At 46.1% G+C, this 494,413-nt stretch overlaps 2 protein-coding genes, 1 non-coding gene and 1 pseudogene across 7 annotated transcripts; all 4 read left to right on the top strand.

Annotated features, from left to right (window-relative positions):
- The first annotated feature begins 29,597 nt into the window (after positions 1-29,597).
- On the top strand, positions 29,598-320,625 carry MYLK (myosin light chain kinase). Of its 5 annotated transcripts, none has more exons than XM_066347833.1 (32): positions 29,684-29,795; positions 122,767-122,934; positions 165,023-165,230; positions 191,788-191,833; positions 192,697-192,862; positions 193,944-194,109; positions 195,786-195,804; positions 197,513-198,042; positions 198,598-198,804; positions 201,751-201,885; positions 205,879-206,031; positions 218,712-218,849; positions 221,453-221,650; positions 222,339-222,588; positions 228,843-228,914; positions 229,345-230,474; positions 238,356-238,472; positions 248,344-248,430; positions 263,015-263,065; positions 263,786-263,913; positions 265,587-265,740; positions 271,229-271,531; positions 278,579-278,611; positions 278,708-278,801; positions 280,538-280,741; positions 290,133-290,350; positions 292,142-292,265; positions 303,240-303,392; positions 307,231-307,354; positions 314,716-314,845; positions 316,203-316,334; positions 318,582-320,625. In XM_066347833.1, exons 2-32 carry the CDS (start codon positions 122,770-122,772, stop codon positions 318,830-318,832), a joined length of 5,886 nt encoding a protein of 1,961 aa, XP_066203930.1. In that variant the 5' UTR covers positions 29,684-29,795; positions 122,767-122,769; the 3' UTR covers positions 318,833-320,625. The 5 variants fall into 5 exon arrangements, with proteins under 5 accessions (XP_066203931.1, XP_066203930.1, XP_066203929.1 ...); XM_066347832.1 differs by lacking the exon at positions 29,684-29,795 and adding an exon at positions 116,062-116,209; XM_066347834.1 differs by lacking the exon at positions 122,767-122,934 and having other exon boundaries at positions 29,598-29,795.
- On the top strand, positions 257,572-258,693 carry LOC136380039 (actin-related protein 2/3 complex subunit 2 pseudogene; annotated as a pseudogene).
- A 17,340-nt stretch (positions 320,626-337,965) lies between the features above and the next one.
- HACD2 (3-hydroxyacyl-CoA dehydratase 2) lies at positions 337,966-449,100 on the top strand. The gene is made up of 7 exons (XM_066347944.1): positions 337,966-338,192; positions 340,724-340,841; positions 360,073-360,091; positions 410,352-410,440; positions 438,013-438,134; positions 440,266-440,444; positions 446,254-449,100. The coding sequence occupies exons 1-7, from the start codon at positions 338,038-338,040 to the stop codon at positions 446,334-446,336; spliced, it is 765 nt and encodes a 254-aa protein (XP_066204041.1). The 5' UTR covers positions 337,966-338,037; the 3' UTR covers positions 446,337-449,100.
- A 24,527-nt stretch (positions 449,101-473,627) lies between these two features.
- Positions 473,628-473,739, top strand: LOC136380207 (U6 spliceosomal RNA). Its single transcript, XR_010746883.1, has one exon. It is a non-coding gene; the product is annotated as a U6 spliceosomal RNA (small nuclear RNA).
- Positions 473,740-494,413: the final 20,674 nt, after the last annotated feature.

Here is a 494,413-nt window from a genome sequence, read left to right as displayed (position 1 = left end):
CAGTTCAGTTTCAAGGTGGAACATGACCCTCACAAAGTGGAAGAGACAGTGGGTTTCACAGAAGTTTCGAGAGGAAGGAAGCCAAAAAGGGGTAGGGGAAGACATAGACGAGAAGAAACTTCATTTGGATCTTAAAGAATGTATAGGATTCAAATAATCCTGTGTGTATCCTCAAACAGTTTACCCCATAGGAAGTCAGTATCACAAAATGTGGGGGTTGGTTGAGGGATATATTAAGAGGATGGTAGGTACACCAATATGACTGAAATAGAGGGGTCAGAGTTTTATGATAGTGGTAATAACAGATGAGGATAACACCTATTTTGGCCCTGGCCAGTTAGCTCAGTTGGTTAAGAGTCGGGGTCAAGCCTGACCAGGCGGTGGCACAGTGAATAGAGCATCGGACTGGGATGCCGAGGACCCAGGTTCGAAACCCCAAGGTCGCCAGCTTGAGTGCAGGTTCCTCTCATTTGAGCAGAGCTCACCAGCTTGGACCCAAGATCATTGGCTCGAGCAAGGGGTTACTCGGTCTACTGAAGGCTCACGGTCAAGGCACATATGAGAAGACAATCAAAGAACAACTTAGGTGTCGCAGTGTGCAACGAAAAACTAATCATTGATGCTTCTCATCTCTCTGTTCCTGTCTGTCTATCCCTCTCTCTGATTCTCTCTCTCTGTCTCTGTAAAAACAAACAAACAAACAAAAAAAGAGTCGGGGTCAAACTGTAGAATGTCTTAAACTTCAGGCTGAGGAATAGCCATGAAACATGAAGCCACTGGGTATTTGGGTTGTTTGGTGGTCATGTTTTTTTTTAACTGAGGACCACCAGATAAAATTGGGTGATTTTTTTTTTTAGAAAGAGAGAGGAAGAGAGAGAGAGGGGAGGGGGAAGGGAAGCATTCGTTTGTTGTTCCACTCTGTTATGCATTCTTTGGTTGCTTCCCATGCATGCCCTGACCCGGGAATCGAACCTGCAACCTTGTTGTTTTAAGACCACACTCTTAACCGACTGAGCTAACTTGCCAGGGCCAAATTGGGTTTTCTGAAAACTACATTGAGTGATGGTAAATAAGGATTAGAGGAGAAAGAGACTGCAGACCACTTAGAAAGCGTTTGCAGTAATCCAGACATACATTGATAAGCCTTTGGCAATAAAAAGGAAAAGGGGAAGCCCTGATCAGTTAGCTCAGTTGGTTAGTGTCATCTGGAAACAGCAAGGTTGTGGGTTCGATCTCTAGTCAGGGCATGGGGATCAACCAATGGGTGTATGACTCAGTGGAACAACAAATGAATGCTTTCCTTCCCTCTCTGTCTCTCCCTTCCTCTCTCTGTCTCTAAAAAATCAATCAATCAATGATAATAATAATAATAAAAGCCCTGGCCGGATAGCTCGGTTGGTTGGAGCATTGTCCCAAATGTGGAGGTTGCTGGTTCAGTTCCCGGGTCAGCACATACATAAGCAGCTCGATGTTTCTGTCTCTCTTCCTGCCTCTCTCAAAAAAAAGTGAAAGGGGACAAATTGAAATTTTTTCAGTAGTCATGGTGATTTACTAGAAAATGAAAGAGAAGGGGAAATCAAAGATGACTACAGTGTTTCCAATTTGATCACTTTTTGAGTCACACTGAGCAAGGTCTAAAATGAAAAAGCAAGTTCTTGCTTAAGTTCCAAGTTAACAAATTCCAAGTTTAGTCTCTAACAGTGCTATAAATGGAGAGTGGGATAAAAAGGAGAGAAAAAGTGCCCATTTTCAGCAGTCCTTTTTAGATCTTCACACCAGGAGTCAATAGAACTGCCTCATCACAGTCTCAGAAGGGTCAGTCTGGTCCCGATGCACCTCCTCTCACAGTCCTTTTCAGATGTCCTAGACTCTAGAGTGAGGGAAGCATATCGCGGAGTGCCCTCTAACCTCTGCCAGGGTGAATTCAGTATCTCCTGGTGGACACTGGGTGCAGAATGGAAAAGAACCAGCCTCCAGTATTTTGTCACTTTTATTGTCCTTTCTTGGATCTGTGGTGGTAACAATGGAAATTTCACAGTGGATTTCATACGTGTGACTACCATTGAAGATGAAAGAATCCGATTCTACCTGAACAGGTGGAGATCCTAGGGGAGGGGCTAAATAAACTAAGGAAGTTACTTGGTACAAATTCTTCCCTAATTCCCACCAACCCTGGAGCTTAGCAAATCTTTCAGAAATCTTTCCATTTCATTAATGGTGGCATATATGTCAAATTCTTTAAAAGTTATAAAGGCTGCTAAAACTACATGGAAATTAGAGTAGACTTGCAAGGCTTAGTTAGATAGAAAGGGCCTGCAGCCAAATCATATCTTAGGAAGTATGTATCTAGTGCTCACCTGTGGGGCCATCCCTTCAACTAAAAAAAAGATTCATTCATTCAATGAGTGAATGACTTGAAAGCTAATATGTGCCAAATCCTAGTCTGGGTTCAGAGAATACAACAATGAAAAAGACATATTCTTTGTCCTCAGGAGCTGACATTACAGTGGGACACAAGAAAAGGAATAAGTACTGTGGGGGAAAAAAACTGTAAAGGGACAAAGAATAACAGAATTGGCTTACATTTTACTTATTAGAGTAAGAGGCTTTTCCTCAAAATTTATGGTTCAAAGTCTAGAATTTAACCATACCACTAGAGAGAGTTGGATTTGATTTACCAGCTAATAATCATCTTTCAAATCTGTTAATTCTAAATTTCCTTCTGTTCATAATTGCTTAAACAAATGAATTCTATAATTGTATTACACCTCAATGTTTTAGTTACTATACCACTCGTAGAGAACTGGGCACAATTTTATTTAAAGCAATTGGCCTAAGTAGGACTGCCCAGAAAATTATTAGAAATGGTTAGATACTTCTGAAAGGCTTGGCCTACAAGTTGGGTTTTGAAAGGCCTTTGAAGTCATCTGTCTCACTCATACCCAAAGAAGGAAGCTGTTTGACAGCAATATCTACTTCTGGTTAAGATCCCAAGCACACCGTGTATATTCTTTTTGCCTGGACCACTCTTTTGCCCTGGCTCCTCCTAACAAATTCTTACTCATTCTTATTACCTGTGTACCTTGTATATATCTCTATTAATGCATGTATTAGTTTACTGTACATGTATCAACCTTAGTTCCTTGTACATTTCTTACTTTTTTGGTGGGGGAGAGAGAGATGGACAGACAGGGAGAGAGATGAGAAGCATCAATTCATTGTGGCACCTTAGTTCATTGATTGCTTCTCATATGTGCCTTGATGGGGGGGGGGGGCTTCAGCAGAGACCCCTTTCTCAAGCCAGTAACCTTAGGGCTCAAGCCAGCGACCATGGGATCATGTCTATGATTCTATGCTCAAGCCAGTGACCCCACACTGAAGCTTGTGAACCCACGCTCAAGCTGGATGAGCCTGTGCTTAAGCCTGATGAGCCCACACTCAAGCCAGCAACCTCGGGGTTTCAAACCTGGGTCCTCAGGACCCCAGGCTGGCACTCTATCCAGTGCGCCACTGCTGGCCAGGCTCCTTGTATGTTTCTTAAGGGCAGGGACCAGGATTTATTCATCTTTGACACCGCCTGTGACACTTGGTGTCTGTCTATCATACAGTTGGCAGTAAGTAACTCTTGTTGGGCTTAACTAAATCCCTGACAAATGGCCATTTGGCTTCATTTGATTTTCTCAGTGTTGGTGAATTCATGCAACAACTTTTTCATAGCTTTATTATACACATCTAAACTCCCTGTACTAGCTAGCCTCCCTGTAACTTTCATTCATTCCTGTCATTTACTTGCAAACAAAAATCACTTTTGTTTAGCAAACACACTACTGCTTGTTCTGAGGAGAAGCCACAGACTATTAAATATTTAGGACAGCAGATAGGGCAAAATATTTTTTTTTTTCATTTTTCTGAAGCTGGAAACAGGGAGAGACAATCAGACAGACTCCCGCATGTGCCCGACCGGGATCCACCCGGCTCGCCCACCAGGGGGCGATGCTCTGCCCATCCTGGGCGTCACCATGTTGCGACCAGAGCCACTCTAGCGCCTGAGGCAGAGGCCACAGAGCCATTCCCAGCGCCCGGGCCATCTTTGCTCCAATGGAGCCTTGGCTGCGGGAGGGGAAGAGAGAGACAGAGAGGAAAGCGCGGCGGAGGGGTGGAGAAGCAAATGGGCGCTTCTCCTGTGTGCCCTGGCCGGGAATCGAACCCGGGTCCTCCGCACGCTAGGCCAACGCTATACCGCTGAGCCAACCGGCCAGGGCAGCAAAATATTTTTTAACTATGTCACCAGTGCAGGGATAATCTATCCCACCAGCCTACCTTGCTGATTTGTGGGAGTGATAAATGTAGGCAAAGCACTTAGGAAACTGGAGGGAACTGAACAATCTGTGACTTATGACAACATTTAAAGAGCCCTTCGCATCCTGCTTTGCCTCGCTTGCTGTCCTCCAGTTTGTCAATGTCTTAAGATTCAAATCTAGCATGAGCAATGAACTCCAGATGTGGTGTAATCAAGCAGGATACAGTTAGATGATCACTTCCTGTACTTTTAAATTGTTTTAAAATGGACAAAGATTGAGTTGGCCATCTTTAGTCATCATATATTACTGCAGATCATATTCATGCTGAGGTGAGTTCTCAGTATTCACGTTGTCATTCTCAGTGTTGAGTGGCATCATGTTAGGACAGCTTGAGGGCCCGCTAGAAATGAGCAGCTCCTCAAAGACAGGTTCTGATGAAACAAGTGGCCTCATGTACCCCTAAAGGAAGAGCCCACATGTAATACAAACTGCAGTGTTGTTCTTGAAGGCAGGTCTTAAAAGGTCATAAAGAATAGTGAGCCCTGGCCGGTTGGCTCAGCGGTAGAGCGTCGGCCCTGGCGTGCGGGGGACCTGGGTTCGATTCCCGGCCAGGGCACATAGGAGAAGCGCCCATTTGCTTCTCCACCCCCCCTCCCTTCCTCTCTGTCTCTCTCTTCCCCTCCCGCAGCCAAGGCTCCATTGGAGCAAAGATGGCCCGGGCGCTGGGGATGGCTCCTTGGCCTCTGCCCCAGGCGCTAGAGTGGCTCTGGTCCCGGCAGAGCAACGCCCCAGAGGGGCAGAGCATCGCCCCCTGGTGGGCAGAGTGTCGCCCCTGGTGGGCGTGCCGGGTGGATCCTGGTCCGGCGCATGCGGGAGTCTGTCTGACTGTCTCTCCCCGTTTCCAGCTTCAGAAAAATACAAAAAAAAAAAAAAAAAAGAATAGTGAAAAGAACTAGACCAGGAGGCCTGGGTTCTTACACAGGTTCTGCTCTGTTTTTCTGTATGAACCTTGTTTTTCAGTTATAAAATGTGAGAATTTGACTAACGTTCTCTATAGTCACTTTATGATTCACCAATATTTAATCATGTATTCTAGCATTTTGACAGTACATCTCTTCAGTCAACCATGAGAATTCTGCACAGGGTATTTAGAACTCTATCTGAAGCCATTCTTCCAGTCAATGGATGGCCCTGCCAACTCTGGAGAAGATTTATAGATAGAAGGGAGGACCTTCTTTGTCACAAGTGGTTTTTTTTAAAAGGCTGAGACATTCCTGGTGTCTCTGTTAACAATTCCATCTATCTCAGCACTAAGTTTTGAACATTGCCATTTCTATTTCCTACTTAGAAGACTAAAAAATACTCATGGTAGAAAAATTTTGCTTCGTATTTTATAAACATTGACTTTATAAACATGCCACATAGCTAACACCTTGAACCAGATATTGTGAGTCTCAGTCTTTTTTATAGTCTTCCCACTATCAGCTAAATCCCATAACTATTTCAACCCTGGGGACCCAAATCTGTCACCAGAATCTAGTTGTATGCCATTCTCTCTCTACTAGCATGGTCTAATAATAAGGAATCTCCTCTGGGATCTGTGAGGATTAAATAAGTGAAAATGCTTTGAGAACTACAAATACTAAATAGATGCTAATGATCGCTAAAGATACATCAGTGGTCTACATCATGGTCTGTGTACTGTGCTAGACACTTAAAGTTTTGCTTTATGAAAGGCACACAATGTTCTTAAAAACCTGTTTAACATGTAATGCTAGTAAAACAACTTTTCCACCTGTCACTTGGCCAATTCTATTTAAATCACTATTTATAGTTATTTTTAAAGTAGACAGGGAAAGTTACACGAGTTTTTCTTCCATTAACACTGACATTCACAGTGAGTTCTGACATTTCCAGGAACTCAGCACCATCTTCTGGTCAGCCTGGCGGGGAAGATGGCTCATTTCTCCATAGAGACCTCCAGGCGATATGCAGAGGAATCGCACACTGTCCAGGAGGAAAAAGTGGTCCCCTTTGGAGCTGGAGACTTATACATTTGTTGGAACCTATACCAAGGAACATTGCCTGTGCTCAGTAGGGAGCACACAGCCAAAGTGCATACTCTCACCCCGTCATCCATTCCAGATTATTCTGTACTTGGCTGTGAGCTCTAGGCCCAGAGTGAGGTTGGAGACCAGAATCAAATATTTTAAAAGTCAGCAGCTCCAAAACAAGCAGAACAGACCCTCTTGGAGTGTAGTAGTTTGTGGTTTGGCAAGAAGAAATGAGTGAAGGAAAATAAAATTTGAAATCCAGAGCCTCCATGGATGGAGAGAAAAACTAATCTTTTTTTTTTTTTTTTTTAAGATCCTTCAGTGCTGTCAGAAATTTGCTGTCTTAGGATAGGGAAATAGTTAATAGAGTGAAAGCTGAGGCAGAAATGAGAAGAAATCAACATGTAAATATTTGAGTAAATAGGTCTCCCCTATTTGAACCATGATCCAAATCTCACTACTCCACTAATGATTTTTTTTTCCCCACTAGAGACTCAGACCACTGTCATCACCTCTTCCCTCCCGGATCTCAACCAGTCTGATCATCTGGTCATATTGCTGTAATAATGGATGATTAACAGATAAAGTAACTTCTCTCAACCCCTAACATACCCAGAAAGAGTATAAGAACTTAAATTGTAGTTTTGTATCTTTGGCCAAAGTTTGAGAGAAGGTCATACTAGATCATTGATGAATGTGAGACACTTAAATAAGCCATGATAATTTCATCTATGGGAAAGTTTATTTTAATAATGATGCATTAGAAGACCAAGAACCCTAGATCAGGAGTCGTGACCTGGTGACTCTGTCTTCATGTTTTATGTCTTCATGTGACCTTCACTCATTTATAATTTATTAGCTCTCTACTGTGTGCTACACACTGAACACTAAAAGCAAATAAGACGAAGTGTGCTTCTGAGGACCTGGAGCCCAAGGATCTGCCAAATAAGGAAACACGACCTCAAAAAGCCTATCCAGCTCAAAAAGCTGTATTTTCCAAGGAGAAGGCTCCCAACACCAAAGGAACTGGCACAAAGCTCTGAGAAACACACCATGGTGGGTGTCATACAGACACCCTCCATATTTGATGTCACTTTCAGAAACTATCTTTGCATGGTGACTCTGAGTACGAATATTTTTACATTGTAATGATAGTTTCTATTGGATTTCAACTTAAAGATGGTCGTATAAAGTTGCTTCTTTCACCTTCCTTTGTAGAAATCAAGCAAGAGGAGTACAAACTCCATTAACAAGGGAAACTAGGAGAGAATGCTAAAACCGAGCCACAAACTAGCTAGAAGGACTCCCAAAAGCACTAGTGACCATGCAGGGGCCTGTGAGCAGAGACGGGAGGGATGCGGGGCTCCAGATGGCCGCGGAAAGGGGTAGCGGAGCAGTGTTCTCAGTGAGGAACAGCTCACCCGGAGGGAGAAGTATCAAACCCTTAGTTATGACACTGAGGAGATTCACAGGCTTTACATTTGGGAAAAACATGCCTATTGCCACGTGGAGATGTAAACACTAAACAGATTCATTCACAAAACTGAATTCAAAAAAATATTCCAGCTCTTATATGCAAGAATTCTGCAAATACCTGATCCGGAAAAACCTTCCTTATTTGCTTCAAAAAGGTGAGTCATCAAGAAGTATCATAAGGCCCTGGCTGGGTAGCCCAGTTGGTTAGAGCAGCATCCTGATACACCGAGGTTGTGGGTTTGATCCCCAGTCAGGACACATACGAGAATCAACCAATAAGTGCATAAATAAGTGGAACAACAAATCAGTTTTTCTCTCCCTCTCCCTTTCTCTTTAAAAATCACTAAATAAGTTTAAAAAAAAATTAAAATTAAGAAAAGTAGCATCAAAGGAGCTATATTAAAATATTTTGAGGGAAAAGAAAAGAGGAAAGAAATGGAAAAATAAATCTGTAAATTAAAAACACCAGGAAAATGTTGCCATAAGTAGATAAAAGTTGTGACTACATATTTGGCCATGAATTTTTACAACTGAATTAAACAGCTTTTCACTCAAATCAAGCACATTGAGCAGATAAGCAAGAGCTTAGGTGATGAGACAACAGATGATGAACCAGGGCCTGGCAGAACTTAGGCGAGAAATAGAAGGAATAAATTAAGCCATGTCAGAAATGAAGACAAGGCCTGACCTGTGGTGGCGCAGTGGGTAAAGCGTCGACCTGGAAATGCTGAGGTCGCTGGTTTGAAACCCTGGGCTTGCCTGGTCAAGGCACATATGGGAGTTAATGCTTCCAGCTCCTCCCCCCCTTCTCTCTCTGTGTCTCTCCTCTCTCTCTCTCTCTCTCTGTCTTTCCTTCTCCTCTCTAAAATGAATAAATAAATAAATAAATAATAAATAAATAAAAAGAAATGAAGACAAAATTGAAAAGCATGGGAAAATCAATAAATTTAAAACATGAAGTTTTAGTATAAAATCCTAGGTTCACACTTGTTTTCCTTCAGCACTATACCTCTTAGAGCAGGGGTCCCCAAACTTTTTACAGAGGGGTCCAGTTCACTGTCCCTCAGACCATTGGAGGGCCGGACTATAAAAAAAACTATGAACAAATCCCTATGCACACTGCACATATCTTATTTTAAAGTAAAAAAACAAAACGGGAACAAATACAATATTTAAAATAAAGAACAAGTAAATTTAAATCAACAAACTGACCAGTATTTCAATGGGAACTATGCTCCTCTCACTGACCACCAATGAAAGAGGTGCCCCTTCCAGAAGTGCGGTGGGGGCGGATAAATGGCCTCAGGGGGTCGCATGCGGCCCGCGGGTCGTAGTTTGGGGACCCCTGTCTTAGACCTTACTCTTCTCATTCCAGGGTAGCTATTCAGACGCCTGTCATGGGGCAGATCCTGGTAGCTTTGAAAGTGATATAATTTTACCTGTATGAAAACCTTTAGAATTTTCTCTGGCTTTGCTGATCTTAAATTTCCCTCTAATGAGTATGACAATATTGTTGTTTTTTAAATGTCTCCTGTTCTTGCTCTTTAAATTAGCTCTTTAAATCAAATATCTTATATCTTTTTCTCATTCTAGAGAATTTTCAGTCAATAATTCTTCAAATATTTCCTTGTAATTTTTTTTCTCTCTCTTTCTGTGATTCCTATTAAGCTTCCACCTCAAACTTTCATGTCTCTTATTTTTACCACTTCTGTGTCTATTCTTAACTTCTCTGGGGAAAGTTTTCTGATCTGATTTTTCATCTCACTAATTTGTTCTTCAGCTATATCTATTTTGCTAATAAATTTATTTACTGATTCTTAATTTCAACTGTTATATTGTTCACAGTTTGTTCTTTATAATTGCCTCTTCCTGCTTCATCTATCCAATATGCTCTCTTGTCTTGTTAAACACATTTACTGTGTGTATTTTAAATTCTTCAGTTTTACCCGTTGATTTTCTTTCCTTTAGCATGTGGACTGTTAAGCATGTGCCCTTGTTTATATTATTCCTTCTCCCTATACATTCATGTTTTTTTGGGGGGAATATTAGTTACCTAGGCAGGGAATGTATATGTACACTTGGGAAAGGTAACTGAAATCCAGACTATAACTTGAACCTTTCATGATGAGTTTATAGAATGTGCATGATGCTGTGGGGTGGGGTCATATGGTAGAAAATGTTTCCTAGACTGATGACTTCTGTTATTTCAGTGTAGACTTTATTATTCCCTATATATCAACCCATATGAGTTGACTTGTCCTGTATCTTCTCCCTTGGCTCTGCCCTTTTTCAAGAATTTCTTGTCAGGATTGGGATAGGTGTTAGGAGTGCTCAGAGGTCAAGACCTTGATCTTCACCTGTTATTAGCTACTCCCCACCAGCCAGACATTGCTCAGTCCTCCAGTGGCACTGTGCTGGCATTCCTCTTCAGCTCACAGAGGCGATGAGGTCAGCACTGACTTATCCAGAACCACGTGAAGAGGGAAGAAAATACAATGGGATTGTTCTTTTACAACCCTTCATCTGCCTGGCCATTGCCCATAGTCATATAGGAATACAACCCTTTCTGTCCTCCTAAAAGTTTCTCAATGTTTTTATATTATATTCTGTTATCTATTAACCTGTCTGTCATTTCTGCATACAGGCATTTATAGGGTTGGTTCTGAAAGCAGGACAGCAACCCATGTTTGTTTGCCATCCTGTCCCCCCACTAATGTATAATATCACCTTTGTCACTCGCTAATTTCTGCAATATCTGGGTCTGTGACTGCTCTCTCTAGTGTGTTTCCCTCATCTATTTTCTTTTTATTTATTTATTTATTATTCATGTTAGAGAAGGGGGGGCAGGAAGCATCAACTCCCATATGTGCCTTGACTGGGCGAGCCCAGGGTATTGAACCGGCGACATCAGCATTCCAGGTCGACGCTTGATCCACTGTGCCACCGCAGGTCAGGCAACCTCATCTATTTTCTACCTCTATGCAATACCACACTTTTAATTATTGAAAATGTATAATATCTTGATATTTTAGGATGATTCTTTCTTCTTATTTATCTTCTAAATTGTCTTGGCTATTCTGGGCCCTTTATGTTTCTGTGTGAATTGAGAGATTAGTTTTCAAGTTCTGTGAAAAATTCTCTTGAGCTTTTATTGGAATTGGTTTAAATTTATAGGTTAATTTGGAGAATTGCCACCTCATTATATTAAGACCTAATCCATTAGTATTGTGTAACGCTCCATAAAGATCTTGTTAAACTTTAGTGAGATTTATGCCTAGGTACTTTGTTGCTGTTGCTAGTATTGCAAATTACATTTTTTTTTTTTAGTAAAATACATTTTTTCCTGCTTATCTAAAAAAAAAAAAAAGCTCATTGTAAATATTTGATCATTATATAAATTTATAAAGTAAATCCCATCTAAAATCCACCATCCTAAGATTAACATGTTGATTATCCTTTCAAGCATTCTTTATATTTACAATATACACAAATGGATTTACAAATGTTTTTCTCATCAACCCTTCCTTCCCTCTTTACCTCCTTTTCCCATATTATCCCCTTTCTTCTTCCGTAGCCATACACTGTAACCTATAGTCACAACCCAGTGTGTGACTTGCAGTATTTTCTCCATGTTTATAAAGTCCTATAGAGATTCTTGTATTTGTACAAATTCCAGGGAGTTGATCATTGTTTTACATATATGGGTCATATTATAAAAATCCATTTATGATGAAAATCCTTCTAGATGACATCTAGAAAATCATTTAGTGTGGATGTAAGTCATTTTTTTTTCAATGGCTGCTTAATGTTCCATGATAGGGAAATATAATGCTCTAATTTATTCAGCAATTTGTTTCAGTTGTATATATTGGAAACTAGTTATTTTAAGTGGAAAGGGATTTAATATAGGGAATTTTGAACTTAAAAAATTCTTAGAGGGATCCAAGTAGCAGGGTTTAGGCTGGACCTCCAGGAATAACTCCCACAAGAGTACCACAGAACCTCCCCACCACAGCTAGAAGGTTGGTGTCCCAGCTGCTGGTTCCAGAATCACACCACCATAACTGCACCTTGGGGATCAGGAAGCTCCCGCCAGAACGTCTGATTCCAGACCTGTATTGTGTCTATCAGGTCTGCACTACTAGCTCAGACGGTGAACTTCCCTCACAATCTAGACCCCTAGCTTCAAGAGAGTCTGGGAAATATATCCTTAGCTTTCCAGCGCCTGCCAGATAGAAAGAAACAAGAAAAAAATAAAGAAGAGTGGGCCATTCTACTAAATCTGCTGTGAGACCTCTATGAACAGTCTCACAATAAACATACTTTTCATGTGGTCTCATGTTTCTACTTCTATTTTGAAGTAACAGTGGCCCATGAGTAGAATTTTGGGGACAAAGGATATATATGTATTTTTAAAAATAGATCTTACAAATTGCTTCTAAAATGGTTAACAGTTCACATTTCTGCCAGCAATGTGTGAGAACTGTCACCAGCAATCAGCAATAGAAATTATAGCTTGGTCATTTGCACAAGGGCCACTTAACTATGTCTTGCCTGAATAGCCAGGTTTTTTTATTCTTCCCTCGAAGATCTCTGTTGTGGGTGTTGATAGTCCTATTTTCTGCTGCTTTGTTTAATATATAGTGTTTCCTTTATCCCTCCTACCTCAATGTCCCACTCATATTTCAGGCTGGGACCTACTCCTAATTTAGAGCTCTCTTTCCCCCTTTTGCCAACTTCTATTATGAATCTACCTTTGCCACCCAGCTTAGTGTATCCCAAGGTTCTCTTTACCACACCACAGTCGCAGAGCTCCAGGGAAAAGCAACCTGGTCTCACCTCTCCAGGTAGAGGAGAACAGAAGCTCCATCTCCACACATGCTGCAGATGGCTTTTCCAGTCTACCTGAATCATTACCGGCTAGAAGCAGCGGTCATTGGGACTTGGACGTGAGCTGCAAAGTATAGAATTGTGACAACAATTCCAGTGCCATGCGGACTTTTCCTGGATGTGGACTTTTCCTGGACTCCTGCTCCTTGGGACAGCTCCTAACAGACTGAACTGGGGTTGGGTTGCATTTATCAGGGATTTGTCATGGTGTTGGGGCCAACTTGGACTTGGTGAACTTGTTAAGAACACTACTCTTTTATGGATTCTTGTTGTATTGGCCAAGAGTTTGCTTAAAGGCTTTAATCACTGTAAAAAAAAAATAGAAGACTGGATAAAGAAGATGTGGCACATATACACAATGGTATACTATTCAGCCATAAGAAATGATGACATCGGATCACTTACAACAAAATGGTGGGATCTTGATAACATTATACGGAGTGAAATAAGTAAATCAGAAAAAAACAAGAACTGCAGGATTCCACACATTGGTGGGACATAAAAAACAAGACTAAGAGACATGGACAAGAGTGTGGTGGTTATGGGGGGTGAGGGGAGGGAACGAGGGAGAGGGGGGAGGGGGAGGGGCACAAAGAAAACTAGAAGGTGACAGAGGACAATCTGACTTTGGGTGATGGGTATGCAACATAATTGACAAGATAACCTGGACATGTTTTCTTTGAATATATGTACCCTGATTTATTGATGTCACCCCATTAAAATTAATAAAAATTAATAAAAAGAAATTATAGCTTGGAGTGTGTGTGTGTGTGTGTGTGTGTGTGTATTATGGAGAATTTCAAACACACACAACGTGTGTGAACAGCATAATGAATTCTCATGTTCCCATCAGCCAGCCTCCAACACCATTACCCTATGGCCAAATCTGGCCCATCTGCTTCCCCCTGTTTCATATTATTTTAAAGCAAATTCTAAACACCATATAATCTCTTCCATAAATATAAATGTATGTCTAAAAGATAAAATAAGCACAATGTTATCATGTCTAAAAAATTAGCAATAGTTATTCATTAAATATTGCGTTTGTATTTTGTTTGCATAAGAATTCAAATAAGGCCCACAAATTGCAATAGATTGGTCTTTTCTATATCTCTTTCTTTTAAATTTTTTCATTGATTGATTGAGGGGAGGTGGGAAAAGAGAGAAAGAGAGAAGCATCAACTCGTTGTTCCACTGAGTTGTTCCATTTAGTTGTGCACTCACTGATTGCTTCCCTTATGTGCTCTGATGGGAGATCAAACCTACAACCTATGTGGACCAGAATGACACTTTATCCATTGAGCCATATGACCAATGCCTTCTATGTCTCTTAATTTACATTTTCCCCTCTTCATCTTTTAGTCCCTTACAATATAATTGTTGGAGAAACTGCAGTTTGCATTCCTATGTTGTAGTGGAATATTTTCGTCTTAGTTATTTTCTGTGAATTGGTAGTACTCTACAGGCTTGGTCAGATTTGGGTTTAACCTTATGGCAAGAATAATTCATAGATTAGTGTCTGTTCCTCCATCAGGAGTCACACAATGTCTGGTTGCCTCTCAGTTTGTGATGTTAGCAAACATTAATGCTCAGTGTCCAGATTCATTAGAGTTGTAAAATGGTGATAGTCTAACTATATCCTTTTTCATTTATGATGTGGAATACATCTATGGAGGAAACCTTGCTTACCTCTGATTTTTAGTTACCTGATAATACAGTTCATATACATAGATAAGAAAAGTTCTTGATTATTTCCAGTTGTTTTCCGGTTTTCAAAATAATGAATTGATTCCTTAGCATCTATCAATGGTGACTTGTTTTTTTAGTATCAGTGTAAACTCATGAATTAAATGTATTTGATGTATTTGAATCTATTGCAGTTATGGTTTTTATCGATATTTAAATTGCCCACATTTGATCAATGGAAGCTGTGCTACAGCTCTTTTTATGTTTGCCAGTGTGATGGGTGTCAAGTAATTTTATGTTCCTTTCAATTTTATTTGCCTAATTTCCAGTGAGTTTGAGCATATTTATTTTTGTTGGCCCTCTTGGGTTTACTCACTAGTGAATTTTTCATTTGTATCCTTTGCACAATTTTCTATTCAGTTGTTGGTTTTGTTTTACCAATTTTTAAAAATTTACTTATCCATTTTATAGAGAGAGGGAGGAAAAGAGACAGAAACATCGATCTGTTCCTGTGTGGGTCCTGACTGGGGATTGAACCCATAACCTTTGTGTTTCAGGACAGTGTTCTAACCAACCAAACTATCCAGCCAGGACCTCATTAATTTTTAGGGGCGCTTTGTAGAGAAAGCAATTATTTTTGAGAATATAGTAGCAGAAACATTTTTCTGGACATATGTATTGCTATTAACTTTGGTTCAGTACCTTTTGCAATACCAAAAAAGTTATTTGTGTATGGTCAAACCTACCTGTCTTTTCTTGTAAGAAAAGCCTCCCCAAACTATAGATTGTACATGTGATCTCCTAGATATTTTTCTTCAAGTTTTAAAATTACTTCCTTTTACATTTAAAACTTAAATCTTTTTGCAATTTACTTTAAAATTATTTCTCCATTGATTTGAGAGAGAGAAAGAGGAAGGGAGTGAGATGGAGAGAGAGAGAAGCATCAACTCGCTGTTACACTTAGTTGTTCCATTTTTAGTGACCTTGTTGCACCAGGGTGAGGCTTTATGCACTGAGTCACCTGGCCATGACCTGCAATTTACTTTTTTTTTTTTTTTCTGCAGCTGGAAACGGGGAGAGACAGTCAGACAGACTCCCGCATGCGCCCGACTGGGATCCACCCAACACACCCACCAGGGGCGAAGCTCTGCCCACCAGGGGGCAATGCTCTGCCCCTCCGGGGGGGGGCGTCGCTCTGCTGTGACCAGAGCCACTCTAGCGCCTGGGGCAGAGGCCAAGGAGCCATCCCCAGCGCCCGGGCCATCTTTGCTCCAATGGAGCCTCGGCTGCTGGAGGGGAAGAGAGAGACAGAGAGGAAGGAGGGGTGGAGGGGTGGAGAAGCAGATGGGCGCTTCTCCTATGTGCCCTGGCCGGGAATCGAACCCGGGTCCCCCGCATGCCAGGCCAACGCTCTACCGCTGAGCCAACCGGCCAGGGCCTGCAATTTACTTTTTTAAAATTTATTTTTATTTTCAATTTATTTTGTTGAAATGGTTTCAAGTGTTCCACTCAATATAACACCTTCAACACCATGCATTGTGCCCCCATGCCCCTAAGTCTCTTTCCTTCCCCATTTCTCTCCCTCTTTGCCCCCCCCCTTTCCTCTAGATATTGCTACCCTGTTGTCTGTATCTCTGTGTTATGTATATATGATTTTGGCTAATCCCTTCACCTTCTTTGATCCTGTCCTTCTTCCCCCCTCCCCTCTGACAGCTGTCCATCTCTTCCCTGTGACCCTGCCTCTGTTTCTATTTTGTCCTCAGTTTAATGTGTTCATTAGATTCCACTTATCAGTGAGGTCATACGGTATTTGTCTTTCTCTGACTGGCTTATTTCACTTAGCATAATAATCTCCAGGTCCATCCATCCATACTGTCACAAAAGGTAAGATTTCTTTCTTTGTTAAGGCCATGTAGTATTCCATCATGCATATGTGCCACAGGTTTTTTTATCTTCTCTTCCATTAATGGGCACTTGGGCTGCTTCCAGATCTTGGCTATTATAAACAATGCTGTAATGAACACAGGGGTACATATCTTCTTTTGAATTCGTGTTTGGAATTCTTAGGATATATTCCTAGAAGTGGGATAGTTGGGTCATAAAGCAGTTTCATTTTTATTTATTTATTTTTTTTTCATTTTTCTGAAGCTGGAAACGGGGAGAGACAGTCAGACAGACTCCCGCATGTGCCCGACCGGGATCCACCCGGCACGCCCACCATGGGGCAATGCTCTGCCCACCAGGGGGCGATGCTCTGCCCCTCCTGGGCGTCGCCATATTGCGACCAGAGCCACTCTAGCGCCTGGGGCAGAGGCCAAGGAGCCATCCCCAGCGCCCGGGCCATCCTTGCTCCAATGGAGCCTTGGCTGCGGGAGGGGAAGAGAGAGACAGAGAGGAAAGTGCGGCGGAGGGGTGGAGAAGCAAATGGGCGCTTCTCCTGTGTGCCCTGGCCGGGAATCGAACCCGGGTCCTCCGCAAAGCAGTTTCATTTTTAATTTTTTGAGGAAACGCCATACTGTTTCCCACAGTGGCTGCACAAGTCTGCATTCCCACCAGCAGTGCCATCTCTATGTCCTCTTTGGAGAAGTGACTATTCAGGCCCTTTGCCCATTTTTTAATTGGATTGTTTATCTTTCTGGTGTTGAGTTTTATGCAATTTACTTTTGAAATTAGTATAGTATTGCTGTCTGGTTTTATTCTCCACTTGCACTTGGAAAAAAAAACTTCATCTTTTTCTGTTTTAGGATACAAATATTTCTAATAACAATTGTGATGTAATTGCAATTATTTACTCTGTTCCACAAGTATATTTTGTTTCACAAATGCCATACTAGTTTGAATACATAAACTTTATGGGACTGATATCTCAGTAAGTCCCTTACATATACACTATTACATTTTAATTGTTGTATTAGCTATTCACTGGCATTTCTTTCCTATGTGAACTTTAAAATCATTCTAGCTAATTCTATCAAAAACCCTGTTGGAATTCTAATGGGAACTACATTAAATTTGTATATTAAAATTTCTAAAAATAACATTTTTATATGGTCTTTCAGTCTAGGAATATGATGTGAATTTCAATTTATTCAACCTGTTTCATGTCTTTTAATAGGTTTTTTCCTCAGTTTTTAGTAGGTAGAATTTTTGTCACTACCATAATTTGAATAGATTTTGATTAGCAGCATAAGAAAGAATTTTCCAGGTAGAATGTTTAGTCACTGGAACTCATAACTGAATTGAAGGCTCCTTCTCATATTACCAGGAAGGAGAGGTGAATACCCATCTTTCTCTCAGACCATTTAGCTACAGTCTTACTGATGTGAAGAGGGAGGGACAAGATGAGGCCCTAGAAGAAGTATAAAGAAGAAGAATCTGAAATGTTGCTATTTTAGCCTACCTCCTAATTTCAGGCTTCTGCTCATGTGAGGGTTCTTGACTTAACTAGTTTTTCCAACAGGTACATGGGCATGTAGGAGACCACTATAAAACATGCTGGGATAATCCAGAGCAAAAATTTCTATAGAATTTCTTCTGGGTTTTTTTCTCTCTCTATTTTAGACTTTCCATTTTGTTATTATGATATAGTTTGATTGTTTTATTTTTTTCAATGAATATCTTTCTGTTGTTCTTGCTTATTCCCCACAGGTAAGTAATACAATAAATGTACTTCCATTCACTTTCTGTTTTCACAAATAATGAAAAGAATTTTAGCTCACCAGAGGCCGGAGTATTGAATTTGGCATGGCATGATTGAATAACTAATTGATATTCCACAGAATAATAGTTACTGTTTGTGGAGCAATTATTAGGTGTCAAGCACTCTGCTCATATGCTTTCAGTTCATCTTCTCATTCAACCCTCAAAACAACCCTATGAAATGAAAAGGGTTTATTTCATTTGTATCTTGTTTCTAACAATTAGGAAATGACAGCCCAGAAGAATCCAAGGTCACAGACACATTAATGACAAAGCTTCAATGCCAACCAAGTGGCTGACTCGGAAGATCTTACTCTACTCCTACACAGAAAAAATATTGAGGTAGAAATGGATGACTTAACCTCTAACCTCCATTTCCCCTTCCACAAAACAGTGGATTTTTTAATAGAACCTATCATCCAGCTGTAGATTCTCCTTAAGCAGAAAATTGAGATTACAGAATTTATCAGCATCTTACATATAAAATATGCATAACTTTGCTTTACATGATAAATATTTCTTACCCATGATTTGTATGAGTTCCTTTTGCCCTTACATGAAGTCTTTGCTATGCTGGGTTTTATAATACCTCCTTCTAAAATAAACCTTTACAACATGTTTGGGAGGCGGGGGAGCAAATAGAGAACCTATAGGTTTTATTAGCAGTAGAATATGAAGAAGAATGTTAAATACAATGTGAAATAATAGAATGTCATCACTTGAATTTATATTTATTCATTTAAGCCGTTGTTGCTATTCTTTCAGACTCTATAAAAGAGTGGATTTAAGTGTTCTGCAGGACTTTTCTGCAAAGTCTTGCATGACACAAAGAATAAGGAGTGGGTAGAAACCTGGGGCTCTGGCCCAGACCCCATCCCATCCACCCTATTCACCTTGGAGCTGGAGTTTTGCAGCTTGGAATCATTGGTTTAGATTTTTAAAAAAATCTATTAACTGATTTTTCTCTATTTCTTTCCTTTTTATTGATTTTAGTGAGAAGGGAAGAGAGACAGAGACAGAGAGAGAGAGAGAGAGAGAGAGAGAGGAACATCGATCTGTTCCTGTATGTGCCCTGACCAGAGGTCAAACCACCAACCTCTCTGCTTTGGGAGGATGCTCCAACCAACCGAGCTATCTGGCCAGGGCCATTGGTTTAGACTTTAAATTTGTTTATAACATAATAATAACCACAGGAAATTAAAAATAACAGTTTAGACTACATTTTAGAATTATTATTATAATAAATGATCTAATAAAACAGTCCTTTCCTGCCCAAGAAATTCTCAAGAGATTACTTGGGGGCTTCTAGTGGGTGGGTGGGGAGAGATGACAGTCATCTTTTTTACTTCCTACCTTCTGTTCTTTCTTTTCTTTTTAGCAATTAAAATGTGTGACTCTTATGATTAAAAAATTAATTTAAAATTTTTCTGGAATTTGGAATTATATTTTCATTAGTGGCTTTGTAGTCAGATGTTTTCTCCCAAAGATTAACTTTTTGATTTATATAATTATAATGCATGAGATAATAAGATTTTTAAAGTACAGAAAAGTAATTTACAGTAAATATTTACAGGAACAAACCACAAGCACATTCTAGAGTTCAGCGTGTCTGCATTTTCATAGGTTAATGCATCTGATCAGGACACTGGTATTTAAACAAAGCCTTTAGGACTGAAGTGCAAACGGAAGCACATGAATTTCCAAATGTCTCTTTCTGCTTTGAATTTTGCCTAAGCTTTAAGTAGTTGTGTACTCTGGTCCTATGTCAAATTACTGGGGATTTAAAAAAAAAAAATCATTCCCACCTGACCTGTGGTGGCGCAGTGGATAAAGCGTTGACCTGGAAATGCTGAGGTTGCCGGTTCGAAACGCTGGGCTTGCCTGGTCAAGGCACATATGGGAGTTGATGCTTCCAGCTCCTCCCCCCTTCTCTCTCTCTGCCTCTCTCTCTCCTCTCTCTCCCTTTCTGTCTCTCTCTCTCTCCTCTCTAAAAATGAATAAATAAAAAAAAAATAAAATAAATCATTCCCCAGACCAAGGGTCGGGAACCTTTTTGGCTGAGAGAGCCATGAACACCACATATTTTTTTTTTTTTTTTTTCATTTTTTCTGAAGCTGGAAACAGGGAGAGACAGTCAGACAGACTCCCGCATGCGCCCGACCGGGATCCACCCGGCACGCCCACCATGGGGCGACGCTCTGCCCACCAGGGGGCGATGCTCTGCCCATCCTGGGCGTCACCATGTTGCGACCAGAGCCACTCTAGCGCCTGGGGCAGCAGCCACAGAGCCATCCCCAGCGCCCGGGCCATGTTTGCTCCAATGGAGCCTTGGCTGCGGGAGGGGAAGAGAGAGACAGAGAGGAAAGCGCGGCGGAGGGGTGGAGAAGCAAATGGGCGCTTCTCCTGTGTGCCCTGGCCGGGAATCGAACCCAGGTCCTCCGCACGCTAGGCCGACACTCTACCGCTGAGCCAACCGGCCAGGGCAACACCACATATTTTAAAATGTAATTCCATGAGAGCCATACAATGACCTGTGTACGTCAAGCATTATCCAATAAAAATTTGGTGTTGTCCAGAGGACAGCTGTGATTGGCTCCAGCCACCCGCAACCATGAACATGAGCGGTAGGAAATGAATGGATTGTAATACATGAGAATGTTTTATATTTTTAACATTATTATTTTTTTTTTCTTTTTTTTTTTTTTTTTTTTTTTTTTTTTTTCCTGAAGCTGGAAACAGGGAGAGACAGTCAGACAGACTCCCGCATGCGCCCGACCGGGATCCACCCGGCACGCCCACCATGGGGTGACGCTCTGCCCACCAGGGGGCGATGCTCTGCCCCTCCGGGGCGTCGCCATGTTGCGACCAGAGCCACTCTAGCGCCTGAGGCAGAGGCCACAGAGCCATCCCCAGCGCCCGGGCCATCTTTGCTCCAATGGAGCCTTAGCTGCGGGAGGGGAAGAGAGAGACAGAGAGGAAAGCGCGTCGGAGGGGTGGAGAAGCAAATGGGCGCTTCTCCTGTGTGCCCTGGCCGGGAATCGAACCCGGGTCCTCCGCACGCTAGGCCGACGCTCTACCACTGAGCCAACCGGCCAGGGCCAACATTATTATTTTTTTATTAAAGATTTGTCTGCGAGCCAGATGCAGCCATCAAAAAGCCACATCTGGCTCATAAGCCATAGGTTCCCGACCCCTGCCCCAGACCAACTAACTGGTCAGGTATAAGTATTTTGTAATATTATAATATTTTTTATTGATGTGAGAGAAGAAAAAGAGACTGAGAAGGGGGACGGGAGGAAGAGCAACTCATAGTAGTTGCTTCCTGTATGTGCCCTGACTGGGCAAACCAGGATTTTAGACTGGCAACTTCAGTATTCCAGGGCGTTTTATCCGTTTTATCTACTGTGTTATCACTGGTCAGGCAGTATAAGTATTTTTTAAAGCTCCACAGGTGAGACCAACATGCAGCCAAATTTGAGAATCAGCCTTAATCCATCAATGCTGATCTACGTGGATTTAATAGATTCATAAACTAAGGGGAGGTATTTATTTAACACTTGTGACAGATTAATAAATTGGAACATTTTACTCTCCTGTTTCTTCTCCTTTGGGTTTCCTAACAAGGACCCAGCCGTGGAGGGGGTCGGGCCAGAGAAGAGATCAGCAAGTGCAGAGGCTGTGCACAGACAGATGGAGCCAGGGTTTGAAATTAAACTAGCTAGGAAAGCAGTAAAAATAACACACACCCTCCTCACCAAGCAAAGGAATATTTTCTACAACTAGTGTCTTGCTTTGGGGCAATGGGGCTAAATTGCATTATTTCAGAATGTATGAGGGAACAAACTAGTTTCTCTCTGAAGCAGATTTACTTATCTTGACTAACCAGACATCATGTGCTTGGTTTGTGTGTTTGGACCATGGTATTTTTCTGGTTAATTGATATATTTCCTTGAACTCTGTGCAAGCCCTCTTGATTGCTAGTTGCTAGCCCAAGTGTAGAAGGACTACTGTAGTCTAGCCCTCATTAACTCTTGAAACTGACCAGCCAGGGCTCCCTTCCAGGACAGGACTCTACGCTAAAGAGAAATGTTGGAAGGGAAATAAAATTGACATGATAGAGCTGCATACAAAATCAATAAAAAAAAAATCAGTTGTGTTTTTTTATACTAGCAATGAATAATCTGAAAAGGAAATTAAAAAAATAATTTCACTTTTGACAGCATCAAAATGAATCAAGTACTTAGAAATAAATTTACCAAGGAGGTGAAATACTTGTATGCTGAGAACTACAAAACATTGCTTAAAGAAACCGAAGATCTAAATAAATGAGAAGACACGCTGTGCTTGTAGACTGGAAGACAATATTAAGACGACAATACTACCAAAATCAATCTACAGGTTCACTGCAATCCCTATTTTTGTCCAATCCCAAAATTCCAATGCCAGTTTTTGCAAAAATAGGGGAAAAAATCCTAAGGTTTATATAAAATTTTAAGGGACACCCTCAAAATAGCCAAAACAATCTTAGAAAATGAACAAAGTTGTGAGCATTTCATGATTTTAAAACTTAATACAAAGCTACAGCATGGTACTGGCATAAAGGCAGACATTTAGACCAAACAAATAGCCCTGGCTGGGTAGCTCAGTTGGTTAGAGACCTGGTCGGCAAACTCCAGCTAACGAGCCACATGCGGCTCTTTGGCCTCTTGAGTGTGGCTCTTCCACAAAATACCACGTGCGGGCGCTACCTCAATAAGGAATGTACCTACCTATATAGTTTAAGTTTAAAACATTTGGCTCTCAAAAGAAATTTCAGTCGTTGTACTGTTGATATTTGGCTCTGTTGACTAATGAGTTTGCCAACCACTGGTACTAGAGCATCTTCCCAATATGCCAAGATTGTGGTTTGATCTTTGGTTAAGGCACATACAAGAATCAACCAATGAATGCATAAATAAGTAGAACAACAAATCTCTCTATATATAGCTCTCTCTCCCCTCTCTCTCTCCTCTCTCTCTAAAATCAATGAAAAAATTAAAAAAACAACAACAAGCAGAATAGACAGTCCACACATTCCTTTGAACACAGAGTTAATTGATTTTTTCTTTTTCCATGTGAGAGGAGGGGAGATACAGAGACAGACTCCTGCATACAACTCCACCAGGATCCACCCAGCAACCCCTGTCCTATCTGGGGCCAATGCTCTGCCTATCTGGGGCTGCTCGCAACCAAGCTATTTTCAGCACCTGAGGCAGAGGCTCCATGGAGCCATCCTCAGTGCCTGGGGCCACGTGCTCAAATCAGTTGAGCCATGGTTGCAGGGGGAGAAGAGAAAGAGAGAAGGGAGAGTGGGAGGGATGGAGAAGCAGATGGCCGCTTCTTCTGTGTGTCCTGACCAAGAATCGAACTCAGACATCCACATGCCAGTCAATGCTCTCCTGATGAGCCAACCAGCCAGGGTCTGATCTTTTTTTCAAAAGATGTTATTTATTCATTTTTGTGAGAGGAGAGACAGAGAGAAAGGTGTGGGGCAGAGGAACAGGAAACATCAACTCATAGTTTTTTCCTGTATGTGCCTTGACCAGGCAAGCCCGGGATTTCGAACCAGCCACCTCAACATTTCAGGTCAATGCTTTATCCATTTCACCACCACAGGTCAGGTAATGGTCAATTGATTTTTGACAAGGGTACTTAGACCATTCAATGGGGAAAAAACAATCTTTTAAACAAATGGTGCTGGGAAAATGGACATCCACATGCAAAAGAATAAAGTGAGACTCTTATTTTACACCATATGAAAAATTAACTCAAAAGGGACTAACGACATAAAAGTAAGAGTTAAATTCTTAAAATCCTTAGAAGAATACAGAGAAGAAGATCTTCATGACCTTGGATTTCGCACTAGTTTCAGTATGACACTAATAGCACAGGCAACAACAATAACAAAAACAAAACAAAAAAAACCCAGATAAATTGAATCTCATCAAAAATTTTAAATTTTGTTCAGAAAAAGAGAATGAACAGAGTAAAAAAGCAATCTATAGAATGGGTGAAAATATTTGCAAATCATATATTTGACAAAGGATTGATATTCAGAATGTATAAAGAACCCCTACAACTCAATGACAATAATCCTCAATAATCCAACTTAAAAGTGGGCAAAAAAAATTCAAAAACATGTCTTAAAAGAAGATGTAGAAATGGTCAGGAAGTACATGAAAAGATGCTCAACATCTTTAGTCATAAGGGAAATACAAATCACAACCATCATGAGATTTGCTTCATACTTGCTAAGATGGCTATTAACCCCCCCCCCCCAAAAAAAAACAAACATAAAGTTTAAGATGTTGCTGAGAGACTTCCAGTTGTTGGTCTGGCATGTCAGAAGTTTGGAAATCTCCATCCTAACAAGTAAAAAGCTGAACAAACAAATATCAACAACCTTTGTTAGATCTGTAAGAGAAGGGTACTGAGAGGGCAAATTGCTGCCGCAAATTGCTGCTTTCAATATTGGAAAGACAGACAGGTGGATACAGAGACTCACAATTTACTAGAGCAGAAAACCATAAGCAGAAACCTGCACAAAAACCAGTGGCCAGGTAGAAAAAAATAGAACTGTAATTGACAAATTGATGGAAGCTCATTGGACAAATGTGACAGTTAAAAACTTCAGAGGGACCCAGACATGGAGAGGGAGGAGCCCACACTTATTAGTTTTACCTCCAGTCACCCAACATGGTTCTCACAGTGAATAACAGAGAAAAGAACCAGGGCAACAAATAGAAAACAGTAAGAAATATGGTAGCTATTAATCCAACAATATCAACAACTCTGAACATCAGTGGTCTAATTGCACCAAGGTAAAAGACAGAAATTGTCAGAGTAGATTTTTAAAAGGATCCAAATATATGTTGTCTACAAGAAACCCACTTTAAATATAAAGACACATATTCAAAGTAAATGGTTGGAGAAAGATATACCATGCTAACACTAATAAAAATAGTAGTTAATTTCAGACAGAGCAGACTTCAGAGCAAGGAAAGTTATCAGGTATAACGAGGGGCATTACATAATGATATAGGGGTCAATTCTCTAAGAAGATACAACAATCTTTAACATGTATGCACCTAACAACAAAGCAACAAAATACATGAGGCAAAAATTGATAGAACTGCAAGGGGAAATAGATGTATCCACTACTAAAGTAGGAGAATTTGTTACCCCTCTATCAGAAATGGACATATCAGCAGACAGAAAATCAGTAAGGATTAAGTTAAACTCAGAAAACCAAAATGACTAGATTAAAGAGACATAAGCATTAAATATATATTTACCTATAGACCTAAAATTAAATGAGGGTTATATGAGGAAGATTATAGTATGCAATGGCTATAGAAATTGACAACCAGTACAGTACAACTATAAAATTAAAAATGTATGCAAAACTGTTTTCAAGATTCATAGTTGTTAGTGGTAGCATTAATGCTGTTATTTTGAGACTGTTGTATGTGAAATAAAGCAAATTAGCAAATTGGGATATTCTAATTTCATCATCCCCTATATCCTTGAGAATCAGAATTTCCCATTTGGAATTTCTTCAGAGATCCTGATGTAATATACAAGAAGTTAGTTAAAAGCCTTGTAGTCCTGAAATTGAATTAGAAATATTAACATGAACTCATTATGTATTTGATCTCAATCTATCTATTGAAAAGAGCTAGATAGTACCAACCTAGTAGCAATGAAACCCCCTAATGCCAATAGTGTCATCTTGAAATCTCAGTAAAAGAGGCCTTGACGGGTTGGCTCAGTGGTAGTGTGTCCACCCAGCGTGTGGAAGTCCCAGATTCAATTCCTGGGCAGGGCACATAGAAGAGGCAACCATCTGCTTCTCCTCTCCTCCACCTGCTCCTTCTCTCTCTTCCCCTTCCATAGCCATGGCTCTGTTGATTTGAGTATGTAGCCCTGGGTGCTAATGTTGAGCCTGCCTCAGGCACTGAAAATAGTTCGGTTGCTAGCAGCCCCAGAGGCGCAGAGCATTGGCCGCAGATGGGAGTTGCATGTGGGAGTCTATCTCACCTCCTCTCACTAAAGAAATTTCAGTTAAAGAAACTAGAACCTCTAGGAGACATTTCTGACTCCAGGTCTGAAACAGCATATGTGTAAGATGGGGCTGAAAGATTTTGTTATATAAGGTAGCAAAGGAAACTATATTTTGGCCAAAGATGGGACAATTTGGGCTTTAATGAAGTTTGGAATTGCAGTAGATTAAACCCATCAAATATATGTAAAACCATGAATTTATAATGACACTGAGAAACTGAGTAAGTCACTTCTGAGGATGCCAGAAGACCAATTCATTATCTTGAAAACTGAGTAAATTAAAAGAAGCGCCTGACCAGGCGGTGGTGCAGTGGATAGAGCATTGGACTGGGATACAGAGGACCCAGGTTCGAGACCCCGAGGTCGCCAGCTTGAGTGCGGGCTCATCTGGTTTGAGGAAAAGCCCACCAGCTTGAACCCAAGGTCGCTGGCTCCAGCAAGGGGTTACTCTGTCTGCTGAAGGCCCGTGGTCAAGGCACATATGAGAAAGCAATCAATGAACAACTAAGGTATTGCAACGCGCAATGAAAAACGAATGATTGATGCTTCTCATCTCTCTCCGTTCCTGTCTGTCTGTCCCTGTCTATCCCTCTCTCTGACTCACTCTCTGTCTCTGTAAAAAAAAATAAATAAAAAATAAATAAATAAAATTTAAAAGAAGCAAGTAAGCCCTGGCAGGGTAGCTCAGTTGGTTAAAGCATCATCCAGATACACCAAGGTTGTGGATTAGATCCCTGATCAAGGCACATACAAGAACCAACCAATGAATGCATAAATAAGTGGAACAACAAATCAATGTTTCTCTCTCTCAAATCAATAAACAAAAGGAAAAAAAAAGACAAGAAGCAAGTATTTATCCAGACTTTCCTGGATGGACTTATTCATAGTAACTAAATACTAGATGAGAGAATTTCCTTATAAACTTATGGAGTCAGTAAATTAAAACCAAATGATAGAATTAAAATATAATCATTCTGCAACCCTCAGTGAAGTCATGGATCTAGGACTAGCATGGATCTAGCATCAATAGCTGCTAACCTCAAAAAAAGAGTAATAGCAGACATCATATACCTTTTGATGACAGAGCATACCACCACTTTTTGCAAAAGGGATCAAACCTTAGTGTGATGAAGCCTCTGGATTAGCTGACAACTTGCAGGAAATGCAGAGGACAGAGTAAAATGCAGAACTGCCCCAAGAAAATGCAATGCCCAGAGTATAGGAAACTCCACAGGTCAAAAGGCCCAAGTTCTTCAAGAGATAATTGCAACAGAAGACATAAAAGGCACAAGTTTTTAGAAAATGGGCAAGATGCACAAAGGAGATACACTGCAAAGAAACTAGCAAAAGTGATTATATAAAACACAGGCTAGCCCTGGCCGGTAGAGCATCGGCCTGGCGTGCAGGAGCCCCGGGTTCGATTCCTGGCCAGGGCACACAGGAGAAGCACCCATCTGCTTCTCCACCCCTCCCCCTCTCCTTCCTCTCTGTCTCTCTCTTCCCCTCCTGCAACCAACCGAGGCTCCATTGGAGCAAAGATGGCCCGGGGGCTGGGGATGGCTCTGTGGCCTCTGCCTCAGGCGTTGGAATGGCTCTGGATGCAACAGAGCGACGCCCCAGATGGGCAGAACATCGCCCCCTGGTGGGCGTGCCGGGTGGATCCCGGTCGGGCGCATGCGGGAGTCAGTCTGACTGCCTCCCTGTTTCCAGCTTCGGAAAAATGAAAAGAAAAAAAAACAAACAAACCAGGCTAATTGTTACTTTGGGGAAGAGGGTGAAATGGGACTGTGATTGGGAGGGGGCACAGGGAAAGACTTCTGGGCTGGCTGGTAGAGTTCTAGTTGTTGACCCAGGTAGTGACTGCAAAGATGCTTGCCTCCTAATCACCAGTCTGTATATTTGTTTTGTGTGGTTTTCTATACCTGTGTTTTATTTTACAATAAAAATCATGACAAGTACTACTTTACCTGAAATAAACAGTTAAAGAGAGAGAGAGTTCAAATGAAGACGAGATCAGGAAACCTACAAAATATGTCATAGCAGGTGCAAACTAAATACTAGGTAAGCCCCCCCAAAATGTTTAAAAGGGCTTTGTTGGTACCCTCCAAACCAATGAGACGTTCTTAACACAACACAGGGGAGATATCAGAGGAATCCTGGAGCTATAGTTTCAGAGCTGGGAGATGCCTGAAAAGAAAAATCATAGAGTTTTCTCATTTTACAGATTAGTGACTCATGAAAGCTCCAGGAGGCTAGTATAAGAAGAACAAGGTCTGACACCCAGGTCTCCCAATCTGGGACTTTTTCCACCACAGACTTCCTTTCTTTTATAATTCCTTCCTCCTTTTCCTTTTCCTTTTCCTTCCTCCCTTCTTTTCCTTCATAGTGGCTGAGTTGAATATTTTATATTTCTCCAGAACATTCTCAAGATAACATTTCAAAATGCATCCAAAGTTGATCTGAGAAAATACAGAAATGCGTTCTCAGAGCTGGATCTGGTTAGCTTGACAGCAGAGTTGACTGGAAATCCTTGGTCTGATTCTTCGAGAGACTGCCTCTAACCTTTGGATGTTCCCTCTTCGCTTTCTGTAGCCTCTTCGGCCCTTCTCCCTCCCTGCCTCTTGCCTCACCTTGATCTGATTGCGTCTCTGCTAAGTGGGCTTGTATCATACTTGACGTTTAAGCGTTAATAGTAACTATGCTACGCACTGCAATATCTCACCGAAGCCTCACATTCCTATAAAGCATTTAGATTTCCCCATTTTAGAGATAAGAAAAGTAACAGAGATAACAAGTAACTAGCCCAAAGTTTTGCAGCTAGAAAATAAGGGGTAGTGTACTCAACTCTAAAACCCTCATTCTAAGGAGCTATGTTATCCTGCCTATACAATTTCGTATTTCTTCATTTAACGAACAAAAATGCACGTTAACGTGTTTCTAAATATAAAAGAGAACGAGTTAAAATTTTCATGTTACTTTGTCCAAAAAACAAAATTGTATTCATTTGGGGGAATTACTCGATTATTTGTTACTGTTTTTGATAGCCATATTGAAGAAAAGGGAAATTAATTTAAAAAAGTCTACAGTTTTTCCAGTGTGTGGTCTTTTGTCCTGTATCGAGTGGCCAATCGGGGAAAATACAAAAAAAATTTTTTTTGAGGAAACACCCTGACCGGCCCTAACCCATGCGTGAGGAGGTGGGGCGGGGTGGGCGAAGGGCGAGGTGGGCCGCGTCGGGCGCCGAGTTCTCGGAGTTCTCCGATCGGGACTCCGGGGAGGGGCGCGGCTGGGCGTGGCGGGAAGGATCGCAGGTCCATTCCCTGAGCACTATGCAAATGACATGCAAATCAGCGCGTGTGATCGGCGTCCTCAGTTTGAGTCCGGCCGCGAAGCGCTGTGCTCCCAGTCGCTCTCTGTCACGCGCGTTCGCTCGGGACTTTCCCACTTGCTCCCTGTCTCCGGGCCGCTCACCCTCGTCCTGCTCCGTCCCTCCCGGGTCGCGTCTCACCGGTTCCCAGCACCGCGGGGTCCAGCCGGCAGCGGAGCGAGCGCTGAGCCGCGGCTCCCGGGCCGCCTTCGCCGCGCGGTGAGTGAGCGCGCCCCACGCTTTGTCCCGGCGCGGCAGATGGGAGTCGCCCTCCGAGGGTGGGGGTCGGGGTCGGGGTCGGGACCCCCGGACGCCTGCCTCTGACTCCCCTTCTGCCGAGAGGTTCCCGGTGCGGCGAGGAGGTGGGGCGGAGCGCGCGTGGGGAGGCGGCCCGGGACGCCAGCGGCCCGGGGGTCCCCTTTGGGGGCGAGGTGCTGGGCGCAGCGACGCAGTTGTCTCTTTCAGCGGCATCCGAAGGACGTGAGGGGCTCGAGTCGCCGCTGGCCCCCCGGGAGGAGAGGTGGGCTCGTCTAGCTCTCCAGCCCCAGGCAGGAGGACTCCGTGGCGGCAGCCCCCGGGCCGGGGTGCCTCCTTAAGGTCCTCCCAGCCCAAGTGTGAAACCGCCAAGGACAGCAGTGAAGGCGGCCGCGGGGTCGCAGGCAAACTGGGCACCGGGCGTTGCCGTCTTGCTCTCTACTCGCCGCTCCTCACTTAAGCCCCTCGCGTGCTCCGCCTCCTTCGCTTCAACTGGGATTCGATGGTTGAAGGACCCTTGTTTGCAGATCATTGCGGTTGGAAAGTTTTGGATAAACTAAACCCCAGGTGTTAGCCGGCAGTGTTGAGGTCGAATTCCCTGGAACTTGTGTTACTGTCATTCTTCAAGAGCCAAAGGACTGAATTTAGGAGTGGTATTGTGGGTGCGAAGATGGGCTGGTGGGGAGAGGTTTTCTAGGATTTTTCGTTTGATTGGTTGATGGGGACGTACCCTGTATATCATAACCGGAAGGAGAAAGACCCCACTCCTTTGGGGTCTAGACAGGGTAAAAGTAGCTCTTTCAATTGGGAAGCTGGATGAGCTAGCGATACAGCTGGGCAGAGGGCACAGTGCCAGGCCACTGGTTTTCTTCATCCCTCCTCACCCCAGGTTCAAAGAGCAGAGTATGTGCAGTGTCCCCATCTCCCCAGCCTTAGTGAACCTGCCCTTCCAAGTGGGGCTGGAGATTCTTCCCGCTTTAATGCAGTCCTTTTGGTCAAAATGTGTGACTCTCAATAAATTATTGCCAAGTAGGGGACTTGAGAGGATCATTTGGGGAGTCCTTCACACCTCAAAGCATCAGCTATCCACAATGCAAGTCTTTGGGGAAAATGTGGGTGCTTCTGGTAACCTTATTGTGTTCCTAACAGGTACTAGAAAAAGTTTTTCTTTCTCTCTTACCCTCTTTTCTCTCTCTCTTAAATTCTTTACCTCCTTCCCTTCTGTTTTCTCTGATACTGTCATAGTCTCTTTCCCTGCCTTGCACACTGCTGGGACTGTGAAGGTGATGCCGCTGGCCCCACAGTGTCATAGGCCACTGTGGAATGTTCTTTCCTGGTGCCCAGTGGGAGGTTGGCCCTTTGTCTCCCACCCTCAGTGGGCCAAGAGCCTTGAGCCAGAGCAGGTAGGGTAGGCGTCTGGGCAGTTGGCCCTGCGTGGGAGTGACTGAATGCTGGGTGCAGGAGTTGGGTAGTGGGTAGTCTGAGGGCCTGCATAAGAGCCTTTTTACCAGCATGTGCATGTCTGTTCCCTCATTCACTGAGGATACAAAAGGATGCTGGTCCTCACACACCGTTAGGCATGAGCTTGGAGAATCACCCTGCAGTGGTGAAGTATTAATGTGTTTGCTTTCTTATGCTCAGTAATTGGCTGGATGTGGACTTGCAGTCGTTTTTCTTTGTATGAGATTTACTGACCCCATATCAGGAGACTGTTTTCCCAAGGGCCAGATCTTAGGGGATAGGTACAGAGACTAGGCCCCTGGGAAGTTCCTGGTCTAGCTGGGAGGTGAGGTGAAGGGATCTGAGACAGATACAGTTGCTACGGGACAGGGGCCTCCAGCTGGCACTTGCAGGAGAGCCTGCTGGGAAGGCTTGTGAGAGGAGACTGGCCCATGCAGTGCCAGAGTGAGGGGAAGGACCTTGCTCCTGCCAGGGTGGTCTTCTCCAGCCTCAGAGGACCACATTGCGAATGCTCTGGAGTCACTGTGTACTCAGTGGCTATAAGAATGACCCCTTGCTTTCCCCCCCCCCAGAATATGGGTCTGGAGTCTGTGAAACAGAACTAGTTGACTTACTGGTTCTTTCCCTATTAAGAGGGTCAGGAGGTGGCAGTTTGAGAATGCAGCCCAGCCTGGGGTTAGGGGTTCAGAGAACCCATGAACATGTGGAGTCTTATTTACTATCTTTCTGAGAACATTTCTCAGTATTCTGGAAATATACACCTAGGCCACTTGAAAGCCTAACTTCCCTTTTCCCAATTCACACCAACAACACATTGGTTGGAAACTGTTCATTTTAAAAGTTTCTTGTCTTATCCTTTCTGTAAATGGAGTGACATTTAGGAAACAACCCTTAGTTCACAATAGAAGACATTGTTCCTCACCCAACTTGCCTATTGAGTCGTTTTCCTCTGACCAACAGAAGGTTCACCCAGAGGACCTGAGATAGGACCATTTACATGGAAAACACACAAGTGAACACTTGGTTGGCAGGTGGGCTCAGAATCAAGGAACCATCCTGCCAGTAATCCAGAGAAGAGACATTGCAGATGTCACTGGAATAGTCTCCATGCCATGTGACTCCCTCCCATCCTTTCCCTCCTCTACCCTCCTACCCCAGAAGCGCAGGAAGGTAGGTGCGTGTTCTGGGCTGGCGTCTGCTGTGTGAGCCTCTCACCTCTCCTACCTGTGCCATTCCACAGGTGAATCTCTGTCTCTGTATTGAGTTTTGGCTTCTTGCTTTTGTTTTTTTTTTTTAAGCCAACATGTTGAGCAAATAAATGTAGTTTTCCTTACAAAATGGACCTTGATTTTTGCCACTACAGGCAGGATGCACCCTTTCTGCCTTGCTGTATGCGCCCAGTATTCCAGGGCTGCAGCCCTTGGTAAATGTGCAGTGGCAGCCAGGGTGGGAGGAGGGCCAGTAAGAATTGCTCCCTGCTAATTGCTGGGGGTGGGGGGTGGATAATGCTGGGTTTCCAGATGCTCACACCACCTTTTCATTGTCCTCCTGCTCCCTGTCCCTGGGTGTCTGAGGGTGAATGCTCACAGTGGGCACCCCACTAGGGAGCTGTGGGAATTTTGGTGTAGATCCGGCTTCTTGAATTTCCCATTGTCCCCATCTCACCACTGTTGGTACTTCTGTCCCCTTTCTTTTGGGTCCCGAGTGCGGAGCCCTCTAGAGACAAAAGACACGGGATAAGGAGAGGATTTTCTTTCAAGTCTACTTGATTTCCTTCTTCCTCCACACGCCAGGCCCCCAGATCTGATGCTAGTTTGTTAATGTAGAACCTGAGTTATTTCTCAATCTTTTGGGAAGCAAACACCTACTGTTTTGACCTTTCATAGTTCAGAATGCTGTTTATCGTTTTTGTTTTCAGAGACTGAGATTTCTAGTTAGAGTAGCTCTCCTTCAGATTTATGGCAGGAGGAAATAGCTCAAGGGGAAAATGTGATCTTTGGTATTAAACTTGGGCTCAGAGCCATCCCATTCACTGACTGGTTGGATGTTCATGGGCATTGTATTTAACCTCTGTGAATTTCTTCAGTTTCCTCATCTGACAGTGACAGTGGTTATAAAAATTAAATGAATATGTGAATATAAAGAGGCACAAAAGAAGGAATAGTGATTACCCTACATACTGAGTAGTATTCTCTGTGCCTAAGGAATGACTTATATATACATCAGCCAACAAACATCAATTACTGACCTCTTCATCTAGCCCTGTGGAGGGTTATGAAACAAAAGCAGTGTGCTCAAGAGACTTTGGTTCTATATGAGGAAGCAGTTAACACGTATGAAGTAATTAGAAACCAGGGACAAGTTCTGTGGTACAGACTCAATTAGGGAGCTGATGGCTGGCAAGAAACTCACGGGCTGGAGTGGTCAGGAAAGGCCTCAAAGATGAGGAGCGAGGAGGATAGTCATGAGCAGGATCCTGAAGGGAGGGTGGACACTGGCCAGGAGAGAGGAAGGCTGGAACACTTGGCTCCAGTGTTCAGAACTAGCAGCTCCTCCTTTATTGGAACCTGGTGCAACACCTTTGACCCTGTGGTGAGCTCTCAACCATGCAGATCTGCCTGTCCTGAGATTTATTTTGGGGGTGGTTTTCATTCCAGGCTTGTTTTGCCTTGGCTGCCCAGGATATTCCTGGAACAATTTCGTTTTAATTTTTTACTAGATCAAAAAGAGTAAGAAGCAGATCTACAGCAGAGTGAAAGCCCAGTTCCATGGAGGACTTTTGGGTTTCCAGAGCTCCGTGTCCTTTTATGCTCCACTTATTGTAGCTCATGTCCCAGTTCTGGAACGGCAGGCATTAGGGCTGCAGGAGACCAGTCTACCTGATAGCTGCATTATACGGAGGTGGAAGCCCTGGTCTACGAGGCCAAATGGATTTGGGGGTGGAGGGGTGGTGGTGATGCTCAGGACTGGAAACAGCCAGTCTTATCACACCACCCTGATGGGGGGTGGGGATGGGGATGGAAAGGCCTGACTTAGGCAGAGGAAGGATACACATTGGTTCCATCACATGCTCCCCCTGGTTCTGCAGGGTCCTTGAAGTTTCTTTTTAGTCTGAGGGTCTCTGGGGAACAGGGGTGAATGTTTCTCAATTTGGCCTGATTCTCTGTGATCATTGCCATCTGTTTGCCTCCAGGTACCTTGTATCTTCCATACAAATCCCACCTCCTCTAAAGTCCTAGCCCCCTTCCCACCTAATAATGTTCACACTCAGTACCTATGGCTGCCGCTGTATTCTGGGTCTGCCTTGACTGGAATACACCATCCTTCACAGGAATTTTCACCCTTTGGGACAGTTCGAGGCTCTGGCCATTCCACTGACCCTGGCAGGAGCGCTCTTCTCCTTTTCTAGGGCTGGGCTAGATGGAGTGTTCTCTGAGGCTGTGTGAAAAACCAGGAAGAGGCCATGGTTTGGGGTCAGCTCCAGCACTGACCTGGTCTCTGTGTGTGCATCTGCAAATGGAGAGAGGAACCCCTCTTTATTTACCTGAGGAGGCTGTGGGCAGATGATCAAGTTACCTCTGCTTATGATGTGGTTGAGAGGCTTTGGGTCCCACTGGGCTATGAGCTCCTGAGAGCAAAGGCCATGGTTCATCCTTGTGTCCTTACACTTAGCTCATTGCCTTACACACCACAGGTGCTTGGACATCTGGGCTGAAGGGCTGGCAAATGGGGTGAGTGGGAATGCTCAACAAAAGATTCTAAAGGCTTTCCCCTTGTCTCACTTCTCCAGTTGTGCTCTTTATGCTTAGGTAGAACCATTCTAGTTTTTCTCCTGAACTTGATGCATTTTTCCAGCTAAGTACTACACCTGCCTAAAATGAACCTATTCCTTTCCTTCCCCATTCTACAACTTAAGTTCCCATTTGAAATTGTTGTCTTAGTGATCATTTCCATAGTCACTTGCTTGCCAACCTTGTAGAATATATATTAATGAGGAGACCACAAATCATTTCAGGGTGTTCCTGGAGGAACACAACCCTTATCCTGTAACTTACCTCTTATTCCTATCAAAAGCTTCTGTCTTCACAGTGGGGCCTCCTGGTGGGCATGGTACAATGCAGTGGCTGCTGATTCTACCCCTTCATGTTTTAACCAGTGGTATTTTAGAGGGTTCTCAAGGTTTTTGTAGTGATTGGGCAGCTACGTAGGACACCAGCCAGTGGTAGCCACTCCCCCTGTGAATGAATGGTCTGTGTGAGGCAGCTGTGTTAGGCTTGTTCACTGGTGTACCAGCTGCAAGCCCTTTGCTTAATTAGTGCATGAGCACCTGGCAGAGGCACATGTGCATGGTCTATATAAGGCTAAGGGTGCTTGAGCTCAAAAGAGAGATTAAGGATTGCAGATGGCGGGTTGTCTGCCTGCCACTGTGAGGGGCCATTCTTGCTGTTTGTTTGCCTGACAAGTGCTTTTCCCCTGCCTGTATGCTTGCCCGCTGTTGTGAGACTTTATTAAATTAAATGGCCCCAACAATTTTCCGGCTCTGCAGTTTCTCTACTGTCTGCCTGAATCCAATGTGGACCTGCCTGGCCTCAGCCACCAGGGTTACATCTGGCATAGTCGGCAGGATTTGGAGCAGATGGGTATGGAGCTGCAGCCACCCTTGAGGGGTGCGGTAGTAGAGGACTAGTCGTTGGTATGGCTCCCTATGGGGACTGTGGGCTGTTTTTTATAATCCTGTGAGAAGAAACCGAGAGCTCTGTGTGAGAAGCAGAGCGAGGTCGAAAGCTCCAGGATGAGCTGCATACTGAGCACCAATGTTGGTGTGAACTGGAGCGAGCGCTGGAGAAGGAGGCCGACCAGGTCAGAGAGTTGCAGTGTGAGGTGCAGGCAGAGCACCAACGGTGCCTGGAACTGGAGAGAAGGAATTGCAGTTTCGTGAGTTGCAGTTTGCCCTGGAAATTGAACTTTGGCAGTGGCAGTTGTTGAAGGTACAACTGTGGGTTCAGCTTCAGGCCAAGAGCTGGCAGCTGCAGGAGCTGAAGATGGAGCTGTGCCAGTGGAGTGGCTCTGAGTAGGTGGGAGCAGGTGTTTCCAGCTCCTTTTCTGAGGATGAGGAATCTCGAGCTGAAGCGGCTGTCCACACACTCAGGGCTTGGTCAGAGGTCGTTCAGAAGGTAAAAAACCCAGCAGCAAAGAGTACCTACCGAGGCCCTGGTAGGTTTGCTGCAATTGTAGGACATAGGGGTGGGTGGCATCATGCTCTCTGGAGCAGAGATGGAGAGGTTGGTCACTGTTGCCATGTGCTCCTCCTTGGGGCAGCATCTTCAGAGCTGCCATGATGGCAGGGATGAAGGTGTGGAGGCCTGAGGCTCTATGTGAGCCTAGTTACCTGTAATGGACCTTTACCGAGGTGATTTGCACAGACAGCTGAGCTGTCCATCATGGACTGATCTTGGACTGCAACTATGAGAGACCCTGATGGGGCGGCATGGCACCTTGGAGGCCCTCCTGAACCAGGAAGCTGCTCTCACCCAGTTGCAGAGATGCACTAAGGACACTTTTTGGTTTCAATGGACATGGCCCTGGACTTTCCAGGCCCCCCACTTACAACAGGTGGCCTTGTTGGCACCATGGGGTGGGGAGTTTGAGGTGGGCCTCCAGTTAACTACCTGGGCAGAGTGCTCAGGGAGACATTGTGAAGATTACCTTTGTAATTGTCATTTTTGGTATGTATGTACCTCTTGTGAGGTGAGCAACCCTAAAGTGGTGGATTGTAGGGCAGCTGTGTTAGGCTTGCTCACTGGCGTACCAGCTGCAAGCCCGTTGCCTGATTAGTGTGTAAGCACCTGGCAGAGACACATGTGCATGGTCTATATAAGGCTATGGGTGCTTGCACTCAACATAGAGATTGCGGCCTGACAGGCGGTGGCGCGGTGGATAGAGCGTTGGACTGGGATGTGGAGGACCTAGGTTCAAGACCGCGAGGTCACCAGCTTGAGCGCGGGCTCATCTGGTTTGAGCAAGGCTCACCAGCTTGGGGCCAGGGTTGCTGGCTCGAGCAAGGGGTCACTCAGTCTGCTGTAGCCCTCCGGTCAAGGCACATATGAGAAATCAATCAATGAACAACTAAGGAACCGCAACAAAGAATTGATATCTCTCATCTCTCTCCCTTCCTGTGTGTCTGTCCCTCTCTCTGACTCTGTCTCTGCCACAAAAAAAAAAAAAAAAAAAAAGATTGCGGATTGCAGATGGCGGATTGCCTGCCTGCCTGCCACTGTGAGGGGCCATTCTTGCTGTTTGTCTGCCTGAGAAGCGATTTCCCCCTGCCTGTGTGCTTGTCTGCTGTTGTGAGACTTTATTAAACGGAATGGCCCCAAAGCTTTCTGGTTCCACCGTTTCTCTACTGTCTGCTCGAATCCAATGTGAACCTGCCTGGCCTTGGCCACCAGCATTCCAGTCTGGTTATTCCAGTCAGAGAGAGCCTTGATTTCACTTTCATATTGTTTTGTTCCTGACCAGACATTCCCTGGCTCTCACTTGGACTATTAACTATGGCCTCTCTGTGGCACAAACACATTTTACATTTGCTTGCTTTGTTAATATTAAAGCACAGTCTAACGGTGTCATTCCATCTTCAGAAACCTTCAGTGGCTCCCAGCTTCCCACAAGACAACCTTAACATGAAGTTCAAGGGCCTCCATAATTTAACCTCCAAACCAACAAGACTTGTTAATTTACTGTCCCTGTACCCATCTTACACTTTCCTGCCTCTCTGCCTTTGACTGTGAGTTTACCCTTTCCTGGAATATTTTTTGCTTGCCTCTTTGACTAACTAGTCCTCCGTCCTAAAATATTTGTTCATGGGATGAATTAAGTTCCTAGTACCTGTCAGGTGCTGCCCCCTAAATGGGGCAGTCTCCAAACTCTTCAGCTTCAAGTTTTCTTCCTTATATGAACATCTATAGCAATTAGTCCCTGTAAAATTATTTTGAAGGTGACAAGTCATATATTATTTTAGAATGCTTATATCTTTTGTTCAGTTCTTTTCATGATAAAAAAAATTTTTTTAAGTCTAAAGTTTTGTTTTTTTTCTCCTTATGCTGTTATTTTGGGATTTTATTACCTTGTATAATGCCGGTGGCCAAGGCCAGGCAGGTCCACATTGTATTCAGGCAGATAGTAGCAGAACTGTGTAGCCAGAAAGCATTGGACCATTCTTGTTTAATCGAGTCTCGCAACGGCGGATGAACAGACAGGCAGGGAAACCGCTTCTTAGGCAAATGAACAGCAAAAATGGCCCCTCGCAGCGGTAGGCAGGCAGACAGGCAGTCGGCAATCCACCATCCGCAATCTCCTCTAAGCCAAGCCTAACGGCCATTTCCCCAACACCTTGCATGTGTAATTTTCATTCGCTTTATTTTATTTTTTAAAATTTTATTGATTTTAGAGAGAAAGGAAGGGAGAGAAAGATGCAGAAACATTGATCTGTTCCTGTATGTTCCCTGAGTGGGGACCAAACATACAACCTCTGCCTACTGGGAAGACACTCGAACCATTTGAATTATCTGACCAGGGCCATGCTAAAATTTCTATACCTACCTACATTGAAAAAAACTTCAAGAGAAGGACCATGCTTAGTGCCTCTATTTCCTCATAGCAGTAGTCCCAGAGCTGGCTGATAACGTCTTTTTGAGAGCCTTGTTTACAAAATAATCCATGCCTCCCTAACCCCTAGCCCACCACCTGAGTGGGTTCAGGAAGTTTCGGCTTTTACAAAGCTCCCCAGGTGTTTTCAGTATCAGCCAGATTTGGGAATCTTGGTTGTTTTTTCATTATGTAATTATTTCTTTGACTTGTATATTAGGAAGGATTATTCAAAATTAACTAAAACCATCTCAGGCTAGCTGAAGAGAAAAAAAATGGTAGGAGAATAGCATTCCATGTTTTCTTGATTCCAAGTTACCGTAGTAGGCTGTAAGGTTCGTATCACTTGTTTCTCAGGAAAAAGCACTTTTTAAAAATATACACAATTTGGCCCTGGCCGGTTGGCTCAGCGGTAGAGCGTCGGCCTAGCGTGCGGAGGACCCGGGTTCGATTCCCGGCCAGGGCACACAGGAGAAGCGCCCATTTGCTTCTCCACACCTCCGCCGTGCTTTCCTCTCTGTCTCTCTCTTCCCCTCCCGCAGCCAAGGCTCCACTGGAGCAAAGATGGCCCGGGCGCTGGGGATGGCTCTGTGGCCTCTGCCTCAGGCGCTAGAGTGGCTCTGGTCGCAACATGGCGACGCCCAGGATGGGCAGAGCATCCGCCCCCTGGTGGGCAGAGCGTCGCCCCATGGTGGGCGTGCCGGGTGGATCCCGGTCGGGCGCATGCGGGAGTCTGTCTGACTGTCTCTCCCTGTTTCCAGCTTCAGAAAAATGAAAAAAAAAAAAAAAAAAGAAATAAAAAAATATATACACAATTTAAAAAAAATTTCTGTTATAATTTTATTCACAAAATTGTTTACCAGTTTCTTCATTATTATTAGCAATACCACACTATTCTTGATTATTATAGCTTTACTGTAAGTTTCAGAATCAGGTGGTGTGAATCCTTCAACTTAGTTCTTCCTTTTCAAAATTGTTTTGGCTATTCTAGATCTTTTCTTTTTCTGTATACTTAAAAATCATCTTATTGGTTTTTATATAAAATCCTGCTGGAAGTTTTATTGGTATGGTATTGAATCTATAGATCAGTTTGGGGGGAACTGACATTTTTTTTTTAAGTGAGAGGAGGTGAGAGAGATAGAGACTCCTGCAATTGCCTCGCCCAGGATCCAATCAGCAGCCCCATCTGGAGCCTACAGCTCCGTCCAACTGAGCTATCCTCAGTACCTGGGACCATGCTTGAACCAACAGAGCCACTGGCTATGGGAGGGGAAGAAAGAGAGAAGGGGAAAGGGAGGGAGGAGAAGCAGATGGTCGCTTCATACACTGGGCCAAAGCTCTATCCACTGAGCCATGGGCCAGGGCCGAAAATTGACATCTTAACAATACTGGATCCTCTAATATATTAAGCTGTATCTGTCTTTACTTAAGCCTTCTTTGATTTCTTCATAAATGTTCTATGGCTTTTAGCATCTAAGTATTGAAAATATTTTGCTAGACTTAGACTATGTACTTCATATTTTTGGTGCAATTGTAAATGGTACCATTATTAAAATTCTGTTTTCTGATTAATTAGTTTATTGCTAGTATATGTGAATACAATTTATTTATTTTATGGGCTTTTAAAAAATTTAAATCTGAGAATAAAGTAAAGCAAAATATTTACTACAGAATTTGGAAATTAATATAATTAGTATATAATTATTGGTAGTTAACCAACTAATAAAAATATGTGTTTTAAAAAATGTAGGAGGCCAGAGCCCAGAATCCATTTTCAGTCCTCATCTTCCTTATCAAATGCCTTTTCTGTATCTAGTGATAAGATTATATGATTTTTTGTTCTTGGTTTTGTTGATGTGGTGTATTACATTAATCAATTTATGTGTGTTGAACCATCCTTGTGCTCCTGGAATGAATCCCACTGGATCATGATATATTATCTTTTAATGTGTTGTATTTGATTTGCTAATATTTTGTTTAGGACTTTTGCATCTGTATTCATTAGAGATATTAGTCTGTAGTTTTCTTTTTTGTGTTGTCCTTGCCAGGTTTTGGTATGAGGGTTATGTTGGCTTCATAAAATGTGTTAGGGAGTATTGTTTCTTCTTCTGTTTTTTGGAGGAGTTTGAGAAAGATAGGTACCAAATCTTTGAATGTTTGGTGGAATTCACTAGTGTAGCCATCTGGTCCTGGACTTTTAATTTTGGGGAGGTTTTTGATAGTCGTTTCTATTTTCTCCTTGCTTATAGGTCTATTTAGGTTTTCTACTTCTTTGTGACTCAGTCTGGGAAGACTGTATAGTTCTAGGAATTTATTCATTTCCTCTAGGTTGTTGAATTTGGTGGCATATAATCTTTCATAATATTCTACTATGATTCTTTGTATATCTGTGATGTCTGTGATAATTTGTCCTCTTTCATTTTGGATTTTGTTTTTATGAGTTCTTTCTCTTTCTTCCTTAGTGAGTCTAGCCAGGGATTTGTCAATTTTATTTCTCTTTTCAAAGAACCAGGTCTTTGTTGTATTAATTTTTTCTATAGATTTCTTGTTCTCTATTTCATTTAGTTCTTTAATTTTTACTACTTCCTTTCTTCTGCTGACTTTGGGCTGTCTTTGTTCTTTTTCTAGTTCCCCAAGATGTGATGTTAGGTTGTTTACTTTTTACTTGAAATCTCTCTCTCTCTCTCTCTTTTTTTTTTACAGAGACAGAGAGAAAGTCAGAGAGAGGGATAAATAGGGACAGTCAGGAACGGAGAGAGAAGAGAAGCATCAATCATCAGTTTTTCGTTGCAACACCTTAGTTGTTCATTGATTGCTTTCTCACATGTGCCTTGACCGCAGGCCTTCGGCACACCGAGTAATCCCTTGCTCGAGCAAGTGACCTTGGGTCCAAGCTGGTGAGCTTTGCTCAAACCAGATGAGCCCGCGCTCAAGCTAGCAACCTCGGGGTCTCGAACCTGGGTCCTCCACATCCCAGTCTGACGCTATATCCACTGCTCCACTGCCTGGTCAGATGAAATCTCTCTTGTTTCTTGATATAAGCCTGTAATGATATAAACATCCCTCTTATTACTGCTTTTGCTGCATCCCAGAAATTGTGATATGTAGTGTTGTCATTTTCATTTGTCTATATATATCTTTTGATCTCTGCTTTTATTTCTTCTTTAACCCAGTCATTTTTTAGAAGGATGTTGTTTAATTTCCACATTTTTGTGGGTTTATTTACTTCCATTTTGCAGTTGAATTCTAATTTCAGAGCCCTCTGGTCAGAAAATATGCTTGATATAATTTCAATCATCCTGAATTTGTTCGTGTCAGTTTTGCATCCTAACATATGGTCTGTCCTTGAGAATGTTCCATTCACACTGGAGAAGAATGTGTAATCTGATGTTTTGGGTTGAACTGTTCTGTAAATATCTATTATGTTCATTTGGTCTAGTGTGTCATTTAAGACTGATACTTACTTACTGATTTTCTGTTTGAATGATCTATGTAAAACCATCAATGGTGTGTTGAAATCTCCAAGTATGATGTGTTTTTGTTCGCTTCTATTTTTAGAGCAGTTAGCAGATATCTTAGATTTTGGTGCCCCCTGGTTCCGTGCATATATATTAAGAAGTGTTATGTCTTCTTGATACAATGTCCCCTTTATCATTATGAAATGTTCATCTTTGTCTCTGATTATCGTTGTTGTCTTGAAGTCAGCATTGTCAGATATGAGTATGGCTACATGTGCTTTTCTTTGGATATTAATTTTCTTGGAGAATCGTTTTCCAACCTTTCACTTTGAGTCTACTTTTGTCCTTGCAGCTTAGATGTGTCTCTTGAAGGCAGTATATGGTTGGGTTTTGCTTTTTGATTCAATCTGCTCTTCTGTGCCTCTTTATTGGTGAATTCAGCCCATTTACATTTAAGGCAATTATTGGTGCTTAAGGATTTCCTATAGCCATTTTATGTTTTATTTTCTGGTAGCTTTATGTCTTGTTTGGCTCTTCTCCTTTGTGTTTCTGTCAATTGTATTTGTTTGGTGGTATTCCATAGGTCTTTCCTGTTTCTTCTTTTTTTTTAAGTTGTGTATTTCAGTAGTGGCTTTTTCCTGAGTGGTTTGCCATTAGGTTATTCAGAAAAAAATGTTCATATGTACAAAAGTTTTTTGTCTTATGAGTGCTCCTGCATTGTATTCCCCTTTCCTACTGCAGATCTTTATCTTCACACCTTTTATGTTATTGTCACAGATTATCCTTGTGTTTAGCATGACCTTTTAGGAGCTGCTAACTTGTCATTTTGATTTGTTTTGATCTTTGTGTTTGGTTGAACAGCCCCCTTGAGTATTTCCTGCAGTGGCTGTTTTCTGGTGATAAATTTCCTCAGCTTCTCTGTATCTGCAAAAGTTTTTATTTCTTCTTCATATTTGAAGGATAATTTTGATGACTATAGTATTCTTGGCTGGCAGTTTCTCTCTTTCAGTACTTTGAATGTTTGGGTCCACTCTCCTCTGGCTTTTAGAGTTTCTGCTGAGAAGTCTTATGATAACCTAATGGACTTTCCCTTATATTTTACGTTCTTCTTTTCTCTAGCTGCTTTAAGGATTCTTTCTTTGACATTGAATCATTGATTTTTGACAATTTTATTATGATGTGCCTCGGAGTAGGTCTGTTTGGGTTAAGATAACTCAGCATTCTGTTTGCTTCTTGGATTCAAGGCTCTCTTTCCATGGGCTTTGGTTGGTTTTCAAATGTTGAAGCAGCCTTGCAATCTTTATATAAACTTCACTTATTTTTAATTTACCTTTATTTATTTTAGAGAGAGTGGAAGGGAGGAGAGAGAGAAACAGCAATTTGTTGGTCCACTTATATATGCATTAATTAGTTGATTTTTGTTTGTGCCCTGACCAAGAATCAAACCCATTACCCTGGCATATTGGGACAATGCTCTAACCAACTGAACTGCTCAGCTAGGGCCTAAACTTCACTTTGTTTTAGAGCATCTGGTCTGTACCTGGCCCTGTCTTTGCTTCTTAGCTTGCATTGTTACCGAGCTGTAAGCTTCTCAGGAAAAGGACCACTTTTATCTCCCAGCAGGCATACTAGGATGGCTAGGAAGCATTTGTACTGGATTGAAACATCTGTGTGTGTCCATGAAGCCTCTCTTTAAATCCCTTTATGGTTCCCTCAGGGGCCCAGAGGAAGTGGAGGTTGTGTGGAGGAGATGGGCCCAAGTGCTGTCACTGTAGACACAAGCTGATCTTTCATTTTGGAGACTGTTTTGGAAACATGACTTAAGTTTGGTCTGTGGGGCACTGCTTTCTAATTACTCTCTTCTTTTCTTGAGGGTTGTGGTTGGCACAATGGCTGCCAGGCCTAGGAACTCAGACATCATGATGCCAGCCAAGTGCTGGTGTTCTGGAAGGGCTTGACTTACCCCTTTTCAGGGCCATAGTCTCCTTTTGTGCCTGGGGGTGGGGGGCGAGCAGGAGGGGCCGGACCAGCTGGCTCCTGAATGTGAGCACTCTTACCTTCATGTCTGCAGTCAGCTGTGTGTTGTCCACATAGTGCCATAGTGACATGGTCCATCAGACAGACTTTATATAGATAGTCTGCGGAGTCCATTTCACTATGTTTCCCCATTGATTGGAAGAGCTGGGTATGTAGTTGGTGGGAAGGGTCTGGGCTTTGCAGCTAACAGACCTGGATTTGAATCCTGGCTCAACGACTTACTAAATTGGTCACCCTGGGAAATTATTTCACTACTCTGAACTCATTTCTAAAATGGAGATGTGTACAGTGTTGCATCATGTGAGGGCTACATTAACCCCACACTCTCTCTCCTGTGGCGGTGTGAAGAAGCAGAGGAGGGACTTTGAAGGACTAAGCAGGGAGTAGTGGGCAAGTCTACAGAGAAATAAAAAGAATGGCAAATGTGATGGGGCAATCTGTTAGAAGACTAGGGCATGGAGAGGTAGTATTGGTCACTTTCTCTCTCCTCAGATACCTCTGCACTGAAGGATGGGCAGGTTGACTTGGGCTGAGTCTCTGATTTTGCTCTGGAGCAAGGACGGACTGACTGCCAGGTCTGGGTGATGCCTTGGATTGTTTGGCCCTTTTGTCTTCTGTTATTCAGCCTGGTTCCCTGGGATAGAAATGGAATCCCCTCCAAATGCCATCAGAATGTCCCTACCTCTTTGTGTGCTCTAGGGTCTCTGCTTTCCTCTTCCCACATTCCAGAACCCTGGGTACAGCTATCAGGGGATGAAGCTCCTGCCTCTCTTGCACAAAGTGAGTTAAGGAAAGTGCTGCTACTAGGCTCACCCTGCCCATGCTCTGAAGAAATCAGGCCAGGTTTTACTGGAGAGCTCATAAAACTTGTTGAAGATCAACAATTAGATAGAAATCTAATTTTGTTACACTGAGATTATTTTATATTATATTATCTTTTTTTTTTAAAATACTCTTTATTTATTTTTATTTTATTTATTCATTTTAGAGAGGAGAGAGAGAGGGAGAGAGAGAGAGACAGAGAAACAGGGGGGAGGAGCTGGAAGCATCAACTCCCATATGTGCCTTGACCAGGCAAGCCCAGGGTTTTGAACCTGCGATCTCAGCATTTCCAGGTTGACGCTTTATCCACTGCGCCACCACAGGTCAGGCCATATTATATTATCTTAAAACAATATTAAGACCTAGATCTGCTTGTAATACTCCTGGTCATAAAACAATATTAATTCTCCACTATGTAAAATATAAAGTTCTAGCTGTTCAACTTGGCATGCAAAATAGACTACAGTTCGACTCCTGCTGCATGAAATATTCAGAGTTATCAATGGGTGGCTGTGTTTTTCATTTAGTTAATGCTTTATAGTTTACTTAATGTTTTCACACATTTTGTATTTAATATTTGTCAGTCTTACAATGTCATTTTTTAAAAAGATTTTATATATTGATTTTAGAGAGAAGAGAGAGAGAAAAAGGCAGGGGGCAGTGAGGAGAAGGAAGCATCAACTAGTTGATTCTTTTATGTGCCTTGACTGGGCAAGCTCAGTGTTCCAGGTTGCACTTTATCCACTGTGCCACCACAGGTCAGGCATGATGTCATTCTTGTTCTCATTTTATTGTTGATGGCCTAAGGCTTAAGGAACTTAAGAAGAACTTGACCCTGGCTGGTTGGCTCAGTGGTAGAGTGTTGGCCCAGTGTGTGGATGTCTCGGGTTTGATTCCTGGTCAGGGCACACAGGAGAAGCAAACATCTGCTTCCCCCCCCCCTTCTGTCTCTCTATCTCTCTGTTCTTCTCCTGCAGCCATGGCTCGATTGGTTTGAGCGCATTGGCCCCTGGTGCTGAGGATGGCTCGAGGAGCCTCCACCCCAGGCCCTAAAAATAGCTCGGTTGAGCATGACCTCAGATGGGTAGAGCATTGGCCCCAGATGGAGGTTGCCAGGTAGATCCTGGTTGGGGCACGTGCAGGAGTCTGTCTCTCTATCTCTCCTCCTCTCACTTGGAAAAAGAAAAGGAAAAAAAAAAAAGAACTTGCCTAATTTAATAGGGCCACAGTAAAGTCACTACTCTAAGCAGAGGGCATAAAATAGAGGTTACTTTCTTCTTACTCTGTGACCTTGAACAGGTTTCTTTATCTCTAAAACCAGAGTAATACAGTTATGCCATCGGTTTTTGTGAGAACTAAACAGGATAATCCAAATGAAGCACTTGGCATAGTGCCTGCTATATACTATAGTAAGGGCTCAAGAAAAGTTAGGTAGTATTATAATGCGCTCTTTTAGCTGTTCCACAGTTAACATGTCCAGTTTTTATTCCACTATCATGAGTAATACTGCTATATTATCTTTGTCCAAATGGTTTATTTTTTTTTCTGTTGTAATTTCCTTGAATTATATTCCAAGAACAGCATTACTAGGTCGAAAGGTATGATTCTCTTTTTTGCTTTTGTTTCATATTGCCAAATAGCCTTTTAGTGCAATGATTCCCATTTAACAAGCTACTACTAGTCCCAGGAGAGTGATCCATGTCCTGTGGGTGGTACTTCTTGTGACCTATCAGCCTGTCAGAGGGCCCATCAATCATTCTTAATGAAGGTAAAAAGACCAACAGATTCTAGACTGGTTGGAGCCAAACCTTATAAAATTAGTCGTGCCTACAGCAAGATATAGACCGAGCTGGTCAGCAGACTGTACAGACAACACTAGGAATGGCTGCGTTCTCACCTGCTCTCTACAGGGCTCCATGGGAGGTCTTTATGTGTGTACGTAGATACATATGAAGAAATGGTGTTGTGGGAGGCAGGAGCTGCTTCTAAGCTCAGAAAATGGCAGGTTAGTAATTTGTATTAATATTCAGTATTTTAAGAATGTGATTAGTAAAACAAAACAAAAGAAGAATGTGATTAGTAGCAGGAATAGAATAGGCCTTCAGAGAACCTTGCTGAGTGAACAAATGCCCTCTGGAGACACAGAATTCTCCAACTTAAATTGCATTTCCCCCTAGATACTTAGAATTCTGTGGTTGTTTACATTATTTTTCTTTTGAGGTAAAATTTCCATACAGGGAAATGCACAAATCTTAAGTGTATCATTCATTGTATGACTTTTGATAAACTCATGCTCCTATGCAACCTGAACCCCTTTTAAGATTTAGATATTACCAGCATCCCAGAAAATTCCTTTATAGTCTTGCCTAATCAGTCTCTGTCCTCACTCTCCAGAAGCAGCCAGTATTCTGATTTTTAAATCATAGATTTATTGTGCCTTTCCTAGAACTTCATATAAATGGAATCAGACAGTATGTGTGTGCTCTTTGGTTTGAAATTTTGCTCAGTATAATGTTTTTGAGATTCTCCCATGTTGTTGCATGTATCAGTAATTAGTTTCTTTCTCTTTCCAAATAGAAGTCCATTATATGGAGGCTGTTTCTCCATTCATTTGTTGATGGACACTGGGATGTTTCAGTTTGGGGCCATTTTAAATAAAGCCGGTATCAACATTCTTGTACAGGTCTTTATTTGATAGCCGTATGTTTTTATTCCTGTTAGGTAAATAGTACATAGGAGTAGAATAATGCTGGTTTATAAAATAGATCTATGGTTAGTTTTACAAGAAACTATCAAAGTGGTTGTACCCTTTTTTTTTTAATGTGTGTGGGGAGATAGTGACCCCTGCATGCACCTTGACTGGGATCTACCTGGCAACCCCATCTAGGGCTGATGCTTGAGTACCGAGCTATTTTTAGTGCCTGAGACTGATGCACTCAGACCAACCAAGCTATCCTCAGTGCCTGGGGCCATGCTGTAACCACTGGAGCCACTGGCTGTGGGAGGGGAAGAGAGAGAGAAGGGGGAGAGGTTAGGGGGGATAAGCAGATGGTTGCTTCTCCTGTGTGCTGGGTCGAAAGCTGCCAGTGCGGGCCAGTTGTACCACTTTTCTATTTCCACAAATACTGCATTAGAGTCTGGTTGTTCTGCATCTGCCTCACCATCTGGTATCATTAGTCTTTTTAATTTTAGCCATTCTGGTGACTGTGTAGCAGTATCCCCAGAAAGGTTTCAATTTACTTTTCCATAATGATTAATGATGCTAAGAACTTTTTCGTTTGCATATTAACCATTTATATATCTTTCTGAACTGCCATTTAAATATTTTGTCAATTTAAAAAGCTTTTTCTCTTTTTATTATTGATTTTTAGGAATTCTTTATTCTGAATTCCACTACTTTGTTAGATATGTGATTTGCAATTTTTTTTCTTAATTGTGGCTTGTCTTTATTTTTTTCCTTTTTATTGAATTTACTGGGGTGACACTGGATAACAGAATTATACAGGTTTCAGATGCACAATTCTACAGCACATTATCTGTACACTGTATTTATTGTGTTCACTCAAGTCAAGTCTCCATCCTATTTATTTTCTTTACAATGTCTTCTGATGAATAAAAGTTTTCAATCTGACATGGTCTAATTTATCATTTTCCTTGCAATCTATTTTTTTCTATTGCTGACCCCCATTTCACAAAGATCATCTTTTATGTTTTCTTCTAAAGCATTATAGTTTTAGTTTTTATGTTTAGATATATCATCCATCTTAAATTAACTTTTGTGTATGATGTGATATGAGTTTCAAGATTCTTTTTTTTTTGCCTGGCCTGTGGTGGCGCAGTGGATAAAGCGTCGACCTGGAAATGCTGAGGTCGCCGATTTGAAACCCTGGGCTTGCCTGGTCAGGGCACATATGGGAGTTGATGCTTCCAGCTCCTCCCCCCCCCCCTCTCTCCTCTCTAAAATGAATAAATAAAATAAAAATTAAAAAAAAAAAAAGATTTGTTTAAAAAAAAAAAAGATTCTTTTTTTCCTATGGTTATCATAGTCTGGTTGTTAATGCATTTTCATCACCATTTGGTGTTGTTATTAGTCTTTTTAATTTTAGCCATCTGGTGGCTATGTAGCAATATCCCCAAAATGATTTCAATTTACTTTTCCCTAATGATTTTTTCCCCTTATGTAAATCTAGTTCTTCCCATTTGTTGCAAAAATACCTTTTTTTTTGTTAGGTACTGGTTTTAATCCTCATTTTGCAGATGATGAAACTGAGACAGAACTGGATAAAGTAATTTGTTCATAAGTCCTATGGTTGGTAGAGACAGACCTAGGATTTGAACTCAGAACCTGTATTTTTAGCCCTTGTGCTCTGTTTCTTTCTCACACGGATGACTGAGGCTTTTGACTTGAATGCCAGGCAGCTCAGTATAAAGCTCTGGCAGAGGAGTTGGGAAGGGGTGAGTTTAGTTTGGAGGTGAGTTGGGGAGCCTGTGGGATACCTGAGTGGGTAGAAGACAGAAAAAGAAGAGAAGACCAAGTAGTGAGTGGGGAGCTAAGCAAGGGAGGAGGGAGGCAGGGGTGCTGAAAAGGACCTTAGTAAGCCCTACCTGACCTTTACCTGTGTTGTTTAGTGTCAGAGGATTGGTACCATGTCGCATCAACCCTGGTCAAGAAGAGCCTGTGGAATAGGCAAAATATAATTAGTCTCGATCTTTGAAATCGAGATGGTAAGGGTGACATGAGCAAGAGTCATACAGCTAGGGAAGAGAAATAGATTAAGTGGATCAGGGAGGGTTAGCAAGCACTGTGATTAGAGTGCCTACCTACCCTGTGCCAAACAAACTAGGTTTTAAGCCTTAATTCCAACCTTGCAGCTTACTAACTATGTGAGCTCAAGCAAGTTATTTCATTTCTGTGCCTTATTTTCATTATCTGCAAAATGAAGACAACCCCAACCTCAATGAATTTAATTAGACATTGAACTTAATTCAGCATGGTATCTGACACATATTAAAGACTCAGAAAATGTCAGGTTAGTAATTTTTATTAATAAACAGTATTTTAAGAATGGGATTAGTAGCTGGAATAGAGTTGTCCCTCAGAAGCTTGCTGAATGAACAAATGACCTTGGGAGACACAGAATTCTTCAACTTAAACTGCACAACTGGGCAGTTTCAGGACACATGGCTAGGAAGTCAAAGTAAGAAGCTAGGATCATGTACTGGAGCTGGTTTCTAAATACCCAAGGTGGCCCAGGAGGCAGTTGAGATGGCTGGTGCTGAGCCAGCCTGGCCTTAAAGACTTTCTTGGGAAGGACACAGACTGCTGGCCCAGATTCTGCATGGGGTCCCCAAGGTCTGGAGCTCCGCAGCGGGGAGGTGAGATGTTCCTGCTGGGAGTGACAGAGCTCCCAGACAGTGAGAGGAGAGCACGCCTGCCTGTGGGAGGGACGGCACCTTCTCTAGGCAGGGGTGTTGTTGCTCATATCTATTGAATAGTTGCACTTCTAGAAAAGCCATTTAAATGGAGACTGTATTAATATTTTGAGTCTAGTCTCCACATATGAAGAGCAAGCAGAGCCAATCAAGTAAGTATTCATTGTGTGTTTACTAGGGACCAGGCTCTATGCTAGATTAGGTAACTGTCTGCCCCTCAGGAGCTCATGGTCTAGTTAGGGAGATGACATAGAAACAAAGAGGTACATGATAAGTGCAAGATGTACCTGGCCAAACACATGAAATGACCAAACGGTGGCTTGGGCAGAGCATATGAATACATGCCCTCTACATGTGTTGTCAAACCAGTAATAGACATTCAAGACCTTTGGCATTCCCTTCATCTCCACCACACCCTCCCTTTCAGGGATGATAACTAACATACTCGGAGGCTGGCAGCACTTTAACTGAATTAACTCGTTTGCCCTATGACCCTATGAGGTGAGCTCTATTAGTATCCCCGTATTTCAGAGGAGGAATCAGTGGGACAGAGACTCCAGTAAACTTATACACAGCCGTATAGCTGGGAGCAATGGTGCCAGGGTGTAAGCCCGCAGTCTTGCTCCAGAGACTACTTGTTAGACCACAGGGCCCAGCTAGCTAGTATTTTATGGCTCTCCTCTTTCAAATGTAGAGCAGGAAGGATTATTGACATTTCTTTTATGAACTTAACATATAATTACATAGAGTCCAACCAGTTTTTAACTAAATATGGCCTCCTGTACATTTGCCCTGGCACTAGTTAAGCTAAAATATTCTTAATTTCATAAGAGGAGGCAGTAAGACTGAGCCACAGTGTTTATGGACCAGTTTGGACTGTTTCAGGGCACTGGTTGAGGATCAGAGCACGCTACGAGTGAGTCTTTTAACAATCTGTGGCAAGATGACAGCATCTTGGGCTCAAACACAAGAATTATTCTGAGACAAGGCTTTTTTCAGTGCCATAAATTTAACCAGCTGGAATTCTTTTCCATCCTATTCAACCTCCCAAAGTCAAGAATTTTGCCTTTTATTGGGAAATCTGCATTTCATTGTATAGATAGAACGCTATGTCCTTGGCTCAGTGGGTCTCCAGGAGGAGCTGGGTCTCTGTTTTATTGCAGGCACTGGGTGTCCTAAGGGCTCAAATACCAGTGAGTCTGTTCAAGTGTGAGAAGTAAAAAACATTGCAATGCTCTGATCAAAGAATGTGAGAGGCAAAAATTATCCACCCCAGTGCAACCCAAGCCTTATACATGAGAGTGTGGGGGAGAACCACTAACCGAATCATCCTTTTAGCCAACACTTTTTGTTCCATCTGTACAAGATACTGACTGATACTACCTCCGACCAGGGCTGTCACTCAGCAGCGTGACTTCCACCAAGCCTCTGGTCAGGAGCCCTGGGCTGGGCCTGCTGGGGCATAATGAGCTCTGCTGTGTGGTCCAAGAGGGAGCTGCAGAGTTGGAAGACAGGTATTACTCAGCATACCAAAGTCATCGTCTGTGACATTGATGCCCTTCAAAATAGTCCTCTTCAGAAAGTATGTATTACCACCTCTTAGTCTGGTGATGTTGCCATTCCTCAAAATGACTCTGGAATTTACAATAGTGTTTAAGGCTTGGCACAATTCCTTCTTCCTTCTGAGGGAGAGTTTTTCTTTTTATTTAGCTGCATCTGAAAACATTAATAATCCTATCACTTAAAATTTTATTTTGGTCCTGGCTGGTTGGCTCACTGGTAGAGTGTGTGGATGTCCTGGGTTCTATTTCCAGTCAGAGTACACAAGAGAAGCAACTACCTGCTTTTCCTCCTCTCCCCCTCCCCTTTCTCAGTCTCTCTTTCTTTCTTCCCTTCCCACAGCCATGGCTTGATTGTTTCAAGCGTGATGGCCCTGGGCACTGAGGGTGGCTCTGTGGAGCCTCCGCCCCCGGTGCTAAGAATAGCTCAGTTATGAGCATTGGCCTCAGATGGGCAGAGCATCAGCCCTGGAGGGGGGTTGCCAGGTGGATCCTGGTCAAGGCACATTTGATCGTCTATCTCCCCTTCCCTCACTTAAAAAAAAAAAAAAAAAGAAAGAGAGAGAGAGAGAAAGAGAAAGGAAATTTTATTTATCTGTATGAACCTTTTGTTTCTACTATCTATGGAAAATTATTGGCAACAACTTGATGCCTACACCTTACCAAAACCACATAATATCAGTCATTTAAACTTTTGTCAGTCTAATGGATGATAAATGCTCTCATTGTTAATTTAATTTTTACTTACCTCCAGTAGTATTGGGAATGTTTCCATGTTTCTTGGCTATTTTTGAATTGTCTATTCTAGTCCGTGGTTCAGTTTTCTATGAAACTACTTTTCTTTTTCTTGGGTTACAGAAGCTCTTTTTATGATAGTGATATTTGAACAGTTTTTTTTTAATATTTTGTGTTATAACACAGCTTCATCTTTTGTACATGGATTAGATTTTTGGAAATGGCTGATGTGTGGCATGTTTGAGTCATGTTGAATTATATGTGAAGTTTGTTATTTAACTAAAATATACAATTGGCATGAATGATTTTGGGGACAGGCCAGCCAGTAGCTTATGTGGAGGGAGCAGAAGTGTGAAGGTGGGCTAGAGAACTTGAGAATAACCTACCAGCCCTGAATATTCAGCATGAGGTGGCATCAGTCAGCATCTTGTACAGACAGAGCAGGAAGTGTTGGCTGAAAGGATGCTTCTGGTCAGTGGAGGTTATTTAAAAGAGCTTCTACTCCAGCTAACACTTATTTGAGTGACTGCTGTGAGTTAAATGTGCTGTGTACCAAGGACCTTCTGTCTACTCCAACTGAGTCGGCATCCCTTGGAAGACAGTGTGCGCTAAGGTCAAAGAGCATAGCCCTTTCACCAGTCAAAATATGGGTTGTCATAACCCAGTCTCCCCAAATCCTCATAACTAATTATGTGCACATACAGATTTTAATGATCTTTTCTGGTTTATATTGCAAGGCTATTTCTGTAGTGGTTTAGAGTACAGACTCTGTATCAAACTGCTTAGTTTCTTTTTTCTTTTCTTTTTTTTTTTCTATTTTTCTGAAGTTGGAAATGGGGAGGCAGACAGACTCCCGCAAGCACCTGACCGGGATCCACCTGGCACGCCCACCAGGGGGCGATGCTTGGCCCCTCTGGGGCGTCGCTCTGTTGCAACCAGAGCCATTCTAGCGCCTGAGGCAGAGGCCACAGAGCCATCCTCAGCGCCCAGGCCAACTTTGCTCCAATGGAGCCTTGGCTGCGGGAGGGGAAGAGAGAGACAGAGAGGAAGGAGGGGGGGAGGGGTGGAGAAGCAGATGGGCGCTTCTCCTGCGTGCCCTGGCCAGGAATCGAACCCGGACTCCTGCACGCCAGGCCGATATTCTACCACTGACCCAACCAGCCAGGGCCAAACTGCTTAGTTTCAAACCCTGCCTCTGCCATCTATAAGTTGTGTGATTTTGTGTAAGTTATAAAGCTTCTCTTTCCATTGTTTTTTTCCATCTGTAAAATGGACACAGTAGTGCCTACACTTTATAAGATGTTGTAAGGGTTAAATGAAACAATGTCAGCAGGCATTTAGCACACTTGGTTTCCGTGTGGGATGGGGAGAAGCATTGATGAGCTGATGCCTGTGGTTCTGGGCTGTCCAGGGAATTACCAAACAGGCCGAAGGAGTGGGTGAAAGGTTAGAGCCTGTCCACATGTCTGGGGAACCAGTTCCAATTTTTCTTTCCTTAGTACTTTGAGGCGTTTCTTACTCTGGAAACCTTGCAGTCCTTTCAAGTTCCACTCTGCATTTTTCTGCCTGTTTTACCATCTTCAGGGCCAAGGCAATACCACAGGATCTGGGCACCACTACAAGTGATAAAAATAAGCTTGACAAGTAACAGCAGCAAGAAAACCATCAAAGTTCAGAGCACTAACTGAGAAGGGCCCAGAATCTAATACCAATATGGATCCAAAAGTATTTGGTGCCTCTGCTTTCTGCCTGCAGCTGAGAGTTGTTGGGCCATAGGCCCCAGAAGCACAAATAACAAAATTATGGTGGAAGGGAAAAATTAATATATGCAGCTCCAGCACAGGCGGTTTTATGCTGGCATTGCCTTAGTTTGAAAACTTAGAATCATAGTCCATAACACCAGATTCTTTATACCCCAAAATAGGTGTCCTCAGACTGCAAAATAAAAACAATGTGGGTTTTGGAGTCATATCCAAATTCAAGCTCTAGACTGTGTGACTTTGAGAAAGCATTGAACATCTCTGAACCTGTTTCCTTTATTGAAAAATGAGGATAACATTGCCGATTTCGGATGAGTAGCTGTTGTGACTATTAAATGGGTATGTAAAATGCATTGTCATGCATATCGGCAGTTCCCATTGAAAAGGAGCTGTTATTTTCATTATCAATAGGTCTTCAATAAATATTGGAATGGGTAATGTAGTTAAATGGAAAACTGGATCTGTTAGGATAGGCTTGGCAAAAACAAACAAAAATAAGCACACATATAAAGTAACCTCCTCGTGGTTAGCCCCAAGATGGTTGTGCCTTTCTTGTCCCACCTGGTGCTGAGACCAATTCTGGGAAGGTTCCAGTGGATACACAGATATGTTGACCCAACATAAACGAATCAGTATACTTTGCTATAAGTAAGTGACAAAATTTTTATTCGAGGGTCTTTTTTTTTTTTTTTTTTTTTTTTTTTTACTTTTATTAATTTTTAGAGAGGAGAGAGAGTGAGAGAGAGAGAGAGAGAGAGAGAGAGAGAGAGAGAGAGAGAAGGGGGGAGGGAGGAGCAGGAAGCATCAACTCCCATATGTGCCTTGACCAGGCAAGCCCAGGGTTTTGAACCGGCGACCTCAGCGTTCCAGGTTGAAGCTTTATCCACTGCGCCACCACAGGTCAGGCCTTATTCAAGGGTCTTAAGTGAACGAATTGCAATTCTAGAAACACTAACCAGGCAATATCCAGAATGTTGCAAAGGACAAGAAAACTCAAGAGTTTTATGGTTAAGAGCTCATTCTTGAGAAGAATCAGTCCTGCCTTTTTAGCTTCTGAATTGGTCCACGATGGTGATCTTCCAGATGTCCAGTGGTTTGCACACGTGAACATTCTTTCCTAAGTCCTTTAGGTTATTTCCCGGCATTGACACAGCTGAAAAATTTAAAAGTTCAAGTTTCCGGGCTAGTTAAAATAGAATGAAATTGTTTTCCTCATGCTTCAGCTTATTCTGATTTTTGTTAGTGACTTCATTTTGTTTCTCACTCTTTTCTCTAATGACAGAGTTGTACTGCCATGTCAGAGGGAAAAGCTACATTGAATTGTTCTAGGTAAAAGCTACATTTCTTTCTATGTGCTCATAGGCAGGGCGAGTCCTTTTCCAGGTCAAGGGAGGAAAGCTACTTCTGTGTTGTAGTTTTCCATTTATTGGTTCCAGACTAGATTATGTCCCTTTAGTTCTAGTAACCATGTAAAGACACCATGAGCACTGGAGACTCCGGTGCTGATGTCCCAGTGTACCAAGTTCTGCTTTGAAATGAATGGGCTTATGGTTTTGAGATATGCCACATCATAATATTTACTCTTTCCTCTTCCATCCCAAAGACACCATGAGCACTGGAGACTCCGGTGCTGATGTCCCAGTGTACCAAGTTCTGCTTTGAAATGAATGGGCTTATGGTTTTGAGATATGCCACATCATAATATTTACTCTTTCCTCTTCCATCCCATTCTTTCTACCTGAAACCTTTAGTCTTGAACGAATGGGAAAGAGTATGTTAGTCTTTTAAGTTCCTGCTAAAATCTTCTGTTCTAGTTGGTTTGATCAGTGAATTGCTTAAATGTAAAAAAACGAGTTCCCAAATCTCCAGGGTGGTGCTAGCAGAAAGCAGTCGGTCTGTTTGCCTTCATCACCTACTTGCTTTTTGGACAGAGAGGCTTTAGTGAGGTGACAGTGCTTCCCTGGTTCCAGAGAGAAATCCCGGCATTCACAGATGCTTTCTTTCGTTGTTTTTTTTTTTAATGGCTACTCAGCCACCATCTGTTTTTTTTTTTTTTAATTTATTCATTTTAGAGAGGAGAGGGAGAGACAGAGAGAGAGAGAGAGAGAGAGAGAGGAGAGACAGAGAGAGAGAAGGGGGGGAGGAGCTGGAAGCATCAACTCCCATATGTGCCTTGACCAGGCAAGCCCAGGGTTTCGAACCGGCGACCTCAGCATTTCCAGGTCGACGCTTTATCCACTGCACCACCACAGGTCAGGCTCTTTCGTTTTTTAAGTTTCATTTTAGGAGTGCATACAACTTTGGAGAAGGAGAACCAGATTGTTAATTTACATTTTGTTTACATTTTAAAAACTGCCTCTTTTCCAAACTCATCTCTGATGGACAGAAGGAGAAAACAAAACGCGGACGTAAGAAGCCTCGGACACGAGGTAATCATCTCTGTGGATCATAAAAGAAGAGAATTGCAGAAAGGTGATCAGAGACTGAAGCTTGTTCTCTGGGTGTGTCTGCAAAGGAGGCAGTGTCTGCAAAGAGTTCAGTTCCCTATGAAGTAAAAGGACCAAAAATGCTCTGCAGAAGTTAAGCCAGAGTAAGGCTTGAAGCCAGGGGCTGAAGGAGAGCTCCCCAAGTCATGAAAGGAACCTGGGCGTGAGGTGCAAGGAGGATTGTCAGCCTGCTGTATGTGACAGAAGCTATGGGTCGAGGTACGCAAGGACAGACACAGTGCCTTGCTACCAGAACGAACCCCAGCTGCCCGATGACTCTGCGACTGTGGCTGCCATGTTTGGTGTGGCGGCAGCACCCATCCTGCTCTGCATTGGAGGCCTGGAGGGTCAAGGAGAAATGGAGTGAGGGGAAAGGAACAAATCAGGAAAGTGAGAAGAACAGACTCCAAAGGGTCAACTGCAAAATTGTGAATAAATCACAGTATATAAGTAAGCATTATCTGTAAGAATAAGGAAGTATCCCCAGTGCAGTTTATTTTACAGAATAGTCTAAAAAAGATTTCATAATAAGTAGGTGGAAGACATGTCTCTACCCTTCAAAATTAAAAGAAGGCATAATTTTCATTTAAAAATGAAGAATTATAAAAAAAATAATTAAGATTATATATATAGAGAGAAAAAATTAAAGGGTAGAAACTAAAAATGTAGTTATTGAAATAAAGATACAATAGGTAGGCTTCACTGATACCTAGATACCATTGAAGCATGAATGAACACTCTGGAAGATAATACAGAGGAATTTAGCCTATCTGTAGCACAGAAATGCAAAGATGTAAAAAGAGGTTGAAAGAACACTTGGAAATATGAAAGGTGAATTGATAGACTTCAGTATTCTTTAATAAAAGTTATAGGAACAACAGAATGAAAGAGAAGCAATATTTAAATAAATGGCAAATAATTTTTTCAGAGTTGAGTAACAATATGACTTCTTAAATCAATGAAAAGTGCATTCTAATACTATGAAAGTTAAATAAAAGTTAACCCACAATTAGACATATTGTTGTGAAACTGCAGAACATCGATGAGGAAAAGAAGACCAATGTATGAGTCTGCTTGGGCTGTCATAAAAAATACCGTAGCCTGGGTGACTTAGGTGAGAGACATTTATTTCTCACAGTTTGGAGGCTGGAAAGTTCAAGATAAAAAATGACTGTTCTGCCCTGCCTGGATGCCATGTTGGTTGGAGCATTGTGTGAGGTGCAGAGGTTGCTGGTTCGATTCCTGGTCAGGGTACATGTAGGAGCAGCTCAGTGTTCCTCTCTCTCTCTCTCTCTCTCTCTCTCTCTCTCCCCTCTGTTCTCTCCCCTTTCCTCTCTCACTAAAATCAATCAATAAAATTTTTTAAAAAATGATTTGGTTTCTGGTCAGAGCTCTCCTCCTGGCTTGTAGATGTAGTGGTAGGGGGAGAGAGCAGAATCTCTCTCCTGTCTCTTCTCGAAAGGGTACTGATCCTATCTGATCAAGGCCCCACTCTTACAACTTCATTCAGCCCTAATTACCTCCATAAAGGGCCAGACTCCAAATACAGTCACATTGGGGGTTGGGGCTCCCATCCAGTACTAACCAGGCCTGACCCTGCTTAGCTTCTGAGATCAGATGAGCTCAGGGTGGGGGTTGAGGCTCCAACATAAGAATCTGGAGAGGGCACACAAACATTCCTGTCCATAACAACCAACTAAAAATCAGTTAAAAATACGTATAAGTAAACAACAGACTGATAGGTGTTTCATCAGCAGCAGGAGGGGTAAGACAAAGAAGGAACAACTTCTTAGTGTTGAACCTAGAATACCTAGAAAACTGTCCTACAAGAATGAGGACAAAACAAGGACCAACAATATAATTTCACAGACTCTCACTAAAAGAACTATTAAAAAGATACACTTTAGAAATAAAAAACTGAGAAAGATGCACAATATAAGAAACACTGGTGAACATAGGAATTGGTAAAATATATTTGTATTCATTTTACTGTTAACTCTGCAAAAAAGTGTTGTGTATGTGATTTTAAAAACATGATTAAAATGAAAACTAGGCAACAACAGCAAGATGGGGCAGGCTCATTAGGGAGAAAAAAATGTTAAAATCGTATTCAAGATCAGAAAGATGATAATTATTCTTTTGTAAGAAAAAAATTCCATTTTATCAGTTGAGTTTTGCTGTGTAACAAACCACTAAAAACATAATGGCTTAAAACAAACATCTTAATTAGCTCTCAAATCTTTGGGATGGCTGGGTAGTTTTTTATAATTGATTTTAATTTATTGTGTTGACATAGATTCAGATGTCCCATCGTAAAGTCTCCCTCCCCCTCTACCCTCGTGTTCCCCTTGATACTTCCTTTGCCCCCTCCCCCAAGACCTTCCCCCCTCCCTCCAAGATTTGCTGTCCTGCTCTCTTTATCTCTGTGTTATGTATATATAATTTCACTAATCCCTTTCCCTTCTCTGATCCCATCCTCTCATCCCCTTTCCCTCTGATGCTTTCCCTCTGGTCCCTTTGATCCTGCCTCTGCCTCCCTTCTGTTCCTCAGTTCACATTGTTCATTAGATTCCTCATATGAGTGAGGTCATATGATATTTTTATTTCTCTGCCTGGCTTATTTCACTTAGCATAATAGTCTCCAGGTCCATCCATGTTGTCGCAAAAGGTAAGATTTCCTGCCCTGGCCGGTTGGCTCAGTGGTAGAGCGTCGGCCTAGCGTGCGGAGGACCCGGGTTCGATTCCCGGCCAGGGCACACAGGAAAAGCGCCCATTTGCTTCTCCACCCCTCCGCCGCGCTTTCCTCTCTGTCTCTCTCGTCCCCTCCCGCAGCCAAGGCTCCATTGGAGCAAAGATGGCCTGGGCGCTGGGGATGGCTCTGTGGCCTCTGCCCCAGGCGCTAGAGTGGCTCTGGTCGCAACATGGCGACGCCCAGGATGGGCAGAGCATCGCCCCCTGGTGGGCAGAGCGTCGCCCCTGGTGGGCGTACCGGGTGGATCCCGGTCGGGCGCATGCGGGAGTCTGTCTGACTGTCTCTCCCTGTTTCCAGCTTCAGAAAAATGAAAAAAAAAAAAAAAAAAAAAAAAAAAAAAAAAAAAAAAGATTTCCTTTTTTCATGGCCATGTAGTATTCCATTATGTATACGTACCACAGCTTTTTAATCCACTCGTCCACTGATGGACACTTGGGCTGTTTCCAGATCTTGGTTATTGTAAACAATGCTGCAATAAACATGGGGGTGCATGTTTTATTTAGAATCAGTGATTTGGTATTCTTAGGATATACTCCTAAAAGTGGGATAGCTGGGTCAAACAGCAGTTCCATTTTTAATTTTTTGAGGAAACTCCATACTGTTTTCCACAGTGGCTGCACCAGTCTGCATTCCCACCAGCAGTGCAGGAGGGTTCCCTTTTCTCCACACCCTCCCCAGCACTTACTATGAGTTGTTTTGTTAAAGAGCACCATCTGGCAGTTGTGAGGTGGTATCTCATTGTGCTTTTAATTTGCATTTCTCTAATGATTAGTGATGTTGAACATTTTTTCATATAGCCCTATCGGCCATCTGTATGTCCTCTTTGGAGAAATGTCTATTCAGTTCCTTTGCCCATTTTTTAAAAATTTTTTTAATTTTTTTTCATTTTTCCGAAGCTGGAAACAGGGAGGCAGTCAGACAGACTCCCGCATGCGCCCGACCGGGATCCATCTGGCATGCCCACCAGGGGGCGATGCTCTGCCCCTCTGGGGCGTCGCTCTGTTGCATCCAGAGCCATTCTAGCACCTGAGGCAGAGGCCACAGAGCCATCCTCAGTGCCCGAGCCATCTTTGCTCCAATAGAGCCTTGGCTGCGGGAGGGGAAGAGAGAGACAGAGAGGAAGGAGAGGGGGAGGGATGGAGAAGCAGATGGGCGCTTCTCCTGTGTGCCCTGGCCGGGAATCAAACCCCGGACTCCTGCATGCCAGGCCGATGCTCTACCACTGAGCCAACCGGCCAGGGCCCTCTTTGCCCATTTTTTGATTGGATTGTTTACCTTCCTGGTGTTGAGTTTTACAAGTTCTTTATAAATTTTGGGTATTAACCCTTTATCAGACATGTTCTCCCATTGTGTGGTTTTAAAATTTGGGCCAGCTCAGCTGATCTTGACTGGATTTTATCATGCATCTATGATTGGCCATTGGCTGGCCAGATGATCTAGGATAGTTTCATTCATATGCCTGGAAGGTGATTGCTTGCCTGCGAGGATGCTGTAATTCTCTTCCAAATTGCTTCTCATCTTCCACATTATCTGCTGGGGCTGTTCATGTAGAGTTTAGGTTTCCCAATGCAGCCAAAGAGCAAGCCTCACTGTGCAAATACTTTTCAAGCTTCTGCTTGTGTTGCATTTACTACTGTTCTGTTAGCCAAAGGAAGTCACATGGCCAGGCCCAGATTCAGGGGATGGAGAAACAGACTCCACCCCTTAGTAGGAGGAAAAGAATTTGTGACTGTTTTTAGAATCTACCATAGTCTGCTCCTTGGCCACAAATTATTCACATTTCTCCCACATGCAAAATTTGCTAATCCTCATCCCAGGCTCTCCGTGTCTTCCCATGTATAAGCACAGGAAGCCTGTGATCGCGCAGTGAATGAGCCTTCTCAGGCATAACTCGCTGGGTAAGGCTCCTCTTAATCAAGAGACACTGAATTAAAATGACACCTGTTCCCTACACACCTGATATACAATGGGTCTTAAGACAGGGACTGTTAATTTGAATAGACTTTTAAAAAGGGGAGAACACGAGATTCATAGCAATTACAGGACTAATATTCCCCCTGGATAAATGCTGCCAGATCACCTTACTCCAGAGCAAAGAATGGCTCTTCATTAAGGTTCAGTTCTGCTTCCTAGTAGTGTCCTCCCAGTCCATTGTTCCTCAAGACTCATTATTCTATTCTCTAGTCTCTTGTCCATTCTAGTCTTATCCATTCTTAGTCCATTCTAGTCTCTTGGTTCCTACCCCAGCCCCCAAGAAATCTTTCCTTTATTCCCATAAGCAATGGCTCACATTAACAGTTGAGTAGTTTTCTCATCTGGCCCCCTGCCCATCGATAGTTGAGAGCTCAGAGACCTTTTAGCTGTTTAGTCAATCTTAAATCCATCTAGTCCATGTTGATGGTGCTTTTGCTGGTTTACTTTTCTTTAAAGCATTTCACTATTTCTATCTAGCATGTTATTATATACCTCATTTGATAAAAAGCCACACCCACAATTTTTTTTCTCTAAATTTATTCACAGTGATTTGGGATTAGGCTTCTTTATTTTTAAAATTAATTTTAATGGGGTGACATTGATCAATCAGGGTACATAGGTTTAGAGAAAACATCTCCAGGTTATTTTGACATTTGATTATGTTGCATACCCATCACCCAAAGTCAAATTGTCTTCCGTCACCTTCTATCTGGTTTTCTTTGTGCCCCTCCCCTCCCCCCACTCCCTCTCTCTCCCCCCCCCATAAGGATTAAGCTTCTGTCACGATTTTATAATTCTTTTTTGTCTAGCTAAGAAGATACACTAGAAACTTCCTTGCCTCCTTCAGAGTTCTTAACAAATCGCTATACCCTTAATTTGTCCTTTGTCTGAAAGATTACTTATGCTTTGAGAATCTTTTACTCAAAGATTATTAAATGTGGGGAGAAGCAAATGAGAGACAGTTGTCTTTTTCAACACAGCAGGTCCTGGACCTTCTGCATTTCATCTAAATTCCAGTTGCAAACTGAACATTTCCTTCCTTAGCTTGTCTTGCCATACTTTACCGTATGCAGTTAAGAGCTCCCAACTAACACTCTCCCTCTTCAGTCTGGAGACCTACTTAGCTTAGCTGCAGGTTCCTTAGGTTCATTTTTTTTTCCTCTTAAGTTACTGCAGACTTCAGTTTTACCAGCTGTTCTCTCCCTACATAACACGAGTCATTTTCCAAGCCTGCCAGCAGATTTCATTCTGCTTTTCTAGCCTTCCCAAGTTGTTTCCTCAATGCTTTTTCTAGCCACGGTCCTAACCCAAAGCCAATACCACATATTTTAGGTTTTTGTTATGGCTTAATCCTACCCTTGAAATCAATATCTGTATTAGTTAGCTTTTGCTGCATAAAAAGCATTTCAAATTTATAGACTTAAACCATAGCCATTTTCACTTATATTGCAGTTCTTTGGGTTGGCCAGGTGGTCTTTCTGATCTGGGCCAACACAATTAATCGCTTAGTAGAGTCAATATAGCTATTATTTGAGGAAAGTGCATTGCTTTAAATGCATTGATTAAAATGTTAAAATATGAAAAATATGTTGAGTATTATGTTAAATTTTATTTGGCTATGTGTAAAAGAAAATCTAAGTGACCATGAATTAAATGAGCTAGAGGTTTAACATTTGTCACATAACCAGAAATTTGAAGGTAAACAGTCCAAGCCAGATGTGGACTTCATTTAGCCATCAAGATCCCAGGCTATTCTTCTTTTTCATTCATCTGTACTTAGCTTTCAAACTCGTGCTAGCTGCTTCATGGCGCAAGATGACTACCTCCAGCTTTGTGTCCATAGTCCAAGCATGATGGAGAAAAGGGCAGACTATGAAAGAGGCATGTACCAGCTGAGTCTGCTACTTTTATGTGAAGGGCGTTCCTGGAGACTCTGCCCACTAACTTCCTCTTACATGTCAGGTAGTTCCTAGCTGCAAGACAGCCTGGGAGGTAGAGTTTGTTTCTTAGTTTGGCACATTGCCTTCCCAAATCAAATAGGGGTTCCATTAGTAAAGAACAGAAGGAGAATAAATATTGTGTAGGCAACTGTTATTGTCTACACTACATGTCCATGTCAAGAAACTAGAAAAAGAAAAGGAAACAAGACCAAAGAAAAAAAAGAAACTAGAAAAAAGAACAAAATAGGGAGACAAATAAAATGTAATAGATTTTTTAGTAAAACATTTTTCTCAAAATGCCACAAATAATATTTTTAAAGAAAAGGAAATACAACTAACTATATATATGAAATAGATAATAAAAATCATTAGACTATACTCTGAAAAAGTTTATGCCAAAGTTTGGATGGATAAAAGACATGGAATTTTCTAGGCAAATATAATTAGCCATAACTACTTCAAAATGAACATGCAGGCCCTGGCCGGTTGGCTCAGCGGTAGAGCGTCGGCCTGGCGTGCGGGGGACCCAGGTTCGATTCCCAGCCAGGGCACATAGGAGAATCGCCCATTTGCTTCTCCACCCCCCCCCTCCTTCCTCTCTGTCTCTCTCTTCCCCTCCCACAGCCAAGGCTCCATTGGAGCAAAGATGGCCCGGGCGCTGGGGATGGCTCCTTGGCCGCTGCCCCAGGCGCTAGAGTGGCTCTGGTCGCGGCAGAGTGACGCCCCGGAGGGGCAGAGCATCACCCCCTGGTGGGCAGAGCCTCGCCCCTGGTGGGCATGCCGGGTGGATCCCGGTCGGGCACATGCGGGAGTCTGTCTGTCTCTCCCCGTTTCCAGCTTCAGAAAAATACAAAAAAAAAAAAAAATGAACATGCACCCCAACAGGGATCCACCCAGGAAGCCTACTAGGGGGTGATGCTCTGCCCGTCTGTGACCATTGCTCGGTTGCAACCGGAGCCATTTTATAGCTCCTGAGGCAGGCCATGGAGCCATCCTCAGCATCTAGGAGCAAGTTGCTCCACTGGAGCCATGGCTGCAGGAGGGGAGGAAAAGAGAGAGAGAAACAAGGGGGGATGGAGAAGCAGATGGGCATTTCTGTGTGCCCTGATCAGGAATTGAACCTGGGACTTCCACATGCAGGACTGACATTCTACCACTAAGCCAACTGGTCAGGGCCTCTGATATTCTTTTTAATAAAAATATTTTTGTCTCTATTTTAGAAATCTTTTACCATTAAAATATAGTTTATTTAATCTTAAATATAATTAGGTGTCCTGGATTAGATCCTGGAACAGAAAAAGAACATTGGTGGAATAACTGGTGAAATCCAAATCAAGTCTAGAATTTGGTAAATAATAATCTGCTAATATTGGTTTATTAATTTTGACAAATGTACCATGGTAAAATAAGATGTTAACATTAGGGAAATTGGATAAAAGAGTTCTCTATATTATCTTATCAACTTTTCTAAAAATCTAAAGTTTGTAAATAGAACATTTATTTTAAAAAGTTGGGGGGTTGGATTTTAAGTTTTTTAAATGGGTTATACAGCTGTTTCCCTTGATCCCCACCCTTCCCACTATCTACCCTGACCCGTGTCCCTGTGTGGATTCACTTTTTAAAAAAATTTTGTTATTATTATTTTTTATTTTAGATAGGAAAGGGGAGAGAGAAAAAACAAACATCGATTCATTGTTCCACTTACTTGAATGCATTCATTGGTTGATTCCTGTATGTTCCCTGACTGGGTATCAACCTGCAACCTTGGTGTATTGGGACGATACTCTCCAGTGGTTGGCAAACTGCGGCTCGAGAGCCACATGCGGCTCTTTGGCCCCTTGAGTGTGTCTCAAAGGCCAGCTTAGGAGTACCCTAACTAAGTTAATAACAATGTACCTACCTATATAGTTTAAGTTTTAAAAATTTGGCTCACAAAAGAAATTTCAGTTGTTGTACTGTTGATATTTGGCTCTGTTGACTAATGTGTTTGCCAGCCACTGCTCTAACGAACTGTGCTAACTAGACAGGATTCACTGCTGACAGGCCCTTGTGGTCAGTCCTTCATGGGTTTAATGCTTCTGGTCTGCTGTGTCCTGCACACCTATCTGCCCGGTTTCAGAATACTCCTAAAGGGCAAGATTAGTTTCTGCAAAATCTGATTTATTCTAATTTCATGGGTTGTTTAGTACTCAGAGATCTTCAAGTAGGATAGGTCCCTAACAGAGAACCCTGTTCAACTCCTTTCCACAAGAAGTCAGGGCAGGGAAGTTATTTCAAAAGAAACACCTGGAGGCTAGGGAGGCTGAGGAACTCAGTGAGCAGTGAGGACTGGACCCAGAAGTTTTACCTTGTAGTATGATCTTTGTCCTCACCTCCTTGCCTCTCATAATAAAGACAAGTGAGGTTAAATAGCCTCCCCTACTTGTTTTGAACATCAGAGAAGAGTTTTATATCACCCAGAAATTGGTTAGGTGACAGAGATTCCGGAGCTGGAGAGGTCAAAGGTGAAGTTGGTGCATCTTTTAGTCTCTTTGTTATGCATCTTTTTAGGACTAGAGACTGCCTACCACTGAGAGCAGAGTGGGCTGCAGTAGGGAGGGAACCAGAGTTGTCCAATGCATCTTGCCCCTCAATCCTTATCATAACCCTTTGGATAGATGTAATTGCTCTCATCTTATAGATGAGGCAACGGACTTACAAAGCTTAAAGGACTTTCCCAAGGCCATAAAACTAATAAGGTTTAGGTCTATTGTAATATTATGACTTAATAAATTTGTCCATTATTCCTGGCAGTAGCCCCTAACTCCTTTAATTTCTTTTCTTTTTTTTAAAGATTTTATTCATTAGAGAGAGAGAGAGAGAGAAGGGGGGAGGAGCAGGAAGCATCAACTTCCATATGTGCCTTGACCAGGCAAGCCCAGGGTTTTGAACCAGCAACCTCAGTGTTTCCAGGTTGACGCTTTATCCACTGCGCCACCACAGGTCAGGCAATCCTTTAATTTCTTAAGTGATAAAAGCTATAGGGCATCCTTTATTTTGAGCTGTAGAGCAGTGGTTTTCAACCTTTTTACACTTGGGGACTGGTGAAAATAGGAGAATTATTTTGGGACCACTAAGACAGAAATCATTCTGAGCATAAGCAAATTTGAATAAGATCATTGGGCATATAATCTTCATACAACATCAAGGTGGTTAACTCTTTCGCAGACCAGCACAAAATTTCTGGCGGACAGGTCTGCGGACTGGTGGTTGGAAACGCTGCTCTAGAGCATAAAGATGAAAGAGGCATTTTTTTGTTATTAATAACAAGCCTCTTTTAATCATGCTGAGTTTATAAGAATTAGGTGGTTTTTGGAAAACCCTTAGAAAACCACAGGATGAGGGCTGGTTGCTAAGGGAACCAACGAGGTGGTTAGAGAGTTGGAATTTTCAGTATCACCTCTTTACCTTTTGGGAGGGGACAGGACTGACTTAATCACCAATGGCCAATGATGTAAATCAATAATGCCTATGTAATGAAGCCTCCATAAAAACCCCAGGCCTGACCTGTGGTGGCGCCATGGATAAAGCACCAACCTGGAAAGCTGAAGTTGCCGGTTCAAAACCCTGGGCTTGCCCGGTCAAGGCACATATAGGAGTTTATGCTTCCGGCTCCTCCCCTCTTGTGTCTCCCTTCTCTCTCTCTCACTCTCTCTCTCCTCTCTCAAATGAATAAATAAAATCTTAAAAAAAAACCCCAAAGGACAGGGTTTCAAAAGCTTCTGGGTGGGTAAACAAGAATGTATCCATGTGCCTGGAGGTTGGTGCACCCCAAGCTTCTGTGGTTGAGATTTTTCTGGACCTCATCCTGTATATCACTTCATTTGATGTTTATTTGTGTTCTTTAATAAACACAATAAGCCATTAATCTAGTAAATAAACTATTTTTCTGAGTTCTATGAACCATCTGCGTAAATTATTAAACCCAAGGAGGGGATCATGGGAACCTCTGATTTATAGCTGGTTAGTCAAGCGCAGGTGGAAACCTGAACTTCTGATTGACATCTGAAGTTGGGGAGTCTTGTGGGATCTGACACTATCTCCGAGTGGATAGTGTCAGAATTGAGTTGAATTGCGTGGTGTGAGGAAAACCTACACACATTGGGTGAGCAGAGTAGAGTGTTGTTGAAGGGTAGAGAAAAACAATGGAGAGATTTTCCCTTGTCACCTGTGTTCTAGGAAGCTAGGGCTGACTCCAAGAACTCATGAGTGAGGAATACCCTTCTTCTGAAGGCAGAGAGGAGAAATTTCCCAGAGCTGACTGCTGCTGTCAGAACACCTGGGGCTGGAAATGATGTGGAACATGAGCCAAGACAGAACAACATCCTGGAACAGGCTGAGAACAGGCTTTGGGGATGGGGATGGGGGGCGGGCATCAGGCCTGCCAGGGCTATGAGCCATTGCGGAGTCTTCCTTCTGGAAAAGAATTCACATAGGTTGACTCTCTACTCCTCCCACCCCTCATTCCTCTGTCCCAACCCTGCTATCAGGCCCATGCCGGCTACCCTTCCTGGGTAAGCTTCCTTTAAAAACCACGGTTCTAGCCCTGGCCGGTTGGCTCAGTGGTAGAGCGTTGGCCTGGTGTACAGAAGTCCCGGGTTCGATTCCTGGCCAGGGCACACAGGAGAAGCGCCCATCTGCTTCTTTACCCCTCCCCCTCTCCTTCTTCTCTGTCTCTCTCTTCCCCTCCCGCAGCCAAGGCTTCATTGGAGCGAAGATGGCCCGGGCGCTGGGGATGGCTCCTTGGCCTCTGCCTCAGGCACTAGAGTGGCTTCTGGTTGCGACAAAGTGATGCCCCCTGGTGGGCGTGCCAGGTGGATCCCGGTCGGGCGCATGAGTCTGTCTGTCTCTCCCTGTTTCCAGCTTCAGAAAAATACAAAAAAAAAAACCTCAAAAAACAAAAACACCACGGTTCTCATTTTGTCTCTGTTTAGTTGGATGTGGAAGAGGCTCATGTGACTGAAGAGGACTCCTTAGGCTTTAGTTGAGGTGATGTGGGTAAAAGTGCACTGTAAGTTACTATATACACATGTCTGTTGGCTGAACAGAGTAAACCTGGGAGGTTTGTGGGGCATTGGGGGAAAGTGCCTCTTGAGAGAGGTCTCCCAGGAGAATATGAGATTAGTTGAGGTTCAATGAATTCCTTTGTTGGTAACTCAGGAAGCATATTTGAAGGGATAAGCCCTCTCACTTAGAGCAGAGCATCCCAGGCTTGTCACCATAGTGACTGTGCTCAAACAGAGGCTTAAAAACTAGAAAATACCAGGTCAGAGGGATTCCTTTGGAGCCGTGATTCTCCAGTAGAGGACTAAGCTATTGTGTACTATGGAGGAGAGAGGGCAGGGAGTTTGAATGGTTTCCCTTCCTTCCTGTCTCTTGCTGTGGGGCTTTTGTTTGGGTTTTTCTCTCTGGATTGATGTGGCTTTCGGAAAGGGGTACCACCCTGTAGAGAGAACTAGTCTTCATTAAAACCTGTGTCAGGAGTTGGAGGTACTAACAATGAACTATCCAAAAAAGAAATTAAGAAGAAAATTCCATTTATAATAGCATTAAATAGAATAATACACTTAAGAATAAATTTAACCAAAGAGTGAAAATACTAAAATCTGGAAGACATTAATGAAAGAAACTGAAGAAGACACAAATAAATGGAAAGATTATGTAGTATTCATGGATTGGAAAAATTAATATTGTTTATATGTTCATACCACGTAAAGTGATATACAGATTCAGTGCAATTCCTGTCAAAATTCCAATGTCATTTTTCACAAATAGAAAAACAATCATAAAATTTGTATGGAACCACAACAGACCCAGAATAGCCAAAGCAATCATGAGAAAGAAGAACAAAGGTGAAGACATCCCACTTCATTTTCAAATTATATTATAAAGCCATAGTAATCAAAACAGCATTCTACTGGCATAAAAACAGAAATAGATAGATAAAGGGAACAGAATTGAGAGCCCAGAAATTCACCCATACATATGCAGTTACTCTTTGACCAAGAATATGCAATGGGGTTAAAGAGAGTATCTTCAACAAACGGTGTTGGAGCCCTGGCCAGTTGGCTCAGTGGTAGAATGTTGGCCTGGAGTGTGAAAGTCCCAGGTTCGATTTCTAGTCAGGGCACACAGGAGAAGCGCCCATCTGCTTCTCCACCCCTCCCTCTCTTACTTCTTTCTCTCTCTCTTTTTTCTCTCTCTCTCTTCCTCTCCTGCAGCCATGGCTCAATTGGAGTGAGTTGGCCCAGGGCACTGAGGATGGCTCCATAGCCTCTGCCTCAGGTGCTAAAAAATGGCTCCTGTTGCAATGGAACAAGGGCCCCAGATGGGCAGAGCATTGCCCCTAGTGGGCTTGCTAGGTGGATCCTGGTTGGGGCACATTCGGGAGTCTGTCCCTGCCTCCCCTTCTCTCACTAAATTAAAAAAAATATGTATATAGTGTTGGAGAAGCTGGATATTCACATGCAAAAGAATGAAACTGGACCCTTGTATGATACCCAAACATCAAGTGAAAATGGATTAAAAACTTAAAAAATAAGACCCGAAACTGTAAAACTACTAGAAGAAAACAGTGAAAAAAACTCCTTGATACAGTTCTTGGCAATGATTTTTTGGATATTACATCAGAAACTCAGGCAACAAAAGCAAAAAGAAACAAGTGGGACTACTTCAAACTAAAGAGCTTTTGCACAGCAGAGGAAACAATCAACAAAATGAAAAGGCAGAATGAGAGAAAATATTTCTAAACTATATATTTAATAAGGGATATCTAAAATATAGAAGGAACTTTATACAACTCAATAGTAACAACAAACAACTCCAAATAATCTGAAAAATGAGCAAAGGAGCTGAACAAACATTTTTTTCAAAGAAATTTAAATGTCTAACAGGTATATATGAAAAGGTGCTAATATCACTAATAATCAGGGAAACATAAATCAAAACCACAATGAGTTATCACTTCACACCTGCTAATACACTGTTGATACATTGTCTCCCATGATGGCCATCAACAATTCTCCCATTGCAGTACTTCCATTCCTGTACTTATGTCACTCGAATCCCACTACATCAGAAATCACAGTAAATATAAATGGACCAAAGTTACTAAAATATATGCACACACATTAATATTTACTTGTCATTTTAATGGCTGTAGGACATAAGCAATTCCCCATCTTTTATTCCTGATGATTTTAATTTGTATCTTTTTAAGAATTTTACTTATTTTCCTTTATTGTACAATGTTGAATGGTGGTGCATTTATTTCCAAATTCAAGATGGAAACTATTAGTATTATAACATTAAATATAATGTTATCTTAGATATGTTTTATAAATATTTTGTCAAATTAATAATGTTTATATTTTAAGTTTACCAAGAGGGTTTTAAAAAAATCATTAATGGTTGTAGGATTTTATCATATTCTTTTGAATTTAGTGAGATGATCAACACTTCAAATCATCATCATCTTTTTTGTTCATCTAGGACAGTGGTCAGCAAACTCATTAGTCAACAGAGCCAAATATCCACCATGAAATTTCTTTTGAGAGCCAAATTTTTAAAACTTAAACTATATAGGTAGGTACATTCCTTATCAAGGTAGCACCCGCATGTGGTATTTTGTGGAAGAGCCACACTCAAGGGGCCAAAGAGCCACATGGGGGTCACGAGCCACAGTTTGTCGACCAGGGGTCTAGGAGATAATTTTCCTTTTTATTGAATTTATTGGGGTGAAATTGGTTAATAAAATCACATTTGGTTTCAAGTGTACAGTTCTGTAATATATTATCTGTATATTGAATTGTATTTTGTTCACCACCCAAAGCCAAGTCTCCTTCTGTCACCATTTATTTACCCTTTACCCTCTTCTAACATCCCCCACCTGCCTTTCCCTCTGGTAATCACCATATTGTTGTGTCTGTGAATTTTTTCCTTAATTCCTTCGTCCTTTTCACCCAGCCCCAGCCCCCCTCTGCTCTAATAGCTGTCAGTCTCTTCTCTGTATCTGTGAGTCTATTTCTATTTTTTGTTGGTTTATTTTGTTCATTAGATTCCACATATAAGTGAGATCATATAATATTTATCTTTCTCTGATTGGTTTATTTCACTTAGCGTAATATTCTCCAAGTCCATCCATGCACAAAAGGTAAGTATTTTTCTTTTTTGTGGCTTAGTAGTATTCCATTGTGTAAATATACCATGCTTTTTTATCCTGTCACCTACTGATGGGTATTTGGGCTATTTCTAAATCTTGGCTGTTGTAAATAATGCTGCATTGAACATAGGGTGCATATATTCTTTCAACTTAGTGTTTCAGGATTCTTTAGAGGTAGTCCTAGAAGTGGAATTGCTGGGTCAGTTTCATTTTTAATACTTTAAGGAAACTTCATACTGTTTTCTACTGTGCTACATCAATCCACATTCCCACCAGCAGTGCAAAGGGTTCCCTTTTCTCCACATCCTTGCCACCACTTGCTGGTTGTTGATTTATTGACAACTCACACATTCTGACAGGTGTGAGTTGATATCTCATTGTGGTTTTAATTTGAATTTCTCTGATGATTAGTGATGTTTTCATATGTCTACTGGCTATCTGTATGTCCTCTTTGGGGAAACATTTATTCAGGTCCTTTGTTCCTTTTTTATTTTATTTTTAATTGGATTTATTGAGGTAACATTGGTTAATAAAATTATAGGTTTCAGGTGTACAGTTCTCCAATACATCATCTGTACATTGTACTGTGTGTTTGCCATCCCAAATCAGGTCTTTATCACCATTTATTCCCCCTTACCCTTTCCTACCATCCCCTGCCCCTTTGCCCTTTCTGTTTTAAACTGGATTATTTATTTTTTTGGTGTTGAGTTGTATTCGTTCTTTATAAATTTTAGATATTAACCCCTTTTCAGATGTATCGTTGGAGAATATGTCCTCCCATTCAGTGGGTTGTCTTTCCATTTTATTGATGGTTTCTTTTGCCAAACAAAAACTTTTCAGCTTGATGTAATTTCCATGTAATTAATTTTTCTTTTGTTTCCCTTGCTTGAGGGGATATATCAGAAAAAAATATTGCTATGAGAAATGTCTGAGATTTTACTGCCTATGTTTTCTTCTAGGATTTTTATGGTTTTGGGTCTTACATTTAAGTTTTTAATCCATTTTGTGTTTATTCTGGTGTGTGTGTAAGAAAGTGGTCTAGTTTCATTTTATTGCATGTATTCAGTTTTCCTAACACCATTTATTAAATAGACTGTCTTTTGTGTATTCTTGCCTCATTTGTCAAAAGTAATTGACCATAAAGGTGTAGGTTTATTTCTGGGCTCTCTATTCTGTTTCATTGATCTATATGTCTGTTCTTGTGCCAGTACCATGCTGATTTGAGTACTATGGCCTTGTAGTATAGTTTGATATCAGGTAGCATGATTCTCCAACTTTGTTCTTCTTTCTCAAGATTGCTGTGGGTATTCAGGGTCTTTTGATTCCATATATATTTTTGGAGTATTTTTTCTACTGCTGTGAAATATTTCATTAGTATCTTGATAGAAATTGAATTGAATCTATAGATTGCTTTAAGCAGTATGAACATTTTAATGATGTTAATTCTTTCTGTGAACATGGTGTATCCTTCCACTTATTTATATCTTCTTCAGTTTCTTTCTTCAGTGTCTTATAATTTTCTGAGTATAGCTCTTTTTCACCCTTGGTTAAATTTATTCCTAGGTATTTTTAAAATGCAACTGTAAATGGGATTTTTTTAATTTAGTTTCCTTTTCTAATAGTTTGTTATTGGTATATAAAAATGCAACTTATTGCCCCCTGGTGGGCATGCCGAGTGGATCCCGGTTGGGCGCATGCATGAGTCTGTCTGACTGCCTTCCCGTTTCCAGCTTCAGAAAAATACAAAAAAAAAAAAAAAAAAGATGCAATTTATTTATGGATATTTATTTTGTACCCTGCTACTCTGCCAAATTCTAGTAGTTTTTTTGTGGAATCTTTAGGGTTCTCTAAATACAATATAGTGCCATCTGCAAGTAATGACAGTTTTACTTCTTCCTTTCCAATTAGGATGCTTTTTTTTCTTCTTCTTGTCTGATTGCTGTGGCTAGGACTTGTAGTACTGTGTTGAATAAGAGTGATGAAAGTGGATATCCCTATCTTGTTCCTGATCTTGAGGGAAATGCTTTTAGTTTAGCCCATTGAATATGATGTTGGTTGTTGGTGTCTGATATATACCCTTTATTACATTGAGGTATGATTCCCCTATTTCCATTTGCTTAGAGTTTTTATCAGAAATGAGTGCCAGATTTCATCATATGCCTTTTCTGCTTCTATTGATATAATCAAATGGTTTTTATTCTTCATTTTGATTATGTGGTATATCACATTTATTGATTTGCAGTTATTGTATCAATCTTGCATCCCCATATAAATCCCACTTGATCAGGGTGTATGATCCTTTTAAGGTGTTGGTGAATCCAGTTTGCTAATATTTTATTGAGGATTATAGCCAGTGGTAGGATTCAAATAATTTAACAACCAGTTCTCTGCCCTAATGACCATTTTAACTATAAAAAAAATGATATACTGAAAGATAGTTTATTATTTCATGCATTTAATACTTTAAAAAGAATAATAAAAGTGGTATACAAAACTAGATTATGTTATTAGAGTTTTTAAATATTAATGAAAAAATATTAAATAACACTGGGAACAATTTTTTTTTTCATTTTCTGTTGCATTAGGTTTTAGAACTGTTTCTATATATTTCTGCATCTCTGATTCCAAATCTGAAATTCGTTTTTTGGTGTATGCTCTAGTTTTTATGCAATTTTAATTTCTTTATGTTACAGTTAATGGCATGCATTGGTTTTTAAATTGGAGTTAAAGGGCAACGACTCTTGGATTGAACATAACCACAAGGCAATTAATGTTTTACAAACATCACTTTTACATAATTGTAGTTGTTTTTAAAGACTTTATTTATTCATTTTAGAGAGGAGAGAAGTAGAGAGAGAGAGAGAGAGAGAGAGAGAAGGGGGAGGAGCAGGAAGCATGAACTCCCATATGTGCCTTGACCAGGCAATCCCAGGGTTTCGAACCAGCGACCTCAGCATTCCAGGTCAACACATTACCCACTGCGCCACCACAGATCAGGCTGTAGTTGTTTTTAAATGTAAAAAATTATCTGATAAAAATACCCTCTTATTTTGTTTTAAGATTGAATCATATCTTCTTCGAGTAGGCATATGTAAGAATAGTCCTGACACTTTCTGTTATATATGTGGCTGTTACACACTTCAACGTCAAAGGCACAATATTTCATCATTTGTGACACGTGCATATATTGCCTCTTTTCAAGTTCCCCTTGGCGATCAAGATAAGAATTGGGCTCCTCATATTGTGTGTCATAATTGTGAGGAAATGCTTTGTGACTGGACAAAAGGAAAATGCAAAGGAATGCCTTTTGGTATTCCCATGGTTTGGCGTGAACCTAAGGACCACAGCAGCGACTGTTATTTCTGTCTGATCCATACAAAGGGCATTGGCAAGAAAAAACGGCATATGATCACATATCCTAATATTCCTTCAGCAATACGACCTATCCCACACTCTGAGACACTCCCAGTTCCAGTTTTCAATGGTTTTATTTCTTCTAAGGATGAAGAAAGTGAACATGGTGATCAAGTGTATTTTGATAAGATGCATGAGGAAATGGTTGTAGAATCTGAAGGGTGTTCTTCTGATGCCAAGCAGTCATTAACCCCTCAGCAGTTTAGCCAACCCGAATTGAATGACTTAGTAAGAATGACATAAAAATTGTCCTTGAATTTCTGAAGTATGAGGAACAAGACTGGATCATTTGTGTGGATCTAAAATGGTAAATTTCCTGCTAGAACAACAGAGAGGTTTCACGAAGTGTCTTTGCTTTCTGTGTTTGTGGGACAGCTGAGCTCGGGAGAAACACTAGACACAGAAGGAGTGGCCGAAATGTGAAGCTCTGGAAGTAGGGATGCAAAATATTGTAAATGAACCTGTAATTAATCGAGACAGGATCATTTTCCCCCTACTTCACATCAAACTTGGCTTAATGAAGCAGTTTGTTCAGGCTTTGAATAGAGAAAGTGAATGCTTTCAACATATTATTTCTGCTTTTCCTGCCTTGTCTTTTGAGAAGATAAAAGCAGGTGTATTCGATGGACCTCAAATTCGAACCCTCATACATGATGAAGAATTTGCCAGGAAGATGAATAAGGAGGAGAAAGCAGCATGGCAGTCTTTTGTGGCAGTTACAAAGAACTTCCTTGGCAACAAAAAAAGCAGAAAACTATGAACTTTGGTTCAAACGATGCTGTTGGCTTTCCACAACATTGGATGTAACATGAGTGTTAAGATTCTCTTCCTGAACAATCACCTTGATAAGTTTCCTGAAAATCTTGGAGCTGTTAGTGATGAGCAGACTACTGCTGGAGCATCAAACAAGATTGTCCTCAACAAGTACACAAACGCAAGAGCTACAAACGCAAATTTTTGCCTGAATAGAATTTAAATAAGTTTTGTGTGAAAATTTTATGATTAAAATAAATGTTTTAATATGTTCTATTTTGAAATTGTAGATAAATTCTGATGCAATCATATCTTTTAGTGTATTAGTGTATTTACTGCATTATATAAATTATTATATTTTCACAAAGATGATGCTCAAGAAGACATTCTACTTCATTATGTTAAACTAAGTGTTGAAAATTTTACAATAAGATGAAAACCTAAAATCTTGAATTGCAAAAAAAAACAACTTTAGCTTGCAGAGAAAAACTAATATCAGATTTGAGATCAGCACACTCGAATTAGGTAAGAACAAGTGTTTTTGTGGATGCAACAAAGATTTTGTTCCCCAGTGTAATATTCACAATATCTCAGGGGAATTTTGGGCATAATACAAAGCTGAAACAAATGACAGCTTGTCACCCCCTGGTTGTTTGGCATTTTTTCTCTTTATGATATATGTTGGTTTACTGAAGTAACAAACATGAGGAAATTAAAATGTAGTATTTCATTAAAGGAATAAAGAGTTTTATGAAGTGAATAAATAAATATTACAAGCATATTTTTTTTCACCTATGGACAGAATGAACATTATTATGGGAGCTTAGAATATATTGTTGTACAGATGAATGTTAAAAAAGAGTAAGGAATGTAAATTGGTGACTTCCACATTGGGCAGCTGCCCATGCGCCCACCTTAGAAAGAACCCTGATTACAAGTGCCATTTTAACAACTGATTTACCGACTTCACAAACAAATTAGATGTAGGTTCTGCTGAACCAGTACAAACTGGCTGAATCCCACCACTGATTTTAGCATCTATGTTCATCAAGGATATTGGCCTATAATTTTCTTCCTTTATAGTATTTTTATCTTGTTTTTGAATTAGCATAATACTGACCTTGTAATATGAACTTGGGAATCTTCCTTCCCATTGAATTTTTTGGAATGGTTTCAGGATAGGTGTTCTTTGAATGGTAGAATTTACATGGGAAGCCATTCAGTCCAGGACTTGAATTTGTTGGGAGTTTTTTGTTTTTTTTAAATTACTGCTTCAATTTCTTCATTATATTTGATCTATTCAGATTTTCTGATTCTTACTGATTCAGTTTTGGAAGATTTTTTGTTTCTAGGAGTTTATTCATTTCATCCAGATTGTCTAATTTGTTGGTATATTGTTAATTGTTCATCAAGTTTTCTTACAATCCTTTGTATTTCTTTGGTGTCAGTTGTTACTTCTCTTTCATTTCTGATTTTATTTATTTGTATCCTTTCTTTTTTTATCTTGATGAGTCTGGTTAAAGGTTTATTAGTCTTATTTATCATTTCAAAGTTTCAGCTATTGGTTTCATTGAATTTTGTATGTTTTTAGACTTTATTTTGTTTATTTCCACTCACATGAATATTCTGTCATTTACTCACTTTGGGCTTTGCTTTTTCTTTTTCTAGTTCTTTTAGGTGTAATGTTATGGTTGTTTATTTGAAATTTCTTTTATTTCATAAGGTAGGCCTGTATTGCTATCAGTTTCCTTCTTAGGGCAGCTTTTGCTGAGCTTTTGGAGTTGTTGTCTTTTTATTTTCATTTGTTTCCAGGTATCTTTTGATTTATCCTTTGAGTTCATTGTTAGCCCATTCATTGTATAGTAACATGTTGTTTAGCCTCCATGTGTTTGTGTGTTTTTCATTTTTTTTCTTATAATTGATTTCTAGTTTCATACCATTTTGATCAGCAAAGATGCTTCATATGATTTCAATCTTCCTAAAATTTTTGAGATTTGTTTTGTGTCCTAACATGTGGTCTGCGTTGGAAAATGTTCTATGTACACTTGAAAGGAATGTATATTCTGCTGCTTTGGATGAGATGGTCTGAAAATATTAGCTAAATTCATCTGATTTAGTATGTCACTTAAGGCCCCTCTTTTCTGTTTATTTTTTGTCTGGGAGATCCATCCATTGATCTCTTGGGGGTATTAAAATTTTCTTTTATAACTATATTACTGTTGATCTCTTCCTTTATAGCCATCAGTGTTTTCTTTATAGATTTAGGTGTTCCTATGTTGAGTGCATAAATGTTTACAAGGATTATATTCTATTAATGTATTGATTTTTTATCATTAGGTAATGTGTTTCTTTGCCTCTTATTATAGCCTTTCTTTAAAAGTCTGTTTTGTCTGATGTATTGCTGCCCCAGCATTTTTTATTTCTATTTTCATGAAATATCTTACTCCATCTCTTTACTTTCAGTCTGTGTGTGTCTTTTGATCTGAAGTGGGTTCCTTGTAGACCTTATAAATATGGGTCTCACTTATATATTCAGCTACCCTATATCTTGATTGGAACATTTAAGTCATTTACATTTAAAGTAATTATTGATAGGTACATATTTATTGCCATTGTATTTTTTATAATTATGTTCCTCTTTTCTCCTTTGCCTCCTCCTTGTACTCTTCCTCCCCCAAACTCCCACTCCTCCTTTTTCTTCTAGAAGTTTCTTTAACATTTCTTGAAGTACTGTACTGATTTGTTGGTAATGAACTTCTTTAGCTTTCTCTTGTTGGAGAACCTCTTAGTTTCTCCTGCAATTTTAAATGATAGCCTTGCTGGGTAAAGTAGTATTAGTTGTAGGCCCTTGCTTTTCATAATTTTGAATATTTCATGCCATTCTCTTCTAGCCTGAAATCTTTGCCTTGAGAAACCAGCTGAAAGTCTTATGGAGGCTCTCTTGTAGGTAACTATTTTTCTTTTGCTGCTTTTAAGATCCTCTCTTTGTCTTTAACCTTTGCCATTTTAATTATGTTGTATCTTGGTGTGGGACTCTTTGGGTTCATCTTGTTTGGGACTCTGTGCTTTTTAGATGTGTGTGTCTTTTTCCTTCACCAGGTTAAGGAAGTTTTCAGTCATTATTTCTTCAAATAGTTCATTATTTTTTCAATTTGTTCCAATCTTGCTCTTCTCTTTTTGGTAACCCAGTGATGTAGATGTTGTTATGCTTAATGTTGCCCCAAAGGTCCCTTAAACTATCCTCAATATTTTTAAGATTCTTTTTTCTTTTTGGAGCTGACTGGATGTTTTCTGCTGCCTTGTCTTCCAGATCATTGATTTGATCTTCTGCTTCATATAATCTTTTGTTTACTCCTTCCAGTTTATTCTTCATTTCAGATATTGTATTCTTCATTTCTTAGTTTTTAAAATGTTCTCCATGTTCTTTTATATGCTTAATTTCTCTTTATTTAAGTTATCTCTGAGTTTATCCATTTCCCCCCTAAGTTCCTTGAGCATCCTTATAACCATAGTTTTGAATTCTTTATCTCAAAGGTTGTTCACCTTCATTTGTATGGATTTTTCTCTGGGAATGTATCCTGTTCTTTCATTTGGGGCCTGTTTTCTTTGCATTCCCATTTTGGCTGCTTCTTTGTACTTGTTTCTGTGTATTGTTGTGTAGTTTTGCCCTGTCTCCCAGTCTTGGTAGGTTGACCTTATGTAGTAGGTGTCTTGTGGGGCTGAATGGCACAGTCTCCCCAATCACCTTAGATGCTCCAGGAATGTTCCCTGTGTGGGTTATGTGAGCTCTCCTGTTGAATTGAGTCTTGATTGCTCTTGGCCTGTGCATAGGCGTGGTTGACCCTCAGGTTGGCTGACTATGAGGATTCACCTTGACCACAGTGTATGAGCTGCTGTGTGAGGGATGACCCGCTGTGTGACAGATGACCCCACAAAGTGGAAATGGCCCTTGTGGGTCTGTTGCCTGCTGAGATCTCCCTTTGGGTTGTGCTCTGTTGTGGTCTGAAGCTGGCCACTGGGTGTGTTGGTTCTGGAGGGGATTTGGTGCAAGTTAATGGCAGATTCTGATTATGACAAGCCCTGGGTTACCTTTTAGGAGCTGCAAAGTGATCCACAGTTTGTGGCTGCTTCTACTGGGTCTGGGTGTGCGTGGGAAGGACAAAGCTGCATACCAAGGCCAGCTTCCACCAGCACTGAGCCTGGGGGGCTAGTCACCAATAGGTCCAAGGCATCCTGAAATCTGCCTCCACCTGCCAGCTGCCTGTTAGGCTCAGTCACTGAAAGAGCTTCTGGTGGTACATGAGTTGCATGAAGTAGGTTCTCAGTGAGTCATCAGGTAGGGCCAAGTAGTTTTCACCAAGTTGATAGAAATTTAAACTTGGTGCCAATGTTAGGTCTGGACCCACTCAACAGAAGTCTCAGTGTACACTAAGACCAACCACCACCCAAGGGGGCCTGCAGACCTTTGTGGTGGGGCAAGTTCTCAGGAAGTTGTCATTAGAATTTGTCAGGGAGAGGACAGTAGAGTTTGTCAAGCTAAAAAAGATTAAGGTTTGGCAGTGTGGAGGGAGGGCACTACACATAATGAGGGCACCCATTGGGATATGTGGGGGATGGGGTGGGAAATAGACTCATTTGATAGCCTTCTAAGAAAGTCTGCATGGCAGGCCCAGGCTGGCTACAGCCAGAAAAATTCTTCACAGGGTACAAACTTGGCAAGGTAGGGACACAGGGAGTCAGGAAGTTGGGTCTGGTGTATCCCCCCAGGCTGACGTGGCATGAAGGGGAGTTCTTGACCTAGGAAAGATAGCATCTGTAGGCAGTGTAGAAGAGTGACTCAGCACAGGGAGAATGGAAGCTGCTCCTATAGCCCTCTCCTCAAAGTCAGAAAACCTAATCTCTTCCTGTATGACTCCAGTCTGTTCTAAGTCACCATCCCTCTGCCAGAGCCCAGTGTCAGTGCCCTTCAACAAGATTTTGTGTGCTGACCCTTTAAGAGGTCATTTAGGTCTCTAGCAGGCTCCTGTCTCTCCCTGGAAGACAATTCTGATTTTCATGGATGATATGTGGGCTTGTCTTCCTGGAACTAATACTTTGGGCTAGGGAGCCTGGCATGGGGTTGGGATACCTCACTTCTCAGGAGGGACCTTTGCAGCTGAGATGTTTCTTCTGATTTTCAATTACTACATGTTGGTGCAGGGCTACCCCTTTCTGTGTCTCTGTCTTCCTACCAGTTTCTGTGTGGCTTCTATAAATCCTTGGTTATAAGACTTTTATTATTAAGGCAGTCTTCAATTGGTTATTCAGATTGATTGTTCTATAATTCAGTTGTAGTTCAGTTTGATCCTGGGTAAAGGCCAGTGTACCTTCCACCTACTCTGCTGCCATCTTGAATATCCTCATTTATTTTTAGGAGTTTTTATTTATTTATTTATTTGTTTATTTTACTAAGTTAGAGATAGGGAGGCAGAGACAGACTCCCACATGTGCCCTGACCAGGATTTACCAGGAAAGCCCCTACCAGGTGATGCTCTGCCCAACTAGGCCACAGTTCCATTGCTCAGCAGCCGAGCTATTTTAGCAGCTGAGGCCAAGGCCATGGATCCATCCTCAGCACACTGGCTGGGCCAACTTTGCATGAACCATTTGAACCATGGCTGTAGGAGGAGAAGCGAGTGAGAGAGTTAGAGATGGGGGGAGAGGTGAAGAAGCAGATGGTTGCCTCTTCTTTGTGCCCTGACTGGGAATTGAACCTGGGACTTCCACACACCGGGCTGTCACTCTGCCACTGAGCCAACCATCCAGGGTCTAAAAGTTTTTATTTTTTGTTTTCAAGAGATACTTTCATGGGTGTGAAATCCTGGTTGACAGTTTTCTTTTTCTTTTAAGTATTTTTAGTATGTCATCTTGTTTTTTTCTGATTTGCATCATTTTAGATGAGAAGTATGCTTGAATACTTATCTTATTTTCTCTGTATGTAACATCCCCCCATCTCTGACTTCCTTTAAGATTTTCTCTTATCTTTGATTTTCAGCAGTTTGAATATGATGTGTCTAGTTGTGTTTGATTGTTTGTTTTATATTTATACTGCTTGTTTCTCTGAGCTTGATACAAGTTTTGGAAAATTCTTGTCCATTATTTCTTCTTTCCGAAGAAAGAAGAAATGGATCTTTCTGATCCATAGAAACAGAAAGTAGATTGGTTGCCTACAGCTAGGAAACTTAGGAAGTTATGGGCAGTGACTACAGATGAGTACAGGGTTTCTTTTTTGGGTGATAGAATGTTCTAAAATGCATTGAGGTGATGGCTGTACAACTCTGCAAGTATACTAAAATAGATGTACACTTTAAATAGATGAATTATATAGTATGTCAATTATATCCCAGTAAAACTATTATTAAAAAGAAACCTTCATGCTTTAGGTTCAAAGGCTACAGTGATAAAAATCTGTCTGGAATTGGAGAGGAACAAGACATCTTACTGATAGTGCTGAAGGACAGAACAAAAAGTAATTCTGAAGGAAATGCTATAGTAATAACTGAAGCTGGTAGAAGGATAGAAATTATATGTATTATTGTATTCTGTGTCATATATGTCATTCTAAGTGTTGAAAACTGATCTCTACTAAGTATACTTAACTTAGTGCCCTGTCTGTATCCTTTCATTTACTTTAACTCCTATAGATGAAATGTGATTTATGATTGTTAACCTTATACTGTATATAAAAACATCCCGAGTCCTCTTGTTGCTTTGAATTCTCTCCAGTGTTCCTGCTACCCTCTACTGTGTATCCTGCCTAGAATGCCTGCCGCATTAGGTGCTAGTATGATCTGGTAGTGTTACTGTTAGACTTCAGTGACTTGAGAGTCTCCTTTTGTTATAAAACAATATTCATGTGGGGCCTATGGAGATTCTCCAGAATGAGTATTTCAGGACCATTTCCCTGAAGGGGATTCACTACGAAATCTACAAGAATCACATGATGGCCTGGCATATGCTCCTTCTCTGCAGGGAAGACGCACATGCCCCTGGAGTATTGAATGTCCTCTAGTTCTAGGAGGTTCTTGATGTTTCTGATGTAGAAAAATCCTAGAAATATATGAAGCAAAAACTGCAAGGTGTGGAACATTGTATAAAACATGCTATCATTTATGTTTAAAATAAAGTGGGAGGCCTGACCAGGCGGTGGCGCAATGGATAGAGCATCGGACTGGGATGCGGAGGACCCAGGTTCAAGACCCCGAGGTGGCCAGCTTGAGCATGGGCTCATCTGGTTTGAGCAAAAGCTCACCAACTTGGACCCAAAGTCGCTGGCTCAAGCAAAGGGTTACTCGTTCTGCTGAAGGCCCACGGTCAAGGCACATATGAGAAAGCAATCAATGAACAACTAAGGTGTCGCAACGAAAAACTAATGATTGATGCTTCTCATCTCTCTCTATTCCCGTCTGTCCCTAACTGTCCCTCTCTCTGACTCTCTCTGTCTCTGAAAAAATAAAATAAAGTGGGGGATTAATAAATACAGGAATGTTTATAACATATTTCTAGAAGACACTGGTGACATAACTAGCTGACTCTGCGGAAGGGAAGCGGGAGCTGGGTACCTAGGAGCAGGAGCAGGCAGAAGACCTTTCATTGCATATCCCTGTGTATCGTTTGAATTTTGAACCACATAAATGTATTGACTATTCAGAGAGAAATACAAGTTAAATTAAAAGCAAAATTCGCCTGATCAGGCAGTGGCGCAGTGGATAGAGCATCGGAGTGGGATGCAGAGGACCCAGGTTTGAGACCCCAAGGTCGCCAGCTTGAGCGCGGGCTCATGTGGTTTGAGCAAAAGCTCACCAGCTTGGACCCAAGGTCGCTGGCTCAAGCAAGGGGTTACTCGGTCTGCTGAAGGCCCGCGGTCAAGGCACATATGAGAAAGCAATCAATGAACAACTAAGGTGTCGCAATGCGCAACTAATGATTGATGCTTCTCATCTCTCCATTCCTGTCTGTCTGTCCCTGTCTATCCCTCTCTCTGACTCTCTCTGTCTCTGTTAAAAAAAAAACAACAACAAAAAAAAAACAAAGCAAAATCCATCTAGGGTAGTTAATCAAACCTAAGTCTTAGATTGAACCCTGCTACTTTACTCCCCCCACCCTCCCAATCTCTCCTCATTTAGGTCTTCGTTTTTAGACCCTTCACCCCTCGTCATTTGCTCCTTCTCAGAGTCTAATAGAAACTCTGCACAGGGGTCGATGCAACATCTCTAAAACACCTGGTGATTGCCATATTTAGCCCAAACCATCTAGGCCAGTGGTTCTCAAACTTGAGCCAGCCACAGAATAAACTGGAGGGCTTGCTAAAACATTTCAGGACTCCACCCTCAGAGTTTCTTTTCAGCAGGTTTGGGGTAGTTCTAATATGTTCTCAGGTGATACTGGTTGGGGACCACAAAAAGAGCTTCTCCTCTGATGTGTTGAAGTGAAGTTTTGGTGTCCCAGTTGTGTCCTCATTTAGATATGTGAAGAAATAAAAAATAGGAGAGGCCAGTTCTTTTCTACTGGCCTAGCTATAGCTCACCATTGTTCAGCTCTCTGTGATCCAGCAATTCCCGCAGGTTCCGACCCCCTCGTGATGTGCTTTCACTGCCAGCAGGACTGATACATCAGAGGCCTGACATTCTCCTTCATCTGTACTTCCCAGAGCAGACATTCTGTGGTCACTGGTCAACTCCCTGTGAAGACTTAATTCGTATTTGAGCAGGCATTAGAGGAGTCATGCTAATTACTGATTCCTCATCTGGTGTTTCTCAACAGGGGCACTATTAGCCTGTTAGACTAGACCAGGGGTCCCCAAACTTTTTACACAGGGGGCCAATTCACTGTCCCTCAGACCGTTGGAGGGCCGGACTATAAAAAAAAACCTATGAACAAATCCCTATGCACACTGCACATATCTTATTTTAAAGTAAAAAACAAAACGGGAACAAATACAATATTTAAAATAAAGAACAAGTAAATTTAAATCAACAAACTGACCAGTATTTCAATGGGAACTATGCTCCTCTCACTGACCACCAATGAAAGAGGTGCCCCTTCCGGAAGTGCAGCGGGGGCCGGATAAATGGCCTCAGGGGGCCGCATGTGGCCCGCGGGCCGTAGTTTGGGGACCCCTGGACTAGACAGTTCTTTATAACGAGCATTCTGTTTAATGTAGGATCTTCAGCATCCTTGCCCCCTTTCACTGTCCTCGGCCATTAGACCAATCAATAATCGCACTGCGCTGCCCAGTGCTGCTCCCCTCCCTCCCTGCCTCCCTCCCTGCCTCCCTCCCTGCCTTCCTCCCTCCCTCCCTCCCTCCCTGCCTCCCTCCCTCCCTGCCTCCCCTCCCTCCCTCCCTCCCTGCCTCCCTCCCTCCCTCCCTCCCTGCCTCCCCTCCCTGCCTCCCTGCCTCCCTCCCTCCCCTTTCCCACAGAATGGGTGGGGGGACAGCACAGCCTTGCACTGAGGACCACTGCATCTTTATTAAGCAACCTGACCCCAGCGCAGACCACATTGTTTTAGATCCCTGAGGAAATCCCAATCATATTTTAATATTTTTCTTGCTTTCACTAAATGTTGATATTAAAAAGTAACCAAATGGTATTTCTTTGTGAAAACTCTGTGGGTGGGATTGTCCATCTTGATGTTCAGTCCCTTCTCTGTAGAGATTAGCCCTGGTGAGGGCCCTGTTTCCAGTGGCTTTGTATCTTTGGAGATAGATGTAATGTTTAATGGGATTGCAAAATCAGCTTTGAAAACCATTTTGCATATATTATCAGTATTTATACAGTTTTGATTTTTAAATAAACAGCTTACTTTTACAGTTTCTTGTAACTTCAAGTCCTTGTGGTACAGGTTGAGTTGCGAAAGGATTATAGTCAGGAGGGGCCTAATCAGCCAGGCAAAAACAAACAAACAAGAAAATGGATGTGGTGCCGCCAGCCCGGCCTCTCGTGTGGGCACAGGACAGGTGGGGGGCCTGCGGCCTGGGAGGAGCAGCAGCAAGGAGGCTCCGCTTGCAGGTGGCAGGTGCGGGGTGGCTGATGAAGGTGAGGTCCCAGGTGTGCTCAAGCTGGAGGTAGAGTATAGATCAGGATCTAAGAGCCACTGGTAGGCCTGAGCCCTCAAGGGTGGACAATCCCAGGCCGAGCTTGCTGGGCCGACAGAAATTCTGTGGGGACTGACTGGCTTAGCCCACAAGAGATGAAGAAGCCATAATTTATAGAAACTCCATCCTGCTTTGGCTCCCACTTGGTCCTGTGACCACACAGATTCCCAGTAGCAACTGGGTGCCAGATGGGCTGGCGCTCATGGGATCAGCTTTCTGCTGAAGATCCCTGTCCTGCTTGAAAAGAACATCTAGCCATGGGTCTGTAACAGGGTGGGTTTCTATCCCTCCTCTGATGGCCCAGTCACTTCCATTTCCTCTTCAAAGTATGCCTCAATTTGTGGGGGGACCACCACCCTAGACATAGGGTCTCCACGCTCAAGCTCTCCTGTGTGATTTAAGGGCTGTGTGAGGAACTTTCAGAGTGCCTGTCTCTGCTGAAGTTCCATCACCATGCTTGCTTGATTTCCTTCAGTTTTACAAATTAATATATCTCTGGAAGGTTGGTGCATAAAGGGCTCAGAGACAGTCAGTTGCATCTTTGAGAGAATGGGTTCACTACTTACTGTAGTACTTGTTTCCCTCTGAAGAAGTATGTAAGATCTGCCTGACCAGGCGGTGGCACAGTGGATAGAGCATCAGACTGGGACGTGGAGGACCCAGGTTTGAAACCCTGAGGCTACCAACTTGAGCGCAGGCTCATCTGGTTTGAGCAAGGCTCACCAGCTTGAGCCCAAGGTCACTAGCTTGAGCAAGGGGTTACTCGGTCTGCTGTAGCCCCCCTGGTCAAGACACATATGAGAAAGCAATCAATGAACAACGAAGGTGCCGCAATGAAGTATTGATGCTTCTCATCTCTCTCCTTTCTTGTCTGCCTGTCCCTATGTATCCCTCTGTCTCTCTCTGTCTTTGTCACCAAAAAAAAAAAAAAAAAAAAGTATGTTAAATCTGCTGTGGAGGGAAACAGATGTTTCTGAAGGGAGGAGGAGGGGTAAACAGCTGGATCCTGGGCCAGCAGGGGATGTGCCCTGGGACAGTAGGGGGTCCCTCACTTCTGAGGACAGTCCTCTCCCAGGTGTGGGTATTTTCTTCCTGTCCTGTGAGATTCTCCTTCCCATGACCCTGTCACTGAGCTGGGCCCCGATTGCCCAGGTGCCAGCTCCCTGTAGAGGCTCCAGTGGCCACCTACCTGCTCCATGACCTTCCCCCCACCCCCTGCCAGGCCTCTCCCCAGACCCTGTTACCTCAGCCCAGCTCTACCCTCCTCAGTTCTCCCACATCTCTCCTCTGTGGAGGAAGAAAGCATCTCATTCTGGTCCTCCTTTAACTATTGTTATGAGCTCTAAACCCACAACCCCCCTGCACTCTGCAATAAAAGCAGCTGTTGTCTCTGGGACAGTTCCACCCCACCCCCACCCCCGCCTGAGTGATAAGCTCCTCCTACCTGTTCCCCCTCCCTTTTGTGTGTCTGTCCCTGACTTGGCTTTCCTTCTCTCCTTTCTGCCATTCACCAGCCAGGTGGCTCCCAGATTGCTGTCTCTGCTGCAATTCAGAACAACTGCAGGAGCTGCCCGGCTGAGGGCTTCCTCAGCCCACCAGGAGGCAGACCTCGTTCCTTGTCCTGCCTGCCCAGCTGCCACAACAAACAGCAGAGGAGACAGTGCCTGAGCAAAGTTTGCACTGTGCTGTTGACCATTCCTCCTCGTTCACCCCGAGGAGGCTTCAGAGTGGGGAACTGTGTGTCTTCCTGGGCAGCCGGGAGACACTGGTGCCCCCAAGGTGAGATGACACCTGGCCAGGTGCCCGGGCAGGTGGGGGTGAAGTCAGCATGCTTTAGCATTGCCTGTTCTGGGCTTAGCTGGCCAGAATTCTAGAACTGGTGTCGGTGGGAACCATCATTGGAGCCAGCCAGGAAACCAGGTTGATTAAGTGCCTGCTAGGTACCCTGGCCTTTGCTAGAAACTTCATGCTGCCGAACCCTGGTACTCCATCCCTTCACACGGGCTCCAAACTTCCTCCAGCTGCGCTGGGAGGCTGCTCTGACGAACTCTGGTTCTGATTTCCTTTTGACTTTGTGGTTCTTTAGCAAGCAGGCATTGTCAGGGTTGGAGCACAGGTAGAGTTCTGTGTAATTGTGGCACCAAGCTATTGCTGGTCCTGACCAAGATTTCCCATGAGCCCTGCTCCACAGAGGTGGTCATCTTCACTTTATTCACGGAGAAGTCCCATCTGAGTGTAACATTGAGTGAGTCTGTTCTAACAAAGACGGTGCCTTCTTTGGGCTGCTGTACAATGGTAAATATTCTTAATAATATTTCAAAAATGTGAGTAATCTTTTGAGATTGCATATGTATAATTTGGGGGTGGAGACCCATTGCTTTCCTCAGCTATGACCTCCAAAGAAGATGGTTTCCCTCGGCCATTCTCTCCTTCCATCTCTCAGTTACAGCACCTCAGGGGGCATTATCAGCCAGCATCAGCCTGGGGGCAGTCTGTTCACTGTCAAGGCAAAGGAGGCTGACAGGGTCACACCCAGTTCTAAAGAAAGAAAGTGAGGAAGAGGAGGGGAAAGAGGAATTAGTGAAAGGAAGCATGGCCTGTGATTTTATAACAGTGAGTCTGTGTCCGCCCCCCCCCCCCATGGTTGTAAAGCTGCTTTGAACTATAGCCCCATCACTGAAGTGCGAGAACAGCTTCTTAGACTACTTTGAAAAACAAAACTAAATATGTAGGTTCTGTTCTTTTGTTAAGAAAATAAACCCTGTAACTTTAAAGGAATTTTTTTAAGTGACTATAAGGTTGGACTCTAAAGTGACTAATAAAGGGAAAAGGCAGTGTCCTATTACTGCCTGAAAGAAAATCCAAAATCTGTGGCCGAGATGGAAGGCATTATTTTAGGATTCAAGGGAGGCTGGATCAAAGTGAACACTGTATATCTGTGAGCATGGGTCCCTTGAAGGGCGAAGCCTTAAGGCACATTGTGAAGCAGCAGAGGCAGATCCAAGGATGGAAGCAATAACACAAGGCCCTTTACTTTAAAGGCAGATTTGCCTTGGCTAACATCAGGATGAAGGTAGACACTCTGGTGCTGAGCAGTGGGTTGTACAAGAAGCCCTTCCTGTGTAGTTGCCAACTCTAGGCTTATGACAGGGAAGTTTGCAATGAGGAAAAGAGGACAGTCAGACTTGGTGGGGTTGCAGAAATCATCCAGTGCTCATTTTCCTGCTTGATGAGGAGACAGGGCCTCTCGAGCAAAGCTGGAGCAGCACACCTGTCAGTGCGGAGGTGGTCTAGAACTAGGTGCCCTTTTCTGGAGTTCCTTAGTCTGAGTTAATGGACCACTCACAGCTGATGCAGGAACCTTTAGCAAGAAACGTTTTGTGATGGACTTTTCAACAGGGCAAGTAATGTTTAGTCTCCTTCATGGATTTTTTTCAGAGACACCTATGGAAAATACCTTATCTGAATTCTATGACCTTAATGAAGATGCTCATTCTGCTTTTTAATTTTTTTTTAAATTTTTATTTATTTATTTATTTTTACAGGGACAGAGAGAGAGAGAGAGAGAGAGAGAGGGATAGATAGGGACAGACAGACAGGAACGGAGAGAGATGAGAAGCATCAATCATCAGTTTTTCGTTGGGACTCCTTAGTTGTTCATTGATTGCTTTCTTATATGTGCCTTGACCGCGGGCCTTCAGCAGACCGAGTAACCCCTTGCTTGAGCCAGCGACCTTGGGTCCAAGCTGGTGAGCTTTTTTTGGCTCAAGCCAGATGAGCCCGCGCTCAAGCTGGCAACCTCGGGGTCTCGAACCTGGGTCCTTCCACATCCCAGTCTGACGCTCTATTCACTGCACCACCACCTGGTCAGGCCATTCTGCTTTTTAAAAGTTAATAAAGGCCCTGGAATGTTGGCTCAGTGGTAGACCATCGACCTGATGTGTGAATATACCAGGTTCAATTCCTGGTCAGAGCACACAGAAGTGAACATCTGCTACTCTACTTCTCCATATCCTCATATTCTCTCTCTCTCTCTCTCTCTCTCTCTCTCTCTCTCTCTCTCTTCATCTCCTGCAGCCATGGCTCAATTGGTTCGAGCAATTTGTTCCCAGGCACTGAGGATGGCTCCATGGAGCCTCTGCCTCAGGTGCTAAAAATAGTTTGGTTGCCAAGCAATGGCCCAAGATGGGTAGAGCATCACCCAGTAGCAGGCTTGCTGGATGGATCCTGGTCGGAGTGCATACACCCCAATCCCAGTGGTCTGGGGTCAATACTCGAGTCAACTAAGCTAATTTTAGTGCCTAGTGCTGATGCACTTAGAATAACTGAGCTATCCTCAGCACCCTGGCTGATCATGCTTGAAGAAATTGAGCCACTGGCTGTGAGAGGGGTAGAGAGGGAGAAGGGGGAGAAGGTGGAGAGAAGCAGATGGCCACTTCTCCTGTGTGCCCTGACTGGGGATTGAACCTGGGATGTCCACATGCCAGGTTGATGCTCTATCCGCTGAGTCAACTGGACAGGACCAAGATCATAAGGTTTAGTTTAAATAAATCTAAAAATAATTACCCCCATATTAAAATGATGAATAAGAGAAAACATTGTAGGTCAAGAGATTCATTGGCTTATTTATTATTTCTTTTTGAAAAGACTCATAAATTATAACTTAATTCGAAATGCTGAGACCTACCTAGATTCACCCAGTTTTGTAGGGAAGAGGGAAGGTAATTATAAAATGCAGGGAGGAAACTGTGAGAATCACTGGTAGCTTAACTGAGTAGTAAGTGGTGTTTACAAGCTAGAATTGATCATGCACCTGAATCCTTGATCTGGGAATGAGGGATGCTGGTAGTGGCAGTGGCAGGGGCTGTGGTGAGGACCACATCCCATTAACTCATGGAAGATTTAGAATGACTGACAGCCTCCATATCTATCAGCCTCCCATTGAGCTGCCTGGGGTGAGTTTAAATTGTATGGGGTGGGTTGAAGTTGAAATTGTATATTATAACATCCTAAAGTGTGTTCCTTTCCTTCTTAGGCCTGAGGTGGGTCTGGAGCATGTACATGGCAGTATTACATTTCCCTGCTCCCATTCAGATCTCAGCTTGCTCTGAGGTATAGGTTTAGCAGTTGTAGGCCAGATTTCCCAGAAGGTTATGGGTGTTCTTAGCTATACCAGCTGAAGTCCTGCTAACCTTCAGCGGTGTCATATCTGTCAGGTCATGCAATTCTCATGAGGTGGGAATGCTTAGTGTGGAAGGGCCACTCAGTGCACTCAGTGAAGGATGAGGAGAGAACGAAGTCCCAGGATGATGGCAACTTTTAGTTCTTTTGCCCATAACTCCAATGAAGGTAGAAGTTTGTCATGAGTTTCATGGGCAAAAGTAGATTTACAGTTTTAATACAAATAATACAAAAATTAACAAATAATAATACAAAGAATAAACTCTATGTTTTACTTACTTATAACTGTAAATCTACAATACTTGTACAAACTCAGTCTCTGATACTGTCAATGAGAATCTAGATTTAGACAGACAGACAGTCTACCTGGTGGTAAGTGAGTGTAATGGGAGGAGAAGGTAGGGTCTTGTCTCTCAAACAGGGAACTTGAAAGGGGGAACTTCAAGTTCAAAAATCTGTCTCCCGCCTGACCTGTGGTGGCGCAGTGGATAAAGCGTTGACCTGGAAATGCTGAGGTCGCCGGTTTGAAACCCTGGGCTTGCCTGGTCAAGGCACATATGGGAGTTGATGCTTCCAGCTCCTCCCCCCTGTCTCTCTCTCCTCTCTCTCTGTCGCTCTCTCTCTCTCTCCCCCCCTCTCTCCCCCTCTCTCTCCTCTCTAAAATGAATAAATAAAATAAAATAAATAAATAAAAAGAAATTAAAAAAAAATCTGTCTCCCCTCCAAAAAAAAAAAAAAAATCTTTAGAAGAACCTCAAATGAATGGACTTCTGATTAAAATCAAGAAGATGAAAAATAGGCCTTGGCCGGTTGGCTCAGTGGTAGAGTGTTAGCCAGGTGTGTGGAAGCCCCAGGTTCAATTTCTAGTCAGGACACACAGGAGAAGTGACCATCTGTTTCTCCCCCCTTCCCCCCTTCTCTCTCTCTCTTCCTCTCCTGCAGCCATGGCTCAGTTGGTTCAAGCACATTGGCCCTAGGCACTGAGGATGGCTCTGTGGAGCCTTCTTCTCAGGTGCTAAAAATAGTTGGTTGTGAGCATGGCCCCAGATGAGCAGAGCATCGGCCTCAGATGGGTTACTGGGTGGATCCTTGTTGGGGCGTATGCAGTAGTCTGTTTCTCTTTTGCCCCTCCTCTTGGAAAAAGAAGATAAAAAATCAACATGGGCCCTGGCTGGTTAGCTCAGTGGTAGAGTTTCGGCCTGGTGTGCAGTAGTCCCGGGTTCGATTCCCAGCCAGGGCACACAGGAGAAGCGCCCATCTGCTTCTCCACCCCTCTCCCTCTCCTTCCTCTCTGTCTCTCTCTTCCCCTCCCGCAGCCAGGGCTCCATTGGAGCAAAGTTGGCCCGGGCACTGGGGGTGGCTCTATGGCCTCTGCCTCAGGCGCTAGAATGGCTCTGGTTGCAACAGAGCAATGCCCAGATGGGCAGAGCATCGCCCCCTGGTGGGCGTGCTGCGTGGGTCCCGGTCGGGCGCACGCGGGAGTCTGGCTGCCTCCCCGTTTCCAACTTCAAAAAAAAAAAATCAACATGAATAAATAAGGAGAAATCCTTCAGATTTCTTTTAAAAATCAGTTAACCGTGAACAAAATGTAATAGGGTTGATGATAATTTAAGACTTAGTTTACTTTGCCACCATGTCTTCTCTACGTTTTTTGTTAATAACTGAGATTTCACTTACTTGAAAGCCAACAAGTTATCCTTCCAAGTTTCATGACTTCTAGTGGAAGATGACACCCATGGGTTGGCGACAAAGGACTTTGATTCACAACAGTAACAGTGACCAGGGAATCACCATTTTCTTGCATTAGTTCTGTGAGCTCCAATCAGCATAGGGTGGCGCAGAAGGCCGGGTGGCAGTGCACACACTGTAGAGAGAACTCCTGAACTTAAGAACTCAGATCTTACCTTTTTTGTTGTTTGTTTTATATTGTCTTTTAAAAATTAATTATTTATTTAGAAAATTAAATTTAACGGGGTGACATTGATCAGTAAGAGCACAAAGGTTTCAGGTAAACATCTCTATAGCATTTGAACTGTTCATTGTGTTGTGTACCCATCACCCAAAGTCAAATTGCTCTACTGTCCCTGCATACTTGTCCCTGTTTATTCCCCTCCCCCCCCACACCCCTGGTAACCACTTCAGTTTTATCTATGTTCACGAGTCTGTTTTATATTCCACCTGTCTGTGAAATCATATAGTTCTTAACTTTCTCTGATTTACCATATTTCCCCATGTATAAGATAGTCCCATGTATAAGGGGCCCAAAATTTGAAAAAAAAAAGTATTAATAAAGTTATTGAACTCAAGTTTTATTCATCATAAAATTCATACAACTCATCGCTGTCCAAACTCCCATCCATTAGCTTGTCCTCATCTGTGTCTGATGACGAATCACTGTCTTCATATATTGCCTTATCCTCAGTTCTACCTATGGCATTTTAAATGCCACAACCACTGTATAAGACACACTGAGTTTTTAGATTCCAAATTTTTCCAAATAAGGTGCGTCTTGTCATAAATGACAGTATGTCATCATTTCTTATGGCTGAGTAGTATTTCATTGTATATATGTACCACATCTTCTTTATCCAATCCTCTGTCAAGGGACACTTTGGTTGTTTCCATATCTTGGCCACCATGAATAATGCTACGATGAACATGGGAGTGCATGTGTCTTTGCCAATGTTTTTGAGTTTTTTAGGTAGATACCCAGTAAAGGGATTGCTGGGTCATATGGTAGTTCTATTCTTAATTTTTTGAGAAACCACCATACTGTCTTCCATAGTGGCTATTCCAGCTTACATTCCCACCAGCAGTGAGAGGGGGTTCCTTTTTCTTCACAGCCTCTCCAACATTTGTTATTACCTGTCTTGTTGATAATAGCCAATCTGACAGGTGTGAGGTGGTATCATTGTAGTTTTGATTTGCATTCCTCGTATAGCTAGTGAAGATGAGCATCTTTTCATATATCTGTTGGCCATTTGTATGTCCTCTTGGGAGAAGCATCTGTTCAGGTCCTCTCCCCATTTTTAAGTTGGATTTTTGCTTGGTTGTTGCTGAGTTCTGTGAGTTCTTTGTATATTTTGGACATTAACCCCTTATTGGAGCTGTTGTTTGCAAATATCATCTCCCATTTAGTTAGCTGCCTATTTATGTTGTTGTCAGTTTCTTTTGCTGTGCAGAAGCTTTTTAGTTTGATATAGTCCCATTCATTTATTTTTGCCTTTACTTCCCTTGCCTTTGGGGTCAAATTCATAAATTGTTCTCTATAGCCAAGGTCCATGAATTTAGTATCTATGTTTTTTTTCTATGTAATTTATTGTTTCAGATCTTATATTTAGGTCTTTGATCCATTTTGAATTAATTTTTGTGCAGGGGGCAAACTGTAGTCAAGTTTCATTCTTTTGCATGTGGCTTTCAATTTTCCCAGCACATTTATTGAAGAGGCTTTCTTTTTTCCATTGTGTGTTATTGGCTCCTTTGTCGAACATGATTCGTCCATATATATGTGGTTTTATTTCTGGGCTCTTGATTGTGTTCCATTGATCTGTATGTCTGTTTTTCCATCGATACCATGCTGCTTTGATTATCGTGGTCTGTAATATAACTTGAAGTCAGGTAGTGTGAGACCGCTGGCTTCATTCTTTTTCCTCAAGATTGCTTTGGCTGTTCAGGTTTTTTTATGGTTCCATACAAACCTGGTGATTTTTTGTTCTAGTTCTTTTAAAAATGACCTTGTGATTTTGACGGGGATGGTCTTAAATTTGTATATTGCTTTGGGTAATATGACCATTTTAACTATATTGATTCTTCCAATCCATGACCATGGAATATTTTTCCATTTCATTGTGTCTTTTCTAATTGATTTCAATAATGCTTTGTAGTTTTCAGTATATAGGTCCTTTACATTCTTTCTTAGGTTTATGCCTAGGTATTTTATTATTTTTTTGTTGCAATTGTAAAAGGTATTGTTATTTTGAGTTCATTTTCTCAAGTTTTATTATTGGTGTATACGAAAGCAGTAGTCTTTTGTATATTGATTTTGTAACTTATGAATTAACTATGTTTGTTTATTGTTTCTAATAGTTTTTTGGTGGAGTCTTTGGGGTTGTCTATATACAGGATGATATCATCTGCAAAAAGTGATATTGTACTTCTTCCCCAATACAGATGTCTTTCCCCCCCCCTCCCCTCCCTCTCTCCCTTCCCCACCCCTCCCCTCCCCTCCCCTTCCCTTCCCTTCCCATTTTACAGATAGACAAAAAGGGAAAGAGATGAGAAGCATCAACTCGTAGTTGTGGCACTTTTAGTTCTAAGTTTATTGATTGCTTCTTATATGTGCCTGGACTGGGGGCTCCAGCTGAGCCAGTGACCCCTTGCTCAAACCACAGACCTTGGGCTCAAGCCAGTGACCTTGGGCTTTAAACCAGCCACCTATGGGCTCAAGCCGGAGACCATATGATCATGTTTATGATCCCACACTCAAACTGGTGACCCCAAGCTTAAGCTGGTGAGCCTGCATCAAGCCGGCAACCTCAGAGTTTTAAACCTGGGTCCTCAGTGTCCCAGGTCGATGCTCTATTCACTGCACTACAACCTGGCCACTCTGGATGCCCTTTTATGTCTTTCTTTTGCTTGATTTATCTGACTAAAACTTCCAGAACTATGTTGAATAAGAGTGGCGAGAGTGGGCAACCTTGTCTTGTTCCTGATTTTAGAGGAAAAGGTTTCAGTTTTTCACCATTTAGTATGATATTGGCTGATGGTTTGTTATATACAGCCTTTGTTATATTGAGGTACTTTCCTGCTATACCCATTTTATCAAGTGTCTTAAACATAAGTGGATATTGTATTTTACTGAATGCCTTTTCTGCATCTATTGATAGGGTCTTATGATATTTGGTTTTTGTTTTGTTGATGTGGTACATTACGTTGATCTGTTTGCATAGGTTGAGCCATCCTTGTGCTCCTGGAATGAATCCCACTTGACTGTGATGTATTATTTTTTAATGTATCATTGCATTTGATTTGCTAGTATTTTGTTTAGGGTTTTTGCATCTTTATTCATTAAAAATATTGGTTTGTAGTTTTGTGTGTGTGTGTTGTCCTTGCTAGGTTCTGGTATCAGGGTTATGTTGGCCTCGTAAAATGTGTTAGGAAGTATTGCTTCTTCTGTTTTCTGGAAGACTTTGAGAAGGCTAGGTACCAAATCTTCTTTGAATGTTTGGTAGAATTCACTAGTGTAGCCATCTGGGCCTGGACTTTTATTCTGGGGGAGGTTTTTTTTTTTTTTTTTTTTTTTTTTTTTATTTTTCTGAAGCTGGAAACAGGGAGAGACAGTCAGACAGACTCCCGCATGCGCCCGACCGGGATCCACCCGGCACGCCCACCATGGGGCGAAGCTCTGCCCACCAGGGAGCGATGCTCTGCCCATCCTGGGCGTCGCCATGTTGCGACCAGAGCCACTCTAGCGCCTGAGGCAGAGGCCACAGAGCCATCCCCAGCGCCCGGGTCATCCTTGCTCCAGTGGAGCCTTGGCTGTGGGAGGGGAAGAGAGAGACAGAGAGGAAAGCACGGCGGAGGTGTGGAGAAGCAAATGGGCGCTTCTCCTGTGTGCCCTGGCCGGGAATCGAACCCGGGTCCTCCGCACGCTAGGCCGACGCTCTACCGCTGAGCCAACCGGCCAGGGCCTTTGGGGGAGGTTTTTAATAGTTGTGTCTAAGCTCTTTTCTAACAAATAATAAACAGCCTGCACTGTGCTCCAAAGATAGTCTCTCTCTCTTCCAAGGTTGTTTACGATACAGATAATCTTGAAAAGAGAGTTTAGAACAAAGGCAGTCAGTGCCTCTATTTGCAAGATGTGCAGAGCTGTGAGAGACCCAGGGAGAATGGCTCCCAGCTGCAGCATCAATACAAAGGTAAAGGAAGCTAATGTTTACTGCTTCCTTGTTGTGCACCAACCGGTGATCAGCAGACTTCTCATTCTTTGCCTCGTCAGAGCTCAGAGGTGGTGGTGGTGTTTCATCAGTAAGGAAGCTGGTGAGGAATGAAACTGGAATGTCCAGATATGGGATTGTGTAGGTATTATATACTTCTTATATGCTACGCATTGTGCTAAAAAAAAGTTAAAACTTAATTAGATGAGTATCTGATACCAGTTCTCCATGAATATTTGTGTAATTTTCATGACTGAGATGATCAGGTGCTGTGGAGGAAACTGAGGCACAGTGAGTGATGGGGCTGGGATCCAAACCTGTGCATTTAACCACTGTGCTCTTGTGTCCTTTCTTCACTTCTCAGGGTCATGGTGAAAATAGTGTGTGCCCAGAGGATGTAGAAGGGTTTGGAAACAATACCACGTAGGAATAGTTGAAGGGGCCAAGTCTGTATCATCTACAGAAGGATAAAGGATAGACAGTGACTGTCTTCAAATATTTGTAGGCATCTCTTATAGAAAAGTAGAGTTTATTCTATATGACCCCAGGAAGCAGAATTGGTTCAGGGACAGGGAGGCATATCATAGCTCAGTTTGTGATGAAATGAGGCTTTCTCCAGGATTTTCTGGGTGATTACCCTTTGGGATGTCCTGGCTTGGATCTGTTGAGGGCTCCACAAAAAGCCCCGCTGGTTTCTACTCTCTCCAGAAGCTGGTAATGAAGGAGGATGGCCCTAATGAAGTGCTGTAGACTTTTCCTAAGAGAGCAGACCCTACTGAACACAGTGACCTAAGCTCCCTCCCCTGCCATTCCTTCCTGTCCCCTTTCTGAGAGTTCTCTTATGTCAGGTATGCTGGGATGAGGGTGACATCCTGCATGAGTGAAGGGGATGTCCTAACTCCGGGGCATCCTGGCCCACTCTAAGTAGGCTGGAGGAATTCATCTCAACTATATCCCTAGGCCTGCAGCTCCTGGCACATGTAGGTCTGCTCTGTGTCATATAGGTACCCACCAGGATCATGGCTAAGTCCTGCCTCTAACACTGGTGGGCTGGGTTCCTCCCTGTGGCCAGCCTGTAATCACCAACCCCGTGGCTTGCTATGCAGTTGTCCACGCACACAACAGGCTCTCTGTTGCTTAGTTTGGGACAGAATAGAGCTCCTCTCCTGGGTGAAAGGTTGAATTAGATCTCCATGGCCTTTTAACTATATCTGTGGTTTTGTGGTTCACTCTTTCTTTGTCAATAGCTTATGCTTTAAAAAGCAAGAGGGAACAGGTGGTTGGGTCCAGCACTGCTTTGTAAGGACCTGTGGTCCCTCTCCTTGCCTTGGGCAGCTCCAGTCCTAAGCTGATCTGGTCCATATTAGGTCCAGGGAGGAACCCTGCACAGGTGGGGAGAAGAATTTGGGGAGATGATGAGGAACAGGAATGGTGGTGACTAAATGGTTTAATAGCATCTGTTCCACTTCACCAAAAACATCTTCCATTGGAAACTAAAGACTCTAAATGTGGTCTCAGTTAGCCTGTGCATATCTTTAAAATAACGATGTTCTCCTCAAAGAGTTTTAGAGAGTGATGTTTAGCCTACAGTAAAGGGCACGATTAGGGTCTGATCCTGAAATAATGTCTCTGCTGCCCCAGATGTCAGGAGTACTAAAATATATTTAAAACTTGGAGGAATTCTTGGTTGATTGGATCCATCCCCTTTCTCTCTCAGCCTCCCTCCAGAAAGTGAGAGAGTAAAGAATTGAGCCAAAAATCTTTAATTATCCAGTCTGCTGACATTACTTTATCTGCACCACTGATATTAAATCTCTGCAGCGTTCCGTTTCAGTCACAGAGTCAAGAACAGCCGCTACAGATCTGGCCTTTGTCCTTCTGCTGGTTGTGGACAGGGGTCTGCTTTCTACCCTGCCCACTTCCCTCAGACTTTTTCCATTGCACAGCTCTCTGTGGCACCCCAAATTACCTGTCTGTGGAAGGCTCATACTTCAGGAAAATCCCTGAACTCTGTGTTTTCCCCCAGTTATGTCCCCCTCAGCTCATCTTGGCCATTTATGGTTGAGTTCTGGCACGTGCCCAGCCGGGGCCTGTCCTGGAGCATGTTGCTGTATTTCCATCATTGACATAAATGAAGTCCTATTAGTCTCTGTCATTGGCATCAGTGGAGAAGGAAGAGAAAGTCTGGCTAGTTTTTTTTCCTTTCCTTCCTATGTAAATTTCATTTTCCCTATTATATCCTTAGCCTTTCTGGCCACTCAAATGAATCTCTTTTTTTTAATTTATTTTTTATTTTTATTATTATTTTTTTTTCTGAAGTGAGAAGCAGGGAGGCAGAGAGACAGACTCTCGTATGTGCCCAACCGGGATCCACCTGGCAAGCCCACTAGGGGGCGATGCTCTGCCCATCTGGGGCCCTTGCACCATTGTGGCTGGAGCCATTCTAGCACCTGAGGCAGAGGCTATGGAGCCGTCCTCAGCACCCGGGCCAGCTTTGCTCCAATGGAGCCTTGGCTGCAAGAGGGGAAGACAGAGACAGAGAGGAAGGAGAGGGGGAAGGGTGGAGAAGCAGACAGGCGCTTCTCCTGTGTGCCCTGGCTGGGAATTGAACCTGTGACATTTACATGCCGGGTTGACTCTCTACCACTGAGCCAATCGGCCAGGGCCTCCAGTGAATCTTTCATTTTAGCTGGGTTCTCTGGGCTGTGACTTTTCACCTGGTTTAATATTGACACAGTCACCTCTTAGCTGGTTTATTTAGCATCCAATTGATGCGGGCGTCAATGCTATAGCTGGCTTCACTTATTGGGGGGTTTCTGATATGCCAAGCACTGTGCTGAGGCCTCCAGTCCTCATAGCCTCTTAAGTCAAGGACTATTACCATCCACTCCATTTGACAAGGGAGGATCATGCTGAGAGATGAAGGAATTTGCTGAAGGTCCTGCAGCGGAGCCAGGATTGGGAGTCAGCGTGGCACTGGAGCTGGCTAACTTTGTGCCCCCATACTGTCGACTGGCCCTGCTGTGCATGCAACAGGTGCCCCCACTAATTCTCTGGGAGGTGTTGGTGTCTTGATGAAACCATGTCTTCAGAAAATGTGTAATGAGAATGATGTGCAGGACACTTTGCCATGGAGATATAAAAATGTACACACCTGACTCTCTGTGGAGGCAATACCGCGGCAGAGACAAAGCCCCACCACAGAGCTCAAGCTGTGGGCAGGGGCACTGATTCCTGTTTGTCTCAGCCTGTTGATACTGATGCTACTGGCTAGAAATGCATGGAAACATTTACCTGGGCCCACCGCTATTCCTTAGGGCAACTTGGGCCAAGTTGTGACTGGACTGGACTTTGTGGTTCTTACTAAGAGTACACCATCCATCAACAGCCATCCATCTAAGCAACTACCATCAGGGAACTTAGAAAATACAGGTTTATTACTCACAGGTGCTGGTGGGTACATTGCATGCCTGGGGCCACACAGCGAGAGGTCTGGGGTGAGGATGGGGAGGAGGAATTAGAGAGGGAGAGGGAGGGACAGAGAAAGAATGATTTCAAGCATTCTGCTTTTATTGGGATTCAGTCTTTATTGGTGAATTTAGAAGATGAGAGCAGGAATTAAAATGAGGAAAGGAAAAAGCAGGCTGTCAGATGGTCAGTGATCTAAGTCAGCCAAGCTCTCTAAAGACAAAGAACTTCATGGATGAGGTGGCCAGGGTCTTTACCTAGTCCTGAGGCTGGCAGTGTGTTTATTCTGGGTGGATGTCTTGGAAATGGGTGCCTTGGCAATTAAATAACAAGAAAAGAAGCTCCTTGTCAGGGTTCACACTACAGTTTCCCTTGTCTGTTGTGCTTGATGTGTCTCCCAGATTCTAGCAAAGTCCCTGGCAGGTAATGAGCTCTCAAAAATATGTGATGAGTGAACAAACTACTAATTAAAGAAAACTGTGACATTTTTACAAATAAATGTAAATACATTAACTCTTTGAGTAGTACGAACGTTCATGTATGTCCTCATTCAAAGGGTTATCAAAAAACTCACTATTCAAAGGGTTAATTCCAAAAAAGTTGAAGGACATACGCTGAAGCTAAAAGAAAGCATTTTAAAATACATAACTTGAGCTGTAAGGAAAACTCCACACACCTCCCTCATTTTTTGTATTTTATCACAGGTCGGTGGGCACTTTGTCCTGGGTGGGCTCCCATGAGCCGTGTCATAGACCCTGCTGGGAAGGCCTTGGAGAAGAGGGGATCTGGAGGTAGGTTAGGACAGGACTCAGTTGGGTGGAAAAGACTACCAAAGACATTCTAGAGCTGCCCCATTGGCAGGGTTATATAGGAGAGGGCCGAGGCCTCAGAGTTTGCTTGATAACCGCAGTTGCTTTGAACTTCATGACTCCTTGGGGTTGGATCATTTCCCGTTTTGCACAGTACTGGCCTCACTGCTCAAACGTTGCCTAACTTAAGCGCACATCCCTTCAAACTGAAGGAATCCCCAACCTGGCCCTTGCCTGAGACCACGTACAGATCAAGGAGTTCAAGCTGAAACTGGAACTGAGGAAAGAGTAAAATATTTGGGGAGCTGTGAGTTGGCCTTAGGTCAGCAGTAGGTTGACAGAAATCAAGAGGACCCAGATTCAAGAGCTATGAAAATTTCATGCATTTTGACTCAGTAATTGAAATTTTTTAAATATATCTTGGCAAAATAATCTAGAATGAAGGAAAAGTTTGTGAAATTGTAACTTGTGATGTTGTTTTAATGGAATTGGAAGCAACCTCAATGGTAAATAATGTGTTTTTTTAATGGAGAAAAACAATGGAAAACCTCAATTGAGTAAATTATGGTGCATCCATTTGATGGAACATTATAGAATCATTAAAAATAAAATTATAAAGAGAATGCCATAACCAGGAAAAATTTTGTGGTTCAGCTTGAAGAAAAGTATGAAAATAAAGGCAATGATAATGTATGTATCTAATTTTGTTTTTAAAAGTACATATTTAGAAAAACATTAGAAATTATATATGGAAAGAGAGAGAGAGAGATAACAATAGTATTCACCATAGGAAGAAAAATCACTTGTAATCCTACTCACAACCAGACTTTCAGCAAATATTGTTTATGAACAATGACAAAAGAAGATGGAACAAGGGAGCTGGAGTAAATTTAAAGTTCATGCAAAAAATCAGCAACCAAGACACTGTTTAAAAAAGGAGCAAGGCCACATATGAGAACATGTCCAGATATAACCCAGTGTGTGAAATAGCATTACAGTTTCCTGGACGGAGGGTGTGTGAAGCATGAGCTTGGCCAGAACAGGGTGAATGTGTCCAGGAAAAACACCTTCGAAGTCACATCTCACGTCTAGATTAAGGGAGACCGTGTAAGTGTTTAGGGTGGCCATGTGTACATTCTGGTTTCCCTGGACAGTCCCAGCATAAATATTAGTAATGCCCCTCTTCATTCTCAGAAGAGTCCTGGCTTGAATAATACATCATGTGGTCACTCTAGTTACTGGAAAGGAAGGACGAAGACATTCTAGGTTGAGGACAAATGCTCTGCTAGTTGCCTCTAGCACTTAAGAGCTGGTGAATTGAGAGTCCCTGATGCTGAGGCAGGTCCAGCCTGAGGAGGAAGTAACCCAGGTGTAACGTGTGAATATAGCTCTGCTTCCTGATTAGTTGTAGGATAATCAAGGTGGTTGTTTCCAAGTTGCCCCAGACTTGAAGTAGCATAACAGTTCCTATTTTACTGACCCAGGAGCTCCTCTTTCCCCTACATCCTTCCTCACTTGTCCCACAAATCTAGCACATGACTAATCCCATTTTCAGTGAGCAGAAGCAGTAAGAGTAGATAACTTGCCAGCTGAGCTCTCCTCCTTATTTGTGCACCGGGGAGCATTACTCCTAGAGAAGTTCTTGTAATAGAAAAGCCCGTGTATGGCTAGTGCAGAAATAAGTTCTTATGGGAGAAGATAACGGCAAGCAGATAGGGGCTTAGCCTGCGTGGACTCTACTTCTTGATGTCTGCCCTCTGCCCAGGGGAGGCTGGCTTATTAGTAATCCTGTTACTGAGCAGAGCACCAAGTTGACCACTTGTATTTGCAAGAAAAGTGGGGTGGGATTATTGAGGAGGCTGTTGGGAAAACAGCTGTGTTAGGCTTGCTCACTTGTACTTTGCATGATTAGTGCATGAGCTGTGTTAGGTCACGGGAGCTTTCCCTTGGCATGGATCACTGGCCTGCCGCCATGAGGGGCGGTTTTCCTGATCCCTTGCCTGCCGCACTGAGGAGTGGTTTGCCTGTTTGCTCTCCTGCCATTGTGAGAATCTAATAAACAGGAATGGCCCAACGCTTTCCAGCTCTGCAGTTCCTCTACCATCTGCCAGAATCCAGTGTGGACCTGCCTGGCCTTGGCCACCGGTATTACAGAGGTCCACTCCCCTGTGCCCGCAGGAGGATGGTCTGGCCCTGGGAGCCCCAGGACAGGCTTTCTTAGGCAGTGTGTCCTCAGTCTCAGCTCCCAGGGGTTCCAGTCAGATAAGCTTACTCTGCACCTGAGCAAGCAGGTACATGCTTCAGGGATTGCAGAAGTGAAGAGGTATCTAAGCCTCTTTTAGGTATTTTTTCTGTTGTTTGGTAAAAAGATGCTGGCGGTAAATGTGGGAGCAAGTTTTCTTTGGCTTTTCCTGGATTTAAGCAAGAAATTATTCTCTGGCCCCTGGAAACATAAGGGGGAAATCATTGCCTCACTTAAAAAACAGACAGACATGCCAGGAACCGTGTCACTGAGGGAGGAACCGGAGCAAGTTCGACCCATGGCAGATTGCTGCTTCCCACAGTGGTCCAGGGGGGGAGAGTCGACCCTTTAATGGGGGAGAAACTACCATTGTGAAGACAAGCTGAAAGTAAGGAAGCAACACAGTTCTGCCCTTCCCCTCATGTCATGTGAGCGTGCCACAGAGAACAGATGCAGCCAGTAGTGAGGTCCAGGTCTCACTCCAGCCCAGAAATCAAGGGGGACAGGCCATGAGGGAGAGGGAACTCAGCCCTGACTGTCGGTAGAGTGGAGTTGATGGCAAGACTTCCATTGTGTCTGAATCTCCCCCTATCAGACCCTGGACTCTGGGAAGCCCCAGGGGCCTGGTTTCTTTAAAAAAAAAGTCCTGCATTAGGTCATGATTTGAAAAGCAGAGGAAAAACTGATTCGTTACCTTAAGCATCGATGATAAAAGCTCCAGATGATAGCATTTTGTTAAATGTTATGGGACTGTTAGAAATAGAGGTTAGTAATTGGAAGTGCATTGTTAATTTAATAGACATGTTGAGTATATATGAGCACATTCAGTACTCCTGTTTGGTCTAATCGGTCACACCTGAAGAAGCCTCGCTGGTTGGCAGCCGTGCCCACCGGATAGAAGCTTGCCTAAACTGCCTAGAAGAAAATGTTCTGACACCGAGAATGGCCCATTCAAAGCTTTGCAGTGACGGTAAACAGTATTCTTCTCTTCAGAGTTCTGTGCTGTCTTGTTACTGTGGGAGAGAGAACATTTAACACCCAGTAAACACGGGGCCACATGCCCCTCTCGGCTGAATGCCAAGAAACGGCCTGTGCTTCTGTGGTGGCTGAGTGTCCTGAGCAGGGTACAGAGTCGCTGGACCAGGAGTGGGGAACACGAGGGTGTAAGGGCTGTGTCCAGGCCAGCACCCCACTAACTGTTTTATCTCTATCATTTATTATTTTATTTTTATTCTCTTTTGTAATCTAGCCTCTTCAAGAAGATTCTCGGTCCCTTGTCCTCAAGGTCTGTGCTCCCCTGGCCAGCTGTAAACCCAGCTAATACTTGGGGGTGGCCCACTGATCTTCTTGCTGGCCTGCATCAGCCCGCACTGCCCTCTCTGGTAGCTGATGGGATCTCCTGTGTGGAAAGGCTTTGCCCCAGCTGTAGTGTCCCCCTGCTTCTGAAGGAGGGTAGGGAGGGACAGATGCTCTCTCCTCCCCACTGGGAGCCAGTTGAACTGGCACCTTTGAGCACAGGTGCTCTCCCCTGGGTGTCAGTCACATGTCACTGTGTTGCTGCTGATGCACTTTCAGCCCAGGCTTGAAATTGGGGCCCAGAGAGGCGTAGGCTCCACGAACATTAGCTCCAGATCAAAGAACACCTGTCCACCTCTGGCACTCTGGCTGCAGACTGAACTCTTCACCCAGAGAGCGGGTACTTCAGTTGGGAAGGGAAAGCAGGGGCAGGTGCCGGGGACAGTCGGGGTGTGAGGGAGGGAGACCATGGGAGCAAACGGAGGCAAGAGGCGTGTCCACGCTCTCACTGCAGCTCTGTGTCATTGTATTGGGAGGGTGGGGTGTTCGCCACACTCTGTTCAACTTCTCATCCTGCTTATGGTTGCAGTGGCCATTGTAGCTGCTCAGCAAACACACAGTGATGGGTGTGTGGACAGACTGCATTCTGACCCTCGGGCTGGAGTTCTTCCTGCTCCGGTGGGAGCACAGACTTGATAATCTGGCTCCACTGGCCTAGGTGACCAACATGGGAATCAATGATAATGTCACTATTCTAAGTTTTCAAGAGAGTGTTGCATCTTAGCATGTTTTTGTCCAACCATGGAGTAGGCTTTTTAGACAAACATCAGTGGCCTAAGAAGTTGGGATCTGGAAGAAGATTCTTATAGATGCAAATGACAGGTTGAATGAACTGGAATTACCTTGCTGAGAGGGGTGTGTGTGCACATGGCAGTGACTTTTGGCTACTATTGTATATGTTCTGCTTCCTAGAGTGTATGGTTTAGCTAATTACTAGCAGACTAGCTACTCACTTCAGAAACAGAAGTGACTGGCAATTGTCAAAGGAATTTTTTTAGCCCACCCCATCAGCTACCTGGCAAGAGGGTGAAGGCAGCTTGTCTGAGCTGCTGTCTGCAGACCAAAATGTGTGACCTGCAGGTGCTCAGGTTCACAGAGGCTGACCAGATGTGCTCATCATATTACAAATTAGTAGATCCAAGAGGGAAGTTAGAGGTTTTCTAACCCCGGAGAGGTCAGGAGGACCCTTCCCCAGGACCCACTGTTAGCACAGTCTGTACCTGCAATTCTGTAGCTCTGGCCTTAAGCCTGGCCCTACTCTCTGGATTTTTTTTTAATCTATAGAATGATAAGGTGAGCTAAGGTCCCCCCTTGTGTTCTGTGGCTATGTGTAATCTAGTGCCAGTGCCAGGATAAGACGCCAGGGCCTTGGACTCTGACCCACCCCTAGGTCTTCCCTGTGGCGTCTCTAACAGCGTGACTTCGTTTCCAGCGGTCTGAATGTTGGAATCAGAGACCTGGGTTCAAGTGTAGCTGATAGGAAGTAGCTGTTATTATTAGCCCTGCGACCTTGGATGTATTGCTCAACTTCTGAGTCTTTTCTTCATCTTTAAAATGAAAGTAATAACTATCTTACAGAGTTGCTTTGATAAGGAAAGTTAAGTTAGGTGAAACCCTCAGTACAGTACCTGGCCCCTAGTAAGCATTCCAAAAATGGGTTGTTTTCATTACTAATAGGTATTGTGGTTCACAGTCACTTCATTTATCTGGATTTCAGGTTTCCTTTCTGTGAACCAGAAGCATCAAATGGGACCTGTGCTTCTCTGACTTTTCCGTTCCCAAGGGAAGTGGAGAAAGAACAGGTATTGTGAGGGTCGTGACTTGGACATAGCCTGAAGCAGCTTACAGAAGCATTGCATTGCAGCAAAGTCCTGTAGTTATTTGCAAAATCTATTCATAGTTGTCATTCTGTACAATAATGCGAATGCATTGGTTTTACTATGAAAATGTTTCCCCCAAATCTTTGCATATACTTGACCCTCCAGTTAAGATGGCCTTAACTATCCCCAGAGTACACACAGCTCTGTGATGGAGGTGGGACTGCATCCTAAGGTCCCTCCCAGCCTTGACATTCCAGGTTCCTCGGGTGCGTGAGTCTCCTCTGCAAGGGTTCTGAGGCTGGTACCCAGGGATCCTAAAGGGACCTTGGAGAGACAGGCCCCCCTGTGCCCTGCCCGAGTTCTGGGCGAAGGGGCAACCAGCAGGAGGGAGGGAGATGAAAGCCCCTCGCAGTGAAGAATGAAGAAGTCTGGAGGAGGAGCAGGGCTGTGTCTGAGCTTGACTCTTGGCAGTTGGGCTGATAAACCTGGCTGGGTTGGATTGGCAGCCCTCTACCACCCCAGGTAAGTTCCAGAAAACACTAAGCCATTGTTTCTCATCCACAGCTGGAGGCTGTCCTAGGAACGGGCCCTCACATCATGGGAGGGTGGGTGAGGGCAAGGGGTGAACTGCATGTGAAAACATAGGGCTTGTCACACGGCCAAGGCATCCTCCTGGCAGTTCTGGTAAAGCACCCAAGGCCCAGCCAGAGGGAGGGTAGTGGAGGGGAGCTGGAGGAGAGCAGCAGGCTTTGGGGGAGGACAGAGACTGCTGCCCTGTGCTTGGGAAGACGGAGCCTCTCTGTGTGGGCGGAGAGGGATGTCTACCGCTGCGTAGAGGAGAGCAGCAGGCTTTGGGGGAGGACAGAGACTGCTGCCCTGTGCTTGGGAAGACAGCATCTCTGTGTGGGCGGAGAGGGATGTCTACCGCTGCACATGTTTTCTAGAGATTAGCCACAATGCCTGGTCTCCCCCTCAGGCCTGAGGGATTGAAATGAAGTCATCCATTTGTTTAGGACAAATATAAGGGGCTTTCCCTGGGCTGGGGATTGACTACATTAGTCAAATTTATACACATCAGATACCATTCCAATAAAATCTAAGGGACTTTCAACACCGTTGTTATGCTGGAAATTTCCTATGGGGCAAGGTATTTATTATAATAAGATTTAACATGTCTTGCTAAATCTTTCCTGAGCATGTTACCAAATTGAGCCAGGATTTGGAGTAAGAAGGACTAGATTCTAATTCTGCCTTATTAGCTATTGGATTTGAGGCAAATCACTTGGTCCCTGAAGCCTCAGATTCCCCATCAATAAAATGAGGTTGTAACTTACCTTAATATGTAGTGAAGGTGAAGTGAGATCTTGATTGGGAAAACGTTTCATAAGTTGTCAGTAGCTCAATGTTAATCTTAAATAGAAGCCCTTTAGGCAGCATTATCTAAGAGCGTTTCTCCTATAGGCCCTCCACAGCCTAGTCTCAGTCAGTTTGATGACAGTATCTCTCAAAACTCCTCTTGGCCCCATCCTTTCCCTAATGAGTCCCCGTGCTCTTAGACAGGCAGCACCACCTCTGCCTGCCCCAGCTCAGCTCTGCTTAGCTGGCCCTGGTCTTTTCTCGGTTCCTTGTAAACTTCAGAGATCCTTGCCCCCATCTTGAGGGTATACAGGTTCACTCTGGGCCTGTTTTCTCATCTGTAAAATAAGGGTGTTGTATTAGATGATATAGATCTCCTTCCAGCCCCTACATTCTGCAATCCAGCCCTATCCCACTGCTAAAAGGAAATCACAGCTTGGGATGGTGAGAGCAAGGCTTATTGTCTAGCATTGACAAGTAATTGATAAAAAGTCAACATAAGAGCATGAGTTAGTAATCTGTTCTTTGTAATAGATAGAGCTATATCTGTAGCAATATTTAAATGAACTAACTAGAACAGCTAAGTGAAATATACCTCTTATTCTTTATCATAATTGACTATTATTAGAGAGCTGCGATTTGTTGAGTGCTTGCTGTGCCAGGCATAGTTAGAAATTGCATATTATAGTTACAATGTATTGGGCATTCTTAGTATCATTCTACACTGTACTTGGTGTTAGGTACTTGAAGTTGACTCTGATCTCCACAGAACCCTACAAAGCAGATTTACAGATGAGAAAATTGAGGTTTAGAGAGATTAATTAATAATTCACCAAGGTCATCTGGCTATTAAGTAACAGAAGCAAGTCTGACTACAAGGCCTGTGATGTGATCTTTCATTGAAATCCACCGGCTGGCTGTCACCATCTAGCTTACTTTAGACTGTCAATTTATTGTTACTGGTGTGCTAGGACTAGTGGTGACCCCAGCTATGTTCTTGATACAAATCTGAGCTTGACCTTAGACTAGTGATTGGTCCTCTCTCTAGGTGAGGCAGCCAACCTGAAAACTGCATCTGCATGGGAAAACTCACCTTGGAAAATTGCACGAAAAAAGCCTCATCTGGGTTTGGCAACCCCCCTCCTCCCATGCTGGTGACACCCAGTCTCCGCTGCTTCCTCATTCACCTTCTCTGTGCACCTACCCTCTTGCCTCAGTCTAACCAAGAGCGGAAGGAAAACTAGAACCCATCACACTGTTTGGCAGGTCTTTGGCTTCAGCCAGAGGAGGCGGATTGTTTTGGTGGGAGTATTCAGGACACAGCTGGAAACTCGGTTTCAAAGCCGGGAGCATGTAGCAGCTGATAAATGAGGCCGGCTGTGCGCGCTTTCTTGTGCTGTGTCGCAGTGGGGAGGGTTCTCCAGGCCTCTCTGTAAGGGAAGCTAAAGTGAGCATGGACATGCCAGAGCCAGGTGGGCACTGGCAACTGCGTGGGGCCCCAGGAGGTCCAGCAGGAGCTGTGGACGTTTGTGGCTGGAGATGGTCTTCAGACGCAGCCTTGGTCCTCAGCATCGCTCCACAGCTCTGTAGCCCGTCCTGTCAGCGGTGCTTCGGGCTCCCCTGCCCTTAGAGGACACTCAGCCTGACGCCTGAGGCTCTCCTGTGGAAAGGCAGGACTCCCCCAGAAGTGTCCTCCTCTCTCCTTCACTCATCCAGGTGTTAGTCTGGCCACAGAGCTAACGTGGTCCTTGGAGAACGGGGCCAGGGGAAGCCGGCTTCTCCCCTGAACCATGTAGGAAGGAGCAGGGGCCACGTGAGCTCTGCTCCCGGTTCCCCTGCCTCCGTGTTCTCAGAGTCCCGGGGCCCTTCTAGCCCAGGATCCTCCGGGCCTGTCATATCAGACCATCAATACAGGGCCAGCCCCCCTCCCCACAGAGTGACTCAGAGAGAAGGCTGGGCCGGTCCAGCCTGGAGCTAGGGAGGCTGCTCAGAGCTCTCTTCAGGGCGGGGTGTGATCAGAATCACCAGGCTCACTTCCTTCCTGGGTCTTCTTGTCCAAAGCTTTCCAAGGCTTCTCGAAAGACCAGGAGAGGAGGGGCAGAGCAGACTCATGGCACAGACTGGGGCCCCTTCTCTCTACTCCCCTTGCTCCTCTTTCTAGATCTCTCCTCAGCCCCCTGAAAGTCCAACAATAACACACCCGTACCTCTGTGGGCTGACAGACCCACTTGCTAGCCTGCCACCTGCTCTTCCCTACCCAAGACTCATGTTTCTAAATTACTCAGATTGCTAATGTTGCCTGAATTGGGGAAGGGAGAGGAAGACTGGAGTGGTAGAAAGAGAAAGAAAAAGAATACATTGCATTTTCCAAATGATACTGCCCGTTTATTTTGCTGTCAGTATTCACCACTCTGCTAAGGCATTAGATGAGATAAGTCACCTTAAGTACTTCTCCAATGCCTGGCACATAGTGCTCACTGAACAGCAGCTAATCTTGGCTGTCTCTCTCTCTCTCGTCTTTTCCCTGGGGTTTCCACTCAGCTTTCTCAGCCCCAGCCCCTCCTGGACAGACCTGGGAGCTGGCCAAACGCTAAGCTGGAATAACGGCACAGGTGCCTGTGACGGTCACTGGCCGTCTTCAGAGTCTTCCTGGCCTGCGCTGGTGTCTCACAGGTGTGCCCTGAGGACCAGGTGCCCTGCTGATTTGGCTCCCGGGCCTCTGAAGCCCTGCGTGGTGGCCGGGATGGCAGCCTCCGGTTGGGAGGGCTCTGCCTCCTCCCTGGCTTGTTCCTGCTCTGGGCTCGGCTCCCCTGCTGGAACCTTTCCCATTTGCCCAGGCGTCCTATGGAGAGCTGGTCCCAATCCTGGAGACACAGGTACCCTAGGGTCCAGAGAGGCCCTTTAGTCCGTGTAGAGAAGACTAGAGAAGGAAAGGGACTTTCTTAAGGTCACACAGCTGGTTGGGGCACAGCCGCGGTGAGCCCCAGAGTCACTCTCTTCTGTGCGCTTCCACCCTCGGTGCTCTCTTCTGTTTTCTCCTGTGCCTGTTCCTTCCTTGGCCAGGGCTCCTCTGTCCTCTGAGCTTCTGACAGAAATTTGAAGACAATGGCAACGTTAACAATAGCATCCACCACAGATTGAACACCTTTCTGTGCCAGTGATTGGCCTGGGGATGCGTTTTATACACACCGCTGACACTCATAGCCGCCCTGCAGGTCGGGAGGAGAGACAGTAGCAGTAGCCCCATTTTACAGAGGAGTGAACTAAGGCTCTCAGAGATGGTCACTGTCTCAGGCCACACAGCTTAGCAGTGGAAAACACAGTGTGACTGCCCAGCAGTCTGTTCCCCACCACGGGCATCGTGGGGATGGAAGCACTATTCTTGCTCCCTGGATTGATTTCCCAGGCTCCTGCGGACTGAGGTGATGGGGCCGCCCCGACTGGGCACTCACGGTGCTCATTTCATAGAGTGTAAGAACTGGATACAGTTGGTATGGCTTAGCAGACCAGAGGGAGGAGGCCGGGTGTTTGAGAAGGGGATGATTGGACAGACACACTTGTGACCCCCAACTTCCTTCTGCAGGGATGATTCCTGGTAATGAAATGAGTGAACTTTAGGATTGTTACTAGGTTGTGATAGGAATGTGCATTTTGCGAATTGAGTTATAATCATGGATTCTGGCTTTGATTTCTTTTTGCATGTGGCTTTTGTTGCAGAAAGCTTCTCTCAGCCTGTTCTCATTAAATCCCAAATGAAGCGAGAATCCCAACAGGAAGAGAGCAGCTCCAGGAGACCAGGCCTTGCTCGTTCACACTGTGTGTGCGGTTGGGTGTGTTTATTTTATTCGATCTCTGTGTGTGTGTGTGTGTGTGTCCCCTTCTGAGAAAACTTAAAAATAACTTTCTGCTAAAGATGTGGGTGCTCAGGGCTGTGCTGCTGAGCAGACACCCTCCTCCCAGCATGGAGGACACTCTGTTCTCCGCTGATGTGGCCGGGCTGACGTGGGCACTCATCTGCCTGTAGAAGCCCAGCCCCTCCTTTAATGTGTTTTTCAAGAGGAAAGGCTGAGGGAGAGGCTTCCTGGTGCCCAGGGAAGAACTCAGCTGTGAGAGCAGAGAGGGCTGGCTTTGCGTGGCTTCCCTTGGGAACCCAGGGGTGTGGATCCGTGTTGTTTAGGAATGCCAGCAAGGAACCCACAGAGTGGACCCCGGGCAGAGTGTCTTGATGCCCATTTTACACACAAGGAAAACTGAGAAGCAAAGAGTACAAAGCATGCAGGAGTCACCTGCCGTGGAGAGCTACACTGGCATGTGTCCAGACCAAATCCCTATAGGCCTCAGAGGGGTAGAGATTTTATTGTTGTGACCTGCTTTTCCTGTGTCCTCTCTCTGACATTCATGAGATTCTCTGTACAATGAGATTAAGTGGAGTTATAGTTTGGAAATGAGTTTAAAAAAAATTTAGATGAAATTTCTATTCATTCATGTATTTCACTATCTATTGAGAACTTACTCATCAGTAATTTTATCAGCATTCTGGGCCCTGGGGATACAGCCATGAGGAAACCGTGCAGGACCTGCAACCTGTGAAACCTGTGTTCTGGTGGAGGGGCGGTTCATCACACAGCCTCACAGCGCCCTGGCTGCCAGCTGTGATGAGTTGGATTTGATGCGCTTCCTAACACAGGACATACCTAAGCTCAGTGGGACCAGGGTCTGTGTTGAGTGTTTCCAACCAGCTATTTTGTATTTGGTAGTTTGATTTTTGGTTTTGAGCCTAAGTGTAGGAACTTAAAAATTGTTCTTTTAAATGTCCTCTTAAGCTCTGGTCCCTTTTGCTGATCTTTCATGGGTATATTTGGCACCCAGCATGGTAGCTGTTCCTATTTCTTTAGTGTAACCCATGGATTTGATTAGCACACCTCCCATGATTTTGTCCAAACCATTGTTTCTATCCAAATCAGCGACTTTCCCAGTCCATTGCCCCTCCCAGAGACCTCCGCCTGAGACTGACACCCAGCTTACCTCCATTCCTCAGTGGCGAACAGCATTGTTTTTCGGATTCATTCCTCCTTATGGGCCATAAACTACTCAAACATCTACTACATTCAAGGTCTTTCAGAATCTGAGTGTATATTTACTCTTGGCTAGAACTTAATTGACTTGAAGGTATTCTCTTCATTGATGTCTGTTTCAGGCTTCTAATCTCTCTGGTTCACATTTGTTCATCTGTTTTCCTGAGAAGTAGAGATGGGACCCAATCCGGTATTGATTCGCCCTCTTCCCCAGCCATCCTCAAGGCTGCACCCACCGCTCCTGTAAAAGCACTTTCTCTTCCACTTGTGTATTTAAAGGACAGAGTGAGAGCAGAGTAGGGAAGTAGAGGGACAGGCTAAAACACCAGTTCTCAGAGTGTGCCCTGGGGACCTTTGGAGTCCTTGAAACTTTCTCAGAGGCCGTGAGGTCCAAATCATTTTTGTGATAAAATGTTATATCTACCTTTTCCACTAGCTTCTCTCTCTAGTGCACAGTGGAGTTGTCTAGCAGCTACAATACTACTGCTGTAAAGTCACATAGACTGGATACAGAAACAGTTATGAGCATTTAGCTGTCTTCTGTTAGGCCAGACATTAAAGAAATTGTAAAATGAACAACTCTTCTGTTTTTTGTTTTGGAAAATATTTTTTTCTTTTAAAAATGTTATGTTAGGTCCCTGGCCGGTTGGCTCAGTGGTAGAGCGTCGGCCTGGCGTGCGGGAGTCCCGGGTTCGATTCCCGGCCAGGGCACACAGGAGAAGCGCCCATTTGCTTCTCCACCCCTCCGCCGCGCCTTCTTCTCTGTCTCTCTCTTCCCCTCCCGCAGCCAAGGCTCCATTGGAGCAAAGATGGCCCGGGCGCTGGGGATGGCTCTGTGGCCTCTGCCTCAGGCGCTAGAGTGGCTCTGGTCGCAACATGACGACACCCCGGATGGGCAGAGCATCGCCCCCTGGTGGGCAGAGAGTCACTCCATGGTGGGCGTGCCGGGTGGATCCCGGTAGGGCGCATGCGGGAGTCTGTCTGACTGTCTCTCCCTGTTTCCAGCTTCAGAAAAATGCAAAAATAAATAAATAAATAAAAAAAAATAAAAAAAAATGTTATGTTAGGGCCCTGGCTGGTTGGCTCAGTGGTAGAACGTCGGCCTGGCATGCGGGAGTCCCGGGTTCGATTCCTGGCCAGGGCACACAGGAGAGGCGCCCATCTGCTTCTCCACCCCTCCCCCTCTCCTTCCTCTCTGTCTCTCTCTTCCCCTCCCGCAGCCAGGGCTCCATTGGAGCAAGGTTTGCCCGGGCGCTGGGGATGGCTCTGTGGCCTCTGCCTCAGGTGCTATAGAATGGCTCTGATTGCGACAGAGCATCGCCCCCTGGTGGGCGTGCCGGGTGGATCCCGGTCGGGCGCATGCAGGAGTCTGTCTGACTGCCTCCCCGTTTCCAACCTCAGAAAAATACAAAAAAAAAAAAATGTTATGTTAACATATAATAGGCTTATTTATGCTTTTAAATGAACTAATATTTTTTAGTTTTAATTTCTAATACAGTCAATATTGATAGCAATAACTCACAAAGAAAAGCTCTTTGGGATCCCCAGTACTTTTTAGGAGCGTGAAGGAGAAGTTTGAGGACAGCTGAGCTAGAGGGAAGGGGTCACCTAAGTAAGTGAGAATACCAGTTACTCAGGAGTCAGACATGAGCCAATAGAAAAGGTTACATTCCTGTCATTGCCGATTCAGACATGCAGGCCTGTGCCACTGTGTGAGTTGTATAGGATGAGAGATTCCTCTGGAATTATGGAAATCCTTCTGTCCTTTGGAGGAGAGGTACTGAGCTAGGCATCACTTTGCTACCCCATTTTAGAGGTACGCACCAGGGGCTGCTCCTGAAGCAGCCCCCCACCCCCAGGGGTCACGACCAGTGCCATCGGGTCTTCTGCACGAGGTGAACACAGTCTGCGGAGCCTGGTGGAAATCTTAGTCCAGATTCCCTAAGACGGTACAGCCCGGAGTACCCTCGTCCATCCGCTCTCTGGCCTTGCCTCCCACTCAAGGGATCGTAAATGGGCTTCCTCAGTTTAAGGAGGAAGTAGTGGGGTCTCAGGAGGCAAATGTCCCAAGAGCCTTGGGTGGTGATTCTAGGCCAGATGTGCCAAGGAGTGAGTGGTAGTTGAGGCCAGATGTAGAGTTGGGGGTGTGCCCAGCCCTTCCAAGGGCTCTTTGCTTGACAGCATCCTCCCTTTGCTCCACACTCAGACTGGAATCTGCAGCTCTGTAAAACCCGTGAGCTTCCACCCCTGGCTTCCCCAGGACTCCATTGAGAGCCTCTGCAGCTGGCAGCCAGAGGTTTCAAAGGTCACCCCAGCTGGGCGGATTAGAACCACAGATCTCCCTGACCCATTGAAGCCGCCTGTCCAGCGGAAGGCAAGTTGCAACATCTGTGAGCAAAGTCAAACCCCCCTTAACTTTTTCAGTCTGGCCCTGGGCTCTGCAGCGTCCCCGGCTCTCCTTCCTTCTCTTCCTCCTCGGACGGACCTTGGGCAGGAGTTTCTACAGTACAGTGGAAAGTGTGGCTGCCACACATCCCGACTCTTGTGAGAGCTGCCTGGGGACGAGGCCACGGTAAGGTGTGTCCGTTCTTTGGTGTGTGGCCCTGCTCCATTGTTTGCTCCTGTGGGTCACAGCGAGTTAGCCTGGCACAGTCCACAGGGCAGCCCCGCTCAGGGATTAGGAGCAGTTAAAGAATTTGTCAAGATTTGAGTCTTGCAGGAGAGGTTTCGGGTGGGGGAATGTGGAGCTCTCATTGCCTGGGGCATTTACACCTGGGTGGTACGCTGCCTTTGTACTGTGGCCTAGAGGTGGGCTCACTGCTGACAGCCAAGCTTCCAGTGTAGAGCCTGCTGGCAACCCTTCCCTAGGGGGAAGGCATGATACTTCCAGGATGCCCTGCTGACTGATGGGTGCTTAAAGGCAGTGATCATCTAAAATGAATGCACTTTGCATAGGGAAGGGGACCCCTGGTTTCACCTGTTCTGTCATATAACCTGACACTTGATTTTTAACTTTTATTCTGAATCTTTTTGTCTCAGAATTGCACTCAGGCCATAGTTGAAATTGTTCCTTTCTCGGTTCAAGAGACAATTGATAGTGCTTTTGATCTCTTAAGTCAAATTAGTGCTGCTTTAAATGATTAATGCATTGTTACTTGTGCAAACTTTATTTGGAGGTGAGCTTTGGCCCAAGCATTGTGTGTGTGTGTGTGTGTGTGTGTGTTTGTGTGTGTGTGTGTGTGTGTGTGTGTGTGTGTTGGGATGGAGAGCTGCTTCTAGTTCTCACACCTTTGCTCTTTTGGAACCCCCTCCATTTTTGTCTTTTCTTCCTCTCTGTCCTTTGATCATTGTTGAATAAACCCTCTAGTTGGTTTGTTTTATTCCAGCCTCTGAACACTGCTCCGCCGGTAGAGAGAATATTGCCGGTGTTCTCATTGGGAATGTGGTCACCAGGCTGGGCCAGGGCTTAGGAGAGGCAACAAGGATGGCTTGGTTTGATTTTTTTTTTTTGATATAGCATTTCAAATATATTAGTAGCCATTAAACTGGCAATATGACAGAATCTGTTTATGCTGTTGATGGCAGTGGGTGGGGCAATGAGCTGAGCGGAGCTGTTGGCTGTATCTGGCTGGCCTGGCGCTGAGCTCTGGTCCTGCTTGCATGATACTTAAGAAACTGCCCCCACAACTGCCTTGTAGGGGACTAGATGTCTTCTGGCTGTATTGATTGGTCTGTTCTGTGCCTAACCCTGAAGGCAAACCTCCCTTAAGAATGGATAACCTCTGTCTTCTGTGTTCTTAAGGCCAAGCACTTTCCTTTTGATGGCAGTATCCTCAGCCTTCAGGAGGTCTAGAGGGACCGCAGAAGGTCTTGGATCAAGAGCATTTGTCCTGAGCCTGATGTCACCACTCTTAGTTTCTAGCTCCTCTGAAAGCAGAGGCAGAAGAGTCTCTGTCCCCAAAGCCATGCCTGAGAGCAAAGGGAAGGCACATTCCCTGCCCACTTCCTCTCTGCAGCTCCTGATACTCCTCTCTGCGGTAGCTTCTGCCTAATGCCTCCCCCTTTATTGGGAATAGCAGGAAATTCCTTATCTGAGGCATGGGGCCCAGGGTATGGCTGCAGTCAGACTTTGGTGTGGTTTCCACTTCTGAGCCATGTGACCCTGGACAAGTGTAGATGGCTCTCGGAGCCCCAGTGTCCTTGTTTGCATAAAGGAGCATAGTCAGAACTGCCTTGCAGGACTGTGGAGACTGAGTCGATTGGTGCCCAGCATGAGGTCAGAGGTGCACACCCTGCCCATTAAATGATGCTGCTGGAATAGACATGATAATCCAGGGGTAGGCAACCTTTTTATACCTACCGCCCACCTTTGTATCTCTGTTAGTAGTAAAATTTTCTAACTGCCCACCGTTCCACAGTAATGGTGATTTATAAAGTAGGGAAGTAACTTTACTTTATAAAATTTATAAAGCAGAGTTACAACAAGTTAAAGCATATAATAATAATTACTTACCAAGTACTTTCTGTCGGATTTTCGCTAAGTTTGGCAGAATAAATCTTTATAAAACAATTTACTATAGTTAAATCTATCTTTTTATTTATACTTTGGTTGCTCCGCTACCACCCACCATGAAAGCTGGAACGCCCACTAGTGGGCGGTAGGGACCAGGTTGACTACCACTGCGATAATCCCTCTTCCCGTCTTTTCACAGAGTTCCGCCTTCTGCCCCTACTACTGTCCTCCAGTAATCCCACGCAGCTACCTTTATCCTGAAGAGGACCGGCTGGCCTGGGTATCTTGCTGACCTTTGTGAAGGGTCTGTGTCCTGCAGGCTGGGAAAGCTGGTTTTCCTTTGGGAGCTGGATGATGATGTTGACAGCTACCACTTACTGAATCCCTTTTATGCTACACTAAGTGTTTTATGTTCAAATCCTCCCTTCAATCCTGTGAGGTTGATAATGTTCCCATTTTATGGAAAAGGAGACCGAGACCAAGAAAGTTGAAGTATCTTGCCCAGCTCACAGTGAGAAAGTAGCTGTGCCCCTGTATTTATGTCAGGAACTGATCTTCATGATACCTACCCCCACCTCCATCCCTACCCCCTAGTGCTGACAGCACAAAATATATCTGTTCCCTTACCTCACTGGCCATGCAGGAGGGCAGACAGAGCAGTGTCCCTCCTGGGGTATGGTCCTAGGTAGTTCTGCGGGATAGAAGAACCACATTTCTTCCCTACCCAAGTTACCCCATTCACCACACACATGTAACTGTTCACTGCCTTACCCCTAGAACCCAGCTTGGCATGTGGTAGATGTTCGTTCAATAGATAGGTTTTTAATTTTTTTTTAATTTTTCAAATACAGTTAACATTCAATATTATATTAGTTTCAGGTGTACTGGATAGTAGTTAGACATTTAAATAACTTACAAAGTGATCTGCCAATAAGTCTAGTACCCACCAGCACCATACTTATTTATTATAATATTATTGACGATATTCCCAATGCTGTACTCTGATTCCTGTGACCATTTCTAACTAATTCCTTCACCTTTTTCACACAGTCCCCCAAACCCCTTCCCATCTGACAGTCATCAGTGTGTCTGTGAGCCATCCTCAGCGTCCGGGGCCAAATTGCTCAAACCATGGCTGTGGGAGGGGAGAGGCGGAAGGGAGAGAAAGCAAGAGGGAGAAGGAGGAAGAGTGAAAAAGCAGATGGTGACTTCTCTTGTGTGCCCTGACTAGGACTCAAACCCTAGACTTCCACATGCTGGGCCAGTGCTCCAGCCAGGGCCGATATATTTTGATCTGAAGTGGGTCTCTTATCAATAGCGCATTTATGGGTCTTGTGGTTTTCTTATCCATTCAGCCACCACATGTCTTTTGATTGGAGCATTTAATTCATTTACATTTAAAGTAATTATTATTTTTTAAAGTAATTATTGATAGATTGGTATGTAGTTTTTGCCATTTTATTCATATTTTTTATCATCTTCTTAAAGAAGTCCCTTTAACCTTTTTTGTAATACTGGTTTGGTAGTGATAAATTTAGCTTTTTCTTGTCTGGGAATCAGTAAATATGTTTTAATTGAATGAATAAATATATGTTTCTTGCTATTAAAATTATATCACAGTTACTTTGAAATGTTTCTGCAAATACATAAATAATAATATAAATATGACAAAATGCTAATTGTTGAATCTAGAAAATGGGTATTTGAGGTGCTCGTTTTGTCATTTTTTTTACTTTTCTGTATCCTTGAAATTTTTCTTAATAAAACTAACTTTTAATTTAAATTTCTATATTATTAAATTTCTATTATTATTTTCCTTGTAAGTATACACTCATGTAACTGTGTGGCATTCCACTGGGATTAACCCATTCTCACTGTTAGATATTTAACTAACTTTTTTTCCTATTTCTATTTAACTGGATTATTTTTCTTTTTCTTTTGCTATAAATAATGTGATTAATATTTTCATGTATAAATTTTGGGCTGCATCTCTGATTGTTTACCAATCACATGTTTCTAAATGTAGGATACTGAGGAAAGAAATGGACATTTTGTTCAGAATCATTTTGCCAAATTGCTTTCCAGAAAGATCACATCGATTTATATTCCCCTGGGTGGGTGTAATCATGTACACTTCACCAGTCTTACCAGCATTTTGCTACCTTTCCTTTTAAATATCAGTTTGGTTAGTTTTTAAAAATAATAGCTTGTTCTTGATTTGCACTCTTGGTTCTTATTGTGGCAAGACAGGGTCCATCTGTACTGGTATTTGTCTATCTCCTATGAACTGCCACAGGCGTGGCCTCATCCCATTTATCAGCCAGGATGTTTTCTTATATGTACAGTGTTCTGGTCCTGTATTTTTGTTGTAAATATTTTATCCCAGATTATTATCCATCTTTTTTTTGTTTTTTAATAATTTTTTTGTATTTTTTGAAGTTAGAAGCAGGGAGGCAGTCAGACTCCCGTATGTGCCCTACCGAGATCCACCCATCATGCCCACTAGGGGGGCGATGTTTGGCCCATCTGGCGCGTTGCTCCATTGCGGCCAGAGCCATTCTAGCGCCTGAGGTGGAGGCCATGGAGCCGTCCTCAGTGCCTGGGCCAACTTTGCTCCAATGGAGCCTTGGCTGCAGGAAGGGAAGAGAGAGATAGAGAGGAAGGAGAGGGGGAAGGGTGGAAAAGCAGATGGCACTTCTCCTGTGTGCCCTGACCAGGAATCGACCCGGGACTTCCACACGCTGGGCTGACGCTCTACCACTGAGCCAACCAGCCAGGGCCATCATCCATCTTTTAATGTTGTTGATGGTATGTTTTGATATACATAAAATCTTAATTTTTATGTATATGGTAGCAGCTTTCAGCCTTTTTCCTTGTTAACTGAACCCACTCCCTCTTCCTACCTGCTTACAAGAGGCAAGAGGGCCACTGGGTAAGGACAGGGGCTCTGGCACCAGACACCGGGGTTCAAATGCCAGTTCTTTCCCCCAGTAAATGTCATGGACTTGGGCAAATTTATTAATCTCTCTGTGCTTTGGTTTCTAATCAATAAAAAAGGTGTGATGAGATTATCTGTCTCATATGTTGTTGTGAGGAGCAAATGAGCTATTATTTATAAAGTGCTTAGAATGGTTCCTTGTGCTACAGAACGTTAGCTTTCACTATTACCTACTGCAGTGAACTTGTGAGTCTGATCATTTGGCATGGATTTTGTTCGCAAATCTTACATCTTATTAATGAAAGAGAAAGCTGGATTTGTCGAGCAGAGATGTGCCCTGTTAATAAACAAACCTAAGTTTTTGTCATTTTAACTTTAACTTCAAAATATTATCTCCATTTTACTTTTGTTAGATGTTATTAAATTTAAACAAACTAATTACATGCTCACCCAACTCACAGCATAGGATGTAAATGTGAGACTAAAGATCCCAAGAAAGTGAGCAGAAAGTAAAAACTAAGAACATTGTTCCTTTCCAGTTTAGCAGATGTTTGTCATATGCCTACAATAGGCCGAGATCCATGGATTCTATAGAAAATAAGGCGTGGTCCCTAACCTGGAGCCATCCCAGCCTGGTGAGGCTTCCTCTTGGACCTGGAACTCGAACTGGGTGCTTAGACTGTACTCTAGGTCATGGTTGCCGGTGTCCAGTGGCCTGGCTGGGATCTGACCACTGAGCTCTGTTTAGAAGATAGACTGCTGCCTGTTTCCCAGCCTGGTTCTCCTATGGATTTAAGGAGCCCCCCTCAAACCCCCATCTTTCTAACAGATCCCTTCTCCTTTTATGAGAGCCAGAGTCAGTTCTTAGTTTTTTTTGTTCAAGCGAACTTTGCCAGTCCCCATCGATAGATCTCTTACCTAGTCCCAGTGAGGCCCTGGCCCTGGAGCCGAGAGCCGGAGGTGTCCTTGCCCACGATGCTGTTACTTTGCTTTGTCTCTGGGCAAGAGACTAACTCTTCTGGGCCTCAGTTATAAATGAAGGAATTTTAAAACTCTTCTCTGATGTTCTGTGATTTTTAAGGCTTTTTTACAGCCTGGTCCCCAGAAGTAGGATGTCCTCCCTAGCCTTCCTTCCCTTCATTCAGCCACACGTGCTCGCCTCCTCCAGGATTCTTGGCATATTAATCCCAAACTATTTTTTTTCTTAGAGTATGGGTCCTGTTTTTCTTTAGCTTGTGAGTTCTCACAGTACAGGCAAAAGCAAGTTTTACTTTCCACCATAAGTGCCTAAAGTAGATGTTGATTCTGCAGTGTCAGTGACTAATAAATACTGATGTTAGATACCCATTGTAGGAACTCTGAGGATGTGTGGTTCCTCTGCTCTTACCCAGCGGCCCCTTTCCTAGGAGTTCTCCATGGGGTTTTGTGGAGGCCGGGATGAGGCCCTGGGAGCTGGCATCTGGGGCCAGCTGGGCCTCACGCTGGCAGCCTTGTGTGGGGAGGACACAGAGCCTCTCATTCCCAGAGGAGTTCCAGATGGACCCTGACCTAATAGGCACCTGCTACCTGTAAAACTCACAACACTGGGGCCCAACAAGTCCCCTGGGCCTGCAGCTGCCTGAGGGGAAACAGGGCTGTACTTTGTCTCATCTGACCTGGCCTTCCTTCCTGTTTGCAGACCATGGGGGATGTGAAGCTGGCTGCCTCGACACACGTTTCTAAAACCTCCCTTGGTGTGGATCACTCGAGACTTGGCTCCCTGCCCCTGACTGAGGCCCCTGCTTTCATTTTGCCCCCTCGGAACCTCTGCATCAAAGAAGGAGCCACCGCCAAGTTTGAAGGGAGGGTAAGAGTGTGGCTGGGTGGGAGGCTTGCAGAGACGGGAGGAGGTCGCCGCTGCTGGAGCCTTCTCCTCATCAGGATGGGTCCGGTAGAGGACCTGGGTTGTTTTGGCTCACATATGAAGTGAACATATACCAGTTTGCCTATTTATTTTGTTTATGGTTGACTCTGGTCTGTGTTGGAGAACTCGATGTAGAGGTTGGGGGAGGGACAGCGAGGTGTTTGGTTGTTACAGGTCATGTCTGGGTACGTGTCACCTGATTATAGGAGAAGACATGGGCTGGTGGCAGGAAGCAGACAGCTTGGGGCTAGCTTGGGTTTAAATAAGTGCCTTGGAATATGGGCAATTAGAAATTGATTAATGTTTCTTTCACTTCCCCCCTGGGAGGAGTGTTAATGATCCCCAGTGTATCAATTGGTGCACCCAGTGCGGTAGGATGAGGGACAGGACCCCTCATCAGTACTGTCACTTTTTGCTGATGTATATTGGTCTCTCTCTGTCTTACTGAGTCTCCATTTCTTTTTCCGCAAATGGGTTTGATAGTTCCTTGTCCACCCTGTGCTAGAAGGGAGAAGAAGATGGGAACCACTGAAGACTAGCAGTCAGAGCAGCTGGTATTATGCCCAGGTGGAGAGACTTTCAGTAAGCCGCTGACTCAGACCAGCAGGAAGTGAAGTCATCACCTTGACATGGAGATGCATGTGGAAGTCAGGGGTTTGCAGGTAGTTGTCCTGGGACTAAACATGGGGGTCTACCCCAGGAAATGCTTTTGAAGCTAGAGTACTTTGATCTGAGGTGACAACTGAGGTGATGGGAAATCCATAGGTGGCACCATGACTCTACAGTTGATCCTTGAAGATCACAGGTTTGAATTGCACAGGGTCCACTTATATGTGGATTTTTCAATAAATATACAGTTAGCCTTCTATATCTCTGGGTTTCGCATCTGCGGATTCAACCAATCACATACCAAAAACAATATTTTTGATCTGAGGTTGAGAATCCACAGACACAGAGGGCCAAATTAAATTACACCGCTCACAAAAATTAGGGGATCAGGGAACGTGCTGATACTCCAGCACTTTCAGCCTTTTGTATAGTGCATTTTCACCAATGAAATGAAAGTTGATTTTGCATCTCACTTGCATAATCGAACAACTTTCTTTGACTTGTCATTTGCTTTTCTGATAATAATAATAATTTAAAAAAATCAAATGCTTCTTTTTTTTTTATCACTTCATATTCATTTTCAAGTACCCTCTCGTATTTGTGAGCAGTATATACGTGGATTTGCAATGGTTTGGGGTCAGTGCTCCTAACTCCCGTGTTGTGTAAGGGTCAACGGTACAGTTCAGGAGCTGGCCCCGAAAGCTTGTTGAAGGGAGGGACCAAGCACATCACTCTTGCAGGTGACACTGGGCCTTGCCTTTGTTTAAGGGCCAGGTGTGGCTGGGTGGTCTCTGGAGAGTGTGCAGGGGTTGCTGCTTTGGAAATGATCCAAGGCTGCACTGTGCTGTGTCCTCCGCACAGGCCTGTCTCCGTTTCTGCTGACAGAAGTTTCTAAGACTCTGCTGGGGGGTGTGACATGACAGTTCTTGCCTTGGCTGTTACCTGAAGAAGATTGTGGGGAATGTTGGTGACGCTGCTGAACATCTGTGTCTTCTCTCTGGGCACCACCAGGATGACTGCTCTTTTCTGTGGCCCTGACTGTGATCCCCCCACATCCCCACAGCTGCCAGGGAAGAAGCCACAGGAGAGTCCCTGGGGGGTTAGACATGGCTTACACAGCCCTGAAAGGAAGGGAGTGCTGAGACGTGCTTCCCAGGGGTGAGCACTGAAAACACCATGTTAAGTGAGGGAAGCCCGGCCCAGGGGCCACATCGCGGATGAGCCCAGGTGTGTCAGATGTCCAGAGTGGGCAAACCTGCAGGGACAGCAGGTAGATCATGGTGGCCAGGGGCTGGGAGGAGGAGTGGAGAGTGACTGCTCGTGGTACAAGGTTTCCTTTTGGGATGATGAAAATGTTCTGAAATCATATAGTGACGATGATTGCACATGTTTGTGAATATATTATAAAACACTGAATTTACACAAATAAAAAGTTTAAAATGAACTTTAAAAAATGGCGTAGCAAACTGACATCATCTCTGTACCTCCTGCCTTCTGCCTCTGAGAGAGGAACGCCTTCCTCACATTCAGACAGACGTGGGGGAGAGGAGGTGACTTTGCTTCCTTAAGGCATGACGATGCCCTTGCTGCCTTTTTGACTTTGGAGGTCACCGGAAAGCCATGCCTTTGGGTTATTTAATTTGGAACCTTTGAGGAATGAGCACTGGCCCAGGAGTCCAGCACACTGGACTTCTTGTTGCTCCTTGTTGTCTGTTTGGGTCACACCTTCTAAGGACCTAGGTTTCCTTACCTGAAAATAAACAGCTGGTTGTTTCTGTATTTCTAGCCTACAATAATGTAAAAAGAAAATGAGTTGAAGGAGAAAATGGTAAAAGCACTTTATAAAGTTAAAAATGCAGTAACAGTATTTTTTTTTAATGAGATGATATTCACATAACATAAATGTAACCATCTTAAAGAAAACTCAGTGGCATTTAATGCATTCACAATTTTGACTGCAGTCTTCTTAAAGTATATCATTGTCCATGTGAAATTGTGTGTACAGTGATGAAATATATAGTTGGCGCTGTATATTGCATGTGGACTGTGTGTCAAAATGCACATGCTACTAAAACGCCTGCCTGCAGAGCCGCTTCCCACTCACCACCTGCCTGGCATTAACCCAGAACGCACACGGCAGCCTGCTGGTGAACGGCGGGCACAGAAGGGAGACGATGCCAGAGGGACGCTGGATGGAGGGTCTCGGTCCATTTTCGAGCTTGCGGAGAGAAACGCAGAGGGAAAGGCTGTCACAGAACGTGCTCTGTAAACTAGCTCGCTGCACGTGTGTGTTATCACTGTAGCCAAGCACACAAAGGGGCATTTTGCATCAGGGAAAGGCCACCTCAAATGATTCCAGAATGAGGAAGTTGTTGTTTTGATGCCAGAGGTGAAGTTGATCAGGCGTGTTTCCGACCTGGAGCCCTCAGAGGAGGGGAAGGTGAGGTAGTGGTAACCTGAAGTGACTGGGCTTCGAGCAGGAGTTGCTGATCATAGAAGACTGAGCTCGGAGAGGGTCACCCACTGAGCATGGTCACTGGTTCTCTGGCCTCATTGCTGCGGCCACTTGACCCTGCCTTCAGCTGACCCCTCCCTCCAGGTCCTGTTCTAGATGTTCATCCTGCACCAGACCAGTCCTGGGTTCGTTTCACCACAGGACCTCAGCAATTCGGTGACTGGGCTCTTATAGAATCTCTTAAAAGTGAGTGACTTTTTAAAAATTCAGCCTTCAAGCTACTTCTTAGGCCCAGGCTGGTGCCCACTGTGGCTGTCGGGAACTCCCCTCCCCTCCCCTCTCCTCCCCTCCCCTCTCCTCCCTCTCCCCTCCCCTCCCCCTCCCCCTCCCCTCCCCTCCCCTCCCCTCCCCTCCCCCTACCCCTTCCCTCCCTTTCCCCTCCCCCCCCCCTCCCCTCCCCTCCTCTCCCCGTCCGAGCGCTGTCTGCGTTCCTCTCCTCCAAGCCCTTCTCTCTTCCAAGTTGCTGCCTACACCTTGAGCCCTGAAGCTTGGGTGTGAAGGCTACCTGGCTGTCCCAGCTTCTTCTGAAGGGGACACAGGGATCCTCCAGTCATGTAGGAATAGAGTGGACACCACAGATGTAAGAAAGTTATAAAGGTTTGTTTCCTTCCACCTCCTGAAGCTGGTAACTAGAAGTTGGTTCAAACTGCACTTTCTGTTTTTATTCCTGAAAGAGGTAAAAGCTGTTGCCTGCCCTGCTTCCATTTCCTTTTTATGCCTATTTGAACAATAAGGACTTAGTGAATCCTTTTCTCCAATAAAGCCTTTTTTTCTAGCAAGAAGGCTTAGGCGACATTAAGATGTGGGCACCCTTGTGTTTCATGTCTTTTTCTGAGAAGCCCCAAACTGTGAGACTTTTAACTCTGTGTGTCCCAGTCCCTCACATCTGCTAGGGTTTTTTTGGTTTGTTGCGGACCCTTTGGACAGCCAACCGCAACCCGCCACAGTCAGCTTTGCCCTTGCCCTTTTCCACGGCAGAGGCCAATGTAGAGGTTTCCTTTGCAGCTACAGCTGGCCCATGACATTCTGGCTGAAGTCTGCTAAGGAGTTTCTGGGCAAGTTTTTTTTTTTTGACAGAGACAGAGAGTCAGAGAGAGAGACAGATAGGGACAGACAGACAGGAAAGGACAGAGATGAGAAACATCAATTCTTTGTTGCAGCACCTCAGTTGTTCATGGATTGCTTTCTCATATGTGCCTTGACTGGAGGGCTATAGCAGAGTGAGTGATCCTTGCTCACACCAGCGACCATGGCATCATGTCTATGATCTCACATTCAAGCCGGAGACCTCGCACTCAAGCTAGTGAACCAGCACTCAAGCCGGATGAGCCCATGCTCAGGCTGGTGACCTCGGGGTTTTGAACCTGGGCTCTGTGAGTCCAACACTCCATCTACTGCGCCACTGCCTAGTCGGGCTGGGAAAGTTCGTTCTTTCTGATTTTTTTTTCCTTCTTTTTTATTTATTTATTCATTTTTAGAGAGGGAGAGAAGGGGGGGAGGAGCTGGAACTCCCATATGTGCCTTGACCAGGCAAGCCCAGGGTTTCGAACCGGCGACCTCAGCATTTCTAGGTTGATGCTTTATCCCCTGCGCCACCACAGGTCAGGCCTGATTTTTTTTTTTAAAGGTCATCACTTCTGCTCTCATATTCAGCCCCTCCCCAGCTTCCTGCCTTGAATGCAGATGTGATACCTAGTGCTCAGGCAGCCATATTAAAACAGGAGACAAACCAAAATACTAAGGATTGGTTGGGGTGAGTAGAAGTGGGGGATGCAGCAGCAGATGGGGCATAAAGACCATCACTAAGAGACAAAATTTTAAGGCGTAAAGAATTTCTCAGATAGGATCTTTGGCTGTGGTTATTCACACAGGATTATTTTACAAATTGTATTTCTAACATATAAGCACCTAATAGATGCATGTGGAGATAATATCTCTTTAAATGATGGGGATAAACAGGGAAGAAGACAGCACAGAAAAGAACTAAAAAACTCTTTCAGGCCCTCCTAAATCTACTGACAGTGAGGTCACTGCCTTATTCGGAGTTGAATGTGACCCTGAAATTAAAACATTCTAGAAGAATTCATTCCCCCTTGGCTGTGGCCATCCGCTTGAACCACCAGGGTCTAGGGTTTCTGAGTGGAAGGTGACCACATGGGGCAAGTAGGAAGTTACTGTCACAGCAGAACAACTAGATACTATTGGATCAGGGTCCACGGGATGGGCCAAAATTGCATTCTTTTTTTGACTCTGCCAGCCCAAAGCTTGAGGGGATTATATTTTCAGGAACTCCTAAAACTCTGCTCTGTATCTATCTCATCAGTACTTCTTTGAGACCCACACAAACTGAGCCCATGTTCTAAAAACCCCTGTTCCTTCGTCTGGCTGTACCCTTGCCTTAGAACAGAGGACCTATCTACGCAAGGGATGTTCCTACTGGAGCCACGCCATCCCGCATGTTCTGCACACCCAGCTCCCCAGAATTCTTTACCATCTGGCCCTGAGCCCACTTCTAAGGCCTCTGAGTGTCTCTTTCCATGAGAAGCTATTACTAGGCCTGAGTGAGGCACCCGTTTGCTTGGGGGAACGAGAAGGTGGATGAAACTTGTATATGGTGCTCTGTTGTCCCCCAACATGCATAAGAGGACCCCACAGCTAGGGTGGGAGGAGTGGTGTGCTGCCCTGGGCCCTGCCTGGCCGGCACTGCTCAGCCCCGGCACTGGGGGCCTCCGCACATAGAGGACCCCCCAGCTCGGGTGGGAGGAGTGGTGTGCTGCCCTGGGCCCTGCCTGGCCGGCACTGCTCAGCCCCGGCACTGGGGGCCTCCGCACATAGAGGACCCCCCAGCTCGGGTGGGAGGAGTGGTGTGCTGCCCTGGGCCCTGCCTGGCCGGCACTGCTCAGCCCCCGCACTGGGGGCCTCCGCACAGAGAGAGCCAGGGCCCGCATATGCCAGGGGCTGAACGGAACTGCGCCAGCTGTCCCGTCGCCCACGCAGGCGGCTCAGGTGTCCCTGGGCTGCTTCCCCCACCACAGCCGTGTATGGAAGGAGAGAGAGGGTGGCAAAAATACTGAAATTACTGGGGCTTTCTTTTCCTCTGCCCTGGAATTCATTCTTATCAGAAAAAGCAAACATGGTGACAGTCCCTGGCTGTGCTGTGAATCAGATCATCTGATACTTTAGTGCCTTTTGAGATGTGCAGCCCAAATGAGGTTTCTGTCTGGGCTGGGGTCCTCGGTGTTAACTGACGTGGGGGCCTCACGATCAAGGGCTCGCCTGGCCTCTTCAAGGCATGTTTATGTAAGTCGTCGAGGGCAGAGGAAGGGAGGACAGGAAGACCTGACCCGTGAAAACCTGAATCATTCCTCAGTTTCCACTTTAGCCAATAGCACTGTCCTTTCCCCAATAACTTCTCCCCCATTCACTTCTAACTCAGAAGCATTCAACCACTTTGAGAAACTTGAAGAAAGCATCTGATCTGCTTTCTGTCCTCAGGAGTCGTAATGATGTGGTTCTGCAGAAACACATGTGCATATAAAACAGTAGGATATAACAGTGTATAATTCTGTGCTTGAAATAGTTCAATAAATAGTTTATATTACAGGAATTTAGAGGAGGTTAAGATGAGGCTTGGAGTGGCTTGAAAACTGGTTTCTTGCTTTCTGACTACTGTCCTCCAGTGTGTCCTTTCTGCTGCTGCTTAAGTGATCTTGCCAGAATGCCCGTCTGCCTGTGCCTGATGCCCGTGAACAAATGGTGAAGTTCCTCAGCGCTGCCTGGGAGGCCTCTGTCCTCAGCCCCCCAGCTCTCCAGCACTGGCCCTCTGTCCTCAGCCCCCAGCTCTCCAGCACTGGCCTCTGTCCTCAGCCCCCAGCTCTCCAGCCCTCTGTCCTCAGCCCCCAGCTCTCCAGCACTGGCCTTCTGTCCTCAGCCCCCAGCTCTCCAGCACTGGCCTTCTGTCCTCAGCCCCCAGCTCTCCAGCACTGGCCCTCTGTCCTCAGCCCTCAGCTCTCCAGCACTGGCCCTCTGTCCTCAGCCCCCAGCTCTCCAGCACTGGCCTTCTGTCCTCAGCCCCCAGCTCTCCAGCACTGGCCCTCTGTCCTCAGCCCCCAGCTCTCCAGCACTGGCCCTCTGTCCTCAGCCCTCAGCTCTCCAGCACTGGCCCTCTGTCCTCAGCCCCCAGCTCTCCAGCCCTCTGTCCTCAGCCCCCAGCTCTCCAGCCCTCTGTCCTCAGCCCCCAGCTCTCCAGCACTGGCCCTCTGTCCTCAGCCCCCAGCTCTCCAGCCCTCTGTCCTCAGCCCCCAGCTCTCCAGCACTGGCCCTCTGTCCTCAGCCCCCAGCTCTCCAGCCCTCTGTCCTCAGCCCCCAGCTCTCCAGCACTCTGTCCTCAGCCCCCAGCTCTCCAGCCCTCTGTCCTCAGCCCCCAGCTCTCCAGCACTGGCCCTCTGTCCTCAGCCCCCAGCTCTCCAGCCCTCTGTCCTCAGCCCCCAGCTCTCCAGCACTCTGTCCTCAGCCCCCAGCTCTCCAGCCCTCTGTCCTCAGCCCCCAGCTCTCCAGCACTGGCCCTCTGTCCTCAGCCCCCAGCTCTCCAGCACTGGCCTTCTGTCCTCAGCCCCCAGCTCTCCAGCACTGTCCTCTGTCCTCAGCCCCCCAGCTCTCCAGCACTGGCCCTCTGTCCTCAGCCCCCAGCTCTCCAGCACTGGCCTCTGTCCTCAGCCCCCAGCTCTCCAGCCCTCTGTCCTCAGCCCCCAGCTCTCCAGCACTGGCCCTCTGTCCTCAGCCCCCAGCTCTCCAGCACTGGCCTTCTGTCCTCAGCCCTCAGCTCTCCAGCCCTCTGTCCTCAGCCCCCAGCTCTCCAGCACTGGCCCTCTGTCCTCAGCCCCCAGCTCTCCAGCACTGGCCTCGCCGTGCTCGCCCAGCCCACTTATACACAATGCAGGAACTTTGTTCTGGTATCGCTTTTGTGGAAAAAGGTAAACAGGAAAAGTATTTTATCTCCCCTATCTATCGATGATTTGACGTTAGGAATGAGGGCAGAGTGTGGTAGGAAGGGAACTAGCATTTGTTGATGATGCCCTGTTGGGGCTGGGCAAATCACTTCAGTCATTTTATCCTCGTGGGAAGGTGGCTTCATCCCCATTTTCACAGAGGAAGAACCTGGGGGCTCAGAATAATTACAAGATTTACCAAGGATACATTGGTAAGTGATAGGGGCAGTACTTTTTTGGGGGGTGCAAATTTTGTATTCCTCACATTATATGATGCCAACCCCTTCACATGTCTCATCTGGTTCCTTGAACTTGTGACTGTGTGTTATCCCAATACCTGCCGCATGATGGACACTCAATAAACATTTGGTTCCTCCCAGAACCATTGGTAGGCTCTTAAACTCCAGACCTCGTACCTGTGAAATTCATAGGGATTTGGTCCCAGGCTTCCTGTAGGGGCTTCTCCCCTGGCCCCGTGGCACCCCTGTCCTCACTGCCCCGGACTGCCTGCCTGTGTGCCTGCTCCCCCTTTCCTCGGGCTATGCCTTAGTCTAGAATGCCCTTCCTTCTTGAAATTCTAGCCAGCCTCAGGGTCCAATTTAAATTCTTCCTCCTTCAGGCTACTTTCCTTAAGTATGTTTTCTTTTTAAAGCATTTTATTAGAGGACAGAAGAGTCATAGTAATAGGATGTGGAATGGTCCCAATAATCACATAAGATCATTTGTGAGTAATAACCACGGGAAGGAGTTGACTGCTCTGGCCTTTTTAAAACATATTATTCATTAATCATTTCTGTGCCCATAACTTGGTTATAAAGAAAAAATTATTTAAATGCTAAACTGTTTTTAAAACAATGTAAAAAATTCTTTTCCTTGACCCTTCTATTCTTCACAGGTAGCCATTGTCAACAATTTGGGTATACTTCTAGAAATGTTCTATGCAAAAATTAAGTATACATCTATGATCTATAAATATAAATATAGGTACATAAATGAAAATACATACAAGTGGATCCACATACACATACTCATCTGCAATTCTTTTTACTTAATTTCGTTTGACATTTTATTTTTATATCAGCACTACCTCATAGTTCTAATACTAAGCTCTCTAATCTTCAGTTGTTCCCTCTGATTTCTATAATATCCTACTTACATATATGACTCAGTCTCACTTTTTGTCAGCTTACAATTATATTACTTATTGTTTACTGTCTTTTGTTTTCTCAACAAGAATGAGTTGTTCAAGGTCTAGGATAGCCACTAGCCACATGTGGCTATTTAAATTTAGGTTAAGACTAAATAAAATAAAAAATTCAGTGCCTCAGCCATGTTAGGCATGTTTTAAGTGCTCAGTAGCCATGTGTGGCTAATAGCTACTGTTAGGCAGCACAGTTTATTGAACATTTCTGTCATCACAGAAAGGGCTATTGGACAGGGCTGATCAAAACCACTGTTACATTTAATTTAGTTCTCATACACCTGAAAGCCACAGCTAGAAGTTATATTAAAGATCATTCTATTCACAATAGAAATAAGACATTAAATTCTTGAGAATTTACTTAGAAGATGTGACTTATTAAAATAAAAATGTAATCTCTTGTATATTTTTGAAATTTTATTTATTTACTGATTTTTAGAGAGAGAGAGAAACATCAATTTGTTGTTTCTATTTATCATTCATTGGTTGATTTTTGTATGTGACCTGACTAGGGATCAAATCTGCAACTTTGTCATATCAGGATAACTTTCTAACCAACTAAAGTACCCGGCCAGGGCTGAAAAATGTGATCTCTTAGTGAAAGAATATTTGTCTTTCATTTTTGTTGAAGACTGATAATCTTGGTAACCTAGCAAGTTTGAATGTGCTTCCAAAATTTCCTTAGCTGTCTGTTACAGAAATTCTCACGGCATGCAGATGGGTGGTGGGCTGCTGTGTCACAGAGCTCCTGAAGTGTTCAAGGCAAAAGCAGCGGAATGGGCAGTGACAAGGCAAATACTGTTGAAACTACGATTGTCAGCTGTTGGTGGCCACTTCTGGTTCAAAATGCCGGACTAAACAGACTTATTAACTCCTCCTTGCAAACATTACACTGAAATGAGCAAAGAAGGTTATAAAGAGAGTGATTTCAGAGCTGCACTGAGAATGGGAGAGGGGACACTGTTGGATGAAAGATTTTCTTGGGACTACATCGCCAAACATGGGGGTGAGGCTCCAGCCAGCGGAAGCGCGAGCCGCATATTTGAGATGAAGGGATCTGAAGACTAGGAATGGGCTGTAGGGAAGAAACTGAGGTCACTAAAGGTATTTACATAATATCTATATGGAGAAACAGAAGCTCCTAGTGTGGAACTAAGCAGATCTCAGAAGAAAGTCTCTTTCCTTTGCCATCAGGTGAAATGTACTGTCTGGTTGCTCTGTGCCCAGACACTCTGAAGCCTGCTGGTGCATGTGTCTCCTCAGGTACATGGAGCTTGCAGTCAGGTCCCTCATTCAGGGAGACAGAGCTACGCCCAAGGGATGGAAAACCCATGCCAACTACCTACATTTGGAAACTAGTTCTCCAATCATAGACTGTGAGCAGTTAATTCATGGCCACCAGATATTTGAAGAAAATATTTATACAATCTAATATGGCTGTCAGGAAAAAAACATTAAAAAAGTCAACCCATAGACAAAGCTCAAAAGTGTTAGCTATAGGCCCTGGCCGGGTGGCTCAGTGAATGGTAGGGTGTTGACCTGGCATGTAGATGTCCTGGGTTTGATTCCTGGTCAGGCCACGCAGGGCGACCATCTGCTTCTCCACCCCTCCTCCCCCCTCTTCTCTCTCTCTTTCTTCATTTCCCGCTGCCATGGCTCAACTGGTTTGAGTGCATCAGCCCCAGGTGCTGAGGATGGCTCAGTGGAGCTACTGCCTCAGGTGCTAAAGATAGCTCAGTTGCCAGTATGGCCCCAGGTGGGAAGAGCACCAGCCCCAGGTGGGGGTTGCCAGGTGGATTTTGGGGTGCATGTGGGAATCTGTCTCACCATCTCCCCTCCTCTTACTTGGAAAAATAAGAGAGAATAAAAAGTGTTAGTTATAGTTGCAGAAGAAATTAAACTCTATATGCTTTGGCAAGCCAAAAGTAAAGGAATGGTGAATGATAAGGTAGAGGTGGGAAAATAAAGGAAGAGAAAATGATAAGGACACTAATGTCTTCATCTTACAGAGTGGGAAGTGAGGAGTTGCCATCTAAAACAGATGGATCAAATAACAGAAGTTTGAGTATATGACTTAAAACCATAATGACAGAGGTGAAAAATGGTCAACATATTGGCCATATTTGGCATAAAGGCCTTTTAATTTTGGCCAGTGGTGTTCTCAAAAACTTTGTTAAGACTTACAAATGAAAAGCTTATACATACAATTCATTTCTAAATGAATTTTTTTCAAAAAATAAGACCTGGCAACATTTACATGTAGCAACTATTGGTCAGTGGATACTACCCCTGCATCTAAGCATGCCTCTGCCAGGTTACTATAGTCCCCCCATTCCCATTCATTGTCTCATATATGGTCAAGCATCTATTGCCAGTTATGACTGCTTTTTCCTAGCCGTGCCCATATGAATAGTGGGAAGCCAAAAAATGGGCAAGAAGGGCATCGTGATATTTCTTGTCCCTGCCCACTTTCTATACTTGCATATCATGCCCAGATGCTGTAGGTATTTGATTTTGTGATCGTACCATTAATGTCCAATAGAAGATCAAAAAATCAAAACAGGACTGGTGAGAGGGAGACAATGTAAGTTGGCAAGATTCCTTGTCATTCATAGTGGGAATCCAGGAACTATTGTCTAAATTTGTTTCTTTGGGTTTTTTTTGTGTTTTTTGTTTGTTTGTTTGTTTTAGGTGAGAGGAGGGGAGATAGTGAGGCAGACTCCCGCTTGCTGATGCTCAAGTACCGAGCTATTTCTAACACCTGAGGCTGATGCGCTCAGGCCAACTGAGCTATCCTCAGTGCCCAGGGCCATGCTTGAACCAGTTGAGCCACTGGCTGCAGGAGGGGAAAAGGAAGAGAAGGGGGAGAGGGAGGGGAGGAGAAGCAGGTGGTCACCTCTCCTGAGTTCTCTGACCAGGAATCAAACCCAGAATGTCTGCATACCGGGCTGATGCTCTATCCACGGAACCACCAGCCAGAGCCTAAGTTTTTAAATCAAGAAATAGATACAGAGTATATTGTCTAGAATTACTGATTTTAATGATAAAAATGCAAAGATTATTTCAATGGTTATATCTGGGAAGTAATATAACCCCCTTTTACTCTGAAGAGTAAAAGAGAAAGAAAACTTTTGCCATTTTATTACACCCTCAGTGCTCTCCTTTTACTTTATACACATTCTTATTGCTTGACTTTTGACCAATGGATAGGAATTACTTGTAATCTTTAAAACGCAGAATGAAATTGCCTGAAAAAGGTGTGGCATATCTGAGTTCAATGTCCAGATTCTATACTGCTCACAAAAATTAGAGGATATTTCAAAATGAATATGAAGCGATTAAAAAAAGGAGTGGCCTGGCCAGTTGGCTCAGTGGTAGAGCGTCGGCCTGGCGTGCGGGAGTCCCGGGTTTGATTCCCGGCCAGGGCACACAGGAGAAGCGCCCATCTGCTTCTCCACCCCTCCCCCTCTCCTTCCTCTCTGTCTCTCTCTTCCCCTCCTGCAGCCAAGGCTCCATTGGAGCGAAGATGGCCCGGGCGCTGGGAATGGCTCCATGGCCTCTGCCCCAGGCGCTAGAGTGGCTCTGGTCGCAACAGAGCGATGCCCCGGATGGGCAGAGCATCACCCCCTGGTGGGCATGCCGGGTGGATCCCGGTCGGGCGCATGCGGGAGTCTGTCTTACTGCCTCCCATTTTCAGCTTCAGAAAAAAAAAAAGGGAGCATTTGATTTTTTTAAATTAACAACATCAGAAAAGCAAGCGACAAGTCAAAGAAAGTTGTTCGATTATGTAAATGAATGCAAACTCAATTATCGTGATTGAATAGCAAGTGACATATCAAATGCTTCTTTTTTTATCACTTCATATTCATTTTGAAATATCCCCTAATTTTTGTGAGCAGTTGTATGATAAGTGGTCAAAGATGAATACAATTTGCATTAAAAGAAACATAGACAAAAGTCTGGGTGTGGAAGTATATATAGCACTGCATTAAATACATTACACAGCATCATGAGCAATTAAATATGTGGGAATTAAAATACCCTGAAAATATCTAAAAAACTAGCAACATAAAAGATGCCAAGAGCCCACTGTTGGAACTGTGACGTAACGAGAGGAGCTCTCCTTTGCTGGGAGCACAGACTGTTGGTTCAGCCTTTATGGGGCTCAGACTGGCGGAATGTTACAGAGACAATGAACCCTTGATACGCTTTGCCGAGAATTCTGCCTTTGACACTATAACTTAACTCTTAGTTGGTACAAAGATGTTCAGAGCACTATGTAAAATAACAAAAAAGGAACTAGTTTGTGCTGAAAGGGAGATAATTAAACTCATCAGTGCGGCAGATAGTACATAATCATATACTTATCATTTTGGGAGTTAACATCCATAAATAGAAATGTGTGTGAATAACAGGAAGTGGAAAGAAAGGCAAAGCAAGAACACTGGGCACGGTGTAACCACCACCATACGAAAACACTGATGTGCTTGCTACCTAAAATTAGAAGAGGATTTGGAACCTGTAAAAGAATTATTTTATTTTTGTAAATTTTTCACAATCATAGTTCACCGTCAGGCAAGAAGAGGCTGCTACTATCTTGTTCAGGGGTCGGGAACCTATGGCTCGTGAGCCAGATGTGGCTCTTTTGATGGCTGCATCTGGCTCGCAGACAAATCTTTAATAAAAAAATAATGTTAAAAATATAAAACATTCTCATGTATTACAATCCATTCATTTCTTTTTTTTTTTTTTTTCCTATTTTTCTGAAGCTGGAAACGGGGAGAGACAGTCAGACAGACTCCCACATGCGCCCGACCGGGATCCACCTGGCACGCCCACCAGGGGGCGACACTCTGCCCACCAGGGGGCGATGTTCTGCCCCTCCAGGGCATCGCTCTGTTGCGACCAGAGCCACTCTAGTGCCTGGGGCAGAGGCCAAGGAGCCATCCCCAGCGCCCGGGCCATCTTTGCTCCAATGGAGCCTTGCTGCGGGAGGGGAAGAGAGAGAGAGACAGGAAAGAGAGGGGGAGGGGTGGAGAAGCAGATGGGCGCTTCTTCTGTGTGCCCTGGCCGGGAATCGAACCCGGGACTTCTGCATGCCAGGCCGACGCTCTACCACTGAGCCAACCGGCCAGGGCCACAATCCATTGATTTCTTACCACTCATGTTTATGGTTGCTGGTAGCTGGAGCCAATCACAGCTGTCCTCCGGGACAACATCAAATTTTTATTGGATAATGTACACGGATCGTTGTATGGCTCTCACGGAATTACATTTTAAAATATGTGGCGTTCATGGCTCTCTCAGCCAAAAAGTTTCCCGACCCCTGATCTAGTTAGATCTGTCTCTCTACTAATAAGTCCTTTAGGCCCCTATTCTTTTTAACATATTCAATTAATCTTGACTATCTGCCTTGAAATGGAAACAAAGTCGTGTGGCAGAATGAGAGATGGAGACACTAGACTAGGCTCTTCTTACTCTAATGGTAGCTCCTGGTGGCCCGAAGGAGAGGGTGTGAAGTCCTGCGTTTGACATTCATCAGTGAGCATCTACATGGGAGATATCATTAAGGTCTGGTATATTTTTTCACTCATACAGTTTCTGCAGAACCCAAGATGTTCGCATTCTTTATAATATTCAACTTCCTTCCAACTTTAAATGAAGTTAATAATTAGACTCTCCTTTTTAAAAAGTTGGCCAACATGAGTTGAGTTTCCTCTGTGCTCTGGACACTGGTTACAACAAATAAAAATAAAGCGTGATTCTCACCATCAGTGATCTTGAATTTAGTAGATTATGATTTTAGAAAACTGAACTTTCCTCCTCTCTGAAGCCTTTCCTACCTCTTCCAGCCTGTTACATTCTTTTCCATTGCCACATTCTGAGAGAGTTCTATTCTGCACTGGATAATTTAAAATGTCCTTAGATGATTAACATAACATGCAGAAAGAACACTGGACTGAGGTTCTAGTTCCTACGAAGTTGCTTTAAAACTTTTAACAAACCACGAATCTTCCTTGAGTCTCAGATTTCTTCTTACAAAAATCATGATTTAGATGACCCTTGCGGCCCTTTGTGATCCTGAGATTCAATGCTTTGTATTGAATATATTGTAGCGCGTGTTCCGATTTCACAGGTAAAATTTTTAAAAGCACACCTCAGCCCCAGATCCTGGTAGGTGCTCAGGAGAAAGACTGTTCAATCTGTGATTTTCTAAATTTTAATCTCTTACATCATTTTTTAAAAGTAATGTTCTGCTTTTATTTAAGGTAGATTTCGAGTGTTTGGATTTGATTCATTCAAGCGATGTTTTATAAGCACTTTACCACAAGCCAGGTGCTGTTATTTCTTAGGACTAAACATGTTTAAGGAAGGCTAGACCATCATTCGGGGGGACTTCACTCAGTATTTGGGATCGATACTCAGCCTGGGAGTTGAACCAAATAATCTCGACAGTTGTCCCTGTTTTTAACATTTTATTATTTTATTCGGTTCCAGCAGCTAGGTGTTCGAGTTTTCTTTGTATTTTGTTCTGATCACATCTTATTTTAAATAATGTACCTACATTTATGTAGCATTTTATAGTGTGCAAAGCTTTCTACATTTGTTAGAGGGTAGAAAGTGCTAATTATTCATCTCCCTTTCTAAGCACTTAAGAAAAAGATCGGCAGAATTAAATGAAATGAAATGTATGAATGGCGACCCAGTGACTCCCCAAGCACAGTGCTCTCAGGGACCACTAGACTGAAGAATGAGGCCAGGCTTCTAGTCCCCTTCCCTGAGTTAAATAAGCCCGTCCACTGTGGGCAGCGTTGCTGAAGTTGTTGGGCCTGTTTGCGGGGTGAGATCCCACCCAGGGGCTGACCTGACCTGTCAGGGCTCCCAGCAGCTCCTGCCTCAGGCCCTGCCAGGCTTCATCTGCTGCAAAGTTCTTCTTTACGCACCTCTTCCTGGCCCAGACCCTTCTGTGGTTCTGAGTCCAAGCTCCGTGCCTGGCATTCAGTGTTGTTCCCAGTCTGGGCCGGTCCCTTAGACTAGTGCCCTTCCTGACTGCCCTGCAGCCTGGGCCCACCATTCCTGAGCAGGGCCTGGGCTGGGTCTCTCGGACTTCTGTCACCTTTCCGCCCGCGGTCTGGACCCTGGAGCCACCCGGAACCTTGCACATGTCACTTCTCTCAGGGCCCACCCTGCTTTCCCAGGCTCAGTCTCCTCCTCTGAAGCAGCCGGGCTTCTCATACTGAATTATCTTTGGCTGTCTGTGCTGGTTATTTATGTGATTGTCACTAGAATGAGAAACCCTTGCACACAGTTTCCTACTGTTCTTGTGTTCTCCACAGCCCCTAGGATGGTGCCCTGCCCGCGGTAGGTTTTCAGTGAGACCTGGTTGGATTGTAGTTGACCAAGATGGATTTAAGTGCACTGCAGGCAGCCTGGTGAGGCTAAAATGTTGTACTTGGCAAATGTCTTCGCTTGGCAGTTTGCTGGTTATTATAGGGACCTGGCTGCCCTTACGACCAGTGGTGTGACACTAGAAGGAAAGCTGAGCTGGCTGTCATGTGCCTGGGTCGCCTCTAACTCACTCTGACATCTGGGCTTTAGTTTCTGCAGCTATAAGTTAGGAGGTTGGACCAGATGACTGATGCTTCTTCAGGCCCTACCATTCCATAATTCCATAGAAATAAAATTTAAACAAGGTTTGGGAGTAGAGAGACCTAGTGGCTTTTAGCATGCCTGCCGGCTGACCCCTGTGCTACAGGAAGTTGTAGCACTCAGGAAGGCTGACTTGAGTGGCTGGTTAATAGGTCAGTTCCGTTTAGCAAACATTGGCTATGTGCAGGATGTTTGGTACACCTGGGGTAAAGAAGTGACAGAGAGGGCCAAGGGGGTGTTCCTGAATTCAAGGGATTCCCGTTCTCAAACAGCGGAGGCTGGCAACCCGCCCCTCACACCCATCCCACACACTCCAGTCTGAGTGCTGGTAGTAGTGTCTGGGAAGGGGGGGTGCGAGTTCTGATGCCACAGGTGAGACCTGGTGGCTGCTCCAGGTTCAGTCCTGTCCCCGTCTCTGCTCAGGAGCACTCAACTGAAAACAGGGGAGGGCACAGTGATGGTGAAGAGAGACCCGTGTCCCGACAGAGCTGGCGGAGTGGTGGACAGGATGAGACATAGACCCACTCTTCTGCTCTCGTTGGTGACATGCTGAGCAGTTCCTCTCTGAGATGCGGCCAGGCCCTCTCAGACAACGCAGCAGTGTGAGGGCAGGCCCAGGCGGCGCGGGCAGGGCGGGGCCTGCTGAGCTGGAGTGTGGACGGCAGGCATAAGGCCTGGGAAGGAGGGTTGTCTGCGAAGTGTGAAGAACTTGGCTCGCTTGGCCCCTAAGCCCTGGGAAGCTTGACAGGGGAGTGAAAAATGAGCCTGGAAGAGTTGGAGCCAGGAAGGCAAGGAAAAGCAAATCAAAGCGGGATCCTGATTTAAAAGGCATTAGGCTGAAGGGAGCCAGGCACCTGAGCATACTTTCCACAGCCCGTCATGCTGGGCTCGCATCATCCGAGAGCAGGCAGGAGGAGTTGAGGCCGCTCGGGGCAGACAGCACCCCATAAATGTCATACTCTGTTGGGCCAGAGGACAGGGAGATGGGCTGTAGTTCAGTCCAGAAAGAAGACGGTGGCCCTGGCCGGTTGGCTCAGCAGTGGAGCGTCGGCCTAGCATGCGGGGGACCCAGGTTCGATTCCCGGTCAGGGCACATAGAAGAAGCGCCCATTTGCTTCTCCACCCCCCCTCCTCCTTCCTCTCTGTCTCTCTCTTCCCCTCCTGCAGCCAAGGCTCCATTGGAGCAAAGATGGCCCGGGCGCTGGGGATGGCTCCTTGGCCTCTGCCCCAGGCGCTAGAGTGGCTCTGGTCGCGGCAGAGCATCGCCCCCTGGTGGGCAGAGTGTCGCCCCTGGTGGGCGTGCCGGGTGGATCCTGGTCGGGCGCATGCGGGAGTCTGTCTGACTGTCTCTCCCCGTTTCCAGCTTCAGAAAAAAAAGAAAAAAAAAAAAAAAAAGAAGACGGAGACACTGGTTTGTGGAAGCGGTGAACATAATTACCTGGTGCTGGTCAGTCCCCCCCATCCCCCACATAGAACAAAAACGGATGCTTGATGACTTATCTGAGGCTTTTTTAGAATCAATCAAATCAATCACTATTCCACCCTCACCCCTTTATTTTAGTTGTAAGAACATGACTACTTAGAGTTTAGGATGAGAGGCAGACACCAAGGTGCCCGAGCCACTCATGGAGACGCGTGTAGAGTGTTTCTCACGTTGTGGCCCATCAGAATCTGCTGGGGTGCTTGTAGGTTCTCCCCCCAGACCCATGGATGTGAGACCAAGGAATCTGCCTTTGAACACACCATTCCTGCACAGGTTATTCTTTAAGCCACTAAAGGGAGAGACTTGGTTTTGAGAGATAGAAGCAAAGTTACTGCTGCAGGTTTTTGCTGCAGGTTGGGGAGCATGTGGGAATGGCTGAGGCAGTGACAGAAGGGGGTGGACTTCTGTGTCCTGTGTAATGTTACTGCTGGCAACGATGTGCCTGATAGCCTCGTGTCATGTCAAGGGAGGTGTTCTCCTTACTGATGGGCTGTGGGCTGCTCAGGCACTGACTCATGTTGACCAGTGGTTCTCAAAGATGTGCTTGGTATCTGTTTATGTATTAAATGTATATTTATATGTGCTTTATATATAACAGATAAGAGGTTTTATGCCCCCTCCTCCTGAACCAATTTTCACCCCCTTAAGGGTGACATTGGCCCATATAGGTTAAATGTTATAATGTTTAATATTCTCTACTGGGGTGGAGGTGAGGGATTAGAAACGAGCAGTATGGGAGGAAATAATAGACGCAGGGTCGAAATGCACATGAAAATGAGTGTTGTACAGTCCTGCATAGTGAGAGATAGGCTACATATCTGCCTGTAAGCTTCCTGGAAATCATGGTCAGACACAAGAACCATTTTGTCCTTATAAAGTAAACCTGTTTGCTCAGGAGATGCAGTCACAGGTATACCTAGTGAGCATTCTCCAGATGGTATGTACCTGTGGGTATGCACACATTTCCTGTGCTGTCTACTTTTTTTTTTTTTTTTGTATTTTCTGAAGCTGGAAACGGGGAGAGACAGTCAGACAGACTCCCGCATGCGCCCAACCGGGATCCACCCGGCACGCCCACCAGGGGGCGATGCTCTGCCCCTCCGGGGGGTCACTGTTGTGACCAGAGGCATTCCAGCGCCTGGGGCAGAGGCCAAGGAGCCATCCCCAGCGCCTGGGCCATCTTTGCTCCAATGGAGCCTCGGCTGCAGGAGGGGAAGAGAGAGACAGAGAGGAAGGAGAAGGAGAGGGGTGGAGAAGCAGATGGGCGCTTCTCCTGTGTGCCCTGGCCAGGAATCGAACCCGGGACTTCTGCACGCCAGGCCGACGCTCTACCACTGAGCCAACCGGCCATGGCTCCTGTGCTATCTAGATACTAAAATGACAGCAAGAGATGAACATTCTTTGGACAGAAGAATGGAGGACCCTGCTCTGTCATTGTTCTCTGCTCCATGATCCTCTCCTCCCCAGAACTCAGATCACCACTGTCATCTGCCCTTCCTGTTCCTAAATTGGCTCAGTCCCCTGCCAGTTTTCCCTCATCTCATCTACCTCTGGCCCTGAGAGCTCTCTGTTCCACATTCGGTCATGCTCCCTTTGAACCTCTCAGTGCCCCAACCAGAGGCATGATCTTTCCAAAGTTTCAGGGATGGGGCAGAGGGAGTGGGGAGATGGGACTTTTGCTGTGGCAGAAGGTGAGTAAATACCTTGGGGAGACCTTGTTCACCTTGACTTTCAGGGAGCAGTGGCCCACCCTGTGCATATTAATATATGCTTGTCAGAGCTGAAATGATTGTGAAATGTCAGGGCAGGGAATCAAGAACCTCTGTGCAGTGGGGTGGTAGGAAGAGTTGAAAGACTCCAGGCCTTGCAGCCAGGATTTGGGTTTGAATTTCTTCTACTTAGTTCTCAAGCTGCATAGGGGAGTTGGGAATAATAATTCCCACTTTATAGCATTATTGGGGGGAAGGGAAGCTTAATGCAGTAACAGAAGTGTGCTAGCACATAGTAGTTGCTTAATAAAGTGGTATAGGCTTACATTAGTGATAAGATCAGGGTCACTGATCCGTCCATAGCACCACTGTAAAAATCTTACTTTAAGGATGTTTTAAACTGAAAATGCAACATGCTATTTAAGAAAGCTTAGAAAAGCAAAATGAGAAAGCAGGTTAAAACCACCCCCGCTTCTACTTTGCTGTATAGTCACTGTTGTCATTTTGTTTGATAGTTCTGTTTCATGTTTCTTTGCTGAGCTAGGGATTCTTTTTGCTGTCAGTGTAGGGTTAGTTGTAGTCCTTATAGGGCAGGGTGGCTGCTGGAGGATGGCAGGCATGGAGTCTGACTTGATTTGAATTCAGCTATATCCTTTACTAGCTGTGATCTTGAGTAATTCTGCAAGTTACTTTCCTGTCTCTAAAATGGATAGATTACCTGTATTGTGGCAGTTTTTGAATGAATTGTCTCTCCTACATATGTAATATAATAAGAGCTTAGTAATTTTTAGTCATAATTAAAATCATTCATACTATTTTATATCTTGCTTTTTATTCACCCAACATGTCATTTTTTTAAATCACTGTCAATATAATTTTAATGGCCAGTATTGTATTAAATTTGATATGCTACCATTTACTGAATCATTTCTCCATTCTCAGTTATTTAGGTGGTTTCCAATATTTCCTTAATAAAGTAAATTCTGACGAACATCTTTATAGGTGAAACTTTTCATTCCCTCATGTGGGGCAGCTGTGTTAGGCTTGCTTGCTGCTTTACCGGCTACAAGCCCTTTGTCTGGCTAGTGCGTGCGCACATGGCAGCACCACGTGTGCATAGCCCATATAAGGCTATAGGTGCTTGTGCCACAGGGATTGAGGGTGCGTGGATTGCCTGTTGGCCACTGTGAGGGGTCATTTTGCTGTTTTTTGCCTGAGAGGTGGTTTCCCCTGCCTGTGTGCTTGTCCGCCATTGTGAGACTTTATTAAACGGAATGGCCCAACCCTTTCCGGCTCTTCAGTTCTTCTGCCATCTGCCAATCCAACATGGACCTGCCTGGCCTTGGCCACTGGCATTACACCTATTTAATATTATTGCGTTGGGATTGGTTAGTTTGCCTTACAGGGATTACTGAAACAAAGGCTTTGGGCATTTTGAAGCTCAAGTGCTTTCCTCACACTGCCGTCAGTAAGGGATGAGACATAGCACAATTGTCATGGCCCATCTGCTCCCTGTCCTGTGAGGTGCAAGCTGACATCTTGCATCTTGGAGTACCCTTCCGCCACCCCCTCCAGCTTCTTCCTGCCTTGGCTTGGCTTACAGTCTGGTCTTCCCTGTATCTCTGCCAGTCTGCACTCCGAGCTGAAATCTCTCACTAGACCCCTGTCTGTGTCTGCTCACCAGCTTAACAACCTGGTGTCAGCTTCCTTGTCTTGGTGTCAGACACTGAGTTTCAAGTCAGTATATGTGTCAGTTTGTCTTCGTGGGTCTTAGATGAGGAGCCCTTATGTGTGGATACTGTCTCCCAATAGAGAGGGAACTTCCTAAGGCAGGGCGGTGCTTACTGTAATGACTTCAACGTAGGTGTGCAACACGTACTGAGTGGGCTGGGTCCTAGGAGACATGAAACGCTGGACACGAGCTTTTTCACTGAGCACTGAGGCAGCCTGATTGAGGTAATAAAAGGTATACACACACTTTCACTTAACATATTTATTTTATCATATCTGTGTTAAATCTGTCTTCTCCATCTCCCCTCTAAGAGTAGGTGTTCCCTGAGTGGAGATTAGTCCTTAATCGCCTTTGTATCTCCTACACATACCTAGCACAGTACCGGGAAGAGGGCTCTGGAAGCCTGGCGGGGTGAGTGAAAGAGCGAACACTGGTGAACGGGACCCTGTGCTCTGTGGTCAGAGGCTGAGTAGTGTAACGTGTGCAATGAAGGCAGAGGCAGGAAGCGTTCAGAAGACCCCATGCAGCAGATGGGATTCATCCTGGGGCATTAGAGGAGTCGGTAATTTATTCAGTTAGAAAAGAAGGATGGGGTACTTAACTGTACTCTCGAGAATACTCCCTGGGGGCACTGGCAAACTGTTCTGCCAAAAGACGAGGTGGTCTTGGAATAGCTTTCTGAAGCGGGGAACTTTCATGCCTGTGATCCTAATTTGACTCCTCTGCAAGGCCGTAGTGGAAAGAGCATGAATTTGGGGACCTTGTACAAATTACTTAACTTCTTTGAGCTTTATTTCTTCTTTCCTGTAAAATTAGCATGATATTGCTGACCTTCTCAGACTGTTGGGAGGGTTTAAATGAAACGAGGTACATAATGTGGCATGTAGAAGTGAGGCCAAGTGCCCAACCCCTCTAACCTTGTGTAGTGGGGGGGGGGGGTAAGTGCCTCAGAGGCCTGTGCTGTGATCTCCGCTGACCCTGCAGAAGTGCTGTAGTGACCCCGGCCTGACCTGCTTGTAGGGGGCTTAGGAGAGGAGCTGAGAGGTGACAGGAAGAAGGTTTCATGTGCAGTTCATGAGTTAAGAGAGTATTACTTAAGTGTGGGTTTGATGGAAAACATTATGTGAAGTTGGTTCAGATCTTTCCAGAGGTCTGCCAGCAACCTCAGAAGTGGAGCCTTATTGGAAACAGCTGGGAAGGAGGCTGGCGCCCGGCCTGTCTTTGCTTTTCCATGCCCCAGAGCTGCCTCACTGTGTGGACAAGCCCAGCCTCTGGACTCTGCCAAGGCCCTGGCAGCCTCGGCTGGGGACTAGCAGCTCCAGACTCCAGCTCAAAGGCTGAAACCAGTTAAACCTGAGAGAGGATTTGACTAGAACTGCCAGTTGGGGTTTCTTTCGGGGCTTGGAGTTAACCACTGACTTCAGTCCTTGCAGGATGAGTTAACCGAGGCGCAGTTCTCAGGCCAGGGTGGAGGCTGCCTGCTGGGCACGTGACGATGGACTCCATTGTCCTTTGAAGCCGTCTCAGCAGGCCTGCTGGGCACCAGCTAGGGAATAAGGACATTGTTCAGAGCACGCCCTCAGAAGCCTTACCGCCCCCTGCTGCAAAGGGCCCTTCGGTGGAGCTTGCTGCCTACTAACTGCTATGGGGGAGCACATTCAGTCTTGTCCCAGTTGATCACAAGCCATGCCCACTTCAGCTGAAACTTCTTACAGACAAGTGTCATGTGGCATTCCCTCAGTCTTCCTTTCCGAGGGGACTATTAGTCACAGCCAGTCTCTTTTCTTATTTACTTTCACAGAAATGTGCTTGTATTACATATACATAATTTGAACTTCAGTAAGTTAAGTTTTTTAAAACTAAAATATGTTCATTTAAAAAAAAAATTGAAATATAGAAAAGTATAGAAAACAATTCCACCACCCAGAGATAACAACTATTTACTTTTTTATAGCTTTCCTTTGAATTTTTTCTTTTATAACAGGCAGAACATATATGGTTATTAAATATCATATTATACATATTAACTAGTTTATGAAAACTGCCTTTTAACTTAATAAACATTTTCTCATATGCCTCAAGATTATAATTTTTAATAGTTGTATAGTACTTTATCTTACTGTTTTACCTTAGTTATTTTAAATGGACTGTGTTTTGGACATTTGGATTTTTATATTTGATCTTTTAAATAATTTAAACTTACACCTATCATCATAGACATCTTTGATAATTACAAAGGCAGATATTAGATTTATTAAGTCTTTTTAAGTATTTTTTTTTGTGTGTGTGTTTTTCTGAAGTTGGAAACGGGGAGAGACAGTCTGACAGACTCCCGCATGCGCCTGACCGGGATCCACCTGGCACGCCCACCAGGGGCAACGCTCTGCCCACCAGGGGGCGATGCTCTGCCCCTCCAGGGCGTCGCTCTGCCGCGACCAGAGACCAGAGCCACTCTAGTGCCTGGGGCAGAGGCCAAGGAGCCATCCCCAGCGCCTGGGCCATCTTTGCTCCAATGGAGCCTCGGCTGTGGGAGGGGAAGAGAGAGACAGAGAGGAAGGAGGGGGGGGGGGTGGAGAAGCAAATGGGCGCTTCTCCTATGTGCCCTGGCTGGGAATCGAACCCGGGTCCCCCGCACGCCAGGCCGACACTCTACCGCTGAGCCAACCGGCCAGGGCCTTTTTAAGTCTTTTGATAGTTATTTCTAAACTGGTAAGATAGCCATGAAGATCAACACTACTATACTACTTTATAGGTAAGAAAGATGAAGATTTAATTGTTACCCTTGCATGAGCGTTATTTAAGAATTTGTAATCACTAGCAATCACTTGACCTATTAATTTAACAAACTTTAAAGAAAGATGTCATATTTTATTTTACATTTGCTTGATTACTTTCAAATTAAACAGTTTTGTATGTCTATCATGAGCTTCTTGTTCATATCCTTGATGTCTTTCTTTATGTGCTCCTTGTATTTATTCATATAAACTTTTTATATATCAAGAACTTTTGCCTTTGTGTTCTATATAGATTTCAAATATTTTTAGTTTTGTTTACCTTTTAATTTTGGTCCTTATTTTACTTTTGTACAAAATTTAAAATTTAAGTGGCCATGTATTTTTATTTCCACTGTTGGTGTCGTGCTTGGAATCCTAAGGTTATTTCTGCATTTCTTTTAGTGTTTTTTTTTTTAACTTTTAACATTTTAATTAAAATAGATGTTTCTGTGTATAGTTTGAGGTAGGAATTCTAAATATGATTTCCCCCCCAAATTATCTGTACTAATTGAATAGTATATTCTTTTTCCATTTGTTTGAAGTCACTTTTATCATGTACTGAAGTCTGTGTATGGGATTTGTTTTAGGGTTTTTCTGCACTGTTTTATTAATCAGTATTATCTTCTTGTTTCTGAACCAAAATGGTTTTAATTATTATAGCTTTTACCATTGCCATATTGAATAGAGTAATTACATAGATTACTTTTAACCCAAGGACAAAGTATTTCTCTTTATTTATTCAGGACCTCATGCTATTTAGAAAATTTTGGACTTTTTGTTGTATGGGACTTTTGCACTTTTGATGTTTATTCCTAGATGAAGTATATGTGTAGGCATGCTTTTTCTAATTGGTCATACCTACTAGATGTAAAAACTATTTTCTTTTTTGAGTAGTTTGTTTATAAGTGGCTAAAGCAAATATCAGAGGTACATGTGTAACCTTTAATACTTTTATTATTGAACAAAAAAATACTAAAAATTCATTAACCAAGTATTCGACTCATAAAATTAAAGAGCAGAACACAGTAATGAGAAGCACGAGCAAGATTTTGTATAAATAAAAGCGGAAATTAGTTCACTACAATATAAGAAAACAACATTAATGAATACATTTAAGGGCTAGCCTCGATATAGGAAAATCCAATCAGGTCAGTCAAAGAAAACAGAAGATATACTTAAAATTTAGAAATAAGACTCTAACCACTGATTTGGAGTTGACAAAATTTAGATTTTCACATTCAACTCTGATAATACATTTGGCAATCTTGAAATAGATGTTTTATAAGAAAATAGAAACTTGAAAATTCTACCTAAAAAGTTGAAAGCCTGAAAAGGTTAGTGAAAAACTGGAAAGGTTGAGGAAATACCTCCTGAAACATTCTGGATCCAGGCCCTGGCCAGTTGGCTCAGTGATAGAGTGACATCCCAGTGTGTAGAAGTCCTGGGTTCGATTTCTGATCAGGGCACATAGAAGAAGCAACTATCTGCTTCTCCACGCCTCCCCCTTCTCTCTCTCTCTTCCTTTCTCTTCCTTCCCCTCCCATAGCCATGGCTTGGTTCGGCTCCATGACTTCACCTCAGGTGCTAAAATAGCTTGGTTGCCAAGTAACAGAGCAGTGGCCCCAGATGGGCAGAGTATCCCCCAGTATTGGGCTTGCCGGATATATCCTGGGTCAGGTGCATGTGAGAGTCTTTCTCTGCTTCCCTGCCTCTCACTTAATAATAATAAAAACAACAACAACAAAAAACATGCTGGAGCCCTGGCCAGTTAGCTCAGTGGTAGAGCGTCGGCCCGGCGTGCAGGAGTCCCGGGTTCGATTCCCAGCCAGGGCACACAGGAGAGGCGCCCATCTGCTTCTCCGCCCCTTCCTTTCTCTCTGTCTCTCTCTTCCCCTCCCGTAGCCGAGGCTCCATTGGAGCAAAGATGGCCCTGGCACTGGGGATGGCTCCTTGGCCTCTGCCCCAGGCGCTAGAGTGGCTCTGGTCGCAACAGAGCGACGCCCCGGAGGGGCAGAGCATCACCCCCTGGTGGGCATGCCGTGTGGATCCCGGTCGGGCACATGCGGGAGTCTGTCTGACTGTCTCTCCCAGTTTCCAGCTTCGGAAAAATACAAAAAAAAAAAAAAAAGTCCTAAAAAAACCATGCTGGATCCAAATAGTTTTGTGGGTGAGTTCATTAAACTGTTCAACGAACAGATCATTCCAGTTTATGATTTATAACACAAAATTTACTTAAAAGTATAGATGAAATATTTCTTCATGTTCTCTCTCACTCTTATATTTTCAGTTCTGATAAATTCTTAGAAAACTAGGATTTGGATTGGAAGATATCTTAGAGGCTCTTAGACCCAGCCCTAACATTTCATCTGGATGGTCCTCCAGCCTCATTGTGAACACTTCTTCATCTGGGTATCTACCATGTGTTACTTGGTCCCTTTGATTATTCAGGCATTGTTATTCATCCTTGGATGAGCCTAAACCTGCCTCCTGAGGTTTTGTTCCATTCATTCCTGTTCTGTCTTCTGGAGCTACACAACACGTAGACTCTTATGCAAGAGCTCTTCATATATTTGAAGACAGATATATCCTCCTTTTGTTGTTTTGTTGTAAGCTAAATATACTTACTTCCATCAATTAATCTTTCCATCCTTCAATAAACACCTTTTGATCACCTGTTAGGGGTTAGTTGGGCATTGGACATTGTCATCCCCTCACAGATCATGAGCCCCTTCATCAACACCCTGTTACCGTGTGGTGTGTGTGTCTGGAAGCATCCTGTTGGTGGTAATCAGGCAGGATGGGACTGCCTTTGCCCTGTTGGGACAGCATGCTCTGTTAAAACAGTTTAAGATTGAATAATATTTAGGAGACTGTTACCCAGCTCCTTTTATACATGAGCTGCCACCATTCCGATTCTGTTTAGATGATTTAGAGCCTTCACAGGACTTGTTCTTTCCTGATATTTTTTATTTGAGCCTTTGTTCTTTTAGAACATTGATTCAATTATGCCCTCAATATTGATGCCAACTTTAGTTCTCGTGAGCAGCCTTGCAGACTTCATTTAAGTAGTTAGTAATAAAAAGGTGACGGAAGACAATTTGACTTTGGGTGATGGTATGCAACATAATCAAATGTCAAAATAACGTGGAGATGTTTTCTCTGAACATATGTTCCTTGATTTAGTAATGTCACCCCATTAAAATAAAAAATAAGTAGTTAATATAAAGGAGAAATATGGAGTCCTGGAACTTACCAGAGAGACCACATCATTAATATAAAGATATTTATTGATCAGTTACTATGTGCCAAGCAGTGTGCTAGAAGGTGGTGATTTATTGGTGAGCCACCCACAGGCATACGGCCTGGTGCTGTGAGACACGTGAGAGTAGCACAGGTGAACTGTGACCCAAAGTGAGACCCACTGAAGGAAGAACACGAGGTTTCATGACAGCGTAACAGCAGGACTTAGTTTAGGAAATCAGGGTGGCTCTGAAATGACACTTGAGCTGGGTCAAAAATACTGGAGAGGAGAGACATCAGTCAACCATTCATTCAGGGGTGGATTTAGTAGCCATGCTGGGCATAGAGAGAACGTTAAAATAGGTATAACGTCTAGTTCCCTCTCTTGAGTAACTCATAGCCTTGTAGGGAGTTGTGCCAATTGTGTCTGAAATAAACAAAAACATAACTTGTGTAACTGGTATAGAAACTCTCATCTCAGAGTGTTGTGAGCCATTCTGATTTAGAATATTCTCATTTTTTCCAGTAAAGGCATCCAGATAGCCTTGGAGTTCCAATATTTTGATGTTAAGACTTATAACACCAACTCCTTCTTGCACCTGGAGGCTGCCCATAAATCTCTTGTCAGATAATGTGTCCTGAATTTTTTTTTTAATGGAAAATATAGTCACTGTGCTTGCTGTAGGGCAGAAAGAAATATGAAAGGTGATGTAATGGTGATTAGTTGCCCCAGATTTTCTGGGAAAGGCCTGATTTTAAACAGTCTGCACTGATCAGATAAATGTCTGCTGGTTTTAAAAATGTGGTTACTTCAGAAAGTGCTGAAAATTGGGAGGTGGGGGAGATCAGAGGGAGCAGGATAATTGGGGAGGCTGTCTGGAGGAGGAGTGAGTAGTCCTGGAGGAGTGGGCAGAGAGGGAAAGGGTGTAGCGTCTCAGAATCGCTCCTTCCTTGGTTCTGCTAGCCGTGCACATTTCTAGGGTATCTATCTTGTTCACCTAACAGTGTATGTTCAGCATTTTTTAAAAGGACAACATTAGGAGAAGAAATGTGAGGTATGACACAGCCTGTGGACAAATAGAAGAGTTATAGTGATCTTTTGCAGCAGGGAGATAAGTGAACATTTGTTGTATTGGCATTTAGCCCTGGCTTTAGGATACTTTTTTTTAGCTTTACAAATAAATACTACCTACTTAGGGATAGAGTTCTCTCCCAGTATCCAATCTGCAAGTCTGTTTAGAAACTAGGCCCTCTTGGCCCTGGCTGGTGGCTTGGTGGATAGAGTATCAGCCTGGCATATGGATGTCCTGGGTTCGATTCCCAGTCAGGGCACACAAGATAAGTGACCATCTACTCTCCCCCTCCCTCTCTCCCTTCCCTTCCCTTCCCATAGCCAGTGGCTCGACTGGTTCCAGCGTTGGCCCCAGGCACTGAGGATAACTCCATTGGTTCAAGCACATCAGCTTCAGGAGCTAAAAATAGCTTGGTAGATTCGAGCATCGGCCCAAGACAGGGTTGCTGGGTGAATCTCGGTCAGGGTGCATGCAGGAGTCTCACTATTTCCCCTCCTCTCACTTAAAAAAAGGGGGAGGGGAAGGGGAGAAAGGAGGGAGGGAGGGAAAGAGGGAGAGAAGGAAGAAGAGAGGGAGGGAGGGAGGGAGGGAGGGAGGGAGGGAGGGAGGGAAGGAGGGGCAAACAAATAAGCTAGGCCCTTCTGTAACGGGGGGGGGGGGGCAGAAACAGCAGTGGCGTGAGCCCTGAGCGGTGGTTGGAGTCTTTAGCAGAGAGAAGGCTTGGGTGTGTCATATGGGTCAGTGTTCCCGTTGTTCTGTGGGTCTTCCTCGCAGGTGACTCATCTGGACAGTCGGAACTGAGGATTCTGACCTGCCTTGGCCTGCACTGTGGCTTGCATACCTGCTGTGGTGGCAGACCCTGCCAGGGGTAGCAAAATCAATTCAAAGGAAGCCAGGGGCCAAGCGGCTTCAGTTTTCCCCACTTCTCCCTGTCCAGCAAAAGGAAGGGGAAACAGCAACCTTGCAAAAGGGACCCTGGCCCTAGACCCAGTTGTGAGGCTTTTGAGACAGAAAATGACTTTGAAGTAAAAACTGCTCTCAGCTTTGTGTCCTATCACTGGGGATGAAGAGCTCTTGGGTCCTCTGCATATCCCTTCCATCTGGCAGCAAACAGGCCTGTCTGCCTGCCTTTGGCTTCTGGGGCAGGAAGCCCCTGACCCGGTCAGGCTGTGGTGGGCAGCACCAGTGTCAGTGAAGGGGCTATGTGGGGAGTTGCTGATGAGGGGCCGGAGTGTCATCGGCATTCCCAGAGTCGAGGGGCCCCCTGAGAAGGTGAGCAGTGGTGGTGGATGTTACACTTCTAGGTGAAACTGGACTCTCTAGGGTTATAGCAAGTTCACAGATCCTTCCAGCACCCACAAAGTACAAACCAGGCCGTTTCTCAGGGGCCACCAGGGCCTCTCCCAACAGCCTGTTCCCCTGAAGACACCCGCAGGGACCATTTTTCCCTGCAAATAGCTTCTTGCTACCACTTTCTGATACTCCATGGGACTGACACCACCCACTCTTGCCTCTTCCTCAGCCCTCTGGCCTGGAGGGGACTATGGCCGACATGCTGAGTTCAGTAAAGGCCCTAATCAGGGCGACTCTGGTGCCTGCCAGCACATCCACTCCTTTCTAACAGCAGCTCAGGCTGCACCTGGGCGTCTCTGAGCTGGGTGGTCTGAGCAGTTGCCCACACTGAGGCCGAGGCGGAACCCCGCCCACAGGCTCCTCAGACCAGAGTTAGTAACAAGAGCTTTTCTCTACCAATGGCACGTAAGCAATTTCTTACAGTTGTCCCAGGCTTTCTGCAGATGCCAGTGCAGCCTCCTCCTTTCGTTAGGGATGCTCTGGGAGGTGGGGAGAAGGGCTGTGTGGGCGGCAGAGCTCCGAACACAGGAAACCGGAGCTTCTCTGGTAGCAGTCTGGGAAGCTGGCTGGTTTGGAATCCCCCTCTACTAACCGGGAGCTGCCAGGCTGAAGCAGTCTCCACTAACCCCGCGTACACTGCCTGGGGAGCGGGCAGGCACCCGGCCTCCTGGTCAGCGCTGCCACGTGCACAGGGCCAGCCTCCTGCAGGGTGCAGATGCCGGTGCCAGCCCAGCGGGCCCAGCCCCGTGGATCCCTGAGGACCGCATAGCTGAAAGGGACATTGGCAGGAGGGGGATAGGAAAGTTTGAGTTTTGTTTTTGCTAAATAACTGGGCAACTTTTCCCTCCATTTTTCCAGATGCTTCTTCAGAAAAGACATTTCAATGACTAGATTGGAATGTTTAAATCTGCTTTACATGTGTGTTTTGCACTAAGACTCAAACCTTGGCATTCCCCTGCCCCAGCATGCCACCAGCAAGCATCCAGAGAAGCACTCTACCAAAGGTTTGCTCCGGACCTTATCTGAGGGTACTGGCATTTATGTCTTCCATCTTTCCTGTTGCCTGAGGCGCTGCCCACAATGCCTGAGCAGGAGCTTGTGCGCCATGTGCCTGCATGGGACTGAGTTGGCAGGGGCAGCGGATCAGGCAGCAGTGCTGCAGGGCTGCTCTGGGTGCCCTGGGGCTGTCTGTGGAGAGAGGAGGGGAAGAGGGAGCCCCAGGACTCTTCCTGCTGTGCTTGGCTGTCCTGGCCTGGAATCCTTCTGGGTTCCCCTGTCCTGAGCCCATCCCAGTGTGGGGTCCAACCATCTCTTGTCTAGTCAACCTTGAATGGCTGGTTCTTACAAACCCAGGCCTCTCCCGTGGGGCAGAGCCCTGTAGTGGGAAGTGGCCTGGGATTCCTGCTCCGCTCTAAATAACAACCCTTCTTCCCCCCACCCTCCCCTGTGCTCCCGCAGCTCTGACTGTGTGCTCTGGTTGGTGTCATACCCTGTCATCCAACAGCCTGGGAGCTACTCTGGGGTGGAGACCCTGCTGTCTCTGTCTTGTTTCCTGACAGAGAGGACTGTATGGCAGCAGTCCCGTGGGCAAGGACAGAGCTGGAAGAGAAAAGGCAGGACCAGGTTTCAGAGGGCTTTGTGAGCCATGCTGATTTAATTTTTTTTTTTTTTTTAGCACATGCACATGTGAGAGAGACACAGTGAGGCAGAGAGACAGGAAGGGAGAGAGATGAGAAGCATCAACTTGTATTAGCTTCACGTTAGTTGTTCATTGATTGCTTCTCGTATGTGTCTTGACCAGGGGGCTCCGGCCAAACCACTGACCCCCTTGCTTAGCCAGTGACCTTGGGCTCAAGCCAGCAACCTTGGGCTTAAGCTAGCGACCTTTGGGCTCAAGTCAACAATCTCACGTGCAAGCTGGTGACCCCACACTCAAGCTGGATGAGCCCATGCCCAAGCTGGTGATTTCAGGGTTTTGAACCTGGATCCTCAGCGTCCCTGGCTGATGCTCTATCCATTCCGCCACTGCCTGGTCAGGCTGCCAGGTATTTTCTGACAGCATCTCAGAGATGCTCGGGGAGCACGAAGGGTCCTACTTCCCAAGCGCCACCTGCTCACACCCCCTCCCTCGCAGCCTGCCCCCTGGGAGGGTCCAGTGGAATGCATGCTCTGTGTGGGGGGGTGCAGGTGGAGCCGGTCTCAGGTCAGAGGCAGCCTGGAGAGACCAAACACCAGGATTTAAACAAGGCGACCAAGTCCAGATGTTCTTGGATTGTTGGGGCCCTTAGGTTACTTTTGCTGACCTCTGCTCTTAAACAGAACTACCTCATATTCTCACAGAGTCTTCATAGCACAGGACCTTCCCAGTACAATCTGTGACCAGTTTCAGAGTCTCGTGGCATCTGGGCGCTGCTGTTTGAGGGATGAAGAGGCATTTGCCAAATGGTCTGTGTGTTGTTTGAGGGGGAGCCCTCTGTTTCATCCCTTCTGCCAGTGAGGTATGTCTCTCTCTCTCCAGGTCCAACCACGACTGGCTAGGAACTCCAGATTTATGGCCCCAGATGTGTGTCCTTCCCAGCACTCGCTCATGGTCTTGAAATTCCATGGCTGCATTCGTCAGTGAGGCAGAAATCGGGGACGGTCTCTGTCTCAAAGGTGCACATGGTGTTACAGGAGTAGAATGATCGTACAGTCAGAACTACAGACTGGATATTTGTTTTACAGTAGGTTTTGTGATGTTATATAAAAACAGTGATTACTTTTCTAATGGGGTTTACTCTTTCAATAAAAAGCCAATTCAGCCAAGGCGGAAATTGTTCTCAAAGTTTTCGGTTTTTCTCGAAGGGTGTGATGCCTTGAAGTTGTCTGTAAGAATGTGAGTTGTGTAAGATGAGGCTCATCAAGCCCAGACGTTCATGAGTACTGATGTTTCTTAGGGCAGTGGTCCCCGACCCCTGGGCCGTGGACCGGTACCGGTCCGTGGGCCATTTGGTACCGGTCCGCAGAGAAAGAATAAATAACTTACATTATTTCCGTTTTATTTATATTTAAGTCTGAACGATGTTTTATTTTTTTTAAATGACCAGATTCCCTCAGTTACATCCGTCTAAGACTCACTCTTGACGCTTGTCTTGTAAGTTTGACAATTATATTTAAAAATACCACAGTTTATATGCCGGTCACATAATTTTATTTTGTTCATTTATCCGTCCCACCCTAAAGGCCAGTCTGTGAAAATATTTTCTGACTTTAAACCGGTCCATGGCCCAAGAAAGGTTGGGGACCACTGTCTTAGGGGACAGTTTCATGCTGTTAACAAGGCTGGAAGCTGAATGGATTCTAAGGTACCTGGATTTTAAAGAATTACTGATTTTAAAGAAAAGAAGAGGTGAATCTAACCGTCAGAATTTACTAATGTGCTATTGTACATGTGCGATCTCATTTGATCATAAACTTTTCCATGGAAGTGAATACTGGTATCATCCCATCTTACAGTTGTGTAAACTGAGGGCAGATAAGCAACTTGCCCAAGATCAGGCAAGGGGTAATCAGTGCAGCCAGGATCCACACGTAAGTCTGATTCCAGAGACCATATATACCTTCCTGATCAGTTGGAACTCTTGTTTGCAAATGAGAGAAACCGGTTCCATCTGGGGTGAGCAATAGACATGTGTTGCCTCATCTAACTGAGTGGACCTGGAATCCACCTCAGCTCTGTCAGGCAGTGCCTCCGTCTCTTCTCTTCTTCACTATGGATGTCATGTCTTATTTTGGAGATGGCTTCCTCTTCTTGGGTGGGGGTGAGAAAATGAAGGACGATGAGAAGATAGCTCCTGGCAGCTTCAGGCTTCTGTCTTTCTAATGGGATCCCTGTGCAAAGAGACAATTTGTTCTCCCTATATTCTAATTTAAAATTGCAGGGAAGAGCTCTGATTGGCTGCTTTGGATCACACGCTCATATTTGGAGCCCAGGTCCTTTGGCCAGGAGGCAGCTAACCTGATCACACCCATCAGAGTCACTGTGGAGTATAGAGGGGACGGAGCTGTTCCTCAGGGGAGGGTTGTACAGCTTACATTGGGAAAGGTGGGCAGAAGATGCTGAGCAAATTAAAAACAAGTAAGTAAAAAAGAACCCAAGCCCCAGCAATAATCTGTTAAACCTCTACCATGCTGCATGCCTCTTACTATTTTAACACATTTGAGAGTATATCTCAACTTGGCAGTGGAAACGGGAGAGGGAGCTCCCGGGCCCACCTTGCCAGCTGGGGATGCGGCATCCTTGCAAGCCTCCATGAGAGGGAATAAAGCCGGAATCCCGGGAGTTCATGTCGAGAGGTTCCCAGTGAGGCTGGAATCCCACAGCCAGCCCCCGGGGACGAGGGTTCAAACAGAAGGACATGGTTTTTTTATATTAAAACTATGAATTTGGAAGAACTAAGAAAATGTCTTACGTAAGGGATTCCCAATTACACTTAGACTTTTGTTTCTTTCTTGGACTGCTTCAAAGGCTTTTATTTGCTTGTCTCATTAAAAAGGAACAAAAAAAAAAGTTGCATGCATTGATAAGTTTGATGTAGATAAAGGGAAATAGATCTTTTTCTGTTTTTGAAAGATTTGAAAGAGCCTGAGGTGTATCCCGAGGCTGCCCAGCTATAACCTGCCTTGTGCTCTCTGCAGAAGAAACCAGAAGGTCTCAGACTTGCAGGTGTCAGGGTGTGGGGGGTCCGTGTCTTGGGCCATAGGGAAGGAAAACTTGCCCTGGAAAGTGAGAGTGGCTGATCACAGACTTTCAGCATCTGTCCCTGAAGACCCACGTGGCAGTTGCTGGGCCAGTTTAAGGAATGGTTCTCGACATTCTGATTTTATTTTTTATGGAACCACTTCTGTCCTCATTGTTTCACAAGTTGGACTAGGGACAGGGAGCATCCGTCAGTTCAAGCCTCTCCCTAATTGCCGTTCTTAGCTGGTATGCTTTCTTCCTGATGGAATCTGTGGGTTCAGCTAAGGCTTTTGACAGTTGGCAACAGGAATATTCAAAGCCTTAATTAAATTCCTGCCTGTCCAGTCGGCCGTGTGCCAGTTGCTGACACAGACCCTAAGCTTGTTCCTGTCATGCCCGTGGCTCACCCTCACTGTTCGCTCTCCTACTGTATCCATGCTGTAAGTTTTATAGGCATTTTTTGGTGAGCTAATTTGCTGTGGGGTGTTAATTCTCCTTTCTGCCTCCGTGTTCATTTATTATTTGGGTGAGCTGCTACTCAGAAATGGGGTTGAGGATTCTTTGTCAACTAACTCCTCAGCACCGTTGGCTTATCTCCTGTTGTTTTTCAATTTTTAAATCACCCACTCTTGTTCTGTCATTCATCATAGAATCTATTTATTACAGAAGAAGCTGCCTTGAACCAGGGGAAGATGTTCAGGGTCCTGTGCTGCAGGCTGGCAGGCAGTTACAGGCATTACATAGTCATGATGCAGAATAGCTTTGTCTAGCTCTGGGAGACATTTGTCCAGCAGATTTTCTTTACGTCCCACCCTCTAGGCCAGTGGTTCTCAACCTGTGGGTTGCGACCCCGGCGGGGTCGAATGACCAAAACACAGGGGTCGCCTAAAGCCATTGGAAATACATATTTTATTTAGAAATGTATTGTATAATAAATATGTATTTCCAATGGCTTCAGGCGACTCCTGTGTTTCGGTTGGTCGTTCGACCCCCACCGGGGTCGCGACCCACAGGTTGAGAACCGCTGCTCTAGGCTCAGCCTTTCCCAGCATCCATTCAATTACTCAACAGAGATTCAAATAAATACTGACAAGCCCCAGAGTCTGTTGTTCCCGGCCCTGAGGATCTCTCCGCTCATGCTGATGTTTTCTGCTGTAGCTTCCCAACTGCCCGGTGCCCTGGGGGCAGCCTGTATCCCCCCCCCCCCCCCAGCCTCAGCTCGCTCAGTCCTGCTTTCTCTCCTTTCCGTCTCCCTGCGTTCTGACCTGGGCAGAGCCTCCAGCCCAGCTATACCCTGCAGCTGTGTGAGCTTGCACGTGCATACAGGGACAGGCCCATCCAGGAACAAAGGACATGCAGGAGATTCTCAAAAACTGCACCATCACCCCCCTTCCTACCCCTTATCAAGCTTAGAAGAAGGCAAAAGTGTTGCTCTGAACTTTGGAGGGGCTGCGGAGACAGAGATCCTGCCGCTGCTCTTTGCTCAGGCTCCGGTAGCCTGTCCTTTGCATACATCAGAGAAATACCTAGAGGTTAGTGCCCTTAAGAATTCACTTTTAGTCACTAAGTACCGTATTTTCGCTCCATAAGACGCACCTGACCATAAGACACACCTAGGGTTTTAAGGATGAAAATAAGAAAAAAAAATATTCTGAACCAAATGATGTGTTAAAATAGTTAATAAAATACTGTATTTTTTGCTCCATAAGATGCACAGGCATTTCCCGCTCCATTGGGGGGGGGGGGGGGAGTGCGTCTTATAGAGCAAAAGATACGGTGAATCTCAAGACAGCACCAAGTTCTGAGTAACTGTCCCCAGTACAGCAGGTGGGTGTAACATCGCAGCGAGCCGCCATCTGCTGTCTCTCAGCCTCCTCCTCGCCGTCCAGCATGCACAGGACGAGCCCCCTCTTTTTAAAGGCCTTATGAGGCCATAAAGGTTTTTGAGGACATTTTATAGAGCTGGAGCATAGTTTTACCATTTCAAATTATTATAGGGGTTATGGTTACTGTATCTTTATTTTTATGACAAGTTGTCGGTATGCCCTTGATTTATTTGATCCTGGGCTTTTGTTCAAGAAAACAACCTCCAATTAAATGTGGTTCCTGTGGCAAAAACATGATTCTCCTTAGAATGACCCTCATTGGGGCCGTTTCCAGAAACTCATTATGGTGAAAAGTCAGGGCTGCCTATTCATGTTCATGAGCATTTCTCCTTGTGGCCACTTGGTTTTCCCAAGTGGAGGATTAGAGAGGACTAAGGCTGTGGACTGGCCCAGAGGGGACTGCAGGGAGAGGGAAGAATCTTCCTGTGGAAGCGAAGTGGGTTGCTATTTAGAACCGTACTACTTCAGAGACGGAAGGAACCTTAGCCTGAACAGGCTAGGAAGCCACGCGAGACCCTAGGACTTAGGCCCGGGCACTCTCTGTACCACACTGACTCTCCTAGGGGTGTCTTGGGCACACACATAGCATCAATCCAGTCTTAGAACACTTGAGTATTTCTGCTGTAACAGAAATACCATCACCTGGGTGGCTTAAACAGAAACTTGCTTCTCACAGTTCTGGAGGCTGGAAAGTCCAGGCACCAGCAGATTCAATGTCTGGTGAGAGCCTCTTTCCTGGTTCATAGATGGCTGTCCTCTCACTGTCCCTTGTATAAGGGCACTAATCCCACTCATGAAGGTCCCACTCTCAAGTTCTAGTCACCTCCTGAGAGTCTTATCCTAATACCTCCTAATACCGTCACACTGGGGGTTAGGATCCAACATAGGAGTTTTGGAGGAGCACAGACATTCAGTCTGTAGCACTGTCCTGTTACTCTGAGAAGAGAGCACAACAGTCACATCTTTTGAGAACTCTTTACTTTTTCCCAAAGTGGGGAGCAGATATCGCTTTAACCTAGAAGAGATTTAGGGGCTATTAGAGATAGACACTTATCAATGCTTTGGGTTTTGTAGGACTTGTCTCACCAACAGCATGAATTCGCAATGAGGCACAGAGAGACCACCAGTTGACTTAGAAACTGATATTGTGGCCCTGATCTGCCCCTTACAATGCCCGTGTGTGATCACTGGCAGGTCATCCCTTTTCCAGGCCTCGTTTCTCAGCTCCCTGGGCTTTAGGATGTGATGGGCTCTGTGTGCTGTCACAGATGCTGTAGGCGCCCCACCCCGGCCCCTGCCCCAGGCAGGTAGCCCCATTTCCCGCTGCTGTGATTGTTGGCTGAGGGTTTGCAGATAGCATTCCCTGAATCCGTTTTAGGTTCTGCTTCTGAGGAACCCGGTCTAAGACACCTTCCTCATGGCGTTTCAAGAATCAAGTCAGATTCCATATGGGGAGCCTCTGAAAACTAAAGCATCAGTGGGGGTTTCAGTGTGGTCCTGGACCAGGCTCCAAACTAGCAGCTGCAGCTTCCTGGCTGACAGCCTGGGACGCAGGCAGGTCAGGCACCCATCAGGGCAGGGCTGTGCCCCTGCATCCCAAGGATGTGAACCCAGGCTTCTCTTCCTTCCCCACCTAGCGGCCCAGGAGAGAGGGCAGGCAGCAGAAATGGGTTTACTTGAAGCTGAATAATTTCTATGGAATGCTAAGTAGTGGATGAACACGCTTTCCCCATATTGGAAGGAAAGAACTGGAGCTGCAAATCATTCAGACCTTGGAGCTGAGCAAGGTCAGAGAAATTCCTGCCTTTGCTTCAGATGCGAGGGGTACAAAAGTCCCATTGCGAACACCAGTATACTAAGAGGTGCCAGTTTCAGCATATTTTCAATCCCTAAATATTTATTTAGAGGTAAATTTGGTGTGTGTGTGTGTGTGTGTGTGTGTGTGTGTGTGTGTGTGTGTAAAATGAGAAGAATATTGAAAGGGAGAGGGGGAGTTGTGTCCCTGAGGTCTGGAACACTTGCAGTGTCCCCAGTTAATCATTGATGCCTCAGGGTCTGATGGGCCACTGGGGTTGGCATTGCTGCTGGGGCCAGAGTACTTGCTAATGGAATGCTAAGGGCACCCACCCCTGGCACAGTTAATGATTTATCTGTGCCCAGTTACAGTGCTCTATGCTCCTTTCTCTGGAGCTCACAGATGCTGAGTGCTCCTCTCCTGGAGGTTAGAACAGCCCCCGCCCCATGGGGCGGAGGAGAAGATGATGATATGCAAATTTACTGCATGACTGGATTCCCCAGGGGCTCCATTCTGTAGAGCAGTGGTCCCCAACCTTTTCTGGGCCACGGACCATTTTAATGTCAGAAAATATTTTCACGGACCAGCCTTTAGGGTGGGACGGATAAATGTATCCCATGACAGAGACAAGCATCAAGAGTGAGTCTTAGACGGATGTAACAGAGGGAATCCGGTCATTTAAAAAAAATAAAACATCGTTCAGACTTAAATATATTCAATAAATAAAATGGAAATAATGTAAGTTATTTATTCTTTCTGTGCGGACCTGTACCAAATGGCCCACGGACCGGTACCGGTCCGCAGTCCGGGGGTTGGGGACCACTGCTGTAGAGTTTCTTTTCCTTAGTTGTTTTCTGAAAATTTGCTTTTAACAGACAAGACTCATGCTTAAACAGAGCAATTGTCTGATATGCCTTTGTGTGAACCTTTATGCCAAGATAGTGCTATAAGATGACACAATTTTATATAGGTATGTGACATTTGTCACCTTCAAACATGCGTAATGTTTGTGTAGCATTTTTATTTCCATTGCTGGATTTAAATAGTTTGAGGGCCTCCCCTAATTAGTGAATTTTGTGCTATACATTTATTATGTAGATACACTAATATAAAAGGAACACATTTTCACTTAAATTATTTTTCTATTTTACAAAATTCAGGTATGTTGTTTGCAGAAATATCAGAGACTAATAGTTAAGTAAAAGGAGAAAAGAAGAGATCCAGAGACAACCATCGTTAGTACTTTTTTTCATATTATGATAGATGTGAGAATTGCATGTGGTCCCTGTTAACCTACATGCTATGATGGGGTGCAGGAGCTTTGGTGAGGCTGTGATGGCTTCATTGTGGCCTGCTTCTGGGGGAAGTGACTTCAGAGTAAGCATTCCCTCACAGGTAGTCAGTCTCTGTCATAAGTATAGTTTAGATTTTGATAGAAAAGAGATATTTTTCTCCAGAAATTATAAATAAGATTGGTAATAATGATTTGGAGTTTTTTTCTTTCTTTTTCATTGAGGACTAACTACGGATTAGTGAGGATGGGAGGCAGGCTTGTGAGATTTATAAAATGGCACAAAAGGTGTGACCAAAAGTAACCAAGGAGGGGATTGTCTCCTTTGGGGATTGTATCTGTGATTCCAGGCCTCCTTTCTTGGGAAGACATCTACATCCTGTCTACTGAGAAATGAGTGTAAGTATGATCTCGGGGCTTGGCACCTGGGAAAATAAGTGAGGACAGAGACAACAACTACTGCTGCTTTTTAAAAAAATTTTATTTATTCATTTTAGAGCAAAGAGGAAAGAGAGAGAAAGGGGGGAGGGGAGGAGGAGGAAGCATCAACTCCTATATGTGCCTTGACCAGGCAAGCCCAGGGCTTTGAACCAGCAACCTCAGCATTCCAGGCCAACACTTTATCCACTGCACCACCACAAGTCAGGCAACTACTGCTGTTTTTAGCACAGTTATTTCTTCCTTAGCTGCTTGGCGAAGTAAGTGCCCGGGCATGCATGTGCTAGCCACTTCCCCTAGCCCTTTCTCCCACACGCTGAGATAGCATCCGCTCTGGCCTTGCTGGGGGTGTGAGGGGGATTGTTGCTATAGGTCATTGAAGATTTCCATTGTAAATTCCATTTGGGGTCATCTGGTGAATTTTGGTTTTGTTTCATCTGTATTCATTCTCATCTCAGCGTGGATACATGAGTGAAAGCACTACATAAATAAAAGCCACTGTGTTTTGTAACACAAACGTCTTTCTCAAGAGGTCTCTGTGATGTCTTCTGTGTTTGCAGTGCTAACATCCCACTTCTGGGTCCCCGACTGTGTATCGATGGGCCAGTCTGAGCCCTGCTCCTCCTGAAGAAGATTGTCTGTTCGGAAGGGCCTGTTGAGTTTCAGGGGCTTGCGGGCCTTTGGGGAACTTTCTCTGAAACTCAACATGGTTTCTGTTCTTAAATTTATCTTTCTCTGCATATCCCTCTCTTTGGGGAAATATTCTTCCTCTGAACAAGTCACTGTCAGGCTCAGATGCATCAAATACTTTAAAAAGTTCTTATTTAAAATACATACTTAGCCCTCAACAGAGATTAGTGCTTACCAGTATCAGAGAAAGTGCAGTCTAGGGCAGTGCTGCCGACAGAAGCACTGTGCAAGGCGCTTACGTAGTAGTAACTTTTCTGGTAACTACATTAAAAAGTAAAAAGAAACGGTGAGATTAATTTTAATAATATACTTCATTTAACCCAATATGTTAAAAATGTTATCTTTTCAACATGTAACCAATATTTTTAATTATTGCACTATTTTACACTTTTTTTCATCATAAGTCTGCAAAACCCAGTGTATAATGTATGCTTGCAGTGCTTAGTAGGATGAGCCACATTTCAAGTACCCTTCACCACGTGTGGCTAGTGATGCCATGCTGGGCAGCTCGGGTCTAGAACCTTGCTCCTCAGGGTGAGTCCTGGGGACCATCAGCATCAGCATCCTCTGAGAGCTTCTCTGAACTGGAGAGTCTCAGGTCCCACTCAAGACCTATAGAAGCAGAATCTGCATTTTAACAAGTGATTCATTTACATATCGAGTGGGAGGCACTGCTACTTTCTACCTTCATGATCTTCTGAAATCTACTCAAACTCTCTGGGTCTCAATTTTCTCTTCTCTAAAATGGAGGTGAAAACAGTATCTGCTTCAAGGGTTGTCATGAGGATAAATGAGTTAACACATGTAAAGGACCCAGAGCAGTACCTGGCACATAAGAAGTCTTCCTTATATATAAGCTCTCACCTTTCCTTTTTTCCTCGAAGGTCCGCGGTTACCCCGAGCCCCAGGTGACGTGGCACAGAAATGGGCAACCCATCACCAGTGGGGACCGCTTCCTGCTGGACTGTGGCATCCGGGGGAGCTTCAGCCTCGTGATCCGTGCTGTCTGTGAGGAGGACAAGGGAAAGTACACCTGTGAAGCCACCAATGGTAGTGGTGCCCGCCAGGTGACAGTGGAGTTGACAGTAGAAGGTGAGTCCTAGGCAGTGAGAGCCCTGGTGGGAGCCGTCTGCTTCCCCGGGGCCTGCAGCTCCTGCTCCAACCCTCTCTTGGGAAAGGAACCCACAAGAGAAAGCACATCCATCTCTGAACTCAGGGCTCTAATCTGATGGGGGAGATGTGGTCCCTGCAAGCAAGGGAGGCACCCAGGAGATAATGTCTGTCAAACTACGCAGCACCTCGCGGCCCTGCTGCAGCCTTCCCATGGCTTCCCCTTGCACTGAGACAGACCAGACTCCTTGCAAAGCCCTGCCTAGTCTGGGCCTGCCTGGCTCTCTAGACCGTCCCCTGCCACTGCTCACCTGCTCACCCTGCTGTGGTCACACGGCTCTCCGCTCCTCCTGGAGCAAGGCCTCAGCGCCTGCACCCTGCCGTCCTGTCTGAGGAAGAGCTCTTCCCCTCGCCCTTAGCTGACTTGCCCCCTCACCCCCTTCAGGCCTCTGCTCAGATGTCCCTCCTTAGAGACCCTTTCTGACCACCCCATCCCCGGGGCTCGCCACCTGCTCACTCCACCTGAGTGTTTTCCTTTGGGACTCACATTCCATTATCTCCTCTGTCCCCCACCGCCGAGTGGAAGCTCTAGGAGGAGGGAGATGTTACCTTGTTTACTGGTGTATCTCAGCGTCTAGAAAACCTCCTATCTCATGACAGATGCTGAAGTATTCAGAGAATGAATAAACAGTATTAATTGTCACCATTATAAAACATTGTAAGTTCTTTTAATTATTAAAAATTTTGTAAAACTCAAAATATATGATAGAAACACATCACTATTAATGCTGTTAATACTGATTATTTTGCCGGCCAGGGCACACACAAGAAGCACCCATTTGCTTCTCCACCCCTCCGCCGCGCTTTCCTCTCTGTCTCTCTCTTCCCCTCCCGCAGCCAAGGCTCCATTGGAGCAAAGATGGCCCGGGCGCTGGGGATGGCTCGGGCGCTGGGGATGGCTCCTTGGCCTCTGCCCCAGGCGCTGGAGTGGCTCTGGTCGCAATATGGCGACGCCCAGGATGGGCAGAGCATCGCCCCCTGGTGGGCAGAGCGTCGCCCCTGGTGGGCGTGCTGGGTGGATCCCGGTCGGGCGCATGCGGGAGTCTGTCTGACTGTCTCTCCCTGTTTCCAGCTTCAGAAAAATGAAAAAAAAAAAAAAAAAAAGAAAGAAAAAAAACCTGATTATTTTGTCTTTTTTCCCCTCATTTTTACATAAAAAAATTCTATTTACTTTAAAACTTTCAGGTAAAATATTTGACGATAAGTAAAGCTGTTTCTTTTGCTGCTAATGCCTCCTTCACATGCCGAAGCCACGTCTCTGGTGAGGACATTTCTGGTTCCAGCTGTGGCTGATGCTCACAGGCCTGGTGTCTGAAAGGGTGGGGGCCTGTCAGACCCTCAGAAGTTTGGCAAGGTCCCCTCTACCCTTCCAGGCCTTCAGGACTTGTACATCAGAGGGTCAGATTCACTTTCTCCTCTCTCAGAAGGTAGTTCACCCAATCTGAGTTTCAGGGGCCACTGTATGTGAGGAGTAAGGTAGCCAGGGAAGGTTCCAGAAGGTGGCACAGGGCACTTGGGCCAATGTTTTCCCTGACTCCCTACGTCATAGAAGGACAGACTGTTTCAGAGAACAGAGTACACATAGTTTAGATAATTTCCCCAAATTCTTTTTTTTTTTTTACAATTTTATTTTATTCATTTTAGAGAGGAGAGAGAGAGGGAGAGAGAGAGACAGAGAGAGAGAGAGAGAGAGAGAGAGAGGGAGAGAGGAGAGAGAGACAGGGGGGAGGAGCTGGAAGCATCAACTCCCATATGTACCTTGACCAGGCAAGCCCAGGGTTTCGAATCGGCGACCTCAGCATTTCCAGGTCGACGCTTTATCCACTGCGCCACCACAGGTCAGGCCTCCCCCAATTCTTTAACTGAGTGACTTGTTCCTTGTGATGACTCTAAGTTCCTGTGGGCTCTAGGGCATTCCGGATGGAAAGTGGCCCCGTCAGAGTCTCTGAGCCTCAGCCAGTTCTGGCGCTGTTCTTTCCCCAGTACTGTGCACTTTTCAACACCCTCACTTTGAGTGGAGGCCCAGAAATAGAAGATACTTTATTACTTTGTATTAGTCCACTTGGGCTGCCAGAAGAGACCGCATGGCCTGAATACGGGAATTGATGCCTTCACAGTTCTGGAGGCTGGAAGACCAAGAACAGGGTCCAGTCAGGTTTGGTTTCTGATGAAGCCCGTCTTCATGGTTTACAGATAGCCGACTTCTTGCTGTGTCCTCACATGGCCGAGAGAGAGAACACACTCCAGTGTCCCCCCTCCTCTTCTTACTAGGACACCAGCTGTCCTAGTGTTGGATTAGGGCCCTAGCATTATGACCTTATTGAACCTTTATCACCTCCTCACAAACCCTGTCTCCAAATACAGTCATAGTGGTGTGGGTTGGGGGTTGGGGCTTCAACATTGTGGATTTGGATGGGGACACCAAAAATTCAGCCTAAAGCACCCCATTTCTGATATTCTGTTTGGAGCTGGGAAATGGGTAATTATGAGTCAGGGGTCCAAGGTTCTGGTCCCTGCTTTTACCAATCAGATGTGTGACTTTAACCCTCTGGACCTCTGTTTCTGCAGAATAAAGTGTTTGAATTCAGTGGACTCTAAAACCCATCTAGTCCTGGTTTTCTACGAGCCATTTTAAAGGGGTGGAGTAGGAGTACAGGGAGGTATATAAAACCCAGGTGACATGCCACCCTGTGTTCAGTTCCCACTGTTGAGGAAGTTAGACCTGATGTCTCAGCTCAGAAAGAAAAACTGAGCAGGTCGTGATACTTCGGGCAGGGGGCAGGAAACAGGCAGGAGAGGCAGAGCAGAACGAGGAACGGCTGCACTCTCAAACCTGCCCGTGCCCTTTGATTTTAATTTGGGGAAACTCGGGTCCAGACTGTTTCAGATGTTGTATCTCTTCTAGGAGACACATAGAAGGCCTAAGGTCTGCAGCCTCTGTACATGTGAATGGGCCTATACACACTCTGCTTCTGCACCCAAGGCCAGGCTCAGCCGATGCGTGGTATGGGCCCCGTAGCCCATAGGCCTAGAAGGACCCACTCCAGTCCCGTCTGCCATGGATAACTTGTTGACAGTGCCAGGCTAGCCCTGTTACAAAGGGACTCTAGCTGCCCACCTGCCTTCTTGCCAGTGCTCTGCTGTGCTTCTTACTTGGAAAGAGCAGAGGTCCTGGAGTTAAGAGTATAATTCACAGGTGCAGCCTTTTGACCCCCTAGTGGTCAACTTTAGAAAGCAGTATTGTCAAATGGTCTTGAATTTGAGCTCCACCAATTTGTAACATTCTGGAACTTTATTTTCTTTTCTGTAAGCTGGAGCTAAGGGGTGTCCCTTGGCGTTGTGTAAGGATTGGTGCAACTCCGGCAAAAAGTAAGCACCCAGTAGATGGTAGCCTTGTAATATTTGAACCGGGTGTTAACATCCTGAGAACTGCTTCCACAGCAAAATCCTTGCATGGGGTGTAGAGGAGGAGGCTTCCTCATCTGATGTCCAGTTTGGTAACCAGGATAACATACAGCACCCTCATGAACACAGGCACCTTGATCACAGGACCATTCATGATCTATGCCAGGCATCCCCAAACTACGGCCCGCGGGCCGCATGTGGCCACCTGAAACCATTTATACAGCTCCCGCCGCACTTCCGGAAAGGGGCACCTCTTTCACTGGTGGTCAGTGAGAGGAGCACTGTATGTGGCGGCCCCCCAACGGTCTGAGGGACAGTGAACTGGCCCCCTGTGTAAAAAGTTTGGGGACCCCTGATATGCAGTGGGATGCAACTATAGTCTAAGCCCTAGAAAGACTTCCCAAAGCCAGCCCTGACATTCACCCACCTCCAGAGTACTGGTGACAGAGGCTTGGTGCAGAGCAGGGAAGACACGTGATACCTGCCTCTGGGAGCATCTCTCTAATGAAGGGGCCTCTGGCCTCTTCTCTAGCACAGCACTATTCATAGAAACATTGTGTGAACCACATATGTAATCTTTTTTTTAAGTGATAGGAAGGGAGATAGAGACAGACTCCTGAATGTGCCCAGACCATGATCTATCCAGCAACCCTGTCAGGGGAAGATGCTCTAGTACCCAAGCTATTTTTAGTGCCTGAGGCTGATGAGCTTGGACCAACTGAACTGTCCTCAGCACCCAGGGCCATGCTCGGATCAATTAAGCCAGTGGCTGCGGGAGGGGAAGAGGGAGAGAAGGGGGCAAGGGAGAGGGAGAGAAGCAGATGGTCACTTCTTCTGGGTGCCCTGATGGGTAATTGAACCCAGGATGTCCACATGCTAGGCCGACAATCTATCTACTGAGCCACAGACTAGGGCTTACATATGTAATCTTAGATTTTCTGGTAGCCACATTAAAAAAGCAGTGAAATCAATTTTAATGAAATTATCCCAGTATACCCAAGATACTATCATTTCAACATATAGTCAATATAAAAATTATTATTGATTATATATATAAAGATACTATACATTCTTCAACATTTGAGTGTATTTCATACGTACAGCACATCTCAATTCACACTAGCCATATTTCAAGACCTCAGTAATCACATGTGGCTAATGGCTACTGTATTGGGCAGCACAGCCTTAAACAAGGGATAAGCAAGGCTTACACAGAGAAAGAGGGAAAGCCTACACGTATTGATATAAACAAGGTGGTGGGTGGTCATGGGCAGTCATACCCACAGAGTGAGTGTTAGGGCATGGGGTGGAACGAGAGGTAGTGCTGAAATGATGGGTGCACCCCAGACCTGGTGGTCTGAGTCTGAGAAGATCCTTTGAGTTTCAGAGACCAGAGGGTCACTTCAAGTACTAGAGGGTTAATTTTGAGGATTTGAGTTCAGGGGCCCAGGGGAAGCCAAACTAGCATGCCCAGAGGAAATCCAGGCTTCAGAGTGGCTCATACTCACCTTATTGGATTATTTCGGGGGGATACACAAATCACCTGGGGAATCTTGCTATGTACAGATTCTGATTCTGTAGGCCTGGAGTAGAGCCTGAATGTCTGGGATGGGCCCAAGAATTTTTATTTCTAACGAATTTTGTAGTGATGCTGATACTGCTGATACTGTAGTAGTTTGAGAGCCAGTTGGCTAGTTCTTGTACCCACTGTATTACGGTTCTCCAGAGAAACAGAATAGTAGATCATTCATACAGGCATACCTTGGAGATATTGCAGGTTTGGTTCCACACCATTGCCATAAAGCAAGTATTACAACGAAGTGAATCAAAATCTTTGTGCTGGTGGAGGGTCATGCCTTCGATTTGTAAAATACGCAACATCTGTGAAGTGCAGTAAAGCAAAGTGCAATGTGTGTGCAGAGACAAATCCTTTGGAAAGAATTGGGTCACGTGATCATGAAGGCAGACAAGTCCCAAGATCTGCAGTCAGCAAGCTGGAGACTCTGGTGAGCTGGTGGTGTAGTTCCCTTCCTCCAAGTCCACAGGCCTGAGAACCAGGAGAGCTGCTGGTGTGGTTCTAGCCCAAATCCCGCAGACTCAAACCCAGGTAGAGGTGGTGTTTCAGTTCAAGTGAAAGGTGGGAGGAGAAAAATGATGTCCCAGCTGAAAGGCAATGAGGCAGGAGGAATTCATTCCCCTTTATATGAGAGAAAGTCAGCCTTTATATTCTACTCAGGTCTTTAGTGGATTGAATAAAGCCCACCCACAATAGGGAGGGCAGTCTACTTTACTCAGTCTATTGATTTAAATATTAATCTCATCCAAAAACACCCTCGCAGAAACAGCCAGAAAAATATTTGACCAAATATCTGGGCATCCTGTGGCTCAGTCAAGTTGGCACATAAAATTAACCATCACAGTAATATTTGATTATAATATCCCGGATTATTTCATGGAACCTGATCAACTCATTTATTCTTTTTGAACTACCTACTGAGAATGTCAACTAAATAACCTAGAGATGCTATAAGAGTTAGCCATGGATACATGATATGGGCTGGGAAGACAGAAGGGGAACGTGCACATACAAGTTGTGAGAAAGCAGCAGCAAAGCCAAGAAAAGATGTGTAGAGAGTCAACTGTAATCTAATTGTAGCTAACTTCCATTCAGTCCTTACTCTATGTTGCTGACAAGACTGGGATTGGTCATCCTTAGGACATGTACTGCTGCTGGTCCATTCTACAGAGATACCGGGTGAAGAAATGAGCTTAAAGCGTGGCTGCCGGGTAGTGGCCCCTTTGCAGGCCCCTGGTCACTAGGTGTGTTATGAGGGTGACCAGTTATCCCAGTTTATGCCTGCTCTCCCAGTGGAATTATAAATAGCGCTTCCTTTGATTTTCAAAAGAGTCCCAGTTTGTATACAAATTACAGAGTTTCCATAGCCATTACTGACATGTCTGGTGCATCAGTGGGTAGAGCTTCGAAGGTGATGTTGATAAAGGATTATTCTGGGGGAAGAAGAGTAGGAAGAGCAATAGTTTCAGAGGAAGTAAAGTTTATTTTCACTTCTGAAAAATAAATTCGAAGGCATTAACTGCTCTGCATATGAATAAACATTTTAAATTTAAATTAAAAAATTTAAATAACATTTTAAATGAAAATCTTTCACAGTAGTGAATATGTTATTTGCTGGGGAATAGATCTGGCCAGGCGCTTCCTCCTCTTGGGGAGTTTTCTTTGAAATAAATAAGTTGGAAGAGCAAAAACCTGTTCTTCCAGGCTTTCTGGATCTGGCCTTGGCCCTCACTCTTCTCTCTCTATTAGGCACCCTGTCCTTCATGCAGATTTCTTCCTCTTCTGCCTCCATTCCTCTAGAACTCTTTCCCACCTTCCTCCTTTTTAGGAGATGAGTTCTGACTGCCTACTTTAGTCTCTGTCAGAAAGCAAAGACATGTCCACTCCTTCTAGAGTGTCTCGAGAGTGGAGCGAATCCCTCCATCCATTGCTCTGCTCTGCTCCTCTCTGTTGGGCATGGGAGATAGAGCAGTTCAGATGGGGTCCCTGCCCTCTTGGAGCTGACTTTCTACTGGGAAAGGGAGACTGTAAATAAGTAACACATACAGTGTTTGTAGTAAACTTCACTGCCCCCTGGCCATGCATGAGAGAGAGGGCCAGGTGGCAGACTACCTAGAACCGCAATGGTGAACCTTTTTATGAAAACCACCCACTTTTGCAGTGCTGGTCAACCTGGTGGGCTGGGGGGACCAGGTTGACCAGCTCTGCAAAAGTGGGCGGTTTTTATAAAAAGGTTCGTCATCAGGGACCTAGAATGTGACAGCAGAAGAGACAGTGACCCCATGTCATGGGAGTTAAGGGAAAAGAGCAAGCCTCTGAATTTAGAGTTACTCTAACTCAGGGATAGTAACTTTTTTATACCTACCGCCCACTTTTGTATCTCTGTAAGTAGCAAAATTTTCTAACCGCTTACCGGTTCCACAGTAATGGTGATTTATAAAGTAGTGAAGTAACTTTACTTTATAAAATTTATAAAGCAGAGTTACAGCAAGTTAAAGCATATAATAATAATTACCAAGTACTTTATGTCAGATTTTCACTAAGTTTGGCAGAATAAATCTTTATAAAACAACTTACTATAGTTAAATCTTTTTATTTATACTTTGGTTGCTCCGTTACTACCCACCATGAAAGCTGGAAAGCCCACTAGGGGCAGTAGGGACCAGGTTGACTACCACTGCCTAACTGAAGGGCAAGGGAGCTGGGGTATTTATCCATTGTTTTCCAGTCTGTAGCACTGGAGGGCTTCTTCCTGAGACATTAGTTCTCTACCACTCTGGCTTACACTGAGTTGAACCCAAGTCGGCTCCTGAGACCAGAAATAAAGCCCTGCACAAAGAGTTATGGGGTTTTTTGTAGCCACAGGTTAGAATGAGAAACAGCAAGAAAGTTGGTGGGGCCAGAGCAGAGTGAATAAAGTGGAACGGGGAGACGTCTGGAGAGCCAGGTCAGCGTGGACCACTTGGAGCCTTTAGACTTGGTGATGGGGCCTGACCTGTGGTGGCGCAGTGGATAAAGCGTCGACCTGGAAATGCTGAGGTCGCCGGTTCGAAACCCTAGGCTTGCCTGGTCAAGGCACATATGGGAGTTGATGCTTCCAGCTCGTCCCCCCTTCTCTCTCTGAGTATTCAAGAGGTAAATGACACGATATGATTTAGGCAAAGAATCTTACGAAAGTGGAGGAGGTTGCCGTTGGTCGTCTCTCTGTAAGCATCAGTTTCCTGGATGTTGACCAAAACAGTTGTTTCCATGCAGAAAACATTTCCCAGATCCAAACCAGAGATCAGTGTGCTGTATCTTTTAATGGCACATTGGCCAATGAAATGATAGAAAGTAGCTCACTCCTGCCCCTCCCCTCCCCGTCACTATTTGGCCTTGGTTCCTCTGTCCCAGAAAGATATATCAATATTTTCCTCTGCTCTTCTCTCTACCACACCACTGGCTCAGTGGGTTGCCAAGAGCTGTAGTCTTTGCCCTCCCTTTTAGTTGCCCCTGCCCAAAATGAGCCTGGGCTCCCGCTGTCCGCCTGGGGCTGGCCTCCTGCCCATTTCTCTGCAGGCACACTTCCTGCCCGGCCCAGCCGCCCCTCAGTACTGAGCTTCTGCCCTCTACACCCCCCTGAAACCACTGTCCTGTAATCCAAGGCTCCCTGGCCGTTTAAGAGAGAAAGGGTCAGGTGGCAGGCCGCCTAGAATGCGGCAGCAGAAGGGAGAGTGATCCCAGACCATGGGATTTAAGGGACAAGAGTGGCCCTACTGACCACTAGTTCAGCTATACTGGCGCCATGGACACTGTCATTCTTGGGCAATTTTGAATTCATAGGAAATGCTCCTGTGCCATTTTTCTTGCCACTACCCTGTTTGAGGGACAGATTTTTCGGATCCCTTTTATTTCCACATTGGACTGGGTTGATGACATTACGTATTTTGAGCCCACGTCTGTTTACATTGGCTGAGTTTTAAATTACTATATTCCTCAAGAATGTCTGTTGTGATTCTCCTTTTTTGTTCTCATATTTTTTCTCACTATCTTCTTTTATCTAAATTTCCTACCTTCTTAAAAACATTTAACTATATTTCCCATTTATATTCTTTATAAACTCCTTTTAATCTGTTATACCAGGGGTTGTCAACCTTTTTATACCTACTGCCCACTTTTGTATCTCTGTTAGTAGTAGGATTTTCTAACTGCCCACTGGTTCCACAGTAATGGTGATTTATAAAGTAGGAAAGTAACTTTACTTTATAAAATTTATAAAGCAGAGTTACAGCAAGTTAAAGCATATAATAATAATTCCTTACCAAGTACTTTATGTCGGATTTTCGCTAAGTTTGGCAGAATAAATCTTTACAAAACAACTTACTATTAGTTAAATCTGTCTTTTTATTTATACTTTGGTTGCTCCGCTACCGCCCACCATGAAAGCTGGAACGCCCACTAGTGGGCGGTAGGGACCAGGTTGACTACCACTGTGTTACACTCTCTAATTACCCTTCCTTTTTAAGGGTCATATATACCTTTTTTTTTTCCATTCAGCCGGAATCTTAAAAATGAATTGAGTGTTTTGTCCTTTTTTGTCTCATCAAAGTTAATAATATAAATGTGGTAAAAGTGAAAATTACTCTCTGCCCCACTAGTCTCTCTGCTGTGAAATAGTTTTGTGTCAAGACTGCCTTGGCAGAAGCCTCATTTATTTGCTCTCCCAAAGAGTTAGATGACAAATTACTTGGTCTCATTCTGTTCTTGAAGGATGACTCCCAGATTTCCTTTGCCTGACTCCCTTTCCTCCTTTATTTCCACCATCCACTTTGCCTTTGTCTCTTTTTCCTTCCAAAATGTACAGCAGCACCCCTTGCTGGCCCTGCTTGACGTCTGCCTCTGAGCCATCATCTTATCCGGTCTCACTCCACCCCACCCCTCGCGGCCATCTCCACCCTGGCTGGCCCTTCCTCAGATGCTCCTAGTTCTAGCCTCTTCTTCATTCATCAGGTTTTATTGAAGGTGTTAACTTTGTTCTAGAACCTCAGAGAAATAAGACTTGATGATTGCCCTCAGGTGATTGATTTTCTTTTTTTTTTGAGACAGAGAGTCAGAGAGAGGGATAGACAGGGACAGACAGACAGGAACAGAGAGAGATGAGAAGCATCAATCATTAGTTTTTTGTTGTGACACCTTAGTTATTCATTGATTGCTTTCTCATATGTGCTTTGATGGTGGGCCTTCAACAGCCGAGTAACCCCTTGCTCAAGCCAGCGACTTGGGTCCAAGCTGGTGAGCTTTGCTCAAACCGGATGAGCCTGTGCTCAAGCTGGCGACCTCGGGGTCTCGAACCTGGGTCCTCCGCATCCCAGTGTGACACTCTATCCACTGATTGATTTTCTTGACTTCATATTTCACTATTACAGTGCAGTTAAGATTCAACACCGGGATGTACCTACTAGGTACTGGCTGTGTGGTCCTGTGTGGGATACTCAGTACTCCGTCAGGTCCTTGCTGCAAGAACGTGGTTGGTCAGTTAAAACCTACACACAAAAACTAAGTTAAAATCATCAGTCATAATGCAGCCTGGGTTTTTGGTTTGTTTTTGTTTTTGCCAAATGATTGGCACATTGGCTCTGTAAACTGGGAGGAGAATGAGATCTCTGAAGACTGAAATGGTCTATAATGTCTTCTTAGAGAAGAAAGGACTTGAGTTAGTCCTGGAAGAAGAATTAGACCAATTTGCACAGCAGATTGTGATTCAGATGATGGGGATGGGAGGAAAGTGGAGAGAATTAGGGCCTGGAGTGGAGAGTGGGTAAGGGATGGGTAGAAGCAGAAAGGAGCAGGCAATAAAGCCGAGGGACAGAGTGGGAGGAGGCTGCAGAGGGCTGAAGCATAAGATCAGGCTGTTTCTAGAGCCACATCCATTTCAGTCTCTGAACGGACTGGATTCTGGCCATTGGTGGTGGTTTTTCCAGTTCCATCCTGCTTCTAGCTCTCTGGATGAACTACTCCCTTAGCCACAACCACAGGGACATGCTAGGTAGTTCCTTTGACTCAAATCTTTTTCAACTACCTTTGTTTTTCTGAATGCCTGAGTTTATTCCAAGTATTTGGATCCCAGGGTTTTTTTGTGTATTACATATTCTTTGATACACCATCATTTTGCATGATCCCCAACAAAAATGGGTTGCTTATTAATACCTTGACTTTCCAGAACCATGCTTAGAAGACTTTCTCGTATACTGCACTTGCCCATCACATGGCTTTTGATCAGACACCTGGACAGCAGATGGCAGCCAGGTGACTTCCCACCACAGTAGGGGCTCAAACTGGATGTAAATTTTTCTTTGTTTCTTTTCTGATAAAATGATGCAAAATCAGTCTTATAATTTAAATGCTGCCACTTGGCTTAGTGTGTTTGCAGAACCCAATGGAAAGTGGGCTCTAGGGAAGTGAGCTGGGACACATGGGGTCTTGGCCTCTAAAAGAAATGTCGTCTCTGTGCTGAGCATCTAAATTTCTCTCTAGAGTAATTATTTAAACAACTAACAGATCATGGGCTATAACTTATAGAACTGTTCCTCCAATACAAAACGGTGTCACTGTTCCTTTGAGCTCATTGAAGAGGATATATGACTGCCTTATCCATGAATGACCAGGAAATCGTTTCTTGAGTGTTTTATTTCAACCCCCTGAGACACAATTGACTATTTTTTACGTTTATTTTTCAAATACAGTTTATATTCATATTACTTTGTGTTAGTTTCAGGTGTGCAGCATGGTGGTTAGACAATCATGGACTTTAGAAAGTAATCTCCCTGATATTTTCAGTACTCACTCGGCATCATGTATAATTATTACAGTGTTATTGGCTGTATCCCCTATAGGTTACCTCCTCAGTACTATTTTGTAACTACCAGTTTGTGCTTATTAATTCCTTCGTCTTTTTCACCCATCTCCCCAAGCCCCCTCACCTAGGAATTGATACTTGAGTGCAATTTCCTGGTTCCCAAAAGAATTCTTGAAATGTCTACTTGGTGCCGTGGAAAGCCCTCCTTAGCCTATATGAAAAGATGTATTTGTTATTGAGTATCACAACATAAGAATAATTGGAGAGGTACATGCAAAAAAATGAAACTAGACCACCAACTTACGCCATTCACAAAAATAAACTCAAAATAGATAAAAGACTTAAATGTTAAGTCGTGAAACCATAAACATCTTGGAAGAAAACATAGGCAGTAAACTCTCTGATATCTTGTTGGGAAAATGAGTTGTAAAATTTGTACTTTTTGAGTTTGCTCACTTTTATTGTTAAAAATGGTGCTGGGCAGCACCAGGTATGTGATCTGTAAAATTGCAAATTACCTTCCTGCTTGGGAAGGGCCATTGTCTGCCAATGTTGCTGGAGGAGAGAAGGAGAGGAAGGGAAAGAATCAAGATGGCAGGGAAAGAGAGAGAATGCAGGGTGCTGAAGGAGAAGCTGGGGAGCCAGAGGTGGGGGCTTTGGGACTGGTGACACCTTGGGATCTAGGAGAAACCAGAGAAGAGTCTCCTGGTTGTAGAACCGGATAATGTATCAGACGGAAGTGTTTTTCCCTGTGTGTGTTGCTCGTCAGTTGGTACAAGTCTTGAATAAAGGAATGGCCCACCATTTTTGGCTCCACTGTTTCTTTACCATCTGCCCGAATTCAATGAGAACCTGCATGTGAATGGCTGCTACGGCCGCAGCTACTGGCTATACATATCTTGTAGCAATATTTTTGCAGATTTATCTCCATGGGCAAGTGAAATAAAGGACAAAATAAACAAATGGGACTATATCAAACTAAAAAGCTTTTGCACAGCAAAAGACACCATGAACAAAATTAAAAGACAGCCCATACATTGGGAGAACATATTTGCCAATACTTCTGATAAGGGGTTAATAACCAAAATTTATAGAGAACTTCTAAAACTCAACACCAGGAAGGTAAACAATTTAATTAAAAAATGGGCAAAGGACCTGAATAGACACTTCTCCAAAGAGGACAAACAAATGGCCAATAGGCATATGAAAAAATGTTTAATGTCACTAATCATCAGAGAAATGCAAATTAAAACCACAATGAGATATCACCTCACACCTGTCAGAATGGTGCTCATTAACAAAACAACACACAGTAAGTGCTGGCAAGAATGTGGAGAAAAGGGAACCCTCCTGCACTGCTGGTGAGAATGCAGACTGGTGCAGCCACTCTGGAGAACTGTATGGAGTTTCCTCAGAAAATTAAAAATAGAACTGCCTTTTGCCCCAGCTATCCCACTTTTAGAAATATATCCTTAGAATACTAAATCACTGATTCAAAAGAAGAAATGCACCCCCATGTTTACGGCAGCATTGTTTACAATCACCAAGATCTGGAAACAGCTTAAGTGTCCATCAGTGGAGGAGGGGACTAAAAAGTTGTGGTACATATACACCAGAGGTAGTCAACCCTTTTTATACCTATTGCCCACTTTTGTATCTCTGTTAGTAGTAAAATTTTCTAACCGCCCACCAGTTCCACAGTAATGGTGATTTATAATGTAGGAAAAGAACTTTACTTTATAAAATTTATAAAGCAGAGTTACAGCAAATTAAAGCATATAATAATAATTACTTACCAAGTACTTTGTGTCGGATTTTCGCTAAGTTTGGCAGAATAAATCTTTATAAAACAACTTACTATAGTTAAATCTATCTTTTTATTTATACTTAATAGTTGCTCTGCTACCGCCCACTATGAAAGCTGGAACGCCCACTAGTGGGCAGTAGGGACCAGGTTGACTACCACTAATATACACAATGGAATACTACACAGCCATGAAAAAGAAAGAAATCTTACCTTTTGTGATGGCATGGATGGACCTGGAGATTATTATGCTAAGTGAAGTAAGCCAGGCAGAGAAAGACAAATGCCATATGATCTCACTTATATGTGGAACCTAATGAACAAAGTGAACTGAGGAAAGAAATAGAGACAGAGGTGGGGACACTGAGCAGAGGGACAGCTGTCAGAAGGAAGGGGGATGAGGGGATCGGATCAGAGAAGATGAAGGGATTAGTTAAATTATATACACGGAACACATAGATACAGATCACAGGAAAGCAAATCCCAAAGGGAAGGGGGGAGGGAGTTAAGGGGAGAGGGCAAAGGGGGGTAATTGGGGACAAGGGGTGGAGGGGAGGGAGTTATATTGAGCGGGACACTTGAATCCATGTTAACACAATAAATTAAAATAAAATAAAAAAGAATGGACATGTGAACATCCCTGCTGGAACAGACTGTAACAGTGAACTTCAAAGCTCCCTGCCTGAGTAGAGACTGTAGAATGAATAGTTTGTATAGGTTGAGACCCCATTTATACAGTGACAGGCAGCCCCGGCTAGGGGCCCATTAACATTTTTTATTCAATTTATTGTGGTGACATTGGTTCAAAAAAACCATACACATTTACATGTGCAAACCAGACATCATCTGCACACTGCATCATGCACTTATTTCCAAAAGTAAAGTTTCTTTCTATCCATTTTTGTCTCATTTGTCCACTTCCACCTCGCCCACCCTCCTTTCCCTCTATCATAGACTATTGTCTGTGTCTGTGTGTTTTACATATATATATATTTATTGTTCACTTATTTATTTATTTATTTTAGTGAGAGAAGGGGAGGCAGAGAGACAGACTTCCGCAAGCACCCAGACTGGGATCCACCTGACAAGCCCACCAGGGTGTGATGCTCTGCCCATCTGCGGCCACTGCTCTGTTGCTTAGCAACCAAGCCAGTTTTTTTTAGTACCTGAGGTGGAGGCTGTAGAGCCATCCTTAGCACGTGAGGCCAACTCTCTTGAGCCAATCAAGCCATGGCTGCAGGATGGGAAGAGAGAGAGGAGAGGGAGAGAGAGAGAGAGAGAGAGAAAGAGGGGGGGGTGGAGAAGCAGATGATCGTTTCTCCTGTGTGCCCTGACCAGGAAGCAAACCTGGGACATCCACACGCTGCCGACACTCCACCACTGAGCCAACCGGCCAGGGCCTTTTTTTTTTTTTACTTAATCCCTTCACCTTATTTCATGCAGCCCCCCCGACCCACCTCCCCTCTAACAGTTGTAAATCTGTTTCATGTATCTATACTTCTGTTTCTATTTTGTTCACCAGTTTATTTTGTTCATTAGATTCCACATATGTGTAATTCCACATTAGCATAATAACCTCCAGGTTCATTCGTGTTGTAGCAAAAGGTAAGATTTCCTTCTCTTTTGCAGCCAAGCAGTATTCCATTGTGTAAATGTACCACAGCTTTTTTATCCACTCATCTACTGATGGGCACTTGGGCTGTTTCCAGATCTTGGCTATTGTAAACAACACTGTACTGAACACAGGGGTGCATATAGTCTTTCAAATTAGTGTTTCAGGTTTCTTTGGATATATTCCCAGAAGTGGGATTGCTGGGTCAAAAGGCAGTTCCATTTTTAGTTTTTTGAGGAAACTCCATACTGTTTTCCACAGTGGCTGCACCAGCCTGCATTCCCACCAACAGTCCACAAGAGTTTCCTTTTCTCCACATCCTCACCAGCACTTGTTCATTGATTTATTGATGAAAGCCATTTTGACAGATGTGAAGTGATACCTCAATGTGGTTTTAATTTGCATCTCTCCGATGATTGAGCGTTTTTTCATATGTCTATTGGTCATCTGTATGTCCTCTTTGGAGAGGTGTTTATTCAAGTCCTTTCCCAATTTTTTTTTTTTTTTGTATTTTTCTGAATCTGGAAATGGGGAGAGACAGTCAGACAGACTCCCGCATGCGCCCGACCGGGATCCACCCGGCACGCCCACCAGGGGGCGATGCTCTGCCCCTCCGGGGCGTCGCTCTGCCGAGACTAGAGCCACTCTAGCGCCTGGGGCAGAGGCCAAGGAGCCAACCCCAGCGCCCGGGCCATCTTTGCTCCAATGGAGCCTTGGCTGCGGGAGGGGAAGAGAGAGACAGAGAGGAAGGAGGGGGGGTGGAGAAGCAAATGGGCGCTTCTCCTATGTGCCCTGGCCGGGAATTGAACCTGGGTCCCCCGCACGCCAGGCCGACGCTCTACCGCTGAGCCAACCGGCCAGGGCCTCCCTATTTTTTAATTGGGCTGTTTGTCTTTTTAGTATTGAGATTTTATAAGCTCTCTATATATTTTGATAATTAACCCCTTATCAGATGTATCATTGGCAGAAGTGTTCTCCCATTCAGTGGGTTGCTTTTCATTTTGATTATTTACTGTGAAAAAGCTTTTCAGCCTGACCAGGCAGTGGTGCAGTGGATGGAGCGTCGGACTGGGATGCGGAAGGACCCAGGTTCAAGACCCTGAGGTCGCCAGCTTGAGCGCAGGCTCATCTGGTTTGAGCAAAGCTCACCAGCTTGGACCCAATGTCACTGGCTCAAGCAAGGGGTTACTCAGTCTGCTGAAGGCCCACGGTCAAGGCACATATTCGAGGGCAATCGATGAGCAATGAAGGCGTTGCAACAAAAAAACTAATGATTGATGTTTCTCATCTCTCTCCGTTCCTGTCTGCCCCTGTCTATCCCTCTCTCTGACTCTCTCTCTGTCTCTGTAATAAAATAAAAATTTAAAAATTAAAAAAAACTTGACCTGTGGTGGCGCAGTGGATAAAGCGTCGACCTGGAAATGCTGAGGTCGCTGATTCAAAACCCTGGGCTTGCCTGGTCAAGGCACATATGGGAGTTGATGCTTCCTGCTCCTCCCCTCCCTCTCTCCCTCCTTCTCTAAAATGAATAAATAAAATCTTAATAAAGTAAAATTTTTTAAAAAAGTAAAAAAAATAAAATAATATTTTAAAAAAGCTTTTCAGTTTGATGCCGTCCCATTTGTTTTTTCCCTTTGTTTCCCCTGAGCAAGGAGATAGAGTGCCAAAAATATTACAAGAAATGTCTGCCATTTTATTGACTTTGTTTTCTTCTAAGATTTTTATGGTTTTGTGACTTACATTTAAGTCTTTAATCCATTTTGAGTTTATTCTTGTAGATGGTGTAAGAAGGTGTTCTAGTTTTATTTTTTTGCATGTGTCTGTTCAATTTTCCCAACATTATTTATTAAAGAGATTGTCTTTACAGTATTGTATGTTCTTGCCTCCTTTATCAAATATTAATTGACCATAAAAGCATGGGTTTATTTTTATACTCTCTATTCTATCCCATTGATGTGTATACTTGTTCTTGTGCCAATACCATGGTGTTTTGATTACTATGGCCTTTAGTATACTTTGATGTCATGTAGTGTGATACCTCCAATTTTGTTCTTCTTTCTCAAGATTGCTGAGGTTATTCAGGGTCTTTTGTGGTTTCATATAAATTTTTGGAATATCTGTCCTAGATATTTGAGATAGGTCATTAATATTTTAATAGAAACTACATTGAATCTATAGATTGCTTTGACTGCTATGGACATTTTAATGATGTTAATTCTACCTATCCATGAACGTGGTATATACTTCCACTTATTTGTATCTTCCTCAGTTTCTTTCTTCAGTATTTTATAATTTTACCTTTTATAAAAAACCAGTACAGGTCTTGTACCTCCTTGGTTAAGTTTATTCCTAGGTACCTTTTTTTTGTTGTCACAATAGTAAATGTGGTTGTTTTCTTAGTTTCTTTTTCTGATAGTACATTATTGGTGTATAAAAAGTCTACCAATATCTGAATATTAATTTTGTATCCTACTATTTTGCCTAATTCATTTATTAGATCTAGTAATTTTTTGGTGGAGTCTTTAGAGTTTTCTATATACGGTATCATGTCATCTGCAAATAATGACAGTTTTACTTCTTCCTTTCCAATTTGGATGCCTTTTATTTCTTCTTCTTGTCTGATTGCTGTGACTAGGCCTTCCAGTACTATATTGAATAAGAGTTGTGAAAGTGGACATTTCTATCTTGTCCCTGATCTTAAGGGAAACACTTTTTAGTTTTTGCCCATTGATTATGATGTTGGCTGTGGGTTTATCATATATAGCCTTTATTATGTTGAAGTATGATTGCTGTATTCCCACTTTGCTGAGATCGGTACTGGATTTTATCAAATGGTTTTTCTGCATCTATTGATATGTTCATATGATTTTTATCCTTCATCATCACTTTTATTGATTTGCGGATATTGTACCAACCTTGAATCTCTGGAATAAATCTTGATTTTTTTAATGTATTGGTGGGTCTGGTTTTATTGAAGATTTTAGCATCTGTGTTCATCAGGGATATTGATCTATACTTTTCTCTTTTTTTACAGAGACAGAGAGAGAGTCAGAGAGAGGGATATATAGGGACAGACAGGAATGGAGAGAGATGAGAAGCATCAATCATCAGTTTTTCGTTGCGACACCTTAGTTGTTCATTGATTGCTTTCTCATATGTGCCTTGACCATGGGGTTACAGCTGACCGAGTAACCCCTTGCTCAAGCCAGCAACCTTGGGCTCAAGCTGGTGAGCTTTTTTGCTCAAATCAGATGAGCCCGCTCTCAAGCTGGTGACCTTGGGGTCTTGAACCTGGGTCCTCCACATCCCAGTCTGACGCTCTATTCACTGCATCACCTCCTGGTCAGGCTACACTTTTCTTACTTGTAGTATCTTTATCTGGTTTTGGAATTAGAATAATGCTGGCCTTGTAAAATGTGCTTGTTTTCTTAGTTTCTAAAATTCCCTCCTTTTGAATTTTTTGGACTAGGTTGGGAAGGATAGGTGTTAGTTCTTCTTTCAATGTTTGGTAAAATTCACCTGTGAAGCCATCTGGTCCAGGATTTTTTTTTTTTTTTTTTGTATTTTTCTGAAGTTAGAAACAGGGAGGCAGTCAGACAGACTCCCGCATGTGCCCAACCAGGATCCACCCAGCATGCCCACCAGGGGGCGATGCTCTGCCCATCTGGGGTATTGCTCTGTTGCAACCAGAGCCATTCTAGCGCCTGAGGCAGAGGCCATGGAGCCATCCTCAGCGCCTGGGCCAACTTTGCTCCAATGGAGCCTTGGCTGCGGGAGGGGAAGAGAGAGACAGAGAGGAAAGAGACAGGGAGGGGTGGAGAAGCAGATGGGCGCTTCTCCTGTGTGCCCTGGCCGGGAATCGAACCTGGGACTCCTGCACGCCAGGCCAACACTCTACCACTGAGCCAACCGGCCAGGGCCCAGGATTTTTGTTTATTGGGAGGTTGTGTTGGGGTTTTTTTGTATCTTTTGTTTTGTTTTTTATTGTTTCAATTTCATTAGTTGTAATTGGTCTATTCAGATTTTCTGATTCTTCTTGATTCAGTTTTGGACAATTGTATGCTTCTAAGATTTTATTTATTTCACCCAGGTTGTCTAATTTGTTGGCATATAGTTAGTTGTTTGTAATATTTTTTTACAATCTTTTTTATTTCAGTGGTCAGTTGTTACTTCTCTTTCATTTCTGATTTTATTAGTGTCCTCCTTTTTTTCTAGGTGATTATAGTTAAAGGTTTCTCAGTCCTTTTTATTTTTTTGAAGAATCAGCTCTTAGTTTCATTGATCTTTTGTATTTTTTGTCTCTTTTTCATTTATTTCTACTCTCATCTATATTGTTTCCTTCCTTATCTTTACTCTACACTTTGTTGTTCTTTTTCTAGTTCTTTCAGGTGTAGGGCTAGATTGTTTGAGATTTTTCTTGTTTCTTGAGGCATGCCTGCAATGCTATGAACTTCCCTCTTGGGACTGCTTTCGCTGTGTCCATTGATTTTGGGTTATGTGTTCATTTTCATTTGTCTCCAGGTAACTTTTGATTTCTTCCTTGACCTTATTGTTAATCCATTCATTGATTAATAACATGTTATTTAGCCTCTATGTGTTTGAGTGTTTTTCAGTCTTTTTATTTTAATTGATTTCTAGTTTCATACAATTGTGGTCAGAGAAGATGCTGTATATTATTTCAATCTTCTTGAATTGATCAAGACTTATTTTGCATCCTAACATGTGGTCTATCTTTAAAACTATTTCATGTGCACCTGAGAAGAATGTACATTCTATTGCTTTGGGATAAAATGTTCTGTAAATATCAATTAACTCTATTTGGCTCGGTATTTTGTTTAAGGTCACTGTTGCCTTATTGATTTTTTTTCTTGATCTGAAAGATCTATCCATTGATGTCAGTGGGATGTCTAAATTTCCTACTTTGATGGTATAGCTGTTGATCTCTCCCTTAATATCCATCAAGATTTTCTTTATATATTTAGGTGCCCCTATGTTTGGTACATATATGTTTGTAAGGGCTATATCCTTTTGTTGGGTTTATCCTTTTAGTATTATGTAGTGACTTTCTTTGTCTCTTGTTATGGCCTTTGTTTTAAAGTCTATTTTGTCTGATATGCATGTTGCTGCCCCAGCTTTTTGTTTGTTTCCATTAGCATGGAATATTTTTTTCCATCCCTTCACTTTCAGTTTGTATATATTTTTTGTTCTGAGGTAGGTCTTGTAGGCAGCATATATATGGGGCGTGTTTTCTTATCCATTCAGCTATCCTATGTCTTTTGATTAGAGCATTTAATTCATTTGCATTTAAGGTTATTATTGAAAGGTATTTACTTATTGCCATTTTATTCTTTATAGCTGTGTTTCTCTTTTTTCTTTTTCTCTTTCTTCTTAAGAAGATCCTTTAGCATTACTTGCAATACTAGTTTGGTGGTAATGAACTCTTTTAGTTTTTTATCTGGGATGCTCTTTATTTTGCCTTTAACTTTAAATGATAGCCTTGCTGGATAGAGTAGTCTTGGTCTAAGTCCTTGCTTTTCATCAGGGGCCCATTTACATGTATGTTAGGACTGGTGACCCCGGGAAGACACAGCTGAAACTTTGACAGGCGACAACCCACATCTTCTTGTGGAGGAACACAGCCAGGCCACCTCACTCATCCTCAGGTGCTCCCTTCCCTGCCCCAGGCAGCTGTCAAGTCCTGCTGTGCAGTTCCCATTTGTCCCCACTGCCACCATCCTGGTCCTGGCTGCCATCACTTCTGTCCTGTTGAGTAAATTCTGAACTGTTCTCCTCAGTTCATCTCATCCCCCTACTCTAATCTGCATGTTGCTAATTAAAATAGCTTTTTAAATATTCAGATAGGATTTTATAATTTCCTCCCTTTGAATCCTCCAGTGATCTGCTGTTGCCTTTAACTTAAAACTCACACTCTTCAACAGGCTCAGCACTGGGATGTCCACTCCCCCAGCGTTGAGGCACTTGGCCTCTCTCTGAAGGCTCAGATCTTATTCTTGCTTTGATTTACACGTCAGTCTACTTGTTGAAAGTTCTGGCCAATGCCTTATTTATAATAGAGACTGAATCAGTATTTTAGTACAGATGAGATCTCCAAGATCTCATGTTACAAAATATAAAATTGTTTTGACACCACACTTACAGTATTTTATTTTAATTTTCTCTACTTCAGTGGTCTATAACTTCTCTTGCTAAGTTAGTTTCTTTTAAGGTTATTTCAGTCTTTCGTTTTGTATAATATATCTGCTCTTATTATTATTATTATTTTTTTTTTTGTATTTTTCTGAAGCTGGAAACGGGGAGAGACAGTCAGACAGACTCCCGCATGCGCCCGACCGGAATCCACCCGGCACGCCCACCAGGGGCAATGCTCTGCCCACCAGGGGGCAATGCTCTGCCGTGACCAGAGCCACTCTAGCGCCTGGGGCAGAGGCCAAGGAGCCATCCCCAGCGCCCGGGCCACCTTTGCTCCAACGGAGCCTTGGCTGCGGGAGGGGAAGAGAGAGACAGAGAGGAAGGAGGGGGGGGGTGGAGAAGCAAATGGGCGCATCTCCTATGTGCCCTGGCCGGGAATCAAACCCGGGTCCCCCGCACGCCAGGCCGACGCTCTACCGCTGAGCCAACCAGCCAGGGCCTGCTCTTATTTATTTCAATAGTACTTTCTTTTTCACTATTTAATTTTTCTTTTTTTATCTCTTTATTGAGATATAATTGAGAGATAACATTGCTAAAACTACTTTTTATTCTTTTTATTTCTTAGGTGTCCACCTGTATACCTGTGCTCTCTCATTTTCCTGTACTACTTGTAGAATACATTTTAAACCATTCACTTTGAAATCCAAACATGCCTACCAGTCAGCACAGACTTCTAACAACTTCATTATATGTTCTAGTGTGCCTGAGCATTCACATATTGAAATAAATGTTATTATAATTTATTTTTATTTCTCCTCAATATTTTAGGTAGGGATTTACATTTATTTTCTTTTCAAAGTTATATATATGGGTGGTTAGCAGCAAACTTCCATCAGGACAGCCCAGCCAGCATTGTTATAAAAAGTGGGCCTTTGTTCTGTTTCAATGGAGAACCACTATTTTAAGTAACCCTTAAAGCCCACTTTGAATTGCCTCCTAGCGGGTGACTGCTTCCTGGTTTGCCTGGAATGGCCTTGGTCTGACCCGATTGTCCTGGCAGAATTATGAGTGATGTTCCTTTCAGTGTTGAGGGTCCCTGTTTGGATGATAAATTATGTATCACAGATTTTTTAGAAGCATTTCTTCTCTTTTCTATCCTCATCACGTTATTCCCTTTCCAGCAGCATTCTCTGTCTCAACTCAGTCTTTCTATATCTTTAGACAAAAGTGCTTGGTCCCTCTGCTGTGGAAATTTTGCTGCTGAAAGCTGCCAGCATTCTGTTTTCCTTGCCCTTGCAAAGAATCGAAGATAACTGTTTGAATATCTTCAGTGCCTCGGCCTTTTTTCCCCTCATTAACTCCATCTTGTTTCCACCAATTCTCTTAATTTACTCTTCTATTTTTAGCGTTTCTACCCCACTCCCTTTTCCACTTACTTTTCTACAGAGCCTGGCTGTTCTGCCAGATTTTCATGCTTTCCCAAAATTAATTTTGCCTTATCTGACAATTTGCAACTTCAAATTTTTGCCTATAAATAGACTCTGTCAGTTTTTTAGCCCAAAGTCTTTTTTGTTAGTTTGTTTCTATGCAAACACTCTGGTGGTAACTCAGATTAAAATAAGCATTCCTCAATTCCATTTTTAGCTGAAAGCTTCATGTGTTACCTTTGGATCATACTATAAACTGCTCTTACTCTGATATGGAAGTATCTCCAAACAACACTGTTCTGTAATTTCTTCAGGAAATGCCATATTTTTGCTTTATTTTATTTCTTAACAAATACAGGAATTTTAGCCTTTGGATTAACATGTTTAGCTCCCAAGAGTTTTAAAGATGCTTAGTCTAATATTTTTTTATTCTGGTAAAATACATGTAACTTAAAATTTACCGTCTTAATCATTTTAAAGTGTACAACTCAGTGGCATTAAGTACATTCACAATGTTGTGCAACCATCAACTCTTGTCTAGTTCCAAAACTTTTTATCCCCCCAAACAGAAATCTGCACACACTGAGCAGTCACTCCACACCCTCCTCCAAGCGCATGACAGCCACTCATCTGCTTTCTGTCTCTGTGGATTTGCCTCTTCTGAACATTTCATATAAATGGAATTATACATTCGTTGCTGTCTTGCTTTATTTACTTAGCAAATTTGTTCAAGGTTCATCTATGTTATAGCATGTGTCTTTATTTTTAATTTTTTTAATTTTTTTTTTTTTTTTTTTTCTGAAGCTGGAAACGGGGAGAGACAGTCAGACAGACTCCCGCATGCGCCCGACCGGGATCCACCCGGCACGCCCACCAGGGGCGACGCTCTGTCCACCAGGGGGCGATGCTCTGCCCCTCCGGGGCGTCGCTCTGCCATGACCAGAGCCACTCTAGCGCCTGGGGCAGAGGCCAAGGAGCCATCCCCAGTGCCCGGGCCATCTTTGCTCCAATGGAGCCTTGGCTGCGGGAGGGGAAGAGAGAGACAGAGAGGAAGGGGGTGGAGGGGTGGAGAAGCAAATGGGCGCCTCTCTTATGTGCCCTGGCCGGGAATCGAACCCGGGTCCCCCGCATGCCAGGCCGATGCTCTACCGCTGAGCCAACCAGCCAGGGCCCATGTGTCTTTATTTTTAAATAATATTTTATTTTATAGATAAATCACTTTTTGTTTATCCAGTCATCAGTTGGTGTGTTCAGTTTTTATCAGATCCTTGCTGAAAGATGAAGTGAGCGTTACAGTAGCTTAAGTGCAGTGGATAGCGCACAGACACTCCAAGGAGCGCGTCGTAGCGCCTGGCTGTGCGGTGATGCTGGGGAGAGCGTGTGCAAGGGAACGAGCTAGCTCTGTTCGGATGCCGGAATCATTCTCCTCTCTGGTCTTTTTCCACCCGCCAACATTTTTTTTTTCATTTTCTGGTAACTAGGTTATGTTTTGTTTACCGTTATATTTATAGGTTTTAGAAAATACAACTGAATAAAACTATTCCTAGTCCCACCATCCAAAAGCAACATTTTGATATATTTTCTTTTGGTCATTTTTCCATATTTGAGTATTTTATTTTTATCTAATTATGGTCACATTGAACAGAAAATTTTATATGCTGCTCTTTTTTTATAAAATCCACTTATTTAACAAATATTTGACTGTAATGTGCTGGGCACTGCTCTGGATGTCTCTGATGCAGGAATAAGAAGTACTGGGGGACGTGGTTGGGGGGTCATCAGTCTATACTGACATTTAAAGCTCCGGTGCTGTCCACGCCCTCCTGGGGGAGAGCTGATGGTGCTGAGGGCAGGAGCCAGGACCTCCCCGTGCTGAGGCCAGCAGGGTCGGAGACCGAGCAGGAAGGGCAGCCTGGGGAGTCCGAAAGGCAGCAGCGTCTGAGGAGAAAAGCTCTGAGTGGGAGTGGTCCCTCGGGTCCTGTGCCGCAGAGCCTCTGAGTGAGATGGGGAAGAGCATTAACCACTGAGCCTGGCAGCGTGGTGATCAGGATGGAGCTCACGGCGTAGAGAGGGTCACAGCCCAGTTGGAGTATGCTGAGGAGCAAATGACAGAATATTTAAATATTTCTGTGTTTCATATATTCTTAGACATAACTAGATGACAGATAAGATGTTAATTGTACATTTTACTTGACCACTTACTGTCTTCTTACTGTGTGACCTTTGCATTATTTCCAACTTTTATTTTTACAAACAAGATCAAAGTGAGCAGCTTTGTAAACTTGCTCTTCTACTTTTAGCATTATTTCCTTTGGCCAGAGGCACAGAGAGGCAGGTGCTGGGCTAAGAGCAGAGTGCCTTTAAAGCATATGATTCTCATTTGCTCAAATCCTTTCTGGAAGGATGGGCTGGTTTTCCCCCTCTGCCAGCAGTGTCTGAGGGCCTCGGGGACGACTGCAGTTGTCCATGAGTCCTCCCAGAGCGAGTCTCTTCTGTCAGTTTAGAAGTACTCTTAACCTTGAAGAGAATTGAATGACCAGAGCAAAACCCACATATGGAATGAAAACTACACACAACTCACTAAATAGCTATGTTAAACAGAATGCATACACAGTGATTGCCAATCGTATGGAACCACACTTAAATGTGATGCTGGTGTTTGTTACCAACCCTTTTCCACTAAGGTTCTGGTGAGAACTTTGACCAGATATGGCTAGGGAGCTACCTTCTCAGCCATGATCTTCACCTCCCATTCCTGTGCGTACGTACAGATGTGATCAGTGCTAGAATGGAGGGAATTCACCCTTTTCCAGTAAGCACCTGTGGTCTCTCGTTGCAGCTGCCTGCCAGAATCAGGGGGCGACACCTGCCCTTTCTGTGCATGCCTCAGGGGGAGTTTCACAAGCAGCTTGTGGCAAAGAGAAAACCACCCCCAGGCTGATAGCCATCTCAAAAATGCCCGCCCCTCCCCCTCCCTGTTCCTCAAAAACTCTCCACCACTTTATAGTTACTTTGTGGCCATGTTATGAATTGTCCCTCTGTGCAGCAGTAGCTGGATAAGAGGAACTGGCCCTAGCTGCCCTGCTGGTTTGCTGTTTAACTGCTGGCTCCACAGTGGCTCATCTCCTGCTTCATTCATTCCATCCAGCAGGACAGGTATTGCTGTTTGCTGGGCCTTAAGTGGAAAGGTGGAGTGTGATGTCCAACATGAATAGTGTGCTAAGAAAGTTGCAGGTGCCTCTCTCTCCCTCCTTTCAATGGAGTCATTTTCTGGACCGGTCATGGAGCACCACAGATAGTCCCCACAGGGGGTGTCCAGCGGCACAGAGCAGCTCTGCGGAGTGGTTGAGTGTTCGGACCAGGAAGACCTGGATGCATTCCCGCACTGTTACTGGCTCGGTGGCTTGAGTGGATGACTTCTCTGAATCTCATTTTCTCCTCTGTTTAACAAATAGAAGGATGATGAAGTACCAGCCACCTTAAATTATTGCAGGAAATCATACGATGATGTATGTAATGTGCCCTCAGTAGTGCCTGACCCACTGGGGCTCAGTCAGGATGAACTGTTTCCATTATTATCCGCTCATCCCTGCTGGCTCTTTCTGACTCATTGCTCCAAATTAGTGGCTCGGACCCAACTCTTAAGCCTCTCTCTGTTTCCTCCTTGCAGGGGGCTTTGTGAAGAAGCATGGTCAGCCCGTTTCCAAAACCTCGGGGTAAGTTCTGGGCTGTTGGAGCCAGGGTAAGGGCTGGATTGGCTTTTCCTGCTGACTTGACAGAACAGCAGGTCTAGGGAGCAGATCTCCTTGGGCATCCTGGGTTACGATAGCTCCAGCGGAAGCCTTTGGGGATATGGTAGGCCATTCACACAGTGCCTCGCGACTTGGCCTCCTCTGTGGGCAGCCCCATGACTGGCCCAGCTGCTGAGTGCTACGGAGGGGGCTCTGTGGCCATGGAGTCTGCAGGGTGTCCAACACCCAGGGCAGTGGTTGAAAGGCTTACGCGAGCAGACTGAGGAGAGTGGACCTGTAAGGGTCAGGATGGGCAACAGTCACAATGGCCCAACCCAGGGAAAGTTTATTTCTTACTCAAGCAAAGTCAGTTCAGATATTCGTGAACAGGTGGAGAACCTCCCTGTTATTTTTCAGGAATCCAGGTTCTTTCCATCACCTCCTAGTCACTGGAGCCTCTGCTGGACCCTCTGCATCTAGCAAGAAGAGTGGGCCAGTGTGGAGAATCCCACAGGAGATTGTGTGGGTCCAGCCTAGAAGGGCATTCAGCACTTGTGCTCACACTCTGTTGGCCAAAACCCAGGCTATTGGCCGTAATTCAGTAGAATTCGGGAAACTGTACTTCAAGGGAGTCAAGTAAATGAAGTCTAGCTACATGTCCAGGAGGTAGACAAAATAGGTTTTGGTGCCACATTTTTCTAGGGGATGATACCTCAGAAGTGTGCTTGAGGTATAGAATTGGCTCCTTTACTGGTCCCTGGCCTGAGTTAAGTGACTTAGATGGGGTCAGAGAGAAGCTCTGACTTGCTGCAGTGTCTGGGGCTGGATTCTCGCCGATTTTTTTCCAGGGACAGATTCACATCCCCTGCAGTGGAGACCCGTCCTAGCATCTGGGGAGAGTGCCCACCTAAATTTGCTACGAAGCTGGGCCGCACAGTGGTCAAAGAAGGACAGATGGGACGATTCTCCTGCAAGATCACTGGCCGGCCCCAACCACAGGTCACCTGGCTAAAGGTGAGGTTTTGTCTGCCCCAACTCTAGCCAGGCCTGGGGACCCTGAAAGTTTAGGGTTGGACCCTTGGACAAGTGGGAATATCTTTCTAATCAGGTCATTCTGCTCCATCTGTGGGAGGTTCTTGGGGTTTCTCTGTGCTCTTGACCTGTTTGCAGAGTCATTTTTCTTGCTCAGGCCACAGAGTCCTATAATCCACATGCTCACAGAACAGCGTAAGACTTTTGAGGCAACACGGACCTGACCATCACCACAGGGTGGGATTGGAAGCCATGGGACTAGGTTTTAAGCCACAGCTCCCTGGTTCACAAAGCATGTGCCACTGGGCAAGTCATCCCTGTCTTCCTTATCTATGAAGCAGAGCTATCTCACCTGCCTCAGTATATGCCATGTGGAGGTGCTTTGTACAATAAATCGATTCGGGTCTGGGCAGCACAGAGCAGAGGTGGAGGGGAGCCGGTGGAAAGGGGAGTGGAGGCAGCAGGAGAGCAGCTCTCCCACAGATGGAACTCCTGGATTAACATGAGTGATGGGACATGTTCCACCTGTTTCCTAGTTCTTCCGAACTGACCCTGGGCAAAGAATAAAAGGAACCAGGAGGCAAAGGAGAACTACAATGAGGAATATAGGACTTCCTGCCTCAAACCAGGGCTCCTGTGAAACGTTCCATACGTCTGCTCTAAGCTGGAGCAGATACCACCCTGCATCCACAGACCTCGAGTCAGGCCACTGGGCTGTTCAGAGACTGCTCTTGCACAGCGTGGGGGACGCAGTTGATGTTGTAATACCTATGTATAGTGTCAGGTGGAAACTAGACTTCCCACGGCGATCACTTCAGAAGGCAGATAAATGTCTGATTGCTATGCTGTACACCTGGAACTAATATATCAGTATAATAACCTATGTCAACTGTAATTGAAAAGTAATTTTTTAAGTCTGTTTTCTAAGCATGTTAACAGAGCCCGGAGCAGAGGGATCTGCTGCCCGTGCCTGGTGTCCGTCCCACTTGGACTGGCTGGAGGTGGGGGCGGGGCCAGCAGGTGAGCAGGTGTCTCTGACCAGGTCGCCCGTTGCCGCCCACAGGGAGACGTTCCCCTGCAGCCGAGCGCCCGTGTGTCGATGTCTGAGAGGAACGGGATGCAAGTCCTAGAAATCCACGAGGTTAACCCTGATGACGTGGGAGTGTACACGTGCCTGGTGGTGAACGGGTCAGGGAAGGCCTCCATGTCGGCCGAGCTTTCCATCCAAGGTAGGGGTGGCGGAGGGCCAGAGCTCCCCCTGTTCATGTGTCTCTGTGAGTTACCCGTGTCGTAGTTACACACCCAGGTGTTCCCCAGAGGCAGGGTCTTCGGCCAGAAGGCAGGAAGGGGGAGGGCAGCACAGACATGGCCGCTGAGGAAGGTGCTTCAGTGTGTCCCCCCCTCCACCCCGCACCTGTGTCTTCAGTCCTTTCTCGCCCAGACTCCATGACGTGTCTCTAAGTGCCAGCTGGAAGAGTGGACATTGCTAATGGCTTGCCAACACCCCAAATGTAACCTGCCTGAAATTTAACTTGTCATCCACTCTTCACTCTGTCCTTCAGATCAAGTGTTCCCTCAGCTCCCTTCTCTCTCCCAGGCCCCTCCTTCCCCTTCCCGCCCAGACTGGACAGCCGGCCCCCCCTGCCCCTGCCTGCTCCCCGCTGTCACCCAGCCCTGTCAGCTCTCCCGTGAAGTGTCCTCGAGTGTGTCTCCTCCCTGTGTCCCCCTGGGTTCCAGCAAGTCCGGTGGGGACAGTTGGAGCGTGTGGAGCGGGAGCCTGGAGCGAGGGGGAACGGGGATTTGGAGGCTCAAGGGGGGAAGCGACCCTCATCTATCTCTCCTGCTCCTTCCTTACCTCCTTTCTTCTGTGATTTTTCCTTCCACATTTCCTTCCTTCCCCAGAAACGATCCCTCCTCACCCCCTTCACCACTTTTCCCCAAGCATTCTTCACAACCCCCAAGAAAACTGGACTCCACATGGCAGCTGAGGACGTGCATCTGGGCATAAACATGTTAAACGGAAACATGTTTCATGAAACAGTCCCAAGTTGCACTGAGTACAGCGCATGCTGGTGTTTTCTGTTCTGTTCTGCGTCCTCTGGTCCGGACCAGAGAGTCGGCCTTAGCAGCCCCCCGCCAGAGCAGGGCCGGCAGTGCCGCCTGGAGACGGCGTCTCAGTCATTCTCCCCTCACTGGCCGTGGCACCGGGTTAGAGTCTGTTCCCTTCTGTAGGAAGACAAAGGGCTGTGCTCTCTGGGGTTGGTTTTCAAACACGCCCAGGGAAAGCGCCACACACAGAGCGGAGGGAGAGATGAGACGGCCAAACACTGATGTTCCCTGCATCTGGGTGATGGCTTTCAGGGTGTGTTACCTCCTTCTCTCTACTACTGTATTTTTTGAAATTTTCGATGATAAAATTAAAAAAACTAATAATGTGACAGGAAAAAAAAATTTTTTTTTTAGGAACTGAATAAAAATACACATTACCTTAACATTTTATAGCAGGTATTTGGGGGAGTTTGTTTTTGAGGGCTGTGTGACTTGAACTGTGAGGGTTTGAAATGAGCAGTATATGTTTATTTCTGTCCCTCTATTAGTCTTGGTTTCCTTCTGTGGGCTAGAGGACAGGCAGGTGCCCTGCTGCAGGGGGTGACAGAGAGGCCGCGTGAGCAGCGAGCAGCCGTGGGGCACTGGCAGTGTCTCCAGAGCTCAGAGGAGCTGACAGATTCACCCAAAAGTCCAGGACCGGAGAGGCGGGTGAGGGAGGCGGGACCGCGGCGTGGGAGAGTGAGAGCTCGGGAGGGGGACACTCTGAAACAAACGGAAGGGATTGCTGTCTTACTGCGTTCTCTGCTTGGTGAAGAACATCCCGCTAACAGTGTTTCTCCCCTCTCCCTTCTTCCAGGTTTGGACAATGCCAATAGGTATGTCTAGGCTTTGTGATTATTCTGTCTCCATCTTGCAGTGCCCCGAATTTCTGAGTCATAGGGGGAGGGAGAACTGTTTGGGGGGTATTGTTTCATTCCGGGTGTTGTGCTTTATGCTCATACTGTAATTTGCCTTCGGTATTTGAGTCTCGAAGACTCAGTGCCATCGTCTGTCTCAGAGCCCGCTCAGTGTCTTTTCCGGCCACGTCACTAGGAAGGGCACTGTGCTGTGACAGGGAGCCTGCCACGTGCCAGCCCGACCCACTGCTCACCCGGCACCTCTTCCTGGGAGCCCCCTCACTGGGCACGAGGCTCAGACCCACTGCTCACCCGGCCCCTCTTCCTGGGAGCCCCCTCGCTGGGGACGAGGCTCAGACCCACTGCTCACCCGGCCCCTCTTCCTGGGAGCCCCCTCACTGGCACGAGGCTCAGGCTGAGACTCAGGGCAGGCTCTGGGAGTGCAGCGTGAGCAGATGTCTGGTGTTGAGAAGGACTTGAAAGAGCCGCACAAAGACAATTACAGATGTGAGGGGCCTGAGGAGGAGTGACAGAGAAGCACGCACTGAGGTCAGAGGTCGAAGGACCCCTTGCTGGAGCCTTGCTGTTTGAGCTCAGGCCCGTGAGAGTGACACTCGCCCAGTGAAGAGGAGCTCCGGGAGGAAGTGTCCCAAGCAGGGGGGCAGTGAGTGTGGAAGCCGTCAGAGGAGAGGTGGGCACCGGGGCGCCACGTGGCTGCAGCCGGGTCACACCGGAGACGGTGTCCTGCGAGGTTCAAGAGGCAGCCGAGTCCGCACACAGAGGGGCATCCGGTCGGCCCCCTCGGGAACCTGTTTTGTTCTTAATATAATGGAAAAGCGGTTGGAAAATCTTTAAACTTGAAATGACATGATGTGGTTTCTGTTTTTAAAAGATTGACTACACTTGGCCCTGGCCGGTTGGCTCAGCCGTAGAGCGTCGGCCTGGCGTGCGGGGGACCCGGGTTCGATTCCCGGCCAGGGCACACAGGAGAAGCGCCCATTTGCTTCTCCACCCCCCCCCCCTTCCTCTCTGTCTCTCTCTTCCCCTCCCACAGCCAAGGCTCCATTGGAGCAAAGATGGCCCGGGCGCTGGGGATGGCTCCTTGGCCTCTGCCCCAGGCGCTAGAGTGGCTCTGGTCACAGCAGAGCGACGCCCTGGAGGGGCAGAGCATCGCCCCCTGGTGGGCAGAGCGTCGCCCCTGGTGGGCAGAGCGTCGCCCCTGGTGGGCGTGCCGGGTGGATCCCGGTCGGGCGCATGCGGGAGTCTGTCTGACTGTCTCTCCCCGTTTCTGGCTTCAGAAAAATACAGGGGAAAAAAAAAAAAAAGACTGACTACACTTGCTCTGTGGGACGTGGGTGCGAGGCCGGCAGGGCAGGGGAGCCGGCCGTGTGGTTTGAATAGGGTGGTACTCAGAGAAGAGAAAACAGGCAGATCAGGTGAGTGGAGAGGGAACAGGCTCTGGACTGGGGTGAGAGCAGGGGAGTCTCAAGAGTGGCTGCTTGTTCTCCAGCTTGGGAAGCTGAGAGAACTGCAGAGAAAGGTTGTTGCTCTCACTTTCTTTTCATTTGTGGGCTTTTGTGATCCCTGGAATGTGCTTGTGATGAGTGATGCTTTTGAGTAACCAGCTGTTCCTCCTTCTCCTTCTCTTTCCCCACTCTCCTCCCAACCCACTACCACCACCAAACAGGTCACTTTTTAGGGGAACAAAGGCCGCCAGTTCAGATATCAGGAAGGAGGTGACCAATGGAATCACACAGGGGCCAAAGCTGAGCAGCCTGGGAGCGGCCACGGAAAGTCCGAACTGCTCCAGCACCCAGAGAGCCGGCTCCCCCGCCTGGGCCACCAGCAGCCAGCCTCAGCCCCCGAGGGAAGCCGGGCTGGAGCTGTCTGGGGACTCCCCCAGAAAGACCCTGAGGACCCCCGCCCTGCAGAAGACTTCCAGCACCATCACCCTCCAGGCCGCAAAAATCCAGCCGGAAGCGCTGGCCTCTGGCACCATCTTTCCTTCTGGGGAAGAGAGGGCGAGGCCAGCTGCTGCCCAGCTGGCCACTGCCCCACTCAGGCAGTCCGGCCCGGGAGCCCAGGAAGTTGTGAACAAGGTCACTACCAGGAAAGTCCCCATGGAGAGCTGGAGGGATTCAGCACTCCCCAAGTTCGAGAGCAAGCCCCAAAGCCAGGAAGTCCATGAAGGTCAAACAGTCACGTTCAGGAGTGAGGGTGAGTAGAGCTGACTAAGTCACTGGCCCTCAGGGTGGCCCTGGGCGGCCACTCCTTCCTTCAGCACGGTGGTCTGAGCCTGCTGGACCACCCGTCCCCTTGGTCACCGGGCACCCCAGAAGCCATCTTACAGAGGTCTTCCCTCGGGAAGGACTCAGTCTAGTAACGTCCCTTGTACCAGAGAAAGCGCCAACAGTGTCCCCTTGCCCATTGTTGGGGAGAGCATCAACCTTGTGCCCTGATTCTTGCCACCCAAGGGGGGAAACCTGATCATCACCATCGGCGTCACCATCAGAAAGCCAGCCCCAGGGCCCCTTCTCTTTCCTCCCGTCTGCTGGCTCTGGCTCACAGGAGACCTGGCTGTCCCCCGGCGTCCCACCCCCAGGGACCCTGCCTCCGTCTCGGGTTGTGGACTTTTGTGACGCAGAGGGCTGCGGGTAGGAAGTGGACTCAAGCAGGAGGCGGCCACACACCAGACGGAGCTCTTCCCCCGTTTGGCCTTCCACCCAGCACATGTGTTCCCGGGAATCTCACAGCCTTCCCCTGGCCCTGTAGTTTCAGGGATCCCGAAGCCACAAGTGACCTGGTTCCTGGAAGGTGTCCCCGTGAGGAGCCGGGAAGGCACCGCTGAGATTTATGAAGATGGTGGGTCCCATTGCCTCTGCCTGCTGAGAGCCCGGGCAAGGGACAGCGGGAACTACAGCTGCACGGCCTCCAGCGTCCGAGGCCAGGCGTCCTGCAACTGGACCCTCCTGGTGAAAAGTGAGTACCTTCCTCCGGGTCACCAGGGACCCTTGTGGGGAAGTCTTCCTCTACTGCTCCGGGTCATCTCCCCCACCCCCAACCCCCGCCCCAGGGTGTATAACCCACAGGAACATTGTTCTTACACACGTGCCAAGGCCAAAGTCATTGCTCCAGACAGTGATTCCTGGTCAGGAGTTCATCAGAACCACCTCTAAATAAGCATGCCCAGGCCCCACGACCCACCCCGCTGAGAGCTAGCTTTTTGAGGCTCCTCAGCTGTCCCAGTAGCTGTCCCATGACTCACTTTTATAACCACAGGGAACCAAACGTTCACTGAATATACACGTTTAAAGTAACGGGAGATGTTGTGGGGTCCCACATCTTTTATGTTTATTGTAATATCTGTTTATAAAAGTAATGTGTGTTCATTGTGGGGAATTTAAACAATATATTATCTTATGACTCAAATAAATGATGTTTTAATGTTTTTAAAACAACATTGACATTGTGCTGTTTGTACACTGCTTTCTATCCTAATTTGCTCAGGTTACATAAGCATCTTTCTATACTGTTTCTTTCTATATTATTTAATATTATTTAAACACATCTTTTTTTTTTCTTTTGCTGTATACCCCTTACCCAAAGTCAAATTGTCTTCTGTCACCTTAAACGCATCTTTTAATGGCCACATAATGTTTCCTAAAATAATGCACCTGACATAGGCATGGCCTTATTAATGAATATTCAGATTGTTTCCATTTTTTCACTATTATAACAAAACTGTGATAAATACGCATGGAGCCATCTCTCTTCCTGTAAAAATTTCCCCAATTTATCTTTTCTTCTCTCTCTGCAGAAAAGCTTTCTGTTTCCCTTGGGGAGACTTCTCTGTCCATCTTTCCCTTCTCCACAGATTGTAACCAATGCGGATTTACTTTTGTGCCATTGGCTCCCCCTCCCTTTGAGGCCTCTCGCTTTGCCCTGTGGGCATGCTTTGGTCTTCCCTGGACCAGAAAGGGAAAGAAAAGTCATCATCCTTCTCAACTGCCTCTGGAGCTCCTACTGTTGTATCTCTCCACTCTCTTTCGTCCTTAAAGCTGCTGCCAGGGTTAGGTAGTCTCTGCACAGCTTCTACTGGATGATCACAGCTAACCTCCCTGCTGAAAAAGCCAGGGGTTATGTTAATGTTTCCCTTGCGTTGCTCCATTTAGTTATCCCAATAGTCTTACAAGCTAATTATGGTTACACCCATTTTCCATTTTCCAGATAGTACTGAGTTGTAGTGCGTTTAAGTGACTTGTCTAAGGTCACATGCTTTGGAAAAGATATCCTACTTCTAACCTATGTTATGTTCAATGGCTCCCAAGGGCATCTTTCTAATGAGAGAATTTGACATTGACGGGGGTGGGGGTCATGCCTCACCACACCTCTCACTCGGGGAGTCTGCCCCTCCCGCCCTCAGGGCCCGTGCCTTTCAGATGCTCCATCACTGACTCCAGCTGCTCTCCCACCGCCTCCTCCCCCCTCCCGGAGCTCTGGTCTCACAGAGGAAGGGCGGGTGCAGAGGCAGAGAGCTGGGCGCAAGGCCTTGCTTCCCCATTGGGCTAGACTATAGGAAATTATTAACTTCATCTGTGAAAGGAACTGGCAAACTCATGCCCTTGTCACAGTCACGTCTGGAAAAGTACCTGGCACATATTAGCTGTTGCCCTTAAACCCCTGAGGTATATATAACATGGCTTGCCTCTCATCGCTGTATTGAATAGCTTCCCTTGAGAAACGCAGGTGAGATATCTTCTAATCATCACATCCAGCTATGTTTCTCAGCTATCAACCACCTTGACATTTCTGCAGCGTGTTCTGGCTGTTGTAGCGAGTTCATCCGCACTGCTGTTAACTAAAGCCCTCAGACCACAACAGGCTCCCCAGTTCAGCAATGTGGAAGACTCTGGGAAGCTCAGCTGGAGGGTCCGTCGGTAATGCAAAGTCCCAGGCCACTGGGGGCCTGGACATTGGCTCAGGAGGGAAAACCAGAGCACAGATGAGTCCTTTGATTCAGTCCTGGAACTGGAAGAAATAATTATAACAACTTGAAATTGAAATGTTCTCACCAGTGGACATGTGGTCTCTCCGTGGAAAAAGCTATTCACCAGACTGTGCAGTGACCAATGGGACATAAAGTGGATAAGAGGCCCTAGATAGTAGAGTAGGACCAGGAAAGGCGGGAGGAAGGAGCTCTGGGGAGCTCCAGGAGTCCAGAGGAAGCAGGAGGTGCCCGAGGCCCAGGGGAGAGGAGGCAGGCCTGGGTCCCCGGCATGCACAGACGCCCAGACCGCTGGGGTGTTTTGTGATGGTGAAAAACCTCTGCCTCAGGTCCAGCTGTCTACACTGGAAGTGTGCCCGCTTTCAAGAGTGAAGAGAGAGGCCCTGGCCGGTTGGCTCAGCGGTAGAGCGTCGGCCTGGCGTGCAGGGGACCCGGGTTTGATTCCCGGCTAGGGCACATAAGGAGAAGCGCCCATTTGCTTCTCCACACCCCCCTTCTTCCTCTCTGTCTCTCTCTTCCCCTCCCGCAGCCAAGGCTCCATTGGAGCAAAGATGGCCCGGGCGCTGGGGATGGCTCCTTGGCCTCTGCCCCAGGCGCTAGAGTGGCTCTGGTCTCGGCAGAGCGACACCCGGGGCGGGGGGGACAGAACATCGCCCCCTGGTGGGCAGAGCATCGCCCCTGGTGGGTGGATCCCGGTCGGGCGCATGCGGGAGTCTGTCTGACTGTCTCTCCCCGTTTCCAGCTTCAGAAAAATAAAAAAATAAAAAGAGTGAAGAGAGATCAGGCAAAGCCAGGCCTCTGAGGAAGCCTGGGATGCCCCGGGCAGTGAGGCGTCTGCCTGTAAAACTTGGGATACTGTAGCTAGTCACCAGAATGGGCCAGCCGTGCTCTGAGATGGCCTGTCGTCTTTGCCCTCACAGGACTGGCCGTGGTGGAGAGGGCCCCCTCGTTCTCCAGTGTCCTGAAAGACTGCAGCGTTGTTGAGGGCCAGGACTTTGTGCTGCAGTGCTCAGTGCAGGGACACCCAGTGCCCCGTGTCACTTGGCTACTAAATGGTGAGTCCCCCACCCGTCCCAGTGTCCTGCCCCTGTCCCCTGGTCCCTTTGGCCCCGCCTGCACTCTCACTCGGCTTCCCATTTGTCACTCGGAAGCACACACGCATAAGAAGGAAGCGCAGGGTACAGAGAGAGAGTGGGGCCTGAGGGTCTGCGTTGCCTGGCTGGGGCTGCAGTGTGAGTTGCTGCTCCTGAGCTTTGAGCTCCTCGCCCGCGAGAGGGGAATAATGCCGCCCACCTTCCAGGGCGGCGCTTGTGAAACTTAATTGGATCCTTTATATAAAACAGTTAGTGAAGTACCTGGCTCATAGGTGCACAAGCAATTTAGTTCCCTTTTTATATGGCCAGATTCATAATAGGCCCTCAATAAATATTTATTGAGTCAGTAATAAACAAATACACCAGCTTAATGAACTACACTAGAAGTTACTCCAAGTACCTTGTCTTTTATTTAGTGGCAGGTGGTTTGGGGTTCATAGACCAGTAATTCTTTCTAATGTTATAATCCCATAGAGACATGGCAAGTTTTTTTTTTTCTTTTGCCAAATAAGCTCCTTTGAAAAAATTCTATATGATCACCCTTCTCTTTTTAAAAAGGCCTGTACATCCCAAAAGTGTGAAAGAACTCTAACTTTAGAACTGAGAACAGTCCATAAAGTTGATGAAATTGAGCGAGATCTGCTTTGGGGATCAACACGGGAAATGAAGGGACACTTGTTAAGGAGTCAAGGGCACGTGTCCTTCTCTGCCACTGAGCGGCTGAGTGACCCTGGGCACCCCGTTTTAGCTCTCTGGGCATCAGCTTCTCTGTGCATGAGGAGATGGGCTCAGGGGCTCAGCTAGCTCTCACGACTGATAGGATAGTGTCCTTAAGGGGCAGCAGCACCGACTCCTGTGCACCAAATAGCCCCCACTGTAAATAGTCCCCCCCCGTGTCTGCACCACTGACCTGTGCAGCAGCACCGACTCCTGTGCACCAAATAGCCCCCCACTGTGAATAGTCCCCCCCCCGTGTCTGCACCACTGACCTGTGCAGCAGCACCGACTCCTGTGCACCAAATAGCCCCCACTGTGTCTGCACCACTGACCTGTGCAGCAGCACCGACTCCTGTGCACCAAATAGCCCCCCACTGTGAATAGTCCCCCCCCCGTGTCTGCACCACTGACCTGTGTAACAGCACCGACTCCTGTGCACCAAATAGCCCCCACTGTGAATAGCCCCCCCCCGTGTTTGCACCATTGACCTGTGCAGCAGCACCGACTCCTGTGCACCAAATAGCCCCCACTGTGAATAGCCCCCCCACTGTGTCTGCACCACTGACCTGTGCAGCAGCACCAACTCCTGTGCACCAAATAGCCCCCCACTGTGAATAGTCTCCCCCCCCCCGTGTCTGCACCTTTGACCTGTGCAGCAGCACCAACTCCTGTGCACCAAATAGCCCCCCACTGTGAATAGTCCCCCCCACTGTGTCTGTACCACTGATCTGTGCAGCAGCACCGACTCCTGTGCACCAAATGCCCCCCACTGTGAATAGTCCCCCATCCCCACTGTGCCTGCACCACTGACCTGTGCAGCAGCACCGACTCCTGTGCACCAAATAGCCCCCCACTGTGAATAGTCCCCCCCACTGTGTCTGTACCACTGATCTGTGCAGCAGCACCGACTCCTGTGCACCAAATGCCCCCCACTGTGAATAGTCCCCCATCCCCACTGTGCCTGCACCACTGACCTGTGCAGCAGCACCGACTCCTGTGCACCAAATAGCCCCCCACTGTGAATAGCCCCCCACACACACTGTGTCTGCACCACTGACCTGTGCAGCAGCACCGACTCCTGTGCACCAAATAGCCCCCACTGTGAATAGTCCCCCCCCACTGTGTCTGCACCGCTGACCTGTGTGTTGCTGGTGAGCCTTCCTTTGTGGTATAGTTTGTTAGGCTTTGATAGAAATGGTTTCTGGTCAGTGAGAGAAGGTGCCCTGTTTTCCTGTGTGTCTTCTGCTTGGCTAGACGAGTGAGGACTGAGTCTCCCTTCCCTCCACCCCTTGCTAGGAACAGAGCTCCTGTCTGGAACAGAACATGGCCTTAACCACTACTGATGGATCTGAGTAAAAGTTTCAGTTCCATCTGCTCAGAGTCCAAGCCAAAGGGGCAGGAAAATTCTTCTATAAAGGGCTAGGTGGTATCAGCTTTACAGGCTATATTGTCTCTGTCACAACTACTCACCTCTTCTGTGTGGCACAAAAGCAGCCAGAGACAGTATGTAAATGAATGAGTGTGGCCGTGTTGCAGTAAAACTTTGTGGACATGGAAATGTGAATTTCATACAGTTTTCACATGTCAGGAAATATTTTGCCTGTGATTTTTGAAGTTAATTAAAATATAAAAATATAAGAGCTATTCTTAGCTTTCAGGCTGTACAAAAACAGGCTGCAGGTCAGATTTAGCCCGCGTATAGGAGTTTGCTGACCCTGGTCCACACTCGGGACTGAAAAGCAACCCCACCTTTCACCTGGTGAATCTTGGCGTTTCTAAGCTCCTGCCACTAGAGGGCAGTTGTGCTCAAATTGGGTTTCCTTGGCAGCTGACACTGGTCTTAACCTTCTTGGAGCTGGAAGAGTTGTGTCTCCCAGTTCCGAGTGCTTTTTCTGGGGCCACCATTTCATCCTATCTTGCGGGGACAAAATAATTTCTGCTCAAGTAAAAGGACAGCTCTCAAATAGCTCGTCAGTACAGGTTTTGACAGAGGAGGCCCTTTGATAACAGCCATGGGCTATATTGGTCTTCTCAAGAAACAGAGGTTTTAGGGTGTCATTGTCACAGAAGATAAGAGCCAGGAGGGGTGTTCAGCGGCCCGGCCCCTGCCTTTCCCAGCCTCACTTCATGAAGTGCAGCAGGTCGGCGAGTCTCTTCCCTCAGGTCCTGGGGCACGCTTGCAGTCTCTTTCATGGAGACGGGAGTGTTGTTGTGCAGGAAAACATTGTGCTGTAGGGAGAGCCCTTCCTTCCATACTTCCTCCCTCCCCCACCGCCCACCCCAGTTCTCAGAAGTGCAAACCAGGACCCTAGGGCCTGACAAGGGAAGGAACTGGCAGTCGCTTCCTGTACGGTGAATGGAGACATTCCTGCTCTACAGCCAGCGTCTTCAGCAATGAGATTCCCCCTCCTGGAAATGAAGGCTCACGTCCTGGGATGATAAAATCCCAGGAACACAGAGCACTGAGGAAACCACTGAAGTTCGTAGCGGGTATCCGTCTGCATGCAGGATTTCATACAGGCCTCCACGGAAAGGTCTCCGGGAAGAAGAGGCCAGGGTCGTTTTCAGTTCCCCATAGTTTTTTTTTTAATCATGAACTCTAAAATACACCTAATCACATAGAAGAAATGCACATAATTGCAGCATTGGGTTAGATTTCAGATGAGTATCTGCAATAGGAAATGGAATCATTGTTTCTGGAGACTTCTAAGAGGAGCCAGGAGCCTCTGTTCCGTCTCGCGAGGTCTGTTCCGCGTGAGGCTGGGCTGCGGGCCAGATGACCCTGTAAGATTCTTTCCAGGCCCGAGTTCTGTGAAGTCCAGGATGTGGACTGGGGAACTGTTTATTTCAACAGAATGCACAAAACTATGTCCCTTTCCCTCCTGTATTCTAACTGCCTTCTGAACCTCGCCCCCAGGCCGTCCAGCCCTGGTCTCGCTCCTCCACCCCACCCAGTTACTCCTGTCCTTCATCTTCCTAGGACCTGCCTCCTCCTCTACCCACAAGCCTCTACCCAGGGGGCCGGGGCAGGCCTGGCACGTCATTAGCTTCCAGTGGGCCTGAGCGACCGTGGCGAGCATCAGAGTCACACAGCAGCCCTGCTGAGCACGGGGCTCGGCGCCCTGCCACCAGGGCCCCCGGCCTGAGCCTGCCTGTGCTTCCCTCCGCTGAGCACGGGGCTCGGCGCCCTGCCACCAGGGCCCCTGGGCCTGAGCCTGCCTGTGCTTCCCTCCGCAGAGCAGCTCATCCGCTACGCGCACTCCACCTGTGAGGCGGGCGTGGCCGAGCTCCACATCCAGGACGCCCTGCCCGAGGACAACGGCATCTACACCTGTCTGGCTGAGAACCCCTTGGGGCAGGTGTCCTGCAGCGCCAAGGTCACTGTCCATGGTAGGAGCCTCTGCAAACACATCTGCTCTGGGAAGGGGGTACTGCACTGCAGGTGGAGGAGGTGGCCCCGGTTCACAGTGACAGGGGTCTGCCATGGGAGATGGGCCTGCAGGGGAAGGTGCAGGGGAAAGAGGCAAAGGTGCCTGTGGCTGGAGCAGCTCCTGATCCGGAAGAAAGAAAACCACACACTGAAAGATGACCGTGGAGAGTATCCCTGTCCCCTAAAGACTTAGGGCTCTCACAAGTGACCCCTCACATGTGGGGGAACACTGAGTAACAGAGGGTCAGTATTGAGGCTTCTAAAGGGTCTGTGCCTGCTCCCCCCACCACCCCAGGCCTGTTTTTATACATCTCCAGCCTGGTGTACAGTAATCTGATTATCATAGTCATCCATTGATCCCGCCAAGTGCTTAGTCCCCGGAAGCCACAGGGCAGCCACAGAACTCAAGACAGAGCTGTCTGGGCTGTGGTGTCGGTGGTGGTGACAGTGCCCAGGGAAGTGCTTCTTGGGTCCAGGGTGTTGAGGTAAGCCTGCCCCCACCCTCACGCTGGCCTGGGCCCCTGCTGCGGTGTGTGCCTGGGGCCTGGGTACCTGACTGGGTGCTCCACACTGCTTTCCCTGCAGACCAGCGGCAGGACCACGTCTCCTCGCTCTGTCCCCCAGCTCAGGCCCCCAGGGTGATGTCCTGTAGAGAGGGTGTCGCTGGGAAGGCGGGGAAAGGCAAGGGCGAGCACTGCGTCAAACACCCCCACCGCCCACAGTTCTCACCTGACAGCCCTGGGGGGTGCTCTTTCTGTTTTACACAGAGGGGCTGGAGATCTTGCCGTGTGAGTGCGACCTGCCTACGTACACCGCGTGCGCCACGTTAGTAAGCTGGCCTTTCAGACTCAGCTTCGCGTGTCCAAGCCTGTGCCCATTTCTGCGCCTGCCCTTTCCAGTGTGTGTGTCCCCAGCCTAAAGCAGGAGGCTGGCCCCGTGGCTGGGTAGTGTCAGCCCCTTAGGGATAAAGGAAACGACATAAACTGACAGTATTGCCCACACTGGCTCCCTGAGGCTCCCTGCCAACGGGGGGCACGCTCCTTGGCCTCTCCAGGGTCTCTGAGGTGCCTCGGCGTGGGGTCATCACCCGGGTCCTGGCCTCTTTCCCTGCCAGGAGACCCTCACTCTGGCCAGAGCCTGACCCTGGCCCCTGCGTGTTTGTCGGGCAGCATTCACACATACCCCCAACTCTCCCACAGATCTCACTTCCTGTGGTAATGAGACTCAGGAGGAAACGGGACCCCTGGGCCGGGGAGCAGCTCTCCCTGGAGGTCTGCATGGCCTACCCCCAAGTCCAGGGACGGCAGAGAGCCAGAATGGCGTTCACTGGGCCTGTCATTTGAGACACTCCCTCTCTGGCTGCAGCCAGTGGCCTCGCTAATCCAGTGTCTGTCCCGGGTTGCCAGTGTTCAGACTGGATTAGAGAGGCCCCTCTGAGCCGACAGCCCCCTGTGGCTGGGGCCCCAGGGGAGGATGAGGAGGCCCTGCAGCCAGCCTTCTTGTCTCCGGGTCTGTGGGAGGAGTGGGGCCGCCCACCGGCCACACAGGCGTGTTTTACAGCGAAAACAGAGGCCCCGGCAGGAGCTCTGCCTGGCCGTTTGGACTTGCCCTGAGAGCAGCCTTGCGAGAGTGAGAAGAGCGAGAACCCCTGCCAGCTGGGGGTTCACTGACCTGTGAAGGCCAAGCTGAGGCTCAGGGACCATACATGGTGAGGGAGGCTGAGGGAGGCAGCCACGGGCGGGGCCGTCTGCCCGGGGGTTGGGGTGGCCGGGCCGGGCACAGAGACGCCCGTGGCTCCGTGCCCCCAGGCCTTTGGGAAGCTTGAGTACACATCCTGCATCATCCTCACCCCACACACTGTGGAGTGTTTCTTACTGAGTAGGCAGCCCCTTTGGCTCCAGGTCCTCTGAGGTCCACTCGGGAGGATGGGAAGTGACTGCAGGGAGGCCTGTACTCCCTGCTGTGCCGCCACTGTTGTGTCCCTCCCTTAGCTGCCCGGCTGGCCTCTCCCTTACCCTCTGAGGCACTGAGCCACGGTCAGGGCTCGGCTGTGGAGCCCACGGCTTGGGTGCGGATCCCGCCCCACTGCTCCCCAGCCCTGCGACCCGGCTGCTGGTCAGCCTCCAGGCCTCACCTTCCCCCGGTGTGCAGTGGGGACACTGATAGTCACCCTGGTCTGTGAGGGTTAAGTGAGCAAATACACATAATGTCCCAGAATTTAGGAATTACTCAGTGAATATATGCTTTTATGATAATTGTCCACAGGAGCCCCGACCTCTAAACAAGATACAAGTTTAAAAATGCCACACCCAAGGACCAGCTTTGCTACTGTGGGTGGTTATCTGTCTGTCTGTTTTGGGTAAAGGGAAGAGAAACTCAGAGGATCAGAGAAGGGAGTCTAGGCGTGCGAGCCGTGGTCTCCAGCACCCATCCTTGAGGCTCTGACCACAAGAGGGCACCATTCAGCCAAGCATGGCCCCTGGGTTGCCTGGGTTCCGGGCAGGGCAGTTTCTGAGGCAGCTCTGCTGGAGGCGAGCTTCCTGGGAGAGGTCAGCAGATACTTTGCCGAAGACCAGATGTGGGGACTCTCCCTCACGTCTTTAGCCTTTCGCCAAGGTTTTGCAATCATCCCGAAGTTGCTGGCCTAGCACTCTGGCATGATTTCTGCAGCCACTTTCGCCTGCTTTCTCCGCTTCCTCGCCCCTGTGCGGCTTCCTCAAAAATCCACTCACTCCCTCTCACTGTGTCACTTCCTCTGGGAGGCCTTCCCTGATCACCCAGAATGGGTTCTCACCAGCAACACCTCCCCTATTGTTATACTATGTGCCAGTGAGTCTTTGCTGAGCACCTGCTTTGTGCCAGGCTTGGGCTGGGGACACCACGGTGACAGGACAGACAACAGACAAGCTCCGCCTTCACGGCATCTCTGATGGGGAGACGGGTAATAGTCAACATCTGGTTTAATCAAACGCTGACAAGCGGTGTTAAAAAACAAGAATAGAGAAGGGTGGGAGTCCTTTTTCAGGTGGGTGATGAAGGCAGTCTGTACAAGGAGAGGACTTTTGAGCAGGGTCTTGAGTGAACTGGAGCCCGAGTGCTCCTGGCAGGTGGTGCAGCCACTGCCGAGGGCCTGGGTCGGAGCGAGGTCAGCCTGCTGGGGGGACAGCGAGACGGGAGAGAGCGCGGCTGAGCAGAGTGAGCAGGCAGCCACGCGGGAGAGGACGAGTCAGCACAGAGGCAGGGGCACATCACGCGGGGCATGCGGGGCAAGGGGGGAGCATTTCATTCTGTCAGATTTTACTCGGATTGCTGTTTGTCATCCCGGCCGGACTGTAAGCTGCCTGCAGGCAGGGACCATGCCTTCTTGACTCTTGCATGTGACACAGGGCCTGCCATGTGAGCCTGTGTTTAGTGACTGAGTGAGAGGACAAGCTGAGGGCTCCCCCAAGTGTCCCCAGCAGTGTGGGGCGTGGCATTCTGTCCACCGCTTCACTTACTTGGGGTGCTAGCTAGAGTGTGAAGGAAATCAACAAAGTAGCTCTTTAATCAATCACCGAATGAATGTTCCTTCTTTTCTTTCCCCCACTCAGGGGGAAAAACCCCGGGCAGTAACAAGGCAATGAGAGCCTTCCCTCCTGACCCAGGATGGAGCCTAAAAGATGATTAATCCAAATTCCTGTGGGGTCCAGGAAGATGTGAATAAGATTAAATTTCTCAGTGTATTTGGACTGTGTCACTGATGGGGGGTGGGGGGCTTCCTTAGCTAATTTATCTCCTCCTGGAGTATTTTTGTCCAGGCTGAAATTCTTAAGTGACTAGATTTATTAATCTACTAATTGCGCCCATTTTGACCTAGTTTTTCAGCTTAATGGTTTGTTTATTTAACCGAAGGTCTGCTGGGCTTTTTAAAGGCGCCTAAGGACATAAAATGTGGGTAAGTTAAAGAAAAATGATCTCTAGAAAAAAATGAAACTAATAAGCATATGTCTGAGAATGCTGTGTTGAGGAAGAGCTAGTGATGGAAGCCGAGGGCAAGGGTGAGGTCGCCGTCCCCGGGAAAGCGTCCGCCTCTGGGTGAGGCAGCTCTGAGCACTGACAGCCCCGTGACTGGAAACCTCTCTCCTAACCTGTGCTCAGGTACTTGGTACACAGTGTGATCTGTCCAGGGGTGTCAGAAATGGACCCTGCCCACCATGAGTTTAAAAGCAATGAAAAGTTTAAAAATACTCCTGTTAGCCAAAGAGAAATTTGTAGAAGAAGAAGAAGAAGAAGGATAAATACTGGTTTTAACTTGTCGTCTTTTTTTTTTTTTTAAGAACCTTAAAAAAAATCTGTCCAAAAATCTTTTAAATTCTAAGAAGGTAATTAAATGTTAAATTATTTTAGTTTTATGTAGGTTGAATACAACAGAATTTGGATATGTGGGTCATTCATGTCCCAGTATATAACTGCACGTTTGTGTCCATATCATAGAATGTGAGCCTCGTTTTTCTAGTAGAGATTTATAACTGTCTACTTGTACAGCACATTGTCGGTCATATCAACTGTTTACTTGCTTGGAGTCTTGGGCCAAGAATGCCATCCCGAATTACAGCTTTGTGTTCCTAATGACAGAATGCGGTTTGTGCTGTGCTGGTGTGGGGAAGAGTGTGGTCTCCGGGCACTCTCTGGAGGGAACACTGAGTGGTTTGGATGTTCTACCTCGACGTTCAGAGTTTGACGATAGTGCTAAGGCCGTCAGAAGGCTGTGGCTGCAGTGGTCCCAGCTTCCCATCTCACAACCCCATCATTACTGGTCCGAGATCTCTTTTAGGATGACGTACATCACTGCTTCCTTTCTTTCTTTTCTTTGCACACTTCTCTTCCCGTTTGCGTCTTAGGTTCTGGAGAAGTCAGTGGGGGAAGGAAAGCCGAAAGAGAGAGAGCTGGGCTGTGGGGGAAGCCTCTCTCTGTGTGCCACAGATGCAGCCGTTCTGCGGATTCTCCAAGGAGGTTTATTTGGTTAGGACGTTTGCTGGAAGAGAAGTCAGATACCTCCCTTGGGATTTGCACCTTGCGTAGACGCGCAGCAGATGGGAAGGGGCCAGGCTCCGCTTCAGCTGGGTGATGGTGACTGTCCTCTGCTGAGTCCGCTGGAACCAGCAGTCCCGGAATTTAGGGGAAGGAGGAGGCTAGATGCTTTTAATCCCTAAACCATAGTAGATTTTGAGCACCAAACAAAGGATGTAGGGAGGACTGTGCTTTCAAAACTCCTTTCAGTTGTTGGTTTACTGAATTTTCATAGTACAATAGTGTTTGAAGTAGATCAGATTTGCTGTTGAATAGTGTTTTTCATTCTAATGACTAAGCAAAATAGCTCAAGTTCAAAACTTAAGGAAATTTCTCCGGAGATCTGAGAAAAAGGCAATCATTTTCCCTTCCCCTAACTTTCCAGGAGGTCTCTGTGTCTTCTTGTCTCAGAAGTGTTGGCTGAGAGGATGTCAAGAGTAGGGAGAGTAGGGGGGGCCGTCCCACGTCAGTCTGTCTTCATATGGTGATCACCTGTGAATCCAGAATGCTCTTAAATTGCTGGCAGACAGGGGCTGGGATTTGGCAAATGACTGTGACAGCAGAGGTGGGGTCGTCTGTAGGGGAGACCCCTGGGGAGCTCCTTAGATGGTAGTGTTTTGTGCCAGCATGCTGTCTGTTTTATATCCTGTGGCATCTGTTTAAACACCTTAAATGTAACATTTCATAATTTTCTGTTTTAATCCAAAACAAGTTTTGAACAAACTGGGAGACTGCAGTGGGCCGTTTTCAAGGAAAACTCCTTAGCTATTCACATGTGAACATGTGCATTTAATGCCAATTCAGGTCAGAGTTGACAGGCGAAGAGCACACTTCTAAGTAGAAATTCAGAATTGTTTTTCCTGCTAAAGCCATAGAAAAGGAAGGACTCCGAAGGGAAGGAGAATGACTGTGGTGTCGAGGGACACGTGAGGTCACAGCTGGGCACAGACACACAGGCCGGAGGGGCTCTTACTTTGAGGTCCAAGAGAAGTGAAGGCCTTGCTCGTGTCTCCAGGCCTGGGGAACAGGTGTACAGGTGACTGATAGAATTACTGAGAAAGTTAAATTGTGGCTGTAGTGTGAGTATTTAACTTTCTCCAAGTAAGAGCTTTTTAAAATAAAATATCAGGTTAATACCAACCCATGTGAATGTTTTAAATTAAAACTACTATTAATTGGTGGTTTTGTTTTGCTTTTTTTTTTTTTTTTTTTTTTTTTTGTGACAGAGACAGAGAGAGAGAGAGAGAAGGACAGGTAGGGACAGACAGACAGGAAGGGAGAGAGATGAGAAGTATCAAGTCTTCATTGCAGCACCTTAGTTGTTCATTGATTGCTTTCTCATATGTGCCTTGATTGGGGTGCTGCAGCAGAGTGAGTGACCCCTTGCTCAAGCCAGTGACCTTGGGCTTCAAGCCAGCGACCTTTGGGCTCAAGCCAGTGACCATGGGGTCATGTCTATGATCCCATGCTCAAGCTGGTGAGCCTATGCTCAAGCTGGAGGAACACACACTCAAGCTGGTGACCTTGGGATTTCAAACTTGAGTCCTCTGCATTCCAGTCTATACACCACCATCTGGTCAGGCTTAGTTAGTGTTTTTAATGAAGAACGTTGTTTTGACAGAGGACCTAATCAATTAAAAAGCTGGTTTGTTTTGTTAGTTCCCATAACAATTCTACCTTGCACTTGTGAATTAACTCCACTTACAGATGAATTAGCCCCACTTTGCTGATGAAGAGCACTGAGGCTCAGAGGTGAAGTCAACTGCCCAACAACCCAGCTAAGATGGGGCAGCGCTGGCCTCCAACTGCCCCAGCCCTAGACTTTCTGCTTTGCTGCGCGGGCACCCTGATGAGCCATTTACCCGATACTTCTGCTTCACGAGATAAAGAATTTAATGTTTCAGTTCATGTCTAAGAACTGTCTTTAAAAACTTTTCCCTCCATTGGAGCAAAGTTGGCCCGGGCGCTGAGGACGGCTCCATGGCCTCTGCCTCAGGTGCTAGAGTGGCTCTGGTTGCAACAGAGCAACGCCCCAGAGGGGCAGAGCATCACCCCCTGGTGGGCATGCCGGGTGGATCCTGGTCGGGCACATGCGGAAGTCTGACTGCCTCCCTGTTTCCAACTTCAGAAAAATACCAAAAAAAAACCCCCAAAAAACAAAAAACTTTTTCGATAAGTCAAAACAGAGCAAAAATGGCCAAGGAGGAGATCAGAGGGTCAATGGGATGAGAAAGTGATGTCTCTCTCCCTCTCCTTCTTTCCCCTCCATCCGTCCACCACATTCCCTCTGTCTTCTTCCCTTTCTTGTCCCTCCTCTGTCTAGTCTTCCCTTTCTTCTCTGTTTCCTGTCTCAGGTCCTGTTGACAGCTTCGGTCAGTATGCCACCACTTTTACCTGTCAAGAAACTGCTGACAAATGTATTTGATCTTCATTCTCATCTTCCCCATTGGAGGACAGGCGTGGTCCTTTCTCTCAAAATAGAGCAGGGCACCCGTGGCTAGCCAGTCAGTTAATGACAGTGAGTCAGTGAGGGGGTGGAGAGTCATTGGCCAGCTGACCAAGTGCCAGAGCCATTGATCAATTCAATCTTTAATCCCAGGCCAGGAAAGCAAGAGACTCAGCCCTTCTAGAATCCAGAGAGAAGGCCATCTCTGGCCGTAGTCTCAGCAGAGCAGCAGGAAGCACAGCTGTGGGAAAAACCTGGAGTAAATTTAGTCTGATCCCATTTGAGCTGAGCAGCAAGTCTGTCCCTGGGTCCCAGGGACCCCTCCCTTGCTATTTGACTGCCCAGGCAGTGCCTGCTCCCCCAAATGACCTCAGGTTCCTTGAGACTCCATTACCACTGAGGGCCCCACATCAGACCCTTTCCCTCCTGCCCCCGTCTCAAATTGGCACCGTCACAGATGACAGCAAAAGCACGAGCCCAAGAGGGCACGTCTCTAGGGTAACCAGCGGCTCTCAGCGTGAGCACGACAGCAAGCTCCTGTGGAGTCCAGGTGGTCGGCCTGTGTGCCAGGACGGTGCAGGGAGAGAGGCCAGACCAGGACGCTGTTGGCCCTGTCGGCCCTGGGATCTCAGGACAGGCCAGCTCCCCCCTCTGAGCCTCCGCTCCCTGACTGTGAAGGGAGGGCACAACCTCCCACTTCAGAGGAAGCTAAGGATAACAGTCCACAGAGTCCTGAGCACCCTTCAGAATCATGGAGTGCTGAACTTCGTAAGGAATTGTCGGGATGTTCTCTCAGCGACAGCTGTCAACACCCTTTCAGGTCTCTGCCTGATTAGATGTGAATGCCCAGGTTTAGGGTTGTTTCTTGTCGTAGTCATTGTGAGTTTGAGTCTGCCCACCCGGAAAGGTCAGTTGGGTTATGAAAGGCACAAAACGGTTCATTTTATACTTACTATCTGCCAGGTATTTTTCTAGCTGTTGTACATGTTATTTCTTTTAATCACCTCAAAACCCGGCAGTATTTATCACACGTGGTCCTGATGGTGTATATTGTACAATTATTGATATAGTATTACCATTAATAGTTGATGAAAACCGTATTATCAGCAATTTAGAGGCGAGAGCACTGAGGTGTGGGCTGAGGAACTTGTTCAGCTCACACAGCGAGAGCAATGAGTTCAGAATACTGGTGTCCGTCTGTCTTCTTACTGTATCTCTGTCCACACAAGACTGGGTGTAAACTGACGCATGGTCTGTGGGCCACACACGAGCCAGAATCGTCTGCTTGGCTTTGGAACTAAATGAAAGACGCACGTTGCCCTTTTACCCGGCTGGCTCTGCTCTGCGTTAGCGCTTCTCCCTCGTCCAGCGTCCAGGATACGGGTCGGCAGATGACGCATTGTCCTCACGGAGAGTTCACTTCGGGCACCCCTAGGGAAGTCTGGTTCCCTGGAAAGACATACTCCCCAGCACACCTGGGCGTGGCTGCCAGAGGCCTAGGGAGGAGCTCTCGGACTGCCTGTACCAGGCTCTGTGACTTGAGGCAAGTCACTCTACCTGAGCACGTCCTGGCCTCTTGGTCAGTAAAGCGGCTGCGGTTTCGGGATTCTCCTGGGGCTGCTTTCCTTGGGTCCCCGAAAGGAAGCTGCTTGGCCCCAAACTGAGATCCTCACTGGCTCCTTAATCCCAGCGCAGACCGTGTTTGCAGGGAGGGCCGGTGGTTTTCTCGCCCCGTGAAGAATTTGAAGCGGTTGCATGCTGGGGATGACGCAGCCACTCACCAGCCTGGTTCAGTCACGCTGGTCCCATGTGGCCCCAGCTGCAGTTTCTGAGGGCAGGTTCCTTCCGCACACTTACTCCCAAGCACACCCCTCTTTCCTCTGTTCTTGCTGTGGGGTCTTGGGGAAGAAAGAACAGGGTCAGAGGTCATGGGTGACGGTGGAACTAAATGTCTGCCCCAGGGTCGGCTCCCTCTCATCTCCGTCCTGGAGGGAGTGCAGTGAAGGTTTTGTTCTCAGTTTACTTTAGATTTATCTCATGATATTTTTAAGCCAGGCATCTCTATTCCTGAACAGCATCTGCTTCAGGTCACATAAAATGAGCCTGTGATCTTGGGTGAGGGCCCAGTCTCGTCTGTTCTGCTGCTGATGAGCCCACCCGACCCTGAGCACAGTGGGTAGGTGTGAGCCAGCCGCTGTGCTGCTGCTGCTGGCGAGCCGTCTACGAGTATTTTCACAAGTTACCTCTGAAACTCCCCAAGTCTGTGATGGTGTCATTATTGCCGTCATGTACAAATGAGGACGTTGGGCTTCAGAAAGAGGCAGGGATTTGACCGAGGCCAGTGCCCGGCCTCAAATCCAAGATTCCCAGTGGCTTTCAGAGAACCGGGAAGCTGCCACATGGGAGTGTGGGGGGGACCAGGGGAGTGCCCAGACCAGCGCTCAGGAGAGAAGGGCACAGCTGTGCTTCCAGTCCTTACTGGCAGAGACCCAGAGGGAGTCAAAGCCCCAGGTCAGGGACCGGGGGAGTGCCCAGACCAGCACTCAGGAGAGAAGGGCACAGCTGTGCTTCCAGTCCTTACTGGCAGAGACCCAGAGGGAGTCAAAGCCCCAGGTCAGGGCGCTGGGCAGTGGGAAGACCCCAGAGAGGGTGGGGGCCAAACGAGCCACTGCGGCCTGAAGGAGAGGAGGCTGGAGTTGTCGACATCTGCGGCACCTAGGAGTAAAGGCGTGTCTGCACGGAGCTGTGTTAAGCAGGGTCTCCGGCGGGGCCAGCAGAGGCGGGAGCAGGGAGGACTCTGCACAAGCAAAAACATTTTGTCCTCGAGCCTCCTCAGTCTGTACAGGACAGGAAATTCCCCAACTCTCCCGAGACAGCCTGCTTTCCTGGCCCCTGCAGCCGTCAGAGAAACGAGATCTCTGCATTTCCAGTACCCCCCCCCCGACCCGGGGCCTTCTACCAAGGCCGCCTGGTTGTCAAAGGCAGCAGTGCTGCGGGCTGGGCAGGGCAGGGCAGCAGGGGCATGAGGGCCCGTCCTCTGGTCATGGATCGTGGGGTCACCCTGTCTCCGCTGTCCGTGCACCCACTCCATGCCCCTCACTCCACACCTAACTTGGAAGTTTCCCCCGGCCTCCAGCCCTCCTCCCCAGGCTCTCCCATCATGCCCTGCTGCGCGGGAGAGCTCTGCCGTGGGCTGTATTGTGTTTTCAGTGCCGACAGATAAAAATTCAGTGGCAAATGTGGAGTTTGGCCTTTCTCAGGTATGTAAAGCACCATGCAGATGGATCCCCACGGCGACAGGCCTCCTGGAGAAGACCTGGTATTTGTGGCCCTGTGCTAATAACCCAAAATACCAGAGTCCCTTTCCCCCAAGCTTAGCGTTACAGTTACAGAAATTGTAGCCCTCTCTGTTTCTACTCCTTCCCCCGCCAAAAGGCAGAAATAAAACAAACAAAGAATTATTGAGGTCGAAGCCACCTGGCTTGTAAGACAGAGGGCAAGCTCAGAGCCTGGGCAGGGAGCTCGTGCCGCACCTGGGCTGTCCTGGGTGGGAGGCAGGCCCCGGCTCCACCCAGAGCCCCTCTCCCCTCGGCTCACACGGGGCAGGTCAAAGCCAGCGTGGGGAGGGCTCCAGGAATGATGGAGAACCTATTTGTTAATTCATCTCCCTAGGAAACTGCAGGGGGGGTGAGCGGGTCAGCTCTGAACCCAACAAATTGTTCTAGTTTACATCTCTGACTAGCTAGTGCGTTCCCTCCCTCTCTGAGAGAGGTATTTGCCCCTGATTTTATTGGGGTAATACTGATGTACAATAACCTGTATATATTTACAGTATTTAATTTGAAATCTTCACCTATGAAACCTTCAGCACACTTTTAAGAAATGGACATCACATCACCTCCAAACACTTTCTCGTGCCCCTTCCCAGCCCCTCCCCCAGCCCCTCCCCCAGCCACTGCCCCCGGCAACTGCTGATCTGCTTTCTGTCGCTATTTTACAGTTCTTAGAGTTTTATAGAATTGGAATCATCTAGAATGTGCTTGCTCTTTGTCTCCCTTTATTCAGTGTAATTTTTGTGAGCTGCGTCCCTGCTGTAGCATCTTTCATTAGCTCATTCCTGCTTGTTGGGTAGTATCCCATTGTGTGGCTTTCTCACAGTCTGTCTACCCATTCGCTTGTGGAGGGGTGTTTTCAATTTAGGGCCATTAGTAAGGAAGCTGCTATGAATGTTTGTGGACAAGCCTTTCTACAGATACGTGCTTTTATTTCTCTTGTATAAATACCCAAGAACAGAATCACTGGATCGTGTGGGAAATGTATGTTCCACTTTTTAAGAAACTGCCAAACTGCTCTCGAGGGGGTCTGTACCACCTTACACGCCGCCCAGCAGTGTAGGGGGCCCCAGTTGCTCCACGCCCTCACCCACACCAGCGCGGAGGGCGGCCAGTCTTCACCGTCAGTCATTCTGACGCACGTGTCTCTGGCTCTCTTGGAGGTGCTTACTCTCTCAGACACGTCCGTGAAGCGTCACGCGGTTCTAGAAAACAGAGAGGAAGCTCTTCAGTTCTGTTTCACCAGGGACATCGAGATTCGTTGCTAAATGAAAACACAAGATGCCAATCATTGTCTATAATGTGCTATCATTTTTTTAAGAGAAGGGAAAAGGGGTGAGCCTACTTGTTCGTGTGTGTTACACACATGGATCACCTCTGGCAAGATGAACAAGAAACTGAAAATTGGTTAACTCTGGGGGGAGAGAGAGACTCGATGGCTGCAGGCCAGGATGGAAGGGAGATGGTACACGCACTCTTTCGTACCTTTTGAATTTTGTGCCATATAAGAGTATCACTGATTTTAAAAATCACGGTAAATAAATTTAAGGGAAAAATCTTGTAAAATGCCAAGATTATTGGCCCCCACCCTGAAGTTCTCCTGAGGAACCAGAACCTAGCTGGGGCATGGCCCTGCGGAGGCCTCCTTCTCTCCCGGTGATCTCTAGGGCCTCCCAGCCCCCTCCCAGCCCCTCCCCCAGCCACTGGGGCCCGGAGCCTGAGAGTCCTGTGCTGAGGGCGCTTTCGGGCTGCTTGGCTAGTGAACAAGCGAATGAAAGAGTGTTGACCCCACGTTCTGTTGTCTGTCACACAGAAAAGAAGAGTGACGGGAGGAGGGAGTACCTCCTGGCCACGGCCCCTGGCAAGCCCGCTGCGCCCCTCTTCCTGCAGGGCCTCTCTGACCTCAGAGTCATGGATGGAAGCCAGGTCACCATGACAGTCCAGGTGTCAGGTCTGTCTCTCATCTCTCTCCTCGGGCGTGTGTGCACAGGGCATGGCTGCTGCAGGGGCATTGCTCCCTGACGTCCCACCCACCACACGGACCCACCAGAAAGCTGGCCAGGGACTGTCAGTCCAGGTGTCAGGTCTGTCTCTCATCTCTCTCCTCAGGCGTGTGTGCACTGGGCGTGGCTGCTGCAGGGGCATTGCTCCCTGACGTCCCACCCACCACACGGACCCACCAGAAAGCTGGCCTGGGACTGTCAGTCAGTGGACCCAAGGAGGTAGAGCCTCTTGGCCCCTCTTTTCTGCTTTCTCTGGGCCAGATTTTCTGGATTTAGAATGAAGTGGACCAGGGGAGGAAGGGCCATGGCTAGAGGGTTGAGGGATTCGTGTGAAAACATAATGTGGCTGGAAGATTTTGAATACTGGTACAAACCCAGCTGATGTGAGAACTTACCCACTTTTGGAAGATGTTCTCAGTTGCTCTATTCAAATGTTAAGGTGAGAAGAAGGAGCGTAGCTTCTTCTGGCGAAGGGGCTGGGAGACCAGCAATCCGGGTGCGACGTCGCAGCTCTTGCTAGACGCCAGCAGGAGAGCGGGCAGCGGTTCCGCCTTCGCTATGTAAACGGCTGCTGGCGCTCAGCAGTCCCTGTGCCGCGCTGGAGGTCGCCCTCCTGGCTGGCTATTTATTTATTTATTTTTTTTTTTTTTCTGAAGCGGGAAACGGGGAGAGACAGTCAGACAGACTCCCGCATGCGCCCGACCGGGATCCACCCGGCACGCCCACCAGGGGCGACGCTCTGCCCACCAGGGGGCGATGCTCTGCCCCTCCGGGGCGTCGCTCTGCTGCGACCAGAGCCACTCTAGCGCCTGGGGCAGAGGCCAAGGAGCCATCCCCAGCGCCCGGGCCATCTTTGCTCCAATGGAGCCTTGGCTGCGGGAGGGGAAGAGAGAGACAGAGAGGAAGGGGGGGGGTGGAGAAGCAAATGGGCGCTTCTCCTATGTGCCCTGGCTGGGAATCGAACCCGGGTCCCCCGCACGCCAGGCCGACACTCTACCGCTGAGCCAACCAGCCAGGGCCTGGCTATTTATTTTTTATCATACTGCATATAACTGCCAGAAAAGGGAAGTATTTGTTTAGAAAAGGATTTTATTTATGTGTGTTGCCCATTTTTTTTATTACAGTTGACATTCAATATTACTTTGTATTAGTTCCAGGTGTCCAGCCCAGTGGTCAGACAGTCATACCTTCGCAAAGGGCCCCGCCCCCAGTATCCCCAGCACCCGGCCCTGCCTAGTGACGGCAGTGTCACTGAGTGCGTTCCCTGTGCTGTCCTCACATCCCTGTGACTGTTCTGTAACTGCCAGTCTGTGCCCTCAGCCCCTTCACTGTTCTCACCCCGCTCCCAACCCCCTCCCATCTGGCGACCATCAGTCTGTTCTCTGTGTCTGTAAGTCTGTGTTTATTTTGTTTGTTTGTTTATTTTGTTCTTTAGATTCCGTGTATCACTGTGATCGTATGGTATTTGTCTCTCTGACTGAGTCCACTCAGCCCTCCTGGGTGTGTAGTTTGTTAGAGCTGCAGAAGCCGTAAAGGCGGGCTGTGAGAGAACCCGTGGGCTCACCTGTGTCGAACTCCCGCTCCCGTCAGAGGGAGGCAGCCCGTGACAGTCCCAGGTGGAAGGTTGAGTCCCTGACTCTGTCCACACCTCTGCAGTTGACAGAAATCAGAGGCGCTGTGCACCTGGCTCCAGACACGTGCTGGCTAACCCAGGAAGACAGACGTGCTCTCCTCTCTCCCTGGGCCTCTCCAGGGCCGCACACTGCTCAGCCCCCCTCAGCAGCTGTCCGGGGCCTTGCTCCTCTCGACTCGGAGCCCAGCAGCTCAGCGCCTACCACAGAGGAGACCCCCCGGATGGCATTCTTCTATGCCCCAACAGATTGCTAGAAACCACCGAGGAAAGTAGACTAGCGAGATCTGAAAGTGGCGTCCTTCAGGAGTCATGCTTAGAAACCCTGCGGGAGCTGGCGCCCATCTCCGCCCTCAGGCTGCGTTTTCAGGGCAACAGCGTGAAAGGCAGTGGCTTCCCTTCCAGTGAAAGATGACAGGGCGTTCCCACAGAGTCACATGAGCGGCCTGGACGCGCACACAGCGCGAGGCAGCGCAGAGCTGGAGACACGGTCGCATCAGCCCCAGCGATCCGCTGCCGCTCAGCATTATCAGGCAGTTCGAATTCTAATTTCAAAACCATTCTTCCTGGGTTTTCTTTTTCATCTATGAAACTGTATTTTTTTCACTTCCAGGATCTTTCCTGGTTTCCCCAAATCTGCTATTAGGTAATGATGGCGAGCATGCGTTGAGCACGTTCTTTGTGCCAGGTGCCGTTCTAACCTGCTACCCTGGTGGGCTGTTGAGGGGGCGGGGTGAACTTACCCCATTGTCCCAAGAAACCCGTGAGGCGGATACAGTTACAGTGTTTTCTGGATTGGGGAAACTGAAGCATAAGGAGCTTAGTAAAGTATGTAGTACATGTCCCAGTACTGTGTGCCGAGTTGCCACCTGCCAGGGAAGCCCCCTCTGACCAGTCCCCTGACCCCCCCGCCCCGTGCAGGGAACCCACCTCCTGAGGTCATCTGGCTTCACAACGGGAATGAGATCCAGGAGTCCGAGGACTTCCACTTTGAGCAGAGGGGCACTCGGCACAGCCTTTGCATCCAGGAGGTGTTTCCGGAGGACACGGGCACTTACACCTGCGAAGCCTGGAACAGCACCGGAGAGGTTCGCACCCAGGCTGTGCTCACGGTGCAAGGTGAGCCGATTGGCTGCCGGGCGGGGGTGGAAGGAGGTGTGTCAGGTTCTGTCCAACAGCCATCTGGAGGTGAGGAAACCACGCGAGCCTGCTTTGTTCCACCACAGACCTGTGCTGTCACGGTCCCTTCCCTGCCCCAGCGACCAGCTCCTTACCCTACATCTCGGGCTCCGGCTCAGTAGGGTCACTCTTTCCTGTCTTCTGAAGTCCCTGCCCTCTGGGCTACTGGTGACAGCTGCATAAAGTGCTAAGAGAGAAATCTCATAATACATGTAACGATTTGGCAGTGATTGCTTTTGACATGACTTATAGGCTTATTAAGGTCTTTGCCTTTAGAGAGCCTCCAATTAAGAGGAGAGACAAGTTAAGCCCACATAAAGCAAGTGACAACTATTCATCGTCACATCTAACAGAGATCATTGGTGCCCAGCCCAGTGCCCCTGAGATTCTGGGCTCCCTCCCCTTGCTGTGAATATACAGTCTATGTTAGCATTATTTTCTAAGAATGTAACCAAGACAGATTTGCCATAGAAGAATACGCTATATCTGTATATTCAGTGAAGGTGATTTCTGCACACGCTGCTATCTGGGTAGCAGGCTGCCTTCCGACCTTCACCACTATAGATCACGCAGTGAATGCTCTGCCGAAAGGCCTCCCTCTCTAACTCAACCCTCCGCCAACTCCCAGAGCCTCAGGATGGGACCCAGCCCTGGTTCATCAGCAAGCCTCGCTCAGTGACAGCCTCCCTGGGCCAGAATGTCCTCATCTCCTGCGCCATCGCCGGTGACCCCTTCCCCACCGTGCACTGGCTCCGAGATGGCAAAGCCCTCCCCAGAGACACTGGCCACTTCGAGGTGCTGCAGAATGAGGATGTGTTCACCCTGGTTATAAAGGATGTGCAGCGCTGGCATGCTGGTCAGTATGAAATCCTGCTCAGGTGAGTCTGCACGTCCCACCCCCGACTCCTACCGCCTGTCAAAGTTCCCTTGGGATGGGGAAGCCTGAGGGAGCCCGGAGTACTGTGAGGCCAGGCAGGGCTTTGCGGTGAAGACAGTGCGGACGTGGTCAGCAGGCCTGCCTTCCCTCCACTTCAGCACATAGACGTTCACACGGAACCGTCCCTTCGGGGCTCCTTTCCCACTTTCCCACGGCCCTCTGTCTTATTCCAGTCGGGCTTTTGTTCCTCCATTATTTGGTGTATGGCGAATGTGAAGGAGGGAAGAATGGATTAAAATTGGAAAAGCAGGAGCTAGAGGGAATGTATTAGTTCTCTCTTGGTGTATAACAGATTATCCCAAACTTAGCAGCATCATAAAACAATTATCTTACAGTTTCTATGGCATTTGAAACAGCTTAGCTAGGTGATCTTCAGCTCGGGGTTCTACATGAGGTTACAGTGAGGACGCCAGGAGGGGCTGCAGTCTCTGAAGGCTTGACCGAGGCCAGAGAGTTCACTTAGCAGGTGGCTCACTCAGGGCTGCTGGCAGGACCTCACCACATGGCTGCTTGAGAGTCTTCATGACATGGCAGCCGGCTTCCCCATAGCTCGTGGTCCGAGAGGAAACTAGCTAGAATCTGCAGTGTCTTTTATGATCTACTCTCAGAAGTCACACACCTTACTTCTGCCACATTTTACATTGGTTGGAAGTGAGTCACTAACAGCTCATACTCAATGGGAGGAGAATTAAGTTCCGCATTTGGAGAGAGGAGTGTCAAAGAATTCATAGACGTTTTAAAGCCAGTATAGGGAGGTTAACTATCCCTATCCCTTTATTCCTCCTTTCAAGATCTCTAGGTTACACAGGGGTAAGCTCCCTGAAGACAGTGCTTAGGACATGTTTGGCCCACAGTCAGCATGTGGTAACTATTTGTTTAATGAATGTGATCCAGAAATGTTCTTCTATTTTTAAAATGCTCTAAGTCTTAAAATTCCATGCCAACCCTGGGTAGATGGAGACAGAATGCCAGCCCCTTGGGTTAGAGTGAGCACTGAGGAAGAGCCCTTGCCTGCCTGCACTTGCACTCGGGATGGGAGGTCGTGCCACATCCCGAGGACGGTTGGGCTTGCCCTGGCTCCAGTGCCTGGCCACGTTACAGGAGGCCTTGCTCTCCTGGACACATCATTTCCCTATACTGAGCTCATCGTGTTTAAGGCTCTGAGCTACAGACAGACTCTGTAGCCACAAGCCAAGGCCACCGCCATGATGGAGCATTGTTCCTACAACAGTCACACCTAGTATGTGCCCCATCTACCTTGGGTCCTTTCTGAGCATGTGCTTTGTACCGTATTCCCCCGTGTATAAGACGCACCCTTTTCCAAAAAATTTGGGGTCTAAAAACTGGGTGTGTCTTATACAGTGGTTGTAGTTTTTTTTTTACTTGTATTTCCTGCTTTTTTGCGCTTCTTGAGTTGTATGATTTTATGATGAATAAAACTTGAGTTCAATAACTTTATGTAATACTTTTTTTTTTCAAATTTTGGGCCCCAAAATTAAGGTGCATCTTATACATGAGAATACCTTATACACGGGGAAATACGGTACTTGTATCAGTTGGTTTTTGCTGCATAACAAACCACTCCAGTATTAAGTGGCTTTGAAAAGTAGACATTACTTCTTAGGAATCTGTTGATCTGCCAGGAAGTTCTGCTGAGCTGGGCAGGTCTCAACCAGTCTCAGCTGCGCTGATGACACATCTTTGGCCATCTAGCCAGTCAGCCTGCCACCATCAGTAGTATGCTCAGAACACACCAATGGCCTTTGTCTTGTGCCTGAACCAGTTATTCCCAGGGAGGCAGACTGCGTCAGAATTGGAAGATCTCCTCTTCCTCTCTTTTTTTTTTTTTTTTTTTCATTTCTGAAGCTGGAAACGGGGAGAGACAGTCAGACAGACTCCCGCATGCGCCCGACCGGGATCCACCCGGCACGCCCACCAGGGGCGATGCTCTGCCCACCAGGGGGCGATGCTCTGCCCATCCTGGGCGTCGCCATATTGCGACCAGAGCCACTCTAGCGCCTGAGGCAGAGGCCAAGGAGCCATCCCCAGCGCCCGGGCCATCTTTGCTCCAATGGAGCCTTGGCTGTGGGAGGGGAAGAGAGAGACAGAGAGGAAAGCGCGGCGGAGGGGTGGAGAAGCAAATGGGCGCTTCTCCTGTGTGCCCTGGCCGGGAATCGAACCCGGGTCCTCCGCACGCTAGGCCGACGCTCTACCGCTGAGCCAACCGGCCAGGGCTCCTCTTCCTCTCTTCTAGGCCAGTGCAAATTGTGGAACCATCATATGAGAGACCAGAGCTCGTCTGTGTGGAAGGAGTAGTGCTTTGGGGCAATCCTCACATTAATCAAACCAGCATCCTGAAAGAGATGAGATTTGGGAGACTGAGACTTAGCAACTAAATCCAGGCTTGGCTGTGGAGGGCCTGCTGGACCGGCTGAGCAAGAAAGGCTGGGGAGGAGCAGGGCGCGGGCTGTGGGCAGGGGGCCAGGCCAGCGGGGAGGGTCGCACTGGGCGGTCGGCAAGCAGACTGTCTGGGCCCAGCTGGGGACGCTCATAAAACTGAGACCTTCCCAATTGGAAGGGACTTCAGAAGTTATCTTGCCGCCTCCTCATTTAATAGTAGGGGAAACTGATGTCTCAGGGTCATGGACTTGCTCGTGGCCACCCCAAGGCCCATGGTAGAGCCCAGATTAGAATCCTAATCTCCGTCTTTAAATCAGATGCTCTTTTGTTCCTGTTTCTCCCATGAGCACTGGGCACCTGGGGGACATGGGAGATCACACTAGAGTCCCCAGACCCGCGGCCCTTGCCCCTTCCCCTCCCAAAGTCCAGTCTCTTCATCCCTTTGGGAGGTGGGTGCCCTGGCCTTGGCTTTGTCCCCAGCTGAGAAGGAGCGAGTCAGTGGGAAGTTCTCCTGGGACATGTGTGCTGGGCCTGCCAGGAGCCTCGCCCCCCTGCCCCCCCCCCAGTGCTCTCCCCGTCCTGACAGAAGTCAGGCCCAGACCCAGGACAGAATGCCTTTCAAGGGGGAAGGCTGAGTGGCTGGGGGGAGCCGGTCAGCGGGCTGGGGTGGCGGCACATTCAGTGAGCGGTTTCTGCCTCCCCTTCTCTGTCTAGCTCTTCTCTCCTGGCCTAAAAGGAGAAAATGTCAAAAAGCTTCAGATTCCAACTGAAATATTTGAAAGGTTTTGGCTTTCCAGGAAATTAAATCTCTAAACTAATTTTTCCTATAAAATCCATTCCAGAGGTGGGTGATTTAGAGTGAGACAGGCTCCAAGGCTTTGCACCCAGAGTGGGTTTCTTATTCAGGGGTTGAAAGGTGGGGGCATAGAAGCTCTGTTGGTTAATAAAGGGTGTGGCTGACGGGGGGGGGGGTGATGGCCCCAGATCACCTGTGGCTGCACTTGGGCTGGGGATGGGGAGGGGCTTCATCCTCAGCCCCTGCACGTACTTATAACTGAGATAGGCAGATACCAAAGATGGCCCCAAAGGCTGTTCCAGCTGGTTAGATTGTCTCGTGTGTGGGTCCCAGGCAGTAGGCTTTGAATCGACCATGGTTCGCCTTAAAGGCTCCGCAGAGATTTAAGTTTCTGGCTGCCGAAATAGCAACCCTCAGGCCACCCCTACCCCTAACGACTCAGTGGGCCAGCCATGGCACCCCGGGTTCTCCACCTTCCACCTGCCCTTCACGCTGCCCTGGTAGCTCCGGTGAGCAGCGGGCTGCCTGTGCTCCCATCCTTGAGGACAGGCAATGGAAAACAACAGAACCCTTACCTGCGCCCCCCCCCCCGAGGTGTTAGAGCGTTCCTGCTCAGGAGTCAGGGCAGCCCACCCTTTGAAGCTTCTGAGGAGTTTGGCCAGAGTAAAGCAGGGCCATCTGGTCAATGTCTGCTCCCGATTTTTACATCTGGGCTGTGTTCTACTTGTGACAGGAGGAAACTCAGTTAAGGAGACGTTGAAAGGGGCTCCCCAGAAAACACGGCCCTTGGGTGTACTCCTGCTTCCCACCCACCCCACGCACAGACCCCGCGCCTGAAAGAAAAGGGGGAAAGAATGGCCTGACTCTGGCCAGCAGTCTGGCAGAAGTGGGGTGCCTGGGCACTGGATCTGCCCCCCAAATGGCCTCCCATGGTTATTCTACAAGCTGACCCAACTTCCATAGCCTTCTGTGTTGAGTATTCAGGGTTCTTGAGGACCTCTCAGCCTTCCCAGGGTGTGGCACCATGGAGACTCCTAATTGCTGTTTGTTGAGCAAAAGGGCACTATGGGCTGTCAAGCTTTCCAAACATGAGGCTCCCTGAACCTTGAATCTGTGCCCCGATAGCCTGAGCATTGAGGACAGTGGCCAAGAGGGGACCCAGCAGATAAGAGGAGGGATGGGGACAGCAAGGATCAATCTCTTCTTGTTTCAAGCGGGTCCTAGTACTGGGGAGTGAGCGGCAACCCCAGGAGTCCCAGGAATCATCCGCCCTGCCATGGGCTGCCGGAGCCTGGCCGACTGGGAGGGAGGCCAGGCCGAGCGAGGCAGGTGCCCACATACGTCTGCAGAGCCTGGTGGACAGTGCTCCTGTGTCTGTCGTGTGGGGCGAGTGCTGCATGGTTACATGACCCTAAACACGGACCTGCAGGTACAGGTGCCCACCAGGGTCAACCCCACATACGTGTGAACCCATATGTGTGGTTCATCTGTAGATACACACATAGACATGCGCACGTATCCCAGCATAGATTTGTACTGGTGAGCACTGTCAGACAAGGTGGGAAGGTCTTACTCTTAGATTCAGATCCAGGGGTCCCCAAACTTTTTACACATGGGGCCAGTTCACTGTCCCTCAGACCATTGGAGGGCTGCCACATACAGTGCTCCTCTCACTGAGCACCAATGAAAGAGGTGCCCCTTCCAGAAGTGCGGCGGAGGGCCAGATAAATGGCCTCAGGGGGCCTGTTGCGGCCCGCGGGCCATAGTTTGGGGATGCCTGATAGACCAATGGCCCCAACCTTTCCCCCCACTAGTTAGCTCTGTGGGTTTAGCAAATTACTTTACCTTTATAAGCCTCATTTTTCCTACCTATAAAAACAGTGCTGCCCTAACCTCACAGAGCTCTCATGAGATTAAGCGAGATGGATTCTGTAGGGACCTGTCGCAGAGCTTGGCGCGTCTGTGGTAGGAGGCAGGGCGTGCGTCGGCCCCTGCAGCACTAGTAAGATGGCTGCGTGCCGGGGAATGAGCGGGAACCCGGCGTGCCAGCACTGCCTCCTCGCACACCCTGCCGAGCCTCTTGCCTCCCCTGCAAAATATTGGCGCCCTGTGCCTCACCGGGATGTTTGGGGCCCCAGTGCTCCCACCCTTCCCTGGTCGGAGCAGAGCCTCTTGGCCGGTCAAAGCTCAGAAATGCCAGCAGATGGCAGCCTTGTGGGGCCGAGGGCTGAGCCATTGCTGTGAGTCTGCAGCACCCAAGCAGGGAATAGTGCCCCCCCACCCTCGCTGAGCAGAAGGGCTTCAGGCCTCAGCTGGTTACAGGCACCAGCAGAGCTTGAACTGTTTTAACAGTGGGATGAAGTATACAGAGCCCTCCCCATCTGAAGGAAGGAGAGAAAGGGCCACCTACTAAGGATACACCTGCTGGGTTTCAGTACAAAACGTTCTGGTCTCACGGTAGTAGCCAATGGGTACGATTGGAAGCTATTTTCATTTCATGAGCAGGTGAAGGTGAAGTAGTGAGTGGAGGTGAGGGGAGACACTGAGGAGAGGGGAGTGCCCGCTCGTATTAAGGGAGCAGAATCAAACTCAAGGTTACTGGGCAGGCTGACCAAGGCCACCCACCAGCCCCATCACAGCCCCAATCAGGTCTAGTCTTTACTCTTCTTCCAGTGATTGAGTTAGTTTTGCAATATACTTGCAGAGAAGTATTCCTACTTTGGATGCCTGTCTTAGCTGTTGTCCAGAAAATTCTGGCTTGTTTGTTTGTTTGTTTTTCCTTTTTAAACAGGAGCAGAGAAAATAAAGGGGAGGGAAGGGGCAAGCCCTGCCCTAAATCTAGGTCTGGGGTGGCCGTGTGGGGGTCACATCTTTCCTGGAGCCAGCAGCCAGCCTGCGGCCAAGCTCTTGCTCACCCTTCCCTCACCACAGCCCTCGGGCTAGGCAGGCCTTCAGCCCGGGCAGCCTCTTGATCTGTACTGGTCCCTTGCATTCTTTAGGAACCCGGTTGGTGAATGCAGTTGCCAGGTGTCACTGATGCTACAGGGCAGCCCTACCCGAGCGCCACTGCGGTGAGTGCCCCCCGGGAGCTGGCTGGCCAGGCCCGGTGCCACCACCCACACACCTTCCTCCCGGCCCGGGGGCCCAGCCCAGCAGCCCCAGATTGTTTGTGTCCTCCAGCTGGGGCTGCCCAAGCCAAGAGGGAGCATTGGAAGAGGAGAGAGGGAGGGAGAAGGGGGTGGGGGTGAATTTCTTTCTTTCTTTTTTTTTTTTGCACACACCCTTATAAGGCTACTGAAGTCATTACCAATGTAACAAACTAACTCAGCAAGCAAGCTCCTCTCCCCAATGTTCCCTTCTATAAACACAGCCCGGCTGGCCCCCACCGTTCCCCCCTCCCTCCCGCCCTCCCTCGGGGACTTGCTCTCCCCTGACGTTGTTTCTTTTCCACCCGGCCCCTTTTCCTCTCGCTCCTTTCCTTTCTCCCCTCACTGGCTGCAGGGGGAGGGAGCCTGGCAGCTTCGAGGGCCTCGGCGGCCGAGGAGTCGGTGCTGATGGTGGTGATGGTGACTGCTATGGGACCCTGAGGCCCAGCTGGCCGGCGAGAGGGCAGGGCTGGCCGGAGGAGGAGGACGGCGAAGGCGTGCGGGGGGTGCTGAAGAGGCGGGTGGAGACCCGGCAGCACACAGAGGAGGCCATCCGCCAGCAGGAGGTAGAGCAGCTGGACTTCCGCGACCTCCTGGGGAAGAAGGTGAGTACCAAGACCGTGTCGGAGGAAGACCTGAAGGAGATCCCAGCCGAGCAGATGGATTTCCGCGCCAACCTGCAGCGGCAGGTGAAGCCGAAGACGGTGTCCGAGGAGGAGAGGAAGGTGCACAGTCCCCAGCAGGTGGACTTCCGCTCTGTGCTGGCCAAAAAGGGGACTCCCAAGACCCCACTGCCTGAGAAGGTGCCACCTGCAAAGCCTGCCACCCCGGATTTTCGCTCGGTGCTGGGCAGCAAGAAAAAATTACCAGCAGAGAATGGTAGCAACAATGCTGAGTCCTTGAATGCTAAGGTGGCAGAAAGTCCCAAGGCTGTGGGCAGTGCCCAGCCTGCAGAGACCCCGAAACCCATAGGCAACGCCAAGCTTGCTGAGACCCCAAAACCCATGGGCAACGCCAAGCCTGCTGAGACCCCCAAACCCATAGGCAACGCCAAGCTTACTGAGACCCCAAAACCCATAGGCAATGCCAAGCCTGCTGAGACCCCCAAACCCATAGGCAATGCCAAGCCTGCTGAGACCCCCAAACCTATAGGCAATGCCAAGCCTGCTGAGACCCCAAAACCCATAGACAATGCCAAGTCAGCTGAGACTCCAAAACCAGCTGGGAAAGAAGAAGTCAAGAAGGAGGTTAAGAATGATGTGAACTGCAAGAGGGGGCACTCAGGAGCCACAGATAATGAAAACAGGCCAGAGAGCCGGGGCACAGCCCCAACCTTCCAGGAGAAACTGCGAGATGTCCACGTGGCAGAGGGTGAGAAGCTGCTGCTCCAGTGCCAGGTGTCCTCTGACCCCCCAGCCGCCATCACCTGGACACTGAATGGAAAGACACTCAAGACTACCAGGTTCATCATCCTGTCCCAGGAAGGTAACCGGGGCAGGGCTGGGGGGGAAGGGCCTTTGCATGGGGGTCCCTGCCCGCTCGTGTAGCCTGGGCTCACTGGTCACCACTCAGAGCACTCACAGGACAGGTGTCCCACGCAGGGCCTGTGGACACACTCCGTTCCTGGGGTGTGTGGAGGGGAGTCCAGGTCTGTGGACACACTCCGTTCCTGGGGTGTGGAGGGGAGTCCAGGTCTGTGGCCCATGCCCAGATCTCGCCGTCTGTCCAGCAGAGCCCCGTCAGCCCCCCAGCAGTGGCCACTCAGAGCACTCACAGGACAGGTGTCCCACGCAGGGGCTGTGGACACACTCCGTTCCTGGGGTGTGGAGGGGAGTCCAGGTCTGTGGACACACTCCGTTCCTGGGGTGTGGAGGGGAGTCCAGGTCTGTGGACACACTCCGTTCCTGGGGTGTGGAGGGGAGTCCAGGTCTGTGGCCCATGCCCAGATCTCGCCGTCTGTCCAGCAGAGCCCCGTCAGCCCCCAGCAGTGGCCACTCAGAGTAGACGGGGCCTGCCTGACGCCCCACAGCCCTTGCGTGGAGACGGCGCTGCACGGGCTTGGAAATGGAGGCACAGGGGCTGTTAGCGAGCAGAAGCTAACAGTTTTTGCAGCAGCATTATGGGGGTTTGGGAAAGGGTGTGCAGTGACGAGATGGCACAGGACTGTGATTTGGGGTCAACTGAAGTTCTGATAGCATTGTGGGTTTGAAGACCTGTGGGGGAAGCCAGAGGCCCAGACGTCCCGTGGCACACACGCACCGGTGGACAGAGCTGCTCACTTCCTAATTTGGATGAGACTTTTGTTTGCTGCTATTCACATTCTTGGGTGGTGGGGAGAAGAGGGGGGCCTCTGAGTCCTGCCGTCCGGGGCCTTTTGGGGCCTGCAGTTCTCAGAAGGGCCTGTTTATACCTGGAGAAGTGATGGGGGTGAGAGGGGTATTTTCCCTGGACCCTCAGCTTGGTGGGATGCTTTTGTAAATCCCGAGCCTGGGAGAGAGCTCCCAGGCCAGCAGACTGGCCCACCCCCGCTCTGGTGGCCTCGCTGGAACAGAGTCAGGCCTGAGCTCGAGGCTGACGCTGGTGGCTCTGTGCAGAGCAGGGTACCAAGCCCCCGGGAAGTGGCATGTTACCTCGAGGGGTGCAGAGCAGCACAGCAGAGGCCCAAGGGGACAGGTCCTGTCAAGTCTAGGTCGGCTGAGATACCAGAAACACTCCCAGTGTGTGGCTCTCCTTCCTGCCCTCCGACTACACCGTCTCCAACCCTTTCTGACCCCCTGTTCTGCCTCCTTCCTTGAAGCACTTGAGGGTAGCAGTAGCCCCCTCAGCTCCTGATAAAACATCTCTCTTCACTCTGCATCTCAGACAGCAAATCTGAAACAGCTGAGCATTTTGAATCTAAATGCTGAGTAGTAAAGAGGAAATTGGCCAGGAGAGAGAAAAATGTTTTAGTTTCTGCTACTGTGTTGACAGGTTAGTACCATACTGGTCGGGTCCTCCAGAAGTCATCTCAGCCGTCCCCTGCCTCTGCTGCCTCAGCTGCCACACGCAGGTGGACATGAGGATTACCATGATGGAGTGACATGTTCAGGGCAGAGGAAGCCACAGCCTTCCCTGTCACCCCCGTGGGCCCTTCTCAGTTGGAAAGTCTTTGGTAAAACTAACCCAGAAGTTTGATCGGGAGCATTTCCCAGATTGCCCTGTGGGACATCTCCAGGCAGGATGGAGGGAGGGCAGGCAGCTGCTCTCCTCGGGACTTGTGTGGCCACACAGGCTCGTACTGTGTGATGTCCGTGCCAGCTTCAGGGAGACTGGTGCCCAGACAGCTGAAGACGGTGCCCAGAGCTGGGCAGCTGCCCCGAGACCTGCGTGGAACCCGCAGAGCCACCAGCAGCCACTTACAAACAACCCACTCAACTAGATAAGACAAGCAGCCCTGGTCTCAAAACCACACCTGAGCCATGAGACATTGGCTGTGCTGGCCAGGAGTGCCTGGGTCTGTTCTGTCTGCTCGTTACTGAGTGTTAAAGGGGCCAGAGACCTGGCTACACCAGCATCACCACCCCCAGACCCCATCTCAAAGGGGCAGTTTCAGTCTAAAGCAGAGGAAAAAATGATCAAAAGAAGGACAGTATGAAGAAATAATAGAGACTGGAGAAGGGAGGAGGGGATTGTGGGGACAGCCCAATCCAACTTTAAAAATATTCTAGGCCCTGGCCAGTTGGCTCAGTGGTAGAGCATCGGCCTGGCGTGTGGCTGTCCAGGGTTAGATTTCCGGTCAAGGCACACAGGAGAAACAGCCATTTGCTTTTCTATCCCTCCCCTCCTCTCTCTCTCTCTCTCTCTCTCTCTCTCTCCCTCTCCTGCAGCTCTGGCTTGATTGGTTTGAGTGCATCGGCCCCAGGTGCTGAAGATGGCTCCATGGAGCCTCTGCCTCAAGTGCTAAAAATAGCTCAGTTGCAAGCATGGCCCCAAATGGGCAGAACATTGGCCCCAGACGGGAGTTGCCGGGTGGATCTTGGTTGGGGCACATGCGGGAATCTGTCTCTCTATCTCTCCTCCTCTCACTTGGAAAAGAAGAAAAAAAATATTCTAAATATTTGTAATTCTCCTTTGAAAAACAGAATAGCTGGCATATACTGAACATTATGTGCCCGACACTATCCTAGATGTCTTACGCTTTTTGCTCATTAATCTTCACAGTTACTGTACTCCCATCTATCAGAGAAGTTAAGTACCTGCTCAGGGATATACAGCTGGCTAGTAACAGCTGGGATTTGAAAGCAGGCAGTTTCGATGCCTAGACCACTATGATATTACCTCTAAGTTATTGCTGGCATGTCAGCAGGCTGGTGCAGCTGAGGAACCTTGCATGATCGATCAGCTCAGCAAGAGCACTGTCTGTCAAGGAGAAGTGCTAATGGCTACTCCTCAGCACTGTCAACAGTGGTCAGGAAGCTCAAAGACCGGTGGTGCCCTTGAAGCTTGCCAAATATCTGGTATTTTCACTGCAGGAAGCAGACCCTGAAAAAGGCCTGTCCGTCTTGCCACGGTAGAGAGAGTGGCTCATCTCAAAATATCAGCCCCACTCTCTTGTTCACCGTTCCCCCTTCAGAGCTTTCCTTTCCAAGTCTTCATGATTCTGGGTTACACGGGGACCCTGGAGAAAGCCCACCTGAAAGCATTATCAGTGACCATTTCAGCAGGCCCCACTGCAGGGAGCAGGGCTCTCGAGAGGTGTGAGCGGGTCTGCTGTCAATAGAAAGAGAGGACACACACTGAACAGTGATTAAACCATCCCAGTCAAGTGCCTATGATGAGCTTCTGGGGGGAGGAGGCGAGGGAGCTGAGTGCCGGGGCTGCTGCTGGTGAGAGAGCTGGGCCTCGATCAGAGCCTGGAAGGCAGGCCAGGGCTCCAGCCCGGAGGAGGGGGCATATGGGCTTCCCAGCAGGGGCACAGCTGCAGCGAGCGCGGGCTGCAGAGGGAGCCATGGCCTCATTCCACCCTGCATCATGCGGGGCCGCTCTGTTCCACTGGCAAAAGGGAGCCATAAAAGAGCTTTGAATCGGAAGCAAGGTACCCAACGCTGGAGTTTAGGGGGCTTGATCGACTTCGTGCCCAAAGACCAGTAAGGAGCCTGCTGGAGAGGTTTGGGAGAAAGGGGGCGAGGCCTGAGCTAGCCAGGTGGGCCTGGGCACAGGCAGGAGACACCCAGTTCAGGAAGCAAGGGCAGAAGGAACAAAGCTCGCTGCCTGGCTTGGAAGGATGGAGGTAGAGGGATAAGGAAGAGGAAGGAGTGGAAGACCACTGGGTGTCAGGGTCTGGGTGCCCGGGGTCACAGCAGTGAAAACAGGGAAGCTCTGGTCTGAGGTGGTCTGTAGGAGAAGGTCTCCCTCCACACCCCACAGTGTCCTCTCCACCCACCTTCCTGCTTGGAACTCTTCTTGCTCCACTGCGGTGAACCCGTGCTGTCTTCTCTTCTAAGATCGAGATTCACTTCCTCCAGGATGCCTTCCGAGACTGGCATCACTGGCCTTTGGCCATGAGAGACTCGTGTTCTCCCCCCCCACATCAACACGTATGTCGGGGCACACTGCGAGTGGGTGCTCTGCTGATCGGTTTCAGGAGGCTTCTCTGACCCTGTCACTTGGATAGGGCTTGGAGCCACAGGCCCCCAGAACCACCCCATTTAGTGCCTAGGAGAGCAGAGAAGGTGTGACGGCAGCCCAGCCAGTTGGAGTGTCGTTAATTCTCAGGGACATGTGGAGGTGTCCCCGCTCTTCTTGCATCCCCCAGAGCTGCAGGGAGCCTGGTGTTCGCGCACAACGCTGGCCTGCCCTCCCGGCCTGCAGCAGCACTCCCCGGGCTCAGCCCAGGGTCCGAGGCCAGTGGGCCAGGGGGCTCTGTGCTGCCCACGGGGGCTTTCATCTTCGTGCCTTGTTCCCTGTGCCCAGGCCAGACTTCTTTCCTGGCATACATTGCTCCCGATCTAATAACCAGGATTCATTTTTCTTGCTGTTGTCAATCGATGATTCATTTTTAATTGCCTTCAATGTGGTTCTTGCAAAAGCTTTTTCAGAACCTGTATAAGTTCATCCTATTTGTAGGACGAACACAAGGATTTATGTAGAACCTACTATGTGTGAGGCACTGCTCTAGCCCTGTCCTTGTAGGCATTGTGGATTCGCACGAAGAACTCCGAGGTAGGAAGGGATTTTTCCTTTAAGAAACTGCAGGCATACCTCCAAGTTACTGTTTCCAAACCACTGCACTAAAGCAAGTGTGTTGCAATAAAACCAGTTGAATCTTTTTGCTGGTGGAGGGTCTTGCCTTCGGTTTGTACAAAATGCACCATCTTTGAATCCTGGTAAAGCGAAGGGCAATAAATGCGGTGTGCCCATGTGTTATCTTTTTCAAGGCAGTTATATTTGACTAAATGTTTGTGACTTTCTTTTGCATAAATCTTACCAGGTCACTTGCTACAGAAATGCACCTTCATCATTCTCAGAATGCCAGTTATTTTTTTTATACTGTGACTGCATTCCATGCTCAGGGAAAAACAGTCATAATAGATATGGTCACTGCCCTCCGAGGCTTGTGTGGGGGCCATGCAGAGGTTTTAGCAATGGCCTCGAGAGCCATGTTTTGATGAAGATGAGTTCAGAAGAGGCTCATCTACGGCTGGGAGTGCTTAGGAGTGACAGGGAAGGCACCAGGCCTGAGGGGGTGACCTGGAGCTGAGTGCCCTGTCCAGACCTGCCAGGGGAACCAGGCCCTGCTGACGCGGGCAGCCTGGGAGCGGAGTGCAGGCTTCGGACTGCCGCCTCCCACCGTACACACTGTCTTCTCCATACCCCACGCCTGCCTCGTAAGGGCGCAGGCGGGGGATCTGCGGTCTCCGTGGCCAGGATATGCTCTCCCCGGGACAGTTCCAGCCGGGCCATTCATTCCATTCCTGCTTCTGTGGTAACTGCGCCCATCCCCCGCACCTCCCTCTCAAAATTCCCCACCAGGCTAAGGCTTCTCAAAAAAATTGCTGGGAAACGTCTCTTTCTGCTGGAGGTCAGGAATAAGCTGTCCCACAGGAAATGCCAGATTCCTCCATCTGAGCTAGCTGAGGCCCCAGGCCTGCCTGGGGGCCCTCCCCCAGCCCACGCCTGCGGCCAGGGGTCCAGGCTTTGAGCAGCCTGGAAAAGCTGCCTGCTCTGATGCTTTCCCTGGTAGGAGTGAGAGGGCTGTGGTCTGAATGCCCCACTTCTCCTGGTGGTCTCACTACTGTCTTTGTAGTTTGTGCCATTTTGGTTTAAGGCTGAGGCAGCTGGAGGCCTGGGCCAAAAGGCAGCCCAGACTGCAGTGGCATGTACCCTGGGAGTGGGGCGTCTGCTCCCAGAGCCTTCGCCTCAGACTGAGGGGAGACTGCATGATGGAGCTGGTTTCCTCTAAGCCTCAAGATCTGGGGCCAGAGATCATCTCAGCCTTCTCCTGCCCTCCTAAATAAAGGGAAATTTCTCTGGAAGATAGTTAACCTCACTCCTCCATTCCTGTGCCTTACAGTTCCTGGCCGTGGCCGAGAGGAGAAGCAGAAGAGCTTCCAGGCCCCAGGTGGTCAGTAGGACTGAGTTTCCCTTGTTTTGTTTTTAATACAAGCAAAAGTTTGTTTAGAAAGTCACAGAGGTAGAAAAAGTGAGCCAGCTGGGCTGCATGGGCTCAGGAAACATGTTACAAAGGGAAAAGGAGGGCCCTTGGAGCTTAGCAGAGGGAGAGTCAAGGTGCAGCCTTGAGGAGGAGCGGGAAAGGTGCAGGGTGCTCCAGAGAGAGGAAGAGAGAGAGCGAGAGAGAGAGAGTGAGAGAGAGAGAGAGAGAGAGAGAGAGAGTGAGAGAGAGAGAGAGAGAGAGGAAGAGAGAGAGCGAGAGCCGAGGTCTCCCTGTTTAAGCACACCCAGGTGCCGAGAAGTTCAGGGAACTATATATCAGGGCTCTGCTTTTTCTTGCAACCTTAGTGAGGTTCTCTGGGCAGAATTGACATCATCCTTCTTCTCTCTAAGTATCCTTCCTTGTATTTGTTGCTCAAGTCTGTGCGTTTGACTAATCGAGATGAGGGTACTTTTTAAGATGAAAGGTCCCAGTACTTTCAGCGATCATTTCTATAGTTCATTCAAGATCAAAGGCCCTTTGGGAGTCATGCCTGTCAGCCTCCCTTCTGGCTGTGCCATCCGCACATACACCTGGGTGGGATACACACAGCTCTGCCCACCCAGGACCAATGGCTTGTGCCAGGCAGTGGTAGGAGGGAGGTGGCCAAAGCCAGGGCTCCAGGCAGCAGGGTGCTCACAGCTCTGGCTCTCTCCCCTCCTTGTGTGACAGCTGTTACCCTGACAGCTCAGGCAGCTCTGGGCAGGATGTCATGCTGTTGGCTTGTTGTGTGTCTCAAGGTAGGAAACAGGGTACTGATTGCTGCCCACCTACCTGGCCCAGCAGGCCCAGTCCTCAGCTGGCCTCTCCCACACCTGAAGGGAAACTCCCCAAGGGGACCCCCACAGAAGGATCTGGCATGGAGAGACTCAGGATGGGTACGGACCAGACCCCAGATCCTCATGCCCAGCCTGAGTCCTCCTTCCCCCAGCCAGGCCAGAAGAGGCGTGTCCTTGGGGAGAGAAGGCCATCTCCAGCCCTCTCTGAGGTGACCAAAAGACCGACACTGAAAGGAGGCAGCTCCAAAGTGCCTCTCCCCCAGCCCAGTGCCCTTTATTGGCCACGATTCTCAACTTAGATACCATTCCTGAAAAACCAGCTCCCAAATCCCAGGCTAAAGTCACCTTCCTCTCCCAGCAGATCTCCCCATAGGCCAGTGCCCCTGCTGGACAGGGACCCCACCCCCTCCCACCGACCTCTTTGTTCAAAACTCCCCTTTCTAAGGTGCGGTCCCAGAATCACTGCTACAGGCTGGGCAGCGCTCCCTTGCCTGCCCCTGTTTCTGACAGATCTGTAAGCTGTGCCTGACTACGCTTACTTCTCCTGATGATGCCCGTGTGTGTGGCCCGGGTCTGTCTGCCCCTTTGCTGTATTAGATGGCAGAGACCATTCCTTTCTCTCCTCTGTATTTTTTTATGTCCTCAGAAGAGAACTCTCCGGAAGGAGGTGGGGGTGCAAGAGGGAGTATGTTTCGGGATCAGTTATTTTGGACCTGGTTTATCAGCGGAAAGTGTCCTGGCTTTAGTGGGGAGAGGGGTTGGTTCCCACAGGGCTCTGACTGCTGGGCTCTCAGGGGCTGCCCATGCGAGTAACCCTTGCCGACTGCGCTCCAGGTTCCAGGACCGGAATTGCACCCATGCCTGGTCCACTCAGCAGTCCTTCCTCTTCCTCTCCAGGCTCTCTCTGCTCCGTCTCCATCGAGAAGGCACTGCCGGAGGACAGGGGCTTGTACAGATGTGTCGCCAAGAACAGCGCCGGCCAGGCCGAGTGTTCCTGCCAAGTCACTGTGGACGGTAGGTTGGGCCCACCCCCTGCCGTCACACGGTCCCACTTCTCGGACGCGGTCCCTTCCCACCACGTGGGGACAGAGCCGCGCGCAAGGCTGCCACCCCTATCCAAAGGATTCCTCTGTGGGTGTCAAGCCATCTTTTGCAAAAACATGACAGGAAGGAAAGCGGGAGTCCTCCTTGATGGTCCTGCGTGGCCTCAACCCCACTCCTGGCTGGGAGGCAGAGCAGCTCACCTGTCGCCTCCCCCAGCCTGGGCCCCGCCCCACAGAACCGTGCTGACCAGAGGCCGGCACAGGGCAAGAGGCGGCAAGACACACCCACAGGAAAATGACCGCATAGTATTTTACAAGCCACAACAAACAAGTGGCAGTGCTGGCAGGGCAGGCCGTGAGGAGGGAGCAGAGTGGGGTCCATGGGGGGAGACTTCTGGAGCCGGTAAGTTGGGACTGTCTTTCCGTAGAGGGGACAGAGCTGCCTCTGTAAGAAGGAAAAGGTAAAGTAGCCCAGCAGAGGGAGGAAGGGGAAGAGATGGGACAGAGAGGCCTGCCAGGTCTGAGAGGAGCTTCCGTGTGAGCACCGGCTGTGAGGAGTGGGGATCTGCCTGAGAAATGCCGGCAGTGCGTGTGTGACTCCTCCTTCTCCCCTCTGTGCGCAGTTCAGAATCAGAGACTGGCAAGTGGAGCAGACCTTGTGAGGGCTCAGGCTCCTGCCCTCCTTTACAGACTAGAAAGCCGGGGGGGGGGGGGGCGTGACACACACACACACACACACACACACACACACACACACACTTAGAGAGGGGGGGCATGACACACACACACACACACACACACACACACACACACACTTAGAGAGGGAGAGCATCCTGCCTGTGGTCTGGGGGGGGGGGGATGTCACACACACACACACACACACACACACACAGACACTTAGAGAGGGAGAGCATCCTGCCTGTGGTCCCCGCCCCATTTAGAGCCAAGCCAGGGCCAGAATCCCACTGGGACGCAGCCCACCACCCTTTCTTTTCATTTGTTATTTGCTTAGAACTGTTTTAAAAAAGGGTCGTTTGGAGAAAACAATTTCTTGTCCTTGAAAGACTAGTTAGTAACCTCCAGTGACAATGTTTAAAAACAGTAAAAAAGACTAGTTTTGTTGTTCTTACTGCTGAAAGTGATTATTTGGGTTTAAAATTCTAATTATTTTGTTGTCGTACCGTAAGGTATAGATCTCTGTCTCTGTTCTGGATTTTACCATCTGATTTCCTGGTCACAAAAGCTGAGATCTATGATATATAATGAATGAAAGAGAATCTTAAAAAGAAAAATATTTTCAAAAAATACATGCAGTAGCAACACAAACTGTCAACACCAACCGTAAAGCTGAAATTGTCAAATATCGTGCATCTACCTAGCGTTCTGCGAGTGGATTGGCCACAGGGGCTCTGAGTCTAAGGGAACAGATTTAATAGGTTCAGGTGTCTGGTCACTTCAGAGGGGAGCTGGAAACACGTTTTGAGGCTCTGAGAAGTGGCCGCTGCTGCTGGTTACTTACTCCTGTGTGGGACCTGGGGCATCACCCGCTCAGGTAGATCCTGCTTCTTTACAGGTGCAGCAGTTAAAAAAAAATAGGGTTTCTGGAAACTTGACCCCAGAAGGTTTATTTTTTTATTTTTTTTTAAATTGATTTATTGGGATGACACTGTTCAGAATCTTATTTTTAACAGCTTACTACTCGTGTTGGCCCCATGCTGGTTCCATCCAACCTATAAGGAGGCTCAGCCTGCTAATGTGATTGTCCGCTTTGGACCCCTCCCCCTCCCACCCCCCACCCTCCCACTCCCCACCCCCCTCCCCCCACCCCGCTTCGGAGCCCTATTTACACTGCTGGCTGAAGGCAGGACAGCAATCCTTCTCCTTATCTGCAAAATGTCAGCGCCTTTGCGAGAAACAGCACATGGTTTATTTTTAAAACCAAACATTGTTTTCAAAATAATTTTAAGTAAAATTTCCTTTTCTCCTACAGAATATATTTGGGGGTTCTTTTTTTTTTTTTTTAAGTTTTGGGCTTCATTAACTTTAATTTCTAAAAACAAAAAAAGTTCGGGAGAATTCATTCTGCAACTTATGGGGCTTTTTCTTTTCCCCCCATAAGTTGGTCTCCTTGTGGTTCATTTTCTTGTTCTCTCCATCAGTCTTGATGAGCTTCATTATCTATCTTTAGTTCCTGCGAAAGGTCTCTGCCGGGTTTGGCCTCAGACCACGGTTGGCAGCCAGGTCTTTGGAGCAGAGCTAGGAAAGGGGTCTGAGGTAGACCAGCTGAGGTAACAGGACTGCCTCTCAATTAGTTGGGTTTTGTTTTGTCTTTTCAAAGAGACAGGGCACCACCCTGACCCCTTCTCTTTCCCCCGTTGCTATCCTGGGAGTACCTCAGTGTCCTGCACGCAGGTGGGCTTCCTGCCACGTTAACGGCATTTTTCCTTCAGAGAGCCCCCTCTGGGCAGGTAGTGATGGAGTGTAGCCTCCTCCTGGCTCCCCTGCCTTTCCAGCACCATTCCCCTCCTGGGCCCAGGCATCGGGGTCATTTCCGGTCCTGGTCTGTCTCCGGGCTCAGTGCCCCCTCTTTCCAAGGCAACAGCACTAACCTAGAGATCCCAGTGGCTCCATAAACCCTTTGAAAATTATGGACAAAATTGTATGTGTGTGGATGAGAGCATTTTTGTAAAGAAAGGATCCCTGGTTTTAAACCAAACTCTCAAAATGAGTCATAAATTAAAATACGTCAAAGAACTACTTGCCATAGGAGGCAACCATGAATAAGTTTTCAAGTCACAGTGGGGCCTTCCAGCTCTCTCCCTCTGCAGCTGCCCGCCTGATCTCTGGGTAGGACACATCCTGCATTTCCCCCCCCCCCCCCTGAGGGGCAGGAGGTCCCTCCCCACTGGGCGTGGGGAACACAGCTGATTCTGAGGTAAGGCAGGCTTCCCCCTGCCAGTGAGCAGGGCCCTGCCCCCTGACAGCACTGTCACTCACACAGCCTATGCCGAACACCGCTAAGACTGTGCGTCTGTGGCCAATATAATGGTACCCTTTACGAGCTCATAAAATGACTTTGGTTCATTGACTGTTCTGTATTAACCACACTCACTGTTTCTCTCTCATGATAAAGGCAGAGGGAGATAAGCAGATCTGGCCATTTTAATCCTGCTATTTGAGTCTCTTCCCTAAGAAAAGGGGTGCTTTGTGCATTCTTTCTTTTATAATTTTCCCATTGATTTGTGAGAGAGAAAGAGGAAGGGAGAGAGGGGGCAAGGGAGAGAGAGAGAAGGGAACATCAACTCATTGTTCCACTTAGTTGTTCCACTTAGTTGTGCCCTCATTGGCTGCTTCTAGTGTGTGTCCTGTCTGGGGATTACACCTGAGACCACTGGGATGATGCTCTATCTACTGAGCTACCTGGCCAGGGCTGCGCACTTTGATTATGGTCACATGGCCCTTTCTTTCAAGTGTGGCAGAAGGCAAGCGTGAGCTGCACCACAGAAGGAATCTGAAGCCTAGAGATTCCTTGCCAGAAAACACCGGGAAGAGAAAAGGCTGACCTTCAAGGCCTGACTCGTGCATTTTTAGTTTATGACTAGCTGGGCAGAGTGTCTTCCTCACTAAGAAAACTGAGGCTCAGCAGCCTTCCCTGGTTACAAGGACAGTACGCAGGCAATGCAGTGTCTCCGGGTGTCCCTCATCTTGACACACGCCCTTTGAGCCACCCTGCACAGGGAGTTACACGGGCAGGACTTGAACCTGGGTGTGTCTGCTTCTGAAGCCTGGGCCCTTTCACTAGCTCGTATGGCCTCTTGTCTAGTGAATAACATGGCAATGTCCCCTCTCCAGGAATTCCAGGTCTCCCTTAGTAACAGCCCCTCCTGTTGGGATGTCCTTTGCATATCTGGTCTGAGCGATCCATTTCCTCTTATTCTGACCCAGGTGGGAGGTGAGGATGCTTTGTAGGCCAAATCCCAAAACAGGAGTCAGGAGACACCTCAGTGCCCTCACCCAGCCCTTCCCCAGCCTTGGCCGCCCTCCCCAGCCAGCCTGGCTAGGGACATCTGACCTCAACTGCTGGTGAGATCAAGGGCTTCACGACCAAGGAAGGTTGTGCACGTGTGTGTTAGGAGATGATATTCCAGTGGGCACCCACCCATCACTCACTCAAATATGTGAGTGCCCATTCTGGGCCAGGCACTGCTCCCGGAGCTGAGGTTAAAAGCAGTGAAGAAAATAAGTTTCTACTCTCAGGGACTTTCTAGTAAGGGAGAGACAACAGATATGTCATAAAATCTCAGGCAATGTCACATGCTTGCAAAAATGTCACATGCTTGCAAAAAGCCAAGGGGTAATGGGGGAGGGAAGGCTGCTTTGGAGAAGATGGCTGTGAGGCCTGTCAGGATGTGACATTTGAACAGAGACCTGAAGGAAGTGAGGGAAGGAGTCCCAGATGTCAGAAGGCAGAGGTGATAGTGAGAGCAAAGCCCTGAGGCCTTGCCAGAGGTGGTAAGGAGGCAGGTGGCTGAGCCTGAGTCGGGGGCAGTGTGGTGAGACATGAGGTGGTGGACCAGCACCCCGAGTGCCCAGCCACGCAGGCTGCAACGAGGAAACTGGGTCTCACTGCAAGTGTGCTGGGACAGCACCGAGCATCTCAAGGGTCACCCGGGTGGCTGTGTGGTGACCAGACCCAGGGGGTGAGCGGGAGAGCAGGAAGACCCTCTGGGAGGTAACTGTGATAGTCCCGGCAGCTGAGGCTCCGTGGAAGAGGTGGGACCCGATCAGATCCATGAGCTATTTGGTGGTGGGGCTGACAGGGTGTGCTGATGAACTGGACATGGGGAGAAAGGGACATCAAAGGCAACGCTTAGTTTTCGCCGGAGTATGTGCAGATCAGGGCTGGTACCACCTAGTGAGATTAGAATGCCAGGGTTGGGGAAACAAGCAAGAGTTCCTTGCATGTGAAGTTGAAGATGCCCATTAGACATCGAGGCGGACACGTCACATAGCATTTAGATGCATCGGGTTGAGGACAGAGGCCAAGATTGGAGATAGGAAGGAGAACCATGCACGCATGAGGCCATCGAATGCCCTGGGATTGAAGGAGGTCCCTGAAGAGTGGCTGTGGATGGAGCAGGGAAGGAGGCACATTCGTCAGGGAGGAGGGCAGCACAGGCATCTGTGAAGAAGATGAGGGGGACTGGAAGAACTCCAGGAGAGAGGGGTGTCCCAGAAACCTAATGATCCATCAAAATGGATCATTTTGGTAAGAAAGGAATGATGGTGATCAATGTGTCAAATGCTGCTGCCAAGTACAATACAATGGCTTGAGTTTGGCCATTGGATTTGGCAGGTGGAGCTCATTGGTGACTATGACAAGGGAGTTCCAGGGAGTGATAGTGAAAAAGCCTGACTTGAGGCGCACGGGTCTGAGTGTTTGCTGCAGGCCACGCAGCTGATCACTCACCAGGTGGGAGTTTAAACCCAAGCCTTGGCTCCCTAACACGAGATCCCCCTGAGCCTCTTCTGACGTTGCTGCCCAGACTCCGCCTCACCTTGTTTCGTTGGCTTGGTCCTGCCATACTCATAAGCCGGCTCCCATTTTCACATTTATTCTTACTAGCATTACAGGCAGCTAATTTGTATTAGTGTGAACTGAATAAAATTGGCATTTTGGTCGTCAAAAACACTTGAATATTGGTGAATAGTATGGCTTAACATGAAACAAACATGCCAGGCACAGATAAGCACGCAGTAAATGCCAGCCATGACTCTACATCCCGCTCAGCCCTCTGCTGGGGCGCTGTTACTGTCGTTTTCCCAGCGGAAAAGGTCTGGCAGCACAGCCAGAAAGGACCTGCTTCCTAACCAAGCTCATGGTTACGCCAGCAGGCTGCTTGCTCTTGGGCAGAGAGGGAGGCCAGCCCCTCTTCCTGCCCCATCATGGGGCTTCTGAAAACTCGGACCCCTTCCCAAACGCCTCCCCACACCTCTTTTCCCCTCCTAGGGGTAGAACTCAGGGAAGCAACTCCTGGGGGAGAAGAAAAAACATGCCCTGAAGGAGGGAGCCCAGAGCGAGGCTGGGAGTGCAGGGGCGAGGCGCTGTCCATAGAAGGCCCCGTGTTCCTCTATGTGGTCGCCCCTCACATGCCCCCCGCCGTCTTCCTCCCCCACGCGTCTTCAGGGCACAGCCGGACCAGCAAAGGACTCCAGGCCTGGGGCCCAGATCTAGAAATGGAGTTCAGTTTCATCACCACCTGATTAAAATAGACAGAAAATACAAGCCGCTCCTAAACTTTTATTACTATTATTTTTATCCCCTGGGCGGCTGTGCACACCAAGCTGGTTTTGATTAAGCCCATGGTCCTGGAGCCCACTCCTTGCTGTGGTTCTCAGGGAGGTCTAGTGGCTCGTAGTGTGTGCACAGCCCCCATGGGGTGGGGGTACAGGGCTGCAGAGGAAAGAAGGGCTCCAAATTAGGGGTGGGCCTGGTCTGAAAGGGAAAATGAGCCCCTTTCCTCATGGCCAGATGGAACAATAAGGTGCACAGAACATCTGAAAACCAGGCTCAAGGCACATGGCAAGGAAGTGCCCTCACCTGACACTTCCAGCACCTGACAGCTGAGGACCAACGCAGAGGCTTGAACAAGCAGAGGTGCTGGTCAGGGCGGGCTGTCTGAAGGTGGGGAGTGTGCGAGCAGATTTGGAAGGAGGCAAGGAAATGTGGCGAACAGGAGCAGTCACCTTTCTGTTCTCCAGAGCACTATTGCATGCATCCTCTCCTTTGAGCCTCGTAACAGCGTGGGGTGGAGAAAGTAAATGTCACTCCCTTTGTACAGATGTGGAAATAGAGACGCAGGGCAGTTGGAATTATTTGCCCATGATCCCAAGATTACTAACGACAAAGCCCAGACTAGAACCCTCCAACAGCACCAGGAGAGAAGGAATCTCAGGCCCTCTCTCCCTTCTTTCAGGAACCCAGGAAAACTTGGCTTCTCACCCTATGCTCGGTTTACCCATTAGTTTAGAAACAAACAAACAAACAGAATAAGCCCTGATCCTTCTTTGTTTCGTCGCCCTCCTCTGGCGCCCTGGAACTCACCGTGAGAAAGTTGGCAGACTGCTGGGGCGAAGGAGCACTGAGCTGTCTGTGCAGGGGCTGCCCTCTCCTCCTTTTCCTTAAAAAGCGGGAACAGATAAATTCCGGGTGCACGTTTCTTTAAACTGTCATCAGTGCATGTCAGAAGTGCTGGTCTTGAAAGAAGGAGGGCTGGGAGGCCCTTGGACAAGGGGCATGGACTTACCCCCATGCACTGCTTTTGACACCCTCATCCCCAATATCAAGGGAAACCTGACAGCTTTTCCTGCCTCTTGGACTAGTCCCTGAAACTCTCTCCCTGTGCCCCAGCCCCACTTCTACACACACACACACACACACACACACACACACACACACACACACACCAGCAGTTTTCAACCTGGTGACATGTAAGTATCATCTGTGGAGCTTCTGGACAGCATTGGCACCCAGGCCCTGACCCAGACCCATTAGCATTGAGCCAGGATCTGGGGAGTGGGGTACCCAGGTACAGGCACTTTTTTTTTTTTTTTTTTTTTTTTAGTGAGAGAGTAAGGACAGACAGGGACAAACATAGAGACAGGAAGGGAGAGAGATGAGAAACATCAACTCATAGTTGTGGCACCTTACTTTCTCCTTGATTGTTTTCTTATATGTGCCCCTTGCTGAAACCAGTGACCTTGGGCTCAAACCAGCAATGATGGGGTCATGTCTATGATCCCACACTCAAGCTGGTGAGCCCACGCTCAAGCTGGTGACCTTGGGGTTTCTAACCTGGGTCCTCAGCATCCATAAGCTAATGCCCTATCCACTGCACCACTGCCTGGTCAGACAGGTACAAGTACTTCTAATGTGCAACCAAGGTTGAGAACCACTGAGATCGACAAATATGTGCTGAGGATTTTCCTGTAACCAATATGCCAGGGGTAAAACCCAAGGTGAGAAAATGTAGTCATCCTCAGTGCTCTCTGCCATGTGGGCCACCCACTGAGGACACAAGACACAACTAGTGTTGCTCACCATCTGGGGCTTTTTGCTTCTGCATACAGTGGTAACAGGATCACACGCAGGGGGAATGGAGGCAGGGAGACCTGGTTAGCAAGGGCTGCTTCAGAGGGCTGCTTCTAGCTTGCTTCCCTCGGCCCATCCCTGTCACATATTGCTCAAAGTCCTGCCTAATTGTTCCTGTAGTTTCGCGTGTACAGCTCTGGGCCGACTTCCTGGAGCCAGTGTGCCCGTTGTGGCCGTGAGCCTGGACAGTGCCGGTCCCTGGCCTCAGGCCTCCAGCCCTGGATGACCCAGCTGGTAGGGAGCGTGCAGGCATTAGCTTGGGAAGGAAGCCTGACTGGTGTGGAGGGGTTTATATGGGCAGATCAACGTTCTGGAGCAGGAAGGAGACCCAGATGCCATCTAAAAGGAGCAGTGCATCTAGATGGGAGCACCAGCAGCCCACGTGCCAGCCCCGAGTTCTCTGCTCCCCTACCCTCCCTCCAAACCCCTGGGACAGAGCGTGGGCTAGCCCCTGGACTGCCCATCCAAGAGGCGGGCACAGCAAGAGGGCCCTTCCGCCCCAGCCGCGCCGCAGGAATGTGGCTGAGGCCTCCGCTGGAAAGCCCCAGCCCTCCTCTCTCCCCCTGAGCTTCCTCTCCTCAGGAGCAGGAAGAGGACGGACAGGAAGGGGCTCTGAGGGGAGGCTCCCTCCCAGTGCGGTCCTGAAGAAAGTGCCTGTGGGGAGCGTGCTGGAGCTTAGTGATAGTGGTTTAGCCAGCTGCTGCTTATCTGAGGCCCTGGGTAGTTCCCCTCAACTTCCTAAGTCCAGTCTCTTCAGGGCCCAGTGAGGGCCCGGCCCGGCCCACCACCCTGACCAGGGGGGGTTTCCCTGGCATTACCTGTGCATTCCTGTGGAGGAGAGCGTGGAGGACAGGCCTGAGGGTCTGTGCACGCACCCATGCCCGGCCCGGCCCACCACCCCGACCAGGGGGGGTTTCCCTGGCATTACCCACATGGTGCGTTCCTGTGGAGGAGAGAGTGGAGGACAGTCCTGAGGGTCTGTGCACGCACCCATGCAGCATTTCAGCTCTGCCCAGGAGGCTGCTGCCACAGGGTTTCGCGGGGTCCCTTTTGGGGAGGGGTGCAGAAGCCCCCACCGAAGGCTCAAGGCTGAGTCCCGAGCAGTTGAGCCATGCCAGCCACCTGCTCAGAGACCTTGGTCTGGTTTGGAGGTTTGACTGTTAGTGTCCATATGTAGAAGGAAGTCCAAGAAACCAGAGGCTACAAGCCCCTCCAGACTGTGAGCCCAAGGGCAGGACCCTGTTCCCTCCTTCCTCTATACAAGAGACCTCTCAAAACAGAGCAGACTTTTGGAAATGCAGAATGTCTGCCTTCAGAGAGTTAAGACCCAGTGAAGGGGAAGGATGGGGAGAGGTGAGCAGAGGGGCGCTGACGTCCCCCTGCCCTGCATGCTGTGATTCTGGCGGCAGGTGCCTCTGCAGAGGGGAACGCCAGAGCCAGCTCCCAGCATAGCCCGTCCATCTATCTTGCGGGCGACTGCGCTCTGCCCTGGTTTACAAGGCCCGGCGCAGGGACACTCCTTCTTTGGTGCTCTGGGGAAGCAGGTCCCAGGCGCAGGCGCTGGCTGCCCCACAGGCAGTGAGGCCCCCGGAGAGGACTGGGCAGGGGAGGGGCTGCCGTTCAGTTTGGGGTGGGATTTTTATTGAGAAGCCTCCTCTGCTAATGTTTGTTGTCACCTGTTTTGTTCCAGAGGCTCCTGGCAGTGAGAATGCCAAGGCCCCTGAGATGAAAGCCCGGAGGCCCAAGAGCTCCCTTCCTCCTGCGCTAGGAACAGAGAGTAAGTACTCGGTGGGCTTTTCTGGGCAGCCCCAGGCTGCCGGCCTCGGAGACCCCTGCTTCCTCGCCTGCCCGCCCAGCTGTCCTGTGAACACCTAGAGGCAGAGCCAGTGGCCTTTGCTCAGGCCCTCCCATCTGCCCCCACCCCCACAGCCTGAGTGGTGCTGCCCATCCACGTCCACCCTCAGCCTCAGGCAGGCCCTCTCTCCTCACAAGACTCCTGTGAGAGCTCCTCATCTCGCCAGCAAGTCTTCCCCGCGGCAGGTAGACCTTTTGAAACGGTGGCTCCGACCTCCCCCCTGGCCGCGAGCCCCGCAGCCCCCAGGACGCCTGGTCCCGTGCAGGTGAACCTCCCGTGCTTGCTGCCCCGGCGCGCACACACACACGCACACACACACACACACACACACACACACACACACGTTCTGCCCTGGAGCTCAGCCTCCCTCCCAGGGGCTGCCCCAGCTCCTTGACTCCTGTTTTCTCCTCGAGCCACACTGAGCTCCTCAGTGTGCCCTGGGCATCCCTGCGGTCCTTCCTTTACACCTTCCTTCCGGCCCCTCTCTCATGGGCCAGGCTCCCACGGACGAGCCACCTCATCCCAGAGCTCATCCTGCTCCAGCCGGAAGCAGCCCCCTCCCGTGAGCTCCGTAGCACTCAGCAGCTGCCTTCCGCCATTGACTGTCCTCTTCCCGGGCATGGCGATGAGTCCCGCCTCACTCTCCCTCCTCCGCTCTGAGTGCCCTGAGGGCACAGCTGGGCTTCAGGCCTGCTCCGGTGCCCCTGTCAGCATGCCCTGCTCCCTGCTATGACTGGCCCAGGGGAAGGGCCCTCTCCTGTGGCGACACAGGCTCTCTCCCTCTCTCCGAGTCTCCAGCCCAGGAGCGTAGAGCCCACAGTACTTCTACAGGCCCAGGAAAATATCCTAGCAGCTTATAAAATTAGAAGGAAAACATAAACTTTAGGTCAAAGAAAATGCTTTAATTCATAATATTAATATATTCATTTTTATACCAATGCAGTTGGAAATGTAATTTGTATGTGTGTATATGTATATTTTTTGTTTTTTTCTTTAATAGAGGCAAAAGAAGTCCACAGAAGTCATAGCACAGCAGCTGGGCTTCTCCTACTGACCAAGTATTGGTCTAATTTTGCTAGAACTATGCCTTGAACCCTCCAGTTTTAGCAGAGGGTGTGGGATTGCTTGAACATCCCTAACACACACTATGTTTAAAAAACAGACAAGATAAACCCTTAAATACCGATACTAGTAGAGGAAAGTGATTGAGCTTAATTAATTCAAAACCTGTTTCTCTCTTTCCATTACAACACAGTGTTCTGTGACTCGGTTTTACTCTTTTGTTTTCAAAGCAACCTGTGTCCCTTTCTAGTGGTGAGCTTGGCTCCCTGGCACATACCATCCGGGCCATCGGGGGGCTGCTCAGCCTTCGGGGTGTCGGGCTTGCCGCAGTGCAATTACCGTGGCTCATGGGTGTTGAACCATATGCGGCACCTCACATGATCAAGAGTGGGCCTTTAATAAGTTGTTGGAAGCGCATAAACAATTCTAAGAAAACCCTGGTAAAATGAGTTAATGATTCTATCTTGCCACAGGATTTCTTATGCCCGTGCTCTAAAGGTTGTGGGAACTGTGAGCAGAGAGATGCGGGATCTCAGAAGACACCCAGGGCTAGTGAGTTAGGGGTCTGACAGGCCATTCACCAGCGCTGGGGCACAGGCAGGAGCGCAGGGCGTTAGGCAGGGAGGTCAGCGGCAGCCTCCTGTCCTCAGCGCTGGTCCATCCGTTCCGGTGAGGCCCTGAGGGAGGTGAGCGGGGTCAAAGGAGAGCAGGGAAAGAGAAAAACAAGCTGAGACAGTGAGCAGACCGGCCAGGCGCTTTGCCCTGGAGAGGAGAGGGCTGTGGAAAACTCCCAGGTTGTCATCATCCAATTCTAGGCAGGGGCTCTCCACTCTGGCTGCATATTAGATCCACCTGGGGAGCTTTTAAAAACACTGCTGCCCAGGCTGTGCCCCAGACAGATGAAATTAAAATCTCAGGGCGGGGGCAGACTTTGGTATTTGTTTCAGCTCCCAGGCCATTGCAGTGTGTGGTAGGTCAGGCTGGAAACCAGCTGTTGCACAGGAAAGCCTAGGGCCCCTGCACTGCTGGTTTGAGAAGCAGAACAGCCCTGCTGGACAGCCTTCCTGAGGGTGAGCATCTCGGGACCCCTCAGGCCCAGGTCCTCAGGGGATCTCAGGCAGTGTCCAGACTTTCGGGAGAGATGTTCTGCTCTGTGGCAGGGAGGCTGGAAGCCTGGGTTCTCACCCTTCCAGCGGGAGCAGGAAAGCGGCTCGGTCCCCAGTGCTGCTTGGTGGGACAGCCAGGGCTGGCAGCAAGTGCGTCACCTCTGCAGAGGATGAGCGCATTCATGACTGGACGAGCTCCAGCAGACGCTGCTTGCCTGCTGAGGGGCAGCCTCACTCTGTGTAGAGAGCCTTCACGTTAGACGTACCGACATGCGTCTTGTCCCCAACGGAGTGGAAGTGTGTCTCCATGCACAGCAATGGCCGCGTAGAACTCCTCTGCTGGCCCATCCACCCAGACCCCCACCCCCCGACCTGCTGCTCCCTGGAGGCGCCTGGGAAGGCAGCTGCCCGAGTGGGGAATGAAGAGGGTGTCTTTTAGGTCTGTACTGCAGTTCTTCTCACTGGGGGATCATTTGTATTATTTACTAATCACGTAAGTTAAGTATACATGCATTCTTTTTAAAACATTTTAAACAGTATTAAAATATACCAAGTACCTCTGAAAGGCCTCTCATCTACCCCCCCAAACCTCAAATATATTCACCACTTTATTCTGTGCACTTGCATTTACATATGCAAATATGTCACAATCTGTGCACCTCTGCAACTGGCTCTTCTCCTCTTGGCACTGCCATCCGCAGTCCCAGATACCTCTGGTTCCATGAGAAGGCCCATGGACTCGTGTCCTTGAGAGGCCTGGCTGTGCAGTGTGTTCATTTTTGTCCAGGGCTGGGAAGTACCTACTCTGACCAGGAAATCCATCTTTCCTGCCAATGACCCAGGGAAGGCTGAGAGGTGTTCTTGTCAGATTGTGGCCAGATCCCTGTCTGCACACCCTCCCCCATAGCTCCCGTGCTCAGTCCTCTAAGTGAGCTGCTGTGTGAGAGTGGACGGCACTCGTCCACATGGGGCCTGAGAGCCCCTGGGGGCACCGCCACTGCTGAGCCAGCCTGCCCCGCCCCCAGAGGAAGCGTGGGAGAAAACTGACAGAGTGCATTAACCAGCCAGCCCCCGACTCACGAGTACAGGAGTGAGGAGGGTCGTGCGGGAAGATTCCAGGGTAGGGCAGACCCTGGCCAGGTTCTGAAGGAGGGAAAGAGTGTGGCTGATGGAGGAGGAAGGAGATGATTGTTGGGGGGAGGAGCTGCACAGATGCTAGTGAACATTGTGAGGACACCTGACTCCAGATCATCTGTTCGTCATACAAAACGAGCATTTATCGTGTGCCCGTGCTACAGGCACCTTCTTAGGTGCTCGATCTGTGTCACTTTAGTCAAGTCTCACCCTACTGAGCTGTCCCCATTTTACAGAGGACAAAACTGCGCTTAGAGAACTAAACTTTCCTGCCCAGGGTCTCACAGCTGGTAAGATGTGGAACTGTGAGCCCCCCGCCCCCGCTCTCTGTTCCACCACAACAAACACGCTGTGCCTCGCCGCAGTCTCGGAGCCATGCGTTGTGCTGTCCACACGCCTGGGCAGGGCTTCTGTCTGCCCACTTGAGGGGCAGAGGGACAGAGGGCGTGCTTCCCTGGATCTTGAGACCTGTCAGGGTGTTTGCTGCATGCCTCTCAATGGGAATTTTAAAAATAACTTTTAGTTGATATATTTTCAAATTTGTAGAAAAGTTGCAAGAATAGTACAAGAAACTTTTGCATATGCTTTACTTAGATTCACCAATTATTTACATTTGTTCTAATTGTTTTATCATTCTGTATGTCTATATCATATATAATATTTGCCATTCGTGATATAGTTGTACAGATATATATTTACAATATATCATGTATATGTATATACTATGTGTATGTTCATGTATATATATATTCATGTTCATGATACAGATCTACATATTCTAGTTATGAATGAATTAGAGATATCATGCCCTTGACCTCCAAATACCTCATTGTATATCTCCTAGGAATGTAACCACATACAAGTATTAAAATCAGGAAATTTAATATTGAACCAATACTGCTGTCTAATCCATGTCTATACTCAGTTTTTGTCAGTTGTCCCAGCATCCTCTATGGCTGGTTTCCCCACGTGGTGGGTATTTAATGGCAGCACACCTGGAGTGTCATTGACTCCTCCAGCCCCGAGCAGGTTGTCTGTGACCTCTGGAGAAAGAACAGGAGAGGAGTGCACGTGCCAGGAGAGGGGCACCCAGAACCCCGCCCCTGAGCTGAGTGGGTGTGGGCACAGCGGCTTAGGCACAGGGCGTGGGCAGGTCGCCACTGCCTAGACAGCAGGGGACAAAGGTCTTGGTTCTGTCATTAACTGAACATGTGGCCTTGGTCAGAGCCTTTGGACCTTTGGACTTTGGCTTCCTCACCTGTCAAATGGGGACTTTCTCCGACTGACCCCAGCTCTTCCAGCTCTGACACCAGGTCATTCAGTGGAATGAGCTCTTTGTAAGTGACAGCTCGGGTGAGGTCAGCTTACCCCCACCCCCTCCTCCACCCCCTCCCCGCCGCTGTGGCTGATGTGGGAGCTGCAGCCAGCACCGCTGTGTTCCGCAGCAGCAGAAGCATCCTGCCAGGAAGGGGGTCTTACGCCCAAGGCCAGGTTTAGGGTGTGCTAGCGGGAAGGAAGCGGAATGCAACTGTGCGTGAAAAGGACATCAGTGGGGCTCAAGAGATGGTTTTAGGAAAGACAGATGAGGCCAGGCAAGTGCAGGAACAGACTCGGGGGTTTTCCTGTCAGTCTGTAGAGCTGATGATCTTTTAGAAAAGAGGAAGATGGGTATCTGTAGGACGCTTTTACGGCTTGAGAACAGACACCAGGGCCTGTCCATCTCTTAATCGTCAGTGTCTGGCCTGAAGCGGCAATATAACAAATATTTGATTTTTCAAATTGATTCACGAGCTTCCATGCTTGAGTCCCTGCCTCCACCATATTTCCAGAATTTGAGAAGATGCAGGTGGAATGCCCCTTAGTATTCCATGCCTGTCCTCGGTCGCTTTGGCTTCAGGCGCCATGATGGACCATCCGATTATGATGCTTGTAAGCCCTGGCTGGGTAGCTCAGTTGGTTAGAGCATCATCCTGATACGCCAAGATAGCAGGTTCGATCGCCAGTCAAGGCTCGTACAAGAATCAACCAATGAGTGCAGTGCATAAATAAGTGGAGCAACAAATCTCTCTCTCTCTCTCTTTCTCTAAACAATTGGTCTAATAGGAATATGTGCCCCTAGTAACTAAAATTAAAGTTTCGCAGATTATGATATTTGTAGGTATCTTTGTTTTGGCCTCCTCATGGGTCTCCGAAACCAAAAGTCATGTCAACCTGAAAGCATCTTTGGATGTCAAAGGCAGTGTCCAGTTTTCCTAAAAGGTTTCCCTGGAATCAAATCTTTCTTTTAAATATTCTCTCCAGATCATGGGGAATGTTAAATCCTGATAGGATTCACGGAGCTGAAAATAAATAAATGCTGGAGAGGTTGAGACTTGGCATCAAGACTCACTTGACAGTGAAAGACGTGGACCCTGGGGGAGAAGCTGGGGTATTTCTATGAATGTCTCTGAAAACTGGTACCAACTCCCTGTTACTCCCAACCAAAGTATTGGTCTGTGAGGAGTGATGGTGCCCACCACCACCCTCCACCTGCCAGGCTGTGACCCTGTGACCACCCAGGAGCTGCTGCTTCAGCCCCTTCCCAGCTCTCCCACCGTCTCCGACGAGCCAGTTGAGTGGCAGGATGGGTTCCCCTCGCAGAGGGCCTGGAGGGTGCCAGTCAAGCAGCCCTGGCACCGCTGTCTCAGTGCCGGCGGCCTCTCTCAAACCCTCCTGACGCCCTGTGTCCTGGGGGCTTGGCAAGGGGCGTTTGCAGTCAGTCAGGAGGAGCAGTATTCCTCTGGAATCTTACGTGGCAGCCTTTGCCATGAGGGATGCTTGCAGGAAATTTGCCCAGAGATGCTAATTCTGGGAAGACAGCCAGTGTATCTGCACAAATCTGTAAGGACCGGGAAGGGGCCTGGTGTGTGCAGGGAAGGTGGTGTCCAGTGGCCCGGAGCCCCGAGCCTACCCCAGCGCCGGGCACCAGGACTCAGCCTTCCACCCCAGGTCCCCCTCCACCCTCCTGCTCTGACACAGCTTGTAGGGTGGGGCTGCTCCCTTCACACTTCACCCGCCCAGGTCCCCTGCCACCCTCCTGCTCCGACACAGCTTGTAGGGTGGGGCTGCTCCCTTCACACTTCACCCGCCCAGGTCCCCTGCCACCCTCCTGCTCCAGCACAGTTTGTAGGGTGGGGCTGCTCCCTTCACACTTCACCCGCCCAGGTCCCCTGCCACCCTCCTGCTCCGACACAGCTTGTAGGGTGGGGCTGCTCCCTTCACACTTCACCCGCCCAGGTCCCCTGCCACCCTCCTGCTCCGACACAGCTTGTAGGGGGGGGCTGCTCCCTTCACACTTCACCCCGCCCAAGTCCTCATCAGGAGCCTTTGGCAAAAAGTTAATGGTGATTTGGGGACTTGTGAAGATTTTGATGTCTATTTTTAGTTAACTACCTAAAAAGGGCAATGTCCCCAGAGAGGCAGAGATCCAGGGACCTCCCTGTACCCAAGGCTGTCCAGGCGACCTCCCTAATTTTCCCTTGCTTTTTGTTATCTCTGAGCCTTTTGACTCTGTGAGACCTGCCTTCAAGCTCTGTAAATATCTCCCAAATTCTTGTTCTGGGCTCTCTGCCCTTGATTCACTGGAGAGGTGGATGCAGATGGCTTCAGACTGAACAGTCTGGAAACTTAGGTAGGGTGCTGACCTCCCCGCCAGGACAGAGGAAGGCTCAGGAGGCCAGGACGAGGTTCGAACCTGGGCAGGCTGGGGCAGAAACAGAGGGTGGGCTATGCAGGCAGCTGGAGGCTGGCCGGCCCGCTGCCCAGGTGATCGTGATGTTTTTGTCGGACTACTCACTTCTCCCAGACGGTCTCCTGTCTAGAGTGGAAGGCTCAGCACTGGCTGGGTCCATCTCGTTGGTAAGCCAGGAGGCCTCTCCTTTCCATGGGAAATTGCACAAGGAGTCAAGCCCCCAGGACTTAAGTCTCAGCATCAGAGCCCAGGAGTGTTCTCAGGAATTTCCAGGTTAACAGAGATCCTCAGGGATTCTACTCATGCCTCTCATAGCTATTTCTCAAGCATGTGCCAAGTACTGTGCTGGGAACTGGGGACACAGAGGTAAGCGGGATGGCTCCTGTTTCTGTCCCCACCCAGCTTGCAGTCGTATATGCATGTTGAGGCAGGTTTCTGCAGTTGCAGTGCCTTGTAGTGGGTGTGGAGAAGCCCCTCGGAAAGACATGCAACCCCGCCTCACAGTAGTGATCCGTGAGCGGAGACCTGCCTGAAGAGTCTTCAACAGTCAGCAAAGAACTGAGGGCAGAGGCCTGGCATTGCAGAAACTGAAAGGCATTCGGGGTAGAGAGCAGTGTCCCCCCCACCCCCCCAGAAGCTGGTGCAGGGACCAGCAGCATTAGCGTCCCAGGAAGGCCAGCAATCTGTACAGTTTTAAGAACTACTGATATTATTGAGCACCAAAGGTTGGAGATGAAAGCCAGGGATAGATCTCCAAGGCCCTTGTAAGGTGAGTTGGACCTGATCCTAAGCGGCAGTGCGCAGTCACTGAAGAGGTTTAAACAGTGGACTGACATCAGGTCTGTATTTGAGAAAGACAGCTTTGGCTGCAGATGGATGGATGGCAAGGCCTAGGAGGTAGCATCGTTAGCACTGGAATGGTGACAGTGGGGTTGTGGCAAGTGGCAGACTGAGGTGGTTTTTAGTGGATGGAATTGACATATATTGGTGACTGGATGTGGGTGGGGAGGGACCTTGGGGGAAATGGGGACAAGCAGCAGTATGGGGAGAAGGTCCTGGTCTGGGTTTTGGACGTGTTTTGAACCTAGCAAGTCATCTGACTTTTATGCAAATCCATCTCCCTTTCCATGACATGGAAACAATGTGAGGTGCCCTGCTTGTGTTAGGTTGGGGTAAGAGCCAAGTGAGAGAAAGGGTGATGTGACTGTGGGTGAGAAACAACTCACTGAATCCGCCTCTCTATGAGAAACCAGGTTTTACAGTCAGCTGACTCTGCTTTCCAATCTGTAAACTATGTTCCCCTAAACCCGGAATATAATGGCTTGCAGCAGATGGTCCTATAAAATATGTATAGAATAGGATACAGAACATTGTTAACATTTAAAATTGTTTTTACTGATGGGAACCAAACCAGTTTCAAATGCTAAGCAATTCAAACAGCAGAAGCTACGAACAAACAAGCATAAAACTTTTTTTTTTTTTCTGAAGCTGGAAACAGGGAGAGATAGACAGACTCCCGCATGTGCCCGACCGGGATCCACCCGGTACGCCCACCATGGGGCAACGCTCTGCCCACCAGGGGGCGATGCTCTGCCCATCCTGGGCGTCTCCATGTTGCGACCAGAGCCACTCTAGCGCCTGAGGCAGAGGCCACAGAGCCATCCCCAGCGCCCGGGCCATTTTTGCTCCAATGGAGCCTTGGCTGCGGGAGGGGAAGAGAGAGACAGAGAGGAAGGAGGGGGGGAGGGGTGGAGAAGCAAATGGGCGCTTCTCCTGTGTGCCCTGGCCGGGAATCGAACCCGGGTCCTCCGCACGCTAGGCCGACGCTCTACCACTGAGCCAACCGGCCAGGGCATAAAACTTTTTTTTAAGAGAGTTGTGTTGCCTTTATTTGTGCAACTTTAATTTCTTTTTATTTTACTTAGAAAATTAAATTTAATGGGGTGACATTGATCAAAAAGAGTCATAGGTTTCAGGTAAACATTTCTATAGCATTTGAACTGTTGATTATGTTATGTACCATCACCCAAAACAAAAGTGATGGTCAGTATTTCTTTGAAATTCTACAAGGAACATCAGGCACTTGGTGCTAATGGGTTACTGAAGAGAGTGTATGGTAGTTTCTTGGTAAATCCAGAATCAGGATACAATGTCTCTTTGCTACACAACCTTGGAAATCTGCCTGCGTCCAAGGATTCTACTGTGCATCAGACTGGCGTGTTAAAACGAAATTGTTTTGCCTCTTTCTTTGAGAAATACTTCCAGTTTGAAGAAGAGGGCAAAGAAGGAGAAAACAGAGCAGTTATCCATTATAGGGGTGATGATGCCGTGTATGTTGAGCCTAAAAAAGACAGAATCACAGTAGTCTTCAGCAGTGTTGAAGGAGAAGGATAACAACGATGTGGTCTTTGGAAAGGTGTTCATGAGGCCCTGGCCAGTTGGCTCAGTGGGAGAGCATCAGCACAGTGTGTGGATGTCGCAGGTTCGATTCCTGGTCAGGGCACACAGGAGAAGCACCCATGTGCTTCTTCACCCCTACCCCTCTCCCTTCTCTCTCTCTTTATTTCTCTTCGCCTCCCGAAATCATAGCTTGATTGGAGCAAGTTGGCCCTGGGCACTGAGGATGGCTCCATGACCTTGCTTCAGGTGCTAAAATAGCTTGGTGGCCAAGCAACAAAGCAGCAGCCCCAGATGGACAGAGCATCACCCCATAGGGGACTTACTGGATGGATCCCAGTTGGGCACATGTGGGAGTCTGTCTCTCTGCCTCCCTGCTTCTCACTTAAGATAAATAAATAAATAAATAAAATAAGAAAGAAAGGTGTTCATGCCAGAGTTCAAAGAAAGATGCAGAGCCAGCCACGCAGCCCACAGGTCCTCTTTAACCACAGGGAATCTCCTCTGGTGGAACTGCAAACTTATTTTCAATTCCATTTTATTGTAACACAGAAAGATGGATGTTAGTTCAGACTCTACTTCTGGCACATAGGTCTACCCAGGGCTTCTGGGAATATAGGATGGGACTTGGCATCACCTGATTTCATGCTGTGCTACTGCCCTCTCCTTACCAACTCCTGGCCCGCCACTCCAGGGGCTGTCAGCCTTTTTTCTGGCCCCAAGAACCCCATCCATAGCCGCATTAATTTGCACTAACAAAATACCACAGACTGAGTAGCTTAAAATGCATTCAGTTCTGGAGGCTGGAAGCCCAAAAGCAAAGTGTCATTAGGTTTGGTTTCTTCTGAGGCTTCTCTTCTTGGCTTGTAGATGACTGTCTTCTCACTGTGTCCTCACACGGCCTTTCTTCTGTGTCCAAATTTTCTCTTCTTATGATACTAGTCAGATTAGATTAGAACTGACCCACCCTAAAACAGCCTCATTTTAACTAAATTACCTCTCTAAAGGGCCTATCTTACAGTCAGATTCTGAGGTACTGGGTGTTAAGACTAACATATGAATTTAAGGGGACACAACTAAGCCCACAACAGCCCTCTACAAGGTTCCTCTGATCAGATGGCTTTTGCTCTCCACAGGAGGTCAGATCCTGGCTGTGATAGAAACCTTTCTTCTTCGCTGGAGGGCCTTTCTCTTCCAGCTGTACCCTCTCTCTTCCAAAAAGCCCGGATGAAGAAGATCAAGGGCTTCCTGGCTCAGCCAGTCCTGGGTATTTCACATTTGATCCAGTGTCCACTCCCGAGGGATTTGGCTTTTCCATGTTCTTCCTGTCTCGCATCTTTGAGCTCTTCCTTTCCTAACCTTCATACTTGACTCTTTCTCTCTTGGAAGAAACCTTAGTTTGACATTCCTCCTCTGTCACCCATTTCTTTTATCCCTTTCACCTCCAGAATTCTTGGTGGGTTAGCTGACTTCGTACCTATTTACTTGAGATTCGGCTCTGGAGTGACTTCCGACATTATCCCACCGCACCTGCCCTCTCCCATGCCACCCATCACCGGGTGCGGATCATGCCTCAAGCCCACTTCCCAGTGCCCGTTCTCTCTCAGCCCTGGTGACACTGACTGCCCTCCTTCTGCCTCTCGGAGTCCCACCCATCACCGGGTGCGGGTCATGCCTCAAGCCCGCTTCCCAGTGCCCGTCCTCTCCCTGCCCTGGTGACAGTGACTGCCCTCCTTCTGCCTCTTCCACACCACCCACCACCGGGTGCGGGTCATGCCTCAAGCCCACTTCCCAGTGCCCGTCCTCTCCCCGCCCTGGTGACAGTGACTGCCCTCCTTCTGCCTCTCGGAGTCCCACTCCTCACTGTGGGCATCTCCAGGGATCAGACCCTGGCCCCTTCTCATCTTTCACTGCATTCTTTTCCCCAAAGAATGGACCCATCCTCACAGTTTCCATTTTTGATCCTAAAATCTTTCAATCTAGTTTCCACCAACCTCTCTCTGATCTCTGAGTTCTGATCCTGGGCTGTTTGCCTACATACAGATTAAATTTTTTCATCTACCACATTCACTTGGACCAAGCCAAACTCATCCTTCACTCCCAGGTGTCATAATCCAGCAATATTTTTCTCCATTCATCCAAGCAAGAATTCTCTAAAGAATTTTTGTACCTCCCTCTTGTTTAACCCCTCATTCCTTTCCTTTTCCTCTGTCTCTTATTCATACTTTCTTTTCTGCTGCATTAGCCAAAGCTGAACCTGGGTGACCAGTTCCTTCCTCTGTAAGGCAGGACCTCCCAATTGGGTACCTTGTACCCCAGGAGTTGTAGGATCTCCAGGTGGCCTCTAACCCAATTGGAATACTCTCTGTGTGAGGACCGCCTGATCACTCAGGACAAAGATCTCTCTCTCAGACTCGGCTTTCGTGTGAACAGCCGTGTCATGATGGCTGGGCAAACTTATTCTCTAATCTTTCTATTTAACTTTTATTGTGAAATAACTTCAGACTTAAAGGAAAGTTGTGGAAATAGTACAAATAAATCTTGTATACTCTTCAAATATCAACATTTTTTCTTTTTTTCCATATGTTTCCCTCTGCCTCTCCACACACACACACCACACACACACACACACACACACACACACACACACACACACACACACACCCCATGCACATTTTATGAGCAGTTTGGAAGTAAGTTGTACGTACATTATTCTCTACAACTCAATTCTGCAGTGTATGTTTCCTAAAAACACAACCTCTTATGAAAGCATAATTTGGGGATCAAAACACAAAATTAACATTAATACAATGCCATCTATCATCTAATTCAGGGGTAGTCAACCTTTTTATACCTACCGCCCACTTTTGTATCTCTGTTAGTAGTAATATTTTCTAACCGCCGACCAGTTAGTTCCACAGTAATGGTGATTTATAAAGTAGGGAAGTAACTTTACTTTATAAAATTTATAAAGCAGAGTTACAGCAAGTTAAAGCACATAATAATAATTACTTACCAAGTACTTTATGTTGGATTTTCGCTAAGTTTGGCAGAATAAAACAACTTACTATAGTTAAATCTATCTTTTTATTTATACTTTGGTTGCTCCGCTACCTCCCTCCATGAAAGCTGGAATGCCCACTAGTGGGCGGTAGGGACCAGGTTGACTACCACTGCTCTAATTTCCTGGACTTAGTTAAGTTTTTCCAGTTGTCCCATGAATGTCCTTTATGCCAAAAGAAAAAAACGAGTCTTGATGTTTAAGCTCTCAAGGACAAGATTCCTACATTTGTTTGGTTTTCTCCTCAGTTCCCGGGCCACGAGTCTGTACTGATTGGCATTCGCCTGGCACCTTGTAGGGCCTCATTAAGTTTTCATGAGTTGGACAGCTAGATCGATAATGGCCCCAAACCAGGGTGAACTTGATGGAAGCAGGCCTCGCACTGGGCTCAGCCACGTGCCTGGGAGTCATCAGCTCTGTGCTCTGCTGCTTCTGCCAGGGATCAGCCTCTTATACCATCCTTTTGGGGTTCATGGGGGGCAGCAGCACTCTTCCCGTTTCACTGATGCATAACTGGCAATCTATAAATTAGCTGCCTTACGCATGGTCACAAAGCAACTCCATGTCCAAGCCAGGACACAGCACTGCCTCTCTGTAATCTACAGAGGCAAAGCTTTATGGAAGAGTAATTGTTAACATAAACTTACTCATTCATTCAATAAATAGTTATGGAGTGCCTACTATGTGTCAGGCACATTGGGTATACAGCTTATTATACATTGAGGGGAGGCTAAGGGAAAAATAAGTAAATAAATAGTTTGTATGTAGTGATAAGTGCCATGGGGCAAAATAAAGTGGAGTGAGCATAATAAGAGTGCTGAAGGTGGAGGGTTGGTATTGGATGCAGAGTGGTTAGGGAAGAGCTCATTGGTTAAGTGACTTTTCCCCATTTTTTGTGTTAAGATATAATATAAAGATTCACCCATTCTAGTGCACAGTGCCTTGACAAATGCATGTAGTCATGTAACTACCACCACGATAAAATATCAAAGCCGTCCTGGTGCCTCTTAATGGCCAGCCCCCTCCCTATCCACTAATCTATTCTTTGTCTCTGTAGTTTTGCGTTTTCTAAAATGTCGTGGAAATAGAATTACACAGTATGTAGCTTTTGGTTCTGGTTTCTCTTACCGGAAGAGATGAATCACTGATGAGATTTATCCATGTCATGTATCTATAGTTTGTTTCTTTATATTGATGAATAGTATTTCATTTCATAAAGGCACCATAGTTCTTCCATTCTCCAGCTGAGGATATTTGGATAACTTCTAGTTTGGGGAAATTATAAATAAAGCCACTACAAACATTCACATTTAGGTATTTGTTTGCGTGTCGATTTTCATTTCACTTAGATAAATAGATTGGATAGCTTTTGAGCAAGGCCTGAAAGAAATATGTAAACAAGCCACGAAGCTAGTGGAGGCGATTTCTGCATATTTACCACATTGTTGTTTATCTGTATAAATAGGTTTGTGCTGCAAAACTGCTCTGTTTGGTTCATTTTTTTATGTGAGTTGCTTGGCAGGATTGGAGGAGACAGTGGGTTAGTTCATTCATTTGTTCATTCATTCACTCGCTCATTCAACAAGGATTAAAAACATGAAGGCCACCAATCCACCGTCTGTAACCCAAAGGAACCCTTGAATCCACACCAAAGACTAATTTTAGTTGGTTTATCTGACATAATTTCCTTTCTGAGTTTCCTGAAAGTTAGAGTGAAAGAATAGTTAGTGTGTTTGGGCTTATCCTCATGAAAATGGACAATGGAGGCTTAAGCGTTTTGGAGTTTTTCCCACAATGAAGGCTTTTGCAACCCCCTCCAAAGAGCCCTCCAAGAACAGATTTATTTGGTTCTGAGGTTGTCTGTGTGAGGCGGCAGGACCTCCAGAAAAGACATGACAGGAGAGGGCTCGATCTAGTTGAAGGGCCAGTGGGCAGGACTGCACCCTCCTGGGACTCAGGGGCTTTGTGAACCAGCAGAACTGACAGAAAAATAACCTGTGAACTTCCTTGTTTCAGGTGATGCAACTGTGAAAAAGAAACCTGTTCCCAAGATGCCTTCGAAAGCAGGTAACTGGTCCCAGCGGCATGTGGGCAGGGGTCATCTGCCACGAGGCGTTTTCCTCTGCGCTGCTCAGCTGACCACTGGGTGTGCGGTCCCAGGACACCCCGCACTCACTAAGCAGAATTCAGGCTGAACTTGCCCCTGGAGTCTTTGCGCAGCTTGGCCCCCGCCTCTCCCTGCTTGTCTTTTCTCCTGCTTCCCCTGTAAGGACAGTGTCTCGGTAATGACGCTCCTATCCCGTCTGCAAAGTTCTGCCTCACCCTCTGCCCCTGTGAGGCGAACCGCTTTGTGCTGTTTTAATGCTCTGCTCTGTACGTCCTTGTCATGGGACTTTATCTGTTTTCCATTGAAAGACGTTTGGGAGCATGAACCATCTCGAGCCTCTCAGCCAGGGTGACCTGGAGGTTAACAGGAGAAGTACTGTTTACTTGGTAAAAGAGAGAGATGTAGATTCAAAACGTTAGGGCATGGCACAAGTTCTAGAGCAACCAGCATGGAAAATCATGCCGTGTAAGTCGTGTGGACCCGCTTCTGAGGGAATCAGAATAAAGAGATGAACAAACCTAACGGGTCCATCGGGTGTTCGGAAGCAGTGAGCACTGCAGTTTTACCCTGAAACTTCCAGAAGGCGAGGCAGGAGCAGCAGACCAGGGTGGAAGCAGCATCAGACGAGCTCAGGGCGTCTGCAGCCCCCTCCCCACTCACTGTGCCCTCCTCCTCTCCAGCCATGCCCCCTCAGATCATCCAGTTTCCTGAGGACCAGAAGGTGCGTGCCGGCGAGTCGGTGGAGCTGCTTGGGAAAGTGACAGGCACCCCGCCCATCACCTGCACCTGGATGAAGTTCCGGAAGCAGGTCAGTAAGAGGGGAGCGGCCCGAGAGCTACCCACATGGCCGCTGGGCCAAAAGGGACAAGAAGTGCTCTAACAGACAGCGTCACTCCTCCTCACAGGGTCTCCCCGCCCCTCAAACAGGAGTTCTTAAAATAACCTTTTCTCCCAGGTCCACTAATAATACCTGCTTTCTAGGCTATTTGTATAATAAAAAAAAGTATGAAGAAAGAAATAGAAACCACCTTTGGTTCCCACCTGATTTGACATCTCAGTCCAGAATTCTACTCAAAGTCAGGAAAATGGAACGTCTAACCTGAATGTCCTCTCGGGCCCTGTAAGCTTTCTGTTATTCCGTGCCTCACGGGAACCCAATCTGAGGTCACAGCTCACACTTACCCATGTGCTGAAGGGATAGAAGTAAATCTGAGTATTGAATACATAAATTGTACGTTAAATAGAATTTTGACTTACTGGCCCAGAAATCAAGCTACAATGTATAATCATGGTCCTATGAGGAAAACGTTTGAAATTCTGAACAAGCAACTTTTAAAGAAACTTGCAGAGCGCACACTGCATGAATCGCAGAGGCCCGGAACAGTGGGCTGGTGCTGGATTGGAAGCTGCAGAGCGTGTGAAGATTTCTTCTGAACCCTCTGTTGCTCTATTTCCAGTCCATTCAAGGTGTCACAAAGCCCAGAAATGAGAGACGAGGACCAGGAAGGGATGGAGGTTTGGTCTCAAAAGGTGAAGAAGAGAAGCTGGCCTTTACGACCCTGAAGCATGTGCTGTCTGAAGTCAGGCGGATTCTCGTCCCCTCTCAGAGACACTGAGCCAAGTCTCAGCTCTGTCTCTTTCTGTAGCGATGGGAATGTTCCATATTGGTTACCCAGTGTGTAGCCACTAATCACATGTGGCTCTTAAGCACCTGAACTGTGACTAGTGTAACTGAGGAGCTGAATTTTAAATTCTAAGTAATTAAAAATTATAATAGCTGTGTTTAGATATAATTAACATACCATAAAATTCACTCTTAAACCCGCCCTTTGAATGTGGTTATACAGCTGTAACAATTCATCTAATTCCAGAATATTATCATCAGCCCACAAGAAACCCCAGGCCCGTTAGCCGTCATTCCCGCCCTTCCCCCAGATCCTGGCAGCTATCAGCTGCTTTCTGGGTTGTAGCTTGAACCAGCACTCCATTATTTTTTATGATCAAATAATATTCCATTGTCTGGATATACCACATTTTAAACATATAATATTTTTCCATTCATTAGTTGATGGATATTTGGGTTGTTTCCATTTAATTAAAGTTTAAATAGCCACATGTGGCTAGTGGCTGCGGTTTTCACAGCACAGCACTGAAGAGGGTTGGAACCTGGAGGGCTGGGCTTCCTCAGTGACCTCCTCAGTCCCCAGCACCCTGTCCCAGAGAGGCGGGTGGAGGCCGCCAGTCCGGTCTAGAGCAGCAGCAGCAGGCTTCCTCCCCCGCCCCTGCTCAGCACCCCCGTGCCTGCCCCAGATCTGGACCCCTCAGGGACAGGAGGCTCTGGATGCAGCAGAGGAGGGGTCTCGGGGGGAGGCCGACCCCGCACACGGCTCCTGCAGCTGCTCCCGTTGGAGTGGGGAGTGGGCTCGGCTCCCCCCTCCCTCCCTGGCCCAAGCCTCCAGCGCTGCCCTCTCCCTCCTGCAGATCCAGGAGAGCGAGCTCATCAAGGTGGAGAACAGCGAGAGCGGCAGCAAGCTCACCATCCTGGCCGCGCGCCAGGAGCACTGCGGCTGCTACACGCTGCTTGTGGAGAGCAAGCTGGGCAGCAGGCAGGCCCAGGTCAACCTGACTGTGGTCGGTGAGTCTGGACGGGTGGCCTGGAAGTGGGGGGACAGGAGAGGCAGAGAGCCCCTAGGCAGGACCCCAGACCTCAGCGCCTCGTCTCCCAGCGCACCTGCGCCCTCTGCACCCATCATCTCTGCCCACAGCCTCCCACTCTCCCACTTTATGCCCCTCTCCCTGATCTCACACGGTTGCTGTGCTTTACACCTGCCGGGACTCCAGACCCCCCACACACCCTTCCGGTGCTTTCCTTTTCCTGTGAAGCCCTCCTGGCTTCTACCCTTTGGAGAGTCTGTTCTCCAGGCCCTCTCCTGCAGGCACCTGGAACTCCCTGGCCCCTCTCTGGGCCACCGCCCTCCCCCCAACCCAGTCCCCTTGAAATCTTCACCTTGAATCAGTGCTGCCTTCTGACGTCACTGCTCCATCTGATTTGGAGGGCAGGAGGATGACATCAGTCCGCAGGCTCAGTCTGGACTCTGCCAAGATCCAGGCTTGGCCAAGGCATCGTGCTGGTCAGTGCCTCTCCCACTCTCTGATAGCTTACCAGCCTGCAGGCCATGGCCTGAAGCTTCTCTGAGAATTAGGACGTATCAGGCGTGACCATGACCTTACTCAATTTCACGGCCCCACACCTAAGAGAATCTCTGATCTGTCCCACGCTGACTACCTGTGTGGCTGTGGGTGGGGCCCACCTTCTCTCCCTGACGCTGCTTCCTCCCCCTGCACTCTGAATCCCAGGCTCTTGGAGTGCCACTCCCGCCTTCTGTCTTCTCTCCAGCTGCTCCTCTGCTTCTCCCATGAATGTCACCAGGGCTCCCCCATCTTAGCCAAACGCACAGGCGTGTGTGGCTCCTGCTGTGTCTTGTCTCGCTCTAGCCACCTGCCATCTCTTCCTGCTCTCTCTTCATGCCAGTCCCTCTGAAAGGGGACCATCTCTACTCTGATTCTGCTCCTCACTCCAGGCACCCTTCAGCTTCCTGCAGACCCCACACCCCACACGTCTGCTGGGGTCACCCTTCTGAGATCTCCAAGACCCCATCATCCTAAATCCACTCCTCTGTTTAAATCCTCTATTTCCCAGTATTGAGTTGAGTGTCTCCAGGCTGTTTCACTGTTTCCTCTTCATGCCTTCATGCCACTCACTGAGTTATTCATGATGTTGTCGTCTCTCCTGAAACACTCGGCTAGCTTTCTAATGGGTCTCCCACTACCGGTCATGCTCAGTTCATTGTCCCCCCCTCCTGCCCACGTGGCAGGTGCTCAGGACAGAAAAGGAACAACAGGTGACAAAGCGGGATGATGGATTAGCAGGCCGTGTCTTTGTACTTTTGCGGGCCTTCATACATTTTGCACATGAAAGCCTTTGACCTTGTGTTCATTATCTGATCTTTCTTTTGTTTTCTTAGGTCAGGAGTTTTAAATCTGGGAAGAATGTGCCAGGGAGTTAGAGAATAGGTTTCTTATCTATAAAGGACAAGAGGCCCCTTTTCTCACTTTTCTCTTTGTTGATTCCAGATGCTTGTTTCAATAGTTTCCCCGTGGAGTCAGGAACATTGGGGCGGGGCTTCAGGGGGTTGGTGCTGGTGATCAGGTCAGCCTTTGCCTTCACACCGGCACCTGCAGTACTGGTTCACCCCTGCCCTCACCCATGAGCAAGCGCTGTTTCCCGCTGTTCTCAGTGTTCTCTCCCATCTGTTCCTGCTCAGGGGACTTGGGGTCCACGCCTTTGAACCGCTCCTCTGTGAGCAGTGCCCCGGCCCCCACTCAGGCCAGCGCTGCTTGCTGCTTGGTGCCACACACTCCCCTCCTCCCTCAGCCCTGCACGGGCTGAGTTCTGGCCTTTTATGGTTTAGTTTCTTATTCTCCTCGGCCAGCACTGACAGGGCCTTGGCGTGGCTGCCCGCCAGCTGGCAGGAGCAGCATGCTAAATGCCGTCCTGGGAGGGGAATGGAATGGAGAGGAGCGGGCTTTCTGTCTGCCTCCCCCTCGTAAAGCTAAGAATAGACTTGCTCAATAAAGTGAGGACTCACGTTGATGCAAACAGCAAAGCCACATTCATTCAGAGCCTGTGGATTTAGAATTAGTCCAAAGTAAACCTGGATTAAGCCCAGATTTACCTGTGTGTCTCTAAGGACATCTGTGTATTATCTGATCAGGGTTGATTAGCTAGATGTAAAATGTAAATGAGATGAAACAGGATTGTTTGGCTTACTCTGGGCATTTTCATGCACTTGGGAAGCGTCCATGTACAGAACAGCTAAATAAGGTTGGTTTCCACCACTCTGCTTGTCAGCAATGAACAGCTCCTCTTGTATGTTCTATAAAGTACCCCTTTATTCTCAGAGAGGCTGTGACTCCTGTTTTATAAATGATAATAAAAATTAGCCCTTCTCTTGGTTAGCTTAAATGTGGTGTTTAGCTGTTTTAAAGGCTCGTGATTACTCTAGGTTAGAAGGCAGTGCAGGGATTTGTGAAACTCAGAGGCCCTCTGCCGCTGCCCGCACCTCCGGCCGACCTCAGAGGAGTGCTGGCGGGTGGGGGTGCCGCTGGGCAGGCGGAGCAGCCGGCCCAGATGAATTCCTTCCTCTAACTGGTCCAGCAAGAGGAAAACAAGCCACTTTGCATATTTTTAAAGAAGAAAGCAAAGTAGAGAGGACCCCAGATACCCAGTAATCCCCAATGACTATCTGAGCCTGGAACTCGCAGGAGATTTAAGGGCAGGAGATTTCCCTTCCTAATGCTTGGCTTGCATTTAAGCAAGATGTGTTCTTGATCTGATTCTACCCGATAGCCTGGAAAATAACAGGCCTCTGGAGTGAAGCCTGAAGATTTTCTGGAATCTCCTTTTGCCTCTGCCATAGGCTGGCTGGGTATCTTTGGTCAGCAAAGTGCCTTCGCTTCCCAGTGGCCAAGGGCAGGATTATCCAGGTAGACGACCGGGGAGCCCTTGCAGCCCATGTCGTTCTATACAGGATGTAAGGGACTGCTGAGGTGCGCTGGAGGGAGGTCAGGCCGGATTAGGCAGAGCCACAGATCAGCTTCAGACACACAGGCAGGGAGAGCCCGCCAGAATGGCTCTCAAGTGGGAAGCGTTAGCGTTGAGATCCTCCGTTTTCTCAGGAATGAGAACGTTTACTGTACAGAAAACCCTGGAGTTAGACAAGCCTCCAGGGAGCCATGGGAAAGTTCCCAGGAGCCGGGGAGCTCTGTGCCCTGGACACTGAGCCTGCCTCCCCTTCACCGGGCCATGCCCAGTGTCCCCTCTGGGCCGAGTGTGGCTGTGTCTGTAGTGCGGAGGGCAGGATCACAGGCCTCTGTTCTGAGGGTTCTCAGCCCTGGCGAGTCCCCCTCTGCACGGGGCTTCGCACGTTGTGAAAAACAGAAAGCATCCAAGGTAGCCCATGACCCTGACGGGAGAGGGGCTTCCAGTCTCAGACCTCTTCAGACGTGGGACTTTTCTGAACTCCTTAATTCACATTCCTTGGAATTAAAGCCCCCAACCCTCCAATGTTTGCCTCTTCTCCTGTACCCCAAGGGGTGACGTGTCATTTGTCGTTTCTCTCTCAGTCAGGAGACATCTGAGCAGAGTGAGGTACAAATAGCTCCTCTCCTACAGTACACACTTCTCAGTCTTCTCTTCTCGCCCAGAGCAGAGGGGAGAAGCTTAGCCCGTGGGTGCGCTGCAGCTGAACGGGCCCCACCAGACGTCCTCCCGCAGCTTCTCTGAGGGAAGCGGTGCATCTGTCTTTCGTCCCCTTTAGGCTTTTTTACTTTTTTAGCCTGATCTTGAGAGGACTTGGTCCACTTGCGTCTAAGACAGTTTAGAGTAATAAACCTCTTGGCCAACACCAGAAATATTTCTAAAAGGACCAATATATCTTTCAGAACAAACAGTTTTTCTAAGAGAACATATTTAACAACAGTGAAAGTGGTTCCATCACAGGAGGCCCCAGAGTGACTGCACAAAGTGGCTCTGTCACGGTCCCAGAATCACTGCTGGGCGAGGCCCCGGCTCGGGCTGGGGGGGGGGATGGCTTCCAGGCCGCGTTCTTGGCTGGAATGGGGAGGCCGCAGGGCTTGGCGGTGGGAGAGAGGATGACTGCGTATATGCACGTATGTGTGTGTGTTTACAACATGCACACAGCGGCGGAATGCTTTCCCCGTGTGCACAGGGCCGTCTGCAGGACCTCGCTCTGGGCTTCCTGCCTGGCTGAGGGGTGGGAGACTAGAAGTCAAGTACTTTATCTAGGTTTGCTTGCTTGATTCTTGCAAAACTCCTAAAAGGAACGAATATAGTAGCGCCATGTTTCCAAATGAAAAGATGAACTATTCTTGATAATGAAGGAATTTGCTAGCGTTCACATAGTTTATAAATTCACATAGCATAAAAGTGTGGTTTTATTTGTTAGTTTTGGGAGCTCTGCACCTCAAACTGCCTTGGGGGGATGAAGGGTTACTAACTACTGACATTTGTAACTAAACCAACCACCTGCAGACACTAAATCTGAAAAATAGGAAAATTTTATTCCAATGAGCAACTGACAAAATCAGCAAAGCCTCAAGAACCTCATTAAAGTGTTGGCTACAGTGATGGGCCTTGGAGCTGGCAGCCTCGCCGGTTCTCAGCGCCACGGGTCTGAGTGGGCAGGCAGCCAGCCACAGGGACCACGTCTTGTGTCCTCAGCTCATTTTTCGGCCCTTAGTCGGGGGGTTGTGATTTGCTACTGTGGTTTGCTTTTGAAATCCTTTACCTCATTTTACACCAGTCCTATGAGAATAAAAGAGATAGGGTAGGAGTAACTTTTAATGTATTATAAAGTCAGAAGATGAATTCTCATAATAATGATGACAGTAGTGGCTACTCAACCCAGCCACTTTTCTAAGAATTTCTCATAACCACCTTGTGATCCGAGTGCTATCAATTATCCACATTTTACAGACAAGGAAACTGAGGCCCATTAACAAATAGTGAGTGGGATCAGAACTATGTTCAGACCTGCAACTCTGGCTTCAGAGCTCACTGTGCACACTGGTGCTCAGCAGGGCGGGCGTTTCCCAGTCTCGGAGAAACTGGGGTCTGACCCGTAGTTGTGTCCCAGGTCACTGGCCTAGGCCCTGACGGACACACACACACACACACACACACACACACACACACGCTCAAACTCACTCTCAAAACATTATTGAGGGAAGCAGTCCACGCCTTCTGTGCAGCTTCCTAGATCTGTTTACCCTGAGAAATAGTTTATGAGCGGGACAAGTACAGGAAATCATGACTTGTAAACTGGAAAACTAGCCAAAAGAAAAGAGTTTTCTCCGAGCAGATAGGTATTTGTAGGGCTTTCTTCTGTGTGGATTTGTGCATGGCTGTGACTGTGCAGAGGGAACCAGTGCCGGATCAGCCTGAGTTCTCCAGGCTTCTCCCTCACATAAAACATAACTCAAAAACCTTCCTTCCCTGCAATTCTGAGGACTTGGGTGATATTGTGCTTCTCTATCCCCAGACAAGCCAGACCCTCCAGCCGGCACGCCTTGCGCCTCTGATATCCGGAGCTCCTCACTGACCCTGTCCTGGTATGGTTCCTCGTATGATGGGGGCAGTGCTGTGCAGTCCTACAGTGTCGAGATCTGGGACTCTGTGGACAGGACGTGGAAGGAACTGGCCACGTGCCGCAGCACCTCATTTAACGTGCAGGACCTGCTGCCCGACCGAGACTATAAATTCCGCGTGCGCGCGATCAACGTGTACGGAACCAGCGAGCCGAGCCAGGAGTCTGAGCTCACAGCGGTGGGAGAGAAACCTGAGGGTAAGCTGCCTCCACTTCATCACTGGCTGGAAATAAATGTGCATGAACTGCCTTGTGTAGGTAGAAACCTGACTGGGAGGTACAGAGGAACTGGGAAGACATCTATGGTGACAGGCAGAGTTTTTTTGGATCTTGATTTCCAAGGGTGTGATGCTGATCCACACTTTAAAAGAAGTACATACCACCTTTCAAAACCCACTGAACCAGCAATTTTGGCACACTGCCACCAGGGGGTGATGGTGTGTTAATTGGGAGCACAGTCTGGAAGGCTGAGCTCAGGTAGTATGAACAAATCACGAAGGAGAGACTGCGGAAAGCGTGAATAATGTTGCTGTGGAGGGTGAGGAAGACTTTCTAGAGGAGGTGACACAGTGAGTCTTGGAAAAGCAAATGTGCTTCTAAGAGACAGGTAGATAAGGAGGGGCGTTTCTCACAGAGGAAACAGCGTGAGCAAAGGTACAAAGCAATGGAAATGCGCCGGGTTTTGAGAAGCTTGTGTGTGGCCAGGGCTGACAAAAGCTGGCAGGAACAGGAGGGTCATGTAGGTCAAATTGTGACGTTCATCAGAGATCTTCAGTCAGGAGATTGATCTGATTAGATCTGTTGTTTTTGTTTGTTTGGGGTTTTTTTAGCAAGAGAGACAGAGAGAAAGACAGAGAGAGGGACAAACAGGGACAGACAGACAGGAAGGGAGAAAGCATTGATGAGAAGCATCAATTCTTTTTTTATTATTATTCATTTTTAATAAGGAGAGGAGAGGGAGAGACAGAGAGAGAGAGAGAGAGGAGAGATAGAGAGAGAGAAGGGGGGGAGGAGCTGGAAGCATCAACTCCCATATGTGCCTTGACCAGGCAAGCCCAGGGTTTCTAACCGGCGACCTCAGCATTTCCAGGTCGACGCTTTATCCACTGCGCCACCACAGGTCAGGCGAGAGAAGCATCAATTCTTCATTGCAGCTCCTTAGTTGTTCATTGATTGCTCTCATATGTGCCTTGACTGGGGGGGCTTCAGCAGAGTGAGTGACCTCTTGCTCAAGCCAGTGACCTTGGCCTCAAGCTAGTGACCTTGGGCTTCAAGCCAGCGACCTTAGGCTTCAAGCCAGCAGCCTTCGGGCTCAAGCCAGCAACCATGGGGTCATGTCTGTGATCCCACACTCAAGCCAGCGATCCTGCGCTCAAGCTGGTGAGCCCATGCTCAAGCTGGCAACCTCTGGATTTCGAACCTGGGTCTTCTGCATCCCCTTCTGACACTCTATCCACTGCGCCACTGCCTGGTCATTCTGTGTTTGTTTGTTTTAATGCAACCTAATATTTGTTTCAAGTAGCACACAGATGCCAGGAATACACAGACACATGTGTTCCTCAGTCTTTTGAAATGTCACCTTTTCTGGGAGATTATTTTTTAAGTTCTCTTACTGTGTACAGCATTATAATTCGACATCTGTATACACTGCGTGATCACCACCACAAGTCTAGTTTTGTAGAAGGTGAGTTAGAGGAAGAGTAGAGCTTTGCTACTCAAAGTGTGGTCTGGACCAGCAGTCTGGGGATGTGGGAGCTTGTTGGAAGTACAGATTCTCAGCCCTCCACTCCCCTGGTCTCTTCTGACCCTTCATCACCCACTCCTCCCACCACCATCATGGACTTGTGAGTGTGTGAAAGTTCAGGAAGCATGGAGTGGGGGAGGGGGAGGCTGGGTCAGTGAGACACCACTTGGTTTTCTGTGGTGCAGTCCTGGAGGGAGATGGTAGGGCATGAACTAAAGCCTCAGGAGGCAGAATCAACCTTTCTTGATGACTTTTGGGGTGGGAAGTTGAGGGGAAAATCAAAAGAGTTTAAAAGACTCCCAGTTCCTGGCTTGGGTAACTGAACACAAATTCAAGAGCCATTTAGAAGTTTAATGACTCGTTATAAATATAAGCACTTGCTATATGCCAATATGTTAAGCATTTCACATGAATCGTTTCATACATCTAACTCAGTGAAGTAGATTCTGTCATTACCCCGTTTTATAGGAGGGGAGATGGGGTTTAGAGGGGTGAAGCTACTTGGAAAGTGACGGGGAGAAGGACAGCATTGCCGTGAGGAGATGTTCATTGGCCGGAAAGGAAAGCTTCTTGGTCCTTTACGGCATAGACCAGGTGAAACTAGAATCTGTGATGAACTCCACACAGGACAGAGACCACTGGAGATGCGAAGGTGTGGCTCCCAGGAGGCCAGGCTGAGGCTTCCAGGGCTGTAGGGAGAGTCCACAGGGAGGTGTCACTGGGTCTTTTGGCTCTGAGCAGGTGGCCTCTCCCTTCTTCCCCGGGGCCAGCTAAAGCCCCTCGTGGTCCTCAGACTCCTCCTGGGGCCGCTCCTGGCTGGGAACAGACAAAAGGAAATGTTGAAATCGCCTGCAATGCAGAGGAGAGCTCCAGGCCACCCAGGGCTTCCAGCCAGGAAGCGCTCCCACCCCCAGGCCTAGCTGGGTTACCCAGGGGGGAAGCGGGGGCAGAACAGTTGGCCAGCACGAGGCCTGTGGGAGGGTGGGTGGGTGGGGGGGTGAGGGTCCTGAGTGAATCCCTCTGTGGACTGCTCAGATGCCAGTTAGCTATAACCTGAGTGGGTCATTTCTCTCTACTTTAAAAGTGCAGTGGCTCTCAGAGAAGTGTGTATGTGTGCACATGTGTGTGTGCACACTGGGGAGGAATGGGATAGATGATTATGGTAGGTCACCTGTGGAACCAGTGGGGTATGGTAGTCATCAAAAAGGCAGTGCTGGTTAACCCTCCCTCCACTGCGCCCAGTAATGTTGGCCGTCACCTTTCCCACGGCCGCCCCTGCCCCTCCTGCCTCTGCCTGTGCAGTCAGGTCTCGGCTTCATCCTGCCCTCCCTGTTCCACCTGCTGCCCCCAGGCCTCACTCTGCACTCACGCACCCAGCGTGTCCCCCCCCTCCGCTGGGGGTGTGGTGGAGGACAGAGCACGGGGCCCCACCCAGCTCCAGTATCCTCCTTAGGCCAGAACTGTTTCTGCAGCTAGGACCCCTAATTCAACAGCTCCCCTCCCTGTCTTCCCAGAACTGAGTAAACAGAGCCCCTGCCTGGTCCCTCCCAGCCCCGTCTAGCTCCCACTGCCACGCTGCTCAGCTCTAACTCTGAACTCCGCTCTGTCCTTGCTCCAAGCTGAATTTCTTCTGGTGTACAGCAGTGGTTAGATGACAGCTGTGGTAAAGTAAAGGATTGGGGCAGAGTTGGGCAGCTCACCGTGCTGCTTGCTCACCCTGTCCTAGATGACAGCGATGTGGGCCCACAGAGGCCCTCCCAGGCCGTAGGGTGCCCTCTAGTGACCGATGAGTGTAAAATAGCCCTCGGCCTGAAAGTGGCCTCTCTGACCAGGGCTGTTTAGACAAGTGCCTTGAGGGTCCTGAGCGCTCATTGGTCCTCTCCCAGGCACACACCCCCAAGGCAGTGAGCACCCCCCCAAGGCAGTGAGCACCCCCCAAGGCAGTGAGCACCCCCACAAGGCAGTGAGCACCCCCCCAAGGCAGTGAGCACCCCCCCAAGGCAGTGAGCACCCCCCAAGGCAGTGAGCACCCCCCCAAGGCAGTGAGCACCCCCCCAAGGCAGTGAGGCTCGTCTGTCCGCAGAACTATCTGAGAACCAATGTGCAAGTAGTTTTTCCATTTAGCTCTTAGACTACATAGCTCTTTCTGAATAGAAGATTTTAAAAATGTTTTATTGAAGTCTCACCTACTGCAATTTAGCTCCTTCCTTAGAGGAGAGATGGAAACAGAGTGGTCATCTCTCGTTACTGCAACGCTTTGTGCTTGAAGAGCGTGGCTAATGGACTGTGGTCTCGCCCCAGCTCCTCTCCTGCCCCCCACCCTCCCAGCATCCCTTCGAATAGAACGGCAGCAGGACGAGAAGGGAGGGGAGGCGAGGAACCGGCTCAGCCTGGAGCCTTGACCTGAGTGTCACACAGAGGAGAGGTTAGACACGGAGAGCCGGAAAGGGGGTAGATTCCCTGAGAACGACCCAGGTCCCCACAGTTAACATATCAGGAAAGCATTCTGGGTCTTGATCTCCAAGGAGAGAGGCAGGCGGTGAGGGGCAGGTGTGGCATTTGTGATGAGGACGAGAACACTAGCTCTTCATTTTCCAACTGGCGCCAAAGGGATTGGGAAGGCCAGTTCTCTAACCGCATGCCCTATTCAGGGCTAGCTGGGAAGTGCCCCAGGGGACCGGTCAGCGGAGCGCCCTCGAAGCTCCCAGCACCGCTGTTGCTCCACGAGGGAAGTGCAGACGGTTCCTCCGAAAGATGCCGGGCCAAAACCCTGCAGCTCATTCACAGCAGGACAGGTGGCACTGGAGGAGAAAGACAGGAGCTGCCTCAGCAGGCCAGCCCGGGTCTCAGATAGGTCCGGACAATGGCTCCCTCACACTGAGACCGTGTTGTTTGTAGTTTGTGTCTAAGTCCCAGTCCAATGACTGGCATCCACAGATGCTCAGTGAATGATTGCTGAGTTGATTTGAATCTCTTGCTGCCCTTAAAGCTCTATTTGAAATTTCCATTGTTGAACCTACTTATTCTGTTGAGACAGGAGTTCCATATGCCTGCAGCCTCCCTCCCAGGTGAGATACAGCACTAACTGTCCTCTTAAGCTGCAGTGTTCATTGGTGGTGAAAGTCCATAACCCTAATCTCACCCTTGGCAGTTGTGATTTTTTTTCAAATCATGTCTGATTTAGACATTTTTCCCAACCAGAGAGGCCTAACCTTTTCTGATCGTCCTCAGAGGATAGCTCTTCCTTGTAGTGGCCCTCCACACGTTCCCCCACCCCTGCTCCATCTCTGTGCTAACAGCCAGAGTTCCAGAAGCAGATGAGCCCAGGCTCTGCTGAGGGCAGAGTAATACTGTCTGTCTGTGGCCAGGGCACATCGCCCCTGAGGGCACCCTGAGGGCAGAGTAATACTGTCTGTCTGTGGCCAGGGCACATCGCCCCTGAGGGCACCCTGAGGGCAGAGTAATACTGTCTGTCTGTGGCCAGGGCACATCGCCCCTGAGGGCACCCTGAGGGCAGAGTAATACTGTCTGTCTGTGGCCAGGGCACATCGCCCCTGAGGGCACCCTGCTGGCACAGCCAGAGCTGAGGACGGGGCTCTCCTGCCTGGGTGTTAGCTGATGCCTGAGGGCTCATCACCCAAACACACGACTCAGCGCTGCCTTCCAGGGGTGCTGCTCTTGCTGCCTGTGGTCATCTCTGGATTTGACAGTGTGACTCTCAACTGTCCAGTGGCTGACGTGGCAGACTTGATCCATTCCGCTCCCATCCTGACAGAGTCTCTGAAACCCCTCCATTAGTATGAGAGGCCCGTCTATCTTCCCCGTTTTTATGTTTTCATGGCATTTTCCTTTCTGGGGCAAAATATTCCTCGTGTTGCTGCTCATGTTTAGGCTTTTTGAACTACACTTTATCAACAGTGTTTTAAGAACTCTGAACAAATTATAGCCTCTCTTGCTCTTCGACACATATTTACGAACTCCCTCAAAACTGTTTCACAGCCAGGGGAACTTATTTTGTATAAGGAAACAGGTTACTTTTTTCAGATTGTTTGCTCCAGTTTTAGTAATGTGTTCTGCCCTCAGCCTAGTGGAGAGGCTCCCACTGTCCGTATCTGAGCTGCACGTCCTCCTGAAACCCACAGCTCCGCTGCTGACGTGCAGCCTGCGAAGCACAGGAGCTCAGCGCGTTCACACGCAGCCCGTCCCAGCGAGGCAGCGTCTGACCAGCCCTGCACCGTCCGCCCCCTTCCTCCTCGAGACAGATCCTCCACATGCTGTGCCCTCCTTCCTCAGTCTTGCTCCTCAGGGAGCTTCAGCAGATCACACCCTTTCCCCAGGTCTTGTTCACACACGTGCGCGCCCACATCTACACCTTTCAACTCCGGGAACTTCCTCCCTAAGTTCTCTCAAGTCTTTTTCTGTCTCCCCAGGAACCTCCCTTGGCCCCACCTGTCAGCCAGAGCACAGCCCACATCACGGCCGGGAGCGCAAAGCACGTTACAGAGCATGATGTCTAGAGCTGACCAGGGACCCCAGAAATCACCTAAAATAGGACTCCTTCCTTTTACAGTTGAGGAAACAGAGGGAGGCCCAGAAAGGGAAAGGCATTTGGCCAAGGTCAAGAAGCCAGACTGGCCTTCCGGGCACAAACCTATGCCAAGGCAAAGGGGGGCCTGGAGTTCTGCTGTGGCTGTGTTCTGCTGGACTCCTGCTCGTGCCCTCCCACCCTGGTCACTCCCGACAGAGCCATGCTGTAGCCAGCGTGGACCGCTATGTCCCTCCTCCCATGCCTCACAAACACCTGTGGGTTCATTGTGTTCCATTATCTCCTTTAAGTCACAGCCCAAGGGCTACTTCTTTTCAGAGTAATTGCTCTGACTTAATAATTGCCCCATTTTGTGTCGCCTTCCACTGTGTGCTGTGACATCTTGTGCTTGATTATACCCCACTTGTCAAGAGTATTTTAAGTAAATGTGTTTTTGCCTCTCCAACTAAGTTCTGAGCTCCAAGAAAGAGGATGTGATGCCTCTGTGTGTTTTGTGTACTCACAATAAATGGCTAGAGACTCAGTACATGGCTGGAATTTTGTTAAAACGTTCAGTAAATGGATAAGTGGATTTGACATGAGTAGCGATCATCAGTTGCTGGCTTTTGAGTCAGAGCAGAAAGGGACTGTCATGACCGTGTATAGGTTCTGAAAGTCAGAGGCACTTTTAGAAGAGATGTGGAGAAGGGTGTGTCTGGGGAAGCACATGGGGAGGGAGGAGGGAGGAGACCGGAGCTGGAGGAGGGGGCTGTGGGGCGAAGGAGGCCAGGTTCTGCTGGTGTGCACACGGCCCTGCCACGGTGTGAACTGACCGAGTACGTGGCGGCCCGGAGCTCTGGGTGGTGGTCTTGTGCTGGGAGGGCTGAGACCTGACAGGCCCCCAGCAGGTGTTGGTCTCAGTGAGCCCTCAGTGCTAATCAGCCCGTGCTCTCTGCCCTTCCCTGTCTGCCCCCAGAGCCGAAGGATGAAGTGGAGGTGTCAGATGACGGTGAGTGCTGGCCATCTGTCCTCGGAGGGGCTCCAGGGGTGGAGGGGGCAAGCAAGGGATCTGATGCCTCACACCCACCTGATCTCCACCCTGCAGATGAGAAGGAGCCTGAAGTCGATTACCGGACTGTGACAGTCAATACCGAACAAAAAGTGTCCGACCTCTACAACATCGAAGAGAGACTAGGATCGTAAGTGGAGTGGGACTCACCCTTCGGGCCCCAACGTGAAGCTGGCACAGACCCCACAGCTGAGTTCCATGCCTTGTCTGCCTGTTCTTTCCTGGGTTTGCCAGCTCTCCACACTGACGTCCTGCCGAATCAGAGGATTTGGCAAGCACCCAGCAGGCATCGCCCACCAGGGCTCCCGTAGGAGCCGTGCAGGTGGTCTGGGAGAGGCTGGGGCAAGCCCTTCCTTTTCTGTGTCTCGGTTCTCCACACAGGACTGAACTGAGGGCCCTGGGTCCAGAGCAACTGTCCTGTGACCCTTCCGTTTGACCCCAGAAGGCAGGCAGGCCTGATGCAGTGCTCACTGTCCAGCCATTCTAGTTTTACAACTTCAGTAAAACACATACCCTTGAAATGCACACCATGGCTCACCTTATGAACTCAGTCCACAGTCTTCACCCTGAACCTCCCTGTGGTGTGGACCCAGCCCTGAGCCTTCGTCACAGCCAGGTTGTCCCGCCAGCAGCAGCACCCAGGCTGCCTGTCTCCCGCTCGACACTGCCGGTGGAGGAGCTTGGGGGTGGGAGAGAAAGGAGTGGGCTCAGTCTCTAGCCCCCACCTCACAACAGTCTACACAAGGGGCCGCACCAGCCACGGGAGCGGTGTCACAGCAGCCACAGCCCCTCCCACAGCCGCCACAGCCCCTCCCACAGCCGCCACAGCCCCTCCCACAGCTGCCACAGCCCCTCCCACAGATGGCAGAAGCCCCTCCCACAGCCACCACAGCCCCTCCCACAGCCACCACAGCCCCTCCCACAGCCACCACAGCCCCTCCCACAGCCGCCACAGCCCCTCCCACAGCTGCCAGCAGCCCCCCCGGGGCTCTCCAGGGGACAGTGCTAAAGAGTGATGTGGGAGGACGGTAGCCGCTCAGACATCCTCTGTTGGGGAAGACTTCCTCAGCCTGACTTCACAGGCCCATCAGCCGAGCGTGGGGCCTCACCAAGGCGATGACGGTCCTGAAACAACAGCAGCAGGACTGGCCAGTGTTTGGGTGGGGGTGTGGGACCAGCAGGCTGAGGCTGACAAGTGGTAAAGAGAGAGTAGGTCTGCAGTACTAGAAATGCACTAGCCCTGGCCAGTTGGCTCAGTGGTAGAGCATTGGCCTGCTCTGTGGATGTCCTGGTCTCGATTCCCAGTCAGGGCACACAGGAGAAGCGACCCCTCCTCCTTTTCTCTCTCTGTCTCTCTTCCTCTCCTGCAGCTATGGTTCGATTGGTTTGCACTCATCGGCCCCAGGCACTGAGGATAGCTCTGTGGAGCCTCCACCTCAGGCGCATTGAATAGAGCCATGGCCCTAGATGGGCAGAGCATCGGCCCCAGACAGGGGTTGCCAGGTGGATCTCAGTCAGGGAGCATGCAGGAATCTGTCTGTCTCCCTTCCTCTCACTTGGAAAAGAATAAAAGGGGGAAAAAAATGTACTTTTTTTATTTAGAGCAGGCTGGCAAACATTTTCTATAAAGGGTCAAATAGTGGATATTTTAGATTCTGTGGGACATACAGTCTATGTTGCAACTCCTCCCCTGCCCATCCAGGCACAAAGCAGCCATAGACAATATGCACACAAATGGGCATAACTGTGTTTCATAGAACTTTATAAAAGCAGAGAGGCCAGCGTTGTCCCACTGGCCATCATTTGCCAACCCCTTTCAGCGGAAAGCTTGGCTGACCTGCCTTTTCTCTCCTCCTTTATTGGCAGTGGGAAATTTGGACAGGTCTTCCGGCTTGTAGAAAAGAAAACTGGAAAAATCTGGGCAGGAAAATTCTTCAAAGCATATTCGGCCAAAGAGAAAGAGAACATCCGGGAGGAGATCAGCATCATGAACTGCCTGCACCACCCCAAGCTGGTCCAGTGCGTGGACGCCTTCGAGGAGAAGGCCAACGTCGTCATGGTCCTGGAAATGTGAGTAGCCTGCCACCCACAGCCGAGGGCCTGTGGTCTTGGGAGTCCCCTCACGTGGGTTCCCACTGTCCCACCCTGGCCCCTCTGCTGCAGGCACGGGTGTGATAGGCAGGACCCTCAGCAGCCCGCATGGCCAGGTGCTGACCACTCAGCACAGCTCTGTGCATAGCACCGGGCCTGACCCACTGACCAGTAGCCCCTGCTCACTTCCACAGCAGATGTGGGCCCCAGTCCCCTCTCTGCCCGCATGGCCCTGTGAAAGGCCCTCATTCAGGGCGTTCTGATCTAGCGGTGGCCTCAGAGCAGAAGGGGAGGGACAGAGCAGCTTCCTGACCAGCCCGTGGAGGAGAAGGGAGCCCAGGCTGGGGCTCAGAGTGTCGGAGTATGGCCCTTGCTTCCGTCCTCTTGCTGAGCTCTGCATGCCCGGGTCCACGCCCCTGGCACTCTCACGACTTCTCACTCGCTGAGAATAGCGCGTTCTGTGCTCAGTTGTGCGCAGTCGGGGGGGCCGGGTCAGACGACCTGCAGCCAAGGCTTCCCTTCTCCAGTCTCTCCCGTCCCACTCCTCCACCTCTTCCTCTGAGCTGCTGCGTGCACACACACCACACACATGCGTGCGAACACACACAGTGTACATACTGCTGTCAGTAAGCCAGGTGTCCTCCACGGTGTCAGTATTTTTTTAAGAGATTCTATTCCTTTTTCTAATTTGACTATTTTTAATATGTGATACTGTCAATCAAAAAAATATAAGAACATATGCAATGAGAAGTCCCGTTTCCATCCCCGCTCCTGTCTACCCTGTTTCTACCCACCACTGCCAATAGGAACCAGTTTTATCGTTTTTCTCTCTTTCCAGTTTCTATATGAAAATACAAGTGTTATATGTACGGATATCCATATGCCCCCCCCCCTTTGACTCAAAGGTAGCTTGTACTCATGATTCTATACTTTCTTTTCATTCAACAGTTTATCTTGGGGATAGTCCCATATCAGTAGCCAGTGAGCGTCGTCACTCTCCCTGCTCCATGGGACGTCATCGCATGGCTGTACGACAGTTTATTGTCTTCCTCTGACAGGAGGTTGATGGTTTCCGGGCTTTTGCTTTTACAAGCAGGCAGTTTTTGTAGCCTGGTCCATACGTCATTTCACTCATGCCTGTGCACATCTGGAGGACAGCTGCCCAGAAGTGTGGGGGTGCTTGACCCATGTGCATTCTGAGGGATAGTGTGCAGTTGCCTGCAGCGTCCTTGAGTTGTTCCCCCCTAGCGCCAGGGACTTCCGTCCTTTGGCAAGGATGCCACCGGCCTCTCCGCTCCTTCCCAGGCAAGGGGAGGCCAGTGAGCGTGAGGCAGCCCCACGCTTGAGGTGTGAATCCCTCCCTCATTCTGGAAACATTTTGATGTGTTCCGGTCAGCTTGTGTTTCTTCAGAAAGGTAGTAGTGGTTAGGAGCACGGACTTGAGTCCAGTTAACCTCACCTCAGCTTCAACTCCGCCTCTTAATTGTTGTGTGACCTTGACTATGTCATTCAGCTACGCCAACCCTTAGTTTTATTACCTGTAAAAGGAGGATATAAACCATCGCGTGAGTAATGTGGGGGTTAAATGGGACAATGTTTGGCCAGCACAGTGCTCTGTAATTGAGAGTTATTCTTAGTAGTATGAGACATTGACTTGTTCTGTCTGTATCCTGGTCTTTTTTCCACTCAAAATTATTTTGTGAGTGATACTCAACTAGGTATTGTGGGCCAAATCCTATTCAAGTTCATTATTGCTTAGCAGTGATTTGTAATCATTAAATCCTTCTAGCAGGAGACATATTTGGATTAGACTCCTGTTTGTTACTAAAATTCTGTGGAACTGTAAGAGTCAAAGAAAGTCCTTATTCATATCTTAAACTACGTTTTCAGCCCCAAACTCAAACTTGCCTCTGTACTTCGGAAGCGATGTAGCCATGTCTGTGGCCTCCTCACAGTCGCCCTGTGGCTGCAGCTTTTTACATGTATTCTAGAACAGGTTGCTGGGTCCAGGCAAGGAGGGCATGTGAGGACATGTGAAAGTGTCTGATCTCTGGAAGTTAAACCTTGAGCAAGTTCACAAGGGCATGCAGGGAGGGCAGGAGGCAGCCCAGCCTCAGGAAGGCTGGGCAGCGGCACCCGTGGGCAGAATACCATACTTAGCTTGGAATTGGGAGTTGGCAAGCTGGATGGAAAATGTTGGGAGAAAATGTAAGACGGCTTCTGCGGGTCTGGGTTTCATCCCTCCACCCCACGCCCCCGCCGAGGACAGGAGCGTCTCCCGTGCACGATGCCAGAGGATTCGCCTGCGCTTGGGGTAGGGAGCTTGCCCCCCCGGTGGGAACGCACCCCCAGAAGAGGGAGCAGGTTCGTCCCCGGCCAGCGCTTCCCGCCTCCCTTCCCACTCGCACAGACCTGGCCTCGGAGAACACAGAGGTTGGCGTTCCACAGAATAGTTTGCGCTTTCTCTTGTTTGATAGAAAAACTGGGATTTAGAGAAGGACAGTACCTGGTCACACAGAAAAGTAAAAATGCCTTCCAGGGTCCCAGCCCTCGGTTCCGCTGCCTCAAATACTGTGAGAGATCAGAGTTAATGTGTCTGCAGCCGTTCAGATGCGAGTGCAGGACAAGCCCCCGTCACTACAGCAGTGTAGTGTGAGACTGGGGCTCCTCACGAGTCTGGGCCTGTCCTTCTGGGGAGCGCTCGGACATCCCAGGGGGCGGGGCCCTGCGCACCGGGCACGTGCAGTTCAGGCTGAGGCCTCTGTGCCCCCTCCCCTTTGTGCTCCCATCCATCGGCAGAACTGAGCTGAGGCAGTCAGCTGGCCTCCACGAGACCAGGAGTCGGGGGTCTGGTACTGAGTTCAGGTGCCACTCCTCCAGCTGCCGAGGAGGCCTGGTCTACAGACTGGGGGGTAAATTTGATCCCCTCTATCAGGTGTGCATTCACTCATTCACTCGCTCCCTCGCTGCGGGTTTACTAAGCACACATCTCCTCGGCCCAGTCTTGGCCTTGGCTTATCTCACCTCTGTGGATGGTGGCTTCTTTCCAGCCAGTACTTTCCACCCATGCTCTTGAGTGTTTTGCATAGAAACCTAAAGAACCATTAAACCTTTTTTTTTTTTTTTTTTACAGAGGCAGAGATAGACAGGGACAGACAGACAGGAACGGAGAGAGATGAGAAGCATCAATCATCAGTTTTTCGTTGCGCGTTGCAATTTCTTAGTTGTTCATTGATTGCTTTCTCACATGTGCCTTGACCGCGGGCCTTCAGCAGACCGAGTAACCCCCTGCTGGAGCCAGCAACCTTGGGTCTAAGCTGCCATTAATCCTATTTTTATAAATACTTTCATCCTAGCGAATGGACACAGGAATAGTTTTCAAAATATATTAACTATACTTAAATAGGTTTGAACCTGTCTGAACATATATTGAATAGGTACCTCTAGAAATGCAGAAGCAATCACTTCTTGGCCTTTTGGCTAAGATCAGGTATTGAAATGCACCAATAATTATCTCCATGGCTCCAATTTCTACTACTCATTGCCTCAAATATTCCCAAGGACACCACAAATGATGGTTGCTTGCTTTTCCTGAATATTTTACATTTAAAAGCAAACATTTTCGGGCACATTGTCTGCGCCAGACATTGCCAGGTATAAATAAGTGTCTAGATATAAGCCAGACTTTTTTCAGACATGTTCACAAACAACTTTAAGGAAAGGCAGACTTGATACAAAAAATGCAGAGACAAGGCCGTGGAAACCCAGGGAGGGAAAGATCTTTCATATGGGATAGTTGATTTATCAAGAGGGCGTGAATTGGCTCAGTGGGTAGAGCATCCACCTGACATGTGGACGTCTCAGTTTCTATCCCCAGTCAGGGCACACATGAGAAGCACCCATCTGCTTCTCTTCCCCTCCTCCTCGCCCTTCGCTCTCTTTTCCCCTCTCACAGCCAGTGGCTTGACTGGTTTGAGCTCCAGCCCCAGGCACTGGGAATGACTTGGTTAATTCGAGCATCAGCCCTAGATGGAGGTTGCTGGGTAGATCCTGGTCAGGGCTCATGAGGGAGTCTGTCTCTCTATCTCCCCTCCTTTCACTTAAAATAAAAAGAAAGAAAGAAAAGAGGATGTGAATTTCAACTGACCTCTCAGAGGTGGTAATTGAGTAAACCAGTATTTCCCAAACTTGTCTGATCATAAGATTGAGCTGTGGTACTTATTAAAAACATGGATCCTTGCCCTGGCCAAATAGCTCGGTTGGTTAGAGCATCATCCCGGAGTACAGAGGTTGCCAGTTCAATCCCCGGTCAGGGCACATACAGGAACAAATCGATGTTCCTATCTCTCTCTTGCTCCCTCCTTTCCTCTCTCTCTCAAGTCAATAAATAAAGAATTTAAAAAATGCATTTTGTTACAAAGTAAAATAAAAACATGGGTCCTTTGCCCTGACCAGTGGCACAGTGGATAGAGTGCTGCCCAGAGCACTGAGGTCACTGGCTTGACCCCTGAGGTCACTGGTTCAAGCCCCAGTCAGGGCACATATGAGGAGAATAAATGGCACAAATAAGTGAAACAACAAGTTGATGCTTCTCTCTCTCTCTCTCTCCCTCTCTCTCTCTTTTCCTTATTCTCTCTCTCTCTTAAAAAAGGAAAAAAAAGACATGGATCCTCAGATCCCCCCCAAGAATTTTTAAAGCACAATATTCAAGAGTGGAACTTGGGAATCTGTATTTAGCCTCAGCTGGTTATTTAAAATAAGAAGGAGGAGAAGGAAAACACAGAGGAACATAGTTAAAAGAATAAAATGGCCTGTGGCCAGATAGCCTGGCTGGTTAGAGCATCATCCAGTTGATCTCTGGTCAGGGCACATGCATGAACATATGTTTCTGTCTCTCTCTTTCTCTCCCTTCCTCTCTCGCTAAACTCAAATAATTAAAAAAATTTTAAAGAATAAAATGGCAATTAAATACATACCTACCAATAATCACTTTAAGTGTAAATCGCTTAAATGCTCTAATCAAAAGTCATATACAGGGCCGTTCGTAAGGCTTAGTTTTAAGACTAAGCTTTTCCCCACACCCTTGACTGTTGCATGATAGGGGGTGGTGCACTCTCATGAGGAGTCCCATCATGCCTCAGATAAGTGACTTTGTATCAGAGACTTCCTTATTTGTATATTGAATTAAAAGTTTTGACTATAAAAATGGGGCAGACTGGGAGCTTGCTCTCTCTCGATTCCTGAGATTAGCATTAGAGAGGAGAACAGAGAGAGGCCACGTGGAGGAGAGGAGAAGCAGCCAAGATGATGGAGTGCTTAGGGAGAAGCCAGTTTGTGCAGAGTTTGTGCAGGGAGAAGGAGATGGGGAACAGAGGTGAAAAAGGCTAGTGAGTTAGAAACCTTTGATTCTAGGAAACTCGGATAAGTCAGTAGCTTTGTGAGCACTGAATGAGTGGGTTTTGGAGCCCAGTGTGTGTTTTTACTTGCCCGCCGGGTGCAAGCTAGAACTACAGCTAATGGCCCACCAGTTCTTGGCTCCATTGTTTCATTACCGTCTGCCCAAATCTAATGCGAACCTGCATGGGCCAGACGGCTGTGATGGTGACTGCAGCTACTGGCTTTACAGCCAGACAAGAACCAAGAGATTGATTTCCATTAAATGTCTGACTTACAGAAGAGCAAGATTATCTAGTGACCAAAGAACACCTGTCAAGAGTCTTTCCCATCCTCAAGGCAGTGAACTCTTACGACTCTCCTCAAGCCAGTATAAAAGGGGAGTGGCGGGACTTTCCCCTCTGGACACCCCTTGCCCATAAATACAGCCATTCCAATCCCTCAACAGGCTGGCCTGCAGCTTGCTGCAGCATATATTTCCTGATTTGCAATCCCTCTGCTATTCCCAAATAAATGCAATTTCTGGTTATTTTAAAAAAAAAAGTCATATAGAATGTGACGTTATGAATCTAATGCCACTGAATTGTACACTTAAAAATGGTTAAAGTGGCGCCTGACCAGGCGGTTGGCGCAGTGGATAGAGCATTGGACTGGGAAGCAGAGGACCCAGATTTGAGACCTCGAGGTCGCCAGCTTGAGCGCGGGCTCGGGCTCATCTGGCTTGAGCAAAAAAAGAAAAAGCTCACCAGCCTGGACCCAAGGTCGCTGGCTCGAGCAAGGGGTTACTCGGTCTGGTGAAGGCCCACAGTCAAGGCACATATGGGAAAGCAATCAATGAACAACTAAGGTGTCACAACTAAAAACTGATGATTGATGCTTCTCATCTCTCTCCGTTCCTATCTGTCCCTCTCTCTGACTCTCTCTGTCCCTGTAAAAAAAAATAAAAATAAAAAAATAAAATGGTTAAAGTTACAAATTGCATGCCATATATATTTCACTACCATAAAATCATTTTTTTAAGTGAGAGGGGGGAGATAGTGAGACAGACTCCCACATGCATCCCAACCGGGATCCACCTGGCAACCCCTATCTGGGGCCAATGCTCGAATTAACTGAGCTATCTTCAGTGCCTGAAGCCCATGATCAAACTAATCAAGCCACTGGCTGTGAGAGCAGAAAAGGGAGAGAAGGGGAGGAGGGAGGAAGGGGAGAGAAGCAAATGATCGCTTCTCTTGTGTGCCCTGACCAGGAGTGGAACTTGGGCGGTCCACATGCTGGGGAGATGCTTTATCCACTGAGCCAACCTGGCAGGGCCCATAAAAACATTTTTAAAAATTCATTAAGGCTTTTTAATCAAGAGGCCAAAGTGCCTTCTGAGGACCACATGCAGCCATTTCGAAGAGGCACCGGAGTCTGTCTGTGGAGGAAGATTGCAGAGCCCAGGTACAACGTCCAGAGCACAGCGAGGGCTGCGTAGGCGTGAGCTGCCCCTGAAGCCGCCGTCCGTCCTTGCCCCTTCTATGCAGAAGCTGTACTTCCTCTTTCACTATCCTGAACAGAAACTGTACCCATTGAACAGTAACTTTCCCTTTTCTTCTCTCAGATTCCCCGGGTGTCCTCTCATCTACTTTCTGTCGTATGAATTTGCCTAGCCTAGACATTTTATATATTTAGAATCATCCACAAAAAAACAAAACATAAGATAGCTGTATGGCTAGAAAACATGACCTATATATGTGCTGTCTACAAGAGACCCACCTCAGAACAAAAGATACACATAGACTGAAAGCAAAGAGACTTAGAAGACATTTCATGCAGAAGGGAAGGAAAGCTGGGGCAGCAACACTTACATCTGACAAAACAGACTTTAAAACAGAGAGACAAAGAAGGACATTTCCTAATGATAAAGTGAGTCATACACCAACATAGGCGCACCTAAATGTGTAAAGTAAATCTTGAAGGATATAAAGGGAGAGATTGACAGTAATACAGTCCTGGTAGGGGAATTTAACACCCATTAATATCAGTGGATAGATCTTTCAGATAGAAAATCAACAAGGAAATTACTTTAAACGACACACTAGATCAGATGGATTTAATTGATATCTTCAGAGCGCTTTACCCCAAAGCAGCAGGATATACGGTATATTCTTTTCAAGTGTACAGGGACAAAAAAAGGGGGGAAATCACATTATTGAGCACTTTTTATGCGCCAGGCACTCTTCTAAGCACTCTGGGTGTATTAACTCACTGAGTCGTCACAGCAGTCCTGTGAGGTGGTGCTGTTCTTATCTGCATCTTTGAGGCACAGAGATGTTAAGAATCACCTGCGACCTAAGAACGGAGATTATTGTTTGACATGGAGCCTGGGTGGAAACCTTGAGGACAGAGGCGCCACCTGCTGGTCACCGTAGGACCTCCATCTTGACTGGTTCTGAAGGGTTGGTTCAGCGTCTCCTAGAGGCCACTGGCACAGATGGTCTCTCCCAGCTCAGCCAGTCCAGAAGTGAGAGTGGCTGCCATGTGGTGATTGAGGCCAGCCTGACAGAGGCTGCGGTGTGCTGGGCCCCAGGGTATGTCCCTGACTGTCTCTCCCTCAGGCATCAGTGACAAGATCCACTTGGCGATAATTCGTGCTGAGCACCTACTGTATGTCAGGCATGCTGTTTCACAGAGGTTCCTGTGTGCCTAGCAATCACAGGATGTACAGAAGTAGGGCTCAGAAAGATTAACTCACCCATGTTCACACAGCTTGTAAAAGGCAGAGACAGAATTCAAACTCAGCTCTTGTTCTTCTTGATGACACCCCTTAGAAGAGGAAGGGCCCTTGGAAGAGGACTAGCCTAGAGTGAAGCCCACCAGCTTGTTCAGCAGACAGACGTACCTACGGGTCATTGTAGAAAAGAGCTTATTGATGTCTAGATGCTGCACGAGTTACCAAGGAGACGCTTTAAACTCTCCAAGCAGAGAGCAAGGAAGGTGGGGCAGAGGAGGGGATGGGAAGAGAGAAGGCCCGTGTAACTCAGGAAGGGAGGCCATGCACTTGCACTGAAGGGCAATAAGCAGCTACCTGCACCTCTAGGACAGTCTTTAGCGGAAGATGCCCACTGTGGGCCCCAGAAATACTGTGGCCAGAACCCAAAGGCCCAGCAGGAAAGATGGTACTACACTTGCAGCCTGGGCAATGGAGCAGGCAAGACCAGTGAGTTATGGCTGGAAGGAGTAAGCGGATACTATAGGCCTAGCCAGAGGAAGCAAATTAATCACAACTGTTAAGTATAGTAGGTTACAGCCACGAATTTGCTAAAGCTCATTATTGAAGATTGTATTATTTTAAGCTTCAGTTCTCTGTAACTGAAGGACACGGCTGGAGTACAAGAATGATCCCCTAGTCTCGTCTGTGGTGGCGCAGTGGATAGAGTGTTGACCTGGAACGTTGGGGTCGCCAGTCTGAAACCCTGGGCTTGGCCTGGTCAAGACACATAAGACAGACCATCAATGAACAACTAAAGTGAAGCAACTATAAATTGATGATTCTCATTCCCCATCCCCTCTGTAAAATCAGTAAATAAAATCTTAAAAAAAAAAAAAAAGGAATGATCCCTTATACATCTGTAGTCATTTAGGGAATGGAAGCTAGCTGCCCAGCAGGGGGTCATTTCTGGGTCTCTCGGTCATGACCACCCCTGAAACTGCCCAGCCTAGGTGCTTCCCTGAATCCCCTGACAGCTTAGTGGGCGCAGGCAGAAGCCCTCCAAACAGGAAACCGGGAGGCCTGGGCCCTCCTCACACATGGGAGGCTGAGACCAGTGGAACAGGGCAGGGACCTAGAACTCAGAAAGCTGCAGAAAGTGCCCAGGACCCCAGTACCCTGGGCTTTCCTGCCGGTCTCCTCGACCACCCACCTGCCCTTGGCCAGGCCCCCTGCCAGCCTAGGCTCTGTGCTCCTGTGGTCTGACCCCTACTGTTCCCACAGCGTGTCAGGAGGCGAGCTGTTCGAGCGCATCATTGACGAGGACTTCGAGCTGACGGAGCGCGAGTGCATCAAGTACATGAAGCAGATCTCGGAGGGGGTGGAGTATATCCACAAGCAGGGAATCGTCCACCTGGACCTGAAGCCCGAGAACATCATGTGCGTCAACAAGACCGGCACCAGGATCAAGCTCATCGACTTCGGTCTGGCCAGAAGGCTGGGTAAGGCTGATCCGCCGCTCCTGTTGTCACCAGCATGTAGTGACAGTGGCTGTGGGTGTGTCCCACACACTGGGTATTAAGGGAATCCATGGTATGAGAGTTAAAATTGGAAACCGTGGAGACAGCTCAGGTCAAATCCTACCCCTGCCACTTACTAGCTGTGTGACTCCAAGTCTCAAATTCTCCACCTGTAAAGTGGGATAGAAGTACCCACCTCCCAGAGTTGTTATGGGCATCAAATGAATTAATGTAGGTACAGTGATAAGAACAGTGCCTTGCACATAGTAAGTAGGCATCGTGTAAGTGTTAGCAGTTTATTGTTCTGGTTGTTATTATTCCTCTTATATTTTCCATTCTGGAGCCTTCAGCTGCAAAACTCACGTTGGGATGATGCTTCCTTCCATTTACATCCTCCATGTTCCCACAGGACACACAGTCTTGGCTGAGGCCATGTGGCTAATAAAGAGGAAGGCGAGGGAGTGAGGTCCTGCCAGGCTGCGACTCCCTGGGGATCAGTGCCCGAGTTGGGGCGAGTGCACCTGCTCTGCCCTCTCCTGCTGAGGGCACGGCGTGGGGTCACCTCTGGGTGTGCCGGCCCCGCCCCCAGGCAGGACCCACTAACAGTTTCCACAGCCTCACCAGTGGGGGCGCAGTGGATAGAGCGATGACCTGGAACACCGAGGTCACCGGTTCAAACACCCAAGGTCACAGGCTTGAGCAAGGGGTCACTGGCTCGGCTTGAGCCCAAGGTCCAATTCCCACGCAAGGAACATACAAGAAGCAATCAGTGCACAACTAAAGTGTAGCAACTATGAGTTGATGCTTCTCTCTCTCTCTTTCAAAAAAGAAAGTACAGTTCAACAAAGAAGGCACAACTGGCTAGCAGTGTCAGAGCCCAAGGGACACACGTGCAGGCTCTCTTGGTGAGGGGTGTGTGGGGACAGAGAGTCCACCAGGACCGGCGACCGGGAAGGTGGGAATGCAGCAGGGAGGGTTCAGGTGGAGCTAGCGCAGAGCTTCCGTGTCCGAGACCTGTTAAGTGCTTTGTCTGAGAACACGTGTAGGCTCTATAATTAAACAAGACCAGGTACGACCCACAGCCCAGAGGTGTGCCACCCCCACGGCTGACAGGTCCTCCGGGAGCTGGTACCTGTGTGCACACTTCCGGACATCTCTTGTCTTTTATGGCTCGGAGACACAACCTTGAGGTTAAAGCTTTCCCCGACTATCCTCCAGTAGCTCCTGGGAGGAGAGACAGGACACTACACGTGGAGAGGCCGTGTCGTAGGGGAAACACACTCAGGAGTCAGGCCGCTGGGCTGAGCTGCTGACCTCCACTGTTCACTGGGGGGGTCAGTCCCTGCACGTCCCTGGACCCCTGTGTCCTCCCCAGGACCATGCGGTCACACCTCCCCCAGGAGTGTCAAGAACATGAAATACTGCGGGAAAGTCCTTGTGGAGCAGCAGGGTCGACAGCACAGTGAAGGGCAGAGAGTCCTGTCGAGCACTAGTCACAGCCCCTGCCTCGGGGGCTCCTGGAGAGACAGACACAGGAGCAGGCAGAGGCCCCGCTGAGGACGTGTGAGGCAGGGGCGCGTGTTGTCGGTTTCGTTGGTTTCACTGCGTACTGACGCACTTGGTTCACGGGGCGGCCGTGTCTCTGTGCCGTTTTCCAAGGAGAGCAGCGGAGGGCGGGGCCTCGTCTGTGTCCCTCCTGGGGGAGGGTGTCCGCGGACTGTGGGCTGGCTCCACGATGTGCGGGCAGTTGATCCCTCTCTCTCCTGGTTGCAGAGAATGCAGGGTCTCTGAAGGTCCTCTTTGGCACCCCGGAGTTTGTGGCACCTGAAGTGATCAACTATGAGCCCATCAGCTACGCAACGGACATGTGGAGCATCGGGGTCATCTGCTACATCCTGTGAGTCTCGGCTGCTTGGGGGAGGGGGCCGAGAGTCCCACAGGAGAGTCCCCAGAATGCCCTGACGATCAGGGGCCCCGGGTGGCTCATGACAGGGAGCCTGCCCCACGGTCAGGAGGGCGGCAGGCCCCCGTGTCACCCCCTGGCTCGTCAGGAGGGCGGCAGGCTCCCGTGTCACCCCCTGGCTCGTCAGGAGGGCGGCAGGCCCCCGTGTCACCCCCTGGCTCGTCAGGAGGGCGGCAGGCCCCCGTGTCACCCCCTGGCTCGTCAGGAGGGCGGCAGGCCCCCGTGTCACCCCCTGGCTCGTCAGGAGGGCGGCAGGCCCCCGTGTCACCCCCTGGCTCGTCAGGAGGGCGGCAGGCCCCCGTGTCACCCCCTGGCTCGTCAGGAGGGCGGCAGGCCCCCGTGTCACCCCCTGGCTCGTCAGGAGGGCGGCAGGCTCCCGTGTCACCCCCTGGCTCGTCAGGAGGGCAGCAGGCCCCCGTGTCACCCCCTGGCTCGTCAGGAGGGCGGCAGGCCCCCGTGTCACCCCCTGGCTCGTCAGGAGGGCGGCAGGCCCCCGTGTCACCCCCTGGCTCGTCAGGAGGGCGGCAGGCTCCCAGGTCACCCCCTGGCTCGTCAGGAGGGCGGCAGGCCCCCGTGTCACCCCCTGGCTCGCCCTCCGTGTGCTCCCTGGGGCAGCAGCCACTTCACAGTCCTGGGGGAGCACCCAGCTCCACACACCAGGACCTGCCTCTGGGCCGGCCCCCACCCTCCCCAGTGCGGGCAGCCTGGGGCCTTGGTCAGGAGGGTGGCAGTGTGGCCCGTACAGTGTAGTTCCCCTTCACTTGTATGAGTATGTGGAGGAGGAGGGAGGGAGCCAGGTGCACATCTCTCTGGGCGTCACTGACTTCAGAGGACAGCACCTCATCCTCACAGCAGAGGGACGCCAACTCGGAGTGTCAGATATGGGCTGATTGATGGCAGAGCCTTCAGCGAGGCCAGCAGACAACAGACAGCCAACACAGCCATTAGAATTGGGAAGTCGGGTGGGAAACACGCCATTCCAGTTAAAAAAGCTAGAGAAGAGGGAGTCAGTGCTTCACAGACAGTACCGCGTGTGACTCACCTAGGCCTCTCTTTAGGTTGTAGGGTCTGATTCACAAGATCTGGGGTCCCTGAGAATCATTTCTAGGAGGACTCAGGTTGCCCTGGTGCTGGTCCAAAGACTGTACTCTGAGTACCAGACTTGGTGTTTTTCAACCGCTGCTCTGTCAGAAATGTTGTGTCGGTTCGTAAAAGAGTTAACCACCCTGCTGTTGTATGAAGATTATAGTGTATAGTCGCTGGAAGACACCCTCTTGGTGGGATCCCGCTGGTTTCATCCCCAAGGCCCCAGGCTGCAGACAGTCACTGGCCTCAGAGGCAGCCCCTGAGCTTGTGTGGCAACACATATTATGGGATGGTTACTCAGAGGGTGTAGACAGGCGGGTATTCATTGAAAAAATATTTTTTGTTGTTAAAGCAAAAGGAAAATTAGAAAATAGGAGGAGGTCCTCTAAGAAGGCTCTCTGAGACCCCAGTGTGAGAAGGGGCTCTAGGTGTTGCTGTACAGCTGGGGTCGGGAACCACTGTTACAAAAGTGTTAGCAACAGTGGGCGATTGTGTGGCGTGGCTTTTTCCCATGAGAGTTTTACTCTCACTGCGGCCTGTAATGACAGCCTCCCTCAGCTGAACCTGTGTCATAGTCTGACCCCAGAGTCACCCCCTTCCCTACCTGATGTCCTCCCCTCCTCCATAGCTTCCCCAGAGCAGCAGAGGAGAAGCCCCTGGCCAGGAGTGCTTTGTTCTGCCTCTCCCGGCTCCAGCCCGGCTCCAGGAACTAGGGAGCGGATGGGTAAAGAGAACCGCATCTGACTCTGGAGTCCTGGCTCGTTAATGAATAAGGACCAGCAGGGCAGAGGGTCTCGCCTGCACCTTCAGGGCTGCTCCAGGCTGGACGATGCTCACAGAGGGTCTCGCCTGCACCGTCAGGGGCTGCTCCAGGCTGGACGATGCTCACAGAGGGTCTCGCCTGCACCGTCAGGGGCTGCTCCAGGCTGGACGATGCTCACAGAGGGTCTCGCCTGCACCTTCAGGGCTGCTCCAGGCTGGACGATGCTCACAGAGGGTCTCGCCTGCACCTTCAGGGCTGCTCCAGGCTGGACGATGCTCACGCTGGACCTTTGGTCCTGGAGGAGACCCTTGAATCTAGAGAACCAGTCTTTGGTCAGCTCACTCTGTCAGATCCAGCTGTCCTGGGGTCTAGTGTGGACCCTGCTTCCCTCTGCAGCCCTCAGGGACTTGCCTTACTGTCTCCATAGGTTTCCCGCTGCTGTGGAGTTGAGCTCACTGGCAGTCACGGACTTTCACAGCCACTCTTGTCTAATCCTCAGAACAAACCTGGGAGTGGGTCATGGCAGGGATTCGGTCTTCATCTGGCATTGAGATGACCGTGGCCAAGGAATCCCATGTGGCTGTCCGCTCTCCACTGTCCTGGAGCTTGACCAGCCATCCAGTTCACCCACCGCAGATGAGTTTCCCTGGATGCAGGACTTTTAGTGCTAAAGCAAGGACAGTCCTGGGCAAACTAGGGACTTGGGTCTCCCTGCTGGTCAGGGACAGCAGTGACTAGACTGCTAAGTAAACTTCACAGTGAACATATCTGTGTAGCCTATAATCAGATTATAAACCAAGCACAAGGGCCCCAGGGTCCTCCTAGTGGTCCACACAGTTACTAAACCTGCAGATGTGAGTAACTAGGAGCTTCATGTCTAACATTCTGCATTCGTTTTGCCTATTCTTGAACTTGATAGAAATGAAATCATACAGAAAGGTATGTCTTGCTTCTTTTGCTCAGCACTGATTGTGAGACCATTCATATTACTGTGTGTAGTTGCAGTTGCTCGTTTTCAGTGCTTTGCCATCATCCTCTGTGTGAACATCCCCCCCACTTATGTATGCATTCTACACTGATGGGCTTTCGAATAGATTCTATTTGGGGGTGTTGCGGGGATTCTGGTGCATGCATGTTAGTGAGTATATTATGCATTCCTGTTGGATTTATATCATCTAGAAGAGCACTTTATTTTTAAATGAAAATCCTTTTAGGTAGAGGAACATAGTCATCTGGATAATATGGTATATTGTTTACTAGATTATTTTTAAAGCTAAGACCAAGAAATAGGGAAGAGCGTTTTTTTTTTTTTTTCTTGTTTTTTTTTTTTCTTTTTTGTATTTTTCTGAAGCTGGAAACAGGGAGAGACAGTCAGACAGACTCCCGCATGCGCCCGACCGGGATCCACCCGGCACACCCACCAGGGGCGACGCTCTGCCCACCAGGGGGTGATGCTCTGCCCCTACGGGGCGTCGCTCTGCTGCAACCAGAGCCACTCTAGCGCCTGGGGCAGAGGCCAAGGAGCCATCCCCAGCGCCCGGGCCATCTTTGCTCCAATGGAGCCTTGGCTGCGGGAGGGGAAGAGAGAGACAGAGAGGAAGGGGGGGTGGAGAAGCAAATGGGCACCTCTCCTATGTGCCCTGGCCGGGAATCGAACCCGGGTCCCCCGCACGCCAGGCCGACGCTCTACCGCTGAGCCAACCGGCCAGGGCCAGGGAAGAACTTTTAAAATGGGGAGAAAATTATTGTGGTGAGTGGGGCACCATCCTGAAGTACATAGTTTGGGCAGGGGGTTTGGGGCAGGGAGAGAGGTGGGGGTGGCGGGGATGCAGCTCAGCCCACACAGCCCCCGCAGTCTCCTCAGGGTCCCGACTCCAGCACCCGTTGCTGTGGGCCGCTCTGTCCTCCGGGACTCCTTCCCGCTGGCTCTCACAGTGGGGATCGAGCTTTGGCAGCTCCCTTCCGGAGCAAGCGCTCTCAGCAGGGTGCATGGTGCCGAAAACAGCAGTTGGAGCCAGCCAGATTGCTTCCTTTCAGTCCCTGACATGCAGAAACCTGGAGCTGCAGCTGAAGCACCCAGGAGAGGTTCTCTGGCGCCCCCATGCACCCTCTGTCTGTCTCTTCTAAGCTTGGCTGTCTATCTGACAGCCCCTGGCAGGCCGTTTCCACGTCTGTACCGGAGAACCTCCTCCCCACCCCGCTCTCTCTTTTCTGGGGCCAGTGAGAGATTGAGGGGACAGGTGGTAACTTAGTATTGAGCACGTCTGCTGAGCACCTCTTAGGAAAGCAGCGTGGGAGAGGTCAGGGCGGAGCCTGTCCTGCCCTGGGTTTCCAGGCCGAGCGGAGCTGCACAGGTGGCTGTGGGCCCTGCCCTCTCACCCATGAGTCTGAAGAGAGCCCGGGAGGTTTTGTGAATCTCCTGGAGACGCCGCTTTGGTTTCCAGCGGGAAAGAGGAAAGAGGACAGGGGCGCTATAGGCCACACTTCAGTATGGAAGAAATTTGGAGCCCCACCTTCTTTCTAAGACTTCCCTTCTCCCATCCCCTCTCCTCTGTGTCCTGAGGACTTGGTGTTCCCTCACTGCCTTTGGGGACACCGCAGCCCTTCCCTGTGTCCTGCCCTCCAGAACTCTCTCTGTCTCTCCCCCACACCAAGGTCAAGAGCAGTGACTGCTCTGCTGTCTCCTCCCAGCCATCTTCCTGGCCGACTGGGCTCAGTGACAGGTTTCCGTTTCTGCTCACTTGTTGAGCAGCTGCCGTGGTCAGAGAGCCAGACTCTAGCTCTGGGGTCAGCAGCGCGTGCGCCCGGGGGAGTCCCAGTGCCCATCAGGTACCTCCTCAGACGTGGGTGTGAATGCGGGGCTCTTCAGAGGGATCCAGGAGCCCCGCCCAGGGCTGCCCTGTCCCCTCCACTGATGAGCCGGTTTCTTAGTCCAGTTCCTGTGACCTCCGGGTACCCCTGCCCACACCAGGCCCAGCCATCGCCTGCAGCTTTTGCTCTCCAGGTTCGGGGGTTGTGGGTAGTGTGACTAAACCCCAGCTCTCTGCTTCCTAAGGCACTGCACACTATGACACCCAGCTTTGCCTATAGGATCTGCCAACCCTCTCAGATCGCCCCCCACACTTAAGTATTTGAAGGCTAAAATGGGGTCAAAGGCGAATCCCGCCTTAGGCACTCAGCAGTTCTGCTAGCAGATGTGGACCCCCTTAGCGGGCTGTTTGTGTAGCAGGGTCATCTGTTTGCTACTTGAGAAACACCATGGAGGAGGAGGAGTCCGGGAAGCATTCCTGCACCCCCTCTCTCCTGCCATTCTGCCCTGTGAGCAGGACAGGCCTCCAATCAGATTCCCTGGGCAAAACTTTGCTGCAGTGAAGTATTGAGAATTGAGAAATCAGAACATCCTGCAGTTGTGACCTTTGTGACTCGTCAGCACAAAGACTAGTATTTGACCACTAAAAATGAACATGAAGACTCTATACACTGATGAAAGACTATGTTGAGTAAAGAACAAGAGCATCAAAACATTTGCCCACACAGATTACAATGTTGTGAGAACCGGATAAATCTGGTGGTTATGCTGGGGAGGAAAACTCGCCTCTACGCTTTCAGGTTCAGTCGTGGTGGCCTGCTCATCAAACTGCAGAAAGAGTAACAAGGGAAAAAGAAAAGAGTTGTGTACACATGCATAAGAGATAAAGAAATGTGACTCAAGGAGGCATTTAGAATTTGAAGCTTATGTACTATTTTAACAAAGAGCAATAAATTGTAGAGAAGTAACTGGATCAGGAAAAGGGTTGGAGCTCCTGGGGGTTCAGTTGTGAGAAGGCCCTAGGAAATGTATGGTAAATAACGGTTGGTTAACAAGTTGGTTATGCATATAAGAGTCTTCTCTACAAAAGGAAATGTATGTCCTGCTTTTAGACAGAAAGACAAAACTGCCCTCAGCTTAAACCAATACTTCTGTCATATTTTGGTGTGACATGCTCTGATTTCTTTCAGTTAAGAACTAGGTAGGTAAGACTAGGAAAAGAGGTGAGTGGTTGAGTCTTTCATGCTAGGGTTATCTTGTTTGTTATTGGGTTAATTTTTTAATGAAAGAACATATGTTTCTGACATAAATTTTGGCACTAAAGTGAAAGTTCAAAGAAGAAAGTTTAAAAAAAATTCTGAAAAATCCCATCACCCAGAAACAAACACTAAAATTAGAACACTCTTTGTCATCATGCTCTGCATGTATTCCAAGTGTTATTTTAGAGACATGCTCTTTAATGGGGGAGATGCCCGAGCTCAACGGGCGGGCGAGGAGCCAGGGGCTCGGGGATTTCAGATGGATGGGCTGCCAGGAGGGAGGAGCGCCAGAGGCCAGGGGCCAGGAGGCCCTCCCTGGCCGCGCACATTGCAGAGATTACGGTCTATCTTTGCAGGATTACAGTTCCTAATTAGGAAAGGAGGTTTACAGAAGGGGACCTTTCAGCATTCCACAGCAGGGTTGTTTGCTCTTTCTGCACTCTTTTGGAGTGCTGCAGGACTCTCCCTCCTGTGTGTTTCAAATGGAGAAATGTAAAAACAGTAGGAAGCAGGTGGTTGACAGGCAAGAGTCAGCCGCTTCTTGATGGGGCTGACTTAAGTCTGCTAATGAACAAAAATTCAACGGAGTAAATGTGAAGATCGAACGGACTGTATTGAACAAGTCACAGAGGGGCAGCATCCCCTAGTACACGGACGCTCCTGGCAGCTGCACAGAAGGGAAGGCTTCTGGAGGCAGAAGGAGGGTGGAGCAGAGAAGTCAGAGCAGAGGAAGGACTGTTCCAGGCCAGGTTCTCTTCTTTTAGGGGGAAGGGAACAGTGGGACTTTGTTTGATCATGCAGATTACCTGCCCAAGTGCTAAACCAGGGAGCTTCAGACTGACAAGTTAAAGATCACATTTCCAGAAGAAGTTGAAGTTACAATTAAGTTAAGTCTTGGTTTGATGTTGTGAGGGCAGATGACTCCATTTTTGGCCTGTTATTCCTTTTTTTTTTTTTTAAACAGGTCGCACGGGATGGCAGAGAGGGAAGACAGAGAGCCCCTGGGAATTTTAGCCCAGTACCCTTGCTGAACACAAGGGAGAAAGAGCAGAGAACAGTGCAGACTCAGAGGCTGATAAACTGCCCCCCTCCCCACTGTAATGTGACTGAGAGGGATGACCTCCATGCATTTTTTTTTTATAGAGACAGAGAGAGAGTCAGAGAGAGGGATAGATAGGGACAGACAGGGACAGACAGACAGGAATGGAGAGATGAGAAACATCAATCATTAGTTTTTCATTGTGACACCTTAGTTGTTCATTGATTGCTTTCTCATATGTGCCTTGACTGTGTGGCTACAGCAGACCGAGTAACCCCTTGCCAGCGACCTTGGGTCCAAGCTGGTGAGCTTTGCTCAAACCAGATGAGTCCACACTCAAGCTGGCGACCTCGGGGTCTCGAGCCTGGGTCCTCCGCATCCCAGTCTGATGCTCTATCCACTGCGCCACCGCCTGGTCAGGCTCCATGCATTCTTAAAACATAAATCGGTGTATTGCTGTTTAAAGCCATCTGTAAAAATCTGTTATTCAAAAACACAAATCTATTGATTAGAGTGAGATAATTCACATCACAAAAGCTTTCTTCCTTTTACAAAAGGTTTCAGAAGGTTCCTTTCATGGCAAGTTTTCCTCACAGTATTTCAGTGGGTTTTACTTTACAAAACTTAGTTCTGTACAGGTATATTTCATAAGCTGAAGCCTCTTGAATGCCAAAACAGCTCCAGAAGGCTCTATGTTACTGCTTAAGATAATGGGTTCATAAGGACTTGGGAGAAGAGACATCAGTGGAGCCTTAACTTGGGAAGTTGGTGGCATGAACCCTAGATTCATCACGGGGCTCAGGGAGAGTCAGGACATGACCAGCTGCATAATTTCTGGGGTCAATTGCTCGAACATTATTAACAAGCTCAAGATGATGGCAGTAAACATTGAGCCAAGAGTGGGCCCATCGATGGAGGGGGAGGGGACCCTGTGCACTAGGAGGCTGGCCTTAGTTCAGGGTGCGTGGGGTGTGGATGCTGATGTGACTGACAGTGAAGGGCTCGGAGGTGAGAGGGGAGCTAATATGTCATAAAGCTGTTCTCTCTACCTTTGAGATACTTCGCCTTCTGAATTCTATTTAGCACATGCTGTGAGTAGATGAGTCATTGCTGAGATCACAGGTGGGGGAGGCAGTGGGGTGGACTGCACACAGAAGAAGGGTGAGCCCCGTGCTCACGAACTGCACCCCTTCCTGTGGACCAGGCTTCGTGCAGTGCTCTGCGACTTACTCCGTCTTCACAGAAATGTGCATAGAAAGGTGGCAGTTAAGTTACAGTCTCTAGTGACAGACACTGCCACTGTTCATGCGCCCCATGTTTTGAAAATCCAAAACTCGAAACATCAGAGACTGGAGTAAAGAAAGGCTTGTTGATCACGGAGGCGGCAACCAAGATGATGGGAGACTTAGCAGTGCCTCGGAACCATCTCGCCCACTGGACTCAGCTAAGGGGCTTTTCGAGGGTTAGGGGGAGCGTGTATGCAGAGTGCAGTGGGCAGGTTTTAATTAGAGGACCTTGGAACCTGGCCATTATGGTAAGGGGTTCAGCACTGGGTCTTTGGACCCTTCTCTTCAGAAAGGTTCTGGTATTCGAGTTCCGGTTGTGTCCCACTCCTTTGGTCCAATGGGGGAAGGGAGCAGTGGTGGGATTCAAATAATTTAACAACTGGTTCTCTGCCCTAATGACTGTTTTAAGTATAAAAAAATGATATACCAAAAGGTAGTTTATTATTTCATGCGTTTAATACTTAAATAAGAACAATAAAAGAGGTACACAAAACAAGATTATAAGAAAGTTTTAAAATATTAATTAAAAATATTAAATAATATTTTTCAAAAACCAATAAAACTGTTATTTAAGATATTTCCATATTGCCTCTTGATTGGCGTTCTCACTTGCAATTTCTTTCACCTGTGGACAGAATGAGCATTCCTACAGGCACTTAGAACACGCTGTTGTGCAGATGAGCGTTAAAAGAGTAAGGACTGTAAATCTGTGATCTCCACATCGGGGGCTGCCGAGGCGTCCGCCTTAGAGCCCTGATTACAATGCCATTTTAACAACCGGTTGGCCAAACTCAACAAAAAATTAGGTGTCGGTTCTGCGGAACTGGTGCGAACCGGCTGAGTCCCACCAGTGGGAGACTGGTTCCAGGTACGGTTGTGCTCTGTTGTGTCTGAAAAGCAACTCAGTAGCTTGTTAAACAGGGTAGGACACTTTGAGCTGGTTTTGCAGTTACCACACCTGGGTTCATATCTCACTGGCTGTGAGTCTCTCACCCCACTCTGTGCCTCAGTTTCCTCATCTGTTACACAAACTAGTGAGTAACCTGAATTGTAGGGTGATGTTAAGATTGGATGTGTTCGTCTCTGTTAAGTCAGTCGGCCGAGGGCCTGGCACGTGGTAAATGTGTGGTGAATGTTTGCTGCCGTGATGGGGGCAGGGGAGGGTGAGGACGGGAGGAGAAGTACTGACCACTGTGGTTAAGTAGTGGGTCCTCCTTTTTAGAGGAGGAATCTGTGACACGGAGTGCTTAGGGGAACTGTCCAAGGTCACCAGTGAACACACAGGCTGTGCTCTTTCCTCTTACGGAATTTCTGGCGGGCCTAACTGCCTCTAATGCACTGAACCTGAGTGTAGACGGCTCACTGAGCCCACGGTGCTGGTTCAAAGCCGCCATTCTTCTCTGCGCCGGTCCTTGCTGAGCACGTGTGTGCTGGGCCCTCGTGATGCCGGCGGCAGGGGGACGGACAGGGGCAGGGATGGCGCTGTGTGCCACGTGGCCGCCATGGTGAGGGGAGGAGCACAGGGAACTGGCAGGCTGTGTGGGACCCGCTGTATCCTGGGCTCTGGAGGAACAGGAGACAGGGCGGAGGGCCCGGTGTGGACTGCGGAAGAGGTCAACGGGAGTGGATCCCCGCAGCCTCAGCCTCACAGGAAGGTGGTGTGCAGAGGCAGGGACCCCAGCAGCACCACGAGCCCTGAGAAGAGGCCGGGCCACCGCAGTCGGGGGCGTGCCCTCTCTTCCTTCCCCGGGGGGCGTGTCCTCTCTTCCTTCCCGGGGGGCGTGTCCTCTCTTCCTTCCCCGGGGGGGCGTGCCCTCTTTTCTTTCCCGGGGGGCGTGTCCTCTCTTCCTTCCCGGGGGGCGTGCCCTCTCTTCCTTCCCCGGGGGGCGTGTCCTCTCTTCCTTCCCCGGGGGGCGTGCCCTCTCTTCCTTCCCCGGGGGGCGTGCCCTCTCTTTCTTCCCTGGGGGGCGTGCCCTCTCTTCCTTCCCCGGGGGGCGTGTCCTCTCTTCCTTCCCCGGGGCCGTGCCCTCTCTTCCTTCCCCGGGGGGCGTGCCCTCTCTTCCTTCCCCGGGGGGCGTGCCCTCTCTTCCTTCCCCGGGGCATTGCCCTCTCTTCCTTCCCCGGGGGGCGTGCCCTCTCTTCCTTCCCCGGGGGGCAGGCCCTCTCTTCCTTCCGGGGGGGGGGGGCGTGCCCTCTCTTCCTTCCCCGGGGGGCGTGCCCTCTCTTCCTTCCCGGGGGGGGGGGGGGGGCGTGCCCTCTCTTCCTTCCCCGGGGGGCGTGCCCTCTCTTCCTTCCCCGGGGCCGTGCCCTCTCTTCCTTCCCCGGGGGCGTGCCCTCTCTTCCTTCCCAGGGGGGGGGGCCGTGCCCTCTCTTCCTTCCCCGGGGGCGTGCCCTCTCTTCCTTCCCAGGGGGGGGGGGCGTGCCCTCTCTTCCTTCCCCGGGGGGCGTGCCCTCTCTTCCTTCCCCGGGGGGCGTGCCCTCTCTTCCTTCCCCGGGGGCCGTGCCCTCTCTTCCTTCCCCAGGGGAGGGGCAGGACGGGCGTTGGGCAGTGCGGGGCCTTCCGAGCCCTCTTTTCACCTCAGTTTGCACTTACTGGGGGACCGTCCCACCCTCCCTCCCGGCCACCCCCACCCCCATTCACCTGCTCTCCTGCTCTTCTCCCCCAGGGTCAGTGGACTTTCCCCCTTCATGGGTGACAACGATAACGAGACCTTAGCCAACGTTACCTCAGCCACCTGGGACTTCGACGACGAGGCGTTCGACGAGATCTCCGATGACGCCAAGGATTTTATCAGCAACTTGCTGAAGAAAGATATGAAGTAATGAGTTGAGATTTCAATCTTCCCAGCTTCCCCCCTCCCTGGACTGGTGTCTGGAGGCCGGTTTCCTTGGCCTGCCGAGGGTCCCTCCCCACTGAGGAGGGAGGGTGGGCACTGTGAGTGTGGGGGAGGGAAGGGGTCTCCCGGGCCCCTGCTCCAGGCGCCAGACAGTCTGCCTGGCTTCAGAAGCAGCAGAACCTCAGTCAAGCCCGAGCTGCAGGGCGAGTGGCTGCTCGGGGTGCAGGGTAAGGACGGCCCCGTTCACCCTCTGTGCTCAGGGTGCAGGGTAAGGACGGCCCCGTTCACTCTCTGTGCACGGCGTGGCCTGTGCAAGCCACGCTGAAACTCAGCCCGTCTGCAGGGCTGCGCGGCAGGTGTCCGAGCTGTGGGTCCTGTCGTATGTCCGGACTGTTCTGGGTTGGTGTTTTCCGTATCTAAATCACTTAGGAACTACCTCTCTGAACATGGCCAGCTTCCTTCTCCACTGGCCAGTTAGGCTGTGACCCCAGAGCCCTGGGCTCAGGCCTCTCCCGGCTCCATCTGTTTCCCCATCTCAGTGCAGACTGGGAGGTTCCCCGCCTCCACCTCTGGGGCTGCCTGGACCTGCCCAGGTGGTCTGTGGACGAATATACAAAACAGCTGTGTAGTGGGAGGCCGGTGTGCTCAGGGGGCAGGAAGAGGCCACGGGGAAGGGCGGCACGCGGGCCCTCGGGAGGAGGCCACGGGGAAGGAGGAGGCCACGGGGAAGGGCGGCACGCGGGCCCTCGGGAGGAGGCCACGGGGAAGGGCGGCAAACGGGCGCTCGGGAGGAGGCCACGGGGAAGGGCGGCACGCGGGCCCTCGGGAGGAGGCCACGGGGAAGGGCGGCACGCGGGCCCTCGGGAGGAGGCCACGGGGAAGGGCGGCACGCGGGCTCTCGGGAGGAGGCCACGGGGAAGGGCGGCACATGGGCCCTCGGGAGGAGGCCACGGGGAAGGGCGGCACGCGGGCTCTCGGGAGGAGGCACGGGGAAGGGCGGCACGCGGGCCCTCGGGAGGAGGCACGGGGAAGGGCGGCACGCGGGCCCTCGGGAGGAGGCACGGGGAAGGGCGGCACGCGGGCCCTCGGGAGGAGGCACGGGGAAGGGCGGCACGCGGGCCCTCGGGAGGAGGCACGGGGAAGGGCGGCACGCGGGCTCTCGGGAGGAGGCCACGGGGAAGGAGGAGGCCACGGGGAAGGGCGGCACGCGGGCTCTCGGGAGGAGGCACGGGGAATGGCGGCACACGGGCTCTCGGGAAGCGTTGCGCTGGAAGAGCGGGGGTGCAAGCTGCAGGGGACAGTGAGCAGCGGAGGTGAGGCTGGAGGAAGCCTTGGGTGTGGCAGACAGAATTCACTGACGAGGACTCAGCTGGTGAGGCAACCAGCTAAGTTAACTGAGGAAGTGAGGGGCTATGTGTGTAGGGAGAGCTGGCTCGCCCCAGAGAAAGGGAAGAGTGGGGGTGTCAGTGGAGAGCAGCTGGCCTGTCGGGCTCCCCACCGCCTCTGTAAACAGGTGGCCAGGTGAGGCAGGGCCTGGCTCCAGGGCCCCGGGGAATTGGATTCAGCAATAAGAAGCAGTTATAAGCTTTGCCCAAGAAGGGTGGTGTCAAAATAGGTGGTGTGACAGAGGCAGAGAAAGGGAGGGCAGCCCAACCCCAGGGCAGGCAGGAGGCTCCGCAATGGCCCGTGACTTGGTGGCCTAGGTGTGCCTGTCCCCCTGTCCCACAGATTCCCCAGGCTGTTGTCATCTCCCTCCCCTCTGGGAGGGTCCTGCCTGACAGGAGAGCGTGGTTGCTGAGGAGCAGTGCTGGAGGGACTTAGCTGGTCTCCTGTGTTCTGGTGACCCGCCCCCTCAGTCCTGTTCAGCTGTCTCGGGGCAGCTCCTCCAGGGGCCGTGCCACACTCCTCGGCAGGGAGGTATCGCAGCGTTTTTATGTCACGGTCTTTATCAGAAGTATATCCTGGATGTTGTAGGGGGTCCAAATCCTTTCCTGTGAGGGATCCCCACTCCCTGGGTGCCTCAGGGAGATGCACATCTCTTTCCCAACTCTGATAGGAATCTCTGATCTCTGCCTCTATCAGATTAACTCTGGCCCAAGGATGGCTTCATTCACTGAGGATTTGGTAACTGGGGTGTTACGTATACACCCGGTTCTCTCACCTGACCTTGAATTAGTTCAGTGAGCTGTGTTGGCCCTTTTATGCTCATAAGATGCACTTACCAAAGAACTGATTTCGCCCTGGCTGGTTTGCTCAGTGGTAGAGCGTCGGCCTGGCGTGCAGGAGTCCCGGGTTCGATTCCCGGCCAGGGCACACAGGAGAAGCGCCCATCTGCTTCTCCACCCCTCCCCCTCTCCTTCCTCTCTGTATCTCTTTTTCCCTCCCGCAGCCAAGGCTCCATTGGAACAAAGTTGGCCCGGGCGCTGAGGATGGCTCCATGGCCTCTGCCTCAGGTGCTAGAATGGCTCTGGTTGTGACGGAGCAACGCCCCAGATGGGCAGAGCATCGCCCCCTGGTGGGCATGCCGGGTGGATCCTGGTCGGGCGCATGCGGGAGTCTGTCTGACTGCCTTCCTGTTTCCAACTTCAGAAAAATACAAAAAAAAAGAACTGACTTCAGATTGATCAAGACACAAGAGTCCCATAAACTTTTCAACTTAGCAAGTCTCTTCAACCAGAAATCTTCATCAATCAGCACTTTAAAAAATGTTTTTCTATTATAAAAGTAATACATGTAAATTATAGAAAATTTGAGTATAAGAAAATTAGAATAATTCCTCATCCCTTTATTTTAAGATCACTAACTACACTTTGCTATACTTAGCAAATTTACTTATAGTCACATTTCTACGTGTGTTAACATTTGATTCTTTGGCCTTTATTAGCCCTGTTCAGTTAAGGTCATGGCCCTGAAGTAGTTCTGGATTCCCAGAGCTCTGAGAAAGATTAAATGAGTTTCAGGATGGTTCTAAGGTTGTCATAATGCATAGGTTGTATGTAGGATATTGTAGGATATAATTCTTTTTTTTTTTTTTTTTTTTTTTTTTTACAGAGACAGAGAGTGAGTCAGAGAGAGGGATAGACAGGGACAGACAGACAGGAACGGAGAGAGATGAGAAGCATCAATCATCAGTTTTTCGTTGCGACACCTTAGTTGTTCATTGATTGCTTTCTCATATGTGCCATGACCGCGGGCCTTCAGCAGACTGAGTAAACCCCCGCTCGAGCCAGTGACCTTGGGTCCATGCTAGTGAGCTTTTTTTTTTTTTCTCAAACCAGATGAGCCCACGCTCAAGCTGGGTATCCTGGGGTCTTGAACCTGGGTCCTTCCGCATCCCAGTCTGACGCTCTATCCACTGCGCCACTGCCTGGTCAGGCGATATAATTCTTTTTTAACAGGAAAAATCTGATACTCAGCCTCAACATAAGACATGCAAGTTTAGGGGTTCTCAGAGATTTGGACCTAATGTTTCACTCACCCTCCCCCAGACAGAGAGGCAGAAGGATTAGCTCATCTGACCAGCAGAATGAGCCCAGCCTGGAATAAGGTGCCAGCCCTTCCCAGACCCCAGGGCTCCGGTTGCTTACTCGGTGGTTAGGCCTTCTTAACACTAACCTATTCTGTGTCTAGTCTGTAACCTGGACCAAGAGAGGAGAAAGGCCAGGAGCACAGTGACTCCGGGCATGGTGATGGACTGGGGGCAGAGAGCCCTGGGCTCTGCTCTGTGTGACTAGGGATGGGTGACCTCCCATTTCTGATCTGACCAGCGCCTCTGAGGTCCCCTCCTGCTTAGAAATCTTCTGATCTCTATCTCTCTCAGAAACCGCCTGAACTGTACCCAGTGCCTTCAGCATCCATGGCTAATGAAAGACACCAAGAACATGGAGGCCAAGAAGCTCTCCAAGGACCGGATGAAGAAGTACATGGCAAGAAGGAAGTGGCAGGTAATGAGAGGGTCACTTTGGACTACAGTGTTGCTCCTCATACTTGCTTTTTCCAAGCCATCCTTATTCCCACTTGCCCTGGCCTCACTCCAGAAATGTTTAAATCTGTTTCTGAAATAGTCTGGGACCAAGACTGACATTTCATGTCTTGGGGGCTAGGGATCAGCAGTGTCACCGTCAGGACTACTTGGCCACCTGGACGATGAGCTCTCCTGCAGGGCAGTGTGATGGTCTTATGTTTCCTTGCAGGGAGGGAGAATGGCCCGTGACCTACAGAGAGTGTCGTGGCCCCACCCTCTAGGGAGATTGAATGTTACGGGCTCCATATCTTTAGGCAAGTGACTTAACTTTGCTGTGCCTTCATCTTCTTATGTGTGGAGTTGGGGTAGTACCAATGTCAGAGCATCTTTGTGAGAATTATATGATAGAATCTTCATCTGGCCTCTAGCACATTGTTTGGCACATTGCACGCATTCAGAAGTGACAGCAATGTTAACCTGTATGGAGGGCTGGCCGTGTGTCAGATAAGCACTTTCTAGGCATTAAGTCTTTTAATCCTAGAGATAGGTACTATATTATCCCCACTTTTTTTTTTTTTTTTTTTTTTTTTTTTTAGATTTTATATATTGATTTTAGAGAGAGGAGAGAGAAAGAAGGGGTGAGGGGCAGGGGAGTGGGAAGCATCAACTCATAGTAGTTGCTTCTTGTATGTGCCTTGACTGGGCAAGCCTGGGGTTTCAGACCAGTGACCTCAGTGTTCCAGGTCAATGCTCTGTCCACTGCGCCACCACAGGTCAGGCTATTATCTCCACTTTTCAAATAAACTGAGGCAGAGGAATGTTAGGAAAGTCACCCAGGATCACTTAGCTAGTAAGTGGGAAAGGCAGGATTCAAACCCCAAAGCCTGGCTCCAAAGCACAGTCTTAGCAATGACACAGAATTGTCTTCGACCATTAGCAGAAGGATAGATGCTCATCTGAAACCATAGAGAGCTGATCATCGTCTACTGTATTATGTTTATCACCACCATTGGTGTTACAGAATTCCTGGGCTACTGAAGCGTCCACGGTTTCTATGCTCGAGGAACGTATAGTGTAACAGAGGAACTGAATCAATAGACATAAAAGGACAGAACACCCACCGAGAGTTATAAACTCTCCGTATAGCTCTCCATACCCATATATGTGGGTGTGGACAGAGGGTGGAGCCGGTCACGCCAGGCTTGGATGGAGCTATGAGGAAATGCTGCCAGGGCGGGAGTTTAAAATCGGCCGTGGAGCACGGGCAAGGGTCCAGACATGGGGACGCAGCACAGACACAGGAGCAGGGGCCGCGGCGGGGCGGAAGCTCCCTGGCCATGCTGACCCGATGGGAGCGGAGGCCTTTAGCCGGGCAGCCGGGGACCTGGGGCAGCTAGGCCTGCCCGTGTGGCAGAGGAAAAGGGCTCACTGTGCTCGGGGTGACTGGGACACTGGTCACTTGCCACACAGGATGACTAAACCACAGTTCCTTCAGTGCGTCTCCACGCCAAGTGTGGGAGAGGGCGTGGAGGCGGACGAGGTGCTGTGGCAGGTGGGTGCACGGGACTACCACCTGTGTCGGGAACTCCCCCACAGTGGGAGTCACGCCCTCCCCGCCCTGTGTGAAGGTTTAGGTGGGTCTCCTGGCTGCCCTCAAGTGCCAGGTGAGTTGAAATACCTGTGCTGCTTACCTACCATCTGGTGCCATTAGGATCCAGTGAAATCAGAGTAGCAAATACTCTTACAAACAAAACGGGGCCCACAAAAAAATCAAAGGTTTGCTTTATTAATGATCCTATGGCAAATAGATCTTAAAGTAATGTCTTTCTGGAGCACATAGGGTGCTGGGGAGGGGGTCCTCGGAGGACATGTCCTGGGTTCTGCCAGGAAGAGGCTGTGGGGGAAGGCGCAGCCGTGTCACCTCTGGGTGAGGCTCTCGGGAGCGTGACACATCTGCTGGTGAAGCAACCCGGGTGGGCGTGGGGAAGAGATAAGGGGATGGGAGAGGAAATAAGCAAATGGAATATTTTAGTCAAAGGGGTCAGGGAATCATAATTTGTGCTGATACTTTAATCACTTACATTTTTTCTTATTGTTTACACTATTATTAGTCACAGGGTTTTTTGGAAGTAAGGAGCAGAATTTCTGGAAGAAAAGGGCAAAATTCAGAGAAGGAATTTTAAAGTCATATTTTAATATAGTTGGCAGCATTTAGAAATTATTTTTCCACAAAAACAGTGGTTAGGTTTCACAAAAGTAGACCAAAAAATCCCATTTGAGCCAGAATGTCCCTGAAGCATAATTTCACTGGTAATAGTTCAGCTGCATCTGATCCCCTCATGTTACATTGCTTCCTTAGGAAAATGGTTTCCACCTTTTTAACCGCAGGCACCAGCTGGCCTAGAAATGGGGCTCCGTGTCAGAGCAGTGAGGTCCTCTGTGGTGGGCCAGGGCCGGTGGAGCGGCGCAGAGCGCCGGGGACTGCAGAGGGCCAGGGCCGGTGGGGCGGCGCAGAGCGCCGGGGACTGCAGAGGGCCAGGGCCGGTGGGGCGGCGCAGAGCGCCGGGGACTGCAGAGGGAGAGGAGCGGGCAGGCCCAAGCGGCCCAACCTCTCAGCCGGTGCTCGAGATAATGTTCCTGTCATCCTTCTGACGTGGTGGTATTCGTGAAAGGCCCAGGGGGAAGGAAGAAACATGGAAACAAATCCCTATACGCTAGGCAATATAGGTGGGGACTATTGATCTTAGAATGAAGTTATTCTGAAAGAGGGTACGTTCTTTTATTTATATCAAGAGAATTTTTAAAAGATATGGTGGTGAGCCTGACCAGGCGGTGGCGCAGTAGATAGAGCGTCGGACTGGGACACAGAGGACCCAGCTTCGAGACCCCGAGGTCGCCAACTTGAGTGCGGCCTCATCTGGTTTTAGCACAGCTCACCTGCTTGAACCCAAGGTTGCTGCCTTGAGCAAGGGGTCACTCGGTCTGCTGTAGCCCCCCGGTCAAGGCATATGAGAAAGCAATCAATGAACAACTAAGGTGTCACAACAAAGAGTAGATGCTTCTCATCTCTCTCCCTTCCTGTCTATCTGTCTCTATCTGTCCTTCTCTCTGTCTCTGTCAAACACACACACACACACACACACACACACACACACACACAAAGATGTGGTGAGTAGTAGCACTGAGGGTGGGCAGTTTGAGCAGTATGACAGGGTTTCTGCATGCAAAACTCAAAGCAAAGGGTTAGGAATTTGGAGGCCCATGGACAACCATCTTTATTTTCTGGGAACCACAAAGATCCCTGCTGTGTAGACCAAAGGGCCATGGGGAGGAAAGCTCTTGGCTCAGTACAGCACAGAATACTCTTAACAATCATATTTGGATATTATGCACTTCTCACAGGCAATCCTAATCTTGGGGCTGTTGGTTTATGTAAGGTCTATGACAGCTGGCTGGCACTAAGTAACCAGGCTTGTCCCCTTTGCCAGGGACTATCTCAGCTTTAGCATTGAGAGACCCTTCTCCTTCAAAGCCCTTCTGTCTTGGGCACATGGGGCTGGTTAGTCCCCCTGGCCAGCTCTCCCAGGGGCGGGGTCTGCTGCATCGGAGAGGCCAGTACAGATAGGTCTGCTGCATCGGAGAGGCCAGTACAGATGGGTCTGCTGCATCGGAGAGGCCAGTACAGATGGGTCTGCTGCATCGGAGAGGCCAGTACAGATGGGTCTGCTGGGAGCAGAGGAACCCTGCCCTACCCATTGCCCTCAAACAACAGGCTTCCTCAAAACAAGGATGGAACTTAGAGAATCGAAACTTTGTCTTAATGTTCCAAAAAAATTTCCAAAGGTCTTGATCAATTTTCAGCCCAGAGGCATGAAACTGAAAGACTAGAACATACAGATATATTTCTTTTCCAGTTCTGACAAATAACTTCCCTACCTATTTTTTTGATAAATCAGTTTTCAAAGATTGAATTCAAGCATAGATTATTTTGAACTCTTTTTCCTTGTTAAGCACACCTTATATTTCTCCTTGTTTTAGAAATTATATGCTATATTGCTCCATCTGATGCAGAATTTCCCCCTGTATGGTCTATTTCTTTCTTTTCTTTTTTTTAAAATTTATTCATTTTAGCAAGGGAGGGGGAGAGAGAGAGAGAGAAGGGGGAGGAGCAGGAAGCATCAACTCCCATATGTGTCTTGACCAGGCAAGCTCGAGGTTTCGAACTGGCAACCTCAGCATTCCAGGTCAGTGTTTCATCCACTGCACCACCATAGGTCAGGCTGTATGTCTATTTCTTAATGTGAATTTGCCACCTCCTCAGAAGTATTGTAAATCTTATTTGCCTTGTTCTAGTCACTTTGTATTAGTCATTTTGTTACTAGAAGAAGAAAGACTTAAAAAAAAAAAAGAAGAAGAAGAAAGACTTCATCATTTCACACCACAGAAGTGAAGACAGTCCTGGGTGGTCACAACCCAGGTGCTTGGAATTAGGGGCTCCAGAGGCTTGAGGGCGGTGTCCCTGCTACTTAGTCATAGTATGGGCCCTGGTCTTTCTTTAGAAGACTGGGGCTTCTGGGAAGTTTGAATCTTTTGGTTCAAGGACATGAGGCCTAGAGATGGGACCTGACTTGCACAAGGTCACACAGTAATCAGTGGTTCAAGAACTAACCTGTCCCTTATTGAGAATGACCTCTCTTAGTTTAGAGGCTCCTGGCCAGGGCAAACCAATCTGCACTGGATAAGGAAACGCGAGACCAGGGCGGACTCTGGGAGCCTGGCTGACTCGGAAGTAGCCTGGTCTGACGTTGACTCTGTATGGATGGCTGCTTGTCGCTTACACCTCTTACGTGTTGCTGAGGTCAGGGTAAGCTCCCTCCGGAAGAGCTGGGTCTCTCAGCACTCTGGCCAGCACAGCAAACAGGTCAATGTAACAGCCTCCTCCAGAAACGCATGCAGGGCTGCCAAGCAGTCCCATTCTCTGCAGGGCCACCGCTCTGCATGAGTGCAGCTGACCCATCACCATCTCTCACCTCCTCCCCCTCGCATCCCCTCCATCTGGGGCTTCCTGGGTTCTGTTCAGAGTGACCCAGTTTCTCCGTGGTGACGAGGGCCGGAAGCATACCCACACCACACCGTGGTGTATTGGAGAGGGTAGATGGCCAGAGGACAGAGCGAGACAGAATGTCTGTCCAAAGTGCATGGAATAGTCTGCAACAAGAATGGCATGTGACAAACCAGAAAAGTGACCATGGTCACAGCAGTGGGCCACTGCCTACACCACACACACGCACATACCTTTTTCATACAATTCCTTAGTAGCCTGAAGTTCTTTACTTTCGAAATAATCTTTTTACTGAAACATCCTGACTTTTCAACTAGTTTAAAATTGTGAACTACTTGAATCTAGGAAGTGAATTCAGGAGGGAACTAGTTTGGCGCAGTTGGAGGTCCCGTGGGCGAGTGCTAGCCATTTGCTGGTTCCCCCCAACAGCCAGGCTGCGGGAGGACTGGGTTGTGGGATGTCTGCTCTCTGCACACACAGCAGCCAGGCTGCAGGAGGACTGGGTTGTGGGATGTCTGCTCTCCGCACACACAGCAGCCAGGCTGCAGGAGGACTGGGTTGTGGGATGTCTGCTCTCCGCACACACAGCAGCCAGGCTGCAGGAGGACTGGGCTGTGGGATGTCTGCTCTCCGCACACACAGCAGCCAGGCTGCGGGAGGACTGGGCTGTGGGATGTCTGCTCTCCGCACACACAGCAGCCAGGCTGCAGGAGGACTGGGCTGTGGGATGTCTGCTCTCCGCACACACAGCACCTGAGGCCTAAACAGGTGCTTGGGGTGCTGTGGTGGAAGTAGTTGGTTATATTTTAGTTTTTTATTCCATTGACCTTAGAAAATGGGTGAGAAACTTTAATTAAAGACAGAGGGGCCCTGGCCGGTTGGCTCAGCAATAGAGCGTCGGCCTGGCGTGCAGGAGTCCCGGGTTCGATTCCCAGCCAGGGCACACAGGAGAAGCACCCATCTGCTTCTCCACCCCTCCCCTTCTCCTTCCTCTCTGTCTCTCTCTTCCCCTCCCACAGCCGAGGCTCCATTGGAGCAAAGATGGCCCGGGCGCTGGGGATGGCTCTGTGGCCTCTGCCTCAGGCGCTAGAATGGCTCTGGATACAACAGAGCGACACCCCAGATGGGCAGAGCATCGCCCCCTGGTGGGCGTGCCGGGTGGATCCCGGCCGGGCGCATGCGGGAGTCTGTCTGACTGCCTCCCCATTTCCAGCTTCGGAAAAATGGAAAGAAAAAAAAAAGACAGAGGCTGATTTAATACAGGCGCACTGGGCACGTGCCCGGGCCCCGACTTCTGAAGGGCCCCGCAAAACCCCTTTATACTTTTTTCTAATGTCAGGGGCCCAATATTTTCTTCTGCGCCCAGGGCCTCAACCAACCTTAGTCCACCTCTGATTAAAGGTAAGAAACATATATGCAGTGTATATTATTGGGGGTTTCTTGACCTAAATGCTAGGCTTGCAGAATTTTTGCACTGCAAAGAAATTTTCATCTCAGGTTCTGACTTCCTTTTTGGCAGAAAGTCTGTTCATTCTCAAAGCGCCTTGACTCAGAAGAGCCAAGTGCCGTTGCTGCGCTTCTCTCTGATGCCTGGGAGTATGTACTTACACTGGGGAGAGCAGCCCTCCAGGATTTCCCTGTGCACTCAGAGACTTGCGCTGGGGCCAGCGAGACAGTTTCCCAAAACCTCTTAAGTCTCCGAATCATAAACAGAACTAAATGAGACCTTGGAGATCTTGTCCAGCCCCCTCCTTATGGAGAAAAGGAAACCGAAGCCCAGAGAGGTTACACGACTTGCACGAGGTCAATAGAATGCCTCTTAGCTCTTGCCTGGGGACCTGTGGGATCTGCAGTAACTAGCCTCTTGACCAATTAAAAGCCTATCACTAGCATTGTTTTACGAGAAACCGCCCCACTGGGCTCAGTCAGCAATAAGTCTTTGGAGCTGTCTCAGCCTGCAGTTGCTTTATATAAACTATCCCTTTTATGGGAGTTGAAGCACAGTATGAAAGGGTTTTTGTCTCGTGTTGACCTTGTTTAGTCACATTAACGCACACATCGGTTCCAGGCCCCATTCCATTCTCCGAACATCTTCTGACACACTGATAGTGCTGAGCAGAGCAAGGTTGGCTCACTTCTGCGCGGAGCCTCGGCACTCGCAGGCCCTCGCTCTGAGGACAGCGCTTCTCCTGGGCTGGGCTCTCCTCCCCGCGCCCACTGCCCAGCCGGAGCCGGAGCCAGGGACGCCGCTGAGTCCAACCCCAGTGTCTATTTTCCAGAAAACGGGCAATGCTGTGAGAGCCATTGGAAGACTGTCCTCTATGGCCATGATCTCAGGGCTCAGTGGCAGGAAATCCTCAACAGGGTCGCCAACCAGCCCTCTCAATGCAGAAAAACTAGAATCTGAAGGTAAGCAGCTCCAGGAAGTTTCTCCAACAGTTGGTGAGAAAGGAAGGGCTGGGGGGGGGGGGCATTTTGAGTTCTTTTGAGGAGGGGTCTGTGTTTTGGTTTTTGATAATACAATCTATAAGGATTAAATTCAGAACTATTACGTTACTCTGACAATTACTAAGGCTAGTAATTACTCTCTGTTTTAACTTAGGTTTAACTATTTTCAGAGAAAAAGTTATTATTTGTTTGACATAAGCATTAGCAAAGGCTTTATTAAAAGCTTCCTTTTTTCTCATTATAAAAGATACTTACCTATTGATAGGCAAACATAAAACTTAAATCACATAGAGTAGTGTACTTTTAAAAAATATCCTGTCCTTTTAGTCTTTGTGTTTTTCTTTTAAACAGAAATTAGCTCATGTAGTCCATATTCATTTGGCATTTTTCTGATGTTGAAACGTGTCCTTTGACCTGGTAGACTGGTGGGCAGGGCTTCCCTGGAGACTTGTGGGGTTAGTTACTTGCTCACTGCCTTTGAGATGCTGCCCTGCCCACCTCCTCAGTGAGTGCCTCGCCTCCTCCTGCATCAGCTGCAGGCAGGGTCTGGCCCTTACCTTCTTGAGGTGCCTCACTTGGCCAGAGACAGCCCCTGCTGCCTGGTGCTGTTGGTACCCAAAGTGAGAAGCTGAGGGGTGATCCCTTTTGTGCATAAAGGCAGTGTCTTGGTGAGGCCGCTTGCTGGGCTGCTCTGATGCAGCCAGGGACTGAGTCTTCAGCACGTGGGTCTGGTCCCTCCTGGTCGACTCCTGCCACTTCCAGGTGACCCACAAATAGCCTGAAGGGGAGGGAGAGGATACAGGAACCCCTGCAAGTTCTGGCTTTTTGCTGGGCTCATCCCAGGTCCTGGTTGCTGTCACACAACGTGAAGGCAGTATAAGTGAGGAGAGAACTACTGGCGAGTGAAGGGTGCCTCTCGGACCTGGCTCCTCCAGAAGGGCTTCTGCTGGGGGGCGGGGACCAGGGGGCTGGCTCAGCTCCATTCTGCTTGGATACCCTCAGCTGAATCCTGAAACAGCATGAATGCAGCCAGAAACCCTTTTTGAAGATTATTTCTTTCCTCAGTGTGTCAGCCTAAGGGAAGGGGGGGAGTCCAACATTTCCCCCCTCCGGTCACAGTTTCTCTTCTGCCAAATCCATGGGGCAGCAGGGCAGCCTGTTCCTGGGAGAAAGGTGTGCTTATGATTCGGTCCTCTAAACTGCATTACTTGCTAAATTAGAGCTCCTTTTAAAAAGCATTTTAAGGTCGGCTTTTTTAAACTCGGGAAGAGGAAAGAACGGGATGAGGAAATGACCACGCCTCTCCCCTGTCCTCTAGGAGATGTCTCCCAAGCCTTCCTGGAGGCTGTCGCTGAGGAGAAGCCCCATGTGAAACCCTATTTCTCTAAGACCATTCGCGATCTGGAAGTTGTGGAGGGAAGTGCTGCTAGATTTGACTGCAAGATTGAAGGTAAGTTGGAGCTGTTCTTCCCTTAACTACAGAGGGGTGTGGCGAGGGGTGTGGCTGGCTGGGGTCCCACTCTGTGCCCGGGCAAGGTGTCAGTTCTGGGAGCAGTCAGGAACTGGGTCAGGAGGAGTTGGCTCGGTGGCCCCACTCCCCCAGCTGAAGGTCAGGGCCATTCAGTGACTTTCCCAGGAGCACCTTTGATATTTCACTCACTTACATCAGCCACTAGGCCCAAGTTAAAAGTGGTTTGTCAAGGATGATAGTATTTGGCTATGGAACATGCTTAATGCAATGAAGCTTCAAGTTTCTGGGAAGCAAGTTTCTCACAGGCGGCTGGCCCAGAGCGAGGATGTGGAGGGAGCCGCTCTGCTGTTGTCGGCGGGCTGTGTGGCCGTGGGTGCTGATCTGACTCTTCTGAGCCCCGAATCCCCTGTTAGATGATGTCTAATGTCTTCAGTGGCTCTGGGGATTCTTCGGTGACATATGTGAAAAGAGAAACTTTCTAAGTCATTTAAAGACGTCATGGAGTTAAGGGAAAGGCTGTGGGGTGGGCAAGTGCAGAGAGCATGCAGTGTGACTCAAACTGAGGGAGGCTGGCACCAGCACCCGGGCCAGCCTGCCCATGCTTCTTTGCCTCCAGGATGACGTGGCCAAAGAATCGGGGGCTGTTTGAGCGCAAGGGGCCTTAAGGGATCTTAGCACAGCACATGAGAAACTAGCAGGGTGGTGACACTAACTACTTCAGCTTGCACAGATGGCAACACTCTGGAAAGATAAAGGGCAAAGTAAGATGGGCTGTAAGTCTGTGACTGGCGTGTGCCAACCAGAGAGGAGGGTTAGCTCCTCCCCCGGCCTGATGAAATGAAGCACAGAGGTTCATTAAGCACGTTGCCAAGACTGCACGGCCCAGGCCAGCAGGCAGAACAGGCGTGCCTCCCGCCTTGTAAGATTCTCCAGCAGTGTGACTAGATAATGCCTTTGTGCAAAGAAACTCAAAGTTAGGAATGAAAAAACAATTTTTCACTGGTCATTGTATTATCAAAAACACCTTGAAAATGCCTTGCCTGCCATAATCTTTCTCTCTCTTCATTCCATTTTTTAAAATACGATGCGCTGCCTTCGCCGTGTGGCCGTCCTCAGGCTGGGGCCCCGCCTGGCACCTCGACGCTCACATTGCCCTCGCTGTTGTCTTTTTCTGTTTTCTGTTAAAACAAAATGACTGTCATCTTATACCTTTCTCTTTGGGATTATTTCTTTGGTATTTGTATAACTTTGACTGGAGCACTGAAAAGAAATTAAATATGGTTGCTGTTTTGATTGAAACGAAATTCCATTTGAAAAGAATGTTAAAATTCTTAAATTCTTATATGGAATTTTTATTCTGGTTGGGGCTACCTTTTTGTCCTATCAAACTACTTCTCCAAAACTTAAGAACAAGTCAGTTAGAATTATCATATATTTTAAAGGTATATTTTATATCTATGTTTACTGCTCACAAAAATTAGGGGATATTTCAAAATGAGTATGAAGCTATAAAATATCCCCTAATTTTTGTGAGCCGTGTATATTTTAATGTTGAACTTTGCAGGAACATAATTAACTCATAAAATGAGGCTAATCACTGTGGTCAGTTTCCAGTTATCTATAAGCAAATTATGTCTTTGATTCAGACTCAGACAGACACTTTTCTTTTTCTTAGATATATTACCAGCTCCGCTAATTGATGTTTTAGAGTGCTGTTACCAGCTTTGAGTTATAATTTACATGCCATATTGTTCACCGTTTTAAGTGTATAATTCAATTATTTTTAGTAAATTTACAGAATTGTACGGTCATCACCACAACCTGATTTTAGAACATTTCTATTACCCCCGAACGATCTCTTGTTCTGAACCTTACTTTTTATTTGAGTTTAACTTTTATACAAGATGAAAAATTTTCATTTTGCCCCAGAAGATATTTGGCTGTAGGCGTGTAGTCTGAGCTGGGAGGTGATCCAGGTGTCTGCATCCGGACACGGGTGGGAAATGGGGTGACTGCAGAACACCTCGTGTGAGGTTTCACATATTAGTGTTTGCCGTACATGCCCTATTCAAATGTAAATATCACAACAGCTGCTCAAAGGCAACATCATCATTTTTTCCCTTTGCTGCATTAATCAATAGCAGTAGCTTAGGAATTGCTTGCAGGAGTTGATAAGAAATTTTGAATAAGAGTTTCTGCTACTTGTGTCCCCTCCCTGTGATGCAGGATACCCTGACCCTGAGGTCGTCTGGTTCAAAGACGACCAGTCCATCAGGGAGTCCCGCCATTTCCAGATCGACTACGACGAGGATGGGAACTGCTCTTTAATCATTAGCGATGTGTGCGGGGATGACGATGCCAAGTACACCTGCAAGGCTGTCAACAGCCTTGGCGAAGCCACCTGCACCGCGGAACTCATTGTGGAGACCATGGAGGAAGGAGAAGGAGAAGGGGGAGAGGAAGAAGAGGAAGAGTGAAAGAAAGCCAGAGAGCAGCAGTTTCTCAGTCATATTACAAAGACTATTTCTCTAAGCTCAAAAACCCAAGATAGTGACAGCACCCAGTGTGATAGACCACCCAGTTAGGTCGTTGGGGGGTCAGTTCTTCAGCAACAGCAGGTCATCCCTTGAAGCAGTATTGATGGGCATTAATTTCAATTAGGTGGCACCTTACGATACTAGTACAGCTAGATTGCATTGTGGGAAATCACCAGTAACTTGCCCAACCAGTTAATTTTAGAGAGAAAGTAACCCAAAGAAATACTTTTCTGGGCAAAGTCACAAATCCCCCACTGAAAACACTCATGAAAAATAAATCCTGCAGCCACAGGTCAGCGCAGGATGACCCTGGGGCGGGGAGCTCAGCCCCTCATTCCGGAGACCCGGGGTCTTCTCCAGACTACAGCGCTTCATTCTGAACGCAGTTGAGCCATTTTAACTTACAAGACACATTTTATTCCCAAGTTTACTATAGACATTTAGACCTTACATTCCCCCCGTTTTACCCGCCCTGTGTTCTGGATCTGAACTTGCCATGAGTTTAAGCACTAAGGATATTACATTTAGATTCTGAAGACAGGTCCCTGCTTGTGGATGGCTGGTTTCCTTAGGAAAATAAAACCTCCTTTCTTCCAAAATCAGTAGGGAATCTAAACTTATCCCCTCTTTGCAGATATCTAACAGCTTCAATTTTTATAAGAATCCTTGGGAGGGAAAAAGTTCTTTGCTAATATGCTTTTCTTCTGAAACTAGGATTCATCTTTGTGCTGTTATAGAACACCAGCTCTGCATGTATGGCAAAGATTTGTGTTTTTGAATGTATGAAAAATCAGTTTGCTGAAAAGTTAGTCTTATTTATTGGACATATGAAACAGATTTCAACGGATGAAGACCTGTGGGACTCTCCATACTGTGGAGTCTCCTCAGGACACCTGAGTTGAATACGCCTTCATTCTGAACGCTAGAGGACTCTACCTACCTAATGGGTTCCACAAGGTGGGGTTTTTTGAATCTGCATCGATCATGCCTTGCCCCCAACCGTGAAATAGATTCGTAGACTTGATAAACACACTCAGATTTGCATCTTGAGGAATTTTTAACTTTCTTTCACTACATTGGCACTTAAATTTTTTCTTTATAAAACTTTTTGAAGGTCATAAACAAAGACCATAAACTGATTTGCCTGATACATTTCCTGTGTGTGTGTGTGCAACATTCCAAATACTTTATTCTTTTCCACTGTTTGTAAAGTGCAGCAATTTCATATTTCAAGGAACTTTTTCCTAGTTCCTCAAGAACCAATTTTAAATTACGGTACTTCAGTGCAATCCTACACAGTATCAACATTAGAATTTTTTTCAACATTAAAATTTTGATATTACTTAGTCTTATGTTAGCTTCCATTCTACCTTATCTGCTTTTTGCTGCTAGTTTCAAATTGCCAGTATTTTATTTTTTGCTTTTTAAACAGTTACAATATTTTTCATAATAGCCACAGTATTGCCACAGTTTATTATAACAAAGGGTTTTAATTTGATTTAGAGCATTCAGAGCTTTCCTTCATCACTTTCATTGTGTTTAGACTATAACCTCTGTGTGCATATGTTGTCTGTATGTGCGCATGTGTAGCGTGTACATTTGTTTACAGGTTTTTGATGCCTTCTTGAAATTGTGTTAATGTTCTCCCAGTTCATTGTGCCATCAGAATGGTTAATGAGAACACTACAACTGTAGTTAGCTCACAGTTTTTAAATAAAGGATTCCACAGTGCATGCCTTTTGTTCAGTCTTTGCAGCCTTCTCTTCCTTTCTACGCCACCCGTTGTAAACAACCCTGACAGACCCTGCGAACGACACCAGTGCTGTGCCGCGTGCACGGCTGATCTGGTTATGTTTCAGTGAGGAACGGGATGACTCGGGTGCTTCTTGTTTGCACTAGGTAACCTAACTCGCGTGCTTAGTTCAAAATTTTTCTTGACTATCAGTTTGGTTCAGTTACATTCTAGACATCTATAGTACCCTCATAATGCTAAAATCTATATGGCATTCTCAGCATGGGGCAAAATTGTCATCATCATTAATATTATTTACCAGGGTCCAGTTTGCATTTGTAACTTTGGTGCAATTTATTATTATCAGCCAGGTGCTATCTTTCTGTGTCTTGATATTGAAGCATTTGTTATCAGGAAACTGTAAGTCCTGCTTTTTAGGGAGTCTGTTACCAGATATCAGATGGTGATTGCCCATGTCTGGAGTTCTCTAAACAATACTGTAGATAGTCTAGAATCAAAACATGCTTGTTGGACTAGAAAATTCTGTCATTCTACAGTATAGACTGGAAAGAAACAATCAATTTGTCCAGTTAATAAATATTTAATTTTTTTTCATATTTTTAAAGGCAATCACAATCTTCAGATGTTCCTAGTGAAAAACATTATTTTTAAAGAGGAGGACTTTTTATTCCTTGCTAGTGGAAAATGTGCCATATATATTCTGTACCAGGAAAAGTAACAAATAACAAACACTTTTTTTTTTTTAGATTTTATCTATTGATTTTTGGAGAGGGGGGAGAGAGGGATGGAGAGAGAGAGAAGGAAGGAGAGTGAGAAAGAGTGAGGGGGAGCGGGAAACATCTACTCATAGTAGTTGTTCTTGTGTGTGCCCTGACCAGGCAAGCCCAGGGATTAGAAGCAGTGACCTTTATCCATAGGTCAGGCTATTTTTTACCTTTTTAAGACATTTTTTAAAGTACCAGTTCTGTGCTTCACACCACAAAATTTAAATAGACCTGACTCCACAAGCAATTACCAGTAACTTGTGATATGAAACAACCAGCTAGGCCAAAAACCTCCTGCATGTCTGAAACTCGGAGCAGCCTGAGGTAGGGGAGCACCACTGAGATAAGAGAAAGACAGACAGACTCACTGGGGCTGAATTTCCTTGACAGGGAACCAGAAGGAGGGGGAGGGGCCATCCTTAGAGCTACAATCACTTTCATTTCAGTGGCTTTGCTCATAACTCCCTTCCCATTGGAATTGGAAATAGATCTATAGTGCTTGGACACAACATTTCTAACCACTGGGTGTCTGAAACTTTAGCCCCAGGCCTTGCCCATGTTCGAAATGCTCCCACATTGCAGGGAGGGTTTCATGTCAGAGACTGTAGCCCTAGTGATGACCAGGCAGAGGTGTATAATAAATCTTCACATTATCTGACTCTCTGAGGCTAAATATCTTCCAGTTGGAGATAACTAAGGAAGAAGGAGGTTACAAATTAACCTAGGTCACTTGGGTCATTCACGTCCATTAGCTTTTCTCAGACAGGCATTGGTGGCCTCCAATAGTCGAGGCAGGCTGAGCCATAGGGCTTCTCCATAGCCTGGCTCCAGCTGGTGGGTCCAGTGAAGAATCTCCGGCCAGGTTCACAGCATTTGTTAGCAAGTGGTCATGGAACCTATTTGGTAAGGTCCATGATGCCCCCGACCTATCTCTCTGGAAAGTCCTTTACCTGTACACTGGAGGCAAATGCTACAGGATACTACGGCAGGACCTAGCTAACCTGGTTAATCACCCAAGGAGAATCTGTTCCAGCAGTACGTCTTACTGGAGCTTTGTAAGTTGTGCCTCAGTTTCCTCATCTATAAAATTAGAGTAGCAATGGTTCCTACCTCACAGTTTGGTATAAAAAAATTTTTTTTTAGATTCTACTTATTCATTTTGAGAGAGAGAGGAGAGGGAGAGAAAGAGAAGGGAAGAGCAGGAAGCATCAATTCCCATATGTGCCTTGACCAGGCAAGCTCAGGGTTTTGAACCGGTGACTTCAGTGTTCCAGGTTGACACTTTATCCACTGCACCACCATAGGTCAGGCCATTATAAAAATTAAATGAGCTCATGCACACTACCTTATCCTACAGTAAGCCCCTATTCTGGCACACAGAGATGCTAATATATGTCAAACATCTTCTGACAGTCCTCAAGGAACTGATTGTACTTCTGCAGGAACAAGACAAATACATGAAAAAGTCATATATTTTTATTATTATTTTTTAATTAGTGATTTTACTTTATTTTTTGTGTGGCAGAGACAGAGAGAGGGACAGATAGGGACAGACAGGAAGGGAGAGAGATGAGAAACATTAATTCTTCGTTGCGGCTCCTTAGTTGTTCATTGATTGATTTCTCATATGTGCCTTGACCGGGGGGCTACAGCAGACCGAGTAACCCCTTGCTCAAGCCAGTGACCTTGGGCTCAAGCTGGTGAACCTTGCTCAAACCAGATGAGCCTGCACTCAAGCTGGCGAACTCAGGGTCTCGAACCTGGGTCCTCCGCATCCCAGTCCGACGCTCTATCCACGGCACCACCACCTGGTCAGTCATATACTTTTAAATAATGAAAGATGAAAAGAATTATCTAAATTTCCACCCACTTCCCAATAAGGGGTCTATGAATCTGGAAGTGCCCATGCAATTGCTGTAGTCTTAGGAAAGGCTACAACTGCCCTCTTGTTCTAAGCAAAATGTTAACTCCCGGCTCTGAATCCTCTTCTTCATACCCAAAGGAGCAAAGCACATCTGACTTTATCAGGCTTACTGTCCAATCAAGAGGAAATTTCTCAAGTAAGCTTGACTTTATTTTTTGTAAGATTATTAAATTTATTGATATAGCGAAAGGAGAGAGAAAGAAAGAGGAGGGTGGGGGAGAAGCAGGAATACGTGCCTTGACCGGGCAAGCCTGGGGTTGTGAACCAGCGACCTCAGCATTCTAGATCAACGCTTTATCCACTGCGCCACCACAGGTCAGGCTCAAGTAAGCTTGACTTTAAACTAATTGCACTTAACCTTTACCCCAAAAAGTTCCTTGATTTTTAACTGACATTTACAAAAGCTCATTCGCATTGACTTGTTTCTGACTGCATATTCACCACAGATCAGATAGGGCTGTGCTATGCAGTCCCAGGAAAAAGCTGAATAGATTTTTTTTTATCGTCTAGAAAGCTTAAAAATAAAAATGGAGGGTCCTATCTTCTAGCGAACCAGGAGATCAAGAGTGTAGAAAATGGGAGGCTATCATAGTAGAGAGAAGGCCAAACATGAACTACTGAAGACAAGCAGTAACCCTGTTCTCTTTAGAACCTCCATTAAACAGAATAAGTGAATACTATTAAAAAAAAAAGGCTACAAACCCTTCAAAGACAAATATGGAAGAAGACAGATGAAAAATATCAGAAGTTTGGGAGATGGAAAGTGAATGGATGATTGGGTAACTGAATTAGAGGAGAGAAGTTGAAAGCTGACTTTCTGTAAATAAGGAAGACAATAGGAAGGCAAGTCAATTTGCCCCAAAGAGAACCCCAAAAGCCAGATATGGGAGAAAGCAAATACCTCTGAAGAGTAGCCTCAAAGGGAATGTAAGGTAGCAATTCACTGAGGCAAACCAAGGTCTTCAAGGTCAAAGCAGGTCAAAAGTCCAACTAGGAGACCAAATCAGAGGGAGGACAGGATAACTACGAGCCAGGACAAACAAACGTGCAGAGTCCAGAGGCCACTCTGAACACAACAGTGTCCACGGTCAAAGTGCAGAAAAGAGCTGGATTCTGGAAAAGCATCTGCTAGTTTGAGTTTTTAAAGACAGATAAGCCTCTTTAAAGTTAAATTGGTTGTTCAAGGAGACAAACTGTTGGACTTTCATTAATGTACCCTCTTTATGAATGTCTTATATTCAATTATTTAAAGCAGAAGCTTGGTTAATCTATTTAATTCAACTTGCTCAACTTAATCACAATTTTCATTTCCTCTGTAAAATAAATTAACTGATGCCCACACACTTCTGTTCCCACTGAGTTGTAGATTTACCAAGCAAACATCAACTGGGTTTGTTCTTAAATTTCTTTATGCTAGTTCTACTTGTAATTATAATTACATAATTTAACTAAGTATTATATAAACCAACAAAAGTGGGGTGCCATAAAAAAGACTAGTTGTTTCTATGGAAACTCAATTGAGACTAGTGGTCATACATGGCAGATTGAACACTTGCATTTTATCTCCTGTCTCCCAAAACCTCACTAAAATGAAACTAAAGAAACAAAAGGCATAAACTCACAAAGGCAAAGAATGAGAAAGGTGATATGGCGGCTTGAGTTTTGACAAAATCTGGCAATAGAATAATTGGTCATTAATTTTGTTTCAATTTTTTTCCACTTTGCAAGTGTCCATGGGGGAGAAAGCCTCAAAAAGCAAGCTGAGTCCTACCACAGAAATATTGAATTAGACTGACCCCCTCCATCTCCTGCTCTAGCCCATATGGCCTATGACAGTCCCTCCCTAGCCTAGCAGAAAAAGAGGACCTTTTAAAGGTAGGCCAGAGAGGCTGTGGACTGGTGGAGCACAGGCACAGCCCAGACTGGGAAAGAGGCAACTCCACACAGAGATGTAGGGGACGGAGGAGCTACATGTGCACCTTAAGACTCCAGTCCTCTCCACTGTGTGGCCACCAGAACTCTGCCTGCCAGAGGGACCGCCTACACAACTTGCAGGGCCACTGCAGAGTGAAAATGTGAGGCTCCTTGTTTCAAAAAGTATTAAAGGCTGACCAGGCAGTGGCACAGGGGATAGAGTGTCGAACTGGGAAGCAGAGGGCCCAGGTTGGAATCTCCAAGGTTATCGGCTTGAGTGCGGGCTCATCTGGCTTGAGTGCAGGCTTACTAGTTTGAGCGTGGGGTCACTGGCTTGAACATAGGACATAGACATGACCCCATGGTCACTGGCTTGATCTCAAAGGTCACTGGCTTGAAGCCCAAGGTTGCTGACTTGAGCCCATGGTCAATGGCTTGAGCAAGGGGTCACTCACTCTGCTGGACCCCGCCCACCTGGTCAAGGCACATATGAGAAAGCAATCAATGAACTAAGGAGCCGCCATGAAGAATTGATGCTTCTCATCTCTCTCCTTTCCTATCTGTCTCTGTCGCACACACATACACACAAAAAAAGTCAGTGACAGCCGAGTATTAAAACAAGTGTGAATTCCAAGTGTGACTGCACGTTATGCACCCATGAAGCCAGCCCCGTTGCTGCAAATTATTTCTGCATATGCTCGGAGGGTTTTTTTTTCCCTTGGAAAATTAGCCTGGAGAAATTATTCACCTATGCAGGAATTTCTCAATAAAACAGTCAGATTCTCATAAACTTGTCAATTGAGGCTGTTCTATGCATTTGGGGGCAGTTTTTGTGCACATAAAAGATTATTCAGAAACTACTCTGGGTTATTTAAATTAATATTTTACCTATGTTGCAAATTTAAAACCTAATTCTTACTTAAACTTTTCAATTCAATTTTCAGATCTGATTTGGTAGATTTATAAAGATGTAATATTCGCCTGACCAGGCGGTGGCGCAGTGGATAGAGTATCGGACTGGGATGCAGAGGACCCAAGTTCAAGACCCCGAGGTCTCCAACTTGAGCACGGGCTCACCTGGTTAGAGCAAAAAGCTCACCAGCTTGGACCCAAGGTTGCTGGCTCGAGCAAGGGGTTACTCGGTCTGCTGAAGGCCCATGGTCAAGGCACATATGAGAAAGCAATCAATGAACAACTAAAGTGTCCAATGCGCAACGAAAAACTAATGATTGATGCTTCTCATCTCTCTGTTCTTGTCTTGTCTGTCCCTGTCTATCCCTCTCTCTGTCTCTGTAAAAAAAAAGAAAAGAAAAAAAAAGATATAATATTCATTTTTAAGAGGGTTTTTTGCTCTAATTAATTCCCTTAAACATTTTTAAGGTTCCTTCATAAATGTAATATACATATTTCATTTTTATTTCTCCAATTATAACAAAACTTTTAAAGAAAAGTCCCATGCAAATACCTTCTCAAGTAAAGTAAGTCTCATAAATAAATAAAATGTGTATATATAAGGGAATTTAATTCCTTTTAAATGGTCCAATACTGTTTATAATTTTAGTAAGAGTTAAACTTTGAATCCCAAGTCAAAATCAGTTACACAATTTGTACTTTATTTTTTTTTCAAGTTATAAGAGAAAGTTTACTTAGTAACTTATATTGGCAGGAAAGGTGAGCCAGCTGAGCTGTGTGGGCTCAGGAAGCAAGTTACCGAGGCAAAGGAGGCCCCTTAGGTTAAGAAAAAGAAAGGCAGAGGCCCTGGCCGGTTGGCTCAGTGGTAGAGCGTCGGCCTGGCGTGCAGAAGTCCCGGGTTCGATTCCCGGCCAGGGCACACAGGAGAAGCGCCCATCTGCTTCTCCACCCCTCCCCCTCTCCTTCCTCTCTGTTTCTCTCTTCCCCTCCCGCAACCGAGGCTCCATTGGAGCAAAGATGGCCTGGAAGCTGGGGATGGCTCTTTGGCCTCTGCCCCAGGCGCTAGAGTGGCTCTGGTCGCGACATAGCGACCCCCCCCCCCAGAGGCAGAGCGTCGCCCCTGGTGGGCGTGCCGGGTGGATCCTGGTCGGGAGCATGCGGGAGTCTGTCTGACTGTCTATCCCCATTTCCAGCTTCAGAAAAAAAAAAAGAGAGAGAGAAAGAAAAAGAAAGGCAGAGAGAGAACGGCACACTCTGGGGGAGACAGCGGGGGGGGGGGGGGGGTGTGCCTGCATGCTCCCAAGAGAGAAAGAGGGTGCCACAGTTTCTACTTTAACTCGGAATCATAGACTGACCTGCTCTCTGCTATGCCCAAATTTCTTCTACATTAGAAATATGCATAATATTAAATAGTTATAATCCACATAAATATGTAAAAGCTCCTATGGTCCTAAATACAATCAATGATTTTAAGAGCTCCAGGACCACTGTTCTAGGTAATGATTTAATCCTAAATATGACTAGGCAGTGCACTTTAGTTTGAAAATCCCAGGCAGCACCCAAAATGTTATCCATATTACTGATGTTTTACTACAAAAACATCAAAGAATTTACTTAGTTTGTAAGGAAGTAAGGGCGTTTATATTGATCAGCATTCCCCTTGAAAAACTCCCCCAGACCTGTCTCTTCTACTTAGTTTTCTTCTCTTTACTTACTCCAGGCTTTATCTTTCTCTCACCCTCTTGCCTCCCCCTTTTGCAAGACAGTGTAAGTATATCCAAGATTGGGGGGGGGGGGTCACTTCCATTAGAAGACAAAAAGGGATTCTAGTTTTTGATAAAATTAAAGAAAAAATATGGCCCTGGCTGGTGGCTCAGTGGATAGAGCGCCAGCCCAGTATATGGACGTCCTGGGTTCTATTCCTGGTCTGGGCACACAGGAGAAGCACCATCTGCTTCTCTGCCCTCCCTCTCCCCCCCCCTTCCCTTCTCACAGCCAGTGGATCGATTGGTTCGAGTATGGCCCCTGGCTCTGCAGATAGCTCAGTTGGTCCAAGAGTGTCAGCCTCAGATGCTAAAAATAGCTCATACTCAAACATCTGCCCCAGATGGGGCTGCTGGTTGGATCCTGGTCAGGCACATGGGGGAGTCTGCCTCATCATCTCCCCTCTTTTCACCTAAAAGGAAGGAAGGAAGGAAAGAAGGAAAGAAGGAAGGGAGGGAGGGAGAGAGGGAGGGAGGGAGGAAGGAAGAAAAGAAAGAAAGAAAAGAAAGAAAAAGAAAGAATTACAAAACCACTCACTGGAGAAAAAGCAAAATATAGGGTGGGCAAAAGTAGGTTTATAGTTGTTTGTATGGAAAATAATACAATAATTAATAAATAACAATACAAGAATAAACTGTGTTTTGCAAACTCACAACTATAAACCTACTTTTGCCCCACACTGTACATATCAGCAAAAAGAACATAAAAAAAGAAACAAACCCTGATGCCCTTAGTCAACCAAAGATAAATATCATACTATCAATAATAATATAATGGTATACCTGTTCCAGAGGTTTTCTCTGTAGCTATACAAACCTATACCTGTTATACAAAATCCACTTTTCTATTTAACATGTTCTAAACAATTTCTATGTCTAATACATCTCTGGATTATTATTTCCCCAACTCTTCATTTAAAATGTTTTCAAACTTAGAGAAAGCTTGATAGAACAGCTCAATGAAGACCCTTAAGCCCTTCATGAAGAACTCCTCTTGAGAGACGTCTCACTCTGAACATCTCACTTTTCTGCACAGCTCAGGTCTTCTGATCAAAAGCATCTACGACCAATTCAAGAATGTTTGTATAAGGAGCTGAAGGGGATCGGAATGTGCCACCCCAAAATATGCCACTTTGGCGTAAGGACTATTTTAGGCTGAAGGCAACTGAGAAACAGCAGATGCAGAGAAAGCTTTCTGTCCTCCCCCTATTTGCCTAAAAGCAGGATATAAATTTCCCTTGTGAATGTTCTCCCCACCTCTCTCTCATACCAGGAGGAACAGACCACTTTTAATCACCAGACGTGACTAAACTTCTCAGCCCAGAGATGCCACCCAGACGTCACAATCTTCACTAAAAATAACTCTTATCTTTCATTAGTTTTCCCCACATACTTACCTTCCCACAATTTACTGCCCTTAAAAACCCAAATCCCCTTTCCTTTGTCTTGTCATTTCTCTTTTTTTTTTTTTTTTTTTTTTTTAATTTTTTTTTTAAAATTTTATTTATTCATTTTAGAGAGGAGAGAGAGAGGGAGAGAGAGGAGAGAGAGACAGGGGGGAGGAGCTGGAAGCATCAACTCCCATATGTGCCTTGACCAGGCAAGCCCAGGGTTTCGAACCGGCGACCTCAGCATTTCCAGGTCGACGCTTTATCCACTGCGCCACCACAGGTCAGGCTGTCTTGTCATTTCTCTACAAAGTTATTGCTCTTTGTTAAAATGGAATAGAAGCCTCCAGGATGAGCTTCTCTTTGGGCCTTTCCCTTGGTTTCTGTGACCCCACTCTCCCCAGAATGAATATGAAATAGAACTTTTTCTCCTGTTAGCCTGTGTTTTGTCATTTCAATTTGTAGGGCCCCAGCTACCTACCTAAGGGGATAGAGGGAAAAGGGTTTCTCCTCCCCTACTGAGCCAATTCCAGGGTAGTAAAGCTTTAGACATATTTCCCTCCCTGGAGATGACCAGAATAATAAAAAGAGTAAAAAAATCTCTGACTTAAAAATCACATCATTTTGCCACATCTGCTTTTGTTTTATTTTAATTTTTTATTGATTTTTAGGGGGTGGGAGAAGTGGGAAGCATCAACTTGTAGTAATTGCTTCCCGTATGTGCTTTGACAGGATAAGCCCAGGGTTTCGAATCTGCAATCTCAGGGTTCCAAGTTGATGCTTTATATCCACCGCGCCACCACAGGCCGGGCAACATCTGCTTTTTGTTCACAATTTCTCCCTCATGCTTGTATCCTCTATTACACACACACACACACACACACACACACACACACACACACACACACACACACACTTCTGTTGCAGAATTATTTGAAAGTAAGTTTCTGCAAAATCATTTTAATGTCTAAATAGTATCCTAGGTTAAGCCTTATCATAACTTAACCTGTCTGTACTACTGGACATGTGGCTTGTATCCAACAGTTTGATATTATAAATTATAAATAACACTGTGAACTTTTATAACTAAATTTTTTTAATGTCCTAGATTCTTTAAGATAAATTCCAAGAAGTCTAATTTTGGGGTCAAAGGACATTCATAGTTTTTTTGTTGTTGTTTTTTAGATTTTATTTATTCATTTTTAGAGAGAGGAAAGAGAGAGAGAGAGAGACAGAGAGAGAAGGGGGGAGGAGCAGAAAGCATCAATTCCCATATGTGCCTTGACCAGGCAAGCCCAAGGTTTCAAACCAGCGACCTCAGCGTTCCAGGTCAACGCTTTTACCCACTGCACCACCACAGGTCAGGCCAGAGCATTCATAGGTTTAAGGTTTTGGTATATATTGCAAAGCTGCCTTTCAGAGAATATACCAGTCTATACTTTCAGTAGAAAAGTTTAAGAATACCCATGCTTTATACATCTGCTAATGCATTATTTTTAGCTTTGACATTTTGAATAAGCAAAAAAAGAGGGCATCTATCTCATTATTTTAATCAGCATTTGTTTATAAACATTACTGATTTTCATTGGTATGTTCATTAACCACTAATAAGAAGACCTATGGCGTGACGTTGTTCATGTGAAGTCATTAAGTATGAAGGGACCTATCTCACAATCTCTCTCTCCAAAAGGTCTTCTCTATATATTTGCTCAGCTCTCGGTTTCCCCAGGTTCAAATTCTCAAAGAAGACTGCTATAGTCTATGGGCTAGTAAACTGGAAGTTTAGTATGAAATTTAGAGACTGACTTCTATCACCCAACCTCTCTTTTTCGTCAGGTTATTGCACAATAAAAATAAATCCATCAAATAGGAATCCAATATAAACTGTCCTTATGGTTGGTCAGGTGCCCCAAACACACACTGGTAGGACTGTTAATGGCCCGATGGGAGATGGCGGCCGTGAGATCACCCCCCTCCTCCTGATAGCCTGGCTTGTAGCACAGGGCTGATTAGAATGGCGTTCCCCTCCCCATTCCCAATCACAGGCAGAGAAGCCAGAAAAGAGAGAAAATGGTGAACTGCAAGACAGAAGAGCCGGCCTGGCTGCCTTTCACTTCAATGACTCTGTGCACAATCTCTTGTCCCCCGGTAAAAACATAGCCCAGTGAATTCCATACTTCTTAGCTAATATCAGTTTTTCCTTCTTCCTGTGGAGGGCAGATATGTTTATTTCTGCCCTTGTGATGGGCATTTTTAATTTTTGGCCACCCAGTATCTAAATACACTTTCCATTTGGAGGGAATTTCAACAATGAAGGTCAAGTGTAGACAAATAGCCCCTTTCCCCACTCCCTTGTCTTTAGAATTTGGACATATGAACTTCCAATCAGATGCTCCTACCTAAGACCTTGACTCTGGAGTGAGCAACACAGAGAAATAAATGGCAGTTTAAAATCTTCCCAGAGGTGGTAGAGGAAGCAATAACTGCCCTATCCAGTGTCTAACGGCAGCCATGCCAATGACAGAAATTATTGGATACTAATTCATTTCTTTCTGTGCATTGATTTGGTCTCTATTTTTGGCTGCCTAATTTCAACTTCATTCTTCATCTTTTCCATCAATGTAGTGAGCTATACAACATCCTTTAAAGACATTTCTTTTCTATCTAACAAACCAGAGTTGTTCTCCATCATTTAGGAAGCTGGAAATCTGGTTAGTACAGACCTCTTTTGTGCAGAAGTTGCCTTTGCTATGGAGATAAAAAAAAAACTGAGGAAGAGGGATGCCTCCCCATCAACTGCTCCTGGGTCAGGCAGCCAGCTCTAGTCCAAAAGAACTCACTTCCTGACTTTTGTGGTAATCATCTCTTTGCTTTTCTTTATAGTTTTAAAACCCATATATGTACCCCTAAACACTTGAATTTCATTTAGCCTGATTTTGAACTTAAGATGAATAAATCATACTATATATATTATTTTTTTACCTTTTTTCACTCAGTGTTTATGATATTCATTCAGGTTGCCCAGCAGAGCTGCAATTTGTCTTTTGGCATTGCTGTAAATATCCCATTGTAAGAATACTTATTTATCCTACTGTGGACAGATGCTGTGTGGCATTCAGAGTGGGGCTATAATAAACAACATTGCTTTGAATATTCTGGTGCATGTATCCTAGGGGAAATTTTGTTTTGTTTTTGTTTTTACAGGGACAGAGAGAGAGTCAGAGAGAGGGATAGACAGGGACAGACAGGAACGGAGCGAGAAGAGAAGTATCAATCATCAGTTTTTTGTTGAGACACCTTAGTTGTTCATTGATTGCTTTCTCATCTGTGCTTTGACCGTGGGCCTTCAGCAGACCGAGTAACCCCTTGCTCAAGCCAGCAACCTTGGGTCCAAGCTGGTGAGCTTTTGCTTAAACCAGATAAACCCGTGCTCAAGCTGGCGACCTTGGAGTCTCAGACCTGGGTCCTCTGCATCCTAGTCCGACGCTCTATCCACTGTGCCACTGCCTGGTCAGGCGGGAAATTTTATTTTTTAAGGTGAGAGGAGGAGAAATAATGAGGCAGACTCCCACATGTGCCCCGACTGGGATACACCTGACAACCCTGTCTGGGGCTGGGGCTCCGAGCACCGAGCTATTTTTAGCTCCTGAGGCAGAGGCTCCACAGAGCCATCCTCAACTCCAGGAGCCAATGCGCTTGAACCAATCAAGCCATAGCTGTGGGATGGGAAGAGAGAAAGAAAGAGGAGGGGGTACTTTATATATCTTGTTTTAAAAATTGTTCTTTATCTTTGAGATCATAAAGACAATCTCATGTTAATTTCTCCTATGTTAATCTCCTAAATTAATTCTCCTATATTAATAATGTCTTTCACATTTAAGCCTAGAAATGATTAAAAAAAATTTTTTTTATTCATTTTAGAGAGGAAAGAGAAAGGAAGAGAGAGACAGAGAGGGAGAGAGAGAGGAGAGAGAGACAGAGAGAGAAGGTGGGGAGGAGCTGGAAGCATCAACTCCCATATGTGCCTTGACCAGGCAAGCCCAGGGTTTCGAACCAGCGACCTCAGCATTTCCAGGTCGACTCTTTATCCACTACACCACCACAGGTCAGGCTAGAAATGATTTTTGTGTGTGGTGTGAAGTTGGAAGAATTTTCCTATATGGATGTCAGCAGCATTTATTGAAAAGGCCGTTTCCTACTGCATCTCTGTCATATACAAAGTATCTTCATGTGTGTGGGTCTGTTCCCAGACTCTCTATTCTATTCCATCAGTCTATTTGCCATTCCTGAGTCAATACTGTACTCCTAATTAATATAATTTATAATAAATCTTATCTTAGAAAGCAAGTTTTCCCAATATCTTGGCCATTTTTGGATCTTTACATTTCCATATAAAATTTTAACCTGCTTGTCAAGCTCCACAAAAACCAAACCAAATAAACAAGAAATTTTGATTAAAATTGTATGCAGACCCTGGCTGGTTGGCTCAGCGGTAGAGCGTCGGCCTGGCGTGGGGGGGACCTGGGTTCGATTCCCGGCCAGGGCACATGGGAGAGGCGTCCATTTGCTTCTCCACACCCCCCTCCTTCCTCTCTGTCTCTCTCTTCCCTGGGCGCTGGGGATGGCTCCTTGGCCTCTGCCCTAGGCGCTAGAGTGGCTCTGGTCGCAACAGAGCGATGCCCCGGAGGGGCAGAGCATCGCCCCCTGGTGGGCATGCCGGGTGGATCCTGGTCGGGCGCATGCGGGAGTCTGTCTGACTGTCTCTCCCCGTTTCCAGCTTCAGAAAAAAAAAAAAAAAATTGTATGCAATTTACAAATTAATTTGGGGAGAACTGTCACCCTTACCGTAAATTAATTCTTTCAACTTATGAGCTTAGTATTTCTCCATTTATTTAGATCTTCATTAATGTCACCCAATAATGTTTTGTGATTTTTAAATAAAATTGGAATATTAACACATTACATTACATGTTTTATGATTACATTATGATACATGCTTAAGATTGGTATGTTTTTCTGGTGAATGGAACCTTTCTTTATTACGAAAGGTTTTTTCTCTAGTAATGCTTTTCAATTGATCAATATAGATACGTATATTAGCTGAATTCATTTCCAATTGCTGCTATAACAAATTATCACAATTTTATGACTTAAAACAATACAAATATTTATTATTTTACAGTTCTGTATGTAAGTTAGAAATCCAGTACAAGTCTCACTGAGCTAAAATCAAGACATTACAGGGCTGTGTTCCTTTCTGGAGGGGGAATCCATTTCCTTGTTTTCAAGATTCTAGAAGCCCCGTTCCTCCATTTTCTTTCTTCTTTTTTTTTTTTTTTCATTTTTCCGAAGCTGGAAACGGGGAGGCAGTCAGACTCCCGCATGCGCCCGACTGGTATCCACCCGGCATGCCCACCAGGGGGCGATGCTTTGCCCATCTGGGGCATCGCTCTGTTGCATCCAGAACCACTCTAGCACCTGAAGCAGAGGCCACAGAGCCATCCTCAGCGCCCGGGCCATCTTTGCTCCAATGGAGCCTCGGCTGCGGGAGGGGAAGAGAGAGACAGAGAGGAAGGAGAGGGGGAGGGGTGGAGAAGCAGATGGGCGCCTCTCCTGTGTGCTCTGGCCGGGAATCGAACCCGGGACTCCTGCACGCTGGGCCGACACTCTACCGCTGAGCCAACCGGCCAGGGCCTCCTCCATTTTCAAAGCCAGAAACATTGCATCTTTCTCTGCCTTTCTTTTGTAGTCATATCCCCCTCTGACTGACTGATTCGTATTCTGCCTCCCTCTTGTGATTACATTGGGCCCATCCAGATAATCCAGGACAACCTCCTCATCTCAAGGTCCTTGATTTAATCACACATGCAAAATTCCTTTTGCCAAGGAAGGTAACTTCTAAGACTAGTATGGGTAGGAAAAGCATGCTGTGGTGTGAGACTGAAGACATGGGTAGGGCAAGACCATGCACATTATTGAAGGCTACTTTAAATATTTTATATTTTATCTTATGTGTCATTAAAAGTCATTTAAATATCTTAAGGGGGTGAGGAGGGGAAAGGTAGTAGACATGAACAAATTTGTATTTAGAAAAGATGTACTGTAGAGAACAGATCGGAGTTGGGTCTAAGTGACCACAAGAAGATACACTGAGTTTGAAATTGATTCCAACTGATAGAGCTTTATGTTTTCCTGCCTCTTAGTTTCCCAGGTTAAACTGAAAAGAAAAGCAGTTAAATGAATGAAAGAAGCTTTCAGATAAGTGATTATTTGCTCTGCAAAATGACTCACTTCTTTATTTCTTTTGCAATTTCCCCCCCACTGATCACTGTCTGCAATTTGATTACACCTACTTGCTCTTTAAAGAAGTCAGGAAAATAAGGCCACAGGATCTCTATATAATCTGTGGGGCCTTAAAGGATGAGACCCCGACAATTGTTTAGTTTCTGTGTCTCAATCTCTAGATGTTTATAGCTCTAAATGCCATCCCCCTGATGACTCTCAAATTTATATCTCTAATCCATACTTCTTCCCTGAACCTCAGTGTCTACATCTAATTGTCTACACAACTTCCCCATTTGTCTAATAAAGATTTCAAATTCAACATGTAAAAACCAAAACTCCTGATTTCTTTCTTCAAAATCTCCTCTTCTACAACCCAGTTCTTCCAAGTTGCTCACAGTCTCTTTTACTTCACACTCCACATCTAATATATCCACAGATCTTGTCACTGCTGCTCCTAAAATATGTCCAGAATCCAATTCAGTTTTCATCACCTCAGTCAATACCACTCTGGCCCAACCACTATCACTATGATTTGGATTTTGGCAGTAACTTCCTGGTCTCACTTTCACCACCTAATTCTATGTGTTTTCATGGGGCTCCCTCTCCGTGATCTCTGGGAGACCCATGACTTGTCTCTTTCATTCAGTGCCATCATCCCCAGTGCAGCCTCCCAGATGCTCCATAAATACTAGCTGGAATGAATAAGTATTTTATACCATCACATATGCAGGCTGTTTGGGTGTGTTGAAAATTGATGGTAGGGTACTTTTACAAATTAAAATACCCTGAGACAACACAGTGAATAGAAGATGGGCTCAACTAGTTGATGCAGTTTCTGATAGGGGAGCCAAAATATGAAAACTTTGGCTTTGGTAATAGTAACTTTTTAGTTGTAATGAATGGGAGATATGTAAGGGTTAGGAAATAGTTCATCTGCTTACTATTCTCTCTTAATGGCTCCCTGGCCTTTACTTAGAAATGCAGTGACAAGTTTACCTTTGCAGGAATGTGGAGGAAAGCTTACTTTGAAGAGGGACCTGAGTTTATATCACAATAGTTGTTTGTGAAAGCCTAGTCACAGGAATTACTGTGAAAAGTTAAGGCCTATAGATTAATTAGAAGCTTAGTTTACAAATCTTAATCTTTACTTTATTGCCTAAGAAATCCAGGGAGTTCTCTTGCAGAAAGTTTGCAGATGCACCAGACCCTGGCCAACCAGGAGCAGCACTGAAGACACCAGACAGACCTGTGCCAGTGCCAGAAGGACATTCCGGGGAGACATTCCTGCAGACCAGAATCCTGCCTCCCGCACACTGCTATGTGACTGACTGCATGTTCTATGAGTTACCAACCTCACAAAAGGTATATAAACTGGCCAGTAAGCCAAGACTGTTAAGGCAGTTCTTTTGGATAGGAGTTCCCTGCCTTCTCAAGTTGCTGCAATTTGAATTAAAGCCTCTCTTATACCTACTGGGCCACTGTCTCTCATAAAATTGGGGGGGTGGGAGGGGGAGGGAAGGGCAGCAAACAACACGAATCTCATCTTGTTACGGTAACATTTCCACAAGAGCTGTGCAGGTTTTTCATGTAAGCCAACATCCCTCTATTTGGGGCCACCGTGGATGTAAAAGCTTCGCACTCCCTCCACACCTGCCCTGGGCAGACCTAACAGCTTTGGCCTCCTCCTGCCTCAGCAACAGGTGAGCCCACCTGGCTTGGGGCTGGAAGGTGCAGCTGAACCTTCTCCAGGCCCCCATGAATGTCACCGGATCCCAGGCCACACTAGTCAGATAGTATAAGGAGTCCACTTTGTTGACATTCTCTGCTGTACTAGCAACTGAAAACCAAAAGGCAGGGAAGACACCTTGGGGAGACTGAATCCCCAACCTGTTTATGCTTAAGGAGCGTGGCACACCTGGCAGAGGCGCTATTTCCGTCAGCCTCTGATTTGACGGGGAGCGAAATTGACGTCAGTTGCCCTGACCCAAAAATGGTGGGTTGCTGCATCGTTATATGGAGGTGAAGATTAGGGCTTTTGGGAGAAGTGAAGGTGAGAAGAACGAAAGCATCACTTTCTTCACTCAACATGTAGGCGGAGGTTACAGAAGACTAGGCAGAGACGACGAAGCATCCAGATGGCGGAAACAGCAGGCCCAGAGAGGGTGACCAAAGGTGACTGACTCAACCCAACATGGCGCCAGAGATTATTAGCGGAACGCACAAGAAGCAGTGATTACTCAGATCCAAGATGGTAGTGATTGAAGCAAACCAAGGGGCAGGGAGCGTCTTTGCCCTTCTCCAAGATGGCGGCCGCCGTGGGCGCTGTCCCTGGCTCCGCCCCGCGGCCTCAGCGCGCCTCCCCCGCCCCTCCCAGCGCCTCGGCGCAGTGCTGGACTCGGGCGGTGGTGCTCACGCCAGGGGAGCGAGGTCCGGGAACTTGACATGGCGGCAGCGGCGGCGACTGCAGCAACCAAGGGGAATGGGGGCGGCGGGGGCCGCGCCGGGCCCGGCGAAGCCAGCGGCGCGCGGAAGAAGAAGGGCCCGGGGCCTTTGGCCACAGCGTACCTGGTCATCTACAATGTGGTGATGACGGCGGGGTGAGGCTGGTGCTCGGGGAGGCGGGGAGCGAGCCTAGCCGGCCAGGGGGCTCTGCGGCCGGCGGAGCGGCCGGGCCCGGCCCATCGCGCGCGGCGCAGCCGGGGCGGCCCGGGACCGGTCCTGGGCGCCGAGGGCAGCCGAGCGCTCAGCGCCCCGGTGCTGCCCGGACTCCCGCCTGGGCGGGGGCCAGCAAGTTCCGGGCAGCGGGTGTGCCCGAAATGCAGTTCGGGGTTCCAGAGAAGCACGGGAAGGCTGCCGGGCGCGGGTCGGAGGGCCGTGGGAGCAGGGCGTGCGGGCCACCGGTCCGGGTCTGCGAGGCGGCGTGCAGGCGGTCCTGCAGCGCCCGGAGCCTGGGCGGCAGTCACGACTGGCCAGCTGGTTTCCCCAGGGGGGTGGAGAGAGCGGTGGCTGCAGAGTGACCATGTGTTTAGGCGGCTGTTTTCAAAATCCAGGCCGAGCCATATATAATCTGAAAGGTAATGGGAAAGCTTTCAAAGTTTTTGGCCAGTGACAGTAGCAGAGCTGTCCTTTAGATGAGTTGAGACTTTTTAAGGATAGATTGGGATGGAGAAGGCCCTGGAGGTAGAAGGCAGAGCTCCTGGGGAGGAGGGGAATAGACCCACCAAACGGGTTTGCCCCTCCTGTTGCTCTTATCAGTCCATTCTTGTCACAGCGAGTTTTTAGTTTTAGTTCTGACACTAACTAGAACTAGTTAGTGACCTTGGATAACTTACTTTAATCCTCCTTGATCTCATGATTTTTGGTGAGTATGACAGGATCAGGCTATGGCTATTTTTTATGTATTTTTTTAAAATTTTGATTCATATGTAAAACATTTTCCTTTACCTTTTGATTATGAAATTTTCAAACATACATAGAAAACTTGAAAGAACTGTAAAGTGTGCGTCCATTTGTATTTATTTTTACAATGAGCAATACATTGGTAGTTGCAAAATTAAAATACATGCAAAAATAAAATACATACGGAGCAATCTTCCCTCTCAGCCTTCTCTTCCACCCAGATCCCCTCCCTGGAGGCAGCTTATTTTGTGTATCCTTCAGATGCTACAGGAAAAAGTGTATATGCATTCTCCCTTCCTCTATGCCCATTTTTTAAAAACACAAATGCTAATGTTATATTAACATTTCAGCCCTTTGCTTTTCACACACACACACACACGCACGCACGCACGCACGCATATCTTGGGAGGATCATAGGCTTTATTGCTAGTATTAGAAATAGCCAAGGCTGAAACCGGGGCTCAGAGAAGTTGTGACTTACCTGGCTAGCTTGCAGTCACCCAACTGGTTAGTATTAGATCTGGATCTAGAACCTATTTGTCTTCAACTCACAGGCCAATAAAGAAATATTACAGATGAAAGTTTTCTTTGTTGCCTAAATGGTCACAGTGATTTTAAAAGACTATTCAGGACTCTATTTATATTTATAAGTTAAATTCTTGCCTTAGCACGGGGATTGATGAGAGTCTTGGACCTGGAGTGGGATTTTAAGATACACTGGGGAATTAGAAAAGATCAAGAAATAACAGTTAAAAAAAAAAGTTATTATTCCTGGGCAGTGAGTGAGGGAGCGGAAGATAAGGAGGGATATCTAGGAAGAGAAACTGAGACTGAGAGTAAAGTAAGCTTTTTTGCTAGGCTGCTAATGCTGGACCAGTTACACCATTAAGAAGTTCATCTCTACTTTTATGAACTATTTGATGTCTTTGTATGACATTTTGTAGAAATAACATACATACCCCATTGCATAGTTGACATTCTATATATATGTTAATGTATTACTGTCTTCAAGGCAACATACCTTAATAAAGGTCTGTTTGTTTCATTTTGGAACTTAAATTTTAAAATTACGGGGCCTGAGAAATTTGTTTTTTGAGGACAGTGGAACAGAAATGTAACGCTTACAGTGGTACGCCTAAGTACTTTCCTGTTTTACATTTAGGTTTATCCAGATTCCTTTACTGAATTAATTCTGGGAAATTCAACCAAAAATACCTTTTATTCTTTGAAAAATATCTAACCACCTATTCTTACTTCATTTACCATTTTAAAAGGATAGATTTTAAGGTATGGGTATGTTTCCGTGAGATACTTGTAAAAATAGCCTAAAACATCTCTCCACCCTATTATAAGAGAGCTTTGAACTGCACAGGCCATTCACACTTTTCCTTTAACACTTTTTTTCTTTTGTCTTAGAGTCTCTGGCACTTAATTTAGCTGTTCAGGGACCAATTTAGCTTATTCTCTTCATTTTGGCCTTATTCTCAACAGGCAAGGTTGCCAAAAAGCTGAGCTCCAGATGGGTGAGGTGGCACTGTGCTTTTGTACAGCACTCTTGGTGTGGTGCAACATTTCTGTGCATTGGCGTTTGAGAGCTCTAGGTGATAAATCCAGAACACTGGTTCTTGAGGTCACCTCTAGCAGTGTCTATTGTCTCTACATCTTTCTATTGCTTTAAATCCTACTTACCTTTTTTTTTTCTGATTGCTCTTTTTTCTATTTTTCGTAGGTGGCTTGTTATAGCAGTTGGTCTAGTCAGAGCATACCTGGCTAAAGGTAGCTATCATAGCCTTTACTATTCCATTGAAAAGCCTTTGAAATTCTTCCAAACTGGAGCCTTATTGGAGGTAGGTCCTGAGATTTGTTGTTAATTTCTGTTGTTATAAAATAAAAATCATGCTACTAAATTATACTGAAGTAGTCATATGTTGGATTTGCTTTATATTTTGAAAACTTGCATTATAGTTTACTATAATGTTGATACATAGACCATCTTTTTGATATTCTAGATGAAATAAAATCTCATTTAACTTGTATTACCTGAACTATAGTTTACATTCTACTTCTACTGGAAATTAAATGAAACAAGTTTATCTGGGGATTTTTAAAATTCTAGAAGCATCCTAGAGAAGTGTTAGCAAAGTCGTATACTTTCGGGGCCAGGCATATAATGGGAACAGGAACTTGTTCAGTGAGGATGTCAGGAGTGGTAGATGTAAGAATTGGTAGAGCCTGTCCAAAGACATCCAAATTAAAAAAATATTTTTTAAAGCAAAAGCTTATTAATTTCCCTGTATTAAGAGTAATATATCTCTAGTCCTGTTTCCTGGGGTCAGTATATGTTAGCAACTTTGAGTTGCGATTCAAACTATTAAAATGAGTTTACAGACTTCTGTGGTTAATATTAATGTGGGTTTAACTTACAAAGTCAGAAACCCAGTTCAGGAATGCGAACCAAGGATTTGGCGTTGCCTCGCTCTTTCTGTCTCTCTTCTACTCTTACTTGTTTCTCATTGAATGCTGGTCTCAGACCCGCCTACTGCAGGCTGCCTTCTCCACACGGTGGGAAACGGAGGAAGTTTATTCTGCTCCGTATCTGTGTCTCACTTCTAGGAAAGGGTTCTGGTTGGCCTTACTGAGACCGATCACTCTGGCCAGTGATAGGCAGGTCTTGGGCACACAAAGTCAATAGCTTCCATAGTTTATTATCGTGAAAAACCTTCAGGTTGAAGAAATCTGGTATTCCATTTCATTTCACTTCGCCTCTAGGGCAAGCCCAGTATGACATTTGGAATGATATTTAAGCAAAAAAACATTTACTTCCATGAAATGAGGTATGATACCTCATCCTCTCACCCTCTCATTTAAAAGCAGAAAATTGTAGGTTTTTTCTTTTCCTCTCTTAGAAAGCAGACAGATTTCTATACTGTCTCTAGACTTACACCGTTTTGGTAGCTGGTGTGCTGAAATGAGCTTCTGGCTGGCTGGAGCCTGAGTACCCCTATTCTAAGTATGCTGGTTTTACCAACTTTGTGAATTTGAGCAAGTTATTTATCTGTTGTTATCTCATCTTCTCATTGGTAAAATAATTAATTTAAAGTAGATTTCCAAAGCCCCTTCCTGCCCTAATAGTTTGAGTCGGAGGAAATCAGCAAATCCTACTGTGGGCCATGAATAGGGTCTTGAATATTTTTGGAAGGGGGCGTAGTAAGTGAGGACTGCTTTGTCTCCCAGGTTTCAGTGATTTAAAAGGGACTCTACCTCTGTGGGACTTTATAATATTGGAGGTACTATTTAAAAATTTTAGGTATATCTTAAGAAAGGTAGTGACATTAAATAGTTTGATACGAAATCCACTCAGGAACCAAATCTTAGACTTTGAAGGATTAGCCTAGGGCTATCCCTATAGAATTTTTAATAGGGATTTAAGAAGATAATTTGGATTTTTTGGTTTTATCTCTGTTATTCATGTTGAGAATGAAATAGGTGGCAAATCCTAGGTTTGATTTTGGGAAAAGAACTCTGCATAATGAAGTAAAGATTCCCAAGAATATACAGAGGATTTGCCGTGATTCCAGTAAACTCAGGTCGGGGCAGTAGTGGAGGCTCCCCAAAACTATACTTAACTAAGTTGTCAGCTGAGGAGTGTTTATTGCCCACCCAGATTATGTTGTATAATCAACTACAGGTGCACTGTATTTTTTTTTTTTTCTGTATCCTTCCGAAGCTGGAAACCGGGAGAGACAGTCAGACAGACTCCCACATGCGCCCGACTAGGATCCACCCGGCACGCCCACCAGGGGCGAAGCTCTGCCAAGACCAGAGCCACTCTAGCGCCCGGGGCAGAGGCCAAAGAGCCAGCCCCAGCGCCCGGGCCATCCCCACTCCAATGGAGCCCCGGCTGCGGGAGGGGAAGAGAGAGACAGAGAGGAAGGGGGGGGGTGGAGAAGCAAATGGGCGCCTCTCCCGTGTGCCCTGGAATCGAACCCGGGTCCCCCGCACGCCAGGTCGATGCTCCACCGCTGAGCCAACCGGCCAGGGCCTGCACTGTATTGTTTAAAGATAAATTATCTTTAATGCTGAGGTCACCGGTTCGAAACCCTGGGCTTGCCTGGTCAAGGCACATATGGGAGTTGATGCTTCCAGCTCCTCCCCCCTTCTCTCTCTCTGTCTCTCCTCTCTCTCTCTCTCTGTCTCTCCCTCTCCTTTCTAAAAAAAGAATAAATAAAAATTAAAAAAAAATAAAATAAAATCATTAAAATAAACATTAAAAAAAAAAAAAAAGATAAATTATCTTTAAACATCAACCTGGAACACTGAGGTCGCTGGTTCAAATCCCTGGGCTTGCCTGGTTAAGACACAGGAAGCAACTACTACAAGTTGATGCTTCCTGCTTCTTCCCCTCTTTCTTACTCTCCCTCTCTCTCCTCTTTCTAAAAATCAATAAATAAAAAAATCTGAAGATAAGTTATCCTTATGGGAACTATTAGTACTTGACAATATAGCTTGTTTGCAAGAGGAGAAAACAAATGCAGGGAAGTTGCTACTCATTTATATCAGTATCCTGAATGTTATTCTTTATTAAGTTCTGTGGTGTTTGCTTAAAAAGCAAATAGAGACCCTGGCCGGTTGGCTCAGTGGTAGAGCGTCGGCCTGGCGTGCAGGAGTCCCGGGTTCAATTCCAGGCCAGGGCACACAGGAGAAGCGCCCATCTGCTTCTCCACCCCTCCCCCTCTCCTTCCTCTCTGTCTCTCTCTTCCCCTCCCACAGCCATGGCTTTGTTAGAGCAAAGTTGGCCCGGGCACTGAGGATGGCTCTGTGGCCTCTGCTTCAGGCGCTAGAATGGCTCTGATTGTAACAGAGCAACGCCCCAGATGGGCAGAGCATCGCCCCCTGGTGGGCATGCCGGGTAGATCCTGGTCGGGTGCATGCGGGAGTCTGTCTGACTGCCTCCCTGTTTCCAACTTCAGAAAAATACAAAAAAAAAGCAACTAGAGATTATTTGTTCTGAAGAAACTTCAAATATTAGAAAAATATAACACTGACTTTTAAAAGATTTCAAAAACATATACCAAGCAAGTGCAAAAGGGCATGAAGTGGTGTAATGCAAAAAGACAATTTGCATGACCAGGTGGTGGCGCAGTGGATAGAGTGTCATTCTGGGATGCTGAGGACCCAGTTTTAAAATCCTGAGGTCAAGGTTGCTGGCTTGAGCGTGGGATCATAGACATGACCCCATGGTCACTGGTTGAGCCCAAAAGTAGCTGGCTTGAAGCCCAAGGTCGCTGGCTTGAGCAAGGGGTCAGTAGCTTAGCTGGAGCCCCCTGGTCAAGGCAGGTCTGAGAAAGCAATGAACAACTAAAGTGTTGCAACTATGAGTTGATGCTTCTCATCTCTCTCCCTTCCTGTCTCTCTGTCCCTGTCTGTCTCTCTGTCTCTCTCACTCACTCTCTTGCTTAAAAAAAAGGACAGTTTTGTTTCTGAGGAAATATGATTTTTGCAAAGTGGAAGAAGAAATATATTGATTTGGAGTTATAATAATATAGCTCTTTATAAAATAGATACAAATCCTATTTTTTTGTTCGTATTTAAGAATGTCTCGAGTATTTTTTATAGATAACTCTCCAAATTATTTCAGTAATTTTAATAAGTCTGGAGTTGAGTTGCTGTAATGAATGCTGTGGAGGTTGAGCCTTTGCTAATGAAATGTTTAAAACCTTATTGGGTAGATGATTATAATGGGACTGTTGGCTAAAAATGACAGAAACCTCCTTAACTAGCTTATAACTTAGACAGTAAGGGGGAGTTATTGTAAGGTACAGGCTATTTCATGGACTCCCAGGGCAGGGATGCTGCTGGACCCTAGGAATGACCTGCAGTCAGGGACGGAGCACCGTCGGGAACCCAGGAGTTCTGGCTCAGTCGCCTATCTCTGCTCTTCTTTCTCTCTGGCTCTGACTCTTTCTTACCTTCTTGCAGACTAGTATTTTTGGTTCCTTGGTCCACCTGGCAGAAAAGCTCCTGAGATTGCACTCCTACAATCAAAAGAGCAGCCAGTTGGAATCTTCTTCCCAGTTCCACATTCCCAATGAAGGGCCTGATTTCTCTAGCTTTAATCAGGTGCTCATTCCTGGACCAGTCACGTATGTAGGAGCAAGGCCACATTAACTACAGTGGAACCTTGAGATACGAGTTTAATTCGTTCTGTAACCGAGCTTGTAAGTCAGTCAACTCGTATATCAAACAAATTTCTCCCATTTAAAATAACTGAAATAGATTTAATTCGTTCCAGCCCTGTGAAACATCCCCAAACCATCCTAAGTTATAAAAAAGATGTTTTTAATTAAGAAACACACATGTATACTTTACCAATGTATAACAAAATATATGAAATAAAAGAAAAAAGTGTTATTTAGTACTGTATTCTTACCTTGGAGACAGACGAGTGTGGCTAACGGAGATGAATGGCGGAGGAGGAGGGAGGGAAGAAGGGATGCAGGCACTGTAGACACGTAAACTAAAACTGCACTTTCTTAACACTAAGTGTAAACTAAAAGTGCATTTTCTTTACTTTAAACAAAACTAAAACTGCACTTTCTTTACTTAAAATGAAACCACAAAAACTTAATTGTGAAAAAAATGCACTTTCTTAACTTTAAACTTAACCTAAGGTTAACATTACATATTTTTCATTTAATCATCACCTGTTTTTGCCTTTTTGGCTGCACTTTCGGCACTTTCACTTGCAGGACTTTTGAATAAAAATTTATCCAATGAGGTTTGCTTTTGCCTGCCTTTTAAAATGTTACAGAAATGTGACAAACAAGTGTCATTAAGAAGTGCTGAAGCACGACCAGTTGATTCTGACTCGTATCTCGGAATTTCGCTCGGATCTCGAACAAAAATATGGACCGAGCCGCAGCTTGTATCTTAAAAATTTGTATGTTGGTCTGCTCGTATCTCAAGGTACCACTGTATATAGAAGGTGAGAAGAAGGGGCAATTTCTAGAAAAGGAAGTGTTAGGTGGAAAGCCTGGGAAATATTCACCGAAGTACTGAGACACAATACAAGAAAGTGTATGAGATGTTTTATAAATTGACAATCTGTGGACCAAGTGACCAGTATATGAACAAATACAGTTTGTTACACTGAGTAATTCTCAGAGCTAATTAACATTGGTAGCAAAAATATATTTAAAGATGTCATCATGGATCAACAAAATGTGGTGTCTCCATACCATAAAATGAATGAATTATTGGTACATGTTATAACAGGGGTCCCCAAACTTTTTACACAGGGGGCCAGTTCACTGTCCCTCAGACCGTTGGAGGGCCGCACTATAAAAAAAAAACTATGAACAAATCCCTATGCACACTGCACATATCTTATTTTAAAGTAAAAAACAAAACGGGAACAGATACAATATTTAAAATAAAGAACAAGTAAATTTAAATCAACAAACTGACCAGTATTTCAGTGGGAACTATGCTCCTCTCACTGACCACCAATGAAAGAGGTGCCCCTTCCGGAAGTGCTGCGAGTGCCAGATAAATGGCCTCAGGGGGCCACGTGTGGCCCGTGGGCTGTAGTTTGGGGACCCCTGTGTTATAACATGGATGAGTCTTATTTATTTATTTATTTATTTATTTATTTTATTTTTTGTATTTTTCTGAAGCTAGAAACTGGGAGAGACAGTCAGACAGACTCCCGCATGTGCCCAACCGGGATCCACCCGGCACACCCACCAGGGGGCGACGCTCTGCCCACCAGGGGGCGACGCTGTGCCCACGAGGGGGCGATGCTCTGCCCCTCCGGGGCGTCGCTCTGTTGCAACCAGAGCCACTCTAGCGCCTGGGGCAGAGGCCAAGGAGCCATCCCCAGCGCCCGGGCCATCTTTGCTCCAGTGGAGCCTTGGCTGCGGGAGGGAAAGAGAGAGACAGAGAGGAAGGAGAGGGGGAGGGGTGGAGAAGCAAATGGGCGCTTCTCCTGTGTGCCCTGGCCGGGAATCGAACCCGGGACTTCTGCACGCCAGGCCGACGCTCTACCGCTGAGCCAACCGGCCAGGGCCCACATGGATGAGTCTTAAAAATATGCTCTGTGAAAGAAGCTAGACAAATGTGATGGACAGTGACTTGATTCGGGGTGGTGAGCCCACAGTCCAGTGTACAGATGATGTGTTGTAGAATTGTGCACCTAAAGCCTGTACAGTTTTGTTAACCAGTGCCATCCCAATAAATTCAATAAAAAAGAATCTAGACACACAAGCCACATACTGTGTGACTCTGTTTCTGTGAAGTGTCCAGAATAGGCAGATCCATAGAGAGAGCAGATTGTTGGTTGCCGGGGCTGTGGGGAGTGACTGCTCACAGGCACAGGATTTCTCTTTAAGGCAATGAAAATATTCTTGAATTAGGTAGTGGTGACGGTTGTACAACCTGGCGAACATACTAAAAACCACTGAATCATGCACTTTAAATGGATAAATTTTATTGTGTCTGAACTATATTTCAATTTTTTTTAAATGCCATTTATCTATAATGAGCTGTGGATAAGTTTTCTTTTTCATTCTTTTTTTGGATTCATGATATTCACAGATAAGAACAGGTCTTTTGTTTGTAGCTTTCTTAGAGTTGAGTGGAAGATTAGAAATTAGTAGGTTGATGCTACATTATGTCAGTTTAAAATTATTTTTGAGAGAATTTAAACTCCTGAATATGTTTAGGTAACATAAGACTAATTATAGCAGACACTTTTAAATACTTATAATGGGATGTGCCACTGTGATTGACAGTGAGGATTCCAGTGGGTTAAGGTTGACTCTGCAAAGACATTAATTATTGAGACTGATACAGTCCATCTTCAACATATGTACATCGCTCTATGTGTCCTTTATGTACCACTGTCCATCTAGGATCTCCCTTTCTTCCCCAGCCTCTTCCTGATCCATTACTTGGAACCCCCTTAAATCTACAAAAAGAAAAGGGGGGAACCAGTCTTATTGGTGATTTTTTTGTGTGGAGTTGATCTAGTAGGGAGGAATCTAAAATAAACTTCTCTGTTACGTTTTCTAACCATCCTCCCCCCGATACCATTTTCTAAGCTCCTTCTCTGTATTCTGGTCTAACTTTTCATTCCTCACTTCACAGCTCTCCTCAGGAAACTGAGTTTGGATATTTCTCTTAAATACAGCAGAATCTTAAGAACTTGAAGTGTTTTAGTAAGAGGGCTCCCATCTTGTTTCCCTGCCAGTTTTCATGTTCTTTTCTTCTGTCACTAGAGGTTTTTATTTTTTCCCCCAGAGATACTACGTGGTTAGGTTCTGTGGTGTTTCTAGCGCAGTAATATACTTCAGGCATATTATGTCCTAAGTTCACTTTTGTGAACTCATCTATGACCATAACCATCATCTGTAGTATTTTTCTTCCTTCTGGAAACATGCTAATTTCCCAGTAATAATCATTTCAAGCCTGATCTGTGGTGGCGCAGTGGGTAAAGCGTCAACCTGGAAACGCTGAGGTTGCTGGTTCAAAACCCTGGGCTTGCCTGGTCAAGGCACATATGGGAGTTGATGCTTCCTGCTCCTCCCCCCTTCTCTCTCTCTCTCTCTCTCTCTCTCTCCCCTCTCTATAATGAATAAATAAAATCTTAAAAAAAGATAATTTCAAGAAAGAACTTTTGAAATATAAGCTATATGTGCCTTTTAAACTGCCTTTTTTCTGAAGACTTGTTTTGAGAAAACAGACCTTCAGAAGAGATTTCTGAAAAACCAGCATAGCAATTCATAGTGGAGCTAGCTGTCACTGACAGGAATGACAGCAAACCCAGACAAACCAGCTTAAAACAGCATGAAGACCAGAAGAAAAATAGAAGTTGGGTATAGTTAATAAGTGTCACCATGTCAGAAGGGAAGAGGGAGCCCGTGGGAAACAGGAGCCACCCACAGGCCTCGCTCACTGCCTGCCCACTCAAGCAGACAGGAGAGTTGTATGGTATTCAGGGAGGGAAGGTAGTGGCTGTAGAGAGGAACGTGCCGAAATTAAAAACAGGACGGAGAATATTGATGGTGGCGGTGAGGGTAGGAAGGGAGGCCTCAGTGCAGAGAGGTAAGTGGTACTGAAGATTCAGGAAAAGCAGGAGTTCCCAGTTACAGGCTCAGATAAAGTAGATTACAGAGCTGAAGCAGTTAGAATTGTCAGAGTTCACCATTGAAATGTAAAAGAGAATATTATCAAATAGTAGTGCTGAGCACATCGGAAATACTTTGTTGGTGGACTAGTTAATGTGTGAATGATTATGTGAACAACTATAAAACAAAATATATAGAAAGGTAGCGAAACTAAACAGACTAATAATGCAATATAACCGATCTGTCTAGAAATCAGATTGAGAGTATACAGTCTGTCAAAAAGTAAGGCTACCAGAAATAGAAAAGGTTGGAATATATAACATACGTAATCAGGGAAAATTGTAGAAAACGCCTCTGAACTGGAAGACCATTTTAGTGTGGCTATTGAGAGCATGTAGAATTCCATATAGGAACTGTTTTTGAAGGAAAAAAAATCCCTTTCCTTTCTAGGCACCCATTTGTTAAATTTTTAAACTTAAAGTGATTTTCAGCAGGAATGAGAAGGCCTTAAAATGTAGTAGTACAACAGTTTGGATCTTCAGACTTTGAAGAATAAAAACATCTACAAGAAGCCAGGAGAATGCATTAGGTTTCTAGATAACAGACCTTGCAATTTGCTGCAGATGGAGACACTTTGAAAACACCCACAAGAAGAGATGGAACTTTGAAGGAACCTTATCAAAGGGTATTTAACTGTATATCATAAAGAAATAAAATTAACCAAGTTTTTAAGCCTGTCAGGTAGAACTTTCTGTAGTGATAACGTTCCAAATCTGTGCTGTCTGTTAAGGTAGTCACTAGTCACACGTGGCGATTGAGTCCTTGAAATGTGACTGGTGGGGCAGAGAAACTGTTTTTACTTTTATTTACTTTTAATTTGAATTTAAATAGGCTCATGTGACTAGTGGCTGCTACTCTGGACAGTACAGCTTTAGACCATGGTACATGTTGCAAAGTGTCCACATGGAATTTCATGAGATATTTCAGTTTCTACCAGGTTAGAATGAAGTGAGAAGGAGGGCAGTAAGTAAGCATATTAAGACCAGTCTAACAGAAGATTTTGTGTCACTCCACAGTTTAAATCTTCTTAATTCATAAGACAAAAATAATGAAAATAATTATTAAATTATGCTGATGTTTTCAAATTAGAAAAATCAATAGGAAAAAAAGCAAATTATAAATATTGGAGACAGTATACAGGTACATATTAAACTGTTACTAGTTTTACCTCTGAAGAGGTGTGGTATTTGGAAAAATAAAAGGGATTTCTGCTTTTTACTCTGTATTTCAGTGTGTGTTTAGGGTTGTTTTTTTGTTTTTGTTTTTTTTTACAGAGACAGAGAGAGAGTCAGAGAAAGGGATAGATAGGGACAGACAGACAGGAACGAAGAGAGATGAGAAGCATCAATCATCAGTTTTTCGTTGCGACACCTTAGTTGTTCATTGATTGCTTTCTCATATGTGCCTTGACCGTGGGACTAAAGCAGACCAAGTAACCCCTTGCTCGAGCCAGCAACCTTGGGTCCAAGCTAGTGATCCTTGCTCAAACCAGATGAGCCTGCACTCAAGCTGGTGACCTAGGGGTCTTGAACCTAGGTCCTCCGCATCCCAGTCTGACGCTCTATCCACTGCGCCACCGTCTGGTCAGGCCAGTGTGTGTTTATACATCACTTTGTGAACCTCAAAAGAAAAAAATATATAATGTAAATAATATATAATAGAAAACAAAAAGGAGGCCCTGGCCAATTGGCTCAGTAGTAGATCGTTGACCTGGCATGTGGATGTCCCAGGTTTGATTCCTGGTCAGGGCACACAGGAGAAGTGCTCATCTGCTTCTCCACCCTTCCCCCTCTCGTCTCTCTCTCTCTCTCTCTCTCTCTCTCTCTTCCCCTCCTGCAGCAATGACTTAATTGGAGCAAGTTGTTCCCAGGTGCTGAGGATGAGGATGGCTCCATGGCCTTGCCTTAGGCGCTAAAATAGCTCAGTTGCTGAGCAACAGAGCAACGGTTTCAGATAGGCAGAGCATCATCACCCCATAGGTGGCTTGCCAGGTAGGTCCCGGTTGGGGTTTATGTGGGAGTCTGTCTCTCTGCCTCCCTGCTTCTTACTTAAGGGGGGGAAAAAGTGAATGAAGAAAATTAGATTTAAAAGTTCTTTGAAAGCCTGACCTGGTGGTGGCACAGTGGATAGAGCATCAGACTGGGACGCGGATGACTGAGGTTCGAGACCCCAAGTTCACTGGCTTAAGCACAGGCTCATTTGGCTTGAGTGTGGGCTCACCAGCTTGAGTCCAGGGTTGCTGGCTTGAGCGTGGGATCATAGACATGACCCCATGGTCACTGGCTTGAGCAAGGGGTCACTCGTAGCCCCCCCCCACTCTGCTGTAGCCACCCCCCCCCACCCCCACCCCAGCAAGGCACATATGAGAAAGCAATCAATGAACAACTGAGGAGATTAAGGAGCCTCAATGAAGAATTGATGCTTCTCATCTCCTTTCTCCCTGTCCCTATCTGTTCTTCTCTCTGTCTCCCTCTCTCTCTGTCTCTGTCACACACACACACACAAAAACTCTTTGAAAAGGAATAAAATAGGCAGCTTAGGTCATCTTTTGATTTAAAATGAAGTAAGAATTTTACATCTGCTGTAAAAATCTTGTTAAATTAGAAAAAGAAAAAGGCGGGAGGAATAATGATAAAACTATTGAATGATTTTGTGTAGCACATATAAATCCTTTCTAATGTTTATGCAAAAAGATTCACTCATTTTATCAAAAGAAAAAGGTATAGTGGTAGTTACCAGTTTAAAAATAAAATCCAACAGTCTGTAGCCTTTAAGACTGACTTAGGCTTACTTAAGGACATACCACCCTCCCATGATCAGGCGTACAGGAAAAGCAGGATAGCCCAGTCATGCTTAAGATAAAGTCTATCTCAGAGCAGAAGCCAAAGAGAAACTCCCAGAGTGTGCAGTTAGTCATGCTGAAGGGACCTGGGAGACACCTGTTGGTAGAATTAGTTGATGGCTTAATGAGCATCACAGAAAAGCTGACAGAAACACTGGAGAAGTACACAGAGAATTGCACTTAAGAGGTGTCACAGTATATGTCAAAGGACACTGGAGAGAAGAAATTTGGGTTCTAAAACTTGGTTTTGTCACTTAACCGAGCCTCCATTCATTATCTGCGGTGAATATGCTGGATGAGATGGCCTTAATTTTTTTCCACTCTTAGTTCTGTAAGGCTTTGGTATTTCATGATCAGCATATGAAAATTAAGCAGATAATGAGTTAAGTTATAGAGCTGAATACAGCAAGAAAGGTAAAATTAAGTGATAAAGATAAAGTCATAATAATTAATGGAATTTCACCTATTTCCTCCTTTAAAAATATGACTGTGAAAGGACTTTGGGAACAAGTTTTTGAACTGGAGTCTTTGAGGGAACTCACTCAGTAGCCTGCTTTTTCTTATGTTCTGAACATTGAGATAATTCAAAGGCATTACATAACTCTAAAACTCACCTTTACTAGTGCTAAAGGCCTAGCTGGCGGCTGTGCGTTATCGTGCAGGCCAAATGGGTTTGCTAACTGGACTCCGGAATCACCACCCACCCTGCCTCAGGCTCAGCGGCCAGGGGGCTGGAGGGAACCAGAGAACGTGGGGTTCTTTGTGGAAACCCCACCATGGAGCTGAGTTGAGTACTCTGCATTAATTCTTCCCAGATTTCCTGCTCAGTTGAGGCATCTTTCCTGTCCCTAGGTAAAGTGATTGAAGCAGTGGTGGGATTAAGCTGGTTCACACTGACCGGTTCAGCAGAACCGATACCTAATTTTTTGCTGAGTTTGGCGAACTGGTTGTTAAAATGGCACTTGTCACCAGGGTTCTTTCTAAGGTGGGCGCCTGGGCAGCTGCCCAATGTGGAAATCACAAATTTACATTCTTTACTCTTTTTTAACGTTCATTTGTGCAACAGCATTTTCTAAGCGTCCATAGTAATGTTCATTCCGTCCATAGGTGAAAAATATTGCAAGAAAGGACACCAGTGAAGAAGCAGTATGGAAGTATCTTAAATAACAGTCTTATTGTTTTTTTTGTCAGGTGGTATTTAATGTTTTTTCATTCATATTTTAAAACTCTTATAATCTAGTTTTGTATACAGCTAGTGCTCGGCTTATGACCATGATTGGTTCCGACAGACCGGTCATAACACGATTTGGTCCTAAGTTGAGTAGGCTATATGTACAATACTGTGAAATGATGTTATAAAAATCTTTAAGTCATATTTTATTATAATTTTCTTTCATTGTTGTTATATATCATAATTTTCTTTGTTCATTTTATGCTATTTGTATCATCTCTACACCATTTTGTTTCTTATTTTTACATTCGTCAGGTTTAAGTAAAACACTGCATTACCAGTACAACTGGTTTAATATTTGCAAAGACAATTTCCTCTTGGTAGACATCTTGGGAGGGGTTTGATGAAAAATACCCAAGACACAAAACACAAATTGCTGTACCGAGTCTGGGATAACAGTTGAAATGGTGCACGCGGAGATGGTAGTGCTGCCGGAAGCTGGTCCGCACTGTCGTACGCCCAGCTGGGCATCGCTTGCGCTGCCAGACGCGGAGCAGTCATGGCTAGAGATTGTGGTTGTAAAGTCAAATGGTCGTAAGTTGTATAGGTCGTAAGTCGATCAATAGTTGTACTTTTATTGTTCTTATTTAAATATTAAATGCATGAAATAAACTACTTTTTGGTATATTGTTTTTTTTATTGTTAAAACAGTCATTAGGGCAGAGAACTGGTTATTAAATTATATGAATCCCATCACTGGATTAAAGGGTGGACCAGAAATATTTGGGGGAAAATGCTTCTTGTAGAAAGCAGAGGAGAGGGGAAAGGTTTCCCTCTAATCATCAGTGCTGTATATTCATTATAGTAAAAAACCTAGATAAGCAGAAATAAGAAAATGCATGTTGATCATAAGTTCACACCTAGAGATAACCACTGTTCACATTTTGGTGTCTGTCCCTCAAGACTACATGTTATTATATAGGTAAGTTTTAAGCAAAAATAGAATCACATCTGTATAGTATGATAGTTTTCAAAACTAACCAAGTCCTAGTAAACATAACTCCATGTGTTCTGGACTTGCCCACAGTCACAGGAGAGGGGAGGCAGGCCCTGGGGAGCCGCCCGCTCAGGAAGCTTTATCTTCTCTGGAAGTTCCCTGGTGTTCATGCTGAACCTCTCGTCTCTGACTCTGCCTCTCAGCCCATTAATTCCCTGGCTGTATCTGAGGTCTCTAAGGCTGCTTTGGTTCCTACTTGCTAAACTTTTTTGGTTTTTGTTGTTTTACCTTGAATTAAAAATGAAATTAAAGGATGATAGGTGGAGCACAGAGGAGTTGTAGGGCATTGGAACTACTTTGTATGTACTGTGATGGCAGACACGTCATTACACATTTGTCCAACCCCACTGAATGTACAGCATCAAGAATGAACCCCCATGTGAACTGTGAACTTTGGGTGATAATGATGTGTCAGTGTGGGTTCATTAGCTGTAATAAATGTACCTCTCTGGTAATGAGGGAGCCCATGCATGTGTGGGGCGGGGAGTGTATGGGAAGTCTGTACCTTCATCAGTTTTTCTGTGAACTGAAGACTACCCTAAAAGTAATGAAGTTTTTTTTTAAAAAAATGAAACTGAACAAATTTGTTGGTAGCTTACAAAAATAATTCCTTAGTGTAAATCTTAGAAATTAAAAAAAATAGGTGTTTCTGAGTAACCTGTTGTGGAAAATGGCATTCTACATTGAGGTTGGCCTGACCAGGTGGTGGCACAGTGGATAGAGCATCGGACTGGGACGCGGAGGGCCCAGGTTTGAAACCCTGAGGTTGCCAGCTTGAGTGCAGGTTCATCTGGTTTGAGCAAGGCTCACCAGCTTGAGCCCAAGGTTGCTGGCTTGAGCAAGGGGTCGCTCGGTCTGCTGTAGCCCCCAAGTCAAGGCACATATGAGAAAGCAATCAGTGAACAACTAAGGTGCCACAACGAATGTCTGTCTGTCCCTATCTGTTCCTCTCTCTCTCTCTCTCTCTCTCTCTCTCTCTCTCTGTCTCTGTCACACATACACACACAAAAAAAAAAACTAACAAAAAAATATTGAGGTTAAATTTTAAAACTAAAGTTAGCTTTTTGCCAGTAGATGGAAATTGAAGGGTTCGAGATGAGAAAGCTGTTTACCACACAATTTCAGGGGGGATTTTGAATATGGCAAGTCCTCTAAGTTTTTTCCAGTGAAATATGCTTATTTTAGTTCAGTGATTCTCAGCCAATCTCAACAAAAGCAGTCCCTCCTGCCCGCCGCAAGTGCACTTTGGCGAGGGCCACAGTGGATAGGGCACTGCTGCCTAGATGGCCTACAGTGTCTAAGACAGTTTAACTCGGTGAAGACTTGTTCTGCATCCCCCTGACTTTGAATATTACCCCAGGCGAGCCCCTCTACACATATAAATTGATAGGTTTTTAATACATATTAATACTAAAACATCTTCATGAGAAATTAAACAAAAAGCATATTAAGTTAGAAGATGGTTAGTTTTCTCTTTCTGCATAACAAAATATCACAAACTTAGCAGCTTAAAACAACATTCATTTATTTAGCTCTTGGCTGTATGTCAGAAGCTGGGCCTTGTTGGGTGCTCTGGTCAGGGTCTTACAAGACAGAAATCAGAGTGCCTGCCAGGCTGACTCGGGTACTTGGGAAAATCTGCTTGTCAGCTGATTTAGCTTGTTGACAGAACCTGTTCCCTGTGCTTGTAAGTCTGAAGTCCCCATTTCCTGGCTGGCTATAAGTTAGGGGTCACTCCTAGCTCCCAGAGGCTGCTCTTCAGCCTTTAAATGGAGCCCCCTCCATCTTTGAAGCCAAAAATGGCTCATAGAATCCTTCTTGTTCTTTGAATATCTCTGACTTCCTCTTTGGCTACCAGCTGGAAAAATTCTGCTTTGAAAGGGATCCCATGGTGGGCTCAGGCCTACCTATATAATCTCCATACCAAAATCCCTATACCGCAGTACCTGGATTAGTGTTTAATTGTATAACCAAGGAATAGCAATCACAGGGAATTCTCTTTAGAATTCTGCCTACCACAGTCAGTGTGAAGAGGGAACCTAAGTGAAATCAAGATATCATCTCAGAATTGAGTAATTTGTTTACTTGGCACATTCTGTTCTGTGGGTATTATAGCAGTTCCAGTTTGCAGATCTCGTTGAAAGGATTTCAGGTGCAATAGTGTTATTGCAAAAGCTATGAAACATTGAAAATATGTAACAGGAGATTTGAGGTTCCTGTTTAGTTATTAAGTTAGTGGAGACAGGTGAAATGCAGGGATCTTACTGGATTTCTTTAATGTGACTCTTTCAATAATATTTTATATTATTGCCTTTTGGGAGGATCACTGTAGTTTTTATGTTTTATCCTAAAGCTATCCTCAATCAATTACCCAACTGCTTTATTGCCTCTTGTGTTACTGGGTGGTTGTTTTTTCTGGTCCATCTTCTATTCCTTATCACACCAATCAAAAAAAAATGGTCTGCAGGGGCTTTTTGCAAACTAGACACCAATTGTATGTCTCTGCGAGATTTCGAGGCGGAAGTTTTCTGTGATAGTTGCTTCTTAAGCCATCCCATGATATAACCCAGGGGATTATTATGACTCCACACTTACAAATAAGTAAGATTTAGCTCATTTGCAATAATATTGTACTTCCTCATTTTTTCTACTTTGACTGGTACTTACCTTGGCATATTATTCCACTTCACTTAAGATTACTTCCCATGCCTGACGAGGTGGTGGCACAGTGGGTAGAGCATGGGACTAGGATGCAGAAGGACCCAGGTTCAAGATCCTGAGGTCGCCAGCTTGAGCGCGGGCTCATCTGGTTTGAGCAAAGCTCACCAGCTTGGACCCAAGGTCGCTGGCTTGAGCAAGGGATTCCTCAGTCTGCTGAAGGCCCGCGGTCAAGGCACATATGAGAAAGCAATCAACGAACAAGTAAGGTGTCGCAAGGAAAAACTGATGATTGATGCTCATCTCTCTCTGTTCCTGTCTGTCTGTCCCTATCTATCCCTTTCTCTGTCCCTGTTAAAAAAAAAAAAGATTACTTTCCTATTTTCATTATCTTAATACTATTTTTATGGTAGTGTTGCTTTTTTATTTTCCTATACTTTTGCAAAGTGGTTTCTGATATTCTTTTTAATTTTCCCATGATTTGAGAGAGAGAGAAGAAGAGAGAGAGAGAGAAGCATCAATTTATTGTTCTACTTAGTTCCACTTAGTTGTGCACTCATTGGTTGCTTCTCCTGCGTGCCCTGACTGGGGATCAAACCTGCCAACTCAGTGTGCTTGGACGACACTCTGTCCACTGACCCATGTGGCCGGGGCTGGTTTCTGATATTGTTATTTTAAAATTCAGACGTATTCATCATAAGTTGGTATGTGCATTTGACCGCTTCATTATGTCATATGTTGTCCCCAAATATTTATATACTGAAATACATATTTTTCTTAATAAATTACTTTTTTTTATTCCTTCTTTACATATCAGTTAGGACATTGTATCTTTCTGAAAACTTTGTGTAGGTAGGTTATATCATCTATGAATATCACTTTAGGGTGATAAAGGAGGCATTATAAAACATGTGGTTGAAAAGGGGAGATTTGGTCTATAAGGACTGAGACCCACTGTTTCATCACACAGACAAAACATGATGGTCTGTAAACACTATATATATCCTTCCTGCAATGTCCTGTGGTTAATCAGCAGCCTGGATATCTTGCCACATCCGCAGATAGAATAGGTTTTCTGTGTAGGTATTGTCATCTGTCTTCCCCTAAAGTATATTTTTCATTCCTGTCTTCCATTCCTCACTTTAATCTCCATGTATCTTTCAGTTTTCTTTAACTTGGCAGCAGGAGGTTCAGCTTGTCTTCTGATATTCTTAGCAGTGTTTTCTTTTGGAAAAGATAAGATTTGCCATATAGTAGTTCTTTTCTCTTATCAGCTATCAACAAATTCATACAGTCTGATTTTTTTTTTTTTTTTTTACAGAAACAGAGAGAGAGTCAGAGAGAGGGATAGACAGGGACAGACAAGAACGAAGAGAGATGAGAAGCATCAATCATCAGTTTTTCATTGTGACACCTTAGTTGTTCATTGATTGCTTTCTCATATGTGCCTTGACCGCGGGCCTTCAGCAGACTGAGTAACCCCTTGCTCGAGCCAGCAACCTTGGGTCCAAGCTGGTGAGCTTTGCTCAAGCCAGATGAGCCCGCGCTCAAGCTGATGACCTCGGGGTCTTAAACCTGGGTCCTCCGCATCCCAGTCTGACTCTCTATCCACTGTGCCACTGCCTGGTCAGGCCATACAGTCTGGTTTTTTAATCTAAGTCTCCCCACTCCCAAAGAAACCAATTAAGGAAGTACTATAGTCCCCCCCTTATCCACAGGGGGTGACCTCCATTAGATGCCTGAAACTGCTGATAGTACCAAATCCTATACATACTGTGTTCTTTCCTGTACGTATGTACCATTTCATGTAAAGGATGAACTTTCTGGCTTCTCTTTGCCATATTTGAATTACCGGCATCACTACCCTTGTGTTTTGGGGGCATTATTATTATTATTATTATTTAAGAGTTTATTTATTGAATTGAGAAAGAGAAGAGCAGGAAGCATCAACTCATCATAGTTGCTTCTTGTATGTGCCTTGACCTGGCAAGTCCGGGCTTTTGAACCAGTGACCTCAGCATTCCCAGTTGACAGTTTGTTCACTGCACCACCGAAGGTCAGGCTTGGGGCCATTATTAAGTAAAATAAGGATGACTTGAATACAAGCACTTCAATACCACAGTAGTCTCGTTTGCATGTAGAGATGTCTCACCTACCTGTCTACTGGGGTGACTGTTAGGATCAAACAACACAACGCCTGCTAGAGAACTGTAATTCTGAAATGCACTACAATAGCTGATAGGTCTTGTCATTTAGAAAAGCTTTGGTCATTAAATCAGTCTTGTAGCTGGCTCCAGTTTATTTCTTGACTACCACCCAGGGTTAAAACAATGCCTTGTGTACGATTAATTGGAAAAGGATTTAGAAGAACCTATTTGGCTCGTTGGATTTATTGAGGTGAAGAGATAGCAGTCTCATCCCAGGCACTGGAGTTTAAAATAAAAACAACAACAACAAAAAAGGGAAGACAGATGCTGAAGTGTTGGCAGGACTTGGAAATCAGCTGGACTTGGGGTGAAGGGAGGGAAGGAATGGCTGGACCTGAGAGAGGAGGAGGTTGGTGTGCTTACCGTTGAGGCATGCCACGTTTGAACTGCTGCTGGGACAGCTGGGTGGAGATTCAAAGGCAGTTTGGATGTGAGCCTGGAGTTTAAAGAGATGTAGAGTTAGAGATGAGACCAGGAACACCCTGGGAATGAGGTCATGAAATGAGACAAGATAGGAATGAAGGATGGCGCTTTGTAGAGTGGATGTCCAGGTCGAAGGGCCTGCCAGGCAAAAAGGAGCCGACAAAGGCTTTTCTGACTCCATGTTCTATAGTGTGTGACAGTTCTCTTCTGTCGAGTCTGAGACATGGAAGAGATACTTACTACTTTATAAGTTTAGATATTATAAAAGAGGTCCTTGACATCTAACAGACTACTGGGTGAGATTTACTCCTTAGGAAATCTTCCATAGATAAACTAAAAATGAACAAACAAAAAAAACTGAACAAGAATTTCCATTTTCTTGTAGCCTGTAGCCAAGTTTTAAAATGGAATGTTTGTTTTTCAAATTCAATACTTTTGACAGTGCTCCATTCTTACTGAAAGGCTAGTTTATATGAAATAAAGCTATAATATTATTGATCTTTTCTAATTTTCTTTTCCCTTTTTTCCTCTAGATTTTACATTGTGCAATAGGTAAGTATAAAATTATCTCCCTTACTGTCTACAGTGGATTCTGCTTTTTTGTCATTGCTTTTTTAAAAAGTCTTAAGTGATTAACTGATTTGATTCTTATTGAATATTGAAAAACTAAACTTTAATTATTATATATAAAATTGCTTAAATTGGTATGTGTTTTGGTTTCTAAAATCATAAGTACTATTCAGATGTTATCCCTGAACATTTTACTAAATATCACAGCTGTTTTGCTCTGTCAGTTTAAAGAGGTCTAGTCTATCCTATCGTTAGAAGGGTAACGGAGAAACACTTGCATATTTATAAAAATGTGGCTTGGGGTCCTGGTGCTATAGAAAGCCCTTTCTGTGATCACTTAAATGTTATATTCATTTTCTTACCTTTAAAATGGGAGTGCTGTATATATCGCCTACTTCCCAGACAGATATTTAGTATATGTGAGAAAGACTGCGAACCTGTCAGGAGAAAAGGTTATACAAAGGAGAGAGATTTCTGCTAAAAGCAGATAGTGTGTTTTCTTTTGGGGGGAAGAGAGAAAGAGGTCATCAAATTCTATTCTGAAACTGAGGCATAGCTTCTAGTCTAGGATGGCTGGACCCCTTTAGTTAAATGGAAATCAGTTTTGGAAAGTTGACAGAGCCTGTATAGTAAGTCCATAGAGGTTGCTATGCATTCAGACTTTATTCTTGAAGGGACGATTTGAAGTTGGTACTCATTCAGAAGCACTGAAGGTCTGAGAACTATGCATCCAAACCATTATGGCCCGGATTTGCAAACTAAGTGGCTTCTTAATGTATTCAGGGTACTACACTTGGCACTAGAGAATTCAGAGAAAAGAGAACTTACATTTCAGGTGGACACAGAGCAAACTGTCCATTGTGGGTCCTTACACATAGCTGCCACGATGGCACCATTACTTCTAAGGAAGACGAAGCATGTTCATTATAAAGAGTTGCACCTTGGCTATTTTCACACTAGGAAGAAAATCTACAGTCAAAGATTTCTCATATGATTTGCAGAATTTTTTATGCATTATTCTATGTTAATTTGGGGGCTGGGTGGGTAGAAGTCTTAGCTTTCATTACATTCTCAGATGAGTATGTGATCCTAGAACAGAGGTCCCCAAACTACGGGCCCGCAGGCCACATGCGGCCCCCTGAGGCCATTTATCTGGCCCCGCCGCACTTCTGGAAGGGGCACCTCTTTCATTGGTGGTCAGTGAGAGGAGCATAGTTCCCATTGAAATACTGGTCAGTTTGTTGATTTAAATTTACTTGTTCTTTATTTTAAATATTGTATTTGTTCCCGTTTGTTTTTTTTACTTTAAAATAAGATATGTGCAGTGTGCATAAGGATTTGTTCATAGTTTTTTTTTATAGTCTGGCCCTTCAACGGTCTGAGGGACATTGAACTGGCCCCCTGTGTAAAAACTTTGGGGACCCCTGTCCTAGAAGGTTAAGAATCACTGCTTTATTTAGAACCTTTGAGCCTGGCCTGTGGTAGCGCAATGGATAGAGTATCGACCTGGAACACTGAGGTCGCTAGTTTGAAACCCTGGGCTTGCCTGGTCAAGGCACATATGGGAGTTGATGCTTCCTGCTTCTCCTCCTTCTCTCTCTCTCTCTCTCTCTCTCTCTCTCTCTCTCTTTCTCTAAAATGAATAAATCAAATCTTTTTAAAAAATAAAAAAAACATAAAAGAACCTTTGAGTAATTGATTTGAAAGGGACTTGGGGACTCATCTATCCCATGGTCTGCTTTCCCAGAGATGGTTAAGGGGCCTGGCCCACGTCACACAGCCAGTAAATGGCATAACTTCTGTTGGACCTGAACCACTCTGAGCCAGAACCTGTCTGACTGATTTGACTTTATGGTAAATGGGTTTTAGTTGATGTATAATCTCACACATTTCCTTTGTAATCTTTTATCTACAGATGAAAAAAATTGTCCCTTCTTAAATGGTTACGTGAGTTTTAGACATAGGCTTGCAGATTGGGCGATGTGTTTGGCCAGAGAGAGTTCTGGAACCACTGCAGGCCTCCCTGTGCCACCATGCTCCTCAACTCCCTTAACCTTCCGCTGCTAGGAAGCTCTTAGGTGTGTATGCTTTCTGAGCATGAGTACTATTGTTTTAGTTAATATTTTATTGTATTATAATACGTTCTTTTATTTGTCTTAGAATATAGTCTCATTATCTCTATAAAATTTCTACCCTTGGGAATAAAATTTCTGACAAGAATATCTACCATGTATAAGGTGCACATTTTTTGGAAAATTTTGGGGTCTAAAAACTGGGTGCATCTTTATAGTGATTGTAGATTTTTTTACTTGCATTTCCCACTTGAGTTGAATGAATTTTATGATGAATAAAATTTGAGTTCAATAACTATGTAATACATTTTTTTTTCAAATTTCGGGCCCCAAAATTAAGGTACGTCTTATACATGGGGAAATACGGTATCCATTGTACTAAGAGCATTATTGAATGCCTAGCCGGTGGGTGCCAGACACTGTGGGCAGTGGGAACAGAGGTGAGCAGGCACAGGCCTGGGTTCGGGAAGCTCGCAGCTGGCCCCTCTGAGGTCCTCCTGTGGGAGGCGTCCACAGTCTGTCATCCATGTCGCACTCTCTGACCCAATAGCTGCTTAAACGTTGCTTCTTCCTCAGAGACCTCGTTCTGTCCATGATTCTCCTGCATCATCACCCTTTGTCGTCTGCCTTTTCCTTCTCAGCTCACAGAATGCTCAGTGATCCATCCTAAAAATAATTTTTAACTTTTGACCCTACATTCCTCCCCTACAGCTATATAATTTCTCTTGATAAACCTTTACAACTTTTTTCTACTTCTTCACTCCCATTTATACCTTTACTGGATAGTCAGGCTCTGTCCTCGTTGTCTTATTAACATTGCCCTCTCGTCTAAAATCAGCAGTTTCTGCTAAATTCCGAGGACACATGGAACTTCCTGGACTTCTGACCCACACTGGGCACCACTGGCGACTCCCGCTGAGATCCTGCTCCTTCAGTTTTCATCGTAAAAAGCCCTCCTGGCTTTTCTGTTCCTCTGCGGTTCTTTCTTTGGGGCTTTTCTTCCTCTCCTCGCCCCTAAATTGTGGGCGTTCCCAGGGTCTAACCTAGCTCATCGCTCTTCTGACTGAACATGCCCTACGTAGGTGATTACTTCCCTGCTCATGGTATGAGACACTAGGACGCCTGCTGCTCTAACTCCAAGCTGCACCTGCGCCCCAGACTCCAGACTCATCCACTGACCCTCTAGATACCCATTCCTGAACGCACACCTCCTCCTCAGAGTGACTCGACTCCCAAGCTTGTCCTGCCTCCCATATAGTCAGGGGTGCTCAGTCACAGGACTCAGTCACTGTTCCTACCTGTAGAGCTCATCCCTGGGGCCTCCATCTCAATTACCCACACTCCTATAATCTGCTGTAAGTTAGCAAGTTCTGTCGGTTCTGCTTCCTAAATCTCAAATTGTCCTGCTTTCTTACCCCTATTCACGATCTCAATATGTCTCATCTACAATCCTGTATGGGTCTCCGAACTTCTAGGCTTATAATAATAATAATGCTACCTACCATTTATTGAACATTTACTGTGTTCCAGTATCTACATTCATTATCTCATTTACTTCCCCTTTTCCAGTTGACAAGACTGAGTCTTAGAAAGTTTTCTATCTTGCTAAAGTTTACACAGCAAATAAGCTCTGTAGCCAGGAGTTAAACCCATGGCTCTGTGTGTCCATGCTTCACACAGCCCTTGAGGGCTTTAGTTAAATAAAGGATGATTCTGAGCATGCCACTTCCCTTGTTCAAGTTCTTCGCTGGTTTCGGCCTCATGATTTGGGCCCAGCCGACCGCCCCAGCCTTATCTGTGACCACGCTTCAGCAGCCTGATCTTGTGGGTGCTGCTTGGTGCCCCTGCACTGCGTCCGGCCTCTGGGCAGCGCGCAGGCTTTCTTTGTGCTCCGCCCCAACGAGCAGCCCCGCCCCAACGAGCTGCCCCGCGGCGCCGGCTCTGCTCACTATTCCTCCAGGGAACTCCCCACCCCCTGCTGGCTCGGTTAGACAGCATTCTTCACTTTCTACACCGCACTCTTTATTGTATATATATATTTCCCACGATATATTATGGTTTGACACTACTTGTATCTACCAGCACCACTGAATTTTTTGAGAATGAGAAATGTTTCTTGTGGGGTTTGTATCCCAGGAGCTAACAGTACACGGAACCTCATGAGGGCTCAGTGAACATTTGGTTATAATCTAACCAAATTCTGGTGAAAATTTCCAAAAGTTATTTCAGAATGTTTTCAATTCCTTAAAAAAGTGAGAATAATAATAGACTGTTTCTAGCATTAGCCTAAGGCTGAGACTTTGAACCTTTTTTACCTCATGGCATACATAAACTAATTACTAAGATTCTGCAGCTCACCAAAAAATACATTTTTTTGCTGATCTGACAAGAAATAGGTATAATTTTGATTCGTTCACACCAGACGGCTATTGCTGTGTTGGCTGTTGTCATTTTTTTATTTGACAATCTAAGGGAAAAGAGGTCAATGCCCCAGACAAAACAGGTAGTGCAATGAGTTAAAAGTTCTTGCGTTACACCGGCTGAAAATCGCTAGCCTAAGGTAATGCTTTATATTTTACTCATACTACTTAAACTATTTTTGAAATGATGGCTTACTTTCCTGTGACTTTCTGAAAGGTTTTAGGTAACAACTCAAGTCTTTTAGAAACTTGTTACAGGGCCTTGAGGAGTCTTTAGTTTGCATACTGTTTACGAAAGGTCTGGACTTCAGTCCGACCCAGATTGCTCGCTGGCTGTGTGACTTCTAGGCAGTAACTCAGCTTTTGAGTGCCTTCATTTCTCCATCAACGAAAGGGGGATGACAATGCCTGCCTCTGGGAGGCTGTGAAAACGAAATGGGACAGTGTATGAAAAGCAGCCCAATGCCTAGAACAAGGTGATGTTGAAAATTGCCCAGTAGACTGGTAGCTGTTACTCACTAAAGCAATGTAGTATATAGAATGTTAAAGGTTTGACTCTGTCCTTAATGTAATGTTTACTATTTAGAGTTATATAAATGTAACTCTTATATATTCTTATTTTTCTTATATTACCATTCCAGTGTAATTCAGGGCCACTTATTCTCAGGACGGGTTGCAGTTGCTTCTTGTTCAGGGTGGTGACAATGCAACTTGGCACAAATAGCCTCCAGAAACAATACACTGAAATTCTATTTGAGAGGCACTTTCGTCAGGAAGTCAAGACATGCAACAAGGTCCCCATGCCCCAACCTCTTCAGAGTAGGCTGTCTGCTCTGCATTGATGACGTAAGATCAAGGTGTCTCACACGCTGTGGCTGCAGCCCTCAGCCTGAGATTTGTAGTGCTTTATATTTACGCAATGGTTTTCTTTTTGGAAATGGGAATTTTAAATTTTTTTTAGAAACTCACTTGGAGACATGTCTTTCACAAGAGTATAAAGAAGAGTTGTGCTTTCTCTATTCATGTACAATTTGTATTGAGAGAAGCATAACCTGTTTTTTCATGTTGTGTTCAAGATTGTTAGATTGTGGAAGAGCCCCGTGGGATTGGGGGTGGCTCTCAGGTAACTTGTGAGTATGGTGCCTCCTTTGTTGGGACGGAAATTAGAGATAGAAAGACTAGTGCTAAAGATATTCTTGCTAAAATGTGTATTGCATATTTGGTGAGCCTTCATGTTGGAAATTATACTGTCAATATATAAATAACTTTGGAATTTCTCTTTTGACGGAACACTGTAGGCCAAGAGCTTAGTGATAGCCCAGAGGACATTATGTCTGAAGTTGAGTGTTTGCACTTTGATTTCATCAACAGAGAGGACAAGCCATTCACGTAGAGACCCTAGATTTGTGGTTTCAAATATTAGCTGTGTGGGCCAGCTTGCACTCCTCTCTAGAGCTGATGACACCTTTTATTTAATTATTGATAGGTACATTTTAAGAAATTCACAATCACCTTAATATTAGTAGGCAGCATATGGCTTTAGGCTGATTTCTCACAAAGGCAGTGACAAATGGTGCCAAGAAGGAAGGGGAGCAGCTGCTGGCTACATGAGCACCAGAAGACGCCATCTCCTACCAGAAATGTTTTCCCTCCCACTAATTCGATTGAACTAAATCCTCTAACTGCAATGTCCTCTTCTCCACCCCCCACTCTGAGACGGTCAAGCTTGTATCAGTCACTTACAGTGCATTGCTGTAAAGATCTGCTGTCACTTATTAAACAGACATGGAGCTCCGTGGTTTGGCAGAGCTGTGGAAGGAGGCTTCCCGCAGCAAGGGTGGTGCCTCCCAGTTCTGATACCTGAGCACAAGATGTAACTGCTTGCTTTGAACTTTGAACAAAAACTGCTTTCTTTAGTTCCATTTAGCTTAGTTGGCATTTTAAAAATGAGGAGGAACAAAAAGGGAGTAAGTCTTAAAAATAAAAACAGTAGAAAAATAGTCATGTTCCCGAAGTGTGGGTTTCCGATCCTGAGATCGGACTCCCTTTTTGTTACTGAGAGCTGACTCTGTCACCTGGACCTTGCTGGCCCTCTTCTGCCCTGTTCTCAGCTTGCTCCACCCTGGGGACCCCCTTTCTCCAGCCTGCCTTTCCAGGCCCCTCACAAATGTGAATAAAAACATTTCTGATTCTGATTCAGACACTGCGATCTGCCTGGGAGCGGTAGAGGCAGGAGGCTGGAGGAAAGAGGAACTCTTTGAGGTGGGAAAATGGACGTAACCTCTCCCAGCAGGCCACCCTGTCTCCACTGCCTCGGGCTTCTGAAACTCACTCCTGAGAGTAGCTTGGGTGTGTGGGGCATTGGAGGCCTGGGTAGGAAGTTGGCAATGTCAGCCTTCACCTCCTTGCGATTCCGCCCTACTCGTTTGTTTTGGGAAACTGGTTTTCCAGCATCCTGGTATGGGAGCTCCAATCAGTCAAACCCTTCCGACCAGCCTGGCCTAGTCTCCCTCTGCCTTTAGTCTTCGTTCATTGTGTTGCTTCCTGATTAAACTTTCCTGCTTCCTTCTAGACAGGAGAGAAGAGGAAGGAAATTTAGTTTTAGCACCTGCATCTTCTGCTCCCAACACCCAAAGCTTCAGCCCCCATTCTCTGATAAACCTTGCCTTATTCTATCTCCAGAATTTTGCATGTACTCTTTCCTTTGCCTGGAATGGCCAGCTCTGTTACTTGTTTCCTGCTCTGTGTGAATGTGTGGAGATGCAGGAAAGGGAGAAATAGGACATGCTCGTTATGAGCCCCAAGTGCCTAATCAGGGAAGAAGGGAGACGCACTCACAGCTCGTGCACATCACCTGGCCACTAGCAAACAGTAAGCTCTGACAGCTCTTCTATTGATACTGGACAAAACATGATCTCTGAGAGTTTGCCCACTTGGAATTCAGAAGGAAAAGCCACGAAGAGAGCTGAGACAGGGAATTTAACCCTCTGCCGTCCTTGCAGGTGTGAATGGAAACCTGTTACTGAGATGTTGAAGATACCTAGAGATAATGTTATCTTGCTGTCCAGTCCGTCAGGAACCAAGCTAAGGTGAACTAACCCTAGAGGAAACACTTCTAGCTGTGTGACAAGTCAGAGATCCTTCCTCTGGGCCTTAGTTTTCACATCTGAAAAACAGGGGTTTGTACTAGGTAATAGATGATCTCTAACATTCCTTTTTGCTGGATGCACTGTTAACTATGATGTCATTTCAGCGATGAATGTCAATTGAGGAATAATATAAAAGGAGGGTATACTAAATGATTAAATGTGTGAATATTAGAAAACTTGTTGCAGGTACAGTAATTATAGTACATTTTCCCTCCCAGCACACTTTGGAGCCAGAGCAGAAAGCAGGATTGGAATGGGAGACAGGACTCGCACACATCCACGCATCCCCACGCCTGCTCTGCGGCGTACATTTGCCCACTATCAGCACTAGGTGGCACCTTTGTATTAATAAGTTTTTTTTTCTTGGAAATTACTGGACTTCTGGAGGAATTCTATTAAAAACAGATAGTAATGAATCAGTAGCCAAAAATGAGGAGTAAGTTAACTAAGGAAGAGAGAAATGGATGTTTTCTTATCAGTGTCTGATTACTTGATGAATAATATTCGAGGTAATGAAAACCTGGAACGTCCTACATTGCCCTGAAGGAGGTTATCTTATAAATATTTCCTAATTACATAGCATAAGTTATCTTTAAAATTAAAATGAACTTTTAAACATTTTTTAATTAACTTTTTAAATTAAAAAGCTGGAGGCAAAGAAAATATTTGAGAAGTTCTCTGGTAAGATGGTTTGCTACAGTCTCCAGTTAATAAATCTAGAACCTTTGTCCAAGCTGGAAACACCATCTAGTTTAGTAAATTCCATTGAACCAAAAGGTGAAGCTTGAGTCATCTTTTAGCAAAAGAATTATTTGATTTAAGATTCTGTGGCAGTTGAATGGTTAAATAATGCATTAATGAGAGGAGGAAGAGTGCTTAGGAATACTGTTTGATAATATTGCTGTATCTTCTTTTATAGATTTCCTGGGAGAGGATTTTTTTGTCTTTATTTGTAGTGAATATACTTCCACTAATTTTTTCTTTTATTTTTTTATAGTTTTAAATTTTTATTTATTGATTTTAGTGAGAGAGGAAGGAGGGGGAGAGAGAGAGAGAGAGAGAGAGACAGGAACATCCATCTGTTTCTGTATGTGCCCTGGCTGGGGATCGAACCAGCAACCTCTGTGCTTTAGGATGATGCTCTAACCCACTGAACTCTCCAGCCAGAGCTAATTTTTTTTGTTTAATAATAGCCACAAATATTCTTTCATTTAGCAGCCTGCATTTAAGATTCATCCATGTCTTTGCATGGCTTGATAGCTAATTCATTTTTATTTCTGGATGTTTCATTTATGTGTGTACCAGTTTACATTTACCTATTGAAGCACTTCTTGGTTGCTTCCAATTTGGGATGATTTACAGTAAAGATGCTGTAAATATTTATGTGCTGGTTTTGTGTGGACAAAAAAAAATTACATTTTTAAATTAGTTGAGTTTTTTTTTTTATAGTTTTAAATTTTTATTTATTGATTTTAGTGAGAAAGGAAGGGGAGAGAGAAAGAGAGACAGGAACATCAGTGTGTTCCTGTATGTACCCTGGCTGGGGATCAAACCAGCAACCTCTGTGCTTTAGGATGATGCTCTAGCCCACTGAGCTATCCAGCCAGGGATATACCTAGTAGCACAATTGTTGGATTGTTTAGTAAGATTATGTTTAGCTTTGTAAGAAACTGCCAAACTGTCTTCCAAAGTGGCTGTACCGCCTTGCATTCCCATCAGCAATGAACGAGAGTTCCTTTCGCTCCACGTCTTCATCCCAAGTGGTAGCTTGGATTTTAGCCATTCTACCGTGTGTAGTAGTGGCATCTTTTTTTATTCTTTTTTTAATTTTCATTTCTTGAATGACATACGATGTTACACTTCTTTTTGTTTTATTTGTCATTTATATTACCCTCTTTGGTGAGGTATCTGTTCAAATCTTTTGCTCACTTTTTAGTTTGGTTATTTTCTTGTTGAAAGAATTCTTATCATATTTTGGATACAAACCTTCTATTAGATGTGTTTAGCAGATATTTTTTCCCATTCTGTAACTTGTCTTTCCATTCTCTTAATAGTGTCTTTCACAAAGCACAGTTTTTAATTTTAATAAATTCCAACTCAACCAATTTGTCTTTCATGGATTATGCCTTTGATGTTATACCTAAAAATTCATTACCAAACTCAAGGTCAAATAGATTAAATTTTTTCATGTGTTTTTCCTAGAATTTTATAGTTTTGCATTTTATAGGTATGTCTATGATATATTTTGGATTACTGTATTTTTCACTCCATAAGACACACCTGACCATAAGACACACCTAGGGTTTTAAGGAGGAAAATAAGAAAAAAAATATTCTGAACCAAATGGTGTGTTAAAATATTTAAAATACTATATTTTTTGCTCCATAAGACACATGGACATTTTCCCCTTCACATTTGGAGGGGTGTGTGAAATGCGTCTTATGGAGCGAAAAATACGGTAATTTTTTAAATGATGTCCAGTCTATGTCTGTTTTTTTTGCACATGGACATCCAGTTACTCTGGCACCATTTATTAAACAGAAGGCAGCTATGCTCACCACTTGAAAAGACTATCTTTTCTTCGTTGAATTATCTTTGACCTTTGTCATATATCAGTTGATTATATTTGTGTTGGTCTATTTCTCAGCTCTCTATTTTATTCTTTTGGTCTATAATATATGTTTGTTAATTTGTCAGTACCACAGTCTTTTTTTTTTTTTTTTTTTTAAGTAGCCAGCATCTTTTATTTATTTATTTTTTACAGAGACAGAGTCAGAGAGAGGGATAGATAGGGACAGACAGACAGGAACGGAGAGAGATGAGAAGCATCAATCATCAGTTTTTCATTGCGGTTCCTTCGTTGTTCATTGATTCTTTCTCATATGTGCCTTGACCGTGGGCCTTCAGCAGACCAAGTAACCCCTTGCTCAAGCCAGCGACCTTGGGTCCAAGCTGGTGAGCTTTGCTCAAACCAGATGAGCCCATGCTCAAGCTGGTGACCTCAGGGTCTCAAACTTGGGTCCTCCGCATCCCAGTCCGATGCTCTATCCACTGTGCCACCGCCTGGTCAGGCAGTACCACAGTCTTTTTTTTTTTTTTTTTTTTTTTCATTTTTCTGAAGCTGGAAACGGGGAGAGACAGTCAGACAGACTCCCGCATGCGCCCGACCGGGATCCACCCGGCACGCCCACCAGGGGCGACGCTCTGCCCACCAGGGGGCGATGCTCTGCCCATCCTGGGCGTCGCCATGTTGCGACCAGAGCCACTCTAGCGCCTGAGGCAGAGGCCACAGAGCCATCCCCAGCGCCCGGGCCATCTTTGCTCCAATGGAGCCTTGGCTGCGGGAGGGGAAGAGAGAGACAGAGAGGAAAGCGCGGCGGAGGGGTGGAGAAGCAAATGGGCACTTCTCCTGTGTGCCCTGGCCGGGAATCGAACCCGGGTCCTCCGCACGCTAGTACCACAGTCTTGATTATAATGTCTTGCAATCTGGAAGTATAAAGTTCTCCAACTTTGTTCTTTTTATTCAGTATTGTATGGTCTTTGTTATTCCATATAAACTTTAGAATCAGTTTGCTAAAATCTGCAAAATAGCTTCCTGGGATTTTGATTGAGACTGTGTTGACTCTAGAGGTCAAGTTGGGGAGAACTGACGTCTTCATGATATTGGCTTTTTCAATTCACAAACATGGAACAGTTCTCTGTGTATTTAGTTCTTTCATTTTTCTTTCATCTAAGTTTTCTATATAGAACTGCAAGTTTTCCACATAAAAATTCTGTACCTATTTTCTTAGGTTTATACCTAAGTATTTCCTTTTTCAATGTTACTATAAATTTTCTAAAAATTTCAAATTCCAGCTATTCATTGCTACTATATAGGAAGGCAGTTGACTTTTATATATTGAATTAGTATCATGGAACCTTGCTCTACTTGCTGAATAGTTCCAGGAGTGTTTTAGTGTATTTTTGGAATTTTTTTATATTAATAGCAATATCATCTGTGAATAGACAGTTTTATTTCTTCCTTTCCAATCTGTATACCTTTTATTTCTTTTTCTTGTCATACTTACTGCACTAGCTAGGATTTTCATTTTGACATTTATTGTGTTCTTTACTAAATAAGGTAAAGCTATTCTCAGAACAGCTTCCCCCCACAACCAATTTTGAAGGAACGCACACTTCCTGCTTCATATTTCCTACCAAGGTGTAAAAGTCAGTTTTTACAATATTGTTCTGGGGTGGTTTTTTTAGATTTTTTTAAATTTAGAAATTAAATTTACTGTGGTAACACTGATCAATAAGAGTGCATAGGTTTCAGGTGAACATTTCTATAGCATTTGAACTGTTGATTGTGTTGTGTGCCCATCACCCAGAGTCAAATCATTTTCCATCACCAAGTATTTGTCCCTCTTTACTCCCTTCCTCCCACCCTGGTAACCATTTCACTTTTATCTGTGTCCATGAATGTCAATTTTTTATTTTTTGTTTGTATTTTTGTTGTTTTTTAGATTTTATTCATTTTAGAGAGAGAGAGAAGGGGGGAAGAACAGGAAGCATCAACTTTCATATGTGCCTTGACCAGGCAAGCCCAGGGTTTTGAACCTGCAACCTCAATGTTCCAGGTCGATGCTTTATCCACTGCGCCACCATAGGTCACACCATGAATGTCAGTTTTATATGCTACCTGTGTGGGGTATTTATTTGTCTCTCTTTACTCCTCTCCCCCCTTCCTCTCTCCCCCTGTAACCACTTCACTTTTATCTGTCCATGAGTCTCAATTTTATATCCCACCTATGTGTGAAATCATATAGTTAGCTCTTTCTGATTTATTTATTTCACTTAGTAGTTCTCAAGGTCTATCCATGTTGTTGTAAATGACAATATAGCGTCATTTTTTTTAGATCTTTTTTTTAGCCTTACTTATTCTTTGCATGACCTGTTTTACATTGAGAGTGGTAATGTTAAAGTATCTACATTAATATGTTTCTGATTTTCCTCCCTTCTGTAGTTTCGGATTTAACAAAGATAGTTGTTGTATTACTTGCAGCATAGATATTTGTAACTGTTATGGCTTCACTGTGAATTGTGGCTTTTAGCGCTAAAAATGTCTTTTATTTGTGGCCTCTCTGAATAACTTTTGTATTAGTATTGAGTTGGGTCTTGTTTTTGTGAGCCAATTTGAAAATCTCTTTCCTTTAATAGACAAGTTAAGACCATTCACAGTTATTAATATGACAGATGTGTTTGGCCTTACTCTGTCACATTATATGATAATTGCTATATGTACTATGTTATATTTGCTATGTTTACCTACATGATGTGTTTTCTTTGCTTTTATTTTTTATATTTACTTTGGTATTTAGAAGATTCTCTCATTCTAGTGGTTACTTTCATATTTATTCCTTTTTAAAAGACTTTGTCTTCTGTTTTATCTTTTTTTAGATTTTATTTATTGATTTTAGAGAAAGGAGAGAAAGGAAGGGGGAAGGAAGGGACAGGAATCTCGTCTGTGCCTTGACCAGGCAAGCCTGGGTTCTCAAACTGGCAACCTCAGCATTCCAGATTGATGCTTATCCACTGCATCATCACAAGTCAGACTTTTTTTTTTTAATTTAGTTTTTATTTTTTTGAAAGAAAGAGACAGGGAGGGAGATTAAGAGGGAAGAGAGAGATGGGGGGCACTAACTTATAGTTGTTTCATTTTAGCTGTTTTATTAATTGTTTCTTCTATGTGCCTTTACTGGGGGGTGCTGGCCGAGCCAGTGACCCCTTTCTCAAGCCAGCAACCTTGGGCTCAAGCCAGTGACCCCTCGCTCAAGCTGTGGAGCTTGAACTCAAGCCTGTGAATTCAGGATTTCGAACCCCGGTCCTCAGTGTCCCAGGTCAATGACCCCACTGCATTACCACCAGTTGAGCCAAACTTATATTTTCTAGCTTGTCAGTTTTTAAAGATATCTTTATTGACAATCTTTGAGCTTATTTTACTTTTGTTTTTCTCACTCACTTCTCCCATTTTTTACTTGCTTCATCTTTTTTTTCTTTTTTTTTTTTGTATTTTTCTGAAGTTAGAAGTGGGGAGGCGGTCAGACAGACTCTTGCATGAGCCCAACCGGGATCCATCAGCATGCCCACTAGGGGGCGATGCTCCGTTGCCTCCTGAGCCATTCTAGCACCTGAGGCGGAGGCCATGGAGCTGTCCTAAGCGCCCAGGCTAACTGCTCCAGTGGAGCCTTGGCTGCAGGAGGGGAAGAGAGAGATAGAGAGGAAGGAGAGAGGGAAAGGTGGAGAAGCAGATAGGTGCTTCTCCTGTGTGCCCTGACCGGGAATCGAACCTGGGACTTTCACACACTGGGCCAATGCTCTACCATTGAGCCAACCGGCTAGGACCTATTTGCTTTATCTTTATTTATACTTTGTCAGAGCACATAACATTCCTCTGCCTTGCCCTCACCTTCGTTTTAGTTTTAAGTTCACACTTACATATATTAAATGTTAATTGTCAGTTCTTTTGCTGATCCTATCACCTGCTAGTTAGATCAGGGGTCGGAAACCTATGGCTCGCAGACAAATCTTTAATAAAAAAATAATAACATTAAAAATATAAAACATTCTCATGTATTACAATCCATTTATTTCCTACTGCTCATGTTCATGGTTGTGGGTGGCTGGAACCAATCACAGCTGTCCTCTGGAACAACACCAAATTTTTATTGGATAATGCATAACATACACGGTTGTTGTATGGCTCTCACGGAATTACATTTTAAAATATGTGGCGTTCATGGCTCTCTCAGCCAAAAAGGTTCCTGACCCCTGAGTTAGATGAAACTGATCTGCTGTAGAGTCAGGGACTATGAAGGATCTGATTCTGACATTTTGCCTACTGTGATGTTAGTAAGTTAGCTTGTTACTGTTGCATGGATGATGATAGCTTGCAGTGGTTTGTGTTACAGGAAAGGAGCACGGAGTTTGGGGAACCTATTGCTTTTATGGTCCGTGGAAGCAAATTTGTTCTTTCCTTTGTGGGTAAACACCTTATCTCTTAAGGTTATATGGTATAAACACAAACCTAAGAAATAACCTGGGTGAAAAGCAGTCAGTACCTTACCTTTTTGGCGTACCCCGCAGTAACATCCAGGGGTGCTCAAGGCTCATGGCAGATTGCTTTTCCCAAAAAGATTCTAAAGGACTTGTGAGCACTGGATTCTCCTAGCTCATACGTATTTAAAACTTTTTCTATAGCCTGAATATTTGAAGGACAGATTTGCTAGATAAACATTTCTTAGTTCACACTTTCTTCCCTTGAATTTCTTGAAAATGTTACTCCATTATTGACTTGTTTATGTTTCCCTTGAGAAATCTGATATCAGCCTAATTATCTTGCTGTTTTAAGATATTGGTCTTTTCACCTGAAAACCTAAGGATTTTTTTCTACCTTTATTGAGGTATAATTGACACATAAAAATTGTATATATTTATAGTATACAATGCAATGCTTTGCTGTAATATTGTTAAATGATTACCATGATTAAGTTAATTAACATACTCATCACCTCACATAATTATCATTTTTTTGTAGTGAGAATGTTTAAGAACTACTTGCTTAAAAAATTTTTAGTTTACCATAGCGCCATTAACTATAGTCACCATACTGTACATGAGTTCTCCAGAACTTATCCTGCCTAACTCAAATTATGTACCCTCTGAACTTCCCGTTTTCCTAATTCCCCCAGCTTTTGACAACCCTCATTCTAGTCTCTGCTTCTATGAGCTAGACTTTTTTGGATTCTACCTGTAAGTGAGACATGTACATATTTCTCTTTCTTGCCTTTCATTATATCACTTAGCATAATGACCACCAGGTTCACTATGTCATTGCAGGTGACAGGGTTTCCTTCTTTTTAAAGGCTGAGTAATATTCAATTGTGTGTATATTACACCACATTTTCTTTATTCCATTCATGTATCGATAGACACTTAGGTTGATTCCCTGTCTTGGCTATTGTGAATGATGCTGTAGTAAACATGGGAATATAAACATCTCTTTGATAGATTGATTTTGTTTCCTTTGGGTATATACCCAAAAGTGAGATTGCTGGATTATATGGTAGTTCTATTTTAAATTTCTGAGGAACCTCTATACTGTTTTTATAATGACTGCTCCCAATTTACATTCCTACCAGCAATGTACGTACAGGGGTTCTCTTTTTCTTATATACTCTCCCACAGTTCTCTTTTGACTTTTTAGTAGCCATTCTAATAGGTGTGAGGTGGTATTTCATTATGGTTTTTATTTGCATTTTCCTGATGAGTGAGTGATATTAAGCATTTTTCATATGCTTTTTGGCCATTTGTATATCTTTTTTTGAGAAAGATGTCCCTTCTCTATTTTCTAATTGGGTATTTGTTTTCTTGCTGTTGAGTTGTTTGAGTTCCCTATATATAAATATTTTGGATGTTAACCTCTTATCAAATGTGTATGGCTTGCAAATATTCTTTTATTTTGTAGATTGACTCTTAATTCTGTTGATTGTTTTCTTGCTGTGCAGAAGATATAAATATTTTGTTTGATGTAATCCCATTTGTCTGTTTTTTATTTTGTTACTGCATATGTCCAAAAAGTCCTTTCCCAGCCCAGTGCTGAGAAGCTTTATCCTTCTGCTTTCTCCTAGTAGTTTTACAGTTTTAGATATTACATTAAAATGTTTAATTTATTATGAGTTGATTTTTTTATGTGGTGTGAGGTAAGAATCCCGTTTCATTCTTCTGCATGTAGATATTCAGGTTTTTTAAAACACCATTATTGTTCTTTCCCCATTGTGTGTTCTTGACAACTTTTTTGAGGATTAATCAACTCTAAGTGAATGGATTTATTTCAGCCCTTTATGTTTTGTTCCATTGGTCTATATATCTGTTTTTATGGCCATACTATAATGTTGGTTGGTTTGTTTTACTTTATTATTTCACTTATTTATTTATTTAGACAGAGACAGTTAAACAGAGAGGGACAGACAGACAGGAAGGGAGAGAGATGAGAAGCATCAGTTCTTTGTTGTGGCTCCGTAGTCTCCTTAGTTGTTCATTGATTGCTTTCTTGTATGTGCCTTGACCTGGGGGGCTATAGCCCAGCAAGTGACCCCTTGCTAAAGCCAGTGACCTTTTGCTTTAAGCTAACAACCTTGAACTTCAAGCCAGTGACCCCGTGCTCATGTTGATGAGCCCATGCTCAAGCTGGTGACCTCAGAGTTTCGAACCTGGGTCCTCCGCATCCCAGTCTGACACTCTATCCACTGCACCACCACCTGGTCTGGCTTCTCACTTTTCTTAATGTACCTAAAGGTTTGTCAGTTTTATCTTTTTAAAAATTCAACTCTTAGTTTGATCCTTTCCATTGTTTTTCTAGTCTTTGTTTTATTTATTTCTGTTCTGTTCTTTATTATTTCCTTTCTTATGCTAACTTGGGATTTAGGTTGATCTTCATTTTTTAGTACCGTGAGGTATAAAATTAGTTATTTGAGATTTTCTTTTATTATGTAAGCATTATTGCTATAAACTTTCCTCTTAGACCTGCTTATGCTGCATCCCATAAATCTTGGTATGCTGTATGTGTTTCCTTTTCATTTGTCTCCAGGTATTTATTTTATTTCTACTTTGATTTCTAATTTTCCAAGTTTGCTCCAGTTATATATATTTGTCTCTAATTCCATGTCATTGTGATCAGAAAAGATAATATGATTTTACTCTTCTTAAATTTTTTTTTTTTTTTTTTTTTTTTTTTTTTAATTTTTCTGAAGCTGGAAACAGGGAGAGACAGTCAGACAGACTCCCGCATGCGCCCGACCGGGATCCACCCGGCACGCCCACCAGGGGCGACGCTCTGCCCACCAGGGGGCGATGCTCTGCCCATCCTGGGCGTCGCCATGTTGCGACCAGAGCCACTCTAGCGCCTGGGGCAGAGGCCACAGAGCCATCCCCAGCGCCCGGGCCATCTTTGCTCCAATGGAGCCTTGGCTGCGGGAGGGGAAGAGAGAGACAGAGAGGAAAAAGCGCGGCGGAGGGGTGGAGAAGCAAATGGGCGCTTCTCCTGTGTGCCCTGGCCAGGAATCAAACCCGGGTCCTCCGCACGCTAGGCCGACGCTCTACCGCTGAGCCAACCGGCCAGGGCCTACTCTTCTTAAATTTTTAAGATTTGTTTTGTGGCTTAACATGTGATCTGTCCTTGAGAGTGTTCTGTGTGCACTTGAAAAGAATGTATGTCCTGATGTTGGATGGAATGTTCTATATGTATGTGTTACATCCATTGGTTCTATGCTGTTAAGTTTGCTGTTTCCTTACTGATTGTCAGGATAATCTATTCATTGTTGAAAGTGGAATATTGAACTCCCCTACAATTATTATATTGTTCTCTATTTCTCCTTTCAGTTCTGTTAATATTTGCTTTATATATTTTGGTACTCTGATGTTGGATGCACACATATATATTTATAATTGTTATATCCTCTTGATGAGTTGAACTCTTTATCATTTATAATGGTTTTCTTTGTGACTTATTTTGACTTAAAGCCTTTTTTTCTGATATAATTTAGCTACTTCTGTTCCCTTTGATTACTATTGATATGGAATATCTTTTTTCAGGCAGCGTTTAGTTGGATCTTTTCCTTTAATTCAGCTACTCTATGTCTTTTGACTACAAAATTTAATCCATTTACATTTTAAGTGATTATTGATACTATTACTGTTGCCATTTTATTAATTGCTCTCTATTTTGTAGTTTATTTCTTCCTCTCTTTTTTGTGATTTGATATTTTTTAAATGTGGTATCTTTGATTTTTTTTATTGTATCTTTTGTGTATCTGCTGCAGGTTTTTTCTTTGTGGTTCCTATGAGGTTTACATAAAGCATCTTAACATATTTTAAGACGACAACCACTTAACTTCGCATACAAAACTACATTTTGATTTCTTTCCTTACATTTTGGTTTCTTGATATCACAATTTACGTATTTCACATATTTTGTATCATTTAGAATAATTTGTAGCGATAGTTATTTTTAATACTTTTGTCTTTTAACTTATACTAGAGAGTACAATACAACACAACACAACACAATACTATGGTGTTACAATACTACAGTATTCTGAACTTGAGTATCTTACCTCTCTAGTGAGTTTTATACTTTTGTTTTCATGTTCTTGGTGTCCCTTTGTTTCAACTTGAAATATTCCCTTTAGCATTTCTTGTAAGGCAGTTCTAGTGATAATGACTCCCACAGCTTTTATTTATCCTAGAAAATCTTTATTTCACTTTTATGTCTGAAGGATAGCTTTACCTGTTTTAATATTCTGGTTTGGCAATTTTTCTCTTAACATTTGGAATATATCCTATTGTCTCCTGGCCTTCAAGGGTTCTGATGAGAGATCAACTGCTATTTTTATGGGGATCCCTTGTACATGTTGAGTTTCTTTTGTCTTGCTGTGTTCAAAGTTCTGTTTCTCTTTGACTTTTGAGTGTTTGATTATTATGTATCTCAGTGAAGATCTCTTTAAACTTAATTTCATGGGGATCATGGATCTGTATGTTCATCTCCTGATTAGGGAATATTTCTGTCTTTACTTTTTTAAATAAACTTTCTATCCCTTTTTGTTTCTCTGCTCCTTTGCTATATCTGTAATGGGAATATGGTTACTTGATGGTGTTCCATAGGCTTTCTTCATTTTTTTTATTATTATTTTTTTATTTTTAATTTTTTTAAAGCTGGAAACAGGGAGAGACAGTCAGACAGACTCCTGCATGCGCCTGACCGGGATCCACCCCGCACGCCCACCATGGGGCTACGCTCTGCCCACCAGGGGACGATGCTCTGCCCATCCTGGGCGTTGCCATGTTGCGACCAGAGCACTCTAGGGCCTGGGGCAGAGGCCACAGAGCCATCCCCAGCGCCCAGGCCATCTTTGCTCCAATGGAGCCTTGGCTGCGGGAGGGGAAGAGAGAGACAGAGAGGAAAGCGCGGCAGAGGGGTGGAGAAGCAAATGGGTGCTTCTCCTGTATGCCCTGGCCGGGAATCGAACCCGGGCCCTCCGCACGCTAGGCCGACGCTCTTCATTTGTTTTAATTTGTATTTTAGTTTGTTTCTCTGACCATGTAATTTCAGAGGACCTGTCTTCAAGCTCACTGATTCTTTGTTCTGCTTGATTGAGTCTGGTGTTGTAATTTTTTATGGAATGTTTTAGTTCTGTCATTGTTTTATTCAACTCCAGAATTTCTATTTGGTTCTTTTTTATGGTCTCTGTTTCTTTGTTGATATTTTTATTTTGTGTATCTATTGTTTTCCTTATTTTGTGGTCTGTTTCTTGTAGTTTGTTGAGCTTCCTTTTTTTTTTTTTTCATTCAGTGAGAGGAGGGGAAGAAGAGAGACAGACTCCCACATGCACACCTACTGGGAACTACCTGGCAAGCCCTCTACCAAGCAATGCTCTGCCCATCTGGTGTGTTGCTCTGTTGCTCTGTAGCCAAGCTCTTCTTAGTACCTGAGGCAGAGGCCATGGAGCCATCCTCAGTGCCTGGGGCCAACTCTCTCAAATTGAGCCATGGCTGCAGGAGGGGAAGAGAGAGAGCAAAGCCAGAGGGAAAGGAGTGGAAAAGCAGATGGGCGCTTCTCCTGTGTGCCCTGACCAGGAATCAAACCCTGGATGTCCACATGCTGGACCAATGCTCTAGCACTGAGCCAACCAGCTAGGGCCCACTGAGCTTCTTTAAAACAATTATTTTGAATTCCTTGTCAGGCAGTTAATAAGTCTGCATTTCTTTATGATCAATTACTGGTACTTTATATTGTTCCTTTGGTAATGTCATGATTCCCTGATTACTCATGATTATCATGAACTTGCACTGATGTCTGCACATTTGAAGAAGTAGGCAACTCTTTCAGTGTTTACACATTGCTTCAACAGGGAAAGCCCTTCACTAGTCAGGCCGGGCAGACTGGCCTGGTGCCTGGGTCAGTGGGGGTGGCCTGGTGCCTGGGTCTACTGGACTAGGTCTGAATCCTGGTCCATGGATGTGGCCTTGCACCTGGGTTCCCAGGGGTGAACTTGGTGCCTGCGACTGTGGTGTCAGGCTTAGAGCTGAGATTCAAGGGACCAGCCTGGAGGTTTAGACTTCAGGGACCTGTCTGGCAGTAGGGCGGTCCTGGAGCCTGGTTCTATAGGGGCCAGGTTGGCACTGAGGGGGGCCTGGGTCCTAGATCTGTGGAGCCTGGCCTGACGCTTGCAGCCATGGAGGCTTGCCTGGCACTGGGGTGGTTCTATAGCATGGGTCTTTAGGGGCTGACCTAAACCCTGGGGCGGCAGGGGCTGGTCTGGCACTAGGGAAGACCTGGCTCTTAAAGCTGTGGGTACAGACCTGGTGACAGAGTGTGTAGTGAAATTGGGTTTTTACGGCACTCTCTTACCCCCATGTGGAGGGTTTCTCTTTCTGTGCTATGTTGCCTGGGCCTGAGGTCAGGGGGACACAGGTGATGTGAAACTCTTCTTCCTACTCTTTAATGAGTATTTCCGTATATCCTAGGTATTAGAATCTCGTACTGGGAATCCTTAGCTCTGTGAAGATGCTTTTGTGCATGGGTAGTTGTTTAAATTGGTATTTCTGTGAGGGAATAAGTACCAGATAATCCTATTCTTCCATTTGGCTAACTTCACTGAGAATTCTTTTCTTCTTCTTTAAAGTCCTGAGGTTTTACTAGAAGGTACCTTGGAGGATAGCTCTCCTGGGTATGCCTTTTCCATGTGTAGGTTTAGGCCTTCTTTAATTTCTGAAAGGTTTTTGGGGATCATAGTTTTAAATTTTAGTTCTGTTTCATTAATCTGTTCTTCATTTTCAGGGATTCTAAATATATAGGATGGGGCAAAAGTAGGTTTACAGTTCATATGGAAACTAATACAATAAATAATAATACAAGTATAAACTGTTTTTGTGTACTCAAAACTGTAGACCTACTTTTGCCAACCTTGTATGTATGTTGGATCTTCTTTGTCTCTCTTCTCTTTAAACCATTCTTTCTCTGATCCCTTTCACTTGTTTATTTATATCTTATTTTCACCCTCATGGTTGTTTTGCTTTCTTTTTTCAATGTCCTTATTAAATTTCATTTAAATCAGTTCTTCCTTGATCACCTTAAATTTTGTCTTTATTTTAGGTATGATTTTGTCTCTTCCATTTCTCTCCTGAGTTCAGTTTTTTACTTCTGTCTACTCTTGCTTATTTCTCTTCTGAGTTTTTGAACTTCTCATTAAAAATAACCTTTTTATATCCCTCAAGTGCTTATTTAATGATATTTAATTCACTTTTTAGTCTTTGTGTTAAGGTTTTCTTTGTGACTCTTTCTGGAGTGCATTTTTATTAGCTGAAATGTTTTGATCCTTTTTTAAAATTTTCTTCTGATAGTACTTTTTGTAGTTGTCAATTGCTTTCATCTATTTGTTGTGTGGATAGGGTTGGAAATGAGTTGGTTTATAGGGTTCCTATTTTTAGAACACTCTGCAATAGTGTTTTATCTGCAAATGTAGTGAAGATTAGTGTCTTCAATGGGTGGCTTTTAGTTTGAGGAGGTCAGTGGGGATAGGAATTGTTTGTCATCTGTTTTCACTCTTCTGTATTATGCAGGAGTCTAAATTTTCTCCTGTCCTTTTTTTTATTCAGTGTACAGTCACCAAAAGGCACCTCTCTTTTTTCTTTTCACCCATTTTTTTCTCCAGAAGCATTGCCACTGAAGCCCCACAGATTTAAATCCCTTCCCTGTGGTTAATGTTCTGATTGACAAGGCGTTTCAGTGTTTTTTCTTAGGGTAGAGTGCCTCTTTCTGGCGTGATTTTAACTCAGATTGAGGCCCTCTGTTCCTCTTTTCTCCAAACTCCCCACTTTCCACAAAGGTTTTTAGTAGGAGCTCAAGAGATAGCTCTGCTGGAATTTGGTGTCTGTTTTTCTGCTTCCAGGTGATTTGAGCCTGTAATTGTCTATGTGTTTTAGTTGTTCTGAGGGTGAAGGTTTTGTATGGCTCTATTTGTTTTTGTTGATCTGAATAGATTTTTGGTGGAAATATACTTATCAGCTGTGTAGACATATTGTGAGTTTTAACCAGTGCTCAGTTTGTTGAATATGTAGGTAGATTTAAAATGTGCAGATTATAACTATACCTATAGCTAAATCTTTGTATAGCTGTGATTTATCTCTAATGGATAAGTTCTTAGAAGTAGGTCAGAAGTAGTATCTAACTTCAAGGCATTTACTAATTCATACTTCCCAGTTGCTCTTCAGAGAACCTCCAAGCATTTGAGTTTCTGCTGGATGACAGGAGTGGCCCTGACGAAGCACTAAGAACACAACGATCAGGAGGCCCAGCTGTGCTCTCTGTTTAGAACACAGACGTGAAGCACACTGTGACAAAAATGTTGCCCAGAGAAATAAGTTCAAAGTACAGCACAGGAGAGGTGACTGCGTTTTGGAACTTTTTTCATTGTAAATAAACCCACCTCTGTTTTCTCGGAACATTTCCTCAGTTTTCTTACCTTAATGGAAACCTGGCTTTCCCTGAGGCCAACATTTCTTTTGCTGCCTCTCAAGGTGGGACTGTTCATTCTTCTACCTGTTTAATCTCTCTCATAGCTCTCTTCCTACACCTTAGGCCACCTGTACCTGTCCTTAGATTCTTTCCTGGCCTGTTTTTCTCTGTATGTCCCTCAAATGTTGGTGTTCCCTTTAGCCTTCATTTTCGTCCCTTATCCAGTCTGTGTGACTCCCTCATGCCTTTCTTGTGGCTTCAGTGGCTTCCGCATATTCCCCTCTGGACCACCTCTATCTCCTGAGTTTCCGCTCAGCTGCCCAGTTGGACACCTTTACTTGGTTATTTTGCAAACACCACACATTCGACAGGTACAAAACTTAATTCGTCATTTTACCCCAGCACTGCGCTTTCTCCTGTTCTCTGGATCTATTTGTGGCATTACCAGTTTCTACTAGTTACCTAGAAACCCGACACCTAAGCCTTGACTCTCGCTTCTTTGCCTTTTTACCATTTCCCTCTGCTTCCCTCTCTCTCTTCCTTCAGGGAATATCATTTCTCTGCCTCTATCTTTTTAGCCTCTCTTTTTGCTCTCAAGTCCTGCTCTGAAGTCTCTCAATCCCTCTTTGTCCCCCTTCTTTTTCTCCCATTATTTTTCCTAGCTCTTGATCTTTTGCTTATTTTTTCCATTTCTTTTTCCACTTCCTTCCTAATTTAGTCCCTCTGCGTTCCCTGTCCTCAGATTCTTCTTAGCCCTCACTGCCCAGGTATGAGTCTCGGTCATGGCCCTGCTTTTCCTCCTTTAGAGAATTTGTGTTTACATGGGACAGCTTGAGGCCAGAGTACCATTTCTGAAGTGTGGGGCAGGAAGTAACAATACTTTTACACTAGAAGCCAGTTCCCTGTTCCTTCCTTTCCCTTCTACACCAAGAGGCGGGCCTATATATGTCTTCTGAGCATACATGGGGTTCCCAAAAGACAGCTCTGGAGTGCCTTGAGAGCCACAGTTAATATGTGGTTCACGAAACACCTCCAGAAAACCTCAAACTCGACAAAAGGGATCTGAATGGTCAGGTATAAGGGCTTTAAAGGAATATCAGATAGGGAGCATCAGCCCTTCTTGGTATGTTTAATGGTGCTCTTTTTCCCAGCCTTCTTGAGATTTGGTTCATCTTTACCTTTGATCACAGTTGTAGCCTTGAGTAGCATGACTAATCATTCCAGGAGGCAATTGAGTTGAATAAAGAATGTTTTGAACTCCTAAGTTGTTCTATTAATGACAGCAGCTCAGAAAGAAATCAAGGATCTATAAATAATGGCAGATTAGCACCCTGAACAGAATGTCAGGAATTAAATAGACAACTTGTTCTTATGGATGGATTTTTGGAGCTGGAATATATTGTTCCTTTATTGACCTAGAAGAAAAGAGAAAAACCAAAAGGGTACGTGACAATTTAAGGCAGGAATAATCTTTGTACTTATATGTTGTTTAATTTTTGGTAAAGTAAGTTGGGTAGAATCTCAAACTATAATAATTCACTTTGCTTTGTTTTTTGAAGGGACATAAAGGATATGTTGTTTGCCCTTCTGCAGTGATCAGATGGTTATTGCTTCCAGGGAATGAACAGATACTCAAAATTATTAAGTAATTACACAATTTATAGTTTACCTAAATATATTTTATATTGAAAATTTGGTTCTGGTGAAAGGTTCTATGGCTATCTATTGGTATATTAAAAATTATCCTAACTTAAAATGACAGGTGTTTTCTATCTCAGAGTTTCTGTAGGTCAAGATGTCAGGGGCAGCTTAGTTGGTTGGTTCTGTCTCAGTTTCTCTTGTAATTGCAGTCAGATGTCAACCAGGGCCCTGGCTGGTTGGCTCAGTGGTAGAGTGTCAGCCTGGCGTATAGTTGTCCTGTTTTCAATTCCTGGTCAGGGCACACAGGAGTAGCAGCCATCTGCCTCTCCACCCCTCCCCCTTCTTCTCTCTCTCTCTCTCCCCTACAGGCATGGCTCAGTTGGAACAAGTTGGCCCAAGGCGCTGAGGATGGTTCCATGGCCTCACCTCAGGTGCTAGAATTGCTTGGTTGCCAAGCAACAGAGCAACTGTCCCAGATGGGCAGAGCAGTGCCTGGTAGGGGGCTTGCTGGGTGGATCCCACTTGTGGGGTATGTGGGAGTCTGTCTCTCTGCCTCCCCACTTCTTACTTAAGAAAAAAATTTTTTTAAAAAGTCAACCAAGCCTGACCTGTGGTGGCGCAGTGGATAAAGCATCGACCTGGAACGCTGAGGTCGCCGGTTCAAAACCCTAGGCTTGCCTGGTCAAGGCACATATGGGAGTTGATGCTTCTTGCTCCTCCCTTCCCCTTCTCTCTCTCTCTCTCTCCTCTCTAAAAAAAAAATTAATAAAAGAAAAAATTAAATGTTAAAAAGTCAACCAGGACTGAAGTCAATGGAAGACATAGCTGGTACTGGAGGATCTGCTCTTAGGATGTCTCTCGTGGCTGCTAGCAGGAGGTCTCAGTTCCTCACCATTTGGTTTTCTTCACATAGGTCTGCTGGAATATCCCCCTGACATGGCAGCTGTCTTTCCCCAGAGTAAATGAATAGTCCAAGGGACAGGGCAAGAAGGAAGCAACAGTGCGTTTTATGATCTAATGACGTCACACACCATTACTCCTACTTGTTTCTGTTTGTTTGAAGCAAGTCACTAAGTCCAGCTCACGCTAATGGGGAAGAGAGAATTAAGCTCTCCTTCTTGCAAGGAGGGGTATCAAAGAATTTGTTGAAACACTCACAGGCTTGTTTGACTCATTTATACTTCTTATGATTGGAGGTAGTATAGCTTTGTAGTTAAGAGCATGGACTCGGGCGCCTAACTGCCTTGATTTGATTCTGGTTTTTTACTGCTTATGGATTGTGTGATTTAGCATGAGTTACTTAACTTATCAGAACCTCATCTCCCTCATCTATACAAAGAGGAAAACAATAACACATACCTCATAAGGGTTTAGGCAAAGTAAATTAATATGAGTAAAGGATGTAGAACAGTGGCTAATACATATAGAATGCTCTCAATAAAAAGTAGGTTATAGTGTCATTGTTATAGTTCCAGCGACAATGTAGCTTAATTTGTTTCTCACTTTATTTCTATGTAATCTAAAGAGTTGCTTGGTCTAATGGATGTCACCTAATATAGCGTTTCTGTTCATCTTGCAAGTTCTTTAGGAATACATGGATACATGGAAGGAGGAAAGTGAGCTGAGGACCCTCAGTGTAGAGTCCACCTGTAGTAAGTTAGCCTATGAGCACTTTAGCTTCATAATGAGACACCATGAAAAAAGTGTAACCTTCTCCACCCTGAAACTAACCTGGAAAGGACTTTCTCCTCACCTTACAGGAACTTGCTCTGGGATGTGTGATCTCTATTTATTATTTTTAAGGTTCATTCACATATTCAGCCCATACATATTTGTTAAATTTCGTTGTTAGAGTTCAAAGTAAAGTGATCCTTTGTAGTACTGTGAAGAGTCAAATAAAATAAATATTTCTTGGTTCTTGGAGTTTATCTCCTTTTGTATAACATTTTCATCTCATATCTATGGCTGATTTGCTTAGTTAAAATATGGTGCTAGCTGGAGATTTTCTTTTAAAATTGTAGGAAGAATGGAGTAATCTCAAATCCAACAATTAAAAAAAATGATTTATTAAAGGACAAGCAATTATTATGATAGTTAAATATGAGTAAATACTATGTTTATATCTGATAGATCTTGACCTGGCATTGATTACCACATTCCTGGCTCCAAAAAATGTTGGTTTGTTTGTTTTTCTTTTATTTTTTAAGTGAGAGGAGGGGAGATAATGAGACAGACTCCCACGTGTGCCCCGACCGGGATCTACCCAGCAGCTTCAGTCTGGAGCCAGTGCTTGAATCAACCAAGCTATTTTTAGCATCTGAGGCTGACACGCTAGGACCAACCAAGCTATCCTCAGGGCCCCTGGCTGACGTTCAAACCAATCAAGCTATTGGCTGCGGGAGGGGAAGAGAGAGAGAGAACAGGGAGGGAAACAGATGGTCGCTTCTCTTTTGTTCCCTGACCAGAATTGAACCTGGGACATCCATACACTGGCCCAGTGCTCTATCCACTAAGCAAACTGGCCAGGGCCTCCAAAAGAAATGTTTTTCAAAGAGACTCATGCCTGACCTGCGGTGGTGCAGTGGATAAGGCGTAGACCTGGAATGCTGACGTTGCTGGTTCGAAACCCCAGGCTTTCCTGATCAAGGCACCTACAAGAAGCAACTACAAATTGATGATTCTCACTCCTCACCCCTGCCTTTCTCCCTCTCTCTTTCTCTTCCCTCTCTCTAAAGTCAATAAATAAAATCATTTTTAAAATAAAAGACGCTCATGTATACCATATGTCAAAATTACAAAAGAAAGCAGATTGTTTTTGTTTTGTTTTAGACATAATATAATAGTGCTTTCTTTTTTTTTTTAAGGTGTCAACTCTGTTTTATAGATGATTCAGAAAATTGTTAACCAGAGGAATTGTTACACCAAATTTCCACCATATTCTTTCTTAATTTATGCCATTAGTCTTTATGGCTACAAAGTATAACTGAAATAGCTTCTTTTAAAAAGTGTTACCTAGTCCCGCACTCTGATATGTTTTGACCTCTTAAGTCCACCAAAATTTCCCTTCCGATTTTGGGTTTATTTTCTCAACTGTAAAAGAAAGAGTATGTAACAATGGCTGTACATGTCAGGATTTTGACTCTTATGCTTTAACAAAATAGGGGTTTCTTTTTCCCATATAATAAGAAGTCTTTCTACAATACTCTGCCATTACTGGTGTGTGACTTCTGTCTCAGTATCTATGGTCATATAGTTATAAGATAGCTGTGAGGAGTTACGTGGTGTCATGTCACATCCCAGGTGGAAAGTGGCTGCACAGCGAGGCTTTCCTGAAACTCTCAGGTTTTTTTTAATTGATCAGAACTGTGCCACATGGCTTCTTCCAATTCCAATGGGTTCCAAGGAAGCCAGTGTTTCAGCAGGATATACTGCTACCCCAAATGAGTTCCGGGCTCCGTCAGGGAGGATGCACAGGGAGTCAGCAAGTAGCAGTGGCTGCCACAGAGCATTGGATCCTATTGAGCATCCTATGAGTCCATCCACTTGGAAGAGAATATAGTGATACTAGCCCTGGCCAGATGGCTCGTTTGGGTAGAGCATGTCCCAGTACACAAGGGTTGCCAGTTCGGTACCTGGTCAGAGCACATATAGGAACAGGTCAGTGATTCTGTCTGTCTCTCTCTCTCTCCCCCCTCTTCCCTCTCTCCCCCGCCTTCTCTCTCAAAAATTGATTTTAAAAATTAAAAAAATACATAGTGATAATATAATACTTGATGTAAATAATTAATCTGCTTTATATTTTTTAAGTTGGATTTGAGAAGTAAAATCATTGACTGGTTTATCCTTAGGTAATATATCATACATGGTCATAAATCTCCTCCCCAGCAGTCTTCATTAATTGAAATTGTACCCAGTTTTAACAAAATTTGCAACATTAAATCAAATTGTTCTTTAAGTGAAAAAGCCTATTTTCTAAATTAACCTTATTTCTATATAACTTATAGAAAAATATAACATATATAGTAAAACTAACACATGCACATTGTAAAAAGGAAATTCAGCTAATATTGAAAAAGGAAAAGAAAAAAGTAATCTAATTACTCAAATAATTATTGTTACCATTTTTATATACATTTCTATGCATACAAAGTATTTGTATTTTAGGATTTAGGTAATAGATTTTGGGTTATTTATTAATATAGTTCAATGTGAATAAGTATCAACTGAGATGCCACTTGACATTAATTTGGAAAAGTTTGGATAAATAACTACATTCTAGCTTTCAAAGGGTAAATAAAAGTGCCCTGGGCAGGTGTCTCAGTGCATAAAGCATCACCTTGGCACACCAGGATTGTGGGTTTGTTCCCCGGTCGCGGCATGTATGAGAAGCAATCCATGAGTGCACAACTAAATGGAACTTGTAAGTGGAACAACAAGTTAATGCTTCTGTCTCTTTCTCTGTCTCAGTCAATCAATGGGGGGAAATTTTTAAAGTAAAAGTAACTATTTAATTTTCATTATTCAAAGCCATGTTTCTGGAAAAGTTTGGCATTAATAAATTCTTACTGTTCTTGATTTGTCTTGTAACAAAAAATAAAAGCTTTTGCTCTGAGCCTAGGATTTCCTTATTCCTTCCTGAAGCCATTTATTTATTTTGGGGGCTTGAAATATTATCAGAATAATAGCAAATGATTGATACGAAAATAGAATTTTTTTTGACAATGACCATTTAAAGTTCTGTGTAGGTTTGGGTCTTTTTGTACCTGAGCGTTCATCTGCCGATCATTTTTTCAAGCCGCAGATGTATTCCACCTCTCTAGTTAAATTTAGCTGAGGAATTGTTAGGTGCAGGTTGTAATTGCTCTTTCTCTTCTCTTCACTCTCCCAGCCTCTGCAGTCCTTTGACAAGCGTCACTCCTCCTGCCAGCAGTGTTTTCAGTGTGTGTCTTTTATGCGCTGTCGACAGGTCCTTTCCGTGTTCTGTGGCCTCCTACTCAGTGAATGCCGCCACCGCCCCCACCCGCGCATGAGCGCAGGGTGAGAAGATAGAGCTGGGCAAAGTCGTTGCCTTTTTCACATCTACTCTGTGAGCAGCCCTCAGTAGACCCTTCTTTTATCCTTCTTAGCTCTCTTACCTGCGGTAAGAGTCTAGTTGCCCCCAAATGGTTCTTGGTGCCTTGATTACTGGCTCAAGGATCAAATAACTATGCTTTTTAGATAAAAGGGAAAGTGAAAATACTGTTTTCCACTTAAATGCCACTTTAACGTTATTTATTGGACAAATAACATTATAAATATAACAATGGAATTTATTTAATAAAAAAGGGGGGATATGCCCCAAATTCTGCAGTTGTAGCCAACAGTTTTGTTTTTCTGTGTTTCTTTCCAGGCCTGTTCTATATGCATATGCAGTTTTTACTTTATTATAATCAGAGTGGCTATCCTTTGACGTCTTAAGTTTTTTCTTTTAATATAATTATTTTCCATTTTGTTCCATAATCTCTGTAGTGATACTCAAATGAGTTAATTTTTGAAATAGGTAATTCATTCACAAGGCACAAAATTGAAAAGCCATAATAGGGTATACAGCAAGAAGAAAGCCCCTGTCTCCCAGGTTCTCCAGCTACTACTTCCTGTCACCTTTTTTCAGATGTAACTGCTTTTCCTGATTCTTTGTGGCTTTGTATTTTTTTAGCTTGGTCCTTTTTCTTTATTTACCGTTTTTCAGAATAATGTATTGGTTTCCCAGAATCTTTTAGAGAAGACCAGTGAGAGCTTGTAGGGATTTTTCACCATGTGAATATTTTTTATTGTACAGAAGGTTCAGCGGTTGGTTTTTAATCAGGCAGCAGTTCCTCTCTGATCAGCCTGGCATCTCGCTGTGTCAGAGTGGCCTCAGCTGGCAGAGCTTCATTAAATCCAAAAGGAAAAAACAGTTTCAATTTTGAGGGAAAAAGTCCATTTCTGAGAACTATTAACATTAGTCTGTAATTTAAAACAAAATGAGGGCTAGTATTTTATGTTATTTTACATACCACTCTTCTCATACAGAACCAAAGATATAATTTTCCTCACTCGGGCCGGCACTTGACAGACACTGTGATGGCACTCTTGTGCTCGTGCGCGTGCTGTCTCCCCTCAAATGAGAAAAATCAGAGCATGTTCATGGGACAGTGAACGGTTTTGCTTCTTGTTTTATCATCATGAACTCATGAATTTTAACATATTTGATGTGATTCAATTCATTATAGCTCTTCTTTCTAATTCTCAAATTGGCCATCTTTGTACAGTGGGAACATCTTTAGGTTGTCTTCCAAGTTATTTTTTTTTCTCCTTTTCTAAGTGAGAGAAGGGGAGATAGATAGACAGACTTCTGCATGTGCCCTGACCAGACTTCACCCAGCAACCCCTATCTGGGGCCATGTTACAACCGAGCTATTTTTAGTGCCAGAAGTGGAGGCTCCATGGAGCCATCTTGAGCGCCCAGGGCCAGTATACTCAAACCAGAACCAATCAAGCCGTGGCTACAGGAGGAGAAGAGAGAAAAGGGAGGTGGGGTGGAGAAGCCACTGGTCACTTCTGTGTGACCTGACTGGGAATCGAACCTGGGACATCCACAAACCAGGCCGACACTTGATTACTGAGACAACCAGCTAGGGCCCCAAGTTCTTTTTAACAGGATCCCAGTCATCTTTTATAATGTCCTTGCTTTCTGGTATAAGTTATAGTCTCATCTTATAGTCACTGAAATTTTTTTAATTACTGTAAAATATCTCATTAAATTATATATCTACTTGCCTTCCTTAGTGGACAATGTTTAAGTTGTTCCCATTTTAAATATTATTAATAATTTTTCAACCAGTATCTTTGTTGATATATAAACTCTTTAGTCTTTGGTTTATGCCCTTGTGTACATTTTCCCATATAATTGCTAATTCAAAAAGTGATGAATATTATTTTAACTCTTAAAAATATTGCTAAATTGAATTGCAGGAGGATTGTGCCTGTTTGCAAAATATGAATGTGGTGGTTTTGATATAATGCCAACATTTACATATGCTGATTATTTTTAGTATTCATTAAGTTAATTATATAATATAGGTACTCTTACAGTTTTTGCTAATTATGAAATTGATTAATTCTATATGTTTATTAACTGTATGAAGTTCGTTTTTATATGAATTGTCTTTGCCTTTTGCTTAATTTCCTGTCAGGGTCCTCACTTTTTTTTTTTCCAGAGACAGAGAGTCGGAGAGAGGGCTAGATAGGGACAGACAGACAGGAACGGAGAGAGATGAGAAGCATCAATTCTTTGTTGTGGCACCTTAGTTCATTGATTGCTTTCTCATATGTGCCTTGACCACGGGCCTTCAGCAGACCAAGTAACCCCTTGCTCGAGCCAGAGACCTTGGGTCCAAGCTGGTGAGCTTTTGCTCAAACCAGATGAGCCCGTGCTCAAGCTGGCGACCTCGGGGTCTCGAACCTGGGTCTTCCGCATCCCAGTCCGACACTATCCACTGCGCCACCGTCTGGTCAGGCAGGGTCCTCACTTTTTTAAAGACAAAAAATTTGTGTTTTTTATATACTTTGAATGTTAACTTTTATCATATTGGTTTTATGTATTTTAATTATCTTCTAGTTATATATTGATCAATAATTAACCTTCTTCAAGACTTACCACCAGATTTTAAACAAATATTAATTTGCTGTATTCAGCTGTGTAAGCTTAGCAAGTCACTTCATATCTCCAGACCTTACTTTCCTCACCTATCAAATATTGGGTTGAACTTGATCTCTTTGATCTGTTCTAGGTCTAACAGTTAAGATTTTCTTAGCTGAAGATCCCCATATTTAAATAACCCTTGTGGTTCCTTGCCTTTTAAATAAAGACTCTTTCCCATGGAAACCTTTCACAACTATCTAGTAAAGTTAAACTTCATCTTCTTCAATTTTCCTTCCCTAGCCACATGATTTGGTACAGCTCTGATAAAGAACATGGTTTAATAAAAGTGTATTTCTTGGTTTGTGTAAGTGAAATCCTGCTATCGTTGATTAAGTCATAAGGGAATGACTATTCTCTCAACCTTGTCATTAGATCTTATATTATTTCAAGTGACCATTGGGGCAGGTTTGGCTTTTTGAAAAAGTTTTATGTAAAAGAATTTTCAGAAGTATATTGAGACAAACTTTAATAAGTTTTAAAATAGAGATACTAATAAAATGTGGTTTTTTAATCCAGTATCCATGGTACTTATATTGTTAATGTAAGTTAGCAAAAAGTGGCTATGAGTTCTACTATCAATTTTATTTGGCTCTGACAGTTTTACTAATTTTTTTTTTTTGATAACGTACTTTTTTTTTTTTTAACAGGGACAGAGAGAGTCAGAGAGAGAGAGAGATAGGGACAGACAGACAAGAACGAAGAGAGATGAGAAGCATCAATTATCAGTTTTTCATTGTGACACCTTAGTTGTTCATTGATTGCTTTCTCACATGTGCCTTGACCGCGGGCCTTCAGCAGACCGAGTAACCCCTTGCTTGAGCCAGCGACCTTGGGTTCAAGCTGGTGAGCTTTTTTTTTTCCTCAAGCCAGATGAGCCCGCTCTCAAGCTGGCGAACTTGGGGTCTCGAGCCTAGGTCCTCCGCATCCCAGTCCGACACTCTATCTACTGCGCCACCACCTGGTCAGACTAACATGGTACTTTTTAATTGAAATTTGCTGAGTAGAACTTTCTCAACCACAACAAAATGATAAATATGTGAGGTGATGGATGGGCTTTTTATGTATTTAATATATTTTTTATTGATTTTAATGCAGTGACATTGATAAATCAGGGTACGTATATTCAGAGAAAACATCTCCAGATTATTTTGACATTTGATTATGTTGCATACCCCTCACCCAAAGTCAAATTGTCTTTCGTCACCTTCTATCTGGTTTTCTTGGTGCCCCTCCCCTCCCCCACCCCCCTCTCTCCTTCCTCGCCCCCTCCCTCCCCTCCCCCCCATTACCATCACATTCTTAAGGAAAACTTATAGTGAAATATGTAGTGAACCATCTGTATTTCAAGGCTGTTATAAGCAGTCTGGTCTAACACCTGGAGTTCTATGAACAGTAAAAATAATTGGTTTGTAAATTAGCTGTTGGAATGCTAACTATAATATACAGGTTTGAGTGAATTTTCATGACTTACAATGGACTTACTGCATTCTCTTGGATAATAGTTCCTAATATTTTTTGTTTTTATCTTCAAAATGTGACACCCTTTTATATTATCTTCAGAAAGGTTGGAAATACATGTCATTTTTTTCATGTCTATATTTTGCTCTCATCAGAGATCAGACTTTCAGTAACCTTATTCTTAAAGAGTGGAGGCTCCAAAAGTAAACAAAGGCCTCTGGATAGTTTAAGACTCGAAAAGCTCATTCCATTCAGAGGCCTCCACTGAAGTCAATTTTTTGTGATTTTTTTTTCATGTAAGAAATTTAATTAAGTGGAAGATCAGACTGCTAGTGGCAGACATCTGACAGTTGGCCATCAGAAATAGTAAAAACAAAACAAAAATAACCACACACCAGAAAACTGGAAAAAATAAAGGACTCCAGCAAACCGGAAACTACTACTACAGTCAAAGCCATTAAATAGTATATATAAGGTCTACCGGAAAGTTCTGTCCGTTTCTGTCACAAGAAGTTTCAACACGTAAGCACATGTTTATTTGGCGCATGTGTGCCTCTCTATTTTTATCACTTAATGTATACATACTGACGTAGCAAATTAACTAAAACTAAGTTGATTCACGTTAGTCTTATGTGTGAAGCGATAGTGTACCCATGGCTACTGATAAAGTTCATTTACACCACTGTAATTTTTACGAATTTTAACAAGGAAGAAATGCTACAGAAGCATGTCTGTCGCATCCACCATATTCCCTGGACTTAGCACCCTCCGACTATCACTTGTTTTTGTCCTTACAAAATTTTTTGAAGGGCAGAAAATTCAAAAATGAAGAAGATATCAAACAAGCACTGGTTCAATTTTTCACATCAAAAGATAAAACATTTTCCAAAAATGGGATATACAAATTGGCCTCATGCTGGCAAGAAATCATTAATAATAATGGCAATTATATTATTTAATAAAGTTTATTGACGGTAAGAAAAATTTGTATTTTGTTTTATTCCAAAAACGGAGAGAACTTTCCGGTAGACCTTATATATAGAGTGCTCATGCTCACATTACAGTGTACAGAGATGTGTTGTAGAATTGGACACCGGAAACCTGTATAGTTAACTAGTGTCACCCTAATAAATTCAATAAAAAATAAAGCAAGTGAATGATAGAGATTTTATTTAATCTTTGAAATGATTCATATATTTAGTAAAGAAGGCTAACATTCCCCCCCCCCCCCCGAAAAAAAGATAATAATATAGAGTGCCTGGTTCTGTTTCTGTCATGGACACTGAATTATACAACTAGACTGTTTTCTCTCCTTATGTATTGGTGGTGAAGGAGCTCAAAAAAGTCTGAGGTCTGCCCAAACAAGGGCACAGGCCTTCTCTGCATTTACTTAGGTATTAATTTCTCCCATGGTTTCAAGATATTTTTCAACCCTTATTTTCCCCTTGCCCAACTTCCTACCTTACATTTTTAATATGTAGCTTTGTGTTTTCCCAGCTATTCCTAAGTTTCTCTAATGTCTATGGGGAGTTTAGTTCCACCCGAGAGGTTAGAGAGTAAAAGCGAGATAGCCTGCTATAAATGTGAAACACTAGAACAACCCCCCTTCCTTTTGTTTTAGTGTAAAAATGGATTCCCCGAAACGTTTTCTCAGGAAAAATCCATGAACATGCACTCTGTGTATATCCTGTGGCTTTGTCTCCTAAAGTATCTTCAGTTTAGTGAATAATAAGCATGAATGCACTTAGTAACACTGTACTTTTAGTACAAAGAAAATGCATTTCCATCTTACACAGCTTAGTACATCTTTTAGAAATGCCAACCTCAAGTAAATTCAGAGCTAATCATATAAAATCCCTAATTTTGCTATTGCTGTTAGTGTAGGACACATATTTTGGTCAGAACACAATAAAGTAAGTATGGTTATATAAAATATATTGAAAATTGTTTTCTTGGAGGGGGGAGACAGGAAGGTGTCAGGTGCTGGAACCCCAAGAGGTATGGCTAGTTTTCTGCATCTGGAAAAAAAAAAAGAATTGCCCCTTTGTCTATCCTTAAAGAAAGATGAAAAAGTTAATCATCTCCTTGAATCCCATGCTCCTACCGTCTCTTCCTTCTGGCCGGAAATGCTTTGCTTCCCTGAGTTTCGCTTGTACTCCAAGAGAAAATATTTAAGAAATTTTCTGTTTAAAATTGGACTTAGTTCAGACTCAGAATTTTCTTTTTGTGTGTGCCAAATGTTTAATTTCTTTCTAAGAATAATGATTTTATTAATTTTGAAGTTATAATTCATGCTTTTATAAGGAGCTCAAGCAGTGTGGGAAAGTACATAAAGTTTTTAAATGATTCCAAATTCAACCAGTAGAACTAATCTTCATTAGTATTAAACAAACCGCATTCCATAAGGAAGAAAAGGTAGATGGATGGAAGAATCAAGATCATTGCTCATAATATATTTGATATAAGCTGTTTTTCATTTTTTTTTTTTTTCCCTGAAGCTGGAAATGGGGAGAGACAGTTAGACAGAGTCCCGCATTCGCCCGACCAGGATCCACCCGGCACGCCCACCAGGGGCGATGCTCTGCCCACCAGGGGGCGATGCTCTGCCCCTCCGGGGCGTGGCTCTGCCCCAGAGCCACTCTAGCGCCGGGGCAGAGGCCAAGGAGCCATCCCCAGCGCCCGGGCCATCTTTGCTCCAGTGGAGCCTCAGCTGCGGGAGGGGAAGAGAGAGACAGAGAGGAAGGAGGCGGGGGGGGGGGTGGAGAAACAAATAGGCACTTCTCCTATGTGCCCTTGCCGGGAATCGAACCCGGGTCCCCCGCACGCCAGGCCGACGCTCTACCGCTGAGCCAACCGGCCAGGGCCAGCTGTTTTTCATTAAAGTCATTGGGTTTATAAAAAATAGATTATAAAGCCTTTTTTTTTGCCATGAGATATAACTTACTAAAAGGTCCCTTAAGTTAAAAAAAAAGGTTATGAAAATTTTTGGTTAGAATTACATTTAGCTATATTTCAGTTTTAGGCAATTCCCTTAATTCTAGTAAGGAAATTAGTATTCTCACTTCTCCTTATGTCTTTTCTTCCCTGACTCCCTTTTCAAAATTGTGTTATTAATTTATTACTGTGGGGCCTGACCTGTGGTGGCGCAGTGGATAAAGCGTCGACCTGGAAATGCTGAGGTCACTGGTTCGAAACCCTAGGCTTGCCTGGTCAAGGCACATATGGGAGTTGATGCTTCCAGCTCCTCCCCCCTTCTCTCTCTCTGTCTCTCTTTCCTCTCTCTCCCTCTCTGTCTCTCTCCTCTCTAAAAATGAATAAATTTAAAAATAAATAAATAATTTATTACTGTGGTGTATACGCATTTACACTGTTCTGTGACCATATTTACCGTCATTGTTAACTCTTAGCAATATATTTGAATGGATTCATTGTCTACTCTGGTCCCTTTCACCATGACTTCTCTATTCCTAAAAATCCTTATTTTGATTTATCTCTTGTTTGACTGAATTTTTGACAGCATATGTCTCAAAGGTCAGGCTCATAAGCATTATTTGAGAAGCTCTTTCGTTTAGTGACATTTACCTTTTCCCATTACATAGAATGCTATCTTGGCTGGCTATAATATTCTTGAACGCTCTTTCCTTTGACCTCTGTAGTGTTGCTTCATTATCTTCTGACATTGGATGTTGCTGTGGAGAAGCCTAAAGCCAGGCTGATTTTCTTAATACTTTGTAGGGAACTGTTTGTTTGTTTGTTTGTTTGTTTTATTGTCTGGATCCATGAAGTGTTTTTGTAAGCAAGAAATTTTTCAGTCTTACACATTTACTATCACTTGTTTTCTGGAACAAAGTGTATTTTTTCAGTACAAACTGATTTTTAATTTTGTTTTTAAGATTTTGTTTATTGATTTTACAGAGGAGGAGGGGGAGTGAGAATTATCAATTCATAGTTGTTTCACTTTAGTTGTTCATTGGTTGCTTATCATATGTGCCTTGACTGGGTAAGCCAGGGTTTTGCACCAGCAACCTCAGTGTTCCAGGTTGACGATATCTGCTCTGCCACCACAGGCCAGGCAAGTTCTTTCATTCCTTGGACTATATATACCCTTAAATGTATTTTCTGTTCCATGTATTGGGTTCTCTGTTGTGGGAGAACATTTATCTTGGTGTTGGACTGACTTTATTTTCCCTAGTTAAATTTTCTTCCTTCCAGTTGCTTTGATAACTGACTTCCCCCTAGATATAATGTGTACCTTTTTTCTCGCATTGTTTGTATGCTCGCCATTTCTTTTCATCTTGCTAAAGTGTGAGCAGTCTTGTCCAGCCATTTTATTTTCCTCTGATATATATGTGACTGCATTTCCACAGTATTGATGATTTAATTGTTTTCCTCTGTGAGCTATACAGTTTAAGGATTGGAATCTTCCTGTTTTATATATTTTCCTACACACTGAAAGCATGTGGGTAGGGCTTGGGAGAATGCATAGATATTAAAACATAAAGCTTCAATAATAAAACAATGTATATATGTATTGATATAAAAAGATCTTTGGGATATTTTTTAGGGAGAAAAGCAAGCGGTAGAGCAATGTGTATAAAATGCTATTATATAAAAGTTGGGGAAAATGTGTATAAATGTATCTTTATATATTCACTTACATATTTCTGTTATATACCAAAAATATATAGCTAGAATGATAGAATGATAGACAAAGAATGAATAATTAGTTACCTGTGGGAAAGGCACCTGAGTGAGTGGTCGGAGGTTGGGATTGGGGCAGGGGAGACTATTCTCTCTTTATACTTTTTAAATTTTGAACACTGTGAATGAATTACTTACTAAAAACATGCGAGCTCTTCCTTCTCTTCTGAGATTTAATTGCTCCATCCCGGATTCCACAGCCGTGTAGGAAATATACCTTGTTTCCATAGGGAATTCTGTATCAGTCCTCCAGCGCGGTGTGCAGCCTGAAACCTTGGCGTTGATGAGGTGCCTCCTGGTTAGTCACGTCTCCTCAGACTCCATGTCTGTCACACTCCAGTCAGAAATTTATATTTCTCTCCAAATCTCGTCCTATTAGTGAAAATTCTCAGGATTTTACTGATTCACTTCGGGGCACGGAGGTAGAGGAAGCGGTGTGCTTTTGGTTAACACTTTTAAATATATGTGTCATAAAATTGTACCCCATTTCATTTTGGTTGCTGCTGGTGATTTTTGTTGTTACTTAATTTTATGACGTTTATTTCAGTGGCTCTGGTATTTGGATAGGGATGCTGGTTTCACTTGCCGTCATTTAGTTGAATTTCTGGCACCAACTTTGTGTCTCCTGCCTCGCTTTGGTCTGGTCTCCATTACCCATTATGTCGTGCTGGCTGGCTCCTTCGCTAGTTGCGGGCTCCATGTGAACACTATCCTGCTCTGCTCCCACCTGCGTTGCCTTTCCTATACCTAGCTCTCACCCTGGTCTGTTATAGAGATAGCCGGTCTCCCAGCCCCACTCTCTCGGCCCCCGTGAGGGCTGCCCCAGGAAGGGAGGGTTTCCAGTGCTGCCCAGCTGTATAAGGTAGAACTGGTCATTGATTTCTTATTTCCCTAGAACCAGAGTGGGCTGAAGGCTCCCAAGCCAGTTCTACTTGATACAGCTTTTGCTACACACACACACACACACACACACACACGCCTGTGTTTCTTTTCCCTGCTAATATTTTGCTTCAGAAGTTTGCCCTTTCGGTATAAATTTCCATAATTGTCAAGTTATAATCTTGCATTGCCAAAGACTTACACTGCTGACAGAGATACGTTTCTGAAACCGAGAGGTAATCATGCCATTCCCTATTTATAAATGTTTAGAAGCCTTGTACCATCTTGAGGGGAAAGTCCTAAAAATAAGAGCTATCCCAAAGCAAGTCAGTTACAGCCTAAGAGCATGAGTTCCTGAAGGCAGGGACACTGTATCCTTCCCCGTCATAGCCCAGCACAGAGAACAATACCTGGGATGGCATGGAGCAGGTACTCCAAAAATATTTTTTGAATTAAATTAATAAATAATAGATGTCTAGTAAATAACTTTTTAAAAGATTTTTATTCATTTTAGAGAGGAGAGAGAGAAAGAGAAGTGGAAGAAGGGGGGGGAGCAGGAAGCATCAACTCCTATATGAGCCTTGACCAGGCAAGTCCAGGGTTTCAAACTGGCAACCTCAGCGTTCCAAGTCGACGCTCCATCCACTGTGCGACCACAGACCAGGCACCTAGTAAATCCACCTAGTAAATCATTTTCAAATGATTTTTGATATATAGCTCACTGATAAGATTGCAAAATCTCTTTTTCTTGCCTTAAACCAAAATTTTAAGTAATTAACAACAATAAAAACCCTGCAGGGTACTTAAATATGCTATATTATTGTGTTCAAAAAGGGGTAATGGCATAATAAATGCAAACAGAGTAGGAGTGCCTGTAAGAAGTCTAGAGAAGAAGGAGAATCTGTTCTGTCTGCTCTGTCTAGCCTCCTCCTCGTGTGAGGATTTGTGGTAACTTATACACACAAAATATAATAATTTAGTACACTTCCCATTTGGCTTTAAATTTTCTGACTACCAAGTTGAAAAAAAAAAAGGACAGCTGAGTTATATAATTCCTTTCATTGGCGAGGAGCAAATAATTCCTAACATTGAGTTCTAAAACAAACTTCCCACTGGGGACTTTATACAGTGAGAATTGAGTGCTAGGGTGGATATTATGCTGCATACCATTTCTACAGCAAATAAGATAATTTTTTACAGTTTCTTATGAAATCCACCTGATAGTAGCAATAAACCCAACTCAATGATGTCAGTTCTGTTTAGAGCTAAGATAATATGGTCCATCTATGTGGCCTTCTGTTGTTCGTCTGGTTTGACTCCAAGGATAAACTTAGAGCTCCTGTCCTTCAGATGGTCTTTCTTATATAAGGGTTTTTTTTTTTCTGCTGGCCTTTTGACTGGCCCAGTAGAGCAAGCATTTTGAGATTGGGCTATCAAGCTAGGGGCCTAAGCTGCTGTTTTCTGGGTGACTGGTTGAGATAGATTCATATGCAATAGAAACTAAGTGAGAGTTGGTATGAATGATGATATCATTTGGGGAAAACTCAGTTGCCTAACCAGGCAGGTTCCCTAAATAGGGAACACACGAGCACCTGCAGGCAAAGCCAGAAACATCACTGCATCTCAAGCAAATTGGAAAACATTAATCAGCTTTGCATTCCCTAACATAAGTGTTAAACTACTGGCTCTTTATTCCCTAATTTATTAAGAATTAAATTTATGATGGAAGGTATATTAAAGCAACCATGCTTATATATTGCTGGTGGGAGTATATATTGATACAAACTTTTTGGAAAGCAATTTGACAATATATTTCAAGAGCCTTCAAGGAATTCATACCATTTGATATAGTAGTTCTACTTCTAGAACTGTTGCAAGGAAATAATTTTTTTTTTTTTTTTTACAGAGACTGAGAGAGTCAGAGTGGGATAGATAGGGACACAGACAGGCAGGAATGGAGAAAGATGAGAAGCATCAATCATTAGTTTTTCATTGCTACACCTTAGTTGTTCATTGATTGCTTTCTCATATGTGCCTTGACCATGGGGCTACAGCAGACTGAGTAACCCCTTGCTCGAGCCAGCGACCTTGGGTCCAAGATGGTGAGTTGTGCTCAAACCAGATGAGCCCGTGCTCAAGCTAGCAACTTCGGGGTCTCGAACCTGGGTTCTCCGCATCCCAGTCTGACGCTCTATCCACTGTGCCACCACCTGGTCAGGCAGAAATAATTCTTAAAGAAAAGAAAAAGGTATAAGCCTTAAAAATATATAAATATTATTTCTAATTCTTCATTACTTCATTTATAGTATCAAGAAATTGGAACAATTTTTAAATGTCTCTCAGAAGGAAAACAGATAAATGTATTCCACTCAAAGGAGTATGCCTCGAGTTAAAATATTTTGAAGACTGTGTTTTAAGATAGAAAATTTCTGAAATAGTTAATTAAAAAGCAAACTACAGAGGGTGAACAATAGAAGTTGGACTCTTTAAATATTATACTTAAGAATTAATATCATTAAAATGTACATACTACACAAAGCAGTCTACATAGTCAATGCAGTCCCTATGAAAATACCAATAGGATTTTCTTTTCAGAACTAGAACAAATAATCCTAAAAATTATATGGAACTGCAGAAGATCCTGAACAGCCACAGCAGTCTTGAGAAAGAACACAGTTGAATGTATCATACTCCCTGATTTCAAACTATATTACAAATCTATGATTAAAACAGTACAGCATTTGGCTCAGTGGTAGAGCGTTGGCCTGGCGTGCAGAAGTCCCGGGTTCGATTCCCAGCCAGGGCACACAGGAGAAGCGCCCATCTGCTTCTCCACCCCTCCCCCTCTCCTTCCTCTCTGTCTCTCTCTTCCCCTCCTGCAGCCGAGGCTCCACTGGAGCAAAGATGGCCCGGGCGCTGGGCATGGCTCCTTGGCCTCTGGCCCAGGCGCTAGAGTGGCTCTGGTTGCAACAGAGTGATGCCCCAGAGGGGCAGAGCATCGCCCCCTGGTGGGCAGAGCGTCGCCCCCTAGTGGGCGTGCTGGGTGGATCCCGGTCAGGCGCATGCGGGAGTCTGTCTAACTGTCTTTCCCCGTTTCCAGCTTCAGAAAAATACAAAAAACAAACAAACAAACAAAAAAACAAACAAACAAAAAAAACCAGTACAGCACTATAGAGTGTCAGCCTGGCATGTGGAAGTCCTGGGTTCAATTCCTGGCCTGGGCACACAGGAGAAGCGCCCATCTGCTTCTTCACCCTTCCCCTTCTCCTTTCTCTCTATCTCTCTCTTCTCCTCCCGCAGCCAAGGCTTCATTGGAGCAAAGTTGGCTCGGGTGCTGAGGATGGCTCCATGGCCTCCGCCTCAGGTGCTAGAATGGCTCTGGTTGCAACCGAGCAACACCCGAGATGGGCAGAGCATCGCCCCCTGGTGGGGATGTGGGGTGGATGCCAGTCAGGTGCATGCGGGAGTCTATCTCTCTGCTGCCCCCAACTTCTCACTTTGGAAAAATACCAAAAAAAAAAAAGTACAGCACTAGCACAAAAACAGATATATAGATCAAAGGAACAAAACAGACTGCCCAGAAATAAACTCTCACTTATACAGTTAACTAATTTACAACAAAGTAAGCAAGATTATAAAATACAGAAATGACAGTCTTCAAAAAGTGGTATTAGAAAAACTGAACAAATAAATGCAAGAGAATTTTAAACTGGACACTCTTGCACCATATACAAAAAATAAACTCCAAATGGATTAAAGACTTAAGTGTAAAACTCATAGAAGAAAATATAGGTAGTAAAGTTATTCAACATCAGTCTTAAAAATATCTTTTTGGATATGTCTTCTCAGGCAACAAAACAAAAGTGAAAGTATTGATAAATAAGTAGGATTGCATCAAACTAAAAAGCTTCTGCACTGTGAATGAAACCTTCAGTAAAACAAAAAGACAACCTACTGAATGGGAGAAGATATTGACAAACAATATATTTGATAAGGAGTTAATATCCAAAATATATAACAAATGCATAAAACTCAACATCAAAGAGATCCAATTGAAAAATGAACAGAGGACATGAATACACATTTCTCTAAAGAAGACATATGGCCCTGGCCGGTTGGCTCAGCGGTAGAGCGTCGCCTGGCGTGCGGGGGACCCGGGTTCGATTCCCGGCCCAGGCACATAGGAGAAGCGCCCATTTGCTTCTCCACCCCCCCCCCTTCCTCTCTGTCTCTCTCTTCCCCTCCCGCAGCCAAGGCTCTATTGGAGCAAAGATGGCCCAGGCACTGGGGATGGCTCCTTGGCCGCTGCCCCAGGCGCTAGAGTGGCTCTGGTCGCGGCAGAGCAACACCCAGAGGGGCAGAGCATCGCCCCCTGGTAGGCAGAGCGTTGCCCTGGTGGGCGTGCTGGGTGGATCCCGGTCAGGCGCATGCAGGAGTCTGTCTGACTGTCTCTCCCCATTTCCAGCTTCAGAAAAAATACAAAAAAAAAAAAGAAGACATATGATGGCAAACAGGCATGTGAAAAGACACTTAACATCACTAATCATTAGGAAGATTCAAATCAAAATCACAATGAAATACTATTGTCGCCTTGTCAGAATGGTTGTTACCAAAAGTAAGCAAATAACAAGTGCTGGCTAAGGAGTGGAAGAAAAAGAGCCCTTCAGCACTGTTGGTGGGATTGTAAACTGGTGCAGGCACTATGGAAAACAGCATGAAGGTTCCCTTAAAAATTAAAAATAGCCTGACCAGGTGGTGGCACAGTGGATAGAGCGTCAGACTGGGATGCGGAGGACCCAGGTTTGAGACCCTGAGGTCGCCAGCTTGAGCGTGGGCTCATCTGGTTTGAGCAAAAGCTCACCAGCTTGAACCCATGATCACTGGCTTGAGCAAGGGGTTACTTGATCTGCTGAAGGCCCACGGTCAAGGCACATATGAGAAAGCAATCAATGAACAACTAAGGTGTCGAAACGAAAAACTGGTAATTGATGCTTCTCATCTTTCTCCGTTCCTGTCTGTCTGTCCCTATCTATGCCTCTCTCTGACTCTCTCTCTGGCTCTGTAAAATTAAATAAATCAATAAAAAAATTAAAAATACAACTGCTCTATTAACTCAGCAATTCCTCTTCTGGCTATTTATAGGTTTACAGTTGTTTGTATGGGAACTAATATAGTAATAAATAATGCCAGAATAATCTCTGGCCTGACTGGTGGTGGCGCAGTGGACAGAGGTTGACTTGGGGTGCAGACCCGAAGGTTGCCAGCTTGAGTGCAGGCTCACCAGCTTGAACTGTTGCTGGCTTAAGCCCAAAGGGTCACTGGCTTGGCTTGAGCCCCCTGGTCAAGGCACATATGAGAAGCAATCAGTGAACAACTAAAAAGTAACACAACTACGAACTGATGCTTCTCGTCTCTCTCCCTTCTGGTCTCTCACTCGCACGTATGCACTAAAAAAAAAAGAAAAAGAATGAACTGTTTCACATATTCACAACTGTAAATTTACTTTTGCCTCACCCTGGATATGCACTCCTGTGTTTATTGCAGCATTCTTTATAACAGCCAAGATACGGAAGCAAAGTAGGTATTCAGTAGATGAATGAATAAAGATGTTCTACATATATACAATAGAATATAGCCAATAAAGAAAATGAAATTCTTGCCATTTGCAACATGGATGGACCTAGAGGGTATTAATGCTATGTGACATAAGTCAGACAGAGGAGGACAGATACCATATAATTTCATTTATATGTGGAATCTAAAGAAACAAAACAAAACAGATTCAAAGAAACAGAACAATCTGATGGTTGCCAGAGGGGAAGGGGGAGAAAGGATGGGTGAAAAATAAAATAAAAATAAACTCAAGGCCTGACCTGTGGTGGCGCAGTGGATAAAGAAAGCTTCGACCTGGAACACTGAGGTCAATGGTTCGAAATCCTGGGCTTGCCCAGTCCAGGCACATACCCCCTCCTCCTCCACTGCCTTTCTCTGTCTCTTTCTCTCTCTTCTGTCTAAAATCAGTAAATAAAATCTTTAAATATATATACATTTTATATATATATGTATATGTATATGTGTGTGTGTGTATACACACACACACACACACACACACACAGACACACTCAGAAGAGATTGGTGAAAAATATGCCGAAGAGTAAATCTTTGTTTTTTGGTTAATAAAACTTTTTTTTTTTTTGAAATTGTTTTCTTTTTTTAATAGAGTCAGAGAGAGGGACAGATAGGAACAGACAGACAGGAACGGAGAGAGATGAGAAGCATCAATCATCAGCCCTTCGTTGCGACACCTTAGTTGTTCATTGAGGTTTAATAAAACTTTTTAAGAAAAAAAATCTAGTAATTTTTTAGCACTTTTGAAAAGAAGATGTATATAAATTTTCATATTCCCTAGAAAAGGGGTCTTTGTAATAGAGAAGGAATAAGTAATAAACCTGTGTTCAACTGAATTGCTATATTCAGACCTCCCAAATCCCTTTGTTTAAAGTTACACTTACTAAGCATTCTGACATTGGTTAATAAGATTATATAGGTTTCAAGTGTACTTTTTTTTTATTTTAATTTTTTATTTTATTATTATTTTTTTCAGAGACAGAGAGTCAGAGAGAAGGATAGACAGGGACAGACAGACAGGAACGGAGAGAGATGAGAAGCATCAATCATTAGTTTTTCATTGCGCATTGTGACACCTTAGTTGTTCATTGATTGCTTTCTCATATGTGCCTTGACCACGGGCCTTCAGTCGACCGAGTAACCGCTTGCTCAAGCCAGCGACCTTGGGTCCAAGCTGGTGAGCCTTTGCTCAAACCAGATGAGCCCGTGCTCAAGCTGGTGACCTCGGGGTTTCGAACCTGGGTCCTCAGCATCCCAGTCTGACGCTCTATCCACTGCGCCACCGCCTGGTCAGCCTCAAGTGTACTTTTCTATGCTACATGATCTGTATATTGCATTGTGTGCCCACCACCTAAAGTCAAGTCATCTTCCATCACCATAAATTTGACCCTCTTTACCCTTTACTACTGTCCACCCCTTCCCTCTGGTACCAGACATACTGTTGTCTTCATCTAGAGTTTTTGTTTATTTTTCTTGTTTGTTGCTTTCAGTTTTATTTCCTACATATGTGAAATCATGTGGTTAACATTTTTGGTCTGACTTATTTCACTTATTATATTCCCAATCCATGTTGTCACAAATGGCAGTATTTTATCTTTTTTATGGTTGAGTAGTATTCCATTGTAGATATGTACCCCATCATTATCCAATCATCTACTGAAGGACATCGGTTGTTTCCACTTCTTGGCTGCCGTGAATAATGTGGCAATGAATGTAGGGGTATATATGTCTTTGAGAATATATGTTTTCAAAATTTTCAGGTAGATACCTAGAAGAGGGATTGCTGGGTCATATGATAACTCTATTCTTAATTTTTTCAGGAACCTTCATATTGTTTTCCATAGTGGCTGTACCAGTTTGCATTCCCACCTGCAGTGAATGAGGGTTCCTTTTTCCCCACAGCCTCTCCAACACTTGTTATTACCTGTCTTGTTGATAATAGCTAATCTAAGGTGATATCTTGTTTGAATTTGCATTCTTCTAATAGCTAGTGAAGTTGAGCATCTTTTCATGTATCTGTTGGCCATTTGTATGTCTTCTTCGGAGAAGTATCCATGCTGGTCCTCTGCCCATTTTTTAATTGGATTGTTTATTTGGTGTTGAGTTGTATGAGTTCTTTATATATTTTGGATGTTAACCCCTTGTTGGAGCTGTTGTTTGCAAATATCTTCTCCCCTTTGGTTGGCTGCCTATTTATTTTACTGGCAGTTCCCTTTGCTGTGCTGAAACTAAAGGGTCTCTAAAATCCCAAATACTCAGTTTCTACAAAGTCTTTGCTTCTATTTTAGAAGCACTCCTTTCCCCTCCTAACCTTCCAGTATAATGTAATCTACTTTATATCTCTATAATTTGCCCATTCTGAATTTTTCATATAAGTTGAATTATGTAACATATGGCCTTTTGTCACTGGCGTCTTTACTCAGCATAATGTTTTCAAGGTTCATTAATATAGTAGTTATGTCATTTTTTATTTAATATGTATTATTTTTAATTTTTTTACTTTATTTCTAATGTTCTATTGTATGGATATATCATATTTTATTTACTCATCTGTTGTACATTTTGATTGTTTCTCTCTGACTAATGTGAATACTACTATGAACGTTCATGTACAAGTTTTTGTGGTATGTTTTCATTTCTCTTGGATATATATATATGTGTGTGTATATATATATATATACATATATATATATATATATATATACACACACACACAAGTAGAATTGCTGGGTCATGTGATAATTCTGCATTTAACACTTGGAGGCATTGCCAGACTGTTTTCCAGAGTAGCTACACCATTTTATAACCGCATCAGCAATGTATGAGGGTTCCAATATCACAATAGCCTCATCAACACTTGTTATTATCTGTCTTTTTTATTATAGCCATCCCAGTGGGTGTGAAGCTTATATCATTATGGTTTTGATTTGCATTTCCCTGGTGACTGTGTGCATATAGTCTTTGGAGAAATCTCTATTCAAATCCTTTGTCCACTTTATAAATTAGGTTCTTTTTATTGTTAACTTGTAAGACTTGTGTATAGATTTTGGATGTAAATCCTTTATTTGTAGATATTTTCTCCTATTCACTTTCATGATGATGTCCTTTAAAGCACATCAGATTAATTTTGATGAAGTCATTTATTTATATTTTTTTCTTGCTTTTAACCTAACAAGTCATTCCCTAATCCAAGGTCATAAAGATTTACATCTGTTTTCTCTAAAGAGTTTTATAGTTTTAACTCTTCCATTTAGGACTTTGATCAATTTTGAGTTAATGTTTGTATGTGGTTTAAGGAAGTGTTCTAACTTCATTCTTTTGCAGGGGGCTGTCCAGTTGTCCCAGCACCATTTGTCGAAAAACAATTATTTTTCCATTGATTTGTCTTAGCATTCTTGTTGAAAATTATGCAACTATAACTGTAAAGTTTAGTTCTGCACTCTCAACTTTATTCCATTGACCTGTGTGTCCATACATTTATATTTTTCTTTCATTCACTTCACAAAGATTTATTAAGTACCTTTATTTGCTAATAACATTGCTCGTCATGTCCATATTACTTGCTTTTAGGAACCAAACCATTCCTCTTGAAGCCCAAATCCTCTTGAAGAAACCCATTCTAACAGGATATAGCACATTTTCTTTCTTTTCTTTCTTCTTTTTTTAATGTTTGTTGTATTGATTTTAGAGAGAAAGGAAGGGAGAGAGGGAGAGAGAGACAGAAACAGCAATCTGCTCCTGTATGTGCCCTGACCGGGGATCAAACCAGCGACCTCTGTGCTTCAGGGCAGTGCACTAACCAACTGAGATATTTGGCCAGGGCAGCATCTCTTTTTCTTAATGAGATATAAAGTGATTTTCTTTCATAGCCAAACCTACGGGGGCAGTGACATCTGATTTGTACACAGTATTTTGACAAGTTGTAGTTTGTCCGACTATGTAAATGTTCAGAAGTCTTAGTGCGTTTTCGAGCGCTTGGAAATAGATCTGGGATTGGCTAATGAATGTATTGAAGATGAGGTTAGCTTTAAAGTGGAAGAAGCATCTATGACTGGTGAGATATTCCTTCCATGTACAACTTGAGAGGTTCAGGAAATTGGTAACTAGTTGCTGGCAGCAATAAAGCCAGAGAGAAATGGTAGGGGGTGGGGGCTGCTGGATCGTATACCCATAATTCTACTTTTAGATTTTATCCCAGTAGCAGCCCCTTGCCAGTGTAAAGTTACAAAGAAAGAAATGATGTTTATAGATATGGCTTATTGATGGGCTTAAGATGACCTAAAGGAGGCAAGAATTTTATGTAATGGTGGAGCCTGGTCTCTAGATAGAGATTGTGGTTGTAGGAACTGAAGGGGAAGGCCAAAGAAATGCGAATGTAGCAGAACTTGATGGTTATATAAAATAATTAAAGAGGATTCCAGTGTTATAACTTGAGGACATTCAGAAGATAATTGGTCCAGTGCTTACTGTAAGAAGGTGAGAAGGAATGGTTTATAAAAATAATAGACTTTGATTTTGCTATGCTTATTGGCAAAATCTTCAGTGAATTATAAAAGATACCAACTTAACCATTAGATAGTATATCAAGTGTGATGAGATTCAGGAGCTTCCAACATTAATTACACACAAATAGGGTTTTTTGGTTGATTTCCCTTCTGTAAGTGCCTATTCATTTTTGAAACATTGTAATGAACTTTCAGTGTCTAATGTTAAAGATTAAGCAGTGGTTTTATTTTCTTTACCTGTATATGGTAAGTGCAAAAAACATTTTACTTGGCCAGACTTAAGAAGGGTTCCTAGATTTGCCATTGTGAGTAACCATATTATATTTTCAGTCAGGAAAAACTTGTTAATATTTACTACATTAAAAAATATAGTCTGTATAGCAATAAAGATAAGTTTTAGTTACTCAAGATGGTTTTGTGTTCAAATATTACAATTTGAATGGTTTAGAAAATTTATTTCATGGCGAAACTTAGCACAGTACATCTATTTACCTATCCTAAAATTTCTTTCAGGAATTGTTCCATCTTCTGTTGTCCTGACTTCTTTCCAGGTGATGTCAAGAGTTTTTCTAATATGGGCAGTAACACATAGTGTCAAAGAGGTAAGTGTTTATGTAGCTAAAACTAAAATAAATAATATTAGCACTAACATAAGCTATAGTCAACTTTTCTTTTCTCACGTGCATTATAGCTAAAGATGGAATTTCATGTCGCATCAGTATAGCCCAGATAAAATTCATATTCACTGTAGGAATTGGGTTATTAATTGGAAACATACCCCAAATACACAGTGTTAAGGAGAAGACTGATTAATGATACAGTTCTGAAGTCTTCGCTGCCATGGAGATTTGGAGGGTGTGGATGTAGCCTGCACATCAGTTTGATTCTCTGGTATCCTATTTGTATCCAGCACACTAAAATCTAGACAACTGCACCTAACAGGGAGACTGTTGTGAGAGTGGGCAACATTAATTCATTCCCCGAACAGTCCAGTCCTTTTATTTTTTAATAATATTTTAATTTTCAATTAATATTATTAGTTTCAGGTATACAGCATAGTAATTAGACATTTATATAACTTAAGAAATGAGCCTGACCAGGCAGTGGCACAGTGGATAGAGCGTCGGACTGGGATGCAGAGGACCCAGGTTTGAGACCCCAAGGTCGCCAGCTTGAGCGCAGGCTCATCTGGGTTGAGCACAGCTCACCAGCTTGGACCCAAAATCACTGGCTTGAGCAAGGGGTTACTCGATCTGCTGTAGCCCCCCGGTCAAGGCACATATGAGAAAGCAACCAATGAACAACTAAGGTGTGGCAACGAAAAGCTGATGATTGATGCTTCTCATCTCTCTCTGTTCCTGTCTGTCTGTCCCTATCTATCCCTCTCTCTGACACTCTCTCTGACTCTGGGGGAAAAAAAAAAGAAATGCTCATCCTGATAAGTCTAGTACCCATCTGACTCCGTATGCAGTTATTACAGTATTACTGACTGTCTTCCCTGTGCTGTACTTCACATCCCCAGGACTGTTCTGTAACTGCCAGTTTGTACTTCTTAATCCCTTCACCTTGTTCACCGAGCCCCTGAAACCCCTCCCTTTTGGCAGCCTTCAAAATGTTTTCTGTACAGAACAATCTGATCTTTCTAGAACCAGGAGAAACAAACTTGCTTCTACCCAGCCCTTCAGGATTAATGGAATTCCCGAAGTGCTGAGTCTAGTGGATGTGGGAGGTGAATGTTCTCTGCTGGGGCCGGGGATATTCCCAGGGATATTCCTTGTAAGAACTGGGGAAGAAAGCCATTATTACCATAGATGTAAAATTACAACTGAGCTTTCATTTTCTGGTATTGGGAAAGGGGTTTATTTTCTTGTATATTTTTTGCTTTTTAAAAATCACTTTTTTTTTTTAAGTGAGAGAGAAAGAGAAGGACAGACAGAGACAAACAGACAGGAAGGAAGAAGAGATAAGCACCTTACGGCACCTCAGTTGTTCATTGATTGCTTCTCATATGTGCTTTGACGGGGGGTGGGGGGGTTCAGCCAAGCCAGTGACCCCTTGCTCAAGCCAGTGATCATGGTGTTGTGTCTTTGATCCCACGCTCAAACCAATGACCTTGGCGTTTCGAACCTGGGTCCTGAGCATTGCAGGTCGATGCTCTCTCAATTGCACCACCATCAGGCTAAAAGTCACTTATTTCTTGCTAATGTCACCTTGAGATGAAGTACCTGTGGCCACCATGAGGATTCATTTTTCAGTCCCAAAAACCAATTACTGGCATTATTGGATTCTTTGGGGCTCATGAAATGCACTTATCCATTAGCATTATTCTGGTATTTTCTTTGCCCTTTGTTCTTCCAAAATCTCTGTCAAAACATTTTGTTTTGGTAAAAGTAAGTAAGTAAATAAATAAATAAATAAAAACTAATTATATAACCAAAAAAAAATTTTTGTTGTTATGGGGGGCATTTATTTGAGTTTTATTTGTATTTTAACCTAGTCTTTTTAAACTTTTTATTGTCATATGATATAGACAATAGAAAAATACACATGACTGATGAGATTTTAACCAGGGTTGATTAAGCTAAGTTATTAAATTCATATAGAATTGGCAGATGTACAAACTTTTTTAAAGCTTATTTCATTCCTTTGAAGATGTCTGGATTTTCTCTGCAGGAAGAATATAAAACAATCACATCCTTTTTTATTTTTTTGAGTGATCACATTTAACCCTTTGAGTAGTGAGTTTTTTTCATGTTCACTCACCCCCGGGAGTGAGTTTTTAAAAAAAATGAAATTAGTTCCAGTTATAGTTATATTATCTTAAATCATGTTTGTTTGATAACCAATTTATGGAAACAAGAAGAAAATCATTTGCCTTTTTTTTTTTTTTTTGTATTTTTCCAAAGTTAGAAGCAGGGAGGCAGTCAGACAGACTCCCGCATGCACCCGACCAGGATCCACCCGGCATACCCACCAGGGGGCGATGCTCTGCCCGTCTGGGGTGTTGCCACAATGGTGTGGCTGGAGCCATTCTAGCGCCTGAGGCAGAGGCCATGGAGCCATCCTCAGCGCCCGGGCCAACTTTGCTCCAATGGAGCCTCGGCTGCAGGAGGGGAAGAGAGAGATAGAGAGTAAGGAGAGGGGGAGGGGTGGAGAAGCAGATGGGCGCTTCTCCTATGTGCCCTGGCCTGGAATCGAACCTGGGATTTCCACACGCTGGGCTAATGCTCTACTGCTTAGCCAACTGGCCAGGGCCTACATTTGCCTTTTTTTAACGTTGCAGTCGTACATGTATGATCGTACTCTGGATGGTCAGGAGGCATGAGGACATACATGAGCATTTATACTACTCAAAGGGTTAAAAAAAACCACTTAGAAAACAACCAGGCAAATAAATCCAAATGTGGCGTATTGCCCTTTGTTCATGGAGCGAGGAAAGGTTACTTGTACATGTAACCTCTTCTTTCATTATGAAACTCTTCCTACAGATCATCATTTTCATCTCTATTTCTTGCTCTCTTTCATGTATACACTATTTCCTTTTCATTTTAAAAAATAATTCAAAGTCTTAACTTCTCAATAGTCTCAAGTGACCTATTTCTTTCTAATAGTCACTCATTTACATTCTTAAATAAGTCATTATGTACTTTCAGTAATTAAGTGGTAGGTATGTGAAGGCATAGTACTGTCCACTATGGAGCGTGTAATCGCTTTGCCAATCCAGTCAGATATTAATTGTCCCGGTTCTAATGCGCCAGGTGATGGGTCATTCATGCCTCTGCTTCTCTCTCGGCTTCAGTGACCACTGCACTGCTTATTGACCCTCCGGCAAGCAGGATAGCAAGGAATAAATGCTTACAATTTAGGTCAAGCAATTCTGTTTGCCATATTACTGTTAGTGACATTTACCAGGATTTCCTGGCAGATCATTAAGAATGCTTGGCTTAAAAGGCTACTAAATGTGCCTAGATTACAGATACGTGAAGCTGGCCATTGTCCTCAAAAACCACGCTGCCTGACAGATGGGTAGACTTGACACTTAGCGGGTGGTATCATATTTGAGCTTTGCAGTAATTTAAGTTATATTCTGTTACATTTGCATTTTCAAAATTATTTCTCTGTGACCAAACAATTTCTACTATTATTGATATATCGTTGCTTAAAAATGTGGTACAATAAATTTTACTGTCTTTCTACCATCTTTGGTGACACTTCTACATATACCCTACTGATCAGGACTTCATTCATATATAAGTAGGATTCAAAGTTCCTGCTGTTCCAGGGTCACAGTTTTTTGCTTCTCATTTCCCTTTTCTTTGACAGACGTCATGTGTCATTGTGCACCACCCTGAGTCATTGGCGGCTGACTTGATGAGCCCGTTTCTGTGGTGTTCAGAGACTGTCTGGTGTCTGTCCCGTATTCCTCGGCCCCTTCCCTTAGACAAATGCTATTGTCCTGCCTTAGAGTTTCACATTAGCTATAATTCAGTTTGTTCTATACAACATTACACAACTTCCTTATTAAATTCCATTCTTTTGTTTATTGAAACATCTTTAAAATATCTTCATTTTCCTTATATGCAGCTATATTTACTTTAATGATGGGAACCACATAACTGTGGAAACTGACAACAGCTGCTTAGTAAAATACGTCTCACTTTCTCATCAAATTCTTTTCCTACGACTTCACATTCATTCTCAGTTTCTGTTTACGGCACAGTCCCTTCTAAAGTGAGTAAGAACTGTTCAGGTCCACGGCGTTGCTTGTGGATTGGGACTCTTGCTCTACCCTCTCGGCCAGCTCACGTTTTCCATGCTCATTCCGTTTTTCTGTATGTGTACATGATGTGTTAAGGTATGGCCTATATACCTTTGAGGACTGGACACTACTATTTCATACTTGAGGTAGTTTTCCTTTTAATAGGCACTCCTCACTTGTCATTTTAATTCTCTACCTATGGAATGCTAGTCCCATAAATGTCACCATGTACACTATAGAACTAAAAGGTGATCAGATGATTTTTTTATGACCTATAAGGACCTACCCATCAGCTAGTGTGACATCTCGATTGGCAGGATATTAAAGGGGAAAAAATGTGATCTCTATGTTCAAAAACTTTTTCTTGACCTAAGGTAACAAAACCTTCCCACTATTATCCTTTTAAAGAAACTGTTTCTATATATGAGCAAAGTAAAGCTGCTGACAAAACCAAGCAGCTTGGAGTGGGGGGCGGGAGGTACAGAGGGAGTCAGCAGTTCTAGCTGACCTCCTTCCTGTCCAGTTCTCACACCTGCCTTCTGGACGTGCACTGGCTCCTCCTCCCTTCGGCCGTGCTGCCGCAGCCGCTACTGCACCGGGCCCTGCGGGCGTTCAGTCTGCTTCCCCGCTGTTTGAGTCTGTTCATTCTCTTCACATCGAAGTAAAATAAGATTGACGTTTTCAAAAGGAACTGCAGTGGGAAATGCCACGTTCACTACGACCCTATCCCCCTTCAAAAACCAACACTTCACAGGGTACATATTCTTCCTTGTCCAAAAGTAGCTAAGCCAAGCCTCTGATTTCTAGACACACAGTAGGCCACTGTTCCTTCTCCTGGCCCAGCCCTCTCTGAAGATGCTACCCCAAATTCTGTCCTGAGTTTTAAGAGCCTCCATGAGCAGTAGTTCGGAAGGAAGTTGCCTGGCTCCCACTGTGGCTTCCGCCCAAGTGCAGCTGTGCTGTACTAGGAGTAGAGCTATACCCTGGCATGCTGAGCCGCTCTCCTCTCTTCCTCACCCTTTGTCAGTACTGGAGAAAGGGATGTTCTCTAGTATTCCTCAGGAAGGTTCTGTGAATAATCCTAATTTCACCAGTCAGCTGTTTTTCTGTTTGGCATGCGACTGGACTGTGATACTTAATCTGCCATTCCTGCTAACTTCTCAACACGATACAAAAAGCTGGTAATTGTCATCTAAGAAAGTTTCCAATAATTTGTCATTACACTGGTTTTTATTTGTTGGATGCAGTGTAGTTTACAGAGGGCTTTATTAAAATTTATGCTGATCATTCAGGCCCTGACCGGTTGGCTCAGTGGTAGAGCGTCGGCCTGGCGTGCGGAAGTCCCGGTTCGATTCCCGGCCAGGACACACAGGAGAAGTGCCCATCTGCTTCTCCACCCCTCCCCCTCTCCTTCCTCTCTGTCTCTCTCTTCCCCTCCCGCAGCCAAGGCTCCATTGGAGCAAAGATGGCCCGGGCACTGGGGATGGCTCCATGGCCTCTGCCTCAGGCGCTAGAATGGCTCTGGTGCAACAGGGCTACGCCCGGGATGGGCAGAGCACCACCCCCTGGTGGGCATGCCGGGTGGATCCCAGTCGGAGGCATGCGGGAGTCTGACTGCCTCCCGTTTCCAGCTTCAGAAAAATACAAAAAAAAAAAAAATGTATGCTGATCATTCAGTCTTCACAGCCATCTGTTGAGATAGGTTGTAGGCTCTTCCACTTGAAGTTTGGAAGCTAGAAAGGCAAAGTGACTGTCACACAGTAAATGGCAGAGTTGACCTCCCACTGCATCAGTTTCCTTCTCACCCTTTATAAGTGCATCCTTACTTCCATGTGCTAGCCATGCTTTATCCCGTACAGAGTTGAACACCCATTTCGGGTCCAGAAGCACGTTTCTTCTTCACCAGTTATCATGCCATGTGCATATGGAGATATGATTCTCTGGCAAAGTCGTTTATACATGAATTGTACACATCAGTTGGCCCTAGGTGTTCATCTGCAAAATTTTGCCTATTTGCGTGTGTTTTTGTTGTTGTTGTTGTTTTAGTGCTCTAGTGACTGTGCGATGAATTCCTGCAATTAATTGGCCTTTTTTCATGAAAGTTCCAAGACTATTTTTCATATGGGGTTTATGGACTATTTGGAACAGAGCTACCCCTAAAGCTTATAAAACTGCACATTCCAGGCCCCACCCCACACTTGGTAGAGCCAGAGAATCATTGTTATTAAGCTCCTCAGATAATTTTATGAATTCTAAGGTTTGAAAAATGCTCTAAGATACTTTATGTTTTGACCCTTTTCTTAATTTTACTTCACATTTCTACTTAATTTATTTGAATCCTAAGCAAATCTCACCATCGTTTTTTAAGCCCAAGAGCCATAGTTTATTCTTGAAGAACAAAAGCTTTAGAGTTCTCTTCTACTGCTCATTAAAGGTACTGTGTATTTTCTGGTGCCTTCTCCAAAATCTAGCACCTGCTGGATTGAGGCTCATGTGCGTGTAAGAAGCCTCAGGGCCCCACCGTGAAGGCAGAGGAAGACTTGAAAACAAAGCATTGAAGAAGCAAAACTACCTTTCATTTGTTTGTTTTTTTATTTTTAATTTTTAATTTTTTTCCTTTCTGTTGAATTCATTGAGGTGACACTGGTTAACAAAATTATACAAATTTCAGGTGCACGTAAATTCTATAACATGTCATCTGTGCACTGTATTATTGTATTTCATTTGTTTTTAAAAGAGGGCATAAGGAATCCCGCTGCTTCACTTTGGGGGCTGGGTTGCTAGGAAGAGCTCTATCCTGGGCACGTGCTTCATGTTGCCTGGCCAGAGCAACCAGGCAGATTGTATAGGAGGATATTTCCACCTAAGGAAATACTGTGCAAGCATCTCTCTTCCTGGGACTTCTCAAGAAATGTCACCTTCCTTGAAACATTTTATTATGCTCTATGGAGTTTTAACTCAGTATCCATAACCTATGTGAGGGGTTAATAATTGCTGATTTTGACATCCTGTGGCTTAGGACAGCACTTTACCTTTCTGAGTTTTATTTTTCTCATCTATAAAATGGTAATACTATATCTGACCTGCTTATATTGTTGTAAGATACCAAAAAGCTGAAAATTGATATTGATATTCTGGGAGGAAAGGTCAGGCTTTCCTATCAGGCTTTCCTGTCCCGTCCCTCCTTTAGGGAGGGGAGGGAGAAGAATATATAAGTTTCTGACTTGCAACAACATTGGGTCATTCAGTTTTAAATCTAAAATAAAGGTTAACCTAGAAACTTCTTCCTTTTCAATAGGAGGCAGAATTTACATACCACCTTTCATGGATTGTAGTTCCTCCCCCTTCCTGGAATCTTGAGGGTAAAATACCTCTAGGCTAGTGAGGGAAGAGGAACCCTAAAAGATTTGTAAACATCTTTGATTGTGTTACCTTGTAAGTGTTAATGTTTCTGTGTATCCCCTAAATAAATGTTGCCAGCTCGTACCATGATGTCAAGCTCTCCCCCTCCTGTATGTGAGCAAGGGTATGTAAACAGCCCCTGAGCTATTTTGTGGACTGCTCGATTTGGGCCTGATGCCCCGTGTCAGCCATATGCGGCCAGCATATTTAATAAATCTCCTCTTATAAAACTTCAAAATTCACCTGAACTGGGTGTCTCTACGTGAACTCGATGAAATGAGGTATAGTGCCTTTCAGAATCTGGGGTGCAGTACTTTATAACAATATCACAGAGTTTTTGTGAAGATTGAGACAAGTACAGCCTGACAAGCGGTGGCGCAGTAGATAAGAATGTCAGCCTGGGACATTGAGGACCCAGGTTCAAAATTCCTGCTTGAGCACAGGGTCCCCGGCTTGAGCAAGGAGCAGTGATGGGATTCAGTCAGTTTGTACCAGTTCAGCAGAACTGATACCTAATTTTATGTTGAGTTCAGTGAACTGGTTGTTAAAATGGCACTTGTAATTAGAGTTCTAAGTTGAGCACCTGGGCAGCCACCCACTGTGGAAATCACAAACTTAAATTCCTTACTCTTTTTTAACTTTAATCTGTGCAACAGAGTATTCTAAGCATCTATAGTAATATTCATTCTGTCCATAGGTGGAAAATCAAAAAGCAATATGTAAATATCTTAAATAACAGTTTTATTGTTTTTTGTCAAGTATTTAATATTTTTTCATTAATATTTTAAAACTCTTATAATCTAGTTTTGTATGCCTCTTTTATTGTCCTTATTTAAGTATTAAATACATGAAATAATAAACAATCCCACCACTGGCATAGGATCATAGCCATGACCCTGTGGTTGCTGGCGTGAGCCCGAAGGTCACTGGTTGAATCCCAAGGTCACTGACTTGAGCAAGGGGTCACTGGCTCATCTGGAACCCCCGGTCAAGGCACATATGAGAGAGATAGCAATCAATGAACAACTAAGGTGCCTCAACTATGAGTTGATGTTTCTCATCTCTTCTTTCCTGTTCATCCCTGTCTGTTTGTCTCTGTCTGTCTGTCTGTCTCTATTTTTCTCTCGCTAAAAAAAGAAAAAGTGATACAGATACTTGGAGAACAGGGAGCAGTAAGGTCTTTAGCGTGGGAGTTTTTGCTGATTTCAGCTTCTGAAATCCCTTATAAAGTAGTTTTGCTTCAGAAGGAATGCTACTTCCTTAATAGATGTAGCTTAAGTTGTTTTTCAGTTTAGAAATTAAATTTAATGGGATGACATTGATCAATAAGAGTATGTACACAGGTTTCATGTGAAAATTTCTATAGCATTTGAACTGTTGATTGCATTGTGTGCCCACCACCCAAAGTCAAGTCATTTTCCATCGCCATGTATTTGTCTCTCTTTACTCCCGTCTCCCCTGCTCTCATCCCCCCACTCCTCCCCCTGATACCACTTCACTTTTATCTATGTCCGTGAGTCTCAGGTTTAATCCCACCTATGTGTGAAATCATATAGTTCTTAGCTTTTTCTGACTTACTTATTTTACTTAGTATACTGTTCTCAAGGTCCATGCATGTTGTCATAAATGTCAATATGTCACATTTCTTATGGCTGAGTAGCATTCCATTGTCTATATGTATCACATCTTCCTTATCCAATCCTCTGTTGAGGGAAACTTTGGTTGTTTCCATGTCTTGGCCACCATGAATAATGCTGTGATGAACAGGGGGTTGCATGTGTCTTTACTTACCAATGTTTCCAAGTTTTTTGAGTAGATACCTAGTACAGGAATTGCTGGGTCATATGGTAGTTCTATTCTTAATTTTTTGAGGAACCACCATACTTTCTTTCATAGTGGTTGTACTAATTTGCAGTCCCACCAGCAGTGAATGAGGGTTCCTTCTTCATCTGTCTTGTTGATAATAGCCAATCTAACAGGGGTGAGGTGGTATCTCATGGTTTTGATTTGCATTCCTCTAAGAGATAGCTAAGATGAACATCTTTTCATATATCTGTTGGCCATTTGTATGTCTTCTTGGGAGAAGTGTCTGTTCAGGTCCTCTCCCCATTTTTAAATCAGATTGTTTACTTCTTTGTTGGTAAGGTTTGTGAGTTCTTTGATATTTTGGATATTAACCCCTTATTGGAGCTGTTACTTGTGAATATCATCTCTCATTTGCTTACTGCCTTTTTGTTTTGTCAGTTTCTTTTGCTGTGCAGAAATTGTTTAGTTTGACATAGTCCCATTCATTTATTTTTGCCTTTACTTGCCTTTGGGATCAAATTCATAAAATGTTCTCTCCGGTCAAGGTTCATAAGTTTCGTACTATGTTTTCTTCTATGTAATTTATTGTTTCAGATCTTATAATTAGGTCTTTGATCCATTTTGAATTAATCCATTTTGAATTAATTTTGAATTATTAATTACTGTAGTCAAGTTTTATTCTTTTGTATGTGGCTTTCCAATTTTCCCAGCACCTTTTATCGAAGAAGTTTTTTTTTTTCTCCATTGTATGTTTTTGGCTCTGTTTTCAAAGGTGACTTGTCCATTTATATGTGGTTTTATTTCTGGGCCCTTGATTCTGTTCCAGTGGTCTGTATGTCTATTTTTCTGCCAATACCATGCTGTTTTGGTTATCATGGCTCTATAGTATAAGTTGAAGTCAGGTAGTGTGATAACTCTGACTCCATTCTTTTTTCTCAGGTTTGTTTTGGCTATTCGGGGGTCTTTTATGGTTCCATACAAATCTGGTGGGATTTTATTTTTAAGATTTTATTTATTGAACTTAGAGGAGAGAGAGAAAGTAGGGAGGGCACCAACTCGTAGTGGTTGCTTCCCGTATGTGCCTTGACTGGGCAAACTTAGAGTTTCGAACCAATAACCTCAGCATTTCAGGTAGACACTTAATCCACTGTGCCACCACAGGTCAGGCAAAAATCTGGTGATTTTTTTGTTCTATTTCGGTAAATAATGACATTAGGGCTTGACCAAGCGGTGGCATGATGGATAGAGCTTTATACTGGGATGCAACAGACCCAGGTTCGAAACCCCAAGGTTACCCGTTTGAACACTGGGTCACCAGCTTGAGCATGGGATAATAGACATGACCCTATGGTTGCTGGCTTTAGCCAGGGATCACTGGCCCAGCTGGAGCCGTCCTCCCTCCGCCCCTGTCAGGACACAAATGAGAAAGCAATCAATGAACAACTAAGATGCCACAACTATGAGTTGATGCTTCTCATCTCTCTCCTTTCCTGTCTGTCTGTCTGTCCCCCCATCCCCACTCCCTACCCCCACTAACTCAAAATAAATAAATAAATAGCATTAGGGTTTCAATGGAGATTGCATTAAACTTGTGTATTCTTTTGGGTAATATGGCCATCTTAACTGTGTTGATTCTTACAATCCATGAACATGGAATCTGTTTACATTTCATTGAATCTTTTTCAATTTCTTTGAGTAATGCTTTGTAATTTTCAGTATAGAGGTTCTTCACATCCTTTGTTAAGTTTATTCCTAGGTAATTTTTTGTTGTTGCAACTGTAAAAGGAATTCTTTTAAAAATTCATTTTCTGAAGTTTCATTGTTGCATATAGGAAAGCAGTAGGCTTTTGTATATTGATTTTGTATCCTGCAACTTGACTGTATTTATTGTTTATAATAGTTTTTTGGTGCAGTCTTTGGGGTCTTCTATATACAGGATCATGTTATTTGCAGAAAATGATATCTTTACTTCTTTCCAATATGGATGCCTTTTATTTCTTTCTCTTGTCTGATCTCTCTAGCTAGGACTTCCAGTACTGTGTTGAATAAGAGTAGAGAAGAGTGGGCATCCTTGTCTAGCTTAATTGTTTGTTTCTTCTTCCTTTCTTCTTCTTTTTCAGTCTGTAGAAGCTAAAGTAAAGTAATATTCTAACTCTCACACTCCTTTCCTGTTCTGGCTGCATTGCAGGTTTTCCTGGGTCTGCCAGCTGGGATCACAGTGTGCTGCTTTTGCCACCTCCTGAGCGTGCTTTTCTTGTTAGTTTCCTGTGGCTGGACGTGCTCCTTGTCCCTAATGGGCATTCATGAACACGGCATTCAGTGAGGCAAGAAGGGCCTCTGGTCCTCATTAGTCAGATAGGAGCTGAGGCGCTGGGCCTGGGGCGCGGCATCCCTCCTCAGGCACTGTGCTTGGACCAGAAGTCTGCCTGCCGCTGCCCTCTCCACAGTGGCCTCCCGTCTCCCTTAGCCAAGGCCGTTGGGATACAGTCAGTGTCTTTTGGCCCCTTGGATGCTGAACGTCTAAAATTCTCCACCCTATTCCAGCTATTTCCTTACTTTCTATTTTAAATATTTCTGTAGGTGGATTTGCATCAGTTTCACTTTTAAAATCAGCATCTCTCTTAAAGGTAGAACCTCATTATTTCATTATTAATCAGGCACTGTCAAACTTGAGACAACTCCTAACTCGACTTAGACGAACGCTGCAGTACTTTAATGTCACTTTCTTCGTCTCTTAACAATGACTCTTAAAGATAGTTACTTCCCTCATAGCCGATGGTGCATTTTGCCATTGCCTGTCCTTAGCATAGATGATTTGGGCAAAATCAGATTATCTGCTCTTACTGTTTGTTTTTCTGCCTGTCCCTTTCCAATATTTTCGTGAGCTGTGTATAAAGACTTCATTTCACAATACTGAAAAATATTTAGATCCTTTAGGTCACTGCAGGTTCTCTCTGACATCATGCTGCTCCTTGCTCCCATTGTCTTAGTTCTTTTGTAACCCTTGAAAAACTCCGCTGGTGCCATTTCATTCAAAATGTATTACACTCTGATGGTGCTGTTCTCTGATGATTGAGTCAGTTATGTTAAAAAACAAAAACAATGGACATCTTAAACCATGCAAACCAACACTACCACCACTTCCTACAGACTTTGTGTCAATACTAGTTGACTAGGTTCCAGGCTTAACAAAATCAGGAAAGTGGTGTCGTTTGCCTTTCATGTTAATCCTTGGCTCCTCTGGGCTGTCTCCGGTGGTGACCCTGCCCCACCAATACCCTTCAGAAGCTTCTTAGAACCTGTGCTTTTGCTCTCTCACCCACGGGCTAAGTCTGACATCCGCAGTCCTGTTGTCAGTTCCTCGATGAGAGAGAGCAGTTGCACCTTGCAAACTCCCTGGAACACTGCGCAGTTGTCTTCATTCGGGGGAATGTCGCTCGGTGGGGGCGGCAGGGCCAGACCTCCCCGGCCTGCCCCGTTCTAGACCGTCCTGGAGCCTGCTTGGTCCATTCAGGCTTGGGCACTGTTGGCTTCTTCCGCTCCCATTGCTCCAGAATGTCCAGATCTGGGGTTTTCCACTGCAGTTTATAGCTCAGTGTTTTTAAATATTATGCTTGTCTCCCCCATTTAATTGACATTTTGGATGCATCAGTAGGGTCTCTACATTATTCCTATTTTTTCTAATGAAATTTCCAACAAAGAAGTTTCTTGTTAGAACACATTCTCTTTAAGTATAAGACATTTCTGTACTATTGGGTATTATCTTCATGTATTGCTACTACTTACAAATAGTAGGAAGCCTGGTTAAAGCTAGATCTGATTGCTTGTAGTCCTGAGATTAACAAAAATGCTTGAGTTTTGACCTAAGGAAACTACTGTGGAAAAGGAATGAGAGTGAAGGAAGAAAAAAGAATTATCTTGGTTATGAAATAGTTTCCCACGTAAGCACAAGAGATTTACAGGCTGGGGGCCTATGTGATTTCAGCTTTGATTATTTGTCATCAGCTGGATTTAAAAAATACCGTTGGGAAACCAGGCTATGTCACAGACCTCTGCTGCCAGGTTGTATTGTCAGTGGTGAATTATCCGGAAGTGAATTCTGGCATTCAAACCAGTTTTCATCCATGGTTTGAAAGTGAAATGAATTTAGATGCTTATTTAAACTATTTAATTCAAGCCAAAAAAAATAATGTTTTGGGACTATGCAGTGATGAACCTTGTTCCTTCCCAGATTTTTCTAAATTGGGTGTTTTGTCTCCCAGAACCATCCACTAGAACTTTCCACAGGGGTGGAAATATTCTTTGTCTGTACTGTTCGATACAGGACCTCCTTGCTATATGTGAACACACATTGAATTCTGAAATGAAGTTAGTGTAATTGAGGAACTGAATTTGTCATTTCATTTTATTTTATTCTAAATAGCCATATGGATTGGAGGTTACCATATTGGACAGTGCAGCTGTAGAAGTTCTGTGTTCAGTGTAATATTTATCATTCTCTTGATTTCAGTCAGTTAGGTTTTGATATATTTTGTCTCATATATACATGACTGTATGATTTTTTAAAGAAACCAAAAAGTCAAAGCAAGTTTATATGGTATATAAATTTATATGGTATGCTTTATTAAGTCCGGGGACATTTTTAGTACCCTAGATTGAATTCTTATAAAAATACTAATTTCAGGTGTGAGAGTAGTGTGGATGGTCGCCTCATCTGCAGTGGTGGCAGCTGATTACTGGTGAGGCCGAAAGCCTGCAGCTTGGCCTTGCAGTGGGCTCACCATGGTAACGTGTCCCAGGTTTACCCTTGTTGCAAACCATTTCACAGGCCTTTTCTCTCTTATTTGAGTTAAAAGATGACATAGAAGAATAGTCAGCATTATTATCCTGATAATAATATCATTATCCCGATGAGCTCAAAGACCTCATCTCACACTGTAAGAGTAAGATGATTGGCATGCATTGTGAGCATTGCTAAAATATGTCAGCGAAGTCAAGGAAAGTTAAAAGTCATAACCTGTAAACTGCTTTTAAGCAGGTGTATACCACAGAATGAGTGGCATTTTTAAAGCACTGATTAATAATTGACAACTTTTTTTTATTTTTTAGATTTTATTTATTGATATTTAGAGGGAGGGAGGGAGTGGGAGGGGAGAGAAGCAGGGAGCATCAACTCATTGTAATTGTTTTCTATGTGCTCCTTGACCGGGCAGGCCCAGAAGTGGGAACCAGCGACCTCAGCGTTCCAGGCTGACACTTTATCCATTGTGCCAGCGCAGGTCAGGCTGTCAACTTTTAACATATGGCAGGAGGAGCTATCTCTTAAACTACCTGTTTCTTTGCCAAATTAGTTCTTTATATACTGTAGCTTTTTCAAGATAACTTTATTTTCAAGCATGACTATGGAGTATCAATATCAAAAACACCAGTAGGTTTGCAGCTGGTAACTGGTTTCCCTAGGAACTTTGAAGAAATCACACACACACACACACACACACACACACACACACACACACACGTGCGTGCACGCCCCCCCCCTCCCCCGCTCCTGTGAAATGTATAAAGTATTTTTCAATGTCTTCCAGGAAGAGGGTTCAATAACCTTTTTTATTTACCCATATCAAGGAGCCTGTATAGTCAGGAAGCTCTCATTACAGGTTGTTATGCTTCATGGATAAAATAAAGCAAGTCACTAAGTTGTCTGCATTTTCCAGAGAGAGGACCCTTTTCAAGTCTGAAGTGAAACCCTGGTGCACTTCGAGAATTTGTAAGACGTGACTTGATATATATGTGTGGATGCATGCGGAGAGTAAGCTTTGCATTTTAGAGGGGGGAGAAACTAATTATTAAGCTTGACGCATTAAAGACTTTTGTTTTCTTCAGATTGCTACCATAAATGTTTGTTTTTAACAGGTTGAGTTTTGGCATATTCTCCCTTTTACCTTACTTTGCTCTGGCAAAAAATTACCAGAATAACCAAAAAATTTGAAAACTGTACATCTCTTTTGCCTTCAGCAGTGGTGCTCTCTTGTTAGATAAGGTTAAATCTTTGTTGAGGTTATTGGCTCAAAGAAAAGAATGAGCAAAGGCCCAAGTGTAATCAAACTAACCCAATTTTTAAATAATACTTTATAGGTTTTCAAACTTTAGTTTTTCAGAATTACTTTTATGAAGCCCTTTGCCATCGGTAGCAGAGGTTATCAACTGCAACATGTCTGTCCCACAGGTGGGGTAAGAGAAGGTTCAAGAACAGTGAGCAGCGGGTGCGTGCGCCATCTCACAGGACCTCGTGATTGCTGAATGGGTCCAGGGCCATGCAGTCTGGATTTTTCAAGAAAAGGCAGAAATCTGGATGATTTTTTAATGTGGACTCTCCCAATTTTAAAAATGGGATCAAATATTTTTATATATCCAAAGAGAACATCGGTGGACCAGGATCATGGGCCACTGTGTTAATATATTTATTCCAGGAAATGGTATATATAGCTTTTATTTTATTTGTCTTATTGAAGTTTTTGCAATTATTAACCTGTTATAATAGAACAAAAAGAACCATGACGTTTCACAATATCTAGCCAGTTTCTTGTTCTTTTGACATGTCCACTATATTTATGACAGTGATCCATCCTCTACCCTCTTGGGTGGGCGCATTGAGATACAGCATTTGGAGGTTTGGGGGCAGACTAGGGGATGAGTATGCCCAGCCCTCCGTATGGGACCACAGTAACCTATTGCTGTGATCCTAGACTTGATTAAATAATATGATCAAGGTTGGGACTAAATATGATCCCATTCTGATGCTATCTTCATGCTTGAGTTGCATTGAAGGAAATAGTTGCATGAGAACTTTTCAGTTAATCACAAGCTCTTTGCAAGTGAGATGGTCAAACAGAACTTGGGAAAGATAGCAGCTGGTGAGATCCATACAAATCCCAAAGTTGGTAGAAATATGTTAATCTTCATGCAGAGGGAGAGATGGCATCTCTTAACAAAAAGCAAAACAAAACATTATCTTGCTGTTTAAGCCAGAGAGACAGCCAGCCTCCAGTGTGTACTGAGCACAAAGCAATAGTTAGCATAAATAGTAGGAACTTAATACATATTTGTCGAATTGAATTTTTCCTTTCTTGGAATAACTACCATTTATTAAATAGCTAGTACTTTGCTAGGTGCTCGGTTTGTTTTTCTAATTCTACCACAGACTTGCTTATCCTGAGTCTCAGCTTCCTCATCAGAGAATTCTGTACTTGCCTCAGGACGTGCAGCTGGAAAGTCTGGAGGTCTGTTTGATCCAGAGTTGCACTGATTGGTGAGAGGTGGCTTGTAGTAACTAAATAGGCTTATTGAGAAACCTACCACTCTTCCTTCATGTTTTTTCAGGAAATGGGCTGAATACATTCAAGTTGGACTAATGGGAACATTTTAGCATTCAGATCTGCATGTCTGACTTTGTCATAAATGCAGAATTGATCGTGCATTGTTTGTTGACTGCATGCTTATACCTTTTTCTCAGTGCATGTTCAGAAAAGTTGATTTCATGGTCAAGAGTTGTTTTGGTAGGCCATACACTTAACTAGACCACCACATCAAAAAATAGTTCTTAGTTATTGTGTTGTAATAGAAAGAATTTTTAAACCAGTTTTCTTTGTCATTGTAGATGTTTTTTCTATCTACATAGATGTACATTTTTCTCTTCTTTAAAGAGGAACACCGTCACTATGTCTTTATAATGTAAACTGCGTTTTTCACTGGGGAAAAAAAAGAAATGGTATTTTCTGGTTTGTTCACTATTACCCTATCATGGATTTTTAATAAATATTAATCATGAATTATCATGTGGAAAGACTAATACTAATCAAAACATCTTTTTTTAAAGCACCACATGTCAATACTTGTTAAATTTTCATTTCTTTCTTACCTAAGGGTGAAATTCCTTTTAAGAAGATAATTAAATGAGTTACATTTTTGTTCAAAAGCTTAATAAAATTATAGAAAAGACCAGGATTGTTGTCAGAATTGTCCTCCTCTCCAGCCCAAGCCCTCAGCTAGATCCCAGCCAGGCATCAGCCCTGAGGTCCTTGGCCGCAGGCGCTGGGGAGCTGCCCTCCTCACCCCGGGCTGTGCCAGGTCAGAGAGCATGCAGGCGCAGACTGCACGTGGGCACCGTCTATTTAGTGATTCATTCTTACTCACTCAGCAGATGTTTATTCAGCCTCACCTGTGCTCTGGGCATTGTGCTCAACACTGGAGTACAGGAGAGAGGACATTCAGGGGTGCTGCCCTCACAGGGCTTCCAGCGTAGCACAGGAGCAGAGCCGAGCAGACAGCGTGCCATGCGGTGGGACGGGCTGAGGCAGGGAAGGATGGGCTGCTCGAACCTCCTGTCGCACTTCGGCTGTCCCAGTTGAGGGGCTCCACTAGCCTTCTTCAGTTCCTAAGCAGTTGTTCCAGTGTCCCAGGCCCAGTTTCCCCTCATGGGGTGGCATTGGGGACTCGGTGAGTTAATACATATAAAGCACTTAGGCCCTGGCTGGATGGTTCAGTTGGGTACGTCCCAATGAGCAGAGGTTGCCAGTTCTGTCCCCAGTCGGGGCACATACAGAAACAGGTCGATGTTTCCTGTCTCTCTCCCTTCTTCCCTCTAAAATCAATGAAAAATGTGTTTTTTTAATTAAATAAAGCACTTAGAACAGTACCTGACACTTGGTAAGAGCTCATTTAATGTGAGCTATTTACTAGCTGTGATGTCACCTAATCTTTTCAAAAAGTTTGTGACAAATTTCTATACAACTGTTTTGAATTATTTTCTATGTCCTAAGGTTTAAAATAGATATAATTGACTTTTCACATAAAAATGGATTTTTTTTGTACTTATTAAAATTGTTTTATAGTTAGTTGGTGAAAATATAATGGCACATAATTACTTTTATCATACTTAAGGAATAATTAGCCCGACTAATGGGAGTTATTATTATCTTAATCATTATTATCATAATCTAAAGCATTTATTCAGAATTTGATTTTGTTTTTATTACTAAGCTAACCCCTCTTCAAAGCAATTTTATGGTCCTTCCCTAGGGGTATTTACAGTCTATGACAATAGTAATGTTGATACAGACTGAAGGTCAGCATTAAATCTATTATTCCTTTTCAAGTTATCTTCTCTTAACAAGCTCTTATTTATATGTTTTGTTACAAATATTCGACTATCCTTTTTGTGGTGATACAGCACGCCTCTTCCAAGAGATTCAGACGCTTCATATCAAAAGCAGTATATCTAGAAATAAGATGATAGCTGTATTTTCCTGCAGAGTGGATGCTTAGTACCTAAATGATATTTTAAATAATTTCAAATTTACAGAGAAGTTGCTAGAACAGTACAAAAAAACTCTCCTATTCCCCTCACTCAGGTTCCCCAACTATTGGTATTTTCTGCATTTGTCCCTGGGCCTGCTCATCTGAGTTTATCTGCCCAGTATCATTTGTCTTTTTCTGAACCTTGAGAACAATCTGTGCTTGATGTCCTGTCAGCCCTGAATACTCAAGTTTCAGACACTCTCCCTGTCACCTGCACACAGCCCTCCAGTCTGGGAGCCAACTCTGACACAACAGTACCTTTCACCCACAGTCCCCGGCCAGGCTACACTGGCTATGTAAACAATGCCTTTCTTTTTTTCTTTCTGGACTAGAGGAATTTTCCTCTTTTTGTTGATTTGTACTTTGTGGGAATGACTCCTGCCTGTGTCAACTGCCTCTGCGATGGCTACCAAATGGTGATTCTCTGTTTCTGTCATCTCTTTTCTCTGTATTAGTTGGCATCCTGCTGTAAGGAAAAGCTTTCCCACCTACCTGCCGTAGCACAGTGGATAAAGCGTCGACCTGGAACATTGAGGTTGCCTGATCAGAACCCTGGGCTTGCCTGGTCAAGGAACATATGGGAGTTGATGCTTCCTTCTCCTCCCCCCTTTTCTCTCTCTCTCTCTCTCCTCCCTCTATCTCTTTCTCCTCTCTAAAATGAAAAAATATTTATTTATTTATTTATTTATTTATTTATTTATTTATTTATTTATTTCAGTGAGAGAGAGAAGAGAGAGCCCTGACCTAGATTGACCGGCAACTTCTGTGCTCTTTGCTTCAGGATGATGCTCCTGCTGAGCTATCTGGTCAAGACTTAATTTTTTAATTGATTGATTTTTATAGAGAGAGAGAGGAAGGGAGGGGGAAGGAAAGCATCCATCTGTTGTTTCACTCAGTTGTGCACTTATCGGTTATTTTCCATGTGTGCCCTGACCAGGGATCAAACCCACAGCCTTGGTCATTTTGGGATGACACTCTTTTTTTTTAAGAATTTATTACTGATTTTAGAGAGAGGAGAGAGAGAGAGAAAGGCAGGGGGAGAGGAGCAGGAAGCATCAAGTCATAGTTGCTTCTAGTATGTGCCTTGACTCCGGGCAAGCCCAGAATTTCAAACCAGTGACCTCAGCATTCCATGTTGACCCTTTATTCACTGCGCCACCACGGGTCACACGGGATGACACTCTTAACTGACTGAGCTAACTGGCCAGAGCCTCTACTTGTTTATTCATTTATTTTGTTTACATCTATTTGGACTGGTAAATTTTTATGTAGTCCACTAGATTGTGGTTTACTAAAATTGTTTGTGATTTGGCCAATGGGAGGCCTTTCTCCTTGTCCTTTTGACTTCTCTCCATCATTTGTTGAGCATTTCTTACTTTTTGACAAAATAGATTTCCAGACTCATCTTGTACTTCCCCTGCCCTAGCCCTGGAACCAGCAATTTTTCCAAGAAGCCTGGTTTCTTTTGTTGAGGATGGTATCAAGGAACCAATATCTGGGTAGTTGAGGTACTCCTTGCCACTAGAAAATCATTGCTTCTCGTCCTCTCAGTAGAGAAAGCTGGATATACATTATGTATATATGTATGTACACATACACACGTATATACCCATTATACATGCATCCATCTGCTTCTCCACCCTTCCCTCTCTCCTTTCTCTCTATCTCTACCTTCCCCTCCTGCAGCCAAGGCTGCATTGGAGCAAAAAGTTGGCCTGGGTGCTGAGGATGGCTCCATGGCTTTTGCCTCAAGCCCTAGAATGGCTCTTGTTCCAACGGAGCAATGGCCCAAATGGGCTGAGCATCACCCCCTAGTGGGCATGCCGGGTGGATCCTGGTCGGGTGCATGAAGGGGTCTGTTTCTCTGCCTCCCCACTTCTCACTTCAGAAAAATACAAAAGAGAAAAGAAATTTTGAAACAGCTTCCAACATGAATTGTGCTAAATGAAATAAGCCAGACAAAAACATGCATATTGTGTGATTCCCCTTAAATGAGATGTCTAGACTAAGCAAGTTCTAACAGACTGAAAGTAAAAGAATGGTTACCAGGGACTAGATGGAGGGAGAAGTGGAGATATTATTTAATGGTTATGTTTTGTTCAGGATGATGAAAAAGTTCAGATAATGGATAGGGGTGATAGTTCACAACATGGTGAATGAACTCAGTGCCACCTAATTGTACACATAAAAATGGTTACAATGGTAAGTTTTATGTTAGGTATATCTTACTACAAACAGCAGAAAGAGATGACTCAGATGTTATGATGATCTAACATGAAAAACTTGCCTGACTGGGCAGTGGAGCAGTGGATAGAGCGTCGAACTGGGATCCGGAGGACCCAGGTTTGAGACCCCAAGGTCGCCAGTTTGGGCGCGGGCTCATCTGGTTTGAGCAAAGCTCACCAGCTTGGACCCAAGGTCATTGGCTCAAGCAAGGGGTTACTCGGTCTGCTGAAGGCCAATGGTCAAGGCACATATGAGAAAGCAATCAATGAACAACTAAGGTGTCACAACGAAAAACTAATGATTGATGCTTCTCATCTCTCTTTGTTCCTTCCTGTCTGTCCATCTCTCTGACTCTCTCTCTGTCTCTGTAAAAAATAAAATAAAAAAAAATAACTTTGCCTGTACATACTCTCTTACAAGAATACTTTCTATCAATATGTTCTGTGTCTACTGGTTAGAGATATATTGCTCTCCCCCCACCCAGCACGCACCCTCCCTTTCCTGGCTACACACACACACACTGCCAAAAGAAGGCTGAAGAATTATATTTGTAGGAGTTGACAGGAAGGGAAACTTGGGGGTTCAAATACACTCACAAAAATTAGCCAATCAGGGAACATGCAGATACTCCAGTACTTTCAGCCTTTTGTACAGTGCATTTTCACCAATGAAATAAGAGTTGGTTTTGCATCTCATTTGCATAATCACTTTTGTTGTTTGCTTTTCTGATGTTCTTGATCAATAAAAAAATCAAATACTTTTTTTTTATCATGTCATACTGATTTTGAAATATCCCCTAATTTTTGTGATCTAGAACAGGAGTTGGCCTGTGGGCAGAATTGAGCCTACAATTTGTAATGGTATTTGTATTTGTAAAGGGTGTAAAATACAACAAAGAAGAAGACGTGACAAAGGCTGCCTATGACACAAAGCCTAAAATATATGCTAGTTAGCCCTGCACAGGAAGTTTGCCGACCCCTGGTCTAGAACACTGCTGTGGGCTGAATTGTGTCCCCTCAAGTTCATGCGTGGAAGCCCTGAGCCCAAAGTGATGGTACTTGCGTTGGGGCCTTTGGGAGGTGATTAGGCTTAGCTGAGGTTATGGGCCTTCGCGCCCTTATACGAGAGCCCCTACGGCTTCCCGTCTCTCTGCCACAAAAGTGCACTGATAGGCAGCCTGCCTATCAGGGAGAGGGTCCTTCCCAGGACCAAGAGTCCTGGCACCTGGTCTCGGACTCTTAGCCTCTAAAACGGAGAAAATACGTTTCTGTTGTTTCAGCCACCCAGTCTACCATGTTTTATTATGGCAGCCAGAACAGACTCTAGTCCTGGCTTCTTTAATTTTACCAAAATCTCTTTGCTTCACAAAGGAAAGGGGTAGTAACAAGAGGAGGAAAGAACACTTACCATAAAGCATGTTGAGGGGATTTTTCTCTTGCAATAACCAGAGTGGTAAGCAGCAGGTTCCAAAATGCTGAGAAGAATAGAGTTTCTACAATAGTGATTTTCTTATGTGGCACCATCTGTTTTTCTTTGATCGTAATAAAAATGACAGCTTTTCATGTACTGAAACTCCCTGAGCCATTTAAATCAAACATGGTGCTATTTGTGTGTAAAGGTTTTTCTCTTACACTCATTTGTTTCTCCAGCTTGAATTTTTATGTAAACTCCCTTGGCTAAATTATACAAGCCACCCACACCAGCGCCTCCTCCCTGGCTGGAGAGCAGGAAACCTGCCGTCTGCAGCCTGGGGGGCCCCACTGTGCCGCCTGCTGGGCCGGCAGGGGGAGCTGTGCTGGCTGCCCTGTGCCGCCTGCTGGGCCGGCAGGGGGAGCTGTGCTGGCTGCCCCGCACCTGCCCCCCTTGTGCCGGCAGGGGGAGCTGTGCTGGCTGCCCTGTGCCGCCTGCTGGGCCGGCAGGGGGAGCTGTGCTGGCTGCCCCGCGCCTGCCCCCCTTGTGCCGGCAGGGGGAGCTGTGCTGGCTGCCCCGCGCCTGCCCCCCTTGTGCCGGCAGGGGGAGCTGTGCTGGCTGCCCTGTGCCTGCCCCCCTTGTGCCCATTGTAGATGTCTGCATTTGGCTGCTTCCCTCAGCAGTGTTTTTGAAGGCCACCTGTTTTGCAGCACATGTCAGTGTTCTTCCCTTTGTGGGGCTGAGTCATGTTCCTTTGTGTGCATGTGTACTGTTTTGGTTTATCCATCACTAGTTGCTGGACGTTTGGGTTATTTTACTTTTCAGTTTATTAGTAATGCTGCTATGAACATTTGAGTGCAAATCGTTTTGCAGACATATTAAACCTCTTATTCCTGATAATTAATAAAATTAGATGTTTCTAGTTCTTAATTGAAAAAGCAGCTGACTTAAAGTCCTAGTCCTTTGCCCTCAAACCCTCCAAAGCTGAACTGGCTGTTTTCACTTCACAGAGGCTGTCAGTGATCCTTCTCTGCGGCAGTGGGCCTTGATAGAGAGGGGGTCCCACTGTTAGAACCTGTCCCCAATTCCTGCTAAGAGGGAGGGGGAGGGGGGGAGATAAAAGAATGGGAGAAGGGGAGAGAGGGAGGGAGGGGAGAAGAAAGGAGGAGGGGAGGGGAGGGGTAGGGAGGGAGGAGAAGGGAAGGAAGAGAAAAGGAAGAGGGAGGGGAGGCAGTGAGGGATGGAGGAAGGGAGGGAAGAAGGAAAAGAAGGAAGGGAGGGAGGGAAATACAAAGTATCATTTTTCCAATTAAGGGGCATTGATTCAGTACATTCCTGTGTCCAGGCCTGAATTGGGGGCTGAGGAAGCCAACTGAGATGAGCCCTGGACCCCAGAGACCTTACTGTCAGGATGGGGTTGAGGGGCAGGCGGGGAGCTATTCTCATTCTACATGCAACAGTCAGTAATGAGAGGAGGGTCTTTTAAGTTATTCTCCTGCCTTTTTTGATAAAGGAATATTAGAAGTACTGTTAAGTGTCCACCCATTTTTCTTTACGAGATTTCCACTCCTTTAAGGAAATTAGTATGGGCCAGAGTTGGATGCCCTTTCCATGCCCAGGTTACATGCACCCCCTTTCCAAAGAGCAGCAGCTGGAAGCCTCGTCCGCTACCATGCAGGACTCTTCCCCCATAAGTCTCAGTTTGGGCATCTTCAGGACCTAGAAGCACACAGCCTCATGAAGTGGCCTATTTTGTTAGTCAACTGCTTCGTTACATAGTTTTTCTTATTTTGAAGCAAGCATTTTACACCCTCTTAATTTTTCAATTAGTCTCATCCCATATGCCTGTTGTACATGATTTCTTCCTTTTTTATATTTTGTAATTGACTTTTCCTTTTCCAAAGTAAGCTCTGCTAGTTTCAGAAGTTCTTATAACTCATTCCGTGGGTCCAGTCTATTTAGAATAGATTATTTAGGATGAGATTCTTAGTGTAGACAAATTTGGTTGGTTGGTTGGTTGGTTGGTTGGTTGGTTGGTTGGTTGGTGAGTTGGTGGGTGGGTTGTTTGGTTGATTTGAACAGCCGCCTGCACCCTGTTGGTGCATATGAAACTTACAGTTCACCAAAACTGTATTGCTTGTATTCGTAAGTCTTACTGGAGTCATTTTGTTGTTGCTGAATCACATTGTTTTACATTTAGCTTTATTAAATTTGATTTTACTGGGTTTTTGTTTTGATTGGTTTTTTTTGTATCGTGGTAAAATTTACATAAGAAAATTTGCCTTTTAGCCATTCTTAAATGTATGATCCAGTTGCAGTAAGTTCATTTCTGTTGTCCAGTCATGACCTCCATCCGTCTCCAGAACTTCCAGCCTTGCCACACTGAAGCTCCATACTCTGTAAACAGTTGTCCCCTATCCCCCCAATCCCCAGCTCTTGACAGTCTTCTGTCTTTAATTCCTGTCTCTCTGAATTTGAGTACCATATAAGTGAAATGATACAGTTTTTTACCTTTTTTGAATGGCTTATTTTACTTAACATAATCTGCTCGGAGTTCACCCATGTCAGAGCATGTGTTAGAATAACTTTTTAAGGTTGGATTATATTCCATGGTATGTATATAGTATATTTAATTTATTCATTCACCTGTCGGTGGACATATGTGTTGTTTCCCCCTTTTGGCTACTGTGCATAATGCTGCTGTGAATGTTGGTATACAAATATGGTTTGAGTCTCATTGATCTTACTGTGTGAACTCATTACATTTTGCCCCAGTTTTGAGTTAATGGGTAATTATCTGCAAATCAGATAAGCTCCATCTCTGACTTTACTCAAGTCCTTTTTAATAACAGTGTTGTACTTCCCATTGAACTGAAGGTATCATTAGCACAAAAGGGTCATTTTCCCTAACCTCAATCTTTTTAAAATTATGATATGGTCTTTATAGCTAGATTCTGGGAGCAGACAGCTTTCTCATTTAGCCTGAGTTTGTTATAGTTCTTTTGGTTCAAGACTAACAGGTAGGCCCCACCAGGCAGTGGTGCAGTGGATAGAGCGTTGGCCTGGGACACTGAGGACCCAAATTTGAAACCCCAAGGTCACCAGCTTGCATGCAGACTTATCTGGCTTGAGCTTGGAATCATAGACATGACCCCATGCTCATTGGCTTGAGCCCAGAGGTTGCTGGCTTAAAGCCCAAGGTCGCTGGCTTGAGCAAGGGGTTACCCGGTCTGCTGGAGCCCCCGGTCAAGGCACATATGAGAAAGCAATCAGTGAACAACTAAGGTGTTGTAACGAAGAATTAATGCTTCTCATCTCTCTTCCTTTTGGTCTGTATGTCCCTGTCAGTCCATCTCTCTCTCTCTCTCGCTTAAAAAAAAAAAGACTAACAAGTGGGGGTGAGGGTCAACCAGATAACCTCTAGACTGGATCAGAGTGGGATGTTGGGGTTTTTTTGTTCATTACTGTCTACTTGAAGGCCACTAAGACTACACAGAGACTGATAGCAGGTATCAAAAAGCAGGGAACTAAATCTTGAAATGACCTCATTAGGATTGAATTATTTTGCTTCACAAATATTTATTGAGTTCCTACTTGTGAAAAGCACAAATGCTTTTGGGAATCAAAAGATGAATAAAACATACTCCCAGCTTTTGAGATATTTACAGTGCAAAATATAACCCAAAAATCTTTAAGCAAGGCTTCAGCCCATAGCTATGAAAACTTATCTCCTTAAGATGGAGGAAATTCACAAAATAACATAAAAAACCAAAGTGTACTTTGAAATTATATTTTAGTATAGATGGGTGTTCAGTCTTGGGGACAGACTGAAAAATGACACAGGAAAGCTTTAGAGGTGTTAACTTTTGCTTTACTTTGGCTGATATGACAGCTCCGGGGAAACAAAAAGTACTCTGGCTCTTGATAATATAAAATTCTTATTATTTTTAGCGAATGGTAACTGCATTTATGAAATTCTTTGTGAGCAATTTAGTTAATAGGTATGTAAATGACTACTGATTGTGTAGGTGGAGAGCTCCCTGTACACTTTCTGAGGAAGAATATAAGTGCTAAAAACTTCACATTGCAAATAAAAGAAGCAGGAGTTAAGGTTAGAATGGCATACCTTTGTTGTATTATGTGTTAGCAATAAGACGTAAGATGCATCTTATAATTAAAATTTGTTCGGTTTACTCAGTGGAATTTCTTACATCCATCTCCAACTGCCCTTTTGGATGCATGAAAACTTAAGTGATTTGCAGTGCAAGGATGTTTCTTATTACTGGTTTTCAAGCACCGAGGATCATGGTAAACCTAGCTAGGGTGGGTTGGAAGGAGGTGTTGAAAGTTAAAACCACAGTAATAGATTTTCATGCAAGATTTGCAGCCTTAGGCATCTAATGAGAACATCTCTTTGAGGTGGGGAGAAACACCTAAGTGTCTCTTTCAAAAGTTTATTGTTTTTTCTGCATGAAAACAACTTTATAGGAGGTTAGGAATTCCAGGCTCTTCTGGCTTTAGCTGTTCTCTGTGATCAGCATGGAAGCCTGTGTAATCCTGTGTTAAGCAGGGTCTGGTCTGGGAGAAGTCACCACTGGGGGAGAGTCGATGGGCCTTGCCTATTAGATGGTTTCCAGCTCTTCCCCCACTTGAATTTGTCCTACTCAGTGAATTAGCCTTATCTTGTATTGTGTTTTAATCATTTCATTTCATTCCCTGTCCTTGAAATTTCTTTAGGTTCCTAGTTGTCTTGCGAATCAAATTACAATAGCTGTTAATGGACCCCAAACTGTCCACCAGTTAGCCCTTCCATCATCCTTAGCTAACCATTCTCGGCTCCCACCAACATGGGCGCACATTCCCCATGTTAACGAAACTCACTCATCATGTTAATTTTGTTTTCTGGGCTACAGCTCCCATAATTCCCAGTCCTCTGGTCTCGCACTCAGAGGTAAGCTGAGCTCCTTCTCACTTGCCTCTTCGCACTTGGCTCTCTGCACAGTGTTCGTGGCATGGGCATTTCTGGAAGTGGCAAGCTCTTTCTGTGCTGTGCTGTGGCCCCTGAGGATGGAGACCAGGGGCTGTGTCCACATGTGCTAACCCCCCAGCTCTGTAAAGGGACAGGGGAGGGGGGCACTGGGCTGCACATTGGGAGCTCTTTTTGTTAAAATGTTTTATGTATTTGCTTTTGCTTTTGTTTTCCTTTTTCTTCAGGTACAGAGTGAAGATAGTGTCCTTCTGTTTGTTATTGCCTGGACAATCACGGAAATTATCCGTTACTCCTTTTATACATTCAGTCTGTTAAACCATCTGCCTTACCTCATCAAATGGGCCAGGTAAAGAAGTTCAGGAAATGAAGACTAACTTTTTCCTGTGGAAATACTGCCTCCGGGTTCTTCAAAATAAAATTGTATGAGACAGGGCTTGGGTAGAAATCTGGTCTGTAGATTTCATCAGGATAGGAACTCTAATTCGGATTATAGAAATACTGTTTTAAATGGTTTATATTTGTTATTTTTATTGAATCAGTTCTTTTCAGTTAAATTATTCAATAGCGATTTGATATAACATCCCTTTTTGTCCATACCAAATGTTACTGATGAGCTTCTGCCATTAGGACGGTTTCATGGACCAAGTCTAGTTCCCCTCTTCTCAGTTCTGCCAACAAGCTCTGACTCTTAAATTAATTCTAATTAATAGCAAACATTGGAAGCAGTTTAGCTTGTTATCAGTTCAGTTTATTTTGATTAGTTTTACAGTCATGTTCATTATGAATTGCTGACAGTTCCTCTGTTTATCTGAACTAATCCCTGAGACAGTTGAAAGCAGTGTTCTGAGCTGAAAAGACTATGGGAGGATTGACAGAGCAAAAGGAGTAAAATTATTCTTGGGGCCCAGATGCCCCATTTCAGAGAAGGAAAACAGTGACTGGACAATCTATGAGTTTGGTGATTAAGTTAGAGGCACCCCAGTTGTTTGCAACATTTCAAGTATGTGGACTCCTAAAGTGTTGTCGTCTTGTTTTCTTTCAGTAAACATTTTTATTAGGAAAAGGGAAGAATGGGAAAAACTTAGCAGTTTCTAACCACCCTGGGCAGCCATTGTGAAAGCTCTCTGCCCTTGTTATAGAGAGAGTTTATTGACCAAGCCCTGATTTTACTACTGGAGAACGTTTCTTCTGTCCTTTGCTTTCCATGAGCTATGGAAGATTCTTCCTTTTCCACCATCCTCCTTAGCAAGACCGAGGTTGGCGACAGGGAACAGTCTTCCTTTTATCGTCGCAGGTTTCCCAGCACAATTCCTGTGCCTGGAATGTTGGGGCCAGTACTCGCTGTCAGCCACAAACAGCCAAAGACCTTTTATTTTTTTATTATTATTAAAGTATAGTTGCTATACAGTATTATATATGAGTTTCAGGTGTGCAGCATGGTTATCCAACTGTTTATATACCTTACAAAGTGATCAGCACAGTCAAGTTAATTATCACTGTACAAAGCTGTGACAATACTGCTGCCACACAGTATATCCTGTGACTTACTCCTTTCCACCTTTGTCACCCAACCTCCTACTCCCCACCCCACCTGCGGGCAACCAGCAGTTTGTTTTCTGTGTCTAGGAGTCTGTTTTGTTTGTTTGTTTGTTTGTTTATTCTGTATTTTAGGTTCCACATATAAATGAAATTATATGGTATTTGTCCATCTCTACCTGACACATCACTTAACATAATATCATTTAGGGCCATCCATCGCAAATGGCAAGAGTTTATTATTTTTTATGGTTGGGTAATATTTCATTATATGTTTGCGGGTGTGTATGCTTCATCTATTTATCTATCAATGGATACTTACGTTGCTTCCCTGTCTTGGCTATTGTGCATAATGCTGCAGCCAAGCGCTTTTTAAAATCTGAGCTGATGATTTTTTTTTTAGCAATGCGTATATCTCGAAATGACTTCTAGTTCTATGTTTTATGTGCATACATTTGAATAATTGTAGCCGTGTACACACATTGAATGTGCTGTATCTTTCCGTCTACAGACCAGACTTGGTGTACTTGTCAGGTTCCTAGGCATATACTCCAACGCCTTCCCCCAGCTGCCTGCAAATGCCCCGTCTCCGCTCCAGCCCCAGGGGGTAGGGTCAGTATAAACCGTGACAGTGCCCCTGCTTTACCAGGATTTGGCATCACCTTAGTTTTATTAGGGAATTGTTTTTGAAGGCTTGTTTATTGAGTCAGGCCAAATTTTGAGGCTAACCAAATACATTTTATTTTAAAACATTCAAACATACCTGCTATCAACCCTTTCCAAACACTAGCTTGTAAAACCTGAACTTACACAATGGGTAAACAGGAAAATGCGTAAACAATCGCTTTCTAAAAGACCAGTGCCGGTTAGAAGGGTGGGAGTGTGTCTTTCTCCCGAAGCTGGCTTCAAGCCTCAGTAATGAATATTTTGTTTTGTTTTAGGTACACACTTTTCATTGTGCTATACCCAATGGGAGTGTCAGGAGAATTGCTCACAATATATGCTGCTCTGCCTTTTGTCAGACAGGCTGGCCTGTACTCCATCAGTTTACCTAACAAATACAATTTCTCCTTTGACTATTATGCATTCCTAATTCTGATAATGATCTCCTACATTCCACGTAAGTAAACAGTTATGCGTTTATTTATTTATGTTTTAAAAATTGGCTCTGCCCTGACTAGGTAGCTCAGTTGATTGGAGCGTCGTAAAGATGCGCCTGGGTTGTGGGTGTGATCCCCAGTCAGGGCTCATACAGGAACCCACCAATGATGCATAAATAAGTGGAACGACAAGTTGGTGTTTCTGTCTTTCTCCCTTCCTCTCTCTCTCTCAACTCAAATAAATTTAAAAAATAAAGTAAAATATAAACATTGGTTCTACAGTAGCTAGAATTAGATGCCGTTGGTTGTTTTTACACTGCTCCCAGGTAAATGTCCATCTGATTTACTGGAAATTTTCTCTGTAGTGTTGTAGAAACATGAACCCTTCTCAAAACAGCTGCCAGAACACAGCCCTTCCTCGGGCGTGGGGCTGAGGCCGTGGCCCCAGGACGGAGTGGGGAGCAAACCGCTGTGAAAGCCTTTCCTTGACCCTTTGCTTCTCAAAAACTGCTTATAATTGTATTGGGAAACATTGCAAAGGAATTTTCTGCATTTTTACTATATCAAAATAGACAATCACTTCATTTTTAAGGAATCCGTAGTTAACTGGAAACAACAAAATTGAAATAGATTATTTTTTCTGTATTTTTTATTCTCTTGTTTAGAAACAAGCACTAAAATCATCTGAACAGAACATAGTGTTCCCTTCAGGACGGCTTCCAGTACTCTAATAGCACTGCTAAAGGGCCATCCTGGATGATCAGATGTGCTCTCAGAGTACTCGGCGACAGGCTCGCACGCCCTGTGTGCGACGCCTGCGGAGTGGGTCCTGGTTGCTGAGGAAGAGGCTCGCGCAGCCCCTTCCTTGAATGCTGATGTTGACTAGAAACCCTGTGGCTGAGTTCCACGTATCCAAAAGGATCTCGTCCTACCCGAGGACTTATATTTCTTCTCCCCGAGTTCTTCCTGGAGCCATGTGACTCTAAATCTTATTTTAATCTATAGGGTGCTATATTGTCCCCTGTAATTCAGACAGGAGGGTTGGACTTTTCTTTAGCCTACAGAATTCACTGCATGAACCTCCCTAACGGTCATACACAGCGTGTTTGGGTCCCTCTGTGGAAAACTGCCTTTCATGCAGCATTGTAAAAGAAACACGCACCCAGATTTTATGTGAGCTTTTATGTTGGACACGATTCTGCTTCGTGATTCATTTCCCACTCTTTATTGATTATCAAGTCCTCCTCTTTGGTGCTGAAACCATGCTGGCTAAAGGCTGCCTCTCAAATGTAAAAGGTAGTTGATTATCAAACAAAAGATAAATAAAGAAGAATCTAAAATTTTAAGTAATAAAAATTAACTTTCAGTTTTTACCTTTCTAATCTTGTTCTCTAAGAGTTTCATCTTCTTGTCTCTAGAGCAACAATTCTTAGTTGCAGTTTTGCCTAGAATAATACATATTATCCCAGTCGGTGGACACCACAAGATTTATTTGAATTCAACATAAGTTTCTGAGTAAATATTCAATAAATAGACGATAGATGCCATTTGGGGTAACTGGGGCAGGGTCAAGGAGGCCATCACAAAGCCAACCAACAACGAGACGCGGCCCCATTACAGAAACGTGGGCCCTCCCTGAAGTGCTGCGGGAATCCCAGTGTCTGGGGAGGAGGGGCTTGGCCCGACAGCGCCAGGGCAGCCGAGCTGTGTCGCCTTGTGTTCTGGAGGCCCACCCGTGCCCAGCCTTTGCCCTGCCTGCTGACCTCCTGCTGTAGCGAGCAGCCCTCTCCGGTGATAGGGTTTCTGAAGGAGAACAAACGCCATCCTGGGGGCCTCCTTGCTTTAACAGAGAGAAGAACAAACCCAGCCCTCAGGGCCAGCTGGCGTTGAGAGAGTTGGGCCCCCTTCTCCACAGGTCTGCTTTCTTACCTCAGCCCCTGCCCCCTTCCATTGCAGCATCCTTTTGGAAAGAGAACTTGGCTTGGTTCAAGTCTACAGTCTTTCTGTTTTAAGACAGTTTAACTTTTATAGATAAAGAGGTTGATTTCAAATAAAGATTAAAAGGTTTCCACCAAATCCCTGACTCCCCGCCCAGCTCGCAAAGGCAGCCCAGACCACGTCTCCCACTGTGAATCACCCTGTGTGCGTCTGACAGCACTGAGCCCAGCCCGGCCGCCGGCAGCCCTGGCCCTGGATGTTCTCAGATGTCCAGGTGGTAGTGTTTAGACCAATTTGTACACTTTCTCCCAGCCAGCTATCTTTCCAAAACTTTGCATTTATTCAAAGAAATACAGAATTAAGAGAGGTTGCTATTGACATGTAGACTTTACCAAATTTGGTTTTCTTTCTGCAACTTAAGTTTCTTTTAACCTCCTGTGAAGTTTGTTATATTTATTTATATATATTATATAAAGCAATACCTGTTTTTATGGTCCTGACCTATTAGTGCATTGATGTATACGGAGCTCAGATTGCGGCCCATGAGCCCTGGCCTCAGTGTTCTTGTGCTGGGATGCTGAGAGTGCTTCGCAAGTGCTCGTCCCTGCTGTGCTGCAGGAGAGTCGACGTCCTGTTCACATTTTCCCTCCCCACATTGGCGAAAAGTGCTTATAGAGTGGGGGTAAAAAATTGCTGGGAAACAAGAAGTGAGGGCACCAAGCAGCTGGGCACTCCAGGTGCCAGTAACTATAACCACACCTGATTTTTAGAGAAACAGACTGAAGCTTGCCCCAGGCAGAGTGTTTCCAGTTGCGCTCACCTCCGGATCTTCCTCTCCCCAGAGGGAAAGCCCATCCTCTTACCGGGAGGTGGGCACGGGGCACCCACCCTAACACCCCGGGACACACGCACGCACGCATGCTCAGCAGCCTTCTCCGTCTGTGTGTCCTAGACTGGGGGGCAGGAGGTGGAATTCTAGAGAGCCTGTTGTCAGGCTCAGGTTTTCTTGGGGTTATTCTTTATTATAACCCAATGTGGTTAAATATAGTTGCCATGAATCTGGAATTGTTTCAGCCATTATAGTGGGTTCAAGCCTGCACATGTGGGTCATTCAGATGGAGACAATGTCATCTCAGTTCTGGTCACAAAGAAGTCACTGCTAGAGCTATAAAGAACCATCAGCCCAGATATCCCCCTCCACTCCCCCCCATACACACACACACACACACACACACACACACGGTCCTTCCTCTGAGGCACAGAAATGTCTGGAAGATGTTAAGGAACTAAAGGGCCATATCTGCCCTCTGTTTCTGACACCTGACTGGCCTGGCAGCCAGCCAGCCCTGTCTACACGGTTGAAGGCATACTGGACCAGCTTGCTCTTACTGCCACTGAGGGCCGAACGGGGGGCTTCTCCTCACCGTCCTCCCTGCCCCTCTGAGCTGGCTGTGAGGCCGCAGCGCCCTGCAGGGGGTTTTGTAATCAAGTACAGCTGGAGGGAAAAGACAGTCCTTAGCAGACTTGTCCCCTTTATTAAAGCTTATCTATAGAAATGTGGCTGGCCCCACATTTTTAAATGATTGCAATTAGCATTCCCTATGGTTTAATTATAACTTTACCTCCAGTTTTTAGAATATAGAGCTTGTCAGCTTTTCTCGCTCTCATTCCAGAACAGTTCTGTCACTGTTGAACTGTATGCACAGGCTGGGTCCTTTCCGTGAGCAAGGCCCTGCCTGCAGAGTGAGTGGGGAGGCTGGCCGCGCCGTTCAGTGTCGGCGCCTGCCCTGCGGTGCCCAGCACTGTGTGCACGTACCCCTGAGGTCCTGGGGGACTCGGGGTCATTTGAAATTTGGCCAACTTGGAACCAATGAAAAAGAAAGAACCTCAGAATTGGCAGTAGTAGAAATTAACTCCCTTAAAATACAAGCTGCTGTCTAAAACAGAGATTGGAGCTGTTGAGAAGTGGGGGAAAGGAAGGCTGAGGTACACGGAAGACCATCATTGCACTGGAGCGGTTCACATGGTTGCTGCACCCCCACCCCGGCTGACAGTGACCTTGGGAAGGCCAGATGGCTTCATCACGGGCATTTCCCAACAGCGACTGCAGGCATTTGGGATGAAGTAATTCTTTGTTGCCGGGAGCTGTCACGTATTGCAGGTTTTAGCATTCCTGCCCCTACATTCTAAATGCCAGTAACCTTCCTCACCCAAGTGCTCCACCCCCATTTCTATTTTTTTTTTAAGATTTTTAGAGAGGGGAGAGAGAAAGAGAAAGGGGTGGGGAGAAGTGGGAAGCATCAACTTGTAGGCAGTACCATCCAGTTCATTTGAGAATAATTACTTTTTTTTTTTTTCTGAAGAGAGAAGTGAGGAGGCAGAGACAAATTCCTGAATGCACCCCGACTGGGATCCACCCGGCATGCCCACTAGGGGGCGATGCTCCGCCCATCTGGGGTGTTGCTCCATTGCAACCAGAGCCATTCTAGCACCTGAGGCAGAGACCATAGAGCCATCCTCAGTGCCCGGGCCAACTTTGCTCCAATGGAGCCTTGGCTGCGGGAGGGGAAGAGAGAGATAAAGAGAAAGGAAGGGGAAGGGTGGAGAAAGCAGATGGGTGCTTCTCCTGTGTGCTCTGGCCAGGAATCGAACCCATGACTTCCACACGCTGGGCCGACGCTCTACCACTGAGCCAGCCACCCAGGGCTGAAGAACAATTACTTTTAAAAGTAATGTATACGGCCTAGCGTGCGGAGGACCCGGGTTCGATTCCCGGCCAGGGCACACAGGAGAAGCACCCATTTGCTTCTCCACCCCTCCGCCGCACTTTCCTCTCTGTCTCTCTCTTCCCCTCCCGCAGCCAAGGCTCCATTGGAGCAAAGATGGCCCAGGCGCTGGGGATGGCTCTGTGGCCTCTGCCCCAGGCGCTAGAGTGGCTCTGGTCGCAATATGGCGACGCCCAGGATAGGCAGAGCATCGCCCCCTGGTGGGCAGAGCGTCGCCCCCTGGTGGGCGTGCCGGGTGGATCCCGGTCGGGCGCATGCGGGAGTCTGTCTGACTGTCTCTCCCCGTTTCCAGCTTCAGAAAAATGAAGAAAAAATAAATAAATAAATAAATAAAAGTAATGTATAGGCCTGACCTGTGGTGGTGCAGTGGATAAAGCGTCAACCTGGAACGCTGAGGTCATCAGTTCAAAACCCTCTGCTTGCCTGGCCAAAGCACATATGGCAGTTGATGCTTCCTGCTCCCACCCTTCTCTCTCTCTCCTCTCTAAAATGAGTAAATAAAATCTTTTTTAAAAAAGTAATGTATAAATTACCAAGAACAGAATCTCCATAGTCTAAGATACTGGCTTTTTCCATGAAGACTTTTTCCAGATTCAAGCCTGGCTTAGTTGTGTTCAGATCAAATGTTGCTGCACGCCGCCCCATCCTCAGGCTTCCCGTTCAAAGAACGGCCTTTCTCAGGAGCCCCGAGCCTGGCCCCGACTCGGGCGGAGGTTTCAGTGGAACCCCAGGCACGTCGCCTACCCTCCCTGGGGCTTAAACTCCTCGGAAATAGGGGGAATCACTCCATCACTAGACCTTTTCACCTGGTTGTTTTAAGTCAGAGAATGAGCGTGAAGATTATAAAGTGTAGAGAATATGATTTGGCGGCTCTGTGGCATCTTGACTGGTGACTACAGTGACGGTAGTATTTGTCCCCAGTCCGCACAGCCTCCTCCCTGGCTGACGCAGGAAAAGGTAGGTCTCTGCGTTTCTCTTCCCCTTCCCCAGGCCCACCTTGTCACCTGCCCTGGTTGCCGGATGATCAAGTAGAAAGTCCATGTGCTTTAAACAGGACATGCGATTTTAAATGACCTCCCTAACCGGCTCTTTTTTGTCTTTCCAGTTTTCCCCCAATTATACTTCCACATGATACACCAGAGAAGAAAGGTCCTTTCTCATACTGAAGAACACAAGAAATTCGAATAGCTCCTGTTTCCTGCACCCCTCCAAAAAAACAGACTTTTCAATGACAAAAAAATGCTGCAGACTTTTTTGAGTTCCCAATACGTTTCATAGAAAATAAGTAAGAACTATTTTTAAAATACTAAACAAGACAAAAGAAAAAGCAAAATCCAGTGTCACACAGGCCTGGTATTTTATAAAATTAAAAATAAAAACCCACAAAAAACAAAAGAACAGCTGTTACATGAAACATCCTGGCCAGTCCATTCGGCATGCTCTCCAACCACAAGTTCCCGATGTCCGTGATGGCGCTAGGAAGGGGCTTGGCACTCCGCCCTGCTCCTCTCATGTACCTGATCAATAAAGATCTGCAGCACTGAACACCCGAGAGTCCCGGTCTGAGGAGCGCAGCGGTCGCGGCCGAGCTCCGTTTCTGTCTGCAGTGTATGTAGGGTTCCCTCTTCAGATGCTTGACTGCATGCTGGAAACTATTTGTGCTATTGAAGCAGCAAACTTTGTTCTCTGGAATGCTCTGAGGTTATGGCTGGGACCTTTCCCCTCGTATCTAGTGAATGAAATACACAGTTTGTATGTTTGTGAAGCTTTGGGGTAGTACCCATAATCAGAAAACAACTAGCACCCTTTTGTTTGTTTTCAGTTGAGTCGTTACTGCCTGCCACTGAGAAACGTGCTTGAATTATTAAGTATGTGTACGTTGTAGAGAACCTACCTTCTCCGGGGCTCAGCCTCACTGTATTTTTACAAAATGTCAGTGCTCAGAAAGGGAAGTTTCATCGCTAGTAAATGACAAGTTCCTTTCACAGTCCCATTCCCAGAACCCCTCTGAGTAGTGCATTTGCCAGTAGATATTCTCATTTATGGACCTAAAACCAGTCTAGTCACAGAGTAGCGAATATGTTATTGGAAACACGTGGAAGGTGTTAGTTTAGAAATGTAGTCCAGAACACTCAGGAATAGGTTTCTACACCCTTACTATTTTACGTTTCAATTTCATGAAACTCTTCGGTTGGGTATTTTTCCTAATTCTGGTCCTCTATCATTCCTGTCATATTTTAAGTCCAGAGACAGTGAGATGTTCCAGTTGGGCAGTCATGAGCTAAAAGCAGTTATCATCCTACACGTTGGAGCAGCCAACAAATACTTTGGTCATATGGACATTGTCTAATTGACATCATGTCTTTATACCATTTCATTGCTTAACTTCAAGAAAGGGTTGGATGAAACCGGAAAGCCCGAGGTTAGACGTGCATTAGATTTTAAACAGGATGTGCTTTGTGGAGCCTCTTTTTTCCCTTTTTTTCTTAATTGGTTGATCTTTAAAACTTTAAAAGTCTAGCTTGATATCAGAGTGTTATAATGGAAAACTAATTTTTTAAATGCTTATTTTCATAGGGGCTTGAGAAGAAAATATGCAGCCTAAAATTTAATACAGGCAGATGTGCAATAAATTACTTTTGAATATTAAAACTCTGCGTTCTAAAGTCAGCCCTCTCGGGCATATCGAGATTAGAATCTGTTCTTGGATTTGATAAACAAAATATGTGGGAAAGATTGTATTTCATGCTTTTTCTCTTTTTATTTTTCCAAAATGTATTTCTACTGTAAAATAGAATCAATTTGGGTTATATTAGCCTTATTAGTTAATTTGGGTACGATTTTTTCTGTTGTTTTTGGAATAGTTAGTAGACAATGGGATAGAAAATGCAGGTTTTTCAGGATTGCTGAGTTGGTTTTATTCAGGCCTTTCTATTATAATTTGAAAAGAACACAGCAAACAACTCCTGTATTTTTTTGTACATCAAACATTTAAAATGCTTATGGCAGATAAGTAAGAGATGCCACATGTCCTTCAGTCACCTCTCTCGTTAACCAGTGTCTTTAGCTCCAAGAGAAATCAATTTTTTCCTTTGAAGTGGTGGCATCGTTTTATGAACTGAGACTGTCTAACCCCACCAAATGTTCCATCTTACACAGTGTGGATGGAGAAGATGGTATTTGGTGGGTATTTTGCCAGACAACAGTGTTCATTCCAGGGCAGTCAAAGGCAGCCGCCCCCTGGGGGGATGTTTCAGATCGCCCCTTCGGGGACCACCCTCTGGCAGAGAATTCTGTGAGGTACACAGTAGTGCTTTGTAGACTCAAGCTGCTAATTTGCATCTTGCTGTGTTGTTTGCTAAGGTTGGGATCATTCGTGTATCACATATTGCCTGTTATGAAAGGCACCATGGGGAGTCGGCCCTGGTAGAAAGCACCACCCTCCCGGGCTAGGGCGCACCCCTGGAGCGACTCCCCAGAGGGCAGGCATTACAGAGGCGCGCCAGGAGACTGTGCCCTCATTTCCACTTGTGCTTTTGGTTATTCATTTGTAATAAAAGGTTGGCATTGATGTGGTACACGCTACAACTTATTTCCTATTCTGAGTTTCAGATAAAACATCAAAATCAGTACATACTGCTTCTTTGAAATTTGGGTAAAAATTTATATGAGCATATATATATATAGTCATTTTTGTATTTTTTCTATGTTGTGAAAACCAAAATTGTAATTTTATAAGTCTTTGATTCACTAAAATTCTATAATTTAAATGTACTTTTTGTATATTTAGAAATAAGGCATTGAGAGACTATGCTTAACTTTCTATGCATGCATTTGGAAGCTGTTTTTACTTGATAATGTTAATCTAGTAGTAAGTTGTATTCATAAAATACCGATCTGTGTTGCATTTCAAATAAACTGGTGTGTGCTCTGCCTGGACTTGAAATACTGACCAGTGAGTCTTGTGATTTTTCACATGAAGTCAGCCTAAAAGTGGTGGAGTAAGAATTTGGAAAAGTTTCAGTTCTGTCACAGATTACAGCTCTGACAGTTTTAAAATATATTTCTGCTAGTCATAATGGTTCTGCACTTACAGGAAAACAGATTATATTAAGAGGTTTCCAAAAGCCATTCTTCCTGCCAGTCTTCAAGCTCACCAAATCTGTCTCAGCCTGGCTGTAGGGTCGGGATTCTTTGTGTAAGTGGGCAGGAAATCCCAGAACCTCATCAGTAAAAGATTGGGAACCCCTGTCTTACAGTGTGGTTGTTTTTTAAATCTGATTCTTCTCATATAAGTTGAAAGGGGAAATACTGTTGCCCAGCAATATTTATCATCTATTCAAACCAGCACCTGGCCAAGGGGGCGGGTACCTCCTCATAAAGCCTGCCCTACAGAACAATGCTAGGTGCTGCTTCACGCACCTGACACTGTGGGAAGGACCCCGACAGGACACTCAGACTGGCCACTTCTGACCTGCTAGTTCTAGACCCCAGAGTGTCTTCACCTCACAATGAAAGTACCAATGTCTCCATGTGCTGGGCACTTTCTAGTTGTTTCTTTGGGTGATTTCTGTTGTTTACCTCCAGCAGTAGCATGCCCCCACCCGAGTCCACCAGGTCTTCCTCAGGAGTAACTGTCACCATTGCCCACCAATTGTCAGATCGCCCCTTCTGACAATTGGGAGTGGTCCTAAAGGGAGTGGTCTTTATTCCAAAGGAGAACATTTTCTTTCTGAGTGCTGTCTGGTCTCAGTTAGGGTATTACCAGCCTATTGGTTATAGTTAGAGCCACCTCACTCATATGGAGTCTAATCTGTTTCAGAGATAGGCTTTTTACCTATGAAAAAAAAATTTTTTGCAACTAAAACTGAGAACCAGATGGGAAAGTGAATAGTAGAGGCAACCCAGCAAATACCACTTTTACTATCAATGGGTGGTAATGGAAACCAGGGCTTTCTAATTTGTCATTGTCATATTTTGTGGCAATTACGTGTGCTATGTTAACACAAGCCCCAGCCTGAGGAATTGCCGTTGGTAAATTAAGAGACTTGCTGTTCACACTGCATTCCCAAAATACTGCTGTGTTCTGTTCCCCTTAACAAGAAGGAAGACTAGCTTTGTAAATTCTTATTATTTTTAATCTCAACCTTACAAATAGACTGCCTCATTGTCATACAGTTTAGTGGCGAAGAACTTGATCTAAGCAACTATTACCAAAAATAGCCATACCTATTAACATTCCACTGCCTGCAGCTGAGAACCAGACTTCGAAGGAGCTGTGTGAGGTTTTTGACCACTTTCTTTTAGACATGACTATTTAATCCCTTTTGTTTTCAAGTTTAGAGAGATACCCCTTAGTGGTAGGTCTCATTACCAAAAATAATCTTTTTCCCACAAAAGGCAATTCACCCTGAAAGTCTCTTGTTGAGCAAAAATAAAATGTGTGAGAGAGGTTATGTACATAAGGAGCTAGTACACATTTCATAAATTGTTGTAATTGGAAATTGTGTTCTGCTCACTAAATCCAGAACATAGACTTATTACCACAGCAGCTCTTTTACATCTGCCTTTGACCTGGGTGGGTGCAATCCAGATACCTTTCCAGATGCTACACTTGGTTAAAGCCCAAACGTCCTTTCTCTCTCCCCTGCTGCTGTAGCCAGGATGCCCCGCTGGGGGGCAGCACTTCACAAGTGATCAGGGGCCTTGGGAGTAAAAGGACTTTGAGAACCGGCTTCAGTCCAAGGACGCGGAAGGGGCAGAGAGACACTAATGAATATTGGTTATGGATCTCAAGTGTCTACCTAAAGTAAAGGTAGTCAGACATTAGCATGCTCCGCAGTGGTACAGGAAATAACACCTTTTAGAACAAAGAAACCAGCGTGGCTATCTGCTGGGAAGCTCCATCTATTCCCTGCTCACTTCGGCATGGACCTTGCAGGCTGCCTGGTTTTGAAACGCCACGGGCTTTTGGAGCTGGTCAGAAGGCAGGTGTTAGCACTCTTGTTTAACAGAGAGCCTGCTTGTTAATCTTTGGAACATTCAGGGAGAGTTCCCACTATTCTCTGTCTGGATATTTTTGGAGAGTGGCCTGGGCCATGAGAAAATGTCAGGCCACCTTATAAGGCCACATCTGGCCCCGGAATGCTTGTCTGCAGCATATCCAGTACACTCTGTGGGTGTGAATCAACTTGACTCTGGACTGTGGGTTTTCTCAGAGATGTAAAATGCTTCTATTCATGCCATGAACAATTCCCACTCTAACTGGTTTAAAGTCTCCCTCAAAAGAGAGCTATTTAAATGACACCAATTTTGGACATCCCAAGTAGAATGGCACGTGTAAACCGGTAGTGTCCTCCACCACCACACTAGCTGTGCAGCTGATAGTAATGGTCTCCCACAGGTGGTTTGCTTACAGAACTGGTGCGTGTCAGAGCGCAATGCACAGAGCTAGTGACCCTGGGAGCTCCGAGTGACCCTGGGAGCATGGATAGGTTAGGGCAGGGGTCCCCAAACTGCGGCCCCCTGAGGCCATTTATCCAGCCCCCGCCGCACTTCCGGAAGGGGTACCTCTTTCATTGGTGGTCAGTGAGAGACACAAAGCATAGCATCGCTCACATACAGTACTACCAGTGACGTGGGATGCACGCCTCACGGCTCCGGAAGCACGTCACATCACTTGTTACATCTGGCAGTGACAAATATGGAACCAGACACTGACCATCTCATTAGCCAAAAGCAGGCCCGTAATTCCCATCAAAATACTGGTCAGTTTATTGATTTAAATTTACTTGTTCTTTACTTTAAATATTGTATTTGTTCCTGTTTTGTTTTTTTACTTTAAAATAAGATATGTGCAGTGTGCATAGGGATTTGTTCATAGTTTTTTTTTTTATAATCCGGCCCTCCAATGGTCTGAGGGACAGTGAACTGGCCCCCTGTGAAAAAAGTTTGGGGACCCCTGGGTTAGGGAGAGGGCGGCTCTGTGGTTTAAACAGTTGACACAAAATTAAAGTTTTCTCTCCTGAACATTTCAGACTTTCTGCATATGAATGCAGTGTATAAACCTGGAGTGGGGAGGGTGCTGGTACAGGATTTTCAAAAGTTATTTTGACTTTTAATCCTTGAAACCTCTTCAGGGCTAAATCTGCTTGAACACCTTGAAAAATACTCACCTGGGCCTGACCTGTGGTGGCGCAGTGGAGAAAGCCTCAACCTGGAACGCCGAGGTTGCCGGTTTGAAACCCAGGGCTTGCCTGGTCAAGGCTCATATAGGAGTTGATGCTTCCTGCTCCTCCTCCTCTTCTCTCTCTAAAATGAATTAAAAAATAAAAAAAAATGAAGAAAAAGAAAAATACTCATCTTGCAGCTTCCCCGTGGGGAGTGTTAACCCATCCAGAGGAAAAAACAAGAGATGGGGCTTAGCCTGGGGTCTGGGAAGATTGTCCTTTTTTGTTGTTTTTAATAAACCACCATCATCAAATAGGGAAGTGAATGATTAGATGGAGACCCCGGGTGTCAGCTGCCCGAGATGGAGTCTATCACCTGCTGCTTACCCGTGGACCTTAAAGGTGTCCCCCAGGGATGGGAGCATGTTCACTAGAGGCCTGGCGGGGACCAGCAGCCCCTGTGGTGCCTCACGAGCTTAAACCCCCAAGCTGGGTCAGTCCAGCTGCCCATCCCCCGGGCCTGCACCCGCTACTGAACACACATTCACGTGCCCGCTGTCAGCCCCTCCTCCAGGCTCCTGTCTGTGAGGCGCATGGTGTCTGGAGACTGTCTTCCACTTTCCCAACTGTCGCCAGGTGGTGGCTGCTTTGTCCTGATGCGCCCTGTTATCTGACAAGGCCTTAGAACTCCTTTTGTTCTGGATTGCATGCTCCCCGCATTAGCTCACCACATAGACCCGTATGAGCCAGAGAAGCCAGCACTACACAAAGGCAGTCCAAGGCCCCAAGGGGACACATGACTTTCCCCAGGCCACACAGGGAGACACAGAAGTGGGACTAGCCCTCAGCCACCCCCCTGCTAGGGCAGCCCAGGGCTGTGGGCCCCTTCTGCCCGTACCAATCCCATGGCTTTGCTGAAGCTTCCTCCTCCCTTCCTCTTCTCCCTGTTTCCCAATCTTCCTGACCCCTGATCCTTCAACCTCCCCCCCCAACCCTCCTGCCAGACTCCACTGTTGTCACCATTATCGTGAACCTCAGTGCCCCCTACCTTCCCAGTGTGCCCTGGGGCAGAACCCCGAGAGAGGTCGGTCCAGCTGCTCCCCTTCCCTGTACCTCTCACACCGGGGCTGCCCGCCTGGCACTCTGTCCATGATTCCTGTTTAACTCCATCCTGAAGCCTCTCACTCTCAGACCAGGAAGCACCCCAAATTCCACCCTTGTCCTCTTATTAGAATGAAAGGGATGACCTTCCATCCAAAGTGAATCCCTCCCTTATGCTCTAGAGTCTAGATGTTTCTTTCCATCACTCGCCCCCTCCGGGACCTCCTTCCAACAGTCTCATCCTCTGTCCTTTCTCTTCGCTAGTTCTTCCCACCAGCTGCCTCCTCATCCTGGCCTTGGTCCCGTCCACGTGGAGGAACCCCTCTGTCTCTCACCTCCTGGTCTCTCCCCATCACCCAGCCAGGCTCTTCCCGTGCCCTGACTCGGCTCTGCTCACGGTCACTGCTGACCTCTTTGTGACGCAATCCTGTGCATGGTTGAAATTGGGCTGCCATCCTGCTGGACGTTAGAAATATGGAGTGACTTTGGAGTAGATGGGGGTGCCGGCAATGCCCAATCCTGTTCAGAACTCTCATTTCTCCTCCCTGCTGACTATGTGTACAAAGGAAATAATGGGGAGCCAGCCAAAAAAAGAGGGTAATAGTCAACTGCGGCTTTATCTACAGGGGAGCGTTCTGGTTAGTTGGGCCAAACCTTAGAGGACACTCCTCCTTCCTAAACTAGTAACAAGTGGTTGCTCAGACTAAAGGAAACCATGAGGCCTGCTCAGCTCACCTCCCACTGCGCCCTGATTCTTCTCCACCCCCCATCTCCCCACTGACAGGGAGAAAGGCTGAGCCAGCACGCCGCCGCCACCAGGGGGAGACACTCAAAGACGGTGTGTGTGCCGCCAGGGCACCAGGCTGACCTAGGCTGCTGGAAGCCTCGGCTGGGAGGACAGGAAGGCACCCGGGGAGAAAGCAAGTCCTGCTCTGCATACCGCTAACAGCCAGGAGACCCAGAGGAGAGAGCCACGCCCTGTACACTGACCCCTTCGTGCACATTGCTCCCTCTTAGGGATGAGCTAAGACGCGCTGGGGGGGGGGGGGGGGGGGAGAGACCTGGAGTCCTTCCCAGGAAGGCAACCTCATTCTTGAAATGATCTTGGATCTGGAAGGCCTGCTCTTCCGGTTTCCTCCTGCCTCTTTGACCAACTTTCTCAGTCTCTTCTGCCTGCCCCTGACTCAGATGTTTTCAACCTGACTGCATCAAGAAACACTCAGGGTGCCGGACAAAGTCAGGTCCCTTGGTTCCGTCAAACCTACGTGGTCTGACTCGCTGGAGATGGAGTGTGGGGGTCCCTTTCTATGCCAGTCTCACAGTGCAGACACTGCCTGCGGGGCCCTGAGAGTTCTAACTCCTCACTGGAAACCGGCCCTGACCAGCAGCCTCTCCGGAGAATATCTGGCCCTCAGACATGTCCTGTTTGGCCCACATCATATATGTTTTAATTGAGTCAGTTGCCAACACTTTAAAATTGAGCAACGTCATGGCTTCGTCTAAGAGAAATCAGAAGATGAGGCAACAGTTTCCATATGTTGGGAACCGGTGAGAACCAGAAAGGGCTACCCCACTGGGTCCAGTGGTAGGGAGGGACTGAGCTGAGGCCCCATGCCACCTGTCCAGAGACCCTTTGGCCAGCCAGTCCCTCGGGCATCTAAGGCAGCAGCTGGAGTGGGGGAGTATGGCTGCTACAGCTCCAAGTTCCCTCTCCAAGCCGATGCCTCCGGCCGGAACGGAGGCTGCATCCATGACGGTGCTCTGCCGGACACCTCCACCTGGACACCTCCACCTAGACACCTCCACCTGGAAGGCACGTGCGCACCTAGGCGCAGCTGATCCCAAAGGCATGTACCGCATCGTCCTCTCCCCCGCCACAAACCTCTCCCGCATCCTCGTCTTCCCAGCTCGCTGAATGGCACCCGCCCACCAGCTGCTCAAGCCAAGAACCCGAGAGTCATCTTCCCTCCTCTGCATCCTCAGGGGCCCTCACTTGAGTGTTTAATCACTTGCCAAATCCTGTCAATTCCATCTCCTGAGGGTGGGCTGCATCTATCACCTCCCCCCCTCCCCCTCGCTTGTCCAAGACGCCACCATCACAGCTGGACAGCAGCAGTGGCCTCCCCGCTGGCTCCGGCCTTCCCCTCTTGCCCTCCCCTCACACTCATTCTCCATAGAGCAGCCAGAATAGCATTTTAAAAAACAGGCATTATCATGTTGTACCCTCTTTAAGCCCTGACTCTCCATCACTCCTGGTGTCAAGTCCACACCCCGACCGTGTCCCAGCGACCTCTGTGACCCGTGTCTGCTTCCGTCACCAGCCCCTCCGTGCCCAGGTTCCACGGAAGCCTCCCAGACCCTCGGGACACTGGGCTTTGACCTCCGGGCCATGGCTAACCGCACTCCCTCTGCGGGGAGACTCCTCACTTCCCTCCACCTGGCCCATTCCTCCCGTCCTTCTTCCACCCTTGGCAGGGCTGCGGCCCCGCTCGGGAGGACCGCCCTGAGGCGGAGTCCTGGGGTTGATTGCGCAGGGGTTCCTCGCCCTGAGGCGGAGTCCTGGGGCTGATTGCGCAGGGGTTCCTCGCCCTGAGGCGGAGTCCTGGGGCTGATTGCGCAGGGGTTCCTCGCCCTGAGGCGGAGTCCTGGGGCTGATTGCGCAGGGGTTCCTCGCCCTGAGGCGGAGTCCTGGGGTTGATTGCGCAGGGGTTCCTCGCGGACGCTCCCACAGTGCCAGGGCTGCCCAAGAAAGGCCAGGAGACCCAGTTAAGAGAGAATGTCAGGTAACAGTGAAGGGTTTTCTCATGTAAGTATGCCTCGTGCAGTACTGGAATTTGCTGAATCACCGTGGCAGTGCCCGCACCTCCCTCTGCGTCCTCATTGCCACCTTCTCTCACCTGTTTGCCTGTCGACCACGCTGTGATTTCAGTGGGCCTGGCTCGGCCTCCTCCAAATTAGGTACCACTGAATTTTCAGGGCCAAGCCTCCCACTGGGGCTCGGGAGACTGGCGGGAAACTTACACACATGATTAAATAGGGTCCTCTCAGATGCTGATAAATTCTCTGAAGATACTTGCCACGGCAGGGTGTTAGGAAGGTGCTGGCTTGCTGCTTTGGCTGGTGCGCTCAGGCGGGCTTCTCTGAGGAGTGACGGACCCCACAGCGGTCTCCCCCCACCATGCCGCCTCCCTGTCCCTTGGAGCACAGGACACTGATGGGGTACAGGGGGTTTATTAGGATGAACAACCTCTCAAAGAAAACAGCTGCAGACTCCTCAGAAACATTTAGTCTTCCCGGGACCTGGTTCCCCGAGAAGCCTGTGGGAGGTGGGGGGCCGAGGGGGGCTCTACCTCTGGGACCCCAGGCTGCAGCGTCCTGCACGGTGAGTCTGACCACCGAGGGCCTGAACTGAAAACGTTCCCCAGGACTCAGCCTTTTTCTCAGCAACTTTTCATCTGCAGAGCTGTTGATAGCTGAGGCTGGTTACGAGGATTCCCCGCAGGCCTGTTGGTGGCCTGTCTGCGGCAGCCCAGGCCTGGAGCCTCCCCACAGTGCCCAGGGTACACAGGTGTGTGCCTACAGGCCACGGGCACCGCTGACCACGGGCACGGCAGCCAACATCTCTCTGATCACCTCTGCCTCTTCTCCCCGGTGTCGGGACAGCCAGTCAGCCTGTCTTCCTGGAAGCTCCCAGCACTGACCACAGCCTGCCTCCTGGCAGCTTGGGTCACTTCCCATCACATCCAATGTGAGGAAACATAAGCTGCCCCACCTGCCCCGTGGAGGGCTGTCACTGAATCCCACTGCCCCACACCTTCCCGAACTGCCAGCCCACACCGTACATGAGGGAACCGTGATGTGCCACATGCTGGCATTGTCACCTCCAGCCTCCACTTATCCAAGTTGGAAACTGATGCCAAGGAGAGAAAGGGACACAAGTGGTCAGTGGCAGAGCTGGGCCAGTCCTCACCCACCCACAGCCCAGCCACAGGACGCCCTGCAGGCCCTTCTGGGCACGCTCCTCTGGGGCCCGAGCGTCCCACCAGGGCAGGCGGAGCCTCAGCCACCACGCTGTGACCCCAGGTGTAGACTGTAGAACCGGGCCCTGCGGAGGGGGTGACGGATACTGCCCGCACCTGCAGGCTCGGAGCACACACCAGGGGGCGCTGTGCCAGGGGGGCCTGTGAGGGCTGAGGGCAGCGGAGGAGGGGAGTCTGCCCTGGGGTCCAGGTGAAGCCCTGTGGCTGTAACAGCTCAACCTGGCCGTATGAGGGTTTGCCAGGGCTCCTAAGGGTAGTTAGCCAGGCACGGCAGTCTGGGGGCTGCTCCCCAAAGTCCCAGCTCCCAGCATCAGCCCCTCGCCCACCAGCTGAAGAAGCACAGCCTGAGATGCAGCCTGCAAGTGAGGAACCCAGGGGCTGGCCCGGCCGCCCACCCGTCAGGAACCTCAGCCCAGAGCCGGCGCTGTTGGCTCGCCTGGTAAATTTAGAAAAGTCAGGCTCCAGTTGCTCCCTGTTCCCTACCAAGTGTGAACTGCACCCATCACATGGAAATGTGATTCACTTCTCAGCCCAGGCTGAGCGCTTCCCACCGCCTCCGAGCGGCTCCCTCCCTGCCCGCTCCTGCACCGCTGCCTCGCCCTGTGGAGGAGCCCCTGGGGGGGGCAGGCAGCTGGGGGGGGCAAAGGCCCAATGCCTCTTCTGCACCTTCCTGTAGCACTTTCTCTGTGTCCTTTCTTTCTGGAAGTCTAGATGCCTGCTTGCTTCTTCACAGCCTCACAGCCCTCAGCTCCCAGGCTGCCCGCCCCCTGCTCCTCCTGGGGTCTTTAGAAGCCCTAGACCAGCTCACAGTCTGGTGTGAGACCCTGATGGGAACAGAGGCTGCACCCTGGCCACCTGGAGGCTTTTTTCTTTTTCTAAAATGATATTCTAACTGGTTTTGGTTACCAACATTTTTAAATTAAGAGAGTTCACATTTTAAAAATTAATTTCCTGCTTCTCTTGAGAAAGGGCCTGAAGCTCTGGGTACCTTCCTGCGGGCACCCGGCGGGGGCGGGGGGGGGGCTGCCCCTCTCCACTGCGGCTCCTTGGGCCACCCCACCAGGCTGGGCGTCCATTTCTGCTCCCTGCCTGGGCACAGGAGGGATCCTACTACAGCAGGTCTCTATCTGGATGTGCCTCCAACAGGTGCAAGGCAGGTGTATGCCCCCTGTCCCAGGGGCACCCAGGAGATGCGATTTCTTGACACCTCCTTTAATTATTCATGCTCTGCGTTCCTCAGTCTTCCCGATCATCTCCTTTTTCCTCTGCACCCCTTCTCGTGCCCTGTGTAAATGGCTCACCCAGCACCCACCTCCCAAACCCTGCCTGGTCCCTTGGAGACGGGGTGGCAGGGAGGTCTGCAGTCAGGCCTGAGTTTGATTCCTGCCATCACCAGGTCCCTGTGCCGCCCTCACAGCAATGGTGGGGCAATACATACCTAGTATGTGGCTGCCCTGAGGGCTGAATGGCTGTCCTGGCCCCTGACTGGTCAGAGGAGCTGAGTCTGTTTCCATGGGGAGCAGAGCAGAGGCTGCAGCCATCTCTCCAGGCACCGCGGGCACCTCACCCACTTCCCCACCCTGTGTTCCCAGGAAAGAGGCCAACTGCCCAGGCGGCCCCACAGAGAGGCCCAGAGGTGGCAGTGGCTCTGGCCCTTGAGGGCAAGAACTGAGTCTCAAAGGACTTTAGGCCCAGGCTGGGCTCCCCCCGCCCAGGAGGCCAGGTCAGTGGGACAAGCAGGAACCTCAGGCCATGTGTTCCCCTCCTCCCTCCAAATGGCCGTCTCCAGCACCTGCTCCAGCGCAGGGCCCCAGGCCCCAGGCCCCAGGCCCCAGCACCGGAGTCTGCCAGCGAGGCCAGCTATGGGGTCTGAAGGAGAGCAGCACAGGAGGCCTGACCAGCACCCGGTGACGGCCCCACCTCTCCTCCAACTGGGCGGCGTCAGCATGGTGGAAGGGCACTAGACTTTGTACAGAACCCCGTCACAGAGGCCCCGCTAGGATACTCCCCCCTCCTCGCCATGCGCTAGTGCCTGAGGTTCTGCTTTGTCATTTCTTGTCACTTGGGGGCTCCATAAGCCTGCAGGACTCCCCTCACAGTGACCACAGTGCCTACTCACTCTCAAGCCAAGCTATTACTGGGGGGGACTGGGCAGACACTAGAGGGGATGGCGAGTCTGGGACCAGGTTCCCTGGGTCAGCTGATTGTCACCTGGTGAAAGGGGACAGCCTCACCCTTTCTGGATGTAAATGAGGGCTTTGGGGGGTGAGGGAAGAAGAAGGGACAGTCACTCACAGTGACCAAGCCAGTGGATCTCCAAAGGAGAACCTGTTACCTCGCAAGCTAAACTCAAGCCATGTGTAGGGCTGTGCTTTCCCGGTCTCCAGAGGACAGTCCACGCTTGTCTCTTCCGGCTCTGGTGGCTCCAGGCCACCTTGGTTTATGGTGGCATCACTCCAGTCTCTGCCTCTGTCTTCCCACGGCCTTCTCCCCTGGACCTCTGCATCCCGAAGCCCTCTTTTCTTTTCTTTTCTTTTCTCTCACACAAACACTAGTCATTGAATTTACAGCCCACCCTAAATCCCAAATGGTCTCATCTTGACCATAAAATGAGAGCTTAATCCCTAATTATGTTTGCAGATCTTGTTTCCAAATAAGGCCACACTCACAGGGCCCAGGGGTCTTGACCTATCTTTTGGTGGGGGACACTGTTTGGTCCACTGCCCTCAGTTTCCTTCTCGATAGAATGGGGGTAATGGCCCTGGCCAGTTGGCTCAGCGGTAGAGCGTCGGCCTGGCGTGCGGGGGACCCGGGTTCGATTCCCGGCCAGGGCACATAGGAGAAGCACCCATTTGCTTCTCCACCCCCTCCTCCTTCCTCTCTGTCTCTCTCTTCCCCTCCCACAGCCAAGGCTCCATTGGAGCAAAGATAGCCCAGGCGCTGGGGATGGCTCCTTGGCCTCTGCCCCAGGCGCTAGAGTGGTTCTGGTCGAGGCAGAGCGACACCCTGGAGGAGCAGAGCATCGCCCCCTGGTGGGCAGAGCTTCACCCCTGGTGGGCGTGCCGGGTGGATACCGGTTGGGCGCATGCAGGAGTCTGTCTGACTGTCTCTCCCCGTTTCCAGCTTCAGAAAAAAAAAAAAAAAAGAATGGGGGTAACAGCAGCACCTGTCTCACAGAGCTGTGGGTCCACGTGGGGTACATACACACACTGGGAGCAGTGCCCAGGACACAGGAGGTGCTTGGAGTTATTAGCTGCTATTATCATTCCTCATTCTTCAAGATGCCACTCAGTGAAACTTGCTCTGAGCGTGTCCTAGCCCCTTTCCCCTCACCCAACAAAAGCCATTGCTGCACCTCTGTATCTCTGTACAAACCTCAGCTTTTCCCAGGGCTTTGCGGCAAGCGGGAGGAAGCTGGTTCCCTCTGCCAGCCCATTGGCTCCTCTAGATTAAAAAACTGAATCTTGCCTGACCAGGTGGTGATACAGTGAATAGAGCGTCTGGGATGTTGAGGACCCAGGTTCAAAACCCCTCGATTGCCAGCTTGAGTGCGGGCTGACCAGCTTGAGCATGGGGTCGCTGGCTTGAGCGTGGGATCATAGAAATGACCCCATGGTCTCTGACTTGAGCCCAAAGGTCACTGGCTTGAGCAAGGGGTCACTGGCTCAGCTGGACCCTCTCAGTCAAGGCACAGATAAGAAACAATCAATGAACAACTAAAGCTTGACCTGTGGTGGCACAGTGGATGAGGCATTGACCTGGAATGCTGAGGTGGCCAGTTTGGGGACCTGGGCCTGCCCAGTCAACGCACATATGGGAGAGTTGATGCTTCCCACTGCCCCTTCCTCTCTCTCCTCTATTTTTTTATTTTAATTTTTTTTTTTTTTTTTTTTTTTTTTTTTTTGTGGCAGAGATAGAGTCAGAGAGAGGGATAGACAGACAGGAAGGGAGAGAGATGGGAAACATCAATTCTTCGCTGCGGTTCCTTAGTTGTTCATTGATTGATTTCTCATATGTGCCTTGACCAGGGGGCTACAGCAGACAGAGTGACCCCTTGCTCGAGCCAGCGACCTTGGGCTCAAGCTGGTGAGCCTTGCTCAAACCCAATGAGCCTGCGCTCAAGCTAGTGACCTCGGGGTCTCGAACCTGGGTCCTCCGTGTCCCAGTCCAACGCTCTATCCACTGTGCCACCGCCTGGTCAGGCAAAAAAATAAAATATTTTTTAAAATGAACAATAAAAGTACCTCAACTATGAGTTGATGCTTCTCTGTCTCTCACTAAAAATAAATAAATAAATAAATAAACTGGATCTTATTCATATCTTTAAAAAAAATAGGCCCTGGCCGGTTGGCTCAGTGGTAGAGCGTCAGCCTGGCGTGCAGGAGTCCCGGGTTCGATTTCCGGGCAGGGCACATAGGAGAAGTGCCCATCTGCTTCTCCACCCCTCCCCCTCTCCTTCCTCTCTGTCTCTCTCTTCCCCTCCCGCAGCGGAGGCTCCATTGGAGCAAAAGATGGCCCGGGCGCTGGGGATGGCTCTGTGGCCTCTGCCTCAGGCGCTAGAGTGGCTCTGGTTGCAACAGAGTGACACCCCGGATGGGCAGAGCATCGCCCCCTGGTGGGCATGCCAGGTGGATCCCGGTTGGGTGCATGCGGGAGTCTGTCTGACTGCCTCCCCATTTCCAACTTCAGAAAAATACAAAAAAAATAAAAATAAAAAATAACCAAAATATCTTGGTCACAAACAACATGTGGATGGAGGTATCAGAGAGCAAACATAACTCGTCTTGAGAAGCCCAGATGTCTCCGTTTTCTCCTGACTGTTTGGCTGAACCCTTCCCCTGTCTCTCCAGCACCTGGTGCCGGGCCTGCCACGTGGGGTCAGGCACAGGTATTTGCTGATGAACGAAAGGAGGAAGGCAACCCGAGGTCAGCACAGGGATGAGGGAGCAGCGGAATCGCCCGTGGACCCCTCACGTGGGGGGCGGGTGCATCGTGGATGTGATGGGAGCGTGGAAGGGAGGCCCCGGGCCTGGGAGGCCACCAAGGCCCAGCAGGCGAGTGGCCAGCACCTGGCCTCGAGGGAGTTCCTCAGCCCAGATCTGTGACTCATCCTGGAGAGCCAGGCAGACAGAGTGACCGGCGGTGACCACCGGCGTGGCTGTGCAGAATGTGCGTAGTTACCTTTGTTTGTGCGGCCTGTTTACTATGATGACTAATTACCATGTAGCATACGAGCAGTATGTATATAATTATGTGGCAGATTAATTTTGTTATTAAGCTTCATGTAATTATACTGCTGAACTGTTTGCTAAGTCTCCACTACCCCAAAAACAAAAACAAAAAAAGTTGTAAAGGCCCATTGCTCACCTCTGCTTTTGCCATTGGAGAAGGAAGGTAGGTAGGACCTGGCCCAACCCCCACAGGAGCGAGTCCCCGGCCAGAGCCGCCCCAGGAGGCGTGCGCCATCCTGCACCCAGCCCTGGCTGTGCTGGGCTGAGGCCTCAGAGGCCCAGGTAGCACAGCCACCCTGCTGTTGCCCCTGTAACATGCACCTGGACAGGGCCTCTGAGAGTCCCAGACGGGGTCAGTTTTCCCTCCTCACCTGGGCTACGGGAGGGGCCACCTGGCTCCAAAGCTGGGGCGTGGCTGAGACGGCCTCAGAACCCCTGCTGGGTGCCTGAGTACAAGCAGGGGGCCTATCCTGCCCCCACAGCCCCCACCAAAGGCTGGGAAAGTGGCTGCAGCCCCGCGCCTCACCTGCCCTTGTTCCCTCTGTCTCACCTGTACCCAGCTTTGACAGTACGGAGCACACAGAAATGCTGGCGGGCTCCTTGGGTTCCAGCCAGACAGCCAGGTTGGGAGGACGCAGGAAGCCACAGGGAGAAGAGCCAGGATGTGCAGCAAAGTGGTGACCCCGACATGTTCAAAAGATCCCCGTGGGACTCCAGCCAGACCTCCATGAAGTGCAGCCAACCCTTTTGGTCGATTCCTTCTGTGGAAGTCCTTTCTCTCATCTAGCCAATATATTCTGTCTTCTTGTATCTTCCAACAATTTCCTCGGTCTCTCTCCGCCATGAGGTTAAACCACCACTGGTCAGCCTCCTTTGAGGAAACCCATTTGGGCACCTGGAGGTCTGACCCATGGTCCCAAGCCACTCCTGGCCCTAGCCGCCACCCAGCGGGGCCCTCCCCGGACCACACAGCCCAGTGTCTTTCACAACAACGATGCGAGTAGCTGACACTCACGGAGCATCGTGGCCGCGCCCAGGCTAACACTTCCACACCTGGTCTCACTGTGAAGGAGGTGCTGTCGTTACCCTCGCTGCTCACAGAGAAAGGGAATGAGGCTCTGACTGGTTGGGCACTTGCCAAGACACACAGCTGGGAAGTTCAGAGCCAGGATCCGAAGCCAGGTGTGTCGTATTTCAGACCCTTCCCCAAGCCCCTGCATTATAGCGCCTCCTCTCAACAGACACAGATGAGCACCTGCTTGAAGCCAGACCCTGGGCCAGGTGCTGAGGACGGGCCCACAGACAAGGCAGAGATGGGCTCGCTGCTGTGGTGCTTACCCCAGGCCCACCTGGTCCTGCGTGCCAGCATTTGTCTCCTGAGGCTCTGGGGCTCTGGCACAGGCTGAGGGTGGGGTGGGATTCAGTAGCATCAACTCCTCTCACAGGTAAAAAAGCACAATATTTGGGATAATGAGCATGCCCTACAGTGGGCTTTGGGCAAACTGCTGGTGCTGGACCTCAAGGCCCCGGTGGGGGGTCTCCCATACCCTAAGCTTGAACATCAGCCTTCCTCTTGCTGGGTTAGCCCTCCTGTGGGGCAGCCTTTCCCTAACATCCTTCCCTTCGTCTCCTTCAACCAGTCATCGTTTCAGCTAGAATATGGGCTTGCAAAGCTGACCAGCCCCCTACCTGCTGCCACCCACCTGCGGGGCCCCTCACTGGTCAGCAGGACTATGTCTGTGGGCTAGTGAAAAGCCGACAGAAATATGGGGGAAGGGACGAACCCTGTCGGGCAGCCGACCTCCCTCCCTGGAGAGGAAAGGAGGGGCTGAGGCAGGTGGAAGGCATGGTGTCGGCCCGCCTCCCCCCTCCCCGCCTGGTGCAGCCTCAGGCGCTCCTGTGGGAAGGCAGGAGTCTCTCCCTTCTGAGCCCAGAGCTCTGCAGACTCCACTTGGGGCCGCTCTGAGGGGCCGGGGAAAGAACCACCAGGCTGGACGTCCTCTGCAGAGGGACCCAGCTCAGCCCTGGTGAGGACTTAGCTCCGGAAAGCACTGCCCCTCCCTGAGCAACGACTGTGGATCAGGACTGCCCCTCCCTGAGCAACTACTGTGTGTCAGGCTCGTGGCATACCCTGGGCAAGAGACGTTTCCGTTCCCCTGATAAGGAAGCTGCATCTCAGAGAGGGGGGATGGTTTTTTTGAGGCCACACAGTGAATAATAACAATAGTTTTGTCTAATTGTTCCGACTCCAAAGTGGATGCCCTTTCCACAGCACCACAGAACCTTCCTTAGGAGCCAGGCCCGGAGGCCTCCCTCTCCTCAGGGAAAGTGGGGAGGTTCGTATGTCTGGAGGAGCTTCTATGTGCTGTGGTCCCAACACAGCCACATTCCAGTCACAGCCCCCTGTTGCCCTCCCTCAACCTTTTTCCCAAGTATACTCAGTGTGGAAGGTGATGACTTAAGATCCCCACCGTGTCCCCAGCTCCCCGCGAAGGGAACGGCCCTGCTTTCCAAGCAGTTCTCCCCCGAACCACAGTCCCAGGATGGCAGGGCCTTCTGGCCCTTTCTCTCCGCCAGGCTGGGAGGAACTATCACTCTGGAGGTGGGTTACTCCTGGTCCTTTCTCTCCGCCAGGCTGGGAGGAACTATCACTCTGGAGGTGGGTTACTCCTGGCCCTTTCTCTCCGCCAGGCTGGGAGCCACTATCACTCTGGAGGTGGGTTACTCCTGGCCCTTTCTCTCCGCCAGGCTGGGAGCCACTATCACTCTGGAGGTGGGTTACTCCTGGCCCTTTCTTTCCGCCAGGCTGGGAGCCACTATCACTCTGGAGGTGGGTTACTCCTGGTCCTTTCTCTCCGCCAGGCTGGGAGCCACTATCACCCTGAAGGTGGGTTACTCCTGGCCCTTTCTCTCTGCCAGGCTGGGAGCCACTATCACTCTGAAGGTGGGTTACTCCTGGGCCTTTCTCTCTGCCAGGCTGGGAGCCACTATTACTCTGAAGGTGGGTTACTCCTGGGCCTTTCTCTCCGCCAGGCTGGGAGCCACTGTTACCCTGAAGGTGGGTTACTCTTGGCCCTTTCTCTCTGCCAGGCTGGGAGCCACTATTACTCTGAAGGTGGGTTACTCCTGGGCCGGTAGCTTCTCAGTTGTGACCAGGGGCAGTGGCATGTGTCCCACCAACATGGAGCGCTATTGGACAAATGAGTTTGTAAAATCTGTATTTTCGAAGTTTGCTCACTTTTATTGCTAAAAATGGCCTCTGCCCACATGAATGGAGCTGTCAGGTAAAACTGCTAATTACCTTCCTGCTTGGGAAGGGCCGTTGTTATGCTAATGTGTTCTGGAAGAGGAGGGGTTTTCACACCAAGAAAAGTTGATAAGGAAGAAAGGAGAAGGAGGCCATGTTTTTGAAGAGTTTGTGAGGAAGAAGCAGCAGCAGCCAAGATGGCAGGGTGCTGAAGGAGAAGCCAGTCTGTGCAGAGAGGAGAAGGGAGAAGGTGTGCAGATGGGGAACCAGAGGTGACTGAGCTGGTGGGGCCTTTGATTCTAGGAGAAACTGGAGAAGATTCTCCTGATTGTGGGACCAGAGAATGTGTGAGTGGATTTTGGAGCCCTGTGTGTTTCGCCCACCGGGCGCGAGGCTAGAATAAAGGCATGGCCCACCAGTTTTGGGCTCCACAGTTTCATTACTGTCTGTTCAGATCTAACAGGAACCTGCACCTGCCTGGCTGTGGTGGCCGCAACTGCGGGCCCTACAAGCGGTGACTGGGGGACTGGGTGAGGCCCAGGAACCTGGTTTCACAACCAGGTGATTCTGAGGCACACTTGGGTTTGAGAAGCATTCCTAGAGGACAGAGATGGAAGCTACTCCAGATGGTGAGACAAGCCCGGGAGCAAACTCGCTAACGCAGAACTGGGAAAGCAGCTGAAGCGCAGCAGAGGGAAGGCCTTCCGAGCGGCTCCCCCCGGGATGGCGTCCTCACTTGCTCCCGGGGCTCTTCCCTCTCCACCTGGTTAATTCTCACCTCTCTTTCAGGTTTTCCGTCAAGGAAGCCCACCCGAACAACCCCATGGTTCCCCTTCCCCTGTATAACGCCAGTGGCCAAGACCATGCAGGTCCACTCTGGATTAGGGTAGACAGCAGAAAAACTCTGGAGCTGGAAAGCATTGGGCCATTTCATTTAATAGAGTCTCCCAGTGGCGGATGAGCACACAGGCAGGGAAAAACCGCTCCTCAGGCAAAGAAACAGTAACATGGCCCCTCACAGTGACGGGCAGGCAATCTGCCATCTGCAATCCCTGAGCGCAGCACCCATACCTTAGACCACACACACGTGGCACAGCCGCACGCTCACCGATCAGGCCAAGCGCTTGCAGCTGGTAAACCAGTGAGCAAGTCTAACACAGCTGCTTCCCCGCATGCCATCCCTTTAGGGTTGCTCACCTGACAACCCTAGGTACATTACGTATAAAAGCTATAACCAAAAATGACGCTTACAAAGGCGCCCTTCACAGTGTCTTCCTGAGCCCTCTGCCCAGGGAGTTAATTGGAGGCCCACCTCCAACTCCCCACCCCACGGTAGGTCAGAGGGCCTGTACAGTCCAGGACTGTGTCCATTGAAGAAAGTGACCTTGGTGCATCTCTGCAACTGGGTAAGAGCAGCTTCCCAGGGCAGGAGGGCCTCCACAGGTGCCAGGTACCCCCATCAGGGTCTCTCACAGTACTGTCCACAGTGGTGTGTCCGTCCAGCAAGGGAGCCAGTGTTCCCCTCTGGTCACAGTCTAAGAGTCCATTACACCGCTCAGTGATCAGTCCATGATAGACAGCCCAGCTGTCTGCGCAAATCATCAAGGTGAAAGTCCATTGCACCTATTACCTTCTAATGCCAACACCTGCTGACATTAGAAAGGGATCAGTGGATTGCCTATTTCACATGGGCTTTCCAGCCCCTGCCCATTCCTTTAGGACGGGTCCCTTGACCTTCCCCCTATTCCAGTGGTCAGCAAACCGCGGCTCGCAAACCACATGCAGCTCTTTGTGGCTCCTTGAGTTTTTAGCAAAGGCCAGCTTAGGAGTACCCTAATTAAGTTAATAACAGTGTACCTACCTATATACTTTAAGTTTAAAAAAATTTGGCTCTCAAAAGAACTTTCAATTGTTGTACTGTTGATATTTGGCTCTGCTGACTAATGAGTATGCCGACCACTGCCCTATTCAAACTGGGATAATGGGTCTTGGGGATCCTCCTCTCCATCAGCTGTCTCCACCAAGTAATCTTGCAACCTTGCAACCCAAGTGCCAGCCATTTTCTTGGCAGATGCCAGGGCCACCCACTTTCCTTGCTTTTTCAGCAGCTGGAACCTCTGTTCTGACTCAGGCTGCTGCCAAAGCTCCAACAAGATTTTATTAGGCTTGCTGTCTAATTTCTACCTATCTGCCCTGGACACAATCAAACCTACCCACATTTGTGTTCAGGTAACATTTACAAGCCTATTTCTCCTGTTAGTCAGGGGGCAGCACGGGCAGCAGCCCTCACAGCCTTACAGTCCATCTCTGTTCCAGAGAGCATGATGCCATCCACCCCTGTGTCCCACAACTGCAGAAACCCGGCTGCCAGGGGCTCTGTGGGTTTCTGCCTGAATTTCACCCCCAACTCCATCAGCATTGCCTGGGTGTAGGGCCAGACCATGGAGTGCTCCACTACCTGGGGAGGGGGTTGTACCTGCCCCTGAGGAACTCTTGGCTGCTGGATTTTTACCTTCTGGATGACCACTGGCCAGGCTCTCAGTCTGTGGACAGCAGCTTCAGCCTGCATCTTCTCATCCTCAGAAGAGGAGTTGGAAACGCTTGCTCCCGCCAGCTCAGAGCCACTCCGCTGGCATGGATGCTGCGCTCCTTCTTTCGGTCCCTGCTGCTGCTGGCTCTCAGCCTGAAGCTGAAGCTCTTGAATCCACAGTTATTTCTCCAACAGCTGTCACTCACAATGTTCCACTTTCAGGGCAAACTTCAACTCACGAACCCACAGTTCCTTCTCCAGAGATTGCTCCAGTTCCAGGTACTGTTCATGCTCAGCTTGCACCTCTCACTGCAGCTCTTGAACCTGGTTGACCTCCTCCTCCAGCACTCACTCCAGTTCAAGCCATTGTTGCCACTCAGTCTGCAGCTCATTGAATGGCCTCATGCACAGAGCTCTTGGTTTCTTCTCGCAAGATTGTAAAAAACACCCAGCCCACAGTCCCCAACAGGAGAGCCACTGGGAACAGCTACTCCTCTATTCCACCCTTCATGGGTATGGGCGGCTTCATACAAACCTGCTCCAAATCCTGCCCACTACATATACCAGATAAGGTATATGTATCTCCTATTCCTGAATATATTTTGGGGGTAGATGTCTTACAAAACTGTGGTTGGAAATTACAGCTGGGGAATTCTGCCTGCAAGTCCTGGTTGTAAAGGCAGTGTTGTGAGGACATGCAGCACATTCCCCCTTGCAATTACCCATTCCCCAGTGTGTGACTAGCATGAAGCAATACAGCCTGCCAGGCAGCTATGAAGAAATCATGGGATGATCCTCAAACTAGAAAAGGTGAGGGTGATCGGGCCAGCACACGGCCCTTACAATTCCCCAGTGTGGCCTGTGCACAAACCAGGTAGAACTTGGTGAATGACAGTAGATTACAGGGAACTTAATAAAATTGTTCCCCCTTTGCATGCTGCTGCACCCTCAATAGCTAACCTGATGGATCGGTTAAGCCACAAGTTGGGGACATACCACTTAATAGCAGTTTTGGCTAATGGTTTTTTCTTTATTGATATAGCTGCAGAGAGTCAAGACCAATTTGCCTTCACTTGGAAAGGGCGGCAGTGGACCTTTACAGTGTTACCACAGGGCTATTTGCATAGCCCCACCTTGTGTGATGGACTGGTGGCTGCTGACCTGGCTAAATGGAAACAACCAGAGGCAGTTCGTATGTATCATTATATTGATGACATCATGCTAACTAATGACTCTTCCAGAATTAGAGCAAGCAGTCCCTATCCTGCTCACTGTGCCAGATGTAATGCCAGTGACCGAGGCCAGGCAGGTTCACACTGGATTTGAGCAGACAGTAGAAAAACTCTGGAGCTGGAAAGTGTCAGGCCATTCCGTTTAATAGAGTCTCACAATGGCGGACGAGCACACAGGCAGGGGAAACCACCTCTCAGGCAAAGAAACAGCAAAATGATCCCTCACAGTGGCAGGCAGGCAATCCACCATCCACAATCCCCCTGAGAGTAAGCACCCATAGCCTTACATAGGCTGTACACACGTGGCACAGCCATGTGCTCATGCACCAATCAGGCAAAGTGCTTGCAGCCGGTAAACCCACGAGGAAGCCTAATGCAGCTGCTTCCCCACACCCTGCAATTGCTCTTGTTGCTCCGTCCTTCTCCTCGGGAGCCCTAGTGTTGGTGTCACTAAGTGACTGTGCAGTTTGGAGCCAGGTTCTGTCACACCCTGTAGAGCAGTGGTTCTCATCCTTTCTAATGCCGTGACCCTGCAATACAGTTCCTCATGTTGTGGTGACCCCAAACCAAAAAATAATTTTGGTGGCTACTTCATAACTGTAATTTTGCTACAGTTATGATTCGGAATGTAAATACCTGATATGCATTATGTATTTTCCGATGGCTTTAGGCGACCCCGCCAGGGTCGCGACCCACAGGTTGAGAACCGCTGCTGTAGAGGGTCAGCTCTGGGACAGCAGGCCTCCCAGCCTGTACACAGCTGTCCCCCAGTACTCACACTGTGTTGGGCCCATGGTTGGTGCTCATGGATGTTTGTTGAATGTGTACCTCAGGTTGGAAAGCTGGGAGGAATAAACTCAGGTAGAAGGAAAGAAAGATGGTGTTGGTCAAATAAATTTGTAAATATGATATATAGGTTTGCTCGCTTATAGTTTGCATTGGGTGTGGGGGACAGGCTGTAAGCAGGCAGGGTCATTATACCCTAAGCTAAGGCTTAGTTTTAAGACTAAGCCTTTCCCACCCTAAGTGACTTTGTATCAGAGACTTCCTTGTTTGTATATTGGATTAAAAGTTTTGATTTCTACACTCTAAAGTGGGGCAGACCGGGGGCTTGCTCTCTCTCGGTTCCTGAGATTAGCATTAGAGGAGAGAGCAGAGAAAGGAGAGCAGAGTTTGTGCAGAGAGAAGGAGATGGGAAACAGAGGTGAATAAGTCTGGTGAGCTAGAAACCTTTGATTCTAGGAAACTCGGATAAGTCAGTACTTTTGGGAGCCCTGAATGGAAAGGGAAGTGTTTTCGCACTGTGTGTATTTCTTTCCCGCTGGGTGCAAGCTAGGATTAAAGCTTGGCCCACCAGTTCTTGGCTCCGTTGTTTCATTACCGTCTGTCTGAATCAAATGCGAACCTGCACGGGCCAGGTGGCTCTGATGGTGGCCGTGGCTACTGGCTTTACAGATGGAAAATAGGCTTTGGCTTGGAGTCAGCAGGGCCTGTCCCCATCCAGGAGTTGCTCAGCCCACATAGGAATTTCAGAGCGTGGGCTCCTCCTGCCCTGGCATCGTCTTGGCTCCACAGCCTGCGTAAGACAGTTTCTCCCTGTTTCAAAGCTCTGCTGTTCTCAGAGATTCCCACAAGTGAAAGTTCCCCACTCTTCTCTCATGATGCTCATGGCCACAATGGATGCTCTTTGCAGTTAAGGGCCTTCTTTCAGTCCAACTCCTATGTTTCCTGTGCCATTTTTATCCCCCTTTCCCTCTCCTCTAGAACACAGATCAACAATATCAGAACTAGACAGGAGCTTGTAGATGATCTAGGCCAGTAGCTTTCAACTCTTTTTTTTTTCCCTAAGTACCAAAATCCTTTTCAAAAACAAATCAGACTCTGAATCCTAAAACATGAGACCAACAAAAGGGAAGCACCTCTGATGGATATGGAGGTGATACCCCTCTCAGGATAGCCCCCAAGAACTTCAATGATCAGATCCACGTCTGACTCTTTGTGCAGGAGAAAATCCAGAGAAGGGAAGTGATCTGCCCAGCCGGGACCACGTCCCAAGCTTTCCCTGTCCTGAAGCTCACAGCCAGTGGGGTTGGACTTTAGTGAAAATGACATTTGTGTTGCTCTGCAGTTGTACTTTTCACTTTCATTTTTATTTATATTTTATTTATTTATTTTTAGAGAGACAGGGATAGAGAGAGACAAACATCGATTTGTTGTTCTACTTCTTTATGCATTCACTGGTTGATTCTTGACAGGGGATTGAACCCTCAACTATAGCATTTTGGGCAAAGCTGTAACCAACAGATCTACCTGGCCAGGGGTGTAGTTGTACATTTTAAAGAGTATGTCCTAGTATCCTTTGTGAGCTATGTGGCTAGTGTTTTCTCCTTTATGATATTTGGCACTTTGACATGCCAAAAAAGTCAACAAGAAATTGACAAAGAAAGTTATGCAAACATGTTTCACAAATCTCCAAATCTTTGAACAAAAATGGTCATCACATTTTCACAGACATTTCCACATAGGGCAGCAGAGTGGGCCCATCTTTTTTGTGTTATTTACTTATTATAATTATTCTTTTGGAATGCATTTTGAGTACAAACCATGCAATGGCAAGAAAGATGCAATTGGAATAAGAAACGGTGGTGTCTTTTGTGCTGCTGGGATTCATTGGCCTTTCAGCCCCGGGGACCTGGAGATTTTCATGGAACCAATTTCCTTCTTGGGATTATTAACATAATCCTCTAATTGGAGCTTGAGGGCCCTATTAGCTGCCAGGGCAGCCAGTACTCTGAGGGAGCACATTCCTAAGGATGAGGGAGAAGGTCTAGGCCTCTTTTGGATTTCCCACAAACCACACACTCTCTGCCCCACACTCTCATTCTGCCCTACACTTCCCGCCAGCTCCCAGGCCTCAGAGCAGGGAAGTGTGAATGTCTCAGGTGCGTGGGGTCCACAGGGGCTGGACTGTAAGAGTACTTGCTGGTCATCCACCTCCCATGAGCCACCCTGAGAACATTTGTCAATGTAGCCCTGTTGTGGGTTCCATTGATTAAGTTTCTCATAGGTTCCTGGCACTGTGCTAGTTCACATAGTCCTGACAACCAGAATGACAATATTATGTCCATTTTGCAAATGAGACCACTGATTTTTCAGAGGTGCTTGGTCTGAGCCAACTATGATTTAATTTAATATTTACATATATTATACAATCTAATACTAATAATGGTTAACTCATATTGAGTGTTCAGTATGTTCTAAGAGCTTCACACATAAAACATCTTCTAACCCTTACAATAACCCTATGAAATTGAGTATTATTAGCACCCCATGTTATAGGTGAAGGAAACTGGGGCATGGAACGGTTGAGAATTTTGCCCAAGTTTACTCAACTGTCAGCCTTATCATCACTTCCAGGTAGGCTCAGTCCAGTTCAAGTATTGGTTGTGTTTCTTCTGCGATTGAGGGGAAATAATGCACAGTGTGGCTAAGAGAATGGACTTACGTAGTCAGACATATCTGGGTTCAAATTTCAGTTCTAACCCAGGTGGGCTGTGTGAACATGGGCAAGTGTATTAGATATCTATTGCTATGTAACAAATCACCCCAGCCTTTGGCTGCTTAACACACAATTGTTATCTGACAGCTTCTGTGGGTCCGGGACCTGGGAGTGGCTTCACTGGATGTTCTGGTCCAGTGTCTCTCCCAAGGTTGTGTCAGAATGTCATCTGACGCTGCAGCCACTTCAAGGTTCAGCTGGGAAAGGAGCTGCTTCCGAGTCCACTCACATGTCCCTCTCCACAGGACTGCGTCACTGTATGAGCTGCCAGCTGGCTTCGCTCACGGTGAGTGTCCAAGGGACAGTGAGAGAGAGCACCCAAGATGGAAGTCACTGTTTTTTTATGACCCGGTCTCAGACATGACATTCTGTGCTGGTTTCAACAGCGCATATACTAACGTTGGAATGATACAGAGAAGATTAGCATGGCCCCAGCACAAGGATGACATGCAATTTCGTGCAGGGTTCTATTAAAAATTTTTTTTAAAAAGTGACATTCTATTACTTCTACCCTATTCTATTCATTAGAAGTGAGGCAAAAAAGTCCAGCCCATATGGAGATGGTAGCGATCACGCCAAGAAGGTGAGCGGCAGGAGGGAGTGATTGGGGCATATTAGAGGCTGCCAGCCACAGCAAGTCACCAAGACTGCTCAGCCTCAGCTCCTTCAGCATAAAATGGCAATTGTGCCTGACCTGTGGTGGTGCAGTGGGTAAAGCATTTGACCTGGAACATTGAGGTGGCCAGTTCAAATCCCTGGGCTTGCCGGGTCAAGGCACATACGAGAAACAACTACTATCAGTTGATGCTTCCCACTTCCCCCCCACTCCTTCTCCTCTCTCCTCTCTCAAAAAAAAAAAAAAAAAAATCAATAACAAAATCTTAAAAAAAATAAAAAGGGAATTATAACAATATTTAACTCCAAAAGTTTTTCTAAGGCCTCATTGAGACAATGCTGACAAGAGATCAGAACAGTGCTGCCCAGAGAAGAGTGAGTGCTCCCTGAGTGTTAGTGACTGTCACAGGTGAGGCTGCCAGCGGCTCGCATGCAGGGACACTGCATCTTTCTTGATTACATCTGTCCCTTCAGTGCCTGCCTAGCTCCATACCTGGCACTCCCGAGCCAGTGCCGGAGTGGGGATGAAGGGGCCGTGCTATCCTCAGAGAGCGCTCAGTTCACGACATTCCCAACACCTGTGGGAGGGGTCTCCAGGAAACGTGGGCAATGCCCTCTGTGAGCCAGCCAGGGCAAGAGTGTGCAGAGCACCCAGGAGTCTGGCGGCAATGTCCTCTGTGAGCCAGCCAGGGCAAGAGTGTGCAGAGCACCCAGGAGTCTGGCGGCAGTGTCCTCTGTGAGCCAGCCAGGGCAAGAGTGTGCAGAGCACCCAGGAGTCTGGCCGCTGCTGACTCAGCCTACTCTTTTGTTGTTGTTGTTGTTTTTTCTTTTTTTTTTTGAGTGAGTGAGTGGAGGAGAGATACAGAAATAGACTCCTGTATGTGGCTGACCAGTATGCACCCGGCAACCCAATCTCAGGCTGATGCTCTGCCCACTGTAGCTGCTCACAACCAAGCCGTGTTTAGGGCGAGGGAGAGGCTCCACAAGGCCATCCTCAGTGCCAGGTGTGCTCAATCAGGCAATGTCTGGGAGAGGAGAAGTGAGAGGGAGAGAAGGGGGAGGGAGAGATAAGCAGACTGTCGCTTCTCCTCTGTGCCCTGACTGGGAATCGAACATGGGACTTCCACATGCCGGGTGGATGCTGTACTGCTGGGCCAACCAGCCAGGGCCGACTCTCAGCCTACTCTACCCAGAGATGGTCGAGCAATGGCTACCACCGGGGCTTGGTCCTGGGTGTGAATCCAGCCCTGCTCCTGTAAGCCCTGGGTTGGTAGATCTGCTCCCAAGACTGGTCCCAGGAGAGGCTGGCACGGGATCCAGAATGCCGGACCACCCACATATGGTGACAGGAACTGCTTGTGGCTCCCTGAGGCTTGTCATCAAGGAACAGCATGTTGCCCTCTAGGGTGCCTGGCAGTGGTGGCAGCTGCTCAGGCATTTCTGAGGCATCACCAGCTTAGAGCTCAGGGAAAGGAGCAGAGAAACAGGGGGGGGGGGGGGGTCCTGGCCAATGGACCACACACCCAGCCAGGCTGCAGACCAGGAAGGGAGACCGCAGACCAGGAAGGGAGACCGTGAGCTGCAGAGAAGCGACGGGCTGTGCTGAAAGGATGCCGCAGGCTGGAGTCACGGGTCTGACTCACAGCTCAGCCGCCAGTCTGCTCGTGACTTTGGCCACACTGCTGGACTTCTCTTCATCTCTGGCGCCTCATCCACAAAATGACCTTCCATCTCGCACAGAGGTGAGAAACAGGCGTACAGGTGTGCAGGGCCTGGCACACGGTAGGTGCTCTCTGAGTAAACCTTCCCTGTCACCAGCACAGCCTGGGCCCGTCAGTGCAACCATCACCGTCGGGGGCGCGGGTGCTTAGGGAAAGAAAACCATGGAGAGCGAAGTAGTCTGTTTTCGTTTGTAAATTTTATTGAAGTGTATCCACACATAAAAACGTGCCTGAATCCTAAGCATTCAGCCAGATGAACTTTCACAGAGTACACATGCATAACCAGCATGTGATCAAGAAACAGAACATGAGCATCACCCCAGAAATCCACTTTCTGTTCCCTCCCAGTTCTCTGTGAGGAGAACCTCTATGCTCAAACCTAATAATACTTTTTAAATTTTTTTTTTTTTTTTTACTGATTTCAGAGAGAGGAAAGGAGGGAGCAGGAGAGAGACAGGAACATCTATCTGTTTCTGTATGTGCCCGACTGGGGACCAAACCGGTAACCTCTGAGCTCTGGGACGATGCTCTACCAGTGGTTCTCAAACTTTTTGAAGTCGGGGGGGGCATTTAAAATCTACAAATAATTGTAGGCGCACTATATACAAATTTCTGAGAAATATGTTATAATAATTAAGTCAAATATTAAAGAAAAAAATAAAGTTCAAGCATGCTTTTATGGTAATTAAACAAAATAAATACAACAACATTAAATTTATTCTGACATTAAAAAACATTTTATGGTACATTTTTTGAGTTATGCTTTTTAGAATTTGTAAAAAAGAGGGGTTAAAAAATTTAAAAATGACAAAAAAGTTATCTTTTTATATATATAGATACATTCTTAGTAAGATTTAGTAAATTTGGCAGGTCCCAGTGCAAATCTGTTAAGTTTTTTCACTCATGTGTTTATGAGAAACATGAGTCTGATGTGTCTTAGTGATTTCTTCAATGTTTGGGCATATATTTGAAAGGCAAACTCTCATTTCCTCATCAACACATTGAAGAATTCCTTTCTTTTTACTCTTAATTGTGTTGAGGGTAGAAAATCCTAATTCATATAAATAGAATGTTGAAAATTGTAGTAAAATGTTCAAAGCCTTTTTAGATATAGCCAGATATTCTTTTATAGAAATCCAAAAGGCTTCAGGAGACAATTCTTTATGTTTAATCATCAATCCAAAACCCCCACCATAAATACCATCTTAACTTTACACCAAACAAAGGATAGAAGAAACTTGTCTCCAGTCTTTCCGGGGAACATGGGGGGTAGTGTAAACAATCCAGCACCACAGCTTAACAACCTTCTGCAACCTAATCAGGCAAATGAGGTGGGGGGTTGGGCAGACTGTCAGCTTACAGCCAAACCCCCACACCTCTGTCCCTCAAAAAATCTAAATTCCAAAAACCCTGTTGGTTTTTTTGGTCCCCAACAGGCACATTTTTCTCTGGAATACCATAGCGTGCACCTGGAAATCTTCTAGGGCGCACCAGTGTGCCCTGGCGCACACTTTGAGAACCACTGCTCTAACTAATCAAGCTATCTGCATGCTCTCATCTAAGGCCCTGCTTTTATGCATTATTTAAATGGCATGAATGGTATACCTCTTCTGTGCCTGTCTCTCTGAGTTCAGCCCAATGTGTGCATGGCACTCACACATGCTGTTGCACGTGATTGGAGTTGTTGGTTTTCATTGTTCTGCAGTGCTCCATCATGTCAATAGACTCCAGTTTATTTATTCATTCTTTTGTTGATGGACCTTTGGGCTGTCTTCAGTTTGGGGTTCTTAAAAATAGTGGTGATGTGAACATTCTCATTGATTTTTTTTTTCTTTTTTGGTGACAGAGACAGAGAGAGACAGAGAGGAAGGGAGAGAGATGAGAAGCAGCAGTTCTTCATTGCAGCACCTTAGTTTTTCATTGATTGCTTTCTCACATGTGCCTTGACCGGGAGGCTACAGCAGAGCGAGTGACCCCTTGCTCAAACCAGCGACCTTGGGCTCAAGCTGGTGAGCCTTGCTCAAAGCAGATGAGCCCGTGCTCAAGCTGGCGACCTCGGGGTTTAGAATCTGGGTCCTTTGTGTCCCAGTCCGATGCTCTATCCACTGCACCACCGCCTGGTCAGGCTCTCATTGATGTTTTTATTTGATAAATGTAGGATGAAATTTCTGGGTCAGAGGTCATCCAGACTTACAGCTTTAGTGTTTATACACACCACTAGCAGTGCACAGGGGGGTCTTCTTATTCTACATCCTAGTGCACACGTGGGGTTGTCACTCTTTTTCATTTTAGTCATTCTAGTAGATGGGTAGTGCTGCTTTTAATTTTGACTGCTGGTTTTAATTTGCATTCCCTGATGTATGACGGGGAGGAGCACCTCTTCCTATGTTTAATGAACATTTGGGTATGAATCTAAGTTGTCTAATTTCTGTCCTCGACGGGACTCCTCTGGAGAACTGACATGACCTGCCCTCTGCCAGGCAGGAGTGCTGGCGTTAGACTGGGAAGGCACGAGCGTGGCCGGGCCTGTGCTTTTGTTGTCCCCTGGCTGGCTCAGGGACAAAGGTATTTGCTTTTCCTGGAAGGGGGTCACAGAGATCCTAGGCCCAGGCTCTAGCTTTGTGGGTGTCGAGGGGCCAGCACATGGCATCCCCTCTGCTGAGGTGGAGCACATGGACCACAGCTGAAGGGAAGCGGTCCTGGAGCCGGCAGATGGGGCTAGTGGCTTCCATACGCCCCAGAGTCTCGGTCACGGCAGCGATGGCAGAACTCTCGGCAGGCCGGTTCCACCATGTCTGGGAGGCATTCCCAGAAGCCCTGCCTACGTCTGCTCCGCCAGCCCTCCCAGTGATTTCATGAAGTCCTAAATCCCTGTGTTCATTTATTTCCTGTTTAAAACTGCCAGAGTGATTGTTATACCTGTAACTAAACCCTGACTGATGCATTGTCATACACTGATACCGCCATTTGGTGGGGGGGGGGGGATAATTTAAGACCAAAAAACGGGAAGACCATAATCATAAACTGAAGGGCAGTTTCTCAAAATTTTATTATATGAGTCTCACAAAAAGCTCCTTTTCTTTTCTTTCCTTTTTTTTTTTTTTTTTCTTTTACAGAGACAGACATGAAAGAGTCAGAGAGAGGGTTAGATAGGGACAGACAGACAGGAACGGAGAGAGATGAGACGCATCATCATCAAGTTTTTGTTGCGACGACACCTTAGTTGTTCATTGATTGCTTTCTCATATGTGCCTTGACCGCAGGCCTTCAGCAGACCGAGTAACCCCTTGCTTGAGCCAGCGACCTTGGGTCCAAGCTGGTGAGCTTTTGCTCAAACCAGATGAGCCCGCGCTCAAGCTGGCAACCTCGGGGTCTCGAACCTGGGTCCTTTGCATCCCAGTTCGACTCTCTATCCACTGCACCACCGCCTGGAAAGGCTCAAAAAGCCCCTTTTCCATTTTGCATTTTGCTAGAGGAAATTTCAAAACAGGACATCGCACATTTATGAGGATGGCTGAAACAGACTAGAGGGCTCTGAAGGAAGGATTGAGTTTGGAGGGGGAATTAAAAGGGAAAACATAAAGAAGGCCCCTGGATGAGTCCTGAGGACGTTGTGAAGAGCCAGTGATCAGCTATGACACCATCGCTCCGGGAGTTACGTGGCTGTGGGACCAGCTGTATATCAACTCATTTAAAAGGCCACAAACAATATTGCTTCGTGGGTTCTTTCACCCCGAACCAGAATTAAGGGTCAAGGAGAGCTTTAATGAGGGGGAAGGTTGGGCAAGGGTCACCGTAGCCATGTCGCAGAAAGTAATCTGAGTGATCATTAGGAATATTTGACGAGTTAGCTGGTATTTTAAATGGCAATGACAGGATGCAGAGAGAACAACTCCTGGGAGGAGAGAGAGGACGCGAGGCAGCCAGGTGGTGAGCCGGCTTGTTGGGGATCTGGGAGGGTCTGTCTGGCCAGCGGCAGCTGCTCCATGGCTGCCTGGCCTCTGTGCTGACGCCTGGACGGGCAAGGAAGTCTCCAGACTAAAAGCTGGGCACAGGCTCTGGTGACCGTGGCAGCAGTTGGTGGTGTGGGGAGGGGGGCTGAGGGGGCGGTAGCTGGTAGGGACAAGAAGACAGATGGATGACACCATGACGGAACTTGAGGGACAGAAGCACCTTGCTCATCCTCTGGCCCAGTGATATGAAGTGCTTCTCTTTCTCTCTCTCCCACTGCCCCCTTTTAAACAGTGTATAATGGAAGTTTTTAAATAGACACAAAAATAGAGAGAATAGTGCAATGAACCCCTGTGGACCTATCTTCACCCAGTGACATCATCACATCAGCCCAGTGGTTTCTAGGCTGTTTTAGCTTCTGATTCTCTGCTCACATACAAACTTATATATGTGTAGCTGAATAAAATGATGAAATATTTACTTTTCTCATTTATTTCTTTTTATTGATTGATTGATTGATTTTAGAGAGGAAAGGAGAGAGAAAGAGAGGTGGATTTGTTGTTCCACTAATTTCTGCATTCATTGGTTGCTCCTTATGTGCCCTGACTAGGAATCAAACCCGCAACCTTGGCATGTCGGGACAATGCTCCAACCAACTGAGCTATCTGGCCAGGTTTCCCCATTATAATTTTTTATTTATTTATTTTAGGGGGAAGGGTGGAGTGGGAAGCATCAACTCATATAGTTGCTTTCTGAAAATGCCTTGGCCGGGCAAGCTCAGGGTTTTGAAATGGCGATTTCAGCCTTTCAGTGGAGGTTTTATCCACTGCGCCACCACAGGTCCGTTTTCCTCTTATTTAAACAGATGTTAAGAGAATGAGCATTACCTGGGAGAACTCGAAGGCTTTGCAGGGGAGGTAAGAGAGGGGGAAGGATTTGCATTCATTTGCTAAGACTGTAAACAAAATACCAGAACTGAGTGGCTCAGACAACAGAAATGTATTGTCTCACAGTCTGGAGGCTGGAAGTCTGAGGTCAAAGTGTCAGCAGGGCTGGTTCTTCCTGAGAGCCGTGAAAAAAAGAACTGCTCCAGGCTCTCTTCTCTGCTTGTAGATGTTGTCTCTTCACGTCTTCCTTGTATGCCAGTCTGTGCCCTAATTTCCTCTTCTTACAAGGACTTCGGTCATTTGGATTAGGGCCCACCCTAATTTTAACTTGATTATCTCTACAAAGAGCCTATCCCTTTGGAGGTGTTGGGAGTTAGAACTACAACATATGTTTCATGAGCAACACAGTTCAATCCATAACAGGAACCCACTGGCATAGATATACCGAATGCCTTAAAGAAGTATAAAAGGAACCTGACCAGGCGGTGGATAGAGCATTTGTCTGGGATGCAGAAAATCCAGGTTTGAAACCCTGAGGTCAGTGTCTTGAGCACAGACTCATCTGGCTTGAGTGTGGGCTCATGGAGCATGGGCTCACCAGCTTGAGCACAGGGTCTCAGGCTTAAGTGTGGGATCATAGACATGACCCCATGGTCGCTGGCTTGAGCCCAAGGTTGCTGGCTTGAAGCCCAAGGTCACTGGTTTGAGCAAGGGGTCACTCGCTCTGCTGTTGTCCCCCAGTCAAGGCACCTATGAGAAAGCAATCAATGAACAATTAAGGTGCCGCAATGAAGAATTGATGCTTCTCATCTCTTTCCTTCCTGTCTATCTGTCCCTGTCTGTCTCTCATCTATCTCTGTCACAAAAAAATAAGAAATAAATAAAGAGAGAGAGAGAGAGAGAAAGAAAGAAAGAGAAAGAAAAAGAAAGAGAGAGAAAGCAAGGAAGAAAGAAAGAAAGAAAGAAAGAGAAAGAAAGAAAAAGAAAGAGAGAGAGAGAAAGCAAGGAAGAAAGAAAGAAAGAAAGAAAGAAAGAAAGAAAGAAAGAAAGAAAGAAAGAAAGAAAGAGAAAGAAAGAAAGAAAGAAAGAAAGAAAAAGAAAGAAAGAAAGAAAGAAAGAAAGAAAGAAAGAAAGAAAGAAAGAAAGAAAAAGAGAAAGAAAGAAAGAAGGAAGGAAACATAAAAGGAAATTTTCCCACAGGCTAGGAAGGGTTTTCCCTGGATGGAGAGTAGGCTAGGAATAAGGGACTTGAAAGAAACAAGAAAAACAAGAGAAAGGTAGGAGGGACATTGGTCAACTTCCAAAAGGCACCTATCAGAATCAGCAGAGACAGGAGGACCCACAGGAGCCTCTTGACAGAGATGTGGTTTATTGGTGGGGATACCTGTGTCTCACTACCTGAAAAGAACACTCCAAGAATATTTGGACTGAATATTTCATCCAGATCCTGGGAATGGGTCCTGGGAGTCAGAAATTAATTAAAAAATTTAGAGAACAGAGGAATTGATATTTTCTGTACCTCCTGAATTTGTCAGCTGAGAGTTGTATCAGCCAAACATAAAACAGGTAAAAGCAGGACTGTTCTACGTGGAGCTCACCCCTAATGCTGGTTCCCCGAGTCCTTGCAGCATCCCAAAGCAGTCCAAAGAGTCTTAGGGTTTGAGGAAATTCAGTCTGAAAACACTTAGGGTCTAGACTCGCCCTTATTGAACACACAGGGACACAGCAGCTTGAAGAGAAAAGCCCTGTCTGTGGGTGGGCACAGGCCGGCTAGCGGCGAAGCCAGACTGGAACCCAGGGCTCCTGATTTCCACCAGGACACTTTCCTAGGGGCTTCCTCAGAGATTTCCCAGATAGGCTGATGCTGTATCTTTTATCCACATCTAGGATCTATCTGGAAGGTGTCTATTGCACAGACAGCTAGGTCCCTGAGCTGTCCTGAAGTGAGACTGGCGTCACTCCTTGGGACCTTGTCAGATCTTTGTTTTAACCATTCTCATAGATGTGCAGTGTCCTTTGACATGTCCCCATTCATACATCTTAGAGGACATCTTTGCTTTCTATCCTAACGAGGCATTCCAGGTCCACCTTGTCCAATCCCTGTCCTGTGGAATTATCTCTGAATAAGCCACTAATCCTTGGCTCTAGATTGAGTTTTTTCACAAGAAGAGGATTATTATGTGTTAGGGGTAAACCATTTTAAATACATGCAGAGTTAGAGATAAGCCGGCGACCTCAGGGTCTCAAACCTGGGTCCTCAGCATCCCAGGCTGATGCTCTATCTTCTGCACCACTGCCTGGTCAGGTGTAAAATAAGAAATGTTTTAAAAATAGCTTTATTGTCAATATAGCTATAAGGTAGGTTTGCTTATTCTGCAGTAAGATCATTCCCCAGACACTTGAGTAATTCCCATCTGCAGAAATGGCTGGGACCTTCCTCCTTGAACTTGTCTCTAGCATCTTTTATTCATTCCTTTCTGCTTCAGCTAGTTAGATTCTGTTCTTTGTAATTAACCTTAACCAACAGAGTGATTAATATCAGGATTGTGGGAAGCAAGAGATTCTCAAGGAACTGAGAATCTGAAATTGGACTTTTGATCCCATTGGATTTGAAGTCAACAATGGTCCTGTTTTCAGTAGGAGATAGTATTCTGGAAGCCCATACCACACAATGACAATGCAGTTATCAGCCTTGGTCACCTGTGATGAAGGTAAGGCTAGAGGACAGAGTGGCTGCTAAGATAAACCACTGTGGTAAGAATCAGGAATATAAAACCTAAGGCATGGGCTGGTTGTTTCAAACTACACAGAGTATTTAAGGAAAGAAATAACTTTTGGGGGAGTGGTTCTTCCTTCTTAAAAAATAGCTTTCATGGCCCTGGCCGGTTGGCTCAGTGGTAGAGCGTCGGCCTGGCATGTGGGGGACCCGGGTTCGATTCCCGGCCAGGGCACATAGGAGAAGCGCCCATTTGCTTCTCCACCCCCTCCCCCTCCTTCCTCTCTGTCTCTCTCTTCCCCTCCTGCAGCCAAGGCTCCATTGGAGCAAAGGCCCGGGCGCTGGGGATGGCTCCTTGGACTTTGCCCCAGGCGCAAGAGTGGCTCTGGTCGCGGCAGATCGACGCCCTGGAGGGGCAGAGCATCGCCCCCTGGTGGGCAGAGCGTCGCCCCCCTGGTGGGCGTGCCGGGTGGATCCTGGTCGGGCGCATGCGGGAGTCTGTCTGACTGTCTCTCCCCGTTTCCAGCTTCAGAAAAATACAACAACAAAAAAATAGCTTTCATATAGTGTCAGATGATAAGGGTGGTCACTTCATAAGTTATATAAATGTCTAATCACTATTTTATATATCTGAAACTAATGTAATATTATATGTCAACTATAATAGAAAAATTTTAAAAAGGGTTTTTTTTTAAAAGCAAGAGAGGGAGGAACAGACAGGGACAGACAAACAGGAAAGGAAAGAGATGAGAAGCATTAACTTGTAGTTGTGGCACCTTAGTTGTTCATTGATTGCTTTCTTATATGTTCCTTGACCGGGGGACTCCAGCCAAGCCAATGACCCCTTGCTCAAGCCAATGACTTTGGGCTCAAGCCAGCAACCTGAGGCTCAAGCCAGTGACCTTGGGCTTCAAGCCAGTGACCTTTGGGCTCAAGTCACCAACCATAGGGTCACATCTATGACCCCACACTCAAACCTGTGACCCTGTGTTCAAGCTGATGAGCCCATGTTCGATGAGTCTGCACTCAAGCCGGCGACCTCAGGGTCTCAAACCTGGGTCCTCAGCATCCCAGGCTGATGCTCTATCTTCTGCACCACTGCCTGGTCAGGTGTAAAATAAGAAATGTTTTAAAAATAGCTTTATTGTCAATATAGCTATGTACATCGACATTCAATAAACTGCATGTATTTAAAATGTACACTTGGACATTTTTTTTTTTTTTTTTTACAGAGACAGAGAGAGAGTCAGAGAGAGGGATAGACAGGACAGACAGACAGGAACGGAGAGATGAGAAGCATCAATCATTAGTTTTTCATTGCGCATTGCAACACCTTAGTTGTTCATTGATTGCTTTCTCATATGTGCCTTGACTGCGGGCCTTCAGCAGACTGAGTAACCCCTTGCTCGAGCCAGCAACCTTGGGCTCAAGCTGGTGAGCTTTTTGCTCAAACCAGATGAGCCCGCGCTCAAGCTGGCAACCTCGGGGTCTCGAACCTGGGTCTTCCGCATCCCAGTCCAACGCTCTATCCACTGCACCACTGCCCGGTCAGGCCACTTTGACATTTTGACATACACACACAAACACATACCTGTGAAACATCACTATCAAGATAAGAAACATTGTGCCGACCAGATCATTCAGTTGGTTAAAGTGTCATCCCGAAGCTCAGAGGTTGCCAGTTCAACCCCCAGTCAGGGTACATACAGGAACGGATTGATGTTCCCGTCTCTCCCTTCCTTTCTCACTAAAGTCAATAAATAAAAATTAAAAAATAAAAAGATAATGAACATCCAGCCCTGGCTGGTTGGCTCAGTGGTAGAGCGTCGGCCTGGTGTGCAGAAGTCCCGGGTTTGATTCCTGGCCAGGGCACACAAGAGATGCGCCCATCTGCTTCTCCACCCCCCCTCTTCCTCTCTGTCTCTCTCTTCCCCTCCCACAGCCAAGGCTCCATTGGAGCAAAGATGGCCCGGGCGCTGGGGATGGCTCCTTGGCCTCTGCCCCAGGCGCTAGAGTGGCTCTGGTCGCAACAGAGCGACGCCCCGGAGGGGCAGAGCATCGCCCCCTGGTGGGCAGAGCGTCACCCCCTGGTGGGTGTGCCGGGTGGATCTTGGTCGGGCGCATGCGGGAGTCTGTCTGACTGTCTCTCCCCGTTTCCAGCTTCAGAAAAATACAAAAAAAAAAAAAAAAGATAATGAACATCCATTACCAGCAAGTGACCCTGTGCCCCTTTGCAATCAATCCCTCCTGCTCCTCCTTGCCCCTGTCATCCCTAGGCAACCACAGATCTGCTTTCTTTCATTGTAGAATAATTTGCATTTTCTAGAATTTTTAACAAATGGAATCATAGAGTATATACTCACTTTTGTCTGGCTTCTTCCACTCAGGATAATTATTATAATCATTTTGAGTTCATTCTTGTTGTTGAATGTGTCAATAGTTCATGCCTTTTTATTGCTGAGTAATATTTCATTGCTTGGATATACCATTTATTTAGTTGTTGATGTATATTTGGGTTGTTTCTAGTTATGAATAAAGCTGCTATAAATATTAATATACAGGTATTTGTGTGGACGTATGGTTATAGGCTTTCATTACCCTTGGGTAAATGCCTAGGAGTGAAATTGATGGTTTATATCAGTGGTCCCCAACCCCCGGGCTGCGGACTGGTACTGGTCCGTGGGCCATTTGGTACCGGTCCGCAGAGAAAGAATAAATAACTTACATTATTTCTGTTTTATTTATATTTAAGTCTGAACAATGTTTTATTTTTAAAAAATGACCAGATTCCCTCTGTTACATCTGTCTAAGTCTCACTCTTGACGCTTGTCTCGTAAGTTTGACAATTATATTTAAAAATACCACAGTTTTTACACTGGTAGCATAATTTTATATTTTGCATTTATCCGTCCCACTCTAAAGGCCGGTCCATGAAAATATTTTCTGACATTAAACCGATCCGTGGCCCAAAAAAGGTTGGGAACCACTGGATCATATGGTATGTGTATGCTTATCTTTTTAAGAAACTGCCTGGCTGTTTCCCTGTGGTTGTAACACTTTACATTACCACCAGCGGTGTATGGGAGTCCCAGTTGCTCCATACCCTGTCCAACACTTGGCATGGTCACTCTTAAATTGTAGTCATTCTAATAAATCTGTAGTGATATGTCATTGTGATTTTATTAGCTTTTCCTGATGATTAATGATGCTGAGCATCTTTTCATGTCCTTATGTGTTATCTATACATTTTCACCCATTTTTGATCATGTGTATGTTCAAATCTTTTGCCCATTTTTATTGGGTTGTTTTCTCATTATTGAATTTAGAGTTCTTTTAGATGCTGCATACACATACTTTATCAGATTTGTTATTTGCAAATAGTTTCTCCCAGTCTGTGGCTTGTATTTTCATTCATTTAACAGTGTCTTTTGAGGAGTTCTTAATTTTGATGAAGGTAAATTTATCAAAAACATTTTTTAAAGATCTTATTTATTGACTTTAGAGAGAGGAGAGAGAGAGAAAGAAAAAGGCAGGAGGGAGGGAGGAGCAGGAAGTATCAACACACAGTTGCTTCTTGTATGTGCCTTGACCAGATAAGCCTGGGGTTTCAAATCAGCGATCTCAGCATTCCAGGTCAATGTCTTATCCACTGTCTTATCTCAGGTCATGTAAAAATATTTTAAAATAATTTGAAAATAATGTCCTGACTGGTGGTGGCACAGTGGCTGGAGCATTAACTGAGGACACTGAGGTCCCCAGTTCAAAACTCAACTTGAGTGTAGGTCGTTGGCTTGAACACGGGATCATCAGCATGATCCCATGGTTGCTGGATTGAACTCAAAATGCTGGCTTCAAGCCCAAGGTCACTCGCTTGAGCCCAAGGTCACTAACTTGAGCAAGGGGTCACTGGTTTGGCTGGAGCACCCCCCCCCCATAAAGGCACATATGAAAAGCAATCAATGAACAACTTAAATGAAGCAACAAGTTGATGCTTCTTATCTCTCTCCTCCCTTTCTCTCCTTTCTTCTCTCTCTCTCCATATATATATTATATTATATTATATTATATATATAATTGTGCTTTTGGTGCTATATCAAAAAAATCTTTGTAAACTTGAGTCTCATTTTTACTTTCTACATTTAGGTCGATGATAAATTTTGAGTTAATTTATTTTGTGTGTGGTATGAAGCAGGAATTGGTAAACTTCTCAAAAGGATCAGATAATAAAAACTTCAGGCTTTGTGAGCCATTCAATCTCTGTCATAACTACTCAATCTGTCATATAGAACAAAAAGCAGGCAGAGACAATAAATACATGAGTGTGGCTATGTTTCAATAAAACTTTATTTATAAAAACAGGCAGTGGCTACATTTGGCCTTCTGGCCAGAGTTTGCTGACTCCTTTAAATCTTCAGACACTACTAAAACTCCCTTGGCAACAGAGGCAGCCCCATCTGTCCAGTGGTGGGACTGAAATAATTGAACAACCGGCTCTCTGCCCTAATGACTGTTTTAAGTATAAAAAAAGATATGCCAAGAGGTAGTTTATTATTTCAGGCATTTAATACTTAAACAAGAATAATAAAAGAGGTACACAAATCTAGATTTTATTATAGAAAAAAGTTTTAAAATATTAATAAAGAAATATTAGGCCTGATCTGTGGTGGCACAGTGGATAAAGCGTCGACCTGGAAATGCTGAGGTCACCGGTTCGAAACCCTGGGCTTGCCTGGTCAAGGCACATATGGGAGTTGATGCTTCCATCTCCTCCCCCACTTATCTCTCTCTGTCTCCTCTCTCTCTCTCTCTCTCTCTCTCTGTCTTTCCCTCTCCTCTCTAAAATGAATAAATAAATAAATAAATTTTAAAAAAAAAGAAAAAAAAAAGAAATATTAAATAATACCTGACAAAAAACAATACAAGTTGTCACTCCATGGTTGTTTGACACTTTTTATCTTTATATGTTTCCAGAAGTAACAAATGTGAGGGAATTAAAATGTAGTTTTTCATCAAAGGTATAATGAGTTTTATAAAATGAATAAATAAATATTATAAACATAGTTCTGTCAAATATTTTTCACCTATGGGCGGAATGAACATTACTATGGGTACTTAGAATATGCTGTTGTGCAGATGAACATTAAAAAAAATAAGGAATGTAAATTTGTGACTTCCACATTGGGCGGCTGCCCAGACATCCACCTCAGAGAGAACCCCGATTACAAGCGCCATTTTTAACAACCAGTTTGCTGCACTCAACAAAAAATTAGGTATCGACTCTGCCGAACTGGTGTGAACGGGCTGAATCCCACCGCTGCATCTATCCTGTCTGTTGAGTCTGGTCCTACCTTGCTTAAAAATCCTATGACTTCATCGGAGGTAGACACCTTGAAAAAGAATGACGGTTTTTCTCCTGCCTCACCTCTACAATTCTTCACCGGTTTCAGACCCGGCGGCAGGGGCAGTCCTTGTCTGCCCCAGAGGACCAAGGACCAAGTCCGGCTCAGGAAGAGGTGTCTCCATGCTGCCCCAGAGGACCAAGGACCAAGTCCGGCTCAGGAAGAGGTGTCTCCATGCCAGATCTCAGGTGGACAAAGCAAACCATTAGGTCATTCCACTTCATCCTGTCTGCTTGCTTGAGGTTGACAAAGAAAAAGTCAGGAAGGTTAGGTCAGATTCTGTCTGTGATGCAGAATATTTATCGATCAAGTCACTCCACTTCTCTCGTAGCGCTCTCCACATGACTGAGTGGGTAAGAACAAGACAATACATTTCCTGCCCACCTGGTTTGCTCTCCCAGACAATTCCAAAGCTGCCTTCTCCTTGAATAGTTTTCAAAGACTGTTTTCTTTCTGTGTAAAAGCACTATACAAATGCAAGGTATCATTACTACTTCCCCTTTTTAAGTAATTCTAGAAAGCCCAGCCTGAGAATTTCACAATCTGTCACTATCCCTTGGAGCCTCTGCCCGTTGCCAGGGAGAGAGATTATCCTGGCTCGGGGAAGGTCAGCCAGCCCCAGCACGAGCGCTAACACGGCTCGGCTTGCCGTCCCCAGTCACAGATTCAAAGTCAGTGACACAGAGGCTGGGCAAGACCACTTCAAGGCCAAACAGAATGGCCACGGAAAAGAGAAGTAACATTCAGCACCACTAAAGCTCCTCACAGGCCACCCTAATCCCCACCCACGTCTGCAGGAAGGACAGACAGGCTGCAGTCTGTCAGAATCCGGAAAGAGGGAATGTCTGAGAGCAGAGGTGCATCTGCAAGGCCCTGCGGGCCCTGCTTTGAACACAGCAGGGATGGAAGCAGATCTCCCAGACTGAGAGAAGGCTGGTACACCTGCACACGCATAAGAATATGTACCCGTCTTCTATAAATGGATGTGGAAGCCCAAGACCCAGCAATGTACCTCATTCCATGCTAACCCCTTAAGTGAACATCTGGACTTCCTAAGACCTAATTTGCTATTATTAAGAATGACTCTAGGCCCTGGCCGGTTGGCTCAGCGGATAGTGTTGGCCTGGTACGCAGACATCTTGGATTTGATTCCCAGTCAGGGCACACATGAGAAGCGACCATCTGCTTCTCTTTCTCTCCCTCTCCCCTTTCTCCTTCTCTTCCCTCTCACAGCCAGTGGGATCAGTTGGTTCAAGTGTCGACCTTGGGCACTGAGGATAGCTTGGCTGGTCCAAGTGTCGACCTCAGGTGCTGAAGATAGTTTGATTGAATCAAGCATTGGCCCCAGACGAGGTTGCTGGATGGATCCCTGTTGGGGTGCATGTGGGAGTCTATCTCCTCTCCTCTCACTTTAAGAAAAAAAGAAAAAAGAAAGAACGACTCCCATTTTATATAATAGTGAATAATTGGAAAAGGCATTTCACATCATTGTCGAGATCCTTATAACAAGTCCTTAAGCAGGGTAGGAGAGCACTGTTATCCTTGCTGAGGACCGCAATTCAGAGAGGTGAAGTGACTTGTCAGACATCACATAGCTAGAAAGTGGTAGAGCTGGTGTGGAACCTCCAGGTACACTGATCCCAAGCCTAGTACCCTTCCCCTCAGTCCTCCTCTGTGTTGAGTGGAAAGACTTTTCTCATCAGGTGGGACACCTTAGAAAGGAGGAATAAGAGAAAAGGAGAGAGACGAGCTAACTGATGCGTGATGCCTACCAACAGGGAGACAGCTCTCCGAGGCAGATCCTCCCCTCCACCCACAGCCCCCAACGCCCCGCTTCTGACTTTACCACATTGCCCAGGCTTATAAAACAAACACAAAAACACTCACCAGAGAGAGCTTTGAGTAGTAATCTCCCCAAGGGCATCTAAAATGGGGTTCAAACCATAAAAATGAAATGTAAACACTGTTTGGGGAGACATCAGTATATTGTATAAGGTCAATATACATATCCAATTGCACGCGCAGATAGCCACTGGGGTAATGTAAGACAATGGATGGGACAAAATGACCTCTGAAGAGTATAGGGCTGCTGGTCTCTTACTCTTTCTCTCCTATGCGCAATTAAAAGGCTGTGGACTCTGTGTGTGTGTGGGAAGAGGGTATACATACAGTGGGGAAAAGCCTGGCTTACAACACCAAAGTTGAAGTTCAGTGATGTTGTCTTCCAAGAAGGTTGCCTTTGACTTTTTCTAATAAAAAATTAATAGGCACTTACTTGCTGCTGCCATTAATTACATTTGCTAGAGACCAGTGTCTGCCAGCCGGCACGGCTTTGGCTGTCTTCTGGCTGGATCTACTCTCAGCAAAGTCCATTGGTTTAGGAGTAGAAAGGGCACCATTTTGGCTGAGCAGATGAAGAGACAGAAACATCATGGGGTGGAGATTGTATCACATTTTCTGCTAATGGGTCCCCCCCCCCATCGGCATTCACTTGATGGAGAAGCTGAAGCAAACACACGGTGGTAGAAGAGCAGGGACCAACATTCTACACCTGTGGGCTGAGGACCCAAAGGACCAAGGAGATCTCAAAAGGGGGCCACTAAGCCCTGTCTGCAGGCATAATAAACATGCTCCACAAATAAAGAACCTTTTATCTTATGTGTAGATACTATTGAAATGGATAAAGTTCATTTAAATCAATTACTACTACATTTATAATAACCTTTTACCGTTATGTATTTCCTTAATTAATGGTACATATACACCGTGTTGGAGTACTTGAAAATTTTTCACTTTAAAAATGGGCCATAATACAGTGAAAGACTAGGAACCCCTATAACTGGAAAGCAGGGCTATTGAAGAAATGTCTTATTGGACCCTATCTTTCCCCTATTTTTCAACAGCTTCATTGATATGTAATTTACATTCCATAAAGTTTATCCACTTAAAACGTGTAACTCAATAGCTTTTAGTATAACTACAGAATTGTGGACTCATCATAATCTCAGAACAGCCTTCATCATCCTTTTGTACTCTTTAGCAATTATTCCCCATCCCCACTCCACCTCCCAGCTCTAGGCAACCACTGATTTTTGTTGTTGTTCATTTCTATAGATTTGCCTCTTTTGGACATTTTATATAAATAGGATCATACCATACACGGTCTTTTGTGGCTAGAGGAATGTTTTGAATCTTCCCAAGTCCATCCAGTCTTTGTAACCCGAACTCCCATGCATACGTAAGGTCCCTCTCAGCCCTCCCGGAAGCCTTGTTGTTTTCTCCTGTCAGTGGATAGCCTCTGCTTTGCTGTATTCAGGAAGCAATAGGCATGAGCTGCGTGGACCACCTCTGCTGATGCTGTGCTGGTTGGTCTCTAGCTGGTTCTGTGATTTGCTCACCTCTGATTTCTAAGGGTGGCATCTTGCTGGCATACTTCTTGGGCTTCCCCTGCTCAGTTGTGCAGAGCATAGTTTTCTGCATGAAATGGTAATCAATCAGCTTATGCGTGTTGAAAGAATAAATGACTCATGGAGATATTCCCAGATTTTTAGGAAAAAAAGATTCAGGAGAAAGTGCAAGAAAGCAAGCCACATTAAGAACAGGAACAAAGATCAAGTACAGAACGTAGGCATCAGAGTCCAAGCTGCCCATCAGGTGCTATATTGTGTTGTGACTAGGGGGCACTGCAAGGCCCTGGACCACAGCGTCTCCCATTTACCTCCAGCAGCAATCGAAAAGAACATATTAGTCACTCTGTTAGCTGAAGGCATTAACCGCCTCCATTAAAATGCAAATGTCAGCACCTGTGAGAGTGGCAGATCGAGCTATTATCAGCTATTTCCACATCAGCTACAATCTGAGCTATTCGAATACTTATTTCCTGTTCTCTGAGGCCCAGATGTTTAGTGGTGAGTGTAGGACCTGGGAAAATCTAGGGCCAGGTTCCCTATAGCCAACTGCAAACTTCTTAGCATTCTCGATTCCCAAGCCAAGGAAGTCAGAGGTTAAGAGTAAGAGGGCTGATGTCTGTGGTTTCTCCTCAGATCTCCTGGTAGGAGATGCATCAGAGTGGAGAGTAGCTCCTAGGGCCCTCAGATATCTGTACCCAATGGCTACCACACCGGGCCCAAGCCTCCGTGGATGACCTACCCTCGAGATACTCAGTGCTCCATCCTATTAGCTCCTCCCTGACTTGGAATAACAATGTTAGTTTTTCATAGGACAGGTAAACCATCTAGTTTGAAGCATGGAGCTTGCTCTCAAAATGCGAATGTCCAGAAGAGGTTGACACACTTTTGGGAATACGTTATTTTTTGAAATTCTTTGCCCTCCAGAGAGCCTAGGGTTCTTAGACGTTCCTGAATTCCTTGTGAACTACTCATTACAAAACAGGGCTCTCCTAGGCAGCAGGCAAAGTTCATTTCTGACCCCCAGTTCCTAACCGGCTTTCATTTCTACCCTCTCCCCACTCCAGAGCCCCCGTGCTCTTTTCTGACCCCGTTTGTCTTGGGAACTGTTCAGTGGTTCTTCCAGGTGTTCTCTCCTACTCTCTAACTCATTCTTTTTTTCTTTTTTTGTATTTTTCTGAAGCTGGAAACGGGGAGAGACAGTCAGACAGACTCCTGCATGCGCCCGACCAGGATCCACCCGGCACGCCCACCAGGGGGCAACGCTCTGCCCACCAGGGGGCGATGCTCTGTCCCTCCGGGGCCTCGCTCTGCGGCGACCAGAGCCACTCTAGCGCCTGGGGCAGAGGCCAAGGAGCCATCCCCAGCGCCCGGGCCATCCCTGCTCCAGGGAGCCTCGGCTGCAGGAGGGGAAGAGAGAGACAGAGAGGAAGGAGGGGGGGTGGAGAAGCAGATGGGCGCTTCTCTTATGTGCCCTGGCCGGGAATCGAACCCGGGTCCCCCGCACGCCAGGCCGACACTCTACCGCTGAGCCAACCCACCAGGGCCCTAACTCATTCCTGCTCTTAAAGAGTAGGCAGCCTTTCTCTCGCTGCTCTCAGCCTTGGTTGGACAATAGTGGGGGAAGCCTGTTGATCAAACTCAATGACACTGACTTGATAATAACGGACAAGTCCTGGCTTAAGTCCTTCAATCCCCCAGGAGTATCTGCATTCATTTTTCAACTAATTTATTGAGATAGAAATTTACATACTATAAAAGTTCACCTGGTATTCAATGAAATTCAACAGTTTTTAGTGTATTTACTGAGCTGTGCAATACTCATCATTATTTAATTTTAGAACGTTTTCATGACCCCAAAAAGAAATCTTGTCTCCATTTAGCCATCACACTCCACTCCTCCCCCTCCCCAGGCTTAGACAACCATCAATCTATTCTGTCTCTAGACTTTCCGTATCCATTTTTAGGGAATGATTGTCATTCCAAAGCATGACTATCTCATGGTGGAATTTTAAGCAATGTGGGGGGAGGTATTTTTAGGAAGGGGAGCATTACTGAGACCCACTTCTACAAACTTCTAAATGTTCTCAAATATTGATATCCCAATTTTCAAAATAAAAATATTCTTCCAAAAAGATGTCTGGACAGTGAATAAAGAATGAAGTCCTAAAAGTAACCAAGGCATAAGCGGGAAGATGGCTAGAAAGGTTAAGGTGACTGCAGATTTCAAAAAAAAAAAAAAAAGAAAAGGCCTGCTGTGTCCTGGGGTATATATCACCTGACCTCTGCAAACAAAGTACTCATTTTAGAGAACAGCGTGAGGTGGTCCTTGGGTCAGCCCCTCTGATGACAACAGCCATATGCACAGCCTAGAGTTAATCTTCTAACCCTCTGCCTTCTGTTCCTGTGACCTCCGACTCCTTCTTGGTTTTCTTCTGACCTTGAGGACTCTTCTTCTAT

The sequence above is a fragment of the Saccopteryx leptura genome, chromosome 8 (assembly GCF_036850995.1).
Source record: "Saccopteryx leptura isolate mSacLep1 chromosome 8, mSacLep1_pri_phased_curated, whole genome shotgun sequence".
NCBI classification, from domain to species: domain Eukaryota; kingdom Metazoa; phylum Chordata; class Mammalia; order Chiroptera; family Emballonuridae; genus Saccopteryx; species Saccopteryx leptura.
This window is presented reverse-complemented; position numbering and strand designations above follow the sequence as displayed.

Coding starts and splice junctions, on each gene's coding strand:
- MYLK (XM_066347833.1), top strand. CDS start 122,770: ATGGGGGATGTGAAGCTGGCTGCCTCGACACACGTTTCTAAAACCTCC. Junction 198,043..198,597: donor AGTCACGTTCAGGAGTGAGG/GTGAGTAGAGCT, acceptor CTGGCCCTGTAG/TTTCAGGGATCCCGAAGCCA. Junction 303,393..307,230: donor TTGCTGAAGAAAGATATGAA/GTAATGAGTTGA, acceptor TATCTCTCTCAG/AAACCGCCTGAACTGTACCC.
- HACD2 (XM_066347944.1), top strand. CDS start 338,038: ATGGCGGCAGCGGCGGCGACTGCAGCAACCAAGGGGAATGGGGGCGGC. Junction 338,193..340,723: donor AATGTGGTGATGACGGCGGG/GTGAGGCTGGTG, acceptor TATTTTTCGTAG/GTGGCTTGTTATAGCAGTTG. Junction 438,135..440,265: donor TACCTCATCAAATGGGCCAG/GTAAAGAAGTTC, acceptor GTTTTGTTTTAG/GTACACACTTTTCATTGTGC.